Genomic DNA, 506,576 nt, shown 5'->3' with positions numbered 1-506,576 from the left:
CACAAACCGTTTTTAGGTCGAATATAAAGTTTTTGAAAAGATTGAAATGCATTTAAAACATATTTCAGCTCAAGAGTTACAGAGGTTCTCTATTATTCAAAAATCACATATCTAAAACAAAATTATCATATCATTCTTACAGACAAATATTTGACTCACCCTTTCAGCTTCTGAAAATTGTGATATCAATAGCTTTCAATAGCTGTATTTATAGATCATAGACCTCGGTATTTACGCTAGGGCTGTGAACAATATAAGTCATTAATTAACATAGGAATAATGTCGTAAGGTGGATTATATGTTCAAATGTTTTGCAAAATCAGACAACAAATCTTGTAAACATGTAAACACAGCTACGACTGGTGAGGTCATTAGGTTCAGTGTGGAACACACATGATAATGTTATAAGGCGTCTAGGCTATAATGGTGAATCCCCGTTTCCGCAGGTGTAATGTTTAAACTACAAATGTTCTGTACATTAATGTTCTATTTATTCCAACTGCGGTATTTAATTAATATGGTTGCCATTCATACACGGGAGCTGCCATTAGTTTCCCTTCATATGAAATTTCTGATACAAGTTTAGAATTATTCGAAAAAAATGAGTGTTAAAATCTAATATGAAGGGAAACGTATGACATATTATATTTATCATATAGCTAATAATTGCGTTCGTTTCTTACTATTTGTGATTTTCAGCCAACTGATCGATCTACCATCAGTTGCGGTTCGGAGAGAATCATTAGTATGCAAATTCGGTCAAGTACCATGCAGTGCCTTGATAGGAAGTGTTAGTAGTAAATAACCAACTAATTTTAAATAATGACACAATGTATATGCATAATTCGACTCCCATCTTTGTAGCCCTGGGTATATTTTTTGAGATATATCTGATTGAATAGTTTAAGTTTAAGTTTTTATGGTACTTTAACGAATATGATAGTTTTGAATGTAATTTTTTTCGCGTCAGTTGTGAATTTAGTAAATGGCATATTTCAATTTCAATAGGAGCCTGATTTTATGTTTTTACCCAAGTTACAAAAAAAAACTCAATTTTTTTCGATGTAATGCTAAATAATATTCTTATTTTATCATGCACTTTATTATCATTTTCTAACGTGCAAATTATTTATAGATAAAGCGGGAAATTAATAGCAAGACAAAGGTTTTAATCCTACATAAGCGACAACGCAAGTGACCTTTTATATTGTGACGTTCCCTGACGTCACAGATCTGGCGAGCTCATTTCCCAATCTAATTAAAATTAGACTTGTAATTCCGCTCCACTACGATACTCTACGTTACGCTCCAATAGAGTATCGTAGTGGAGCGGAATTACAAGTCTAATTTTTATTAGATTGGCTCATTTTCCGACCTCATAGATTTTTTTTATCTATTTGTGTGAGGAGATATGCGCCATGTTTTCACCGATTACTATGTTAAAACTGACACGAAATAATTTACTTTGAAAACCTTATGTGTAATTTGCTTTTGAAAGGTAACTGCTGTAGAAAGTTCTTGTTCGTATTGAACGTAGCTTATAATCCTATAAATCAAGTTTGCTGAATCTCTTGATATACTTTGATGGTTGACCTGGATTGATTAGAGGTTCAAATTTCATCGTTCAACATTCGATTGTGGTTTCGTAGTAAACTTCGTAGTGAAAAGAAAGTTAATGTACCACGCGTATGAATATTATTCACTCTAAATCAAATAATCACAATGCAATAAGGACTACATTACACTCGTGTTGTTTAGTCAGAGTGATATGTAGATATATACCATAAATAGGCTACATTACATTCGTGTCGTTTAGTCAGAGTGATATGTAGATATATACCATCAATAGGCTACATTGCACTCGTGTCCTTAAGTCAGAGTGTATGTAATACCATAAATAGCCTACATTACGTTCCTGTCGTTTAGTCAGAGTGATATGTAGATATACAGTGTATACCATAAATAGGCTACATTACACTCGTGTCGTTTAGTCAGAGTGATATGTAGATATATACCATAAATAGGCTACATTACACTCGTGTCGTTTAGTCAGAGTGATATGTAGATATATACCATAAATAGGCTACATTACATTCGTGTCGTTTAGTCAGAGTGATATGTAGATATACAGTGTATACCATAAATAGGCTACATTACACTCGTGTCGTTTAGTCAGAGTGATATGTAGATATATACCATAAATAGGCTACATTACATTCGTGTCGTTTAGTCAGAGTGATATGTTCAGATATATACAGATATATACCATAAATAGGCTACATTACATTCGTGTCGTTTAGTCAGAGTGATATGTAGTATACATATACCATAAATAGGCTACATTACATTCGTGTATACCTACATTACATTCGTTGTCGTTTATATAGAGTGATATTGTATGTACATTAAAGCCCCCCGGTTAATCACGATCGTGTAGTTTATTACCGTTACAATGCTGAACCCATGTTTTGTTTTGATTGTCAAATACATATTTAATTGGATCTAATAAAAACTCTAATTGTTATTTTAAAATCCGTCAACTTTATGACGCAAAATACTTATCGAAGTGTGAAACTAGAAGTAGTATTCACTGGTTTGATAATCATACGTCATAGCGTTCACGCTAATTTGTAACGCAACTCCCCCTCCCGTTGACATATATAGGGGCATATGAAAATATATATATAATATACCATAAATAGGCTACATTACACTCGTGTTCGTTTAGGTCAGAGTGATAGTAGATATATACCATCAATAAGCTACATTACACACGTGTCCGTTTAGGTCAGAGTGATATGTGTGATATACAATAGTGATATATACCATCAACTAGGCTGCATAACATTCGTTGTACGTTCTCATCTCTATAGTGGATATGTGTAGATATAGTGTTATACCATAAATAGGCTACCCATGACATTCGTGTCGTTTAGATCAGAGTGATATGTAGATAGACAGTGTATACCAATAAATAGGGAGCTACATTAACATTCGTGTCGTTTTAGTCAGAGTGATATGTAGATTAATACAGTGTATAACATAAATAGGCTACATTACACTCGTGTCGTTTAGTCAGAGTGATATGTAGATATATACCATAAATAGGCTACATTACATTCGTGTCGTTTAGTCAGAGTGATATGTAAGATATACAGTGTATACCATAACTAGGCTGCATTACATTCGTGTCGTTTAGTCAGAGTGATATGTAGATATACAGTGTATACCATAAATAGGCTACATTACACTTCGTGTCGTTTAGTCAGAGTGATATGTAGATATACAGTGTATACCATAAATATAGGCTACATTACATTCGTGTCGTTTAGTCAGAGTGATATGTAGATATACAGTGTATAACATATCTAGGCTACATTACACTCGTGTCGTTTAGCCAGAGTGATATGTAGATATACAGTGTATACCATAAATAGGCTACATTACATTCGTGTCGTTTACTCAGAGTGAATATGTAGGATTATACTTGTATACCATATAGGCTACATTACACTCGTGTCGTTTAGCCAGAGTGATGTGTAGATATACAGTGTATACCATAAATAGGCTACATTACACTCGTGTCCTTTAGTCAGAGTGATATGTAGATATATACCATAAATAGGCTACATTACACTCGTGTCGTTTAGTCAGAGTGATATGTAGATATATACCATAAATAGGCTACATTACATTCGTGTCGTTTAGTCAGAGTGATATGTAGATATACAGTGTATACCATAAATAGGCTACATTACACTCGTGTCGTTTAGTCAGAGTGATATGTAGATATACAGTGTATACCATAAATAGGCTACATTACACTCGTGTCGTTTAGTCAGAGTGATATGTAGATATATACCATAAATAGGCTACATTACATTCGTGTCGTTTAGTCAGAGTGATATGTAGATATACAGTGTATACCATAAATAGGCTACATTACATTCGTGTCGTTTAGTCAGAGTGATATGTAGATATACAGTGTAATACCATAAATAGGCTACATTACATTCGTGTCGTTTAGTCAGAGTGATATGTAGATATACAGTGTATACCATAAATAGGCTACATTACATTCGTGTCGTTTAGTCAGAGTGATATGTAGATATACAGTGTATACCATAAATAGGCTACATTACATTCGTGTCGTTTAGTCAGAGTGATATGTAGATATACAGTGTATACCATAAATAGGCTACATTACATTCGTGTCGTTTAGTCAGAGTGATATGTAGATATACAGTGTATACCATAAATAGGCTACATTACACTCGTGTCGTTTAGTCAGAGTGATATGTAGATATACAATGTATACCATAAATAGGCTACATTACATTCGTGTCGTTTAGTCAGAGTGATATGTAGATATACAGTGTATACCATAAATAGGCTACATTACATTCGTGTCGTTTAGTCAGAGTGATATGTAGATATACAGTGTATACCATAAATAGGCTACATTACACTCGTGTCGTTTAGTCAGAGTGATATGTAGATATATATACCATAAATAGGCTACATTACATTCGTGTCGTTTAGTCAGAGTGATATGTAGATATACAGTGTATACCATAAATAGGCTACATTACACTCGTGTCGTTTAGTCAGAGTGATATGTAGATATACAGTGTATACCATAAATAGGCTACATTACACTCGTGTCGTTTAGTCAGAGTGATATGTAGATATACAGTGTATACCATAAATAGGCTACATTACATTCGTGTCGTTTAGTCAGAGTGATATGTAGATATACAGTGTATACCATAAATAGGCTACATTACACTCGTGTCGTTTAGTCAGAGTGATATGTAGATATATACCATAAATAGGCTACATTACATTCGTGTCGTTTAGTCAGAGTGATATGTAGATATACAGTGTATACCATAAATAGGCTACATTACACTCGTGTCGTTTAGTCAGAGTGATATGTAGATATACAGTGTATACCATAAATAGGCTACATTACATTCGTGTCGTTTAGTCAGAGTGATATGTAGATATACATGTATACCATAAATAGGCTACATTACACTCGTGTCGTTTAGTCAGAGTGATATGTAGATATATACCATCAATAGGCTACATTACATTCGTGTCGTTTAGTCAGAGTGATATGTAGATATACAGTGTATACCATAACTAGGCTACATTACATTCGTGTCGTTTAGTCAGAGTGATATGTAGATATATACCATAAATAGGCTACATTACATTCGTGTCGTTTAGTCAGAGTGATATGTAGATATACAGTGTATACCATAAATAGGCTACATTACATTCGTGTCGTTTAGTCAGAGTGATATGTAGATATACAGTGTATACCATAAATAGGCTACATTACATTCGTGTCGTTTAGTCAGAGTGATATGTAGATATACAGTGTATACCATAAATAGGCTACATTACATTCGTGTCGTTTAGTCAGAGTGATATGTAGATATACAGTGTATACCATAAATAGGCTACATTACATTCGTGTCGTTTAGTCAGAGTGATATGTAGATATACAGTGTATACCATAAATAGGCTACATTACACTCGTGTCGTTTAGTCAAAGTGATATGTAGATATACAATGTATACCATAAATAGGCTACATTACATTCGTGTCGTTTAGTCAGAGTGATATGTAGATATACAGTGTATAACATATCTAGGCTACATTACACTCGTGTCATTTAGCCAGAGTGATATGTAGATATACAGTGTATACCATAAATAGGCTACATTACATTCGTGTCGTTTAGTCAGAGTGATATGTAGATATACAGTGTATACCATAAATAGGCTACATTACACTCGTGTCGTTTAGTCAGAGTGATATGTAGATATACAGTGTATACCATAAATAGGCTACATTACATTCGTGTCGTTTAGTCAGAGTGATATGTAGATATATATACCATAAATAGGCTACATTACACTCGTGTCGTTTAGTCAGAGTGATATGTAGATATACAGTGTATACCATAAATAGGCTACATTACACTCGTGTCGTTTAGTCAGAGTGATATGTAGATATATACCATAAATAGGCTACATTACACTCGTGTCGTTTAGTCAGAGTGATATGTAGATATATACCATAAATAGGCTACATTACATTCGTGTCGTTTAGTCAGAGTGATATGTAGATATACAGTGTATACCATAAATAGGCTACATTACACTCGTGTCGTTTAGTCAGAGTGATATGTAGATATACAGTGTATACCATAAATAGGCTACATTACACTCGTGTCGTTTAGTCAGAGTGATATGTAGATATACAGTGTATACCATAAATAGGCTACATTACACTCGTGTCGTTTAGTCAGAGTGATATGTAGATATACAGTGTATACCATAAATAGGCTACATTACATTCGTGTCGTTTAGTCAGAGTGATATGTAGATATACAGTGTATACCATAAATAGGCTACATTACACTCGTGTCGTTTAGTCAGAGTGATATGTAGATATACAGTGTATACCATAAATAGGCTACATTACACTCGTGTCGTTTAGTCAGAGTGATATGTAGATATATACCATAAATAGGCTACATTACACTCGTGTCGTTTAGTCAGAGTGATATGTAGATATATACCATAAATAGGCTACATTACACTCGTGTCGTTTAGTCAGAGTGATATGTAGATATAGTATACCATAAATAGGCTACATTACACTCGTGTCGTTTAGTCAGAGTGATATGTAGATATATACCATAAATAGGCTACATTACATTCGTGTCGTTTAGTCAGAGTGATATGTAGATATACAGTGTATACCATAAATAGGCTACATTACATTCGTGTCGTTTAGTCCAGAGTGATATGTAGATATTACAAGTGTATACCATAAATAGGCTACATTTACATTCGTGTCGTTTAGTCAGAGTGATATGTAGATATATACCATCAATAGGCTACATTACATTCGTGTCGTTTAGTCAGAGTGATATGTATATATACAGTGTATACCATAAATAGGCTACATTACATTCGTGTCGTTTAGTCAGAGTGATATGTAGATATACAGTGTATACCATAAATAGGCTACATTACATTCGTGTCGTTTAGTCAGAGTGATATGTAGATATACAGTGTATACCATATCTAGGCTACATTACATTCGTGTCGTTTAGTCAGAGTGATATGTAGATATACAGTGTATACCATAAATAGGCTACATTACATTCGTGTCGTTTAGTCAGAGTGATATGTAGATATACAGTGTATACCATAAATAGGCTACATTACATTCGTGTCGTTTAGTCAGAGTGATATGTAGATATACAGTGTATACCATAAATAGGCTACATTACACTCGTGTCGTTTAGTCAGAGTGATATGTAGATATATACAGTGTATACAAAATAGGCTACATTACATTCGTGTCGTTTAGTCAGAGTGATATGTAGATATACAGTGTATACCATAAATAGGCTACATTACACTCGTGTCGTTTAGTCAGAGTGATAATGTAGATTTACGTATACCATAAATAGGCTACATTACACTCGTGTCGTTTAGTCAGAGTGATATGTAGATATACAAGTGTATACCATAAATAGGCTACATTACATTCGTGTCGTTTAGTCAGAGTGATATGTAGATATACAGTGTATACCATAAATAGGCCTACATTACACTCGGCTTTACATTACATTCGTGTCGTTAACTAGTCATACATCGTGATAGACAGGAGTGATATGTAGATATACAGTGTACCATAAATAGGCTACATTACATTCGTGTCGTTTAGTCAGAGTGATATGTAGATATACAGTGTATACCATAAATAGGCTACATTACACTCGTGTCGTTTAGTCAGAGTGATATGTAGATATACAGTGTATACCATAAATAGGCTACATTACATTCGTGTCGTTTAGTCAGAGTGATATGTAGATATACAGTGTATACCATAAATAGGCTACATTACATTCGTGTCGTTTAGTCAGAGTGATATGTAGATATATACAGTATACCATAAATAGGCTACATTACACTCGTGTCGTTTAGCAGAGTGATATGTAGATATATACCAGTAGGGCTATTACCATAAGAGTATATGCTACCATAAATAGGCTACATTACATCGTGTCGTTTAGTCAGAGTGATATGTAGATATACAGTGTATACCATAAATAGGCTACATTACACTCGTGTCGTTTAGTCAGAGTGATATGTAGATATACAGTGTATACCATAAATAGGCTACATTACACTCGTGTCGTTTAGTCAGAGTGATATGTAGATATACAGTGTATACCATAAATAGGCTACATTACATTCGTGTCGTTTAGTCAGAGTGTCTGTAGATATACAGTGTATATAACTAGGCTAACAATACTCTCGTGTCGTTTAGATATATGTACAGTGTATACCATAAATAGGCTACATTACATTCGTGTCGTTTTAGTCAGGAGTGATATGTAGATATACAGTGTATATACATATCTAGGCTACATTACACTCGTGTCGTTTAGTCAGAGTGATATGTAGATATATACCATAAATAGGCTACATTACACTCGTGTCGTTTAGTCAGAGTGATATGTAGATATACAGTGTATACCATAAATAGGCTACATTACACTCGTGTCGTTTAGTCAGAGTGATATGTAGATATACAGTGTATACCATAAATAGGCTACATTACACTCGTGTCGTTTAGTCAGAGTGATATGTAGATATATACCATAAATAGGCTACATTACACTCGTGTCGTTTAGTCAGAGTGATATGTAGATATACAGTGTATACCATAAATAGGCTACATTACATTCGTGTCGTTTAGTCAGAGTGATATGTAGATATACAGTGTATACCATAAATAGGCTACATTACATTCGTGTCGTTTAGTCAGAGTGATATGTAGATATACAGTGTATACCATAAATAGGCTACATTACACTTCGTGTCGTTTAGTCAGAGTGATATGGATATGATATAGATATACAGTGTATTACCATAAATAGGCTACATATTACATTCGCATCGTTTAGTCAGAGTGATATGTAGATATACAGTGTATACCATAAATAGGCTACATTACATTCGTGTCGTTTAGTCAGAGTGATATGTAGATATACAGTGTATACCATAAATAGGCTACATTACATTCGTGTCGTTTAGTCAGAGTGATATGTAGATATACAGTGTATACCATAAATAGGCTACATTACATTCGTGTCGTTTAGTCAGAGTGATATGTAGATATACAGTGTATACCATAAATAGGCTACATTACATTCGTGTCGTTTAGTCAGAGTGATATGTAGATATACAGTGTATACCATAACTAGGCTACATTACATTCGTGTCGTTTAGTCAGAGTGATATGTAGATATACAAGTGTATACCATAAATAGGCTACATTACATTTTCGTTGTCGTTTAGTCAGAGTGATATGTAGATATACCATAAGTAGGCTACATTACACATTGTTTAGTCAGTGATATGTTTAGTCTAGGCTACATACACTCGTGTCGTTTAGTCACAGAGCTGTTATATAAATTATATACCATAAATAGGGCTACATTACACTCGTGTCGTTTAGTCAGAGTGATATGTAGATATATACCATAAATAGGCTACATTACACTCGTGTCGTTTAGTCAGAGTGATATGTAGATATATACCAGTGTATACCATAAATAGGCTACATTACACTTCGTGTCGTTTAGTCAGAGTGATATGTAGATATATAGTGGTATACCATAAATAGGCTACATTACACTTCGTGTCGTTTAGTCAGAGTGATATGTAGATATACAGTGTATACCATAAATTAGGCTACATTACATTCGTGGTCGTTTAGTCAGAGTGATATGTAGATATATATACCATCAATAGGCTACATTACACTCGTGTCGTTTAGTCAGAGTGATATGTAGATATACCATAAATAGGCTACATTACACTCGTGTCGTTTAGTCAGAGTGATATGTAGATATAAAGTGTATATACCATAAATAGGCTACATTACATTCGTGTCGTTTAGTCAGAGTGATATGTAGATATACAGTGTATACCATAAATAGGCTACATTACATTCGTGTCGTTTAGTCAGAGTGATATGTAGATATACAGTGTATACCATAAATAGGCTACATTACACTCGTATCGTTTAGTCAGAGTGATATGTTAGATATACAGTGTATACCATAAATAGGCTACATTACATTCGTGTCGTTTAGTCAGAGTGATATGTAGATATACAATATACCATAAATAGGCTACATTACATTCGTGTCGTTTAGGTCAGAGTGATATGTAGATATACAGTGTATACCATAAATAGGCTACATTACACTCGTGTCGTTTAGTCAGAGTGATATGTAGATATATGTATACCATAAATAGGCTACATTACACTCGTGTCGTTTAGTCAGAGTGATATGTAGATATACAGTGTATACCATAAATAGGCTACATTACATTCGTGTCGTTTAGTCAGAGTGATATGTAGATATACAGATATACCATAAATAGGCTACATTACATTCGTGTCGTTTAGTCAGAGTGATATGTAGATATACAAGTGTATACCATAAATAGGCTACATTACATTCGTGTCGTTTAGTCAGAGTGATATGTAGATATATACAGTGTATAATAAATAGGCTACATTACACATAGTGTCGTTTTAGCCAGAGTGATATGTAGATATACAGTGTATACCATAAATAGGCTACATTACACTCGTGTCGTTTAGTCAGAGTGATATGTAGATATATATATACCATAAATAGGCTACATTACACTCGTGTCGTTTAGTCAGAGTGATATGTAGATATACAGTGTATACCATAAATAGGCTACATTACATTCGTGTCGTTTAGTCAGAGTGATATGTAGTATATACCATACATAAATAGGCTACATTACACTCGTGTCGTTTAGTCAGAGTGATATGTATATATACAGATGTATACCATTAAATAGGCTACATTACATTCGTGTCGTTTAGTCAGAGTGATATGTAGATATATACAGTGTGATACCATAAATAGGCTACATTACACTCGTGTCGTTTAGTCAGAGTGATATATACAGTGTATACCATAACTAGGCATTACATTCGTGTCGTTTAGTCAGAGTACCATAAATAGGCTACATTACCATTCGTGTCGTTTAGTCAGAGTGATATGTAGATATATAGTCTATCATAAATAGGCTACATTACACTCGTGTCGTTTAGTCAGAGTTGATATGTAGATATACAGTATACCCATAAATAGGCTACATTACCACTCGTGTCGTTTAGTCAGAGTGATATGTAGATATATACCATAAATAGGCTACATTACATTCGTGTCGTTTAGTCAGAGTGATATGTAGATATACAGTGTATACCATAAATAGGCTACATTACACTCGTGTCGTTTAGTCAGAGTGATATGTAGATATACAGTGGTATACCATATCACTAGGCTACATTACACTCGCTTCGTCGTTTTAGTCACAGAGTGATATGTAGATATATCAGTGTATACCAATAAATAGGCTACATTACATTCGTGTCGTTTAGTCAGAGTTGATATGTAGATATACAGTGTATACCATCAATAGGCTACATTACACTCGTGTCGTTTAGTCAGAGTGATATGTAGATATATACAGTGTATAAACATAAATAGGCTACATTACACTCGTGTCGTTTAGTCAGAGTGATATGTAGATATATGTTTACCATAAATAGGCTACATTACACTCGTGTCGTTTAGTCAGAGTGATATGTAGATATATACCATCAATAGGCTACATTACATTCGTGTCATTTAGTCAGAGTGATATGTAGATATGCAGTGTATACCATAAATAGGCTACATTACACTCGTGTCGTTTAGTCAGAGTGATATGTAGATATATATACCATAAATAGGCTACATTACACTCGTGTCGTTTAGTCAGAGTGATATGTAGATATATACCATAAATAGGCTACATTACACTCGTGTCGTTTAGTCAGAGTGATATGTAGATATATACCATAAATAGGCTACATTACATTCGTGTCGTTTAGTCAGAGTGATATGTAGATATACAGTGTATACCATAAATAGGCTACATTACACTCGTGTCGTTTAGTCAGAGTGATATGTAGATATACAGTGTATACCATAAATAGGCTACATTACACTCGTGTCGTTTAGTCAGAGTGATATGTAGATATACAGTGTATACCATAAATAGGCTACATTACACTCGTGTCGTTTAGTCAGAGTGATATGTAGATATATACCATAAATAGGCTACATTACATTCGTGTCGTTTAGTCAGAGTGATATGTAGATATAAAGTTGTATACCATAAATAGGCTACATTACATTCGTGTCGTTTAGTCAGAGTGATATGTAGATATACAGTGTATATACCATATCTAGGCTACATTACATTCGTGTCGTTTAGTCAGAGTGATATGTAGATATATAGTGTTACCATAAATAGGCTACCATTACATTCGTGTCGTTTTAGTCATGATATGTAAGGATATACAGTGTATAACCATCAAAATAGGCTACATTACATCTCGTGTCGTTTAGTCAGAGTGATATGTAGATATATACCATAAATAGGCTACATTACATTCGTGTCGTTTAGTCAGAGTGATATGTAGATATACAGTGTATACCATAAATAGGCTACATTACACTCGTGTCGTTTAGTCAGAGTGATATGTAGATATATACCATACCATAAATAGGCTACATTACATTCGTGTCGTTTAGTCAGAGTGATATGTATAGATAAACAGTGTATACCCATAAATAGGCTACATTACACTCGTGTATTAGTCAGAGTAGATATGTAGATATACATTATACCATAAATAGGCTACATTACACTCGTGTCGTTTAGGAGAGTGATATGTAGATATACAGTGTATACCATAAATAGGCTACATTACACTCGTGTCGTTTAGTCAGAGTGATATGTAGATATAATCAGTGTATACCATAAATAGGACTACATTACACTCGTGTCGTCTGTCGTTTAGTCAGAGGGAAAGTAATATGTAGATATATACAGAGTATATCCACACTTTGGATGGATATACATAAATAGGCTACATTACTCACTCGTGTCGTTTAGTCAGAGTGATATGTAGATATATATACCATAAATAGGCTACATTACATTCGTAGTCAGAGTGATAATGTTAATATACAGTGCTATAACCATATCTAGGCCTACATTACAGAGTCGTTTAGGTAGATGATATGAAATATACTTTATATACCATAAATAGGCTACATTACATTCGTGTCGTTTAGAGGTCAGAGTGATATGTAGATATACAGTGTATACCATAAATAGGCTACATTACACTCGTGTCGTTTAGTCAGAGTGATATGTAGATATATATACCATAAATAGGCTACATTACAACTCGTGTGTCGTTTAGTCAGAGTGATATGTAGATATATATATGTATACCATAAATAGGCTACATTACATTCGTGTCGTTTAGTCAGAGTGATATGTAGATATACAGTGTTATACCATAAATAGGCTACATTACACTCGTGTCGTTTAGGAGTCAGAGTGATATGTATATATAACAGTGTATTCTCATACATAAATAGGCTACATTACACTCGTGTCGTTTAGTCAGAGTGATATGTTAGATATACAGTGTATACCATAAATAGGCTACATTACACTCGTGTCGTTTAGTCAGAGTGATATGTAGATATACAGTGTATACCATAAAATAGGCTTACATTACACTCGTGTCGTTTAGTCAGAGTGATATGTAGATATATACAAGTGTATAACCATAAATAGGCAACATTACACTCGTGTCGTTTAGTCAGAGAGTGATATGTAGATAAGTGTTATACCATAAATAGGCTACATTACACTCGTTTAGTCAGCGTGTATAGGGTGGCTACGTACACTCGGCGTCGTTTAGTTCGTATATGATAGATATATACCATCCCCAATTCGGGCTTACATTACAGAGTGATATGTAGTCAGAGGGTGATATGTAGATATACGAGTATACCATCAATAGGCTACATTACACTCGTGTCATTTTACACTCAGAGATATGTAGATATACAGTGATATAAGTAGGGGCTACATTAGACACGTTCGTGATCGTTTAGTCCATAAATAGGCTAATATATTACACTCGTAGGCTACATTTAATTTAGTCAGAGTGATATGTAGAAGTAATTTGTGTATACCATAACTAGGGCTACATTACACTCGTGTCGTTTAGTATAGAGTGATATGTAGATATATACCATAAATAGGCTACATTACAACCTCGTGTCGTTTAGTAGTCCATTCAGAGTGTGTATATGTAGTTGATATATACCATAAATAGGCTACATTACATTCGTGTGTCGTTTAGTCAGAAGTGATATGTAGATATACAGTGTATACCATAAATAGGCTACATTACACTCGTGTCGTTTAGTCTAGGGAGGGTGTAGTGAATTATTAACATAGAAATATTACAAAAAGTATGTTACCATAAATAGGGCTATACACGTTGTTTAAGTGATATAAGTTAGGACCAAGTACATCATTTAGGTCTACATTACATTCGTGTCGTTTAGTCAGAGTGATATGTAGATATACAGTGTATACCATAAATAGGCTACATTACACTCGTGTCGTTTTAGTCAGAGTGATATGTAGATATACAGTGTATAACCATAAATAGGCTACATTACATTCGTGTCGTTTAGTCAGAGTGATATGTAGATATACAGTTAGCCATAACCATAAATAGGCTACATTACACTCGTGTCGTTTAGTCAGAGTGATATGTAGATATACAGTGTAATACCATAAATAGTGCTACATTACATTCGTGTCGTTTAGTCAGAGTGATATAGATATACAGTGTATACCATAAATAGGGCTACATTACACTCGTGTCGTTTAGTCAGAGTGATATGTAGATATACAGTGTATATACCATAAATAGGCTACATTACACTCGTCGTCGTTTAGAGCTCAGAGTGATATGTGAGATATACCAGTGCTTATACCATATAAATAGGCTACATTACATTCGTGTCGTTTTAGTCAGAGTGATATGTAGTATTTATACCATAAATAGGCTACATTACAACACTAGTGTCGTTTACTTCAGACGTGATATGTAGATATATATACCCATAAATAGGTTTAATTACACTCGTGTCGTTTAGTCAGAGTGATATGTTAGATATATATATACCATAAATAGGCTACATTACACTCGTGTCGTTTAGGTCAGAGTGATATTGTAGATATTATACCATAAATAGGCTACATTACATTCGTGTCGTTTTATGTGTCAGAGTGATATGTAGATATACAGAGTATATACCATAAATAGGCATACATTACACCTCGTGTCGTTTAGTCAGAGTGATATGTATATATTACAGTGTATACCATAAATAGGCTACATTACACTCGTGTCGTTTTAGTCAGAAGTGATATGTACTCCAATACAGTGTATAGCCATAAATAGGCTACATTACACTCGTGTCGTTTAGTCAGAGTGATATGTAGATATATATATACCATAAAATAGGGCTACATTACATTCCATGCGTCGTTTAGTCAGAGTGATATGTAGATATACAGAGTGTATAAACCTTATCCATAAATAGGCTACATTTACACTCGTGTCGTTTTAGTCAGAGTGATATGTAGATTTTTACAGTGTATACCATAAATAGGCTACATTACATTCGTTTAGTCGTTTAGGTCACAGAGTGATATGTAGATATACAGTGTATACCATAAATAGGCCTACATTACATTCGCCGTGTCGTTTAGTCAGAGTGATATGTATATATACAGTGATACCCACTAAATAGGCTACATTACCAAATAGTGCTACGTTAAATTACATCGTGTACGTTTTAGTCAGAGTGATATAGTAGATATATACCATAAAATAGGCCTACATTACTAACTTCGTTGTCGTTTAGTCAGAGTGATATGTAGTAAATATACAGTGTTATAGCCATAAAAATTGGCTACATATAACACTCGTGTCGTTTAGTCAGGGAGTGATATGTAGAGATATATTATGACCATAAATAGGGCTACATTACATTCGTGTTCGTTTTAGTCAGAGTGATATGTAGATATACAGGAGTATACCATAAATAGGGGGCTACATTACACTACGTGTGTGTTTAGTCAGAGTTGATATGGTACGATATACACCATTGTATAACCTACTAGTGCTACATTACATTCGTGACGTATTTACAGTTGAATATGTTAGATATATAATACCAATAAATGGGGCAAATACATTACACAATTCGTGTGGTTTAGTCCAGAGGTGATATTAGGATAGTACAGTGTATAATAACTATTAGGGGCTACATTACACACGTGTCGTTTAGTCAGAGTGTTATCTACTAGATATTTAGGCAGTATAAAACCATATGACTAGGCTACATTACACTCGTTGGTGTTTACGTTAGTCCAGAGTGATATGTAGATCTAAGATATAAACCATTAAATAAGTGCTACATTTACAACTCGTGATGTCGTTTAGGGGTCAGAGTGATATGTACAGAAATATATACCATAAAATAGGCGCTACCATTTACACTCGTGTAGTCGTTTTTAAGTCAGAGTGATATGTACTGATTTATACAAATGGGGCGAAATCATAGGATTCGCATACGCGGCACTCAGCGGCCTTGCGTGGACACTGCGAAATCCGAAACTTTGAGTTTATGATAGACAATTATCATATACTTCTACAGTTTAAAGTGCGTCCTTTTATTTCTAAATTATGTCTTCTTCATGAAATAGAAAATTAAATTAACAAATAGAGATTCGCTCTTCCAATGCCGTGCATGATTCATATTAATAACCTAAAAAAGATAATTGTAATCAATATCTTTTGTACCACCACCTTTTTCTACCAAATATCAAACAAACCAATTTCGTATAATTTCAATGATTCCTCCATCCGCGCTGTTTTTTTCGAAAAGGAAGTTAAAGGAAGAACATGCGCTGTGCTTGCTTCCTATACGGTGGCTGAGAAAGGACATGAAAAATAAGAAATATTGCGTATTAAACCCTATCCAGCATATCATTTTGCATAAAAACAATCAATGTGACCAACAAATACAAACCGAAACGATACGAAGACGTTCATGGAAAGTCTCGATTTCCGGAAAATAGCACGTGACTCGATCGACTTCGCACGAGAAAAAAGAAACAATCATGTTATCACCTGTAGAAAATGTGTAGGCCTAAATACGAAACACTTCGGTAATTGTCGGTTTTGCAATGGCGACTGTTTCAAGATGACAGGTTTTCATTTCAACAAATTTTATTGCAAGTAATATGCAAATGGATTTTGCAATAGGCAAAGCCTATATTAATCATCTCCGAAGAAATCCGGTATGGTACAATTATCGACGAAATATTCTAACATTTAACATTACATTATAAATGAGTATTATTGTTAGTGTATCTCCCCAAGCTATCACAGCAGAAAAATCTAAAAAAGAAATCTTTAAGTTTCAGATATATATACTGATATACATTGCAAAAAATATGTATTTTTACTTCATCACAATTGTCACAGCCATGCAGTAGAGATTTTTGTGTTAAAATGCGGGTGGGGAATATTAGAGTTATGTATTTTAGTTCTGTGTGATGATCTTTGTTCATTAAAAAATGGGCATATATAAAGATAGTGTTGGGCTGTTTCATAACCAAGGCTACAAGAACAAGTTGGAGAATCTTTCAAATAATCGCGAAATAGGTCAGAATTTAGATTGTTAGAGGAATTTCTGAGCTGGCACAGAGTAAAATTCATAATTCGAGAACCTTTTGTTTTTAAAGGTATTTGTTATATCAGGTTCAATTTTATTAATGTTAAAAAGGAGTGTTTTATATTGTGCAACAGTATTAACATTCGATAAAACAAAGTTTAAAGCGAAAGAATCAAATTCCCTAAAGGTACTTGGAAAAAAACTTGCAGTTCTGCACATAGGAATATCAAAATATCTTGTCATACTTAGTGGATATCTTTCATTTTCATACTGATATAAAAATGGTTGTACAATTTCAATCAAATATTGTGAAGCAAAGCCACGGAGTATCTTAAACATAATAATAAGTTCATGTTTTTGACGCCGATCAGAGAAAGATTCCCAAGCTAGTTCTTTATAAAGTATATCATGGAAGGTACCTCTGCGCAGTCCCGTTATAATCCTAGCGGCTTCCAAGTGAACAGACTCTAACAGAAGTTTACATTGTTCGGTACAGTTATCCCATAACACATTAGCATATTCTAAAATATAACTTTTATAAATGTTTAAAAGAGTTTTACATGGCACTCTTTTTAATGTTTTTAAAGTATTTATCCTTTTAAATGCTTTCTAGTATACATAATCTGTATGGTGAGTCCATTTACAATCGTCAGAAAGTAGAACTCCTAAATGTGTATGTGTGCTAGCTGTATGAACCGTGTTATTGTCAAAGTATTTATCGGGATGAATGACGTTTCGTTTCCTTGAAAATATTAATGATTCAGTTTTTGTGGGGTTAAACTTTATGTCCAATTTCAGAGCCCAGGTATTTATATTTGAAAGCTTTTGTGAAAGTGTATGGGCAGCATAGATTTTGTTATTATCAATTACTTCACTAATCGAAGTGTCATCTGCAAACAATTTGCAAACACTAGTAACAATATTAGTTTTATCGTTAATATATAATATAAACAAAAAAGGGCCTAAGACAGATCCCTGGAGGACTCCAGCATTAACAGTTTTAAAGGTAGAGAAAATGCCTTCAGTTAAAACACGTTGATTCCTATCAGTAAGATAACTTCTAAACCACCCTATTAATTTCCCTTTAAAACCATAAGATTCTAATTTTTATAATAGTCCATCATGCCACACTCTATCAAAGGCTTTACTTTTATCACAGAAAACCGACCGAACTTCTTTTCCTTTGTCTAATGAGTCAGTGATATTATTGTATATCGAAAGAAGTTGGTTCACAGTCGAATCACCGGGAATGAAGCCAGATTGATGTTTAGTGATAACTTCAAAATCACGTAGACTTAAAAATCACTTTTTCTATTATTTTACTGAAGCAATAGGTGACAGAGATGGGTCGATAGTTGGAAATATCATTTACATTACCTTTCCCTTTGTATATGGCATTGATGTTAGCAGCCTTCCATGGCAAGGGAATACAACCGGTTTCTATTATAATAGAGGGTGTCAATAGTTTTATGAATTTCGGGACAATACCATCTGGTTTCTTTTCATTCAGATTAGAAAGCTGATCTTTGATATCCTGTTCAGTAAATACAATATTGTCAATCTTAAAAGGAAACTCGGGAGGAGGGGGAAGAGGATCAAGATGATTAGAAGAAGTGGAGATTGAAGAGAAGTATGTATTTAGGTGTTCCGCTTTTTCAAAAGGATGTTTGAGAAAAGACTCATTATGTTTTAGAGGGGAGATAGGCGTTTGCTTATTATCAATTTTTAACAAAGATTTAGCAATTTTCCACCATTTATCTTGAGACAAGTTATTATCATTTAACAATGATTCAAGTTTCATGAAATAATTTTGTTTTATTTCTCTAACTAGGTCTATAGTTTCATTTCGAACTGATCTATAACTTTCCCATTGGGTAGGGGATTTTGAATTAATAGCTTTTTTGTGGATGCGGTTCCTCTGTCTAATTTTTAATCTAATCGTGTTTGTAAACCAAGGCATGTCATTTGGTCGCACTGTAACTATTTTTTGTGTACATGGTCATTTATTTGTGTGCTAATTGTTTCAACTAGAATATTATTAAATTCATTTACATCATTATTTTGTGAGATATAGATATCCAGTCAATATTACTTATATTATCATTAATCCTATCAATATCAGCACCATCATATTCATAAATCGTTTTCTTATATGCAGTTTGTCTATATACTGAATATAATATACAAAAGTTAATATGTCAATGATCACTGCAAATTGGAGCAAGAACATTTGTATCCCTTATAAGATGATTGATAGAACAATCAAGAAGAAGAGGTAGGAGTAATGCGAGTGGATTCTTTAATAAAACTGTTTAGATTATGTTTTGTAAGTAATCGGCCTAGATGAGAGTGTGGCTGAAGGTTTGACATATCAACATTTATATCACCAGTTATAACTACATCAGTAATATTATCATCAAAAACAATATTAAACATGTCATCTTATTTTCGCCAGTATTCTACATTAGATTCTGGTCTATATATGCACCCTAGTAAGAACTTATGGCTATCTACTAAAACTTCTAACCAAATAATTTCAATATTGTTAGACTCCAAATCTCTTCTTCGCTTACAGATGACAGTATCTCTTGTATATATAATAATGCCACCACCAAATCCTACCTGCCTATCCCTTCGATGAAAACTACTAAAACTGTCTAAAACAAGGTCAGAGTCCGGAACTAACGGGTCAAGGTGTGTTTGATTTCAGAATATTTTATTGTCAGATGTTACATACAATTGGAATTGGGCAACAGGCAACATGCCTATACACGCCCTCTCCTTACATATTAACAGTAGATACAAATTAATATTGATATATACATAAATAATCTTAATTGCTATATTTATTTAATGATGATGATTTCCTAAAACATCAAGCTAGATATTGATAAACATCATCTACAAAATGTCTCCTACTTCATATCATTACAAATAGAAAAAAAATGATTTTACAAGATATTCAACGAATTCAACGAAATCTATTCAACAAAATCAGCGAAATCTATTGAAATCTATTGGTATCTCTGACAAAGCACTGAACTTTATCCAATATAGCTTTGTTAATGTTTATATCGTGTCTTTCAGAGCCTTGCAAAAATGTTTGTGTTGTCAGTGGTATATCATTGTCAAGATCCAAGATAGAGTTAAAAAGGAGCCGTCTAGGGTTGACGTATAAAGGACAGTATAGAAAATAGTGTTCACGATCTTCGTTTTGAAATCCACACAGGCAGGCTGGACTGTCACTGAGATGAGAATTAAAGAGATCCGTATTAAGGTTACTAGCAAAAATTTCTCAACTGACATAGTAAAATATTTGACATACGATCACCATTATATTTGAAAATATCGGAACATTGAGCTCTATTATCAAAGATATATGTATTTACTGTAAAACTTTTGATGGATCTAACAGATGACATTGTAGGAAATGGACAGGACGGTTCGTTCCATTCGGTCATAATAGACGGGAAAAAGCTGTTTTTATATAACTGGGTTCTAGCTGCAGGAACATTAAATAATCTGTTATGTCGGAAATTGTAATTATCACTAATATTTAAAAAAGGGTTGTAATAATTTCATAAATATGCGAAGGGCAATTGTTATTAAATATATTGAAAAAAGTTATATTTCGATGTAGATGTCTTCGTTTAATAAGTGGTACTAGGCCAGATTCTTTATAAATTATAGCGTGACTCGTTCCCCTTCTTAAACCAGTTATAATGCGTGCTGCTTCAAGCTGAATTGACTCCAAAATATCACACTCAGATTGGTTCAATTAGACCATACTATATTAGAATACTCGAGAATGGGTCGAATAAAGGAAGTATAAATAGTTTGAAGTGATTTTCTATCAAGTGTGTTTCAGTAAGACATATTATAATTTTCAGTCAGCTCAAGTGACAGGTATGTTTACAAGATTATTTTTACCGTTCGATATCATAGGTTTATCTGCGCGGAATAATGTCGAAATACACGTCTCTCATCGTCATTCTAGTTCCTTGGTACAATGTTAGATCATCGTACATGTATATACATTGGGCCTCTAAGCGTTTTGTATATAGGCCCACAGGGACCTAGCACAGATTTCTAAACACCAGTATATATGTGATCATCGTGTTGAAGTTATAGTGAAGCTCTTGTGTATTTGTCGTGTCATATTTGGACTTATTATATAAGTGGGAATTTTATTTCAGCTGATATTATTTTTACTTTTTAGTCCTCTTTGAACAAACATATTGACTGTTGTTACTCTACAGATGGAAAACTTAAATTGTTACCCCTTCTTTACTTGATTGTGTTTTACTTTTTGTGTTGTGGGGAAGTTAAAATTCCTCTTGGAGATATTTTTAACTTTGTGACCGTCTTCTATCAAACACCCACCTTAATATCAATATTGAGATGTTCTGGAATATGTCATTTTTCATAATCCTTTTACATGATATTATAACATTGAATGATATATCAGTTTTTTTGCATCATATGTGTTTTTTACTTTTATATGAGTTTTATCTTTTTGATAATAAATTTATCCCCTTACTGTGGCCATTTTCAATTCACTTAATTCTTTGTTATCTGTATGTGGAGTGTGCATAAATAGTATACATGCATACATAAATGTACCCTATATACTGTTGATTAGAAATTCGTGCCTTTAGAAATTGTGCCCAAGGCTGCTCAATGCTGCCCACTGCTGCTCATGCTGCTCAATGCTGCTCAATGCAGCTATAAATGCTGTTGAAGTGTTGATTAAAACTATTTCTTAAAATCATCGTGACATAGCTTTGCGTAGTCATTTTGCATAAGTAGTTTTATCAAATATTTTAAATCATAGGTCTACATTTAATCTTATTATAAAGTAATACCGTATGCATTATTTTTGACAAATACTAACTTGTCCATTTTTACAATTAAGTGTAATATTATTCAAAACTCTTCAGATATACCTCCTACCTCTTTTCTTTAATAGTTTGGCCTGTCTAGGATAATTAAATTGTGATTGGTCCTTCTTATTGCACACCCGTCTGGGGAAGACATCGTTGTGATGACTTAACAATGGCTGTATGACGTTTTATACATAGTGATGGCATTAAAGTTGGCGTCCCCTAGTTAACTAGAGAGCAGAAAACTTAATAACCCCAGTATAAAAAGGTTTTTAAAATAATGAAATACGAGAGAAAAATACTGCTTGATAATTATATGTGGGTATAAATGATAGGGATAGTTTATCCTTGCTCTCACTGTATTGTGTGAACCCCTCTTTTAGTGACAAAACTCACTCATACACTCATATATTATGTAACAGTTTGATGATTGTTGTGACTGCTCAGGCTCCCTACCTATAGTGGCAATCGGAACTCCTCGGATGTAGCTGACGTACAGAGATCTCGGATGTGGCAAAGGAATATCCATTTTGAAATTAAGGGACTTCACCCATAACACCTTCCGACAAGCGTAAGTTCATCGATGCTCCGTCTCGAAGAATCAATTTCTCATGATAATTTCGTATAATTTCAATGATTCCTCCATCCGCGCTGTTTTTTTCGAAAAGGAAGTTAAAGGAAGAACATGCGCTGTGCTTGCTTCCTATACGGTGGCTGAGAAAGGACATGAAAAATAAGAAATATTGCGTATTAAACCCTATCCAGCATATCATTTTGCATAAAAACAATCAATGTGACCAACAAATACAAACCGAAACGATACGAAGACGTTCATGGAAAGTCTCGATTTCCGGAAAATAGCACGTGACTCGATCGACTTCGCACGAGAAAAAAGAAACAATCATGTTATCACCTGTAGAAAATGTGTAGGCCTAAATACGAAACACTTCGGTAATTGTCGGTTTTGCAATGGCGACTGTTTCAAGATGACAGGTTTTCATTTCAACAAATTTTATTGCAAGTAATATGCAAATGGATTTTGCAATAGGCAAAGCCTATATTAATCATCTCCGAAGAAATCCGGTATGGTACAATTATCGACGAAATATTCTAACATTTAACATTACATTATAAATGAGTATTATTGTTAGTGTATCTCCCCAAGCTATCACAGCAGAAAAATCTAAAAAAGAAATCTTTAAGTTTCAGATATATATACTGATATACATTGCAAAAAATATGTATTTTTACTTCATCACAATTGTCACAGCCATGCAGTAGAGATTTTTGTGTTAAAATGCGGGTGGGGAATATTAGAGTTATGTATTTTAGTTCTGTGTGATGATCTTTGTTCATTAAAAAATGGGCATATATAAAGATAGTGTTGGGCTGTTTCATAACCAAGGCTACAAGAACAAGTTGGAGAATCTTTCAAATAATCGCGAAATAGGTCAGAATTTAGATTGTTAGAGGAATTTCTGAGCTGGCACAGAGTAAAATTCATAATTCGAGAACCTTTTGTTTTTAAAGGTATTTGTTATATCAGGTTCAATTTTATTAATGTTAAAAAGGAGTGTTTTATATTGTGCAACAGTATTAACATTCGATAAAACAAAGTTTAAAGCGAAAGAATCAAATTCCCTAAAGGTACTTGGAAAAAAACTTGCAGTTCTGCACATAGGAATATCAAAATATCTTGTCATACTTAGTGGATATCTTTCATTTTCATACTGATATAAAAATGGTTGTACAATTTCAATCAAATATTGTGAAGCAAAGCCACGGAGTATCTTAAACATAATAATAAGTTCATGTTTTTGACGCCGATCAGAGAAAGATTCCCAAGCTAGTTCTTTATAAAGTATATCATGGAAGGTACCTCAGCGCAGTCCCGTTATAATCCTAGCGGCTTCCAAGTGAACAGACTCTAACAGAAGTTTACATTGTTCGGTACAGTTATCCCATAACACATTAGCATATTCTAAAATATAACTTTTATAAATGTTTAAAAGAGTTTTACATGGCACTCTTTTTAATGTTTTTAAAGTATTTATCCTTTTAAATGCTTTCTAGTATACATAATCTGTATGGTGAGTCCATTTACAATCGTCAGAAAGTAGAACTCCTAAATGTGTATGTGTGCTAGCTGTATGAACCGTGTTATTGTCAAAGTATTTATCGGGATGAATGACGTTTCGTTTCCTTGAAAATATTAATGATTCAGTTTTTGTGGGGTTAAACTTTATGTCCAATTTCAGAGCCCAGGTATTTATATTTGAAAGCTTTTGTGAAAGTGTATGGGCAGCATAGATTTGGTTATTATCAATTACTTCACTAATCGAAGTGTCATCTGCAAACAATTTGCAAACACTAGTAACAATATTAGTTTTATCGTTAATATATAATATAAACAAAAAAGGGCCTAAGACAGATCCCTGGAGGACTCCAGCATTAACAGTTTTAAAGGTAGAGAAAATGCCTTCAGTTAAAACACGTTGATTCCTATCAGTAAGATAACTTCTAAACCACCCTATTAATTTCCCTTTAAAACCATAAGATTCTAATTTTTATAATAGTCCATCATGCCACACTCTATCAAAGGCTTTACTTTTATCACAGAAAACCGACCGAACTTCTTTTCCTTTGTCTAATGAGTCAGTGATATTATTGTATATCGAAAGAAGTTGGTTCACAGTCGAATCACCGGGAATGAAGCCAGATTGATGTTTAGTGATAACTTCAAAATCACGTAGACTTAAAAATCACTTTTTCTATTATTTTACTGAAGCAATAGGTGACAGAGATGGGTCGATAGTTGGAAATATCATTTACATTACCTTTCCCTTTGTATATGGCATTGATGTTAGCAGCCTTCCATGGCAAGGGAATACAACCGGTTTCTATTATAATAGAGGGTGTCAATAGTTTTATGAATTTCGGGACAATACCATCTGGTTTCTTTTCATTCAGATTAGAAAGCTGATCTTTGATATCCTGTTCAGTAAATACAATATTGTCAATCTTAAAAGGAAACTCGGGAGGAGGGGGAAGAGGATCAAGATGATTAGAAGAAGTGGAGATTGAAGAGAAGTATGTATTTAGGTGTTCCGCTTTTTCAAAAGGATGTTTGAGAAAAGACTCATTATGTTTTAGAGGGGAGATAGGCGTTTGCTTATTATCAATTTTTAACAAAGATTTAGCAATTTTCCACCATTTATCTTGAGACAAGTTATTATCATTTAACAATGATTCAAGTTTCATGAAATAATTTTGTTTTATTTCTCTAACTAGGTCTATAGTTTCATTTCGAACTGATCTATAACTTTCCCATTGGGTAGGGGATTTTGAATTAATAGCTTTTTTGTGGATGCGGTTCCTCTGTCTAATTTTTAATCTAATCGTGTTTGTAAACCAAGGCATGTCATTTGGTCGCACTGTAACTATTTTTTGTGTACATGGTCATTTATTTGTGTGCTAATTGTTTCAACTAGAATATTATTAAATTCATTTACATCATTATTTTGTGAGATATAGATATCCAGTCAATATTACTTATATTATCATTAATCCTATCAATATCAGCACCATCATATTCATAAATCGTTTTCTTATATGCAGTTTGTCTATATACTGAATATAATATACAAAAGTTAATATGTCAATGATCACTGCAAATTGGAGCAAGAACATTTGTATCCCTTATAAGATGATTGATAGAACAATCAAGAAGAAGAGGTAGGAGTAATGCGAGTGGATTCTTTAATAAAACTGTTTAGATTATGTTTTGTAAGTAATCGGCCTAGATGAGAGTGTGGCTGAAGGTTTGACATATCAACATTTATATCACCAGTTATAACTACATCAGTAATATTATCATCAAAAAACAATATTAAACATGTCATCTTATTTTCGCCAGTATTCTACATTAGATTCTGGTCTATATATATGCACCCTAGTAAGAACTTATGGCTATCTACTAAAACTTCTAACCAAATAATTTCAATATTGTTAGACTCCAAATCTCTTCTTCGCTTACAGATGACAGTATCTCTTGTATATATAATAATGCCACCACCAAATCCTACCTGCCTATCCCTTCGATGAAAACTACTAAAACTGTCTAAAACAAGGTCAGAGTCCGGAACTAACGGGTCAAGGTGTGTTTGATTTCAGAATATTTTATTGTCAGATGTTACATACAATTGGAATTGGGCAACAGGCAACATGCCTATACACGCCCTCTCCTTACATATTAACAGTAGATACAAATTAATATTGATATATACATAAATAATCTTAATTGCTATATTTATTTAATGATGATGATTTCCTAAAACATCAAGCTAGATATTGATAAACATCATCTACAAAATGTCTCCTACTTCATATCATTACAAATAGAAAAAAAAATGATTTTACAAGATATTCAACGAATTCAACGAAATCTATTCAACAAAATCAGCGAAATCTATTGAAATCTATTGGTATCTCTGACAAAGCACTGAACTTTATCCAATATAGCTTTGTTAATGTTTATATCGTGTCTTTCAGAGCCTTGCAAACATGTTTGTGTTGTCAGTGGTATATCATTGTCAAGATCCAAGATAGAGTTAAAAAGGAGCCGTCTAGGGTTGACGTATAAAGGACAGTATAGAAAATAGTGTTCACGATCTTCGTTTTGAAATCCACACAGGCAGGCTGGACTGTCACTGAGATGAGAATTAAAGAGATCCGTATTAAGGTTACTAGCAAAATTTCTCAACTGACATAGTAAAATATTTGACATACGATCACCATTATATTTGAAAATATCGGAACATTGAGCTCTATTATCAAAGATATATGTATTTACTGTAAAACTTTTGATGGATCTAACAGATGACATTGTAGGAAATGGACAGGACGGTTCGTTCCATTCGGTCATAATAGACGGGAAAAAGCTGTTTTTATATAACTGGGTTCTAGCTGCAGGAACATTAAATAATCTGTTATGTCGGAAATTGTAATTATCACTAATATTTAAAAAGGGTTGTAATAATTCATAAATATGAGAAGGGCAATTGTTATTAAATATATTGAAAAAAGTTATATTTCGATGTAGATGTCTTCGTTTAATAAGTGGTACTAGGCCAGATTCTTTATAAATTATAGCGTGACTCGTTCCCCTTCTTAAACCAGTTATAATGCGTGCTGCTTCAAGCTGAATTGACTCCAAAATATCACACTCAGATTGGTTGCAATTAGACCATACTATATTAGAATACTCGAGAATGGGTCGAATAAAGGAAGTATAAATAGTTTGAAGTGATTTTCTATCAAGTGTGTTTCAGTAAGACATATTATAATTTTCAGTCAGCTCAAGTGACAGGTATGTTTACAAGATTATTTTTACCGTTCGATATCATAGGTTTATCTGCGCGGAATAATGTCGAAATACACGTCTCTCATCGTCATTCTAGTTCCTTGGTACAATGTTAGATCATCGTACATGTATATACATTGGGCCTCTAAGCGTTTTGTATATAGGCCCACAGGGACCTAGCACAGATTTCTAAACACCAGTATATATGTGATCATCGTGTTGAAGTTATAGTGAAGCTCTTGTGTATTTGTCGTGTCATATTTGGACTTATTATATAAGTGGGAATTTTATTTCAGCTGATATTATTTTTACTTTTTAGTCCTCTTTGAACAAACATATTGACTGTTGTTACTCTACAGATGGAAAACTTAAATTGTTACCCCTTCTTTACTTGATTGTGTTTTACTTTTTGTGTTGTGGGGAAGTTAAAATTCCTCTTGGAGATATTTTTAACTTTGTGACCGTCTTCTATCAAACACCCACCTTAATATCAATATTGAGATGTTCTGGAATATGTCATTTTTCATAATCCTTTTACATGATATTATAACATTGAATGATATATCAGTTTTTTTGCATCATATGTGTTTTATTACTTTTATATGAGTTTTATCTTTTTGATAATAAATTTATCCCCTTACTGTGGCCATTTTCAATTCACTTAATTCTTTGTTATCTGTATGTGGAGTGTGCATAAATAGTATACATGCATACATAAATGTACCCTATATACTGTTGATTAGAAATTCGTGCCTTTAGAAATTGTGCCCAAGGCTGCTCAATGCTGCCCACTGCTGCTCATGCTGCTCAATGCTGCTCAATGCAGCTATAAATGCTGTTGAAGTGTTGATTAAAACTATTTCTTAAAATCATCGTGACATAGCTTTGCGTAGTCATTTTGCATAAGTAGTTTTATCAAATATTTTAAATCATAGGTCTACATTTAATCTTATTATAAAGTAATACCGTATGCATTATTTTTGACAAATACTAACTTGTCCATTTTTACAATTAAGTGTAATATTATTCAAAACTCTTCAGATATACCTCCTACCTCTTTTCTTTAATAGTTTGGCCTGTCTAGGATAATTAAATTGTGATTGGTCCTTCTTATTGCACACCCGTCTGGGGAAGACATCGTTGTGATGACTTAACAATGGCTGTATGACGTTTTATACATAGTGATGGCATTAAAGTTGGCGTCCCCTAGTTAACTAGAGAGCAGAAAACTTAATAACCCCAGTATAAAAAGGTTTTTAAAATAATGAAATACGAGAGAAAAATACTGCTTGATAATTATATGTGGGTATAAATGATAGGGATAGTTTATCCTTGCTCTCACTGTATTGTGTGAACCCCTCTTTTAGTGACAAAACTCACTCATACACTCATATATTATGTAACAGTTTGATGATTGTTGTGACTGCTCAGGCTCCCTACCTATAGTGGCAATCGGAACTCCTCGGATGTAGCTGACGTACAGAGATCTCGGATGTGGCAAAGGAATATCCATTTTGAAATTAAGGGACTTCACCCATAACACCTTCCGACAAGCGTAAGTTCATCGATGCTCCGTCTCGAAGAATCAATTTCTCATGATATTGCCATAGAAGTCCAACATTTCAATAACTACTTATTTTCTTATGCGCACTTAGGCGAAAAAAGTTTAATTTTCTTACATTTTCTTACACCTATTACATCCGACGTTATGTTATCATCCGAAGAGTTCCGATTATCTATTGTGGAACTTTTCCTTAATTGGGGGTAATAAAATGATTCCAGCTAGCGTTTGATTGGACACTGATCGCAGTGAGTCCCGGTGTATTATTCGTCAGTCACCGTAAATCACAGTGGCCGATGTAGGTTAAGGCTTAGTATGAATACTTTACCTACGATGGTGTATTGAAAACAAATGAGAGGAAAGAAGTGCAGCGTGGTAGAATGTATAAAAAGCACAGCAAATAGCGTACCTCAATGTAACGCTTCATACATTATTGTCTCTGTGAGCTGAAACAATTATTTTTTTCACTTCTCTGCGTGTTCAACCCTAACATCTTTACATAATTAAATGACAGCAAGCTCTGTTTACTCAGAGAAAATGACACAAGGGATTGGCGAAAAATGGCTCATCGCCTAACTTATAAATTAAGCGCCCACCTTTGAACAAGCTAACAAGCATACAAATAAGATGTCCATATGACGAACGTACATCAATATACACATGAAAATAGTGTAAAATAGCGTCTTATCAACATTAAAACACACATATAGACATCCAAAGTTTATACATATAGACATCAAAATTTTATATCATATGGCAAAAAAAAAAAAAATGAAAATGAAAATAAAAATAAAATATCAACAGTTTGCTTAATCCACATCTCAGGAAATCAGTTGCATGAAATTACAGTATATTGGTTGAGGTGGGAGGGTTGAAAATGTTTTCTGTGATCTATATGTAGAAGTTTTCTGGAACGGCTGGAGGAATTAAAGATGGCGGTCAGCTGAAAATTTGATCTGGCCCCTATGGGGTTTACACTTGGAAAAAGGGGTCATCGATCATGTGATGTCGCTTAGCCAATGAAATCGCATTCTGATAAATAAAGCCGGGAAATTTAAGTCCAGTATCTGCGCTTGTGAAAAAAGTTGTCTATTGCTAGACTTTTTATTTTTGCACTTCTCTGCGTGTTCAACGGAATGCCCAAATAAACCCTGCAAAAGTCAGAAATACTCCGAAGGGCTTAAAACATTATATAATTTCCTGGATGCTGGGGTAAGAGATGCATGTACAAGGCTAACGCTACAACAATGGGGTAGAGTTCCAAAATGTTGACATGTGGTGTTTCACATGGGAGTTTCCATGTACCAGAAAACGACGAGTTGCCAAATACGGCACTGTATCCTATTGTGGATGAAGCATCTGTATATAAACTCAATGTTTCTGATGTCAGCCAGGTATCCGAGAGGAAAAAACTCTTCTCGTTGAAACGGTCTAAAAATTTACCCCACATGTTCAGATCTGCTTGACCACCACAATTAAGACGAATTTTGTTCTAGGTTTTCTTATACCTTTTTGTTAAGTCTATCAAGCGTCGTAGAAATGGGCGACTGGGTACCACAACACTGGTTGCAAATTAAAGTTTTCCAATAATGAACTGAAGTTCTTTGATAGTTATTTTCTTTTTGTTCTGGAATTCTCTACATAGATTCTTACAGTCATCTAATTTGTCTAATGGCAATCTAGCTTCTTGTAATATTGTATCTAATGTAATGCCAAGAAACGGCATGACCTGTTCCGGGCCAAAAGTTTTATCTGGAGCCAGGGGTACTCCTATATCTGAACATAATTTAGTAAAATTTTGGAGACTTTGAGAACATTCGGAAAGGGAAGATTCACAAAGTAGTTTTGATTTAAACAAAATAAAATGTCGTATACAGATAAAATTACACTTATATTGCATCATCTACTGTTGGAAGGATTATATATCACCACTACCATTTACTAAAAGGACACTTATATTGCATCATCTACTATAGGAAAGATTATATTTCACCACTACCATTTCCTAAAAGGACACTTATATTGCATCATCTATTGTAGGGAGGATTATATTTCACCACTACCATTTCCTATAAGGACACTTATATTACATCATCTATTGCTGGAAGGATTATATATCACCACTACCATTTCCTAAAAGGACATTTATATTACATCATCTATTGCTGGGAGGATTATATTTCACCACTACCATTTCCTATAAGGACACTGATATTACATCATCTAGTGCTGGAATGGGATTATATATCACCACTACCATTTCCTAAAAGGACATTTATATTACATCATCTATGGTTGGGAGAATTATATTTCACCACTACCATTTCCTATAAGGACACTGATATTACATCATCTATTGCTGGGAGGATTATATTTCACCACTACCATTTCCTATAAGGACACTTATATTACATCATCTATTGCTGGAAGGATTATATATCACCACTACCATTTCCTAAAAGGACATTTATATTACATCATCTATTGCTGGGAGGATTATATTTCACCACTACCATTTCCTATAAGGACACTTATATTACATCATCTATTGTTGGGAGGATTATATTTCACCACTACCATTTCCTATAAGGACACTTATATTACATCATCTATTGTTGGGAGGATTATATTTCACCACTACCATTTCCTATAAGGACACTTATATTACATCATCTATTGTTGGAAGGATTATATTTCACCACTACCATTTCCTAAAAGGACATTTATATTACATCATCTATTGTTGGGAGGATTATATTTCACCACTACCATTTCCTATAAGGACACTGATATTACATCATCTATTGCTGGGAGGATTATATTTCACCACTACCATTTCCTATAAGGACACTGATATTACATCATCTATTGCTGGGAGGATTATATTTCACCACTACCATTTCCTATAAGGACACTGATATTACATCATCTATTGCTGGGAGGATTATATTTCACCACTACCATTTCCTATAAGGACACTTATATTACATCATCTATTGTTGGAAGGATTATATTTCACCACTACCATTTCCTATAAGGACACTTATATTACATCATCTACTGTTGGAAGGATTATATTTCACCACTACCATTTCCTATAAGGACACTTATATTGCATCATCTATTGTTGGGAGGATTATATTTCACCACTACCATTTCCTATAAGGACACTTATATTACATCATCTATTGTTGGAAGGATTATATTTCACCACTACCATTTCCTAAAAGGACACTTACATTACATCATCTATTGCTGGAAGGATTATATTTCACCACTACCATTTCCTAAAAGGACACTTATATTGCATCATCTACTATGGGAAGGATTATATTTCACCACTACCATTTCCTAAAAGGACACTTATATTGCATCATCTACTATGGGAAGGATTATATTTCACCACTACCATTTCCTAAAAGGACACTTATATTGCATCATCTATTGCTGGGAGGATTATATTTCACCACTACCATTTCCTAAAAGGACACTTATATTGCATCATCTACTGTTGGAAGGATTATATTTCACCACTACCATGAAGGAATATGCATGTGGTATCCAAATAACGCTGACTGTTACAGTACACATTTCAAATTATTCAGAATAGAATTAATGAGGCATATAGACAAGAGGTTATTAACAATGTATTTACTGTAATACAACACATGGTATACTGTACAAACATTCAATTGATAATTTTTTTTAATAATTTTATTTTACAAATTAACCTATTGTATATGTTGTGATTTAAATGAACTAACATGTACTTGATGATGAATATCACTTTCTATTACAATGTCAATTTTATGATGTTTTACGCCAAATGTATATTAAGAAATAGTAATACAGAAGACCAAGTTGTTTTTTAAGCTATATTGTCAAGTGTTAACAACGTTAAAGAATTAAAAAATTCTGGTAAATTTATCCAAGGATTTACAAGTAACAACACCAAGGACTTAGATGAACACACTATTAATTCTTGATTTATCTAATTTGCTTTCAAGGAAAGGTGAGAAAGGTGAAAAAGATGAGACATTTGCTGAAAATTTAATATCCATGGTATATGTATCACTTTCCGTCTCTTTTGCATTATAAATTGTATATTTGACATGTTGTAACTTGCACTTATGGACCGTGAACGGTATAAAATGAATTGAAATAACTCCCCTTTTAGAAGCCCGTCGGACCATGACAATGACAATGACAAAGATTTTATTCTCGTAAACATACAAACAGTAGTGTAGAGAATATATAAACAGGACATATACATGTAAACAGCATTAACAATGAAATAGTGCAGTACATATTACACATCTACTAGAATATACATATATAATATACTGGTTATATTAATGAACTGAATTAAGTCTGTCTTGTATAATAATTATAAATTTTGTAAGTGAAATCAGTTCATTGTTAACTACATAATTAAATAGAGTTTCAAATTTAAAAGTATTTGGTCTTTCATAATAGTATCTAGACATAAATTTCTTTCTATTGGATACTAAGTGATCATCAGTACAGTTAAATAAATAATGGAACTCATCTCCAATTTCGTTTAAGTTACACATGTTACACAATCGTTGTTGTCTTGGTATATTAATCCATCTGCCACATTCAACCGCTAGTTTTACATTACATGTTCTAAATTTACAATAAGCCTTCGCCAGACGTGGAGGAAGAACAATCAAATAGTTTTCAAAAATCAGATCATGCTTATAAATTCTATAATTGGTACCTTTCGGAGAGTTGAAAACATCATTTTTCCAACTATATATAAAATTACTTTTGAGGGCATGGAAAATAACTTTTTTCAAACAATGTGAACTAGTGAATTCCCTTCTCTCGAAAACATTAACAAGATTACATTCTTCAAAAATACTTTTAATACATTTTAACCACTGTGTATTATAATTATTAGTAATCTGGAACAGTTTAAAATTAAGCTTGATATGTGATGATTCTATCATCCTTGCCCAATAGCCAATCATGCGAACTTTAATACTGATAGATAATGGGAATCTACCAAGTTCCCCGTATACCATGAAGTTGGGTGTTGATGTTTTCAACTTAAGAATATGTTTACAAAATTTAAGGTGGAGACGTTCTAAAAGTTTATAATCACAAAATCCCCAAACCTCACAACCGTATAATATAACAGGTTTTATAGCTTTATCAAAAATATCTAAATTACAATCAATAGATAGATTATGACTCCTACATTTAGCAATGGCACCATACATCGCTTTTATACCCTTTTCATATAATTTCTTAACATTAAACTGCGTGAAGCCATTTTTGGTGAAATAAACACCAAGATATTTGAAATTTTTCACAATTTCCACGTTGTTACCATTAAAAGTGAACCTCATATCTCGAGATAGATTCCCTCTACCAAAAACCATAACTTTCGTCTTATCGATGTTAACTTTAAAGTGCCATAGCTTGGAATAATTATAAAATACATTAAGTTGCTTTTGTAAATCTTCAGCAGAGTCTGCAAGTAATATAGTATCGTCAGCATACAGTAAGACATACAATTTAAGGTAAACTTGTAATTCATTCTCAAGTTTCCCAGATAAAGCTGACAAACCTTTACAATCATGTGATTTTAAAAAATCTTCTAAATCGTTTAAAAATATTGAAAATGAAAATGGGGATAAGTTTTCTCCTTGTTTCACTCCAGAGTTACAATTAAATATGTTAGATTCTGATTTACCTTTAACGGCATTAGCTTTAATGTCATTATACATATTTAATATTACATTAAAACACTTTCCATTTATACCACTTGATATTAATTTGTTCCATAGACCTAATCTCCAGACACTGTCAAAAGCTTTTTCGAAATCTATAAAAGCACAATACATACATTGTTTAAATTGCTTTGACAGCTCAATTAAAGAATATAACGAAAATATGTGATCTAAGGTAGAGTATTGCTTTCGAAATCCGGCTTGGTTTTCAAGTATAAGTTCAATGCTATTGGCATAGTTATTTAGTCTTTCATTAATGATAGTAGTAAATAGCTTACCCAAACAACTAACAAGAATGATAGGTCTGTAATTTTTTTGCGTCAAACCTATCCCCTTTATTTTTATATACAGGTATAATATTTCCCATAAGCCACGACTTTGGAATGATACCATGCAGTGTCAAATATGTAGTTAAAAACTTTTACATATACGGGAATCATAATATCAATAGTAGATTTAATATATTCATTACAAACTAAGTCCTCACCAACAGCTTTATTGCTTCTTAATTTGCTGACACAATTAAGTATTTCAGATGCTGATATTTGTTGATTCAAGATACCATGAGCACCTAGGTTCGACAACTCTTTGATTTCTTCAATTGATAGTACATGGTCAATATCACCTTCAACATTATTATTAAAATATGTACCAAAAAAGTTGAATAATTCATCGATGCTTGCCTTACACGATTTATTTGTGGAATTACCTTGATTTAATATTTTCCAATATTCTTTTGGGTTTCTAGATCTTAGATTATTTAACTTGGTTTTTATATTCTTCTTATGTGAATTCACAGCAGATTTCAGTGTTTTACGATAACTTCGTTCCTTATCATATAAATTTTCTTTGAGCGCAATATCACCATATCTTTTGTATAATCTCTTGGCTTTTCTGTAGTTCTGTCTAGCAGATTTACATTCAGTTGTAAACCAAGGTTTTTGAAACTTCTGATACTTCTTAACAGGTTGGTTTATACCAAATGCATGTTTGGCAGCATCGACGAAGATTTCACACATTATATTTACAGTTTCATCAAGTGAATTTAAATTATCAGTTTCGCTATTACACATAGCGTCTACGATATTATCGATATAGGGAAACCTTTCGGAAACATAATCAACAAATAATCCTTTACCAGCATCATTCCACTTTTTAGGTTTCAACAATGAAGAATGGTGTCTCTCCCCGATCTCGCTTGTGTCAGGAATATTACATTTTTTGATAAACATAAGTGAATCGGACAGTGTACATCTGACAACAATGTGGAGAATTCGTTAATCGAGAACTCATTTAATAACTTTAAAAATTCAAAATTACTTATACAATAATCCACAACACTTTTGTTTTTACAAGTTAACTTACCGACTCCACCATCATCTCCCATTCGACCGTTCAAAATAAAAATATTGCAATTATTACACATGTTTAGCAAATGTTTACCATAATTATTACACACTTTATCCTCAGAGCTTCTCATCTGAGATACTTGAATTTCTTCAAATTTGTGAATATCAGAGTGGTTAAAAAGTACATCCGATACTTCAACAAAATCAGGTTGTTCTGCAGTTCTACTATTAAAATCACCAAGCAGACATATATACTTAAAATCTCCACTTAGGTTCAAAAATTCATTCTCAATTTCTTCAAAACAATCGATTGAAGAATAATTAGAATTAGCTGGGGGAATATAATTTAAAGCAAATAATACGTTGCCTTGGCAATTAAGTACAGAACTATTCATTTTAATCCATAAAGTATGTTTAGAATCTGTTTTCAGGTAAGTAATGTGTTTAGCATATTCATTTTTTACATAAACAATTATTCCACCAGATTTTTTAGTAGATAATGACTTTCTGTGCTTACAATATACCGTGTACCCATCAATATCTATAGAGTCTGCCTCATCAGTTTTTGACTCAGTGATACAAATCATATCATACTTCAGTATGTAATCAATAAACTCTGGACATTTAAGTTTACCTACAAGACCATTTACATTTACACAAATAATTTTAAACGAGTCATTTAAGGACGGTTCTTCCTCCGCGGGATCCTAGACGGTTTTAACTGAAGTTTCCTCGTCAGTCGGGACTGTAGAGGAGCTCCCTCCTCTTCGCGGATTGTATGACGTCCGAGTGTTAAATCTGTTACTACCCGAGGAAAACCTACCGCGCTTAGCAGGGGGAGTAACTCTGGATTTACCAAATCCCTGTCCCACTGATCGTGAATCCACACGTTCTGGAGTCCCGTTATCACGAGGCCTCAAAGGATCTAACGGCACTACTATATCTTCTGCTAGTGTCGTCCTTTGGTCTAGCTAGCACCAGTAGCGTTAACTTCGTTGACAGTTATACGTCCATTCGGTGCTTCTCTAGGTTTATCTTCCGTTACAACATCCTCCGTGTATAGATGCCCGTCTACAATAAGTTTATCTCGAACTAGTTTCACTCGGTGGCCTTCGCGCCTTAGTTCTTTGAGTTTGGGATACAACACCCTCCGCTTTTCCTCAATTTCTGTTGGGAATTGCTCGTTAATATAGAAGGTGGTACCACTAAGTTTCCGCGAGTTTCCCAGTACATTGGACCTTTCTCTATTATACAAAAACCTGGCCACTATGTGTCGATGTTTCCCTCTGATGAATTTGCCAAACCTATGGACATTTCCCAGCTCCACCCGTGATATGCCAAGTTCCACACTAAGAAACTCCCTAAGCACAGCCTCAGTATCCTCTCCATCTTCCTCCCTCAAGCCACTGAACACCAAATTGTTCTTCATCGAACGCCACTTTAATTCTGTTACACTATTGACTAAAACGTCATTCTTGGCTTGTAACGTATCAAGGGACTTCTGCAGAACCTGAACCTTATTATCTGCTTTACAGGGTGTGGATACTGTGTGCCTCAGACCTTGTAATTCTTTGGAATGTTTATCAGTTGTTACTTTAATTTGATCAAACATGTCACTGATTGCTCGACAGCTAACCTCCATTTCAATGTTCTTTTCCTTCAGGTTAGAAATCTCCCCCTCTAACGAATTAACTTTCAATGTTAGCGAGTTAAGTGAACTCTGGACCCCAGTAATCATTTGCTCAATGGGTTCTAGCCGTTGGAGTCGGGTATCAATGCTTTGAACAAGATCAAATATTTTATTGAGTCTGTTAGATGGATCCTCCATGAACAACGTCTCTCTAGACTCTTGGAGAACTTCTGATATTTGAGAACTAGCCATTTTACCGTTCACTGTGTATAAACACGCACGCGTACCGTACAGGTAAAGTTCCAATATCAACAGAGCGTGACGAATTTTCACTAGCGAGGGTCTGCACTGTGATCGTGTGTTCGTTGCTATTTATAGAATACGGGTATGATATATACATATACACAATATAGCAGCACTAAGTAACACATGAGCATTCCAAAGACCACGACCGAGACTGGGCGATTATATATGTTAATTAATTAGTGTCACCTGATCACACCCAGCGGCAACGGCTAGTCCGGAGCTCTGCAAATAACACGTGTCTTACCTGAGTTACGGTCCATATGTTACGTCCATAAATTAATGGAGTATCTAAGGATTTATAAGTACATGTAGATATTATACGTCCTTGATATATAATCCAAGTAAACGATGTCCGTAAATTAATGTTACCGAAAATAGTTCATAAAATACAGAGATATCGTATTTGTTTTACATTTGTACTAGTGTAAATGTGATATTTGATAAACACGTATTTTTAGAAAAAGATGGCATATACCTAGCTACAGCTCGATCGGTTAAGCTTCAGACTACAGTTACAGTAAATGTACCGAGTCCGTGATTAAAATCATTTGAAATCCTGCACCCTGTTACATATTCTATATAGTTAAAATTTCAAATGTTTTACAGTGAAATAGGTCTAGTACTACACCGGCAATTGACTCCATTTTTAGTTTTTGCTTGCGCATGCGCAACTAACAATTCCCAATCAAAACGAAAAGAAGTACATCAGATTGACGGCACGCAAACGCAAACGAACGAAAACGAATTCAAATAAAAGCTCACACGCAAACGAACGCAAACGAACGCGAGCGAACGAAAACGAATCTGGAAGCGCAAACGCAAACGAAAAACGATAAACGAAAGGAAACACAAACGAAGCTAAACGAAAGGAACGCAAACGAAACCTAAACGCGTTTGAGGGAATGTTACACGCATTAAGTACTGTAGGACATAACGGCAATTTGTCAGTCCAACCCCCCACCACTAATATTGAAGGAAAATCGATGTATGAAAGGTAGAAATTGTACATGGACTTAAATTACTCTCTTGTTATAGGATTACTTACAGATCTGTAGCTTTGGCGTTCATCATCGGGCTCGACAAAGAATAGCGACTTCCTGACACTGTTTGTACAGGTACCTCTGTTTAGTACAACATTGGATAATGTAAAAATTTGCATTTTTTCCCTAAAAGGGCTCTAGTACTTGTATATTATTGACAGTTATCCCGTCTTTGGATATTAAAGAAATCTATGACAGCCCTTGCGGGTAGGTATTGATTGTGACATCATGTGTTTTTCATCGGGTTTTGTCGTTCTGTAAATATAATAAAGAAAGCTGTTTCTTTAGATGTTTCCTCTTTATTGGTCTTGGTCAAGAGTGTGACAATTCAAATGCACATACAATAAAATTGAAAGATTAAAGTTACACTTATAAGTTTACAACACATCCAAGAAATAACAGGCAGTACAGTTTACAATAAAACGTTTACTACACACTGAACACTTGATAATTTAGTTTAATAATTTGGGGGAAAATTAGCAAATAATCAATTATATGGTAGAACTCACTTGACAATGAGAGGGGTAATGAGAGAGTAATTAATGATAATAGAAACGACAATAATGATGAAGAAAATAATCAGAATAATAAAGAAATTTAGTATCTTAAATTGTAATCTATAAACTTTGACCTATATTGATAAGTTAAAAATATATACTTATACTGGAATTCAGCTTTAAGTACACTAATAAAGGAAAATCCCTATTTATAAATATATCTTCAATTGATGTAGCTTAATGTATATTATTTCATCATTTACAAACTCAAATGAGAATATTAACATAAATAACTCTATAAAGTGTTATCGTTGAATACTAGATAAACCAAAATATACAATAATTGGCTATTAACTAATTAAAAATGATCTGCAGACAACAATGTGTTAAAAATCTAAATTTGGTAACTGAAGTCTTAATTTACATAAGAGAAAATGGTCAAACTGATCATGAACCAATGAATAGTTACACACTATGCTTAATATATAGAATATCTTGCAATTCTATGAGAGAATAGTTCTTCGAACAAAAATACAATAAAATATTAAGCGAATAATTCATTCGCACCTATAAATTCTCCAAAATGAGTATTTCTAGTTATTTTATATACTTAGCTTAATTTCTGCTTATTTAGGATAAAGAACAATCAATATTTATATCCATTGATCAATAATCATACAATTATAATACATCTACTTCAATCAAAGAACTTTTGGTAATTATGATAAACATTTAAACATGAATCCTATCAGAAACATTGAATTTCAATATAACAAGGGAGGTAACTTACATATTTGTTTTTTTAAACAGAATAAATTGTTTCATATATAGAGTTAACCTTCTTCAATTTAGGATAAATATGTTTGTTTACAGAAACAAGATCAAAATGCGAAATATATTCCTAAGCGTATGAATTCAATTATTTAGCAAAATCAAGTTACACCACAGGAGTTTGACGTTCTGTCAATAATAAATAGTATACATATATTAAAAAAAATACCCCTATATACTATATAAAAACACCAGGAATGAAATGCATCGCTGGCCAAAATTTTCACCACCTTCGGTAAAACTTCTGTAAAATTTGTTCTGGGCAGTGTCTGCATGTGTCACCGCGCCTATAATACAATAAGATATTATTCTTCACATATATCAACACAAACCTGTTCACAACTCCATCACAATAAGTTTAATCCCAAGTCATTTTGAAAGTTTGCAGATTTTCGCGGCCACTTTGTTTTGTACACATAGACAACATTTATAAACAAACATTTCAGAATTATAAGACGGCGATGCCTCTTGTGCTTTCGGTGACATTATAGATCAAACCAAATTGATAAATAATAATAATATCACGTTTACAAAACAATTACCTAGTCTATAAATGATATATCCAACCTTCAGCATGTTGATGAGTTTAGAAAACATTTTACGAAGATGTAAAACGCAGGAAATGCGCTAACCAACAAAGGGGAGTAACTCTCATCACTCGCATAAGTTAGATTGCACACCAGTAATTACAAAGTGGCCAAGTTTGCAATATTTAAACTGGTTATAACAACATGCTTTCAGTATAGAATTTTACAAATATAACACACAAGTAAATTAAATAATACAAATTAATCAAAAACAATTAATTCAAGATTCATAATGATTTTCAAATTAACATTATTAGATTTGGAATTAAATAAAAACATTCCATACATTGACTTGAACATAATTATCATATACAAGTTATACACTATACAACATACAAAATATCAAAGTCTGTGCTTACCTGTAAATATAATAAAGAGAGCTGTTTCTTTAGATGTTTCCTCTTTATTGGTCTTGGTCAAGAGTGACCAGACCAGTTAACCGAAATCAGCATCTCGACAGGTGCACATGCGCAGTGATTGTTAGATCATAACCTGCGGACTCGAGTGGTCAGAGCCACGTTGTCTCATAACGCGCTTAAGGCAAAAGCAATTAATGACCTTCGCGTAAACATTGAAAAAGACCTTATAGCAGTGTCTGATTTACCGACAAAGATCTGGTTAGGTAATAATATTCGGCGCTGTCAACACTTAAGCTCTTAAATTAGGGTTTTGAGTAATTCATATTACAGCTCTGAAACTTGTCATTTGTTCATATTTTTCTGACACATTAATCCGGAAGTTTCTATCATGTTTCTACTTAAGGCAAGATATAGGTAAGGAATTTACACTAGTATATACATATATACGTTCTTATTACAATTATTGCAACTTTCAAAATTGAAATAAAACAAGTTTGAATTAAAAACTATTTGAACAAATGAAATCAATCATAGTTAAAAATAAAACAAAATAACACACTATTTTTCACTATGAAATGTTTATGAGCGTAACGTTATATTTTTCAGAGAATCGACGTGAACTTTACAGTTGATACCTTCTCGCAAGGGTGATAATTCTGCAATATGCACAAACAAAATATTTAAAAACATTCATGAATGATCGCCAGCAGTAAAAATTATATAAAACCAAGTTAAACTTATATTTAATTTAAGATGATAAATTTGTATTCCTGAATGGGCTTTAAAGATTGGCAAGACTACGTATAAGAGCAATCGTTGTCAAACCTACTCAAATAGATTTTGACGAAATTGCAAGCTATCATGTGTAATGTTTGTAGATTTGGAATACTTTACATTATTGCACTAGTCATCATCCAGGCGGTAATTGTCATTACATATAGTCATAGTGGTATTTAGTACCACTAACTTTGTATGTGTATTGCGCATGCCTATTGCGGTTGTTACTGACTGCCCGCCATATTGGAATAAAGTGTGAAACATGTGCGCCGTGTTTGTTCCTGAAATGACATCTAATGAAAGCCTACACCCGGACATTTCAGTGGCGACGAGGATTTCTGGTGTAACGAAGCTGAAGAAACGGCAGTATGGTAAACCAAAATCGTTGTAAATTAGTGTAAAAGCCATTCACCGGCAGCCAAGGTGGCGAATGTTCCCGAACTTTTCTCAGTGTTACCATTCCACGTAAACACAACCATGGCAGTGTACGGTAGAATAGAATCATTCGATTTTGAAATGAACTGGGATGAGTATGTAGAAAGGGTAGAACAATATTTCATAGCTAACGGAGTTGATGATGTTGATAAACAACGCTCGATATTGTTGACAGTTATGGGTCAGAAAATGTATGGTCTCGTGCGGAACCTCACATCTCCCGAAAAACCCTCTGATAAGACATACGATGAGTTGAAGGAACTCATATCTCAACATTTAAAACCAAAACCGCTTATTATAGCCGAAAGATTTAAATTCCATCAAAGGAATCAGCAATCGAATGAAACCGTATGTCAGTATGTAGCTGAACTGAGACGACTAAGCGAACATTGTGAATTTGGCACGTTTCTAGACGATGCGTTGAGAGACAGGTTTGTGTCAGGTTTGTCCTCGATTCCTACACAACGTAAACTTCTCACAGAGGCAACTCTAACAATGTCAAAGGCAAAGGAAATAGCGGTGAGCATGGAGATGGCTGAAAATGAGGCACGGAAATTGAAAGGAGACAGCGTAGACAAAGCTGGAAATGTCAACAAATTTCAAGCATTCAAGGAATGTTTTCGCTGCGGTAAGACGAACCATAGTGCAGACAGATGTTTCTACAAAAGTAGTAAGTGCCATACATGCAAAGAGATAGGACATTTACATAAAAAGTGCCCGAAATCAAAGACTTCCAAAGATAAACATTGGACTTCAAAAAATCAAAGTACTAGTAGTTCTGATTCAACCAGACAGACAAAGGGAAACTCTAAGAAAAGTAAAAAGAGTTCGAAAATCCATTTCATGGAGGATTCTGACCAAGAAGAGGTCTCGGAAGTATGGCCGATATTCTCAATCAAGTCCAGAGGGCAAAAAGGGATCCGTATTTCATTAGAAATTGAAAAGACACCTCAAACGATGGAGTTGGACACCGGATCACCAGTGGTGTCTCTGATATCAGACAGAGATTACAGGGCTATGTTCAAGGATAAAGTTAAACTACAAGACAGCTCAACTATGTTAAAAACATATACCGGTGAAGTATTGCCAGTGTTGGGCGAGGCTAGTGTCCAGGTGTCATATGAAGGACAGAACAAACTTTTGCCATTGCTAGTAGTGGAAGGTGATGGACCTGCTTTATTTGGTAGAAATTGGTTAGGACAGCTACATCTTAACTGGAAAACGATCAACCTGATGACTATCAACGAGCAGAAATATTCCGTATTTGAGGACAAATTAGGCACAGTTAAGGGAATCACAGCATCTATCAAACTGAAGGACAATACCCAGCCTAAGTTTTTCAAAGCTAGAACTGTACCTTATGCACTTAAAGATCAGATAGGCGCAGAACTTCAGCGACTAGAGGCAGCTGGCATAGTGGAAAAGGTGGAAAGTTCAGATTGGGCGACACCTATAGTGCCTGTCATGAAACCGGACGGTTCAGTGAGAATATGTGGCGATTTCAAAATCACCATAAACCCTGTGCTGGATGTACCTGAATATCCCCCTGCCTACCAGCGAGGAGCTATTCACCAAGCTCAACGGAGGACAGAAATTTTCAAAGCTGGATTTGACCCAAGCTTACAACCAGGTTCTTCTGGATGAGGAGTCGCGAAAATATGTAACTATCAACACTCACCTTGGTTTGTATAGATACACCAGGCTTCCATTTGGTGTAGCGTCTGCACCTGCTATTTTCCAGCGGACAATGGAAACCGTTCTACAAGGATTGGACAGTGTTGGTTGTATCTTGGATGATGTTCTCGTGACCGGAAAAGATGATGTAGTTCATCAGCAAAACCTGAATGCTACACTTAAGCGTTTGGATGACTATGGTGTCAAGTTGAGGAAAGACAAGTGTTATTTTATGAGGGAGGAGGTGGAATATTTCGCTTTCGTAGTAAATAAAGATGGTATCCACCCATCACCACGCAAGGTTGAAGCTATCCTACAGTTGAAGGATCCACAAAATAAGAAAGAGCTTCAGTCATGGTTAGGCATTGTAAACTACTACAGGAAGTTTATACCAAACATGTCTACAATTGTACAACCCCTCACGACATTACTGGCAGACAAGGTCGATTGGCATTGGACAGCAGATTGTCACTCAGCCTGAAAAAAAAATCAAAGAACTTTTAGTGTCATCAGATGTATTGGTTCATTATGACCCCGAAAAGCCTGTAACCTTGGCAGTAGATGCATCTTCTTACGGTTTAGGAGCCGTGATATCTCACACTATTGACAAAGATGATCGACCAATCGCGTATGCGTCGCGTACCCTCACTGCGACCGAAAAAAACTACTCCCAAATTGAGAAGGAGGCTTTGGCAATCATGTATGGTGTCCGCAAATTTCATCAGTATCTTTACGGACGAAAATTTACTTTGTTGACTGACCATAAACCTCTGACACTGATTCTAGGACCAAAGAAAGGTATTCCTGTACTAGCAACCTCACGGTTACAACGGTGGGCTATCCAGTTGTCGTCGTATCAATTTGATATAAAGTATAGGTCAACTACTCAGAACGGGAATGCTGATACTTTATCGCGTTTTCCTGTTGACACCGAGGATGTTGCTGAAATAGACCAGGAAGCCATGAAGGTGAACAAAATCCAATTGAGCAAGTTACCGATCACAGCCGCACAGATTGCCTTAGCAACGAAAAAGGACGCTGTATTGTCTAGAGTGATGTACTTTGTGACCAATGGATGGTCGCATGAAAAGCTAGAAAATGAGTTACTTCCCTTTTACCGTGTCAGAGAGGAACTGACAGTGGAGGAAGGATGTCTCCTGAGAGGAATCCGAGTTATTGTTCCAGATCGGTTCCAGGATGAAATTTTGAGCGAGTTACATGGTAACCATCCAGGAATAGTAAGAATGAAGGCGTTGGCGAGATTGTTCGTGTGGTGGCCAATGTTGGACACAGATATTGAAACTAAGGTGGCAAAGTGTGAAAGTTGTAGAAAACAACTACCTAACATGCCACAGTCGCGATCCAATCCATGGTTATGGCCGAACAAAGCATGGGAACGTGTACATATCGACTACGCAGGACCATTCCTGAATAGTATGTTCTTAGTTGTCATGGACGCGCACTCCAAATGGTTGGACGTTGTGAGAATGTCGTCAACAAGTGCTGAAAGCACTATTAACGCGCTTCGATATATGTTCTCCGCGTACGGACTACCAAAAGAAATAGTGTCAGACAACGGACCACAGTTTGTGGCAGCTGAGTTTGAAGAATTCCTAAAGATCAATGGCGTCAAGCATATCAAATCAGCGCCATATCATCCAAGTTCAAATGGTGAGGCTGAACGTGCGGTGAGAACATTTAAGACTGGTATGAAAAATTTGGAAGATGAGGAAGGAACATTGAACCAAAAGCTGGCGTCATTCCTATTGTCATATAGGACAACTCCTCATACGCTTACCAAAGTCACACCAGCTGAGTTATTCATGGGCAGGAAGCTCAGAACTCGTTTGGACATTATCAGACCAAATCTTGAACAATCTGTTCAAATACGTAATCAGCGACATGTCGTGGCCAAGAAAAGTCGCGAAATGGAGATTGGAGACTTGGTAATGGTGCATGATTATCGAGGCACCAACCGAAAACGATCATGGATTCGTGGAGTTATTATACAGAAACTGGGACCAGTAACCTATAGAGTGCAGGTTGGGGACTTAATCTGGAAGAGACACATTGATCAGATGCGCGATTGTGTGCTGGATTGCGAGTCACAGCCATTACATTCATCTTCACCGAGTAATGCGTGTACCGACGACTTGTCACAGCATTTCGTCCCATCGAGGGTCCCAAGAACTGAACCAACGGATATGGCGATAAGTCCTAAAGCCAATCATCAATGTGAAACAACACCTAAGACTGTCACGAACGGTAACACCCAGTTAAGCACACAAAAAACTGTACATGTAGAAACCATTCCTTTGTGTGATAAATCCATGACCACAGATCTAGAGTCGCGTTTTCCGCGTCGCGAACATTCCAAACCTAAGAGGTTAATCGAGTCCATTTGAAATTAAACTGTAATTTGTGTTACTTTTTGTTATTGTTATATTGACAGTTAAAGATTATGCAAGGAGTATAATTAGGTTAATTAGGTTGTTTTCAGTGTTTTACAAGACTGATATTCATGAACTGTGCTCTATCTTACTTACAAAGAGATGTGCTCAAAATTAGTTGAAATAAGCTAACGATTATTACAGATCATAATATTGGTTTATTGTTTTGAAGAGGGGAAAAGTGTAATGTTTGTAGATTTGGAATACTTTACATTATTGCACTAGTCATCATCCAGGCGGTAATTGTCATTACATATAGTCATAGTGGTATTTAGTACCACTAACTTTGTATGTGTATTGCGCATGCCTATTGCGGTTGTTACTGACTGCCCGCCATATTGGAATAAAGTGTGAAACATGTGCGCCGTGTTTGTTCCTGAAATGACATCTAATGAAAGCCTACACCCGGACATTTCATCATGCAGCAAATATAATTTTTTCAAGTGTTGCTTTTCTTCTGAATTATCTCTTGAATTATTCATCTTTTCATCTGTTATAATCAAATCACTTTAAGCTCGGTTAACCCCGTTAGATTCAGCTTTAGTCGCCTTTAATCATCTACAGCAAAAATATACTGATCCAGAAAGACCACCTGCTTTTTCAAACACCTTTCATTAAGTTCGTACTTATGTACAGCAGATTCTCCAGACATGTGGTAACTTAGCGCCCATTCCACGCAGGAGTCGTGCATTTCAAAGAAGCAACTGACACGAGTATTCCTTATGATGCAATGGAAGTTTAACGGGTCATGAGATTCACCTACAATAAAAAGGGAAGCGTTTAAGGTTCTCAAAGTACTTTTGCCTTTGTCAATGTCGTGCTTATTTTAATTCAATTTCAAAGTTTCATTAGTTAATGATTAAAGACGATATGGATTTGTCACTACATTGTGTTATATTTACTTCAATGGCCTAAATTTACTTGTCATCTCAGCTTTCCTAAGTCTCGCACCAAAATAAACCATAAACCATAATAAAGTTACTAACCATACATTTCATAACGGAAACGGCGATATTAGTGTTTTAACATCGCTTCTGATTGGCTGACATGACGACTTAATGATTTGATAGAAAAGAAATATCTCAATTTTGAATTTTTTGAAATATTATATGTATTGTAAATTGAATTGAAAGGATTCGTTTGAACTGACTTGTTTCCTAAATATGTCATGAATACATAATACAAAATATTGAGTACACTTTTATTTTAAAAAAGCTCGCTTTAAATAAAAAAAATCAAGTTAATCCATTTAAAATACATCATTTAATTGGAAGATTTTAGTTATTATGATGATTTTAGAATACTCCGATTTAGGCTTCGGTCTCGTCATAATAAGTTTTTTTATCAATTCTCCATTACTCTCGCCATCTCTTTAATGATACATTGGAACATGTACCGGGGCACATATGCTAACATGTGTTATTGTTATTATTAATTCATACATATTTGTAAAAATAGCCAAAACGCGAGAGTAAGAGTATGTATAAACTGTGTTGTCCGAAAAAAGGAAATAAAAGTCAAAAGAATTAGATAATAAATATTCACCTCCAACTTCAAAGATACCACTATCGAATTCTCCTTCATCAGAATATTGCTTTCTGCAACATGTATAATAATATAGTCCGTGTTGTCGTAGGGTTGTGTTGAGTGAGATCATACTTGATGTCCTCTCGGTAATTACAGATAGGCGTTGGTCGTTTTTTTGATGAATAATTTGTCATTGTTTTCTTTGTCCCCATGTATGGTACAATTAATCAAGAGTTGTTGTCCGATAGGAATACATCTACCTGGGTACGATGTTAGGGCTGAAAATATCAGACAAAATGGCGAACTTTAGACAATCTGATCTATAGAAGAAATATTTTACACAAGAATAATTGTGTGGGATGTGAGAGCTGAGACTTTCAGACAGAGATGGTGAACCTTTACATCCTCAGTTATTTAATACGATAACATACATACCGTAACTTGAACATTTTACGATGATTTAAAGAAAGAGAACATAGTCTTTGACAGAGCATAATGCCATACGACACGTTTTATAATATGTTGACTTGAAGGATAGAACTATTTTACACAAGTGGTCACAAATGTTTTTCACATCTTTACATTACATACATTTACAACAACCATAATACATTTAGAAGCGAAATACATAATGTACACCATGACACATCAAGTTTGTATGAATTCTTTGAATACAGAGTATAGATCTTTAAATAAAAAAAATCAAGTTAATCCATTTAAAATACATCATTTAATTGGAAGATTTTAGTTATTATGATGATTTTAGAATACTCCGATTTAGGCTTCGGTCTCGTCATAATAAGTTTTTTTATCAATTCTCCATTACTCTCGCCATCTCTTTAATGATACATTGGAACATGTACCGGGGCACATATGCTAACATGTGTTATTGTTATTATTAATTCATACATATTTGTAAAAATAGCCAAAACGCGAGAGTAAGAGTATGTATAAACTGTGTTGTCCGAAAAAAGGAAATAAAAGTCAAAAGAATTAGATAATAAATATTCACCTCCAACTTCAAAGATACCACTATCGAATTCTCCTTCATCAGAATATTGCTTTCTGCAACATGTATAATAATATAGTCCGTGTTGTCGTAGGGTTGTGTTGAGTGAGATCATACTTGATGTCCTCTCGGTAATTACAGATAGGCGTTGGTCGTTTTTTTGATGAATAATTTGTCATTGTTTTCTTTGTCCCCATGTATGGTACAATTAATCAAGAGTTGTTGTCCGATAGGAATACATCTACCTGGGTACGATGTTAGGGCTGAAAATATCAGACAAAATGGCGAACTTTAGACAATCTGATCTATAGAAGAAATATTTTACACAAGAATAATTGTGTGGGATGTGAGAGCTGAGACTTTCAGACAGAGATGGTGAACCTTTACATCCTCAGTTATTTAATACGATAACATACATACCGTAACTTGAACATTTTACGATGATTTAAAGAAAGAGAACATAGTCTTTGACAGAGCATAATGCCATACGACACGTTTTATAATATGTTGACTTGAAGGATAGAACTATTTTACACAAGTGGTCACAAATGTTTTTCACATCTTTACATTACATACATTTACAACAACCATAATACATTTAGAAGCGAAATACATAATGTACACCATGACACATCAAGTTTGTATGAATTCTTTGAATACAGAGTATAGATAAGTTATACATTTAATATGTAACATACGGAGAACTTAGGTACTTATATACTGACATGTGTAACAAACCAGACCAAGTGCATCCTAAGACAGAACTATTCAAAGTTATTACACAAAATCATATTTCACGCTGACTTCCATCGACCACTATTAACACTAGAGCACGATTTAGCATATATAATCATGGGAATGAATACTTTGAGATACATATATGTGTAAAATGATATCTGTTCAGTGCCAAGGAAAGCTCAACTGGAATGTTTGTGTCATGGACCGTATGCAGCTATACCATAAGCATTATATAACGCATCCTCGATACACCAGGGGTTACTATTACCTGCTTTATATCCACCCCTGGACTGTTTCATAGCAAAACTGAAGGCAATTCAGAGGAAAAATTTGACATATTACAGGTCTGCAAAGCCCTCATTTGAAGAATTCAGAGAAAGAGAGAGAGAGTTATGCCCAACTTCAAAGCCACACAGTCAACCACAGTGTAAGGTTATATGATTATTTTGATGTACATCAAAGTTCTAAATTACCTGTTCTGTAATATTACATCCTGTTTTACTATGAGATTGTCCAGGTATATTGAGAATGTATATAACTATAAGTAATATAAGTAATAATGTTTAAACTTTGGGGTAAATTATATGGCGATCTCATATAAGTAAAAGGATCACTGTCCATATATACGTAATTACAAACATTATTTAAAAGGATCACTGTCCATATATACGTAATTACAAACATTATTTAAAAGGATCACTGTCCATATATACGTAATTACAAACATTATTTAAAAGGATCACTGTCCATATATACGTAATTACAAACATTATTTAAAAGGATCACTGTCCATATATACGTAATTACAAACATTATTTAAAAGGATCACTGTCCATATATACGTAATTACAAACATTATTTAAAAGGATCACTGTCCATATATACGTAATTACAAACATTATTTAAAAGGATCACTGTCCATATATACGTAATTACAAAAATTATTTAAAAGGATCACTGTCCATATATACGTAATTACAAACATTATTTAAAAGGATCACTGTCCATATATACGTAATTACAAACATTATTTAAAAGGATCACTGTCCATATATACGTAATTACAAACATAAGTAATAATATTAGTGTGTACCATTTAATGTTAAATTTAACCTAGATATTATTCAGGTGTATTTAAGCTCGGGTCAATATTCAGTCTCTGGTGGTCGCCATTTTGAACTGATAACACAATGCGATATGTTTTAAATAACACAGATATTTCCTGTTATACGCAGACTATTTATCAATGGTTTGATATAACAATAAAATATTTAGTCGTGACGTCAACACACACTTTATCATACCAAAATGTTAATTATGTCTTTCTCAGAAACAGTTACGAATCCATTATAAAATTACGTCAATAAAATGATTCAATACCAGCGTCTACTGCGCACCTGTCTGACGTCAGGAGCAAACATTGGATGTAGATCTCTGCCGTTTGAAATGATGAACGCCATCAGCATTTGTCACGATCGGTACAAATTCAAAGACAGATGGTTGTGATGTTTTTCCCGGGCAAATGATTATGAAGGTTTTCCCAAAATGCAAAATGGAGTTTCCTTAGTATTATCTATAGCTAACGAGTGTTTAGATAATGTTATCTTTGACCCCGTTACTTTCTTCTCAGCAAGATGATTAACAATTCGTTTTTAAATGTCAAGTGCATTTTTTACCATCTCAGTTTATTGAAGGCCAAATTTTGATCGATTAAACATTTATTTCAACATACAAATGTTTTATTACAAAGAAAAAACGAAATAATCTTTCAATGAAACGAAATAAAATAAGTGTGAGGTATGTCAGTCAGAGGCTTCGTACTAAAACACTTCAGATGCCAAGTTACTTATTTGGTATATCCGTATGGTAATGTCAGGTCAGTTTCAGTCGTTTTCGTTTTACGTCTCTACAGTTTACAAAATATCAAAACAATTTCAGTATTTACTTATATGAAATACCGATATATGTTTTCAACGTAGCTTTCAGTATGAAAACTGACTAAAACTGTCTATCTCTAAATTGTGACTATTCAGTTATTCAATGATGTAAACATGAGATGGCCGATGAAAAGTGTTAACTCGTATAAAATAACTTGAGAACTGAGATCTCCTAAACAATGCATTGCTAATGATTGTCCTCATTTTTTAGATATTTGTGGAAGTAGATTCGGGTAATTCTTACAGATGTTTAAAGCCCGTCTAGAAATCTGAATGTCATATCCCGAGTCCCATCCCTCATCATCACATTGACGGTGGGTGTCAACTGTAATCCATCGCGATGAAATTGTGCCAAAGTAAAAGATGGTTTTGTTTTATTCCTATTTTCATGAAATGAAGCGATATTGAATCATCATGAACTCTCCTGTTACTTTCTGAAATTTCCTGTTGGTCTGTAACCACTATTAGACCTCTCTGTGCTGGTCAGATTTCGACACTGTCGGAGAACTTTGTTTTGAAACACTTATACTATATCAGGAGTTTCCTTGTGTTTTTATTTACATTTTACGTTCGATAAAATTGCAGTCAGTTATTTTATCATGTCGATCCTGATTAAATCTGAAAACAATTAATAAATGGTCTATGGATACTCTAAAAATGTATTTTTCATGTATATATATTAATACAGAGACAGATTACAAAAGACATAATTTTCTCACTCACTTTGGCAGAAATATTAGTGCCTTCAGGTCAATTCTATATATTTTTTGAACGCCAATATTTCAATATTTTTTTAAATATATTGATATATATAATTTTTCATAATAACATTAACACTATCCGCCACAGTAATAATCACGCCTATAAAAGTCATTATTTACACTGACTTCAAGCTAGAAGTATCTTGATATGAGTAATCGGGTGGTGTAGTGGTTTAACCGTTCACCTTTCACCTAGCCGGCCCGAGTTCGATTCCCGGCACGACGTGAAAAGGTTAGGGGTCACCTGCTCGATGACGTAAGTTTTCTGCGGGCACGCCGGTTTCCCCCCACACAAAGATCCCTCGCGTGCTTACATCCGGATCATCGAGAGTGATTTGCATAAGTTGTATAACTTGTATCGTAATCGATGTGAAATAAATAAAGTTTATATTGTTTCATCTTGATACTAATTATATGATAAAAGTGTTAGTAAAGATACTAACTTGTTTAGTTGCATTTATATTGATTGATCTACTTATAGATTTGATGATAGTCTCCACTTAAGATTGAACCCATTCAATTTACCTTTAATATGCTGTGGTTACTTTTTCTCTCTCTCATGTACTGCCTTCAGTTTTACCATAAGATATAGTTCAGGGGTGGACAGCACGACAGTGGAAGTAACCACTGGAGTATCGAGGGTGAAAACCATTAAAACATACATATAGTTTACTATTGTGCTTTTGAAAGAGTTAATTTGACTGATAACATTAATTCTTACGATTAAAAAAAACAAAGCTAGTTGATTAGAATAACGTATTTTGAAGATGTTTTGATGCATTTCTTTAGCAGTAAGCAGTATATACTTCGACCATCACACCGGCGGTTTTGGCTGTTAAGAGATTATAAATGTTCATACATGTAATTTGTCATTGTAAAGTTGGCATATTATGAGTTTTAACGTTATTTGTATGTAAATAAGGATTAGTGTATTTCCAACTCGTTATGTAGGGATATATGATGATATTTGACAAATACTACGCCCTATTTTAGTAGACTCATCACTCTCTAACTACGTCATATATCTCAATGATATGAAGATGCATTTTTTATTAACCAGTCCCGTATTACGTAGTATACATTAACACTATAAAAGCATCCCCTCTTTCACATTTCCGTACCCTGTACAGATGACTGCCGTTAGAAGTTTCCGTACTATGTATGCGCTCCTCTCTAATATTACGTGTTTGTTCAAACACATTCCGCTTGATCCATATTCTCACCTTTAGAAATGGCCATGATAAAATTTGCGGACGCGATGTCGGATCTACCTTCAGCGGTGAAAGTCCTGGGCGGGACAGTGATGGCTGGAGTTGTTTTAGTAGCCGTTTGGAGAAGGCGTCCAAAACCGAAAAGGTATTTGTTAAGGCATTTCAAACGTTATAGAAGAAAGACGGCGTATTAAAGCTATTTAGTAGAATGTTAAGTGAAGTATTGTTAGCTTTAATTTCCATGTATCGCTGTCTCCTTCAGTTGTTTCCTATTCGCCTCACACACAGTTTACACTTAACTTAATCACTTTTGCAGTGAGAAGATATACCCCCCTGGTACCATTGTCATCCACCAGCTCGGGCGTGGTCCGCATGTCCCAAGTTTAACCCCATTTGCAATCAAACTTGAGACATACTTTCGGATGGAAAATATACCATACCAGGTAGGTTTATTCGTATTCTATATATAGCGTTTAATACCTCCATAATCGGCGTACGTTCTAGACTAGGTAAAATCAGCATATCCATACATCACCTTATATTGTGAACAAACATTGCAACATAATCACTGCACACTTTCAGTTTACACCTATGTAAAAAAATATAGTGTGCACATATTATCTTACCTGTCACATACATAGGTGATTGTATAAGGTTCACATGCTTAACTATCATGACTATGGTTAAACCACAGGAGTTTGACGTTCTGTCAATAATATATAGTATACATAAATAAAAAATACCATAGTATATTGGGGTATTTTTATATATGTATACTATATATTATTGACAGAACGTCAAACTCCTGTGGTTAAACCATACAGTAAGCACACAAGTGAGTTTATCATAACATCATAATTACTTTTCATTAACAAAATTATTACGATTGAAATGGGGTCTGCAGTAACGTCTTTCCAAGTGGTTAAACTCCTTGTAGTAAGAAACAGGAAATCTAAGATGTGTCAGTGTAGGTTTCGTGCTAGTAAATCCCATTGCTAGTACACGGAAAGAAAAGTGTAGTGTTAACATGTAAGCCTTCATATTTTCTTTCTTTAAATCTTACACAGCAATTAGTCTGGTTTTCTCATCAGACTACGAAACCTCTCGGTCGAAAACGCCCGATAGGTTATCGTCATTATGTAATTGTTGGTACATTTTTGTGATTTTCAGAGTAATGTTTTCGCACTTTATTTTCGTTCTAAGTAGATTTAGTATGCACAAGTAACTTGTGGTTACAGTATCAGTAGATTATCCCTGTTGTTGTAATCTTCATCATGAGATAAAGGCTATTGCTATTATTATGGTCAACACACATTCCGTCTTTCAGAAATATTGCAAAATTTTGTATTAGTTAATTTTTCTCACCTGATACTGATACTGTACTAAATATATGTGTGTGTATTTTAAACTTCAATCTCCGATGAATTTATCATAAATGAATTTCTTTACTATTAACTATTTGACCATATAGAGATTGCCCGTTGAATCGGTCGGTAAGGCCCACAATAGGAGTGACGAATTATGTGTATTAAGACCTTGAAACGGTCTCCCTGGTAGACTTCGTCACAAACGAAATATCCTTCTTACTTCATCGTATCACTTGTCAGCTAGTAATGACATCTTTATAATGTAGGTTGCACATGATTCATTGTAATATACGAGTGTAGGTTGAACATGGCCCATTGTAATTTATTGTAGGTTGAACATGTTCCATTGTAATATACCCTGAAATTGTAGGTTGATCATGATCTATTGTTATATATTGTAGGTTGAACAAAGTACATTGTTATATATTGTAGGTTGAACATGGTCCATTGTTATATATTGTAGGTTGAACATGGTCCATTGTTATATATTGTAGGTTGAACATGGTCCATTGTTATATATTGTAGGTTGAACATGGTCCATTGTTATATATTGTAGGTTGAACATGGTCCATTGTAATATATTGTAGGTTGAACATGGTACATTGTTATATATTGTAGGTTGAACATAGTAAATTGTAATGTATTGTAGGTTGAACATAGTACATTTTAATATATTGTAGGTTGAACATAGTACATTGCTATATATTGTAGATTGAACATGGTCCATTGTTATATATTGTAGGTTGAGCATGGTCCATTGTAATATATTTTAGATTAAACATGGTCCATTATATATTGTAGATTAAACATGGTCCATTATATATTGAAGATTGAACATGGTCCATTGATTTATATTGTAGGTTGAACATAGTACATTGTTATATAATGTAGGTTGAACAAAGTACATTGTTATATAATGTAGGTTGAACATGGTCCATTGTTATATATTGTAGGTTAAACATAGTACATTGTTATATATTGTAGGTTGAACAAAGTATATTGTTATATATTGTAGGTTGAACATAGTACATTGTTATATAATGTAGGTTGAACATGGTTCATTGTTATATATTATAGATTGAACATGGTCCATTGTTATATATTGTAGATTGAACATGGTCCATTGTTATATATTGTAGGTTTAACATAGTATATTGTTATATATTGTAGGTTGAACATTGTCCATTGTTATATATTGTAGGTTGAACATGGTGCATTGTTATATATTGTAGGTTGAACATAGTACATTGATATATATTGTAGATTGAACATGGTCCATTGTTATATATTGTAGAATGAACATAGTACATTGTAATATATTGCAGGTTGAACATAGTACGTTGTTACATATTGTAGGTTGAACATAGTACATTGTTATATATTGGAGGTTGAACATAGTACATTGTTATATATTGGAGGTTGAACATGGTCCATTGTTATATATTGTAGATTGAATATGGTCCATTGTTATATATTGTAGGTTGAACATGGTCCATTGTTATATATTGTAGGTTGAACATAGTACATTGTTATATATTGTAGGTTGAACATAGTACATTGTTATATAATGTAGGTTGAACACAGTACATTGTAATATATTGTAGGTTGAACATGGTCCATTGTTATATATTGTAGATTGAACATTGTCCATTGTTATATATTGTAGATTGTACATGGTCCATTGTTATATATTGTAGGTTGAACATGGTCCATTGTTATATATTGTAGATTGAACATGGTCCATTGTTATATATTGTAGATTGAACAAAGTATATTGTTATATATTGTAGGTTGAACATAGTACATTGTTATATCATGTAGATTGAACATGGTCCATTGTTATATATTGTAGGTTGAACATAGTACATTGTTTTATATTGTAGGTTGAACATAGTACATTGTTATATAATGTAGGTTGAACATAGTACATTGTAATATATTGTAGGTTGAACATAGTACATTGTAATATATTGTAGGTTGAACATAGTACATTGTAATATATTGTAGGTTGAACATTGTCCATTGTTATATATTGTAGATTGTACATGGTCCATTGTTATATATTGTAGGTTGAACATGGTCCATTGTTATATATTGTATGTTGTGGGTTGAGCATGATCTATCTTATTATATTGTAGGTTGAACATAACATGCTTCGAAAAAGCAAGAAGACAGGGAAAGTGCCGTTTTTACAGTACAACGGAGAAGAAGTTTCGGACAGTGAGTTCATTTTGGAGTTCCTCAGCAAGGAAAAAGGTTTTAATCTTCACAAAAATCTTACAGAAGAGCAAATTGGAATAGGAAGAGCCTTCCAAAAAATGGCGGAGGAAAATACATACTGGTGGGAATATCAAATAATCCAGTCATTATGCAAGCAGTTTCTGACACCATTATATAACTTTGTATTAATAATTTGGTTTCGATACACTACATTAAAAGGCAATGTCTAATAGAAAGGTATAAGTATATAACTTTTGATCTGAATTTTATTTCTTCTCTTTTAAAAGTCACACATCTTGGGTATCTATATACTAAAATCATAGCTGAAATACCATCCAACCCACGTCCCTCACCTGTAATTGTCAAAAGAGTTACATGTAACTTATATAAATGCCCAATAATGAAATGGGAAACGCATTTTAACATGTAAAGCCGTTCAATATTTCACATCACTCATGATCGGAGGCCTGTATCAAAAACCGCTTTATTGAAAATGTTCCATATTTATGTAATTATCGCCTTGATTAATCATTCTGGCAGATTGTGTTCTAGGTGCTTCGTGGCAGATAGATGGGTCCTCGACAAAACCAAAACAGGACTGAAGGAGTTCAATATGCCAAGATTTTTATGGTATGTTACTTTTGTCTGGTTATAACGATGAAAATATATAGTTCTGAATCCAACATATCATTTAAATCTAAGGGTTATTTCATGGAAGTGGTACTTGAAAAAGTTGGTTGTGACTTCTGAGTTCTTGAGAAATACTATGATTTTCGAGCAATGTGGTGGTTGATATTTCACAACACGAAATCCTTTATTAGTACCGATATTATTTAACCACTAATATATAGAGTTAAGAATTTAGACAGCTAATATATTTGGGGTAAAATTAAGGAAATGAAGTTACCAAAAACAACATTGAAACAGTAGATTTATTACAGTATCAAATAAAATTTAAAAAAATACGTTTTGATTGCAACTGATATAAATGAATCCTTGTCTGCTATTCTGCAACATAGAAAATACTCCTAAAATAGCAATCTCGTCAATTATCCAAACTACACAAGCATCACTCGTGTTATCGTTTGGTGTATCTACAGGGGCAGATTCCAAAAGAAAGTCTGGGTTCAGATACGAGCACAAGGAGTAGGACGCCATTCTCCCGAGGATATACGGCACATCATGTCAGAGGATCTGAAGGCCATATCATACCAACTTGGTAAAAAGCATCTCCTTTGAAACTCTATATCCTGCTGTTTTTTATTAGAAGTCATATCATACTACATCTGTGAATAACATCTCCTTGGAGACTCTATATCCTGCTGTTTTATGTTAGAAGTCATATCATAGTGAATAGCATCTCATTGGAGACTCTATATCCTGCTGTTTTATGTTAGAAGTCATATTATAGTGAATAACATCTCTTTGTGGACACTCTATATCCTGCTGTTTTATGTTAGAAGTCATATTATAGTGAATAACATCTCATTGGAGACTCGATATCCTGCTGTTTTATGTTAGAAGTCATATCATAGTGAATAACATCTCTTTGGAGACTCTATATCCTGCTGTTTTATGTTAGAAGTCATATTATAGTGAATAACATCTCTTTGTGGAGACTCTATATCCTGCTGTTTTATGTTAGAAGTCATATTATAGTGAATAACATCTCATTGGAGACTCTATATCCTGCTGTTTTATGTTAGAAGTCATATCATAGTGAATAACATCTCTTTGGAGACTCTATATCCTGCTGTTTTATGTAAGAAGTCATATTATAGTAAATAACATCTCATTGGAGACTCTATATCCTGCTGTTTTATGTTAGAAGCCATATCATACTACATTGGGGAATAACATCTCCATGGAGACTCTATATCCTGCTGTTTTATGTTAGAAGTCATATCATAGTGAATAAGATCTCTTTGGAGACTCTATATCCTGCTGTTTTACGTTAGAGGTCATATCATACTACATCTGTGTATAACATCTCCATGGAGACTTGATATTCTGGTTTTTTGTGTTAGAAGTCATATCATACTACATTGGAGAATAACATCTCCTTGGAGACTCTAAATCCTGCTGTTTTATGTTAGAAGTCATATCATAGTGAATAACATCTCCTTGGAGACTTGATATCCTGCTGTTTTATGTTAGAAGTCATATCATACTAAATCTGTGTATAACATCTCCTTGGAGACTCTATATCCTGCTATTTTATGTTAGAAGTCATATCATACTACATTGGAGAATAACATCTCCTTGTAGACTCTATATCCTGCTGTTTTATGTTAGAAGTCACATCATACTACATTGAAGAATAACATCTCCTTGGAGACTTGATATCCTGCTGTTTTATGTTAGAAGTCATATCATACTACATAGGAGAATAACATCTCCTTGGAGACTTTATATCCTGCTGTTTTATGTTAGAAGTCATATCATACTACATAGGAGAATAACATCTCCTTGGAGACTTTATATTCTGCTGTTTTATGTTAGAAGTCATATCATACTACATCTGTGAATAACATCTCCTTGTAGACTCTATATCCTGCTGTTTTATGTTAGAAGTCACATCATACTACATTGAAGAATAACATCTCCTTGGAGAGTTGATATTCTGCTGTTTTATGTTAGAAGTCATATCATACTACATCTGTGAATAACATCTCCTTGGAGACTTGATATTCTGCTGTTTTATGTTAGAAGTCACATCATACTACATCTGTGAATAACATCTCCTTGGAGACTTGATATTCTGCTGTTTTATGTTAGAAGTCATATCATACTACATAGGAGAATAACATCTCCTTGGAGACTTTATATTCTGCTGTTTTATGTTAGAAGTCATATCATACTACATTGGGGAATAACACCTCCTTGGAGACTCTATATCCTGCTTTTTTATGTTAGAAGTCATATCATACTACATCTGTGAATAACATCTCCTTGGAGACTTTATATTCTGCTGTTTTATGTTAGAAGTCACATCATACTACATCTGTGAATAACATCTCCTTGGAGACTTGATATTCTGCTGTTTAATGTTAGAAGTCACATCATACTACATCTGTGAATAACATCTCCTTGGAGACTTTATACGCTGCTGTTTAATGTTAGAAGTCATATCATATACTACATAGGAGAATCACATCTCCTTGGAGACTATATATCCTGTTGTTTTATGTTAGAAGTCATATCATATACTACATAGGAGAATAACATCTCCTAGTAGACTTTATATCCTGCTATTTTATGTTAGAAGTCATATCATATACTACATAGGAGAATAACATCTCCTTGGAGACTTTATATACTGCTGTTTTATGTTAGAAGTCATATCATACTACATTGAAGAATCACATCTCCTTGGAGACTATATATCCTGTTGTTTTATGTTAGAAGTCATATCATATACTACATAGGAGAATAACATCTCCTAGTAGACTTTATATCCTGCTATTTTATGTTAGAAGTCATATCATATACTACATAGGAGAATAACATCTCCTTGAAGACTTTATATACTGCTGTTTTATGTTAGAAGTCATATCATACTACATCTGTGAATAACATCTCCTTGGAGACTTGATATTCTGCTGTTTTATGTTAGAAGTCATATCATACTACATCTGTGAATAACATCTCCTTGGAGACTTTATATTCTGCTGTTTTATGTTAGAAGTCATATCATACTACATCTGTGAATAACATCTCCTTGGAGACTTGATATTCTGCTGTTTTATGTTAGAAGTCACATCATACTACATCTGTGAATAACATCTCCTTGGAGACTCCATATCCTGCTGTTTTATGTTAGAAGTCATATCATACTACATCTGTGAATAACATCTCCTTGGAGACTTGATATTCTGCTGTTTTATGTTAGAAGTCATATCATACTACATCTGTGAATAACATCTCCTTGGAGACTTTATATTCTGCTGTTTTATGTTAGAAGTCATATCATACTACATCTGTGAATAACATCTCCTTGGAGACTTTATATTCTGCTGTTTTATGTTAGAAGTCATATCATACTACATCTGTGAATAACATCTCCTTGGAGACTTTATATTCTGCTGTTTTATGTTAGAAGTCATATCATACTACATCTGTGAATAACATCTCCTTGGAGACTTTATATTCTGCTGTTTTATGTTAGAAGTCATATCATACTACATTGAAGAATAACATCTCCTTGGAGACTTTATATACTGCTGTTTTATGTTAGAAGTCATATCATACTACATCTGTGAATAACATCTCCTTGGAGACTTGATATTCTGCTGTTTTATGTTAGAAGTCATATCATACTACATCTGTGAATAACATCTCCTTGGAGACTTTATATTCTGCTGTTTTATGTTAGAAGTCATATCATACTACATCTGTGAATAACATCTCCTTGGAGACTTGATATTCTGCTGTTTTATGTTAGAAGTCACATCATACTACATCTGTGAATAACATCTCCTTGGAGACTCCATATCCTGCTGTTTTATGTTAGAAGTCATATCATACTACATCTGTGAATAACATCTCCTTGGAGACTTTATATTCTGCTGTTTTATGTTAGAAGTCATATCAAACTACATTGAAGAATAACATCTCCTTGGAGACTTGATATTCTGCTGTTTTATGTTAGAAGTCACATCATACTACATCTGTGAATAACATCTCCTTGGAGACTTTATATGCTGCTATTTTATGTTAGAAGTCATATCATACTACATAGGAGAATAACATCTCATTGGAGACTTTATATTCTGCTGTTTTATGTTAGAAGTCATATCATACTACATAGGAGAATAACATCTCATTGGAGACTTTATATTCTGCTGTTTTATGTTAGAAGTCATATCATACTACATCTGTGAATAACATCTCCTTGGAGACTTTATATTCTGCTGTTTTATGTTAGAAGTCATATCATACTACATTGAAGAATAACATCTCCTTGGAGACTTTATATCCTGCTATTTTATGTTAGAAGTCACATTATACTACATTGGGGAATAACACCTCCTTGGAGACTCTATATCCTGCTTTTTTATGCTAGAAGTCATATCATATACTACATAGGAGAATATCATCTCCTTGGGGACTCTATATCCTGCTGTTTTATGTTAGAAGTCATATCATACTACATTGGAGAATAACATCCCCTTGGAGACTTTATATCCTGCTGTTTTATGTTAGAAGTCATATCATACTATATCTGTGTATAACATCTCCTTGGAGACTCCATATCCTGCTTTTTATGTTAGAAGTAATATCGTACTTCATCTGTGAATAACATCCCCTTGTAGACTCTATATCCTGCTGTTTTATGTTAGAAGTCATATCATAGTGAATAACATCTCCTTGGAGACTCCATATCCTGCTGTTTTATGTTAGAAGTCATATCATACTACATTGGAGAATATCATCTCCTTGGAGACTCTATATCCTGCTGTTTTATGTTACAAGTCATATCATACTACATTGGAGAATATCATCTCCTTGGAGACTCTATATCCTGCTGTTTTATGTTACAAGTCATATCATACTACATCTGTAAATAACATCTCCTTGGAGACTCTATATCCTGCTGTTTTATGCTAGAAGTCATATCATACTAAATCTGTGTATAACATCTCCTTGGAGACTTGATATCCTGCTATTTTATGTTAGAAGTCATATCATACTACATTGGAGAATAACATCCCCTTGTAGACTTTATAGCCTGCTGTTTTATGTTAGAAGTCATATCATACTAAATCTGTAAATAACATCGAAATTCAACTCTGATGCAGTTCCATCGTAAACACTTATTATTTTTATCGTTTTAGTCATGTCATTAATGAAGTCTCAATACCCAAACCTGTGTGATCACTGTGAAAGACTGAAGGAGACATTTTGGCCTGATTTGGAGGAGATCACACACAGAGACTGTACAAAGAAAACCAGTGATCTGTTTGATGTCTGTGAAACACCGTCATTATGACGTTCATTCACTGGCTTTTCATTGGTCATAATTTAGATATTGTCTGATTGTGATGAAACTTGGCATTCAGGGGTTTTGAAGGATGTCAAATGTAATAGTACGACTGCGGAATGTTTGAGGGATATTTTTAATGTCACCTATTACAATATTATATCGTGTCTTGTATGTATGAATTCATGTTACAATGAGTTCTATGTTAGTTCCAAAGCAGATAATTGACCAATCTTTTTTCCGCTATTTTAGGATCAAAGAAGTTTTTGTTTGGTGACAATGCCTGCAAATTTGACTGTGCCATATTTGGAATTCTAGCAGAAATAAGATGGGCGTCATTCGGCGGCTTTGGGACATCGGTTATAAAGCGTACGTACCTGTTACAATGGATGTAATAATCAGGAACGCGACGTTCTATTTCCCATAGCCATACTAAATTGTCTTCTAATCCTTATATCGACATATTCTGTATAAACAGTTAAAGAGAGATCAGTTTGCAGTTTTCTATACCATTTCTATGAAAACGAACGGAAACTCTTACAATATAGATTAGTGGATTTTATGTCATTCCTCAATGTATACCATGAACGCTTATTGTATATGTTTATAAATTCAATTATAAATTCATATTTTTGATCAATATTATTAAAAGAGCAGGGACACGTCAACAATAGAACATAATAAACATCCAACAGCAATGAACGAACATGTAACTGGGTAGTATTCGACGAGACAACGGAGGGTACACAAATTCTAAAAGTTGTCATATTACTCGTAATAATATATTGTTGTCTTTTATCTATAGAATACCCAAACCTGTGTGATTACTGTGAGAGAATGAAGGAGACTTTCTGGCCTGATTGGGAAGAGATGATACAAAGAGACTGTACAAAGTAAACAAATGATCTGTTTGAACGAAGGTTATATTATGTCAGAACTCAAAACAACATTCGGTAGCATTCATTTGTTTTAATTCATTGGTCATGTATTGATCTGAAAGGGGGCAGGCATATCATTTTAATATACATGTACATGTATTACCATTTTGTAGATCATGTATAATATTTCAAAGTTTTAATATCAAATTTTGATTTTATCCCATATTTTTTATTCTGTATAAATAGTTGTTGTTTATTAACGGGTATTCTTAGTAAAGTTGTATTCTGGACAAGCCTTTACCTGGTGTTCTTACCTTATTTGGAATTCATGCCGCATAGATATATGGGATAAGCAAATAACATAGCTTAGCTAAAACTCGTTATTATATTCATGTACAAAACCCTGTTTAAATGCAGCAGCAGCGAATATGGTTATCATCAAGAAACAACAATCCAAATTTATCTAATGGCTGTAACAAATCTATCTGGTTTAACGGTTACATCAATATGAGTAAAAGCATTTCTTGGTCCAATTTGCGGAAAGGCAATGTAGATACTGAGATATGATTCTAAGCAGATTGACACTTAACTTTTATTTTGGCATTTTATTAGGAATTATTTCCATCAGTTAAGACATGGCCATGAAACGAAATGGACTAGATACAAATGTAATCAAAGTTTTTTTATACTAATATTTTTGGTCTGACATCATGTAAACGACAGGTAAGACTTCTCTATAAGTACATCACAATACAACTCGGAGTATAAGTACATCGTTAGGAGTCTCTACAAGTACATCACAATACAACTCGGAGTACTATAGTACATCGTTAGGAGTCTCTAAAAGTACATCACAATACAACTCGGAGTACTGGTACGTCGTTAGGAGTCTCTAACAGTACATCACAATACAACTCGGAGTACTATAGGACGTCGTTAAGTGTCTCTACAAGTACATCACAATACAACTCGGAGTACTATAGGACGTCGTTAAGTGTCTCTACAAGTACATCACAATACAACTCGGAGTACTATAGGACGTCGTTAAGTGTCTCTATCAGTACATGTAGATCACAATACAACTCGGAGTACTATAGGACGTCGTTAAGTGTCTCTACAAGTAGATCACAATACAACTCGGAGTACTATAGGACGTCGTTAAGTGTCTCTACATGTAGATCACAATACAACTCGGAGTACTATAGGACGTCGTTAAGTGTCTCTACAAGTACATCACAATACAACTCGGAGTACTATAGGACGTCGTTAAGTGTCTCTACATGTACATCACAATACAACTCGGAGTACTATAGGACGTCGTTAAGTGTCTCTACATGTACATCACAATACAACTCGGAGTACTATAGGACGTCGTTAAGTGTCTCTACATGTAGATCACAATACAACTCGGAGTACTATAGGACGTCGTTAAGTGTCTCTACATGTACATCACAATACAACTCGGAGTACTATATGGACGTCGTTAAGTGTCTCTACATGTACATCACAATACAACTCGGAGTACTATAGGACGTCGTTAAGTGTCTCTACATGTACATCACAATACAACTCGGAGTACTATAGGACGTCGTTAAGTGTCTCTACAAGTACATCACAATACAACTCGGAGTACTATAGGACGTCGTTAAGTGTCTCTACATGTAGATCACAATACAACTCGGAGTACTATAGGACGTCGTTAAGTGTCTCTACAAGTACATCACAATACAACTCGGAGTACTATAGGACGTCGTTAAGTGTCTCTACAAGTACATCACACAATACAACTCGGAGTACTATAGGACGTCGTTAAGTGTCTCTACATGTAGATCACAATACAACTCGGAGTACTATAGGACGTCGTTAAGTGTCTCTACAAGTACATCACAATACAACTCGGAGTACTATAGGACGTCGTTAAGTGTCTCTACAAGTACATCACAATACAACTCGGAGTACTATAGGACGTCGTTAAGTGTCTCTACATGTACATCACAATACAACTCGGAGTACTATAGGACGTCGTTAAGTGTCTCTACAAGTACATCACAATACAACTCGAGTACTATAGTAGGACGTCGTTAAGTGTCTCTACAAGTACATCACAATACAACTCGGAGTACTATAGGACGTCGTTAAGTGTCTCTACATGTACATCACAATACAACTCGGAGTACTATAGGACGTCGTTAAGTGTCTCTACATGTACATCACAATACAACTCGGAGTACTATAGGACGTCGTTAAGTGTCTCTACATGTACATCACAATACAACTCGGAGTACTATAGGACGTCGTTAAGTGTCTCTACATGTACATCACAATACAACTCGGAGTACTATAGGACGTCGTTAAGTGTCTCTACAAGTACATCACAATACAACTCGGAGTAGTATAGGACGTCGTTAAGTGTCTCTACATGTAGATCACAATACAACTCGGAGTACTATAGGACGTCGTTAAGTGTCTCTACATGGGAGTCTTCATCACAATACAACTCGGAGTACTATAGGACGTCGTTAAGTGTCTCTACATGTACATCACAATACAACTCGGAGTACTATAGGACGTCGTTAAGTGTCTCTACATGTACATCACAATACAACTAGGATACTATAGGACGTCGTCAAGTGTCTCTACATGTACATCACAATACAACTCGAATACTATAGGACGTCGTCAAGTGTCTCTACAAGTACATCACAATACAACTCGGAGTGCTATAGGACGTCATTAAGTGTCTCTACATGTACATCACAATACAACTCGGAGTACTAGTACGTCGTTAAGAGTCTCTACAAGTACATCACAATACAACTCGGAGTACTATAGGACGTCGTTAAGTGTCTCTACAAGTACATCACAATACAACTCGGAGTACTATATAGGACGTCGTTAAGTGTCTCTACATGTAGATCACAATACAACTCGGAGTACTATAGGACGTCGTTAAGTGTCTCTACAAGTACATCACAATACAACTCGGAGTACTATAGGACGTCGTTAAGTGTCTCTACAAGTACATCACAATACAACTCGGAGTACTATAGGACGTCGTTAAGTGTCTCTACATGTACATCACAATACAACTCGGAGTACTATAGGACGTCGTTAAGTGTCTCTACATGTACATCACAATACAACTCGGAGTACTATAGGACGTCGTTAAGTGTCTCTACATGTACATCACAATACAACTCGGAGTACTATAGGACGTCGTTAAGTGTCTCTACAAGTACATCACAATACAACTCGGAGTACTATAGGACGTCGTTAAGTGTCTCTACAAGTACATCACAATACAACTCGGAGTACTATAGGACGTCGTCGTTAAGTGTCTCTACAAGTACATCACAATACAACTCGGAGTACTATAGGACGTCGTTAAGTGTCTCTACATGTACATCACAATACAACTCGGAGTACTATAGGACGTCGTTAAGTGTCTCTACATGTACATCACAATACAACTCGGAGTACTATAGGACGTCGTTAAGTGTCTCTACAAGTACATCACAATACAACTCGGAGTACTATAGGACGTCGTTAAGTGTCTCTACATGTACATCACAATACAACTCGGAGTACTATAGGACGTCGTTAAGTGTCTCTACATGTACATCACAATACAACTCGGAGTACTATAGGACGTCGTTAAGTGTCTCTACATGTACATCACAATACAACTCGGAGTACTATAGGACGTCGTTAAGTGTCTCTACATGTACATCACAATACAACTCGGAGTACTATAGGACGTCGTTAAGTGTCTCTACAAGTAGATCACAATACAACTCGGAGTACTATAGGACGTCGTTAAGTGTCTCTACAAGTACATCACAATACAACTCGGAGTACTATAGGACGTCGTTAAGTGTCTCTACAAGTACATCACAATACAACTCGGAGTACTATAGGACGTCGTTAAGTGTCTCTACATGTAGATCACAATACAACTCGGAGTACTATAGGACGTCGTTAAGTGTCTCTACAAGTACATCACAATACAACTCGGAGTACTATAGGACGTCGTTAAGTGTCTCTACAAGTACATCACAATACAACTCGGAGTACTATAGGACGTCGTTAAGTGTCTCTACAAGTACATCACAATACAACTCGGAGTACTATAGGACGTCGTTAAGTGTCTCTACATGTACATCACAATACAACTCGGAGTACTATAGGACGTCGTTAAGTGTCTCTACATGTACATCACAATACAACTCGGAGTACTATAGGACGTCGTTAAGTGTCTCTACATGTAGATCACAATACAACTCGGAGTACTATAGGACGTCGTTAAGTGTCTCTACAAGTACATCACAATACAACTCGGAGTATTATAGGACGTCGTTAAGTGTCTCTACATGTACATCACAATACAACTCGGAGTACTATAGGACGTCGTTAAGTGTCTCTACAAGTACATCACAATACAACTCGGAGTACTATAGGACGTCGTTAAGTGTCTCTACATGTACATCACAATACAACTCGGAGTATTATAGGACGTCGTTAAGTGTCTCTACATGTACATCACAATACAACTCGGAGTACTATAGGACGTCGTTAAGTGTCTCTACAAGTACATCACAATACAACTCGGAGTACTATAGGACGTCGTTAAGTGTCTCTACATGTACATCACAATACAACTCGATATATAGGACGTCGTAAGTGTCTCTACAGTACATCACAATACAACTCGGAGTACTATAGGACGTCGTTAAGTGTCTCTACAAGTACATCACAATACAACTCGGAGTACTTATAGGACGTCGTTAAGTGTCTCTACATGTACATCACAATACAACTCGGAGTACTATAGGACGTCGTTAAGTGTCTCTACATCACAATACAACTCGGAGTATTATAGGACGTCGTTAGGTGTCTCTACAAGTACATCACAATACAACTCTGAGTACTATAGGACGTCGTTAGGAGTCTCTAAAAGTACATCACAATACAACTCGGAGTACTGGTACGTCGTTAGGAGTCTCTAACAGTACATCACAATACAACTCGGAGTACTATAGGACGTCGTTAAGTGTCTCTACAAGTACATCACAATACAACTCGGAGTACTATAGGACGTCGTTAAGTGTCTCTACATGTAGATCACAATACAACTCGGAGTACTATAGGACGTCGTTAAGTGTCTCTACATGTACATCACAATACAACTCGGAGTACTATAGGACGTCGTTAAGTGTCTCTACAAGTACATCACAATACAACTCGGAGTACTATAGGACGTCGTTAGGAGTCTTCATGTACATCACAATACAACTCGGAGTACTATAGGACGTCGTTAAGTGTCTCTACAAGTACATCACAATACAACTCGGAGTACTATAGGACGTCGTTAAGTGTCTCTACATGTAGATCACAATACAACTCGGAGTACTATAGGACGTCGTTAAGTGTCTCTACAAGTACATCACAATACAACTCGGGAGTACTATAGGACGTCGTTAGGAGTGTCTACAAGAGTACATCACAATACAACTCGGAGTACTATAGGACGTCGTTAAGTGTCTCTACAAGTACATCACAATACAACTCGGAGTACTATAGGACGTCGTTAAGTGTCTCTACAAGTACATCACAATACAACTCGGAGTACTATAGGACGTCGTTAAGTGTCTCTACAAGTACATCACAATACAACTCGGAGTACTATAGGACGTCGTTAAGTGTCTCTACATGTACATCACAATACAACTCGGAGTACTATAGGACGTCGTTAAGTGTCTCTACAATGTACATCACAATACAACTCGGAGTACTATAGGACGTCGTTAAGTGTCTCTACAAGTACATCACGGTTCTGCCTGCAGGCTTCTTCAACTGAAAAAATCTTAACAGGTAAGTAAGATGTTTGCTATGTGATCAAAAAGATGCAGACTTAGACATGTGGTAACACAGTCACACAGACAATAGGCTGCTATCGCACACAACTTTCATAGCATTTATCTGCTTCTTCTTACACCTGTCGACTCTGTAGACAATTTGTCTATAGGAGATCATACAATCTGAATAAGCTTTATACAGAAATAGTAATTATCTTGATGGTCTCCCTTTGGTTATCAGCCAACCCATTATAAAAGTAGTCAGTGGTTAGCTAGGTGAACCTTGGTGAGTACCAGGCCACATTAGTACCTGAAGGGACTGAATTAGGCAGGCAGTCTTCCATTTGATGATCCTGTATTATAAATGCCCTCACTCCTCATTTATCTATCAATGTTCCCTTTGGTTTCTTCTTTGCTTCCTCGGCCTGAAAAAGGTATATCAAAAACATTAAACATGTTTTTCAGGTGATGAAGAATGGATATGGATAGACCTAAAGCCTTATACTATAACCAGGTCTGGTGGTGAAGAATAGATATGGATAGACCTAAAGCCTTATACTATAACCAGGTCTGGTGGTGAAGAATAGATATGGATAGACCTAAAGCCTTATACTATAACCAGGTCTGGTGGTGTAGAATAGATATGGATAGACCTAAAGTCTTATACTATAATCAGTTCTGGTGATGAAGAATAGATATGGATAGACCTAAAGCCTTATACTATAACCAGTTCTGGTGGTGAAGAATAGATATGGATAGACCTAAAGCCTTATACTATAACCAGTTCTGGTGGTGAAGAATAGATATGGATAGACCTAAAGTCTTATACTATAATCAGTTCTGGTGGTGAAGAATAGATATGGATAGACCTAAAGCCTTATACTATAACCAGGTCTGGTGGTGAAGAATAGATATGGATAGACCTAAAGTCTTATACTATAACCAGTTCAGGTGGTGAAGAATACATATGGATAGACCTAAAGCCTTATACTATAACCAGTTCTGGTGGTGAAGAATAGATATGGATAGACCTAAAGCCTTATATAATAACCAGTTCTGGTGGTGAAGAATAGATATGGATAGACCTAAAGCCTTATATGATAACCAGTTCTGGTGATGAAGAATAGATATAGATAGACCTAATGTCTTATACTATAACCAGTTCTGGTGGTGAAGAATAGATATGGATAGACCTAAAGCCTTATACTATAACCAGTTCTGGTGGTGAAGAATACATATGGATAGACCTAAAGCCTTATACTATAACCAGTTCTGGTGGTGAAGAATAGATATGGATAGACCTAAAGTCTTATATATAACAGTTCTGGTGGTGAAGAATAGATATGGGTAGACCTAAAGTCTTATACTATAACCAGTTCAGGTGGTGAAGAATGGATATGGATAGACCTAAAGCCTTATACTATAACCAGTTCAGGTGGTGAAGAATAGATATGGATAGACCTAAAGCCTTATACTATAACCAGTTCTAAGGTGGTGAAGAATGGATATGGATAGACCTAAAGTCTTATACTATAATCAGTTCTAGTGGTGAAGAATAGATATGGATAGACCTAAAGCCTTATACTATAACCAGTTCTGGTGGTGAAGAATAGATATGGATAGACCTAAAGTCTTATACTATAATCAGTTCTGGTGGTGAAGAATAGATATGGATAGACCTAAAGTCTTATACTATAACCAGTTCTAGTGGTGAAGAATGGATATGGATAGACCTAAAGTCTTATACTATAACCAGTTCTGGTGGTGAAGAATAGATATGGATAGACCTTAAGTCTTATACTATAACCAGTTCTGGTGGTGAAGAATAGATATGGATAGACCTAAAGTCTTATACTATAACCAGTTCTGGTGGTGAAGAATGGATATGGATAGACCTAAAGTCTTATACTATAACCAGTTCTAGTGGTGAAGAATGGATATGGGTAGACCAAAAGTCTTATACTATAATCAGTTCTAGTGGTTGAAGAATGGATATGGGTAGACCAATAGTCAAGTCTTATACATAAAAGTCTATAATCAGTTCTAGTGGTGAAGAATGGATATGGATAGACCTAAAGTCTTATACTATAATCAGTTCTAGTGGTGTCCACTTTGTAAATAGTCACACATTAGGTGTGTATTACAAGTCCACTTTGTAATAGTCACACATTAGGTGTGTATTACAAGTCCACTTTGTAATAGTCACACATTAGGTGTGTATTACAAGTCCACTTTGTAATAGTCACACATTAGGTGTGTATTTACAAGTCCACTTTGTAATAGTCACACATTAGTGTTATATTACAAGTCCACTTTGTAATAGTCACACATTAGTGTGTGTATTACAAGTCACTTTGTAATAGTCACACATTAGCTGTTATATTACAAGTCCACTTTGTTAATAGTCACACATTAGGTTGTATTACATGTCCACTTTGTAATAGTCATACACATTAGGTGTTGTATTACAAGTCCACTTTGTAATAGTCACACATTAGGTGTGTATTACAAGTCCACTTTGTAATAGTCACACATTAGGTGTTGTATTACAAGTCCACTTTGTAATAGTCACACATTAGGTGTGTATATTACGAAGTCCACTTTGTAATAGTCACACATTAGTGTGTATTACAAGTCCACTTTGTAATAGTCACACATTAGGTGTGTATATTACAAGTCACTTTGTAATAGTCACACATTAGGTGTGTATTACAAGTCCACTTTGTAATAGTCACACATTAGGTGTGTATTTACAAGTCCACTTTGTAATAGTCACACATTAGCTGTTATATTACAAGTCCACTTTGTAATAGTCACACATTAGGTGTGTATATTACAAGTCCACTTTGTAATAGTCACACATTAGTGTGTTATTACAAGTCCACTTTGTAATAGTCACACATTAGGTGTGTATTACAAGTCCACTTTGTAATAGTCACACATTAGGTGTGTATATACAAGTCCACTTTGTAATAGTCACACATTAGGTGTGTATTACAAGTCCACTTTGTAATAGTCACACATCATTAGGTGTGTATATTACAAGTCCACTTTGTAATAGTCACACATTAGCTGTTATATTACAAGTCCACTTTGTAATAGTCACACATTAGGTGTGTATTACAAGTCCACTTTGTAATAGTCATACATTAGCTGTTATATTACAAGTCCACTTTGTAATAGTCACACATTAGCTGTTATATTACAAGTCCACTTTGTAATAGTCACACATTAGGTGTTATATTACAAGTCCCACTTTGTAATAGTCACACATTAGCTGTTATATTACAAGTCCACTTTGTAATAGTCACACATTAGGTGTTATATTACAAGTCCACTTTGTAATAGTCACACATTAGGTGTGTATTACAAGTCCACTTTGTAATAGTCACACATTAGGTGTGTATTTACAAGTCCACTTTGTAATAGTCACACATTAGGTGTGTATTACAAGTCCACTTTGTAATAGTCACACATTAGCTGTTATATTACAAGTCACTTTGTAATAGTCACACATTAGGTGTGTATTACAAGTCCACTTTGTAATAGTCACACATTAGGTGTGTATTACAAGTCCACTTTGTAATAGTCACACATTAGGTGTGTATTACAAGTCCACTTTGTAATAGTCACACATTAGGTGTTATATTACAAGTCCACTTTGTAATAGTCACACATTAGGTGTGTATATTACAAGTCCACTTTGTAATAGTCACACATTAGGTGTGTATTACAAGTCCACTTTGTAATAGTCACACATTAGGTGTGTATTACAAGTCCACTTTGTAATAGTCACACATTAGGTGTGTATTACAAGTCCACTTTGTAATAGTCACACATTAGGTGTTATATTACAAGTCCACTTTGTAATAGTCACACATTAGGTTATATTACATGTCCACTTTGTAATAGTCACACATTAGGTGTTATGTATTACAAGTCCACTTTGTAATAGTCACACATTAGGTGTTATATTACAAGTCCACTTTGTAATAGTCACACATTAGCTGTTATATTACAAGTCCACTTTGTAATAGTCACACATTAGCTGTTATATTACAAGTCCACTTTGTAATAGTCACACATTAGCTGTTATATTACAAGTCCACTTTGTAATAGTCACACATTAGCTGTTATATTACAAGTCCACTTTGTAATAGTCACACATTAGGTGTGTATTACAAGTCCACTTTGTAATAGTCACACATTAGGTGTGTATTACAAGTCCACTTTGTAATAGTCACACATTAGCTGTTATATTACAAGTCCACTTTGTAATAGTCACACATTAGCTGTTATATTACAAGTCCACTTTGTAATAGTCACACATTAGCTGTTATATTACAAGTCCACTTTGTAATAGTCACACATTAGGTGTGTATTACAAGTCCACTTTGTAATAGTCACACATTAGGTGTGTATTACAAGTCCACTTTGTAATAGTCACACATATTAGGTGTTATATTACAAGTCCACTTTGTAATAGTCACACATTAGGTGTGTATTACAAGTCCACTTTGTAATAGTCACACATTAGGTGTGTATTACAAGTCCACTTTGTAATAGTCACACATTAGGTGTGTATTACAAGTCCACTTTGTAATAGTCACACATTAGGTGTATATTACATGTCCACTTTGTAATAGTCACACATTAGGTGTGTATTACAAGTCCACTTTGTAATAGTCACACATTAGGTGTGTATTACAAGTCCACTTTGTAATAGTCACACATTAGCTGTTATATTACAAGTCCACTTTGTAATAGTCACACATTAGCTGTTATATTACAAGTCCACTTTGTAATAGTCACACATTAGGTGTGTATTACAAGTCCACTTTGTAATAGTCACACATTAGGTGTTATATTACAAGTCCACTTTGTAATAGTCACACATTAGCTGTTATATTACAAGTCCACTTTGTAATAGTCACACATTAGCTGTTATATTACAAGTCCACTTTGTAATAGTCACACATTAGCTGTTATATTACAAGTCCACTTTGTAATAGTCACACATTAGCTGTTATATTACAAGTCCACTTTGTAATAGTCACACATTAGGTGTGTATTACAAGTCCACTTTGTAATAGTCACACATTAGGTGTGTATATTACAAGTCCACTTTGTAATAGTCACACATTAGGTGTTATATTACAAGTCCACTTTGTAATAGTCACACATTAGGTGTGTTATTACAAGTCCACTTTGTAATAGTCACACATTAGGTGTGTATTACAAGTCCACTTTGTAATAGTCACACATTAGGTGTGTATTACAAGTCCACTTTGTAATAGTCACACATTAGGTGTGTATTTACAAGTCCACTTTGTAATAGTCACACATTAGGTGTGTATTACAAGTCCACTTTGTAATAGTCACACATTAGGTGTGTATATTACAAGTCCACTTTGTAATAGTCACACATTAGGTGTGTATTACAAGTCCACTTTGTAATAGTCACACATTAGTGTTATATTACAAGTCCACTTTGTAATAGTCACACATTAGGTGTGTATTATTACAAGTCCACTTTGTAATAGTCACACATTAGGTGTTATTACATACTTTGTAATAGTCACACTTAGTGTAATTAGTCCACTTTGTAATAGTACACATTAGGTGTGTATATTACAAGTCCACTTTGTAATAGTCACACATTAGGTGTGTATTACAAGTCCACTTTGTAATAGTCACACATTAGGTGTGTATTACAAGTCCACTTTGTAATAGTCACACATTAGTGTGTATTACAAGTCCACTTTGTAATAGTCACACATTAGGTGTGTATTACAAGTCCACTTTGTAATAGTCACACATTAGGTGTTATATTACAAGTCCACTTTGTAATAGTCACACATTAGGTGTGTATTTCACAAGTCCACTTTGTAATAGTCACACATTAGGTGTGTTATATACAAGTCCACTTTGTAATAGTCACACATTAGCTGTTATATTACAAGTCCACTTTGTAATAGTCACACATTAGGTGTGTATTACAAGTCCACTTTGTAATAGTCACACATTAGCTGTTATATTACAAGTCCACTTTGTAATAGTCACACATTAGCTGTTATATTACAAGTCCACTTTGTAATAGTCACACATTAGCTGTTATATTACAAGTCCACTTTGTAATAGTCACACATTAGGTGTGTATTACAAGTCCACTTTGTAATAGTCACACATTAGGTGTGTATTACAAGTCCACTTTGTAATAGTCACACATTAGGTGTTATATTACAAGTCCACTTTGTAATAGTCACACATTAGGTGTGTATTACAAGTCCACTTTGTAATAGTCACACATTAGGTGTGTATTACATGTCCACTTTGTAATAGTCACACATTAGGTGTGTATTACAAGTCCACTTTGTAATAGTCACACATTAGGTGTGTATTACAAGTCCACTTTGTAATAGTCACACATTAGGTGTGTATTACAAGTCCACTTTGTAATAGTCACACATTAGCTGTTATATTACAAGTCCACTTTGTAATAGTCACACATTAGGTGTGTATTACATGTCCACTTTGTAATAGTCACACATTAGCTGTTATATTACAAGTCCACTTTGTAATAGTCACACATTAGGTGTGTATTACAAGTCCACTTTGTAATAGTCACACATTAGGTGTGTATTACAAGTCCACTTTGTAATAGTCACACATTAGGTGTGTATTACAAGTCCACTTTGTAATAGTCACACATTAGGTGTGTATTACAAGTCCACTTTGTAATAGTCACACATTAGGTGTGTATTACAAGTCCACTTTGTAATAGTCACACATTAGGTGTGTATTACAAGTCCACTTTGTAATAGTCACACATTAGCTGTTATATTACAAGTCCACTTTGTAATAGTCACACATTAGGTGTGTATTACATGTCCACTTTGTAATAGTCACACATTAGGTGTGTATTACAAGTCCACTTTGTAATAGTCACACATTAGGTGTGTATTACAAGTCCACTTTGTAATAGTCACACATTAGCTGTTATATTACAAGTCCACTTTGTAATAGTCACACATTAGGTGTGTATTACAAGTCCACTTTGTAATAGTCACACATTAGCTGTTATATTACAAGTCCACTTTGTAATAGTCACACATTAGCTGTTATATTACAAGTCCACTTTGTAATAGTCACACATTAGGTGTGTATTACAAGTCCACTTTGTAATAGTCACACATTAGGTGTGTATTACATGTCCAAGTCCACTTTGTAATAGTCACACATTAGCTGTTATATTACAAGTCCACTTTGTAATAGTCACACATTAGCTGTTATATTACAAGTCCACTTTGTAATAGTCACACATTAGGTGTGTATTACAAGTCCACTTTGTATAGTAACTAGTCAACATTTGAGTCCAAGTCCACTTTGTAATAGTCGTTAGTGTTATTACAAGTCCACTTTGTATAGTCACACATTAGGTGTGTATTACAAGTCCACTTTGTAATAGTCACACATTAGCTGTTATATTACAAGTCCACTTTGTAATAGTCACACATTAGCTGTTATATTACAAGTCCACTTTGTAATAGTCACACATTAGGTGTGTATTACAAGTCCACTTTGTAATAGTCACACATTAGGTGTTATATTACAAGTCCACTTTGTAATAGTCACACATTAGATGTTATATTACAAGTCCACTTTGTAATAGTCACACATTAGGTGTGTATTACAAGTCCACTTTGTAATAGTCACACATTAGGTGTGTATTACAAGTCCACTTTGTAATAGTCACACATTAGGTGTGTATTACATGTCCACTTTGTAATAGTCACACATTAGGTGTGTATTACAAGTCCACTTTGTAATAGTCACACATTAGGTGTGTATTACAAGTCCACTTTGTAATAGTCACACATTAGCTGTTATATTACAAGTCCACTTTGTAATAGTCACACATTAGGTGTGTATTACAAGTCCACTTTGTAATAGTCACACATTAGGTGTGTATTACATGTCCACTTTGTAATAGTCACACATTAGGTGTGTATTACAAGTCCACTTTGTAATAGTCACACATTAGCTGTTATATTACAAGTCCACTTTGTAATAGTCACACATTAGGTGTGTATTACAAGTCCACTTTGTAATAGTCACACATTAGCTGTTATATTACAAGTCCACTTTGTAATAGTCACACATTAGCTGTTTATTACAAGTCCACTTTGTAATAGTCACACATTAGTGTGTATATTACAAGTCCACTTTGTAATAGTCACACATTAGCTGTTATTTACAAGTCCACTTTGTAATAGTCACACATGTGTTATTAGTCCACTGTATTAGTACAAGTCCACTTTGTAATAGGCACACATTAGGTGTGTATTACAAGTCCACTTTGTAATAGTCACACATTAGGTGTGTATTTACAAGTCCACTTTGTAATAGTCACACATTAGGTGTGTATTACAAGTCCACTTTGTAATAGTCACACATTAGTGTGTATTACAAGTCCACTTTGTAATAGTCACACATTAGCTGTTATATTACAAGTCCACTTTGTAATAGTCACACATTAGGTGTGTATTACAAGTCCACTTTGTAATAGTCACACATTAGGTGTGTATTACATGTCCACTTTGTAATAGTCACACATTAGCTGTTATATTACATGTCCACTTTGTAATAGTCACACATTAGGTGTTATATTACAAGTCCACTTTGTAATAGTCACACATTAGGTGTGTATTACAAGTCCACTTTGTAATAGTCACACATTAGGTGTTATTACAGTCCACTTTGTAATAGTCACACATTAGGTGTGTATTACAAGTCCACTTTGTAATAGTCACACATTAGGTGTGTATTACATGTCCACTTTGTAATAGTCACACATTAGCTGTTATATTACAAGTCCACTTTGTAATAGTCACACATTAGGTGTGTATTACAAGTCCACTTTGTAATAGTCACACATTAGCTGTGTATTACAAGTCCACTTTGTAATAGTCACACATTAGCTGTTATATTACAAGTCCACTTTGTAATAGTCACACATTAGGTGTGTATTACAAGTCCACTTTGTAATAGTCACACATTAGGTGTGTATTACAAGTCCACTTTGTAATAGTCACACATTAGGTGTTATATTACAAGTCCACTTTGTAATAGTCACACATTAGGTGTGTATTACAAGTCCACTTTGTAATAGTCACACATGTACTTGGTGTATATTACAAGTCCACTTTGTAATAGTCACACATGAGCTGTAATAGTATGTATTACAAGTCCACTTTGTAATAGTCACACATTAGCTGTTATATTACAAGTCCACTTTGTAATAGTCACACATTAGCTGTTATATTACAAGTCCACTTTGTAATAGTCACACATTAGCTGTTATATTACAGGTCCACTTTGTAATGGTCACACATTAGCTGTTATATTACAAGTCCACTTTGTAATAGGCACACATTAGGTGTGTATTACAAGCTCAAGATGACCTGTTTGCCTAATGTTATTGCTGAATATTAAACATTTTGTAGTCATGTTTTTCATCAAGGTTACTTTAGTTTATCAGGTACCAAAAATGTTTCATCAGTTTGACCTGGGAAAACTTTGGCACATGTACAAAAGGACGTAAATAGAACAGATAACAGAATATGGTACCTCTTCCATCATCTTGCGTTTAGTCATGCCCTTCCTAATCAGTTGTTTCTCAATCACTCTGGCATTGGCAGCATAGGAATCCGCTATTTCTTTCTGAAAATGTATTGTAAATTTTTTTAAGCAAATAACAAAGCAGGAACACTTTATCCAATGAATTCCCTTGATATACAGTTACTTGAAAGACAAACCATACGTGAATGTATTGTATCACATCTCACTAGTTCCTTTTGTTAAGCCATTAAATTTCACTCCAAAATTATCGTAGAATCATCATGTATTGATTATTTAATAAATATACACTTGCTTTCCATGGGAGCTACTGAATTTTAATGGATGAAACATTTCAACATCAGTAGTTTGCATATTTGCTGAGTTTACATGCATGTAACCTGTAGATGATGTCAGAATGACTATATAACACAGACAACTTACAGCCTCAATCTCTTCCTCCTCTTCGTCGACAGTCGACACAGTGACAGAGCTAAATTTACCCATGTTCTTGGTGTGTTTTGTTAGAGTTACCTATATAGGAATACAGATACAGATCAAATTTTCTACAACAAACATCAACAAGTGTCCTGTAAATAATCGTGTATGTAAACACTGAAAAAGATAGATCAAACATACCGTATTTGCCCTATTAAGAGCGCCCCCTACTTTTTTTGCTGAAATTTTTTTAGCTAATTTCATACAATTTTTGTGCCAGATTGTGACGATTTGTCTTTGAAGATGCTAATAAAATACTGTTTCACATCAATCTGATGCTTAACAGATATCCGATCAGCTATAAATTTATCAAATTGGGCAAAAAGGACATCTTTGCCAAGTGTTTACATATAGAAACAGCAAGAATGCAATGTTCAAAACAAAACGTGTCACTTGAATGCCCCACACACGTATATGGATGAAGACTAACTGGCAACAACATTTTAGCGATGTTAAATCTTTGTTTATACAGGTTTTATGAATACTTACTGTATATCTATGATAAAGGTTCCTATAACAAGAATATTATTATTTCTAAGCATTTCATTGCGTGCTCTTGTCGGTATTTCCCATCTGCCACCAATGTTCTCCCTTAAGGAATTTTTCCTGCTGGTCCAAAGGACCGGCTGACCCTAAAAGTTTCTGGTCCTGACTGAAAGTTACTGGTCATTACAATGTTACTGGTCATTACAATGTTACTGGTCCTGACTGAAACTTACTGGTCATTACAAAGTTACTGGTCATTACAATGTTACTGGTCATTACAATGTATTACAATGTTACTGGTCATTACAAAGTTACTGGTCCTGACTGAAACTTACTGGTCATTACAAAGTTACTGGTCATTACAATGTTACTGGTCATTACAATGTTACTGGTCATTACAATGTTACTGGTCATTACAATGTTACTGGTCATTACAAAGTTACTGGTCCTGACTGAAAGTTACTGGTCATTACAAAGTTACTGGTCATTACAATGTTACTGGTCATTACAATGTTACTGGTCATTACAAAGTTACTGGTCATTACAAAGTTACTGGTCCTGACTGAAAGTTACTGGTCATTACAAAGTTACTGGTCATTACAATGTTACTGGTCATTACAAAGTTACTGGTCCTGACTGAAAGTTACTGGTCATTACAAAGTTACTGGTCATTACAAAGTTACTGGTCATTACAATGTTACTGGTCATTACAAAGTTACTGGTCCTTACAATGTTACAATTCATCCTTGTACTTTATATACTAGCAAAGTAATAGTTTTACTAACAAAATATATCTGCATATCCGGATTAGTATCGTAGGCTCTCAACAAAGTCAGTGGCGTAGGAAAATGAAACGTAATGGGGGGCAAAGGTACCCTGACTGAAATGAGTTTTATGATGTATTTTGATGAATTTGCGAGCACCGAACGCGTGAGATTTTGTTGTTTGGGGGTTCCAGGGGTTTCCCCTGAGAAAAAATATTACGTTTTGGAATAGCTGAGATGAGTTTTACAATGTATTCTGATGATTTTAAAGTGTTCTTTATACGGTAATTTTTTGATTTAAAGTTACCTACATTCATAATTGTGAGTGATGTCATACCATTACCGGTATGCAACCCAGCTCGATCTGAACATACTGGATTCACACCATCGGCACATTGTTGTGTAACTCAAAATAATAATGAATTGATTTTCTTGCTAAGACATTAAAACAAATCAATCTTTTAAGAAGCATTTCTTGAAAAAGTATAATGCCTTGATGGACATTTTTAGTCTAGTTCGTGTGTATTGAATTTTCATTATTAAAGATAAGAACATCTTGAACGTTTTAGCAAACGCGCCACGTAGCGGAAAATTTTCTAAAATGAAGTACAGAAATGTACAGGAGGACCCTTTTTCTATCAAATGTGCATTTTTAGAACATTTCACTGCCCCCTGCTTCCCACGCCCCAGAAAGTTGACTGAAAACTAGAATATTACGAAAATTTGTTTTGCACATTTTGATCTTCGACCTTTCTACAATTCTACATCCATTTTTGTTTGTATATACATGTATATCTTCTATCTTGACCAAAAGTTGCCGGTCAAAGGACCAGCTACACGGTAAAAATTGTCTGCCCGACTAAAAAAAATTGCCAGTCGCGGGCAGACGGACAGGCGTTAATTTCGAACGCTGTCTGCCACAAAACGAAAGTAGCGATCGAAAGCACCGTCCGCCATTTTGTGTATGCATGGTAAACAAACAGGCTAGCATGAAATTCCAAGATTCTTTGAAACAGACATAGTGCATACATTTCTTCATAATTATGTAATATCAATACTTACTTGACTTCAAAATGTAAGTTGGTTATATTAAGTTTCAGAAAAATTTGTAACTAAAAGCAAGATGACTATAGTCTGTTTCAGAAAAAAACATCTAAAAATGGTCTCAAATAACGGCGCCCCCAAAAGCCATTTACCCGCGCCGGCGCCCTCATTAGGGAAAATATGGTACAAAAGAACATTCTTTCAGATTGACCTTTTGGAGAGTGTTATGAACATAAAATGAGCATTAGATAGTTACATATGTCACTGTGTCTATCATTTGTAGAATCCTTATTGAATAGGAATTGAATATAAGGATACTTCAGATTGAATTAGTAAGTTTAGAGGACTGAACAGATTCTGTTCATAATAAGTAAATGTATGACAATACGTAAATTTTCACTACTTCGATAAAATACTGATTTTCAATTAAGTTTTATTTTTGACAATTTGAAACATTTTCAAGGTATTGCCACTTCACCAAACTATTAAACATCAAAGAATATTTGTAGATGTTATACAATGCCCTTGTTTAATGGTGTTTAATGCAGCCTACCTTCTTTGGCTCAGAGATTTGACTGTATACGTCCGTTTTCTTTGCGTCTCTCTTTAGTGCCCCGTCTACAATAAACATCACCTTACTATTGCCTTGGTGATGGTAGTATAACCAAAGGCCGCACCTAAGGGTCAAAGTAATAGTTGTTACATAGCATTACAATGGAATTACAGTCATTGATAGCCATCTTTCACTGTTTGATGAAAAGGATTAGTTACTTTGCTGACCACTCCAGATCTGCTTCGATGTAATGTTTCAAAATTGTCTGGAAACCTTGATTTGTTTATCAAAAAAAAATTAATATTTTGAATAATATTTTAAACTCATTGGAATATATTAGATGACCTATACATGCTTCAAAACCTTTTTTTTAATTTGTCAAAATGAATTGAACATGTAAATAAACCAGCTGTAAGAATACTAAAATACTAGGGTTAGGGTTAAACCTAATGTGAAATTACTTAATCAAAATAATCTATAATTATTGATACCTTTTACATTTCTGTCTGTACTGCTTCTCAATGCCTTCAGGTCTGGAAAATAAAATTCAATGACATAGGCACTTGTTTAAATCTGTAAACATATATCATAATATGTGTTTTTCTGTTGGAAAATGAATCAGAATGATAGATGATGTTGTGAACTTAATTCAATATTTATGTTTGCAAGCTTGATTTACCCAAATACACATACATGTACAATCATGTACACATTTTCATTCCAACTCTTATCTCATACTTATTAAAACTGTTTGTGTCTTTATATTATCTAAGATGAAATTAAGTTGGCATAGATGTTCAGATTATTTATATTTATAAATCTCAAAATTAAATCCCTACTTCTGAAACAACTGACTGTTAATAATACAATATAACATTGAATAGAATGAAGGTCAAGGTGATTCATTTTGATGAAGGTAGCCCTTCATCCCAGCAAATTATAGCCCAAAAATCCGGTCCCTAGGCCTGTAACTATTGCTTTAAATTGATTCATTTTGATAAAGGTTGCCCTTCATCCCAGCAAGTTACAGCCAAAGTATCAGGTCCTTAGGCCTCTTAACTATTGTTTCAAAAAATGTAGCATACCTGGTATTTGACTCCTGTGACCTGGAATGGAGGTCAAGGTCATTCCACAGGTGTTCGTTTCTAACATAAGTATAATACTGGGTCAAGGTAATACTGGGTCAAGGTCTATAACACTCTTACCCTAAATTTCAGAAAAAAGTATTATTATTAACCAACCGTATAGGATATGACAATAGAAGTACTCTCAATCGACAGCCAGATAATTTATCTTTAATTTGATATATGATACAATATAAATCATGCCGTATAAATGTCACTAGGTATCCAGAAACATCGGAAAACGGCAAGATTTCAACTGGTCGGACACTGAGGTGTACTCCGATAAACACGCCAGGGCTCTAATGGGTATATGGGTATCTTAAAAACTAATACATGTCAACACTTCAGCCTCATAAGACTGAAAGTTTGGTAGAAAACAAACTTACCGGTTAGTAAGTCCACGTCTAAATACCATTCATTTGCCTAATGTAGCCCTTTGAAATTTCTAGAGCTAGAGACACACAGTTTTTCAGTCGGAAATTTTAAAGGGCTGTATTGAGCAAATGGATGGTATGTAGATAAACACTAACATACAGGTAAGTTTTTTTTACCAAACTCTAATTCCTATGAAGCTGAAGTGTTGACATGCAGTGGTTTTTGAGCTACCCATTAGAGCCCGGCCCTAAGCTAAATAAACTCCATTCATTTTCCATTCTTTTCACAGTTTTATTCTGAACAGTGGTTTTACAGTGTTTTTCCAGTTATCACTTTTAGGTCAGATAACTGCCATTGTGGCTCTATGCAGTTAAAATCCAGTTATTTCCCAGTTACCATTCAATATACATTACTTTCACAGTTGTTTAGCAGTTATTTGCTATATTATGCAAATGAGATTTTCCAGTTTTGTGACCTCACAGAAAACTGGTTAAAAACCGGTTTGGAATGGCAGAAATTATCAGTACCAGTAGACAAGTTTATGATGTCATAAATAACTGTAAATAAACTGGTCTAGGAAGGAAGCATTGATGATATGAATAACTGGAAAATAACTGCTATAAAACCGGTGATTATAACCCAGGTGGTGAGAAGGGGGAGGGGAAGGAGGCTGGGGGAGGGAAAAAGAATGTGAGAAGTAACTGTAAACTATGCAGACACTCTAATCAGGTCAACTTTGCGGTCCCAGGATTTAGTAAAATAAATAGCTAGAGGGCATGGTGAACTAAAGAGATGCCTAACATCATTATATCTAAAAATTCAAATTCAAATTATTCCTTTAATAGGATACACAAAGCTATATATTGTATATCAATTTATAGCCTATAACTTTTTCACATGTTATATACATTAATTTCTTATACAAATTTAAGATATGTTAGGGCCACATATTCAACCATGCATACCATATCATACAAACCCAGAAACAATTTTAACAGAATCCATTGAAGTAAATCCCAGAGTGAAGGCTCCATCACCAAATATGTTACACATATAATTCACTTTCAGTTGTTTCAAAATAAGTTAATTGCATTCCACATACTTATATTGAACAATTCATCCATAGAAATTCACTTCAAAATATCACAAAACAATAGATACAAATGTAGAACACTTTCATCATTTCCTGAAAACTTCAACAGTTGCAGGCAATTCCATTTTCTTTTCTTAATCAAATCAGCTTTTCTTGAACAATTTAAGGATCTGTGCTCAGAAGAATATGTTGCAGATGAAGGCTGTCCCATATATCATGTACATGCAGCCACAGCAAACTAACATTCAAAATGAGAGGAAGTTGCTTTCCATTGGACAATGTATTCAGATTGAGGCTCAAATTTGCCCCCACTCCACCCCCTCCCATATCCCCCACTCCTTTCAAATTCTTCCTGTGGGCTTGACCTATGTCCTGCTGTGTCTATGTACACAAGTACTGTTGATGGTAGCATTTGATAACTGGTTACAGAGAAGATATATCAGAAACGGTTATTTACAAGAACTGTTTCAGAATAAAACTGGTAAATAACTGGTATTTTGATACAGTGAAATTCCAGTTATCTAAAAACTGCATTTTGAATGGAAATTTTTCAGCAGTGTAAACAAGGTTTTCAGAAAACTGTCTTTTAACTGTACACACAAAACTGGTATGAAGAAATGTGAGGAAAGAAAACCGGAAAATGAATGGTAAATGAATGGAAACTGTATTTTAACTGGGATTTAACTGAATATCACTGGTAAATTCACAGTTATTTTTGCTAAGGGGGCCTGGCGTGTTTATTGGAGGACACCACTGTGTCCGACCAGTTGAAATCTGGCTGTTTTCCTATGTTTCTGGATACCTAGTGACACGGCATGATTTATATTGTATCATATACCAAATTAAAGATAAATTATCTGGCTGTCGATTGAGAGTGTTCCTATTGTCATATCCTATACGGTTGGTTAATAATCATACTTTTTCTGAAATTGGGTAGTTGTTATATGACCGGCCAGGTTATAGACCTTGACCCATTATTATACTTATACTTATATTAGAAACGAACACCTGTGATCATTTATTTAAATAAACTAGGTAGCCCTTCATGCCAGCATGCCACAAGCTAAATATCAGGTCTCTAGGCCTTTTAGTTATTAAAGTTGTATGGTCTATAACTTTCGCTCTTTTGGTCATAGTGAAAACTGTTTAAGTGTTATACATATTTTTCTCTGTCTGCCTGAGGTTTAAACTTTCTAATTTTACCACTTTTTATAAAGTTGCAGCACTGGCAGTATCTTTAATTATAAAAGTAAAAAACCTTTTTAACATGTACACGTGAAAAATAGGCTCGAAAGATGCCAAATCATTCCGAACTCTTCCGAACATCGTCGCGACAATCTCAAAGTAAAACGAGACTTGTGAAACCAAGAGAAAATATCAACAATTTTTCATAAACAAAATATGTGGTCGACCTCATCAGACTCTATCTACAAAGAAAATAATGCTCGCACATTACAATATTTGATACACACAACATTTTACGGTAATGTGTAAATTGGATGTTTCAAATACTCAATCTGTGGACATATACTAGCATGATTTGCTCATATAGGCCAGAAGGAAAACGTAAACGAACACATGTGTGCTTACGCTAGTTACCTGGCTAACCACGTGCAGGTCGTGTCGAACGTCAGTCACGTGATACAATTAGGAATCCGACAAAACCTGAAGACACTGAACATGGCGGTGATTGAAGGCGCTTTATTCAAAACCAGGAATATATGATTCCTAGATTTCGGCTCTCTTATAGGCCGACATATGCTTTTGGGGAGCTAAATCATCAAGTTACATGTCAATGTTTAAACATCAAATGTTTAAGTTACATATCGGTACAGTGAAATTAGCAGCAATACAACTTTAACAAGAAGTTGTTTAAAAGATTTTAGCATATTTGGTTCCTTTGACCTTAAATGAAGGTCAAGGTCATTCATTTGAACAAATGTGGTAGCTCTTCATCCGAGCGTGTCACAGGCCAACTATCAGTACCCTGGGCCTTTTGGTTATTGAGAAGAAGTCATTTGAAGGAAAAGTTTATGCATGATGGACGATGCATGATGACGGACGATGCATGATGACAATAGGTCATCCTGCCCCTTTGGGTCTGATGAACTAAAAACAAAGGGAAACAATTTAGAAATTATTTGAAAAAAAAGTTATTGAAATAAAAGGGAATTGTTGGTTTTTTTTTTTTAAATAAATAATATACATCTTGTATATATATCAGTCATATTGATCGGTTAAAAATGTTGGTAAATGTTAGAAATGACAGTCACCTTTTAAGATATATAATGTCATCAGGGTCACATGTGAGTTTGTGGGCATGTTTTTGGCTATCAATCACTCGGGAGTTATCTCTCCTTCTCATAGGAAGCTTGTCCATAGGGCAATCTGAAAAAAACATGTTTCAATTTTAATCAGCATAAGGGATATATAAGTAAATATTTTCTAATATTGATATACCCATCAGAGTAACGATTCTGGATCAGGTTGATCACTGGCGACCAGATAGATTAATTCTGGTTGAGCACTCCAGTGTCCATACAGTCAAGGATTTGGATTCTGGTCCTGCTGTGTATTTTTCCACTCCTACTGCACAGTACACACGTATACAAACAATGTTAGATGTATATATAGACAAGACAAGACACTTTTGAATAACTATCATGTATGTCGTGGCTCTCCTTGTTATTACCTATCAGAAGTTTCTCAATGTTGTGTACCTAATAGTAATGGATTAACTACACTTGTACAATGTACATGATATTTGGTACTCCAAAATCTTTAGAAGTAAAACATGACAATTAAGAAGATTTTGATCATTACGTTCACTACCCATTAGAAGTTTCTCAATATTGATATAAAATATTATATATTGGATTAGCTATTTGGCAGCATGACTGTCTGATGTCATATTGTAAAAGGAGAGGATAAAATTTAGCATCAGACCAGGGACCACACCGGTACCCGAGACCTCTGAATACTAGCGGAATGCTCTACAGACTGATTATGAGCTACCTGGTCATCAATGATCGACCCAGTCCAACTCCGCAACTCCTTCTTCTCTTTTTTCAAAGTCTTTGCCCTCGACGGCAAACAAGACACCTATACAACCATTGTGGTTATTTTAGTTGAGTGCAAAGTTTGTAACAGGAGAGGAGAAAATGAAGTGGCTAGACCTTGATTCGAACCTAGGACCTCCGAACACCAATGGTCACCAATGACGAATGGGCGACCCAGTCTTGAGTTTACATTATTATGGCAATTACAGCCAAACGGCAATTGACAGCAATTCATCATTTCATAAATTTTGGACTCTTTGATAAATTGGAAAACTAATTCTTTGGATGACAAAATTAAGCTTAAAATAATGATAACATATTATCTCTGGATTCTAGAGTATCACTGTTGACATTTCCTCGTACTACTTCTTTCACTTTTAGTATATAAATATACTCCCATGATATTAGAGTCTAATGTCATTTCTTATCGAACGTTATTTTCCTGACCGTGGACACGATGCAATATCTTACATTTACTACTTGATCATCATTGAAGTTGAAGTACATTAATTGTTATGTACATGTATGACACTAAATACATGTAGTTATTAAATAAGGGAGACAAGTCCTATAGCTGCATTGTATATTATCAATACATCCTAAGGTCATATCATTAATTTACCACCGACCACAACCCTTTGACATTCATTGGGAAAATGAAAAACAAAAATCAAAGAATTCGCAGGTGAAGTTTGACTTTGCAAGAGTAAAATCTTGACATCAAACATATAAAAGGGAAAGACAATTTTCTGGCTGATACTTTATCAAGGATTTAAACATTAATTGATTTATGTTTCAAGAAAGTTTCCTTTTCAAGAAAACTTTCTTTTCTTTAAGGAGGGGTGTGTTATGTACGACACTAAATACATGTAGTTATTAGATAAGGGAGATAACCTATAGCTATATATCAATACATCCTAAGGTCATATCATTAATTTAGGTTAAAGAACTTTCTAGAATATTATCATGTATAAACAAATATGTTTGTAAACATGTTGATTATAAGTAGGGATCTAGATTGATCTATTTCCAGAAAGTTCTGTGTGTTTATTTGTTTACTGTTTTTAATTAGATATTTATAGAAATAGAAGGTTCTCCAATATTCTTGAATAAGGGTTTAGCTATATATACTCCAGCTGTCCAAGGCTAATCAGAACTGTAATGAGACCTGTAATTAGACATATCAAGAATTGTACAGCGCCATATAAGATTCTATTGGGAGAGCTATTGTGACTTTATCTGTGGATTATTACAACACTTTGTATGGATTTATTCATATTGCTTGGAACTTTACAAATCATCTGTGGTCAATCATTTTCCTTGTGGATTTGTGACTATATATATTGTTAATTTGAAACCTGGAAGGATCAAGGCTTATTCCAGGACATTCGCATACAGATAAGCAACACTTTAAATCATCGTATTACTCTTGTAACACCACCAATTATTTTAGATATTGTAAACCATCTCTGCATAATATTGTATATATAATTAAATTGTGTTTTGAATTTAGCTGCTGGTTTCTCATTTCTTGTTCGTAACAGCATGTAGATTAGGATTGATCAATCTTGATTTATTTGTAGCGAGATTGGACTGGGTCGAACATCGGTGACCAGGTAGCTCAGTCTTTGGAGCACTCGGCTAGTGTTTGGATAGAGCGAATAATCATTAGGACGGTTCGAATCTACAATTTCTCCTCTCCTGTTACAGAATTGGCGCCCATGGCCAGTCTCGTGTCTTTGAGAGCGAAGACTTCGGGAAAGGAGGGAGGAGTGTTACTGGGTCGATCATCAGCGACCAGGGTCGTTTTCGTTTATTCGGAACAACCGGTTCGACCATTGGTTTAAGTCATTATTTCAAGTATAAAATTTGACGGACCTGCAGTTTTTGATACAGGTCTGTGAGGGCTTTGCTTAGGCTCGTCTGAAAACAATGTAAAAGCCCCAGGTCCGTCTTTAATTAATAAACGAACACTTAGGTCCAACCAGTCAAACCGTATAATCGAAAACGGCCCAGGTAGCTTAGTCGGTAGAGCACTCGGCAACAGTCCCGGGTTGGGCCGCTACATTTTCTCCTCTCCTGTTACATATTTGACAAGTATTGTTTACCTAGAATTAAGGATATTTGCCCGCATAGACAGTAGTAAACATAAAGAGGTTTTTCGCCTTGGTACTCCTCTTGGTCTTTAGTATCTGTGCAAACAACACTGCGAGAAACTACTTTCGGCATTTTATTGCTTCACCTTTTTCTCAATGGAGTGCGTTTTACGTCATTTCCGGGTTCTAATTCCTGTCGCTTCAACATTATTAATTAAATGAAAATCACTCAACTAAAATCAAGTGGCATTGGAAACTTTAGAAATAATCGATACTCTTTATTAAACATATTTGGAACACAAACGTGTCCTATATAAACCAATTATCGTTATTAATTGATGATAGGAAAAGATTTAATATCTTAAGCGACAAACGACACATAACAATGACGTCATTTTGGAATTGCACAGTTCCGGTGTAAAATGGAGCAGACGCCATGCCTTCCACATGTGGCGGTCACTTCTAGTGGTGCTGTAGCTAGAAGAAATAACTCACCACGTGTTTCTAATGGGTCAAATTCCATAAAATATGAGGATTTTAACTTTCAATTCATTTCCGAGGAGAGCAAGTACGAGAAACTGACGAAAATTGGACAAGGTACTTTCGGGTACGCAAGCTGAACTACATGCATTTCATCACAAATAAATTTTACATTTTTGGAATCCTAATATGGATTTTATAATGTTACTTGTATTTAAACTAAGGATTTAAACAAAGACTATTATCAAGTACAGAATAATTATTTTGAATTTCTTTCCATTCAACCACCTCCTTTAATTGTTTATACATGTATGTAAAATAAATAGATCTACATGTACACAATGTTTGGCAGAATACACAAGCTAGGCTTATGTACCATTATTCTGTGAAAGTCAAGATAATAGGTCTCTTAATTGATTAGCTATCAGTTTTGATAACTAATGTCAAGTAATCAGACTGTTTTTGTAACAGGATTGAACTGACTGTTGTCCATATATGTATACCTTAATCGTACATAGTGGTGATACAGTCACCTTCTAGCTTCGCGTTGGGGGAATTTCCTTTAAGCTCATTCGGTAGACTGATGGACAAGTTAGTGTGGGGTAGCGGGTTCGAGTCTGACTGGCAGTACACTACATATACTCTCACCCTGTTACATTTCGTGCCGTAGATCACTCTAAGTAAAAGCTATACAAGACTGAGAGGCTTCGTTGAGGTTGCATGGTCTATGCTCGGGGGCGAACATGTTTGAAAAGGGGGTAGTGCATGTAGCAGCCAACTGTACAAAGGAGGAATTCCGGGATCCCTTTACCTCAGTTGGTAGAACGGACCAGTAAATTGGGATTGTGGGTTCGAGCCCTGCTCGCAGCACACTACTCTCACCCTGTCATACTATTTATATATAGACCAAAAGGCCTATATTGTGACTCTTTGATTTAAAAGCATGCTAAATACCTACTGTTCAGTTGATAATCTTTAACTTTGATAACTCATTAGGTTGTTTAGAGGTTCTGTGTTGGAACCCCTGTCTGTCTGTTTCCTTTTCTCTCCAGTACGTTATACCCACTATGTCTGTTTAGGTTAATTTTTATTTTAAGGACATGGAGACAAAGAAAAACAGTAGTTGGATTGGACTGGAGAAGGTCATCAAAACTGGTTACCAAGATGCTTCATTGGTACAGTTAGTGTTGGGATGTCTAGGTTCAATACAGTCTGCAATGGTCTCACTTATAACAATATAGATTGAAGCCCAAATACTTTGCAAAGGTAGTAACAAATTGAGTTAAAGAATACTCTGTCAGTGCAATGATCCATCAATCAATCCTAGTTAGCTATTCCTTTCTTGAAGACACATCGGGGACACTAGGTATAGCACGGCTATGAGTATTTTAGTTGTGCTACAATTCTTAAACATGAGAGGAGAACATTTATATAGAGAAGCCAGCTGTGGGGTTCATTTGGAAATATTTGACCCTTCAAACACATGATGGATGTACTTTTTACTAAGCTAATAATTATATAATTTTGGAATTGTTGATAGTGAAGGGTTTCTATACAGGAGTGTTCCTATGGATCTTTTTGGTAAAAAATCATGAGAGGAGAGGTATATCTAAAGCATCATGACACTATTCACTATTTGGATAGTAGAATTGTTGTGTGCTATTTTGCTACATCATATGATAATTGTTATATAATCACAATGTATAATTTAGTTATTTACATACATATAGGAGAGAGATTGTTGTGTCTGCACTCTTAGTGAAAATTGATTTTTAAAGAGAAAATTGATTTATATATATATATATATTATACAGAAAAAATAATCTTCACATTGTCCGGTGTAATAATATAGAAAAAAAATGCACAAATGACGAAGTCTTCGTTAAGCATTAGCGCTTTCACTTTATCTTCAGATGCTCAACTGTAGTTACATGGTAACAATAACAACAACAATACATGATGACGTCATAGGTTTGTTGACGTCACAATATATAAAGGGGAGGTAAGTCTTAAATTAGACTATTTAGTTTAGGTTTAAATAATTTGATAAAATACTTTTCTTTCTCTTTTCTTTCTAAAGTAGTGTCTGTGTACATTTTATCAAATTATTTAAACCTAAACTAAATAGTCTAATTTAAGACTTACCTCCCCTTTATATATTGTGACGTCAACAAACCTATGACGTCATCATGTATTGTTGTTGTTATTGTTACCATGTAACTACAGTTGAGCATCTGAAGATAAAGTGAAAGCGCTAATGCTTATCGAAGACTTCGTCGTTTGTGCATTTTTTTCTATATATATATATATATATAAAGTTTGTGTAACCTCAGTTTAACATACTCAAAATGCTTGATGTGCATAGTCCACAGCCTAGCCAATTTTTACTGATGTTTTAACAAGAGAAGAAAAAAACATGTTTATGCTCTTCATAAGATAGAACTCCTATAGACAGTTCATCAATCGATACTTCGACTATTTGTGGTACATGGCTCTTTGTTTGTTTCAATACCTTCATGTCCCAACAAGAGTTGTGTTTCTAAGGTGACATTCCCTGTATGTCTGACCTTATCATTGGGTTTCTCTCGCTGTGGTGATCAAATGATGTCTTAGTTGATCAGTGAAGATCTGAAGTATATTACCATCTCTTGACTGATCAAGTACATAGTTCCAGTGATCAACTGACAATATGTTTTTACTTGTCTCTCAGCTGATTGACTGACAGCCAGAATGTATTCATCTTTCAGCTGATTGACTAACAGCCAGAATGTTTTCATCTCTCAGCTGATTGAATGACAGCCAGAATGTATTCATCTCTCAGCTGATGACTAACAGCTAGAATATATTCATCTGTCAGCTTAATGACTGACAGTCCAAATATATCCATTTCTAAGCTAATTGACTAATCAGCTAATCGGAATATCTGGTAGTGTCTTGACAGATCAAGTGACAAGAGTTAATCTCAGTCTCTTAAATGATCAATTCATAGTATGATAAACTCAAATCTTTTGAGAGATACAGTTTCAGTTTTGGTATCTGTACTGTGTAATAGAGTGCACGATTTGATATAAATATATTACTGCTACTACCAGGGATCAAACTCGGGACCTCTGGGTTACTAGTCTAACGCTCAACCAATCAAGCTACAGAGAAGTTCTCTCCAGCTGAGTAGTATATTGCAATGAAGGGGAAAACATTTGTGCTAAAGTTTCCAGGTGTTAACAGCGATACTTGTTAGGCATGGGTGCATGTCTGGGTATTTTTCCTACAAGTCCCTTGGAAGGGCCATTTTAACAGAGCGCATTATTTGATATAAAAATAATCACTGCCTCTGTCAGGGATCAAACATAAGACCTCTGGGTTACTAGTTTGACGTTCATCTGACCGTGTTAAAGAGAAATTAACTCCTTATTTTCGTGATATACAGATTTCCGATTGAAATGAAACATCTTTGGCACTGTTCTTCTTATAAACTTATCTTACCTGGATGTCACTGGCACCAGCATATTTGGCCAGTATTGCCATGATTCCGGATTATACAAGTATTAAATACTTAGTCTATAAATCAGTGCAGAAAAGTCATACAATAAGACTGGAATACACAGGAATCCTGCACTTGGAATAGGGAGAAAACATCGTCGGAGACTCTCGGGTGATCACACTACACTACACTACACTACACTTTGAATGAAAATGAGTGAATTTAATGCTTCTGGTCATTATTTGTCAGAAAGTGTAGATAGGGTTTAAGATCTTACTTATAAAGTAAACAATGCCACTTGCTTTGTGAGGAATTAGCAGAAAGTACCTTCCTTGAGTTATGAATATTAAAGTTCAAAATTTGATCATATGTAATATCATGGTATATACCGTCCTTAATTAAATATGTGATTTTATTTGTTCTTCTTGTGTCTTTATAAAGGTGCAAATCACAAAATTTGACAATGTTTTGGCAACACTGTTGGAAATCTTTTGCCTCATATATGTATATATATAGAGCATCTAAATTGGTTAATTTACTCAAAACATTATAAAGCATATGCATGTTACGTACAACAAAAATTTGTAATTCCAATGATTAAAAGATGGAAGTTTAAAAATATTTAATTCTTTTCATTTTAGGGAGGTGTTCAAAGCTATAGATAGGAAAAGCAGAAGACTTGTGGCTATGAAGAAAGTTTTGATGGAAAATGAGAAAGAAGGGGTAAGTTGCAACTTTTAAGTCTTTCTTTGTCTTTAATGGGTTGCCGGGCATTGTCTTCAAAATACCAAAACTCTGCTATATTGAAATAACTAAATGAAATAATTATACATTTTTTGCATGACCACCTTGTGCAAGGAAATCCATAGTTTAATGTTTCCTCAGGTCTTGCAGAAGGACAAGCAGTTTAACAAATCTGATGAGTCATTATCAGAAATGTTCCATATCCAATATCTAGAAAAACTTTTCTGATAATGATTCTTATATATTAATCCAAAGGTCAAAGCTACTGTATTTACAGGTTGTTTAACATCAACAGTTAATATTAACAAGCTGAAGGGGATAAAAAAAAAGACAGTAAAACTAAAATGACAGAGCTGTTATACACTCTTTAACGTTAGCTAATGTTAATTAAAAATGGATCGGTTGATGCTATCTGAATATTTTGATAACATGTAATTCATAAACAATTTCTGATTCCCATTACTCATGAAAAGGTTATAACACATTGGACTGCATCTTCACATTAACCTATATAGAAGTCCAACTTGGCCTCATATTCTATTAAGGTTATGACACCTTGAACTGCATCTAACTATAACCTATACAGAAGTCCTATTTGGCCTAATTTCATTTTGTTTGTTAAGTTTTATGGCCCATCGACAACTAAGGTCATTTAAAGGCAGAGGCTTCATATCCCCGATAAGGTTTTGACACATTGGACTGCATCTACCCATTAACCTTTATAGAAGTCCAATTGGGCTTCATATCATAATAAGGTTTTGACACATGGAACTGCATCTACCCATTAACTTATATTGAAGTCCAATTTGGCCTTATATCCCAATAAGGTTATGACACATTGAACTGCATCTACCCATTAACTTATATTGAAGTCCAATTCGGCCTTATATCCCAATAAGGTTATGACACATTGAACTGCATCTACCCATTAACCTATATTGAAGTCCTATTTGGACTTATATCCTAATAAGGTTATGACACATTGAACTGCATCTACCAATTAACCTATATTGAAGTCCTATTTGGCCTCATATCCTAATCGTAAGGTTATGCACATAAGTTATGACACATTGAACTGCATCTGGACAACCCATTAACCATTACTATATTGTCCAATTGTCCAATTTGGCCTTATATCTTAATATTACATAATGAACTGCATCTACCTTTTAGCCTATAGATATAGAAGTCCTTTTTCTTGCTAAGCTTTCATATTAGGGCTTCCATTCTATATCAAATTCCACATAAAAAATATTTCACAATTGCATGTTTTGCCTTTCCTGAACATTAAGTTTTTACAATTAAAACTAACTAAATAAATAACCACTCAATCGACAGGCTCTGTACGTAGCATTAACCTCGATCTGTATCTGTATTCATCTGTCCATAAGGAAAGGATGATTTCTAGTTATCTGTTTTTAGTTTGGTTCTGCTGCCTCAAAAGGAAGAATTTTATTTAAAGCTAACTGTAACAGCACAGAAAGATTATTCTAAATAAATACCTGTTATACACATCAACATGTTTAGAATATGACATGATAAATAGGTTCATACAACATGCATACAAGATTATTAATGCAATTATTACATAATATATAGAGACTACATGGTAAGTATCATATAATAAAAGGTTTATTTTGGTGGGAGACTTGAAAAAGTGCAAGTAATTTTTCGGTTTCGCTCGAAGCAAGACGGTTTCGCTCGAAGCAAGACGCTTCGTTGATGTGTAGGAAACAATTTATTCACTAAACCGAATGAGTCTGTACTCCTTTTTACTACTGTGGGAAACATGACAAGCGCATTCGTAAACAGTACCAGTAATTTTATTCAGTGCGTAATACACTGAAACAATGTGAAAATGCTGAGAAAAAAAACCAATTGTTAACCATCAAAGAGTTACTTTACAATACATACCTTACCATGAGCTAAGAAAAAGATGACACTGTACAAGATTTTCAAGATCGTAAAAATGATATCATTTCAGTGAATGTCGCTTCCCGTTTTAGCAAGACCAAATGATGTTTCATTCACTGGAAGGTTAAAGTTTGGGGTAACGTCTGAAAATGTTCCATCAGATGTGGAACAAATTTACATGATCATATTGAAAAATGAAGTGTTCAAGCACTTGTATTGATGGATAAAGCACAAGTTTATCCGGCAGTAGTTATCCAACAGTAGTTATGTATCCATAAATATGTTTAGCAGTTGCAGGATAAAGATATAAATAGAACTGAATGTAAGATTACATACATGAAGTCATTCCTTTCATAGCATTCCTTCTTATTTCAGTTTCCAATCACTGCTTTGAGAGAAATAAAAATTCTGCAGCTACTACAACATGAAAATGTCCTAAATCTGGTAGAAATATGCAGGACTAAAGGTGTGTATATATAGTTTATTTTGTAAATTTACTCTGAATCTTAATTTGTGTATTCTGTTGCTGCCATCACCATACATACATGTACTTCATGATATGCATTGACAATATTAATTTGGCACCGTCTTGTTGTATGGCCTGACAGGCTAGTGATAAAGTTTATGTCACGGCAAATTCACAGGGGGCCAACTCAATGAAAATGGATGTTGTCATACATTTTTTTGTATTTGGAGGATGGACTGATGAGTATATATGACAGTCATGTGATTTTTTTCAAAAAATACGAGATTTGAAAAATTATTAAAAAATCGGGATATTTACTGTTTTATAGTAAATATCCCGATTTTTTAATAATTTTTCAAATCTCGTATTTTTTGAAAAAAATCACATGACTGTCATATATACTCATCAGTCCATCCTCCAAATACAAAAAAATGTATGACAACATCCATTTTCATTGAGTTGGCCCCCTGTGGGCAAATTTTCCTTTATGTGCTGTATTTTTTATACTCATGAATCAAGAAGATATTTCAGTATGTTATTCATCACTAAAAGTTTACTTCATTTTTAGCCCACCATCATCAGATGATGGGCTATTGAAATCTCCTTTCGTCAGTGGTCCATGGTCCGGCGTCCGGCATCCGGCGTCTGTTTAATGTCCATAAACAATGCTTGTTACCGCTATTTCATGAGAACTACTACACGAATATTTCTCAAATTTCATATGTAGGTTCCCCTAGGGCCCTAGGAGTGTCATGCTGATATTCTGACTGATTCGAAAAATAATATGGCCGCCAGGTAGCCATCTTAGATTTTGGCAATTGATGTTTGTTACAGCTATTTCTCAGAATGTACTGAAGGCCCCCAGGGATCTATCTCAAATTTTATGTATAAGTTCCCCTAGGGCCTAAGAAGTATCATGCGGATTTTTCAGACTAATCGGAAAAACAATATGGCCGCAAGGCAGCCATCTTGGATTTTGGCAGTTGATTTGTATGTTCCCCTAGGCCCTAGTTGTGCATATTATGATTTGGGACTGACCAAGCAGCCATCTTTGATTTTGATATTGAAATTTTTTTATCTCTAATTCTCAGATTTTATTATGTAGTATGTTTGAAAAAGTTTGAAATGCAGAGAAAAGACCCCTCTTTCCATGGTCAGCCATAAATTATTCTTTGGTGGGCGCCTAGATCCCTCTTGGATCTATTGTATATGTAGGTCTTCCTAGAACCCTACTTTTACATATTGTATTTGGAACCGATCAGTCAACAAGATGGCCGACAGTCAGCCATATTGGAATTTGATAGTTGAAATTTGAAATCATTATTTCTCAGAAAGTACTGAAGGGATCTTTGCCTTTTTGGCAGTATTGCCAAAAATCATTTCCAGCTCTTATTTGTACTAATTTAAAACCTATGCACTGTTAATATTGTAAATTTCAAAATATGGCTAATTTTTTATGATGAATAAAATGTTAAATTCTCTTCATGATGGATTCTGGCATATATAACTTGAAGTAAACAGAATCTTGCCATTGGAATTCTTACGGTTTGTGCATGGTATTTCAAATTATTGATGGTCCACTATAGAACTTGATGCTGTTTTACCAAAATCTATGAAATATTATGATGAAAATAACTGTATTAAAGGCCCAATGTACCTCAGGACTTATATGATGATATTAATGTCCTCAATAGATTGTCATATAAACCATATTGCAGTTATATGTGTGTAGATTCGTGAAAACTGGTTTGACAACCAACATACAAATCATTTTCTGTCCCTGTATCAATAGCAAAGGCTGCCTCACTATGGCTTTTTCCACAATTAGAACATGAGGTCAATCTGTGAACGTTGTGGGACCATTGGTACTAGAATATGGATTTTGCTCAGATGACCTCAACCATCATTGAATATCATTCTGTATTGACCAATGAAGACCGGTTTTACAACATGTCTATAACATATTTAGGTTCTGCAGATAGGATGTTAAAGGATTTGACCTGCTGCCCCTCTGCATGATTGTCTCTAAAGGAATCTTGTCTTTCCTCACTTTTGGCCTGAATTAAGTTTAAAGTTCGCCCCTGTGAGAAGGCTCTGGGTTCTGTCTCATGGCCAAGGTACACCATAAAAGTGGTAGGGTCTGCTCCTGTGTAGCATTCTGCGTAAAGGGAGTGGCATGACAGATTTTAGCTGTTGTCAGTGTAATGTGACTGGCCGGGTGGAATGTGCTATTCTGTGTATTTAGTGGCATTCTTCATTGAGATAGCTTTATAGTAAAGTAAGAGTCCCACTATTTCAAGTAAATAAAACACAAATATACCACAGCCTCCCAAAACCAACAGACCATTCATATATGCAACACATTGCAAACGAATGGCCAAAGAGAATGAACATTGTTGCTGCCATGCTAGGATTTTGTTAATGTTTGAATTTCAGATTGATCAATCCAAAGACAATGTATCTTTTTGGTGATCCTTAAAGTCATTTGAGCATAAACCTGATCAAATAATAGCAAAACCGTTAACTGATGATTTTAATCACATGGACCTACTGCAACATTTTCTCCCTTGTAATCAAATTTTGCATATGCTGTGGGGACGTAGAAACGCATAGTAGAGCAATATGACTATGAATTGTGAAATTAAACAGCTGCATACAGTAGTTAGGCATGAAAACACGAAATTACTTCACCATGAAATAATTTGCTTTACAGTAGCTCAGACCTATTGGTTACATGCAGTCTCTTGTTTCCAGCCACCCCATACAACAGAGGAATGAGTACTTTCTACATGGTGTCAGACTTTGCTGAACATGACCTGGCAGGACTCCTCAGCAACACCCATGTGCGATTCAGCCTTGGAGAAATCAAAAAGATTATGCAACAATTATTAAATGGACTATATTTCATTCACCAAAATAAGATTTTGCACAGGGACTTAAAAGCTGCAAACATACTCATAACTAAGCATGGCGTGTTAAAACTGGCAGATTTTGGTCTTGCTCGTGCTTGGAGCCAACCTCAAAGAAGCAATCAGAACAAATACACCAATCGTGTAGTGACCCTGTGGTACCGCCCTCCTGAGTTGTTACTAGGAGAGAGGAATTATGGACCAATCATTGACCTTTGGGGTGCTGGTTGTATTATGGCCGAGTTGTGGACTCGAACCCCAATCATGCAAGGAAAGACAGAACAGAATCAGATGTTCCTGATTTGCCAGCTGTGTGGCTCCATTACCACTGACGTCTGGCCCAATGTGGATAAGTATGACCTGTTCACTCAGATGGAGCTACCGACAGGTCAAAAACGCAAAGTCAAGGAAAGACTCAAGGCTTATGTAAAAGACCAATATGCTCTTGATCTCATTGACAAACTACTTGTACTGAATCCTGCCAAACGATATGACGCAGACACCGCCCTGAATCATGATTTCTTCTGGACTGAGCCGGAGCCAACAGACCTGGCCAAAACTCTATCCAAGCACACCACTTCCATGTTTGAATACCTGGCGCCACCCAGAAGAGGCATCCAACAAGGTCAGCGCCCTCACCAGCCGAACATGCACAGACCAATACACAATAATGACCAGCATTTTGATCAGGTGTACTAATCATGATAAAGTTTTGATCTAAAAGTATAAATTTGTAGGTCAGTGATTCCAGCCTCTAGTCAGATTTATAATTACATGCATTATGTGCTGACAATGATTATTGACTGGTGCTTTCACAGTGTGGTGCTTAGTGTTTAATAAAAGAACTCAGGATTGTGTTTAGTAATTTACACAGCTACTATGTCCACTTAATTACCATATCCAAAATTAAACCATTCCCTTTTTAGCTCGCCTATTCGAAGAATAGGGGGAGCTAATGTTGTCAGCCCGGCGTCGGCGTCCCATTTCACGTTAAAGTTTTTGAGCAAGTTTCTGTTTCGTCAATTGTTTAAGCTTAAGTCATCATAAATGTTTATGATTTTATTTTCCTAATGTGTATGGATGCTGAACGTGATAATACAACCAATTTGGGGGCCTTTAGGGGGTTTTTGAGTCTGTTAATTTGTCATATTTCCATGTTAAAGTTTTTGAGCAAGTTTCTATTTTGTCAATTGTTTAAGCATAAGTCATCATAAATGTTTATGATTTTATTTTCCTAATGTGTATGGATGCTGAACGTGATAATACAACCAATTTGGGGCCCTTTAGGGGGTTTTCGAGTCTGTTAATTTGTCATATTTCCAGTCTGTTAATTTGTCATATTTCCATGTTTAAATAGTAAATACTTGAACATCAACTTCTTCTGAATAGGCGAGCTTTGCTGTTCTCCAACAGCTCTTGTTTTTCAAATACTTAGTTCATAATTTCTTATTGTATTATATAAAAAGTTACAGTATGAAGTTATGTTATGTTATTTGGTCCGTTTTGTTGCCCAGAATATTTATTGATGTTTAACTTTTTTATTTTTATTTTTTCCTTCATCTTTAACTCAGAGTTAATCACAAGCGAATTACAAATGAACCACAACTGCAATCTGGGAATTTTGAAATGCCAAATATTTGTTTTGGGATTCTGATTAAAAATACTACTCCTCTTTAATTACCAGAACATTATCACTTAACTGTGAATCTTTACAGAACAAACTTTCCATTTCCATTTTCATTGGTCAATAATCGGCTTTCTGACAATCAACTTTCATATTAAATGATTTCTGTATAATTCAGTCTGACAACAGATCAACAGTCAATCTTTTTCTGCTAGAGTGTAATTATATTCTGTGTTTTTCTTTCTTTTTATCTGCTACTCTTCCATTTGTTCACCACAGTTAATACAAAATTTTTGTTCAATGGTTATTCTGTTATCATGCAAGAAACTTAAGATGCTGAAATGATGTTATCTAATGTTTGTATAATTTTCTTTTTTTCCTATGGAAGCCAGACATTTCATTCAGTGTTAGTGCTGTTTCAATGCAAGGTTGTAACAGTGTGCGTGGTATGTCATTTATGAGTTTTTGTTATTCATTACGTAATTTTTCAGGTGATATTCATATTATCAATAGTTGCTCGAAAAGGTACTATTACACATCCTTGCATACAGAAGCCTGTTAGTGCCACATGAGGTAAACACTTTTATTTCGTAATTAGGACTTAGTTACCTTGTAATTAGGACTTAGTTATATCGTAATTGACACTTAGTAACCTCGTCTTTACGACTAAGTAACCATGTCAAATACCTCGTAATTATGGCTTAGTTATATTGTTATTACCACTTAGTAACCTCGTCATAACGACTAAGTAACCATGTCATTACGACTTAGTAACCTCGTAATCACCACTAAATTATCTCGTAAGTAAGACTTAGCTATATCATAATTACGACTTGGTAACCTCGTAATTACGACTAAGTACCCTCGTTTTAACGACTTAGATATATCATAATTACGACTTACTTGTGTCGTAATTGTGACTTAGTTGCTTTGTAATTACGGCTTAGTTACCTTGTATTTTTGACTTAGTTATATTATAATTACGACTTAGTTGCCTCATAGTTACGACTTAGTAAACTCGTAATTGCTACTTAGTTACCATGTAGGTTTACACTTTATGGCACTAACAGGTGTCTGTTACCTGATATTCATGCGGCAGCCGCAGTTGTATCACCAAAATCATTATTATTGAAACATTCCGGGATATTTATCCCTATTAAGTTTCTACTACTACATTGTAGTCTGATGATAAAAAAGAAGTAGCGACGTCTATTGTATTGCATTAAGAATTGAAACACGATCCCGACTTCAAAATCTGTTGTAAATATCATGATTTGCACTGATCTCTATGGCATTTCTATGTTGTTGACATAACCGTATAGCCGGCTATTTTCAGGGGTCTATTTATAAAATATTGTGACTTTTGACAGAAACTGAAATAAATTTCGGATCAGTTCTTACTGTCATTATTTCATGGATAACATTTTCACGACCCCAACAATTATGAAATCCTCCCCACAGATAATGACCAGCTTTACGGTAAATTAATGGGTTTTTATTATTACAACAATTAACGTGTTTATACTGATTTAATTCATTTGTATTAATTGTACATACGTTATTGTTATATTCTGATTTCTGCAAATTTAATCATTTTGCACATATTTTGATACAGACGCCACATTTTGTTATTGCTATTATCACAATTGTCATTGATTGTTTCTACTTACGTAAAATACATACAACCGATGGTGCTTTCAAATGTTTACATTACTCTTGATAGTTCCATGGATCTATGTTTTGACTTTGTTGAATTAAACTGTTAAAATAGACAGCGTGTGTGTGGTCTTCATCGGTTGTATTTCTAGATCATCCAGTTTTGTATACTGTATAGATGGGTTTTTTTAGTTGCGGAGATTCATTTTCGCTTTATTTGCGGTCAAGTTAATTTTCCGATCTTAAATGCCGCGAATACAATGGAAAGGTGGACAAGACTGATAACCTGTATAGCGTATTACTGTTAAATGCGCCAACATTTCTACCCGCTAAAATCTATCTTAGGCTATTACAAAGTTACCGTAATAATAAGCATCATTATGAATATTGTTGGTTTATATTTTTGTTTTTTTTTTTTTTTTTTTTTTGAAAAATTTAAATCAAATTTCGGACATCGTTCTTTTGTCTATTTATCTGACATCTTGCTCTAGCTTTTTAATCGACCTCGTGTGCAACTTTTTTACAATGAAAGATTAGGTTATATAATAAAGAGTGAAAATCGGTTACAGAAAGAGACTGCAGAAATCTATTTCTCTGGGGAAAAAACACATTTTAATTACGAATATCGTTTTATTCGCTGATAGGCCGCTGTTTCGAAATCTTCAAAGTTCGTCACTATAGTTGTTATATTTTAATTACTGTTTATTTTTTATCAGAATTGTAAAACATTTATATAGAAACAGAAGCAGAGGTTATGTTTCTCTTTATTTCTGTTGTTATGCTGTATGCAATGTTATCACTTTAGATGAGTTAACACTACTACGACACCCAGGGTCCCCAGAACCCCTGGAAGTTTAACGGGTTGGCTGCAGGGTCTGGGTCGGGGTATCGACATGGTACGGCTGTTCTATTCGCCTCCTCCAGCATCCCTAGTAGTTTCCTTGAAATGTCGGGGTAGACATTGGACAAGTCATCCATTTCATTAGGATCTCTGCTCAGATCAAATAACCACAGATTCTGTGTCGGCTCTCCGCCGCTTCCACGCTTTGCTTCTAAACCGGAACATTCTCCCGGAACCCAACTTCCATTCCCTTTCAAATAAACGTATCGAAATTTTCGTATGAGTATAAAAGTAAAGAAACTCAAGCAAATGATAAGAGTGCACACGCAATACATTCTCAATTATTTTTGTTAAGGTACATTGTTAGTGTTGGTTGTATCGGGATATAGTTTCCCATAGGACATACTTCATACGATTTTAATTAAATAATTGAGCAACGGTTATAAAATATTGTGAACTAATGATTTTCAAAAAAGATTATGCCTACCTGGATTTCCGGTTATAACTTTCCATTGTTTCCATCTGAGTGCAGCCCTCACTCTGGTATCAAACGTATCCTTATACACTCGCTCTCCAATCGGGGCTGTAACAGGGTCGATGTTATGTAGAATAGTATCTCTTGCGCTAGCGCTGCCCTCGCTATAGTTGGTGACGTTTTGGACGAATAATAAGAATTGTGGTAATTCGTAATAAGAACGAAGTCAATATTGTGTATGTATTGGTCATTTATATGAAATAAATAGAGGTTACACAATGAGTGGATGTTGAATATGGAATTTATTCCACACGAGTGAGTTATTTTTTAAAAGTTACATAAGACACGTGCTTTAGCGATTGTCTTTAGTAACTTTTTAAAAATAACTTACGAGTGTGGAACAAATTCAATAGTCATCAACCACGAGTAGTCTGACCTGTTTCTACCACAATTATATTCGTTTTAGCCGATAGAAATACGGCAGGGATACGGTAACGTGTATTTACCGAAATATGCAAATAAGGTGTAGTAATATTTTCATCAGCAAAAAGACACTAATTAGTATTCAAAAGTCATCGTTTGATAAAGATTCCATCGATATCAAATTCTTCTAACTGGGAGAGAGGGTGAGATAATACTCATTTAACGTCTTATTGAGTTCAAATCTTCATAGTTGCTTCCAGAAAATAAAACTCAATGTCGGACTACATGTATAAATATGAAAGCTTAAGCACGACACTACATCGTCTATTCATCAATTTCGTTTGATACACATTAAATCTACGAAACTCATCAGAGAAATTCTTATCCGTCAAAATGTATTATTAGTAGTAAAGGTCAATTTAACATGTATGAAAATGTCACGTACATTTATATTTTGACAAAACGACCAAGGCGCATGCGCTTTCCAACAGCAGTTTTGGACGTCAAGCGGCGATCGCAACATAGAATGACGTCATTTGATTATTGATGACGTTGATAATGACATGACACTGAGAAATAAGTTGTTCGATCAAAGTTCACCGTGTCAGCCAATCAGAATGCGTACAGAGTTTACACCACGTGATATATATTATTAAAAACTGTCTATATAAATGTAATCTAATAATAAAAATGACATTATCACAACAATTCATTAAAACTTTTTGTTTATGAAAATTAATCAAAATGTCTCTTATGAGCGTCTGATACCATACTTTTTAGTATGAAGAAATATTTAGAAATATGTTTTATCCATATATATAAACAAAGTTATATTGTAAAGAAAATTAATCAGACACATGATGCCTTTTAAGTGAAACAATGTCAAAAAGAATTATGTAATATTTAATGAAAGTTCTTTGGCAACATACACTCTGTAGATCAAATCATCCTAAAAGCTGGATCTTTCATTAACGCCTGTAAATCCTTAGAACATTACCTTAACATTTTCCATTGGTCAACACCATCCAGTGGTAGTGTATCATTGAGGGAGCCTCCGGCCAAGTTCACGAGTGTAGGGTACCAATCAGAGACGTGCATTAAATCATTGGATACCACCTGCCTCCGCCCCAATATGTCACCATGGACAAAGGCCACCCCTCTGATACCACCCTCCCAAAGCGAGCCTTTAAACCCTCTTAGTGGCCAGTTGCTGCCTCCGCCTTGCTTCACGAGTCCCCCATTGTCTTGAAATGACAGAGATTGGTAAAGATGAGCTCCCATATATTTCAGTTTTCATCTTCTACAATATAATTTTCCTGGTTATTTAAGTTGTGAACATGAATACTAATGTCAGTACCAAATATATCATATACATGTATCACAATGGATTAGTTATTTAAATGGTGTGGATTATTTCAAAACAATAATTTACCTCATTAATTACAAATTAATTACCTATAATGCAAATTGTTTTACCAGCTTATCATTAGCACAAGACTCATACCTGATACAACCCAGAAACATAAAAAAATGAAATATGTTCGTAACGGACGGATTGAAAATACACAGGAGCCCATCTGTAAGCATATGGAGTAAGTACAACAACACCTGATGATTATGACGTCGCCATTTAATGTGAGTTTCGTGACATAATAATCACCGGATTGTGGGACTAATCGACGCTAAATTGCACTTTACAAACGTCATTTTGGGATCCCGGAACCCCCGCATTGTGTAGCTCAAAATGACTTTTTTATTGACATTTTTTTCAAGACATTGATCATTTATATGCACATTACATTAAGTCTGTAATTTTGCTACGCTGAAAAAGTCGGGGGTTTTATGGATGATTTTGAAGATTAAGTAGGAAATAGAACAAAAATTCATTCACAATGCCAACTTTGTAAAATACATTTAGCTGCTCCAACATGTAAATTTTTCAATACTTACACAATGATTTTGTATTAATTACCTGTAGAAAAGATGAGGAGCGTATTGTTCCATAACCCTTTATCTTGAAATGCTGACACAATTTTCCCGATAGCTTGGTCCATGGCGATTACCATACCTTAACAGACATGTAATAGAATATACTGTTTGTTATGTGACAAAAAGCGTTTGGCAAATTATTTAAAATACCCTGTAAAACACATTACTATTTCAAAGTTAGTTAAATTGTATAGGCGAATAAAAACAAAAAACAAAGAAGGTATGAAATGAGCATGGGATGAACAACATTGACAATAACATTTGTCAAAGAAATATCAAAATTCGTTTTTAGTGCAATTATGTTTATGTTACATTTGTACCTTCAAAACTTTCAAGGTTTAGCTATATCGAAAAATAGCATCACGACTTTAGAATGTCAAATTAACCTTTTGTGTTTCCTGAAAAATGTACTGCTAATACAATGCGGTTTAAAGTTGACAATGTACGATAAACATATGCATTTGATATTAAAAAAGAAAATGAGTATTTTTCGCTAAATTCGTTTCTGAGACAACCCTTTGCGTTTCTAAAGACGGTCAGTCGCTATATTGTTTTAAAGTCCCATTATGTTTTCGTAATATATATTACCAAATTTCGTCAAATGATAGATATCTAGAGTTGATATCCTTATGGCGATATTTCTTAATTAAAAATGTCGTAGTTAATCGGGATTGTAGCAATGATAGAGAACTCCGTTGTTACGCTCTGTTGGTGCCACAGTCTACATGTAGGTAAATATCGCTTTTGACCCAAGGTATGTTTGTCAACTGATAGATATTGACAGACGACGCTAATGAATTGTCATCTTATTATCGTCGTGTCTTTAAATGATTCTCTTTAAACATTAATTAAAATCCTACTTAAAATCTTTCAATCCTTTAAAAACTATAAGCAGATATTGTTCATGTGAAAATAGTTAGGAAGTTAACCATGGAAAGTGCATTACTTGGAAATAACTTTATAAGTAAGTATTAAGCGAACAAACAGTTTTGCACGAGACCATACAATGCACTCTAGATCTACACTGGTACATGTAAGAGCGAAGCGGGTACGCGAGCTCGATTAAGAGGCAACTGAGGTTATCTTCTTAGTACTACTTCGCTCTTTTGTAGTTTTGGCGTACAAGTGCGTGTTTAAAGTCGTCAGAATGGAGTATACACTTCTACTGAAATGGTGTGTTTTTATTTTGGAAAGAAGAACAAGTTTTGTTAGGATGAACGTTGTAACACATTGAATAAATCTAAACATGTTCTAAATTTCCCCGTGGTGTCACTGGGAATTACTTGGTGAGCATCCGGGTACGTACAGGCACATAGGTTGTTTTCAGACATGCACATTTACGTATTCTATTTATATATATATATGATATGCATTTTTGTCGAAACTGTACATAATTAAACAAATTTAAGTAAAGATAAATTCATACGGATCATCGATGTTTAGTTTGAAGCATTCATAAAAACAAAATGGGACCCTAACTCCGCTTTGATACAACGCGTCTACCGACCCCTATATAAAGAGCGTCAACACAAACGTGTAATCAGTCGAACGCTCGCTGTTCACGGTGTAACAACTAACACCCGACCGACAGGGGCATGTCTCATAAACAATTTCTGAATAATAAGTGCACTATTTTGTTTTTTTAAATCTCAATTGAATTTTTTAATATGCATTGTCAGCTTTAACGGAAATCTTACATATTTCTTCCTATAAGTAACTGAAATTTATTGATATTGCGTGAAAGTGAAAGAGTAACATTATAAAAATATGTTTGAGATTATGTATCATAACATACCGGCATATATTTTACGTGGACCGTAGAGGTAAGCTAAGTTTTCAAGATATTCCTTTGGCACCTGTAGCGGTGTGTGCATGGCTTGTAGTGCGAGGTACATGAACAGGGGCTGGGAATATAAAGTTGGCAAAATTACGCCAAACAATATCATCACATCGACAAATGCCATTAAATGTGATACGATAGCAGATGGACTTGAGTCGACATACATAATGCAATATTGATTCAGTATTAACAATAACATGCATCGTAAATGATTTTGATTTGTCCCTTTTCTGACCTATGACCTTTTATCTGCATGTGTCATCAATGTAATAGTGAATGGAAAAAAAAATCACTGATTTATTTGAGTTATATCGACCTTTTAAACAGAACACAAAACACCAGTATACAATGTAAGTATTTTTGATTGAAAACCTTTGTTGGGTCGTGTTTGCTGACGATGTCCATTGCTCGGTCTCTGTAGAGTTCTGTGGAGTAGGTCCTAGAAGTATTAAACGGATCAAATCCATCCCGGAAGTCCGTACCACATTCATCCGGCTTCCCCTTTAATACCATTCCACATGACCTATGGCTATAGTGATCTTCGCTTCCAGTCAGAAATCCTATAAAGAGGGAAGTTTTCAAACTTTAGCCCTTATAGTTGATATTAGAAGTATCTTTAACTTGTTAACAAGGAATGTGAATTGAATTTGAACTTGAACAAATTTATATTAATTATTACTATTTCAAAATGAAATTTAGAAGGAATTCACTCCTTGAGGTTAATTACACATGTAGGCTATTCAACTAGATATAGGCATGTCAAAACAATAACCAACCGTAGTGCGTATCGAATCCTCGATTTAATGGCAGGAACTCTTTCCTGTAGAAGCCCAGATGCCATTTGCCCACAGCATGCGTGGAATACCCAGCATCTTGAAGTTTATTGGCTAGTGTTGGAATGTTGAGAGGCAGACCGTTCGGCTGCGCGTTTTTGATGTCGCCATGTTGCAAGCCCGTGTGTATCTGGAAAGAATTGCAATTTGTAAGACATATGCTACTGTAATGGACGAATCTATATGTGACATAAATACATACTTCATTTAAGATTTAAAAATATATGAACGACTGTTACTAATAAAAGATTTAGATACAGACTTGTATTAATAATTAATTTTTATTTGTTTTCATAGTAAATCCAACTCTCCGATTGGCAGATTCTTTTTCTTGATATACTATGAAGAAAAAAATCCGAGAATGGCGCGAAAATCCGACGTAATCATGACGTCACAATAGAGACGTCGGCGTTGCGTATTGGTTTAGAAAAAAGAATCCATTGGAAAATCAAAAGAACCATACGTTTAAACGTACATTATGTTATCAAGTAGTCTGAAAAATTGATAATAAGCATTGATGTAACTATACTGAGCGCCGATGAAAACGCAACACTTTTTAATTGAATATTTTTCAATTAAATTTTTTGTTCATATCAAACAAATTAATTATGTAAAACTTTGAACACCTTACCTATGTATACAATAATGATTCTCATGACTGAATTTGCTCTCGGGTCGTGAAGCGGTCGATTGTTGAAAAAAGTACCTATCTGCACGTGCACTCGGTATCAATGCGCGCTTGTTCTACTCATTACACGTGTATAGTCATTGTGGATAGGAAGACTGTTTTCTACATTCAGATTTTGAAAACGCCGTTTAGTTTGGAAAACGATGCCACGACTTACGGATACCTAGCGTCACGAAGTAAGGAATATGTTGGCAGGCGTACTTCCGCGGCGTGAAATTGCGCGTAGAATGGGATGTTCGCCTTCTACTATTGTGAGACTTCATCAGCGGAACGTTCAAACGGGTTCTCTGAATGATAGACCGCGCCCTGGGAGGCAACGAGTGACATCAGATCGACAGGACCATTACATCCGGGTCACCGTTCTCCGTGACCGCTCCTAAACTGCCTCCCAAACGGCCAGAACAACGATAGGTATCAATGGAAGCCGAATTTCGGTTTATACTGTCCGCCGACGTTTGAGTAGCGCCGGATTGAAAGCCTGTAGATCCTTCCGTGCGAACATGTTGACACAACGTCGACGTCAAAATCGCCTGACGTGGACCCGGAGGCATAGACGTTGGCTCATGCGCCAATGGAGACGCGTAGCGTTCACGGATGAATCCCGCTTCCATCTCCGTAATTGTGACGGTAGAATTCGCGTGTGTAGACGACGGGGAGAGCTTTCATAGATTAGTGCGTCCGCGAATGCGACCGTTGGGGTGGTGGCAGTGTCATGGTGTGGGGAGGGATATCCTTCGACCGCAAGACGCCCCTTGTTATCGTGGACGGTAATCTGACGGTACGGCTTTACATCGACGAAGTCCAACAAACTACTGTTGTACTGTTCTTTCGTAATCATCCCGACGTCGACATTTTACAGCAAGACAATGCTTGTGCGCACTCCGCAAGGTAGACCACTTACTTCATTAATCAACAGAGCATTCAACCACTGCCCTGGCCTGCCTTCTCCCCTGACCTCAGTCCGATTAGACACTTGTGGGACCATTTAGGTCAAGCTGTGAAACGACGTCAGCAACAACCGCAAAATCGACATGAATTTGAAATTGCTCTTCAGGAGGAGTGGGGGGAACATTCAGCCAGTTAGAATTCAGCGTCTGGTTCGGTCCATGCCACGTAGGTGTCGTGCTTGTGTGGAGGCAAATGGCCACATCGGATATTGAAATTGTGAAAATGAATTTGGGAGGGGAGGGGGATGGGTAGCGTTGAAACGTTTGTCTCATTCCCATTCACGGGCAATCTAAACTAACTCACTGGTAGGGAACGACTCTCGAAATGTATACCTTTGTAATGAAATAAGGATTTTTTCTGTAAATTTTTTGTGACCATTAAATTATGCATATAACAGTGTTGCGTTTTCATCGGCGCTCAGTATATTTTTTTAACTTCATAGAGTTATGAAATCAGTTTTGTTTGCACACTTTTGTGAGACAGTTTGCAAACAAAATTTCACACTGTATTATAAATATGATCCCGTTAGCATGCAGTCGATTAACTCATCTGAGCCGATGAAATAGAATGGATACATATTTACATGATTATTTACTTTAATTTACTTAAAAGAGACAATTCACTCAGGCTAATTCTATTAGATAACCAAGAAGCGAAATATGACATAAATGTATTGTTCTACATTTCTTATGAAACATATAACATAAGATATTGACAAATGCCACGTCATTGTTAAGTATTTTAAGCAGGTACAATATGTACGCTGTACCTATACTCGAGTCAAAGTCAAGCACGTTAAAGAAATGAATTACGTAACCACTGAGGAGGTGATAAAATGATTTTTAGGCAAGATAATTCACCTTATAAGGTAAACACACTACTTTCAGAGCGATTTGAGCAGTTCTAGACAAAAGTTGCATTACTCTACGAGCAAGGGACCGGGTTCGGCATACAAGATGATCGACCACATGGTGTAATGGTGGAGAGCGACCAAGTTTGAACAATTTCACAAGCATTTCACCACCATGGGCTTTTCTGGCATATCACAGTAAGACCGACTGATCTTATTTCCATTAGAACTGGGGTTTTTCCTATACATGTACACAGTTTAATGTTATCTTAGACTGAATTGTCCTTTAAACGATGAATTAAAGGAAACACTTCGAGTGCAAAATCACATTATTTTCTACTTTTACTTTGATTTCTGGATACTAAGCATATTACTAAGTAGTATTTCTCTTATATTGTAATCATTCGCATTGACGCTTTACAGTTTGCGGACATTTGTTTGGGACATTGTTAGTGAGGTATGGATTGCTAGTGGTACTATAATATAATTTGAATAAGAATAACATATAAAGTTCTATTCATTGTCAAGACTCAATTTGACATCTGTGTGAATACATGCGGAAATCACGTAACTGTCAGGATGATCGTTATCTTTACCTGATAACGTCCAGATAGAAGTTGACTACGTGTCGGCGTGGACAGTGGCTGTACATAGTAGTTCTCTAATACCACACCTCCATCAGCAAGCCTGTTCAGGTTAGGGGTTCGAATGTTAGATCCGTGGTAACCAATGTCGTTGTACCCATAGTCATCAGCCAGGATAAACAGAATATTTGGTTTTTGTTTCTTACAAAAGACAGAACAAAAGAAAACAATGTATATGATGAGAGCGTGTATAACGTAGGCCATGGTGACTTTGTAGGTTATTCAATAGTCTTATCTTTTATTAGAGGTCACATGACAATCACGTGACGGGCGATCACATGCAAATACAATTTCGAGTAGTATATATTTTACAGGTTAATTACCATTAAATGCAATATGACCACGACTGGAGCTCTCATGGTTGATATCCATTATCAGTTTCAATGGGCTGGTTACACACAAACAATGCGTGCTATTCTCTATACCTTAACGTTTGCTCAGGCGTGCCTCCATTCTGTCGGTATCCAGAATGATCCTGAGAAATTCTAAACTACTGCATGGACCTACAGTTTTGTGACTGTCATTGTTTTTGTCAGCTACCACAGTTGGCCTGTCTTTAGAAATCATCCTGATAGTGAATTACTTTTGCATGCGATCTATTTTGTAGTTGGCCGATAGAATGAGTGAGCGGTTTATAAAATGTCAGCAATCTTGTACGACACACGATCGTAAGTTTGGTATAGATATAGAAGTGTCCAGCTTATTCATTACCGAAAATTCGGTTATGTTGGCGTCGCATAAGTTTTGCGTTTTTGTATCAAAGTATGATACTTAAAATTGGTCTTTAAAAGTAAATATTCTTGAGGAGCCATCATGACAAGACGAAAACTCTATCAAGAAATTTCGTCGCTTTTGTTGTTTTTGTTATATATTTTGTTTTACTCCTTTTAACTCACAAATATTTCACTTGCTTTAGAGGATAGTTCTTGTTTCCCGATGAATAACAATTACATTTCATCAAGTCAGATGGATAGTTTGAAAGTTTTCATGAGTGTGAAGCACGAGTGGAAAAAAATTGTCCGGACAACTCCTCCAAACTACTGAACCGATTTCAAAGTAACTTAGCAGTATTGTAGGGGGCATGTGTAGATACTCATGTTTTCTGTCAATTTGGTTATTGTGGTAACCAGGTCACTATATACAGGTTAATTTTGTCCGGACAACTCTTACACTACTGGGTCATTTTCGATGTAGCTTGACAGTATTGTTAGGGACTATGTGTAGATGGGTAAGTAGGTTTTTGTTTGTCGAAAGTTTGGTTATCATGGTAACCAGGTCACTATATACAGGTTAATTTTGTCCGGACAACTCTTACATTACTGGGTCATTTTCAATGTAGCTTGACAGTATTGTTAGGGAATATGTGTAGATGGGTAAGTAGGTTTTTGTTTGTCGAAAGTTTGGTTATCATGGTAACCAGGTCACTATATACAGGTTAATTTTGTCCGGACAACTCTTACACTACTGGGTCATTTTCAATGTAGCTTGACAGTATTGTTAGGGAATATGTGTAGATGGGTAAGTAGGTTTTTGTTTGTCGAAAGTTTGGTTATCATGGTAACCAGGTCACTATGTACAGGTTAATTTTGTCCGGACAACTCTTACACTACTGGGTCATTTTTGATGTAGCTTGACAGTATTGTTAGGGACTATGTGTAGATGGGTAAGTAGGTTTTTGTTTGTCGAAAGTTTGGTTATCATGGTAACCAGGTCACTATATACAGGTTAATTTTGTCCGGACAACTCTTACACTACTGGGTCATTTTCAATGTAGCTTGACAGTATTGTTAGGGAATATGTGTAGATGGGTAAGTAGGTTTTTGTTTGTCGAAAGTTTGGTTATCATGGTAACCAGGTCACTATGTACAGGTTAATTTTGTCCGGACAACTCTTACACTACTGGGTCATTTTTGATGTAGCTTGACAGTATTGTTAGGGACTATGTGTAGATGGGTAAGTAGGTTTTTGTTTGTCGAAAGTTTGGTTATCATGGTAACCAGGTCACTATGTACAGGTTAATTTTGTCCGGACAACTCTTACACTACTGGGTCATTTTTGATGTAGCTTGACAGTATTGTTAGGGACTATGTGTAGATGGGTAAGTAGGTTTTTGTTTGTCGAAAGTTTGGTTGCCATGGTAACCAGGTCACTATACACTTTACTATAATATTGTTCGTTGTATCAAGTATGTTGATGACATTATCGAATAACATATCTCTAGTTTCAAAAACCTTGCAACATTGAATTAAGAAGTGAACTATTACATTACTGTCTTGTTGTCCACATAGTTTACACATCACAATTTCGTTGACTTATACAAATGACAGCCATATCGTCTCTGCCCATTTCCAGATGTTCCTTGGATGTTTTTCGCCAACTTGCCACAATGGGTGCAATGTAAGGCTGGTTTGAATATCTGAGTAGACACTAGGTTCATGCCGCTCACTCAGTATTGTTCCTCCTGGATGAAGTGAATTACCTTTGTCACATTTTTTTTCCAATTTAATTTCCTAGTCGTGTCTCCATAATGAAAGAAATCGTCATACTTCTTATGCAGCCTAACGATATCTGGAACAAATCCTGACGTCATGTTTCATTATTGACGATATCGCACATGCGAGCATTAAGAATACGCTTCTATAGAAATTTCGGATCTCCTCTACCAAAATATTAGTTTATACTTGTCAACGAGGGACTGAATATCCCATAGGCCTAAGGACTGAGTTGTCACACACGATGGAGAGTCGAATTCGAACCGTTGTCATATCCTAGCTACTTTTCGTTGAAGTATTTCCATGTCGGACCATGATGTTGTCACAGTGTAAAAAACGCTGTTGTTTTATTTTATGCAAATATATACAAAATGAATTTTAACCTTATAAATAGTTGAATTAAAAAGTACAATTTCGTAATGAAATACAAAATTTTACATTAGTAGACTTCGGAAAAGTTATTGTCATAAAGGTTTTATTAACGTTTCTTTATTAGATAGTTATTACCTGTATGTTGTCACTGGTACATATATATGACACAAATAGATTTATTTTCAACTACAAAAAGGAAGCGATTCCTCGCCTAGGGATGCGTATGACATGTAAATAGCCATCATCAAAGCAGTCCTAAACTTAAGTTACGGAAACTTGCCTTCGGTTCTGGTTAATTTGATCTTACCCTAAGGTACTGTATTGGTCACCTGACCTTGCAACGTTTCGTATCGGTCAGCTTGTCCTCATTGGCTAATTATTATAATTCTCTTTCAAAATCCAAATAATTAAATGTAAACTCAGTTTTGATTGGTCAAGGAAAGTTCTGAGAATCTTGATATATTCTGGTCCAATGTGCTGTCCTTCACTCTTTCGACGAAAACAATAAACTTTGGACTTGATTCAAGACTTCTCTTTATATTTAAAAGGTAAGAACTTTCCTTGATTACTTTATATTTATACATATAATTTTATGTGTAAATTATTTCTATTTTTTGATAATGGTATTTATCTTAAATGTATATTAATTCGTAATGATTCTTGATAGCAGAATTAATATAGCATTTTTGTTTTAAAGGTTAAAGATAAAGGTTATTGAAAAATAGCTTAATTTTTATGTTTTTTGATAATCGGTTATATGTTGTAAATAGTTCTGAATATTCTGTAAATACATTATAGATCATGTGTTTTATTTCGGATATATGATAACTAATTGTTTATCAATTATTTTGTTAATTCCGGACATAATTTTCTGTCTCTTTTATAATATCTAGATCATGTGTTTTATTTCGGATATATGATAACTAATTGTTTATCAATTATTTTGTTAATTCCGGACATAATTTTCTGTCTCTTTTATAATATCATTTGTTTTATTCCGGATATTTTATAACTTATTTTGTTAATTCCGGACATAATTGTCCGTCTCTTTTTGTAATATTACATACTCATACCTGACTTCCGCAACAAGGCTTTCGGTTTTTGGCAAATTAGGAAAAGGGCTATTATAGTTGTTTTATCAGGGAGTATATGTGTTATGAATCGTGAAATCTGTATTTATGTTGCCATGATTCATTATAGACCAGTCAAACTAGGTTTCAACATCAAACTAATTGCAACAGAAATTATTTTTGTTGGAATGTTTTTAGATTTCGACTTTAAGTAACTGGTAAAAATTCCCAAAAAATCCCATAAGGGGGAAGTGGGTAATTTTACCTATTTATAAAGTCATCTACACCGCCGGTAAATGTGTCCCATATGGGCCGCCGTAGATCGGAAGAGTTCCACAAAGGAGGCGGAAAAGAGCTACAATGTTGGCATGAGTGGACACACGAATACAATTTACATAAACAAAAGCGTTGATTATTGACAATCGTGCATCTTTGGCAGGTTTTATGATAGTGTGAGTAAAGTTCATGATTATTTTAAGTTATATTATACATAATACCATGTGCTTCACATATGTCTTTAAGTGTTGAAATGGTTAGCGATCGGTGACGGTAACTTACCCGACAGAAGTACAAAATGACGACAACATAACTGTATTTATGTTAAATAAAACATATCTGAATTTCGATATTTTGCCAGTGTAGTCTATGCTTTAATTTATCTTTAATGAGTGATGGTTCTGTCAATACGATGTATTTAAGTTTTAAAAGTTTGCCAGTTTTAATAACCCTGTTTCATTGACGAAAAAAAGTATGGAAGCCTGTTTGTACTAGCGCGATATTGATCAAAATTTCCATTTTACACATATTTCCGATAAAATTCAATATTTAATTCTTATTCCGAAGAGTGGTTTGGATGTTTGCGACCTCATTATTGTTTTGGTTTCTAACTGTGTATTTTATATGTACTATTTTCTTTTATTTCAGAAATTATTTTACTTTATTGCCACTTTATTACTGAATACTTGTCATAGCTCTACATATAACATATACTAATGGTCAGTTAGTTCCATGTATTTATTTATCTGGGGCCAGTTGTTCAAAGGTCTATTAAAAGTTAATCGAGGATTAAACCTTCATTAAACCGTCATTAACTTGATGAAGTCATTTCCAGAAAATATGATGTTGCACAAACGTCCATTAAAGTTAACGGAGCATAAAGCTCTAATAAAGCTTGATTAAAATCTACGATATTTAATGGACCTATGGGGCTCCTTTAAACCACAATTAAATGCTAATTTGTGTGGTAAAACTTTTGTATAATCTCTTTTAGCGGAGTTCGGTTATCAAATTCACAAAGACGGTAAAACAATGTCCAATCAGAGCATTTATATGTTTGAGGAAATGTTAAGAAATGAAACTGGAAGAAGCCGAATTAAAAAGGGAACTTGCCGGGTTGGGGATGTACATGTATGTATGTTTCCAATTAATCTACATGTACATATATGATAATCAACTTCTACATGTTCTTTATGGATACATATTGAAAAATGACTTTACAGAGAAAACTAGTCATCATGTTAGAGACTCTTACACCTTCTTATTAATAACAGAAACAACAATATCAAGCAAATGAAATACATATTTCAACAAACAAATGTCAAAGGGCATATATATGTAGCTCTGAATAAGTAGTAAATACACACAGTGATGAATAAAAAAAGGGGGAATTAATTAAAAGAAAATCAAATACGATCAAACAAGTGTACAATTAATCATCGATAATGGAAAATCTGCCATAGAACACATTGTTGCTGACTTCTGAATTTGTGAGTTAGCTTGATAACTACGTTGATTCGGGGTGCAATCGGCCTATGACTTTAATGAACTTATAGTTTCAGAAACTCTATATCGAATTTCTGTTAGAACGAATTATTTCTCTGGTCCCAAGTCTGATTGTAATTAGATTTGAATAAAGTTTATTTTAAAGTATAGATGAAAATTGAACTTCGCTTTTCTACACATATGTACATATGGAAGTTAACGTATAATGTAACCAGTAGGTTTCCCCCTACGTTCTTACTTTTTAGAATATTACTTTATACAACGTCAACGTAATGTTGTAGACCACAACTAATCCCCATGACACAAACTATACTATACATGAAGCTGTATTATTTGTAGATAAGTTACTGGTACAAGGAAAATACTGTCACATCACTCCGCTTATTACATTTAAACAATTTGACGTCATATATTGGTTCTGCTTCTTATTCATTTTAGTTCTTTATATACATACTGTATTCGACGTAATTGGCGCCCCCTCTCTTCTTCTGGAGGAATTGATTTGTTTGTCTGTTTGTTTGTTTGCTTGCTTGTTTGTTTGATTTTGGGAGACTGTGGTTTATTCGTGATGTATAGTGGAAGTCTTGGCCTTTTTATAGTATTATATCACTGAAGCATGCCGCCGAAGATATCATACTGACGGGTGAACCAGTCGTCCCCCTCCCTTAATGCTGAAGTTATATAAATGCCCCCGTCATCCCATAAATTTAACGATGTTTTACAACTGTGTGATGCTTACAGGCATCGTATTCCATATTACATGAACTTGTGAGTCTTCCACATGTGAATCATTACCTACTAATGTGTAATCAAAGGAAAGAAGGCATATGTATGTTTACTGTGACAGATTAATGTGCCATGAGTGTGGAAAGAGTAAAAGTATGTCTGACTTTTGTTAGAGGTTTTTTGTCCACAACTTACAATTTCGTTACCTAAAAAGCGTCCCTTTAATCTTTGTTATAATTTACAAGTATGAAGAAGGATGGAGCATCAACACCAAAGATTCCATGAATTTGTGGGTATTTATTAGTTTACATGTTTCGGATGGCTAGGCCAATCGTCATCAGAACAAATTTACAACAGCATTTCCATTTGTTATAATTTGTAAGTGCACTGGGCGCTAATTACGGTGAATATGGTAATTAATAAATAGTTATTCTGTAGTTGATGTTCATTTTTATGTGATTTTAGTTATCACACCACTGAGGTCAATTATATAACCAATGACCAACACAAAGGGAAAGATACAACCTTAGTATTAGACTACCTTCATCAAAGAAATCCCTTTGGCCAAAGTATAAATTATAGCAATGTCATTATGTAATTTAACCTTTTGGTCCATTGAGCCTTTTGGAATTTCAAAATCCAGCATTTCCCCCTTTAAGTCATTGTCCATATACCACAATTATAAACCAAAATTATTGCAGAAATAAATGTCAGTTGTGACAGATAACAGTATTTCAACACTTGCACAAAACCTTAACCTGCCTACTTCGGCCAATTGGGCCTCTTGAAATTCTCCAAATCCAGCATTGCCCTTCTTTAAATGCTTGTCCATACTTATCACAACAATTTTAATCCAAGAATATTGTAGAATTAAATGTCAGTTGTTAAGAATAGCAGTATATATTACAACACACAACCAAAACCTTAAGATGGGATTCCCAATGCCGACACTGACACAAAAGCGATTCTGTAAGCTCCGAGAGGTGAGCTAACAATGTAATGGGACATTATATTGTTGCCAGGGTAATATTTTGTAGTTTGTATTAATTTATTTTAACTTTGTGCAAAGATGAAAATGTAAGTGATATAATGCTTTATAAACCTACAAGAGAGTACATCTGAAAACACTGCTGGTTTTTCATCATTTTTTCACCAATTTGGCAGTTTTGACCTTTATTTGACCTTCATAATAAAATGATTTTTACTGAAAAAAATATCATAAAGTTTAATCTATCTTTATAGTATTATTGCAAGTATATAATGTATACATATAAATACTTTCCAAGAAAGAATAATTTTATTAACCTACCCCCTTAATCTACAGTGCTTATCTGTAAGGCTATATAGGTCTTAGAAAAGCTGATATTTTTCAATTTTCCCCTTTTGGGATTATTTGGGAATTTTTATATATCATTTACTACATATCAAGGAGTAAGAAAAATGCATAGTTGCTTCTGTTGCAATTAGTTTGAGGTTCAGCTATTTCCATGGCTAGATTGACTGGTCTATTAGAATTATCTATTTGTCATTGTTATTCAATTTTATAGGAATTATTTAGACTTGTAAGCGCCAAGCAAGGTTCATGTAATGGCTTTAACCAGTGATATTTTGCAAGCCTAAAACGCATTACTGTGCTGCAATTGAACAGAACTAATTTCATTAATTGTTGGTATATACCCTGGCTAACTGTCAGTCTTACTGTTGATAAGTAATTTGTGAAGCTGCTTGTAAATTTCAGTAAAATAAGAGAAAAATGTATATTTCTGGAGAAGACATAGAACTCGTGTGAATTGCATGGATGACACCAAATAAACATGCTATCGTGTTCAGTAGTGACTATGCCAGGTACTCCAACAGTTTGTTTGGCAAAATCGGACCAGCGAATAGCGCAGGAGCCTATTGTTGTAAATGCAAATGGCTGCTTTAAATGGCGGATCACAAATATAGCATATAAAAAGACATTTTAATTGATACAAGTGCTCTTATATACACTATAAGGTACTCTGAACATGACAAGAAGAATATTTACGAAAAAAATAGTTAAAATGTGGACTTTGAGGCTCTTTCCGGAAATTTGCATTTTTCGCCCCAAACAGATTGTTTGAACTATTTTTTTCGTGAAGAGTCTTCTTGTTATGTTCAGAGTACCTTTTGGTGTCTATAAAAACATTTGTATCAATTGAGATGGCTTCTTATATGCGATATTTTCGATCCGCATTTATAGCAGCCATTTGCATTTACTACACTAGGCTCCTGCGCTATTTGTTGGTCCGATTTTGCCAAACAAACTGTTGGAGTACCTGGCATATTCACAACTGAACACGATGGCATGATTATTTGGTTCCATCAATGCAATTCACACGAGTTCTATGTCTTCTCCAGAAATATACATTTTTCTCATATTTTACTGTATTTTACACGCAGCTCCACAAATTACATATCAACAGTAAGACTGACAGTTAGCCAGGGTATATACCAACAATTAATGAAATTAGTTCTGTTCAATTGCAGCACAGTAATGCGTTTTAGGCTTGCAAAATATCACTGTTTAAAGCCATTACATGAACCTTAACGTGTTTATCATAATAAACCGATCATGAATCATAAGCGTTATGCACTAATATATAATATTGTTATGATGTTTTTATTATTCGATGTAAGATCATATGTTTGTTAAATATAAACATTTTCTTTGTACATCAATTCAATAACTTCATTATTGATAAATGTATTTGTATTTGTAACTTCACTCTTTCGACAACAGCAATAAACTTAGTTTGGACTTGATTCAAGACTTCTCTTTATATTTAAAAGGTACACTGCGTGTCACGGTAAAAGAATTCAGCAAATTCCCCAACCGTGTCACAATGTTACACGTCGAACATTGTTCCACAGTTCACATCCTTATGTCAGTGACGGAAATATGATATTATTCCAGATAGTTACGCTTAACGATGAGGACATCCCGTTATTGTGGATTCCCCATCCTATAAAAGAATAAATAGCTTTTTAACTTTTTCCAATTGTTGTACCATACATTCATCACTTGTCATAACCGTTAAGAATGCCCGCATAAACAACAGCATCTTTATATTCTATTTGGTCTGAAGTTGTTTTTTTTCCAAAACACTCTGGCTGCTATCGTGCTTTTTTAATGTTTTTTGAATATGACGACTCCACTTTTTCCGTTTTACTTTATGCGCCATTTCAATGAATATAGATATACAATATCTAACCCATGTTGTAAATGGGAACCGCACGCGGCGGCAACTATATCGAGTGTCATCAGCAAAGAATAGTCCCGATATGTGAATATCCCCTATGAGAAGTCCATTCCTAGCAAGGTCGAGTTCTTCAGCAAGGTCAGTTATCATTACTAAAAAAATAGCCAGGCAGATATCACTTGGCCTTGACCGATGCCCTGCATGACGTCATATATAGGGTTCTCATAGGTGTCCTGTCCTCCCTCTGAACAGTACGCGTGACGTTACCAAAGTGTGAGTCGCGGAGTAATCGCCATATTTTGCTGCGAAAGCCTTATTTCTACAGCTTATATAACAATCCATCAATCCAAACAGAGTTGAATGCCTTCTGGTTGTCCAGGAATGCAACCAGAACCGTAGACCCTCGATCTGTATAGTGTAAAATACTTTCCTTAAAGATGCTCCACCGCTGACAAATGGTATTTTTTCACTCTAAAAAACAGGAGCAGACGATTTACTATTTTTCTTCTGTTACAAAAGTTACTTACTTTACACCATTACCACCATTGAAAAGTTTGAGCTTCTAATTTTACTTCAAGTTAAAAATATGAAAAATAATTAATTGCATCCCGAAAAAATTCCGTGACACTATATCCTATATGGAATTAAGTACTGATTGCGCATGCACTAAAGGCGAAATAAATTATTTTATAAAAAATTTTGTGTTAATTAGGCATATATGTACACGATTAAACACCAATTATTGTTCAAATGATTAATATCATTTATGCTCTGTCGGCGGTGGAGCATCTTTAATTATGAATCCAGCCGTAATGCTGCTACACTCTGCTAGGAAACCCTGTTGCAAAATTTGTCTGGACACTCCACCAAAATGTTAAATCAATTTCAATGAAACTTGACAGTATTGTTTGGGATTATGTGGGGATGGGCATACAGGTTTTCGATAGTCAAAAGTGTATTTGCCATGGTAACCAGGTCAATATATACATGTTAAAATGTGTTCGGACAACTTTTAATTCCCTGTGACCATGCATTTCTCAAGAACAAGTCAGACAACTCTAATAAGAGGAAGCGGGGTATTAGTCAACCATTGACTTACAGTTCTAGTTTGTCCTGACCCTATCTGACTGACAATACCACATTTAATACACTTTATGTAGGCTTCATTCTAAGGAACCGGAGTATAACTATAACATTTGTTAATAAAACCATTTTATTTCATTAATGAAAAAAAACTAAGGTTGTATATTTTCCAATACATTTGTATAATTACCTACATAGAAAATATGAAACATTACAAAATGTATATAAAACATGTAAGATTGTCATTGTTAAATAAAGCATTACAAATATGTTACATAAAATATGAAAGTCAATTAGAATTTTAAAACCACAATTAAAATAATCTTTATCTATTCCATAGTAATACGTGATAGTAAAAGTTCAGATCTGTATATTGAGCTCAAACTTAAATGAATGAAAATAAAATCTGTATATTGAGTTCAAACTTAAATGAATGAAAATAAATATGTCATTTCAAACAATAAAACAATATGAAAATGGTAACCAGGTCAATATACACAGGTTAAAATCTGTCCGGACAACGTGTAAATTTCCTGTGACCATGCTCTTTTGTTTTCAAGAACAAGTCGGACACCTCTAATAAGAAGAAGCGAGGGAGGGTGGGTATTAGTCAGACATTGGCTTACGGTTCTAGTTTATTACATTTTCACGTCATTCCTAAATCTAGACTTGGCCATCTGATACTAGTACACGTATATCTTAAGATAATTATTTACACCTTTATTATTTTCCGCTTACTAATTTAGTTCCATACAATGAGTGCAAATTTCAATGAATTCACGTAAAATAATAAAATACACGTAAAACGTGGAAAGGTGCAGGATATGATATTTAAAAAAAGTTTTCACTTTAAATACTTTGTTCAGATTGGCCAATATTTCCTTTTACCGACCCCACTGTCTATAAATGTGTACAAGGATTAAATTTAGTGATATATGAAAAATGTACATTAAGCATATATACATTATATGGTTGGGAGTTGAATTAATCTCCTCCTGTAGGTGTGGCGGGGGATGGGGGGGGGGGGTTTACAAAATATTGAAGACCTTTGCCCCCCCATGACGTTTCATCTTCCTACGCCACTGTGCTTGGCTTATACTATGGTTGAGAACTGAGCCTTGGCAAAAACATATGAATACATTGTTGATCCTTAGAAATGTTTTACTGTTGCTGACATATTGTAGTATTATTAACATTAAAATTATATGTTTTGAAGGGTGTATCACTTTCGTTATGTGGAAAATAGGTTAGATATGTCAAGTTGTTTTAATTATACTTATGTTAGGAATATCTACAGATGTAGTTAGGTAGTCACTAAACATTGAATTTTATATAATTATCAATAATATTGGAATCTAATGATATCAATGAGGATTTGAAATTAAGGTTTGACGACAAAATACTTAATTTCAGAGATGATTGTAGACATGCTAATATCTTTTTCGTAGATTCGTGTGGTGTTGGTGTTGATGTGTTGTTGAACTCAAACGTAGGATTGTTACAGTAGCACGTCTGATGAGTAATGCGAGGTATACCCAACACTCTGAGTACTGAGGGAGTGACTCAGTATACAGTTACAATTTTAGCTTTTTTAAGGAAATACACAGACATAAAAAAAAAACTAAAAATGCACATTTAAAAGAAAAAAACGGTCCTTCTGCACATTTTTGTATTTCATTTCGGCTGCGCGGCGCGTTTCCTAAAACGTTCAAGCAAGTAATGTTCAAATCTTTAATAATGAAAATTCAATACACACTTCTGACGAACTAGACTAAAATTGTCCATCAAAGGATTATGCTATTTCAAAAAATGCTTCTTAAAAATTAATTTGTTTATATGTCTTAAAAAGACAATTAATTCATTATCATTTTTAGTTACACAACAATGTGCCGATGGTGTGAACCCGGTATGATACACGTATGACGACACTCACAATTATCATTTCTAAATGCAGGTAACTTTAAATCGAAAAAAATACCATGTTAAGAACGCTTTAATACATTGTTAAACTCATCTCAGCCATTCCAAATTGAATTTTGGGGGGGGGGGGGGGGGGGGGGGGGGGGGGGGGGGGGGCCCCCCCCCCCCCCCCCCCCCCCCCCCCTCCAAACACCGACACCAAAATCTCGCGCCTTCGGCTCTCACAAATTCAACGAAATGCATCATAAAACTCATCTCAGCCATTCAAATCGTAATGTTTTGGCGGGGGTGTCCCCGAAACCCCCAGCACCAAAATCTCGCGCCTTGGACGCTTGCAAATTCAACAAAATGCTTAGTGAAAACTCATTTCAGTCATTCTAAATCGTATTAATTTATTTTCCCAGGGGATACCCCGGACTCCCCAAACTAGCACGCTAATTTGCGTATTCTTTTGGGACGCCACTGTCTATTGATGTGTACAAAGATTATATGTAATGATATACATGTATGAAAAAAGTATATCAAGTATATATATATATATGTCGTGTGGGTGCGGGGCGCGCGAGGGGGGATGTTACGAAATATTGAGGACCTTTGCCCCCCTCCATTCCTCCCTTACGTTTCATATTCCTACGCCTCTGAAAATTATTATAGAATTATAGAACGGACTGTAATTGCTTTTATATTGCATCTAGGTACAAGTAGTTAGAATAACGGTAAGCCAACCAGATTGCCACAGGCAGGGCAACACGTGTCTTACCTAGCCTGTCTGGTCAATATGGCCCGCGGCAGATCCCTATAGAAGGCTACTAGTGTATTAACCATGACTAATGACACACATAGCCATGTATTACATGTACAAACAGATACACATACAATTTTTAAAATATTACCGGTATTCCTATGCTCGTATTAAAAATTTGTATTTCAACTAGTCTCTTGAAACTCTTTCAGATCGCAGGAAGCGTAGAAAACTTCAACTAATTTATGCCATTATGCCGATTATAAGATACCTTATTTCCTTTATACCTTCTGTCATACGGTGTTGGGCTGTCTACCGTCTTTAAAGTCATTTAAATCTTCTTTAAAATCATATATAAAACCTATTGCTCCTGCTCATTTCGAAATAGTTTAACACAAACTGAATATTTTGTATTCTAGGCCCAGACATTCTTGTCCTCATTGTTCTAGTCCTTTCAATACCTGAATGTTCTTTCATTTCTAAATTGTTAAACCTGCCTTTTTCAATATTTAACTTGTGACATGACAATCTCTTGTTTTTGTTATTGCTTTAAAATTCATGAAACCAATTGGTTTTGTTAGATAAGTTTGTAAACCGAAATTTTGACCAGTAAACTTGTATAATGAACACATTATTATATAGGTTAATCCTATAGTATACAGTAATAAAGTGATTTATCAATTTGAGGTACGTAGTGATGTCACCCGAAGGTTAGTTAGTCTTCAGTTAATGTAAACTGTACATGGCTATTCATGCATATACAATCGCTAGTACTAGAGATGGCGGTACAGTGAACAATGCCACGTGTTACAAAAGTGTGTTGCTATCCATGCATATGTGTACAGTTTGTATATCATTTCTTTACAGTGATAATTTAACTGATTCATATCGACCATTCAGGAAATGAAAGACACTGGCCACGTAACCACACAATTTGCACCCCAGAGTTTCTGGACTGCGTGTGACAACAACGACGGTACGTACGTACATGTATATATCTCTGTTCACAGTCTCTGAGCGAGACCGGACACATACAGAACATACGGTACAACAACGACGGTACGTATGTATATCTCTGTTCACAGTCTCTGAGCGAGGCGGGACACGTATACAACATATAATAATGCTAATTCAAGTTTACAGTTATCAGGTATAAACCAGCAAATGTGTGTTTAGAGGGACACATGATATATCACGTCGTGCGTGAGCAGATATATAGGTCAGTAGTTTTTCTGAGGAGACGTAAAGTAAAACTCCTTTCAATAAAGCAGATATTTAATTTGTGTCTTTTTTAGTTAAAGGCCCACTACCTTTCCGAAGCAAAATTTAAAAGTTTCTTAAAAACATTAATAACAAAAGAAAATGCCTATCCATGGCCTAAGATGAGTTAACAACACCAAACATATGCAAGATTTCCTGGGTAATAATGATAATTGTGGAGATTCAGTTCGCCGTTTTGCCGTCTGTGCGTAGTGAGAGTCAACTGCTACGTGGTATTTAGGACGACGGCGTGAAACATAAGACGACCCGCGTTATGAAAATTAACATTTTATTTATTTCAATTAAAATTTTCTGAGAGATGATGATGAGTGTAGTATTAAAGATGAGTGAATAACTTTTGCGACTCTACAAAATTATCGATCTCGTTTTACATTCCCATTTTAAAAATTAAAAGCCGTTTTGGAAAGGTAATGGGCCTTTAAATAGAGAGTTTCATTAGAGACCTTGTTTTATTTAAGCATTGATGTCACTATTTTTTTAAAATTTTATCGGGGAATGAAAAAAATTTTTTTTTGTGAGAATCCGCTACGCGATTCACCCGATTCACCCGATAAAATTAAAAAAAAAATAGTGACATCAATACTTATAATTAATTTTATACTCTATTTGATAAAATGAAGTATGTTTAAATGTAACATTATAGTGGTTTTTCAAGGGATTCTTTTTTCCGTATCAATACGCAACGTCAATGTCTCTATTGTGACGTCACGTTAACGTCGGGGTTTCGCGCCATTCTCGGATTTTTTTTTCATAGTGGTATGCAAAAAATATTGGCCAATCAGAAAGCCAGATTTGGTATGAAAACAAAGAAAAAATAATTATTTAAGCATTGATGTCACTATTTTTTAATTTTATCGGGGTATGAAAAACAAAATTGTTTGCAAACTGTGTGAATCCGCGTAGCGGATTCTCACAAAAGTTTGCAAACATTTTTTTTTCATAACCCGATAAAATTAAAAAATAGTGACATCAATACTTATAATTAATTTTATACTCTATTTGATAAAATGAAGTATGTTTAAATGTAACATTATAGTGGTTTTTCAAGGGATTCTTTTTTCCGAATCAATACGCAACGTCAATGTCTCTAGTCTCTATTGTGACACCACGAAAACGTCGGGGTTTCGCGCCATTCTCGGATTTTTTTTTTCATAGTGGTATGCAAAAAAATATTGACCAATCAGAAAGCCAGATTTGGTATGAAAACAAAGAAAAATTAATTATATTACATTACAAAACATTGCACAATATTTACAAATATAAGTAATTCCAAACATTTTAGGATTTATGGCAAGAATTCGGGTCGAAATTATCTGCTCAAAACACTAGTATTCGTACTTCGATTGGAGACACGTGATGCTTAAATGGAAATGCAAATGTGTCCATTAGGTAACACAGGCTAGAGTGCTTACTTTAGTAATAGCCAAGGACATTGGATAACGTAAAACGTTTTGAAAGTGTAGTTTAATCGGATATATGTTGATAACACAGACTAAGAATATTATAGTCCATGTGTAGTGTAATCCTAGTTATGTTTAGATTGACAACACAGACTAAGAATATTATAGTCCATGTATAGTGTAATCCTAGTTATGTTTAGATTGACAACACAGACTAAGAATATTATAGTCCATGTATAGTGTAATCCTAGTTAGATTGATAACACAAACTAAGAATATTATAGTCCATGTATAGTGTAATCCTTGTTATATTAAGATTGATAACACAGACTAAGAATATTATAGTCCATGTATAGTGTAATCCTAGTTATATTAAGATTGATAACACAGACTAAGAATATTATAGTCCATGTATAGTGTAATCCTAGTTATATTTAGATTGATAACATAGACTAAGAATATTATAGTCCATGTACAGTGTAATCCTAGTTATATTTAGATTGATAACATAGACTAAGAATGTTATAGTCCATGTATAGTGTAATCCTAGTTAGATTGATAACACAGACTAAGAATATTATAGTCCATGTACAGTGTAATCCTAGTTATATTAAGATTGATAACACAGACTAAGAATATTATAGTCCAAGTATAGTGTAATCCTAGTTATATTTAGATTGATAACACAGACTAAGAATATTATAGTCCATGTATAGTGTAATCCTAGTTAGATTGATAACACAGACTAAGAATATTATAGTCCAAGTATAGTGTAATCCTAGTTATATTTAGATTGATAACACAGGCTAAGAATATTATAGTCCATGTATAGTGTAATCCTAGTTAAATTGATAACACAGACTAAGAATATTATAGTCCAAGTATAGTGTAATCCTAGTTATATTTAGATTGATAACACAGACTAAGAATATTATAGTCCATGTATAGTGTAATCCTAGTTAAATTGATAACACAGACTAAGAATATTATAGTCCATGTACAGTGTAATCCTAGTTATGTTTAGATTGACAACACAGACTAAGAATATTATAGTCCATGTATAGTGTAATCCTAGTTATATTTAGATTGATAACACAGACTAAGAATATTATAGTCCATGTGTAATAGTGTATATAATTCCTAGTTATATTTAGATTGATAACATAGACTAAGAATATTATAGTCCATGTATAGTGTAATCCTAGTTAGATTGATAACACAGACTAAGAATATTATAGTCCATGTATAGTGTAATCCTAGTTATGTTTAGATTGATAACACAGACTAAGAATATTATAGTCCATGTATAGTGTAATCCTAGTTATATTTAGATGATAACACAAACTAAGAATATTATAGTCCATGTATAGTGTAATCCTAGTTATATTTAGATTGATAACACAGACTAAGAATATTATAGTCCATGTACAGTGTAATCCTAGTTATATTTAGATTGATAACACAGACTAAGAATATTATAGTCCATGTATACAGTGTAATCCTAGTTATATTTAGATTGATAACACAGACTAAGAATATTATAGTCCATGTATAGTGTAATCCTAGTTATATTTAGATTGATAACACAGACTAAGAATATTATAGTCCATGTACAGTGTAATCCTAGTTATATTTAGATTGATAACACAGACTAAGAATATTATAGTCCATGTATAGTGTAATCCTAGTTATATTTAGATTGATAACACAGACTAAGAATATTATAGTCCATGTACAGTGTAATCCTAGTTATATTTAGATTGATAACACAGACTAAGAATATTATAGTCCATGTATAGTGTAATCCTAGTTATATTTAGATTGATAACACAGACTAAGAATATTATAGTCCATGTATAGTGTAATCCTAGTTAAATTGATAACACAGACTAAGAATATTATAGTCCATGTATAGTGTAATCCTAGTTAAATTGATATAACACAGACTAAGAATATTATAGTCCATGTAGTGTAATCCTAGTTATATTTAGATTGATAACACAGACTAAGAATATTATAGTCCATGTGTAGTGTAATCCTAGTTATATTTAGATTGATAACACAGACTAAGAATATTATAGTCCATGTATAGTGTAATCCTAGTTATATTTAGATTGATAACACAGACTAAGAATATTATAGTCCATGTATAGTGTAATCCTAGTTATATTTAGATTGATAACACAGACTAAGAATATTATAGTCCATGTATAGTGTAATCCTAGTAATATTTAGATTGATAACACAGACTAAGAATATTATAGTCCATGTCCATGTATAGTGTAATCCTAGTTAGATTGATAACACAGACTAAGAATATTATAGTCCATGTATAGTGTAATCCTAGTTATATTTAGATTGATAACACAGACTAAGAATATTATAGTCCATGTATAGTGTAATCCTAGTTAAATTGATAACACAGACTAAGAATATTATAGTCCATGTATAGTGTAATCCTAGTTAGATTGATAACACAGACTAAGAATATTATAGTCCATGTATAGTGTAATCCTAGTTAAATTGATAACACAGACTAAGAATATTATAGTCCATGTATAGTGTAATCCTAGTTATATTTAGATTGATAACACAGACTAAGAATATTATAGTCCATGTATAGTGTAATCCTAGTTAGATTGATAACACAGACTAAGAATATTATAGTCCATGTATAGTGTAATCCTAGTTATATTTAGATTGATAACACAGACTAAGAATATTATAGTCCATGTATAGTGTAATCCAAGTTAAATTGATAACACAGACTAAGAATATTATAGTCCATGTATAGTGTAATAAATGTAGTTATTAGATTGATAACACAGACTAAGAATATTATAGTCCATGTATAGTGTAATCCTAGTTATATTTAGATTGATAACACAGACTAAGAATATTATAGTCCATGTATAGTGTAATCCTAGTTATATTTAGATTGATAACACAGACTAAGAATATTATAGTCCATGTATAGTGTAATCCTAGTTATATTGATATAACACAGACTAAGAATATTATAGTCCATGTATAGTGTAATCCTAGTTATATTGATTGATAACACAGACTAAGAATATTATAGTCCATGTATAGTGTAATCCTAGTTATATTTAGATTGATAACACAGACTAAGAATATTATAGTCCATGTATAGTGTAATCCTAGTTATATAGATTGATAACACAGACTAAGAATATTATAGTCCATGTATAGTGTAATCCTAGTTAATTTAGATTGATAACACAGACTAAGAATATTATAGTCCATGTATAGTGTAATCCTAGTTATATTGATATAACACAGACTAAGAATATTATAGTCCATGTATAGTGTAATCCTAGTTATATTGATTGATAACACAGACTAAGAATATTATAGTCCATGTATAGTGTAATCCTAGTTAATTGATAACACAGACTAAGAATATTATAGTCCATGTATAGTGTAATCCTAGTTAGATTGATAACACAGACTAAGAATATTATAGTCCATGTATAGTGTAATCCTAGTTATATTTAGATATAACACAGACTAAGAATATTATAGTCCATGTATAGTGTAATCCTAGTATATTAGATTGATAACACAGACTAAGAATATTATAGTCCATGTATAGTGTAATCCTAGTTAGATTAGATTGATAACACAGACTAAGAATATTATAGTCCATGTATAGTGTAATCCTAGTTATATTAGATTGATAACACAGACTAAGAATATTATAGTCCATGTATAGTGTAATCCTAGTTATATTTAGATTGATAACACAGACTAAGATTATTATAGTCCATGTATAGTGTAATTCTAGTTATATTTAGATTGATAACACAGACTAAGAATATTATAGTCCATGTATAGTGTAATCCTAGTTAGATTGATAACACAGACTAAGAATATTATAGTCCATGTATAGTGTAATCCTAGTTATATTTAGATTGATAACACAGACTAAGAATATTATAGTCCATGTATAGTGTAATCCTAGTTATATTTAGATTGATAACACAGACTAAGAATATTATAGTCCATGTATAGTGTAATCCTAGTATATTTAGATTGATAACACAGACTAAGAATATTATAGTCCATGTATAGTGTAATCCTAGTTATATTTAGATTGATAACACAGACTAAGAATATTATAGTCCATGTATAGTGTAATCCTAGTTATATTTAGATTGATAACACAGACTAAGAATATTATAGTCCATGTATAGTGTAATCCTAGTTATATTTAGATTGATAACACAGACTAAGAATATTATAGTCCATGTATAGTGTAATCCTAGTTATATTTAGATTGATAACACAGACTAAGAATATTATAGTCCATGTATAGTGTAATCCTAGTTATATTTAGATTGATAACACAGACTAAGAATATTATAGTCCATGTATAGTGTAATCCTAGTTATGTTTAGATTGATAACACAGACTAAGAATATTATAGTCCATGTATAGTGTAATCCTAGTTATATTTAGATTGATAACACAGACTAAGAATATTATAGTCCATGTATAGTGTAATCCTAGTTATATTTTAGATTGATAACACAGACTAAGAATATTTAGTCCATGTATAGTGTAATCCTAGTTATATTTAGATTGATAACACAGACTAAGAATATTATAGTCCATGTATAGTGTAATCCTAGTTATATTTAGATTGATAACACAGACTAAGAATATTATAGTCCATGTATAGTGTAATCCTAGTTATATTTAGTTGATAACACAGACTAAGAATATTATAGTCCATGTATAGTGTAATCCTAGTTATATTTAGATTGATAACACAGACTAAGAATATTATAGTCCATGTATAGTGTAATCCTAGTTAAATTGATAATAACACAGACTAAGAATATTATAGTCCATGTATAGTGTAATCCTAGTTATATTTAGATTGATAACACAGACTAAGAATATTATAGTCCAAGTATAGTGTAATCCTAGTTATATTTAGATTGATAACACAGACTAAGATTATTATAGTCCATGTATAGTGTAATCCTAGTTATATTTAATATTGATAACACAGACTAAGAATATTATAGTCCATGTATAGTGTAATCCTAGTTAAATTGATAACACAGACTAAGAATATTATAGTCCAAGTATAGTGTAATCCTAGTTATATTTAGATTGATAACACAGACTAAGATTATTATAGTCCATGTATAGTGTAATCCTAGTTATATTTAGATTGATAACACAGACTAAGAATATTATAGTCCATGTATAGTGTAATCCTAGTTATATTTAGATTGATAACACAGACTAAGAATATTATAGTCCATGTATAGTGTAATCCTAGTTAAATTGATAACACAGACTAAGAATATTATAGTCCATGTATAGTGTAATCCTAGTTATATTTAGATTGATAACACAGACTAAGAATATTATAGTCCATGTATAGTGTAATCCTAGTTATATTTAGATTGATAACACAGACTAAGAATATTATAGTCCATGTATAGTGTAATCCTAGTTATATTTAGATTGATAACACAGACTAAGAATATTATAGTCCATGTATAGTGTAATCCTAGTTATATTTTGCATTATAACACAGACTAAGAATATTATAGTCCATGTATAGTGTAATCCTAGTTATATTTAGATTGATAACACAGACTAAGATTATTATAGTCCATGTATAGTGTAATCCTAGTTAATTTGATAACACAGACTAAGAATTATTAGTCCATGTATAGTGTAATCCTAGTTAATTGATTGATAACACAGACTAAGAATATTATAGTCCATGTATAGTGTAATCCTAGTTATATTTTGCATTATAACACAGACTAAGAATATTATAGTCCATGTGTAGTGTAATCCTAGTTATATTTGCATTATAACACAGACTAAGAATATTATAGTCCATGTATAGTGTAATCCTAGTTATATTGATTGATAACACAGACTAAGAATATTATAGTCCATGTATAGTGTAATCCTAGTTATATTTAGATTGATAACACAGACTAAGAATATTATAGTCCATGTATAGTGTAATCCTAGTTATATTTTGATTGATAACACAGACTAAGAATATTATAGTCCATGTATAGTGTAATCCTAGTTATATTTAGATTGATAACACAGACTAAGAATATTATAGTCCATGTACAGTGTAATCCTAGTTATATTTTGCATTGATAACACAGACTAAGATTATTATAGTCCATGTATAGTGTAATCCTAGTTATATTTAGATTGATAACACAGACTAAGAATATTATAGTCCATGTATAGTGTAATCCTAGTTATATTTGATTGATAACACAGACTAAGAATATTATAGTCCATGTATAGTGTAATCCTAGTTATATTTTAGATTGATAACACAGACTAAGAATATTATAGTCCATGTATAGTGTAATCCTAGTTATATTAAGATTGATAACACAGACTAAGAATATTATAGTCCATGTGTAGTGTAATCCTAGTTATATTTAGATTGATAACACAGACTAAGAATATTATAGTCCATGTATAGTGTAATCCTAGTTATATTAAGATTGATAACACAGACTAAGAATATTATAGTCCATGTATAGTGTAATCCTAGTTATATTTAGCATTGATAACACAGACTAAGAATATTATAGTCCATGTATAGTGTAATCCTAGTTATATTGATTGAAACACAGACTAAGAATATTATAGTCCATGTATAGTGTAATCCTAGTTAGATTTGATACACACAGACTAAGAATATTATAGTCCATGTACAGTGTAATCCTAGTTATATTTAGATTGATAACACAGACTAAGAATATTATAGTCCATGTGTAGTGTAATCCTAGTTATATTTAGCATTGATAACACAGACTAAGAATATTATAGTCCATGTATAGTGTAATCCTAGTTATATTTAGATTGATAACACAGACTAAGAATATTATAGTCCATGTACAGTGTAATCCTAGTTATATTTAGATTGATAACACAGACTAAGAATATTATAGTCCATGTATAGTGTAATCCTAGTTATATTTAGATTGATAACACAGACTAAGAATATTATAGTCCATGTATAGTGTAATCCTAGTTAGATTGATAACACAGACTAAGAATATTATAGTCCATGTGTAGTGTAATCCTAGTTATATTTAGATTGATAACACAGACTAAGAATATTATAGTCCATGTATAGTGTAATCCTAGTTAGATTGATAACACAGACTAAGAATATTATAGTCCATGTATAGTGTAATCCTAGTTATATTTAGATTGATAACACAGACTAAGAATATTATAGTCCATGTGTAGTGTAATCCTAGTTATATTTAGATTGATAACACAGACTAAGAATATTATAGTCCATGTGTAGTGTAATCCTAGTTATATTTAGATGATAACACAGACTAAGAATATTATAGTCCATGTACAGTGTAATCCTAGTTATATTTAGATTGATAACACAGACTAAGAATATTATAGTCCATGTATAGTGTAATCCTAGTTAGATTGATAACACAGACTAAGAATATTATAGTCCATGTATAGTGTAATCCTAGTTATATTTAGATTGATAACACAGACTAAGAATATTATAGTCCATGTATAGTGTAATCCTAGTTATATTTTGATTATAACACAGACTAAGAATATTATAGTCCATGTATAGTGTAATCCTAGTTAGATTGATAACACAGACTAAGAATATTATAGTCCATGTGTAGTGTAATCCTAGTTATATTTAGATTGATAACACAGACTAAGAATATTATAGTCCATGTATAGTGTAATCCTAGTTATATTTAGATTGATAACACAGACTAAGAATATTATAGTCCATGTATAGTGTAATCCTAGTTATATTTTGCATTATAACACAGACTAAGAATATTATAGTCCATGTATAGTGTAATCCTAGTTAGATTGATAACACAGACTAAGAATATTATAGTCCATGTATAGTGTAATCCTAGTTAGATTGATAACACAGACTAAGAATATTATAGTCCATGTATAGTGTAATCCTAGTTATATTTAGATTGATAACACAGACTAAGAATATTATAGTCCATGTATAGTGTAATCCTAGTTATATTTAGATTGATAACACAGACTAAGAATATTATAGTCCATGTATAGTGTAATCCTAGTTATATTTAGATTGATAACACAGACTAAGAATATTATAGTCCATGTATAGTGTAATCCTAGTAATATTTAGATTGATAACACAGACTAAGAATATTATAGTCCATGTATAGTGTAATCCTAGTTATATTTTGCATTATAACACAGACTAAGAATATTATAGTCCATGTATAGTGTAATCCTAGTAATATTTAGATTGATAACACAGACTAAGAATATTATAGTCCATGTATAGTGTAATCCTAGTTATATTTAGATTGATAACACAGACTAAGAATATTATAGTCCATGTATAGTGTAATCCTAGTAATATTTAGATTGATAACACAGACTAAGAATATTATAGTCCATGTATAGTGTAATCCTAGTTATATTTTGCATTATAACACAGACTAAGAATATTATAGTCCATGTATAGTGTAATCCTAGTAATATTTAGATTGATAACACAGACTAAGAATATTATAGTCCATGTACAGTGTAATCCTAGTTATATTTTGCATTATAACACAGACTAAGAATATTATAGTCCATGTATAGTGTAATCCTAGTTAGATTGATAACACAGACTAAGAATATTATAGTCCATGTATAGTGTAATCCTAGTTAGATTGATAACACAGACTAAGAATATTATAGTCCATGTGTAGTGTAATCCTAGTTATATTTAGATTGATAACACAGACTAAGAATATTATAGTCCATGTATAGTGTAATCCTAGTTATATTAAGATTGATAACACAGACTAAGAATATTATAGTCCATGTATAGTGTAATCCTAGTTATATTTAGATTGATAACACAGACTAAGAATATTATAGTCCATGTGTAGTGTAATCCTTGTTATATTAAGATTGATAACACAGACTAAGAATATTATAGTCCATGTGTAGTGTAATCCTAGTTATATTTAGCATGATAACACAGACTAAGAATATTATAGTCCATGTACAGTGTAATCCTAGTTATATTTAGATTGATAACACAGACTAAGAATATTATAGTCCATGTATAGTGTAATCCTAGTTAGATTGATAACACAGACTAAGAATATTATAGTCCATGTATAGTGTAATCCTAGTTATATTGATTGATAACACAGACTAAGAATATTATAGTCCATGTATAGTGTAATCCTAGTTAAATTGATAACACAGACTAAGAATATTATAGTCCATGTATAGTGTAATCCTAGTTATATTTAGATTGATAACACAGACTAAGAATATTATAGTCCATGTATAGTGTAATCCTAGTTATATTTAGATTGATAACACAGACTAAGAATATTATAGTCCATGTATAGTGTAATCCTAGTTAGATTGATAACACAGACTAAGAATATTATAGTCCATGTATAGTGTAATCCTAGTTATATTTAGATTGATAACACAGACTAAGAATATTATAGTCCATGTATAGTGTAATCCTAGTTAGATTGATAACACAGACTAAGAATATTATAGTCCATGTATAGTGTAATCCTAGTTAGATTGATAACACAGACTAAGAATATTATAGTCCATGTATAGTGTAATCCTAGTTATATTTAGATTGATAACACAGACTAAGAATATTATAGTCCATGTACAGTGTAATCCTAGTTATATTTAGATTGATAACACAGACTAAGAATATTATAGTCCATGTATAGTGTAATCCTAGTTATATTTAGATTGATAACACAGACTAAGAATATTATAGTCCATGTATAGTGTAATCCTAGTTATATTTAGATTGATAACACAGACTAAGAATATTATAGTCCATGTATAGTGTAATCCTAGTTAAATTGATAACACAGACTAAGAATATTATAGTCCATGTATAGTGTAATCCTAGTTATATTGAGATTTGATAACACAGACTAAGAATATTATAGTCCATGTATAGTGTAATCCTAGTTATATTGATTGATAACACAGACAAAGAATATTATAGTCCATGTATAGTGTAATCCTAGTTATATTTAGATTGCTAACACAGACTAAGAATATTATAGTCCATGTGTAGTGTAATCCTAGTTATATTTAGATTGATAACACAGACTAAGAATATTATAGTCCATGTATAGTGTAATCCTAGTTATATTTAGATTGATAACACAGACTAAGAATATTATAGTCCATGTATAGTGTAATCCTAGTAATATTTAGATTGATAACACAGACTAAGAATATTATAGTCCATGTACAGTGTAATCCTAGTTATATTTTGCATTATAACACAGACTAAGAATATTATAGTCCATGTATAGTGTAATCCTAGTTATATTTTGCATTATAACACAGACTAAGAATATTATAGTCCATGTACAGTGTAATCCTAGTTATATTTAGATTGATAACACAGACTAAGAATATTATAGTCCATGTATAGTGTAATCCTAGTTATATTTAGATTGATAACACAGACTAAGAATATTATAGTCCATGTATAGTGTAATCCTAGTTATATTTAGATTGATAACACAGACTAAGAATATTATAGTCCATGTATAGTGTAATCCTAGTTATATTTAGATTGATAACACAGACTAAGAATATTATAGTCCATGTATAGTGTAATCCTTGTTATATTAAGATTGATAACACAGACTAAGAATATTATAGTCCATGTGTAGTGTAATCCTAGTTATATTAAGATTGATAACACAGACTAAGAATATTATAGTCCATGTGTAGTGTAATCCTAGTTATATTTAGATTGATAACACAGACTAAGAATATTATAGTCCATGTATAGTGTAATCCTAGTTATATTTAGATTGATAACACAGACTAAGAATATTATAGTCCATGTATAGTGTAATCCTAGTTATATTTAGATTGATAACACAGACTAAGAATATTATAGTCCATGTATAGTGTAATCCTAGTTAGATTGATAACACAGACTAAGAATATTATAGTCCATGTATAGTGTAATCCTAGTTATATTTAGATTGATAACACAGACTAAGAATATTATAGTCCATGTGTAGTGTAATCCTTGTTATATTAAGATTGATAACACAGACTAAGAATATTATAGTCCATGTGTAGTGTAATCCTAGTTATATTTAGCATGATAACACAGACTAAGAATATTATAGTCCATGTATAGTGTAATCCTAGTTATATTTAGATTGATAACACAGACTAAGAATATTATAGTCCATGTATAGTGTAATCCTAGTTAGATTGATAACACAGACTAAGAATATTATAGTCCATGTGTAGTGTAATCCTAGTTAGATTGATAACACAGACTAAGAATATTATAGTCCATGTATAGTGTAATCCTAGTTAGATTGATAACACAGACTAAGAATATTATAGTCCATGTATAGTGTAATCCTAGTTAGATTGATAACACAGACTAAGAATATTATAGTCCATGTATAGTGTAATCCTAGTTATATTTAGATTGATAACACAGACTAAGAATATTATAGTCCATGTGTAGTGTAATCCTAGTTATATTTAGATTGATAACACAGACTAAGAATATTATAGTCCATGTATAGTGTAATCCTAGTTATATTTAGATTGATAACACAGACTAAGAATATTATAGTCCATGTATAGTGTAATCCTAGTTATATTTAGATTGATAACACAGACTAAGAATATTATAGTCCATGTATAGTGTAATCCTAGTTAGATTGATAACACAGACTAAGAATATTATAGTCCATGTATAGTGTAATCCTAGTTATATTTTGCATTATAACACAGACTAAGATTATTATAGTCCATGTATAGTGTAATCCTAGTTATATTGATATAACACAGACTAAGAATATTATAGTCCATGTATAGTGTAATCCTAGTTAGATTGATAACACAGACTAAGAATATTATAGTCCATGTATAGTGTAATCCTAGTTAGATTGATAACACAGACTAAGAATATTATAGTCCATGTATAGTGTAATCCTAGTTAGATTGATAACACAGACTAAGAATATTATAGTCCATGTATAGTGTAATCCTAGTTATATTGATAACACAGACTAAGAATATTATAGTCCATGTATAGTGTAATCCTAGTTAGATTGATAACACAGACTAAGAATATTATAGTCCATGTGTAGTGTAATCCTAGTTAGATTGATAACACAGACTAAGAATATTATAGTCCATGTATAGTGTAATCCTAGTTAGATTGATAACACAGACTAAGAATATTATAGTCCATGTATAGTGTAATCCTAGTTAAATTGATAACACAGACTAAGAATATTATAGTCCATGTGTAGTGTAATCCTAGTTATATTTAGATTGATAACACAGACTAAGATTATTATAGTCCATGTATAGTGTAATCCTAGTTAGATTGATAACACAGACTAAGAATATTATAGTCCATGTATAGTGTAATCCTAGTTATATTAAGATTGATAACACAGACTAAGAATATTATAGTCCATGTATAGTGTAATCCTAGTTAGATTGATAACACAGACTAAGAATATTATAGTCCATGTATAGTGTAATCCTAGTTATATTTAGATTGATAACACAGACTAAGAATATTATAGTCCATGTGTAGTGTAATCCTAGTTATATTTAGATTGATAACACAGACTAAGAATATTATAGTCCATGTATAGTGTAATCCTAGTTAGATTGATATCACAGACTAAGATTATTATAGTCCATGTATAGTGTAATCCTAGTTAGATTGATAACACAGACTAAGAATATTATAGTCCATGTGTAGTGTAATCCTAGTTAGATTGATAACACAGACTAAGAATATTATAGTCCATGTATAGTGTAATCCTAGTTATATTTTGCATTATAACACATATAATTTGTGTTGAAATTAATAATCCTATGATTTTGCTAACTAGTATCTATAGCAGGTACTTCTAACATTTGATTGTCCATCCTTGTTTTAATAATAAAAAAAACCGTGGAAGTTGATGTCTTAAGATATAATATGTATATGCAGCTTTAAATCATAACAAACAGATATGATTTCCTAAACCTAAACGAAAGACTATTTAGACTGAAGACTGTTTCGTGATGTCTGCTGGAACCAGTTGTTCTTATCAATATTTAAAACATTTTGTTCTGTGTGTCTTCTCAATGAATCTCTGAAAGCCTCTTGTACCACTAAAACCAGCTTAAAGACGATATGACATAATAACTATATGTAACTATTGATTTTTATCTACTAATCATGTTATTTTCTATTCATATTGAATTGTATATTGAAATTTGTGATGAGTTGACCTTATGGTCTGATGTATTGGAAATAAATAAATAAATTGGCGTGTTATTTACCCCTCTTAACTCCGTTTGCTGCCGTTTTCTATCAAACTTTGTTTGTGTTAGTCTCAACCTCGTTTTAGTTGATATTCACTTAATTTGCGCAATGCATTTTGAGAGGTCAATGGAGTTCAATGCAACTTTTTATCGCATTCCGCTTACAGAATCCGACCGGATCGCGGCAAAATACAAAAAGATGACTCCATTATAACTGATATATTCACCGCATCAAAAGTTAAGCACCGGTAAATTACATGTAGTAACATCTTTTTACAAATGACGTTCAAAGACTGTCACAAGACAGTTTATCTGCAAGGTATATAATCTGTGTGCCTACCGAAAGCATCATTGCGCCCGTCTACACCGGAGTGACGTTGTGCACGTATACGTACGTTCAGCACAATAGAGGGGTCACCTGCAGCAAACTCATGTTTACTTGTGTGTTGTGTCCATGTTCTGGAAAACCCCTTTTTATGACAACAGGGTCGCATTTCATATTGCAATGTTCAACATGGCAAGACGGAGGTTATCAAAAGGCAACAGACGGCAACGTGTCGGAATTAATACGTCAGGAACGTCTTTATAGGCTATCAAACCTGTCGTGAATCATTCCGTTAATCTAGTCATTGGTCGGATGAGTCGGTTCTTCCTCCATGATACCGATGGCCGCATGAGTGTGTGGATGGAACGATAAACTTCATGCCAACAACGAATTATCCTACCAACAATTGCATTCGGTGTGGTTCCGTAATGTCTGGGTTGTGTTTCCTATGTCGACAAGGTGAATCTCATTAAGGTTCAAGGAACATTAGATAGTCTACAATGGGTGAACACCATCTCAGAGAGAGTATTAGTTTCCAATTTGGACAACCATCCACTAACATCCCGTCCCATATTCATGGACGACAATGATTGGCCCATCGATCACCTGCTGTGATCGACTCCTCCAAAAAAATGCCAATGACTCATTTTTCTTGGTCTGCGAAGAGACCAAATTTCAACCCCATAGAGTATTTGTAGGAGCATTAAAGACGCCAAATCTCCGGTTCATAATCTTCAAGAGTTGACGGCGGCACTGCGTGAAGAATTGGGAAGAATCCCGATGATTCGGATACGACGTCTGATATGAAGCATGCGAAGACATATTACAGAAACACTCACTGTTAACATAGGCTAAACAGATATTGACAAGCAAACACTTTGTGCAAATAAAAATGTTATCTGTTACTTTTATCATTTGTTGGAATGTTATATAGTTAATTTGGAGTTTTGTCGAGCTGTTTTCCTGCATTGCTAGATGTCTTAATTTAACAATATTTGTGCTTCAATCAATGAATTGAGGAACGTTACGTACAATTATATTGTACAAATCAACATATAAAGCATACATAACGAGTCGTTTGTTTATTTGTAACTTTGAAGTTTGTCTGCAACTGACAGATAGGTTGGTGATTAATGTTTGATGTTGTATATATATATATATATATTACTAAGTAAGGTATCTAACACGTCATAAACATATGTTGATCTCCAAAAGTACGGCCTTCAGGGGCACTCTTCCTATACGCGTAATTAAACAGCTATGTTTGGGCTAGATTCAATTAGCTGGCTGAATCAGTGGTCACATGTATATATACGTCAATCTTTAAATAAAAAGGATACCGTACGGGGAAAAAGTATACATGTGTTTAGTCATCTTATTTTTATTATAACCACTCGATTCTTAAAAGGGACATGAACCTAAGTAAACCCTGTATGTTTAAGTAAAACACATACATGTCAGATACCTTAACAATAAATCGAATTATATCAATGTGTATGCAAATATGTCAAATGAAATATTTGAAAAGAGAATTCCATCTTTTCGCATTTTGTACTAGTCTCGTCGAGATTTGTAAGATGAGTGCGATAGAAATAGTAGCATTGGGCATGACCTTCCTTCCGTGATCTCTCACAATGTACTGCGCATATTACCTTAATGTAAGCAAAATGGCTGGTCGAAAACGTGGGTGAAGTTGAAAGTCTTCTAGACTAAAAACTATGACAAGGGCAAATACTTTCTTGTAACTCGAACCTACATACTACATAAAGAGACAGTCAATGTTATTGCGTTACGCTCTACTTCGTCTTCATGGCTATTTATAAATAAGCTTATATTCTCTTGCCTTAAGGATGTATGTAACGAGAACCGACCGGAATTGTTCAACCTTCCTTTAAGCATCAGTCAGACTCCCAGAATACAATATTTACAAAAAATAATACTAATTACAGTCATACCAACACATAACACACACTCATACAACAGGCTCTCACCATCTAACCTTATCATAACCTTATCATAATATATTATGTACAGATGTTTATTTACAACGATATAAAAATGATCATTATATGGCTGCTTTCCATTGGTCCAATCCACTGTCCCGAAATAATGTTCAGTACCACTGCACAGTATTGCCAATTTGCCGCTGTCAATGTCGCACAAACAAAGGTGAAGTTCACCTAGACCCGCCGGCTGGGGTGGAGGTCACAAAGGCCACGATGACGGTCACATAGACCAGACCTTCCAGTAAAGGTAAAGGTCACACAGACCAAGATGAAGGTCACAACAAATAGACTTGCTAGTCAAGGAAGAGGTCACACGGACCGAGGTGAAAGTCACGTAGAAGGTCACACAGACCCGTCACTGGTGAATGTAGAGGTCACACAGACCCGCTAGTAGTAATAGAGGCCACACAGACCTTCTGGTATATGTAGAGGTCACATTGGCTAGCGACGATATGGCTTAATGGCATTTGTATCCATCAGTTTCTGGATAGTTCTGTAGTTCTCCATGGGTGGAAAGCTATAATATACGTATGTTAAGATATAACACCAATTAACAATTTATATGTTTGCTCTATACAAATCAATGCTATTTATCTAAATATTGACTATCTCAGAGGCATACTATATAGCTACATCACTAATACTAAGATAATCATCTCATTTCTAAGCATCTACGGTCAATAATGTCACGTATGCTGACTTAACAACCTAACAATGCTTTACACAACACACCCGGCCTCATACCCACGCATATACCCATGGCCCGTGCACACACATTACCTTGTACGCAAGCACACACGCCGGGTGAATTACACCAAACCATAACTTATAAACTACAGCAAATACCTATACTTATGAAACCTCATTATAATTAATACTATGACAAGGACATATGAATGTATTTACTTACCGCAAGCTGTATTTCGCGCTCTGAGTTCCAACCCTGCTATCGTTCGCTACCGTTACCTGTGTCCTCTGCATTCAACTCACACCTGTGCGCATGCGTGACTTACCTTGTGACTCTTTAGGGAAACTTAAATGGCGCGAAATCCAATAACAATCTAAGATACATATAATTATACAAAAGCACGTGACAACACGCCCCTTCCAGAAGAATAAACTCAGGAAACCAAGTTTATTCACAACACAAACAGTCACAGACATGTATATTGCCGTAGGTGTTTACATCCTGCTTAGAAAATCAGCTCCGACGTTGTCCCGCCCTCGTATAGCACGGATCTTAATCCGATAGGGCTGAAGTTGGAGAGCCCAACGCACTAATTTTGAATTGACACCCTTCATCTTATTCAAATACACAAGAGGTTGGTGATCCGTCTCTAAGATGAATTCTCGTCCATACAGATACTTCTTGAACTTTTGGACTGCCCACACGACTGCCAAACATTCCTTCTCCAGTACTGCGTACGCCTTCTCACTATCTTTCAATTTCCTACTCGCATACGCGACAGGAAGCAGATGATCTTCTTCCTTCTGTAGCAGAATGGCACCTGTTCCATAGTCCGAAGCATCCGTCTGAAGAATGAATTCTTCTTCTAAATCTGGCAGTTTCAAAATTGGGCTAGTAGCTAACATCTTCTTCAGTGTATCAAATGCACGCTCCTGTGGATCTTCCCAGATAATGTGAGTGGGCATTCCCTTCTTGGTTAAATCTGTCAATGGAACAGCTGTGACAGCAAAGTTTGGGATAAACTTCCTGTAAAACCCCGCTAATCCCAAGAAGGATTTAACTTGTTTCTTGGTTACGGGTCTATCCGCTTCCAAAATGGCTCTAACTTTATCAGGATTCGGCAGCAGCCGCTGTTGTCCCACGATATGGCCCAGGCATTCTAAACTATTGTATCCTAACGCGCATTTCGTTGGCCTTGCCGTGAGCCCGGCTTTCCGCAATCTTGCAAAAAGCTCGTTGAGGACCTCCAGGTGTTCTGTCCATTTCTTAGTGTAGATAAGTAAATCATCCACAAAGCTCTCGATGTTACTCATCCCGTTTAAGAGTTTCCTGACCATCCGACAAAACGTTGCTGGAGAGTTTACTAACCCAAACGGCATAACAACAAATTGATATAACCCAACAGGCGTTGAGAATGCAGTCTTCTGTTTGGAGTCCTCTGACATCGGCACTTGCCAGTAGCCTTTACTCATATCTAATCTTGAAAAGAATTTATGTCCGGCCAACCTCGATAAAATGTCTTCAGCATCAGGCATTGGCTCAGCGTCGAAGATAGTAATCCGGTTCAGTTGTCTGTAGTCAATACAGAACCTATTCGTTCCATCTTTTTTTGCGTACAATAACTACAGGGGCGGAATAAGGTGAATCTGATGGCTCAATCACTCCCATGGACATCATCTTATCCACCTCTTCTTTGATTGCTGCCTTCATGTTGAACGGGATGGAACGTGACTTTACTCTCACTGGATCTGTGGATGTTGTCTTAATGCTATGCTCCACCAAGTGTGTTCGTCCAGACACATCTGTAAATACATCAGTGTAATCTTGTAAAAGATTAGTTACCTCCTTCTTCATCGTTGAGCTGAGTTCCTCCGACACTAACACATCTCCAATGAACTCCGATTTAACTGCCTGTGGAGTGGTAAACAAATGGTCAATCACAACACCATCATCATCGTCCACATCGTCCTCGTGTACAACTGAGGCACTAATAACTGACAACACTCCCGTGGCGCATGCAGTCTTCTGTTCTTTGCCTACTTTTTTCTCCACATACTGTCTGAGAAGATATGCGTGCAGCGTCTTTGGCTTACCATCGATGCTTACTTTGTAGTCCATCGCCCCAACTCTCTCAACTATCGGATATGGTCCCCGCCATTGCATCTGGAGCTTGTTGCTCTTTGTGGGTAATAATACCAACACCTTCTCTCCGATCATCAAGTTTCTGTCCTAAGCTTTCCGATTGAAGAATTTCTTCTGCCTTATCTGTGCCGACTTAAACTGCTTACATTGTATGAGCAAGTTCACAAGTCTCCTCGAGCTTCTCTTTAAGATCCAAGACATATTGATACGTTGTTTTAGTTTCCGGATCTGACACTTCTTTCGTCCGCAACTCACGCAATATCATCATGAGGCCCCGAACGGTGCGCCCATAAAGAAGCTCGAACGGGGAGAACCCCAAGCTCTCCTGCGGCACCTCCCTGTATGCAAAGAGCAACGAGTTGATGTAGCGATCCCAGTCACGCGGACGCTCAGCGCACATTCGGCGCAACATTTGTTTCAAAGTCCCATTGAAACGCTCTACTAATCCGTTACACTAAGGGTGATACGGGGTTGTGGTTAGCTGTCGTATTGAGAGCAATCTGCACACTTCAGCCATCAACTCTGAGGTAAACAGAGCTCCCTTGTCCGTCAAAATTTCTCTGGGTACCCCCACTCGACTACATGTATATAGGTCCACCAAAGCTTCCGCAACTCTTTCCGTTTCTATGGATTTCAGAGGAACTGCTTCTGGATATCTAGTTGCGTAATCTACTAGCGTAAGTATAAACCTGTTTCCCCGATCCGTAACTGGTTTTAGAGGTCCCACTATGTCGACTGCCACACGTTGGAATGGAACGTCGATAAGAGGCATGGTTCCCAGGGGCACTTTCGTCACTCTTCCTTTTGATATGGTCTTCTGGCACACATCACAGGAGCGACAATATCTGGTAACATCAGAATCAACTCCTGGCCAATAGAACTCGGTGAGAATTCTTTCACTTGTCCTCTTAGCAGCTAAATGTCCTGCCATTCTAGAATCGTGCGCTAACCGTAAAACGTCTTCCCGGTAATTCGTTGGCACAACCAATTGCTTGAAAATCTGTCCATTTGCATTCCGAGGACTTTGAAACTCTCTATACAAAAGGCCCTTCTTAACGAAAAAGCTGGATTTTCCCCCGTCCTTTCTGTACCTGGTTTCTCCGTCGTTAGCAATCCTCCATAACTTTGTCAAACTTTCATCTGTCTTCTGTGCATTCTTCACACAATCAGGTGTGGCAAACGAAGCCAACTTTGGCGCATCTAAAGGTTTGAAAGGACGATCCTCCCTCTCAACTTGAGACCTGGTCTGAACTGCGATTGGCATTTCCTTTGGTGCCCGCTTCCAGTTACTGTTCGGCTGATAAGGTCTCTGTGGTCCCTTAACATTCCCAATCATTACATCATACACAGGTGCCTCCATAAGCCAGCATCTGTATGTTTCCACAAAATACGGTGTATCAAGAAACACGTTTGCAACAGGACACTGTAAACTCTTTCCTTCAGCAACTTTACAACTGTCAATCTCACCTGTCATCTGGTCACTAGTTACTAGATTTTTCCTCACCACGATGCCTTCACATCCAGAATCTCTCAGCACCGATACCAATGTGTCTCCCACATAACCCTGTACAACCGACATCTCAGTGTCACCCTCGTCTTCTTCAGATGAAACACTCCCAACGACTGATTCTTTCCCTTTGCCCTTAACAGCATTCGCTTTGTGTGAATTCTTGGGGCAGTTGTAAGACAATTGATCTGTCTTCTAACAAATATAACAATACCTACCACTACTTCCCTGTTTGTCCTTCTGATTCTTGGAGCTGTGTTCCATGCTTGCCTTTGTAGATGAACCTTGTCGTTGTTCATCGTCTGTCCTACCCTTCTCTTTCTCGCGTGATGAGCCCTTTGCCTCGAACTTCTGTTTCTGTCTGACAAAGGAACTGGCTGTATTTCCCCTGGCTTCTGCAAATTGATCAGCTAGCGAAGCCATATCCTTGACACTCTTTGGAGACCGCTCCTTCAAAAACAGCTTCAGGTCTGTCCCGCATGTCTGTAAAAACTGATCCCTCCCGACCAAATCCTTAAGCCCAGCATAAGTCTTTTCTACTAAAGCCATCTCCAACCATCTTATGAAATCGTTCTCTAGTCGGACTGCAAACTGTGCAAATGTTTCTCCATGCTCCGGTCTTCCAGTTCTGAATTACACCTAACCATAACTTATAAACTATAGCAAATACCTATACTTATGAAACCTCATTATAATTAATACTATGACATGGACATATGAATGTATTTACTTACCGCAAGCTGTATTTCGCGCTCTGAGTTCCAACCCTGCTATCGTTCGCTACCGTTACCTGTGTCCTCTGCTTTCAACTCACACCTGTGCGCATGCGTGACTTACCTTGTGACTCTTTAGGGAAACTTAAATGGCGCGAAATCCCAATTACAATCTAAGATACATATAATTATACAAAAGCACGTGACAATGTACACCTCTGAGAAGTCAAAATTTTCTTACTTTTTTTCGCATTTAGATTTTTGGTAATTGGAGTTCATACCATAGAAGAAAATGAAATAAAACCATTTGTCAGTGTGCTCGTTTTTGAGCTGTGGTCACTCAAATATACCACTTTGACAAAATATTGGATTTTTTGAGAATTGTGCTGTTTTAACCACATACACCAAATTAGGTATGTGATATATACATGTCGGTGTATGCAGATTTTTTTGTATAGTGGTCTTCTTTCAAAATCTAACAGTTATGATTAATAAGACTCTTTTATTTTTCTTCTCAGAATAACAACACATGTTACCCCTACCCCTTAATGTTGACCTGCAAAATATACCATTTTCAGCCATTTTTGCATGATTTAACCTTTTTATACAAAACATTGTGGTATTTAACTTTTGTAAATATTTTGCATATCAATAGGGAAAAGGTTTCTCTTTCTTAATCAGGGAGAAAAATAGGGGGTCGGTATGCTTACTGTTTTGACCAATTTAAATAAAAAATATTTGTATTTTTTAATAATTTAGAGTAATATGTAAAAACTCAATTTGTCATTAAATGTAAAAATAACCCAAGAAAAGGGTATCATTATCCTCCGCCCAACGAAGTTGGCGGGGGATATACAAATGGGTTCCGTCCGTCCGTCCGTCCGTCCGTCCGTCCGTCCGTCCGTCCGTCCGTCCGTCCGTCCGTACGAATAGTTTCCGGAGCATAACTCTAAAACCAGTAGCGATATTTCCAAGAAACTTCATACACACATTGGTCTTATGGTCTAGTAGTGCCTTTTGCTATTTTTAGGTTTTCATTTTTTGCATTTTTTCCGTAACCATGGAAACATTGCTGAACATATCATATTTTTGTACCAGGTTCGTTTCCGGAGCATAACTCTAAAACCAGAAGAGATATTTCCACGAAACTTCATAGACACATTGGTCTTATGGTCTAGTAGTGCCTTTTGCTATTTCTAGGTTTTCATTTTTTGCATTTTTTCCGTAACCATGGAAACATTGCTGAACATATCATATTTTTGTACCAGGTTCGTTTCCGGAGCATAACTCTAAAACCAGAAGAGATATTTCCACGAAACTTCATAGACACATTGGTCTTTTGGTCTAGTAGTGCCTTTTGCTATATTAAGGTTTTCACTTTTTGTACTTTTTTCTGTAACCATGGAAACATTGCTGAAAATGGCAGATTTTTGTGTAAGAATCGTTTCCGGAGCACAACTCTAAAACCAGCAGAGATATTTCCATGAAACTTCATAGACACATTGTTCTTATGGTCTAGTAGTGCCTTTTGCTATTTTTAGGTTTTTAGTTTTATGATGTTCATATCTTCGTGTAAATGTGTGTTGAGGAAATGTAGATGTAGAACTCCAACGCAGATTCAGTGAATGGTACGATACGTTTATTGGAGTCTTAGGAATCGACTCTGTACAGAGATTATTGGCGAGTTAATATAGCAGTACATCAGGATAACATACATTGTTTTGTATGTCAATATTTGTGTATGAAAGCCAATACCCGGAACAGTTCATACCACCGTAGTTGCTGTATTACATAGGGAAACATGGTTACTCATTAGAACTTACCATGTATCATAGTATATAACTTTTACAGATATAGTGATTTGGAGGCTAAACATTGGTGGGAGGTTCATGATCTGTATATGACTTTTACAGATATGATAATTTGGAGGGTAAACAATGATGGGAGTTCATGATCTGTATATAATGTTTACAGCTGCATGATTTGGAGGGTAAACAATGGTGGGAGGTTCATGATTTGTAGACAATGTTTACAGATACGGTGATTGGAAGGCTAAGCAATGGTGGGAAGTTCATGATCTGTATGTAATGTTTACAAATGCATGATTTGGAGGGTAAACAGTGGTAGGAGGTTCATGATCTGTATATAATGTTTACAGATATGGTGATTTGGAGGCTAAACAATGGTGGGAGGTTCATGCTGTGTATAAGTGTACTGATGGTGGTGTTATACATCTGGTTCAGAGGAACTAATCACGTGATAAACTTACTGCCAATTGGTGCTCAGCAAACTCAGGTAAGATACGTCTTTAACATCCCTCTGTTAAGAGCTTTTCAAATATGTGTAAAATAATTAATTACGTAGGCTAATGAGAGGTTATATCGACCCATTCAATCTACTTACAGGACAATCATGTACAATCTCAGTATCACCTGCAAAAATCTAAAATGATTGTAATAGTCGATATCCTGTAATAGCCATGAACATCAGTTTATAACAATAAACAAGGCAATTTTTGCTACCATCTAATATGAACTGATCTGTACTCACTATATCTCATACTACGTATACGTACACGCTTTATGCTCCACATACATGTACGTTCTCTCGTATATCGTGCGCCTATAGTGAACTATTAAGTACTGAATAAGATACTCTGTATCCTGTGATACTTTGTTTAATCTACTATCGATCTTTAAATATTAATAATGGCCGACAAAAGAAAAACCCTGTCAACATCAAGCTCTGACCGTAGTTTCCATCATGACGGTTAAGACCACTCAATGAGGTCCACCAAAAAACCAAAAAGGTTGTGAAAAAAGTGAAAACTGGACTGAACTCTTGCCAACCTACATTAGCTTTATTTAAATTTGACAATTCTCATTTGACTTAGAGAATACAAATGACGATCTCACAAAGAAAGTCCAATTTCTCGAAACTAAACTGTCAAAGCTTGAGGACACTGTAACAGAAGTTGGTTACGCTGCCGAAAAAGCTGACCACGATATAAATAATCTGGAGCAATACACGAGAAAGTCCAGTATCCGTATCTTTGGACTAAATGATGACAAAGATGAAAAGGTTGAATTGACATGCCAAAAAGTACAAGAACTTCTCCAGTCAAAACTTCAAATGAACTTTCAGAACAGTGACAGTGACATTGCTCATCGGTTAATGACGTTACGACAATAAGAGAAATAGGCCAGTCATTTTATGTGCCGACGCAAAAAAATGGAGTGTATCGCTAATAGACACAAACTAAGTGGATCGCGTATCTTCATAAGAGACGACTTAACAAAAGATAACCATTATCTTATGGATATATGCAAATACGATGACAGAATCCAGAAGACTTGGACTGATAACGGAAAAATATTCGCGCAATTAGCTTCGGACAGTTCCATCCACAGAATCCATCCAGGAATCTGTATCGATAATCTGATGAAATGAATTCCCGTAATCGACCATGATGTGTTTATCACATGTAAGTGATCACTAATCCAACATCTGGACAGTCTTTATATATTAGTGGTTAATACAGTGAATCCCTTATACAGATTGTGTATATATTTTGTGTATTTCTTCAAAGTCCTGTCTTTTTAATATTTGTTATCTTACCAAGCATAATAAGGTATTTTTGAGCTTGTTCTTTCAACCTTAGGGCACTTATAAAAATCATGTCGTAACAACTATACTTCGTCGTTGTCAATCACCATAGTGAGTGATACTAGTATCACGAAAATAATATTTAAATCTTCCTCTATTCTTATGCCAGTTCAGCTTTACCAAATATATCGTCTCGGTCTCAACACAGCGGGTGTATTCAAAAAGACATTTTGTTTTCTTTATATGAACTGTAATGTGATTTTCATAATATGCGCCAAAAATTGACCAACAATTTACAAGTAGAAATGCACTAATTAATCTTTTTTAATAGTATGTGATGAAATATTTCCCCGTACATATCACATTGCATGATATCATGAATGAATTTTATTACTACATATCAAACCGTATTTATAACTATTTTCCAAAAATCGTATGGCGAGTCAGAGATAAATATAGAGATAACTCTGCTGTGAACATCTGTCTAAAGAGTTATTTCCCTTTATCACATTAGTCCGTTATGTTATCTTACGCAAATATGTTATATAAGTGCTAAAGGGCTTTGAATCAACGATGGTTGTGAGCAGGAGTATGTGAAGGCAGAGCCACACAGCGTATAATGTTTTATGTATATAAAATTTTCTAATCTGACTGAAATCCATGTATATGTATTATATATAGATTTAATATATGCTGCATGAAATTCTCATTGTATTTAAAGGGACAATTCACTCAGGCTAATTCTTTTACATAACAAAGAAGCAAAATATGACATAAATGTATTGTTCTACATTTCTTATGAAACATATAACATAAGATATTGACAAATTCCACGTCATTGTTTAGTATTTTAATTGATACCGTTGTAATTACAAATCGTTGATCAATACGATTAAGCAGGTACAATATGTATGCTGTACCAATATCCGAGCCAAAGTCATGCACGTTAAACAAATGAACTACATAACCACTGTGAAGGTGATATAATGATTTTTTAGACAAGACAATTTACCTAATAAGGTAAACACACTTCAGTCCGAGCGATTTGAGCAGTTCTAGACAAAAGTAGCATTACTCTACGAGCAAGGGACTGGGTTCGGCATACAAGATATTCGACCACAATGTGTAATGGCCGACAGCGAGTGAGTTTGAACAATTCACACGCATTTCACCACCTTGGGATTTTCTGACATATCACAGTAAAACCGACTGATCTAATTTCCATTAGAACTGGGTGTTTTCCGATATATATACAAATTTTAATGTTCTCGTAGAATGATTTTTTTGTTTGATTCATTAACGTCCCATTAACAGCTATGGTCATGTAAGGACGGCCTCCCATGCATGCGGTGTGTTGCGTGTATGTTGTGCGAGGTACGTGTTTTGGGAGACTGCGGTATATTCATGTAGTGTCTTCTTGTATAGTGGAACTTTTGCCTTTTTTTTAGTGCTATATCACTGAAGCATGCCGCCGAAGACACCAAGCAACACACCCCACCCGGTCACATTATACTGACAACGGGCGAACCAGTCGTCCCACTCCCTGTATGCTGAGCGCTAAGCAGGAGCAGAAACTACCACTTTTATAGACTTTGGTGTGTCTCGGCCAAGCGACAGAACCTAGAGCCTTCCTCACAAGGGCGAACGCTCAACTCAAGGCCAAAAGTGAGGCGGTGCCACGGGAGACATTAGGAAGGATAAAGTCAATTAGGAAGAAGAGAAACGATAAGATCCTAAATTTAGTCGCCTTTTACGATCATGCAATAGGGGTAGCCTGGAGGCCCTACCCATAATTCCTAGCGGTGGGTTAACCGCTAGGAATTATGGATAGGGCCTCCAGGCTAGCAATAGGGGCAGCAGGTACAATGAATTGTCCCTTTAAGAATAATAATGTTGAATATCAATTATTATCAGATATCTTTATTTTTCACAAATGCGCACCATTTTTAACTGATCAACGCATCCAATATATACTAGCAACATGCAGTTTATTATAGAGTACTCTCTTTGAAATAGCGCTTTCAAGAGGTATCATCTAGCTAATGTGTAATACTAAAAAAGAGTTACCTCCCTTCATCCTGGTGTAAGGGAGATCAGAAGCCATATTGGATGTATTAACCAAAACCATTACGTTCTTTGTACATATTTAATCTGTAATATTAACATATTTCAATATTCCAGTATCGTTACGTTGGTTCGAAATTTATTAACGACTTGTTGTAAATTTAAATAGGTGTAACTTCTCATACATGCTGAAACATATACATATTCATGAATAACTAACGTATTATTACGTGTATTTGGTTAAATGTAATGGGAATATATAATTCAATATCATTCTCTCTCTTTTTTTGAAAAATTTATTCCATCCATATGTATATTTTAGTTCATATAATCAAGTAGTTCTCTCTACAGCAATCAGTCTAAATTCCTACAGTACAGAATTATCGTCAAATATCTTGTCGTTCTGAAATTACTCATAAATATTGAACGCACTGAGCTGAATCAGGAAAACGTTTTAATCTATGTCTTTCCTACACATATACGGTGGGTCGTCGAGTTTTAGTCTTTCTTCGTGACCTGTTTTGACTGTTTTATTATGCCTTTGTATGTATTTTTGTTTAATGTTATTGTTTGTTCTTTTGTGTCTGTTTATCTGTTAAACCTAGGTCATTCATCACGCCATCCAGGACACACATTTTACATCTGATAAGGAAAAAATTATCCTAAATTAGATTGTGATAACTATAAAAACCGTAAAAAACCGAATGCAAGAAAGAAAGTTTTGGAATATATAGACACTTTTGGACTAATAGACACATTTAGAAAAAAGAATCCTGAGACTAAAAGATATACTTGGCGTAGAAAAAATCTACACAAACAGGCTAGATTAGATTATATACTGATTTCAGATAGTCTTTGAAATTACCAAGTTTGACTTCTTCAATAATTGAACCAGGTTACCGTTCAGATCATTCTTTCTCAATAATTAACTTGTCTTTTAATAACTTTAAACGTGGAAAAGGTTTATGGAAATTTAATAATTCTCTTTTATTCGATAATGAATTTTTAAACCTTATTAAATCTACAATAGAAAATATCAAATCTCAATATGCAGTACCCGTATATAATATTAATAATGTAAAAGATGTATCGTCAGATCTTATAGTATTTACAATAAATGACCAACTCTTTTTAGAAACACTAATGATGGAAATTCGGGGTAAAACTATATCCTACTCAAGTCATATAAAATAAACATCTAATAAAAGGGGAAAAACTTTAATTAATGAAATTAGGGCATTAGAAAAAACAGGGCCAAATAATACAATAGTAAACAAGTTAGAAGATTAAAAGAAGGAATTAGAAGAAATAAGAAAGCAAAAAAAAAAAAAAAAAAAATGGTAGCATAATAAGATCTAAAGCGAAATGGATAAGGGAAGGGGAAAAACCAACTAAATATTTCTGCAACTTAGAGTCTCGAAACTACACTAGTAAAAGTATTCCTTACATAACTAAAGAAGATGGAACGGTAATCTCGGATCAGAAAAAATTCTCGATGAATCTGAAAATTACTATTATAACTTATATAAAGAAAATACCACACTAAGTAGTGTCAATCTTGAACAACTTCTAGAATCTTATACTGTTCCTAAATTATCAGAGCAAGAATCTTTAAAAATTGAAGGACCCCTTACAATGAATAAATTAAACAACACACTGCTAAAAATGAAAAATGATAAAAGTCCTGGCTCTGACGGTTTTACAGTGGAATTTTTTAAAATATTTTGGAAGCAATTGGGACCATTGTTTTAAGATCACTTAATTATAGTTTTAGCACATCAGAACTTTCAATAACTCAAAAACAAGGAATAATTTCATGCATTCCAAAAGGCAATAAACCCCGCGATAAATTAAGTAATTGGAGGCTGATAACACTTTTAAATGATATATATAAATTAGCATCAGGCGCAATAGCAGAACGATTCAAAAAGGTAATCAGTAAATTAATTAGCAATAATCAAACCGGATTTATCCCTGGAAGATATATTGGCGAAAACACAAGGTTAATATATGATGTTATGCAATATACAGAGGAAAATAATATACCGGGACTTTTACTTTAGACTTTGAAAAAGCTTTCGACTCTGTATCCTGGAACATTATTGATAAAACTCTAAAATACTTTAATTTTGGTCCTACAATAATCAAGTGGATAAAACTCTTTAGAAATGATATACAGTCAGCAGTAAATATTGGGGGAAATCTGTCCAACTTTTTCCATATAGAGCGAGGCTGTCGTCAAGGTGACCCCGTCTCTTCATATATTTTCATTTTATTTGCAGAAATTTTATCCATACTACTAAGAAATAATGAAAATATTAAAGGTATACTATTACATGAAGATAAAATTATATTATCTCAATTTGCTGATGACACGTCTGTTTTTTAGATGGCTCAAAAAAATCTTTAGATCAAACTCTCAAATCACTAAACGTTCATTCTCCACTAAATGTACAAATTCCATTATTTAGTGTCCTCTGTCAATATCGGGACTTAAAAACCATGTTTGTATATCATGTTTGTTTCACACGTAAAATATATTGAGTGATCTTCGAAAATAATCAAGTGTTGTTCCTCTGACCAATTAAGATTTTTCTCATCATCACATTAAATATGGCTCTCGTGACGAATTTCGACTGTCCTCTTAAGCTATAATGTATTTCATAAATCAACTGTGACTAAGGAAATGGGTAAATGTTACATTTTTTTCTATCATATCATAGATATTAGCATACGCAATGAGAATAGACAAGTATTGGCACACAAAATGCTTAGATATTTTTGATGTAACTCATTTTATCATTGTCACAAACTATGCTGGCAGATACGTTACAAACAAATAAAATCATGTACACAATTAATGTATTATCAAATGTCCACGTTTTCTCCGTGATAATGAACTTTAATCTGTATACTAACTTTTACCTTTATGACAAGGACACATCCATTAACAATTAAATGAATATACATGTTACGCAACGACATCAACAGATACGTTACTACTATGTACTTGATTGCCTAAGATGCCACTTTCCCACAGAGATAAATTCACATCACAGCTTGAAAAGTATAGAATACTAAGTGTTACAATGTTTGTGGTTTGGTCGACAAGTCACACGGTGTCATTTAAATGATGAGAGGGGTTAGTGTCGGTCAGTACGTTACCGACAGATACGTTATGGAAAAATACCCATATCGACAGAAATTCTCACGCTTGTCATAAAACATTCGAAATTAGCTTAACCACGTGGCAAGTGTCCGAGAGTTTGTCCATAGTTTACAAGCGGGAAGATTCGTTGTGTTGCCAGTGTTGGGAAACTCGAAATAAGAAAAACCTTGACTTTCTGTACATAGTAACATATATATACATTTCTGATAATAATCACGTGATTTCTAACACTAGTTAGCTGTATTGATTAAGCTATTAGGTATATAATTAATTGTTAAATGTATAACTCACATATCAAAATAGTAACGTATCTGGTATAAAAGATCACGTATCTGTTTGATGAAAGATGTACCGTTTACTCTAATATTTAGTGTAAAACTAATGTTACATCGACTAATTCAAATACATTTTATAGCCAGATATTGTTAGAATGTTTGTTATACTAATGATACGGTAATGTGATATATAAACATGAAATAACGTATCTGTTTATTTGGTAACGTACCTGTCATATTTGGTAACGGATCTGTACTTTTGTACGTAAACCTTAATTTGAGTGAACTTGGTTTCATTTGTAGCAATTTGTTTCAGACTACATATGGTCAGAAAATGTAAGTTTAGGGTTGTTTGTGGCAATCAAGTATGACGGAGACTGATACGTTTCTCAGGTGAAGGAAGGCGAGGACAATGAGAATGAATTATTCCTTTGCTTCATGTCAAAAACATCAACAAAGGACAAGTGAGGTTTCGTTGGCCAATATTCAGACGAACTGTTTATCATGATGAGTTATCACATCTACCTGTCAGCCGTGCGGGTCGTTTTTTCCCAATTAAATGACAAGAACGCTGAAACCAACCGCAGTCAATGGGAATCGGTGTAGACAGATACGTTACCAATATGGTAGAAACATAATCATCTCTTCATCGACGCCGCTTTCAATAGTTTTGATCTATCGTTTGATAATTTGATGTTGTAGTTTTGACTACAAGTTTTGAAGCAGATTCGTGTTATTGAATTCGTTTATTTTCTAATACTTCATAAAGACATATACCAAGAGAACAGATACGTTATCGCTGCTAATTTAGGCAAAAATCATCTAAAGTATTGCAGAGAAGTGAAACCGCTGAAAAGTACGTTTTCTTTAATGCATTTTGACGAATTTATGAAACAGAAAAACATAATAAATCCTGTCTGATTTCTACAGTCATATATTAAGTATGTTGTGACATATACGTTACTGTTTAAAGCAGGATTTTAATGTCCTATACAGTAATTTGTGATTTATACGAATACAAAATTACTGACATGTACTGATGCAGATAAAGGTACAGTTTGATAATAAGGAAAAATATAGAAACAAAATACTTTTGTACTATTTTTATATATTTACACTTGCTAGGCTTGGTCACTATACGCTAATACTAGCCGATTTTGTTTACCATAACTGCATGGTAACATTGAACTTTGAACTTGCGTAAGGAAATGTTTCTGTGCAACGTAAAAGGACTACTTTTTAAAAAAAGAAACACATGGCTTTGTTTACATTTTGACGCATCATTACGTGTATATTGTTGTTTTTCATAGAATTTTGGAAAAAATGTAAACAATATATACATGTTTTATATTTATATATGATTCAAACAATTTTTAAATTAACAATTGTATAAAGAAACGGAAAAATATCCCGACCGGGGCGACGTGCTTTCATTTTTGTTAAAAATGATGGGTGTCAAATGTAAACATTACCTCTGTGCCTATGTTCGTCCTACGATCGAGCCTTTGGGGTGGACGGGTGTGAGACCCTCTGATAGAGGTCAGTTTATAAAACATATCTCTTGTCTTTGTTCTTTGAGTATTTAATCATGTGTATTATAAAACATGCACCGCTAATAATCCACGTGTTGACAGTTCCGCGTCACCACAAATACATTGCATCCATCGAACACAAGTGAATTTGTTTCATCTATCGATGGCGATATGGATCTAAGCGTAGATTATATAATCACATGGCTCCCAAGGATGTAATACCGTCAAGTCAGACGACATCTCAAACACATTGAGCTACTTGAAAATCGGTGTTTTGCCAACTTCGGCAAACTAAAGTGTGTAAGCGTGCGTCAGCTTCGCCTCGCTGCACAATAACGGTCACCGAGTTCACACATGTGGCCGTGTACAAATTATTTATGTTATTACGCTATATATTAACTTTTAGCAAAATTGAATATATATTTAAAGTTCTGATATGATTAATAAAATTATCTCTGAAATTTACTTTGTTTGTCATGTTTATTTTACACTAAAATATTGAACTTTTTTGTCGTCGCGGATGAATAATTCTACCTTACGTGAAGCGTCACCATTCGCTGTTCAAATGAGTAAGCTCCTCCCACTTTTGACCGACTTTTATTGAATAATTACGTCACTTTCAAATGACGATTTTATTGCATAAAATATAAATGAAAAGTCGTGTGAGTGTAAAATATAGGGATTGGATTTTGTTTTTAATGTTAACCCAATCCCTATATATTTACACTTGCTAGGCTTGGTCACTATACTCTAATACTAGCGGATTTTTTTACCATAACTGCATGGTAACATTGAACTTTGAACTTGCGTATGAAAATGTTCTGTGCAACGTAAAAGGACTACTTTAAAAAAAAAAAAGAAACACATGGCTTTGTTTACATTTTGACGCAACATTACGTGTATATTGTAGTTTTTCAAAGAATTTTGGAAAGATCTAAACAATATATACATGTTTTATATTTATATATGATTCAAACAATTGTTAAATTAACAATTGTATAAAAAAATGAAAAAATATCCCGACCGGGCCGACGTGCTTTCATTTTTGTTAAAAATGATGGGTGTCAAATGTAAACATTACCTCTGTGTATATGTTCGTCCTACGATCGTGTCTTTGGGGTGGACGGGCGTGAGACCCTCTGATAGAGGTCAGTTATAAACATATCCTCTTGTCTTTGTTCTTTGAGAATTTAATCATGTGTATTATAAAACATGCACCGCTAGTAATCCACGTGTTGACAGTTACGCGTCACCACAAATGTACATACAAGTGAAGTTGTTTCATAGATGGCGATGGATCTAAGCGTATATTATATAATCACATGGCTCCGAAGGATGTAATATCGTCAAGTCAGACGACAATCTCAAACAAATTTAGCTACTTGAACACTGGTGTTTTGACAACTTCGGAAAACTCCAGTGTGTAATCGTGCGTCAGCCTCGCCTCGCTGCACAATAACGGTCACCGAGTTCACACATGTGGCCGTGAACAAATACTTTATGTTATTACGCTATATATGAACTTATAGCAAAATTGAATACCTATTTAAAGTTCTGATCTGATTAAATAAAATTATCTCCGAAAATTTGTTTGTCATGTTTATTTTACACTAAAATAGTGCACTTTTTTGTCGTCGCGAATGAATAATTCTACCTTACGTGAAGCGTCATCATTCGCTGTTCAACTGAGTAAGCTCCTCCCACTTTTGACCGACTTTTATTGAATAATTACGTCACTTTCAAATGACAATTTTATAGCATGAAATATTAATAAAAAGTCGTGTGAGTGTAAATATAGGGATTGGATTTCGTTTTTATGTTAACCATGCTTGTATGGAGCAATTCCTCTAAGAATATATTCAATATGGGGCGCGTTACTATATTCTTAGAGGAATTGCTCCATACAAGCATGTTAACATAAAAACGAAATCCAATCCCTATATGAAACTATTCGGACACACTTATGAATCATACAAACCAATATTCACAAATGAACTTTTCATAACTGCATTTGATAAAGACATGTTGCTTTCGAGACGGACAAATGGCTTTGAATGGGAAGAAAAGTCCAAAACCAAAGCAAAAATTCAGTTAAAGTGTTTATTTTGTGGCATTTCTAATGACAAACCTCAATTTAGTTCATTTTAACAAAGTCACGTATCTGTTCTTTACCAAAATATGATGGTTGACTGTAACAATTATAACTTTTCTTTGAGTAAAGATAGGAGCCAGCCCTTTTGGATTTAAAAAGAAGAGATATTTGCCAAACAAATGACAATACATAAGAACTTTGTTTTCAATTTTCATATTTTATGTTTTCATTTCTGAAAACATGCAAATTAGTGGAGAATGAACGTAAATTTCTATGCTAATAAATCTGGTTTAAAAACGAATTTCTCCAAGACCCAGGTAATTTGGATTGGCAGTATGAAGTACAGTAATAATACATTTAATTATAATTTTAACTTAAAATGGGGAAACACGCTTTAATTTATTGGGATTTTGAATATGATGTAGATCTAAGCAGAATAATCCAACTGAATTTCGACAAAAAACTTGCAAAACTAAAATCACTAATTTCAATTTGGTACAAAAGAATTCTTACACCAATTGACAAAATAGGTGTAATAAAAACCTTACTAATATCCCAGTTCAACTACTTATTTATATCGCTTCCAAATCCTGATAACTTGTATATTGTCTGTGCTTTGATTTTTTATGGAATGGAAAACCGGATCAAATTAAAAGAGATGTAATTATTAAAAAAATATGAGGAAGGGGGGCTTAAAATGATTCATCTAAAATCTTTTATAACTGCTCTAAAAGTATCTTGGATAAGAAGAATTTATTGTACAGAAGGAAACTGGGATATTATTCTAAGATCTCTGTTTGACATACAAAAATTAGCGAATACTGGAATTGAACACTTAAAAAAACAATCTAAAAATTGCAAAAAATTATTTTGAAGAGATGTTCTGGAGGCTTGGTGTACGACCTTAAGTTCAAGTAATATTTACAAAACAACTATTTTAGAAAACCCTATTTGGTTTAATAGTGAAATCAGAATAAATCATAAAGTTATTTTTAAGAAGTTATGGTATGAAAAGGGTGTTCTGTTTATCTATAACATTTTGAAAACAGACAAATCCATATATAGTCTAGAAGAATTTCGTGAAACGTATAATATTCAGACCAATTTTCTAGAATATCAGGGTATAAAAAATGCCATTAAACATGTCATCAGAAACAATCAACAAAGTTTTGACTCTGAAAAAATATAACTCCTCCTAACATACCAATAAACCTCAAATTGATTTTAAGTTGTAAAAAGGTGTTCAAAATTTATATGATGTTTTAATTAAAAATAAAGTTATACCTACTGCTCAAAATAAATGGAATCAAAATTTTGAAATTGATCGGGATGGATGGGGAAATATATATAAACAACCTTTTAATGATACTACTAGCTCCAAGCTTCAATGGTTTCAATTCCGAATAAATCACAGAATACTAACTACAAAAACATTTCTTTTAAGAATTGGTAAATCAAACAACAATCTATGTACATTTTGTAAAACACATCCAGAAACAATTACTCATATATTTTGGGACTGTGAAAATGTATCAAATTTGATTGAACAATTAAGAATTTCTATAATTACTAATAATTTAAGTCTTAGATTTGAAAAACAGGATTTTATCTTCGGCAAACAAGATAGTACAAATACTAATTTCCATATTGAAAATTTGATACTGCTTATAGTAAATCAATACATTTACAACTGCAAATGTTTAGAAAAAGAACTCAATTTAAACAGTCTAAAAAATCATATTAAATTTGAACTAAAAGCTCACAGGATTATAATATCCAACAGTAATTTAAAGCGGAAACCACAAGCACTTGCAGAATTGCAAAATTGGTTAAATGTATAATCAGTAATATTTTAAAAATTATTGAATAATCTGTGACCTAGGTTTACTTCCCCCTCTCTTTTTTTATGTATTTTTGTCCTGTCTTTGGTGTATTTTTTTTTATCAAGAGTTGTCTCCCCTAGTTCACGTTCTCACTACATCTGTAGGAAGGGAAATGACTCTTGATTTGTTACGTTATACTTTTATGTGAATGGTAGATGTGTGTTATTTGTTACGTTAATAAGTTTACTAGTAAATATATGTATGTACATACGTTAAAATATTCAATTTGAAATAACTCTACAAATGTAACTCCTATTGACTTGTCTTCCATGTATCTTCTGTATATGTTGTGATGTGTATATTTTTTGAAAAAAAAAAATGAATAAAAAATAAATTGATATTTTATATGCTACCATTGACTGACGTTTGACCAAAATCCGTCAATTCGTTTCCAAGTTATCACAATAAAAAACAATCAGTGTTCTGAAAAAAAATCAGTTTATAACATGACTGGCCTTCCAGCGATGTCATACGGACATGTCATAAATATCGTAAGACACACTATTGTGACGTCACATATAGTTTTGATGTCATAATCTATATAGGACGTCGTATGATTGTCTCAGTAGACGGAAACGTCACATCCGAGCCGAATTTCTACAGTTTTACTTTATTTCTAGCAATGAAAGTTATGTGATAAATAGATTCTTACACTCGTGTTTACTCGTTAAATAATCTGATATGCCACTCGCCTAAAGACTCCTGACACGTCAAATTATCGAACTCGTTTGATAAATTTCAGATTACATAGCTACTCATGTAAGGTCCTCTATATATAGAAGGAAACTATTGTTTGCCTTCACACAAATACATGTTTAGATTGTTTAACATTGTTTATCATGAAATATACATAATTATGTGAAGTAAACTCCAAAAATACATTTGTTACAGAATTTCCAAGAAAAAGTCAAGGAGTCTAGAAAACCTCATATAATTTTCATTTTCGCTGACGATTACGGATACAATGATATCGGGTATCATGGTTCCTATATAAAGACACCCAACTTAGACCGGCTGGCGGCAGAGGGAGTTATACTGGAGAACTATTATGTTCAGCCCATATGTACACCGTCCAGGAGTCAGCTGTTGTCGGGACGATACCAGGTTTATATAATTATATTGTCTATCTGTATCTAGGTATATGGAATATGTGTGCATGTGCTATCAGTGTCGACGTGTATTTTTATATCACAGAGTTCTCAGCTCTTTTGATTCTTGGCACTAGATGTGTGAGAGAGCTAAGGGTAACTTGAGTACTATTGAGAGTAAATGTTTTGAACACAAAGCAACGTCAAACATACGCACATGAGCAAATTACTCGTATTCAAAAACGAGACATAAATGCCTCAATGAATCGTTGTACATATCATAAACAATACTTGACGCAGGAATGTAGGATGTCGTAAACAGAAGCGAATTAAAACACATTTTTTCAAAATACATTATCCTGTCGAAGAAAAATTGTTGAATTTCCGACCAGAATATCTTTTCATTATACATAATACAATTTATAGTAAAAATAGGACCAAAGTGCGGGTCGCAAATTCATTCAGCAATTTTACTTCAACAGGATAATTTACTTAGAACAAATAATGTGATTTATCTTCCCTGTCTACCAAAACATAAAGTATGGGTTACATGCACTTAAGAGAGTTGACATTATATTTGTAATTTGTTGCAGCCATTCTTTATGTACTGCAAGTTCCTTTGCTAGAGCAGAAGACCTTAGCCTTCTGACATAGTCTTGGTATTAAACTTATTTCTATATCAACCGCAAAATATGACTTTTTAACGTTTTGTTTGATGGGGCAGCATATATTGACATAATTCTGAAGCATACCGACAGCAATTGTATTTTGTCCATTTTATCTAATGTTAATACTTGGAACGTTGATTATTTCCGAACGTTAATTATTTCAGAACGTTCATTATTTTCTAACCTTAATTATTTCCGAACGTTGATTATTTCCGTACGGTTAATATTTCCTTACGTTTCCTAGTAAATTTTTTCCTAACTTTAATTATTTCCAAACGTTAAATGTTTCCCTAACAATAAATAGTTCCTAACGTTAATTATTTTCTAACGTTAATTACTTCCTAACGTTAATTATTTCTTATTATTACCGAACAAAATTATAAGAAAAAAGATTCTGGTAAAAGAAGATATTTCTCTCAACATTATCACTAAATTTGTCGGACTGAAAAAAGCAACAGCTAGCGTTGTCTTGTTGTTTGACGATGCAGATTTTGTCAACTTCCGGTCACGTGCGGAAAATTAGTTATTTTCTAATGTTAGATATTTCTTGCGTTAATTACTTCCTAACGTTAAATATTTCCTAAAGTTTAATAGTTTCTAACATTAAATATTTCCTAACGTCACTTCATTATTTCCTATCGTTCTAACGTTAGTTATTTCCTAATGTTAAATATTTCCTCACGTAAGTTATTTTACATACGTTAGATATTTACTAACGTTAATTATTTCCTATCGTTAATTATTTCCTAATGTTAATTATTTCCTACGTTAATTATTTCCTATAGTTAAATATTTTCCTATCTTTATGTAGACACACACCGGCTTACAGCACCGCCATATTGCAGGAGACATGCCAAACGCGCTCCCTCGCGATAGTCCTACACTGCCGGATAAGATGCGAGAAGCAGGCTATTCCACACACATGGTTGGGAAGTGGCACCTCGGCTTTTATAAGGAGGAGTATTTACCCACAAATAGAGGCTTTGACTCTTTTTACGGTAGGTCTGTTAGGATGAAATCTTACAACGCATTCAATTGAACGAAAAATAGATATCCTATGGATCGAACTTTAACTGACGTGATCACCACATTCAGTTCTTACTCCGTCATTTCTTATACAATCTTATATTTACCGTGATAAACACAACACATCCAGTTCTTAATCCGTCATTTCTTATACAATCTTACCGTGATAAACACAACACATTCAGTTCTTACTCAATCATTTCTCATACAATCTTACCGTGATAAACACAATACACTCACGTTCTTACTTAATCATTTCTTATCAATCTTACTTGATAAACAAACACATTCAGTTCTTACCGTGATAAATCTTACCGTGATAAACACAATACATTCAGTTCTTACTCAATCATTTCTTATACAATCTTACCGTGATAAACACAACACATTCAGTTCTTACTCAATCATTTCTTATACAATCTTACCGTGATAAACACAACACATTCAGTTCTTACTCAATCATTTCTTATACAATCTTACCGTGATAAACACAACACATTCAGTTCTTACTCAATCATTTCTCATACAATCTTACCGTGATAAACACAACACATTCAGTTCTTACTCAATCATTTCTCATACAATCTTACCGTGATAAACACAACACATTCAGTTCTTACTCAATCATTTCTTATACAATCTTACCGTGATAAACACAACACATTCAGTTCTTACTCAATCATTTCTTATACAATCTTACCGTGATAAACACAACACATTCAGTTCTTACTCAATCATTTCTTATACAATCTTACCGTGATAAACACAACACATTCAGTTCTTACTCAATCATTTCTTATACAATCTTACCGTGATAAACACAACACATTCAGTTCTTACTCAATCATTTCTTATACAATCTTACCGTGATAAACACAATACATTCAGTTCTTACTCAATCATTTCTCATACAATCTTACCGTGATAAACACAAATACATTCAGTTCTTACACAATCATTTTCTTATACAATCTTACCGTGATAAACACAACACATTCAGTTCTTACTCAATCATTTCTCATATAATCTTACCGTGATAAACACAACACATTCATTCTTACCACATCATCATCTTACCGTTAAACACTATCAATTCTCTTATACAATCTTACCGTGATAAACACAACACATTCAGTTCTTACTCAATCATTTTCTTATACAATCTTACCGTGATAAACACAACACATTCAGTTCTTACTCAATCATTTCTTATACAATCTTACCGTGATAAACACAACACATTCAGTTCTTACTCAATCATTTCTTATACAATCTTACCGTGATAAACACAACACATTCAGTTCTTACTCAATCATTTCTTATACAATCTTACCGTGATAAACACAACACATTCAGTTCTTACTCAATCATTTCTTATACAATCTTACCGTGATAAACACAACACATTCAGTTCTTACTCAATCATTTCTTATACAATCTTACGTGATAAACACAAACATTCAGTTCTTACTCAATCAATACAATCTTACCGTGATAAACACAACACATTCAGTTCTTACTCAATCATTTCTCATACAATCTTACCGTGATAAACACAACCATTCAGTCTTACTCAATCATTTCTCATACAATCTTACCGTGATAAACACAACACATTCAGTTCTTACTCAATCATTTCTATACAATCTTACCGTGATAAACACAAACATTTCTTATCAATCATTTCTTATACAATCTTACCGTGATAAACACAACACATTCAGTTCTTACTCAATCATTTCTTATACAATCTTAATAAACACAACACATTCAGTTCTTAACAATCATTTCTTATAACAATCTTACCGTGATAAACACAACACATTCAGTTCTTACTCAATCATTTCTCATACAATCTTACCGTGATAAACACAATACATTCAGTTCTTACTCAACTACATTTCTTATACAAATCTTACCGTGATAAACACAACACATTCAGTTCTTACTCAATCATTTCTTATACAATCTTACCGTGATAAACACAACACATTCAGTTCTTACTCAATCATTTCTTATACAATCTTACCGTGATAAACACAAAACATTCAGTTCTTACTCAATCATTTCTTATACAATCTTACCGTGATAAACACAACACATTCAGTTCTTACTCAATCATTTCTTATACAATCTTACCGTGATAAACACAACACATTCAGTTCTTACTCAATCATTTCTTATACAATCTTCCGTGATAAACACAACACATTCAGTTCTTACTCAATCATTTCTTATACAATCTTACCGTGATAAACACAAAACATTCAGTTCTTACTCAATCATTTCTTATACAATCTTACCGTGATAAACACAACACATTCAGTTCTTACTCAATCATTTCTTATACAATCTTACCGTGATAAACACAACACATTCAGTTCTTACTCAATCATTTCTTATACAATCTTACCGTGATAAACACAACACATTCAGTTCTTACTCAATCATTTCTTATACAATCTTACCGTGATAAACACAACATATTCAGTCTTACTCAATCATTTCTATACAATCTTACCGTGATAAACACAATACACTAGTTCTTACTCAATCATTTCTTATACAATCTTACCGTGATAAACACAACACATTCAGTTCTTACTCAATCATTTCTCATACAATCTTACCGTGATAAACACAACACATTCAGTTCTTACTCAATCATTTCTTATATAATCTTACCGTGATAAACACAACACATTCAGTTCTTACTCAATCATTTCTTATATAATCTTACCGTGATAAACACAACACATTCAGTTCTTACTCAATCATTTCTCATATAATCTTACCGTGATAAACACAACACATTCAGTTCTTACTCAATCATTTCTTATATAATCTTACCGTGATAAACACAACACATTCAGTGCATTTCTCATTAAACTATCAACTAATATTATCATGAGCTAGATAACTTATTAAACTGTTTGTTTACTATGACAGATGTTTTAATAATGTTATAAAATCTTGGTACTTTAAACCAAAATTCCGACACGTTGTAACGTAACAAAAAACATATTGCAAGAACATGGACCTATTAGGTTTTTTATGCAATGCATTACATTTTAGGTATCCTGGCAGGGCAGGCTGACCACTACAATAAAACCTATTGTTATGATTTCTGTGGATATGACTTCAGGGAGAATAAAGATCCCGTCGTTCCTGTTCCTAAGGAGTATTCTACCCACTTATATGCCAGGCGTGTAACAGACCTTATAGGCAATCATCAGCCAACTAAGGTAAGTCCTAACAACGTTCTTTAGCAGGGCTTGCATGCGCTATTTGCTCAATATTTGTTTAGTTTTAGAATTCAAAGGTTTCTTTAAATAAAATTGAATTTCAAAATTATCAACAAGATGTATGTGAAATTTACAAACTTCTTGTTCATAACTCTGAATTCAATTTTATTTAAAGAAACCTTTGAATTCTAAAACTAAACAAATATTGAGTAAATATCGCATGCATGCCCACTCTCTGCATATTGAAGCTGTCCGTTATAATGCCGTTCACAGAGGCAATAGACTTTGTACTGTTTGTGACAAAAATGATGTAGAAGATGAAATGCATTTTGTATTACTATGTCCTGCTTATTCTGAGTTACGTAAAAGTCTTATAAAAACTTATTACCATAAACACTCACATGTATATAAATTGATTATGTTATTTTCATCTCAAAATGAAAAGAGCTAAAATTTGATGGGGTAATATTTCATCCAGGCAATAGAGAAAAAGGAAAATTCTCATTAATCTGCAGTAGTACATCATACTCATAGATTAGTCAATTTGTTTAATTTGAGATAAACAAAAGTATATCGGCATTATCCTCCGCCATCTTGAAACATAACAATGATCATTGTATTATGTATTTATGTATTTGTTAAACCTATATGCTGTATTGCATTTGGAAAATTAAAAAAAACATGAACTTGAAACTTTAGCAGTGGATAATTACTTTGTTGTGGTTGTCATTCGATTATACAATTCAATGTTATAATTGTGTAATTTGAGATGACGATTGTTATATGCATTTGCAATTATGAAAAGACTGACTTGATGAATTTTAACATTAGTAACTTACATGTTTTTATTAGAATAACAACTATCTGCTATTACAATATGGTAATTTGACACTAACTAAACAAGGTATCTGATCATTCAGATTATATATGGTGCGTTGAGCGAGCTCGATTTGCATTTGTAGAGCGGGTGTCCATATTTCGCCGTTTTTTTAACTTGTTTTTCCCAGTGTATATTTTTATGTTTGTATAAGAGATACAAATAACAGTCTAAATGAAAGGTTCCTCATATTCTTACAAAATTTAATTACTTACAAAAGTATAAATACTACATTTTTTGTATGAATAGGGTTACGATACCTCCCGATTTCAGGTACCATTTTCCCGTAGGGTGTCTATGTTTAACTATTTTGACAAATAAAAATAATTTAAATGTAGATATAAAAACCATTTACAGCAATTTTTTGCCCGTGTACTGTCATTTGATTTTTGAATAAGGCATTCATTCGACCTTTAGTGGAAGCATACACAATAAACAACATTTTCTATCAGGTCAATATCTTTGATACCCCAAGAAGAAAATGTCATCCTTCAAAGGGCCGTACTGGAAAAAGGGTCTGACTTCCGATGTGGAGTGAAATTTCATCGTTTGTATATTGCTATGGAGTTTATTTTTATTTCTTACTGATACTGCGTTGCTCATCTAAATGTCATGATTACCAAAATATCACTTGTTATCATAAAAATGGCGAAATTTGGACACCCGCTATAATTTTTTGTGGTCTATATGTAGGATTGAGTTAAAAATATTATTGTTTGTAAAATATTTGTGCATATTGTAAAAGAAAAATACCTTCAGTTTTACACGTATCTTACAGTTAGCAGGCATTCTGGATAATCCAGTGGTTACTATCACTGTGATATGTCCACCCCTGTGGTAATATGTCTTATTGAAATTATATGTACCGTAATTTTCATACTCGCGAACCAAGAGGAACTTTTCATATATATTCCACCGCCAAAATTACCAACAATACTTACAATGCCAATACAAAATATCAATTTCATACCGACAAATTAGAGCTCGAAATGAATTTTGGCATCCTCGATACTCCAGGAGTTCCGATCACCTATGATCTCTACACCCCTTGACTATCTCATAGTAAAACTTGAGGCAACAGAACAGAACAGATAATTTAGTCCGTTGATGTTCATCAAAAGAGTCGTGAAACGGTTGACTATATGTGGCTGTGAAGTTGGACGTCGCTGTCTCTATACTCTGCAAAGGAAATCTTTGCAGTCCTTCGATTTGTCCAGAAGTTTTCTGCTAAGCTGCCTTCAGTTTTACTATGGGATAGTCCAGGGATGTAGAGATCTTGAGTGATCGGAACCCTTGGAGTATCGAGGATGGAATGTCAGCAGTACCGCTAAACTAATTATATTTACGACAACAGTGCAGTGAGAACACACGGCCAAACCAAGAAGCGTGGAAGTGTTATTAGTGAAGTTCTGTCTGATGATAAACATCTAAACATACATAATGCATATAAACAAGAACCTGTTCAGTGCAGAAATCTGTGTTGTAACTATGATTGAGAAGACATGCTACATTTTTACCTTTAATGATTTTAACAGCTTAATTCTATAATTTTCGTCCAGTTATGGCCCATCATTATAACATTAAAACTAAACACTGAAGACGAACAGATGAGAGAAGTCGGATGTACTTCAAAAGAATCGAATGGGTTTTAAGTTGGACATCGCTCTCTGTAATTTTCAAAAGAAGTATTTGCAGGCTTGCGATAGGCCTGAAGTGCCGGTAAACCTCTGTCATAGTGCGGCATCTGTCGTCCTTCTGATTGTCCGTCCGTACGTCGTCCTTCTGATTGTCCGTCCGTCCATCGTCCTTCCGATCGTCCGTCCGTCCATCGTCCGTTAACATCTGTATGGATGGTTACCACATTTAGTCAGAAACATCCACGGGCAAAGGGGAAAAGAGCTTGTATAAATATTGGCTTTGACCTCGGTGGCGGAAGGAGCAGGGAAAAACATTGAAAATGGATGTAAATCCTTTAAACCGCTACTAGAGTTTTGCATAGAATGTAACGACATTTCACCTGAAACATCCTCTGGGGAAGGGGAAAAAATTATAAATAAATCTTAGCTCTGACATTCCTTGAGCAGAAGAGGTTGGGTTTCAACAAGGAAATCAGAAGTAAACCTTGAGGGAATAAAACCAGGTGAGCGATACAGACCCTCTGTGCCTCTTGTGTTTTTTTGTCTTGAGCTGTATTAAGTGTTAATCCAGGGGTGGTTATAGGCGGTAATAACACCTGGAGTATCGCGGATGAATAGCAGGAAGCTAGTGTACAACATGTGATGCAGTGCTGGTTCGTCCTCGGCTAACACGAACATCAAGAACAATGATACAAATGTAGTTTACCTACTGAGGTCAATCAAAGTGTAGTAACATCATAAAATACTGTACTGAAATGATACATTTGTTTTATCTTGTCACACCTCGATACTTTACCAGTGACGCGCACTGATAAAAGGAAATGTATTGATAATCACCAAAAGATCGACGTTAGTCAGTGTTCTAAGGATTTTTCTTACGTCACAGTCACACTGGCGTTAATGTTTAAATACGGTGACTAAACTATCCAGATTTTACAAATGGTTGTGCTATATTCTTTAAAGTCATATGTGCCGTATTTTGTTATACCCATAAATCAAGAAGAGCTTTTAATATGTTATTCACCACCAAAAATCAACAATATCTTGAGAATTGCATTACTTTTAATACATAGGTTTAAATTTCACAGGTACAAATGAGCTGAAAATGATTTTGGCAGTACAGCCAAAATCGTTAAATTAATATCTTCAGTGCAGTGAAATAAGAACATACGATCAGACAATGAAGCCAAACTGTTGTCCAAAATTTCATTTTACATTTTTAATAGTAATTGTAAAATGATTTCTGAAGGTATCTTTCCATCGAAACATACATAAGGCATAAAAAACAAGAATTTTACAGTGCATAACGTATGTGTTCTAACTGACGTTTATAAGGCGTCATATTTATTTGTCTGTCCATTTTAAAGATTTTCAAAGCGTTATCAATTAAACCTTATGGTTTTAAATACATGTAGATTACTGAAGAAATAATAGCATGACAAAATTTTCGCCCTGTCAAGGCACATATAGCTATAAGTTTTTCTTTAAGCTTTAACTTTTTCTATTTTTTTTACAGCCGATGTTTCTATATTTAGCATTTCAAGCTGTACATGGCCCACTACAGGTGCCAACAAGGTATTCGGATCCCTACTCACATTTACCAGACCGCAACAGGACAATATACTCAGGTAAGCTACAGATCCCTACTGACATTTACCTGACCGCAACAGGACAATATACTCAGGTAAGCTACAGATCCCTACTGACATTTACCAGACCGCAACAGGACAATATACTCAGGTAAGCTACAGATCCCTACTGACATTTACCTGGCCACAACAGGACAATATACTCAGGTAAGCTACAGATCCCTACTGACATTTACCTGGCCACAACAGGACAATATACTCAGGTAAGCTACAGATCCCTACTCACATTTACCTGGCCACAACAGGACAATATACTCAGGTAAGCTACAGATCCCTACTAACATTTACAGGACAATATACTAAGGTATGCCACAGATCCCTACACACATTTACCTGGCCACAACAGGACAATATACTCAGGTAAGCTACAGATCCCTACTGACATTTACCTGGCCACAACAGGACAATATACTCAGGTAAGCTACAGATCCCTACTGACATTTACCTGACCGCAACAGGACAATATACTCAGGTAAGCTACAGATCCCTACTGACATTTACCTGGCCACAACAGGACAATATACTCAGGTAAACCACAGATCCCTACACACATTTACCAGACCGCAGCAGGCCAATATCATCAGGTAAATCACAGATCCCTACTAACATTTACAGGACAATATACTAAGGTATGCCACAGATCCCTACTGACATTTACCTGACCGCAACATGACAATATACTCAGGTAAGCTACAGATCCCTACTCACATTTACCCGACCGCAACATGACAATATACTAAGGTAAGCCGCCGAATGACAGTAATAGACACGGCTATGAAATGGGCGAGGACGTTCTGTCTCATCATGTTTACCGATAAAATACTAATCTGAATCGAATCTATAGAATTTTTGTGAGTGTGATACCAGGTCGGGGGTTTAAGGTAAGGTCATTGTTTTGTTCTGATGTAAATTTAGGTTTTAGGATACCGACATTAAATCCTTTAGCTGGAGTTGAAAACAACACATTTCGGAGCTGTATGTTTGTATTGTCAAAAGTCACACTTGATTGCTGCGTTCGAGATTGTGACTCATTCTGTATCAAGATATGCATTGTCTATTAACTTTCACGAATAATATATATACACAATGCCTTGTTCATCTTGCTTTGTTGTGTAATAGGGAGGGTTTTCCACAAGAGACCCGGAGGGGCGATCCGACTGTAGCTCCCGTTATATGTATAAGTCCCAAATCGTGATCGTATAGTATTTTTAGTATACAACAGAGTCCACAGTCGTCACAAATCCTCTCCGGATCCCGTTTCCTCCACAGGTTACAGGCCTGTATCTCAACAGGCTCGATCTCTAGGATGTAGCGGAAGCACAGATACTAATCCAATAACTTAACTAGGTAAATACAGGTACAAATAACTATTTATTATATAAAGACAAGTAATACAGAATTGACAAAGAATATATTTACAATAGTGCCTGATGTAGACAACTTACAGTAAGAGAAACAAGTATACAATTATCCTATATGAAGCGAAACCCTAACTATATAGCTACAGAACAACAAGACCACGTGTTCCCAAACACAGTCCAACAACACCTAACGGGAGACAACCGACCTACCAAATGTTCCCAACTCTAAGAGACATAACTAACTGCGTAAATAGGTTTCCTATGGATGTCTAAGCCCTAAGCCCCTGACGATCCCCTACTACACTGTGCGAACTAGGTTTCCTATGGATGTCTAAGCCCTAAGCCCCTGACAATCCCCTAGAACGACACAAACCCTTGTTAGTCATGTAGCTCTAAGTATAAACCCAAATGGTAGTTCAGAGACCCCGCAAGTGTTGCACTGTTGACAGTGCACGGCGTGGTTCTGTCCCTAACCCATTCTCCCTAGTCAAGACCAAAGCTTCCTTAGAAGCAGCCCCTTTTATAACGACACATCAACCCAGTACCCCAAAGTGACCACTGATTGGTCAAAGTCCGGACAGAGCACCATATTTAGGTTAAACCGTTGCTACAACAACCCACCTACACACTAAATATAACTTCCGCTTAAATACAGACAAGGCTCAACTGACTGATAAACACCTCCCACGTGTACCACACGTGTAGTCCGGCCAGCGGTCATCATCGGGGTGATCATGAGGACAACTAGGTTGATGAATGTGACTGCTAAACAGCAAACACACCCTAGATAAGACCTGTTCTCACGGTGTTCCGCTGAATTTGGGTCAAAGATACATAAACAGATCACTGAAGTGAAGACTTAGAAGAGTGCAATAACAAATATACATACTGTAGAAATAAATGCAACAATGATAGAAACCCGTTCTATCACAGTTGATTCCTTGTTAAGATGTTTCACTTTTGAATTAGATTAAAGACATAAGAGTACCCAACGTCGTTTTGTTTACGTTGCGTTAGGTATGGTGACTGCGATGGACGAAGCAGTGGGGAATATCACAGAAGCTCTAAGGTCTAGAGGCATGTGGGACGACACCGTACTAGTATTCTCAACAGGTATTATTATATTTAATGGATATATTTTATGCTCAAATCAATCGATTCAGATTCTACATATCGTTTACGTGTTCAATGGAACAACTCCATCGACTAAATACCAATCAATGTATTGTGCTTTGTTACTTTTGTATTTTAAATCACATTTGCCAACCGAAAAAAAATAACTTCATTCCGTTAATGACTGATACTTACGGTTTAGATATTTTCACTTATATCGAGGAGACATTTCGCTTCATAAAAGTATATATATAGTTATTATATAAAAGAGTTGTATATGATGTAATGCGCCATACCTTTAGACAAAGAACTGATGCCGACTGGGTCGAACATCACACTCTAAAATGCTTCTCTATTTCAGACAATGGAGGAAGAGTAGATCTAGGAGGGAATAATTGGCCTTTACGAGGTTGGAAAAGTTCTTTATGGGAAGGAGGAGTGCGCGGCGTTGGTTTTGTTCATGGAAAACTATTGAAGAACAAAGGCAGAATTAGCAAGGAGCTTATGCACGTCTCTGATTGGTATCCGACCTTGATCGGACTCGCTGGTGGTTCTCTGACCGGGACAAAACCACTGGACGGGTTCGATCAGTGGGACACTATCAGGTAGTCAATCAGATAACAAATATTTACCATTATTTTTCCAGCAGGTATTAATTGTAAATAGAGATATGGTCACCTTCTAGTTTCACATTAGGGGGTAACTTCCCTTTAGCTCTGTCGGTAGAGCGGCAGACCAGTAAGTCCGGGGTTGCAGGTTCAAGCGACTACTCTTGTTATGTTAAATGTATTGTTTTCAACAACTGAGTATCAACAGATGTTCAGGATTAATTACAAAGGATGTTCACACTCACTAACATCATTGATGATTCTCGTAACTCGTTCAGGTTTAAGAAGTAAAGATTTATAGCAGCACAAAGGAACGGGCTAGTGGTAATATTCGGAATACTGTAACCACTTGGTCACTAGATAACACTTTATGCAATCACAGGCTTTTGAGGTATGTGGCTATTAGTGACAAACAATACAGCATAAAACAACAATTAATCTTTATTCGAAATTATTTAACACGATTAAGAATATAGACCGGTACAAAGGCTAGAGAAAGTATTTAAAATATGAATAGATCTTTTGTTACCATCGACTCGCGTTGGACAATGTAGCTTTACACCATTTCAATGTCGTGTATTGCCATTGAATATTTTCCAGTTTTACTGTTCGTGTCATATTATGTAATCGTGTTCGTTTTGTGTGTCTTGATAAAGGGGCAGATCGCCTTGAAAATTTGACAATTTTATTTGTCCACACGGTTGGAGTTACTTCTTTCTCCCATATTGAATATTTTCTAAACACCTGTTTCTATTTCCATTTAATATTTCAGTATTGTGATGTTCAAATCGTTTTATTACTCTTGTTTGCGTTTGACAGGCTTCGAAGATATCTATGAGTAATGTAATTGCCAAGGAAATATACTATATGAAAGTGTTAAATATGAGTATATCTATTTATAGCAATGGTACTGCGAGTCCGAGGGATACACTATTACACAATATAGACCCATTGTCAGATCCCATTGGGGAAAGACTGGCTGACAGTCCGTTTGATAATCGTTACAGAGCTGCCCTGAGGTGGAAAGACTGGAAAATAGTAACTGGGACACCAGGTATGTTACAGACATCGAACCTGTCCAGGTCTGGTACACGTCTACATTATGACGTTACGCTCTCATATATATGACGTCATAATCAAAGCCTACCAGCAAAGACAGATAATTCTTAAAAATATAAATAATAAATATAAAATTAAACATTAGACATATGCTATGTTATGGTGGTAATGGTTGGTTGATGATAACCTCATCCATCTGTTGTTAAAGTTAATGCACATGATTATGAACTAGGTTAATTAAGTATTTTGTTTTCATTTTTCAGCTTATTCAGGTAAGAAAAACAAACCTACATGATGGATTTATAAGGTAAATTGTTATTACAGACGCGAATGTCAGTAAGTATAAGGGGATGTCAGTAAGTATTAGGGGTGTCACTAAGTATAAGGGCATGCCAGTTAGTATAAGGGTATGCCAGTTAGTATAAGGGGATGTGAGTTAGTATAAGTGGATGTCAGTAAGTATAAGTAGATGTCAGTTAATATAAGGCGATGTTAGTAAATATAAGGCGATATCAGTAAGTATAAGGGGATTCCAGTAAGTATAAGAGGATGTCAGTTAGTATAAGAGGATGTCAGTAAGTATATGAGATTTGAGTAAGTATAAGGGGATGTCAGTAAGTATAAGGGAATGTCAGTTAGTATAAGGGGATGTCAGTAAGTATAAGGGGATGTCAGTAAGTATAAGGGGATGTCAGTAAGTATAAGGGGATGTCAGTTAGTATAAGGGGATGTCAGTAAGTATAAGGGGATGTCAGTTAGTATAAGGGGATGTCAGTTAGTATAAGGGGATGTCAGTAAGTATAAGGGGATGTCAGTAAGTATAAGGGGATGTCAGTAAGTATAAGGGGATGTCAGTTAGTATAAGGGAATGTCAGTAAGTATAAGGGGATGTCAGTAAGTATAAGGGGATGTCAGTTAGTATAAGGGATGTCAGTAAGTATAAGGGGATGTCAGTAAGTATAAGGGGATGTCAGTTAGTATAAGAGAAGGTCAGTAAGTATAATGCAATGTCAGTAAGAATAAGGGGATGCCGATAAGTATTAGGGGATGCCAGTGAGTATAAGGCGATGCCAGTTAGTATAAGTGGATGTCAGTAAGAGTAAGGGGATATCAGAAAGTATAAGGGGATGTCATTAAGTATAAGGGGATGTCAGTAAGTATAAGTGGATGTCAGTTAGTATAAGGGGATGTCAGTAAGTATAAGGGGATGTCAGTAAGTAAAAGGGGATGTCAGTAAGTATAAGGCGATGTCAGTTAGTATAAAGGGATGCCAGAAAGTATTAGGGGATGCCAGTTAATATTGGTGGATGTCAGGAAGTATAAGGTGATGCCAGTGAGGATAAGGGGATGTGAGTAAGTATAAAAATATGTCAGTGAGTGAAAGGGGATTCCAGTAAGTATTAGGGGATGCCGGTAAGTATAAGGGGATGTCAGTTAGTGTAAGGGGATTCCAGTTAGTATAAGTGGATGTCAGTAAGAAAAAGGGGATGTCAGTAAGTATAAGGGAATGCCAGTAAGTATTAGGGGATGCCAGTTAGTAGTAAAGGATGTCAGTAAGAAAAATGGGATGTCAGTAAGTAAAAGGGGAATCAGTAAGTATAAGGGGATATCAGTAAGTATAAAGGGGATGTCAGTAAGTATAAGGAGATGTGTTAGAGGGGATGTCAGTTAGTATAAGGGGATGTCAGTTAGTAAAGTGTCAAAAGGGATGTCAGTTAGTATAAGGGGATGTCATTTAGTATGAGGGAATGTCAGTAAGTATAAGGGGATGTCAGTAAGTATAAGGAGATGTCAGTTAGTACAAGGGGATGTCAGTAAGTAAAAGGCGATGTCAGTTAGTATAAGGGGATGTCATTTAGTATGAGGGAATGTCAGTAAGAAAAAGGGGATGTCAGTAAGTAAAAGGGGATGTCAGTAAGTATAAGGGGATGTCAGTAAGTATAAGGGGATGTCAGTAAGTATAAGGGGATGTCAGTTAGTATAAGGGGATGTCAGTAAGTATAAGGGGATGTCAGTAAGTATAAGGGGATGTCAGTTAGTATGAGGGAATGTCAGTAAGTATAAGGGGATGTCAGTAAGTATAAGGGGATGTCAGTAAGTATAAGGGAATGTCAGTAAGTATAAGGGGATGTCAGTAAGTATAAGAGGATGTCAGTAAGTATAAGGGGATGTCAGTAAGTAATAAGGGATGTCAGTAAGTATAAGGGGATGTCAGTAAGTATAAGGGGATGTCAGTAAGTATAAGGGAATGTCAGTAAGTATAAGAGGATGTCAGTTAGTATAAGAGGGATGTCAGTAAGTATAAGTGGATGTCAGTAAGTATAAGGAGATGTCAGTAAGTATAAGGGATGTCAGTAAGTATAAGGGGATGTCAGTAAGTATTGTCAGTATATAGGGAATGTCAGTAAGTATAAGGGGATGTCAGTTAGTATAAGAGGATGTCAGTAAGTATAAGGGGATGTCAGTAAGTATAAGAGATGTCAGTAAGTATAAGGGATGTCAGTAAGTATAAGGGGATGTCAGTTAGTATAAGGGATGTCAGTAAGTATAAGAGGATGTCAGTAAGTATAAGAGGATGTCAGTAAGTATAAGGGATGTCAGTAAGTAAAATGAGATGTCAGTAAGTATAAGGGAATGCCTCAGTAAGTATAAGGGGATGTCAGTTAGTATAAGGGGATGTCAGTAAGTATAAGAGGAGTATGTCAGTTAGTATAGGGATGTCAGTAAGTATAAGAGATGTCAGTAAGTATAAGTGGATGTCAGTAAGTATAAGGGATGTCAGTTAGTATGAGGGAATGTCAGTAAGTATAAGAGGATGTCAGTAAGTATAAGAGGGATGTCAGTAAGTATAAGAGGATGTCAGTAAGTATAAGTGGATGTCAGTAAGTATGAGGGAATGTCAGTTAGTATGAGGGAATGTCAGTTAGTATAAGAGGATGTCAGTAAGTATAAGAGGATGTCAGTAAGTATAAGGGGATACCAGTAAGTATAAGGGAATGCCGTAGTATAAGGGATGTCAGTAAGTATAAGAGGGATGTCAGTAAGTATAAGGGATGTCAGTAAGTATAAGGGGATGTCAGTAAGTATAAGGGATGTCAGTAGTATAAGGGGATGTCAGTAAGTATAAGAGGATGTCAGTAAGTATAAGGGGATGTCAGTATAGTATAAGGGATGTCAGTAAGTATAAGGGGATGTCAGTAAGTATAAGTGGATGTCAGTAAGTATAAGGGGATGTCAGTTAGTATAAGGGGATGTCAGTAAGTATAAGGGGATGTCAGTAAGTATAAGGGGATGTCAGTAAGTATAAGTGGATGTCAGTAAGTATAAGAGGATGTCAGTAAGTATAAGGGGATGTCAGTAAGTATAAGTGGATGTCAGTAAGTATAAGTGGATGTCAGTAAGTATAAGAGGATGTCAGTAAGTATAAGAGGATGTCAGTAAGTATAAGTGGATGTCAGTAAGTATAAGTGGATGTCAGTAAGTATAAGAGGATGTCAGTAAGTATAAGAGGATGTCAGTTAGTATAAGTGGATGCCAGTAAGTATTGGTGGATGTCAGTTAGTATAAGTGGATGTCAGTAAGTATTAGTGGATGTCAGTTAGTATAAGTTTATGTCAGTACGTATAAGGAGATGTCAGTACGTATAAGTGGATGTCATATAAGGAGATGTCAGTACGTATAAGTGGATGTCATTAAGTATAAGGGGATGTCAGTAAGTATAAGTGGATGTCAGTTAGTATACGGGAATGCCTGTAAGTATAAGGGGATGTCATTAAGTATAAGATGATGTCAGTTAGTATAAGGGGATGTCAGTTAGTATAAGGGGATGTCAGTAAGTATAAGTGGATGTCATTAAGTATAAGGGGATGTCAGTAACGCATTTGAAATATTTTTTCATTGATACAGAAATATATTAATGTTCGCAGGTTCAAAGACAGGTTTGTTCCGAATTCCAATACGTGTGTGAGGGATGTAATGCTGTGTAATAATATTGACCCAGTTTTGAAACGATAATATAATAAAGGACATTACAAAATGTGAAACCGGTATATCATATGAAATGACCTGGTTATGTGTATTGAAAACACTTTTTGTTTTGATTCTTTGTTATTCTGACTGTCTATGAAACACTTTATCCTTTTGTCGTATTCGCTATATTCTACTTAAATGATACTTGTTTTACTTTTATTAATGATATTTGTGACTAGTACTACATCGATGCTTTCATGTTGTTGCGAAGCAAATGGAAAAGAACTTGATATTGATATTGACGATGATAATAATAATGATGACGGCGATGATGTTGATGCTGATGATGTTTAATGTTGATGATGACTATGTTATAGGTAACGGAAGCTGGATCCCAGCACCTGGATCTCCTTACCAGCCTCGATATGATATTGACGCGAGTAAGCCTGATAAAAATGTTTGGCTATTTAACATTGCCAAAGATCCTGAGGAGAAAGAGGACTTACACGAACAGCTCCCTAAGATTACAATGATGATGCTGCACAAACTACACGAGGCCAATTCTACCGCTGTTCCATGTAAATATCCCCCTGTAGACATGCGTGCTGACCCAAAACTCCATAACGGGTACTGGGGACCGTGGCTATAGTCATGTGAAGTAGCATATTCTTTAATTACTACATTGAATGGTCCATTCAGGACTCGTCCCAGATAGCTGACCACAGGGCTATATATATAGGTTTGCTGGGATAGACTTCGTTGGAAACAGTCTCGTATTTCATGGGCCATTTATCTTTATCTTTAGCAATTGTGTCCGTGATACAAACGAGAAATGAATACAAGATTGTACGTCGTCTAAAATATCGACTACCACTCGACTACAAATTATTAAACATAATATTAGGTAAATGTACACTAAATAGTTCTGTTCGTGTAAGCTATTATATATGTACATTGGCATACTAGTGAAGCAACTGTCTGTGTCATATTAACAATTAAACACCTAAAGTTTTATACAACCAAGAGATGGGTACCTAATGGAAGTTATTGTCATTTGTCAACAAGTCGGTGCTCTAGTTAATTCCCTTATCACAATAGGAGTGAGTGGTGTGATGAATTGGGGAAATACTCAGTTAATGATCTGACTCTACGTAGAGACGATGGAAAAAAAGATAAAATATTTTTGCGATTATGATCAATTTTATGTTGTGTAGAAATCCACGAGTTGGTTTGGTAAAGCCATTTGGTCCAGTATTTAATTGTTGACTCATTAGTGCCATGTAAATGTGATGAATCAATGGCCTCAACGAGCTATAGCAGTGCTTTCAGACAATTACAGTGAAATGAGGTCTAACACACTAAACCAAATAACAAGCCACTTTGGTTATTGTCAAGCATCTATTTAGTGGGTTTGTTATTTAAGATATTATCTTAACAACTATATCTTCAGTTATGTATGACAGCGCTCTGACATATTGGGCAAAGAGGAATTGATCCTGATACATACAAATGTGTACCATGGGAAGCCTAGTGGCTATCTGTTATATAGTGTCCAAAGTAAATTTAATTTTGTTTATTGAAGCGGTCTCTTGATGTATGTAAATGTTATTCATTAATGTGCCTTTAACTGTTCTTTGTATATGACAGAGTTTTAATTCCGTCCTTGCAGGCAGGTATGAATTGTCACGTCATCATTTTTTGATGGAAACTCGCGTCGTTTTATCTGAAATATGTATTTATGTCCGGAAACACACGATGTCACAATAAATCCCACATAGACATCAACTCTATAATAGGCATACGGAATATCAATCACGAAAATTGTTTGTCTATCTTAGTGTAAATGAAGCTCTTTAAGAGTATTTAAAATGCTATTCATTTAGAATGCCCCTTTGTTGATAAATGAAAATGTCGTTCATTCAGTTAGTATCATGTACTTTTAGTTTGAAGTGATAGGTGCTTTCATTAAAAATCTACCTTCTCCAACTAACTGCTTTTCATCAACTATGTTCATTTTAGGGTAGATGTCATTAGTAAAGTAAGTATGGTTCTCTATGTTATGGTAGATGTCATAAATAAAGTAGGTATGGTTCTCTATGTTAGGGTAGATGTCATATATAAAGTAAGTATGGTTCTTTATGTTAGGGTAGATGTCATAAATAAAGTAAGTATGGTTCTCTATGTTAGGGTAGATGTCATAAATAAAGTAAGTATGGTTCTCTATGTTAGGGTAGATGTCATAAATAAAGTAAGTATGGTTCTCTAAGTTAGGGTAGATGTCATTAGTAAAGTAAGTATGGTTCTCTATGTTAGGGTAGATGTCATAAATAAAGTAATTATGGTTCTCTATGTTAGGGTAGATGTCATAAATAAAGTAAGTATGGTTCTCTATGTTAGGGTAGATGTCATAAATAAAGTAATTATGGTTCTCTATGTTAGGGTAGATGTCATTAGTAAAGTAAGTATGGTTCTCTATGTTAGGGTAGATGTCATAAGTAAAGTAAGTATGGTTCTCTATGTTAGGGTAGATGTCATTAGTAAAGTAAGTATGGTTCTCTATGTTAGGGTAGATGTCATAAATAAAGTAATTATGGTTCTCTATGTTAGGGTAGATGTCATTAGTAAAGTAAGTATGGTTCTCTATGTTAGGGTAGATGTCATAAAGTAATTATGGTTCTCTATGTTAGGGTAGATGACATTAGTAAAGTAAGTTTGGTTCTCTATGTTAGGGTAGATAGCGTAAGTAAAGTAAGTTTGGTTCTCTATGTTAGGATAGATAGCATTAGTAAAGTAAGTATGGTTCTCTATGTTAGGGAAATGTTAATTATAAATGCTCCATTAGGAGTAAGGTGATTTATAAAAAGTTTGTTGAGGGAGTAAATGGTTTGCTTGAATGATGTGTGTTTATAATTGTATTTATATTCAGATTTGTGTGTTGATAAAAAATTTATTATTCATTAAATCATTCTATGGAATAATGTTATTTTGGTTGTGAGTGGATAATGATAATCGAGCGCGTGAAAATGATGTAATCTGGGAGAAAATATAATGTCATGATGAAATAAAAAATGTGTTGTTGTTATTACACAGTGAACCTGGCAATTCACAGAGGTAAAATCCGGTATGTATCGTTCAGCTCAAGTGTAAACGTTGATATCATTTTCATGTTTCGTATATTTTATTCGAGTAAATATGTTGGAAAAAATCCACCTACAATATTGCAAAAGAATTCTTGGTGTGAAGAAAAATTCTACAAATTTCATGATATACGGAGAAACTGGCAGATTCCCTATTTCAATCGATATTAAGTTAAGTTTACTTAGGTTTTGGTTTTCTCTCATCTCAAATGAAAAGAAATTGTCTAGCTCTATGTATAAATTAATGTATGCCCTCCATGTAACAGGGAAAACTGAATTCAAATGGCTTAAGTGCGTTAAAGAAATTCTAGATAATTCTGGTTTAAGTTTTGTTTGGATATATCAAAAAAGCTGTTTACCTGATATTAAGTATCTGAAGTCAACTATTACCCAGAAATTAAGGGATCAGTTCATCCAGTCGTGGTTCCAAGATATTGAAAACTCTTCGAGAGGTTCTTATTACTCTATATTTAAAAACCATTTTGGACTTGAAAATTATTTAATACGATTGAATGAAAAAGACAGAAAAACAATGTGCAAATTCAGAACTTCAAATATTAAATTTCTGGTTGAAACCGGAAGATGGATAGGAGTTCAACGTAACAATAGAATATGTCATTTATGCAATACCGGTATTGGTGATGAATTCCATTATTTGTTTTTATGTTCAGATTATAATGTAAGTCAGCTACGTGGGGATTACATTCCTGCTTACTACACAAGACATCCTAATCACATTAAAATGAAAGGCTTGTTCTCCATTTTTCATAAAAAAAAATGTATGCAAATTTATGCTTATTTGTTCAGAAATTATGCAATTTGTTATAGTATTAATTACAGCTCAAAATTATCTAAAATATATGTATTGTTCTAATGTATTAATATATATACACATATGAATAAGTCAATTATTACTATAATCAATACATGTATATTAATATCTCCTATGTTACCAATTTTAAAGGTGAAACAATTTGTTGGGAAAAAAATGTTATGACACACTGAATTTTGTTTGTAAAAGCTTGAATCTTTATACAAATAATGCATCTAATTTTGCCTGTCATGCTTTAAAATTGAATTATATATGTATGACCTCTTGTTATACACAATAGTGTATCTGAGTGTAATAAAAGAATTGAAATTGAGTAATAAACGTTATTTCAATATCAATGTGTATAATGATATATACTGACCATCGATTCTGAACCCCTCAGTAAATTGATGTGGCCTTCTCATTACCGCCTCTACAGAACACAAGACGCCAACACCTCCTTTTATTTTATTCAAATCATTGTGCCCTCTATATCTAAACAATAACATACAAGATATGCAATAACACAGAGAATTTATACTTAGGTATTTTATGATGTTTTTTGGATGAAATTATGATATACCATGTTATGCACCGATCGATTTATTGTTTGTGACATCAATTCAAATGGTTATTTTGTAAAATGAAATAAAATAAAAACATCTACCTAAAGATAATCGAGTATATGCAATTTATCGTAAAATTGCGTTCAACTTTATTAAAATATTTGTTCCTTTTGCCTTTCCTTTTTCTATAGTTAATTTTATATCATGTAACCTTGTCCTTCTTTGTCCCATATTTACTATTTGAAGTAATTTGTATTCTACATATATACGTTTGTCAGCATCCCGTGTTATATGTACCCAGAACAAACCGTTGTTATTACTTCTTAATATGAATCTTTAATTCGTTTTAAATTGTTATTTTTTTAAGATAATCGGATATCTTTTAGATTTTCCTCAGAAAGCTGTATATAATCATCGTCATCCTTTATTGGTAAGCAATCGTCTTTTAAATCCAAAGAAAACATGGTGTTTTCGTATCGGCTGCTTACTCCGTTTTCCTTTGACGACAGACGTTGTGGTGGAGGTACTCCGAACTCGTTAGGCAGGACATAGGACGAGGTGTCGTCCTCTGATTCTGTAGGATTGTCCTGATGGTCCTCACTTGTCTCCCTAACGATCATAGTGTATTGGTTCTCACCACGGTCAGGATAGTCCAGCTTCTCATAGTGGGTGTTAGTAATGCTGATAGGATCGTAGTCCGCGTCCGTAATGTCCTCAAACTTCTCACTTTCGTAGTTCACATGCACGTTCTCAATTACAGAATTTCTCTTCTGCCTGGTATAACAGTAAAAACGAAAGATACCTGAAGTGGTTATTTATGAATGAAATATCAAACCGAAAATACATTTATATCAAAGTGGATGATGTGATTTTTCACGTCTCTAACTTGGGACGATCAGGTATTATTATCATTGAAAGCCAACAGTTGATTAGTCGAAATAAGTAGGACATTACTTGGGATTTTATTGACAACGATTTCTATTAAACATGTGGCATGTTTTGTTTTTGTACCCCACGGCATGTCAATGTATCATAATATAGAGTCTGCAGTGTTCATTAGTTTGTGACAAAACTCATTCATGTGTTCTTCCTACAATTCATATATATTCCTATACGTAATACATTACAGTACCGTTCCAAGGGACGCAACCCTAACATGAATAGATAGAACCTACCTCCGTTTGAAGTAAAATATAAATCCCACCACGACCACTATAGCTGCGATAGAACAGAGAACTCCTACCAATATACCTAAAATAAACAGAAAAAGGGTAGCGAATAGTATAAGTGTTGTCTTACAGCTGCGATAGAACAGATAACTCCTACCAATATACCTATGGTAAACAGGGTAGCGAATAGTATATGTGTTGTTAACAGCTGCGATAGAACAGAGAATTCCTACCAATATACCTATGATAAACAGGGTAGCGAATAGTATATGTGTTGTCTTACAGCTTTGATAGAACACAGAACTCCTACCAATATACCTATGATAAACAAGGTAGCGAATAGCATATGTGTTGTCTTACAGCTGCGATAGAATAGAAAACTCCTAGCAATATACCTATGATAAACAGGGTAGCGAATAGTATATGTGTTGTCTTACAGCTGCGATAGAACAGAGAACTCCTACCAATATACCTATGATAAACAGGGTAGTGAATATTATATGTGTTGTCTTACAGCTGCGATAGAACAGAGAACTCCTACCAATATACCTATGATAAACAGGGTAGCGAATAGTATATGTGTTGTCTTACAGCTGCGATAGAACAGAGAACTCCTACCAATATACCTATGATAAACAGGGTAGTGAATAGTATATGTGTTGTCTTACAGCTTTGATAGAACAGAGAACTCCTACCAATATACCTATGATAAACAGGGTAGCGAATAGTATATGTGTTGTTAACAGCTGCGATAGAACAGAGAACTCCTACCAATATACCTATGATAAACAGGGTAGCGAATAGTATATGTGTTGTAAACAGCTGCGATAGAACAGAGAACTCCTACCAATATACCTATGATAAACAGGGTAGCGAATAGTATATGTGTTGTCTTACAGCTGCGATAGAATAGAGAACTCCTACCAATATATCTATGATAAACAGGGTAGCGAATAGTATATGTGTTGTCTTACAGCTGCGATAGAACAGAGAACTTCTACCAATATACCTATGATAAACAGGGTAGCGAATAGTATATGTGTTGTCTTACAGCTGCGATAGAACAGAGAACTCCTACCAATATACCTATGATAAACAGGGTAGTGAATAGTATATGTGTTGTCTTACAGCTGCGATAGAACAGAGAACTCCTACCAATATACCTATGGTAAACAGGGTAGTGAATAGTATATGTGTTGTCTTACAGCTGCGATAGAATAGAGAACTCCTACCAATATACCTATGATAAACAGGGTAGCGAATAGTATATGTGTTGTCTTACAGCTGCGATAAAACAGAGAACTCCTACCAATATACCTATGATAAACAGGGTAGTGAATAGTATATGTGTTGTCTTACAGCTGCGATAGAATAGAAAACTCCTAGCAATATACCTATGATAAACAGGGTAGCGAATAGTATATGTGTTGTCTTACAGCTGCGATAGAACAGAAAACTCCTACCAATATACCTATGATAAACAGGGTAGTGAATAGTATATGTGTTGTTAACAGCTGCGATAGAACAGAGAACTCCTAGCAATATACCTATGATAAACAGGGTAGCGAATAGTATATGTGTTGTCTTACAGCTGCGATAGAACAGAGAACTCCTACCAATATACCTATGATAAACAGGGTAGCGAATAGTATATGTGTTGTTAACAGCTGCGATAGAACAAAGAACTCCTACCAATATACCTATGATAAACAGGGTAGCGAATAGTATATGTGTTGTCTTACAGCTGCGATAGAACAGAGAACTCCTACCAATATACCTATGGTAAACAGGGTAGTGAATAGTATATGTGTTGTCTTACAGCTGCGATAGAACAGAGAACTCCTACCAATATACCTATGATAAACAGGGTAGCGAATAGTATATGTGTTGTCTTACAGCTGAGATAGAATAGAGAACTCCTACCAATATAAAATGATAAACAGGGTAGCGAATAGTATATGTGTTGTCTTACAGCTGCTATAGAACAGAGAACTTCTACCAATATACCTATGATAAACAGGGTAGCGAAAAGTATATGTGTTGTCTTACAGCTGCGATAGAATAGAAAACTCCTACCAATATACCTATGATAAACAGGGTAGCGAATAGTATATGTGTTGTCTTACAGCTGCGATAGAACAGAGAACTCCTACCAATATACCTATGGTAAACAGGGTAGCGAATAGTATATGTGTTGTCTTACAGCTTTGATAGAACAGAGAACTCCTACCAATATACCGATGATAAACAGGGTAGCGAATAGTATATGTGTTGTCTTACAGCTGCGATAGAATAGAAAACTCCTAGCGATATACCTATGATAAACAGGGTAGCGAATAATATATGTGTTGTCTTACAGCTGCGATAGAACAGAGAACTCCTACCAATATACCTATGATAAACAGGGTAGCGAATAGTATATGTGTTGTCTTACAGCTGCGATAGAATAGAGAACTCCTACCAATATACCTATGATAAACAGGGTAGCGAATAGTATATGTGTTGTTAACAGCTGCGATAGAACAGAGAACTCCTACCAATATACCTATGATAAACAGGGTAGCGAATAGTATATGTGTTGTTAACAGCTGCGATAGAACAGAGAACTCCTACCAATATACCTATGATAAACAGGGTAGCGAATAGTATATGTGTTGTTAACAGCTGCGATAGAACAGAGAACTCCTACCAATATACCTATGATAAACAGGGTAGCGAATAGTATATGTGTTGTCTTACAGCTGCGATAGAATAGAGAACACCTACCAATATACCTATGATAAACAGGGTAGCGAATAGTATATGTGTAGTCTTACAGCTGCGATAGAACAGAAAACTCCTACCAATATACCTATGATAAACAGGGTAGTGAATAGTATATATGTTGTTAACAGCTGCGATAGAACAGAGAACTCCTAGCAATATACCTATGATAAACAGGGTAGCGAATAGTATATGTGTTGTCTTACAGCTGCGATAGAACAGAGAACTCCTACCAATATACCTATGATAAACAGGGTAGTGAATAGTATATGTGTTGTCTTACAGCTGCGATAGAACAGAGAACTCCTACCAATATACCTATGATAAACAGGGTAGCGAATAGTATATGTGTTGTTAACAGCTGCGATAGAACAGAGAACTCCTACCAATATACCTATGATAAACAGGGTAGCGAATAGTATATGTGTTGTCTTACAGCTGCGATAGAACAGAGAACTCCTACCAATATACCTATGGTAAACAGGGTAGTGAATAGTATATGTGTTGTCTTACAGCTGCGATAGAACAGAGAACTCCTACCAATATACCTATGATAAACAGGGTAGCGAATAGTATATGTGTTGTCTTACAGCTGCGATAGAATAGAGAACTCCTACCAATATAAAATGATAAACAGGGTAGCGAATAGTATATGTGTTGTCTTACAGCTGCGATAGAACAGAGAACTTCTACCAATATACCTATGATAAACAGGGTAGCGAATAGTATATGTGTTGTCTTACAGCTGCGATAGAATAGATAACTCCTACCAATATACCTATGATAAACAGGGTAGCGAATAGTATATGTGTTGTCTTACAGCTGCGATAGAACAGAGAACTCCTACCAATATACCTATGATAAACAGGGTAGCGAATAGTATATGTGTTGTTTACATTACAGCTCTTATAGATATATTGTTGTCACAGGCATGATAGAAACTCCTACCAATATACCTATGATAAACAGGGTAGCGAATAGTATATGTGTTGTCTTACAGCTGCGATAGAATAGAGAACTCCTACCAATATACCTATGATAAACAGGGTAGCGAATAGTATATGTGTTGTCTTACAGCTGCGATAGAACAGAGAACTCCTACCAATATACCTATGATAAACAGGGTAGCGAATAGATATATGTGTTGTCTTACAGCTGCGATAGAAAGAGAACTCCTACAATATACCTATGATAAACAGGGTAGGAATAGTATATGTGTTGTCTTACAGCTGCGATAGAACAGAGAACTCCTACCAATATACCTATGATAAACAGGGTAGCGAATAGTATATGTGTTGTCTTACAGCTGCGATAGAACAGAGAACTCCTACCAATATACCTATGATAAACAGGGTAGCGAATAGTATATGTGTTGTCTTACAGCTGATAGAAAGAATCCTCATAAATGATAAACGGTAAATAGTATATGTGTTGTCTTACAGCTGCGATAGAAAGAGAACTCCTACCAATATACCTATGATAAACAGGGTAGCGAATAGTATATGTGTTGTCTTACAGCTGCGATAGAACAGAGAACTCCTACCAATATACCTATGATAAACAGGGTAGCGAATAGTATATGTGTTGTCTTACAGCTGCGATAGAATAGAAAACTCCTACCAATATACCTATGATAAACAGGGTAGCGAATAGTATATGTGTTGTCTTACAGCTGCGATAGAACAGAGAACTCCTACCAATATACCTATGATAAACAGGGTAGCGAATAGTATATGTGTTGTCTTACAGCTGCGATAGAACAGAGAACTCCTACCAATATACCTATGATAAACAGGGTAGCGAATAGTATATGTGTTGTCTTACAGCTGCGATAGAACAGAGAACTCCTACCAATATACCTATGATAAACAGGGTAGCGAATAGTATATGTGTTGTTAACAGCTGCGATAGAACAGAGAACTCCTACCAATATACCTATATAAAACAGGGTAGCGAATAGTATATGTGTTGTCTTACAGCTGCGATAGAATAGAGAACTCCTACCAATATACCTATGATAAACAGGGTAGCGAATAGTATATGTGTTGTTACAGCTGTGATAGAACAGAGAACTTCTACCAATATACCTATGATAAACAGGGTAGCGAATAGTATATGTGTTGTCTTACAGCTGCGATAGAATAGAAAACTCCTAGCAATATACCTATGATAAACAGGGTAGCGAATAGTATATGTGTTGTCTTACAGCTGCGATAGAACAGAGAACTCCTACCAATATACCTATGGTAAACAGGGTAGCGAATAGTATATGTGTTGTCTTACAGCTGAGATAGAATAGAACACTCCTAGCAATATACCTATGATAAACAGGGTAGCGAATAGTATATGTGTTGTTAACAGCTGCGATAGAACAGAGAACTTCTACCAATATACCTATGATAAACATGATAGCGAATAGTATATGTGTTGTCTTACAGCTGCGATAGAATAGAAAACTCCTAGCAATATACCTATGGTAAACAGGGTAGCGAATAGTATATGTGTTGTCTTACAGCTGAGATAGAATAGAACACTCCTAGCAATATACCTATGATAAACAGGGTAGCGAATAGTATATGTGTTGTCTTACAGCTGCGATAGAATAGAAAACTCCTACCAATATACCTATGATAAACAGGGTAGCGAATAGTATATGTGTTGTCTTACAGCTGCGATAGAATAGAGAACTCCTACCAATATACCTATGGTAAACAGGGTAGTGAATAGTATATGTGTTGTCTTACAGCTGCGATAGAACAGAGAACTCCTACCAATATACCTATGATAAACAGGGTAGCGAATAGTATATGTGTTGTCTTACAGCTGCGATAGAATAGAAAACTCCTACCAATATACCTATGATAAACAGGGTAGCGAATAGTATATGTGTTGTCTTACAGCTGCGATAGAATAGAGAACTCCTACCAATATACCTATGATAAACAGGGTAGCGAATAGTATGTGTGTTGTCTTACAGCTGCGATAGAACAGATAACTCCTACCAATATACCTATGATAAACAGGGTAGCGAATAGTATATGTGTTGTCTTACAGCTGCGATAGAATAGAGAACTCCTACCAATATACCTAAAATTAACACAAAAAGGGTAGTGAATAGCATATGTGTTGTCTTACGATGACTCACTACAGTAGATTTGGACAATGTATGAAAATAAAGCAAATGCCTTAGAAATCTACTTATAGTTATTAAATTATAAAAAAAACATAATACTCAAGTATATATCTAATTAATTTGCACAACAAATGCAATTGCGATATGAAAAAAAGACACAGATTCGTCCATTTTCTGCAACTCTTCATGCATGTGACAACCATGGTAACTACAGAAAAATACCTGAAAATTTACAAAAAAGCCCCATGGTTTTTGGCCCCAAACTGGCAGACAATTCGAAACAATTGGTTTCTTTAAATACCCATTGACTTCTGGTTCAAAACAAGGGTTTTTCACTTAATAAATATATCATCCGAGGTAAGACTGTTCTTCTGTTTACAACTACTTATATGTACATGTACCTTATGTGCAAGTGTACAGCTGTATTATGCTTGAGGAAAAAAGCTTCAGAGGTAGTTTTCCTTTTGATTTGAGATGTCATAAGACGTGGTAAAAGCATTGAAGGTATTTAGAAAAACAAAAAAATAAAATAAAAATGAAGGGTGATGTTACCAATAGTATTATTTAATGTACCTACCTGCGATGTGTTGGCCGGAGGAATCTGGCTTTGAATCTTTGATCGACATCGTGTGACTGTTAACAGAACATATATAATATTCACGGTTACACTGTGAAACATATTCTAGTGATTTGTCTACAGTGATTAGGCTTCCTTAGTTTCTGTAGACTCTAATTATATCATTCCAATCCCGCCTTCATCAAACATTTTCTGACTTATCCCATTGTAACTGAAATTGTATCAATGTTTTCCAATGGCTGCAGATTTTGACATATTCATTCAAAATTGGTTGTAGAAAATACCATTAGAGTAATCTCAAAGATTCGTTTTAACACCCTTTCAATTGACATTTTAGTATGAGAAAGTTATTTAAAGGTAGGTCATACTCGCGATCCGTTTATTGAATGTTAATCGTAAATGGCTGCATGGTAACCTTTTCTAAAATTGCTGAAATTAAAAAAAATATCTTATACATTGTGGATACCAAAGAAATAGGTGGAATTGTAGGTTTTAAGAATCTGAAGTAAATCGTCACCTAGATGTTGATACATTTCCCGTAGATATATCCATGTTGGTTGTTATAGTACTTGACGTGGCGACTGGTGTAGACGATGGGGTGTCGGTCAATGACGAGGACGTAGATGACTGTGATACAGAAGTAAATGACTCCGTACTAGTACGGTTAGTATATGTTGTCTTCTCCACTGTATGAACTGTGGTCACTTTTGTTGACACCTGAGTGTCTGTTGTCATCGCAGTACTTTTAAAACTAGGTACAACTGATGTTAAACTGTTACGTGATAACGATGAGGGAATTGTTGTCGATGTCGCTGTTGTCGTGGGTTTGTCTGTTGTACGTGATACCATGGTGATTGTTAATTGTGTTGTTTGTTCCTCACGAGACGACAGTTGTGATGAGTCTGTGTACAATCCGGGTGATACTGAATCATATGTCTCCAACGTGTCCACGCTGATGATGTCATTTCTAGTCGTAGAACACGCTGAAAGTAAAACTGTTGAATTTTGTATTTCATTCAATGTATTTAAAATCTTACACCAGCAAGACTTCAATTGAATTTCTAGACAAGGCCAAAATGACTAAACCGGCACTTGGCTATCACAAATCTGTTATTTCAATCATATACCGACAATAATATTATAGTAACATCTGCTTATGTAATCATTATTTCTATTTATGCACATCAAAAGATTTATACAGGTCATACATATAAAACAATACTCGATAATTTGAACTGCAAGGAGGTTGCAATTACTGAATAATGACCTGAAATGAGGTAAAAAAATCCAATTAGATCAATGTCAAGTCAAATTTAGGTCAATTTCAGGCCAATTTCAGATAATTGCATTTTGCACTTTTCATGTAATTGTAAAATTTGTAATGAGTTGATAAACTTTACATTACATACTGATTCAAACGGTGCCCTCATACATTCAAACGGTACCCTCATACATTCAAACGGTACCCTCATACATTCAAACGGTACCCTCATATATTCAAACGGTGCCCTCATACATTCAAATGGTACCCTCATACATTCAAACGGTACCATTTTATATTCAAATGGTACCCCCATACATTCAAACGGTATCCTCAAACATTCAAACGGTACCCTCATACATTCAAACGGTATCCTCATATATTCAAACGGTACCCTCATACATTCAAATGGTACCCTCATACATTCAAACGGTACCCTCATACATTCAAACGGTACCCTCATACATTCAAATGGTAACCTCATACATTCAAACGGTACCCTCATACATTCAAACAGTACCCTCATACATTCAAACTGTATCCTCATATATTCAAACGGTAACCTCATACATTCAAACGGTATCCTCATATATTCAAACGGTACCCTCATTCATTCAAACGGTAACCTCATACATTCAAACGGTATCCTCATATATTCAAACGGTACCCTCATACATTCAAACGGTATCCTCATATATTCAAACGGTACCCTCATATATTCAAACGGTACCCTCATACATTCAAACGGTACCCTCATACATTCAAACGGTACCCTCATATATTCAAACGGTACCCTCATATATTCAAACTGTATCCTCATATATTCAAACGGTAACCTCATACATTCAAACGGTATCCTCATATATTGTGATGGTATTGTATCTACGGTATACAAAGTTGTATGTGTGATGGTATTGTATCTATGGTATGCCAGGCAGTATATGTGATGGTATTGTATCTACGGTAAACGAGGTCGTATTGTGATGGTATTGTATCTACGGTATACGAGGTCGTATGTGTGATGGTATTGTATCTACGGTGTACGAGGACGTATTGTGATGGTATTGTATCTACGGTATACGAGGTCGTATTGTGATGGTATTGTATCTACGGTATACGAGGTCGTATTGTGATGGTATTGTATCTACGGTATACGAGGTCGTATTGTGATGGTATTGTATCTACGGTATACGAGGTCGTGTATGTGATGGTATTGTATCTACGGTAAACGAGGTCGTATTGTGATGGTATTGTATCTACGGTATACGAGGTCGTATTGTGATGGTATTGTATCTACGGTATACGAGGTCGTATGTGTGATGGTATTGTATCTACGGTATACGAGGTCGTATTGTGATGGTATTGTATCTACGGTATACGAGGTCGTATTGTGATGGTATTGTATCTACGGTATACGAGGTCGTTCATGTATTCGTGATGGTATTGTATCTACGGTAAACCACGTCGTGTTGTGATGGTATTGTATCTATGGTATACGAGGTCGTATTGTGATGATATTGTATCTACGGTATACGAGGTCGTATGTGTGGTGGTATTGTATCTACGGTGTACGAGGTCGTATTGTGATGGTATTGTATCTACGGTATACGAGGTCGTATTGTGATGGTATTGTATCTACGGTATACGAGGTCGTATTGTGATGGTATTGTATCTATGGTATACGAGGTCGTATGTGTGATGGTATTGTATCTACGGTAAACCACGTCGTGTTGTGATGGTATTGTATCTATGGTATACGAGGTCGTATGTGTGATGGTATTGTATCTACGGTGTACGAGGTCGTATTGTGATGGTATTGTATCTACGGTATACGAGGTCGTATTGTGATGGTATTGTATCTACGGTATACGAGGTCGTATTGTGATGGTATTGTATCTACGGTATACGAGGTCGTATTGTGATGGTATTGTATCTATGGTATACGAGGTCGTATGTGTGATGGTATTGTATCTACGGTATACGAGGTCGTATATGTGATGGTATTGTATCTACGGTATACGAGGTCGTATGTGTGATGGTATTGTATCTACGGTATACGAGGTCGTATGTGTGATGGTATTTTATCTGCGGTATACGAGGTCGTATACATGTGTGATGGTATTGTATCTACGGTAAACGAGGTCGTGTTGTGATGGTATTGTATCTACGGTATACGAGGTCGTATTGTGGTGGTATTGTATCTACGGTGTACGAGGTCGTATGTGTGATGGTATTGTATCTATGGTATACGAGGTCGTATGTGTGATGGTATTGTATTTACGGTAAACGAGGTCGTATTGTGATGATATTGTATCTACGGTATACGAGGTCGTATGTGTGATGGTATTTTATCTACGGTATACGAGGTCGTATGTTTGATGGTATTGTATCTACGGTATACGAGGTCGTATTGTGATGGTATTGTATCTACGGTATACGAGGTTGTATTGTGATGGTATTTTATCTACGGTATACGAGGTCGTATGTTTGATGGTATTGTATCTACGGTATACGAGGTCGTATATGTGATGGTATTATATCTACGGTATACGAGGTCGTATTGTGATGGTATTGTATCTACGGTATACGAGGTCGTATGTGTGATGGTATTGTATGTACGGTATACGAGGTCGTATGTGTGATGATATTGTATCTACGGTATACGAGGTCGTATTGTGATGGTATTGTATCTACGGTAAACCACGTCGTGTTGTGATGGTATTGTATCTATGGTATACGAGGTCGTATTGTGATGATATTGTATCTACGGTATACGAGGTCGTATGTGTGATGGTATTGTATCTACGGTGTACGAGGTCGTATTGTGATGGTATTGTATCTACGGTGTACGAGGTCGTATTGTGATGGTATTGTATCTACGGTATACGAGGTCGTATATGTGATGGTATTGTATCTACGGTATACGAGGTCGTATTGTGATGGTATTGTATCTACGGTATACGAGGTCGTATTGTGATGGTATTGTATCTACGGTAAACCACGTCGTGTTGTGATGGTATTGTATCTATGGTATACGAGGTCGTATTGTGATGATATTGTATCTACGGTATACGAGGTCGTATGTGTGATGGTATTGTATCTACGGTGTACGAGGTCGTATTGTGATGGTATTGTATCTACGGTGTACGAGGTCGTATTGTGATGGTATTGTATCTACGGTGTACGAGGTCGTATGTGTGATGGTATTGTATCTACGGTATACGAGGTCGTATGTGTGATGGTATTGTATCTACGGTATACGAGGTCGTATTGTGATGGTATTGTATCTACGGTATACGAGGTCGTATGTGTGATGGTATTGTATCTACGGTATACGAGGTCGTATTGTGATGGTATTGTATCTACGGTATACGAGGTCGTATTGTGATGGTATTGTATCTACGGTATACGAGGTCGTATTGTGATGGTATTGTATCTACGGTGTACGAGGTCGTATGTGTGATGGTATTGTATCTACGGTATAGAAGGTCGTACATGTATGTGTGATGGTATTGTATCTATGATTGTGTTTGTCCTATGCTGTTCTGCTGTTACATTGTGCTGTGACGCCCGTGTGTTCATTATATAGGCGTTGACATCTATCACCTGTTTGACACGGTGGGTGAATTGATATTAAATAAATTCTCGACTATTACTCTTTCGTGTTCTTTTTTAGCGTCCTACTAACAGAGAGTTTGTCTCAACACGAAATTGTTTTAACTTGATTTGTTCGCTCTAAGAAAGTTTCAATTCAAAATCTATCAATCCATAGACACAAACTTATCACAAACAGACACATAACAATGACGAAATGAGCTAGACTATTACTTACCTGCTTTATTTACAGTTGTTAAAGTAAAGACGAGTAGAATTGATACGTATTTATACCCATCCTCCATCCTCTGAAGTTTAAATTTAATATCCTGAATATAGTAAAATAAATATCTACCTATCGACCCAGTGTACACCGTATATGGCGTGGTCCCTAGGACATTATTATCTACACATCGTTATCTCATCCACCCGGTACATGTTTGTACATTGGGATGTGGATACAATAATATATTTATATTGATATACACGTCATTGTAATATATGTACAGATGCATGTTATACAATGTTGATCTAGGAAGTATTCTCTCGTGATGTAAAGGTTTGGTAGATATTTACAATGTTTTACATATCAATGTGATACACAGTAGTGACAATTTAGTGTAAACATATTGTGTATTAATATCCATTGCCTTCCAAATGTTCTGTTACACATGTTAAAATTTTCTGACAATTTATCTCTGAGAAAATAATCGAAAAAACAAGAGGCCAAAGGGCCTAAACGGTCATCTGACTCATGGCACAAAACAATAGTCACAGTATAATGGAGTGGTTAACAATTAATATAAGCAATACAAGGAACTTTTTTTTAATATGTAAGTTTCTGAAATAGGTAAAGGTCATTTGTTGAACAAACTTGGTAGCCCTTCATCCATATATGGTATTAACCCATTCAAGGATGAAGGAGGAGTCGGATTTCAAAGCCAAATATCAGCAAAGCTCCCATTTTGGACCCCTGACGTTCTATCCCCATGGGTCTTACCTCGTCCTTTATAAAATATGTTCCTTCCCCAGTGATGTTTCACACAAAATATGGATGCATTAATCCACTCAAGGGTTAGGAAGGAGTAGGCTTTTAAAGCAAAATTTAATCAAAATTCCCCATTCTGAGCCCCGCCCCTCTGTCCCCAGGGGTCGGACCTAACTTGTTTATATAAAATATGACAGTCCTTCCTCTACGATCTTTTACGCAAAATATGGATGAAATCCACTAAAGGGTTAAGGAGGAGTAGGATTTTAAAGCTAAAACAAGTACTCATTGTAATGGACACTAATACATAATCAGCCAAACGACCCCCTCCCCAACTCCACCTGCGACAAATTAAGAATGCAGTTGCACAGTATATGAACATTTTGAAAAAAAAATTTGAGGTACTTTTACATTCAATGAATTGCAGACGAAAATTTGAAAACAGGAGGTTTGCCCAGCAAAAATCTTTCAAAATTTTTATCATACTGACAAGCATCCCTTTGTAACCCTTTATACTAAATTTCATTGAAATCAGAGACCAAAATATAAAAACAGGAAGTTGGCCCAGTGGCCATCTTGGAATACCAAAATCTTTATCAAAATGTTTGCATGTTGTTCGCCATCCCTTAAAACCTCTACAGACTAATTTTTGTTGAGATCAGAGACTGAAAAATGAAAATAGGACGTGGGCTCGCAGCCATCTTGGAATACTAAAATCTTTATGAAAATATTTGCATGTTGTTTGCCATCCCTTTAAACCTCTAGACTAATTTTTGTTGAGATCAGAGACTGAAACCTGAAAACAGGAAGTGGGCTAGCGGCCATCTTAGAATACCAAAATCTTTATTAAAATGATTGTATGTTGTTCGCCATCCCTTAAAACCCCTATAGACCAATATTCATTGAGATCAGATACTGAAGACTGAAAACAGGAAATGGGCCAGTGGCCATCTTGGAATACTAAAATCTTTATATAAAATATGATTGTCCTTCCCTAATGATGTTTTACACAAAATATGGATGAAATCCTCTCAAGAGTTGAGGAGGAGTAAGATTTTAACGCTAAAATTAAGAAAATTTGCCCTTTTGGGGCCCCACCACTCAGCCCCTAGGGGTCCGACCAGGCTCATTTATATAAAATATGATTGTCATTCCCAAATGATATTTCATACCAAATATGGATGAAATCCATCTAAGGATGAAGGAGAAGTAGGATTTTAAAGCTTAAATTAAGAAAATTTGCTCTTTTGGGGCCCCACCCCTCAGCCCCTAGGGGTCGGACCAGGCTCATTTATATAAAATATGACTATCCTTCCCTAATGATGTTTCACACCAAATATGGATGAAATCAACCCAAGGGTGAAGGAGGAGTAGGATTTTAAAGCTTAAAATAAGAAAATTTGCCCTTTTGGGGCCCCACCCCTCAGCCCCTAGGGATTGGACCAAGCTCATTTATATAAAATATGATTGTACTTCCCCAATAATGCTTCACACCAAATATGGATGAAATCCGCTTAGTGGTTAAGGAGGAGTAGCGTTTTAAAGGAAAAAGTTTACGCACGACGGACGGCGCACGGCGCACGGCGCACGGCGGACGACGACGGACGGCGCTCGACGACGGACGAATCACGATGACTATATAGGTCATCCTGACCCTTCGGGTCAGATGACCTAACAATTAATGAGTTAGAGAAGATAAATAAGTTGATAAATAATACATACTGATACCTGTTAAACAGGTTTATGTACTTCTTTACTCTCCTCATACATATTTGTAAAAATAAATGTATAACAGAACTTTTTGAGGGAGGTATATTATGTCTTTTCTCTTATTATACAGTTACATGTGTTATTATAAATATAAACTATATCGTCACTTTCATTGCACTCAGATTCATTATTATTAAGTTTTTTCTTTCTATGTTTATCGTGATGCTGGAGTGGTATGTAAATGTAATCTCTAAGAATAGCTTATTAATTGTTATTTCTTTGTTGAAGATCCCAGTGGTTGAACAAGTACATCACCCCTTCTCGAAATAGAGATTTAGACGATTGTGTTATAGTGATCTGATATGACGACATATCGGGCCGAAAACATTTTGGTTCCTATATGGGAACGTACTGAAAGTAAAATAAATAGAAAAACGGAAACACCAATCCCGGTACAGCGTTGTACGGCACAAACCTAGCTTTATTTAGCACTGATCCATTGTGTGTCAGGGCTATCAGGTAATCAGTTCCTTGGGTTGGTCCCAACACCTCGGGAAAACAGTTTTGGCTGTAGACCGACGAGGCACGGAACAACTGTATACAGTTATATACGTAATGACATGAATATTTAGATACACAATTAGCCGTCCCCATGTCAGCCCTAGTGCCTTCATCTCTCTCATTGATATAATTATGAGTCCTTTCAAAGTTTCAACATCGCAAAGAAAAGGTAAGTTGAGCAGTGCATTTTCTATTGGAAATATAAGAGCTAATGCAATTTCAGTCCTCAAGTAGTTTACACAAGATGGCCCCAGCAAGTAGTTTACACTAAATGGCCCCGGACCTTCAGGATCGCAAGGAACATGTAGTCAAAATAGCCGTGTAATAATATCTTATGTATATTATCATGTCTTTTGTGTTGCTATATTCTGTTATAATTTTCAGGTTCGAGCAAATCATATTAAAATATAATGAACTTTGGTTGTTTTTATGCATCACTGACTTCATTGTCTAGAACTATTTCTGCCTACCTAAAATTTTCAAAATACCAAAATTTGGCAATACAATGTAACTTTCAGAGTGTTGAAAGCATTTTAAATAAACTAACTTAATCAAAATTATACTTTATACAGTGTGCAACATTTTTTATGATTTATCAAGACCTTAATAATAAGAATAATTTTAAGTCATTTTTGTGGTGAAAAAAAATGAAAAAAAAAAAAAAAAAAAAAAAACTTCCTACGAAATATCAGTTTCCATGCCCCTTGTCGATAGTACTCAACATATTAGGTATATCTCTGTCATTGGTCTGCTATTGGATATTTTGTTCTTGTAACAGCAGGGTGGATGTTATGAAATTCATATGTTTGTAAAAGTAGATAATGAAGTATGTATTGTTCCATTATTGTAAAACAAGTGCAATTTACAAATTGACACTTTATCATTTGAGGTTGTTATTTCAAATTTGCTTTGCAATAATGAGTGAGCAACTGTATTCATGAGTCATGAACCTTGGTTTCTGAACGAGGAAGTAATAATTCTATGAATAGTCGTCATCATATCTATAAATAACTTAATCACGATTCTCTGTTTCTTGTCCTACTTCACATTTGGTGGTCTCTCATACAACAATATCGTGAACACATTAGTAAACATTGTTTAGATTTTGTTCGTTAAGAGTAACTAGATGTAAATCGTTTATCACTTTACTGCAAGTTTGGCTATTAAATGAACGTCCTTATCCCACTTTTCATTTATTGGTTAATCGCGACTACCCAGTTATGGTTCAATTCACCTTTTCTTTTGTCGCTACACCACTCAACAACGTCATGACTGTAATAGGTAAGAGCTTGATGTAAGCTTGGAAATTGTTTGTCGATCCCAGTTGTATAATTATGGTAAATGAAAAAGTATATCTTCTTTGACGGTTTGGGTGCGATACCTCGCATGTAAATAACCAATTCAATTCTTTATAATATTAAGCATAGGCTTATTTCTATATTTTATACGCAGAAGGTTTATACGCGCTTGAATAATTGAAATTAAAACTAAACTGAGTCTATAGAAATACCCGTTAGAAGCCGACATGCAGGACCCAAGTAAGTATATAATAGACCAGGAGGGCCGGTACGTCTTACAACACATTCCAATAATAATTGTTTAGAATGCACACAGATATGCCGCCAATCATACGGGCACTGGTGTAATCCAATACATCTTCCGGGTAGATCACATTGTCTGGGACACAAACAATAAATGGGCCGAATCATTCATATGTAAATAGGCAGCACGACAGGTAGGTCATTCCGTCATGTTCGACACCAGCCAGGTTGGACCCTGCGATCGTCTACTCTCAATTCACGGTTGGATGGATTTCCATCGCTTTGCATCGATGCAGATTGCTCAGCTGAAATATATCTGACAGTTTATCATATCACGTTAGTTTTAAAAGTACGCATATCTTAAGCTGTGGTTCACGAACTGACGGAGTAAGCATTCTGGGATTGGTACTAAACCAGGAAGTTCTCTATAGGATACCGAGTAACAAGCCAAGTTGTTCTCCAAACTTCAGTCACTTCGGAATTTCGGAAGCACACACACACACACACATTGGGTTATAGTTGTTAAATATTCTGAAATATTGCGACAGCTAATTGGATACAGAGAGAACAGAGTAACAGAGATACATTTTCGTTCCTTTGCAACGTATTTTAAACATGTAAGGGCTATAAAGAATCCGAGTGTTTGGAGCAAAGACAGGTTTTGCCATCTCCGTACCTGATCCTTAGTGAGAACTGTCAAACTATGGCAGATGTGGAACTAGACGATCTGTCCCAGCTGGGAACTTTGGATAATAATACAATCAACAAGACGCTGAAAGCTCGATATGCCAAAAATAAAATATACGTAAGTATGGTGTCTTCCATAATGATCCTAAAGTATTAATATCGTATTGTATATCACATAACCAAGTATCAGATATATCAAAGTACTTCTAAACTACAGCGTTTCATTTTAGATTCAAAAGAAAAGTTTCTTAATGCAATCCTTTCTGTGAAGTACAGAGTGTAAGGAATATGATATGAATAATACGACAGCACTTTAGACCGTTTAAGTTATAGATTTGTAGAATCAATATCGATCAGTATGCGGAGGTTTTGAATGTATCCACGCCTTCATAGACAGCTGCACTGCGGCTGGTTTTACGATGTACTTTCTTTCGTCCTATGTCAAAATATGATGTTAACATATACCTTCTTCAGCAAAAAATAACCATTACCAATATACAATGTACACAACAACAGTTTACTATACTATCATATCAGCTCAGTGGTTTCGTCTAATCTCTAAAGTAAAGAAACACATAATTAAGACGTTCTCTGTCGACAAGATCATTGTTTACTATACCACGGACAAAGTCCTGCTCTGTAAATATGTCGTCAAACTCACCACAAGGTATGGCTCCTACTATACAATTACATAGTTCTGTGATGTTGTTTGTTGTAATTCAAACTTCGTTATTGTTATGTACTATCCCCCGGTTTTTTCCTCTAAGTACATACCATACATTTTTGGATCTTTTAATGATGATAATACTTATTTTGATATCAGACATGCACATGTTCACGAACTACCCTCAAATGTAATGTCAAACGCAAGCTGTAAAAGGTAAACATGTATGACAATAATAGCGTTTACACATTAAAGCTTCGATTATATATGATCTGCTCATTATGCATACACGCTATCAAGTTCGATCCTGACATGGCTAAGCGTTTGTTACCTGAATCTTAACAAAACATAACAATACATGTCGTACCCACTACAGGTAGTGTGACACTGCAATCAATTATGCATGTTGAACACGTATACATTACACATATTACACATTGGTAACCAACACAAAGCAAGCATGTGGTTCTGGGTACATATATATATAGCGTTTATATATATATAACAAATGAAGTAGTCTTATTGTTCAGCAGGATGAATACATCTTGTCGTTCGTTGAATTAGACACACATTATTTGCAACCTTGAAGAACTATATGGTCGTAAAAGGAATCACCTATAAAGTAAATGCTTAATTGTTCAATTTTGGAAACAAAAATATCTCGACTATTACTATTCGTTGCTTCTACACAATCATTTCCTTGTAAGAAGTATATTGTTATGTACATAAACTCTCCGTCTTTAATGCACATTGCCTAATCGAGCTTCGTTAACCAGCAGTTTATACATAGACTTTGCAAATATAACGAGCTGATCCTTAAAAAATCCTACATTTGGGACATTATCTTTCCCTTGAGCGCTCGCCCCTATGAGGAAGGTTCTGGGTTCTGTCCCTAGCCGAGACACACCAAAGTCTATAACAGTGTCAGATTATGCTTCACATACACGTCCTTTGATCCTTACTGTTGATTGGACGTTAATCTAACGAATCAACCAACCCATTAACCTACTTTGTATACAATATATAATTACTTATTACACATCTTCCCATACAACCTATTGCACTCAACCAAAGGCTTTGTGTTAAACATTGTTGTTGACAAATTCTGTTTCTTCAACTGTTCGAATAGTCAATATTACTATTAATAAATTAAAAAAAAATTAAAAAAAATATTTGTGTTATACTTATTAAAGATTATATAAAACCGTTGATATTCTGTTCTTTATGTATCGTTTAAAACGCAGGAGTTCTGTTCAGATCTTTTGCTGGGCAGTGTATACTCAAAAGAGTACCCCTTACTCTGTGTTAAACCCCTTACACTATACACTATATCTTACCCAGGTGACTACCCCATACTGTGTGTTAAACCCCTTACACTATATCTTACCTAGAAGACTACCCCATACTGTGTGTTAAACCCCTTACTCTATACACTATATCTTATCCAGAAGACTACCCCATACTGTGTGTTAAACCCCTTACACTATACACTATATCTTATCCAGAAGACTACCCAATACTCTGTGTAAAACTCCTTACACTATACACTATATCTTACCCAGGTGACTACCCCATACTGTGTGTTAAACCCCTTACACTATATCTTACCCAGAAGACTACCCCATACTGTGTGTTAAACCCCTTACACTATATCTTACCCAGAAGACTACCCCATACTGAGTTAAATATCTTACCCTATACAATATATCCTACCCAGAAGACAACTCAATACTCTGTGTTAAACCCCTTACTCTATGCACTTTATCTTTCCCAGAAGATTACCCCTTACTGAGTTAAATCTCTTACACTATACACTATGTCTTACCCAGAAGACAACCCCGTAATCTGTGTTAAACCTCTAACTCAATACACTTTATCTTACCCAGAAGATTACCCCTAACTGAGTTAAATCTCTTACCCTATACACTATATCTTACCCAGAAGACTACCCCTAACTGATTACTATTAATCTTACCCAGAAGACTACCCCATACTGAGTTAAATCTCTTACTCTATACACTATATCTTACCCAGAAGACTACCCCGTACGGTGTGTTAAACCCTTTATTCTACACACAACTCCATACACTGTATACAGTTCTGTGTACCGTACAAAAACTTTTACATTGTACACAACCATAGCATGTACGTAACCCCTAATATAAGTAAACAAATCATGTTGATCTACATGTAGTTGCCAACCTGTTAGACAAGTAAGCTGTCACTTAATTATCAGTATACAACTTTGTAAACTTACCTTACCTTAACTCATAAAATCAAACGTGATAGCAAATATATTCTCTCATATCAGGCTATGTTATATAGAGTTTGCCCATGTAAGATAGCTATGTAAGATAAATCTATCTTACATGGCATTTCACGCGCGCGGATTAATTTGTGTTACATGGAGACATCTGTTGAAATATGCCATCTAGGCCTACCTGTTGCACAGGGGCACGTAAATGCTGTTAATATATATAATATTTTGATCATTTGTGCATCGTATCCTATTAGAATATGACGTACATGTATATATGTTGCGTGCCCCTGTGTCACGTCATCCGGTTAGGCCTAAGTCCAAAAATGACCGACTATCATGTCCCGTACTGTAGCATGCATGTTTCTGTTAACTTACTGACAACACACACAATCGCTAAACGATTATAGAACTCTGAATGATAGACACAAATTGATGATTTCAAACATGCTGTCGGACATGAAAACCACATATTATAGTTAACGTACGATAGCCTACCATCTGAGCGAGAATCATGTTTACATAGTTTCAGATTTATAAATGACAGCATTTTAATGAGAACTACTTATCTACTGATCTCGGATATAAAAATAAATTTGTGAAAGTTGAAGATAGGAAATGACGCAATAATGTATAGTATTCAAGCTTTTGTTTCATGTCCATGATTGTATTTTATTAGAAAACTATATGATTAGTAACACGGAATCATCCAGTCATGTATTAAAGAAAGGCAGTACTTTCTATGATATAAATCAGTTAATCTTCTTTTAAATTGGTGTGTAATGTAGGTGCAATGTTTGGTAAATGCAGTTATTTTAAATCTTCTTTCGGAACATTTTTAACCGCCCAACTAAGAAAATGTGGCCATGAAAGGACATAGAAGACGGTGGACTTCAATGCTCTATAACAAAACCTTTACGAACTAATCTTACTTACATTCGTCCTTCAGAACATTTATCAATATAATTTATTAACTCGTCATACAAAGCCTAGGTGATTTTACAATGTGTTTATTGAATATTTAAAACTAATAAAATTCAAACAGCGGTATAAAAATTAAATACAGTAATATTAACTATATTTATTCATGAAACGCAAATAATTGGTAGCATAGAGGTACGACTGCAGAGACACCATTGGTATTAAATCAACCTCCCGGTTAAAATATCAACTAGGTAGACACGCTATAGTGTCTACATATAAAGCTTTGCCAACTCAATCTGGAATGGCTTTCATGTTAAGTGACTCGTTAATAAAAACAGGTGCATTTTACCATGATTCTATACTAAAATTAGATTAGTGACGAGCACTACAGACAATGTAAATGCCAGTCGAAGGGTAATACTGCCAACTAGAAGTATTATTCCCGCCTTCTCTATTACCAAGATATCCCCAGTTGTCTGACTTTGTTCTGTAAAACATTCCCACACACGGTGGAATGACTTTCACTTTCGATATACAGTCAAAACTGTGTATAAAGATAGAGAAATGAGTGGTCTTCATAGCCAAGTGCTCTGTATGATACACAATTCAAATTGTTTTGAAATGGGTTGTTAAAAGTGGTATTATTCATTCAGGATTTTTTTTATTTTTTTTTTATTTTTTTTACAAAAAAGGTCCCTAAAGCATATGTTCGCCCTTAGTTAAGTCTTTTATCTATTTTACGCTCTAAAACTCCAGTTTGATATCGATGATAGCCCCATTACACTATTGTCTTTGTCATATAAGCCTGTCTTATAGTACGAAGTTTCACCTTGGTTTAGATCACGTAGCTGGCGTTCTCTTACTGTTTTTACAAGCTTCCTTTCAGTAACGGAGTATTCCTAATTATTTGTAGACTCGTTCAAAGGTTTGCTTTTGTCAATTCAATGGCAGATGACAACAGACTAGGAAGTTTAAATCGAATCACGATCCACAACAAATGTCACACGATCAGTTGGTTGGTTTTATAGGTAGGTGAGGTTCGTTATACTCCATGACGATTCCCTCGGACGGCTTGATGAACGTGACTTACGCCTGTCAAAGCACTTCCTAGTTTGTAGCGTTGGAATTTTGACGAAAACTTTGAGAGATTTGAGCTTTCCGTATTGTTTTACAAATTCAATTCAATAAATATTTTGTATGATGACATTAGATTCATTTCTGGTACCAAAGCATTTCCTGATTAATGTTATAAAATAACTAAATGATAAATTAAATGGTAGATCAAATATATAACACCATGTCCGTATTTCTAAAGATCAGTTGTCATTAAAATATGTTTTGTATGTATACGTGTAATATACAATAAAAATAGACTAATATCATAATGATTAAAATAAAATGTGGTATAGTTTGCACTATATCCACTCTTTGTGTGATTTTGCTGTGTATAACCTAATTATGTATGAAGGAAGTAAAAGTAATATGTCAAAAAGTTAAACCTGTTTTACCGGTTCACAATATTGGTAATGATCTTTATCATCACACAATGTTTTCGTCTTAATATATTTTTGTCACTATTGGTATATGACCCGAGAGTTTAAACAAACATTAGAGAATATCGAGCTGCCAGGCACTAGCTAAAATTATTTGATTTTATTATGTCATGTCCTATCGATAATCAACATGCTAGAAGGACGGCCTCCCTAGTTTGTCACTTGCAATTTAACACTTGGTTTCTTTCTTTATTTCTGTCATACCATACACGTTCGAATAGATAATTAAAAATAGTATTGTTTTTTGCATTGAAGCTTCTATTGAATGAACCACAAACCAATTTATCCCAACCATATTTACATCCTACGAAATCTTTACTGACGCAAAATGTTTTGATCACATCAACATAATAATGACCAATCCAAAAACTTAATAATTATATCCAAATAATCATCTAAATAGCAAGTCCCGACAAACTCACTTTCATAATGAAGTTTGTGTTATTTAAATAAATTATAAGGAGAATCAATATTGGTTCCGTGGGCTTCCATAGAGTATTCAATTGGAACGAGAAAGACTATTACTAAAGCTATGAACGTTCCTACTTCAGACGGTAGTGCTATCTGTCCGTATTTTTTGCACAAAAGGGAGGTTGTTCACAAAGTGTCTGAGTTCGAGTTGATCAACTCCATGAAAAAAATCAATTAAGATAAATATATGTAAGGCTGTTACGTTACAAAAAAGAATAGCAATTTTAACCATAATTAGTGATATTATCACATCGCTTATCTACTTTTGTTCTTAAAACGGAGATGCAATGACGTAACATGTCCTAAAACGTATCTAATGCACGAAAGTAAACATGCAAGTAAATCATACACAGTGCCTTGGATGTCACTTACACCCATATAACTCCAGAAAGTAGTACATTTATGACATAAAAAAGAAAATGTCTAAACACAACTGTCGGCTTATTTGTTCACTTTCGTATGAGTGAACGTTTTCAAAATTCGATAAAATAAAATGTTCAACTTCATTTTATTGTTGTCAGTAAAGGTAGGTTTTATGGTCATATTGTCTTTTTTTGAGATCAAAGATAACATTCAGTTTGAGCACAGAAATGATTTCAGTCACTTTATGACATAGACTGGTAGATTAGAAAACGCAATTGAGATTAAGATATATCTATAGATTGTTATATATTGAAGTTAACGTACTAGACCTATAAATTAAAATTTGATAGTATCGATTGTAATGACTCTTCATCCATCCATAAGAAACACATTTACCCTGCTACTATTCTATATGGTGTTAAGGAGTATCGTCAATTTTTGTGTTTTGTAATCACACGGGTATACAATGTACATGACGTTATCTATATCATCTGATAAACTATGTACATAAAGGTATATTGATGCAACAATCTACACAGACAAAGTTTAGGACACTAGAACATTAGGGGTTAGTATAGATTAAGATAATAGATTACAGGAAGATATGTCTCTGGTGTATCTTGCTATTGCTCCATGACCATTGTTTTCTGTAAAGTTTATAGAAAATATATGATAATTCAAGATCTTAAATAGACTGTTATGTAAATTATAAATTTCTGTATTTAAGCAGACCTCACCTTTTTCAAATTTATACCGATTTATTAATGAAAAAAAAGCCAACTATAATCTGTTCATCACGCAGAACCCTTTTCTGATAAAAAACAAATGATATTGAAGTAATAGAAACAGAAAGAATAGAAAACGAAAATATCGTGTAATGTTATAAGAGTGGAGCAAAACTATATGGTACAACCACGTTCTTAAACAATGATGAGTAAATTCAAATACTTAATTAATTAATGTTTATGTATATTGCTGCTATGGTTGTATATGGTTGTATTTTAGTTAGCTACTTTTCCCATATGCATTGTGGCCCTGTCAACATTTACTGATCTATGGGCTGATGTTTTGAACATAATTGTAGAAGACAGTTGAAAATTACTGTATTACATTTACATTTATATAAACTACTATATTATATTTACAGAAAAAAAATAAGAAAAAATGCAAAAAAAAAAAAAAAATGTTAGCTTGGAAGACAATAAGAATTACCAATTAACAATCGTGATTACGTAATGGTGAGCAAATACATGTGTGTGTATAGAGCTAATAAATTGTGTAATACTCTACATAGAAATGTTAAGGAAATTTTATGTTTTACTTTCAGACAAATTGTGGCGACATACTTATAGCAATAAACCCGTTCAAAGATCTGACGATTTATGGGAAGAAGGTAAAGATTGCGATATTACTAATCTACATATCACGGGGTTTTGAAAAACGCTATTTTTGTCGTTATGTATGTAGAGTATGCTTAGGCCTTTGGCTAGAACTTAACAGTTTATCAGCCGATTCTGATTTATTTCACGAAAGTTTGTCAACTGCAGAAATTAAGCAAAACAGATTCAGTTTCATAGCAATACATTATTTCTCATTCCGTTTCCATGATATTTCCTTTATAATCTTTCTTCTCCATTTCTTTTGTGTTATGTTGCTGCGAATCACTGCAAATAAAAAATTCTAAATGAACGATGGAAATTAATATTGAACATACAGAGGTCATAACTCAGTTTTGCTATTCTATATTAGAATCACATTTTCACAAGAATGAACGTCAAATGTCGTTGGTTGGGTTATAGGAATGCATAATGGAAAACATAAAATCGGGAACTTCGTTTGTGTTTAAGGAGAAAATAATTTATTTTGATCTTTTTGATTATTTTAAATATTATGCGTTATCATTAAAGCAACATGATGAATATCATTGGAAAAGTTTACAACGAACACCAGCTCCGCACGTGTTTTACCCGGCCGCACGTGCATACAGGCGTATGCAGGAGACACGTACTAACCAGGTCATACTGGTTGGAGGTGAAAGTGGGTCAGGAAAGACCGAGAGTGCCAAACACATGGTGAAACATCTGGTATCGCTGTGTCCTACGGAGGCAGGGGATCTTCATGATCGGATCGTCCAGGTAACATTCACTAATGAGTTCCCGTTTACGAGGACATAAAGCAAAGTCAGCTTGTTTATTAATCTTTAGACACAAAGAAAATTGAGGTTTTGTGATGTTCTCGTTACAAGATAAACATGGTAACACACATTTAGTTGATGGTGTTAAGGTTTTGTTATCACCAAGAGTCACACAATTAAATAAAACGGTGGACAACTCTCTTCTATTATAGTTATAATAATTTATATCTCACATAGATCAACCCTCTGTTGGAAGCCTTTGGGAATGCCAAAACTACCATGAATGACAATTCTAGCAGATTTGCTAAGTATCTAGAGATGACCTTTGTTACCGATGGTCAGGTGAAAGGAGGTACGTATAGAACTGAACACAATGTAATGGGTATAGTAAATCCTAAATCTGATCATACTGAAACCAGAATTAAGAGATATTGTGAATCGTAGAAAGATAATTTAAATTATCAAATCAAATTGAGTATCGAGATCTTGTCATTTTCTAATATATATATTTTCCGAATCTGCGATGACAAAGTACATGTTGAAGTTAATGTGAGTGATCCTAGAATATGAGTAAAATACATGTATGGCTCCATGAATATGAATATTGTTGTCAAAATAGAGAATTGTGAAAGGATCGTGGTTTATACTTATATAATAAATATTTATTTCTCAAACAAAGTATAAGGGAAACTAGCTAAAACTATTGAGTATTGAAGTTTATTGCCATGAAACTATAGTAAGAATATATATCATTCTACAGCTATTGTTCGGGATTATTTACTGGAGAAATCCCGCGTGGTTGACCAGATGGATAATGAGGGAAACTTTCACATCTTCTACTGTCTGTTCGCCGGGGCACCTGCAGCTGTTCTGAAAAACCTTCATCTTCAGGATGCCAGTTCATACCGGTGACTACTATTTTGTAATAGTCTCTTTTATGGACATTTAGACAGTTAGCTCCATTTATCAATATATATTATTGGTTTGAATAAGTAAATATTTCATAACGTAAGAATCTCTCTTGCTCTCAAAGTCGGCAGAAACTTTTCAATTTCGAACGCTTTTACGTTTCATGAAAGTTTTAGATTAATAACAGACTTCAGATATATTTGAAAAGTCAATTAGAAAATATCCCATGATTACGTAGTGCTTAAAGAAAAACTTGCCTTTGGACATGCAGTGTCCTGATTTAGTAGTTATGTAAATAGTATGATATTTATCTTTTTGTCATTGAAATGAAACAAATTACATTATAAGGTAATACCAATTATATGCAGAAACATAACGCTGCCTTTGCGTTGGCAGACGTTGCATTGTTTATTTAAAGAAATAATCATTTCCTTGTAGAATCTTAAAAAGCAATCGCGAATTACTTGGCGATAAGAAGTTCTACAAAAGCATGTATGAAACACAGATGAAGGTGCTGCGGTCTATCGGCTTAGAGGAACAGGTAAATAATGAAATCAATTTGAAACAACTGTGGGGATTTTCAGCAGAACATCCTACATGACTTAATGTGGATCATATATTTTATATTTCCCATATAAACAGTCCACGTTAAAATTTACATTATACACACGTGATACATGGGTCACTGGTGACCTTAGATATTACAACTCCTCCGACTATACAATATTCTACACTAGTATAGTATTTCCCCCGTAGCAATATTGTCCTTTAATTTTAGCATTTTACATGGCACCAATATTACTTGTTAGTTAAACCAATCAATTTTGGGATCGTCTTACTTTCTTCATTTTGTCTCCCATGATATCGCCTCACTTTTGGACTACAACCATGTGATAAAGGCTCTGTCATCCTAGTCTAGAAAACTGCGTATCACTCATCATCAAGGGAGTTGGGCTACTGGTTTATCCGTTGTCAGGACGGCGTACGTTGTAATGACTGTGACAGCATGCATCAATGAGATAGCATTATAAAAAAGGGCAAGAGTTCCACTAGCTATTACATGCTGAAAAAACGTATATATATCACAGTTGTTATGACCCAGAATAACAGAAATGAGAAACCAGCAACTAAATTCAAAACACAATTTAATTATATATACAATATTATACAGAGATGGTTTACAATATCTAAAGTAATTGGTGGTGGTACAAGAGTAATACGATGATTTAAAGTGTTACTTATCTGTATGCGAATGTCCTGGTATAATCCTTGATCCTTCCAGGTTTCAAATTAACAATAATCACAAATCCAGGAGGAAAATGATTATCCACAGATGATTTGTAAAGTTCCAGGCAGTATGAATAAATCCACACAAAGTGTGTAAAAATCCACAGATATAGTCACAATAGCTCTCCCAATAGAATCTAATATGGCACTATACAATTCTTGATATGTTTATTACAGGTCTCATTACAGTTCTGATTAGCCTTGGACAGCTGGAGTATATATAACTAAACCCTAATTCAAGAATATTTGAGAACCTTCTACTTCTAGAAATATCTAACTAAAAACAGTAAACAAATTAACACACAGAACTTTCTGGAAATAGATCATTCTAGATCTCTACTTATAATCAACATGTTTACAAATTTGTTTATACATGATAATATTCTAGAAAGTTCTATAACCTAAATTAATGATATGACCTTTATATGATGTATTGATAATAAAGCTATAGGAGTTATCTCCCTTATCTAATAACTACATTTTATTTAGTGTCATACATAACACAGTCCTCTCAAAGGTTTAGTGGCATTAACACACCCAACACAATGCTTTATAGGTTTTTATAGGGCGTTAAGCCTAATCATATAATACTTCATTGTTCTATTTACAACATCAACCGCAAGTATCAGCAATAAGGCTATTGTGGATCTACTGAATATGTATTATTTTCGTTCATTAGTCTTTTTTAGCAAACAAGTGTATACATAAATCAAATATCAAAATATCATTGCTGAGTTCACGTCATCCAGGTTGGATAGTGGTCACATTGATTTTGATAATTTTATCCACAGGACATCGACATTATTCTTACTGTGTTGGCGGCCATTTTACTTATTACACAAGTGGAATTCGAGGAACCAGACAATCCCAACGACACATTAAAAATCAAAGACAATACGCCTGTATATGACGGTAGTATCAAAATTCAGAATGACACAATTTACAGAATCTCGGATGTTTGTATTTATGACATGCACGGCAAACTTTCATTTAATTCGATGATATAATAATGAGAAACATCATATCTTACTTACATGTATTGTTGATTCTAGGTTAGATGTACCGACGAATAAGGACAATAAAAATGTTCAAATGTTTATTATTATAATTCAACTTATCGTCATAGGAAATATCATTGTATGATGATTCAATTATCAAAATGGTAAAATAAACATATCTAGGACTTAAAGTTATATGTGCCGTATTTTTCATACTCACGAATCAAGATGAGCTTTTAATATGTTATTCAGCACCAAAAATTACCAACTTTTTTAAAATTACAGTGCTTTCAATGAATAGGTTTTAATTTTACTTGTGCAAATAAGAACTGAAAATTATTTTTGGCAGTACTGCCAAAAATCATTTAGAGTACATACGGTGAGACCATGAAGCCAAATTGTGGTCTACAATTTCATTACACATTTTTACAATGTTTTTAGTAATTGTTAAGTGACTTCTGCAAGTATGTTTTCATTTAAACATATTTAAGGCATAAAAACAACAAGTTTACAGTACAAAATTTCTGTGTTATAACTAACGACTATAAGTCATCTGAAGCCATTTGAATGATTTTTACAGCTTTATTAATCAAACCTTATGGTTTTTAATAAATTAATGATGAAAAAATAGCATGTCAAAATTATCGCCCAGTTACGGCACATATAACTTTAACACCAATAGTTATAGATATATATCTAAACAAATAACATACATATAGCCATCATTTTATGATCAACTGAAAAAGGTATGAAGATTATGAAGATTAACGGTGTTTTTGTCTACAGTGGCTGACCTATTAAACGTCTCTTTCGAGGACCTGGGTCACGCGCTGATTGCCACAAGACAGACGTATATGGGTATGTAGTTTAACAGTCGATGTTTCTTATATTGAAATAAATTAACAACCTCACAATTCCTACTCTATCGTCACTTTAAACATGGTGATTATAAACATTATTACCACACATCCTTACTTCTCAGTCGTCACTATAAAGATGGTGATTATAAACATTATCACCACACATCCTTACTTCTCTGTCGTCACATAAAGATGGTGATTATAAACATTATTACACACCTTACATCGTCGTCACTATAAAGATGGTGATTATAAACATTATTACCACACATCCTTACTTCTCTGTCGTCACTATAAAGATGGTGATTATAAACATTATCACCACACATCCTTACTTCTCTGTCGTCACTATAAAGATGGTGATTATAAACATTATCACCACACATCCTTACTTCTCTGTCGTCACTATAAAGATGGTGATTATAAACATTATCACCACACATCCTTACTTCTCTGTCGTCACTATAAAGATGGTGATTATAAACATTATTACCACACATCCTTACTTCTCTGTCGTCACTATAAAGATGGTGATTATAAACATTTTTACCACACATCCTTACTTCTCTGTCGTCACTATAAAGATGGTGATTATAAACATTTTCACCACACATCCTTACTTCTCTGTCGTCACTATAAAGATGGTGATTATAAACATTATTACCACACATCCTTACTTCTCTGTCGTCACTATAAAGATGGTGATTATAAACATTATTACCACACATTATTACTTCTCTGTCGTCACTATAAAGATGGTGATTATAAACATTATTACCACACATCCTTACTTCTCTGTCGTCACTATAAAGATGGTGTTTATAAACATTATCACCACACATCCTTACTTCTCTGTCGTCACTATAAAGATGGTGATTATAAACATTATTACCACACATCCTTACTTCTCTGTCGTCACTATAAAGATGGTGATTATAAACATTATTACCACACAATCCTTACTTCTCTGTCGTCACTATAAAGATGGTGATTATAAACATTTTTACCACACATCCTTACTTCTCTGTCGTCACTATAAAGATGGTGATAATAGACATTATAACCCTATCGTTAACGTAATGATTGTATAAAGTTTTCGCTGACACATATGTCATACAATGTATTTGGAATCTGATTACAATATAATCGCGTTATTTTCGGTACACAAGAAGATAATCACTGTAGAACAATATATATTGTTCATTGTCAAAGTGAGTCTATTTCAATACAGATGAGACGGTCGTGAAAATAAAGTCCATGGCCCAGGCTGTTGATACTCGAGATGCGTTTGCCAAAGCCATGTACGAACGTCTTTTTGGCTGGATTGTCCGCCAAATCAACACGAATCTACATCCTTCAAAGTACGTATCTACCCGCTTCAAAATTACATAATATGTCCATCCGATAGCCAAGACATCTGTATCCAGTGTCACGAGACAGACCTTAATCTGAATCAAACTTAACGTACATTCTTCTAAGTTCATATAGTTACAAACGTTCATTCGGGAACCAGGAATTAACTATTAACTTACCATTTAGCATTATACAATCATAGCTTCATTATAAGTTTTGACATTCCGTTTCCAACTTACCTAACATCATGGACAATGTTCCCTTCCAGAATGAGGTCGTCGGCAGACAGTGCCAGCATTGGCATACTGGATATAGCGGGATTTGAGAAGCTTCAAGTCAACAGTATGGAACAGATGTGTATCAATCTCGTCAATGAGCGACTGCAGCAGTTCACAAACAAAAACATTCTGGACAATGAAATATCCATATACAAAGACGAAGGCATAGCAGTTCCTAACATAGATTTCAAAAACAACCAAGCTTTGTTAGATTTATTCATGAAGGTATGATACAAAATTTGTCGATTGTGTTAGTTTGTGTTTTTGTGTGATATTAATATGAATAAATATTTCATATAATTAACAGCATTTATAAAATACTAAACGAAAAGCATAGTTTATATATTACAGACAGATTTTACACTATTAATGTTAGAACAAAACCCTATTATCAAAATAAAATATTTCAGAAAACATTCGGCTTGCTTCCGCTTCTTGACGAAGAGTCAAAACTTGGACAAGGAACAAATGAACGGTTCGTCAACAAATTGAAAGACAACTATGGTGCTCATGAGTGTTACACAGAATCGCCACAAGAACGAGCCGAGTTTGGTATCCGCCATTTTGCTGGCCAGGTAAAATTATATCGTCCTTGACACCAAATAATAATTTATTTGATTGACTGTTTATTGATTGATTTACAGTTTAATATATTGGTTTACTGTTTAATTTATTGCTTTACTATCAATAAGTTATTGATGTACTGTTTAATTTATTGATGTACTGTTTAATTTATTGATGTACTGTTTAATTTATTGATTTACTGTTTAATTTATTGGTTTACTGTTTAATTTATTGATTTACTATCAATAAGTTATTGGTTTACTGTTTAACTTATTGATGTACTGTTTAATTTATTGGTTTACTGTTTAATGTATTGCTTTACTATCAATAAGTTATTGATGTACTGTTTAATTTATTGATGTACTGTTTAATTTATTGATTTACTGTTTAACTTATTGATTCACTGTTTAACTTATTGATGTACTGTTTAATTTATTGATGTACTGTTTGATTTATTGATGTACTGTTTAATTTATTGATGTACTGTTTAATTTATTGGTTTACTGTTTAATTTATTGATTTACTATCAATAAGTTATTGATTTACTGTTTAACTTATTGATGTACTGTTTATTTTATTGATGTACTGTTTAATTTATTGATTTACTGTTTAATTTATTGGTTTACTGTTTAATTTATTGATTTACTATCAATAAGTTATTGGTTTACTGTTTAACTTATTGATGTACTGTTTAACTTATTGATGTACTGTTTAATTTATTGATTCACTGTTTAACTTATTGATGTACTGTTTAATTTATTGATGTACTGTTTAATTTATTGATGTACTGTTTAATTTATTGATGTACTGTTTAATTTATTGATGTAACTGTTTAATTTATTGATTCACTGTTTAATTTATTGATGTACTGTTTAACTTATTGATTCACTGTTTAACTTATTGATGTACTGTTTAATTTATTGATTTACTGTTTAACTTATTGATTCACTGTTTAACTTATTGATGTACTGTTTAATTTATTGATGTACTGTTTAATTTATTGATGTACTGTTTAATTTATTGATTTACTGTTTAATTTATTGATGTACTGTTTAACTTATTGATTCACTGTTTAACTTATTGATGTACTGTTTAATTTATTGATGTACTGTTTAATTTATTGATTTACTATCAATAAGTTATTGGTTTACTGTTTAACTTATTGATGTACTGTTTAATTTATTGATTCACTGTTTAATTTATTGGTTTACTGTTTAATTTATTGATGTACTGTTTAATTTATTGATTCACTGTTTAATTTATTGATTCACTGTTTAATTTATTGATGTACTGTTTAATTTATTGATGTACTGTTTAACTTATTGATTCACTGTTTAACTTATTGGTTTACTGTTTAATTTATTGATTTACTATCAATATTTTATTGGTTTACTGTTTAACTTATTGATGTACTGTTTAATTTATTGATGTACTGTTTAATTTATTGATGTACTGTTTAACTTATTGATTTACTGTTTAATTTATTGGTTTACTGTTTAATTTATTGATTTACTATCAATAAGTTATTGGTTTACTGTTTAACTTATTGATGTACTGTTTAATTTATTGATTCACTGTTTAATTTATTGATTCACTGTTTAATTTATTGATTTACTGTTTAACTTATTGATTCACTGTTTAACTTATTGCTTTACTGTTTATAAGTTTATTGATTCACTGTTTAATTTATTGATGTACTGTTTAACTTATTGATTCACTGTTTAACTTATTGATTCACTGTTTAACTTATTGATTCACTGTTTAATTTATTGATGTACTGTTTAATTTATTGATGTACTGTTTAATTTATTGATTTACTGTTTAATTTATTGATTTACTGTTTAACTTATTGATTTACTGTTTAACTTATTGATTTACTGTTTAACTTGTTAAATAACTTTTTAATTTGTTGATTCCCTGTTTAACATAATGATTTCCTTTTCAATTTGTTGATTCCCAGGTGTGGTACGATGCGTCCAACTTCATTGAGAAGAACAGAGACATGTTGAGCTCTGATATCACCAACTGTATGAAGGCCAGCGAAAACCCTTTTGTGGTTGATCTTTTCAGCGCCAAAAAAGGACCAACGGGGACCATATCGGCGTAAGGCATTTTCATCATTTCAAAACAAAGCTGTGGTAATCAAACCGTAGTTGTCAGGTTGTTTTGGATTTAGGTAACATTTAATATGGGTGCACATGTCTTTGTGATCAATTTTCTATCCATGCAAATGTATTTCAAAAATGAATTAGTTGTATTTCTCTGTTGTCTAGTTTTTGCAAGAAAATTAATTAAAGAAAACGCTAGATAGCATAATGCACACTGTCCTCGGGTAAATAACAAAAATAAAAATCAGAAAAAAATGCAATACTGTTATCAATTTCAAATATTTCATATCTGTAAACATGCATGCTAGATACATATAGCTACATGTGAACAGATATTTGTTACTAGAGTTTGAATCAAATTGAATATACATTGTATTTTTAGAACTATGCATAACATCCGACAGTCGAGAAGAGCAGCCGGCGGTGGACAGAGGAAGCCTGCTACAGAAAAAGGCGCTATGCTGATTGCAGATCTCGGCAAATCTCTCAAAAAAAGGTTCGTTTGTAATCGACATAGTTTAGAAATATGTCAAACAAGGTACGAAATTAATTTCTTAACGTGTAACAGAAGGAAATCTAGAAAATGTTAATGTGCTATTTTTTGCTTCAATCTGACATGAAGAGTATTCAAAACTTAATAATTATTTTAAAACTGAAGCTTATAAGTTCTAAACAGTGATTTCAATATCATGTATTAAGACAAATATAAGGCCAATTAATTAATTTAGTGGTGTTAGAAGAAGGATGGTGCCACATAAAAAGATCGTCCAATGCATCTTATGTAAACATGTCTATGCTTAGCTGTGTGTGTGTACTGGGACTATACTTATTATCCCCCGCTTTCTCCGAAACGGGGGATATTAATTTGGGTTTGTCCGTCATTCTGTCTGTCTGTCTGTCTGTCCGTCTGTCTGTAACACTTTGTTTCCGTGCAATAACTGTAACAAATGTAAACGATTTCTTCAAACTTGGGGACTAAGTGAAATGCCTTAAGGGCTCGGCCAAGTTCGATCGAGACTGTCGATGAACCTTATTTAGCGGAGTTATGGCCCTTTGAATTACTAAAAACGTCATTTTCTGCCATTTCCGTGCAATACGTGTAACAAATGTAAACCGATTTTCTTCAAACTTAGTAACAAGGTTAAATGTCTTAAGGACTCGGCCAAGTTCGATCGCGACTTTCAACGGACCTTATTTAGCGGAGTTATGGCCCTTTACTTAAATAAAAAAAAGTCAGTTTCTGCCACTTCCGTACAGTAACTGTTATAAATATAAACCGATTTTCTTCAAACTTGGTAACAAGGTTGAATGCCTTAAGTGACTGGTCAGGTTCGATCAACTCTTTCAGCGGATGCTATTAATCAGAGTTATGGCCCTTTAATATACTACAAATGTCATTTTTTTCTGTAGTTTCTATGTAATAACTAACAAATGTTAAAACTGATACATATTGTTAAAACTTGGTATCAAAGTTAATTGCCTTAAGGGCTTAGCCAATTTCGATCGCCACTTTTGGCAGATCTTAAATAGTAGAGTTATGGCCCTTTGGTTTAATATAAAAAATCATTTTCTGCTACTTCCGTACAATAACTGTAATAAATATTAACCGATTTTCTTCAAACTTGTTAACAAAGTTAAATGTCTTACTTCTGAATAAGACTTCAGTTTATTTTTTCATGTTTCAACCAAGGATAAACCTAACCGCAATAATATTTACCTACAATATGTCATGAAAACGGGGGATGGAAATTCCACGAATTTGCTTGTTGGCTTTATATTATCATGGCGATCAAACAATGGATTTTATATGTTTCGCCTAGGTATGGTAAACCGGAGGGAACTACTCACATCTATAATCCAAAAGATTTAAAAACAGTCATTTCATACTTCCAGGTAAGTGGTTTGAAGGCTCTACGCCGTCGTTGTCCTCAAAAACGTCATCAACACAATCTTAAAATAAATATTTTGTATAATTCTATTCAAAGATTCAGAAATAACCTTATCAACAAAATGAAACAAAATCATTTCTAGAAATATTAATTTACCACGCAAACTTTGGGACCACAACTGATATTATATTCTTCAATGAAGTAATACTTGTCTTTGCGATCATCTTTGTGTAAAGACCATCTGCTTAAGGACGATTTCAATACATTGTGACCTGTATATTCAATCATAGGTTTTGTTATTATTACCCCCTTTGAGTGAGCTAATCTCTTTTCAGTTATTGATGCACAGCTAAAATCATTATTCTTTTCCTCTTGGGTTGTCTTTATCTAGTAGATGGGTTTGACTGTACATAATATATATATTAATTCCAATTTCAGAGCTCTATGAACGACCTGTTGAACAAGTTAAATCAAGCAGAACCGTATTATATAAAGTAAGTATACAGGCTAGCGGCATTTCAAATAATGCAAGAAAGTGGCAGCATGCTTTAAGTGATAATATTACACTTTAACCGTAAATGGGAGCTAAATGATGGAATCCTTTCTATAACCGAAATATAAGACGATACCTTCTTTTTTTGTAATATGCACATTTCCCTACGTATCATTACAATTTACAATAACACAGGTGTATCAAGCCAAACACGTATCAGAAGCCGGACACATTTGATGACGAAATGGTATTAGAGCAGATGCGCTATAATGGCATCTCAGAGGTGGCCAAAATAAGACAACTCGGACTTCCAGTCAGAAAACGTTATGACGAGTTCATCAAGAGGTACGTTGATTCGAGAAAAGGATGCTGGCATTATAGCATTTCATCTTCGAATCTGGAATTGTATCACTTCTCAGTGTTAAAAAAAATCGGTAATATGAACTTGTAGATATATTTATATTTTTAAGGAGTTTATACAAATACGGAAACATTAGTGTCCAGAGCCAAAACTATGCTTCTTTAGTAAAGGAGATAAGCTCTTTAAATTTTAATTATAATTGTAAATAAATAATGCTTTGACATATTTCATTTGATCCCTACTTTTGGTGTAATTGGAGACAAAATGCTTTCCCAGGTAACATAATCTTTTAGAGTTTGCATATATAATGAGAGTACAAAGGTGTTCAATATCAAAATATACTTGTTACACTTATTTGGTTCAAATTTTATAAAAGTTTTTCGCGTTTATTGTATAGTGGCCCTTTAGTGAAATATCGCATTTTTCTGTATTTTGGTATATCACCCTTTGATTTTGAAATCGGAATACGTAATCATCGTGACTCTAATCATTGAAACATGTGTGAAATGTTTGCGAAACACAGACAAAATCGGGGTAACACTATAGTGTTATCGAAATCTGAGATTTTATATTTATTTCGTATGTAAAAGATACTTAGTGTTTCATGTATAACACGAAAACCGCGTTCTTTCAATCTATACATTTTAAAACTCTTATTGCAGGTACAAAACTCTATATAGAGATGGTCAAAAGGCTCCGACGGACAGGGCAGGCACAGAACAGATCCTCAAGAATGTTGTGCCTGTCGATATGATGAAAGGGGCCAGGTTTGGCAAGTCCAGGGTAGGTCATACGATGGAAAAGGTCACTAAATTATTATTAAATATAAAAAAAAACTGAAAATGTTCCGAATCCAAGCAAAAAATGGTTCATATAACTAGGGTGGGAAAATCAATGGCAGACACAAATTTAAATAAGTGTAAAGGGTTTTGATATTCCACGAATATATTGGCATGAATTATAGTTTTATTATCCCTTTTTCCTCCTTTGTTTACACTCAGATTCGCTATAAATGAACACAAGCTAGCAAAATTAACAGTAGTGAAGTAAATCGATAAAGATTTGAATAATCCATGGTCTCAATAAAATAAGATGTTCTGTGTTCTGATGTATTATTCTTGTGCAATATATTTTATATTTTTCTTCGGAGTTGTTGTTTTGTTTTTGCTATTTCATGTCACATTTTAAACTTGCACATTACTATCAGTGCAAGCAGGATATAAAAGTGTTATTATATTGAACAAAGAATTGTTTGAATTTAAAGGTCCGCTGATGATACGCTGTAATGGTAAAAGAGGACACAGTTAAAGGGACAATTCAATGAGGCTAATTCTGTTACATAACCATGAAGCAAACTATGACATGAATCTATTGTTTTACATTCCTTATGAAACATATAACAAGAAATAGTGACAAATTACACGGTATTGTTAAGTATTTATTTGATAACGTTGAAATTCCAAATCGTTGATCAATACGATTAAGCAGGTATAACGTGTATGCTGTATCCATACCCGAGCCAAAGTCACGTACGTTAATCAAATGCGATACACAACTACTCAGGAGTTAGTGAAGTTATATTTAGACTAGAGCATGCACCAAATAACTTAAACGCACTACTTAAAGAGCGATGTGAGAAGTTCTAGACAAAAAATCTAGGGCCATAGTTCGGCATACAAGACGTCCGATCACAATGTGTAATGGTGGACAGCAGCGAGTTTGAACATTTCACAAACATATCACTACGGTGGGATTTTCTGGCATATCACAGAAAAACCAACTACTTTACTTTCCATTAGAACTGGTTTGTTTCAATATATATGCAAATTTCAATGTACTCTTAGACTGAATTATTCCTTTAAACACATACGAATGATGAAATGAATGTATTTCTACGGACAGGTATTCATGCAGGAGGATATCAGTATTTGGATGGAAAGATGTCGTCGTGTCAGGGAACGGACGGCGGCCGATGTTATAGCTAGGAGATGGAGACGTTACAGTGAGAAGAAGAAAAAGGAGGACGAAGAGAGGAAAAGTTCACTGATGAGAGATCTAGATAAAGCTGATGTAAGTAGGAGAGAGCAGTTGGGAATAGTTGGATTATGTTTAGGATATGGAAGGCCAGAATGGTATCTTAGTATATGTAGATAATGAAATACTAATGTTAGTAGAAGGGAACAGATGAGTTGGGAATAGTTGTATTATGTTTAGGATAGGAGAGGCTAGAATGGTTACTTAGTAATGTAAATAATGTAATAAAGATGTAGGAGAGAACAGATGAGATCGGAATAGTTGTACATGTATTATTTTTAGGATAAGGAAGGCTAGAAATGTAATTTAGTTTATGTAAATAATGTAATACTGATCTGAGTAGCAGAAAACAGATGAGTTGGGAATAGTTGTATTATGTTTAGGATAGGTGAGGCTAGAATGGAATCTTAGTATATGTAAATAATGTAATACTAATGAGAGTAACAGAGAACAGATAAGTTGGCAATGTTTGCCTTGTATTATGGTTAGGTTTATAGGCTATGATAGTAACTTTTACGTAATGTAATTATGCTGTTGAATTAGGATTACATGCAATTAAGTCGAGCTGATTTAACATATGCTATACACAAACTAAAATATTCCTTACATATATATGTTTTATTTTACGATATAACTTATCTTATTATAATAAGATAGTTAACGAAATAAATTTATAACGAGAGAAAAATACTACATGGCACTATATGCTTCCGTAATTAATTTATCATTTGATGTATTTAATTAGTCAAAAGACAAAATATTCTTGGATAAGAAAAACGTGGCGTATAAGTATCATACTAAAGTCTTAATATAAATTATGTTCCATAATACAACATAAATTGTTTGTTACAGAATGATCTTGATAAGTCGTACAGACCCTCCGACGGATGGAGGATGTCTTCCGATGAGAAGTCTGAAATGAGCACCTCATTTAAGCCTGACCCGTCGGTATGGGCGGATTCCTGCAGATCCAGTGGTAGTGGTATAGGGTCTACTACGTCCACGACGTATTCCAATTATGATGACGACGATGACGTTGATTACCAACCAGGAACGTTTAACCCGGTCGATCCCAGGAACATTGCCAATTCTGTTGGACCATCGAAACTATTTAAGCCACAAATGAAAAAGAAAAAACCTACCCCTAAACCAACAACAAATCCTAGCTCCGAAAATGTGTCTGGAGACAAGAAGGGCGACACAAAGAAAGATGAGTCAGAGTGCGTGTTAGGTGTCTTCTTAAGATTAATGTTTAATTACAGGAGCTGCTTTCATATCTTAAATTAATTTTTAATAATGTCTCCAAAACGAAGTGGAGAACATTCTTATTTTTTCCTCTTTCTTCCGACGAAATGGTTTCTTACACCTTCCTCAGAAAAAACGAGAAGTCTAAGATGGCCACCTGAGCCCAGTTCCTGTTTTCAGGTTTCGGTCTCTGATCTCAATGAAAATTGGTCTATAAGGGTTTTAATGGATGACGAACAACTTGCAAACATTTTCGTAGAGACTTTCGTTGACAAAACAAGTTATATTTCCTTTGAACAGTAATTAATTATATTTGTCATGATCATACAGATTCACTTTATTAACAAAATGATATGTCACAAAACAAAATTCTCGGCAATATCTAAAACTGGGTGCTGATTAATAAAGAAAATAACACCAACGATAACTTGAACAATCTTAGAATAGAATAGTTGTTTATGTTGACATATCACCGGTCCTCGCTGATACATGTATACAAGGCCCCGTCCATCTTCGGCACAAACACCAAATTGTAACATTCAAACCAATGTGCCCTTCAAGTCATATTTTGCCCTGCCCACCTTGTAAACGAACCATCCATTGAGAAAACATTTTGATTCTCGATGCCGCGGAGTACCTGTCTTTGATCATGTACTATTGATACTTGTCGTAATTGTAGTACACTTTCGGCGTTCACAGATAGGGTTCAACGGTAGTAAGGGAAGGCGAACAACATGCAAATATTTTCGTTAAGATTTTGGTATTCCAAGATAGCCACTAGGTCAACTTTCTGCTTTTATATTTCGGTCTCTGATTTCAATGAAAATTAGTATATATGGTTTTTAGGGGATGCCGATCAATATGATAAAAATATTTTAAGATTGTCGCTGGACCAACTTCTTGATTTCAAATTTTCGTCTACAATTCATTGAAAATTGGTAAATGGGGGTTTTAACTTAAATTTAAAGGAATGCCGTACATTCATGATCACTACCAAATCAATTCCTCTGAAAATAGTCTTGTATTAGGTATGTACATTTCCAAATCCTTTCCTCTGAAAAAGCCTTGTATTAGGTATGTACATTTCCAAATCCTTTCCTCTGAAAATAGTCTTGTATTAGGTATGTACATTTCCAAATCCTTTCCTCTGAAATAGCCTTGTATTAGGTATGTACATTTCCAAATCTTTTCCTCTGAAATAGCCTTGTATTAGGTATGTACATTTCCAAATCCTTTCCTCTGAAATAGCCTTGTATTACAGGTATGTACATTTCCAAATCCTTTCCTCTGAAATAGCCTTGTATTAGGTATGTACATTTCCAAATCCTTTCCTCTGAAATAGCCTTGTATTAGGTATGTACATTTCCAAATCCTTTCCTCTGAAATAGCCTTGTATTAGGTATGTACATTTCCAAATCCTTTCCTCTGAAATAGCCTTGTATTAGGTATGTACATTTCCAAATCCTTTCCTCTGAAATAGCCTTGTATTAGGTATGTACATTTCCAAATCCTTTCCTCTGAAATAGCCTTGTATTAGGTATGTACATTTTAGCAGACCCTGAATACCAATATAAAACACTATGCAACTGCATTCTTGATTTGTTGCAGGTAGGAATGGGGAAGGGGTTGTTTGGGGGACTATGTAATGGTGTCCATTATAGTGAGTACTTGTTACAGGTGGGGATGGGGAAGGGTTGTTTGGGGGACTATGTAATGGTGTCAATTACAATGAGTACTAGTTACAGGTGAGGATGGGGAAGGGGTTGTTTGGGTGACTATGAAATGGTGTCGATTATAGTGAGTAATTGTTACAGGTGGGGATGGGGAAGGGTTGTTTGGGGGACTATGTAATGGTGTCCATTACAGTGAGTACTTGTTACAGGTGGGGATGGGAAAGGGTTGTTTGGGGGACTATGAAATGGTGTCGATTATAGTGAGTAATTGTTACAGGTGGGGATGGGGAAGGGTTGTTTGGGGGACTATGTAATGGTGTCCATTATAGTGAGTACTTGTTACAGGTGGGGATGGGGAAGGGGTTGTTTGGGGGACAATGTAATGGTGTCAATTACAATGAGTACTAGTTACAGGTGGGGATGGGGAAGGGGTTGTTTGGGGGACTATGAAATGGTGTCGATTATAGTGAGTAATTGTTACAGGTGGGGATGGGGAAGGGTTGTTTGGGGGACTATGTAATGGTGTCCATTATAGTGAGTACTTGTTACAGGTGGGGATGGGAAAGGGGTTGTTTGGGGGACTATGTAATGGTGTCCATTATAGTGAGTACTTGTTACAGGTGGGGATGGGGAAGGGTTGTTTGGGGGACTATGTAATGGTGTCCATTATAGCGAGTACTTGTTACAGGTGGGGATGCGGAAGGGTTGTTTGGGGGACTATGTAATGGTGTCCATTATAGCGAGTACTTGCTACAGGTGGGGATGCGGAAGGGTTGTTTGGGGGACTATGTAATGGTGTTCATTATAGTGAGTACTTGTTACAGGTGGGGATGGGGAAGGGTTCTTTGGGGGACTATGTAATGATGTCCATTATAGTGAGTACTTGTTACCTTGTTACAGGTGGGAATGGGGAAGGGGTTGTTTGGGGGACTATGTAATGTTGTCCATTATAGTGAGTACTTGTTACAGGTGGGGATGGGGAAGGGTTGTTTGGGGGACTATGTAATGGTGTCCATTATAGTGGTAACTTGTTACAGGTGGGGATGGGGAAGGGGTTGTTTGGGGGACTATGTAATGGTGTCAATTAAAATGAGTACTTGTTACGGGTGGGAATGGGGAAGGGGTTGTTTGGGGGGACTATGTAATGGTGTCCATTATAGTGAGTACTTGTTACAGGTGGGGATGCGGAAGGGGTTGTTTGGGGGACTATGTAATGGTGTCCATTATAGTGAGTACATATTACAGGTGGGGATGGGGAAGGGGTTGTTTGGGGGACTATGTAATGGTGTCCATTACAATGAGTACTTGTTACGGGTGGGAATGGGGAAGGGGTTGTTTGGGGGACTATGTAATGGTGTCCATTATAGTGGTAACTTGTTACAGGTGGGGATGGAGAAGGGGTTGTTTGGGGGACTATGTAATGTTGTCCATTATAGTGAGTACTTGTTACAGGTGGGGATGGGGAAGGTGTTGTTTGGGGGACTATGTAATGGTGTCCATTATAGTGGGTACTTGTTACAGGTAGGGATGGGGAAGGGTTGTTTGGGGGACTATGTAATGGTGTCCATTACAATGAGTACTTGTTACAGGTGGGGATGGGGAAGGGGTTGTTTGGGGGACTATGTAATGGTGTCCATTATAGTGGGAACTTGTTACAGGTGGGGATGGGGAAGATGTTGTTTGGGGGACTATGTAATGGTGTCCATTATAGTGAGTACTTGTTACAGGTGGGGATGGGGAAGGGGTTGTTTGGGGGACTATGTAATGGTGTCCATTATAGTGGGAACTTGTTACAGGTGGGGATGGGGAAGGGTTTTGTTTGGGGGACTATGTAATGGTGTCCATTACAATGAGTACTTGTTACAGGTGGGGATGGGGAAGGGGTTGTTTGGGGGACTATGTAATGGTGTCCATTATAGTGGGAACTTGTTACAGGTGGGGATGGGGAAGGTGTTGTTTGGGGGACTATGTAATGGTGTCCATTACAATGAGTACTTGTTACAGGTGGGGATGGGGAAGGGGTTGTTTGGGGGACTATGTAATGGTGTCCATTATAGTGGGAACTTGTTACAGGTAGGGATGGGGAAGGGTTGTTTGGGGGACTATGTAATGGTGTCCATTACAATGAGTACTTGTTACAGGTGGGGATGAGGAAGGGGTTGTTTGGGGGACTATGTAATGGTGTCCATTATAGTGGTAACTTGTTACAGGTGGGGATGGGGAAGGTGTTGTTTGGGGGACTATGTAATGGTGTCCATTATAGTGAGTAACTTGTTACAGGTGGGGATGGGGAAGGGGTTGTTTGGGGGACTATGTAATGGTGTCCATTATAGTGGGTACTTGTTACAGGTGGGGAGTGACTGGGAAGGTGTTGTTATAGACTTACCCCTGTCTGACTGGGAAGGTGTTGTTATACACTTACCCCCTGTCTGACTGGGAAGGTGTTGTTATACACTTACCCCTGTCTGACTGGGAAGGTGTTGTTATACACTTACCCCTGTCTGACTGGGAAGGTGTTGTTATACACTTACCCCTGTCTGACTGGGAAGGTGTTGTTATACACTTACCCTGTCTGACTGGGAAGGTGTTGTTATACACTTACCCCTGTCTGACTGGGAAGGTGTTGTTATACACTTACCCCTGTCTGACTGGGAAGGTGTTGTTATACACTTACCCCTGTCTGACTGGGAAGGTGTTGTTATACACTTACCCCTGTCTGACTGGGAAGGTGTTGTTATACACTTACCCCTGTCTGACTGGGAAGGTGTTGTTATACACTTACCCCTGTCTGACTGGGAAGGTGTTGTTATACACTTACCCCTGTCTGACTGGGAAGGTGTTGTTATACACTTACCCCTGTCTGACTGGGAAGGTGTTGTTATACACTTACCCCTGTCTGACTGGGAAGGTGTTGTTATACACTTACCCCTGTCTGACTGGGAAGGTGTTGTTATACACTTACCCCTGTCTGACTGGGAAGGTGTTGTTATACACTTACCCCTGTCTGACTGGGAAGGTGTTGTTATACACTTACCCCTGTCTGACTGGGAAGGTGTTGTTATACACTTACCCCTGTCTGACTGGGAAGGTGTTGTTATACACTTACCCCTGTCTGACTGGGAAGGTGTTGTTATACACTTACCCCTGTCTGACTGGGAAGGTGTTATAGACACTTACCCCTGTCTGACTGGGAAGGTGTTGTTATACACTTACCCCTGTCTGACTGGGAAGGTGTTGTTATACACTTACCCCTGTCTGACTGGGAAGGTGTTGTTATACACTTACCCCTGTCTGACTGGGAAGGTGTTGTTATACACTAACCCCTGTCTGACTGGGAAGGTGTTGTTATACACTTACCCCTGTCTGACTGGGAAGGTGTTGTTATACACTTACCCCTGTCTGACTGGGAAGGTGTTATACACTTACCCCTGTCTGACTGGGAAGGTGTTGTTATACACTTACCCCTGTCTGACTGGGAAGGTGTTGTTATACACTTACCCCTGTCTGACTGGGAAGGTGTTGTTATACACTTACCCCTGTCTGACTGGGAAGGTGTTATACACTTACCCCTGTCTGACTGGGAAGGTGTTGTTATACACTTACCCCTGTCTGACTGGGAAGGTGTTGTTATACACTTACCCCTGTCTGACTGGGAAGGTGTTGTTATACACTTACCCCTGTCTGACTGGGAAGGTGTTGTTATACACTTACCCCTGTCTGACTGGGAAGGTTGTTATACACTTACCCCTGTCTGACTGGGAAGGTGTTGTTATACACTTACCCCTGTCTGACTGGGAAGGTGTTGTTATACACTTACCCCTGTCTGACTGGGAAGGTGTTGTTATACACTTACCCCTGTCTGACTGGGAAGGTGTTGTTATAGACTTACCCCTGTCTGACTGGGAAGGTGTTGTTATACACTTACCCCTGTCTGACTGGGAAGGTGTTGTTATACACTTACCCCTGTCTGACTGGGAAGGTGTTGTTATACACTTACCCCTGTCTGACTGGGAAGGTGTTGTTATACACTTACCCCTGTCTGACTGGGAAGGTGTTATACACTTACCCCTGTCTGACTGGGAAGGTGTTGTTATACACTTACCCCTGTCTGACTGGGAAGGTGTTGTTATACACTTACCCCTGTCTGACTGGGAAGGTGTTGTTATACACTTACCCCTGTCTGACTGGGAAGGTGTTGTTATACACTTACCCCTGTCTGACTGGGAAGGTGTTGTTATACACTTACCCCTGTCTGACTGGGAAGGTGTTGTTATACACTTACCCCTGTCTGACTGGGAAGGTGTTGTTATACACTTACCCCTGTCTGACTGGGAAGGTGTTGTTATACACTTACCCCTGTCTGACTGGGAAGGTGTTGTTATACACTTACCCCTGTCTGACTGGGAAGGTGTTGTTATACACTTACCCCTGTCTGACTGGGAAGGTGTTGTTATACACTTACCCCTGTCTGACTGGGAAGGTGTTGTTATACACTTACCCCTGTCTGACTGGGAAGGTGTTGTTATACACTTACCCCTGTCTGACTGGGAAGGTGTTGTTATACACTTACCCCTGTCTGACTGGGAAGGTGTTGTTATACACTTACCCCTGTCTGACTGGGAAGGTGTTGTTATACACTTACCCCTGTCTGACTGGGAAGGTGTTGTTATACACTTACCCCTGTCTGACTGGGAAGGTGTTGTTATACACTTACCCCTGTCTGACTGGGAAGGTGTTGTTATACACTTACCCCTGTCTGACTGGGAAGGTGTTGTTATACACTTACCCCTGTCTGACTGGGAAGGTGTTGTTATACACTTACCCCTGTCTGACTGGGAAGGTGTTGTTATACACTTACCCCTGTCTGACTGGGAAGGTGTTGTTATACACTTACCCCTGTCTGACTGGGAAGGTGTTGTTATACACTTACCCCTGTCTGACTGGGAAGGTGTTGTTATACACTTACCCCTGTCTGACTGGGAAGGTGTTGTTATACACTTACCCCTGTCTGACTGGGAAGGTGTTATACACTTACCCCTGTCTGACTGGGAAGGTGTTGTTATACACTTACCCCTGTCTGACTGGGAAGGTGTTGTTATACACTTACCCCTGTCTGACTGGGAAGTGTTGTGTTGTTATACACTTACCCCTGTCTGACTGGGAAGTGTTGTTATACACTTACCCCTGTCTGACTGGGAAGGTGTTGTTATACACTTACCCCTGTCTGACTGGGAAGGTGTTGTTATACACTTACCCCTGTCTGACTGGGAAGGTGTTGTTATACACTTACCCTGTCTGACTGGGAAGGTGTTGTTATACACTTACCCCTGTCTGACTGGGAAGGTGTTGTTATACACTTACCCCTGTCTGACTGGGAAGGTGTTGTTATACACTTACCCCTGTCTGACTGGGAAGGTGTTGTTATACACTTACCCCTGTCTGACTGGGAAGGTGTTGTTATACACTTACCCCTGTCTGACTGGGAAGGTGTTGTTATACACTTACCCCTGTCTGACTGGGAAGGTGTTGTTATACACTTACCCCTGTCTGACTGGGAAGGTGTTGTTATACACTTACCCCTGTCTGACTGGGAAGGTGTTGTTATACACTTACCCCTGTCTGACTGGGAAGGTGTTGTTATACACTTACCCCTGTCTGACTGGGAAGGTGTTGTTATACACTTACCCCTGTCTGACTGGGAAGGTGTTGTTATACACTTACCCCTGTCTGACTGGGAAGGTGTTGTTATACACTTACCCCTGTCTGACTGGGAAGGTGTTGTTATACACTTACCCCTGTCTGACTGGGAAGGTGTTGTTATACACTTACCCCTGTCTGACTGGGAAGGTGTTATAGACTTACCCCTGTCTGACTGGGAAGGTGTTGTTATACACTTACCCCTGTCTGACTGGGAAGGTGTTGTTATACACTTACCCCTGTCTGACTGGGAAGGTGTTGTTATACACTTACCCCTGTCTGACTGGGAAGGTGTTGTTATACACTTACCCCTGTCTGACTGGGAAGGTGTTGTTATACACTTACCCCTGTCTGACTGGGAAGGTGTTGTTATACACTTACCCCTGTCTGACTGGGAAGGTGTTATACACTTACCCCTGTCTGACTGGGAAGGTGTTATACACTTACCCCTGTCTGACTGGGAAGGTGTTGTTATACACTTACCCCTGTCTGACTGGGAAGGTGTTGTTATACACTTACCCCTGTCTGACTGGGAAGGTGTTGTTATACACTTACCCCTGTCTGACTGGGAAGGTGTTGTTATACACTTACCCCTGTCTGACTGGGAAGGTGTTGTTATACACTTACCCCTGTCTGACTGGGAAGGTGTTGTTATACACTTACCCCTGTCTGACTGGGAAGGTGTTGTTATACACTTACCCCTGTCTGACTGGGAAGGTGTTGTTATACACTTACCCCTGTCTGACTGGGAAGGTGTTGTTATAACTTACCCCTGTCTGACTGGGAAGGTGTTGTTATACACTTACCCCTGTCTGACTGGGAAGGTGTTGTTATACACTTACCCCTGTCTGACTGGGAAGTTGTTGTTATAGACTTACCCCTGTCTGACTGGGAAGGTGTTGTTATACACTTACCCCTGTCTGACTGGGAAGGTGTTGTTATACACTTACCCCTGTCTGACTGGGAAGGTGTTGTTATACACTTACCCCTGTCTGACTGGGAAGGTGTTGTTATACACTTACCCCTGTCTGACTGGGAAGGTGTTGTTATAGACTTACCCCTGTCTGACTGGGAAGGTGTTGTTATACACTTACCCCTGTCTGACTGGGAAGGTGTTGTTATACACTTACCCCTGTCTGACTGGGAAGGTGTTGTTATACACTTACCCCTGTCTGACTGGGAAGGTGTTGTTATACACTTACCCCTGTCTGACTGGGAAGGTGTTGTTATACACTTACCCCTGTCTGACTGGGAAGGTGTTATAGACTTACCCCTGTCTGACTGGGAAGGTGTTGTTATACACTTACCCCTGTCTGACTGGGAAGGTGTTGTTATACACTTACCCCTGTCTGACTGGGAAGGTGTTGTTATACACTTACCCCTGTCTGACTGGGAAGGTGTTGTTATACACTTACCCCTGTCTGACTGGGAAGGTGTTGTTATACACTTACCCCTGTCTGACTGGGAAGGTGTTGTTATACACTTACCCCTGTCTGACTGGGAAGGTGTTGTTATACACTTACCCCTGTCTGACTGGGAAGGTGTTGTTATACACTTACCCCCTGTCTGACTGGGAAGGTGTTGTTATACACTTACCCCTGTCTGACTGGGAAGGTGTTGTTATACACTTACCCCTGTCTGACTGGGAAGGTGTTGTTATACACTTACCCCTGTCTGACTGGGAAGGTGTTGTTATAGACTTACCCCTGTCTGACTGGGAAGGTGTTGTTATACACTTACCCCTGTCTGACTGGGAAGGTGTTGTTATACACTTACCCCTGTCTGACTGGGAAGGTGTTGTTATAGACTTACCCCTGTCTGACTGGGAAGGTGTTGTTATACACTTACCCCTGTCTGACTGGGAAGGTGTTGTTATACACTTACCCCTGTCTGACTGGGAAGGTGTTGTTATACACTTACCCCTGTCTGACTGGGAAGGTGTTGTTATACACTTACCCCTGTCTGACTGGGAAGGTGTTGTTATACACTTACCCCTGTCTGACTGGGAAGGTGTTGTTATACACTTACCTCTGTCTGACTGGGAAGGTGTTGTTATACACTTACCCCTGTCTGACTGGGAAGGTGTTGTTATACACTTACCCCTGTCTGACTGGGAAGGTGTTGTTATACACTTACCCCTGTCTGACTGGGAAGGTGTTGTTATACACTTACCCCTGTCTGACTGGGAAGGTGTTGTTATACACTTACCCCTGTCTGACTGGGAAGATGTTATACACTTACCCCTGTCTGACTGGGAAGGTGTTGTTATACACTTACCCCTGTCTGACTGGGAAGGTGTTGTTATACACTTACCCCTGTCTGACTGGGAAGGTGTTGTTATACACTTACCCCTGTCTGACTGGGAAGGTGTTGTTATACACTTACCCCTGTCTGACTGGGAAGGTGTTTTAGACTTACCCTGTCTGACTGGGAAGGTGTTGTTATACACTTACCCCCTGTCTGACTGGGAAGGTGTTGTTATAGACCTACCCCTGTCTGACTGGGAAGGTGTTGTTATACACTTACCCCTGTCTGACTGGGAAGGTGTTGTTATACACTTACCCCTGTGTCTGACTGGGAAGGTGTTGTTATACACTTACCCCTGTCTGACTGGGAAGGTGTTGTTATACACTTACCCCTGTCTGACTGGGAAGGTGTTGTTATACACTTACCCCTGTCTGACTGGGAAGGTTGTTATACACTTACCCCTGTCTGACTGGGAAGGTGTTGTTATAGACTTACCCCTGTCTGACTGGGAAGGTGTTGTTATACACTTACCCCTGTCTGACTGGGAAGGTGTTGTTATACACTTACCCCTGTCTGACTGGGAAGGTGTTGTTATACACTTACCCCTGTCTGACTGGGAAGGTGTTGTTATACACTTACCCCTGTTACCCCTGACTGGGAAAGGTGTTGTTATACACTTACCCCTGTCTGACTGGGAAGGTGTTGTTATACACTTACCCCTGTCTGACTGGGAAGGTGTTGTTATACACTTACCCCTGTCTGACTGGGAAGGTGTTGTTATACACTTACCCCTGTCTGACTGGGAAGGTGTTGTTATACACTTACCCCTGTCTGACTGGGAAGGTGTTGTTATAGACTTACCCCTGTCTGACTGGGAAGGTGTTGTTATACACTTACCCCTGTCTGACTGGGAAGGTGTTGTTATACACTTACCCCTGTCTGACTGGGAAGGTGTTGTTATACACTTACCCCTGTCTGACTGGGAAGGTGTTGTTATACACTTACCCCTGTCTGACTGGGAAGGTGTTATACACTTACCCCTGTCTGACTGGGAAGGTGTTGTTATACACTTACCCCTGTCTGACTGGGAAGGTGTTGTTATACACTTACCCCTGTCTGACTGGGAAGTTGTTGTTATACACTTACCCCTGTCTGACTGGGAAGGTGTTGTTATACACTTACCCCTGTCTGACTGGGAAGGTGTTGTTATACACTTACCCCTGTCTGACTGGGAAGGTGTTGTTATACACTTACCCCTGTCTGACTGGGAAGGTGTTGTTATACACTTACCCCTGTCTGACTGGGAAGGTGTTGTTATACACTTACCCCTGTCTGACTGGGAAGGTGTTGTTATACACTTACCCCTGTCTGACTGGGAAGGTGTTGTTATACACTTACCCCTGTCTGACTGGGAAGGTGTTGTTATACACTTACCCCTGTCTGACTGGGAAGGTGTTGTTATACACTTACCCCTGTCTGACTGGGAAGGTGTTGTTATAGACTTACCCCTGTCTGACTGGGAAGGTGTTGTTATACACTTACCCCTGTCTGACTGGGAAGGTGTTGTTATACACTTACCCCTGTCTGACTGGGAAGGTGTTATAGACTTACCCCTGTCTGACTGGGAAGGTGTTGTTGTTATACACTTACCCCTGTCTGACTGGGAAGGTGTTGTTATATACTTACCCCTGTCTGACTGGGAAGGTGTTGTTATACACTTACCCCTGTCTGACTGGGAAGGTGTTGTTATACACTTACCCCTGTCTGACTGGGAAGGTGTTGTTATACACTTACCCCTGTCTGACTGGGAAGGTGTTGTTATACACTTACCCCTGTCTGACTGGGAAGGTGTTGTTATACACTTACCCCTGTCTGACTGGGAAGGTGTTGTTATACACTTACCCCTGTCTGACTGGGAAGGTGTTGTTATATACACTTACCCCTGTCTGACTGGGAAGGTGTTGTTATACACTTACCCCTGTCTGACTGGGAAGGTGTTGTTATACACTTACCCCTGTCTGACTGGGAAGGTGTTGTTATACACACTTACCCCTGTCTGACTGGGAAGGTGTTGTTATATACACTTACCCCTGTCTGACTGGGAAGGTGTTGTTATACACTTACCCCTGTCTGACTGGGAAGGTGTTGTTATACACTTACCCCTGTCTGACTGGGAAGGTGTTGTTATACACTTACCCCTGTCTGACTGGGAAGGTGTTGTTATACACCTTACCCCTGTCTGACTGGGAAGGTGTTGTTATACACTTACCCCTGTCTGACTGGGAAGGTGTTGTTATAGACTTACCCCTGTCTGACTGGGAAGGTGTTGTTATAGACTTACCCCTGTCTGACTGGGAAGGTGTTGTTATACACTTACCCCTGTCTGACTGGGAAGGTGTTGTTATACACTTACCCCTGTCTGACTGGGAAGGTGTTGTTATACACTTACCCCTGTCTGACTGGGAAGGTGTTGTTATACACTTACCCCTGTCTGACTGGGAAGGTGTTGTTATACACTTACCCCTGTCTGACTGGGAAGGTGTTGTTATACACTTACCCCTGTCTGACTGGGAAGGTGTTGTTATACACTTACCCCTGTCTGACTGGGAAGGTGTTGTTATACACTTACCCCTGTCTGACTGGGAAGGTGTTGTTATACACTTACCCCTGTCTGACTGGGAAGGTGTTGTTATACACTTACCCCTGTCTGACTGGGAAGGTGTTGTTATACACTTACCCCTGTCTGACTGGGAAGGTGTTGTTATACACTTACCCCTGTCTGACTGGGAAGGTGTTGTTATACACTTACCCCTGTCTGACTGGGAAGGTGTTGTTATACACTTACCCCTGTCTGACTGGGAAGGTGTTGTTATACACTTACCCCTGTCTGACTGGGAAGGTGTTGTTATACACTTACCCCTGTCTGACTGGGAAGGTGTTGTTATACACTTACCCCTGTCTGACTGGGAAGGTGTTGTTATACACTTACCCCTGTCTGACTGGGAAGGTGTTGTTATAGACTTACCCCTGTCTGACTGGGAAGGTGTTATAGACTTACCCCTGTCTGACTGGGAAGGTGTTGTTATACACTTACCCCTGTCTGACTGGGAAGGTGTTGTTATACACTTACCCCTGTCTGACTGGGAAGGTGTTGTTATACACTTACCCCTGTCTGACTGGGAAGGTGTTGTTATACACTTACCCCTGTCTGACTGGGAAGGTGTTGTTATACACTTACCCCTGTCTGACTGGGAAGGTGTTGTTATACACTTACCCCTGTCTGACTGGGAAGGTGTTGTTATACACTTACCCCTGTCTGACTGGGAAGGTGTTGTTATACACTTACCCCTGTCTGACTGGGAAGGTGTTGTTATACACTTACCCCTGTCTGACTGGGAAGGTGTTGTTCGTTATACACTTACCCCTGTCTGACTGGGAAGGTGTTGTTATACACTTACCCCTGTCTGACTGGGAAGGTGTTGTTATACACTTACCCCTGTCTGACTGGGAAGGTGTTGTTATACACTTACCCCTGTCTGACTGGGAAGGTGTTGTTATACACTTACCCCTGTCTGACTGGGAAAGTGTTGTTATACACTTACCCCTGTCTGACTGGGAAGGTGTTGTTATACACTTACCCCTGTCTGACTGGGAAGGTGTTGTTATACACTTACCCCTGTCTGACTGGGAAGGTGTTGTTATACACTTACCCCTGTCTGACTGGGAAGGTGTTGTTATACACTTACCCCTGTCTGACTGGGAAGGTGTTGTTATACACTTACCCCTGTCTGACTGGGAAGGTGTTGTTATACACTTACCCCTGTCTGACTGGGAAGGTGTTGTTATAGACTTACCCCTGTCTGACTGGGAAGGTGTTGTTATACACTTACCCCTGTCTGACTGGGAAGGTGTTGTTATACACTTACCCCTGTCTGACTGGGAAGGTGTTGTTATACACTTACCCCTGTCTGTCTGACTGGGAAGGTGTTGTTATACACTTACCCCTGTCTGACTGGGAAGGTGTTGTTATAGACTTACCCCTGTCTGACTGGGAAGGTGTTGTTATACACTTACCCCTGTCTGACTGGGAAGGTGTTGTTATACACTTACCCCTGTCTGACTGGGAAGGTGTTGTTATACACTTACCCCTGTCTGACTGGGAAGGTGTTGTTATACACTTACCCCTGTCTGACTGGGAAGGTGTTGTTATACTTACCCTGTCTGACTGGGAAGGTGTTGTTATACACTTACCCCTGTCTGACTGGGAAGGTGTTGTTATACACTTACCCCTGTCTGACTGGGAAGGTGTTGTTATACACTTACCCCTGTCTGACTGGGAAGGTGTTGTTATACACTTACCCCTGTCTGACTGGGAAGGTGTTGTTATACACTTACCCCTGTCTGACTGGGAAGGTGTTGTTATACACTTACCCCTGTCTGACTGGGAAGGTGTTGTTATACACTTACCCCTGTCTGACTGGGAAGGTGTTGTTATACACTTACCCCTGTCTGACTGGGAAGGTGTTGTTATACACTTACCCCTGTCTGACTGGGAAGGTGTTGTTATACACTTACCCCTGTCTGACTGGGAAGGTGTTGTTATACACTTACCCCTGTCTGACTGGGAAGGTGTTGTTATACACTTACCCCTGTCTGACTGGGAAGGTGTTGTTATACACTTACCCCTGTCTGACTGGGAAGGTGTTGTTATACACTTACCCTGTCTGACTGGGAAGGTGTTGTTATACACTTACCCCTGTCTGACTGGGAAGGTGTTGTTATACACTTACCCCTGTCTGACTGGGAAGGTGTTGTTATACACTTACCCCTGTCTGACTGGGAAGGTGTTGTTATAGACATACCCTGTCTGACTGGGAAGGTGTTGTTATAGACTTACCCCTTTCTGACTGGGAAGGTGTTGTTATACACTTACCCCTGTCTGACTGGGAAGGTGTTGTTATACACTTACCCCTGTCTGACTGGGAAGGTGTTGTTATACACTTACCCCTGTCTGACTGGGAAGGTGTTGTTATACACTTACCCCTGTCTGACTGGGAAGGTGTTGTTATACACTAACCCCTGTCTGACTGGGAAGGTGTTGTTATACACTTACCCCTGTCTGACTGGGAAGGTGTTGTTATACACTTACCCCTGTGTGACTGGGAAGGTGTTGTTATACACTTACCCCTGTCTGACTGGGAAGGTGTTGTTATAGACTTACCCCTGTCTGACTGGGAAGGTGTTGTTATACACTTACCCCTGTCTGACTGGGAAGGTGTTGTTATAGACTTACCCCTGTCTGACTGGGAAGGTGTTGTTATACACTTACCCCTGTCTGACTGGGAAGGTGTTGTTATACACTTACCCCTGTCTGACTGGGAAGGTGTTGTTATACACTTACCCCTGTCTGACTGGGAAGGTGTTGTTATAGACTTACCCTTGTCTGACTGGGAAGGTGTTGTTATACACTTACCCCTGTCTGACTGGGAAGGTGTTGTTATACACTTACCCCTGTCTGACTGGGAAGGTGTTGTTATACACTTACCCCTGTCTGACTGGGAAGGTGTTGTTATACACTTACCACTGTCTGACTGGGAAGGTGTTGTTATACACTTACCCCTGTCTGACTGGGAAGGTGTTGTTATACACTTACCCCTGTCTGACTGGGAAGGTGTTGTTATACACTTACCCCTGTCTGACTGGGAAGGTGTTGTTATACACTTACCCCTGTCTGACTGGGAAGGTGTTGTTATACACTTACCCCTGTCTGACTGGGGAAGGTGTTGTGTTATACACTTACCCCTGTCTGACTGGGAAGGTGTTGTTATACACTTACCCCTGTCTGACTGGGAAGGTGTTGTTATACACTTACCCCTGTCTGACTGGGAAGGTGTTGTTATACACTTACCCCTGTCTGACTGGGAAGGTGTTGTTATACACTTACCCCTGTCTGACTGGGAAGGTGTTGTTATACACTTACCCCTGTCTGACTGGGAAGGTGTTGTTATACACTTATCCGTGTCTGACTGGGAAGATGTTATAGACATACCCTGTCTGACTGGGAAGGTGTTGTTATAGACTTACCCCTTTCTGACTGGGAAGGTGTTGTTATACACTTACCCCTGTCTGACTGGGAAGGTTGTTATAGACATACCCTGTCTGACTGGGAAGGTGTTGTTATAGACTTACCCCTTTCTGACTGGGAAGGTGTTGTTATACACTTACCCCTGTCTGACTGGGAAGGTGTTGTTATACACTTACCCCTGTCTGACTGGGAAGGTGTTGTTATAGACACTTACCCCTGTCTGACTGGGAAGGTGTTGTTATACACTTACCCCTGTCTGACTGGGAAGGTGTTGTTATACACTTACCCCTGTCTGACTGGGAAGGTGTTGTTATACACTTACCCCTGTCTGACTGGGAAGGTGTTGTTATACACTTACCCCTGTCTGACTGGGAAGGTGTTGTTATAGACTTACCCCTGTCTGACTGGGAAGGTGTTGTTGTTATACACTTACCCCTGTCTGACTGGGAAGGTGTTGTTATACACTTACCCTGTCTGACTGGGAAGGTGTTGTTATAACTTACCCCTGTCTGACTGGGAAGGTGTTGTTATAGACTTACCCCTGTCTGACTGGGAAGGTGTTGTTATACACTTACCCCTGTCTGACTGGGAAGGTGTTGTTATACACTTACCCCTGTCTGACTGGGAAGGTGTTGTTATACTTACCCCTGTCTGACTGGGAAGGTGTTGTTATACACTTACCCCTGTCTGACTGGGAAGGTGTTGTTATACACTTACCCCTGTCTGACTGGGAAGGTGTTGTTATAGACACTTACCCCTGTCTGACTGGGAAGGTGTTGTTATACACTTACCCCTGTCTGACTGGGAAGGTGTTGTTATACACTTACCCCTGTCTGACTGGGTAGGTGTTGTTATACACTTACCCCTGTCTGACTGGGAAGGTGTTGTTATAGACTTACTCCTGTGTGACTGAGAAGGTGTTGTTATACACTTACCGCTGTCTGACTGGGAAGGTGTTGTTATACACTTACCCCTGTCTGACTGGGAAGGTGTTGTTATACACTTACCCCTGTCTGACTGGGAAGGTGTTGTTATACACTTACCCCTGTCTGACTGGGAAGGTGTTATACACTTACCCCTGTCTGACTGGGAAGGTGTTGTTATAGACTTACCCCTGTCTGACTGGGAAGGTGTTGTTATACACTTACCCCTGTCTGACTGGGAAGGTGTTGTTATACACTTACCCCTGTCTGACTGGGAAGGTGTTGTTATAGACTTACCCCTGTCTGACTGGGAAGGTGTTTTAGACTTACCCCTGTCTGACTGGGAAGGTGTTGTTATACACTTACCCCTGTCTGACTGGGAAGGTGTTGTTATACACTTACCCCTGTCTGACTGGGAAGGTGTTGTTATAGACTTACCCCTGTCTGACTGGGAAGGTGTTGTTATACACTTACCCCTGTCTGACTGGGAAGGTGTTGTTATACACTTACCCCTGTCTGACTGGGAAGGTGTTGTTATACACTTACCCCTGTCTGACTGGGAAGGTGTTGTTATACACTTACCCCTGTCTGACTGGGAAGGTGTTATAGACTTACCCCTGTCTGACTGGGAAGGTGTTGTTATACACTTACCCCTGTCTGACTGGGAAGGTGTTGTTATACACTTACCCCTGTCTGACTGGGAAGGTGTTGTTATACACTTACCCCTGTCTGACTGGGAAGGTGTTGTTATACACTTACCCCTGTCTGACTGGGAAGGTGTTGTTATACACTTACCCCTGTCTGACTGGGAAGGTGTTGTTATAGACTTACCCCTGTCTGACTGGGAAGGTGTTGTTATACACTTACCCCTGTCTGACTGGGAAGGTGTTGTTATACACTTACCCCTGTCTGACTGGGAAGTTGTTGTTATACACTTACCCCTGTCTGACTGGGAAGGTGTTGTTATACACTTACCCCTGTCTGACTGGGAAGGTGTTGTTATACACTTACCCCTGTCTGACTGGGAAGGTGTTGTTATACACTTACCCCTGTCTGACTGGGAAGGTGTTGTTATACACTTACCCCTGTCTGACTGGGAAGGTGTTATAGACTTACCCCTGTCTGACTGGGAAGGTGTTGTTATACACTTACCCCTGTCTGACTGGGAAGGTGTTGTTATAGACTTACCCCTGTCTGACTGGGAAGGTGTTGTTATACACTTACCCCTGTCTGACTGGGAAGGTGTTGTTATAGACTTACCCCTGTCTGACTGGGAAGGTGTTGTTATACACTTACCCCTGTCTGACTGGGAAGTTGTTGTTATACACTTACCCCTGTCTGACTGGGAAGGTGTTGTTATACACTTACCCCTGTCTGACTGGGAAGGTGTTGTTATACACTTACCCCTGTCTGACTGGGAAGGTGTTGTTATAGACTTACCCCTGTCTGACTGGGAAGGTGTTGTTATACACTTACCCCTGTCTGACTGGGAAGGTGTTGTTATACACTTACCCCTGTCTGACTGGGAAGGTGTTGTTATAGACTTACCCCTGTCTGACTGGGAAGGTGTTGTTATACACTTACCCCTGTCTGACTGGGAAGGTGTTGTTATAGACTTACCCCTGTCTGACTGGGAAGGTGTTGTTATACACTTACCCCTGTCTGACTGGGAAGGTGTTGTTATACACTTACCCCTGTCTGACTGGGAAGGTGTTGTTATACACTTACCCCTGTCTGACTGGGAAGGTGTTGTTATACACTTACCCCTGTCTGACTGGGAAGGTGTTGTTATACACTTACCCCCTGTCTGACTGGGAAGGTGTTGTTATACACTTACCCCTGTCTGACTGGGAAGGTGTTGTTATACACTTACCCCTGTCTGACTGGGAAGGTGTTGTTATACACTTACCCCTGTCTGACTGGGAAGGTGTTGTTATACACTTACCCCTGTCTGACTGGGAAGGTGTTGTTATACACTTACCCCTGTCTGACTGGGAAGGTGTTATAGACTTACCCCTGTCTGACTGGGAAGGTGTTATAGACTTACCCCTGTCTGACTGGGAAGGTGTTGTTATACACTTACCCCTGTCTGACTGGGAAGGTGTTGTTATACACTTACCCCTGTCTGACTGGGAAGGTGTTGTTATACACTTACCCCTGTCTGACTGGGAAGGTGTTGTTATAGACTTACCCCTGTCTGACTGGGAAGGTGTTGTTATACACTTACCCCTGTCTGACTGGGAAGGTGTTGTTATACACTTACCCCTGTCTGACTGGGAAGGTGTTGTTATACACTTACCCCTGTCTGACTGGGAAGGTGTTGTTATACACTTACCCCTGTCTGACTGGGAAGGTTGTGTTATACACTTACCCCTGTCTGACTGGGAAGGTGTTGTTATACACTTACCCCTGTCTGACTGGGAAGGTGTTGTTATACACTTACCCCTGTCTGACTGGGAAGGTGTTGTTATACACTTACCCCTGTCTGACTGGGAAGGTGTTGTTATACACTTACCCCTGTCTGACTGGGAAGGTGTTGTTATACACTTACCCCTGTCTGACTGGGAAGGTGTTGTTATACACTTACCCCTGTCTGACTGGGAAGGTGTTGTTATACACTTACCCCTGTCTGACTGGGAAGGTGTTGTTATACACTTACCCCTGTCTGACTGGGAAGGTGTTGTTATACACTTACCCCTGTCTGACTGGGAAGGTGTTGTTATACACTTATCCGTGTCTGACTGGGAAGATGTTACAGACTTACCCCTGTCTGACTGGGAAGGTGTTGTTATACACTTACCCCTGTCTGACTGGGAAGGTGTTGTTATACACTTACCCCTGTCTGACTGGGAAGGTGTTGTTATACACTTACCCCTGTCTGACTGGGAAGGTGTTGTTATACACTTACCCCTGTCTGACTGGGAAGGTGTTGTTATACACTTACCCCTGTCTGACTGGGAAGGTGTTGTTATAGACTTACCCCTGTCTGACTGGGAAGGTGTTGTTATACACTTACCCCTGTCTGACTGGGAAGGTGTTGTTATACACTAACCCCTGTCTGACTGGGAAGGTGTTGTTATACACTTACCCCTGTCTGACTGGGAAGGTGTTGTTATAGACACTTACCCTGTCTGACTGGGAAGGTGTTGTTATACACTTACCCCTGTCTGACTGGGAAGGTGTTGTTATAGACTTACCCCTGTCTGACTGGGAAGGTGTTGTTATAGACTTACCCCTGTCTGACTGGGAAGGTGTTGTTATACACTTACCCCTGTCTGACTGGGAAGGTGTTGTTATACACTTACCCCTGTCTGACTGGGAAGGTGTTGTTATGACTTACCCTGTCTGACTGGGAAGGTGTTGTTATAGACTTACCCCTGTCTGACTGGGAAGGTGTTGTTATAGACTTACCCCTGTCTGACTGGGAAGGTGTTGTTATACACTTACCCCTGTCTGACTGGGAAGGTGTTGTTATACACTTACCCTGTCTGACTGGGAAGGTGTTGTTATACACTTACCCCTGTCTGACTGGGAAGGTGTTGTTATACACTTACCCCTGTCTGACTGGGAAGGTGTTGTTATACACTTACCCCTGTCTGACTGGGAAGGTGTTGTTATACACTTACCCCTGTCTGACTGGGAAGGTGTTGTTATACACTTACCCCTGTCTGACTGGGAAGGTGTTGTTATACACTTACCCCTGTCTGACTGGGAAGGTGTTGTTATACACTTACCCCTGTCTGACTGGGAAGGTGTTGTTATACACTTACCCCTGTCTGACTGGGAAGGTGTTGTTATAGACTTACCCCTGTCTGACTGGGAAGGTGTTGTTATAGACTTACCCCTGTCTGACTGGGAAGGTGTTGTTATAGACTTACCCCTGTCTGACTGGGAAGGTGTTGTTATACACTTACCCCTGTCTGACTGGGAAGGTGTTGTTATAGACTTACCCCTGTCTGACTGGGAAGGTGTTGTTATACACTTACCCCTGTCTGACTGGGAAGGTGTTGTTATACACTTACCCCTGTCTGACTGGGAAGGTGTTGTTATACACTTACCCCTGTCTGACTGGGAAGGTGTTGTTATACACTTACCCCTGTCTGACTGGGAAGGTGTTATAGACTTACCCCTGTCTGACTGGGAAGGTGTTGTTATACACTTACCCCTGTCTGACTGGGAAGGTGTTGTTATACACTTACCCCTGTCTGACTGGGAAGGTGTTGTTATACACTTACCCCTGTCTGACTGGGAAGGTGTTATACACTTACCCCTGTCTGACTGGGAAGGTGTTGTTATACACTTACCCCTGTCTGACTGGGAAGGTGTTGTTATACACTTACCCCTGTCTGACTGGGTAGTCTGACTGGAAGTGTTATAGACTTACCCTGTCTGACTGGGAAGGTGTTGTTATACACTTACCCCTGTCTGACTGGGAAGGTGTTGTTATTACACTTACCCCTGTCTGACTGGGAAGGTGTTGTTATACACTTACCCCTGTCTGACTGGGAAGGTGTTGTTATAGACTTACCCCTGTCTGACTGGGAAGGTGTTGTTATAGACTTACCCCTGTCTGACTGGGAAGGTGTTGTTATACACTTACCCCTGTCTGACTGGGAAGGTGTTGTTATACACTTACCCCTGTCTGACTGGGAAGGTGTTGTTATACACTTACCCCTGTCTGACTGGGAAGGTGTTGTTATACACTTACCCCTGTCTGACTGGGAAGGTGTTGTTATAGACTTACCCCTGTCTGACTGGGAAGGTGTTGTTATACACTTACCCCTGTCTGACTGGGAAGGTGTTGTTATACACTTACCCCTGTCTGACTGGGAAGGTGTTGTTATACACTTACCCCTGTCTGACTGGGAAGGTGTTGTTATAGACATACCCCTGTCTGACTGGGAAGGTGTTGTTATAGACTTACCCCTGTCTGACTGGGAAGGTGTTGTTATAGACTTACCCCTGTCTGACTGGGAAGGTGTTGTTATAGACTTACCCCTGTCTGACTGGGAAGGTGTTGTTATACACTTACCCCTGTCTGACTGGGAAGGTGTTGTTATACACTTACCCCTGTCTGACTGGGAAGGTGTTGTTATACACTTACCCCTGTCTGACTGGGAAGGTGTTGTTATACACTTACCCCTGTCTGACTGGGAAGGTGTTGTTATACACTTACCCCTGTCTGACTGGGAAGGTGTTGTTATAGACTTACCCCTGTCTGACTGGGAAGGTGTTGTTATACACTTACCCCTGTCTGACTGGGAAGGTGTTGTTATACACTTACCCCTGTCTGACTGGGAAGGTGTTGTTATACACTTACCCCTGTCTGACTGGGAAGGTGTTGTTATAGACATACCCTGTCTGACTGGGAAGGTGTTGTTATAGACTTACCCCTGTCTGACTGGGAAGGTGTTGTTATACACTTACCCCTGTCTGACTGGGAAGGTGTTGTTATAGACTTACCCCTGTCTGACTGGGAAGGTGTTATAGACTTACCCCTGTCTGACTGGGAAGGTGTTGTTATACACTTACCCCTGTCTGACTGGGAAGGTGTTGTTATACACTTACCCCTGTCTGACTGGGAAGGTGTTGTTATACACTTACCCCTGTCTGACTGGGAAGGTGTTATAGACTTACCCCTGTCTGACTGGGAAGGTGTTGTTATAGACTTACCCCTGTCTGACTGGGAAGGTGTTGTTATACACTTACCCCTGTCTGACTGGGAAGGTGTTGTTATAGACTTACCCCTGTCTGACTGGGAAGGTGTTGTTATACACTTACCCCTGTCTGACTGGGAAGGTGTTGTTATACACTTACCCCTGTCTGACTGGGAAGGTGTTGTTATACACTTACCCCTGTCTGACTGGGAAGGTGTTGTTATAACTTACCCCTGTCTGACTGGGAAGGTTGTTGTTATACACTTACCCCTGTCTGACTGGGAAGGTGTTGTTATACACTTACCCCTGTCTGACTGGGAAGTTGTTGTTATACACTTACCCCTGTCTGACTGGGAAGGTGTTGTTATACACTTACCCCTGTCTGACTGGGAAGGTGTTGTTATACACTTACCCCTGTCTGACTGGGAAGGTGTTGTTATACACTTACCCCTGTCTGACTGGGAAGGTGTTGTTATACACTTACCCCTGTCTGACTGGGAAGGTGTTGTTATAGACTTACCCCTGTCTGACTGGGAAGGTGTTGTTATAGACTTACCCCTGTCTGACTGGGAAGGTGTTGTTATAGACTTACCCCTGTCTGACTGGGAAGGTGTTGTTATACACTTACCCCTGTCTGACTGGGAAGGTGTTGTTATACACTTACCCCTGTCTGACTGGGAAGGTGTTGTTATACACTTACCCCTGTCTGACTGGGAAGGTGTTATAGACTTACCCCTGTCTGACTGGGAAGGTGTTGTTATACACTTACCCCTGTCTGACTGGGAAGGTGTTGTTATACACTTACCCCTGTCTGACTGGGAAGGTGTTGTTATACACTTACCCCTGTCTGACTGGGAAGGTGTTATATACTTACCCTGTCCTGACATGGAAGGTGTTGTTTTACATAACCCCTGTCTGACTGGGAAGGTGTTGTTATAGACTTACCCCTGTCTGACTGGGAAGGTGTTGTTATAGACTTACCCCTGTCTGACTGGGAAGGTGTTGTTATACACTTACCCCTGTCTGACTGGGAAGGTGTTGTTATACACTTACCCCTGTCTGACTGGGAAGGTGTTGTTATACACTTACCCCTGTCTGACTGGGAAGGTGTTGTTATACACTTACCCCTGTCTGACTGGGAAGGTGTTATAGACTTACCCCTGTCTGACTGGGAAGGTGTTGTTATAGACTTACCCCTGTCTGACTGGGAAGGTGTTGTTATACACTTACCCCTGTATTATAGTGAGTACTTGTTACAGTGGGGATGGGGAAGGGGTTGTTTGTTACAGGTGGGGGATGGGGAAGGGTTGTTTGGGGGACTATGTAATGGTGTCCATTACAGTGAGTACTTGTTACAGGTGGGGATGGGGAAGGGGTTGTTTGGGGGACTATGTAATGGTGTCCATTATAGTGAGTACTTGTTACAGGTGGGGATGGGGAAGGGGTTGTTTGGGGGACTATGTAATGGTGTCCATTATAGTGAGTACTTGTTACAGGTGGGGATGGGGAAGGGGTTGTTTGGGGGACTATGTAATGGTGTCCATTATAGTGAGTACTTGTTACAGGTGGGGATGGGGAAAGGGTTGTTTGGGGGACTATGTAATGGTGTCCATTACAAGTGAGTACTTGTTACAGGTGGGGATGGGGAAGGGGTTGTTTGGGGGACTATGTAATGGTGTCCATTATAGTGAGTACTTGTTACAGGTGGGGATGGGGAAGGGGTTGTTTGGGGGACTATGTAATGGTGTCCATTACAGTGAGTACTTGTTACAGGTGGGGATGGGGAAGGGGTTGTTTGGGGGACTATGTAATGGTGTCCATTATAGTGGGTACTTGTTACAGGTGGGGATGGGGAAGGGGTTGTTTGGGGGACTATGTAATGGTGTCCATTATAGTGAGTACTTGTTACAGGTGGGGATGGGGAAGGGTTGTTTGGGGGACTATGTAATGGTGTCCATTACAGTGAGTACTTGTTACAGGTGGGGATGGGGAAGGGGTTGTTTGGGGGACTATGTAATGGTGTCCATTATAGTGAGTACTTGTTACAGGGTGGGGATGGGGAAGGGTTGTTTGGGGGGACTATGTAATGGTGTCCATTACAGTGAGTAACTTGTTACAGGTGGGGATGGGGAAGGGGTTGTTTGGGGGACTATGTAATGTTGTCCATTATAGTGAGTACTTGTTACAGGTGGGGATGGGAAGGGTTTTGGGGACTATGTAATGGTGGTGGTACTTTACAGGTGGGGATGGGAAGGGGTTGTTTGGGGGACTATGTAATGGTGTCCATTACAGTGAGTACTTGTTACAGGTGGGGATGGGGAAGGGGTTGTTTGGGGGACTATGTAATGGTGTCCATTATAGTGAGTACTTGTTACAGGTGGGGATGGGGAAGGGGTTGTTTGGGGGACTATGTAATGGTGTCCATTATAGTGAGTACTTGTTACAGGTGGGGATGGGGAAGGGGTTGTTTGGGGGACTATGTAATGGTGTCCATTACAGTGAGTACTTGTTACAGGTGGGGATGGGGAAGGGGTTGTTTGGGGGACTATGTAATGGTGTCCATTATAGTGGTAACTTGTTACAGGTGGGGATGGGGAAGGGGTTGTTTGGGGGACTATGTAATGGTGTCCATTATAGTGAGTACTTGTTACAGGTGGGGATGGGGAAGGGGTTGTTTGGGGGACTATGTAATGGTGTCCATTACAGTGAGTACATGTTACAGGTGGGGGATGGGGAAGGGTTTGTTTGGGGGACTATGTAATGGTGTCCATTATAGTGAGTACTTGTTACAGGTGGGGATGGGGAAGGGGTTGTTTGGGGGACTATGTAATGGTGTCCATTATAGTGAGTACTTGTTACAGGTGGGGATGGGGAAGGGGTTGTTTGGGGGACTATGTAATGGTGTCCATTACAATGAGTACTTGTTACAGGTGGGGATGGGGAAGGGGTTGTTTGGGGGACTATGTAATGGTGTCCATTATAGTGAGTACTTGTTACAGGTGGGGATGGGAAGGGGTTGTTTGGGGGACTATGTAATGGTGTCCATTATAGTGAGTACTTGTTACAGGTGGGGATGGGGAAGGGGTTGTTTTTGGGGGACTATGTAATGGTGTCCATTACAGTGAGTACTTGTTACAGGTGGGGATGGGGAAGGGGTTGTTTGGGGGACTATGTAATGGTGTCCATTATAGTGAGTACTTGTTACAGGTGGGGATGGGGAAGGGTTGTTTGGGGGACTATGTAATGGTGTCCATTATAGTGAGTACTTGTTACAGGTGGGGATGGGGAAGGGGTTGTTTGGGGGACTATGTAATGGTGTCCATTACAATGAGTACTTGTTACAGGTGGGGATGGGGAAAGGGTTGTTTGGGGGACTATGTAATGGTGTCCATTATAGTGGGTACTTGTTACAGGTGGGGATGGGGAAGGGTTGTTTGGGGGACTATGTAATGGTGTCCATTATAGTGAGTACTTGTTACAGGTGGGGATGGGGAAGGGGTTGTTTGGGGGACTATGTAATGGTTGTCCATTATAGTGAGTACTTGTTACAGGTGGGGATGGGGAAGGGGTTGTTTGGGGGACTATGTAATGGTGTCCATTATAGTGAGTACTTGTTACAGGTGGGGATGGGGAAGGGGTTGTTTGGGGGACTATGTAATGGTGTCCATTATAGTGAGTACTTGTTACAGGTGGGGATGGGGAAGGGGTTGTTTGGGGGACTATGTAATGGTGTCCATTATAGTGAGTACTTGTTACAGGTGGGGATGGGGAAGGGGTTGTTTGGGGGACTATGTAATGGTGTCCATTATAGTGAGTACTTGTTACAGGTGGGGATGGGGAAGGGGTTGTTTGGGGGACTATGTAATGGTGTCCATTATAGTGAGTACTTGTTACAGGTGGGGATGGGGAAGGGGTTGTTTGGGGGACTATGTAATGGTGTCCATTATAGTGGTAACTTGTTACAGGTGGGGATGGGGAAGGGGTTGTTTGGGGGACTATGTAATGGTGTCCATTACAGTGAGTACTTGTTACAGGTGGGGATGGGGAAGGGGTTGTTTGGGGGACTATGTAATGGTGTCCATTATAGTGAGTACTTGTTACAGGTGGGGATGGGGAAGGGGTTGTTTGGGGGACTATGTAATGGTGTCCATTATAGTGAGTACTTGTTACAGGTGGGGATGGGGAAGGGGTTGTTTGGGGGACTATGTAATGGTGTCCATTATAGTGAGTACTTGTTACAGGTGGGGATGGGGAAGGGGTTGTTTTGGGGGACTATGTAATGGTGTCCATTATAGTGAGTACTTGTTACAGGTGGGGATGGGGAAGGGGTTTTGGGGGACTATGTAATGGTGTCCATTATAGTGAGTACTTGTTACAGGTGGGGATGGGGAAGGGGTTGTTTGGGGGACTATGTAATGGTGTCCATTATAGTGAGTACTTGTTACAGGTGGGGATGGGGAAGGGTTGTTTGGGGGACTATGTAATGGTGTCCATTATAGTGAGTACTTGTTACAGGTGGGGATGGGGAAGGGGTTGTTTGGGGGACTATGTAATGGTGTCCATTATAGTGAGTACTTGTTACAGGTGGGGATGGGGAAGGGGTTATTTGGGGGACTATGTAATGTTGTCCATTATAGTGAGTACTTGTTACAGGTGGGGATGGGGAAGGGGTTATTTGGGGGACTATGTAATGTTGTCCATTATAGTGAGTACTTGTTACAGGTGGGGATGGGGAAGGGGTTGTTTGGGGGACTATGTAATGGTGTCCATTATGGTAGTGAGTACTTGTTACAGGTGGGGATGGGGAAGGGGTTGTTTGGGGGACTATGTAATGTTGTCCCATTATAGTGAAGATTACTTGTTACAGGTGGGGATGGGGAAGGGGTTATTTGGGGGACTATGTAATGTTGTCCATTATAGTGGGTACTTGTTACAGGTGGGGATGGGGAAGGGGTTGTTTGGGGGACTATGTAATGGTGTCCATTATAGTGAGTACTTGTTACAGGTGGGGATGGGGAAGGGGTTGTTTGGGGGACTATGTAATGGTGTCCATTATAGTGAGTACTTGTTACAGTGGGATGGGGATGGGGAAGGGTTGTTGGGGACTATGTAATGGTGTCCATTATAGTGAGTACTTGTTACAGGTGGGGATGGGGAAGGGTTGTTTGGGGGACTATGTAATGGTGTCCATTATAGTGAGTACTTGTTACAGGTGGGGATGGGGAAGGGGTTGTTTGGGGGACTATGTAATGGTGTCCATTATAGTGAGTACTTGTTACAGGTGGGGATGGGATGGGGGGGACTATGTAATGGTGTCCATTATAGTGAGTACTTGTTACAGGTGGGGATGGGGAAGGGGTTGTTTGGGGGACTATGTAATGGTGTCCATTATAGTGAGTACTTGTTACAGGTGGGGATGGGGAAGGGTTGTTTGGGGAACTATGTAATGGTGTCCATTACAATGAGTACTTGTTACAGATGGGGATGGGGAAGGGGTTGTTTGGGGGACTATGTAATGGTGTCCATTATAGTGGGTACTTGTTACAGGTGGGGATGGGGAAGGGTTGTTTGGGGACTATGTAATGGTGTCCATTATAGTGGGTACTTGTTACAGGTGGGGATGGGGAAGGGGTTGTTTGGGGGACTATGTAATGGTGTCCATTATAGTGAGTACTTGTTACAGGTGGGGATGGGGAAGGGTTGTTTGGGGGACTATGTAATGGTGTCCATTATAGTGAGTACTTGTTACAGGTGGGGATGGGGAAGGGGTTGTTTGGGGGACTATGTAATGGTGTCCATTATAGTGAGTACTTGTTACAGGTGGGGATGGGGAAGGGTTGTTTGGGGGACTATGTAATGGTGTCCATTATAGTGAGTACTTGTTACAGGTGGGGATGGGGAAGGGGTTGTTTGGGGGACTATGTAATGGTGTCCATTATAGTGAGTACTTGTTACAGGTGGGGATGGGGAAGGGTTGTTTGGGGGACTATGTAATGGTGTCCATTATAGTGAGTACTTGTTACAGGTGGGGATGGGGAAGGGTTGTTTGGGGACTATGTAATGGTGTCCATTATAGTGAGTACTTGTTACAGGTGGGGATGGGGAAGGGTTGTTTGGGGGACTATGTAATGGTGTCCATTATAGTGAGTACTTGTTACAGGTGGGGATGGGGAAGGGTTGTTTGGGGGACTATGTAATGGTGTCCATTATACAGTGAGTACTTGTTACAGGTGGGGATGGGAAGGGTTGTTTGGGGGACTATGTAATGGTGTCCATTATAGTGAGTACTTGTTACAGGTGGGGATGGGGAAGGGGTTGTTTGGGGGACTATGTAATGGTGTCCATTATAGTGAGTACTTGTTACAGGTGGGGATGGGGAAGGGGTTGTTTGGGGGACTATGTAATGGTGTCCATTATAGTGAGTACTTGTTACAGGTGGGGATGGGGAAGGGTTGTTTGGGGGACTATGTAATGGTGTCCATTATAGTGAGTACTTGTTACAGGTGGGATGGGAAGGGTACTTGTTACAGGTGGGGATGGGGGAAGGGGTTTGTTTGGGGGACTATGTAATGGTGTCCATTACAGTGAGTACTTGTTACAGGTGGGGATGGGGAAGGGGTTGTTTGGGGGACTATGTAATGGTGTCCATTATAGTGAGTACTTGTTACAGGTGGGGATGGGGAAGGGTTGTTTGGGGGACTATGTAATGGTGTCCATTATAGTGAGTACTTGTTACAGGTGGGGATGGGGAAGGGTTGTTTGGGGGACTATGTAATGGTGTCCATTATAGTGAGTACTTGTTACAGGTGGGGATGGGGAAGGGTTTATTTGGGGGACTATGTAATGGTGTCCATTATAGTGAGTACTTGTTACAGGTGGGGATGGGGAAGGGGTTGTTTGGGGGACTATGTAATGGTGTCCATTACAGTGAGTACTTGTTACAGGTGGGGATGGGGAAGGGTTTGTTTGGGGGACTATGTAATGGTGTCCATTATAGTGAGTACTTGTTACAGGTGGGGATGGGGAAGGGGTTGTTTGGGGGACTATGTAATGGTGTCCATTATAGTGAGTACTTGTTACAGGTGGGGATGGGGAAGGGGTTGTTTGGGGGACTATGTAATGGTGTCCATTATAGTGAGTACTTGTTACAGGTGGGGATGGGGAAGGGTTGTTTGGGGGACTATGTAATGGTGTCCATTATAGTGAGTACTTGTTACAGGTGGGGATGGGGAAGGGGTTGTTTGGGGGACTATGTAATGGTGTCCATTATAGTGAGTACTTGTTACAGGTGGGGATGGGGAAGGGTTGTTTGGGGGACTATGTAATGGTGTCCATTACAATGAGTACTTGTTACAGGTGGGGATGGGGAAGGGGTTGTTTGGGGGACTATGTAATGGTGTCCATTACAGTGAGTACTTGTTACAGGTGGGGATGGGGAAGGGGTTGTTTGGGGGACTATGTAATGGTGTCCATTATAGCGAGTACTTGTTACAGGTGGGGATGGGGAAGGGGTTGTTTGGGGGACTATGTAATGGTGTCCATTATAGTGAGTACTTGTTACAGGTGGGGATGGGGAAGGGTTGTTTGGGGGACTATGTAATGGTGTCCATTATAGTGAGTACTTGTTACAGGTGGGGATGGGGAAGGGTTGTTTGGGGGACTATGTAATGGTGTCCATTATAGTGAGTACTTGTTACCTTGTTACAGGTGGGAATGGGGAAGGGGTTGTTTGGGGGACTATGTAATGTTGTCCATTATAGTGAGTACTTGTTACAGGTGGGGATGGGGAAGGGTTGTTTGGGGGACTATGTAATGGTGTCCATTACAATGAGTACTTGTTACAGGTGGGGATGGGGAAGGGGTTGTTTGGGGGACTATGTAATGGTGTCCATTACAGTGAGTACTTGTTACAGGTGGGGATGGGGAAGGGGTTGTTTGGGGGACTATGTAATGGTGTCCATTATAGTGGGAACTTGTTACAGGTAGGGATGGGGAAAGGGTTGTTTGGGGGACTATGTAATGGTGTCCATTACAGTGAGTACTTGTTACAGGTGGGGATGGGGAAGGGGTTGTTTGGGGGACTATGTAATGGTGTCCATTACAGTGAGTACCTGTTACAGGTGGGGATGGGGAAGGCGTTGTTTGGGGGACTATATAATGGTTTCCATTATAGTGAGTACTTGTTACAGGTGGGGATGGGGAAGGGGTTGTTTGGGGGACTATGTAATGGTGTCCATTATGGTGGGAACTTGTTACAGGTAGGAATGGGGAAGGGGTTGTTTGGGGGGCTATGTAATGGTGTCCATTATAGTGAGTACTTGTTACAGGTGGGGATGGGGAAGGGGTTGTTTGGGGGACTATGTAATGGTGTCCATTATAGTGGGTACTTGTTACAGGTAGGGATGGGGAAGGGGTTGTTTGGGGGACTATGTAATGGTGTCCATTATAGTGAGTACTTGTTACAGGTGGGGATGGGGAAGGGGTTGTTTGGGGGACTATGTAATGGTGTCCATTATAGTGGGTACTTGTTACAGGTGGGGATGGGGAAGGGTTGTTTGGGGGACTATGTAATGGTGTCCATTATAGTGAGTACTTGTTACAGGTGGGGATGGGGAAGGGGTTGTTTGGGGGACTATGTAATGGTGTCCATTATAGTGAGTACTTGTTACAGGTGGGGATGGGGAAGGGGTTGTTTGGGGGACTATGTAATGGTGTCCATTATAGTGGGTACTTGTTACAGGTGGGGATGGGGAAGGGGTTGTTTGGGGGACTATGTAATGGTGTCCATTATAGTGAGTACTTGTTACAGGTGGGGATGGGGAAAGGGTTGTTTGGGGGACTATGTAATGGTGTCCATTACAGTGAGTACTTGTTACAGGTGGGGATGGGGAAGGTGTTGTTTGGGGGACTATGTAATGGTGTCCATTACAATGAGTACTTGTTACAGGTGGGGATGGGGAAGGGGTTGTTTGGGGGACTATGTAATGTTGTCCATTATAGTGAGTACTTGTTACAGGTAGGGATGGGGAAGGGTTGTTTGGGGGAATATGTAATGGTGTCCATTACAGTGAGTACTTGTTACAGGTGGGGATGGGGAAGGGGTTGTTTGGGGGACTATGTAATGTTGTCCATTACAATGAGTACTTGTTACAGGTAGGAATGGGGAAGGGGTTATTTGGTGGACTATGTAATGTTGTCCATTATAGTGGGAACTTGTTACAGGTGGGGATGGGGAAGGGGTTTTTTGGGGGACTATGTAATGGTGTCCATTACAATGAGTACTTGTTACAGGTGGGGATGGGGAAGGGTTTTTTGGGGAACTATGTAATGGTGTCCATTACAATGAGTACTTGTTACAGGTGGGGATGGGGAAGGGGTTGTTTGGGGGACTATGTAATGGTGTCCATTATAGTGAGTACTTGTTACAGGTGGGGATGGGGAAGGGGTTGTTTGGGGGACTATGTAATGGTGTCCATTATAGTGGGTACTTGTTACAGGTGGGGATGGGGAAGGGGTTGTTTGGGGGACTATGTAATGGTGTCCATTATAGTGAGTACTTGTTACAGGTGGGGATGGGGAAGGGGTTGTTTGGGGGACTATGTAATGGTGTCCATTATAGTGGGTACTTGTTACAGGTGGGGATGGGGAAGGGAATGTTTGGGGGACTATGTAATGGTGTCCATTACAATGAGTACTTGTTACAGGTGGGGATGGGGAAGGGGTTGTTTGGGGGACTATGTAATGGTGTCCATTATAGTGAGTACTTGTTACAGGTGGGGATGGGGAAGGGGTTGTTTGGGGGACTATGTAATGGTGTCCATTACAATGAGTACTTGTTACAGGTGGGAATGGGGAAGGGGTTGTTTGGGGGACTATGTAATGGTGTCCATTATAGTGAGTACTTGTTACAGGTGGGGATGGGGAAGGGGTTGTTTGGGGGACTATGTAATGGTGTCCATTATAGTGAGTACTTGTTACAGGTGGGGATGGGGAAGGGGTTGTTTGGGGGACTATGTAATGGTGTCCATTATAGTGAGTACTTGTTACAGGTGGGGATGGGGAAGGGGTTGTTTGGGGGACTATGTAATGGTGTCCATTATAGTGGGTACTTGTTACAGGTGGGGATGGGGAAGGGAATGTTTGGGGGACTATGTAATGGTGTCCATTATAGTGAGTACTTGTTACAGGTGGGGATGGGGAAGGGGTTGTTTGGGGGACTATGTAATGGTGTCCATTATAGTGAGTACTTGTTACAGGTAGGAATGGGGAAGGGGTTGTTTGGGGGACTATGTAATGGTGTCCATTATAGTGGGTACTTGTTACAGGTGGGGATCGGGAAGGTTTTTTTGGGGGGACTATGTAATGGTGTCCATTACAGTGAGTACTTGTTACAGGTGGGGATGGGGAAGGTGTTGTTTGGGGGACTATGTAATGGTGTCCATTATAGTGGTAACTTGTTACAGGTGGGGATGGGGAAGGGGTTGTTTGGGGGACTATGTAATGGTGTCCATTACAGTGAGTACTTGTTACAGGTGGGGATGGGGAAGGGGTTGTTTGGGGGACTATGAAATGGTGTCCATTACAATGAGTACTTGTTACAGGTGGGGATGGGGAAGGGGTTGTTTGGGGGACTATGTAATGGTGTCCATTACAGTGGGTATTTGTTACAGGTGGGGATGGGGAAGGGGTTGTTTAGGGGACTATGTAATGGTGTCCATTATAGTAGGTACTTGTTACAGGTGGGGATGGGGAAGGGGTTGTTTGGGGGACTATGTAATGGTGTCCATTATAATGGGTACTTGTTACCGGTGGGGATGGGTAAGGAGTTGTTTGGGGGACTATGTAATGGTGTCCATTACAGTGAGTACATGTTACAGGTGGGGATGGGGAAGGTTTTTTTGGGGGAACTATGTAATGATGTCCATTACAATGAGTACTTGTTACAGGTGGGAATGGGGAAGGGGTTGTTTGGGGGACTATGTAATGGTGTCCATTATAGTGAGTACTTGTTACAGGTGGGGATTGGAAAGGGGTTGTTTGGGGGCTATGTAATGGTGTCCATGACAATGAGTACTTGTTACAAATGCTGGTAAAAACATCAAATTAAATTTCAGGTGCTGTTTTTACATCTTAGATTAATTTTAATATCAGGTGCTGCTTTCACATCTTCAGGTGTTGCATTTTCTTGTAATAATAGAATCACTTTACAGGATATCACGTAATACTTTATCAGCCCAGTTGAGGTCACACAGACATTCATCAACGTTTAAAGGTTTAATGATTTATGCCTAAATCCAGACATTTCCAAAATTGGTGTCTCTCACAATTTCATAACAGCAACAGAACAACGATACATGATTTTCCATTTTGTAATACTTCGTCAAGTACAACTGAAATTTTATTGGATATTTTACCTATAATTCATTACTAAACAATGTTTTATCAGTTCCATGTTTATTAGAATATTACTGCAGGGGACAGTACAAAGTATGTTTGGACATATGTATACTTGTATATTCTATCCATAGCTAGCTTTGACAGATACAGGTATGAACGTCTTGACATTCTTCCGTATATCACATTCAATATTGATAAAAATATAGTAACACGCCGAAAGTTACTTGCATATTTTTATGCAATTGGAAACCAAACCAAATACGCCAAACGTCGTTTGGTGGATGAATATTTGATACTTATTATGAGCTGTTTTGTAGATTCTGGGATATCTTCAAAATCATCAGTCGTGAGGCAAAGAGAGAAGACATCTATAACAGTGGGTGGATGCAGATCCTAAAGGTCATCACTTATTTTGTTCTGGCAATTCTTCTCCTGGCGTGTTCTGTCCTGCAGAAGATCAGTTTGGTCACACTAACTTCCGAAGAAGTAAGTTCTACAATTCATTAACATTGTGTATGAATAAAGGACCACTCTAGAGATGTCTTTTTGAAAATCATTAATCTGTCCTTTATAACAATGGTTTGATTTATTGGATTTTGATTCATGAGTTCCTGTGATTACTATGATTATTGCCATTGTAGAAAGCATCTGTGGACAGAAGCGCGCGTTACACACTGCTGCTGATAGCCATCTGTGTTCCGTACGCCCTGGTCTTCCTGCTGAGTCTATGGAGATCACTGTTTGGAAACGTTCCACTTCCGAATTTGAAAAGCATTCTATTGGTAAGTTTGTTTCATTGCTTGTGGGTAACTTAATTACTGTAAACATACGGTTTTAGTGGTAACCTTATTGTAGCACTCTTTGTGCCAGAATTTCGACGCTAAACTATGTTTGCACTAATAGTTCTGTAATATGGTCTGGATATAGTTCGTTATGTATATAGTATGTTCTGTATTATAAGACACTTTCATATCTAGATATGAAGGATAAGGATATTTTACCCGAGGGTCACAAAATGTTGTAAAACCCGAGTCTAGCCGTCATTTTGTGATCCCGAGGGTAGAATATCCCTATCCTTCATATCAACGTGTGAGAGTATTTTTCTCTCATACCACGATGTTTTATTGCAATTTTACTACAATAATTTTCTGCCATTTTGAAATAAATTCGAAAAAAAACGCGACTGCAAGTCAATTCTCCACACATGAAAATATGCGTGTGTATCTTTCAAAGTAAATCCAGCCTACTCTCTGAAAAAATAGTGTTAAAATTGCACCGAGAAAATAGTAAATTTGTTGACGCTGTGACGTCACATACTGCATGTATATTGTGTATTGGCCTAGACCGGCCAGTATTACACTTGTAGGTATGAGAGAAATAGTATGTTCTCTATATAATATGTTATATAATATGTCATAGTTCAATTCGTTAAAGCATTGTGCATAGATTACATATTCAAACATAAAAAGTCAACAATGCAATAGGTCACATTCGTATCGCTAGCACTTTCAGGTTTACCCCTTTGTACAGGCGATATTTAAATGTCATAGAATCAACGTCGTGACGTAACATAATCGAGCAAATAAAAAGGGGAAGTTATTACGTTATATAACGGAAAGTTAATAAACCCCATAAAACTAATTACTGTTGTTTCTATGATATTAAAGATATCGCCTAAAGATAATAGGCAACCCTGAAAGCCCTAGTATATTTTACATATATACATATCAAAGAAACACAATTTAACAGAGAATGACAATTTATTGATTATTACTCGTACCCTATCCGGGCCTCGTATATTATACATATACATTCTATATATAATACGTCCTGCATATAGTATGTTCTTTATATAGCACGTTCCGTATATAATATGTCCTGTATAACTCTTAAATTCCATCTTTACATACAAAACTTGTGGGTGGTATCATTTTTGGCGTCATTATCTGTGAAGTAAAACAAAAGCATGAAAATATTATGTTCTCGTAACCATAACACATGACGTCAAAATCAGAACCTACATGTAAGGGAAGGAAATCTGTAATACGCAAATATGGAATAGCCATTGTGGTGATTATTTTCATTATTTTATTCATTTTTGTGCTCACTTCTTCAAGCCGAAATATGTATGATCACGTATTGGAGATAATTTAGATAGGCTTTGCCTGTTGTTTAATCCATTTGGCATGCAAAATCTTTGCCAATAAAATTTGATGAAATGAAATTTACGATCACGAGATGTTAACAGGATAACGGCTAAAAGAGATAAAGCGACGTTGTATCAAAATGTACATTTAATAAAGTATAAATAGTATAAAATTGTATTACATCCTTATTGTATCAACATTCACTCGATCCATCTCTATAAAGCAATCAATTTGACTATAACATCTAGTCTATGAAATTTGTTATTATGAAATGTATGCTCTAATAAACGTTTCATTGATTAATTTATTTTAATACATTATGCTATTTTAGGTGGGCATTGTGGAAAGTTTGCACTCCGTAGGAATATCAATTCTAGCCTTTCGAATCCTACCGGAAATAGACGTCGTGCGCGGCGTACTATTGCTCAGTTGTGCGTGTATGGTACCGAGTATTCTCAAACCTCTCTGCTCGTCAACCAAGAACGATAAAATGAAATTCAAATCAGCATCAGGAAAGATATGTGATTTTCTGTTAGATTTGCTGGCAGCCATAGGGCAAATTTCAGCTATACCGGTGATTGTATTGTTCGAGTATTACATCAACAATCGCACGTTTGTTGAAGATTACGCACGAATAGTAGAATTTGCTTTGGCTTTATTCCTTTGTTCGTTGTCCTACTGGGAAAATTTCATCGACGACAGATTCTGTGGGACATTGAAAGAAACCAATCCACTACAAATTGCAATGCTTGGTTTGAAATTCGACATGCAGGAATGTCGACCAATCATATACGCCATAGCCAGTCCTACAAAGATTGTTGTCACAACTGTAATTGCATTTCTTTACTTGGAGCCAGGTAAAGACTTAGAGATGAAATTTGCTTTCGACATCATGTTAGGCTACACAAAGGAAGATTCCCTGAAATACACGTCAGTGGCCTGTCTGATTCTGTCCGCATATATTGGTCACTATATTGCATACACTGCCTGTAAACTACAGATGCAGATTGTATCGTATGCCATTCCGTTACTCCTATCCACTCCTGTGGCTTTTTTGATCATTTACCTCGATTGTGAGAACGACTTCCTCATTGCTGTATCGAAAGAGGATCGCACCTGTGATGCTGCATTCTGGGATACCTGGTGGCACTTACCGGTAGCGGTGGGATGGCTCATCTCCGTCTATTGGGTGGGCAGACACATCTGGTTTCCGTGTCAGGACAGACTAGCCAAGATGGAACAGTAAGTTATAATACAAATCAAGGTATATAGCAATAGTGAGATACTTCATACAGTAAGTTATAATACAAATCAAGGTATATAGTAATGGTGGGATACTTCATACAGGAAGTTATAATACAAATCAAGGTATATAGTAATAGTGGGATATTTCATCACATACCGAAAGTTATGATACAAATCAAGGTATATAGCAATAGTAAGATACTCCATACAGTAAGTTATAATACAAACCAAGGTATATAGTAATGGTGGGATAATTCATACAGTGAGTTATAATACAAATCAAGGTATATAGCCATGGAGGGATATTCTTCACGCAATAAGTTATTTTACAAATCAAGGCATATAGTAATGGTGGGATATTCTTCACGCAGTGAGTTATAATACAAATCAAGGTATATAGCCATGGAGGGATATTCTTCACGCAATAAGTTATTTTACAAATCAAGGTATTTAGCAATGGTGGGCTACTTTTCACACAGTAAGTTATGATACAAATCAAGGTATATAGCAATGGTGGGATATTCTTCACACAGTAAGTTATGATACAAATCAAGGTATAGCAATAGCACAGTCTGCTCAATAATACAATTACATGTATCTAAGTTTAAGGGAAAACACTTTAAAAAGAAAGTCAAGCTCAATTAAGACATGCTTAAAACTTGCTTACTTTGAACAGAACTCATGCAATAAGATGGAACAGAAATATCCATAAAGACGAAAATGCCAAAAACTATTTCAACTACATATATTGTGGATGAGGATACAATAAATGATACGTACAGATATCTGTCATTTGGGGAGAGGGTGTGCAAAGGCTTTAGATGTTGACATTTAAACAATAATGTAGGCTAAAATCGTAAAAAAACGTTAATGCTTAGCAATAGACACTTTTGGTGCTATATTTTGTGATATTGCATTTTTGGGTAATGTGAAATTAATAAAATATTGACTTTATAACGTATTTCTACAAACATGTGCTTCTGATGTTAATTCACAGTGTGTTTACAACTCACTCAAATATTAGCAAGAATACTTTCAATTATTCATAACTTTGTCAAAAATCTCTCTCATAAAATGCTGCTGTTTTTAAATGTATCAGGGATTGAATTAATAACAATACAAACTCTATTTGTTTTGCCCCATTAATTAGTTGTCCTTTCGTAGGAGGACTTGCATCCGACCCTCACACACATATCAATTATCATTAAAAAACCCACTTTTCTTCACATCTCATTCTGTCGCTAAAAGTGTTTATATACGGTAGCTAGATTTTTAGTAGATACGTACATATTTTATATGATATTCCAAACAAACAGTTTGTGACGTTTCATACGTGTGATATTTGCAGCTTGTTTATGAGTCCGATATACTGTGGAGTGATCATGGAGCAGGACTTGATTATGAACCGTCGACGTCACACAAGGAAAGTCGTCAAGGTTAACAACGACGGGAAAATCTGCTACAGGTTAAATCAGTTTACATTTGCTTAGATGGAAATATAATTTAATAGTTGAAAAATCGCTGTTCGCTTACGACTTCAGTCATGAATTTACAATTAACGATGCATCGTGTAACAGAATGATGCGATTACAGTTTCATATGATATCAATGTATTCATAGATTCAAACATATCGCTGTATTAATCTCTAATAGGTAAAGCACATACTTAGATGTACCAACTGTTAAAAAAACTTATTTCAAACTCTATGATGATATGAAGCTTTAAAATATTTTGAAAATATCACAATTGCACATTTATCTAAGAAATAAGTCTTTCAATTGTTTTTTTTCTGCCTTGTTAATACATATTGTCTTCACTGTTAAGCTTACTGTCCTGTATCATATTTACTATTTGAAGTAATACATATCATGCAGATATACATTTGTGAGGATCCCTGAATATACCGTTAATATTACCTACCCACATTTATAAATAAGCGAAATACTACTGTCAGCATTTGAAAATCGAACAGGTTAAACCTCGATAAAGTTAAAACGGATAAAAATGAAGAGGAAGGGATTGAAGACACCATACCGCCCATGATATACGCATGTGGAACAATGTGGCATGAAACCCGTCAGGAAATGGTCCAGCTACTGAAGTCGTTATTCAGGTATAATACCAAACACTTATACGACAATTATGTAGACTTTAAATTTAATTGATTAATTATGTCATTACTGTTGTTGCTGATCAATATCAAATATATTCATGGCGCGTTATTTTTATTTTCTATTTATACTATGGTAAAATATAGTAACAATTGTTCTTGAGAAAGGCAATTATTTTGAATTACGTGACATTGTATTACCATGTAAATATTTATGTCCTGAGTTCCTGCTATGGTGATATTTGTTTCAGAATGGACAAAGATCAATGCATTCGAAAACAGGCAGTCGACACATTTGGTGCTAAACCATCAGAAGTCAAATACTACGAGTTTGAGCGTGGGTATCTTACTGATTAAGCTGGGTGTCGCGTGATTTAAGACGTAGCAATAAACACATGCCTTTAAATGACAATCACGTGTCATAACTAGTGCTCATTATTGTTAATTTTTCTTTTAACTTCGGTTCAATATTAATAATTGTAATAAAAGGTATTAGAGAAATAATTACGTGATTATCTATGACGTATAGTTCAGTTAAATGCAAACTTGTTGTACTTGAGAGAATTAGTCAAAGAACATTTTTGGTCTTCCTATGTATATAAAGGAATTAGAATGTGTGTTCATTTCAAAAGAGATTTGATTAATCGAATCCTGACGTCAAATCAATATTTCTTGACGTCGCTGCAATATTGCTATCAAGACGTCACCGTCAATATCCTGTCCGGCAAACCCAAAGGTTAAAAAAAGAAAACCCTTCAAATAATATTATACAAGCGTTATCAGAAAATGATACAAGGGCAAAATCACTGAATATCATTCATTTTAAGTGATAAATCATAATCTCATTTATTATTTGTATTTATCATACTTACAGCACACATTCTATTTGATGACGCATTCGAAACAAACGACGATGATGAAAGAGTACCGAATTCTTTTGTGAACTTGTTGGTGGAGTTAATGGAGGAAGCTGCAAGGTATCCTATCACATTAGCATGGTTGAATCTATGGAACCCAATATCTATTATGAAACTGCACATGGTAATCGATATTAGTACGTAAATATATGCATAAGGTTTATATTTTGAAGAATCCAAGATGGCTGCCATGACCTCTAAAGGGCTCAATGATTCAAAATTGTTCGGTATGGTACACAAGTTTTTGCGGACACTGAAGAGGTCTGGGAATCTCAAACGGTTGTATTGGCTGATAATTGGATCACTATTTAATTCTCTGATTTCAATGAAACATAATATTTATAGAAAAGTGTTTAGAGTCACTAGTCATTAACTGCAAGCTAATATAAGTTCCACTAAGTGGAAGCAGACAGGTTCCCTTATAACTGTAACATTAACTTGTATTTTCAGCTCTGTTCACGAAAAAGTTATGACTATCAAACCTCCGTTCAAAATGCCAACTCCCTATGGTGGTCAGCTTATATATCTAATGCCTGGAAACAACCTGATGTTCATCCACTTGAAAGACAAAAACAAGATCCGACACAGGAAGAGGTGGTCACAGGTAGGTCTACGATTTACTACAGTGGTAATAAATCATTTACACCTATTGCATATCAACACATACAATGGATCTAATGCGTATTCTTCTCAATTAAAGTATAACAATCATGCCATTGACCAATATCTTGCAAGATTAGGATTAAATTAAACATGTATAATAACTGATATTATAATTGCAACAATTATCATTAAACGAAATAACAGAAACATGAATTATCAATAATGGATCATTTTTTTATCTTATATGATGTTAGTTTTATATTTTATAACAGTGTTTAGCTAATGATCTAAGAGTTCACAAGCACAATTATATATCGACCGACCAAGTTGTAACGTCAGAAAAGTAAGATTCACTCGGTATTTCTGAATTTTAACACTGTGTTCATGTATAATATCATGACCTCACCGTGACCATAAAAGAGCCAATGAGAAGAATGGAAAATCATATCATAACTTCAGAAAGGACTTTTTTAAAATCTATTAGGAATTCTGATGATATTATGAAGACGTTTTAAGGTAAAAAAAATGACGACTGTATTTTGGACATAACAAAATTATTTTAGTTAAATATTCTTCAATTAGCTATTTTCTTGTATCATTTTTTTAAGTTGATATATGCCTTATAACACAGGTGATGTATATGTACTACCTGCTTGGGTATCGGATCCTCAAAGAGTGCCAGGAACTCGTGATGGATGCCGTCAAAGAAAATAAGTTCAACGATCTGGCAGGATGGCATAGATTTGAGCAATCAAAAACCGGCAAAGTTGAGAAAAGTCAACTATTTGGTTTTTTGGACGAAGAAGTAATTTATAGAGTAAGTAATTTTCATAGAATTATATTTCCTTAAAGTATTCATTTCATAATTTTTCTTATTTAAAATTAATTGAAGAAACCATTATTAAAGCAAATTTTCTTTCATTACCATTTAGTCATTCACCCTTTTAATGCTCCTCAAACATTTCGAAGTAGGCATAATGTAACATACTAGCAGGGATTTAAATATATATACTAAATAATATATTCTATTTAAATCTCTGATACAAGTATATGGCCTTTGTGATTTATAGACGACATTTTTAGAAACTCTATTTCAATCTCAAAAAATTCAAAATCATTTGAAAATTTCGATACTTGGTAATAACATGTAGTGATGTGCCAATGGTACATGTACCAGTTTACACTGTAGTCACCTGTATAATTACATGACAGGCACAGAACACATTCCTTCTGGCGCTGGACGGAGATGTGGACTTTACTCCCGGAGCGGTTCACATACTTATGGATAAGATGAAGAAAAATGAAAGGGTCGGTGCTGCATGCGGCCGTATTCATCCGATCGGCAAAGGTATATAATATAACATTCAGTATCACCTATGGAATGAGGAGATTAAGAATAAAGACATTAGGACATTACAACAAACTATATAAAATCGTTTCAAACAAAATATCTTTAATAACGAAAAAAGATACAACTTCTTGTGCGTGACATATTTCTTAGACACTTGGTTATATCGAGAAATTGATGCACAAGGCATCCTATCTATCGTAATCGCATCATTCATACATGTATAATATGTGTGCACTACAAGTATACGTATATATGTTTGTAGGACCTGTAGTTTGGTACCAGAAGTTTGAATACGCCGTGGCGCACTGGCTTCAGAAAGCCACAGAACACGTGCTTGGATGTGTATTGTGCAGCCCTGGGTGTTTCAGTATGTTTCGTGGGTCAGCTATTATGGATGACAATGTTATGAGGAAGTACACCATCCTTCCCACAGAGGCCTCACATCACCTCATGTACGACCAAGGTAACCACATCTGTTTAAATGGCTCATGTTTCTTATGTTTATGTCTTTGTTTGGAATAGGTGTGTGCAGATATTGTGCTAAGAGTTGCAATAGCTGCATTATACATTGTATTAACAATTGTCATAACAATGCTCATGTAGTTCACCTCTGGCATTCCTGGACCAAATAACAGAACAATAAAGCCGTTATACTTAATTGTCATTTTCGTAATTTCTGTGACGCGGTTCCAGCAAGAGACAGGTCGTTAGTTGTACGCATTAAAATACTATAAGGCTGTCTCATAAGTGGATATTCTACCTAATTCTCCTTTCCAAAATAAGTTGTATCCATGACTTTATTTCATTATCGATTGCAGGCGAGGACAGGTGGCTGTGTACACTTCTGCTACAGCAGGGCTACCGTGTGGATTATGCTGCGGCTTCAGACGCTTTCACGTATGCTCCTGAAGGATTTGACGAATTCTTCAATCAGCGCCGAAGATGGATGCCTTCAACTATTGCAAATATCCTAGATTTGTTGCAAGATGGGAAAAATACTGTAGCCGTCAACAACAACATCAGCTGGCTATACATATTTTACCAAGGTAAATCGCGTTATTGAAATTATTACAATGACAAAAACTTTATAAAAGATATTGTGCAAAATATCGTATGCTTCATTATGAAGTATGTATTATCACTTTTTGTACTCTGCATTGCCAGTATTTACACCCATACAGGGAATATCCTATTGCTAATGTATGCGATTAGTTTTGCCAGTACATTTACATTTGTTGATATGATTATTAAGGTTAGAGGCAGCTTTGACCTATGAAAATTTTTTTTCTATTTAAACACAACAGGATGCCTGATGGTGTCGACCGTGATCGGTCCATCTACAGTAATTATGATGATCGCTGGAGCCTTGGTGACTGTCTTTAATATGGACTTACTTACTTCCTACCTGGTTTCCGGTATACCAGCTGTATTATACTTTTTCATGTGCTTCTGGGTGAAAACAAAATACCAGCTTATCGCAGCACAATTGCTCAGCGCAGCATACGTTTTCATCATGATGGTAGTGTTTGTTGGGTGCATTGTGACTGCCGTGAAAGAAAACCCTTTTCATCCTAGTGTCATTTTCCTGGCGTCCCTGGTTATCATATTCCTGATATCAGCAATGTTCCATCCACAGGAATTTAGTTGCATAATCTTTGGCGCACTATATTTCGTTTGCGTTCCGATGGGATTTTTACTTTTGGTGATTTATTCACTTTGTAATATGCACGTTGTATCATGGGGAACCAGAGAAGTGCCAAAGAAAAAGACTAAACAAGAAATAGAGGAAGAGGAAAAGCTAAAAAAAGAAAAAGAGGAAAGGAAGAAGCAGGGTTTCTTAGCACGATTTATGCCCAAGCTTCAGTTTCAGGACATGTTCAAGGTCATCAATGACATGCAGCTGACAAAGAAAAAAGAGGACGAGACGGCGGAAATGTTAAAGGCCATGAACAGGAACTTTGAAGCATTGCTCAAGCTTCAACAGAACCAAGATGGCAAACAAACCCAGCAACCCCATGATACCGACGACGTCCCGGAAGTGGTCTTCTCGAAAGATCAGCCTCCTTCTATTTTAAAGAAGAAAGGTGTCACGTTTCAAAGCGAAGGGCCCAGTGTTTCTACTATTAACGACGATGACGAGGAGCAAGAGGAACCTAAAACACTCAAACGCACTGGTCTAGAATGGTTGGAAAATAAACAACTAGGAAGTGGACTGACGTTACAGATGAACAGGGCCGAGGAAGAGTTTTGGAAAGGCTTCATTCAAAAGTAAGAGTTTATAAGAATTTATTCGTGATATACCATATAGCCATGGCAATGTTGGCGCAGATCATTAATTTACTAGATGATAATGAAGAGTTACACATATAACTTTTTAAATTGATGTGACTCAACTAGCTAATAAATCAACATTTTGTGGTAGCTTGATCCCATAAATGTTGCCTGCTACAGGTTCCGAGTCACTCCGCCATTCTACATTTTGGCAGCAGTACATTTTAATGAGCTAAAATGTCATGTGGTACAACGTGCCATCTAGTTCACACTGACCGATTCGTGCTCTATACTCACATGGAAAAAACTTCAAATAGGCCGAGATTAATATTTACCACGACAAGAAGTGAGGTGATATACAGATTGTGATCTTGTTGCAAACACTTATTTGTGGAGCAATGTTGAACCAAGATAGATGTAATTTTATGTGTATCTAATATACAAAAATATACATATTTCATGAGATATACTTTATATTATAAAGGAAATATCTAATATACCGCTCTTTATAAGATATTTCATGTCATAGGTTAATGAGATATCTTGTATAAAAATGATTATAATATATTTTTATGATATAGTTCTCTTATTATATAGGAAATTTTATTGTATTTCATAATTGAGAATATTATTTCTTATAATAGTGCATTTACATGTATAAGATATCGTATTAGGAACTAGATGTATATAAAGAATGTAGCCTCATTCAAGATATAGTCTAGAACACATTAAGGGAGATAACTGGCAACAACTGCATTCTTATATGGGTTACAATCACTGTTGTTATATCCTGGATACTCCAGGGTTACTATCAAATTATGAGAAGAATCCCAAAATGTAAAACAATCAATGCAATATATATATCACTTTCGGAATTAATCATTACCTCGACTATTCCACAATATCATTAGTCAGTCAAAATCAGTCAATTCGTACGTATTTGTTATATTTTTTGGAAATGTTATAATGCTACCATAGAAATAAAGATTCAAAGATTGAAACGGATATCAATCAGCGTAATAAAAAGTTTGTATTATTTTATAGGTATCTGTACCCATTAGATGCTGATAAAAATAAACAGAAGGAAACTGCAGCTCGATTGATAGAACTTCGAAACAGTGTTTGTGCAGGTATGGCTATCGTAAACTTGTTATGGATAGCCATCAACTTCATGTTCCAGCTTCGCAAGCCAGCAGTTATTTCTTTCCCTATACCGGTATGTGTGAAAGTAAACGAAAAAACCCACTAAAAAAAAAAACGTACGCGATAGTTCAAGAAATATAAATCTTATTTTATATTTAAGATTTAATTACCGAGTTTCATCTTCAGAGGGAGAAGTAAGATATGATTTTAAAATAAACAAACGGAATGTGTTCCCCCTTATAGAAAATCTCCTTTTTAAATTGACATCGTGTGTTGCATTTGCCTAAATATCGTTAGCAGAATTAAACTCCAAATATATCTCATTTAGCATAGTATTGTTATCCTCGACCTCATCTACTTGCTAAATACTGACCGAGGTTGTTGGTTTTCCTACGGAATTCTGTATGTTTTCTCCGCCTGTGAATAGGACGTAACACGAAAAAATACCTGTTACCCTAATTACATCCATATCGACTCTGTACTACAAATTGGAAACTGTATTGGTAAACGATCTTCTGTTTCAGACTAATCTGGATGACGATGAAGTGAACGAAAACAATCTGGAAATTGATGCCCTCGGTATGATGTTTGTCATATTTTACGTCCTCATTCTGTTCATCCAATTCATTGGTATGCTGATGCACAGATGGGGGACATTCCTTCACTTAATTGCAATCACTGATATACCTAACCCATGTCGGCGAAACCTAAACCGTGACATCGAAAAGGGTCAATCATTAGAAGCACAGAAAGCCCTTGAATTTTTGGAAAAGCTGGATTCCGAGCCGATGCCTGATTATCCAATAGATAGTGATGATGAAGAAGCAGAGGATAACCGAACGCAGGAAGCCCTGATTGAGGTGATCAACAATATACAGGAGAAAGGTACCCGGAATATGCGTGGAGATAATCCACTGGGCAAAAGCTTGAGAAAAACAACGCATGGAAGTTCACTCAAAGGATCTAGAGCGTCTGGCCTAAACAGGACAAATGAGTTTGCTAGGTCCGTTCTCCGACGATCGGTACTTCCAAGTGCACCAATTTTAAGAATGAATGACAAAAAAACAGAAGAAATGTTCGATGCAAACATGTTCAATGATAAAGAAAAGGAGGCTCCAAGACGACGTTTCGGTGCTGGTTTACAGTTACAAAAACATTTCGTAAACGAAGTTAGAAACAGAAACTTACCTAACATTCCAGAAGATTTAAGGAGGAGGGAAAATGGAGATCCAAATTTAAGCCGAACCTTCAGAGGTGAAGACTATTTAAGCTCTAGCAACAGGTTCGGTATTGAGGAGGATGATGAGGACCTGTACGATACGATTCCAGCTATGGGCACTATGGGTAAAAATTTCGCCAAGAAATTTCAGAAATTAAAGAAACAAGAAAAGGGTGTCGGGAGGAAAACACAATCCATGCATATGGTGAGTAACATTCCAGTGACCAAAATATAAACAACATGAAGGTCATTGATTGGTTCTGATCTGTATTTTATGATATTCTTCTGTCATGAACTTGGTCTGCCGAACAAACATGACCGGTATATATATTCTCTGGGTTTTGTTTGGTCAAACAAAAGATATTGTTTGATTTAAGTGAAATTGGTATATGTAAAAAAGGTTTTGAGGGATTATGAACACAATAATACTACTTTGGAAACCTTCATTGCCATAGTAATGAAACAGGGGCTTCTGATTGGTCAAAACAATTCTCTGATTTCGACGGAATTTGTTGTGAAACGATATTCTGGAATAAGAAAGACAATAATAGTTTGAGGGCGTTAAGGGGACATTTGTAATGGTCATCCATTACCATTCGCACTTGTTTTCACTGTATTTTTCAGAGAAATACTTCTTTCCAAAGAGAGGATACAACACAACTGTAAAGGGGTTCGAGGCTGGAGATAAGGTCTAGGCTTTCCACACACATATTACCAGAGCGAGGCTACAACACAATTTTGAAGGATTTAACTCGACTTGAGGAATACGATGGACAGAGTTAAAACGAAAAAGTTTCACGACATTGTCAATTACAAAATAACAGCTATCTACATGTTTATGCTTTGTTTGTAAACAAGTAACGATTGTCACGTTGTCAAAAGGACATGTGATATTTTTGTAGCAGATCATGTCATACACCACTCAATTTCTATCATCAGGAATAGCATCAGCTGTCACGATTAACACATTTAAAAAAAGTCTTTTGAGTTCGAATGTTATCATACATAACGTACATAAAATAGAGTGTAAGGATAAAATTACCTAACTTACAGGTGTGACAAAGGAAAATAGAGTGAAAGGATAAAATTACCTAACCTACAGGTGTGACAAAGGAAAATAGAGTGTAAGGATAAAATTACCTAACTTACAGGTGTGACAAAGGAAAATATAGTGTAAGGATAAAATTACCTAACTTACAGGTGTGACAAAGGAAAATATAGTGTAAGGATAAAATTACCTAACTTACAGGTAAGACAACGAAAAATAGAGTGTTATGATAAAATTACCTAACTTACAGGTGTGACAAAGGAGATAGGGTGTAAAGATAAAATTACCTAACTTACAGGTGTGACAAAGGAAAATACAGTGTTAAGATAAAATTACCTAACTTACAGGTGTGACAAAGGAAAACAGAGTGAAAGGATAAAATTACCTAACTTAAAGGTGTGACAAAGGAAAATAAAGTGTTATGATAAAATTACCTAACCTACAGGTGTGACAAAGGAAAATAGAGTGTAAGGATAAACTTACCTAACTTACAGGTGTGACAAAGGAGAATAGAGTGTTATGATAAAATTACCTAACCTACAGGCGTGACAAAGAAAAGAGTGTTATGATAAAATTACCTAACTTACAGGTGTGACAAAGGAAAATAGAGTGAAAGGATAAAATTACCTAACTTACAGGCGTGACAAAGGAAAATAGAGTGTTATGATAAAATTACCTAACCTACAGGTGTGACAAAGGAAAATAGAGTGTTATGATAAAATTACCTAACTTACAGGTGTGACAAAGGAAAATAGAGTGTAAGGATAAAATCACCTAACTTACAGGTGAGACAAAGAAGTAAGCCACTGGCATAACATATTTTGTGATATATATTCTAAGCGTCTTTCTACGACAGTTTTCTGTAAATAATTCTCTTTATAGTATGTAAGTTATTTATACATTAAGGGAACGGAAGGTTCGTTATAGGTTTGTATTGCTGTACATTTTTGTCGTTTTTACTGTAGTCTTGGTCTAGTAAATATCAATAAAAGAAAATCGCACTTTCCTCAATATAGTGTTAGGCCACGGAGTGTTTTATATCGGAACAAGGAGTATTTTGGAGTATTCGTTTTTCTTTCATTTTATTAAATCTTTGTTTGATTAGATGGTAATTCATAATGAGGTACTTAATAGTATATGTATAGAAGAAAACAAAAATAAGCTTTTCAAGTCCTCCTTCCGAATGATTTGTAATATGTCCATTTATACATTATTAACACCTAAAAGTTCTATGAGGAACAAATGTAACTTATATATCAGTAAAACACAGTAGAAACATTTTTGCGGTAATTTGTTTTCATACATCTTATCGATCGCAAAATCAAATCGCAAGTGGAATGCAACATATACGCTGAATGTATTTTTTAAATACAAAGAGTATATGGAAAACTGCTTGTTTGCAGGCTAACGCCAATGGTGCTTTGTTTGTTTGTTTGTTTGATTTATTAACGTCCTATTAACAGCTATGGTCATGTAAGGACGGCCTCCCATGTATGCGGTGTGTTGCGTGTATATTGTGCGAGGTGAGTGTACTGGGAGACTGCGGTATGTTCGTGTTGTGTCTTCTTGTATAGTGGAACTGTTGCCCTTTTTATAGTGCTATATCACTGAAGCATGCCGCCGAAGACACCAAGCAACACACCCCACCCGGTCACATTATACTGACAACGGGCGAACCAGTCGTCCCACTCCCTGTGTGCTGAACGCTAAGCAGGAGCAGAAACTACCACTTTTATAGACTTTGGTGTGTCTCGACCAGGGGACAGAACCCAGTCTTCCTCACAGGGGCGAACGCTCAACTCAAGGCCAAAAGTGAGGCGGTGCCAAGGTAGGCATTAGGAAAGATAAAGTCAATTAGGAAGAAGAGAAAAGATAAGATCCTAAATTTAGTCGCCTTTTACGATCATGCAATAGGGGCAGCAGGCACAATTCTAACGCCCTACCTGCAGGGCAACCCCAATGGTGCAGTGTTTCTGATTAAATACATACTATGGTAGTAGTAAGGTATGTAGGATATGATGATCATATTGGTTAATACAGTGTGTTATGTACATATTTCTTGTTTGATGTGCGTCTTATTTGTAAGATTTTTTTATATACATAGAAAATATTGGAGCACGTGTTATTACTTAATGTGACAGAATGTTGAAATATTGTAAATACATATATATATATAAATATTTCAAGATAACATTATTATACATAAAATATGTCACGAGAGTGATAATATGGGTATTTGTTCTCTTCGTAAATAAACTACTCTGACAACTGTAAACAGCTGATAGTTTTATTATACGCAAAACGGAGACAGATAACCTGAAATAAAAACAATACCTGACAATACATAGGGACACATAAATGTACCGGCTATAATATGATATATTTATACTGTAAAGTAATAAATATAATATACAGGTATTTATTTATTATATATCTATAGTAAATTCTATTCTAATTTCATGGTTATTACATTTAGTTTACAATCACTTTACCCTATACACTACCTGAACCTGACGGACCACGTGCGATCCTTTGTTATACATATACAAATTATAAAGGTTTATGGACAATTTATTTAAAGAAGTTATAACAGAAAACTATTAAGTATATTAATTATATTGCATAATGAATAATAAGTTAATTACTTTATTTCTAGTTAAATATTAAATAAACATACCTTTCAGCACTGTGGCCGTAAAGCACACAGGCTTCCAGCTATAGGTGTTACATGTCCGGTGCCTATTTTCCATGTAATGTGTGGACACGCTTCCACCAGGGTGGGCGTGCACGTGCAAGGACAGGGTCATGCAGGGTCAATGTGACACACTCAACCAATCCATTCACTCACCTATCATACGTCATCATAACAACTTACATACACACAGATTTACATGTACAGGACATAACATGACACAGGGACATGTAAATTCAGACAATACACAGCGCATGTAGTTTTAAGACCTAATATAATAGATTTTATGTACACAGTGAATTCAAACACCGCGACAAATATAAAAAAGTCATCATATAGTGCACGTATAACTTCGAATTTGTTTTACAAAAATAGTATTGATACAATTACATGTATATGCGCACAGTAACGGTGTACTTACGACTATAGGGATGTGTGTATAGCATGTAATGTTATTCGTATTATTTGCAGGGCAATTAAAGAATTTTTTTTCATCAAATATGTTTCTTCAGTAATAACTTATGTGCAGTTCTGTTTCTTGATGGAAGTTAATTCACAGAAGCTTACCTCCACAATGTGGTAGATATGGAGTGGCTCGAGTTAAATGGTCGGTGAGCTTTATTTTGCCATGGTGCAGTGTCTGTCAACATTTTCCTCAAATCTTAATGGATTTTTAGCAGATTTATTCAACACATATATAGAGGGATGTAGGCACATTCGGTATTAATGGTACGTCCGACGCTGTCTGTTGGAGTAGGAGGGTCCTAACAAACGGACATAAGGCAATTAATTTAAATCACTACTGACTATAAAAAATATCTTTTTAATGGGACTTAACCAAATTTGTCAGAAATGTCTTTGGGAGGTTACTGATTTTGTATAAGTGGTAAGTCTGATCCCAATAGGGAAAATACAGCTATCGCATTCGACTCAAGAAGTGCCCGTCTTTCTATTTTGAAGGTGTCACTTCAGTACCTCGAATTAAATGTATAGTAAAGAGATGAAAGCCGTGTAGGTTTCTGTAACTTATTTACGGCTGTTTTTTTTGTAAATTTTAAGCGGCCTGGGTGCTTATAGGGTCAAATGCGATATGTCCTTTAAATAGTGATCATGGAATAAAGGGCAACCAATGTCGTATCCAAACTTTGTCTTAATTGTATTACCCCACTGGCTGGAAGAGTAGTATCATTTAGGGGAAATAAAGCAAATTAGTCTTACTCATAGAAATGTAGTATTTTGCCATAATCATTGCAATGTACAGGCAAGCTGGGTTTAAACTGCGGAAGAAAATTTCAACCAACTTCGATTAGTGACAAATGTAGGCATGATAGTTGTAAATGTAGGTTTATAAACAGTACGTGCATATGATTGGTCTTAGCGGAACAACTGCTTGATCATTGTGTATTAAATCTACCATTAAGTGCCATCTCTTAACAGATGCGTGAAATACAAGCTAGAGAATCAGAAATAACTACGGATCGCAAACAGAAGCCGCTTTGAAAAACCTATTTAAGAGAAAATAGAAAACAATGGATTTATCTGTATACATCATTCAGCCATTTCTCAATATTTAACTGATTAGATTTTGGCGATCTTAGCAATGGCCCCGAGATTTTGGCGATCTTAACAATGGCCCCGAAATAATGACAATATCATCCCCACGATTATATGGTATTCTGTACAGGAAATCAAGACTTGAAAGGAGAGACGGATGGACGTCAGACTACACACTCGTGGCGATTTGATACCGGTAAACATATTTATATAAAACAAACAGCCAGATGAATGTGAAAATAACAAAGAGTTTAATTAATCACATATATTTATCATATTAAATAGGTAAAGTCTTAATATAAGTATATATTACATTTTTGTACCAAAGACCATAACTGTTATATATAATGTTCAGGCCAGTTATGATAAAACGTTGACAGAAATGTAAATGTTAGTTTAGGAATTAATCATCCTGGCCTGCTCCCATGGCTCCATTGTTCATATTTATATATCATCCCAGTAAAGTATTATCCCCTGTTTAGACTATACACAGGCAATATGTCTTCAGATCAATTTGACCTGAAAAAATCTTGACCTGAAATTGAGGTGAACTTTACCTGAAATTGACCTGAAAAAATCTTCATGTGAATTCAGGTCAAATTTTCCACCTGAATTCAGTCAGGTCAATTTCACCTGAAAAAATCTTTGTGAATTCAAGTCAAATTCTTCACCTGAATCCAGGTGAATTTCATGTCAATAATACCTGAAATTGACTTGAAAAATTCTTCATGTGAAATTGAGGTCAATTTCAGTTCAATATCATATGAATTTCAGTTCAAGATTCTGACTTGAAATGACTTTTATGCTTTTTTTAGGTAAATTTGACTTGAAAAATGTCACCTGAAATTGACCTGAAGACATACTGCCTGTGTAGTGATTTCTTGCATATACAATTGAGCAAAACTACGTTGATTAAAATCGTGTATGCATCAGCATAATGTGTTGTGTAGCTTGTACAGATTGACAAAATATGCGGAAAAATGTAACTCTAAGGTGAAAAAGTCAACATGGTTTGTAACATTATTTCACTAAATCTATAGTAAGTACTACCTGTACCATCATTTGTTTGAGCAGATTCGACTTTACAAAAGCACATCACTAATTTAAAAGAGGGTTAATACTTTAACTAACAAAGCGCATCACTAATTTAAACGAGGGTTAATACTTTAACTAACATTTAGCAAATACTCAAAATCAAAGTATCAAAATCAGTGTTTTGAGAGTCAATATGTATTGAGCAAGTAGCTATATTTCTATTTCGCTAACATCTTCGTTTATAGACTAAATATTGTGTAAAATCTCATATACATAACCTAGTAATACAGTTTGTTAATTTGTAAAATGAGAAATTTTATACATTCAATGGTGTAATGAAAAATGAATATTCAACTCTCACTCGAGATAAGATCCAGAGTAATGCCATGTGTGTTATCAATTGCAAGGCTGAAGATTCCATAACATTTGTGATGCACTAAGTGTCTTTGTCAAAATGTATCTTTGTCAAAATCTGCCACATCAAAATATTGATAAACAAAATAAAGCTTCTGAGAGTTTGGATCACAACACAATCAGCAGTACTAGATTTCCATTGAAGGCAGTGTATCTGAAGTTTTATCACTATTCAGCATATATGGCTGAACAATAAAGATCCCTGATGTTTATATATCAAAGTGATCAATCTAAAAGGCACAATCTAAAACACTATGCCATTTGATAGTCACAACTTACTGTATACGTACAGTAAAGTTGTCATACTTTAGCACTTTTCGGGCAGCATCGTTGTGTTAAAATCTCATTGCCCTACCTTATATTCCGTATATAAAAATATTATCGATGGTAACTATACAAATTCATCATTGCACAAACCTGTTTCATATTGATATTGTGATAAAATTTAATTACATCAAAATGAGTCCATTTCCAGTACTTTGTCTCACACTGAATGAGACAGTAGAATGAGGTAAGATAAAGGTGTCTAGTGATACAGGACAACAACACGAGACAATCAGCACGAAATAATGTGATACTGTGTCTAGTGATATAGGACAACAACACGAGACAATCAGCACGAAACAATGTGATACTGTGTCTAGTGATATAGGACAATAACATGAGATAATCAGCACGAAACAATGTGATACTGTGTCTAGTGATATAGGACAATAACACGAGACAATCAGCACGAAATAATGTGATACTGTGTCTAGTGATATAGGACAATAACACGAGATAATCAGCACGAAACAATGTGATACTGTGTCTAGTGATACAGGACAATAACACGAGACAATCAGCACGAAACAATGTGATACTGTGTCTAGTGATATAGAACAATAACACGAGATAATCAGCACGAAACAATGCGATACTGTGTCTAGTGATATAGGACAATAACACGAGATAATCAGCACGAAACAATGCGATACTGTGTCTAGTGATATAGGACAATAACACGAGATAATCAGCACGAAACAATGCGATACTGTGTCTAGTGATATAGGACAATAACACGAGATAATCAGCACGAAACAATGCGATACTGTGTCTAGTGATATAGGACAATAACACGAGATAATCAGCACGAAACAATGTGATACTGTTGCTTGGTTGGTTTTTTGCAGGTTACAAATTTTGTCATACATGTAGAACAATAATGCAACAAATTTTAACAGTTAAAGTTTTGCAGACATAATTATCATACATTTAATACGACTTGGCTTATTTTTTGTGGGTATGACATTGTCCTGTGAAATTCCGAAAACATTATCCCTCCGAAAAATCATTAGCTGTACAGTATACCAGTATAACAAACCTAATATCTGTATAGTTCAATTATATGCTATTTATATGTAGAATACTCTATGTAATTAGTAACGAAACAGAGTACATGTATGCATGTTATTCAAGGCCTCATGGAAATAAATCATTAATTCATATTTCATACGATTATTTTTTGTGTAAAAAGGATTACAGTGAGTGTATTCTGTCTATATTAACATTCTTAATGAGATATAAGGTACTCAAAGGACGTTAAGTAAATGAGCACTTAATTTATTATATGTACATGTGTGAAATGAAGTTTGATAAACATGCTATAGGTGACATTTATGTAGTGATATATTTATAAAGCTATAGTGATATATTTATATAGGTGATATTTGACACAATGACTTAGAAAAGTGATAATTAATACAAGTAAAAAACATGTTCATAGAATAACAACTGATCAGATGTTTAACAAAAATGATTCTTTTAAGAATTTTCTAAAATTATATAAAAAGGCCACCAAGCATATTGATTGATAAATTTCTACAAAAAGGAATATTTTTTCATGATAATGATGCATCCGGGTTTGTATTATCTACATCCTTCCAATCAGGGAAGCGGGTTTCCATTCCTGCGGTAAGCTTCAAGATGACTGGTTTCAGCAGCTCAAAAAGGAAGGCTGAACCAGGAGTTGATAAATGTAGGCCATCGTTCAGTAACTTCTGCCAGTCCTGATAAAGAAACAGTTTACATTCAATTTCACAGCCGATTGATACTTTTAGAAGGAGGCAGAGACTATTGATTTTATATCAGTATGTGAATGGATAATTCCTTAAAAGGAAACAAAGGCAAAAATGAAAAAGATCAACATAATTCTACTCATCAAATAAGTTAATAAATGTTTCAATATCAACCTACCATAGCGTTCATCATCTCAGTGTAGAGATCAACACAAGCTGTGCCCGACTCTGTAACCTACCGTAGCTTTCATTATCTCAGTATAGAGATCAACAAAAGCTGTGCCCGATTCTGTAGCCTACCATAGCTTTCATCATCTCAGTGTAGAGATCAACACAAGCTGTGCCCGACTCTGTAGCCTACCATAGCTTTCATCATCTCAGTGTAGAGATCAACACAAGCTGTGCCAGACTCTGTAACCTACCGTAACTTTCATCATCTCAGTGTAGAGATCAACACAAGCTGTGCCCGACTCTGTAGCCTACCATAGCTTTCATCATCTCAGTGTAGAGATCAACACAAGCTGTGCCAGACTCTGTAACCTACCGTAACTTTCATCATCTCAGTGTAGAGATCAACACAAGCTGTGCCCGACTCTGTAGCCTACCATAGCTTTCATCATCTCAGTGTAGAGATCAACACAAGCTGTGCCCGACTCTGTAACCTACCGTAACTTTCATCATCTCAGTGTAGAGATCAACACAAGCTGTGCCCGACTCTGTAACCTACCGTAACTTTCATCATCTCAGTGTAGAGATCAACACAAGCTGTGCCCGACTCTGTAGCTGCCTCTCTACATAAACTGGCATACAGGCCTGCAGCTTTATTGCACTTGTGGAATGGGCGATCTGAATTTGGGGAAAAGCATTGCAATTAAAAACAGTCACATAAAACTTTTTATACTTTTTATGTCTATCAGAAATACCTATCATTATCATATCGGTAATTGTCTATCTAGTTGTCAGAAAATATATATATCATATTAAATTGGTAAGTGCCGAACACTTTTAATGTAATCTGCATCTTCAAACATGGATCATGTTTAAACAATTCCTAAAGAAAATCAATGAAAGAACATACATTATGTAAATAATTACTTTAAAGAACAAAATTGTTAATGTGTTACTAGGAATGAATTCCTGAACAAGAGCTGTTGGAGAACAGCAAAGCTCGCCTATTCAGAAGAAGTTGATGTTCAAGTATTTACTATTTAAAAATATCAAGCAGTGCCCTCAGTCTATATTATTTTGCCTCCAACAGAAGTTGAAATGTCTTCTTTTGCAGTATAAATTTTTTTATGGTAAACACAGACAATGTTATGAGTCTATGTGAAAAATAATGGCATCTTTAACATGGAGATATGACAAATTAACAGACTCAAAAAACCCCTAAAGAGCCCCAAATTGGTTGTATTATCACGTTCAGCATCCATACACATTAGGAAAATAAAATCATAAACATTTATGATGACTTAAGCTTAAACAATAGACAAAATAGAAACTTGCTCAAAAACTTTAACATGGAAATATGACAAATTAACAGACTCAAAAACCCCCTAAAGGCCCCCAAATTGTATACTTCTTCCTCTGTGCAAAATGCTGATTTGACAATATACACATACCATTATTACGGCAATCTTCAGCCCACGCATCAATATCACAGGCTGGAGGAGTGATGAGGACAACTTTCTCTCTGGGTATACCACACACCTGGAGTAAAAACCAAGCACAAATCACATCACCTTATATCACAGGCTGGAGAAAAGATGAGAATAACTTTCTCTCTGGGTATACCACAAACCTGGAGTAAAAACCAAGTATAAATCACATCTCCTTATATCACAGGCTGGAGGAGTGATGAGGACAACTTTCTCTCTGGGTATACCACACACCTGGAGTAAAAACCAAGTACAATTCACATCTCCTTATATCACAGGCTGGAGGAGTGATGAGGACAACTTTCTCTCTGGGTATACCACACACCTGGAGTAAAAATCAAGTACAAATCACATCTCCTTATATCACAGGCTAGAGGAGTGATGAGAACAACTTTCTCTCTGGGTAACCCACACACCTGGAGTAAAAACTAAGTACAAATCACATCTCCTTATATCACAGGCTGGATGAGTGATGAGGACAACTTTCTCTCTGGGTATACCACACACCTGGAGTAAAAATCAAGTACAAATCACATCTCCTTATATCACAGGCTAGAGGAGTGATGAGAACAACTTTCTCTCTGGGTAACCCACACACCTGGAGTAAAAACCAAGTACAAATCACATCTCCTTATATCACAGGCTGGATGAGTGATGAGGACAACTTTCTCTCTGGGTATACCACACACCTGGAGTAAAAACCAAGTACAATTCACATCTCCTTATATCACAGGCTGGAGGAGTGATGAGGACAACTTTCTCTCTGGGTATACCACACACCTGGATTAAAAACCAAGTATAAATCACATCTCCTTATATCACAGGCTAGAGGAGTGATGAGGGCAACTTTCTCTCTGGGTATACCACACACCTGGAGTAAAAACCAAGTACAAATCACATTTCCTTGACATACACCATTCAACATTTGTTTTGATATATGCATAGAATTTTTAGCAAGACAAATCATAATTAAAAGTATTTTTTTCCTTTAAAATCTTTACAAATCACAACAGAGAATCTGTAAGAGTACAAAGGTCTGTAAATTCATTCTGGTAATTGTAGCAACATATACCCCGGCCATGGAGCAGATTCAAGGCCACCTATATATCTAGCTATTAGCTATGTCTGTCTATGTTTCAAAATAAAACAAACACAACTATAAATGGCAATAAACCAAAATAAAAAGCAAACAAAAAAAGTCAGGAACAAGAGTTTATGTAAATGTACCTGTAGCTTCTCCACCATGTCAATAAGATGTGTCTTATATTCTTCTGCTGGCACATGCTGATGGCTATTTCCAGGTAAATTAGAATCATTCGCACCTAGGAAAATGGTCACCATGGCAACATCACTACTGTTAAATTCTTCAAATACTTTGGGTATCATTTTTACACACCATCTTGTATTGTATCCAGAAAATCCTCGATTGATGACATCACATTTTCTACAAAATTTAAAGACAATGTTTAGAGAGTTATTTACCGGTAATATGAAATGATAAATATGTTAAAATTACAGCATGACCAGTAATAGATTACCAATCATTGTAGTAGCTAGAACATTGGTGATTAAAACATTAGTGACTATTTCTATATAAAATATCTTATTGTATTCTTAATTTATCATTATCAATCCAACGATGAATTAAAAAAGACTGATCATGACTTCAATAAATTCTAAAAAGTGTACCAGGTACACTGTGTGTATAATCATCACCACTTACATTTATAAAGAGAACTTTATAACCAGAAATTGCAAGTTAGAATATACAAACAATTATTTACCTTTGTAAAAGATCTGCTACCATGCTTCCCCAGCATCCATCATTGGAGAAACTGAGCTATAGACAAAATTACAAGTACAAAATATGGTTATATTTATTTATATACTCTATGTATAGTAAAAATCCAACGGTTCCTTGCGAAGGTATATGATACTGTATTTAAATGCAAAAAAAATAATTTTAAAAAATATGAAGACATTGTTGCAAGGTCTTTCTGCCTTCACAGACAGAATGGTTGTTTAATTGTTTTGTTGTGATATATGACGTCAACCATATTCATGACGTCATAAGTAAACAACAGCTATGACGTCATAAAACGAAATCAAGAAATGACACTTAAGTCTCAATTTTTTTTAATATATATACATTGTATATGTTTCAAGTACATATAATGGGAGCTACAGTCGGATCGCACCTCCGGGTCTCTTGGGAAACGTCACCCTCCCTATTACAGGAAGAAAGAAAAGATAAAATCCTAAATTTAGTCGCCTCTTACGATCATAGGAGCAGTAACGTTAGGTACCATTCTAACGCCCTACCTGCAGGGCCATGTGAGATATACAAATATGTACATATGTGTACTTAAATCGCTATAGTATACAATGTACATTTTTTGTATGTTTAAACTGTATATATGCAGGTGCCCTGATAATATACATATATATTTTTTTTGTACAATTAAATAATCAATTACATATTATAAAATCTAATCGAAATATGATGAATTATTACCTGTGTTATAGAATCGCCGAAAAGCACCACTTTCGGCCATGTGCTGGATTTTGAAACAGCTGAGATTACTCGAGAAGTCATGATCTACGATCAGTTGTTGAACAGGTGAAGCCGCCGACGGTCCCTGATAACAAGTGTGTGACCTGAGCGGACCCGAGATGACTTGGTATAGATTCTTGGATTTCACTCTTGAGTTCACAATAAATAATTTACAAGTGTAATTACTGATATACAGCGATCGGCTTACTCCTGATGTTGTAGATGTATGTCATCGATTTGTTGTAATTTGGCGCACTACACACATGTAGGCTAATATTGACCAATCAAATAGCAGAGAATATTGGCTCCGTAAGACGTAAACAAAGGTTTGATGCAAAGTGAAACTGGAAAGAAAATATGCGTATGCTATCTATTTCTAAGTTACGCAGATTGTCCGGTGTTCTGAAATCAGAACTATGGCAACAAAACAGACTCATGTCTGCAGCTGCGGGTAATAGGGAATCGATATACACTACTGAACACATACAGATGAAGGAATCGCTAAAAAAGGTGTGTTGTGTAACTTTTGTCGGTCCACATTGGTCCAAAGTTCGACCTGCTGGACTAAACTAGCTGTAAACAACTGAAGTTATAATTAGACTGACCCTATTTTATAGAAGCCACATTATGCCGATATAGGCCTAACTATGGCTGAACAATTGCTAGGTATCAAAATGTCGTTTGATTGTGGAGGGAACCTGGGGGTGTCAACCCATATGTACTTCATGTTCATGCGGTCAAGAACTAGAACATATATATATATGTGACTGAGGCGAAAAACTTGGGTGTCACCATTAATTCAGATCTAAAACGGGACACCCATATTAACAACATCAGTTTTTTTTAAGATTTTGTGTCATAAGTTGACGGATTTCAAAATAAGAATAAAGAGTTTTTATCACATAACTGGCCTGTCCAACCATGTCATACAGTCATGCCATAAATATCGTAAGACAGTTATAGTCATAGCTGCATGGAATGTCACCAAACTTAGCCAGAAACATGGGTCCCAATAGGGAAATTATAGAGGTAAATCTTTAAATTCCTTCAGAAAAGAAACAATGATCCTGTATTCAGAACATTACTGGCATTTTGGTATTACAATAACCAGGTGAGCGATGCAGGCCGTCTGGGCCTCTTGATTGTTTGTGCATTTGAATGATTTGATTAACTTTAATATGATCATATTTTCTAAAGTACATGTATATAGGAAAATGATCGAGGGTTGAGATGTCTATAGTATAAGGACATTGTCAAAGGTACAAATGTAATTAATTAATTGCTAAAAAGGGGTACAATGGTTCTGCACATTAAACTCGCATGGCTGAATTCATGATCATTGATTAGACGTCAGACAACATTACATGTTATTTTAATCTCTATTGTTCCAGATTATTGATAAGGACATCAATCCAAATGTTGATCAGTGGGAGGCAGAAGAACAGTTTCCAGCAAAAGAGATTTTCAAAACTCTGGGAGATGCTGGCCTGCTCGGCGTTACCAAACCAACAGGTATTTTTAATGGGTGTTGCCAATCTGACAGGAATTGTGAAAGGTATTGTGAAAGCAATTTAAATTACATTGTGTAGAAAGAGAGGCAATGCAAATTGAAGTTCTTTTAAAAGTTTATAAACCACTTGACTGGTATGCTGTGTTTGGTAATATAACAAATTTGACTATCGTTGAATATCTACCGGTAAAAAATGAAAATCAACTTCATGGTATATTTTATTTGATTGACCATTTTACATTTGTAGCTGAACAGGACAGCATGAATCATATTCAGGAAACATTTTTCTTGACAGAATATGGCGGATTGGGGCTGGATTATACATACAGTGTCGCTGTAGCAGAGGAGCTGGGCTCCATCAACTGTGGCGGTATACCCATGGCTGTAGGCGTACAGACCGACATGGCTACTCCGGCACTAGCTAGGTAAAGTGAATGATGTATCATGTGCTCTTCGTAAGGTAGGGTTGACCTATATTTCCAGTTCCTTTATTTGAAAATTTGGAATACAAAGGCAACATTTATAAGAATTGTACTCCCTTGATGAAGATTTTTAGTTACTAGGGCAGGGATGATACACTGATGCATCGGTGAATTGCAGTATACTTCAACACCATACAAGTATCGGTCCACAGAAGCAAATTATGATACGGTATCAATCCCCTATGTTGTTGTGAAAAACAAATAGCAATCCTATATTGTTACATCAAAATCCATTAAACTAAACTTTTTTTAAATAGATCGAAATTCTGAAAATGAAAGTTGTTGTGAGTTTCGTTTCTGGGAATACGAGCAATGTGTTAGGTAGCATTTGATTGGTCGTTTCGCAATGAATGTAAACGTGGTTAGCCAATCAAATATGAGATTACATAATCAGTGCGAAATGTGTTTAAATGCATGGCAGATACGGCTGAGTGGGATGATTAGATTTCACCACAAGCACTGCTGGTGACATATAGTGACTGTTACCAGGAGTGCTTTATGTCCTAACACTGTGGACAGACTTATTTTCCTTAAGAAGAATTTCTAATCTGTGACAATATAGAACTATCTCTGTTAAAATTAGTTGGTGTTTATTTTTTTTTAGATCACACCCATTAAAGTAGTTCATTGTTTTGGCAATACCATTTATATAAATAAAGTATCTTGATATGTATCAGATCAAAGGTGAGGTATCTTGATATGTATCAGATTGTAGGTGAGGTATCTTGATATGTATCAGATCGTAGGTGAGGTATCGTGATATGTATCAGATCGTAGATGAGGTATTGTGATATGTATCAGATCATAGGTGAGATATCATGATATGTATCAGATTGTAGGTGAGGTATCGTGATACGTATCGGATTGTAGGTGAGGTATCGTGATATGTATCAGATCGTAGGTGAGGTATTGTGATATATCAGATCGTAGGTGAGGTATCCTGATATGTATCAGATCGTAGGTGAGGTATCGTGATATGTATCGGATCGTAGGTGAGTTATGGTGATATGTATCAGATCGTAGGTGAGGTATCGTGATATGTATCAGATCGTAGGTGAGGTATTGTGATATATCAGATTGTAGGTGAGGTATCTTGATATGTATCAGATTGTAGGTGAGGTATCATGATATGTATCAGATTGTAGGTGAGGTATCGTGATATGTATCGGATCGTAGGTGAGGTATCTTGATATGTATCGGATCGTAGGTGAGGTATCGTGATATGTATCGGATCGTAGGTGAGGTATCGTGATATGTATCAGATCGTAGGTGAGGTATTGTGATATATCAGATCGTAGGTGAGGTATCCTGATATGTATCAGATCGTAGGTGAGGTATCGTGATATGTATCAGATCGTAGGTGAGGTATTGTGATATATCAGATTGTAGGTGAGGTATCGTGATATGTATCAGATCGTAGGTGAGGTATCGTGATATGTATCGGATCATAGGTGAGTTATGGTGATATGTATCGGATCGTAGGTGAGGTATCGTGATATGTATCTCTGAATTTTAAGCTGAATTGTCCAGACAATGAGATTTATCACAGTTTCCCCCCTCAGGAGGCAAGATAAACAATCTTACATCAGCCTTGTGATAGGAAATACTATATGTATGTACAAATTAAATTGATGTAATACCATTTCATTAGAAGCTTATGATATCCTTATACATGTATGCCATATTTCATTATTTCATTACTGTGGATTTCTTTCTTTAGATTTGGAAGTGATGAGCTAAAGAGAGAATTCCTAGCACCTTCGGTGGCAGGTGATCGAGTAGCGTGTCTTGGAGTTAGTGAGGTCGGTTCTGGTTCAGATGTAGCAAGTAAGTATCATTGATACATGTACATATGGAATATCTTGAGTCTTCAGCTGTCAGCATGGTACACTCTAGCCTACCAATATGAGGGGTTTAAGATACATAAACAATGTAGGTAAAGAATAATTTACCGCCAGCTAGTCTCACTTTTTGGTGAATGTGATGTCATAAAAAATCATTTTAAATCACATTAATGTATGATATCACAATTTATTTTATAGTATGTTATCAAAGGATTTATAGATGTACATTAGCATTTAAACCATTCAGCTTAACCTGCTTTCCCTGTAGAGATTTTCAGTTATTTTTGAACTTTTTTTTTTGTTTTGTTTTCTGGTATATTGTCTTACTGTACATTTTTGACATGTACTGATAAGAGCCATGAAGAACCTGCCATCTGTGCTGTGCAATACATGTCATCTGCAATCTTGCCATGATTCTTGGAATTTTGTTCGAAAATATGTCAAATAATTATAAATTTATTTTTGTAAAGAATTCTATAGAATAAATTGATTATGTCACACCAGAATGTATTTATAAATCAATTTTAAAAGTTTTTTTAAGTGAGTGTATTAAAGTTGTAAAAATGAAAGTGTAAAACCTTCTGTCATCAGTTTGCTCTTTGTTAAGGTATACAAACTAAAGCAGTCAGACAGGGAGATGATTTAGTGATTAACGGTGGTAAGATGTGGACGACAAACGCCTTCCAGGCGGACTGGATGTGTTTGCTGGCTAACACTTCAGACGGACCTGTTTATGGCAACAAATCACTCATCTGTCTCCCTATGGATTTACCAGGTATTGTACACATCTGTCTCCTTATGGATTTACCAAGTACTGTATACATCTGTCTCCCTATGGATATACCAGGTACTGTACACATTTGTCTCCCTATGGATTTACCAGGTACTGTATACATCTGTCTCCCTAAAGATTTACCAGGTACTGTTTACATCTTTCTCCCTATGGATTTACCAGGTACTGTATACATCTGTCTCCCTATAGATTTACCAGGTACTGTTCATATCTGTCTCTCTATGGATTTACCAGGTACTGTATACATCTGTCTCCCTATGGATTTACCAGGTACTGTATACATCTGTCTCCCTAAAGATTTACCAGGTACTGTATACATCTGTCTCCCTACTGATTTACCAGGTACTGTGCACATCTGTCTCTCTATGGATTTACCAGGTACTGTATACATCTGTCTCCCTACTGATTTACCAGGTACTGTGCACATCTGGCTCCCTATGGATTTACCAGGTACTGTACACCGCTGTCTCCCTATGGATTTACCAGGTACTGTTTACATCTGTCTCCCTATAGATTTACCAGGTGCAGTACACATCTGTCTCTCTATGGATTTACCAGGTACTGTATACATCTGTCTCCCTACTGATTTACCAGGTACTGTGCACATCTGTCTCTCTATGGATTTACCAGGTACTGTATACATCTGTCTCCCTACTGATTTACCAGGTACTGTGCACATCTGGCTCCCTATGGATTTACCAGGTACTGTACACCGCTGTCTCCCTATGGATTTACTAGGTACTGTATACATCTGTCTCCCTATGGATTTACCAGTTACTCTACACATGTGTCTCCCTATGGATTTATCAGGTATTGTTTACATCTGTCTCCCTATGGATTTACCAGGTACAGTACACATCTGTCTCCCTATGGATTTACCAGATACTGTACACATCTGTCTCCCTATGGATTTACCAGGTACTGTACACATGTGTCTCCCTATAGATTTACCAGGTACTTTACACATCTGTCTCCCTTTGGATTTACCTGGTACTGTATACATTTGTCTCCCTATGGATTTACCAGGTACTGTATACATCTGTCTCCCTATGGATTTATCAGATACTGTATACAACTGTCTCCTATGGATTTACCAGGTACTGTTTACATCTGTCTCCTTATAGATTTACCAGGTACTGTATACATATCAGTCCTGTTATTAAAGATCTTTAAGATGTGATAAGGTTATTATACCCCCATAAAAAGGTAAGGGGGTATAATGGAATCGGGTCGTCTGTCTGTCGGCAGACACAAATTTGCCTGGCAAGTCGTCCTAAATTCTCAACATATATTGAGAAAATGTGGTACAAGGAACCTTGACATGAAGGAAAGTTGAGTAAACTATATAGTCTTCTGCAATGTTCCCTTTTAATGGAGTTTTTACTAAATTTTTGCAGCAGGGTAGTGGGTTTTGTTCTTCCTCTCTGGCTACAGTTCTAGAAAGGCACTGTTTAATGCCAATTTTCAAATCAAGATAAAATGTTTCTGGAAGACCTATTTTGACAAAATTTCAGAAAATTCTAACATGTTCAATTCCTTACCCTCTGTACTGGTTTATGAGTTCAAAACCCTAAAAGATATTGATATAAGATATATTATACTTAAAATATTTTCTTTTCAATGATGCATTTTCTGATAGAATTTAATGACACATTTAATAATGTTCTAATCGTCTTTTTGAAGGTGTGAAGTTAGCAAGGAAAATAGACAAGATGGGCATGAGGAGTTCGGATACTGGTCAGGTATTCCTGGAGGATGTCCGTGTACCTGCTAAATACATCATTGGAGAAGAGGGGATGGGCTTCACCTACCAGATGATACAGTTCCAGGAGGAGCGATTGTGGGCAGCTGCAGCAGGTAAGTGTTATTATCAGGTGAAATAAGGTAGGTGTTATTATCAGGGGAAATAAGATAGGGATAATTATCAGGGGAAATAAGGTAGAGTGTTATTATCAGGGGAAATAAGGTAAGGATTATTATCAGGGGAAATAAGGTAGGTGTTATTATCAGGGAAATAAGGTAGGTGTTATTATCAGGGGAAAAAGGGTAGGTTTTACAATCAGGGGCATAAAGGAAGGTGCTGTTATCAGGGGCAATAAGGTAGCTTTTATTATTAGGGACAAAAAGGTAGAGTGTTATTATCAGGGGAAATAAGGTAGAGTGTTATTATCAGGGACATTAAGGTAGGTGTTATTATCAGGGGAAATAAGGTAGGTGTTATTATCAGGGGGAATAAGGAAGGTTTACAATCAGGGGCATAAAGGAATGTGTTATTATCAGGGGTAATAAGGTAAGTGTTATTATTTGGGACATTAAGGTAGGTGTTATTATCAGGGGAAATAAGGTAGCTTTTATAATTAGGGGAAATAAGGTAGAGTGTTATTATCAGGGGAAATAAGGTAGCTTTTTAATCGGGGGCAATAAGGTATAGTGTTATTATCAGAGGAAATAATGTTGGTGTTATAATCAGGGAAAATAAGGTAGGGATTATTATCAGGGGCAATAAGGTAGGTGTTTTTATCAGGGGAAATAGGGTAGGTGTTATTATAAGGGGAAATAAGGTAGGTGTTATTGTCAAGAGGAATAGGGTAGATATTATTATCATGGTTCATAATGGAGGTGTTATTATCAGAGGCAATCAGATAGGGGTATTATCAGGAGAAATGTTGGTGTTATTATCAGGAGAAATAATGCAGGTGTAATTATCAGGTGAAATAAGGTAGATGTTATCAGGGGAAAAATGTAGGTGTTCATATCAGGGGCAATAATGTAGTTGTTCATATCAGGGGCAATAAGGAATGTGTTATCATCAGGGGAAATAAGGTTGGATGTTATGATCAGAGGCAATAAGGTAGGTGTTATTATCAGGGAAATAAGGTAGGTGTTATAATCAGGGGAAGTAGGGTATGGTGTTATTATCAGAGGCAATAAGGTTGGGTGTTATAATCAGAGGCATTAGGGTAGGTGTTATTATCAGGGGAAGTCAGGTTGGGTGTTAATATCAGGGGCAATAATGTAGGTGTTATCATAAGGTTGGATGTTATAATCAGGGGAAATAGGGTAGGTTTTATAATCAGGGGCATTAAGGTAGGATTTATAATCAGGGGCAATAAGGTAGGTGTTTTTAGGTCATCTGTCCGGAAGGGTCAGGATGACCTATAGCCGTCATGTTTCGTCCGTCGTTGTGCGCCGTCCGCCGTCCGCCATCCGCCGTGCGTTAACATTTCACATTTTTAACTTCTTCTCAAGTTCTACCTGTGCGATTTAGCTGAAACTTGCATGAAGTGATCCTGACATGGTCCCGACAAAGTGTTGTTATTTTTCGGGTTGATCCGAAATCCAAGATGGCCGCCACATCCGCCATCTTGAAAACACATTTTGAACTTCTTCTCAAGTTCTACCGGTGCGATTTGGCTGAAACTTGCATGAAATGATCCTGACATAGTCCGGACAAAGTGTTGTTATTTTTCGGGTTGATCAGAAATCCAAGATGGCCGCCACAGCCGCAATTTTGAAAACACATTTTGAACTTCTTCTCAAGTTCTACTGGTGCAATTTAGCTGAAACTTGCATGAAATGATTTTGACATGGTCCCGACTAAGTGTTGCTATTTTTCGGGACGATCAGAAATCCAAGATGGCCGTCACAGCCGCCAGTTTGAAAACACATTTGAACTTCTTCTCAAGTTCTACTGGTGCGATTTGGCTGAAACTTGCATGAAATGATCCTGACATGGTCCCGACAAAGTGTTGTTATTTTTCGGGTCGATCTGAAATCCAAGATGGCCGCCACAGCCGCCATCTTGAAAACACATTTTGAACTTCTTCTCAAGTTCTACCGGTGCGATTTAGCTGAAACTTGCATGAAATGATTTTGACATGGTCCCGACTAAGTGTTGCTATTTTTCGGGTCGATCAGAAATCCAAGATGGCCGCCACAGCCGCCATTTTGAAAACACATTTGAACTTCTTCTCAAGTTCTACTGGTGCGATTTGGCTGAAACTTGCATGAAATGATCCTGACATGGTCCCGACAAAGTGTTGTTATTTTTCGGGTCGATCTGAAATCCAAGATGGCCGCCACAGCCGCCATCTTGAAAACACATTTTGAACTTCTTCTCAAGTTCTACCGGTGCGATTTAGCTGAAACTTGCATGAAATGATTTTGACATGGTCCCGACTAAGTGTTGCTATTTTTCGGGGGTCGATCAGAAATCCAAGATGGCCGCCACAGCCGCCATTTTGAAAACACATTTTGAACTTCTTCTCAAGTTCTACTGGTGCGATTTGGCTGAAACTTGCATGAAATGATCCTGACATGGTCCCGACAAAGTGTTGTTATTTTTCGGGTCGATCAGAAATCCAAGATGGCCGCCACAGCCGCCATCTTGAAAACACATTTTTAACTTCTTCTCAAGTTCTACCGGTGCTATTTGACTGAAACTTGCATGAAATGATCCCGACAAAGTATTGTTACATCTTTGGTTGATCCCAAATCGAAGATGGCTACCATGACACTATATCTAATTAATTTCCTGTATTTTAAGGCCCTTGGGCCTCTTGTTTGAAATAAAATTTGTTGAAAGAAATTGAAAACGATCCTGACATGGTCCTGACAAAGTGACACCATATATAATTAATTTTACTATTGCCAAGGTAGTCAGATGACCGTTTAGGCCCTTTGGGCCTCTTGTTTACAGGAAAAGTTGGGGAGGAGTTTTTTATATATTACATGGTTACCATGGTACTATAACTCCTATACATGGTTACCATGGTACTATTACTCATAAACATGGTTACTATAATGGTACTATTACTCCTATACATTGTTACCATGGTAATATCACTCATATACGTGGTTACCATGGTACTATTACTCCTATATATGGTAACCATGGTACTATAACTCCTTGCATGGTTACCATGATACTATAACTCCTATACATGGTTACCATGGTACTATAACCCCTATACGTGGTTACCATGGTACTATCACTCCTATACATGGTTATCCTATATATGGTTACTATGGTACTATTATTTCTATACATGGTTACCATGGTACTATCACTCCTATACATGGTTACCATGGTACTATAATTCCTATACGTGGTTACCATGGTATTATAACTCCTATACGTGGTTACCATGGTATTATAACTCTTTGCATGGTTACAATTGTGCTATTTCTCTTATACGTGGTTACCATGGTACAATTACTCCTTTACATGGTTACCATAGTACCATCACTCCTATACATGGTTACTATAGTACAATCACTCCTATACATGGTTACTAAGGTACTTTAACTCTTTGCATGTTTACAATGGTACTATAACTCCTATACATGGTTAATATGGTACTTTTACTCCTATATATGGTAACCATGGTGCTATAACTCCTTGCATGGTTACCATAGTACTGTTACTCCTATACATAGTTTCTATAGTTCTATAACTCCTATACATGGTTACTATGGTACTTTTTCTCCTATATATGGTAATCATGGTACTATGACTCCTATACATGGTTACCGTGGTACTTATACTCCTATACATGGTTACCATGGTACTATAACTCCTATACGTGGTGACCATGGTACTATAACTCCTATACATGGTTACCGTGATACTAATACTCCTATATATGGTAATCATGGTACTATGACTCCTATACATGGTTACCATGGTACTATAACTCCTATACATGGTTACCATGATACTATTACTCTTTCCATGGTTACCATGGTACTATAATTCCTTGCATGGTTACCATGGTACTATAACTCCTATATAGTGTTACCATGGTACTATAATTCCTTGCATGGTTACCAAGGTACTATAACTCCTATAAATGGTATATGTACTAAATGTATAACTCCTTTCATGGTTCTGTTGACTTCTGTTGACTATCATGGTTTCACTTTTACAGTACTAACTACAAATGTAGGTTTAATTTGTCATACCTACCATTCTACAGTGTGAGGTACATCAGCTCAAATTTATAATGAGGCAGTGTTCCTCATCCATTTTCATCACGTTAAATGAAATCTTTTTGCAGTACCACTACATATAAGAATATTTTGTATCAAGTTCTATAATCCCTTTTCAATTCCATGTCTGATCACAGTTTCTCTTTGTATGCTGTGACAAATATATACATTCTGACGATTCTGTAGAAAAACAACTGATGTTTATGTTTGAACACTGTTACAGCTGTGTTACCTCTGGAGAAGTGTATAGAGCTGACTGTGGAGTACACGAGACAGAGAAAAGCCTTTGGTCAGCCTCTTCTCAATAACCAAGTGGTTCACTTCCGGCTGGCTGAGTTGGCAACAGAAGTGGAAGCCCTTCGCTCAATGTTGTACCGTGCTGTTAGTAAGTATGCTGAGATTTTAGTACTGATATCATGCTGTATGATAAACATTAGTTAGTATGCTGAAATTTTAGTACTGATATCATGCTGTATAATGAACATTAGTAGGTATGCTGAGATTTTAGTACTGATATCATGCTATATAATGAATAGTAGTAAAGTATGCTGAGATTTTAGTACTGATATCATGCTGTAAAATGAACATTAGTAAGTCTGCTGATATTTTAATACTGATATCATGCTGTATAATGCACATAAGGAAGTCTGCTGAAATTTTAGTACTGATATCATGCTGTATTCTGAAATTTTAGTACTGATATGCTGTATAATAAACATTAGTAGGTTTGTTGAGAATTTAGTACTGATATCATGCTGTATAATGAACAGTAGTAAGTATGCTGAGATTTTAGTACTGATATCATGCTGTATAATGAACATTAGTAGGTATGCTGGGATTTTAGTACTGATATCATGCTGTATAATGAACAGTAGTAAGTATGCTGGGATTTTAGTACTGATATCATGCTGTATAATGAACATTAGTAGGTATGCTGGGATTTTAGTTCTGATATCATGCTGTATGATAAACATTAGATTGTATGCTGAGATTTTAGTACTGATATCATGCTGTATAATGAACATTAGTAGGTATGCTGGAATTTTAGTACTGATATAATGCTGTATAATGAACATTAGTAGGTATATATGCTGGGATTTTAGTACTGATATCATGCTGTATAATGAACATTAGTAGGTATGCTGGGATTTTAGTACTGATATCATGCTGTATAATGAACAGTAGTAAGTATGCTGGGATTTTAGTACTGATATCATGCTGTATAATGAACATTAGTAGGTATGCTGGGATTTTAGTTCTGATATCATGCTGTATAATGAACAGTAGTAAGTACGCTGAGATTTTAGTACTGACATCATGCTGTAAAATGAACATTAGTAGGTATGCTGGGATTTTAGTACTGATATCATGCTGTATAATGAACAGTAGTAAGTATGATGAGATTTTAGTACTGATATCATGCTGTAAAATGAACATTAGTAGGTATGCTGGGATTTTAATACTGATATCATGCTGTTTTATGAACATTAGTAGGTATGCTGGGATTTTAATACTGATATCATGCTGTATAATGAACATTAGTAGGTATGCTGGGATTTTAGTACTGATATCATGCTGTCAAATGACCAGTAGTAAGTATGCTGAGATTTTAGTACTGATATCATGCTGTAAAATGAACAGTAGTAAGTATGCTGAGATTTTTGGTACTAATATCATGCTGAAAAATTAACAGTAGTAAGTATGCTGAGATTTTAGTACTGATATCATGCTGTATAATGAACATTAGTAGGTATGCTGAGATTTTAGTACTGATATCATGCTGTATAATGAACATTAGTAAGTATGCTGAGATTTTAGTTCTGATATCATGCTGTATAATGAACATTAGTAGGTATGCTGGGATTTTAGTACTGATATCATGCTGTATAATGAACAGTAGTAAGTATGCTGGGATTTTAGTACTGATATCATGCTGTATAATGAACATTAGTAGGTATGCTGGGATTTTAGTTCTGATATCATGCTGTATGATAAACATTAGTTAGTATGCTGAGACTTTAGTACTGATATCATGCTGTATAATGAACATTAGTAGGTATGCTGGGATTTTAGTACTGATATAATGCTGTATAATGAACATTAGTAGGTATATATGCTGGGATTTTAGTACTGATATCATGCTGTATAATGAACAGTAGTAAGTATGCTGGGATTTTAGTACTGATATCATGCTGTATAATGAACATTAGCAGGTATGCTGGGATTTTAGTACTGATATCATGCTGTCAAATGACCAGTAGTAAGTATGCTGAGATTTTAGTACTGATATCATGCTGTATAATGAACATTAGTAAGTATGCTGAGATTTTAGTACTGATATCATGCTGTATGATAAACATTAGTTAGTATGCTAAGATTTTAGTACTGATACCATGCTGTATAATGAACATTAGTAGGTATGCTGGGATTTTAGTACTGATATCATTGCTGTATAATGAACAGTAGTAAGTATGCTGAGATTTTAGTACTGATACCATGCTGTATAATGAACAGTAGTAAGTATGCTGAGATTTTAGTACTGATATCATTGCTGTATAATGAACAGTAGTAAGTATGCTGAGATTTTAGTACTGATATCATGCTGTATAATGAACATTAGTAGGTATGCTGGGATTTTAGTACTGATATCATGCTGTATAATGAACATTAGTAGGTATGCTGGGATTTTAGTACTGATATAATGAACATTAGTAGGTATATATGCTGGGATTTTAGTACTGATATCATGCTGTATAATGAACATTAGTAGGTATGCTGGGATTTTAGTACTGATATCATGCTGTATAATGAACAGTAGTGAGTATGCTGGGATTTTAGTACTGATATCATGCTGTATAATGAACATTAGTAGGTATGCTGGGATTTTAGTACTGATATCATGCTGTATAATGAACAGTAGTAAGTATGATAAGATTTTAGTACTGATATCATGCTGTAAAATGAACATTAGTAGGTATGCTGGGATTTTAGTACTGATATCATGCTGTAAAATGAACATTAGTAGGTATGCTGGGATTTTAATACTGATATCATGCTGTTTTATGAACATTAGTAGGTATGCTGGGATTTTAGTACTGATATCATGCTGTATAATGAACAGTAGTAAGTATGCTGAGATTTTAGTACTGATATCATGCTGTCAAATGACCAGTAGTAAGTATGCTGAGATTTTAGTACTGATATCATGCTGTATAATGAACATTAGTAAGTATGCTGAGATTTTAGTACTGATATCATGCTGTATGATAAACATTAGTTAGTATGCTAAGATTTTAGTACTGATACCATGCTGTATAATGAACAGTAGTAAGTATGCTGGGATTTTAGTACTGATATCATGCTGTATAATGAACATTAGCAGGTATGCTGGGATTTTAGTTCTGATATAATGCTGTATAATGAACAGTAGTAAGTATGCTGAGATTTTAGTACTGATATCATGCTGTATAATGAACATTAGTAGGTATGCTGGGATTTTAGTACTGATATAATGCTGTATAATGAACATTAGTAGGTATATATGCTGGGATTTTAGTACTGATATCATGCTGTATAATGAACATTAGCAGGTATGCTGGGATTTTAGTACTGATATCATGCTGTATAATGAATATTAGCAGGTATGCTGGGATTTTAGTACTGATATCATGCTGTATAATGACCAGTAGTAAGTATGCTGAGATTTTAGTACTGATATCATGCTGTATAATGAACATTAGTAAGTATGCTGAGATTTTAGTACTGATATCATGCTGTATGATAAACATTAGTTAGTATGCTGAGATTTTAGTACTGATACCATGCTGTATAATGAACATTAGTAGGTATGCTGGGATTTTAGTACTGATATCATTGCTGTATAATGAACAGTAGTAAGTATGCTGAGATTTTAGTACTGATACCATGCTGTATAATGAACAGTAGTAAGTATGCTGAGATTTTAGTACTGATATCATTGCTGTATAATGAACAGTAGTAAGTATGCTGAGATTTTAGTACTGATATCATGCTGTATAATGAACATTAGTAGGTATGCTGGGATTTTAGTACTGATATCATGCTGTATAATGAACAGTAGTAAAGTATGCTGAGATTTTAGTACTGATATCATGCTGTATAACGAACAGTAGTAAGTATGCTGAGATTATAGTACTGATATGATGCTGTATAATGAACATTAGTAGGTATGCTGAGATTTTAGTACTGATATCATGCTGTATAATGAACAGTAGTAAGTATGCTGAGATTTAAGTACTGATATGATGTATAAGGAACGGAAATATAAATCGTTACAAATATGGCGAAAAAGCCATGCTGAACATGTTTGAATGGAGTATTGTAGTACGTGAAATCAAGATAATTGTAAATGATCCCTATAATATAGTGTTTGATAATAACTAGGAAGTTTAGAAAATAAAAAAATAATTAAAATATTTGTGTTTCCTGATTTTCCTAATATTTTAAGGTTAAATGGGACAAAGGGGTAATCTTAGCTGTGTAGATAAAATAGAGTATTTAAGTTATTCTTACTTGAGGATCAAAAACTACAACTATATAATGCACTTACTTAGTTGATCAGACCATCAGAAGGCGGAATGGCTTACTGATATCACTTTTTACCTATGGCCGCTGTATTGCCCAGTTTTATGTTAACAGGAATGTGTGTCACCCATCAGATCAAATAACTATCCTTTATGTAGAATGAATACACTTAGTATTTAATTCATTACTAGTGCACATTTATTTTGTTTGATCAGTAGTGTTTTGTTTGACCAGGTCAGTATGTTGACGGTAATGATGTGACGATGCTAGCCTCCATGTGTAAGCTGAAGACAGGACGCCTGGCTCGTGAAGTCACTGACAGTTGTCTACAGTATTGGGGAGGCATGGGCTTCACTAACGAAGTTCTAATTAGTAGATTCTTCAGGTTTGTAACCGTATTAAGCCAAATAAAAGCTTATATTAATATTGATAACAAAAAAAATATGAAAAAAGTATGATATTGGTTTAAGTAAATACTTTGAAATTATCATTATGCAAGCAGTTTATGTATGTGCTAAGGATGGTGGATGAGTGTTGTGTGTAATATTACCTATATTGGTATATGTTCTGTCTTTTCTCGATTGGTGCATTCCCATGGCATCTCATGTGGATACGACTATGCACTAAAACCAAATGGTAGAAATACTAACTGTTCTTCTTTTGATCACTTATATTTGATTTGTGTTCCAGGGATTTCCGTCTGGTGTCCATTGGAGGTGGCGCCGATGAAGTAATGTTGTCAATTATCTGTAAATATATGGACACGTTACCCAAACCTCCTGGCAAATCAAAGTGAACTATAGAAGTTAAAACGAGACAGTAAGGAAAGGTTATCAGTTGTGGATGAGTGTGACTGGGTACACATGTCCACTGGTGATCTTTTGTTTTCTTTCTGTGATTTTGTTGCCTTGAAACAAAACTTTATGAAATATGTGATATTAAATATTATCTGTTTTATGCGAAATCATCAATGGGCAGGGTTTTGTTTTCTTTTGTTTTGGAGATACAATGAATTTTTCTTAATTCCATGTTTTATCATGTAAATTGTATCATGCAGTATCAAGACTTTGATTAGTTATGCAAAGGTAGGCATTGGTAGAGTACATTATTAAAGTATACAACTCTCTAAAGGTCAAAATCTCAAATGATAGAGGCATTGGTAGGGTACAGTATTAAAGTATACAACTCTCTAAAGGTCAAAATCTCAAATGATAGAGGCATTGGTAGAACACGGCATTAAAGTATACAACTCTCTAAAGGTCAAAATCTTAATTGATAGAGGCATTGGTAGAACACGGCATTAAAGTATACAACTCTCTAAAGGTCAAAATCTTAATTGATAGAGGCATTGGTAGAACACGGCATTAAAGTATACAACTCTCTAAAGGTCAAAATCTTAATTGATAGAGGCATTGGTAGAACACGGCATTAAAGTATACAACTCTCTAAAGGTCAAAATCTTAATTGATAGAGGCATTGGTAGAGTACAGTATTAAAGTATACAACTCTCTAAAAGTCAAAAACTCGATAGATAGAGGCATTGGTAGAGTACAGTATTAAAGTATACAACTCTCTAAAAGTCAAAAACTCGATAGATAGAGGCATTGGTAGAGTACAGTATTAAAGTATACAACTCTCTAAAAGTCAAAAACTCGATAGATAGAGGCATTGGTAGAGTACAGTATTAAAGTATACAACTCTCTAAAAGTCAAAAACTCGATAGATAGAGGCATTGGTAGAACACGGCATTAAAGTATACAACTCTCTAAAGGTCAAAATCTTAATTGATAGAGGCATTGGTAGAGTACAGTATTAAAGTATACAACTCTCTAAAGGTCAAAATCTTAATTGATAGAGGCATTGGTAGAACACGGCATTAAAGTATACAACTCCCTAAAAGTCAAAAACTCGATAGATAGAGGCATTGGTAGAACACGGCATTAAAGTATACAACTCCCTAAAAGTCAAAAACTCGATAGAAAGAGGCATTGGTAGAACACGGCATTAAAGTATACAACTCCCTAAAAGTCAAAAACTCGATAGATAGAGGCATTGGTAGAACACGGCATTAAAGTATACAACTCTCTAAAAGTCAAAAACTCGATAGATAGAGGCATTGGTAGAGTACAGTATTAAAGTATACAACTCTCTAAAGGTCAAAATCTTAATTGATAGAGGCATTGGTAGAACACGGCATTAAAGTATACAACTCCCTAAAAGTCAAAAACTCGATAGATAGAGGCATTGGTAGAACACGGCATTAAAGTATACAACTCCCTAAAAGTCAAAAACTCGATAGATAGAGGCATTGGTAGAACACGGCATTAAAGTATACAACTCTCTAAAAGTCAAAAACTCGATAGATAGAGGCATTGGTAGAGTACAGTATTAAAGTATACAACTCTCTAAAGGTCAAAATCTTAATTGATAGAGGCATTGGTAGAACACGGAATAAAAGTATACAACTCCTTACATTCCTGAAAAATATAAAAGTTTCCACCTCACTCGATAAAATATAACTGGTATTCATCAAGAAACAAGGAATATCCTCTATGTAATCAAAGCAGCATTTAAACAATTGATCAGTATGATTTTCATTTATAGAAGTTGTGGTGTTGAATCAATTTACATAACAATTTCAGATCAGTTAAAAGTTATTCAAAACGTATACATCATATGCAATAAAATCACAAAATTAGTCAGCCAATGTCTGTATTTTGGACAAGTGTAAATGCTTGACTAACTTTAAGAAACTATTTTCAACTTTCATAATTACATTAATAATAATCGTTCGTCTGCATCTATTTATTGTTTACTGTATATATCTGCATTCTGCTATCAAGCTCGTGGCTAGTTATAACTACAAATGGAATGTTATTAACATTGTTTCTTTTTGCATAAAACTCTAAATACAAAATGTATTTCAACATTAATTAACTCAATAAAAGATTACCATAAAGTTCAAAAAGTTATTGCTTGTGGTAAAGGTGAACAAAGTGTTGACAAATGTACAATGGAATGGAGGAAATGGCAAAACTTAATTACATTAGACCTGAATTAGACATTGTCTGATGATACCTGACATTGGTAGATCTTCCTTTTCCCCCTTCTTCCTTCGTTGTTAGCAGTCAATAATTATACTTGCAAACATTATTTCATTAGCTGTTACTATTTACACCAGTACATGTACTTACATTGATATTTCTTATTATATATGATTTACGTACAGTACAAGTATATGGTACTGGTACACTGGTGTCTGTTCCAGATTATTGTCACATTTATTCAATATATAAGTATAATTCTTTAATGAATAATCTCTTGTTAATTATTCCATTTCATTATTGGCAACATATATTCCCCACCTCTCCCCACTTCTTACCCTCCAACCCATCCCTTTCCTATCTCCTTTTCCCCTCCCACCCATCCCGTTTCTGACTGTTCTTTCTTTTCCTAACTTCTCTCCTGTAAATGTAACATCATGTCTCCCCCCTGAAAAAAGTGTGATGAAGGAATGAAAATAAAAACAAAAAGACAAAAATTATATGTAATTATAATAAACACATCATGTATAATTTAAATATTCTAGTAAGAAAGTGTGAGGGTGTATGTATGTATCAGGGTATGTGAGTTGTATGTGTGATTGTGTGTGTGTTTGTGTGTATGTGTGTATGTGTGATGTGTGGGTGTTTTCTCGTTGTTAATATTATATACATGTACAAAATTTGAAAAGTAAAAAAATTATAAAAAAACATTGTTTCTTTTAAGAATTAACCTCTTACTTTGCTTAGCTTATAAGATGATAAACCCAATGGAGCACGAGGTAAATTGTGTAAACGCATTCGCGTTCACGTACAATTTACCGACTGCTCCATTGGGTTTATCATCTCATAAACTAAGCAAAGTAAGAGGTTAATCCTTATATTTACAATGTTTTCTTTAAGGAATTGAAACAACAAAAAACGTCAGATACAATCAAGTACCTGTGTTCATCACCGTCAAAATTATACTGCCGTCATGTTGATCCATGCACAAAAGTCATTAAAAAAAGCGGGCCGTTGACTAACAGCTTAATATTTATTCATTTCAAATAGCAATAATACATTAATAAAATAAAAAACGTGTTTTATTGTATGTCTCCGATTGTCTCGTATATGTGTTATTTGTAAAGATTGACAGGTGATTTTGTGGAATGTCCGCCAATGTTTTTTGAGATGTTCAAACGCACCGAATCGGGTTACGTTCTGCACTCAAGTTATTGGGAACCAAACAGATCTATCCCAACATAGTTTATCGATACAGAAACAGTAGCAATAGTAAAAATATTAAATCAATGGAAATAATGCCAATAAATAGGTTGTATGCTGGATGTTACTGTAAGTTTCTAGTTTGTGGAGTTGGAAGTCTTGTGATAATAAGTCGGAACACTTTATACACTTGGTTTCCTTGATTTCCCAGAGGTGGAAGAGTCAATTGGTCGGAACACCTCATACACTTGGTGTCCTTGGTTTCCTAGAGGTGAAATACTTGCGGTAATTAGTCGGAACACCTCATACACTTGGTTTCTCAAAAGGTGGAAGGCTAGCGGTAATAAGTCGGAACACCTCATACACTTGGCTTCCCAGAGGTGGAAGGTGGAAGGCTAGTGTTAATAAGTCGGAACACCTCATACACTTGGCTTCCCAGAGGTGGAAGGCTAGTGTTAATAAGTCGGAACACCTCATACACTTGGCTTCCCAGAGGTGGAAGGCTAGCGGTAATAAGTCGGAACACCTCATACACTTGGTTTCCCAGAGATGGAAGGCTAGTGTTTATAAGTCGGAACACCTCATACACTTGGTTTCTCAGAGGTGGAAGGCTAGTGTTTATAAGTCGGAACACCTCATACACTTGGCTTCCCAGAGATGGAAGGCTAATGTTAATAAGTAGGAACACCTCATACACTTGGCATCCCAGAGATGGAAGGCTAGTGTTTATAAGTCGGAACACCTTTTACACTTGGCTTCCCAGAGATGGAAGGCTAGTGTTTATAAGTCGGAACACCTCATACACTTGGCTTCCCAGAGGTGGAAGGCTAGTGTTTATAAGTCGGAACACCTCATACACTTGGTTTCTCAGAGGTGGAAGGCTAGTGTTAATAAGTCGGAACACCTCATACACTTGGCTTCCCAGAGGTGGAAGGCTAGTGTTTATAAGTCGGAACACCTCATACACTTGGTTTCCCAGAGGTGGAAGGCTAGTGTTTATAAGTCGGAACACCTCATACACTTGGTTTCCCAGAGGTGGAAGGCTAGTGTTAATAAGTCGGAACACCTCATACACTTGGTTTCCCAGAGGTGGAAGGCTAGTGTTTATAAGTCGGAACACCTCATACACTTGGTTTCTCAGAGATGGAAGGCTAGTGTTAATAAGTCGGAACACCTCATACACTTGGTTTCCCAGAGATGGAAGGCTAGTGTTTATAAGTCGGAACACCTCATACACTTGGCTTCCCAGAGATGGAAGGCTAGTGTTTATAAGTCGGAACACCTCATACACTTGGCTTCCCAGAGATGGAAGGCTAGTGTTAATAAGTCGGAACACCTCATACACTTGGTTTCCCAGAGATGGAAGGCTAGTGTTAATAAGTAGGAACACCTCATACACTTGGCTTCCCAGAGATGGAAGGCTAGTGTTTATAAGTCGGAACACCTCATACACTTGGTTTCCCAGAGGTGGAAGGCTAGTTTTGATAAGTCGGAACACCTCATACACTTGGTTTCCCAGAGGTGGAAGGCTAGTGTTTATAAGTCGGAACACCTCATACACTTGGTTTCCCAGAGGTGGAAGGCTAGTGTTGATAAGTCGGAACACCTCATACACTTGGTTTCCCAGAGATGGAAGGCTAGTGTTAATAAGTCGGAACACCTCATACACTTGGCTTCCCAGAGATGGAAGGCTAGTGTTTATAAGTCGGAACAACCTTATACACTTGGCTTCCCAGAGATGGAAGGCTAGTGTTTATAAGTCGGAACACCTCATACACTTGGCTTCCCAGAGGTGGAAGGCTAGTGTTTATAAGTCGGAACACCTCATACACTTGGTTTCCCAGAGGTGGAAGGCTAGTGTTTATAAGTGGAAAACCTCATACACTTGGCTTCCCAGAGGTGGAAGGCTAGTGTTTAAACGGAACCTCATACACTTGGTTCCAGAGGTTATATAAGTCGGAACACCTCATACACTTGGTTTCTCAGAGGTGGAAGGCTAGTGTTAATAAGTCGGAACACCTCATACACTTGGCTTCCCAGAGGTGGAAGGCTAGTGTTAATAAGTCGGAACACCTCATACACTTGGTTTCCCAGAGGTGGAAGGCTAGTGTTAATAAGTCGGAAACCTCATACACTTGGTTTCCCAGAGTGGAAGGCTAGTGTTTATAAGTCGGAACACCTCATACACTTGGCTTCCCAGAGATGGAAGGCTAGTGTTTATAAGTCGGAACACCTTTTACACTTGGTTTCCCAGAGATGGAAGGCTAGTGTTTATAAGTCGGAACACCTCATACACTTGGCTTCCCAGAGGTGGAAGGCTAGTGTTTATAAGTTGGAACACCTTATACACTTGGTTTCTCAGAGGTGGAAGGCTAGTGTTAATAAACCGGAACACCTCATACACTTGGCTTCCCAGAGGTGGAAGGCTAGTGTTTATAAGTTGGAACACCTTATACACTTGGTTTCTCAGAGGTGGAAGGCTAGTGTTTAATAAACCGGAACACCTCATACACTTGGCTTCCCAGAGGTGGAAGGCTAGTGTTTATAAGTCGGAACACCTCATACACTTGGCTTCCCAGAGGTGGAAGGCTAGTGTTTATAAGTCGGAACACCTCATACACTTGGTTTCCAGAGGTGGAAGGCTAGTGTTTATAAGTCGGAACACCTCATACACTTGGCTTCCCAGAGATGAGGTAGGCTAGTGTTATAAGTCGGAAACACCTCATACACTTGGTTCCCAGAGATGGAAGGCTAGTGTTTATAAGTCGGAACACCTCATACACTTGGCTTCCCAGAGATGGAAGGCTAGTGTTTATAAGTCGGAACACCTCATACACTTGGCTTCCCAGAGATGGAAGGCTAGTGTTAATAAGTCGGAACACCTCATACACTTGGTTTCCCAGAGATGGAAGGCTAGTGTTTATAAGTCGGAACACCTCATACACTTGGCTTCCCAGAGATGGAAGGCTAGTGTTTATAAGTCGGAACACCTCATACACTTGGCTTCCCAGAGGTGGAAGGCTAGTGTTAATAAGTCGGAACACCTCATACACTTGGCTTCCCAGAGGTGGAAGGCTAGTGTTTATAAGTCGGAACACCTCATACACTTGGTTTCTCAGAGGTGGAAGGCTAGTGTTTATAAGTCGGAACACCTCATACACTTGGCTTCCCAGAGGTGGAAGGCTAGTGTTTATAAGTCGGAACACCTCATACACTTGGTTTCTCAGAGGTGGAAGGCTAGTGTTTATAAGTCGGAACACCTCATACACTTGGGTTCTCAGAGGTGGAAGGCTAGTGTTTATAAGTCGGAACACCTCATACACTTGGCTTCCCAGAGATGGAAGGCTAGTGTTAATAAGTCGGAACACCTCATACACTTGGTTTCCCAGAGATGGAAGGCTAGTGTTTATAAGTCGGAACACCTCATACACTTGGCTTCCCAGAGATGGAAGGCTAGTGTTTATAAGTCGGAACACCTCATACACTTGGCTTCTCAGAGGTGGAAGGCTAGTGTTTATAAGTCGGAACACCTCATACACTTGGGTTCTCAGAGGTGGAAGGCTAGTGTTTATAAGTCGGAACACCTCATACACTTGGCTTCCCAGAGATGGAAGGCTAGTGTTAATAAGTCGGAACACCTCATACACTTGGTTTCCCAGAGGTGGAAGGCTAGTGTTTATAAGTCGGAACACCTCATACACTTGGTTTCCCAGAGGTGGAAGGCTAGTGTTAATAAGTCGGAACACCTCATACACTTGGTTTCCCAGAGATGGAAGGCTAGTGTTTATAAGTCGGAACACCTCATACACTTGGTTTCCCAGAGATGGAAGGCTAGTGTTTATAAGTCGGAACACCTCATACACTTGGCTTCCCAGAGATAGAAGGCTAGTGTTTATAAGTCGGAACACCTCATACACTTGGTTTCCCAGAGATGGAAGGCTAGTGTTTATAAGTCGGAACACCTCATACACTTGGCTTCCCAGAGATGGAAGGCTAGTGTTTATAAGTCGGAACACCTCATACACTTGGCTTCCCAGAGATGGAAGGCTAGTGTTTATAAGTCGGAACACCTCATACACTTGGCTTCCCAGAGGTGGAAGGCTAGTGTTTATAAGTCGGAACACCTCATACACTTGGTTTCCCAGAGATGGAAGGCTAGTGTTAATAAGTCGGAACACCTCATACACTTGGTTTCCCAGAGATGGAAGGCTAGTGTTTATAAGTCGGAACACCTCATACACTTGGTTTCCCAGAGTGGAAGGCTAGTGTTTATAAGTCGGAACACCTCATACACTTGGCTTCCCAGAGATGGAAGGCTAGTGTTATAAGTCGGAACACCTCATACACTTGGTTCCCAAGATGGAAGGAGTGTTATAAGTCGGAACACCTCATACACTTGGTTTCCCAGAGATGGAAGGCTAGTGTTAATAAGTCGGAACACCTCATACACTTGGTTTCCCAGAGATGGAAGGCTAGTGTTTATAAGTCGGAACACCTCATACACTTGGCTTCCCAGAGATGGAAGGCTAGTGTTTATAAGTCGGAACACCTTTTACACTTGGCTTCCCAGAGATGGAAGGCTAGTGTTTATAAGTCGGAACACCTCATACACTTGGCTTCCCAGAGGTGGAAGGCTAGTGTTTATAAGTTGGAACACCTTATACACTTGGTTTCTCAGAGGTGGAAGGCTAGTGTTAATAAACCGGAACACCTCATACACTTGGCTTCCCAGAGGTGGAAGGCTAGTGTTTATAAGTCGGAACACCTCATACACTTGGTTTCTCAGAGGTGGAAGGCTAGTGTTTATAAGTCGGAACACCTCATACACTTGGCTTCCCAGAGGTGGAAGGCTAGTGTTAATAAGTCGGAACACCTCATACACTTGGTTTCTCAGAGGTGGAAGGCTAGTGTTAATAAGTCGGAACACCTCATACACTTGGCTTCCCAGAGGTGGAAGGCTAGTGTTAATAAGTCGGAACACCTCATACACTTGGTTTCTCAGAGGTGGAAGGCTAGTGTTTATAAGTCGGAACACCTCATACACTTGGTTTCTCAGAGGTGGAAGGCTAGTGTTTATAAGTCGGAACACCTCATACACTTGGCTTCCCAGAGGTGGAAGGCTAGTGTTTATAAGTCGGAACACCTCATACACTTGGTTTCCCAGAGGTGGAAGGCTAGTGTTTATAAGTCGGAACACCTCATACACTTGGTTTCCCAGAGGTGGAAGGCTAGTGTTTATAAGTCGGAACACCTCATACACTTGGCTTCCCAGAGGTGGAAGGCTAGTGTTTATAAGTCGGAACACCTCATACACTTGGCTTCCCAGAGAAGGCTAGTGTTATAAGTCGGAACACCTCATACACTTGGCTTCCCAGAGTGGAAGGCTAGTGTTTATAAGTCGGAACACCTCATACACTTGGCTTCCCAGAGGTGGAAGGCTAGTGTTTATAAGTCGGAACACCTCATACACTTGGCTTCCCAGAGGTGGAAGGCTAGTGTTTATAAGTCGGAACACCTCATACACTTGGTTTCCCAGAGGTGGAAGGCTAGTGTTTATAAGTCGGAACACCTCATACACTTGGCTTCCCAGAGATGGAAGGCTAGTGTTAATAAGTCGGAACACCTCATACACTTGGTTTCCCAGAGATGGAAGGCTAGTGTTAATAAGTCGGAACACCTCATACACTTGGCTTCCCAGAGGTGGAAGGCTAGTGTTTATAAGTCGGAACACCTCATACACTTGGGTTCTCAGAGGTGGAAGGCTAGTGTTTATAAGTCGGAACACCTCATACACTTGGCTTCCCAGAGGTGGAAGGCTAGTGTTAATAAGTCGGAACACCTCATACACTTGGTTTCCCAGAGATGGAAGGCTAGTGTTTATAAGTCGGAACACCTCATACACTTGGTTTCCCAGAGATGGAAGGCTAGTGTTTATAAGTCGGAACACCTCATACACTTGGCTTCCCAGAGATAGAAGGCTAGTGTTTATAAGTCGGAACACCTCATACACTTGGTTTCCCAGAGATGGAAGGCTAGTGTTTATAAGTCGGAACACCTCATACACTTGGCTTCCCAGAGATGGAAGGCTAGTGTTTATAAGTCGGAACACCTCATACACTTGGTTTCCCAGAGATGGAAGGCTAGTGTTTATAAGTCGGAACACCTCATACACTTGGCTTCCCAGAGATGGAAGGCTAGTGTTTATAAGTCGGAACACCTCATACACTTGGTTTCCCAGAGATGGAAGGCTAGTGTTTATAAGTCGGAACACCTCATACACTTGGCTTCCCAGAGATGGAAGGCTAGTGTTTATAAGTCGGAACACCTCATACACTTGGTTCCAGAGATGGAAGGCTAGTGTTTATAAGTCGGAACACCTCATACACTTGGCTTCCCAGAGGTAGAAGGCTAGTGTTTATAAGTCGGAACACCTCATACACTTGGCTTCCCAGAGATGGAAGGCTAGTGTTATAAGTCGGAACACCTCATACACTTGGCTTCTCAGAGGTGGAAGGCTAGTGTTTATAAGTCGGAACACCTCATACACTTGGTTTCTCAGAGGTGGAAGGCTAAGTGTTTATAAGTCGGAACACCTCATACACTTGGCTTCCCAGAGATGGAAGGCTAGTGTTAATAAGTCGGAACACTCATGTCCATACACTTGGCTTTCCAGAGATGGAAGGCTAGTGTTTATAAGTCGGAACACCTCATACACTTGGCTTCCCAGAGATGGAAGGCTAGTGTTTATAAGTCGGAACACCTCATACACTTGGCTTCCCAGAGATGGAAGGCTAGTGTTTATAAGTCGGAACACCTCATACACTTGGTTTCCCAGAGATGGAAGGCTAGTGTTAATAAGTCGGAACACCTCATACACTTGGCTTCCCAGAGATGGAAGGCTAGTGTTTATAAGTCGGAACACCTCATACACTTGGCTTCCCAGAGATGGAAGGCTAGTGTTTATAAGTCGGAACACCTCATACACTTGGTTTCCCAGAGGTGGAAGGCTAGTGTTTATAAGTCGGAACACCTCATACACTTGGCTTCCCAGAGGTGGAAGGCTAGTGTTTATAAGTCGGAACACCTCATACACTTGGTTTCCCAGAGGTGGAAGGCTAGTGTTAATAAATCGGAACACCTCATACACTTGGCTTTCCCAGAGGTGGAAGGCTAGTGTTTATAAGTCGGAACACCTCATACACTTGGTTCCCAGAGGTGGAAGGCTAGTGTTTAATAGTCGGAACACCTCATACACTTGGCTTCCCAGAGATGGAAGGCTAGTGTTTATAAGTCGGAACACCACATACACTTGGCTTCCCAGAGATGGAAGGCTAGTGTTAATAAGTCGGAACACCTCATACACTTGGTTTCCCAGAGATGGAAGGCTAGTGTTAATAAGTCGGAACACCTCATACACTTGGCTTCCCAGAGATGGAAGGCTAGTGTTAATAAGTCGGAACACCTCATACACTTGGCTTCCCAGAGATGGAAGGCTAGTGTTTATAAGTCGGAACACCTCATACACTTGGCTTCCCAGAGGTGGAAGGCTAGTGTTTATAAGTCGGAACACCTCATACACTTGGTTTCCAGAGATGGAAGGTGAAGGCTAGTGTTAATAAGTCGGAACACCTCATACACTTGGTTTCCCAGAGGTGGAAGGCTAGTGTTTATAAGTCGGAACACCTCATACACTTGGCTTCCCAGAGATGGAAGGCTAATGTTTAATGGAACAAAGTCGGAACACCTCATACACTTGGCTTCCCAGAGGTGGAAGGCTAGTGTTTATAAGTCGGAACACCTCATACACTTGGCTTCCCAGAGGTGAAGGCTAGTGTTTATAAGTCGGAACACCTCATACACTTGGTTCCCAGAGGTGGAAGGCTAGTGTTTATAAGTCGGGAACACCTCATACACTTGGCTTCCCAGAGGTGGAAGGCTAGTGTTTATAAGTCGGAACACCTCATACACTTGGCTTCCCAGAGATGGAAGGCTAGTGTTAATAAGTCGGAACACTCCTCAGAGTACACTTGGCTTCCCAGACACTTGGTTCCAGAGGTGGAAGGCTAGTGTTTATAAGTCGGAACACCTCATACACTTGGCTTCCCAGAGGTGGAAGGCTAGTGTTTATAAGTCGGAACACCTCATACACTTGGGTTCTCAGAGGTGGAAGGCTAGTGTTTATAAGTCGGAACACCTCATACACTTGGCTTCCCACAGAGATGGAAGGCTAGTGTTATAAGTCGGAACACCTCATACACTTGGCTTTCCAGAGATGGAAGGCTAGTGTTAATAAGTCGGAACACCCTCATACACTTGGTTTCCCAGAGATGGAAGGCTAGTGTTTATAAGTCGGAACACCTCATACACTTGGCTTCCCAGAGGTGGAAGGCTAGTGTTTATAAGTTGGAACACCTTATACACTTGGTTTCTCAGAGGTGGAAGGCTAGTGTTAATAAACCGGAACACCTCATACACTTGGCTTCCCAGAGATGGAAGGCTAGTGTTTATAAGTCGGAACACCTCATACACTTGGTTTCCCAGAGGTGGAAGGCTAGTGTTTATAAGTCGGAACACCTCATACACTTGGGTTCCCAGAGATGGAAGGCTAAGGCTAGTGTTTATAAGTCGGAACACCTCATACACTTGGCTTCCCAGAGGTGGAAGGCTAGTGTTAATAAGTCGGAACACCTCATACACTTGGTTTCCCAGAGGTGGAAGGCTAGTGTTTATAAGTCGGAACACCTCATACACTTGGCTTCCCAGAGATGGAAGGCTAGTGTTTATAAGTCGGAACACCTCATACACTTGGTTTCCCAGAGATAGAAGGCTAGTGTTTATAAGTCGGAACACCTCATACACTTGGCTTCCCAGAGGTGGAAGGCTAGTGTTTAATAAGTCGGAACACCTCATACACTTGGTTTCTCAGAGGTGGAAGGCTAGTGTTTATAAGTCGGAACACCTCATACACTTGGCTTCTCCAGAGGTGGAAGGCTAGTGTTTATAAGTCGGAACACCTCATACACTTGGCTTCCCAGAGGTGGAAGGCTATGTTAATAAGTCGGAACACCTCATACATTCTTGGTTCTCAATGCCTTATCTTAAGCCTGTAATTATTCTTGCTGCTTCTAGTTGAATTGATTCTAAATATCCCAAACAATGTCAGCGTATTCAAAAATTGGCCTAATAAATGCTTTATATAAAGAAATTGATGTTTTTCGACTCACTTTAGTTTTTATATGACGAAGAATGTTGAGTCTTTTATAAGTCCTTTTGTATATATGTTTTGAATATGTTGATTCCATGTTGCATACTCAGTAAGTGTAAGCCCTAAATGTGTATGAAATGAAGTGTTAGTAATTTGACTATTTTGGAAATTTATTGTGGGATGATTTGCGTTTCGTTTCCTGGAAAATGTGACAGATTTAGTTTTGGTAGGGTTAAATTTATGTCCCATAAATGGGCCCATTCGCTTATGTTAGTGAGGTCGGATGTTAATTCTTGTGCCGCTTGTGCAGGGTCATTGTCTATGATCACATAGAGGGAAGTGTCATCTGCAAAGAGCAAAGAGAAATATTTTCAATAATATCGTTAATTTCAATAGGAAAAGAGAAGCGGGCCAAGAACAGATCCTTGGGGTACCCCAGCATTAATAGTCTTGAATTGGGAATAATAACCTTCTGTACGTACTCTTTGCATTCTATCCGAAAGATAAGTTTGAAACCAATTAAGCATATTTCCATTAATACCATGTTTTTTTAATTTGAATAAAAGAGTTTGGTGCCATACTCGGTCAAATGCTTTGCTAATATCACAAAAAATAAACATCAACTCTTTGCCTTGATCCAAATTACAAACAATTTCAATATAAATAAACAATAATTGATTCACAGTTGAATCTCCTGGTTTAAAGCCAGACTGATGTCTGGTAATTATAAAGTTGTCAACAAGGTAATTATAAAGATATTCAAAAATGATTTTTTTCTGTCAATTTACTGAAAACAAGATGTTATTGAAATTGGTCTATAGTTCAGAGCATCATTTGTAGAACCATTTCCTTTATAAATTGCATTTATATTAGCTTGTTTCCAGCTAGAAGGTACTAACCCTGATTTTAGTGATTTATTAAACAATATTTGTAAAGGAAATACCAGAGAAGTGTTGAGCTTTTTAACTATTTTTGGAATAATGCCATCAGGACCAGCTGGCTTGTTTATCTTCAGAGAATAAATTTGACCAATGACATCTTGTTGTGTAATTCTTATATTTGAAAGTGAGAATGGTGGTAGTTATACAAATGTTGACAAAATGGTTGTTTAGTATCTCAGCTGTGTCAACGGGATGGTGAAAGACTTGATCGTTAGATTCAAGAGGGGGAATTGAGGAAGACTTATTAGCAAAGTTAGTGATAGATTTGGCTATCTTCCACCATTTATCTTGAGGAACATTATTTTCGCTTAGAGAGGTTTCAAGTTGTTCAATATACTTTGGCTTTGCCTCGCGGATCAAGTCTACAACTTCATTTCTTATAACACGAAATCTATGTCAAGCATGATGATTATTTATTTATTGTGTATTCTGTTTCGTTGTCTCATCTTCAATCTCATAGAGTTATTCATCCACGGTTTGTCATTTGGTCGAACCGTTATGATCTTAACAGGAATAAAGTTGTTAATTTGATCCGTAATACAATTAATTATAGAAGTATTAAATAGTTCAGTGTCTTGATTTTGTGATAAATAAAACCAATGAATATAGGATATTGCAGTTTTCATACTTTCAAAATCTGCTTCATCATATTTTATTTTATTTATATAGCTGGTATGCTTGAATATTTTAAAAGAAATATTAGCATGAATTGATGAATTGTCACTACAGAACGGGTTTGATACACAGGTACTTTTATCATGTTTATATTATTAGAAAATTAAAAAAAAAATCAATGGATGTGGCATTATCAGGTGTTAATCTCGTAGGCTCATTTATGAAGCTTTTTAAATTATGTTTAATGAGAATTCTAGATAAATGGCCATTCAGTGGCAAGTTTAACATATCAACATTGGTTTCTCATAGGTCTTAAGTTATTATGTCGGAAAACCTTATACAATGGTGTCCTTGGTTTCGCAGAGGTGGAAGGCTAGTGGTGATCTTATACACTTGACAGTAAACCAAACATTATTTCACTGACTGACCCAAACCTCTACATCATATAATTATTTAGTAAGTTGAAAAGGTCCAGTCAGTCCATGCTCAGGGTAAGGTCCTTGGCATTACATGATCGGATCCAGCTTCTAGTCATTCCGCGTTCATGTCCAGTCCCATGTCAGTCTATGTTCGGGCCAGTCTAAGGTTAGTACATGTTCAGGACTAGCTCCTGTTCAGTCTATACTGGGTTCAGTTCCTGGTCAGTCCCTGCTCTGGGTCCAATTTTTTGTCAGTCAGCTCAAGTCTAATTCCTGGTTAGTCAATACTCGGGACCAGTTAGTGGTTAGTCCATGTTCGAATCCTGCTCCTGCTATGTCCTTGGTCGGGTTCAACTCCTGGTCAGTCTTTGGTGGGTCCAGTTTCTGGTCAGTCCCTGCTTTGGTCCAATTTCTGGTCAGTCCTTCATTTGGTCAAGTTTCTGGTCAATCCTTGCTTTGGTTCAGTTTTAGATTAATCCCTGCGTGGGTCCAATATCTGGTCATTCTGTATTCAGCCAGTTACTGGCTAGTCTATGCTTGTAACCAGTGTATGGTTAGTCCATGTTTAGGTCCTGGTCCTAGTCAGTCCTTTTTCAGATTCAGCCCCAGGGCAGTTCCTGTACCGTCCATTATAACTATACTGAAATATAAGCCGCCACTTACAGACATAAGAGAGGTACCCCTTCTATCCATGTAGTGATAAAAGCGCTACTGAAACATCCAGTCAAATAAAGTCAGGTATAACACCGATCCGCTGATATTAAATGTGAAATCCTAACGACAAATACTTCTAACCCTTTACAATGTGTGCAGTGCACTTGTAACAATCAGCATTATCAGACCACACAATGTAAATAATTACACACGTGCTAGATATTGTGCAATACAACTATCTACACCAATCTGTCATGTGATAATGTTTCAATCTTGATAACAATGTAAATCACAAACAAAAGTGTCGCATTGTTTTCGAACAGTGTATATCACTGGGTATGTGTGAACCGAAGGTATTATAATGTATAATGTTATTTGATGTCGGAGCTTTTCAAGCTGAGATCAGAAACAGTTCTCTCGTAACTTCCCTCCTACGGGCAATGTGTTGGCGTGATGAAAAGACCTTGAGCGTTGTGATGTATTTCATACCAGGAACTACAATGCAATTAGTAAAGGTTGAATAACACTCATATAGAGGAAGACATTAGCACCAACATGTCTACACAATCGTTGGAATGCAGCATCTGTATGTCAGAGTTCAACGACCCACGGTTTCTCAGTTGTTTTCACTCTTTCTGCACTCAATGTCTCGAGCCTATACTCCGGAAGTGGTCCAAACGTGGGAGTTTTCCATGCCCAATGTGTAGAGCTGATATAGCCATTCCTTCCGACGGAGTGAACGGGTTCCAGAAGAACTTTTACGTCTCACAATCCAAAATTAAAAGGCGGCAGACTGTACACAAGACATCTGAGTCCGATTTCCCGTGTGAAATCCATACAACGCACAAGGTGTACATGTACTGTATACCATGTAAACAGAAGCTATGCGTCAAGTGTAAGGAAGATCTGCACGTGGATCATGATGTGGAGTACATCTCCGTGGCTTCTGAGAGGGAGAGACACAAAATTACAGAAGTCGCCAAAAACGCCCAGGAATTCCTTGGATCTATCGATAAGACTTTAACCAACGCCCATTCTGAATACTCTCGGATGACCAAAGAAATAACATCTCTGAAGCTTGCGGCACGCGACCATGCCGAGAAAATGAAAAAGTCCATCGATGAGGACCTGCTTAAAATGGGAAAACAGCTTGATTCCGAAAGAAAAGCAAGAAAACATAATCTTCAAAAGTTTGCTTTAGAAATGGAACAAAAACGGAAATCCGTCGTCAGTATAATCCAAAAAAGCAACGCAGCAATAGCAAACGAATCGGAGATAGAGATTCTCGACAATAGTCGATCTATCATGAATAGATTTCTATGTTTAGTTCGTGAACGTGGCGAGTTCACACGGGAGGAACTCTCCTTTCAACCACGTGAAATACCCAATCTTGGAAGCAGGACTATTGGAACAATAGAAAACCAAATAAAATCATCTTTGATCGTTTCGATTCCAAAGCGGGTCCTGTATGTCCCTATGTTCGAGGTTAAGCTCGTTTCTTCATTTAAGAGAATAAGCGGCGAGAACAAGGTGACGAGCATTGCACCTATATCTAGTACGCTTGCGTGGATCTGCTACAACCACGGGAAAACAATCTACCTATGCAGCAAGGACGGAGTCGAAAAGAAGCGAATAACTCTGCCAGGAAAACTTGTTGATATTTCTGTCAGTCGAGACGGGAATTTGTCTATTTCTAGCCAAAGTGGGAACTTCATTTGGCAGGTTGACAAGACATACACTGGGATCGTTCGGGAGGATACTTTTCCTCATAAACCGCGGGATATTTGCTCAAGCTCGAACGGGCTATATGCCACATTCATTCTGGGTGCAAACCTTTTGAACTTTGACATGAAAGCGAAACTGGTGAAGTTCAGTGGAGATATGTCAATTGAAAAGGAAATCAATACAGAGGGTGATGACGTTGTCCTCAAATCCTCCAGGGGGATATCCGAACATGCGAATGGTGACCTGTTAGTCGCCAACTTTTGCGGTAACAACTACTATGAGATAGTAGTGTTTTCGCCGAGCCTACGTATTCTTGGGAGATTCAAATGTGAGACTGCTGAAACCGAGGTTTTGAAGCCTACTGCAATTTGCTGCGATGTATTTGGGAATACATTTCTGTCGGATTCCGAAAAATCCAGAGTATTCATTATGGAAAAGCAAGGAGATCGATTTCGTTCTTTTCTTGGACCAGAACATGGTGTTGTTAGTCCAGGAGCAATCGCTGTGGATGGAACTGACCACGTCTGGGTGAGCAATTCGGACACTGGAACTATAAACGTGTTCAGATATATGAAATAAGGAGTACGATTTTTTACTCGTCAATCACAGTCATTGACACAAATTATAAAATATCTCACCAGTCTTGTGATGTAGGGCGAACAAACGGGTGTCATGTTGTCTCGTAGACAATAGTGATAAATGGTGCATATAGTCTAGTTTATATAACCATGAAGACATTCTGAAGGTCAAATCTGAAACATAGACTCACCATGTTTTTTTAAAGAGTGTACCAATAATAATAACAGTAATTTGAAAGAAAATTCACAATAACAATTGACACTTTTTGTATTTGAAATTAATTCTGATATTTGTGGACAATTCATGGTGATTATATATAACAATGACATGACTACAATGTAACCGTGATAGAATACACTTGCATTCCATTTTAGATTATTTAGCCCATTTATGAATCCTCTCCATTCTGGATAGCCCACAAATGTTTAATGTTATCATAGTTACTATGGAACATCGAACATAAAAACTACCAAATTAAATTTCATACATCAACGATTTAATTTCATGTTACACTCATTTCTATTGGTTAGATCTTTGAGGTTATTTTTCCGCAGACCGAAAGAATTGTACGTCAAGTATTATGACATCATATATACAGAACGGTTTCGCAGGGAATTTTAAAAGCGGCACATTCATGGAACAAACAGAATTATTGGATGAGATATCACTGCGCCACAACTCAATTTGTTTTATTGTAAAATTAAGTAGAATCACAGAAATGTATGGCTTACTAGTACCTGAGTGAGTTATCTGATTTAAATTATAAACATAATTCTCAATATCTGTTGGGGTTATGAAGTCAAAGACAAAAAACTGACGGATATTCTTTTTCATAGACGCTCCCTTCCTTTTTTGTCTATGACTTCATAACCTAAAAGATATTGAGAATAATGCTTAAAGATTTTCGTTGTTTCAGCGATTAACCATGCATATTTTATCCATCAAGTAGTTTGAATGCTTCCAGCAACGAAAGAATATTGACATTCCTTTTTTCTCATATACAACATAAAGTAACCAAGTAGAAGTGAAGTCTATGCTTCAAATTAACCACGAATAATCCATGTCTTACATTAACGCTATGCAATGCATATTATAAATATATTTCATAAGGGGAATCTTTGATTTTATATAAAATGTATCTTTAATTAAAAACCTATCCATATGAAATATACCGAGACTATGAAGTTATATATACATGTAGCCTATCATTGTGTGATGTGATTACTTTCATAACAAGAAAAATAAAGTGAGAAATATGTTGTGTATGTCTTATTTATGTTTCTAGTGTTGTATGTATAGTTAGGCATTGAACTGAATTCAGTGGATAATTATAAAAGTATCAATGTCTACTGGACAACGACAAATTTAACCAAGCGGATGACAGTTCATACAATGATGCGATTGGTAATAAGGTTATATACATGTACTAGTAGTGATATTTGCAGTAAAAACAAAAATATATTAATTTATGTAGCGTTTCACACATGTGCATGTGACAGTGTGATAAGATGTAGCCTATAACGACTGATAAGTGTATCAGATAACACCACATATGTATATAGACATGTGACACATGTAACGGTGGTGCTAGGGATTAATTCACTTCCTCAACTTTGACTTAGAATACTTGACGTTGTATCGATGACTGGCGATGAAAGAAGAGAGGCTAATTCCGTCCCCACCGGCTAGTGTTCGGAGGTGGCGAGGCTACGTTGTTATAGTAGGGGGTATATTAGTACACCTGTCCCTCGGAACCGTGTACACCTTTGGTAGGTATTCATTATCATGAATTCAGTATTGTATCATACTCCATCAACATCTATAGGAAGTTTTACATTCACATGAATTCAGTATTGTATCATACTCCATCAACATCTATAGGAAGTTTTACATTCACATGAACTCTAATAATGTAGATTCGTTCGGATGGTAATAATGACAAAAGCATCGTCGGTTCACATCATAATGATAATCAGCTAAATAACATGACGCTACCTAGTAACAGTTTTTCAGATTCTATTTAGTGTTTGAATTAGCATTGTTTATACGGCAACAATGCAAATATTTAAATGTAATGAACTTTGAAACATGACTGGTTCAGCCCTGTGCTTCAGTGGGTCTGAGTACCCAAACTGTCACACCTTCTTAATATAGTTTGTTTACATAAATATCTAGACATAATAAAATATATTATTTGATTTAAGGAAAGTCCAAGCTTTGATTTTAGTCACATACCTGTCCACACGTATACACAATACTCCACACCTGTACAGACCAGACATCATGTTAAGGCAAACTGACCTGGAAAAACAATGTGTTATATATATGTGTTATGGAATCAACTTACTGGCAATCACAAACTCTCTTTAATATAGCCATACGTTTACAACCACGCACTTTAAAATTTGGTTCAATACGACCAAGTACAGATTTAAAACAAAAACGCATTTTGCCTTCAAACATGCTCTTAAGCATTGGTCGAGTATGGTAATAATTTTTTAGTATTACCTGGCCCCGATTTCTCGAAACTTTAGTGCAGAGCTCTTCTCCTTATGTAACTTATATGAAAATTTATGACTTCAGTCAGTTTTTGACTGAAGTTTGTTTTTAGAAATCGAGGCCTGATGAATAAGATAATAATGCTAAAACAAGTATACTAACGCAGTTGCTTTACTATAATTAAAAAAAGATATGAAGCAATATATATGCTTGCCTTTATCCATAAAAAACTTATGGAAATACCTATAATATATAACCATATTCAAATATTCTATGGTTGCTAGTATTTTCATGGGTTTTAATTTCGAGGATACATCAAAATTGGTGAAATTTAATACCTCGCGAAATTGATTAAAACCATGATTTTACACATTAAACTGTTGTGACAATCTCGATTTCAAAAAGAAGTTCCATGAAAACAAAACCACACGAATCAGCTTCAAAGCGTCAATGGCGTTATACATAGTGAACCACACAACTATACTGTAATGTGTAAACACATACTAACACTCAAGTGAGTGAAACTAATCTATTTGGAGTGTGTGCATAATGTTTAACATGATTTAACATCAATGACAAATTTAACTAGGGTCTCCGTCATTTTGTTGTAATGCTTTAACATAAACTTTTTTATTTTGTGTCGTAGTTGCAGATGATATTCTACATTAGACAATAATAAGCTCAATAAAGGTCAATTGATGACGGCACCAATTGCTGATGAGCTTGGCACATGTTTAATACTAACCAACAAAATGCAGTAATACCCTCTTCAATGATAACAACACATTTAAACGTACTTTATTTGCCAAGTTGTCTTAAAAATTAATTATATTGATCTCAACATTTCTTAATTTCATCGTGAGAATACACTACCTATTTTAAGGTAATATGACCCCTTATATGACGTCATACATGAGACAGAAAAATGTTTCGGCTGACCTGACGTATGCAGATAGTTTGTGGATATTGGCTGCATCAGCTATTGGACAAGGAACAAGTGTTTTTATTGGCGGACTGATACAGAGGAAATTAGGAACAAGGATTACTACACTAATCGGTGGGTGGTTGTCCAGGTACGTGTTTATAATACATTTATATATGATTTTACGTCCTGTTCACGTCCAGGGGCATTGTATCTATAGATTTAGAAGAAATTGAACTGTATAGGTCACATGTGGGAAAAACAATTCCAATATTAGCTTTTATTCGAGTCGAAAGTTAACACTGATAAATATGATTATTTAGTTGATATATGATTTGAATGTACAGAGAATGTTAATATTTCAACAAACTTATTTTTGAAATGTTCAACTTTTATCTATTCAAGCTGCAAATGGTGTCCATTTATACCGATTTGCTAAACTTGAACCTCACTGACGACCTCCCCATAATTTCCGGCGGTTGTGCCTTATTTTATTTAAAGATATAGAGGTAAATTAAGAATTGGTTTGTTGGAGTTTAGGTAGTAATATATCAAGACGATGTTTTCTTCTTCTTAGCGCTGGTGTATTACTAACCTACTTCACCATAAAGACTTCCTTTGGCCTGACGGTACTGACTTATGGCGGACTGTTCGGGTTTGGAGTAGGCATTGCCTACGCTTCCCCTATGGGATGCGGTATGAAGGTATAGTTTGTATTTAATATTTTGTAAGATTGAATTCTGGTCAAGTCATAGCTTTTATGAACAAAACGTTTTCAAACATTTCAATAATGAGGAATTTAAAATTACTGACGTTAATATGAAATAATTTGAAATTCTTTTGTCGAGACCACAATTCCCCGTAAAAAGCAGCCAATATATTTACAACTGCATGTATATTTGACGTTATGTATAACAAGGGTATTAAAAAGCACTCTTACTTTGCCTATCAACGGTCTTTACGTTACAAGGGCTCGTAACGTTCACATAGCGTATTAGATCATAGTCGAATTATAACTCATTAATGCCATTGAGCTTATGTCATGGCCGTCCGTCAAAATTTCCTTTGATTCGCTACTAGTCATGAAACATCCTTGGGAAAAGACGAATAAACTCTGAGAGATTGTATAAATTTTGGCTCTGACCGGCAGGGGGCATGAGGGGTGGGGCCCAATTGGAGAAATAGAGATGAATAATTGAAATCGCTACTATTAATAAAGTGCTTTTTGGATTATATTCAAATTTGGCCAGAAACATTTTCTGAGGGAGGGAAATAGAGCCTGTATAAATTTGGCTCTGACCCTCCGGGGGCAGGAGGCCCGGCCCAAAAGGAAAATAGATTTATATGCTTTAAATTGATACTAGTCATATAGTTCTGCATCAATTGTAACCAAATTTGGCCATAAACATCCTCTGGGGAAGGGAACAAATTTTGTATAAATATTGGTCTGACCCCCTCCCCCCTTTCCGGGGGGTAGGAGGGACGGAGCCAAATAGTGGAAATAGATATAAATGCTTCTAATTCCCGGGGGTAGGAGGGGCGGAGCCCAATAGAGAAATAGACGGAAATGCTATAAATTGGTACTTGTTATGTAGTTCTGCATGGATTGTAACCAAATTTAGCCATAAACATCCTCTAATGGAAGGGGGGCAGAGTTTGTGTAATTTTTTTATTTGACCCCCTGGGGCAGGAGGTGCGGGCACAGTAGGAAAATTGGAGGTAAATATTTATATTCCTTCAGAAAAGGAAAAATGAACCGGTATTTAGAACATTACTTGGAATTAAAAACCAGGTGAGCGATACGTGCTCCCTGGGCCTCTTGTCTTTAAACGTATACCAAAAACGACAATGATGAGGTGGATTTCTGGTTTCTTTGTTTCAGTGGCTGCCTGATACAAAGGGGCTCGTTAATGGCTTGATAGTGGCAGGGTTCGGTGGTGGTGCGTTTGTGTTTGACCAGGTACAGACAGCCTACCTTAATCCGTCCAATCTCGTGCCGGGTAAAGAGGTGGGGCACGACAAGTGAGCATTATAATGTAGATAACTTACATCACGAATGAAAAGTAAGGCTTTGTCATATTTATGATAGGGTTTTTGAGGACAATCTTTTTAAGATGATTGCCACAAAATCCCCTCCCTCTTGTTTCTAATGTAATCTGACTAAGCTTTGTAGAATATTCTTGTGTGTATGATTTTGTGTTATTGATTTGGCTTTACATATAATAGCAACCGTGAGATTATTACTTAATAGTGTAAATTATGAATTAACATAAGACTGATGTCTCCCAAAAACATATTGGTCTGAGCTGTTCTAAGAAATAAGACGTTACTCATAATAAACTAACAAAGCCAAATATAGAGTGATCAATTTTAAGTATTGCTGCATCTACACAACGTTTTAGAACAATCACACAGATTTGATTTTTTAACCATTGTTCCACAGAGGTGTGGATAATTACCTATGTTCTACAAAGGTGTGAATATTTACCTATGTTCCACAGAGGTGTGAATATTTACATATGGTCCACAGAGGTGTGAATATTTACCTATGTTCCACAGAGGTGTGGGTATTTACCTATGTTCTACAGAGGTGTGAATATTTACCTATGTTCCACAGAGGTGTGAACATTTACATATGGTCGACAGAGGTGTGAATATTTACCTGTGTTCCAACGGTGTGAATATTTACCTATGTTCCACAGAGGTGTGAACATTTACATATGGTCAACAGAGGTGTGAATATTTACCTGTGTTTTACAGAGGTGTGAATATTTACCTATGTTCCACAAAGGTGTGAATATTTACCTTTGTTCTACAGAGGTGTGAATATTTACCTAAGTTCTACAGAGGTGTGAATATTTACCCCTGTTCAACAGAGGTGTGAATATTTACCTGTGTTCTACAGATGTGTGAATATTTACCTATGTTCCATAGAGGTGTGAATATTTACCAATGTTCTACGGAGGTGTGAATATTTGCATATGTTCAAAAGAGGTGTGAATATTTACATATCTTCCACAGAGGTTTGAATATTTACCAATGTTCCACAGAGGTGTGAATATTTACTAATGTTCAACAGAGGTGTGAATATTTACATATGTTCAACAGAGGTGTGAATATTTACTTATTTTCCGCAGAGGTGTGAATATTTACTAATGTTCAACAGAGGTGGGAATTTTAACCTATGTTCCACAGAGGTGTGAATATTTACCAATGTTTCACAGGGTTGTGAATGTTTATCTTTGTTCCACAGATACTTTGACCAGAACAGTATACTAGATAGGGTTCCCTCCATGTTTCTGGTCCTGGGAGGATGCTACGCGGCCATGCAGCTTATTGGGGTCATTTTGCTTAAAGAAGCACCAAAGGAGGTGAGTGCATAAAAACGTTGAGTAAATATTTGTTTATAACTATTTATTGTATTCAGAGTGAAATATAAGGTTTTATGGTGAAAATGTTATTTTTGATATATTACTTTATATTAGCACTCAATATTGACCAATTAGAACTGTTATAATGAAAATATCTTTTGAAGTATCAAACCAAAATATACTCCTCTATATCTAAGACACGAAGGTTCATATATAAATCAAACTAAACGCCACTTTCCTTCATACTACTTTACACTGTCAACCTAGAAATGTACGTGTTTTCAGTATTCAATTTATCGCGAGGAAAATTATGTTCTGGGAATTTTATTGTGAATTAAATATCATGTATTGTGTGATGAATTTCCAAATTTTCATATTTGCCTTTTTAATACTAACATTTTCAATATGCATACCGGACAAAAAGATATTTGAGTCCAATTGAAGTGCAGAAATAGCAGGAAAATTATAATAACGACGAAATTCTTCTACCATTTTCACTATGTACGTGGTACACGGCTCTTCTGAAATAAATTTATATATGCATATATATATCACTGACTGATTCTAGTATTAAACTCGTACTTCAGCTTACCGAACAAATCAACCGTGATATGGAAGAAACACAGCTTATATCCTCGACGTAAGTACAACAATCTTTATAAGGGATGTGTATTATGAGTACAACAACAAGTATTATGAGTACAACAACAATCTCTATAAGGGGTGTGTATTATGAGTACAACAACAATCTCTATAAGGGGTGTGTATTATGAGTACAACAACAATCTCTATAAGGGGTGTGTATTATGAATACAACAACAATCTCTATAAGGGGTATGTATTATGAGTACAACAACAATCTCTATAAGGGATGTGTATTATGAGTACAACAACAATCTCTATAAGGGATGTGTATTATGAGTACAACAACAATCTCTATAAGGGGTGTGTATTATGAGTACAACAACAATCTCTATAAGGGGTGTATAATGAGTACAACAATAATCTCTATAAGGGATGTGTATTATGAGTACAACAACAATCTCTATAAGGGGTTTGTATTATGAGTACAACAACAATCTCTATAAGGGGTGTATAATGAGTACAACAACAATCTCTATAAGGGGTGTGTATTATGAGTACAACAACAATCTCTATAAGGGATATGTATAATGAGTACAACAATAATCTCTATAAGGGATGTGTATTATGAGTACAACAACAATCTCTATAAGGGGTGTGTATTATGAGTACAACAACAATCTCTATAAGGGGTGTATTATGAGTACAACAACAATCTCTATAAGGGGTGTATTATGAGTACAACAACAATCTCTATATGGGGTGTGTATTATGAGTACAACAACAATCTTTATAAGGGGTGTATAATGAGTACAACAACAATTCTTATTAGGTGTGTATAATGAGTACAACAACATTCTCTATAAGGGATGTGTATAATGAGTACAACAACAATCTCTATAAGGGGTGTGTATTATGAGTACAACAACAATCTCTATAAGGGGTGTATTATGAGTACAACAACAATCTCTATAAGGGTGTGTATTATGAGTACAACAACAATCTCTATAAGGGGTGTGTATTATGAGTACAACAACAATCTCTATAAGGGGTGTATAATGAGTACAACAACAATCGCAATAAGGGGTGTGTATTATGAGTACAACAACAATCTCTATAAGGGGTGTATAATGAGTACAACAATAATCTCTATAAGGGATGTGTATTATGAGTACAACAACAATCTCTATAAGGGATGTGTATTATGAGTACAACAACAATCTCTATAAGGGATTGTATTATGAGTACAACAACAATCTCTATATGGGGTGTATTATGAGTACAACAACAATCTCTATAAGGGGTGTGTATTATGAGTACAACAACAATCTCTATAAGGGTTTGTATTATGAGTACAACAACAATCTCTATAAGGGGTGTATTATGAGTACAACAACAATCTCTATATGGGGTGTGTATAATGAGTACAACAACAATCTCTATAATGGATGTGTATTATGAGTACAACAACAATCTCTATAAGGGATGTGTATTATGAGTACAACAACAACAATCTCTATAAGGGGAGTATAATGAGTACAACAACAATCTCTATAAGGGGTGTGTATTATGAGTACAACAACAATCTCTATAAGGGATGTGTATAATGAGTACAACAATAATCTCTATAAGGGGTGTGTATTATGAGTACAACAACAATCTCTATAAGGGGTGTGTATTATGAGTATTATGAGTACAACAACAATCTCTATAAGGGGTGTATTATGAGTACAACAACAATCTCTATAAGGGGTGTGTATTATGAGTACAACAACAATCTTTATAAGGGGTGTGTATAATGAGTACAACAACAATCTTTTAAGGTGTTAATGAGTACAACAACACTCTATATGGGGTGTGTATAGAGTACACAAAATAATAGGGTGTATTATGAGTACAACAACAATCTCTATAAGGGTGTGTATTATGAGTACAACAACAATCTCTATAAGGGTGTGTATTAATGAGTACAACAACAATCTCTATAAGGGGTGTGTATTATGAGTACAACAACAATCTCTATAAGGGGTGTGTATTATGAGTACAACAACAATCTCTATAAGGGGTGTGTATTATGAGTACAACAAATTTATAGGGTGGTATGAGTACAACAATCTCTATAAGGGGTGTGTATTATGAGTACAACAACAATCTCTATAAGGGGTGTGTATTATGAGTACAACAACAATCTCTATAAGGGGTGTATAATGAGTACAACAACAATCTCTATAAGGGATGTATTATTATGAGTACAACAACAATCTCTATAAGGGGTGTGTATTATGAGTACAACAACAATCTCTATAAGGGGTGTATAATGAGTACAACAACAATCTCTTTATAGGGGTGTGTATTATGAGTACAACAACAATCTCTATAAGGGGTGTGTATTATGAGTACAACAACAATCTCTATAAGGGGTGTATTATGAGTACAACAACAATCTCTATAAGGGGTGTATTATGAGTACAACAACAATCTCTATATGGGGTGTGTATTATGAGTACAACAACAATCTTTATAATGGATGTGTATTATGAGTACAACAACAATCTCTATAAGGGGTGTGTATTATGAGTACAACAGCAATTTATATAAGGGATGTGTATAATGAGTACAACAACAATCTCTATAATGGATGTGTATTATGAGTACAACAACAATCTATATAAGGGTGTGTATTATGAGTACAACAACAATCTCTATAAGGGGTGTGTATTATGAGTACAACAACAATCTTTATAAGGGGTGTGTATTATGAGTACAACAACAATCTCTATAAGGGGTGTGTATTATGAGTACAACAACAATCTCTATAAGGGGTGTATAATGAGTACAACAATAATCTCTATAAGGGGTGTGTATTATGAGTACAACAACAATCTCTATAAGGGGTGTGTATTATGAGTACAACAACAATCTCTATAAGGGGTGTATAATGAGTACAACAACAATCTCTATAAGGGGGTCAACAACAATCTCTATAAGGGGTGTGTATTATGAGTACAACAACAATCTCTATAAGGGGTGTGTATTATGAGTACAACAACAATCTCTATAAGGGGTGTATAATGAGTACAACAACAATCTCTATAAGGGGTGTATTTATGAGTACAACAACAATCTTTATAAGGGGTGTGTATTATGAGTACAACAACAATCTCTATAAGGGGTGTGTATTATGAGTACAACAACAATCTCTATAAGGGGTGTGTATTATGAGTACAACAACAATCTCTATAAGGGGTGTGTATTATGAGTACAACAACAATCTCTATAAGGGTGTGTATTATGAGTACAACAACAATCTCTATAAGGGGTGTGTATTATGAGTACAACAACAATTTATATAAGGGATGTGTATAATGAGTACAACAACAATCTCTATAATGGATGTGTATTATGAGTACAACAACAATCTTTATAAGGGGTGTGTATTATGAGTACAACAACAATCTCTATAAGGGGTGTTTATTATGAGTACAACAACAAATCTTTATAAGGGGTGTGTATTATGAGTACAACAACAATCTCTATAAGGGGTGTGTATTATGAGTACAACAACAATCTCTATAAGGGGTGTATTATGAGTACAACAACAATCTTATATAAGGGAGTGTGTATTATGAGTACAACAACAATCTCTATAAGGGGTGTGTATTATGAGTACAACAACAATCTCTATAAGGGGTGTGTATTATGAGTACAACAACAATCTCTATAAGGGGTGTGTATTATGAGTACAACAACAATCTCTATAAGGGGTGTGTATTATGAGTACAACAACAATCTCTATAAGGGGTGTGTATTATGAGTACAACAACAATCTCTATAAGGGGTGTGTATTTAATGAGTACAACAACAATCTCTATAAGGGGTGTGTATTATGAGTACAACAACAATCTTTATAAGGGGTGTGTATAATGAGTACAACAACAATCTCTAAGGGTGTGTATTATGAGTACAACAACAATCTCTATAAGGGGGTATTATGAGTACAACAACAATCTCTATAAGGGTTGTGTATTATGAGTACAACAACAATCTTTATAAGGGGTGTGTGTATTATGAGTACAACAACAATCTCTATAAGGAGTGTGTATTATGAGTACAACAACAATCTCTATAAGGGTTTGTATTATGAGTACAACAACAATCTCTATAAGGGATGTGTATTATGAGTACAACAACAATCTCTATAATGGGTGTGTATTATGAGTACAACAACAATCTTTATAAGGGGTGTGTATTATGAGTACAACAACAATCTCTATAAGGGGTGTTAATGAGTACAACAACAATCTCTATAAGGGGTGTGTTTATGAGTACAACAACAATCTCTATAAGGGGTGTGTATTATGAGTACAACAACAATCTCTATAAGGGTGTGTATTATGAGTACAACAACATAAGGGATGTGTATTATGAGTACAACAACAATCTCTATAAGGGGTGTGTATTATGAGTAACAAAAACAATCTCTATAAGGGTTGTGTATTATGAGTACAACAACAATCTCTATAAGGGTGTGTATTATGTACAACAAATTATGAGTACAACAACAATCTCTATAAGGGGTGTGTATTATGAGTACAACAACAATCTCTATATAAGGGGTGTGTATTATGAGTACAACAACAATCTCTATAAGGGATGTTGTATTATGAGTACAACAACAATCTCTATAAGGGGTGTGTATTATGAGTACAACAAACAATCTCTATAAGGGGTGTGTATTATGAGTACAACAACAATCTCTATAAGGGGTGTGTATTATGAGTACAACAACAATCTCTATAAGGGTGTGTATTATGAGTACAACAACAATCTCTATAAGGGATGTGTATTATGAGTACAACAACAATCTTTATAAGGGATGTGTATTATGAGTACAACAACAATCTCTATAAGGGGTGTGTATTATGAGTACAACAACAATCTCTATAAGGGGTGTATTATGAGTACAACAACAATCTCTATAAGGGGTGTGTATTATGAGTACAACAACAATCTCTATAAGGGGTGTGTATTATGAGTACAACAACAATCTCTATAAGGGGTGTGTTATGAGTACAACAACAATCTCTATAAGGGGGTGTATTATGAGTACAACAACAATCTCTATAAGGGGTGTGTATAATGAGTACAACAACAATCTCTATAAGGGGTGTGTATTATGAGTACAACAACAATCTCTATAAGGGTGTGTATTATGAGTACAACAACAATCTCTATAAGGGTGTGTATTATGAGTACAACAACAATCTCTATAAGGGGTGTATTATGAGTACAACAACAATCTCTATAAGGGAGTGTATTATGAGTACAACAACAATCTCTATAAGGGGTGTATTATGAGTACAACAACAATCTCTATAAGGGGTGTATATTATGAGTACAACAACATATCTCTATAAGGGATGTGTATTATGAGTACAACAAACAATCTCTATAAGGGGTGTGTATTATGAGTACAACAACAATCTCTATAAGGGGTGTGTATTATGAGTACAACAACAATCTCTATAAGGGGTGTGTATTATGAGTACAACAACAATCTCTATAAGGGATGTGTATTATGAGTACAACAACAATCTCTATAAGGGGTGTATATTATGAGTACAACAACAATCTCTATAAGGGTGTGTATTATGAGTACAACAACAATCTCTATAAGGGGTGTATATTATGAGTACAACAACAATCTCTATAAGGGATGTGTATTATGAGTACAACAACAATCTCTATAAGGGATGTGTATTATGAGTACAACAACAATCTCTATAAGGGATTGTATTATGAGTACAACAACAATCTCTATAAGGGGTGTATTATGAGTACAACAACACAATCTCTATAAGGGGTGTATTATGAGTACAACAACAATCTCTATAAGGGGGTGTATTATGAGTACAACAACAATCTCTATAAGGGGGTGGTGTAACAAACAATCATCTTACCTCTGTGTTACAACAATTATTACCCACAAACAACCAATCTCTATACGCCACAAAAAACAATCCCTATATCGGAGTTAACAACAATCTACAATCTCTATAAAAACAATCCTTATTCGGCGTATAACAATCCTAGCAAAAACAATCTACCTCGGCTTAGCAAACAAGCCGTAACAACGGCGTTACAACTCCTACTCGTGCTCTTAGAAACATCTTATGTAATTGCTGTTACAACCACACAATCCCTAGCCACGGCGTAAAAATAACAACAACTTATCTCGCTAACAAACAATATCTCTAACCACGGTGTACAACAACATTCCCTGGCGTAAAAACAACCTACGTCGGCCCGTAACAAACAATCTCTACTACCCCGTAACGGTAACATACACGGCAAAACAACAATCTCTACAAGGGGTGTGGAACAAACAAGCCGTACCTCGTGGGTAACAAACAATCTCTACCCACGGCGTAACTAAAACATTCTCTACCCACGGCGAACAAAACACTCACATAAAGGGGTAACAAAACAATCTGCTACCCTCGGCGCTAACTAAAATCTCTATACCTCGGTCCGTAACAAACAAATCTCTACCCTCGGCCTAAACTTAACAATCTCTAACCTTGGCGAAACAACCAATCTCTATACCCTCGGCGTTGCTAACGGCGTCGTACCAACAATCAATACACAAAAACAATCTCTACCCTGGTGTTAACAAAAAATTCCTACATGATTACCCAAATCTCTACCACGGGGCGTAACAACAATCTCTACCCACGGCGTTACAAACAATCCCTACCCACGTTACAACAATCCACTCCTACCCTCGGCGTATCTACATCGGAGTACAAAAACACTCCCTACCAAGGGAGTTACAATCAAAACAATCCCTACCATCGGGTTAACAAACAATCTCTACCCACGGCGTAACAAACAATCCCTACCCACGGCTTTACAAACAATCCCTACCCACGGCGTAACAAACAATCCCTACCCCCGGCGTTACAAACAATCCCTACCCACGGCGTAAAGAACAATCTCTACAATCGGCGTAAACAAACAGCCCCTACCCCACGGCGTAACAAACAATCCCTACCCACGGCTGTAACAAACAATCTCCTACCCACGGCTTAACAGCAAACAATCTCTACCCACGGCGTAACAAACAATCCCTACCCACGGCGAAACAAACAATCCCTACCCACGGCCTAACAAACAATCCCTACCCACGGCCTAACAAACAATCCCTACCCATGGCGTAACAAACAATCCCTACCCACGGCTAACAAACAATCTCTATACCAACGGCGTAACAAAACAATCCCTACCCACGGCGTAACAAACAATCCCTACCACGGCGTACAAAACAATCTCTACCCACGGCGAAACAAACAATCCCTACCCACGGCGTAACAAACAATCCCTACCCACAGCGTAGCAAACAATCCCTACCCACAGCGTAACAAACAATCCCTACCCACGGCGTAACAAACAATCCCTACCCACGGCGTAACAAACAATCCCTACCCACGGCGTAACAAACAATCCCTACCCAACGGCGTAACAAACAATCCCTACCCACGGCGTAACAAAACAATCTCTACCCTCGGCGTTACAAACAAACAATCCCTACCCACGGCGCGTAACAAACAATCTCTACCAACCACGGCGTTACAAACAATCCCTACCCACGGCGTAACAAACAAATCCCACTCCTACCCACGGCGTAACAAACAATCCCTACCCACGGCGTAAACAATCCCTACAATCAAACAATCCTACCCACGGCGTAACAAACAATCCCTACCCACGGCGTAGCAAAACAAATCCCTACAAACAAACAATACTACCCAACGGCGTAACAAACAATCCCTACCCACCCTAACAAACAATCCCTACCCCACGGCGTAACAACCACTCGGCTTTACAATCCCTACCCTCGGCGTTAACAAACAATCCCTACCTTTACAATGGCGGTACCTCAGGCGTTGCAAACAATCCCTACCTCGGCGTAACAAACAATCCCTACCCACGGCGTAACAAACAAATCTCTACCCACGGCGTAACAAACAATCCCTACCCCCACGGCGTAACAATACAATCCCTACCCACGGGCGTAACAAACAATCCCTACCCACGGGTAACAAACAATCCTACCCTCGGCGTAACAAACAATCCCTACCCTCGGCGTTTACAAACAATCTCCCTACCCACGGCGTAACAAACAAATCCCTACCCAACAATCCCTTACCAAATAAAAACAATCCCTACCCACGGCGTTACAAACAATCCCTACCCACGGCGTAACAAAAACAAAATCCCTACCCCCGTACTCAGCGTAACAAACAATCTCTTACCCACGGCGTAACAAACAATCCCTACCCACGGCGTAACAAACAATCCCTACCCACGGCTTAACAAACAATCCCTACCCACGGCGTTACAAACAATCTCTACCCACGGCGTAACAAACAATCCCTACCCACGGCGTAACAAACAATCCCTACCCACGGCGTAACAAACAATCCCTACCCACGGCGTAACAAACAATCCCTACCCACGGCGTAACAAACAATCCCTACCCACGGCGTAACAAACAATCCCTACCCACGGCGTAACAAACAATCCCTACCCTCGGCGTAACAAACAATCTCTACCCTCGGCGTAACAAACAATCCCTACCCACGGCGTAGCAAACAATCCCTACCCTCGGCGTAACAAAGAATCCCTACCCACGGCGTAACAAACAATCCCTACCCACGGCGTAACAAACAATCCCTACCCACGGCGTAACAAACAATCTCTACCCACGGCGTAACAAACAATCCTTACCCACGGCTTTACAAACAATCCCTACCCACGGCGTAACAAACAATCCCTACCCACGGCGTAACAAACAATCTCTACCCTCGGCGTAACAAACAATCTCTACCCACGGCGTAACAAACAATCTCTACCCTCGGCGTAACAAACAATCCCTACCCACGGCGTAACAAACAATCCCTACCCACGGCGTAACAAACAATCCCTACCCACGGCGTAACAAACAATCTCTACCCTCGGAGTACAAAACAATCTCTACCCTCGGCTTAACAAACAATCACTACCCACGGCGTACAAACAATCCCTACCCACGGCGTAAACAAACAATCCCTACCCACGGCGTAAAAAAACAATCCCTACCCACGGCGTAGCAAACAATCCCTACCCTCGGCGGCGTTACAAACAATCCCTACCCACGGCGTTACAAACAAAAAATCCTACCAACGGCGTAGCAAACAATCCCTACCCACGGCGTTACAAACAATCCCTACCCCACGGCGTAACAAACAATCCCAACCCTCGGCCGTAAAACAATCACTACCACGGCGTAACAAACAATCCTACCCTCGGCGTAACAAACAATCCCTACCACACGGCGTAACAAACAATCCCTACCCACGGCGCGTAACAAACAATCCTCTACCCACGGCGTTAACAAACAATCCCTACCCACGGCGTAACAAACAATCCCTACCCACGGCGTAACAAACAATCCCTACCCACGGCGTAACAAACAATCTCTACCCTCGGCGTAACAAACAATCCCTACCCTCGGCGTAACAAACAACATCTCTACCCTCGGCGTAACAAACAATCCCCTACCCTCGGGCGTAACAAACAATCTCTACTACCCCACGGCGTAACAAACAATCCCTACCCACGGCGTTACAAACAATCCCTACCCACGGCGTACAAACAATCCCTACCCACGGCGTTTACAAACAATCCCTACCCACGGCGTAACAAAACAATCCCCACGGCGTAACAAACCACGGCGTTTAACAAACAATCTCTACCCTCGGCGTAACAAACAATCCCTACCCACGGCGTAACAAACAATCCCTACCCACGGCGTAACAAACAATCCCTACCCACGGCGTAACAAACAATCCCTACCCACGGCTTAACAAACAATCCCTACCCACGGCGTAACAAACAATCTCTACCCACGGCGTTACAAACAATCTCTACCCTCGGCGTAACAAAAAAATCCCTACCCACGGCTTTACAAAAAATCTCTACCCACGGCGTAACAAACAATCCCTACCCACGGCGTAACAAACAATCCCTACCCTCGGCGTAACAAACAATCCCTACCCACGGCGTAACAAACAATCTCTACCCTCGGCGTAAACAAACAATCCCTACCCTCGGCGTAACAAACAATCCTATACCCACGGCGTAAACAAACAATCCCTACCCACGGCGTAACAAACAATCCCCTACCCACGGCGTAACAAACAATCCCTACCCACGGCGTAAAACAAACAATCCCTACCCACGGGCGTTACAAAACAATCTCTACCCACGGCGTAACAAACAATCCCTAACCCACGGCGTAACAAAACAATCCCCTACCCACGGCGTAACAAACAATCTCTACCCACGGCGTAACAAACAATCCCTACCCTCGGCGTACACAAAACAATCCCTACCCCACGGCGTAACAAACAATCCCTACCCACGGCGTAACAAACAATCTCTACCCTCGGCGTTACAAACAATCCCTACCCTCGGCGTAACAAACAATCCCTACCCTCGGCGTAACAAAAACAATCCCTACCCTCGGGCGTAACAAACAATCCCCTACCCACGGCGTTAACAAACAATCCCTACCCACGGCGTAACAAACAATCCCTACCCACGGCGTAACAAAAATCAATCCCGTACCCACGGCGTAACAAACAATCTCTACCCCACGGCGTAACAAAACAATCCCTACCCACGGCGTAACAAACAATCCCTACCCACGGCGTAACAAACAATCTCTACCCACGGCGTAACAAACAATCCCTACCCACGGCGTAACAAACAATCCCTACCCACGGCGTAACAAACAATCCCTACCCACGGCGTAACAAACAATCCCTACCCACGGCGTAACAAACAATCCCTACCCTCGGCGTTACAAACAATCTCTACCCACGGCGTAACAAACAATCCCTACCCACGGCGTAACAAACAATCCCTACCCACGGCGTTAACAAACAATCCCTACCCACGGCGTTAAACAAACAATCCCTACCCACGGCGTAACAAAAATCAATCGTAGCAAAACAATCTTTACCCACGGCGTAACAAACAATCTCTACCCACGGCGTAACAAACAATCCCTACCCACGGCGTTACAAACAATCCCTACCCACGGCGTAACAAACAATCCCTACCCACGGCGTAACAAACAATCCCTACCCACGGCGTAACAAACAATCTCTACCCACGGCGTAACAAACAATCCCTACCCACGGCTTTACAAACAATCCCTACCCACGGCGTAACAAACAATCCCTACCCACGGCGTAACAAACAATCCCTACCCACGGCGCGTAACAAACAATCCCTACCCCACGGCGTAACAAACAATCCTCTACCCACGGTAACAAACAAACAATCCCTCGGCGTAACAAACAATCCCACGGCGTAACAAACAATCCCTACCCACGGCGTAACAAACAATCCCTACCCACGGCGTAACAAACAATCCCTACCCCACGGGCGGCGTAACAAACAATCCTCTACCCTCGGCTTTACAAACAATCCCTACCCACGGCGTAACAAACAAATCCCTACCCACGGGCGTAACAAACAATCTTCTACCCACTCGGCGTAACAAACAATCCCTACCCACGGCTTAACAAACAATCTCTACCCTCGGCGTTAACAAACAATCCCTACCTGGGGCGTTACAAACAATCCCTACCCACGGCGTAACAAACAATCCTCTACCCACGGCGTAACAAACAATCTACCCACGGCGTAACAAAACAATCCCCCGCGGCGTAACAAACAATCCCTACCCTCGGCGTAACAAACAATCCTCTACCCACGGCGTAACAAACAATCCCTACCCACGGCGTAACAAACAATCCCTACCCACGGCGTAACAAACAATCCCTACCCACGGCGTAACAAACAATCCCTACCCACGGCGTTACAAACAATCCCTACCCACGGCGTAACAAACAATCCCTACCCACGGCTTTACAAAACAATCCCGTAACAAACAATCCTACCCACGGCGTAACAAACAATCCCTACCCACGGCGTAAACAAACAATCCCTACCCACGGCTTTACAAACAATCCCTACCCACGGCGTAACAAACAATCTCTACCCTCGGCGTAACAAACAATCCCTACCCACGGCTTTACAAACAATCCCTACCCACGGCGTAACAAACAAATCCCTACCCACGGCGTAACAAACAATCCCTACCCTCGGCTTTACAAAACAATCCACTACCCACGGCTTTAACAAACAATCCCTACCCACGGCGTTAAATAAACTATCCCTACCCACGGCGTAAACAAACAATCCCTACCCACGGCGTTACAAACAATCCTTTACCCACGGCGTAACAAACAATCTCTACCCTCGGGCGTAACAAACAAAATCGTAAAAACCAATCACCCAATGGCGGCGTTACAAACAATCTCTACCCTACCCACGGCGTAACAAACAATCCTACCCGGCTCGGCGTAAACAAACAATCCCTACCCAACGGCGTAACAAACAATCTCTACCCACGGCGTAACAAACAATCCCTACCCACGGCGTTACAAACAATCTCTACCCAAACAATCTCTACGGCGTAACAAACAATCCCTACCCACGGCGTAACAAACAATCCCTACCCACGGCGTAACAAACAATCCCTACCCACGGCGTAACAAACAATCCCTAACGTAACAAACAATCCCTACCCACGGCGTAACAAACAATCCTACCCACGGCGTAACAAAACAATCCCTACCCACGGCGTAACAAACAATCTCTACCCACGGCGTTAACAAACAATCTCTAACCCCACGGCGTTACAAACAATCCTACCCACGGCGTAACAAACAATCCCTACCCACGGCGTAACAAACAATCCCTACCCACGGCGTAACAAACAATCCCTACCCACGGCGTAACAAACAATCCCTACCCACGGCGTAACAAACAATCCCTACCCACGGCGTAACAAACAATCTCTACCCACGGCGTAACAAACAATCCCTACCCACGGCGTAACAAACAATCCCTACCCACGGCGTTACAAACAATCTTTACCCACGGCGTAACAAACAATCCCTACCCACGGCGTAACAAACAATCCCTACCCACGGCGTTACAAACAATCCCTACCCACGGCGTAACAAACAATCCCTACCCACGGCGTAACAAACAATCCCTACCCTCGGCGTTACAAACAATCCCTACCCACGGCGTAACAAACAATCCCTACCCACGGCGTAACAAACAATCCCTACCCACGGCGTAACAAACAATCCCTACCCACGGCGTTACAAACAATCCCTACCCACGGCGTAACAAACAATCCCTACCCACGGCGTAACAAACAATCCCTACCCACGGCGTAACAAACAATCCCTACCCTCGGCGTAACAAACAATCCCTACCCTCGGCGTAACAAACAATCCCTACCCACGGCGTAACAAACAATCCCTACCCACGGCGTAACAAACAATCCCTACCCACGGCGTAACAAACAATCCCTACCCACGGCTTTACAAACAATCTCTACCCACGGCGTAACAAACAATCTCTACCCACGGCGTAACAAACAATCCCTACCCACGGCGTAACAAACAATCCCTACCCACGGCGTAACAAACAATCTCTACCCACGGCGTAACAAACAATCCCTACCCACGGCGTAACAAACAATCCCTACCCACGGCGTAACAAACAATCTCTACCCACGGCGTAACAAACAATCTCTACCCTCGGCGTTACAAACAATCCCTACCCACGGCGTAACAAACAATCCCTACCCACGGCGTTACAAACAATCCCTACCCACGGCGTAACAAACAATCCCTACCCACGGCGTAACAAACAATCCCTACCCTCGGCGTAACAAACAATCTCTACCCACGGCGTAACAAACAATCCCTACCCACGGCGTAACAAACAATCCCTACCCTCGGCGTAACAAACAATCTCTACCCACGGCGTAACAAACAATCCCTACCCACGGCGTAACAAACAATCCCTACCCACGGCGTAACAAACAATCCTTACCCACGGCGTAACAAACAATCCCTACCCACGGCGTAACAAACAATCTCTACCCTCGGCGTAACAAACAATCCCTACCCTCGGCGTAACAAACAATCCTTACCCACGGCGTAACAAACAATCCCTACCCATGGCGTAACAAACAATCTCTACCCACGGCGTAACAAACAATCTCTACCCTCGGCGTTACAAACAATCCCTACCCACGGCGTAACAAACAATCCCTACCCACGGCGTAACAAACAATCCCTACCCACGGCGTAACAAACAATCCCTACCCACGGCGTAACAAACAATCCCTACCCACGGCGTAACAAACAATCCCTACCCTCGGCGTAACAAACAATCCCTACCCACGGCGTTACAAACAATCCCTACCCTCGGCGTAACAAACAATCCCTACCCACGGCGTAACAAACAATCCCTACCCACGGCGTAACAAACAATCCCTACCCACGGCGTAACAAACAATCCCTACCCATGGCGTAACAAACAATCCCTACCCACGGCGTAACAAACAATCCCTACCCACGGCGTAACAAACAATCTCTACCCACGGCGTAACAAACAATCCCTACCCACGGCGTAACAAACAATCCCTACCCACGGCGTAACAAACAATCCCTACCCACGGCTTTACAAACAATCCCTACCCACGGCGTAACAAACAATCTCTACCCACGGCGTAACAAAACAATCCCTACCCACGGGCGTACAAACAATCTCTACCCACGGCGTAACAAACAATCCCCTCGGAGTTTACAAAACCCTACCCACGGCGTAACAAACAATCCCTCTACCCACGGCGTTACAAACAATCTCTACCCACGGCGTAACAAACCAATCTCCTACCCACGGCGTAACAAACAATCCCTACCCACGGCGTAACAAACAATCCCTACCCTCGGCGTAACAAACAATCCCTACCTCGGCGTACCAAACAATCGTACTCGGCGTTAACAAACAATCCCTACCCACGGCGTAACAAACAATCCCTACCCTCGGCGTAACAAACAATCCCTACCCTCGGCGTTACAAACAATCCCTACCCACGGCGTAACAAACAATCTCTACCCACGGCGTAACAAACAATCCCTACCCACGGCGTAACAAACAATCCCTACCCACGGCGTAACAAACAATCCCTACCCACGGCGTTACAAACAATCCCTACCCACGGCGTAACAAACAATCCCTACCCTCGGCGTAACAAACAATCCTTACCCACGGCGTTACAAACAATCCCTACCCACGGCTTTACAAACAATCCCTACCCATGGCGTAACAAACAATCCCTACCCACGGAAACGGCGTAACAAACAATCTCTACCCACGGCGTTACAAAACAATCCCTACCCAAACGGCGTAACAAACAATCTCTACCCTCGGCGTTACAAACAATCCCTACCCATGGCGTAACAAACAATCCCTACCCTCGGCGTAACAAACAATCCCTACCCACGGCGTAACAAACAATCCCTACCCTCGGCGTAACAAACAATCCCTACCCACGGCGTAACAAACAATCCCTACCCACGGCGTAACAAACAATCTCTACCCTCGGCGTAACAAACAATCCCTACCCTCGGCGTAACAAACAATCTCTACCCACGGCGTAACAAACAATCCCTACCCACGGCGTAACAAACAATCCCTACCCACGGCGTAACAAACAATCTCTACCCACGGCGTAACAAACAATCCCTACCCACGGCGTAACAAACAATCTCTACCCTCGGCGTAACAAACAATCCCTACCCTCGGCGTAACAAACAATCCCTACCCACGGCGTAACAAACAATCCCTACCCACGGCGTAACAAACAATCCCTACCCTCGGCGTAACAAACAATCTCTACCCACGGCGTAACAAACAATCCCTACCCACGGCGTAACAAACAATCCCTACCCACGGCGTAACAAACAATCCCTACCCACGGCGTAACAAAAAATCCCTACCCATGGCGTAACAAACAATCTCTACCCTCGGCGTAACAAACAATCCCTACCCACGGCGTAACAAACAATCTCTACCCACGGCGTAACAAACAATCCCTACCCTCGGCGTAACAAACAATCCCTACCCACGGCGTAACAAACAATCCCTACCCACGGCGTAACAAACAATCCCTACCCACGGCGTAACAAACAATCTCTACCCACGGCGTAACAAACAATCTCTACCCACGGCGTTACAAACAATCTCTACCCACGGCGTAACAAAACAATCTCTACCCGTTTGCGGCGAAACAATCCCTACCCACGGCGTAACAAACAATCCCTACCCTCGGCGTAACAAACAATCCCTACCCACGGCGTAGCAAACAATCTCTACCCACGGCGTAACAAACAATCTCTACCCACGGCGTATAACAACAAACGTCCCCTACCCAAACAAACAATCCCTACCCACGGCGTAACAAACAATCCCTACCCACGGCGTTACAAACAATCTCTACCCACGGCGTAACAAACAATCTCTACCCACGGCGTAACAAACAATCCTACTACCCAATCCCTACCATCGGCTCGTAAAACAAACAATCCTACCCACGGCGTTACAAACAATCTCTACAAACAATCCTTACCCACGGCGTAACAAAAACAATCTCTACCCACGGCGTACAAAACAATCCCTACCCACGGCGTAACAAACAATCTCCCTAACCAATCGGCGTAACAAACAATCCCTACCCATCGGCGTAACAAACAATCCTACCACCACGGCGTTAACAAACAATCTCTACCCACGGCTTTACAAAAACAATCCCTACCCACGGCGTAACAAACAATCCCTACCCACGGCGTAACAAACAATCCCTACCCACGGCGTAACAAACAATCCCTACCCACGGCGTAACAAACAATCTCTACCCACGGCGTAACAAACAATCCCTACCCACGGGTAACAAAACAATCCCTACCCACGGCGTAACAAAACAATCCCTACCCACGGCGGTTAACAAAATCAATCCCTACCCACGGCGTAACAAACAATCCCTACCCACGGCGTAACAAACAATCCCTACCCACGGCGTAACAAACAATCCCTACCCACGGCGTAACAAACAATCCCTACCCACGGCGTAACAAACAATCCCTACCCACGGCGTAGCAAACAATCTCTACCCACGGCGTAACAAACAATCTCTACCCACGGCGTAACAAACAATCCCTACCCTCGGCGTAACAAACAATCCCTACCCACGGCGTAACAAACAATCCCTACCCACGGCGTAACAAACAATCCCTACCCACGGCGTAACAAACAATCCCTACCCACGGCGTAACAAACAATCTCTACCCACGGCGTAACAAACAATCCCTACCCACGGCGTAACAAACAATCTCTACCCTCGGCGTAACAAACAATCTCTACCCACGGCGTAACAAACAATCCCTACCCACGGCGTAACAAACAATCCCTACCCACGGCGTAACAAACAATCCCTACCCACGGCGTAACAAACAATCCCTACCCACGGCGTAACAAACAATCTCTACCCACGGCGTAGCAAACAATCTCTACCCACGGCGTAACAAACAATCCCTACCCACGGCGTAACAAACAATCCCTACCCACGGCGTAACAAACAATCCCTACCCACGGCGTAACAAACAATCCCTACCCACGGCGTAACAAACAATCCCTACAAAACAATCCTACTACCCTCGGCGTAACAAACAATCCTACCCACGGCGTAACAAACAATCTCTACCCACGGCGTAACAAACAATCCCTACCCACGGCGTAACAAACAATCTCTACCCACGGCGTAACAAACAATCCCTACCCTCGGCGTAACAAACAATCCCTACCCTCGGCGTAACAAACAATCCCTACCCACGGCGTAACAAACAATCCCTACCCACGGCGTAACAAACAATCCCTACCCACGGCGTAAACAAACAATCCCTACCCCACGGCGTTACAAAACAATCTCTACAATCTCTACAAACAATCGGCGGTTAACAAACAATCCCTACCCACGGCGTAACAAACAATCCCTACCCACGGCGTTAACAAAACAATCCCTACCCACGGCGTAACAAACAATCCCTACCCACGGCGTAACAAACAATCCCTACCCACGGCGTAACAAACAATCCCTACCCACGGCGTTACAAACAATCCCTACCCTCGGCGTAACAAACAATCTCTACCCACGGCGTAACAAACAATCCCTACCCACGGCGTTACAAACAATCCCTACCCACGGCGTAACAAACAATCCCTACCCACGGCGTAAAAACAAACAATCTCTACCAACGGCGTAACAAACAATCCTTACCACGGCTTTACCCTCTACGGCGTAACAAAACAATCCCTACCCACGGGCGTAACAAAACAATCTCTACCCACGGCGTAACAAACAATCTCTACCCACGGCGTAACAAACAATCTTCACCCACGGCGTAACAAACAATCCCTACCCACGGCGTAACAAACAATCTCTACCCACGGCGTAACAAACAATCTCTACCCACGGCGTAACAAACAATCCCTACCCACGGCGTAACAAACAATCCCTACCCACGGCGTAACAAACAATCCCTACCCACGGCGTAACAAACAATCCCTACCCACGGCGTAACAAACAATCCCTACCCACGGCGTTACAAACAATCCCTACCCACGGCGTAACAAACAATCCCTACCCACGGCGTAACAAACAATCCCTACCCTCGGGCGTAACAAACAATCCCTACCCACGGCGTAACAAACAATCCCTACCCACGGCGTAACAAACAATCTCTACCCTCGGCGTAACAAACAATCCCTACCCACGGCGTAACAAACAATCCCTACCCTCGGCGTAACAAACAATCCCTACCCACGGCGTAACAAACAATCTCTACCCCGACGGCGTACCAACCAAGCGTAACAAAACAATCTCTACCCACGGCGTAACAAACAATCCCTACCCCTCGGCGTAAACAAACAATCTCTACCCTCGGCGGTAAACAAACAATCTCTACCCACGGCGTAACAAACAATCCCTACCCACGGCGTAACAAACAATCCCTACCCTCGGCGTAACAAACAATCCCTACCCACGGCGTAACAAACAATCTCTACCCACGGCGTAACAAACAATCCCTACCCACGGCGTAACAAACAATCCCTACCCACGGCGTAACAAACAATCCCTACCCACGGCGTAACAAACAATCCCTACCCACGGCGTAACAAACAATCCCTACCCACGGCGTAACAAACAATCCCTACCCACGGCGTAACAAACAATCCCTACCCACGGCGTAACAAACAATCCCTACCCACGGCGTAACAAACAATCCCTACCCACGGCGTAACAAACAATCCTTACCCACGGCGTAACAAACAATCCCTACCCACGGCGTAAAACAAACAATCCCTACCCACGGCGTAACAAACAATCCTACCCACGGGTAACAAACAATCTTCTACCCTCGGCGTAGCAAACAATCCCTACCCTCGGCGTTACAAACAATCTCTACCCACGGCGTAACAAACAATCTCTACCCACGGCGTAACAAACAATCTCTACCCACGGCGTAACAAACAATCCCTACCCAACGGCGTAACAAACAACAATCCCTACCCACGGCGTTAACAAACAATCCAACGGCGTAACAAACAATCCCTACCCTCGGCGTAACAAACAATCCCTACCCTCGGCGTAACAAACAATCTATACCCACGGCGTAACAAACAATCCTTACCCACGGCGTAACAAACAATCTCTACCCACGGCGTAACAAACAATCTCTACCCACGGCGTTACAAACAATCCCTACCCTCGGCGTAACAAACAATCTCTACCCACGGCGTAACAAACAATCCCTACCCACGGCGTAACAAACAATCCCTACCCACGGCGTAACAAACAATCCCTACCCACGGCGTAACAAACAATCCCTACCCACGGCGTAACAAACAATCCCTACCCACGGCGTAACAAACAATCCCTACCCACGGCGTTACAAACAATCCACTACAAAAACAATCCCTACCCACGGCGTAACAAAACAATCCCTACCCACGGCTTTACAAACAATCCCTACCCACGGCGTTTACAAAACAATCCTCTACCCTACAAAAACAATCTTAACGGGCGTAACAAACAATCCCTACCCACGGCGTAACAAACAATCTCTACCCACGGCGTAACAAACAATCCCTACCCACGGCGTAACAAACAATCCCTACCCTCGGCGTAACAAACAATCCCTACCCTCGGCGTAACAAACAATCCCTACCCACGGCGTAACAAACAATCTCTACCCACGGCGTAACAAACAATCCCTACCCACGGCGTAACAAACAATCTCTACCCACGGCGTAACAAACAATCTCTACCCACGGCGTAACAAACAATCTCTACCCTCGGCGTAACAAACAATCCCTACCCACGGCGTAACAAACAATCTCTACCCACGGCGTAACAAACAATCTCTACCCTCGGCGTAACAAACAATCCCTACCCACGGCGTAACAAACAATCTCTACCCACGGCGTAACAAACAATCCCTACCCACGGCGTAACAAACAATCCCTACCCACGGCGTAACAAACAATCCCTACCCACGGCGTAACAAACAATCTCTACCCACGGCGTAACAAACAATCCCTACCCACGGCTTTACAAACAATCCCTACCCACGGCGTAACAAACAATCCCTACCCACGGCTTTACAAACAATCCCTACCCACGGCGTAACAAACAATCCCTACCCACGGCGTAAACCAATCCCTACCCACGGCGTTACAAACACAATCCCTACCACGGCGTTACAAACAATCCCTACCCACGGCGTAAACAACAATCCCTACCCTCGGCGTTACAAACAATCCCTTACCCACGGCGTAACAAACAATCCCTACCCACGGCGTAACAAAACAATCCCTACCCACGGCGTAACAAAAACAATCTCCCTACCCTCGGCGTAACAAACAATCCCTACTACCCCACGGCGTTACAAAACAATCCCTACCCACGGCGTAACAAACAATCCCTACCCACGGTTACAAAACAATCCCTACCTTCGGCGTTACAAACAATCTCTACCCTCGGCGTAACAAACAATCCCTACCCACGGCTTTACAAACAATCCCTACCCACGGCGTAACAAACAATCCCTACCCACGGCGTAACAAACAATCCCTACCCATTGCGTAACAAACAATCCCTACCCACGGCGTAACAAACAATCTCTACCCTCGGCGTAACAAACAATCTCTACCCACGGCGTAACAAACAATCTCTACCCACGGCGTTACAAACAATCCCTACCCACGGCGTAACAAACAATCCCTACCCACGGCGTAACAAACAATCTCTACCCACGGCGTAACAAACAATCAATCCTACCAACGGCGTAACAAACAATCTCTACCCACGGCGTAACAAACAATCCCTACCCACGGCGTAACAAACAATCCCTACCCACGGCGTAACAAACAATCTCTACCCACGGCGTAACAAACAATCTCTACCCACGGCGTAACAAACAATCCCTACCCACGGCGTAACAAACAATCCCTACCCACGGCGTAACAAACAATCCCTACCCACGGGCGTAACAAACAATCCCTACCCACGGCGTAACAAACAATCCCTACCATGGCGGGCGTTAAACAAACAATCCTCTACCCACGCGTAACAAACAATCTCTACCAACGGCGTAACAAACAATCCCTACCCACGGCGTAACAAAACAATCCCTACCCCGCTACGGGCGTAACAAACAATCCCTACCCCACGGCGTAAACAAAACAATCTCTACCCACGGCGTAACAAACAACAATCAATCTCTACCACGGCGTAAACAAACAATCCCTACCCACGGCGTAACAAACAATCCTACCCACGGCGTAACAAACAACTCTTACCCACGGCGTAACAAACAATCCCTACCCAAACAAAATCCCTCCCTACCCACGGCGTAACAAACAATCCCTACCCACGGCGTAACAAAACAATCTACCCTCGGCGTAACAAACAATCCCTAACCCACGGCGGCGTAACAAACAATCCCTACCCACGGCGTAACAAACAATCTCTACCCACGGGCGTTACAAACAATCAATCCCTACCCACGGCGTAACAAACAATCCTACCCACGGCGTAACAAACAATCCCTACCCACGGCGTTACAAACAATCCTCTACCCACGGCGCGTACAAAACAATCCCTACCCACGGCGTTAAAAAACAATCCATACCCTCGGCGTAACAAACAATCTCTACCCCGGCGGCGTAACAAACAATCCCTACCCACGGCGTAACAAACAATCCCTACCCACGGCGTTTACAAACAATCTCTACCCACGGCGTAACAAACAATCCCTACCCACGGCGTAACAAACAAAAAATCTCTACCCTCACGGCGCGTAACAAACAATCTTATACCCACGGCGTTACAAACAATCCCTACCCACGGCGTAACAAACAATCCCTACCCTCGGCGTAACAAACAATCTCTACCCACGGCGTAACAAACAATCCCTACCCTCGGCGTAACAAACAATCCCTACCCACGGCGTAACAAACAATCCTTACCCACGGCGTAACAAACAATCCTTACCCTACCAACAAACAATCCCTACCCAAACAAACAATCCCTACCCACGGCGTAACAAACAATCTCTACCCACGGCGTAACAAGAGTACAACAACAATCTCTATAAGGGGTGTGTATTATGAGTACAACAACAATCTCTATAAGGGGTGTGTATTATGAGTACAACAACAATCTCTATAAGGGGTGTGTATTATGAGTACAACAACAATCTCTATAAGGGATGTGTATTATGAGTACAACAACAATCTCTATAAGGGGTGTGTATTATGAGTACAACAACAATCTCTATAAGGGGTGTGTATTATGAGTACAACAACAATCTCTATAAGGGGTGTGTATTATGAGTACAACAACAATCTCTATAAGGGGTGTGTATTATGAGTACAACAACAATCTCTATAAGGGGTGTGTATTATGAGTACAACAACAATCTCTAATAATGGATGTGTATTATGAGTACAACAACAATCTCTATAAGGGATGTGTATTATGAGTACAACAACAATCTCTATAAGGGGTGTGTATTATGAGTACAACAACAATCTCTATAAGGGGTGTGTATTATGAGTACAACAACAATCTCTATAAGGGGTGTATATTATGAGTACAACAAAATCTCTATAAGGGGTGTGTATTATGAGTACAACAACAATCTCTATAAGGGGTGTGTTATTATGAGTACAACAACAATCTCTATAAGGGGTGTGTATTATGAGTACAACAACAATCTCTATATGGGGTGTGTATTATGAGTACAACAACAATCTCTATAAGGGGTGTGTATTATGAGTACAACAACAATCTCTATAAGGGATGTGTATAATGAGTACAACAACAATCTCTATAAGGGGTGTATTATGAGTACAACAACAATCTCTATAAGGGGTGTGTATTATGAGTACAACAACAATCTCTATAAGGGGTGTATATTATGAGTACAACAACAATCTCTATAAGGGGTGTGTATTATGAGTACAACAACAATCTCTATAAGGGGTGTGTATAATGAGTACAACAACAATCTCTATAAGGGGTGTGTATTATGAGTACAACAACAATCTCTATAAGGGGTGTGTGTATAATGAGTACAACAACAATCTCTATAAGGGATGTGTATTATGAGTACAACAACAATCTCTATAAGGGGTGTGTATTATGAGTACAACAACAATCTCTATAAGGGGTGTGTATTATGAGTACAACAACAATCTCTATAAGGGGTGTGTATTATGAGTACAACAACAATCTCTATAAGGGGTGTGTATTATGAGTACAACAACAATCTCTATAAGGGGTGTGTATAATGAGTACAACAACAATCTCTATAAGGGGTGTGTATATATGAGTACAACAACAATCTCTATAAGGGGTGTGTATTATGAGTACAACAACAATCTCTATAAGGGGTGTGTATTATGAGTACAACAACAATCTCTATAAGGGGTGTGTATTATGAGTACAACAACAATCTTTATAAGGGGTGTATATTATGAGTACAACAACAATCTCTATAAGGGGTGTGTATTATGAGTACAACAACAATCTCTATAAGGGGTGTGTATTATGAGTACAACAACAATCTCTATAAGGGTGTGTATTATGAGTACAACAACAATCTCTATAAGGGGTGTGTATTATGAGTACAACAACAATCTCTATAAGGGGTGTGTATTATGAGTACAACAACAATCTCTATAAGGGGTGTGTATTATGAGTACAACAACAATCTCTATAAGGGGTGTGTATTATGAGTACAACAACAATCTCTATAAGGGGTGTGTATTATGAGTACAACAACAATCTCTATATAAGGGGTGTGTATTATGAGTACAACAACAATCTCTATAAGGGGGTGTATTATGAGTACAACAACAATCTCTATAAGGGATGTGTATTATGAGTACAACAACAATCTCTATAAGGGGTGTGTATTATGAGTACAACAACAATCTCTATAAGGGGTGTGTATTATGAGTACAACAACAATCTCTATAAGGGGTGTGTATTATGAGTACAACAACAATCTCTATAAGGGGTGTATTATGAGTACAACAACAATCTCTATAAGGGGTGTGTATTATGAGTACAACAACAATCTCTATAAGGGATGTGTATTATGAGTACAACAACAATCTCTATAAGGGGTGTGTATTATGAGTACAACAACAATCTCTATAAGGGGTGTGTATTATGAGTACAACAACAATCTCTATAAGGGGTGTGTATATGAGTACAACAACAATCTCTCTATTGGGTGTGTATTATGAGTACAACAACAATCTCTATAAGGGGTGTGTATTATGAGTACAACAACAATCTCTATAAGGGGTGTGTATTATGAGTACAACAACAATCTCTATAAGGGGTGTATTATGAGTACAACAACAATCTCTATAAGGGGTGTGTATTATGAGTACAACAACAATCTCTATAAGGGGTGTGTATTATGAGTACAACAACAATCTCTATAAGGGTGTGTATTATGAGTACAACAACAATCTCTATAAGGGGTGTGTATTATGAGTACAACAACAATCTCTATAAGGGGTGTGTATTATGAGTACAACAACAATCTCTATAAGGGGTGTGTATTATGAGTACAACAACAATCTCTATAAGGGGTGTGTATTATGAGTACAACAACAATCTCTATAAGGGATGTGTATTATGAGTACAACAACAATCTCTATAAGGGGTGTGTATTATGAGTACAACAACAATCTCTATAAGGGGTGTGTATTATGAGTACAACAACAATCTCTATAAGGGGTGTGTATTATGAGTACAACAACAATCTCTATAAGGGGTGTATAATGAGTACAACAATAATCTCTATAAGGGGTGTGTATTATGAGTACAACAACAATCTCTATAAGGGGTGTATTATGAGTACAACAACAATCTCTATAAGGGGTGTGTATTATGAGTACAACAACAATCTCTATAAGGGGTGTGTATTATGAGTACAACAACAATCTCTATAAGGGGTGTGTATAATGAGTACAACAACAATCTCTATAAGGGATGTGTATTATGAGTACAACAACAATCTCTATAAGGGGTGTGTATTATGAGTACAACAACAATCTCTATAAGGGGTGTATTATGAGTACAACAACAATCTCTATAAGGGATGTGTATTATGAGTACAACAACAATCTCTATAAGGGGTGTGTATTATGAGTACAACAACAATCTCTATAAGGGGTGTGTATTATGAGTACAACAACAATCTCTATAAGGGGTGTGTATAATGAGTACAACAACAATCTCTATAAGGGGTGTATTATGAGTACAACAACAATCTCTATAAGGGGTGTGTATTATGAGTACAACAACAATCTCTATAAGGGGTGTGTATTATGAGTACAACAACAATCTCTATAAGGGGTGTGTATTATGAGTACAACAACAATCTCTATAAGGGGTGTGTATTATGAGTACAACAACAATCTCTATATGGGGTGTGTATTATGAGTACAACAACAATCTTTATAAGGGATGTGTATTATGAGTACAACAACAATCTCTATAAGGGGTGTGTATTATGAGTACAACAACAATCTCTATAAGGGATGTGTATAATGAGTACAACAACAATCTCTATAAGGGGTGTGTATTATGAGTACAACAACAATCTCTATAAGGGATGTGTATTATGAGTACAACAACAATCTCTATAAGGGGTGTGTATTATGAGTACAACAACAATCTCTATAAGGGGTGTGTATTATGAGTACAACAACAATCTCTATAAGGGGTGTATAATAAGGGGTGTGTATTATGAGTACAACAACAATCTCTATAAGGGGTGTGTATTATGAGTACAACAACAATCTCTATAAGGGATGTGTATTATGAGTACAACAACAATCTCTATAAGGGTGTGTATTATGAGTACAACAACAATCTCTATAAGGGGTGTGTATTATGAGTACAACAACAATCTCTATAAGGGGTGTATTATGAGTACAACAACAATCTCTATAAGGGGTGTATTATGAGTACAACAACAATCTCTATAAGGGGTGTGTATTATGAGTACAACAACAATCTCTATAAGGGGTGTGTATTATGAGTACAACAACAATCTCTATAAGGGGTGTGTATTATGAGTACAACAACAATCTCTATAAGGGGTGTGTATTATGAGTACAACAACAATCTTTATAAGGGATGTGTATTATGAGTACAACAACAATCTCTATAAGGGGTGTGTATTATGAGTACAACAACAATTTATATAAGGGATGTGTATAATGAGTACAACAACAATCTCTAAAGGGGTGTGTATATGAGTACAACACAATCTCTATAAGGGTGTGTATTATGAGTACAACAACAATCTCTATAAGGGGTGTATTATGAGTACAACAACAATCTCTATAAGGGTGTGTATTATGAGTACAACAACAATCTCTATAAGGGGTGTGTATTATGAGTACAACAACAATCTCTATAAGGGTGTGTATTATGAGTACAACAACAATCTCTATAAGGGGTGTGTATTATGAGTACAACAACAATCTCTATAAGGGGTGTATTATGAGTACAACAACAATCTCTATAAGGGGTGTGTATTATGAGTACAACAACAATCTCTATAAGGGTGTGTATTATGAGTACAACAACAATCTCTATAAGGGGTGTGTATTATGAGTACAACAACAATCTCTATAAGGGGTGTGTATTATGAGTACAACAACAATCTCTATAAGGGGTGTGTATTATGAGTACAACAACAATCTCTATAAGGGGTGTATTATGAGTACAACAACAATCTCTATAAGGGGTGTGTATTATGAGTACAACAACAATCTCTATAAGGGGTGTGTATTATGAGTACAACAACAATCTCTAGTACAACAACAATCTCTATAAGGGGTGTGTATTATGAGTACAACAACAATCTCTATAAGGGGTGTATTATGAGTACAACAACAATCTCTATAAGGGGTGTATAATGAGTACAACAACAATCTCTATAAGGGGTGTGTATTATGAGTACAACAACAATCTCTATAAGGGATGTGTATTATGAGTACAACAACAATCTCTATAAGGGATGTGTATTATGAGTACAACAACAATCTCTATAAGGGGAGTATAATGAGTACAACAACAATCTCTATAAGGGGTGTGTATTATGAGTACAACAACAATCTCTATAAGGGATGTGTATAATGAGTACAACAATAATCTCTATAAGGGATGTGTATTATGAGTACAACAACAATCTCTATAAGGGGTGTGTATTATGAGTACAACAACAATCTCTATAAGGGGTGTGTATTATGAGTACAACAACAATCTCTATAAGGGGTGTATTATGAGTACAACAACAATCTCTATAAGGGGGTGTGTATTATGAGTACAACAACAATCTCTATAAGGGGTGTGTATAATGAGTACAACAACAATCTCTATATGGGGTGTATAATGAGTACAACAACAATCTCTATATGGGGTGTATATTATGAGTACAACAACAATCTCTATAAGGGATGTGTATTATGAGTACAACAACAATCTCTATAAGGGGTGTATAATGAGTACAACAACAATCTCTATATGGGGTGTATATTATGAGTACAACAACAATCTCTATAAGGGGTGTGTATTATGAGTACAACAACAATCTCTATAAGGGGTGTATAATGAGTACAAACAACAATCTCTATAAGGGGTGTGTATTATGAGTACAACAACAATCTCTATAAGGGGTGTGTATTATGAGTACAACAACAATCTCTATAAGGGGTGTATTATGAGTACAACAACAATCTCTATAAGGGGTGTGTATTATGAGTACAACAACAATCTCTATAAGGGATGTGTATAATGAGTACAACAACAATCTCTATAAGGGATGTGTATTATGAGTACAACAACAATCTCTATAAGGGGTGTGTATTATGAGTACAACAACAATCTCTATAAGGGGTGTATTATGAGTACAACAACAATCTCTATAAGGGGTGTGTATTATGAGTACAACAACAATCTCTATAAGGGGTGTGTATTATGAGTACAACAACAATCTCTATAAGGGGTGTGTATTATGAGTACAACAACAATCTCTATAAGGGGTGTATAATGAGTACAACAACAATCTCTATAAGGGGTGTGTATTATGAGTACAACAACAATCTCTATAAGGGGTGTGTATTATGAGTACAACAACAATCTCTATAAGGGGTGTGTATTATGAGTACAACAACAATCTCTATAAGGGGTGTATAATGAGTACAACAACAATCTCTATAAGGGGTGTGTATTATGAGTACAACAACAATCTCTATAAGGGGTGTGTATTATGAGTACAACAACAATCTCTATAAGGGGTGTGTATTATGAGTACAACAACAATCTCTATAAGGGGTGTGTATTATGAGTACAACAACAATCTCTATAAGGGGTGTGTATTATGTGTACAACAACAATCTCTATAAGGGTGTGTATTATGAGTACAACAACAATCTCTATAAGGGGTGTGTATTATGAGTACAACAACAATCTCTATAAGGGGTGTGTATTATGAGTACAACAACAATCTCTATAAGGGGTGTGTATTATGAGTACAACAACAATCTCTATAAGGGGTGTATTATGAGTACAACAACAATCTCTATAAGGGGTGTGTATTATGAGTACAACAACAATCTCTATATAAGGGGTGTGTATTATGAGTACAACAACAATCTCTATAAGGGTGTGTATTATGAGTACAACAACAATCTCTATAAGGGTGTGTATTATGAGTACAACAACAATCTCTATAAGGGGTGTGTATTATGAGTACAACAACAATCTCTATAAGGGGTGTGTATTATGAGTACAACAACAATCTCTATAAGGGTGTGTATTATGAGTACAACAACAATCTCTATAAGGGGTGTGTATTATGAGTACAACAACAATCTCTATAAGGGGTGTATTATGAGTACAACAACAATCTCTATAAGGGGTGTGTATTATGAGTACAACAACAATCTCTATAAGGGGTGTATAATGAGTACAACAACAATCTCTATAAGGGTGTGTATTATGAGTACAACAACAATCTCTATAAGGGGTGTGTATTATGAGTACAACAACAATCTCTATAAGGGGTGTGTATTATGAGTACAACAACAATCTCTATAAGGGGTGTGTATTATGAGTACAACAACAATCTCTATAAGGGGTGTATTATGAGTACAACAACAATCTCTATAAGGGGTGTGTATTATGAGTACAACAACAATCTCTATAAGGGGTGTGTATTATGAGTACAACAACAATCTCTATAAGGGGTGTATTATGAGTACAACAACAATCTCTATAAGGGGTGTGTATTATGAGTACAACAACAATCTCTATAAGGGGTGTGTATTATGAGTACAACAACAATCTCTATAAGGGGTGTATATGAGTACAACAACAATCTCTATAAGGGTGTGTATTATGAGTACAACAACAATCTCTATAAGGGGTGTGTATTATGAGTACAACAACAATCTCTATAAGGGGTGTGTATTATGAGTACAACAACAATCTCTATAAGGGGTGTGTATTATGAGTACAACAACAATCTCTATAAGGATGTGTATTATGAGTACAACAACAATCTCTATAAGGGGTGTATAATGAGTACAACAACAATCTCTATATGGGGTGTATATTATGAGTACAACAACAATCTCTATAAGGGGTGTGTATTATGAGTACAACAACAATCTCTATAAGGGATGTGTATTATGAGTACAACAACAATCTCTATAAGGGATGTGTATTATGAGTACAACAACAATCTCTATAAGGGGTGTGTATTATGAGTACAACAACAATCTCTATAAGGGGTGTGTATTATGAGTACAACAACAATCTCTATAAGGGGTGTGTATTATGAGTACAACAACAATCTCTATAAGGGGTGTGTATTATGAGTACAACAACAATCTCTATAAGGGGTGTGTATTATGAGTACAACAACAATCTCTATAAGGGGTGTGTATTATGAGTACAACAACAATCTCTATAAGGGTTGTGTATTATGAGTACAACAACAATCTCTATAAGGGGTGTATTATGAGTACAACAACAATCTCTATAAGGGGTGTGTATTATGAGTACAACAACAATCTCTATAAGGGGTGTGTATTATGAGTACAACAACAATCTCTATAAGGGGTGTGTATTATGAGTACAACAACAATCTCTATAAGGGGTGTGTATATGAGTACAACAACAATCTCTATAAGGGGTGTATTATGAGTACAACAACAATCTCTATAAGGGGTGTGTATTATGAGTACAACAACAATCTCTATAAGGGGTGTGTATTATGAGTACAACAACAATCTCTATAAGGGGTGTATTATGAGTACAACAACAATCTCTATAAGGGGTGTGTATTATGAGTACAACAACAATCTCTATAAGGGATGTGTATTATGAGTACAACAACAATCTCTATAAGGGGTGTGTATTATGAGTACAACAACAATCTCTATAAGGGGTGTGTATTATGAGTACAACAACAATCTCTATAAGGGGTGTATTATGAGTACAACAACAATCTCTATAAGGGGTGTGTATTATGAGTACAACAACAATCTCTATAAGGGGTGTGTATTATGAGTACAACAACAATCTCTATAAGGGGTGTATAATGAGTACAACAACAATCTCTATAAGGGGTGTGTATTATGAGTACAACAACAATCTCTATAAGGGGTGTGTATTATGAGTACAACAACAATCTCTATAAGGGGTGTATAATGAGTACAACAATAATCTCTATAAGGGATGTGTATTATGAGTACAACAACAATCTCTATAAGGGGTGTGTATTATGAGTACAACAACAATCTCTATAAGGGGTGTATTATGAGTACAACAACAATCTCTATAAGGGGTGTGTATTATGAGTACAACAACAATCTCTATATGGGTTGTGTATAATGAGTACAACAACAATCTCTATAAGGGATGTGTATTATGAGTACAACAACAATCTCTATAAGGGGTGTGTATTATGAGTACAACAACAATCTCTATAAGGGGTGTATATTATGAGTACAACAACAATCTCTATAAGGGGTGTGTATTATGAGTACAACAACAATCTCTATAAGGGGTGTGTATTATGAGTACAACAACAATCTCTATAAGGGGTGTATAATGAGTACAAGTGTGTATTATGAGTACAACAACAATCTCTATAAGGGGTGTATTATGAGTACAACAACAATCTCTATAAGGGGTGTATTATGAGTACAACAACAATCTCTATAAGGGGTGTGTATTATGAGTACAACAACAATCTCTATAAGGGATGTGTATTATGAGTACAACAACAATCTCTATAAGGGGTGTGTATTATGAGTACAACAACAATCTCTATAAGGGGTGTGTATTATGAGTACAACAACAATCTCTATAAGGGGTGTGTATTATGAGTACAACAACAATCTCTATAAGGGGTGTGTATTATGAGTACAACAACAATCTCTATAAGGGATGTGTATTATGAGTACAACAACAATCTCTATAAGGGGTTTGTATTATGAGTACAACAACAATTTATATAAGGGATGTGTATAATGAGTACAACAACAATCTCTATAAGGGGTGTATTATGAGTACAACAACAATCTTTATAAGGGGTGTGTATTATGAGTACAACAACAATCTCTATAAGGGGTGTGTATTATGAGTACAACAACAATCTCTATAAGGGTTTGTATTATGAGTACAACAACAATCTCTATAAGGGGTGTGTATTATGAGTACAACAACAATCTCTATAAGGGGTGTGTATTATGAGTACAACAACAATCTTTATAAGGGATGTGTATTATGAGTACAACACTAATCTCTATAAGGGGTGTATAATGAGTACAACAACAATCTCTATATGGGGTGTATAATGAGTATAATGAGTACAACAACAATCTCTATAAGGGGTGTGTATTATGAGTACAACAACAATCTCTATAAGGGGTGTGTATTATGAGTACAACAACAATCTCTATAAGGGATGTGTATATTATGAGTACAACAACAATCTCTATAAGGGATGTGTATTATGAGTACAACAACAATCTCTATAAGGGGTGTGTATTATGAGTACAACAACAATCTCTATAAGGGGTGTGTATTATGAGTACAACAACAATCTCTATAAGGGGTGTGTATTATGAGTACAACAACAATCTCTATAAGGTGTGTATAATGAGTACAACAACATTCTCTATAATGGGTGTGTATTATGAGTACAACAACAATCTCTATAAGGGATGTGTATTATGAGTACAACAACAACCTCTATAAGGGGTGTGTATTATGAGTACAACAACAATCTCTATAAGGGGTGTGTATTATGAGTACAACAACAATCTCTATAAGGGGTGTGTATTATGAGTACAACAACAATCTCTATAAGGGGTGTATTATGAGTACAACAACAATCTCTATAAGGGGTGTATATTATGAGTACAACAACAATCTCTATAAGGGGTGTGTATTATGAGTACAACAACAATCTCTATAAGGGGTGTGTATTATGAGTACAACAACAATCTCTATAAGGGGTGTGTATTATGAGTACAACAACAATCTCTATAAGGGTGTGTATTATGAGTACAACAACAATCTCTATAAGGGGTGTGTATTATGAGTACAACAACAATCTCTATAAGGGGTGTGTATTATGAGTACAACAACAATCTCTATAAGGGGTGTATTATGAGTACAACAACAATCTCTATAAGGGTGTGTATTATGAGTACAACAACAATCTCTATAAGGGGTGTGTATTATGAGTACAACAACAATCTCTATAAGGGATGTGTATTATGAGTACAACAACAATCTCTATAAGGGGTGTGTATTATGAGTACAACAACAATCTCTATAAGGGTGTGTATTATGAGTACAACAACAATCTCTATAAGGGGTGTATTATGAGTACAACAACAATCTCTATAAGGGGTGTGTATTATGAGTACAACAACAATCTCTATAAGGGGTGTGTATTATGAGTACAACAACAATCTCTATAAGGGGTGTGTATTATGAGTACAACAACAATCTCTATAAGGGGTGTGTATTATGAGTACAACAACAATCTCTATAAGGGATGTGTATTATGAGTACAACAACAATCTCTATAAGGGGTGTGTATTATGAGTACAACAACAATCTCTATAAGGGGTGTGTATTATGAGTACAACAACAATCTCTATAAGGGGTGTGTATTATGAGTACAACAACAATCTCTATAAGGGGTGTATTATGAGTACAACAACAATCTCTATAAGGGGTGTTATATGAGTACAACAACAATCTCTATAAGGGGTGTATTATGAGTACAACAACAATCTCTATATAGGGGTGTGTATTATGAGTACAACAACAATCTCTATAAGGGTGTGTATTATGAGTACAACAACAATCTCTATAAGGGGTGTGTATTATGAGTACAACAACAATCTCTATAAGGGGTGTGTATTATGAGTACAACAACAATCTCTATAAGGGGTGTATTATGAGTACAACAACAATCTCTATAAGGGGTGTATTATGAGTACAACAACAATCTCTATAAGGGGTGTGTATTATGAGTACAACAACAATCTCTATAAGGGTTTGTATTATGAGTACAACAACAATCTCTATAAGGGGTGTATTATGAGTACAACAACAATCTCTATATAGGGGTGTGTATAATGAGTACACAACAACAATCTCTATAAGGGGTGTATTATGAGTACAACAACAATCTCTATAAGGGGTGTGTATTATGAGTACAACAACAATCTCTATAAGGGATGTGTATTATGAGTACAACAACAATCTCTATAAGGGGTGTGTATTATGAGTACAACAACAATCTCTATAATGGATGTGTATTATGAGTACAACAACAATCTCTATAAGGGGTGTGTATTATGAGTACAACAGCAATTTATATAAGGGATGTGTATAATGAGTACAACAACAATCTCTATAATGGATGTGTATTATGAGTACAACAACAATCTATATAAGGGATGTGTATTATGAGTACAACAACAATCTCTATAAGGGGTGTATAATGAGTACAACAACAATCTCTATAAGGGGTGTGTATTATGAGTACAACAACAATCTCTATAAGGGGTGTGTATTATGAGTACAACAACAATCTCTATAAGGGGTGTGTATTATGAGTACAACAACAATCTCTATAAGGGGTGTGTGTATTATGAGTACAACAACAATCTCTATAAGGGGTGTGTATTATGAGTACAACAACAATCTCTATAAGGGGTGTGTATTATGAGTACAACAACAATCTCTATAAGGGGTGTGTATTATGAGTACAACAACAATCTCTATAAGGGGTGTGTATTATGAGTACAACAACAATCTCTATAAGGGTTTGTATTATGAGTACAACAACAATCTCTATAAGGGGTGTGTATTATGAGTACAACAACAATCTCTATAAGGGGTGTGTATTATGAGTACAACAACAATCTCTATAAGGGGGTGTATTATGAGTACAACAACAATCTCTATAAGGGTGTGTATTATGAGTACAACAACAATCTCTATATAAGGGGTGTGTATTATGAGTACAACAACAATCTCTATAAGGGGTGTGTATTATGAGTACAACAACAATCTCTATAAGGGGTGTGTATTATGAGTACAACAACAATCTCTATAAGGGGTGTGTATTATGAGTACAACAACAATCTCTATAAGGGTGTGTATTATGAGTACAACAACAATCTCTATAAGGGGTGTGTATTATGAGTACAACAACAATCTCTATAAGGGGTGTGTATTATGAGTACAACAACAATCTCTATAAGGGGTGTGTATTATGAGTACAACAACAATCTCTATAAGGGGTGTGTATTATGAGTACAACAACAATCTCTATAAGGGGTGTATTATGAGTACAACAACAATCTCTATAAGGGGTGTGTATTATGAGTACAACAACAATCTCTATAAGGGGTGTATAATGAGTACAACAACAATCTCTATAAGGGGTGTATTATGAGTACAACAACAATCTCTATAAGGGTGTGTATTATGAGTACAACAACAATCTCTATAAGGGGTGTTTATGAGTACAACAACAATCTCTATAAGGGGTGTGTATTATGAGTACAACAACAATCTCTATAAGGGGTGTGTATTATGAGTACAACAACAATCTCTATAAGGGGTGTGTATTATGAGTACAACAACAATCTCTATAAGGGGTGTGTATTATGAGTACAACAACAATCTCTATAAGGGGTGTGTATTATGAGTACAACAACAATCTCTATAAGGGGTGTGTATAATGAGTACAACAACAATCTCTATAATGGATGTGTATTATGAGTACAACAACAATCTCTATAAGGGATGTGTATTATGAGTACAACAACAATCTCTATAAGGGGTGTGTATTATGAGTACAACAACAATCTCTATAAGGGGTGTGTATTATGAGTACAACAACAATCTCTATAAGGGGTGTGTATTATGAGTACAACAACAATCTCTATAAGGGATGTGTATTATGAGTACAACAACAATCTCTATAAGGGGTGTGTATTATGAGTACAACAACAATCTCTATAAGGGGTGTGTATTATGAGTACAACAACAATCTCTATAAGGGGTGTATTATGAGTACAACAACAATCTCTATAAGGGGTGTGTATTATGAGTACAACAACAATCTCTATAAGGGGTGTGTATTATGAGTACAACAACAATCTCTATAAGGGGTGTGTATTATGAGTACAACAACAATCTCTATAAGGGGTGTATTATGAGTACAACAACAATCTCTATAAGGGGTGTGTATTATGAGTACAACAACAATCTCTATAAGGGGTGTATTATGAGTACAACAACAATCTCTATAAGGGGTGTATTTATGAGTACAACAACAATCTCTATAAGGGGTGTATTATGAGTACAACAACAATCTCTATAGGGTGTATTATGAGTACAACAACAATCTCTATAAGGGGTGTGTATTATGAGTACAACAACAATCTCTATAAGGGTGTGTATTATGAGTACAACAACAATCTCTATAAGGGATGTGTATTATGAGTACAACAACAATCTCTATAAGGGGTGTGTATTATGAGTACAACAACAATCTCTATAAGGGGTGTGTATTATGAGTACAACAACAATCTCTATAAGGGTTGTGTATTATGAGTACAACAACAATCTCTATAAGGGATGTGTATTATGAGTACAACAACAATCTCTATAAGGGGTGTGTATTATGAGTACAACAACAATCTCTATAAGGGTGTGTATTATGAGTACAACAACAATCTCTATAAGGGGTGTATTATGAGTACAACAACAATCTCTATAAGGGGTGTATAATGAGTACAACAATAATCTCTATAAGGGATGTGTATTATGAGTACAACAACAATCTCTATAAGGGGTGTGTATTATGAGTACAACAACAATCTCTATAAGGGGTGTGTATTATGAGTACAACAACAATCTCTATAAGGGGTGTATTATGAGTACAACAACAATCTCTATAAGGGGTGTGTATTATGAGTACAACAACAATCTCTATAAGGGGTGTGTATTATGAGTACAACAACAATCTCTATAAGGGGTGTATTATGAGTACAACAACAATCTCTATAAGGGGTGTGTATAATGAGTACAACAACAATCTCTATAATGGGTGTGTATTATGAGTACAACAACAATCTCTATAAGGGATGTGTATTATGAGTACAACAACAATCTCTATAAGGGGTGTGTATTATGAGTACAACAACAATCTCTATAAGGGGTGTGTATTATGAGTACAACAACAATCTCTATAAGGGGTGTGTATTATGAGTACAACAACAATCTCTATAAGGGGTGTGTATTATGAGTACAACAACAATCTCTATAAGGGTTTGTATTATGAGTACAACAACAATCTCTATAAGGGGTGTGTATTATGAGTACAACAACAATCTCTATAAGGGGTGTGTATTATGAGTACAACAACAATCTCTATAAGGGGTGTGTATTATGAGTACAACAACAATCTCTATAAGGGGTGTGTATTATGAGTACAACAACAATCTCTATAAGGGGTGTGTATTATGAGTACAACAACAATCTCTATAAGGGGTGTGTATTATGAGTACAACAACAATCTCTATAAGGGGTGTATTATGAGTACAACAACAATCTCTATAAGGGGTGTGTATTATGAGTACAACAACAATCTCTATAAGGGATGTGTATTATGAGTACAACAACAATCTCTATAAGGGGTGTGTATTATGAGTACAACAACAATCTCTATAAGGGGTGTGTATTATGAGTACAACAACAATCTCTATAAGGGGTGTGTATTATGAGTACAACAACAATCTCTATAAGGGGTGTATTATGAGTACAACAACAATCTCTATAAGGGTGTGTATTATGAGTACAACAACAATCTCTATAAGGGTGTGTATAGAATTTTAGTACAACAACAATCTCTATAAGGGGTGTGTATTATGAGTACAACAACAATCTCTATAATGGGTGTGTATTATGAGTACAACAACAATCTCTATAAAGGGTGTGTATTATGAGTACAACAACAATCTCTATAAGGGGTGTGTATTATGAGTACAACAACAATCTCTATAAGGGATGTGTATTATGAGTACAACAACAATCTCTATAAGGGATGTGTATTATGAGTACAACAACAATCTCTATAAGGGGTGTGTATTATGAGTACAACAACAATCTCTATAAGGGGTGTGTATAATGAGTACAACAACAATCTCTATAAGGGGTGTGTATTATGAGTACAACAACAATCTCTATAAGGGGTGTATAATGAGTACAACAACAATCTCTATAAGGGGTGTGTATTATGAGTACAACAACAATCTCTATAAGGGGTGTATTATGAGTACAACAACAACAATCTCTATAAGGGATGTGTATTATGAGTACAACAACAATCTCTATAAGGGGTGTGTATTATGAGTACAACAACAATCTCTATAAGGGGTGTGTATTATGAGTACAACAACAATCTCTATAAGGGGTGTGTATTATGAGTACAACAACAATCTCTATAAGGGGTGTGTATTATGAGTACAACAACAATCTCTATAAGGGTTGTATATTATGAGTACAACAACAATCTCTATAAGGGGTGTATAATGAGTACAACAACAATCTCTATAAGGGATGTGTATTATGAGTACAACAACAATCTCTATAAGGGGTGTGTATTATGAGTACAACAACAATCTCTATAAGGGGTGTGTATTATGAGTACAACAACAATCTCTATAAGGGGTGTGTATTATGAGTACAACAACAATCTCTATAAGGGGTGTGTATTATGAGTACAACAACAATCTCTATAAGGGGTGTGTATTATGAGTACAACAACAATCTCTATAAGGGGTGTATAATGAGTACAACAACAATCTCTATAAGGGGTGTGTATTATGAGTACAACAACAATCTCTATAAGGGGTGTGTATTATGAGTACAACAACAATCTCTATAAGGGGTGTGTATTATGAGTACAACAACAATCTCTATAAGGGGTGTATAATGAGTACAACAACAATCTCTATAAGGGGTGTATTATGAGTACAACAACAATCTCTATAAGGGGTGTGTATTATGAGTACAACAACAATCTCTATAATGGGTTGTGTATTATGAGTACAACAACAATCTCTATAAGGGATGTGTATTATGAGTACAACAACAATCTCTATAAGGGTTGTGTATTATGAGTACAACAACAATCTCTATAAGGGGTGTGTATTATGAGTACAACAACAATCTCTATAAGGGGTGTGTATTATGAGTACAACAACAATCTCTATAAGGGGTGTGTATTATGAGTACAACAACAATCTCTATAAGGGGTGTGTATTATGAGTACAACAACAATCTCTATAAGGGTTTGTATTATGAGTACAACAACAATCTCTATAAGGGATGTGTATTATGAGTACAACAACAATCTCTATAAGGGGTGTGTATTATGAGTACAACAACAATCTCTATAAGGGGTGTGTATTATGAGTACAACAACAATCTCTATAAGGGGTGTGTATTATGAGTACAACAACAATCTCTATAAGGGGTGTGTATTATGAGTACAACAACAATCTCTATAAGGGGTGTGTATTATGAGTACAACAACAATCTCTATAAGGGGTGTGTATTATGAGTACAACAACAATCTCTATAAGGGGTGTGTATTATGAGTACAACAACAATCTCTATAAGGGGTGTGTATTATGAGTACAACAACAATCTCTATAAGGGGTGTGTATTATGAGTACAACAACAATCTCTATAAGGGGTGTGTATTATGAGTACAACAACAATCTCTATAAGGGGTGTGTATTATGAGTACAACAACAATCTCTATAAGGGGTGTGTATTATGAGTACAACAACAATCTCTATAAGGGGTGTGTATTATGAGTACAACAACAATCTCTATAAGGGGTGTGTATTATGAGTACAACAACAATCTCTATAAGGGGTGTGTATTATGAGTACAACAACAATCTCTATAAGGGGTGTGTATTATGAGTACAACAACAATCTCTATAAGGGGTGTGTATTATGAGTACAACAACAATCTCTATAAGGGGTGTGTATTATGAGTACAACAACAATCTCTATAAGGGGTGTATTATGAGTACAACAACAATCTCTATAAGGGGTGTGTATTATGAGTACAACAACAATCTCTATAAGGGATGTGTATTATGAGTACAACAACAATCTCTATAAGGGGTGTGTATTATGAGTACAACAACAATCTCTATAAGGGGTATGTATTATGAGTACAACAACAATCTCTATAAGGGATGTGTATTATGAGTACAACAACAATCTCTATAAGGGGTGTATTATGAGTACAACAACAATCTCTATAAGGGGTGTGTATTATGAGTACAACAACAATCTCTATAAGGGGAGTGTATTATGAGTACAACAACAATCTCTATAAGGGGTGTGTATTATGAGTACAACAACAATCTCTATAAGGGGTGTGTATTATGAGTACAACAACAATCTCTATAAGGGGTGTGTATTATGAGTACAACAACAATCTCTATAAGGGTTTGTATTATGAGTACAACAACAATCTCTATAAGGGATGTGTATTATGAGTACAACAACAATCTCTATAAGGGGTGTGTATTATGAGTACAACAACAATCTCTATAAGGGGTGTGTATTATGAGTACAACAACAATCTCTATAAGGGGTGTGTATTATGAGTACAACAACAATCTCTATAAGGGGTGTGTATTATGAGTACAACAACAATCTCTATAAGGGTTGTGTATTATGAGTACAACAACAATCTCTATAAGGGATGTGTATTATGAGTACAACAACAATCTCTATAAGGGGTGTGTATTATGAGTACAACAACAATCTCTATAAGGGGTGTGTATTATGAGTACAACAACAATCTCTATAAGGGGTGTGTATTATGAGTACAACAACAATCTCTATAAGGGGTGTATTATGAGTACAACAACAATCTCTATAAGGGGTGTGTATTATGAGTACAACAACAATCTCTATAAGGGATGTGTATTATGAGTACAACAACAATCTCTATAAGGGTGTGTATTATGAGTACAACAACAATCTCTATAAGGGTTGTTTATTATGAGTACAACAACAATCTCTATAAGGGTTTGTATTATGAGTACAACAACAATCTCTATAAGGGGTGTGTATTATGAGTACAACAACAATCTCTATAAGGGGTGTGTATTATGAGTACAACAACAATCTCTATAAGGGGTGTGTATTATGAGTACAACAACAATCTCTATAAGGGGTGTGTATTATGAGTACAACAACAATCTCTATAAGGGGTGTGTATTATGAGTACAACAACAATCTCTATAAGGGATGTGTATTATGAGTACAACAACAATCTCTATAAGGGATGTGTATTATGAGTACAACAACAATCTCTATAAGGGGTGTGTATTATGAGTACAACAACAATTTATATAAGGGGTGTGTATTATGAGTACAACAACAATCTCTATAAGGGGTGTGTATTATGAGTACAACAACAATCTCTATAAGGGGTGTGTATTATGAGTACAACAACAATCTCTATAAGGGTTTGTATTATGAGTACAACAACAATCTCTATAAGGGGTGTGTATTATGAGTACAACAACAATCTCTATAAGGGGTGTGTATTATGAGTACAACAACAATCTCTATAAGGGTTTGTATTATGAGTACAACAACAATCTTTATAAGGGGTGTGTATTATGAGTACAACAACAATCTCTATAAGGGGTGTGTATTATGAGTACAACAACAATCTCTATAAGGGTTTGTATTATGAGTACAACAACAATCTCTATAAGGGGTGTGTATTATGAGTACAACAACAATCTCTATAAGGGGTGTATAATGAGTACAACAACAATCTCTATAAGGGGTGTGTATTATGAGTACAACAACAATCTCTATAAGGGGTGTGTATTATGAGTACAACAACAATCTCTATAAGGGGTGTGTATTATGAGTACAACAACAATCTCTATAAGGGGTGTATAATGAGTACAACAACAATCTCTATAAGGGATGTGTATTATGAGTACAACAACAATCTTTATAAGGGGTGTGTATTATGAGTACAACAACAATTTATATAAGGGGTGTATATTATGAGTACAACAACAATCTCTATAAGGAATGTATTATTAGTACAACAACAATTTCAATAAGGGGTGTGTATTTTGAATAATTTCATATTTCTCATTCGGTCGTGTCGTTGATTTTCCTTATCATTGTCTTAGGGACAAGAATATTGATAAAAAGTTTCAATTAATTCATAATTCTGCATATTTTTATTCAAGTTTCTTAGGAGCACAATATCTTGCGTAAGTCTTATGAAATGAAATTAAATAATTTTGAACGATTGTGAAACAACTGTGATATGAGGTTATCCATTTTATATTGTTGATAAAAGTAGAAGATAAGTGTGATATTAGTTGACAAGAAAAGTATCGCAAATTTAAAGGCAAGGAATATTTTTACAGTCATCATCTGGTATTCATTATGCATTTTGTATCAAGCTGTAAAAGAATCATATGGAATCATCTCGTAGACACATGCATTATCTGTTGAATTAATGGAGTGTAAAATACTAAAAAATATAACATTGTATTTGATCACTGTTTTTTGAAATAGCCATAGTTCTCCGTCATGCTTTTTGTTTAACATCGTTTGTATAAACGTATATATATAATGTACTCTAAGGTTTTTCGATCAATCCATTCTAATTTAAGAATCAATGATTGTTTCATAAGGGGTGCTAATGTACATCTTAGCAAAGTTCTGCAAAAACATTGCTTTTTATTACTTTTGTCAAAGTTCAAGAGGTCACGCAAATACTACGTTCACAACAGCGTAATAACAGAAGATAAAGGTATAAAAAGAGTGTGATTAGAATACGTGAAGGGTATTTCCCTCTCTATGCCTTCAACGTTTCTTTTTATCTTTTATTTGGTATCTTTATATTTAGCTCACTTGGTCCGAAAGACCACGGTGAACTTATGCGGTACCAAGGCGTTCGGCGTCTTGCATCCGTCAATCAACAATGGACGTCTTCATAACCGCTGGTCAAATATTAACAAAATAAGACTGGTAGCTTCCTTATGTGGTGTTGATGCAATTTATACAAATGTGGAGCTAATCTAATGGGGCTTGAGGGACAGAACCAAATGGGGTCAATTTAGCGACTTTCATATCAAACTACTTCTCCTCTGCAAATAAGTACTCGATAGTACTCACGTTGCATTAGTAGCATTCTCAAGGGGAAGGGATTCAAAATCATGCAGATGGCCGTCTCCACGGGGGCCTGAGGGGCGGGGCTTAAACGTGTCATACATATCGGTGTGTACTATATACGTTAAGTATATAAAAAATATTTTCCACACAAATACCATATAATTGTCGAGGGAAATATTAACTATACTACTCTAACATACTGTGTTTGAAATGAAATATTTGCTAACGTATTCCATAAGCAGAACAAGCGTTGACGTCAGAGATACCGATCTATCCCCACGAGAGGTTCTGAAGACGAAAGCCTTCTATATGTTGTGGCTACTCTATCTGCTCAATGGACAAGGGATACAGTTTATATCCGCGCTATATAAGGTCAGTCCTTCAGTTAATGGTAGCAGCCTAAACACCAGATAAATTGTATTTTATTGATACTATATATAGTTGTCCTTCATCTAGGCGAAACCAAATTGCAAAGCAAATTTTAAGGACATTTTTGTCGTCGATAATGAACTCAACATAGATTATTGCAAAACAAAAATACGACGTAAATTCATATTTGCTTTGTTGTTTACAACTGGATTTTTCTTTATTTTCATATGAAATCTGGCTTTCTGATTTGCCAATCCTTTATTCTCTTATGAAGACAATCGAATAATGGCGTGAAAACCCAAAGTCATCTTAACATAAAAAAGACATTTACATTTGGGAAAATATTCCCTTGGAAAATCAATGGAATCATATGTTTAGAATTATTGTATTTTACCAAGTAGTGTGAAAAAAAATAATTATAAGTATGAATGTTACTTTAAAAAAATGATCAGGTTATGAAATAAATTTTGTTTGCATTTTTTGTGAGAATTCGCGTAGCGATGAAATTAAAAAAAAGTACCGACATCAATGCTTTATCGAAGAAATTAATTTCCTAACTACTAAGGACGCCAAACATGTTGAGGAAATAAGGATTTTCCTGTGGGAAAATACTGATCTTTGTCCATCATTGCCCAGCGTTAGCCTTTTAACATAGGATTCAGAGATCGGAGGCTTAGCTATGGCGTTAACAAACTTGTTCGTTGACCATTTGGCAAATTGGACTAGTGTAGCTTAGCGTGTCATTCGGGTAATATGAATATTCGTAATATCGTTGCGAAAAAGATATATCATTGTATATTAATAAATATACATCTATATGGCTTTATTGAAAGATGTTAATACTAATTGAATGAATTTCCTCTATTTCAGACCTATGGGCAGACGTTCATTAAAGACGATCATTTCCTAGCTATTGTCGGCTCCCTAGCGGCTGTATGTAATGGAGGGGGGCGCATCGTGTGGGGGGTTCTGGCGGATAAAGTATGTTTTAAGGTAAGAAATCACGTTTAAAGATTCTTTCTTACCTCTGAAATTTATCTCCCTATTATTCAGACACCAAATATGATACATAACACAAATACTTTCTAACAATTTATTTGAACTTACCTTTCTTGGTACAGACTAACATTAGGTAAATGGATAAAGCACATACTTTCAATTGTCTCTATAACAATTGCCTGTATTTTTCCTGTAATACAAAGCGCCAAACACACTGATGAAAATGAATAATAATAATAATCATCTAGCCTGAATATCTTAATTAACTGAAATTATGTTATCGTCTCAAACTATTATGTTATCGTCTCAAACTGTAAAAAAAGGGCGCTGTTTGCAAGATGGGTTCTGATTGAGTGAAGTACTCGTATCTGTTTTAGAGACAGGAGTCCTACAACACACTAAGAATTTTATGGACTTAAATTGGATTATAGAATTAGTTAGGGTTGAAGAGACATTTCATGTCATGGTAATATAACAAAGTATTGAGTGTACTCTCATGAAGAACGGATCAGCGATTCATTTAGAAACCACTGTGATTTAGGGGATGTAAAATACACGAAATCCTGTTATCCTTAAACAATGCTTTTTTACTCATTGATATTTAACCTTTTTGAGTACAATAGTGAACAAATACTATTATTTAGTCACCGTTTTAGGAAAAGAATCATGAAGAATGTTAAATAGACTAGGCAGACAGCAAAAGTGATGGAGCAATGTGAAGCATCTAAAACCATACGCAGGTTTTGATTCTGATCGAAGATATCTTAAATATTATATTCCAATGATTTATAATGTTTTGGCACTTTATATTTACGCTAGCATCTCTAATGGATTTCATACGTTGTAGTTTGTGTCTATGATGTGCTTTACATTATAGTTAAGCAGCTTCCATTGTATAATATAATTGATGATGTTCCGTTGTAGGTAGCATCTATGATGTCGTGTGGGATATTCTGTGTATGTCTGCTGACGTTTTCCCTGACTGAGCGGGTGGGGTCCGGTCTATTTCTTGTTTATGTTTGTGTTATGTTTCTGTCTTTCTCCGGAAATTTCTCACTTCTACCGACAGCCACCGCTAAATGTTTCGGACAAAAATACTACGTAATTAACTATGGATTTGTTTTTACAGCTTCTGTAAGTATACGATCTTCACAGTTTCTTCCTGAAATTATTCTAAACCTGAAATAAAAACGATATTAGCGGAGATTCATAAACCGTTAGACTCAGTGAAATAGTTAATCCCCTTTTCAAATTCTTCCAAACACCCGATTTCACGTCCGTAATGGTAAAAAGTCAAGAATCTTTACGAAGATTAGTTTCTACATTCCGTTTCCCTACAATGCAAATGCAAAACATCAGTAAAATTGGAAGATAAGTTTCAAAAGCTTGACTTAATTACACTTACAGTATATTAAAATTCAACACACACAATAACTTGAGACTAGGTGGAGATAATATTATATAGCATTATCCCCTAACTTGATGTTAAATAAAACCTTTGTCCATGTTTAGATTGTTACTAGCCCTATCAATGTGGTACTTACATCTACTCTTCAAGCATCGCTAGGCTGGTACGGGCTCTTCTTTATGGTAGCTGGGTTTTCATTCACAAGTAAGTAGAAACAGTCTGACCATTTATACATAACTTCTCCTTCACTAGTGAGTTGAAACAGCCTGACCATTAATACATAACTTCTCCTTCACTAGTGAGTTGAAACAGTCTGATCATTTATACATATATCTTCCTTCACAAGTTAGTTGAAACAGCCTGACCATTAATACATAACTTCTCCTTCACTAGTGAGTTGAAACAGTCTGACCATTAATACATAACTTCTCCTTCACTAGTGAGTAGCAACAGTCTGACCATTAATACATAACTTCTCCTTCACTAGTTAGTAGAAACAGTCTGACCATTAATACATAACTTCTCCTTCACTAGTTAGTAGAAACAGTCTGACCATTAATACATAACTTCTCCTTCACTAGTTAGTAGAAACAGTCTGACCATTAATACATATATCTTCCTTCACAAGTTAGTAGAAACAGTCTGACCGTTTATACATAACTTCTCCTTCACAAGTTAGTCGAAACAGTCTGACCATTAATACATAACTTCTCATTCACTAGTGAGTAGAAACAGTCTGACCGTTTATACATAACTTCTCTTTCACAAGTGAGTAGAAACAGTCTGACCATTAATACATATATCTTCCTTCACAAGTGAGTAGAAATAGTCTGACCATTAATACATATATCTTCCTTCACAAGTGAGTAGAAACAGTCTTAGCATCAATACATATATCTTCCTTCACAAGTTAGTAGAAATAGTCTGACCATTAATACATATATCTTCCTTCACAAGTGAGTAGAAACAGTCTTACCATTAATACATATATTTTCCTTCACAAGTGAGTAGAAATAGTCTGACCATTAATACATATATCTTCCTTCACAAGTGAATGGAAACAGTCTGACCATTAATACATAGCTCCTCCTTCACAAGTGAGTGGAAAAAGTCTGACCGTTTATACATAACTTCTCCTTCACAAGTGAGTAGAAACAGTCTGACCATTAATACATATATCTTCCTTCACAAGTGAGTGGAAACAGTCTGACCATTAATACATAACTTCTCCTTCACAAGTTAGTAGAAACAGTCTGACCATTAATACATAACTTCTCCTTCACTAGTGAGTAGCAACAGTCTGACCATTAATACATAACTTCTCCTTCACTAGTGAGTATAAACAGTCTGATCATTAATACATATATCTTCCTTCACAAGTTAGTAGAAACAGTCTGACCATTAATACATATATCTTCCTTCTCAAGTGAGTAGAAACAGTCTGACCATTAATACATAACTTCTCCTTCAAAAGTTAGTAGAAACAGTCTGACCATTAATACATATATCTTCCTTCACAAGTTAGTAGAAACAGTCTGACCATTAATACATATATCTTCCTTCACAAGTGAGTAGAAACAGTCTGACCATTAATACATATATCTTCCTTCACAAGTGAGTAGAAACAGTCTGACCGTTTATACATAACTTCTCTTTCACTAGTGAGTAGAAACAGTCTGACCATTAATACATATATCTTCCTTCACAAGTGAGTAGAAATAGTCTGACCATTAATACATATATCTTCCTTCACAAGTGAGTAGAAACAGTCTTACCATTAATACATATATCTTCCTTCACAAGTGAGTAGAAATAGTCTGACCATTAATACATATATCTTCCTTCACAAGTGAGTAGAAACAGTCTTACCATTAATACATATATCTTCCTTCACAAGTGAGTAGAAACAGTCTTACCATTAATACATATATCTTCCTTCACAAGTGAGTAGCAACAGTCTGACCATTAATACATATATCTTCCTTCACAAGGAGTAGAAACAGTCTGACCGTTTATACATAACTTCTCTTTCACTAGTGAGTAGAAACAGTCTGACCATTAATACATATATCTTCCTTCACAAGTGAGTAGAAATAGTCTGACCATTAATACATATATCTTCCTTCACAAGTGAGTAGAAACAGTCTGACCATTAATACATAGCTCCTCCTTCACAAGTGAGTAGAAACAGTCTGACCATTAATACATAGCTCCTCCTTCACAAGTTAGTAGAAACAGTCTGACCATTAATACATAACTTCTCCTTCACAAGTGAGTAGAAATAGTCTGACCATTAATACATATATCTTCCTTCACAAGTGAGTAGAAACAGTCTTACCATTAATACATATACATGTATCTTCCTTCACAAGTGAGTAGAAATAGTCTGACCATTAATACATAGCTCCTCCTTCACAAGTGAGTGGAAAAAGTCTGACCGTTTATACATAACTTCTCCTTCACAAGTGAGTAGAAACAGTCTGACCATTAATACATATATCTTCCTTCACAAGTGAGTAGAAACAGTCTGACCATTAATACATAGCTCCTCCTTCACAAGTGAGTAGAAATAGTCTGACCATTAATACATAGCTCCTCCTTCACAAGTTAGTAGAAACAGTCTGACCATTAATACATAACTTCTCCTTCACAAGTGAGTAGAAACAGTCTGACCATTAATACATAACTTCTCCTTCACAAGTGAGTAGCAACAGTCTGACCATTAATACATATATCTTCCTTTACAAGTGAGTAGCAACAGTCTGACCATTAATACATATATCTTCCTTCACAAGTGAGTAGCAACAGTCTGACCATTAATACATATATCTTCCTTCACAAGTGAGTAGAAACAGTCTGACCATTAATACATATATCTTCCTTCACAAGTGAGTAGCAACAGTCTGACCATTAATACATATATCTTCCTTTACAAGTTAGTACAAACTATACATAACTTCTTACTTCACATTGAAGTAGAAACAGTCTGCACATGTATACATAACTTCTCCTTTACAAGTAAGTAGAAACAGTCTAACCATTTCTACATACATCCGCAGATGAGGACGGTGGTTAACGATAGTGTAATGACAATTAGCCTAGAGCAATGTTGAATCGTGGTATGTAAGCATTAAAAACATAATATCAGAATACTTATAACTTTTAATGTTCAAACCTACTTTAATTATTATGTAGAGAAGAGAGATGAGCATTTGAAACCTAAATACAATAATACTTTGTTATGGTGTATATATTTACGTATCAAGTACGCAACCAGAAGTTATTATTAGTTTAATAGATACAAAATAATATGTGACATGTGTGTATACGTAAAATTTAGGCATAATATTAAGGTAAGTTATCAAAAACAAAACCACAAAAAGTAAATCAATACTATATGCATCGTATATGTAAAATTGAATAAGTAACGATATTGTTTGATTAAATACTTAAATCAAACTTACTCGTCGCTTATATGAAACAAATATGCATTTACATTAGACTTGTTTCATCTTCAGGTTTTCTAATTTCAATGTTGTTCAATGAAAAGCGACCAGATGGGAAGGATGTATAAAGGTGATTTTAGTAGCACAGATATGGAAATGTTTCTGGTGTCCAGAAGGTGAAAAAAAACTGATTAAATGTTGATGACTGCACTCTGTTCGAATGATTTTCCGGTCGCCTGGTACACAACTGTAACGTTTAGTGAAATATGTTTTCAAATCTGATACACATTTTCGGAACTAAGATTACCGATGTGTGACATTTATATAGGTCTTTTGCATAAAAAAGTAGTTATTTTCAATTTAATTGTACTAATGAATAAACGAACTTTTCGTTGAATCGAGTCTAATTAAACCGTTAAATGGCATTATACTTGTTTTTTTTATTTGCTTTTTATTGCTTATCGCCATATACTGTGCTATCTTGGATGAAGCAAATATGTATGGTTTTGTTTATGATACTGACCAGTATGAAAATCTAAAATACTTAAGGTCAGAACATAAAAAAGACATTTTTCATAAGAATGGTTTTCTGTTGTGTATGACCGAATTCGAAGGTACAGCGGATACGAAAAAGCGTTGACCACACATATTATGTTTGATCTCCCATATGAATATCAATAATATGATAGTCATTTTTAAATTAAAAGTTTAAAAGTGCTTCAATAACAAGCTTTGAAAACATTGAGTTTGTCTTTGTGTATCAATACAACCCAAATGAAACTTTGTTTATTTTGTTTTTCGTTAAATTTAAGTCCTATTAAGAGCGAGAAACAGTGTTTATATGCGATTGCCATCAATTGTATCTCAGACACCGAGTACAGCTTTATCATCTGGGTTAGATAGATATCAGACCCGATGTCTCACTACAAATGGAGACCGAATCGGACTGAAGTCTTTCTTGTTTTGCGAGAGTTCTGTAGATTGGTGAGGTGACTTCAGTTTGACCGAGGTCGGTACTTATTATGTTAAGAAATTGGGGTGAGATTGGTCAGATATTTTCTCGGGTTTCCTTCAAATATGAGTACGATGTGTTCAGAAATCATCCCAGCTGTTGATGAGACATGATACGAAAGCAGACTAAAAACGTTTACCTTTTACACTTGTCAAATCAGGACTGAACCAAGGCTCATCCTCTCCAATAATTTCTTGGGGTAAAGAAAATCTGAAAATCTTGGACATGTTTGTACCTGCATGTTACACTGCAATGTTTATAGAAAATAATTATATTTTTAGCAAAACTGGTTGAGGAGAGATACAGCGTTGATTCAGGGTATTTTGGTTGTTTAGTATCAATTGGTTGCTGGAATATATGACCTGTATAAATGAAAAAGTGGACATGCTGTGTTGTAAAACGACTCTTGTTCGATAACTTATAAGCTATTTTCAGTATCGTATTTATGCTCCACTCTTTGTAATGATACCCTACTGAACTCATTTTCGAACGATCTAAGCGACGTGGAGTACGGTCCTAGTCTTTTAAGCATGTTAATGTCTGTCAAGGTTTGCAACCCAGACAAAATAATTCGATGGATTGACGAAAACAACGTCGTTTCCCAGGTTTAAAGATGTGCTTTACGCCAAGGAATAGAGAATTAATCTGTTGGAATCACAGCTTGGATTTATTCCATTATTGATTCAAAAATGGGGAAAAATTACCATCAAAACAAATCATTAAATATGCTTTAAGTGACAATTTAGATTTTCTTTCCTGAACCTCTCTGCATGATATTGGTTTCTTTTCTTTCGTGCGACTAACGTGTTTCCTGCTACGATGAGGTTTTAATCACGGAGATAAACCTACATAGAAAAACTTACAATATGAAAATTTACAAAATCCTGGCCTCAATTTCATTATCGTTATCTACAGCACTAAGGCTGGGTATAAAATATCTAATACATTCCATGTGTTTACATGTAGTGAACGATCTCAAGGCAATGGAAACAGGACAAAGAGATAGTTTTTAATTTTGTGATGTCAATGTCCACTCACATATACCATAACAGTCGAAAACATTTTAATATTATCTATGAAAGCATGAATTGGGTGAATTACTAAGTGATGTAATTACTAGCACTAGTTTCCAATCTTAACAATCATTCTGTATAGTGTATAGAAAATAACAAACGCAGCAACGGGAGGGGGCACTTATGACAGTATAGGCACAAAGGTTACAGTAGCTAACCAATCTATATGAGAAGACGGGGTAGACGGAATAGCTATACAGCTATGTTAACTGTACATGTTTATATACGTGCCGTGTACTAACTAAACATCAACACATTAATTATGTTATAAAAAACACTGAGCTGCTGCAAAATTGTAATGCTGTGACAAATGCCACACCGGTAACAGTATAAAGTAACCAGGTGTTAAATTAATATACAAGTATATGAAGATATGCAATTATAATTATTGATTGTAGGTCTACAAAGTTTGATGAATTTTGTGTTTTAATTCATAATTGATATGATATATTTTATACATTACAAATTTAAATATTTCCTGCATGATAAAATATGGCCTTAATTTCATTAGATGACAATACAAAAGCCTATTTGCCATTGCTTCCTTTTGTACGTTACTTCAGGATCTTATTGTGTTTGTAGTCACAATAATCCTTAGTAGGCTATTTATGTCTTATTGGTACTAATTGATTTTTTTGATACTCCAAAATGAAGATATAAAAACTTAAATTTCCTCATCATCCTGACCCTCAATCCAATCTCGACGTACCAATCCAATATTAGAACAATTTCTTGGTTATCTTTTAATTTCCAGTGACAATTTTATTTTAGATAAAGATATATAATCAACACAAATTGTATACAAAATATTTCATCAGTGAATTACAGACATATGAAATTCGGCAGCACCTCGGATCTTTCCATCTTGAATGTTTCCAGACTTTACATAGTCTGGGAGCACCTTGGGGTTATGAAGTGACCTTGAATCTTTCCAGACGTCTCAACGTTGATCTCACCCTTTCTTTTTGATAGATAAAGCTTTGCGAGTGACCCCTTACATAAAGACAGTACTTATCTTGACATGAGATGTAAAATATGCGATTAAATTACTGATATATCGCATGGCTTTATTATATATAAAATTGAATATACGAACTTGTGACTCATAAAACATTATCCTCTTTCTGATATATTTCCCTTGAGTCCGTCTAGAGCAGAAGAAATATTTATCTTGCTAGATAAATGTACCCCGTACTTAATCGACTCGTGACCGTTATCAAACAGATTGAAGTTAACGTGTTTTTATCTACGGAATCATCACTAAATGTTAATTGTTCTGTAAAATTAATTAAAAAGGGAACATTCATCAGGGCATTCATGGTTGCGTGACTTTCTTGAGCCTTTTATCATGTGAAGCATATGTATTACAAATTTAGCTCCCTTTCGGGTAGGTATCGATTGTCACGTCATTATTTTGTTGGCGCAATTCACGTCGTTTTCTCTGAAAAGTCAATCTCTCTCAGAGTTCATTGCAGGCACCACATATTCACCTTTGTGAACGGCTCACGGACTGGCGTCTGTTGACCTAGGGTCACAGAATATTATTACTATTTACGTACAAGTAAATCTACTGTATCCACAAAATAATCCATTATTGTTTGGTTTGATATTGAATGCTCAAAGGATATAATGTCAGGACTGACAGCCGTTTACAAGAAAATTATACAAAAGGGAACTTACAATATATATTAAAGAATTTAGTATGTGTCAGAAATAAGCTTTACAAGAATATTGAAATTTCGCTGGGCCGTTTATAGAGGTGAAATTGTGGGGACCGCAATGCACCCTTGGAGAGATTGCTGAAAAGTATGGCGTTAAGCTCGCAAACACGTGATGTCACAGTCAATACCTACCCGCAAGGGCAGATAAATCTGTAATATGCAACTACAGTATATTTCAAAGCAAGGAAAGCGGTCGGATGTCTAGCTAATGCGTGAGAATATCGTTTCGTCTTGTTTTAAATTTCTGACGGGGAATTCAGTATATGCATGTATAAAAGTTTTATTTCGTTTGGTGTTTATGTTTCACATCAATTATTTTACGACTAAAATACAAAACACCATTCCACGATCGCAACGGAAAAGTCGCCCCGCTCGTCATTTACCTATACAACTAACTTTTTGCTGTACTATTATATCATTTTGATTATGAAGCCATTGCATTGTACACTAATTTAATATATAGCCTAGAGGTTACACAACGAGTAGTTGTGTTATTGTTTGATATGGAATTCATTTCACACAAGTGGATTGTTTTTAAGTGTAACAAAAGACATGAGCTTTAGCTCCAAATTTAATAAATTCCGTACCCAATAACCCCAAGTTGTATTGTAACCTGTTTCTACCACAATTAAATCATTTTAAGGAGGCCATTTATCTAATATTCGTATGCTGAGAATCAATGTCCCCATGGTAGTAATAAGATCATGACTTTACGAGTTTCTCCCCTTTGTATGTATTTCTTTGTTAGATGCCACCAAACATTTACCGTAGCCTTCCGCCTCTGGGTCATATAACTTTACTTTAACTAACTTAATGATGTCATAAATAAATCAAACAAAATTTGATCGTTTTTACTATTCTAGAACAGAATGCCAGAAAAACGATTCCGGTTTGAAAATGCATCACAACACTAAACACTGTACATTTGAAGATACAGACAATGTTCTTCACGTGAAATTCACATGAAATGCAGATGAATTTCACATGAACCGTGGCCTTGTGAATTCACGTGAATTTTCAGGTGAACTTCAAGTGGAGAAATATAAGCTGTGTATTTGTGTTCATGAAAGTGAAAAACGATTGGCTTCTACCTGATTTCTAATTATAGAACTCAAATATTAGCAACGTACTTTTGAGACAAACGTTACAGTAAATCAAACAAACTTTGTCACGATAAGCAATTCGGGATTTAGAGATAAATAACCTACTGTGCTTGTACTAGAAAATTAACTATTAGTCTTTTTTTTCATTTTTTTCTTTCTTTTCCAATCTGAGAATACAAATTTGAAATGTAAGGATTTTCTTTTTATTTTCTTTTTTCCGTAAAAAATAACGATACATACAATGCAAATACATAAATACACCCATGTGCATACATACCTACTGCATACATACATACATACATACATACATACATACATACATACATACATAAAATATTTTAAAAGTGCATTTTCAGCAGGATGTATTGATATTGTTTAGACGAAAATTAAACATGACAAATTTTGTAATTTAAGAAAATTATAAATATAAAACAATATAAAATATCATTTAGAGTTAACAAAAGTGTCATTCGCTCTCACTCAATTCAAGAGTTCTTATCGTCAATTTGTAATATATATAATGTATTTACATGCCGTTCTGTGACGTACGGGGCTACCAGACTAGGCTCAGGCCTTGAAAAATAGCATAAAGTGATTACACTGCAGTGGGTTGAAAGACATATTAACAAACATGTATTTCATTATTGCTTGAGTAAGTTGGGACAAATTTCATTTATTGTGAAACAAAAGACAAAGCTTAATTAATGTTCAGAGACGTGATTGTATATCAAGTTCTAAAATACAGACAAAATGGCTCTATGTGCTATAGACTATATCTCTACTTACGCCACAGACCCGAACATAATTAGTTTTTTGGAATAAGAAGTTGAAAAACATTGATTCGTTCTAAATATTTCCAACAAACGTGACCAAAATCACTGTCAAAACAATTCATTTTCCTAGTCACGGTTAAGATTTTCAACCCCATACTATAACAATATTTGATTACGCTCTTATCGTTGATTCCTTTTGATCGATCGGTTTTTATAGGTTTAGAATCTCTGGGATAAATCACATATTATTTAAGATAATGGATTCTATAATGCCCTGACCTCGATTTCCGTGACACCATAGACTTAGTTTCCCTCTGTATTAATACCACTGCGGTAATATTTTTGTTATTATCCCTAGCGAATCGCGTATGCAGGGGCTATAAATTGGAACTCGTCCGTGCGTCCGTCCGTCAAAGAGGCTTTTCCAGAAACCGTTCAGTGTAATAAGCACCTTGAAACTTTCTGTATAGATGTATAAAATCATTTACCTTCGCCACTTGTGAAATATGTACCACAATATCTCTAATACGTACCTGAAAGCTAGGTTAACTTAGCTGAATGTGTTGAACCAAGGGGAAACCATAGTCCCATAAAAAATAAAATGGTATGTCTTGATTGTACTCCAATTCAGCATGCTGATCAGGACAGCCCCAGTGACGTACTTAAATGCGGATCTCACCAAATGTGACGATGCCATGCCACATGTGCCCAGACCATCTTAGGAGGCCGATAAATCAGTCTCGCTTCCTATAATTCTTGGACGCAGAATCTTAAATACCTTACCGAAATGTGGTAGAATGCATTTCATTGTCTAAGTAGGGAAATCCATCGTTTTCCCTGATGGGTACAATTGTATGGCGGCTTATTTTCGGTTACTCATTACATTTCAGTAATTCTTTTAAATTTCACACTCAAACTGTACTCTAACGCAAAACAGATCTAAAATGTCTGTTTAACGGCTTTCGAAAAAAAGTGTATGTGCTTACTGAAATCCAAAATGAAATCAATATTAAGGATTCTACCACGTATTTTGTGTCTGACGCAATCTAACCCTTGTCTGGAATCCATAGCTCAATGCCATATCGCTCCGACGCACGCGTTCCATCCGGAGTTTGAAATATATAAAACTGATTGTTTCTTCGTTTCTTATTGTTTTTGTTTCTGATTATTTCTTCGTTTCTTATTGTTTTTGTTTCTGATTATTTCTTCGTTTCTTATTGTTTTTGTTTCTGTTGCTGTTGTACAGTTGGAACCAAGCAACAGAAATGGCTTTTGCAGAATATGATACTATTTTAGTCGCATTATTATGACAGCAATACGTTTTTGCGACTTAGAAGCTAAACAAAAGCGTTATTACATTAATATTATGAAAAATTGATGATTGGTGAACTTTTCCAATTTTGTAATCAATCTGAGACCAGATTTATTTTACAATGATTTTATTTCATTTGTAACACTTGCTTTGGGAAATTTTAAAGTGACACAGTCATTGGCCAAACTGAACTATCGTCTAAGATATAAATCCGCCAAAACTAAACTTATTTTTATTGTAAAATACGTACCAGCACGAAGATGTACGGATTATTATATTCTCTCTGAGTTATTGCAATTAGATTATAAGTATTACTCTTAATTTCATTTCATTTCATGAAGTCATAGTAAAATCACGGAAGGAAAATTTTTTTCATCGACGTAGTCCTTCAGTTTAGTGTTAATGATTTCATCAACTCTATCAGTTTCAGAATGAAATTTTTAATTAAAAACAAACTTATTGGTGATATATACTATGTAGTTTTTAATGTTGATTTTAGATACACTACTTTATCTGGATCGCAATGGCAACCCTAACTCTGGCTCCTAGTCGCATATATAGGACCCCACTAGAAAACAATACCTTACAATAACTAAACTGTATACTTAACCAAGGAATACATAACAGATTGTATTGTATTCCAGTTTATTGCCACCACATGGCTCCTACAGGAAGGTGCTGATATCATACCCAATACGACTGAATAAAGAGGTTTAGTTATGTAAGGGTAAAGGTTACAAAAACATTTACCTTCCTTCTAAATTATTCTTTTCATGTTTAAGTACATGTATAACCTAGTTTTGTTTTTTGAGGACACAGCTGAGTTATGATACACATTCTATGTATCAGTCAACAGGAAGGCAAACTTTTTTTTCCAGTGAAGATGGCATAAACTTTTTGGCAGTAAAAAAAGCCCATGTATGTATGGGATGTAAGTTATATGGCAATATCTGATGGCTAAATCCCTTTTGTAGCCCAGTATTGATCAGTTGACTCCCTGCTCCATCATAGTCAAGTAAATAAGGTTCCATACAGATAAACAACTGCTAACTGTCATTTGGCTTACTTCATCATGTATCATACATGTTGAGGAATGTCGGCTTTGTTTGATTTCTTTAAAAATGATAGCTACAGTATCAACGTAACTGTTTTTGATATTCTTCTAGTCGTTACCAATTACTCCGGTTTTTTTTATTTTTTTTACAAAAGTAACAGACGAAATTTTGCTTTTTTTAAAAGACTAGGGTTAGCATATCAACGTACTGTTGATTGAAGAGGTTGACAATTTTGGTGACAGGATAAGGAATATCGCAACAATACTGATAGGATAATAATGTGAACGATGTTGTTAGCCTATTTTTGTATGTGAATGTACCGCCTGAATGCCATTAGGAGAACAGATGGTGGTCATTTTAAACAAAGTTTTATATTTCTAATTAGATTATTTAAGGAATAGGTGAGTTTAGTGGAATATGTCGTAATTTTCATACCGACAATAGAGCTACGTTATGTATTAATATGTTATTGGCCACCACATGTTAGCAATACTTTAAGAATTACAATACTTACAAGCATGAATTTATTTGTACACAGACGAAGAACAGCTTAATATGATTTTTTGTGGTCATTAGATTTACGTCTGCAGTGTGATAAAACGTATGCTTGTAATGCACCATACAATTTAATTTGGCCCTTGAATGATTTCATAAAACTGTGCGGTTGTCAATAGATTTCGGGAAAAAAAATATAAAAAAAAAACATCAAAACTTTCCGCCAGTTATGACAAATATACCCTTTAGAGGTTGCTTAGCAAACTTTATTGTACATTATTTTTTAGATTATAATTCGATCAGACAAAATACTAAAAGAATTGAATATTATTTTTTTACATAGCACATTTACAATAGGAGGTTGACAAATCGAATCTTTGTATTTGAAGCAATAACATGTAATTGACAGATCTAGTGGCATAATAGTTGACAGTTGTGTACTCGATGTGCAACCCCTTACTCTATAGAAGGCTTCCTTGTTAAATACCGAGCTCTGCTTTACATGTCGTTCATTAACTTACAATAATAGAGGAGAGCCACAAATGGTACCACAGGAGAACACTTGCCTAACTCTGGTCATGTTCCTACATCGATTTGGTACAACCCAGCACGACATCAGTAACGACCTCGAACCCCACTGTGCCGGCTAAAAGTTCTGACATTTCGTTCACAAATAGTTCCGGCACCGGTGTGACGCAGAATTGAACTCTCCGGATAAAGACTCGCCCAAATGGCGTAATGAGGAGGTTTACGTCTTCGTTAATCCCGCTGAGATGTCTTTCGTAAGATTCTCTGTCCCCGAAAACAAATGCGTCGACGAACGTTGCCTACCGGTATCATGCTATATTTAGGCTCCAATTTAAAGTAGTTTCTACACATCGTCTGTATTCCGTCATCATTTAAAATATTCCCTCCATTATTTGATATTGCCACGATTTGTTTACGCCAGTTTGGTTTTGAAAAAAAAAAACGTCATTAAAGGAATGTATATTGTTTTGGTTCTTTTTGGGCCCTATAACGGTCGATTTTTTTAAACGAAGCCTTCAAAAATAAAATTATTGCATTTTCAATATTCAGTACATCCCTGATTTAATTGTAATAAACGTTTTCTAATTTCGCAGCTTGAAGTTACCCTAGTAACCACCCAAGTATGCATAAATTACCTGAATTTGAAAATTTTAAAAACAATACAGTGCAATATTGAACAAACTAGCATTTATTCAAAATATGTAGATCTCACAGACAAGTCTTTAAGAGAAATATAGTAAGAGTTTATTCTATTATGCACTCCGTGGTTTCTAGATTAAAGTTGTATGGTCTATAACTTTCGCTCTTTTTGTCATAGTGAAAACTGTTTAAGTGTTATACATATTTTTCTCCGTCTGCCTGAGGTTTAAACTTTCTAATTTTACCATTTTTTATAAAGTTGCAGCACTGGAAGTATCTTTAATTATAAAAGTAAAAAATCTTTTTAACGTGTACACGTGAAAAATAGGCTCGAAAGATGCCGAATCATTCCGAACTCTACCAAATATCGTCGCGACAATCTCGAAGTAAAACGAGAGTTGTGAAACCAAGAGAAAATATCAACAATTTTTCATAAACAAAACATGTGGTCGACCTCATCAGACTCTATCTACAAAGAAAATAATGCTCGCACATTACAATATTTGATACACACAACATTTTACGGTAATGTGTAAATTGGATGTTTCAAATACTCAATCTGTGGACATATACTAGCATGATTTGCTCATATAGGCCAGAAGGAAAACGCAAACAAACACATGTGTGCTTACGATAGTTACCTGGCTCACCACGTGCAGGTCGTGTCGAACGTCAGTCACGTGATACGATTAGGAATCCGACAAAACCCGAAGTCACTGAACATGGCGGTGATTGAAGGCGCTTTATTCAAAACCAGGAACATATGATTCCTAGATTTCGGCTCTCTTATAGGTCGACATATGCTTTTGGGGAGCTAAATCATCAAGTTACATGTCAATGTTTAAATATCAAATATTTAAGTTACATATCGTTACAGTGAAATTAGCAGCAATACAACTTTAAAAAAAACTTCAACAATTTAATGACTACATAACAGGTTTGAAAATTAAATGGATTCGGGTGCCAAAAAGCGCCCAAATCATATCATTCATTGTCCTTTGAGTCAGAAATTCTAACATATATATTCTGTATTTATAAATGATATAGCTACACTTTCTATTAAGTAAAGTCTGTAGTTTATTCTAATTTAATTTCCCAATAATCTTTGTGCGGAACTAGTATCTCCAGTGGTGATGGAACGTAACTCTTTGTAATCTTTTCGCTGACATAGCCCAGTCAGTGCACACGTCTTTTCGTGTCATTACATCACTAATAAAAACAATTGTCGCGCACAAACCATATCAGGCATCACGTGGCACGTTCATTAGTCCTATTATTTTGCCTTTGCTTTCATACTAAATCTAGCTTTCTGATTGGCCGATTATTTTTGTCACCCAAATCTGCAACTGCCTCACATGCTGACTGATATCTAGTGGTGGATAAACTTGCTTTATCCATCAGAACCATTATGCTCTATCCGTCAATACGTAATGATTTATCCATCAATACGTAATGCTCTATCCGTCAATACGAAACGCTTTTTCCATCAATACGTAATGCTTTATCCGTCAATACGTAATGCTCTATCCGTCAATACGAAACGCTTTATCCATCAATACGTAATACTTTATCCGTCAATACGAAATACTTTATCCGTCAATACGAAATGCTTTATCCATCAATACGAAATGCTTTATCCGTCAATACGAAATGCTGTTTCCGTCAATACCAAATGCTTTATCCGTCAATACGAAATGCTGTTTCCGTCAATACGAAATGCTTTATCTGTCAATACCAAAAGATGTTTCCGTCAATACCAAATGCTTTATCCGTCAATACGAAATGTTTTATCTGTCAATACCAAAAGATGTTTCCGTCAATACGAAATGCTTTGTCTGTCAATACGGAAAGCTTTATCCGTCAATACTTAATGCTTTATCCGTCAATACGAAATGCTGTTTCCGTCAATACCAAATGCTTTATCCGTCAATACGAAATGCTGTTTCCGTCAATACCAAATGCTTTATCCGTCAATACGAAATGCTTTATCTGTCAATACCAAAAGATGTTTCCGTCAATACGAAATGCTTTATCTGTCAATACGAAATGCTTTATCCGTCAATACGAAATGCTTTATCCGTCAATACGAAATGCTTTATCCGTCAATACGAAATGCTTTATCTGTCAATACGAAATGCTTTATCCGTCAATACGAAATACTTTATTCCTCACTACGAACAAGTGAATTTGTTCCATGTCTGACAGAACTTTTTTTTTAACTTGACCCAGAACTTGAACCTGAACATTCCGGTGAATGAAACGTCATTTAGTTCCGCTTAAAAGTGACGTCACATTCACGGGAAAAATTCGTATGGTGGTGTCGTCTTTTGTTTGGCTCATGGCAAAGGTATGAATTGTAAAGTAATTCTTTGATGGGTAATAATTTTTTTAGTATTGTCATACTGTTTCAGAGATATTACACACAGTATATTGCTACTGGTACTATTTGCGAATGCTCTTATATATTTCCCACGGTAGGAATACACTCTCAATCGATTTAGTGAATGAAACTTTCCTCCGCATCCAAGAAGCGTCTCGCTTCGAGCAAAACAAGTAAAAAACTGTCAATTTGCTGGCAATTTGCTGTCATTTTGAACTAACCATGTTTTCTCTCTATATTAAGTACTGATGTCACTATTTTTTTTCATTTTTTTTGTCGGATTATAATTGATTTTCTTTGGTTCCAACCGACTTTCTGATTGGCCGTTTATTTTTCTCCATACCTCTATGTAAAAATACGAGAATGGCGCGAAAACCAGACGTTATAGTCAAAATAGATACTAGATACATCGACATCGCATTTTGTCTTTGCATAAGACAGAGTAAGCTCCCTTGCGGGTAGGTATCGATTGTTACATCATTGTTTTGTGAGCGCAATTCACGCCGTTTTCTCCGAAAAGTATGCCGTTACGCTCGCAAACACATGACGTCACAATCAATACCTACCCGCAAGGACAGATGTAATATGCTATTACGGAGTGTGATTTGGAAAAAAAACTTTCCTTAGAAAATCAAAGGAATCGTACGTTTAAACGTATTTTATTTCATCAACTTGTATGGAAAAAAATGAAAGAATTATAAGCACTGGTGTCATTATTTGTTTAAAATTTCATCGGGTAATAAACAAAGTTGTGTTTGCAAACTTTTTTTTAGAATCCGCCACGCGGATTCACACAGTTTGCAAACAAAATCTCTTCCGTGTCCCGATGAAATTAAGAAAGAAAAAAATGATAGTGACATCAAAGCTTAAATGCGCGGATATGGGAGAAACGTACAATGGTTCCTGCCGTTGGTCATGTTTTATTTAGTGCCGCCTTACTTCTGTAGGTTTTTATAAGATTAACGTCCTATAAACAGCCAGGGTCGTGTAAGGACGTGCCAGATTTGTTGGTGGAGGAAAGTCGGAGTTCCCGGAGAGAAACACCGACCGGCGGGCAATATCTGGCAACTGCCCCACATGGGATTCGAAGTTACGACCCAGAGGTGGAGAGCTTGCGGTAATATGTCGAGACATATTAACCAATTGGCCACCGCGGCTGAGACATCTTAACCACTCGGCCACCACGGCTAACGTAAGTTAGGGTGACTAGTCATCGTGTCCATACCAGTGAAACGTTCCATGGAACTATGCTACCATTTGATAAACACCCGAGAAATTAGGGGCTCGAATTAGAACTAGTCCAGGAGGAATTTAGTTACCATCGAAATGTAAACCATACATGTTATTTGTACAGCAAGACTCAATTATAATAACCTTTGGTAGTTGCCATTAATAGGATATTTCCATTAAATATCTATATGAAACAGACATTTGACGATATAATCTTTTCGTTGTAAGTGATAACCGGGCCACTGGATTTCTCGCTGAGATTTTGAGTCCTGGAGTTAGAACATCGCCCTTTGCCGTGAAGCCATTCATAGTTTCGCCAAAGGCTGTGATAAACGCTTTATTCTACAACAATCTGTAAAACCAGTAAAAACAGACAGATATAAAGATGGGTAGGGTTTCATTATTAGTAACTTTGTTTGAAAATCTGGTTCAACTGGTAAATAAAATGTGGTGTATACGCTGTGCGCCAAAACTTCTCTATGATACTAGTAGGATGGGTATCACGTATTACCAAATATCTAGGTACAACCCGCAAATGATTTTATAAATAATACTAAAAACACATATCGACACTGGCTTTAATGTTTCGGACGCAATTCAATTTGCAAAGATACAGTATACATGATATAAGTACATAAGTGTTACACCTTAGCTCACTACAAATGCATGGAAAGATGATAACAATATCTACACAGATGGATCAAGCTGAAGCTGATATAGCATATAAATATATATATGAAATGTACGTGTTTTCCGTTCACGAAATATAATGATCATGCAAAATAGTCATAAAGTAAATTTTTCCTAGTTTGTGGGCATGAAATAAAAAAGAAAGATGTACATTTAAAGATACATATCATTATTCAAACTGACTTCGAATGTTTAATTACACGTATACGTCCTAGTTGATACATGTTTACACATATTGTATGCATATCCCGAGAGAATATTCCGTATTCGCACATTGCAATGTTACCTGCCTTTGCGTAACGTCATACTTTCCAGGCTTGGTTGTCGTAGATTTCCTATTTTCCGCTAGCGTTCGCTACGATATAAGCGCAACGTAACGGAGAATTGGTACTAAGATAGATAATCCAGTCTAGAACAATGGGTACATATCTGTAAGGGAGGTAAGGAGGTAACATGTTAACACGGAATATACATTCTGTGATTTCGTCGGTCATAACAATGTAAATCACACCCTCAAAATTATCTGCATACCACCAGGAAAACAGAAAGAATATGCCTGCCCGTATAACTGGATTAAACATCTTGCTGATTTGAATTCATGCATAAAATGTGTATTCATATCTGCTTATGCTATCTTTCGTAGTCCCCTCTTCTCTTAAAATTCTTCACTGGAATTATCCTATCAAAACACATCTATCTCCATAAAATAACACCACGTCACATCAGTAACACACGCATTACACACACTTTTATCACTGTCGCACGCATACTTCACCTTTATATATTTACATTTACACTACAGTCACACTATGTAACCTTACCAAGAGCAGTTGGCATCTATCAGTCTAAGATCTCCATCCGTTTATTATGACGTCATTATCATTGTGACGTGACCATTGCCGTGCCAGTGATCACGAAAGATGGCTGTTCAAATGGCTGTTCCGTCTTTGTCGATGATGAATTTGTTATTCATTATAGAAGCAAAAAATGTAAATATAAGCATTGTAAATTTTTAGTTGACATTCATAGCGACTATATTTCCATTCTACTTTCAGTTTCCCGTTTGATTCAAGTTTAACCAGATGGGCAATATTATGCTATGAACTCTAATTTTGTAAAAAAAAGTCTGAATATTTAACGTTTCCGCCGCATAACTGACAATGTATACAATGTATATTTACACCTTTACGTAACGGTCAAATAATTTAAAACGTGGTTGTAAAGTTGTGCGGTCTTTGGAATCCAATAGTATTACTGTGTTGACGAAATAGCATGTATTGAAAACTATCATCACATAGTTTTCATTTGTTCGCTTTTTTCAAACCGTTTTGTGTTGAACTATATTCAGAAGCTGATGCGGTGTCTATTCCGTTTATTGAACTTGCTGACGTCAATACTAGCGCAAGCGGAAAATTCAAAAGATATACGTGAATAGTATTTATTTTTAATGATCCGTAATGGAAATATAAGTGAAATTCTGTTACCAGATTGGACGTACAGTTGATAGGAAGCCCATCCGTCAGAAAGATAAGGCGGCATTCTATTTATCTTTCTTCGGATGGGTTTCATATTAACTGTATGTCCAATCTGGTAACAGTTTATTCGTAAATTGTTGTTTGTTAGACAAAGGCAAGTTCAACAGGAAGCACTAGCGCGCTTCATGGAATTTGCTTATGTCCAGTCGGCATTTATTTTCACTAGGAATGCCAACTGAAAAGCGTTGAATGTTTTTATAGCACTATCACGCATATGCCACGAAGAAGAAGTATCAGCAAACATCAGGCATGCTAATTACATCACCATGATTAACGTTAATGGTATAACATAACGAGAGGGAATATAATGTACAAACGGATAAAAGATGGTAATAAGATTTTGCACATGCACATCATACAATTATAGCGCAAACATACATATATCATTTAGCTGTCACATTATATACGCTCATCACACGTTTATTAACATTTTAACACACAGTTTCCCGATTATGTCATGTTCACAAGTAAATAATATATGACAAACATAATGCACAAGATCAACCCGTCACAGCTATAAAATAGCACTTAAACACATTCACTCCATGTTCCTTTCATTTACACAAATATTAACGAATAATGACTTTAGTAATCCATAAGAAAGGGGTTTACTACATTTTTTGTACTTTTTTTACGTGTACATATGTCATATATATGAGCACTTGCTTAAATTTGACGGTACCATTCATACACACAGAATGCACGGTAGCATTGTCATATCACATTTTATTAGCATTACAAAACTAATGACACACATTTAATAATTCATACACGTCATCAACTGTTTGATCTCTTTAACCGATTTATACAGACACTTTAATTTGTTTCGCCAATTTAAACACTTATCACATATCACTTTCCGTAAGAATTTACCATCACCAACATACACAGACTATACAAAGCCACCAGAATAATAGAATAAGTGAGAACACGTTTTATTTCAGTAAGTATTTACACTCAGGAAAGATTAAAGTGCTTACATGGTACAAATCGATACCCACAATACTGTTGATAGAAACGTACCAAGATAGTGTTAGAGAAAAAATCGGAATCTTGAATGGGTTCTTTCCTCATTTCTTTATCTAAAAAGTACTCAATGCATCTTTTAATGTTGGAATTAAAAGAAAAACAGAAAGTGCACAAAGTGATATTGACCAGTGATAACTTATAAAATAACCAACCCAAAAAAAGAATAATTGAACGGAGTTATGTAAATAACTCAATAACCCTCGTTAGTTTTGCATTAGAAAATATGTTTATGATTGCCTTTTTATCTCCCAAAACCTTATTAGTCTGAAGTTAACAATACCACTGTCAAGTTCAAAGTTCAAAACATTGAACAATAGAAGAAAACTGAAATCTCGTATTAATGCAGATACAAATGACCGCTTAAATAATTATGTTTTGTTATTTTTTTTAAATAAAAAAAGTCTTAATTTAAGAAGATCGTGCGCTTTGAAGAGGAAGGAGAAGGATTTGACAGAAGAGAGCTAGCAGTCAGTCCTAAATCTGTCTGGGTTCGGGACACAGCACTAATTGTATTCCCCGGACAGTAAACATGTGTAAAATCACCGGTTAGAGTTTGGACATTCCTACTGCGGGCTTGTTACGACACAAAGTTTACAGTAAAATTGAAGATGTCACAGGTCTCACCTTCATACTTATCCTCAGGCAAGTCAAACAATATAAACTCATCTAGAACCAATGTTTGTTAATAAAACTATCAGAATCAAATTATCAATAAAAAACAACCAACACGGTTGATTATAAACTCGTATTTCCCAAAACAATTGCTCACATTGATGTTATTAATGTTATATTTATGATTATATTTTCAACAGAACATATTGATAGTTGTTCAAGGTAATCCCCTTTTTATTCAGTCCCTATTGTATTAAGCCTGAAATCATATAACCATTGTTTTGTATGTTGAACAATATTGATTTTTTGTTATTGTATGTTTTGGAAGATCTGATAGAAGTTATTTTAAAGTACGTATTGCATATCAAAGACTTCATGCAGCATTCTTGATCTTTAAAATATTTAGATCATTAAGGAGAGCAAAATGAGACCTCATTAAAACTTTCATATGTATATGCGTATAAAATTAGATGATCTGTCATATATTTGTTGTATTAAGTTTTGGTTGAAGATTTTAGGAGTGAAAAATAGAATGTTATGTGTGTAGTCTATATAACATTGTTTTGTTAGTGTTTATTTATTGTATAGAGAAAAAGATATCATACCCCTATGATTATTCCTTTGGCCCAGCAATCAACTGCCTTTCCCTTTCTATCTGAGGAAAATAAATAATAAGATGAAATTCAAAGAGATGTTCACAACAGAATAAGATCACCCTACTTGACCACTACTTATTTTTCCAAACAATTACATTTAAAACAATACCCATTCTCAAAGAAATACTTTACTATGGTGTGCACTGGTCGATCAAATCCTACATAGCCTAAGATACGGGATATCAAATGTAATTTATTAACGAAAGGCTCCCCTTTTAACTGAATATCATGAATTACACATTACGGAATGTCATAATCTGCTGAACCGCCTTGGAATAAACGCTGATTTTTTGGTGTGGCTGATATCTATAGTGCCAATGCTTTTGTAACCAAACTGCAAATATCGAGTTTTAAAATGGAGCGATTATCTCTGAGGAATGATGTAATATATTAATTGTCGACACTCACAGACGATTATTAGAGGAGGACAATCATCTATTTCTCACCATGTATTCTGCCGCTCTAACATTGGTCGTTATTGATGCAATGATTGGAATACATAATCTCGTTAAGTTCCTAAACTAACTGCACGCTGTTTTGATTGCCAGTCTGAAGGGATTTGCTCAGATTTTAATTATATATTGACATGTGCATGGTTTGGATTAGCAAATAAACACAATCGAGAGACATAGTCATTATACCTCTTGTCGAATACACCGGAACTGACTATCATGGTGCGTGATTTGATTTAGCTTGTTCTATTGTAATAAGAGATCATGTTTGGATTAAGGGAGAGGGCGAAATAGAATTAAAACCTGTTTATAGGTATTTAAACACTTTTTATTTTTTGTAACAGTAAGACAGATTTTAACAACGGAAAACAACTTAGTGTTATTTGGAGTGCCGAAACAATAAATATATTCGAAGATTTTATCAACGTTTGAAAGGAATATTATAAAACTCAAGAGCCATATTTATACATACTTCTCAAAAATTTAAAAAGATCTTTAACGAAAAGCAAATGTGAAAACGAAAAATTAAGGATGTATTCTTCTGAGGTTTCAGTCCCGTTGAAGTCTCGTTTCGACAAAGATCAAAGAAGTTATGAGATTTTCAAATACAATTTATCAATATCTGTAGCAAGTTGCCAGTTGCAAATTTTGTCAAAAAATTACAGTTCTAACTTTAGCAGATTTTTTTATACGGGGATTTTAAGAAATGACCCATTTGGCGGCCATTTTGAAATTGTGTCTTTTTTCGCTTCAAGTAGAGCCACAGTTTTACCATTTTTTACTGAAATTGTTTTTACTTAAATCATCACTGCACCAGCATTTTTAGCTGTATTGAGCTAATTTTTGCTGTAAATCTTTACTTGGTTCGTGATAATTAAAATATTGAGCATTAATGTATGAAATGATTCACTTTTTTCACTTTATTTTTACATTTAATGGTAATTTGAGCACTTTTAATTTTTACTCTAAAATACTGAAAAATAACAAATATTCAAGTGGGGCAAAAAAGTAAGCACACGGACCCCCCATTTTTCTGCCTGATTCTGAAAGAACAACCCTTTTCCTATTGATATGCAAAATATTAACAAAAGTTTAATACCAGAACTTTTTCTATAAAGGGTTAGATTTGGCAAAAATGGCTGAAAATGGTGCATTTTGTAGCTCAAAATTAAGGGGTAGGGGTAGCATATCTTGTTATTCTGAGAAAAAATATTAGTCTTTTTGATCAAAACTGGTATATTTTAAAAGAAGACTACTGGAAAATAAATTCTACAAACATAAATACATATCAAACACCTCATTAGGAAATTATGGCTTTAATATCTTGTGTATATGGTCAAAACGGCAAAATTCCCATAAAATCCAATATTTTGTCAACTAGGTATCTTTCAGTGACAGTAGCTCAAAAACGAGCACACGGACATATGCTTTTTCTTTCATTTTCTTTCATGGTATGAACTCCTCTTTCCAAAAATCTATATGAGAAAAAAAGTTTAATACAAGAAAATTTTGACTTCTCAGAGGAGTACATCCTTAAGATGAGAGAAGAGAAAAAACAAAAAGAAGCCGAAAACCGGAGGAATATATGTACGGCCGCGGACCATCCTGGGACAGGAAAAGAGTCTTTATAAATGAATATTAAAGAAGAGAAAAAATCAGTGCGTGATCTTTTAGATAGGATATTGGAATATAAAACTTGTATTTGACAATGACCAACTCTAAGATGTAAATTTTAGATATGGTAATTGAGCCAAACATATAACCTGCTCCCATAATAATCATATCTCATTATTTACAGATATGGTCGTGCAGTAACACAATTTTCAACGAAGATAAAGTAACATCAAATATGGTATGGAGATGAAACTGAAACCGCAAAAAGAGTTAATTGAAGGCAAACTAGGTTGATGATGAGATTCATTTCATAAAATAGGCAAGACATGTTCACCACACTATAGTGACCAGTACAACTTAGTTTAGAGTTATAGAGTCTAGAGTAATAAAGTCGATTATGTATACTTACAGTCCCGAGTGTATAGATTTAACAAAATAGTACACAAATAATATCTATCATTAATCTGTCTCTCTGATGGGAACCCGAGATGAAGAATTCGGGAAGTGAGTTTGATAAAATAGGTCGTAATAGCGTAACAAACGTGCCGTACAACTATCATACATTAGACATGCAGAACGTAGTAATTATGTCTGGGGTCCATGTCACTCCAGGGAAACAAAGGGAAATAACTACTATAGATCAGATTGAAGAAGTTAAATTAAATTATATAAATAATAACTATTATTGCTCTATTTTTGCTACCATCCCAGGATGGAAGCTATTTTAATCGGTCGCTTTGCCTGCCATGTTGTTGGGATTTCACATGATTATAAATAGTCTGTTCACTTTGATTGGCTGGCCAAAACGATTTACGTGTGTTGATTGGTTACGTGTTGTTGAAGATTTCATGTGTGTAAGGGGTACCAGTGGGGAAATTATTGCAAACAAATTATCATTTGAAAAACCCAGATAAGTCCGAATATTTTTTCTGGTTGTCGGGCATTATTCTCAGAAATCACAAGGCGGCGCTACACGTAATGAATGGAATATAAGTTCGTAGTCGGATCCCCTGGGAGAGATTCGGTGATTTGCCGAGTTCTGTTTACATTGTCGGGAGCCCGTGGAGCATCTATACAATTTAGACTTTACTTAAAGGATATTTGTGGAACTGTATGAGCTACAGTAAAGTACAGTTTTAACCGAAATGTTATGCTTGTTTCTATGCGTATATTATGTATTACACCAACTTGTCTAAGTACATGTATATATATCAGTACAGTGTATATTAGACAGAAAACTTGTTAGCATTAGGTAAAGGCCCACTGCACCTTTTGAACAACTTTATTGAAATAAACAAAAAGTTAATTTCGTAACGTAGGTCGTATAATGTTTCCCGACGTCTTCATAATAAAAGATAAAAGATAGAATCAAGTACTTTAACAATTTCATTTAAGCTCATTATTTACCCTCATTAAGCAGAGTTTGAAGCCAGCTATCCAGTATGTATAGTTTAAAAAATCGCCTGACACTTCCAAAGCAACAGAAAATGTCTTGTTGAGCAACATACCAAAGTCAAAAAGACATGCATACATTTTATATAGTATAGCAGTAACGTTATTCTGCCACCATGGCATTATTGTTATCTAACAAAGCTAAAAATATCATATTAAAGGCTGTCTTTTAGAACTGTTACAATAATATGTTGTTGAAATCTTCAAATGAAATGAGCAGGGTTCTACAATAAGTTGATATAAAGTGGGTTATACCATAAGGCTCCAAGTAGTATAGTTTACAAATGAATGAGATGATCAAATGGGATAAAATAGTTAATTTGAAATAAATCATTAAAATGTCTTTGATTCATATGCCCAACTAATATATACATATACGATTTGTATTATGTACTTCTTAAATTCTTTCGACAACAGCCTGTAGTATATCGTCGACCGGTAGAGAACCTAACCTCAGATATCAATGTTGTGTATGCACTTTCATGCTATCGCCGTTTTACATAAGTATATGGTGATGATATTCCCTTGTAACCGATTACTATGTCCCGGTACTAAGATATAGACTGATCATCGCCATCAACTTTCTTTTCTCACCATCCATATAACGGAGCAGTAATTCTATGACCGGCCATGCCGACATCCCGGCGCCATCTGCCACTACTGTTCTGTATAGTATCATACCGGAGTACATAAGGTCGGTGTCCCTCAGGGCCAATGACAATGTTTCTCCCGAAAAAAACCTTTGACGATAAAACGATCACACTTCGTTGGCTATCTCTGTATTGTCACAAATTTACTTTGCATAATCGTTTTCGAACTTCACTTGCATGGGCATCCAGATTCCACATGGATTGTGTTAATCATTTCACTCGGGTACAAAAACGAATACTTAAAAACAACTTGTTCACGACTACTGTCGGAATTAAGTATCTTTGATTTTATGTGTTATATGCCGTTCACATTTGCGTGCATGGAGTTATCACATGATCATAGATTGCGAACATTTGAAGTGTTGTAGGCTCATATCTCCTCGGTATGCGAAGTAGCGTTGTCTACTAGTCATGCGTTCACAAGTCCACAGGAACGCGTGTAATCATTAGGCAGGTGTACTAGCCCGCGCTGACCAGTAGATGTGTGATTTAACCCTAAAAGACACGTACAATCAAACGTGAACGAGGAAAAGACAATGACTTTCAAAGATATGAAGAAAGATTAAGAATTGAATGATCATTCCTTGAAGGCTTTCCGTTTAGTTAAAGTGACGTGATGTCGGAAGCCGTACATATTCAATTTCTATACATGTGTACAAATGGTAACATGTCCATAACGTAACCATGGTTACCTCTAAACATACGTTTCTCTACTGTCCTTGTTGTTATTTCCACTGCAGCTGTTACTGTCTTTCCGAGCTACTGACACGGCCGCGCCGCTGTGTCCATTCTGCAACAGTCGCTCAGAAACCTTCCGCTGAACTGTCCAATTATTGCAAAATATTTTCATAAAAGTCGTTCGAAAGATTTTGCTCATGCTACAGTAAAGCACAAAGTTCAAAGCCGAATTGATGGCTAAAAGTGAATCTGTGATTTCCCTTATCCCACGAACTAAGCTTGTTTCGTCCACATAGCCAAACCCAAAGAACAAAGACATGACGGCATCCGGCATAATACATACGACGAAGCACAGAATGATGACGATCAGCATCAGTGTTATCCTGTTACGGGAGGAGAGTTTCTTGCCTGGAACGCGCTGCTTTCTTAGTTCGTTGATGATCCTGACATTGAGAAAGATAAGGACAATGAGCGGTATAATGGAGCGTAGAGAGTTCTGCACCCATGTGTAGGGTGTCATGAATTGGTCATTCTGACCAAGTGTGCTTTGTTGAATTTTATAGCAGGATATATTCAAATGGTCGTCGTATTGTAGCATGGGCTTGTACCTGAGCGCGGAGGGTATAGACAATGTTATCATCGACAGGAACACCACAGTACTGACGATACGCGCACGCGCAATGGTACACATCTCCTTTGCTTTAGTGATGTGACATACCGCTATGTATCGGTCAACAGCGACAGAAACGGTCAGCCATGCTGTAACACATACAGACATGTTGAATATATAATGAGCATATGGGTAAAAGTTGAAAATGATCTTATTGTCATCGTCGAGATTTTCCATTTTTAGCAGAAGAAGAACAAAGTACATCAAATCGTTAAGTAGTTTGATTGTATCTGAAACAGCAAGACTTGACAAATATACATTTGTGGCTGTTCGCATATTTTTGTGTCCTAGCACAATCAAAGTCAATGTATTTCCAATGATGCCTACCATACACACAATAGGGTATATGATAAGTCCAGTGACGAACTGTGCCCATTTATAGAACACAGCATACTCATCTGGAGCTTCTGAACAAATGTAATTGACGGCAGTGGAGTTATCGAAACCATCCGACAAAATAGTAGTGTTACCGAAAACGGTATAGGACATCCCTGGCAACGTCGTGTTAACCTCAGCCATCGGAAAGTGTTGTATGTTCAAACGTGAAGGATGACGGGATACTCTCTTTCTACTGCCACAAAGGTAATAGGTCAACCGGTGATAGCATGTTCATCTGAAAAATAAATGGGAAGAGATAAGGTTTATACCAACGTTAAACATTTTTACGATTTATAGTGTTTTATATTATTGCAAAGGTGAACGTCATAAGATCCATGTAAAATCAGTTGGAATAAGACTGAGAAAATAAAAGGAAATAATAAAAGCCACAAATCACCAGGTAGATGGCGAAGGTGTTTACTCTGTCGAAGGAAGGTGGAGAAAGTATGAACTCTGTCGGCGTAACAGAAAGTCTTCGGATTAAATAACAAAACTTCCACCTAACGCTTCGCTGTTTAAATCGTGAACTTCTACTTCATCCATAAATTTCGCAAAATAGCGTGGCCGAATAGTGTGTATATTTTTAGTTCTTGCTTCGTTTCGGTGAGGATAACAGCATCAATGGCAAAGCAATTCAGAGTTATTTCTCAAAAATCTGTCGGAAGTTGGTAGAAGCCATCACAATCACTTATTATATACATGTTATATAATTATCATTGGTTGTGTTACAAACTGTCGACATAATTGTGTTTATCCATTACCATGTATGTCGCGTACAATGCTAACGTTGTGTAGGTGTGAATCGACATGTATGTCGCGTACAATGCTAACGTTGTGTAGGTGTGAATCGGCATGTATGTCGCGTACAATGCTAACGTTGTGTAGGTGTGAATCGACATGTATGTCGCGTACAATGCTAACGTTGTGTAGGTATGAATCGACATGTATGTCGCGTACAATGCTAACGTTGTGTAGGTGTGAATCGACATGTATGTCGCGTACAATGCTAACGTTGTGTAGGTGTGAATCGACGAGTATGTCGCGTGCAATGCTAACGTTGTGTAGGTGTGAATCGACACGTATGTCGCGTACAATGCTAAAGTTGTGTAGGTGTGAATCGATATGTATGTCGCGTACAATGCTAAAGTTGTGTAGGTGTGAATCGATATGTATGTCGAGTACAATGCTAACGTTGTGTAGGTGTGAATCGACATGTATGTCGCGTACAATGCTAACGTTGTGAAGGTATGAATCGACATGTATGTCGCGTACAATGCTAACGTTGTGTAGGTGTGAATCGGCATGTATGTCGCGTACAATGCTAACGTTGTGTAGGTGTGAATCGACATGTATGTCGCGTACAATGCTAACGTTGTGTAGGTATGAATCGACATGTATGTCGCGTACAATGCTAAAGTTGTGTAGGTGTGAATCGACATGTATGTCACGTACAATGCTAACGTTGTGTAGGTGTGAATCGACACGTATGTCGCGTGCAACGCTAACGTTGTGTAGGTGTGAATCGACACGTATGTCGCGTACAATGCTAAAGTTGTGTAGGTGTGAATCGATATGTATGTCGCGTACAATGCTAAAGTTGTGGAGGTGTGAATCGATATGTATGTCGCGTACAATGCTAACGTTGTGTAGGTGTGAATCGACATGTATGTCGCGTACAATGCTAACGTTGTGTAGGTGTGAATCGACATGTATGTCGCGTACAATGCTAACGTTGTGTAGGTGTGAATCGACATGTATGTCGCGTACAATGCTAACGTTGTGTAGGTGTGAATCGACATGTATGTCGCGTACAATGCTAACGTTGTGTAGGTGTGAATCGATATGTATGTCGCGTACAATGCTAACGTTGTGTAGGTGTGAATCGACATGTATGTCGCGTACAATGCTAACGTTGTGTAGGTGTGAATCGACATGTATGTCGCGTACAATGCTAACGTTGTGTAGGTGTGAATCGACATGTATGTCGCGTACAATGCTAACGTTGTGTAGGTATGAATCGACATGTATGTCGCGTACAATGCTAACGTTGTGTAGGTATGAATCGACATGTATGTCGCGTACAATGCAAACGTTGTGTAGGTGTGAATCGACATGTATGTCGCGTACAATGCTAACGTTGTGTAGGTGTGAATCGACATGTATGTCGCGTACAATGCTAACGTTGTGTAGGTATGAATCGACATGTATGTCGCGTACAATGCTAACGTTGTGTAGGTATGAAACGACATGTATGTCGCGTACAATGCTAACGTTGTGTAGGTATGAATCGACATATATGTCGCGTACAATGCTAACGTTGTGTAGGTATGAATCGACATATATGTCGCGTACAATGCTAACGTTGTGTAGGTATGAATCGCCACGTATGTCGCATACAATGCTAACGTTGTGTAGGTATGAATCGACATGTATGTCGCGTACAATGCTAACGTTGTGTAGGTATGAATCGACATGTATGTCGCGTACAATGCTAACGTTGTGTAGGTATGAATCGACATATATGTCGCGTACAATGCTAACGTTGTGGAGCTGTGAATCGACATGTATGTCGCGTACAATGCTAACGTTGTGTAGGTATGAATCGACATGTATGTCGCGTACAATGCTAACGTTGTGTAGGTATGAATCGACATATATGTCGCGTACAATGCTAACGTTGTGAGTATCGATGAATCGCCACGTATGTCGCTTACAATGCTAACGTTGTGTAGGTATGAATCGACATGTATGTCGCGTACAATGCTAACGTTGTGTAGGTATGAATCGACATGTATGTCGCGTACAATGCTAACGTTGTGTAGGTATGAATCGACATGTATGTCGCGTACAAATGCTAACGTTGTGTAGGTATGAATCGACATGTATGTCGCGTACAATGCTAACGTTGTGTAGGTATGAATCGACATGTATGTCGCGTACAATGCTAACGTTGTGTAGGTATGAATCGACATGTATGTCGCGTACAATGCTAACGTTGTGTAGGTAGAATCGACATGTATGTCGCGTACAATGCTAACGTTGTGTAGGTATGAATCGACATGTATGTCGCGTACAATGCTAACGTTGTGTAGGTATGAATCGACATGTATGTCGCGTACAATGCTAACGTTGTGTAGGTATGAATCGACATGTATGTCGCGTACAATGCTAACGTTGTGTAGGTATGAATCGACATGTATGTCGCGTACAATGCTAACGTTGTGTAGGTATGAATCGACATGTATGTCGCGTACAATGCTAACGTTGTGTAGGTATGAATCGACATGTATGTCGCGTACAATGCTAACGTTGTGTAGGTATGAATCGACATGTATGTCGCGTACAATGCTAACGTTGTGTAGGTATGAATCGACATGTATGTCGCGTACAATGCTAACGTTGTGTAGGTATGAATCGACATGTATGTCGCGTACAATGCTAACGTTGTGTAGGTATGAATCGACATGTATGTCGCGTACAATGCTAACGTTGTGTAGGTATGAATCGACATGTATGTCGCGTACAATGCTAACGTTGTGTAGGTATGAATCGACATGTATGTCGCGTACAATGCTAACGTTGTGTAGGTATGAATCGACATGTATGTCGCGTACAATGCTAACGTTGTGTAGGTATGAATCGACATGTATGTCGCGTACAATGCTAACGTTGTGTAGGTATGAATCGACATGTATGTCGCGTACAATGCTAACGTTGTGTAGGTATGAATCGACATGTATGTCGCGTACAATGCTAACGTTGTGTAGGTATGAATCGACATGTATGTCGCGTACAATGCTAACGTTGTGTAGGTATGAATCGCCATGTATGTCGCATACAATGCTAACGTTGTGTAGGTATGAATCGACATGTATGTCGCGTACAATGCTAACGTTGTGTAGGTATGAATCGACATGTATGTCGCGTACAATGCTAACGTTGTGGAGCTATGAATCGACATGTATGTCGCGTACAATGCTAACGTTGTGTAGGTATGAATCGACATGTATGTCGCGTACAATGCTAACGTTGTGTAGGTATGAATCGACATGTATGTCGCGTACAATGCTAACGTTGTGTAGGTATGAATCGACATGTATGTCGCGTACAATGCTAACGTTGTGTAGGTATGAATCGACATGTATGTCGCGTACAATGCTAAGTTGTGTAGGTATGAATCGACATGTATGTCGCGTACAATGCATGCTAACGTTGTGTAGGAATGAATCGACATGTATGTCGCGTACAATGCTAACGTTGTGTAGGTTGTGAATCGACATGTATGTCGCGTACAATGCTAACGTTGTGTAGGTATGAATCGACATGTATGTCGCGTACAATGCTAACGTTGTGTAGGTATGAAACGACATGTATGTCGCGTACAATGCTAACGTTGTGTAGGTAATGAATCGACATGTATGTCGCGTACAATGCTAACGTTGTGTAGGTATAGAATCGACATGTATGTCGCGTACAATGCTAACGTTGTGTAGGTATGAATCGACATGTATGTCGCGTACAATGCTAACGTTGTGTAGGTGTGAATCGACATGTATGTCGCGTACAATGCTAACGTTGTGTAGGTATGAATCGACATGTATGTCGCGTACAATGCTAACGTTGTGTAGGTTTGAATCGACATGTATGTCGCGTACAATGCTAACGTTGTGGAGCTATGAATCGACATGTATGTCGCGTACAATGCTAACGTTGTGTAGGTATGAATCGACATGTATGTCGCGTACAATGCTAATGTTGTGTAGGTATGAATCGACATGTATGTCGCGTACAATGCTAACGTTGTGTAGGTATGAAATCGACATGTATGTCGCGTACAATGCTAACGTTGTGTAGGTTTGAATCGACATGTATGTCGCGTACAATGCTAACGTTGTGTAGGTTTGAATCGACATGTATGTCGCGTACAATGCTAACGTTGTGTAGGTAGGTATGAATCGACATGTATGTCGCGTACAATGCTAAAGTTGTGTAGGTATGAATCGACATGTATGTCGCGTACAATGCTAACGTTGTGAGCTGTGAATCGACATGTATGTCGCGTACAATGCTAACGTTGTGAAGGTATGAATCGACATGTATGTCGCGTACAATGCTAACGTTGTGTAGGTATGAATCGACATGTATGTCGCGTACAATGCTAACGTTGTGTAGGTATGAATCGACATGTATGTCGCGTACAATGCTAACGTTGTGTAGGTAGGAATCGACGTGTATGTCGTGTACAATGCTAATGTTGTGTAGGTATGAATCGACATGTATGTCGCGTACAATGCTAACGTTGTGTAGGTATGAATCGACATGTATGTCGCGTACAATGCTAATGTTGTGGAGCTATGAATCGACATGTATGTCGCGTACAATGCTAACGTTGTGTAGGTATGAATCGACATGTATGTCGCGTACAATGCTAACGTTGTGTAGGTTTGAATCGACATGTATGTCGCGTACAATGCTAACGTTGTGTAGGTATGAATCGACATGTATGTCGCGTACAATGCTAACGTTGTGTAGGTATGAATCGACATGTATGTCGCGTACAATGCTAACGTTGTGTAGGTATGAAACGACATGTATGTCGCGTACAATGCTAACGTTGTGTAGGAATGAATCGATATGTATGTCGCGTACAATGCTAACGTTGTGTAGGTTTGAATCGACATGTATGTCGCGTACAATGCTAATGTTGTGGAGCTATGAATCGACATGTATGTCGCGTACAATGCTAACGTTGTGTAGGTATGAATCGACATGTATGTCGCGTACAATGCTAACGTTGTGTAGGTTTGAATCGACATGTATGTCGCGTACAATGCTAACGTTGTGTAGGTTTGAATCGACATGTATGTCGCGTACAATGCTAACGTTGTGTAGGTATGAATCGACATGTTTGTCGCGTACAATGCTAATGTTGTGTAGGTATGAATCGACATGTATGTCGCATACAATGCAAATGTTGTGGAGCTATGAATCGACATATATGTCGCGTACAATGCTAACGTTGTGGAGCTGTGAATCGACATGTATGTCGCGTACAATGCTAAAATTGTGAAGGTATGAATCGACATGTATGTCGCGTACAATGCTAACGCTGTGTAGGTATGAATCGACATGTATGTCGCGTACAAAGCTAATGTTGTGTAGGTATGAATCGACATGTATGTCGCGTAAAATGCTAACGTTGTGTAGGTATGAATCGACGTGTTATCGTGTACAATGCAAATGTTGTGTAGGTATGATTCGACATGTATGTCGCGTACAATGCTAACGTTGTGTAGGTATGAATCGACATGTTTGTCGCGTACAATGCTAACGTTGTGTAGGTATGAATCGACATGTATGTCGCGTACAATGCTAACGTTGTGTAGGTTTGAATCGACATGTATGTCGCGTACAATGCTAATGTTGTGGAGCTATGAATCGACATGTATGTCGCGTACAATGCTAACGTTGTGTAGGTTTGAATCGACATGTATGTCGCGTACAATGCTAACGTTGTGTAGGTATGAATCGACATGTATGTCGCGTACAATGCTAACGTTGTGTAGGTATGAATCGACATGTATGTCGCGTAAAATGCTAACGTTGTGTAGGTTTGAATCGACATGTATGTCGCTTACAATGCTAACGTTGTGTAGGTATGAATCGACATGTATGTCGCGTACAATGCTAACGTTGTGTAGGTTTGAATCGACAAGTATGTCGCGTACAATGCTAACGTTGTGTAGGTATGAATCGACATGTATGTCGCGTACAATGCTAACGTTGTGTAGGTATGAATCGATATGTATGTCGCGTACAATGCTAACGTTGTGTTGGTATGAATCGACATGTATGTCGCGTACAATGCTAACGTTGTGTAGGAATGAATCGATATGTATGTCGCGTACAATGCAAATGTTGTGTAGGTATGAATCGACATGTATGTCGCGTACAATGCTAACGTTGTGTAGGTATAAATCGACATGTATGTCGCGTACAATGCAAATGTTGTGGAGCTATGAATCGACATGTATGTCGCGTACAATGTTAACGTTGTGGAGCTATGAATCGACATGTATGTCGCGTACAATGCTAACGTTGTGTAGGTATGAATCGACATGTATGTCGCGTACAATGCTAACGTTGTGTAGGTATGAATCGACATGTATGTCGCGTACAATGCTAACGTTGTGTAGGTATGAATCGACATGTATGTCGCGTACAATGCTAACGTTGTGTAGGTATGAATCGACATGTATGTCGCGTACAATGCTAACGTTGTGTAGGTATGAATCGACACGTATGTCGCGTACAATGTTAACGTTATGGAGCTATATTTACACTTGCTAGGCTTGGTCACTATACGCTAATACTAGCCGATTTTGTTTACCATAACTGCATGGTAACATTGAACTTTGAACTTGCGTAAGGAAATGTTCTGTGCAACGTAAAAGGACTACTTTTTTTTTAAAGAAACACATGGCTTTGTTTACATTTTGACGCAACATTACGTGTATATTGTTGTTTTTCATAGAATTTTGGAAAAATGTAAACAATATATACATGTTTTATATTTATATATGATTCAAACAATTTTTAAATTAACAATTGTATAAAGAAACGGAAAAATATCCCGACCGGGGCGACGTGCTTTCATTTTTGTTAAAAATGATGGGTGTCAAATGTAAACATTACCTCTGTGCCTATGTTCGTCCTACGATCGAGCCTTTGGGGTGGACGGGTGTGAGACCCTCTGATAGAGGTCAGTTATAAACATATCCTCTTGTCTTTGTTCTTTGAGTATTTAATCATGTGTATTATAAAACATGCACCGCTAATAATCCACGTGTTGACAGTTCCGCGTCACCACAAATACATTGTATCCATCGAACACAAGTGAATTTGTTTCATCTATCGATGGCGATATGGATCTAAGCGTAGATTATATAATCACATGGCTCCCAAGGATGTAATACCGTCAAGTCAGACGACATCTCAAACACATTGAGCTACTTGAAAATCGGTGTTTTGACAACTTGGGCAAACTAAAGTGTGTAAGCGTGCGTCAGGTTCGCCTCGCTGCACAATAACGGTCACCGAGTTCACACATGTGTCCGTGTACAAATTCTTTATGTTATTACGCTATATATTAACTTTCAGCACAATTGAATATATTAAAGTTCTGATCTGATTAAATAAATTTATCTCTGAAATTTACTTTGTTTGTCATGTTTATTTTACACTAAAATATTGAACTTTTTTGTCGTCGCGGATGAATAATTCTACCTTACGTGAAGCGTCATCATTCGCTGTTCAATTGAGTAAGCTCCTCCCACTTTTGACCGACTTTTATTGAATAATTACGTCACTTTCAAATGACGATTTTATTGCATAAAATATAAATAAAAAGTCGTGTGAGTGTAAATATAGGGATTGGATATCGTTTTTATGTTAACCATGCTTGTATGGAGCAATTCCTCTAAGAATATATTCAATATGGGGCGCTAACGCGCCCCATAGAATATATTCTTAGAGGAATTGCTCCATACAAGCATGGTTAACATAAAAACGAAATCCAATCCCTATATGAATCGACATGTATGTCGCGTACAATGCTAACGTTGTGTAGGTATGAATCGACACGTATGTCGCGTACAATGCTAACGTTGTGTAGGTATGAATTGACATGTATGTCGCGTACAATGCTATCTACATGTATATATATGTCGCTTACAATGCTAACGTAAGGGGAAGTCACTCTAATCGATCTCCACTATGACGTTGCTTTCGATGTCACAAGTCAGAATGCGCCGGTAACTTTGGATTAAAATATTGCGTTAGACATCGTTTATATGCTTTTGCATGGTATGTGTGTGATTATGGATTATCGGAGGACTGATGCGTGACTATGACTCTAGGAAAAAAGGTATACTATTGTGAAAAAACAACTGATATCGAAGTGGGGGTAAAAATTCCAATATGGCGACTCGTCCCTTTCTCTGGTTTATAGTAAATATCCCGATTTTTTTAATAATTTTTCAAATCTCGTGTTTTCTAAAAAAAATCACATGACTGTCATGTATACTCATCAGTCCATCCACCAAATACAAAAACTGTATGACGCATCCATTTTCATTGAGTTGGCCCTCTGTGTTTGACAGTATTGAATCTCATCCTCGGGTGTCCTACCCTCAAAGTAGAGAAAGATCTTATTAGTCTTTACCTGGATAGGGAAAAGACATATACGATTGACAATTACGTCATTGATACATGCGGAGACGACTGTCGAGGACGTCGTTATCTTATTTAATTAATAACCACGAACGACAGTCACCGTGACTACGAAAACTTTCTACGATCATAGTCGTACCAAATTTTGTGGTTTTGTGGTTATTTTCTGTATTTCAACCCTGCCTAAATTCTTTTATGCTCCTCGTAAATGTGTCATTAAGTTGTCGGCCACAGGAACAATGCCAAGTCATCTTAAAGCCAGTGTTGTTTAACATGTTTGGTGTTTTGATATACATTTGCCCTTAAAGTATTATCCTGGTAAGTAACATTACTTGTAACCGTCGAGACCTGTAGGTAATATTTAAAACATTCTCCTCATATTTTGAATTATTGAGTTTATGTCATAGGTATATAATCGTAACTGTGGCACTATCTGGAATACCTCATTGTTATTTATGAAACTGTCTTTTCAAATTCTGCGTCATTTGAAAATATTAAACAAATTTCATGGATGGTGTTAAAGTATGAAAATGTCTTATCTAAAATCTAAAGCTTTGAGACAATCAGTAAAAATAATATGAAGATTATAATGCTTTACTGATAGTTTGATAGAGTTGTCTGAGGAATTGATCTATTGTTCTGTCATTTCAGTTCTCCTGAGAATGTAGCTTGATGGAATACATCCAACTAGTTTTCACACTGGGAGACCGTAATAGCCTTCACAAATTTTCAATTTTGAGATATTTAAGAGCAAAAAAGTCGCGAGGTCCGTGCATTAGTCTATAAGATATGAGTTTCAGCTTTCAAATCGATACTTCGCAATAATATAGTTTCTTATAGCAATGTAATCAAATACAATGGCTATTCTATCTTATTTCCAGACTATCAATGTAATATATTGAACTTATATTTAGCTATAAGTGGTTGTCTATGGAGATATTTCTTCAGCCTGTTAAGTGAATTGGCTCTGGTGTTACTTTGCTTAATTTCTTGTCAAAGGCTTATGTGATGATTAATTTTCCTGTATGTGTGTGTGGGAAGGGTGTGTGTGTGTGTGATATTGTGTGGGAAGGGGATGAGAGTGTGTGTGATATTGTGTGGGAAGGGGGTAGGGTGTGTGAAATTGCGTGGGAAGGGGGTGAGGGGTTGTGATATTGTGTGGGAAGGGGTTGGGTGTGTGTGATATTGTATGGAAAGGGGATGAGGGTTTGTGTGATATTCTGTGAGAAGGGGTGAGAGTGTGTGTGATATTGTGTGGGAAGGGGGTGAGAGTGTGTGTGATATTGTGTGGGAAGGAGGTGAGGGTGTGTGTGATATTGTGTGGGAAGGGGGTGAGGGTGTGTGTGATATTGTGTGGGAAGGGGGTGAGGGTGTGTGATATTAGATGGAAAGGGGGTGAGGGTTTGTGTGATATTGTGTGGGAAGGAGGTGAGGGTGTGTGTGATATTGTGTGGGAAGGGGGTGGGTGTGTGATATTGTGTTGGAAGGGGGTGAGGGTGTGTGTGATATTGTGTGGGAAGGGGGTGAGGATGTGTGTTATATTGTGTGGGAAGGAGGTGAGTATGTGCGTTATTGTGTTGGAAGGGGGTGAGGGTGTGTGATATTAGATGGAAAGGGGATGAGGGTGTGTGTGATATTGTGTGGGAAAGGGGTGAGGGTGTGTGTGATATTGTGTGGGAAGGGGGTGAGGGTGTGTGATATTGTGTGGGAAGGAGGTGAGTGTGTGTGATATTGCGTGGGAAGGGGGTGAAGTTGTGCGATATTGTGTGGGAAGGAGGTGAGGGTGTGTGATATTGTGTGGGAAGGGGATGAGGGTGTGTGATATTGTGTGGGAAGGGGATGAAGGTGTGTCTACATAAATAAAAATAAAACAGTTATGAAAAACTATAACTTAGATTTTAAAAAAATGTAAATAATGACTTCTCTCCGAGTGTGTGTATGTTGAAAGATATGGGTTTTACTTTTGCAAAAAGGACTATGCACCATAACTTTACTTCAAATGTGATGGTTAGCCGTATCTTTTATAAAGGTATGGTTTACCATAAAACCCCAGACAGGTGTATGGGATGTTGTGTGTATTTAATATTGTGTGTGGATGATAAGCTTGTATTTTCTAATACTCTGGACTCGTTTTACCTCTTTAGTATCATTCCATTGAACCATACTATGAACAACATCAAGCAGAGATCCCATTTATATACTAGAACCTTAATCATAGCCCAGGTTCAGCAAATATAAAATAGTTTATTTTCCATTTTTCATACCCCCCTTAAATAATAGGTATCTGGTATGGAGTCAAATTTGATGGCGAAAAATGTAAATAACTGATGAATTAATTCCATCACAAGTTTGTTCTGAGCAAATAGTTTTTATAAAATCTCGAAATCATTGTATAACTTCAGTAGTGATATAACGTGTACATATATAGTCTAGTACCTGCCATGTTACTTTGACATTTCTCTGTGTTGCTGATATGATTCTTTTTTTATGCAAAAAGATAATAACGCCATAGAATCCATTTAACATAATATCGGCTACATTTTTAATCCCCATTCACATGTTTTCTTTGTTTTAAGTGTATTGCGTATATGGAAACTTGATTTCCCATTTCCCGATACTTTCAATATAACCGAGTTCCACTACAATAATAATATTATGACAGCTCATTTCCGCTTGTGGTATCTCCCCATGCAGATTTATAGCCACACTAACGATATTGAGAACAAGGTAACCAACTGGAGGTAATGTGGACTGACACATAGTAGTGAACATTTGAGTAACGATGACCCGCATCATTGTATTTTAAATACTTATCGCTTCTAAATGTGGCTTTAGTTCCCGATGGTGTGGAAAATTTGATTACTTAGATTGAATTTTCACGAAGACAACTGCGAGGTTTCGAATACAGCACGCTAAGTGGTAATTGTCAAGACAACATAATAAATCAGATCTTAGACAATGTCGTAATGCTGTTCACAGTGTCAGTAAAATGATTTCTTTACTGAAATGTGCTCACCGCAGCGCTTCGCCTGAATTTATCTGTAAATTTTCACCATATCTTCTGGGCTTCACAATCTAAATGCTTCTCCTATAACGAGGTGCGATACCCTATCGCACCATCGTCACATTTCCAGAAAGTACAGTCTCTTTCTAAAGCAAACAAGGAACCCTTCATATTCTCTAAAACCAACTCAATGCACATAACGTTTGACAACATTAATAAAGTGTCACCTTCGAACACCACATTCTTAGTGTGAAATAGAAATGTATTCTGACGTCTTTTCATGCCAAACTGACTCGGGGTGTCAAATAAATAGCAAGCTTTTTTTTAAAACAAATCACAGATGCAATAGAACATGTTTTTGCTATGTTCTGAGATGTTGTTATAGGTCATATGTGACTGGTTTCGCCTTCTCTGTGTGTTGGTGATGGATTGGGTCGATATTTATGATACATACATTTTTATAATATCATTTCTCTTTCTTCTTTTTAATATACTTATTACTAGGCGAATTGATTTTCAAAACTAGGTATTCTTTGTCTGCATTTTAAACCATATGTATCATACATAGTAGAATTATCAGTGTAACAGTAGTAATGATCAACGTCCATAATATTTCTGAGGTCAATAGTAGAAAACTACGGCCAACGAAATATTATGCCAGTTAATCCTTAATGTGTATAAATCATGTCCTTTATTGATTAGCTTTCTTCAATATAATGATGCCATATCATCCCCTTAAGTGTTACTATCGCAATCGTTCATTAGACTGTATGGAGATTCAGTTCACATCAGCGCGATCACCATTTCCAATGATTGTAGATTAGTAATTCTTTCTACATATACATTGTACTTTTAATCAAATATCAATAGTTGTTTACAAATCATTTTCAGTTACTTTGTTTTACTTGGCATTGTTTTCATACTGTTAATTGTAGTAGCCTTAATGTTTAAATGGTCCATGTATTCAATCAGGACGATAGTTGGTATGTTTCGCAGATTTTGGAACAAGTAATGACAAGATCCATATAAACATTTGCTTTTGTTTTGTTACAAAATAAGCAAATCAAAAAATACTAAACTTCCTTGTAGTCAGACCATTACATGCAAAGTCCTCGAGTTTATAATTAAGATACAAATGTAAACAACCTCTGCAAGGAATTTCCATATCATGTCTAGAGTCAGAACAAAATTTTTTTAGAGAATTTTAAAGTCTTTTAATTGTCAGGCAGTTAAATAGAATCCTAGCGTGTACAGCAATATTTTTCTGCTTTTCTGATTTGACGAGTTGTACTTTCGACATCAATTATTTGAGATTAATATCTTATTTTATTGTCATTCTGTCGGGTACTATCGCGTTCCCAGATTATTAACAAAATTTATTGTAATTAGGTTTTCGGTTACACATTTTACGTTCAACAAAAATGTAAATTCAATTAAGAAACATTCCAAATAATGAACGTTCTTTCTGATAATATAATTAATGTAGAGTTATTTGTGGGTAGGGGTAATTATAAATAGATAAAATGAACTAAAATAGAGATGTACAAATAGTATATAGGAATATTTCAAATCAAGTGCTCTTGTGCAATTCGGGGGAAACATATGCACTAAGCCTATGAATTATGGTCCCTGATTTGAGTCGATTAGATGTAGCGTTTGTAAAGCTTGACATCAGATTTACTAACCAGGTGTGTTACCTATCTTGTATTGTGGGGAAATATCGAAGTAGGTGATTACACAGTTCCTCTTGTACTGCTGCTTCGATTAATTCGTATCGTCCGTAGTAAATCTAAATACATTTGTTGATACAATCGTCCGTATATTAGTTGCTACTTGGCGTTAATTTTGAAATACTAGTAAGGAAATTACAAATTAAGATATATTTCACTAAGCTGGAAAGGGAAGTAAACATCCAACACAGATGAAAGCACACCAAGAAGTAACAGTTTACTTGTATAAAGAATAACTGCATAAACATACCATGTCTTTCCCCAGATATATTAAACACTGGTTATATATCCAGTAAAAGGCTTGCAAATGTGCGGTCCTGGAAGTCTAGAACATAACATTCCAGTTGCTGCCATCGAGCACATATAACACTACAATAAACGTAGTGCCTTTTTCTAACACGATACCTAATCGATAGAGGGCGTCACAAACAAAGATGTATGATTGCCACTTCTCACCTGGGACACAGATCGTGACACCGACGTGCTCCATGGTCTCAAATAAGTAACAAATTGGAATTATAAATCACATACGTAATTCTTAATTAAATTGGTTTGGTTTTACTAGCTACACAGAAGGCTGCAGGGTACTGTAATAGCACTCGTTAACCTCATATAAATGTAAGTTTGGTGTTTGCTGTTCAGTGAGCTTGCTTGCTCAGGGCTTAGTTATAACCTAAATTGGTGTAGATAAAATGTACATATTAAAATATTTGGTAGTGTATGAAAAAAACCTTTAAACTTTAAAGTGTATGAAAAAACTGCTTTGGTAGTGTATGAAAACAGTAATTTGTTAGATGTGTATGAAAACAGTAATTTGGTAGTGTTTGGTCTAGAAAATTATGCTATCGGGTGAAAAAATAGCACATGAGAAATAGTTGTTTGTTTGTTGTTGTTGTTTTATAGTGTATTTTTACATGCTTTCCGTTATACTGGTGAAATGGGTGGTATGGATGTAGACACTAAGTGAAGAACGGTGCACACCCGATAACACACACAGCGCCTTACATTATTTGTTCAAAACAACACGTCGGGTTATCATGACAAAAACCCGACTCCGCTTAAATTGTATGAATATGTGACAAAGCGATCAGTTTGGATCACGAACTTCTAATTCCATATTTACAAATTTCATTCAGCTGTTGATCCTAGTCACGATCAGCTGGCAAATGTTCCCTATCAGCACTCGCGCGCGTTCTCCGCACCACATCCGTGCTCCGCGCGCACCACATCCGTACTCCACACCACATCCGTATTCCGCACCGCATCCGTACTCTACACAACATCCGTACTCCGCATACTTCAAAAAGTATTAACATCCGTTTTTAAAACGCAATAGAAAGCAATTAGCATCAATTAACATTGCCTTGTTATACATGTAGTTTCCTTCTTTGATGCAGAAAAGCATCGTTGTATTATATAGTGATTATTCAGAGACGTATACGGCCCTATTAAACGGAGACTTTATAATTACGTCACCAGGTGATGGACGGTGTTCCAGGTTATTGTAACATTAATACATGCCATTCCAGAACCGAAATGCCTTTTGGCCCTTTCACAACAAGCGTAACAAATGCAGTGATGTCAAATAATAATTACTTTAAGTTAAATAATGGATAATGAAACTCGTGCAGAGTACATGGGTACTTCAGGTATAGTTCCTATAAAGAAGACGTTTGTAATCCAGTTCTAATAAACTGAAAGTTGATTACCGGTACCCAGCTATCCATCACTAAACACGATCTCTTTTTGTGGATAAGATGCAATTAACCTGTTTTGAGTGGAATAATCGAGATTTTAAAACTTGCATCAGGGTTTGCGGTGTAGTGTACCACGGGAAATGTACTAACATGCCTCTCCCAGCGTAGATGTAAACTTTCAGGGTGACAAGCACAAATGGCCGCTTATTGATCAAACAATATTTATACAGTATAAAAACGGTTGTTATGTTAGTAATACTTTTATGTTGATATGTAAGAAATATATATGTACATACTAATCAGGGATTGAATCATTTTCAATAAATTGTAGGCAACGAGGAAACTGATTTTCAGCCGAAACATACAGCGTTATACAGATGTATTAGGATAATAAAAGAATAATTTAAATACAATTCTAAATAAGGTAAGCATAGCAGCTTGCATCATCCCACTCTTCCCGATTGATATAGGTCAAATGTCAAATACATTCTCAATACATAGAGGATGCTAACGGGAAACATTAAATACTATACGAAATATGACCACTCATGAAACTGGCTCCAACAGCGTCCCGCCTCTCAAACCTCGGGCAACGTATTTCATTCATTAATATATTACCAGAAAAAAAGTACTAAAATGTTTGTCTTTGTTTCAATTATTGGGCCCTGCCTCTGCCCATGGCTATAGTGACCATTTTCTGACCTAAATTGGTCGGCTCTGATCTGTAGTCCTATCATGAAAGGTGTCTTTGACAAATTTTGTTGCAAATCGTGCAACATTTTATGGTATCAATCACAATGAAAAACTAACGACAAAACCAGTAGCGACATTTTACCATTACAAAAGCTTATTAAATCTACTGTTCCGGTTTACCTAATTATCGATACCTGCATGTATCTATTATTATCGACACTCCTAGGGCTATAAAGACCTATACCGGGACCTGGCAAAGTCCATAAACTTGGTATCATGCACATCTACAACCATTTTTGTATGCCAATTATATGGGCGATGGTAACAGTTACAGCCAGTTGTTACGGATCCTGTGTCTATGGCAGGAAACGTCAATCTTGCATTCAATTGTGTGTAAATCCGTTGTTATGTTCAAGTCATTAAATGTATTGTTATCTTGTGAAGTGAGATTTGAACACAAATATTAGGTAATGAGCACTAACCGCACCATAATCATGCATTAAACACCACACGAATTCGAGTCTGATGAGAGACAGAAAATGTCCTAAAGACAACATGCACACAGTGGGGCGTTTTAATTACGGCCCGATAATAAACTTGCATTCACACGCCCCATCGGTCAAATCCGTGCATGTCAACTTCTGGCAGAATCAACAAATAAAATCGCTTCTCGAAATTCGTAAATGTTACGGCGGCGTATTAGGGCCACTACAAACTTTTATTTATCTTGTACGTACAAGTTATTATCTTGTACGTACAAGTTAGTATCTTGTACGTACAAGATAGTATCTTGTACGTACAAGTTATTATCTTGTACGTACAACTTAGTATCTTGTACGTACAAGTTAGTATCTTGTACGTACAAGATAGTATCTTGTACGTACAAGTTAGTATCTTGTACGTACAAGTTATTATATTGTACGTACAAGTTAGTATCTTGTACGTACAAGTTAGTATCTTGTACGTACAAGATAGTATCTTGTACGTACAAGTTAGTATCTTGTACGTACAAGTTAGTATCTTGTACGTACAACTTAGTATCTTGTACGTACAACTTAGTATCTTGTACGTACAAGTTAGTATCTTGTACGTACAACTTAGTATCTTGTACGTACAAGATAGTATAATGTTGAAACTCTCGGTATTAAAGGCTTTGGCTGGTTTACTCTCACAATGGCATCGCATGCTATACGTATATTACGTAAACTTTGTTTAAGCCAAAGGGAGAAAAGAATATATGTTGTGGAGTTGTAATGCTGTGATAAGTTTCCGAACACTTATATGTAAATGTTTATAACAGAGTATTTACTATGATCATCATTTGGACAATAATTGATGTGTGTATATATGTCTAATAAACACAAAAACACATATGAAATATTTTGTTTTGCTTTTGTTGTCTTTGCAATCAGTAACTCATTCGAATTAGGGCATAATGCCTAGGATTTTTTTTCGGAGGCAGTTAATTATTTTCAATACTACTATTCTGAAGTAAAATAAATGCTCAAACATTTCCAATAAGGGCACCATTGTGAAGTATTTAACTTTTATTACTGAAGAAAATTACGAATTTGTTTAATAGATCAAACTTATCATTCATCGGAGATGAATCATATCCGTTTTATCACTAAATATATCTTATCTATAAAACAAGCGACTATACAGTTTTCTCGAAAGGAACTATACAGTGTCAGTTTCAAAATAATGCAAGTGACTATACAGTTTCAACTCATAATCCGGCAATTTCAAATTACGATTGTGAAAAAGATATTGTTCTCATTAACATATATTCATATTTTTAATATTGTCAAATAAGTTAATAAACCTGTGATCGTGCTTGAAGCAATGTAAAGTAGACCGACTATCTTTAATTACGAAAAATATCAGGCGGGTGACTCAATTCTGCGGTGATGAACAGCAGTTCAACTCAACTTGTATGTTCAAGATACTAAGTTGTACGTACAAGATACTATCTTGTACGTACAAGATACTAAGTTGTACGTACAAGATACTAACTTGTACGTACAAGATACTATCTTGTACGTACAAGATTAGTAACTTGTACGTACAAGATACTAAGTTGTACGAACAAGATACTAACTTGTACGTACAAGATACTATCTTGTACGTACAAGATACTATCTTGTACGTACAAGATACTAAGTTGTACGTACAAGATACTATCTTGTACGTACAAGATACTAACTTGTACGAACAAGATACTAACTTGTACGAACAAGATACTATCTTGTACGTACAAGATACTATCTTGTACGTACAAGATACTAACTTGTACGTACAAGATACTAACTTGTACGTACAAGATACTATCTTGTACGTACAAGATACTATCTTGTACGTACAAGATACTAAGTTGTACGTACAAGATACTAAGTTGTACGTACAAGATACTAAGTTGTACGTACAAGATAAATAAAATTTTGTAATGGCCCTCGCTTCTCGAGATTCGCAATGTGTGTTGGTTTCCACAGATATTTAAATCATGCACGGATTTGGTGTTTACTGAGACTGCGTTAAATCTATCACGATGCATGTACAAACACGGTATTTATTGGATTATTCAGAAAGCAGGCAATAAACCGTCATATCCGAGAACTTCCTTTCTTTACCATCGGAAACGTATTAATTAAGAGAATATATATATCGCTTTCCTTTCTAAAAAGAAATGTGCTTCAGACTATTCGACCTTAATCGACATTTACCAGCAATAAAACCTAAGGCAGTTGCTTTTCTGGATCGCCTGGTTATATATATTCTTCTTGTCCTAAGAAGTAAAGAAAATTCCATGAAAAGGTATATTTAAAACTTATCCATGATCTATTTTACTTTTCTATTTTCATGTAAATGCACAAAATTAACATAGGACAAAAACGTTTTATCCCATTGTGTTATTTCCGGTTTAATCTATTTTAGCAAAATCAGAATTTTACCTGAAATCGCCATTATCTGATGATGACAGACAGTTAAATAGAGAATAATGTGTTATTGTACATACAAATAATCGTTTGATATATAACATATACACGACTCGTTAAAGTGATTGTCCACTTTGGTTTGTATAAACTGACCGCTGCGTGTGGCCCACGAGTGCACCGACCGACTGCCCGAGCCCATATCACGGAGGGATGACGAAGATATATAGACACCCCTAATGGGAAGGAACATATACGTGTAAACATGCGAAAGGCACATCAGAACATGCAGTTGTTTTGCCGAACAAATTTGTCAGATGTAGATAAGGCAGAAAAGATGGGGCATTGTCAGCTTGCAATTTTAACAACTCTAGTTTTAGAAATAAATTATTCAAACGAAGCTTACACCTTAGCCAAATAGTGATCAAAATAGCTTTATTAAATATGTATAAAACAATTTACTATTCAAAACAATGTTCAAAGATAAATATCCTTTTGTCTACGAAATTTGAAATTTACAAGACTAACAATGCTTTGCGTGAAAACCCTAATAACGTTGGACATGGTACCATTTAGATGTATATTAACATAATTGTAAGGAATGTATAGAGTGTAGATATGTAAACCCGTGACTGTTGCTTTGATGTACAACCACGATATCTCCTGGCAAGGACGGCAAATAACAATTGAACTATCATTTTTAAGATAAACTTGAACTAGACCATTTTATTGGCTCGCCTACTATTTTAATTGTTAAAAACAACCACGGCTATTTTACAGATGTGTTTGTTCTTGTTATCAGTTGGTATATTGTAAATACAAAAATAGGTTTTCTACTGTTGCTAGGTCCGTATGATCTGGTGTGTACAGCGCCAGATTTCTCGCCGGGAGACGTGCATTGTGATTGTCATCATCGATGAATTTCACCTCCAGTAGGAGTTCACTCGAGGGTTAGCATATCAAGTGAGAACTGTGAACCTTTGAAATGTAACAAATAAATAACCTGCTATAGATACAAAGACCTCACGAAGGCGCCACTTGTATTAGATATATACATAGACATTAAATACTACTGACAGCCCCTACATTGTACACGGTTCTCCCTAAATGTAACTATTGCCCGTGAGATACTTCACAAGTTTCTATTGTTTTATCGAAAACTCACAGCGGTCAGGCATGTGATCTTATTATTGAGTTGGTCCCACTTATCAAAAGGAAACTTTTACTAATACTTCCATTCCAAAGAGACAGTTATTATATTGCGGTAACTTAATAGTTTAAGGTCAATTTTTCATATTTCGCCTTCCAAACTTCTCTGCACCATTTCGACTATTTCCTATTTAACCGGCTTTCAAAAACTGATAGGCAGTGATAAAGTATCCATTTGCATTACTTAATACAGAACATAAGAAGGAAAATAAGAAAAAATGCGCTTTATCGCGTTATGATTAATTTGTCCTAAGTACATCCTAAGCATTTCCGATGTCATTTGCGGAAAAAAATAAGCCCATGGAAATAAAATCATTAGTACACTTCCAACATTTTAAACAATGTTTACCATCTTAAGGACATTCAACATTTTAAAATCAAAACTACAAATATTGTTGCGATTAACAAAGCATGATTTGGGTTTTACATTACGATAGCACGTAAGTACGCACAAACTGCACATTGCGTCATTACGTCATGGCGTCGTTCAGAACGACGTCACAATACATGTTAAATATATCATTACACCAACGGGAGTTATAGAAGAATTATGATATCATCATTGCCGGTTTTGGTTGGTAAGAATAGGAAACAAAAACATTATTTATCACACCAGTGCACCATTCTGGATTTAAAAATATACAAAAAGGCAAAAATTGACATCTATACCTCTGTACTCAATGATAAATAATATTTTGCTACTTACAACAAATAAGAAATATGAGGGTTTAAAAACGATATTCAAATTGGAATTTTATCGTTTTATTTGGAAATCCAAAAAACAAAATGTACTTTGATCTGAATGTTATACCGGTATCAATTCGCCATCAGGCTTTGTTGAATGTGTGATTAAAAGCGTAATAGTGATCCGTTCCTTCAGCAACATATACATATCAGCTAGGTTACCAATGTAATATTGGAGATAACTGCGTATTCACCCAAACACATTACCTAAGCCTCTTACATGTACAGGTACAAGTAAGCAAACTCCGTGTACAACGTAATATCAACGGATTCGTAAGTGAATGTAAAGTATAAAAGTTTACACTAGTATCCACACTCACTAAACAAGCCAGAATTCCAGATAACTATGTCCCTTGGTTTTATGCTATAATACAGGTCGATGACTGTATGTAATACACACAATGTTCTTCAGTTCTTTGGCTACAGTTAGTTTATATCGACATGAAATACTATCATAACATATGCCTTAACTTAGGTAAACTTTTAACGATGTAATTGCGTGTCCGTCCACATGTCCATTTTTATGCTCTGTTTTCATGGCTTAGTTGGCGCCACATTACGATTCATATTTGTTTGTTTTGTTTGCATGATTTATTGTTTTCTTTGTACATTTCTTTAAAGTAGCATCTAAATGTTTTTAAAACCCAAAGTCGTTTAAATAACGAAACAAAAATGATAAGGGAGGTATGGCTCGTGTAAAGATTTCTGAATACAATAATGATGATACGTTGTCCTGACCAAATGTCACTTTAACTGATCATAAGTATCTAATTATCACAGTACACAAGTTTACCGATAACGCGAGTGGAAATATATTGTCATGTAAATGTGGCTTACAAGATGCTGTTCTGTATACTTCCACAGTACTCTTCAGTAAGACAGCACTATAATGAGGATATCATGATTCTACTATCACAAGGAGACACATTTAACTTCAATAAATAAATATATAGATAAAATCAAAAATGAAAAGAAAGAAATAAAAAAAAATCTAGCCTTTGTCATAACAAAGTTAATTCTATAGATTCATACGTAGTGCTGCCTGTTTCCGAATCCCTAGTGTCTGTTACATTTAACAATAAAATATTCTGAAATAGAAAAATAATTAAGCAATGCCGTCCCTAAACTACCACACATTTCATTTGGCAGCTTGAAACAAACAATATTCCATCACTGTTGACAAGTGAAGGCCAGAATTCACATTCACATTGGAATTTAACAAACAAAAAAGAAAGCTTGGTTGCCCATCTGTGCGAATCTTATCATCAAGCACTATTATCAATATACAGGCCATCACAGCCTGACCAACTGGCACGGTAAGTGTCGTTGGTGGACCCAGCCTTGCAATAAATGAAGATAATTGGAACGAATCCTCAATGGTTAGTTAGGGCCAACCGAGTATTGTATAAACTTCCATAAAAAGCTACTCTGAAGTGCTAACGCATACAGCTACTATTGTAAATAAAGAATTATACTTCGCTCTTAATGATCCCTAATAAAGCTTATAAAACAGCGGACTCCACAGGGTCATAATCTTTAATGAAAACTTCTAATTTACATAGTGCCTTCAATGTGGTCTCCAAGAACACAAAGAACTTTTTATTAAGCCGAATCAAGCAGAAGTAGCAGCAGTGTATATGTTGACAGGCAAATATCCATTTTATTCCCTATTCTGGTCACTACGCAACCTTAACCAGACATATCATGTAACATGTTTTAGTAAATTATGTTTATGATATAACTACGGATGAATGTACGTTTACTACGGTCAATAGACCATAGACAGACAGGACTTGTTAATATGGACTTACATTCTGGGTGATAATGAGAGCATTATCACTTATTCAGTAGATAGACCTCCTACTCTATGTTACTGTACTGTCTTCTGACTTAGTAGATAGTTTGTCCCTCTCTATGCCACTGTACTGTCTTCTGACTCAGTAGATAGTTCGTCCTAACACATTAAAATTTAACTTGAACGTAAAGACACTAAATGATCAGTGTATACTTAGAAGCATGGATCATTTGAGACAGCGTAACAATAACTATAAGATTTTGGCCACAAGCTAGTCTGTTCCAGAGATTATCTGTTCAGTTGATACAAGCGAGCAGGAAATGTCGCCCAATAAAATAGCACGGATGAGTGAAGAACATATCTACGGATATCATTGGATAATTAAGCAAATATTTACCTTCAGTACAGAAATCTGCCTTCATTATTCTAAGAAGTAAGATAAGAAAACACATGTTGTGTCGTTACTTATCTCCTTCATAAAAATAATTTTAACTACTACCTATAATGATTACCCTCTCTACCACTACCTATAGTGATTACTCTCTCTACCACTACCTATAATGATTACCCTCTCTACCACTACATATAATGATTACTCTCTATACCACTACCTATAATGATTACTCTCTCTACCACTACCTATAATGAATACCCTCTCTACCACTACATATAATGAATACTCTCTATACCACTACCTATAATGATTACCTCTCTACCACTACCTATAATGAATACTCTCTCTACCACTACCTATAATGATTACACTCTCTACCACTACCTACAATGATTACCCTCTCTACCACTACCTATAATGATTTCCCTCTCTACCACTACCTATAATGATTTCCCTCTCTACTACTACCTATAATGATTACCCTCTCTACCACTACCTATAATGATTACTCTCTCTACCACTACCTATAATGATTACTCTCTCTACCACTACCTATAATGATTACTCTCTCTACCACTACCTATAATGATTACCCTCTCTACCACTACCTATAATGATTACTCTCTCTACTACTACCTATAATGATTTCCCTCTCTACCACTACCTATAATGATTACTCTCTCTACCACTACCTATAATGATTACCCTCTCTACCGCTACCTATAATGATTACCCTCTCTACCACTACCTATAATGCTTATTCTCTCTACCACTACCTATAATAATTACCCTCTCTACCACTACCTATAATGATTACCCTCTCTACCACTACCTATAATGAATACCCTCTCTACCACTATCTATAATGATTACCCTCTCTACCACTACCTATAATGATTACCCTCTCTACCACTACCTATAATGAATACCTTCTCTACCACTACCTATAATGATTACCCTCTCTACCACTACCTATAATGATTACCCTCTCTACCACTACCTATATTGATTACCCTCTCTACCGCTACCTATAATGATTACCCTCTCTACTACTACCTATATTGATTACCCTCTCTACCGCTACCTATAATGATTACCCTCTCTACTACTACCTATAATGATTACTCTCTCTACCACTACCTATAATGAATACTCTCTCTACTGCTACCTATTATAAATAATCTCTCTACTGCTACCTCTTATAATAATCTCTCTACTGCTACCTATAATGAATACTCTCTCTACTGCTACCTATTATAATAATCTCTCTACTGCTACCTATTATAATAATCTCTCTACTGCTACCTATTATAAATAATCTCTCTAGTGCTACATATTATAATAATCTCTCTTCTGCTACCTATTATAATAATCTCTCTACTGCTACCTATTATAATAATCTCTCTACTGCTACCTATTATAATAATCTCTCTACTGCTACCTATTATAAATAATCTCTCTCTACTGCTACCTATTATAAATAATCTCTCTACTGCTACCTATTATAATAATCTCTCTACTGCTACCTATTATAATAATCTCTCTACTGCTACCTATTATAATAATCTCTCTACTGCTACCTATTATAAATAATCTCTCTACTGCTACCTATTATAATAATCTCTCTACTGCTACCTATTATAATAATCTCTCTACTGCTACCTATTATAATAATCTCTCTACTGCTACCTATTATAATAATCTCTCTACTGCTACCTATTATAATAATCTCTCTACTGCTACCTATTACAAATAATCTCTCTACTGCTACCTCTTATAATAATCTCTCTACTGCTACCTATTATAATTATCTCTCTATCTGCTACCTATTATAATAATCTCTCTACTGCTACCTATTATAATAATCTCTCTATGCTACATATTATAATAATCTCTCTTCTGCTACCTATTATAATAATCTCTCTACTGCTACCTATTATAATAATCTCTCTACTGCTACCTATTATAATAATCTCTCTACTGCTACCTATTATAAATAATCTCTCTACTGCTACCTATTATAAATAATCTCTCTACTGCTACCTATTATAATAATCTCTCTACTGCTACCTATTATAATAATCTCTCTACTGCTACCTATTATAATAATCTCTCTACTGCTACCTATTATAAATAATCTCTCTACTGCTACCTATTATAATAATCTCTCTACTGCTACCTATTATAATAATCTCTCTACTGCTACCTATTATAATAATCTCTCTACTGCTACCTATTATAATAATCTCTCTACTGCTACCTATTATAATAATCTCTCTACTGCTACCTATTATAAATAATCTCTCTACTGCTACCTATTATAAATAATCTCTCTACTGCTACCTATTATAAATAATCTCTCTAGTGCTACCTATTATAATAATCTCTCTACTGCTACCTATTATAAATAATCTCTCTAGTGCTACCTATTATAATAATCTCTCTACTGCTACCTATTGTAATAATCTCTCTACTGCTACCTATTATAATAATCTCTCTACTGCTACCTATTATAAATAATCGCTCTAGTGCTACCTATTATAATAATCACTCTACTGCTACCTATTACAATAATCTCTCTACTGCTACCTATTATAATAATCTCTCTACTGCTACCTATTATAAATAATCTCTCTACTGCTACCTATTATAGATAATCTCTCTACTTTTAACTATAATGAATACTCTCTCTAACTTCCGATGACCATACATTGCGCTCACCTCTTATCAAAACTTACAAAACTAGAGATGAAAAGATGAGACAGAATTTAACACTACAGTCTGGCTTGGAAAAAAACTACTGAATAAAAACATCTACAAATATGTTATTATGTTGCTAGTAATTATGACTAAGTCACAAGCAATTTCATTTTTCTTCTTGGAGCATACACCAATGTTAATAATGAAAACTTCTCGGCACGATATTGAAAACGATCATCCCAAAGTCTGAGTATTGTATTTTTCTTTATGACGATGATGGAAAAATTCGATTAATCATCAGAATCATCCCAGACATAAATATTTGCAGATGTATTTGATGATACTGGACAAAATAAATAAACATCAGTATTGTTTGAAGGTAAACAGCCAAAGGAATATATCTATACAAGATAAACCTGACACTACCTACGATCAAAACGTCTGGGGCTATACTGAAAACAGATTTAATTGATTCCTCGTTCTTCTGAAAAAAAATTATAATGCTAAATAAATATAAATACATTATAATGCTAAATAAATGTTACTACATCATAATGCTAAATAAATATAAATACATCATAATGCTAAATGAATATATAAATACATTATAATGCTAAATAAATATAAATACATCATAATGCTAAATAAATATAAATACATCATAATGCTAAATAAACATATATAATACATTATAATGCTAAATAAATATAAATACATTATAAAGGTAAATAAATATAAATACATCATAAATGCTAAATAAATATATATAATACATTATAATGCTAAATAAATATAAATACATTATAATGCTAAATAAATATAAATACATCATAATGCTAAATAAATATAAATACATCATAATGCTAAATGAATATATAAATACATTATAACGCTAAATAAATATAAATACATCATAATGCTAAATAAATATAAATACATCAAATGCTAAATGAATATATAAATACATTATAATGCTAAATAAATATAAATACATCATAATGCTAAATAAATATAAATACATCATAATGCTAAATAAATATATATAATACATTATAATGCTAAATAAATATAAATACATTATAAAGGTAAATAAATATAAATACATCATAATGCTAAATAAATATATATAATACATTATAATGCTAAATAAATATAAATACATTATAATGCTAAATAAATATAAATACATCATAACAAGATAACAAGAGAGTTACTTAGGAGGATGTGGTGCCATAAATATCGACAATAGCTTGTAACACGAAATGGTGTAACAGTAATTATCCTTTAACTCACATTTTCAACAATCAACATAACATCACATAATTAGATACATATGTAGTATATGAGCAGCGCTCAGTGACGAAGACATGTTGTCTGTACTCGGATGTGATGGCTATATCCAAATATCTCATAGGAAGTTCATATACGTCCTTTTAAACAGCAATATGTATTTCTTACGAAATTTAAACTTCAATTGTCATTTATTGTTAAAAAAGACATCACAATGTTTTACCTGAAATTTGGTACTTAATATCTTAACATAAACTATAAAGTATTATGATTGAAAACATATTCCTAAGCATACAGTTTTTACATTTGAAATTTGAAATTTCAGTTTGCGTTGAACGGTTCATAACGGCAATGCATTTTGTATGCTGTATCTGGAATGTGATACTGAATGATTTGATTACAAGTTAAAAACTATCATGATTATTTTAAAGGGATGATCCCAAGAAATTGAAAGGCGCAACAGTTGTAGAATGATTATCAATGAATTTTTGTAAATCAGAATATTGCAGTAAATTCGTTTCTACTCTGTTATTTGTTTTGGTGTATTACGAACAAGGTTATTTATCACTTATAATTGAAATATCAAATGAAATGTCAATATCACCTATAATGTGTATAATATACCAAGTAAGACAGGAAAAATATTAAAAACTGGTACTTACAGGTAAGCAGTCACAGTAATGGAAAGCCATGTTCCAATATTGTAAGTCCTTACGGTCTAGTCGGTCACAGATCTGATTTCTAACTAAATCTCGATAAGCCTGTGGATACAGTGGCTGAACGGGTGACTGGCAAAGCGCGGACACGACTCAGATTGATCCACCATTATTGCCGCTATTTAACTAAGAGTTGGTCTCACCCGGATTGGCGTTGTTTACAAATGTATTGTATCGGGATTTCAATTACCACCGCGGCCCGGAGCAACTGTACTGACAGACGTACATGGCTGCCGTATATATATAATTACATATTGTGTTGTGTCGTCGACCTATCATTTCCACCTGTATAAAATACCTCATTACGCCCAACATTATCACTTACACCTGAACAGGAGTAACTCATTAAGTTAGGCGATTCATTAATCAGCTCGAATCACATAGATACATATAAAGGCCACGAAAACAGTATCATTAAAAGGACATCTACACGTCTAGCTTGTGGTGGTCAATGTTCTAGGATCTTTGTTAGGACTTTTCACATGGATATCATTAGTATCCGAATTGTCTTACACAATCATTGTTTAATTTGTCACATGACAGAGGAGTCGGGTACTGAAGGTGATCTATCGAGATCATCGCCGGTCGCTTATCTTTAGGACATTAAATCGAAGGATGTGACGGTTGACTAAATATACTAGATATACTATCGACCATATCTAAATGTTGTCAAATAATCTTATTGCAAAAATAGTTAGAATAAACAAGTGTCACTGAACTTAGTGGGATAGTGGCGTAATGGTACCTAGCGCATGGGGAAATAGTTGTCTCAGTATGTTACTATTTGAAGTGATGAACAAATTCTGTATACCTTACAAATTGTATCACGAGTAAATTGAATAATCCAGTGGAATATGTATCAAATCATGCACATCATTGTTTATAAATATGGGTAAAATAAGTTATATCAGAGTTAACCAACGCTATTTTCCGGGTAACACGGAGAATAAGTTCAGATAGTAAATAGAAGGCAAGGACATAACGGTGGCCTCATTTTTATGATATTACTGATAATACATAATTAACGAAATAAGAGAAGATAAAAACCAGTATTGCCACATCAACAGATATGAGATATGAACATAACGTAACTAGTACCCGTGTAGATATAGTGTAAAGTACGTTTTTCAAAACTACCTGAACAGTCCAATGCCATTTGGTCTAAGTATTAAACAAACTACTGCGATCATCCACGGAAATAATTTAATATCAATAAATATAATACAAATATCAGGTAGGAAATATACATCAAGGAATAAATTAAAGTTATTTAGAGTGCAAAGAATAGAGAACATTTGTAGATAAACGCCAAGCAAATAATTACAAAGATCAAGTTAGAAAACCAAGTATTTTTGAAACACCCTGCCCGCCGACATCAGGAAAAAAAGTGCCGTCTATCAACCACCACATACATCCGTGATAGGTGACAGGGCCCTGGTGTAAACAGGTATATAGGTATTGTATAATACATTTATCGGTGAAGAGTATCAGATGTTTTGATCATAAATGTTTCACGTTCAAAGTGTAAGTGCAACTGATTTTGACAATAACTATCACCTAGACCAATTTGAGAGTTAGCGTCCAGACTGGGTGAGGCCCATCAGTAATTGTTAGAACAAGGAGTCTATTTTTTATACTGTTAGGACTTGTATTTATTGCGAGAACGTTGTCAGATTGTATCAGTAACGTTGTCAGCCTTTTCAGTTTCAATAGTATCGGAAGCCCTCATCACAGACTGCACGAATCGAGGATGTATATCATTCTACGTAAACCGAATGACTTAGACTGCAGCTGTGCTTTATACACAGTTCTGTCTTCCCCAATACATAACACTATTTACAAAAGGGAAACCGTAATCAAAATGTGAGCGTGTTTCGTAACCTTCCAAAACCTTTCATAATTGGGAAAATGTGTGCATGTGTACCTATGATAACATGATGGCAGAAATGGTTTGTCACGACGAGATCTACCATCATAGATGTCTCAGCAAAGTAGCGTTACCTTAACTCGACCTATGATAACATGATGGCAGAAATATCCCACCCTACTGATCTCACGTCATAGATGTCTCAGCAAAGTAGCGTTACCTTAACTCGACCTATGATAACATGATGTCAGAAATATCCCACCCTACTGATCTCACGTCATAGATGTCTCAGCAAAGTAGCGTTACCTTAACTCGACCTATGATAACATGATGTCAGAAATATCCCACCCTACTGATCTCACGTCTTCTAAGTTGTGTCATGGCCATGTGTACTTTGTGAACAAAATACAACAATATTATTAGAACGATATTAGTTCTAATATCGAGCTCCGTGAACTGTGCATAGATACTTACTTATGAATTACAAAATATGGATCATACTGTCCACATCGAAATGATTAAAGTTTTAATCATTACATAAATCATTGTTTTAATGAATGATACAAATTCGGATTAATGAATAGATAAATCATCAATGTTTTGTTTGCATTAATTGACTTATTCATTATTGATATATTAATAGATTGATGGTAATTAAGATGGAGTTAACTAGAATTTGGCTAATAAGTAGCGCGCGTCATTCTCAGAGTCAAATGTAACCAATACATTTATTTTGATAGGTTACCTATAATTGATATCATATATATTTATCTCAAGAGAAGATTTTTGCTTTAAAATTGTTGGAGAAAAAAGCATCCGTTGAACGATGCAATTATCCTATTGACAGTGGATTGACCTAATTTGGTTTCGAACTGCAGACCGACATGTGTATGAATAGCGATGAAGCGTCAGGTATAATCTAAGCGACTATCGATAACCAAATTCAGACAAAATAAAATACTACATGTAAATATTTCTACGGCAATCTCTTCAGACATTGACGAATATAGCACATAGCTGATATAGCACATAACGTTAACGGCACTATGTGATAACACTGTTATTACATATATCATATACCTGCACTTGAAACTAATGAGTACTTGGTCGAACATTTACAACAATTCTTTAAAACAGAGTCACGGGACATATAATAACATATAAACTTGTATAATAACTCAACGTCACATACGTTAATATAGTTCATTACGCTACACAATGAAGTAATAACTATCGTAACTATTTAGCATTATCGTCCCCGATAAGTACTGACATTAATTTCACATTAATGGTCCTTCTGACATACATTCTTTAATACCATAGACGGTTAAACATATCCATCTATAAACATTTTAGCATACAAGTTTTTATTGATCACATGAATACATCACAATAACATAAAACAGATTTTGTCAGTTTGTGATATGAAGTAGTCCCTTAATGCCAGTATACTCATCTTGTTTTGGATTGTTATCACTACCGATAACACGGTCAAATTTAGTGCCCAGGGATATCAGACTTTAAGTACACGTCTTACTTAGTACAAATAGTAGATCTATATCAGTACAGGTCTTACTTAGTACAAATAGTATATGTACAGGTCTTACTTAGTACAAATAGTATATGTACCGGTCTTACTTAGTACAAATAGTAGATCTATGTCAGTACAGGTCTTACTTAGTACAAATAGTAAATGTACAAGTCTTACTTAGTACAAATAGTATATGTACAAGTCTTACTTAGTACAAATAGTAGATCTATGTCAGTACAGGTCTTACTTAGTACAAATAGTAGATCTATGTCAGTACAGGTCTTACTTAGTACAAATAGTATATGTACAAGTCTTACTTAGTACAAATAGTATATCTATGTCAGTACAGGTCTTACTTAGTACAAATAGTATATCTATGTCAGTACAGGTCTTATTTAGTACAAATAGTAGATCTATGTCAGTACAGGTCTTACTTAGTACAAATAGTATATCTATGTCAGTACAGGTCTTACTTAGTACAAATAGTATATGTACAGATCTTACTTAGTACAAATAGTATATGTACATATCTTACTTAGTACAAATAGTAGTATATGTACAGATATTACTTAGTACAAATAGTAGATCTATATCAGTACAGGTCTTACTTAGTACAAATAGTATATGTACAGGTCTTACTTAGTACAAATAGTATATGTACAGGTCTTACTTACTTAGTACAAATAGTATATCTATGTCAGTACAGGTCTTACTTAGTACAAATAGTAGATCTATGTCAGTACAGGTCTTACTTAGTACAAATAGTAGATCTATGTCAGTACAGGTCTTACTTAGTACAAATAGTATATGTACAGTTCTTACTTAGTACAAATAGTATATCTATGTCAGAACATGTCTTATTTAGTACAAATATTATATCTATATCAGTACAGGTCTTACTTAGTACAAATAGTATATCTATATCAGTACAGGTCTTACTTAGTACAAATAGTATATGTACAGGTCTTACTTAGTACAAATAGTATATGTACAGATCTTACTTAGAACAAATAGTATATGTACAAGTCTTACTAAGTACAATTAGTATGTCTATGTCAGTACAGGTCTTACTTAGTACAAATAGTATATGTACAGGTCTTACTTAGTACAAATAGTAGATCTATGTCAGTACAGGTCTTACTTAGTACAAATAGTATATCTATGTCAGTACAGGTCTTACTTAGTACAAATAGTAGATCTATGTCAGTACAGGTCTCACTTAGTACAAATAGTATATCTATGTCAGTACCGGTCTGACTTAGTACAAATAGTATATCTATGTCAGTACAGTTCTTATTTAGTACAAATAGTATATCTATGTCAGTACAGTTCTTACTTAGTACAAATAGTATATCTATGTCAGTACAGGTCTTACTTAGTACAAATAGTAGATCTATGTCTGTACAGGTCTTACTTAGTACAAATAGTATATCTATGTCAGTTCAGGTCTTACTTAGTACAAATAGTATATCTATGTCAGTACAGGTCTTACTTAGTACAAATAGTATATGTACAGGTCTTACTTAGTACAAATAGTATATCTATGTCAGAACATGTCTTATTTAGTACAAATATTATATCTATATCAGTACAGGTCTTACTTAGTACAAATAGTATATCTATATCAGTACAGGTCTTACTTAGTACAAATAGTATATGTACAGATCTTACTTAGAACAAATAGTATATGTACAAGTCTTACTTAGTACAATTAGTATGTCTATGTCAGAACAGGTCTTACTTAGTACAAATAGTATATGTACAGGTCTTACTTAGTACAAATAGTATATCTATGTCAGTACAGGTCTTACTTAGTACAAATAGTATATCTATGTCAGCACAGGTCTTACTTAGTACAAATAGTAGATCTATGTCAGTACAGGTCTTACTTAGTACAAATAGTATATCTATGTCAGTACAGGTCTTACTTAGTACAAATAGTATATCTATGTCAGTACAGGTCTTACTTAGTACAAATAGTATCTATGTCAGTACAGGTCTTACTTAGTACAAATAGTATATCTATGTCAGTACAGGTCTTACTTAGTACAAATAGTAGATCTATGTCAGTACAGGTCTTACTTAGTACAAATAGTATATCTATGTCAGTACAGGTCTTACTTAGTACAAATAGTAGATCTATGTCAGTACAGGTCTTACTTAGTACAAATAGTATATGTACAAGTCTTACTTAGTACAAATAGTATATCTATGTCAGCACAGGTCTTACTTAGTACAAATAGTATATCTATATCAGTACAGGTCTTACTTAGTACAAATAGTATATCTATGTCAGTACAGGTCTTACTTAGTACAAATAGTATATCTATGTCAGTACAGGTCTTACTTAGTACAAATAGTATATGTACAGGTCTTACTTAGTACAAATAGTATATGTACACGTCTTACTTAGTACAAATAGTATATGTACAGGTCTTACTTAGTACAAATAGTATATCTATGTCAGTACAGGTCTTACTTAGTACAAATAGTATATCTATGTCAGTACAGGTCTTACTTAGTACAAATAGTATATCTATGTCAGTACAGGTCTTACTTAGTACAAATAGTATATCTATGTCAGTACAGGTCTTACTTAGTACAAATAGTATATCTATGTCAGTACAGGTCTTACTTAGTACAAATAGTATATCTATGTCAGTACAGGTCTTACTTAGTACAAATAGTATATGTACAAGTCTTACTTAGTACAAATAGTATATCTATGTCAGTACAGGTCTTACTTAGTACAAATAGTATATCTATATCAGTACAGGTCTTACTTAGTACAAATAGTAGATCTATGTCAGTACAGGTCTTACTTAGTACAAATAGTATATGTACAGGTCTTACTTAGTACAAATAGTATATGTACAGGTCTTACTTAGTACAAATAGTATATCTATGTCAGTACAGGTCTTACTTAGTACAAATAGTATATGTATAGGTCTTACTTAGTACAAATAGTAGATCTATGTCAGTACATGTCTTACTTAGTACAAATAGTATATGTACAGGTCTTACTTAGTACAAATAGTATATGTACAAGTCTTACTTAGTACAAATAGTATATCTATGTCAGTACAGGTCTTACTTAGTACAAATAGTATATCTATGTCAGTACAGGTCTTACTTAGTACAAATAGTATATCTATGTCAGTACAGGTCTTACTTAGTACAAATAGTATATCTATGTCAGTACAGGTCTTACTTAGTACAAATAGTATATGTACAGGTCTTACTTAGTACAAATAGTAGATCTATGTCAGTACAGGTCTTACTTAGTACAAATAGTATATCTATGTCAGTACAGGTCTTACTTAGTACAAATAGTATATCTATGTCAGTACAGGTCTTACTTAGTACAAATAGTATATGTACAAGTCTTACTTAGTACAAATAGTATATGTACAGGTCTTACTTAGTACAAATAGTATATGTACAAGTCTCACTTAGTACAAATAGTATATGTACAAGTCTTACTTAGTACAAATAGTATATGTACAGGTCTTACTTAGTACAAATAGTATATCTATGTCAGTACAGGTCTTACTTAGTACAAATAGTATATCTATGTCAGTACAGGTCTTACTTAGTACAAATAGTATATCTATGTCAGTACAGGTCTTACTTAGTACAAATAGTATATCTATGTCAGTACAGGTCTTACTTAGTACAAATAGTAGATATATGTCAGTACAGGTCTTACTTAGTACAAATAGTATATGTACAGGTCTCACTTAGTACAAATAGTATTTGTACAGATCTTACTTAGTACAAATAGTATATATACAAGTCTTACTTAGTACAAATAGTATATCTATGTCAGTACAGGTCTTACTTAGTACAAATAGTATATGTACAGATCTTACTTAGTACAAATAGTATATGTACAAGTCTTACTTAGTACAAATAGTATATCTATGTCAGTACAGGTCTTACTTAGTACAAATAGTATAAGTACAGGTCTTACTTAGTACAAATAGTATATCTATATCAGTACACGTCTTACTTAGTACAAATAGTATATGTACAGGTCTTACTTAGTACAAATAGTATAATGTACAGGTCTTACTTAGTACAAATAGTATATCTATATCAGTACAGGTCTTACTTAGTACAAATAGTATATCTATGTCAGTACAGGTCTTACTTAGTACGAATAGTAGATCTATGTCAGTACAGGTCTTACTTAGTACAAATAGTATATCTATGTCAGTACAGGTCTTACTTAGTACAAATAGTAGATCTATGTCAGTACAGGTCTTACTTAGTACAAATAGTATATGTACAGGTCTTACTTAGTACAAATAGTAGATCTATGTCAGTACAGGTCTTACTTAGTACAAATAGTATATGTACAGGTCTTACTTAGTACAAATAGTATGTCTATATCAGTACAGGTCTTATTTAGTACAAATAGTATATGTACAGGTCTTATTTAGTACAAATAGTATATGTACAGGTCTTACTTAGTACAAATAGTATATGTACAGGTCTTACTTAGTACAAATGGTATATGTACAAGTCTTACTTAGTACAAATGGTATATGTACAGGTCTTACTTAGTACAAATGGTATATGTACAAGTCTTACTTAGTACAAATGGTATATGTACAGGTCTTACTTAGTACAAATGGTATATGTACAGGTCTTACTTAGTACAAATGGTATATGTACAAGTCTCACTTAGTACAAATAGTATATGTACACGTCTTACTTAGTACAAATAGTATATGTACAAGTCTTACTTAGTACAAATAGTATATCTATGTCAGTACAGGTCTTACTTAGTACAAATAGTATATGTACAGGTCTTACTTAGTACAAATAGTATATCTATGTCAGTACAGGTCTTACTTAGTACAAATAGTATATGTACAAGTCTTACTTAGTACAAATAGTATATCTATGTCAGTACAGGTCTTACTTAGTACAAATAGTATATCTGTACAGGTCTTACTTAGTACAAATAGTAGATCTATGTCAGTACAGGTCTTACTTAGTACAAATAGTATATGTACAAGTCTTACTTAGTACAAATAGTATATCTATGTCAGTACAGGTCTTACTTAGTACAAATAGTATATGTACAGGTCTTACTTAGTACAAATAGTATATGTACAGGTCTTACTTAGTACAAATAGTATATGTACAGGTCTTACTTAGTACAAATAGTATATGTACAAGTCTTACTTAGTACAAATAGTATATGTACAAGTCTTACTTAGTACAAATAGTATATGTACAGGTCTTACTTAGTACAAATAGTATATGTACAGGTCCTACTTAGTACAAATAGTATATGTACAGGTCTTACTTAGTACAAATAGTATATCTTTGTCAGTACAGGTCTTACTTAGTACAAATAGTAGATCTATGTCAGTACAGGTCTTACTTAGTACAAATAGTATATGTACAGGTCTTACTTAGTACAAATAGTATATGTACAGGTCTTACTTAGTACAAATAGTATATCTTTGTCAGTACAGGTCTTACTTAGTACAAATAGTATATCTATGTCAGTACAGGTCTTACTTAGTACAAATAGTATATCTATGTCAGTACAGGTCTTACTTAGTACAAATAGTATATCTATGTCAGTACAGGTCTTACTTAGTACAAATAGTAGATCTATGTCAGTACAGGTCTTACTTAGTACAAATAGTATATGTACAGGTCTTACTTAGTACAAATAGTATATGTACAGGTCTTACTTAGTACAAATAGTATATCTATGTCAGTACAGGTCTTACTTAGTACAAATAGTATATGTACAGGTCTTACTTAGTACAAATAGTAGATCTATGTCAGTACAGGTCTTACTTAGTACAAATAGTATATGTACAAGTCTTACTTAGTACAAATAGTATATGTACAAGTCTTACTTAGTACAAATAGTATATGTACAGGTCTTACTTAGTACAAATAGTAGATCTATGTCAGTACAGGTCTTACTTAGTACAAATAGTAGATCTATGTCAGTACAGGTCTTACTTAGTACAAATAGTATATGTACAGGTCTTACTTAGTACAAATAGTAGATCTATGTCAGTACAGGTCTTACTTAGTACAAATAGTATATGTACAAGTCTTACTTAGTACAAATAGTATATGTACAAGTCTTACTTAGTACAAATAGTAGATCTATGTCAGTACAGGTCTTACTTAGTACAAATAGTATATGTACAAGTCTTACTTAGTACAAATAGTATATGTACAAGTCTTACTTAGTACAAATAGTATATCTATGTCAGTACAGGTCTTACTTAGTACAAATAGTAGATCTATGTCAGTACAGGTCTTACTTAGTACAAATAGTATATGTACAGGTCTTACTTAGTACAAATAGTATATCTATGTCAGTACAGGTCTTACTTAGTACAAATAGTAGATCTATATCAGTACAGGTCTTACTTAGTACAAATAGTATATGTACAGGTCTTACTTAGTACAAATAGTATATCTATGTCAGTACAGGTCTTACTTAGTACAAATAGTATATGTACAGGTCTTACTTAGTACAAATAGTATATGTACAAGTCTTACTTAGTACAAATAGTATATCTATGTCAGTACAGGTCTTACTTAGTACAAATAGTATATGTACAAGTCTTACTTAGTACAAATAGTATATGTACAAGTCTTACTTAGTACAAATAGTATATGTACAGGTCTTACTTAGTACAAATAGTAGATCTATGTCAGTACAGGTCTTACTTAGTACAAATAGTATATGTACAGGTCTTACTTAGTACAAATAGTAGATCTATGTCAGTACAGGTCTTACTTAGTACAAATAGTATATCTATGTCAGTACAGGTCTTACTTAGTACAAATAGTATATGTACAGGTCTTACTTAGTACAAATAGTATATGTACAGGTCTTACTTAGTACAAATAGTATATGTACAAGTCTTACTTAGTACAAATAGTATATATATGTCAGTGCAGGTCTCACTTAGTACAAATAGTATGGCTATGTCAGTACAGGTCTTACTTAGTACAAATAGTATATGTACAGGTCTTACTTAGTACAAATGGTATATGTACAGGTCTTACTTAGAACAAATAGTATATCTATGTCAGTACAGGTCTTACTTAGTACAAATAGTATATGTACAGGTCTTACTTAGTACAAATAGTAGATCTATATCAGTACAGATCTTACTTAGTACAAATAGTATATGTACAAGTTCTTACTTAGTACAAATAGTATATCTATGTCAGTACAGGTCTTACTTAGTACAAATAGTATATGTACAAGTCTTACTTAGTACAAATAGTATATGTACAAGTCTTACTTAGTACAAATAGTATATGTACAAGTCTTACTTAGTACAAATAGTAGATCTATGTCAGTACAGGTCTTACTTAGTACAAATAGTAGATCTATGTCAGTACAGGTCTTACTTAGTACAAATAGTATATGTACAAGTCTTACTTAGTACAAATAGTATATGTACAGGTCTTACTTAGTACAAATAGTATATGTACAAGTCTTACTTAGTACAAATAGTATATATATGTCAGTGCAGGTCTCACTTAGTACAAATAGTATGGCTATGTCAGTACAGGTCTTACTTAGTACAAATAGTATATGTACAGGTCTTACTTAGTACAAATAGTATATGTACAAGTCTTACTTAGTACAAATAGTAGATCTATGTCAGTACAGGTCTTACTTAGTACAAATAGTATATCTATGTCAGTACAGGTCTTACTTAGTACAAATAGTATATGTACAACAGGTCTTACTTAGTACAAATAGTATATCTATGTCAGTACAGGTCTTACTTAGTACAAATAGTATATGTACAGGTCTTACTTAGTACAAATAGTATATCTATATCAGTACAGGTCTTACTTAGTACAAATAGTATATGTACAAGTCTCACTTAGTACAAATAGTATATCTATGTCAGTACAGGTCTTACTTAGTACAAATAGTATATGTACAGGTCTTACTTAGTACAAATAGTAGATCTATGTCAGTACAGGTCTTACTTAGTACAAATAGTATATGTACAGGTCTTACTTAGTACAAATAGTAGATCTATGTCAGTACAGGTCTTACTTAGTACAAATAGTATATGTACAGGTCTTACTTAGTACAAATAGTAGATCTATGTCAGTACAGGTCTTACTTAGTACAAATAGTAAATCTATGTCAGTACAGGTCTTACTTAGTACAAATAGTATATGTACCGGTCTTACTTAGTACAAATAGTATATGTACAAGTCTTACTTAGTACAAATAGTAAATCTATGTCAGTACAGGTCTTACTTAGCACAAATAGTATATGTACAGGTCTTACTTAGTACAAATAGTATATGTACAGGTCTTACTTAGTACAAATAGTATATGTACAGGTCTTACTTAGAACAAATAGTAGATCTATGTCAGTACAGGTCTTACTTAGTACAAATAGTATATGTACAGGTCTTACTTAGTACAAATAGTAGATCTATGTCAGTACAGGTCTTACTTAGTACAAATAGTATATCTATGTCAGTACAGGTCTTACTTAGTACAAATAGTATATGTACAGTACAGGTCTTACTTAGTACAAATAGTATATGTACAAGTCTTACTTAGTACAAATAGTATATGTACAAGTCTTACTTAGTACAAATAGTATATCTATGTCAGTACAGGTCTCACTTAGTACAAATAGTATGGCTATGTCAGTACAGGTCTTACTTAGTACAAATAGTATATGTACAGGTCTTACTTAGTACAAATGGTATATGTACAGGTCTTACTTAGAACAAATAGTATATCTATGTCAGTACAGGTCTTACTTAGTACAAATAGTATATGTACAGGTCTTACTTAGTACAAATAGTAGATCTATATCAGTACAGATCTTACTTAGTACAAATAGTATATGTACAAGTCTTACTTAGAACAAATAGTAGATCTATGTCAGTACAGGTCTTACTTAGTACAAATAGTATATGTACAGGTCTTACTTAGTACAAATAGTATATGTACAGGTCTTATTTAGTACAAATAGTAGATCTATGTCAGCACAGGTCTTACTTAGTACAAATAGTAGATCTATATCAGTACAGGTCTTACTTAGTACAATTAGTATATCTATGTCAGTACAGGTCTTACTTAGTACAAATAGTATATGTATATCAGTACAGGTCTTACTTAGTACAAATAGTATATGTACAGGTCTTACTTAGTACAAATAGTATATGTACAAGTCTTACTTAGTACAAATAGTATATATATGTCAGTGCAGGTCTCACTTAGTACAAATAGTATGGCTATGTCAGTACAGGTCTTACTTAGTACAAATAGTATATGTACAGGTCTTACTTAGTACAAATGGTATATGTACAGGTCTTACTTAGTACAAATAGAAGATCTAAGTCAGTACAGGTCTTACTTAGTACAAATAGTATATCTATGTCAGTACAGGTCTTACTTAGTACAAATAGTATATGTAGTACAGGTCTTACTTATATGTAGTACTTAGTACAAATAGTAGATCTATGTCAGTACAGGTCTTACTTAGTACAAATAGTATATGTACAAGTCTTACTTAGTACAAATAGTATATCTATGTCAGTACAGGTCTTACTTAGTACAAATAGTATATGTACAGGTCTTACTTAGTACAAATAGTATATCTATGTCAGTACAGGTCTTACTTAGTACAAATAGTAGATCTATGTCAGTACAGGTCTTACTTAGTACAAATATTATATGTACCGGTCTTACTTAGTACAAATGGTATATCTAAGTTAGTACCGGTCTTACTTAGTACAAAGTGATTTGTTAAAAGTATTTCTTTTTAGTTTATATTACTCTTCCAATTTTCCAATATACGATATTGGTCAAGATTTCTTTTGATATATTTTGTGTAATATTTACATTACCACTGCACAGTATCTATATGGTGCTATTAAGTTCAATGTATGTTATTTTCAATATACATTGTATTAACATTGGTACTGAGGCTCTGGCGTACTTATACCATAATCAGAGATCAAGAGGTCACGGAAACACTGGCTTTAAGTCAGTGTGAGAATTCACTGCAAATGTTAAAATATTCTTATATTTGATCAATATGAAAAATGTATTCTTATCAAAATATTTGAAATGGATTGAAGTGTTGTATTTATCCTTGTATATCTAGTTCATCGATAGGACTATTTTATCTACTGTTGTTATTAAGTCGGTTGTCAAAGACAACACACCGGAAAGGCGATACTTAGCACACAGCATTTCCCGCCAAATCATAGGCTGTTCCATCGACTGACATTTTTTTCTATGCAAACGTATTAGTTTTTATTTTTATACTTTATTTTTTACCTATTTTATTTTTTTTTAAACGATAAAGACTACTTTAAATGTAGATATGGCTAGCCATTGGTTGTCATATTTTTGACATGCATTTGTGTGTAACATACATGTACATTGAGCGTTTTAGCATATCTACCATGGTGCACCACTTCATATGCTAGAACACCCAATGTATGTTACACACCAATGCAGGTAAAAATATGACAAGCAATGCTAAAGTAATTACAAGTGATAACTTATGTTTTCATGAAAGAAGCATAACTTTTACGTACAAATAAACTAATGAAGAATAATGTAGTTTCGATCAGAACCATTAGTAATTGAATAAAAGACAACGCGACTATATTCAGGTTGATATGGAAGAGGGAACTTTTCTTTCAGTTAAACAGTTATACCGCAATTTTATTTAAAGTATATAAATTTGTTAAATCGCATTCATTTTTACACAAAAGGATCCTACATAACTCGATAAGGGCATGAGATCCGGAAATACGACGTGTCTGGATATTACTGTCATCAGAAATTACTTATTAGACAGGTTTAACATCAATACACCGAATGTCATCCATAATTGCTTATATGAAACCAAAGTATTAAACTTATGATTTTATCCATACGTTTCGGCAGTACTAGGTTCCCCTATTACATTCAATATTCCATAGAAAACAAGTTTTTTTTTCTATTTTTTATTAATGATTTGATCCATTAATTAGATAACACGGTCCTCATTTACTCTCCTTATCTGTATTTGATATATCCAGTTTCCTTCGTGATTAGCTAATACAGGATGAATATCTGACCTCTGTGTCATCGTTAAATCCTGTCAGTATTTACCTTTCGCTTTCACACATTCACTTGTAGCTCAAATTACGTAAATGAATTCCGGTGACACGAATCACAATGCCTGTCCCCTAAATAAGTGTGTTGAACGAGCGTTCTGGTGCTAGAAACTGTTCACGTGTTGGCTAATTGTGGAGAACGTGATTCCGTTCGTTAATAAACATCACAATGAATTATCACTGAAAAGTATCCATAACAAAAGCTTAGGTAACCACAGCCAAGCATATCCGCCACTGCTTATTAACCAAATGTATTTCATATTTCACTGTAAACCATTAGGCAGATTGATTAATCCAGCTGTGAAATCAATAGGACTCACATCATTAGTCCGATGCATTTTCCAAAATTAGATAGTACAAACACAATTACCATAATGTTTTGTTACAAAACAAATATGATATTATTTTCAAAATGAAATGAAATAAACTAGGAGTTACAGCTGTAAACAATATCCCCTATTGCGGTAAATAGTATGCCTATTATCGTGCATCGAACCAGAACTTGCTGAATCAGCAGATAGGCCCGGAATCAAGTGAGAGGTAACGGTGGGGTTACTGGACTTACTAACAAGGAGGAGAGTATATGTCTTCACGTCGCGTAAGGATATTAAATGTTTTCAAATTACCCCATGACGTCGAGCATCGAACTTCCTGGTAGTCTTCATTAACATGTATTCAAAATCAATGTTTTCAAATTACCTCATGACGTCGGGCATCGAACTTCCTGGTAGTCTTCATTAAAATGTATTCAAAATCATTATTTACCCAAAAAATACAGTCAAGACATTTTTTTTATTTTCATCAGTTAGACTTTTTTAATTCGATAAGGAAGCAGAAATGAAATGATGATTTGGTTTTAAGACAATTTCGGTTTCTGAACTGAACGACATTACTGCCCGTAGTGACACGTATATCGATGTGAGTAGATGTACCGCAATGATTGGTGTGTGTTGAGAAGAGAAGTCTAGATTCACTGTGATGCCGCTAACGAGTTAACATTTGTCACGTTACAAAGACTAATTCACGACAAGAAGCCAAATAAAGCCTGCGATAAAACGGCTTTACTCAACATCCGTTAACATTGCTGGGATTCGTCAAAGATTTCAACCTTGATGCCACATTTGGTGAAATTGAACATATATTAGTGAGAATAGTTTCAAATCCTTTACATATTTTAGAGCAATAGAATTAGCAGTAAAATGTACTTACGTTTTATATGAGCTATTGTTAACCTATGGTTCATATTGGTAGAAGAATTAGACATAGACTTAGTACATTGTATAAGAATACTGAATATGCTATCATCGTATATTGTAATTAATTGGGCCGTAACTTAAACATCAATATAATAATAATTGCATTGTATACAGCCACCACTAGGTTTATATTTGTCATAATTTAAAAAATACATTTTTCGTCAGTAAACAAATATTTAAGCTTTAGAACAGATTCGTATTCGTTTTGTTTGCCTATTATAAGAAGAAATTTAGATCTGTATTTTTCTAAGGACCAGATTGATTTTATATTGTGATCTTTGTGTCCTTTTTGTAGTCTGTCGGCTGAGTTTGTAATAACCAATGTTGAATCACGTTCCATTTATCTGCTTCAGCAAAGCCTTCAAACTGTAATAATAACCTGCCTTTCTAACACCATAATGATACTTCGCTTGATTAAATTATTGTATGTAGTGATTTCTTGAATCATTATCCGTTCTAACCAGCAGTTATAATGTGCGACTCCATACAGCCGCGGACCATCAATACTATCGAACCATTACAGAAATAGTGTTTCCTATTTGCGAATACTCCCTATAACGACCCTGATACTCATTATAACGGCAGAAAAATAACTGTAAACATTTTGGTCTATGCATTTTTGTGGTTTTTGTCTGGAGACTTTATTAGTGGTCAAGTTGACCAGTTTGTCATCGGACATTGATTGAACGTCTTATAGATGGTCAAGGTGACAAGTTAGTCATCAAACAGTGATCATGCGCCTTATCAGTGGTCAAGGTGACCATTTAGCTACAGGATATTGATTAAGCGCCTTCTAAATTGTCAAGGTAACCAGTTAGCCATCGGGCATTGATTAAGCGCCTTATCAGTTATCAAGGTGAACTATCGAACAGTGATTAAACGTCTTAGTGATCAAGGTGACCAGTGAACTATCGAACAGTGATTAAACGTCTTAGTGATCAAGGTGACCAGTGAACTATCGAACAGTGATTAAACGTCTTAGTGATCAAGGTGACCAGTGAACTATCGAACAGTGATTAAACGTCTTAGTGATCAAGATGACCAGTGAATTATCGAACAGTGATTAAACGTCTTAGTGATCAAGGTGACCAGTGAACTATCGAACAGTGATTAAACGTCTTAGTGATCAAGGTGACCAGTGAACTATCGAACAGTGATTAAACGTCTTAGTGATCAAGATGACCAGTGAACTATCGAACAGTGATTAAACGTCTTAGTGATCAAGGTGACCAGTGAACTATCGAACAGTGATTAAACGTCTTAGTGATCAAGGTGACCAGTGAACTATCGAACTGTGATTAAACGTCTTAGTGATCAAGGTGACCAGTGAACTATCGAACTGTGATTAAACGTCTTAGTGATCAAGGTGACCAGTGAACTATCGAACAGTGATTAAGCGTCTTAGTGATCAAGGTGACCAGTGAACTATCGAACAGTGATTAAACGTCTTAGTGATCAAGGTGACCACTCATTGATTAAGCGCCGGGCATAAAACGCATAAAATCTTACAGCAATATGCATCATATACATCGCCACTGCACAGTGCGCTCAGATTAAGACGAATCTACTTAGTTCAATGTTTGTTATTTCCATGACAATTGGTTCCTTATGACATCAGCTATATATGACATTATAATTAAAGCGTTCCAAATTGTAGTTCTCGATTACTAGCTGGTGACTGTCCTCTGTTCTGTCTGAATTCAGACTGATGTAAAAATATTTGTAAATCAATATTAGGTCTTTATATCTACATTGACTAATTTGCATCCATTAAATGTTAAAAAGTACTAATTTTCATATTTTTACATACATTGATCAGTAACATACATTAGACTCTCTATATATGGCGCGCTAGTGCGCGTATTGGAATATGAAGGAACCCCAATTTAGCTTACACACAGAGGTAAGTAAAAAATACAGGCAGGCCTTCAATACAGATAAAACACACCGAGGTAAGTAAAAATACAGGCAGGCCTTCAATACAGATAAAATGTCCATTTTTCTTCACTTGCACTCATTCTAATGTAAGTAAATATTTTTCGATCACATTTAAACATGTAGTGTAGGATTAGTATAACCTTAATATTTAAACTGAAAATGACCTGTTTATATGAATGTATCGAGTACAGTTACATATACATTGTATATTATATTAGGTATGCTTTAACATTGTACCTGTACACCATATCATCACACACTACATAATGATAAATCTTAGCGTTTGTGCACCGTCATCTGATTTATACTAATTTTGAAAATCAATTTTCAGGCCTGTAACATGTGCACGTTGATTTGAAATACGTGGCTGTATAATCCTTCCAGGTGTTAAGATGGTTGGAGATAGAATTGCCCTATATATCATCTACATGTGATATAATACCGTCCTCGTCAGTATAACACTCTGTTCCCTGTATCCGTATCATTATATTACACAATGCACTTTACAAGAACAGATGTATGTGTGTACTTGGTAAATATCAGTTAAGATATATACTTTTTATCACCTCATCTAAAAAATCTCATACATGTAAAATAATATCCAACAACCTTTGATACAAGTAATATTGATGTATTCGCTGATATCGAAGGCATAATATTCTTTAATAATTTGATATTTCATACTGTTCTCTGCTTAACATTTTCTTGCCATATACGAACCGGTTTATAACAGCACAAAGCTATTACAAAGCATTTTTACTTTAATATATATTCATGCATTGTAATACATCTAGTTGGCAATTGTGGAGTACTAATGTCACTTAATTGCAATTCAATGCCTTTAATTACATTTGATTTTAATTTCATTATGAAAGTGCGAGAGATGAATAAACAGTTCATAACCGTGAAGCACGGAATAGTCAATTTAACCGCCATCTGCCGTGATCGCTGTCACGTCACAATTATGATAACGCGGAAATACACAATGATTCATGTGCAGATTCTGTGTTTGGTTTTACATACAGTATATTGGGGTTGTAGTCATAATTCAAATATTCTTATATTATCAGCAATATGAGCTATCCATTGCAATTGGCTAAGTTACATAAGAAAATAAATTCTACAAATACAAAACGCAACACCATTCAATTCTACGCCTCAGCGATACGTTGAAATTGTCAAAGAATAGTTACATGTACTTAGTCATGAACAAATCCGTTATAATAATTGCAGCGTTCTTCTCCTTTACTAAAGGATGTTACGCTTAATACTTATTAATTAAAGATTTTCTCATCCATATCTAATTCATAAAACTTACGGATAAAACGTCTTAGCGTAGACCGCTTCTCTTTAGTGGAGCCTGCTCTCGTCCTCTAGTAATAGATAGCATGTCCTAACTAGGTATTATCCTCAGTTGATATACCACTCTTCTAGAATGACGTATGATATGTCATAACTTGATATTTTCTAGTTTACTGGGAAGTTTCATTTATGACCGAATACTGAGTAGTTTTGCGCCTTTACGTAGGAGCTTAGTCTCAATGTAAATGTTTTAACACTCCACAAAGACGACCAACTGTCCAGTGGCCAAAACACTGCGTTTGATACTAATGCATATAACAGTAAACACTTAGGTTTTTCAGACATTATCAATGCGATAAGGAAACAAGTCCATTTTACGATAATGCTTTGCTTGCGTCTCATCTGAGACATATATTCCATTTACAAATAAAACACCAAATTACAGGCAAAAAAGATTTCGTGGTTATTTTGCTGTAAGTCTGTAATATCGTAAAATATTAATAAATTTGGGAACATAAAAACGGCAAGAAGAAAATAGAATAAAAACGTTTTATGTACGACTCTACCAACCATATGTCAGACAAGAACCAATGATACAAGTGGGGAATCTCATCTTTCTATTGATCAATAAAAAGTAAGATATTAATAGGGGAAAAGATTAAACAAAACGCACACACGAACGATCCAAAGCATCTGTTACCGTTATCTGTGTGTCATGGTGGTAGACGTTTACAATATAGTTCAGTGAGATTACACTATAATGTAAGTAATCACGATAACGACGCTCCTAAGGAAAGACAAGAACGACAACTCTCAAGTCGTCTGCATGTATGTACCGTCTAAGTACGGGTCGACACGCCAGAAAATCTCTGACTAACCACATGGACGATGTACGATGTCATAGGCTTAAATATACGAGCCACTTACTTGCATCATGCATAACTTTCTAACCGACCATACCGTCCTTACTCATGTCATTCCATTCGCTTTTATAACAGCGTTGTTATAGTTCTTTAAGAAACACAAAGAGAATAGTTGGAATCAGGCCTCGTATAGTACAGCTTAGATTTGTTAAATCATTAAAACAAATTTTTAAAAAAAATGCCGATGGGACATTTACTAAAAGAGGTAATAATTTGTATATACATATGTATACAAATCATCTGAGAGGTAGGTTATTCACAGCTGGCGATATGCACTGCTCTACGACTGATTATCAACGGGTTCACCAGATGGCATTGTATGGATCGAGGAGGCACAGATACCAAGTTCCTGCACTTACGACACAAGAAATGTGCTGTAGTGCATTAAGGATGACAGTTGTTTCTTACTTTCACTAACTAGGCTTCAATGATCTGTATACCATCGTCATGAACTTTACTTGTCTCCGATTCTTTTCCACACCATGTATCTATACAATCGATGATACCTACAGTGGACGTATTGCAGCGATTAAGTTCCAATCACTTGCTGTCGGTAAAATGGGTTTGACTGTACGAGTATAATTGAGAAGGGAGACACGAGATAGCGTTGAAAGAGATTCGCTTTGTTTGACCCAGACGCGACTGTGGACAGCTATTGTACTCTGACGGATGGAGTGATCACGTCGGGCGGAATTTATATACATAAAGTTAATTATCGGGATCTCTATCTGGGTAATAAATGAGGGAATTCCTTTTTTGTTGGAGTTTTCAGCCATTAAATGATGTAAAACTTTGACAAATACAACCATATAATCGTATGTGGCGAAATTCACACAATACGGACCTATTTAGACGGCGAATACGGAGTGTAAATCTAGTATTATCGATAACACTGGAGGAGGAAGAAACTTAATTATGTATGTGTTAAGTTGATTATGATAAAACAGCGATATTGTTAGTCACTACTGTGGGTTTCGGCGCCGTGCGATCAAACCTGACTGTAGCTTCGATAAGACTTCGTCTGGTTTCTGCACCCGAACTGACCACACGCAAACGATCAATTCATATAACTTATTCTTTATTGACTGCTAATTATTAAAAATGATTATCCCAAGGATCCTTCGTTATGCTTTTATACAGTACATATTGTTTTCCCAGAAACCTTAAAAGACCAAATTGATACACAAATATGAAATAAAATCATTACTCAGAAATGTTGGATATTTCAAATGACGCATAACGAGTTTAGGATGCTACACCGCCGAAGAACGGTAATTTTTGTCTATTAAAAACAAGAACAGAAGAATTAGTATTTTTATTCAGTCACAAATGTACTTATTTGGCACAATTTATATCATTGAAAATTGTGAGCTTCTTATTTCCCTTTAATATAGAAGTATTAAAAATAATTAATTGCATCCCGAAAAAAATCAATGACAATGTGCCTTATTTTGAATGAGGTATTGATTGCGATGACGACAATAAAAGCATATCTAATCTGTATTTTTGTGTTTATTAGACACTCAAATGTACAAAAAGATTAAACAACATATATTGTATAAATAACATTAGTCAAGCTCTATCAGAGGTGAAACATCTTTTCTCCCATATTTGTAATTTGTAATATAATGCTAAATATCTATAACATGGGGTTAACAGGAATTGAAACTGCATTTTTTTCTTTCTGTTCAGTGATCATCGACTCCGTCAATACTTGATAATTACGTCGGTACTGGGATAGGTAGGACTCATCCTCAACAGGGATACTTGAGGCCAGCATTGGTGATGGTTACAGTCGGACTCGTCCTCATCAGTGATACTTGAGGCCAGCATTGGTGATGGTTACAGTCGGACTCGTCCTCATCAGTGATACTTGAGGCCAGCATTGGTGATGGTTACAGTCGGACTCGTCCTCATCAGTGATACTTGAGGACAGCATTGGTGATGGTTACAGTCGGACTCGTCCTCATCAGTGATACTTGAGGCCAGCATTGGTGATGGTTACAGTCGGACTCGTCCTCATCAGTGATGCTTGAGGACAGCGTTGCTAATGGTTACAGTCGGACACATCCTCAAAAGTGATACTTGAGGCCAACATTGGTGATGATTACAGTCGGACTCATCCTCATCAGTGATACTTGAGGCCAGCATTGGTGATGGTTACAGTCGGACTCGTCCTCATCAGTGATACTTGAGGCCAGCATTGGTGATGGTTACAGTCGGACTCGTCCTCATCAGTGATACTTGAGGCCAGCATTGGTGATGGTTACAGTCGGACTCATCCTCAACAGTGATACTTGAGGCCAACATTGGTAATGGTTACAGTAGAACTCTTCCTCAACAGTGATACTTGAGGCCAGCATTGGTGTTAGTTACAGTCGGACCCATCCTCAACAGAGATACTTGAGGCCAACATTGGTAATGGTTACAGTCGGACACATCCTCAACAGTGATACTTGAGGCCAACATTGGTGATGGTTACAGTCGGGCACATACTCAACAGAGATACTTGAGGCCAACATTGGTAATGGTTACAGTCGGACTCATCCTCAACAGTGATACTTGAGGCCAGCATTGGTGTTAGTTACAGTCGGACTCATCCTCAACAGTGATACTTGAGGCCAACATTGGTGATGGTTACAGTAGAACTCTTCCTCAACAGTGATACTTGAGGCCAACATTGGTGATGGTTACAGTCGGACACATCCTCAACAGAGATACTTGAGGCCAGCATTGGTGACATTCACAGTCGGACTCATCCTCAATAATGATACTCGAGGCCAGCATTGGTGTTAGTTACAGTCGGGCACATCCTCAACAGTGATACTTGAGGTCAACATTGGTGATGGTTACAATCGGACTCACCCTCAACAGTGATACTTGAGGCCAACATTGGTGTTAGTTACAGTCGGGCACATCCTCAACAGTGATACTTGAGGTCAACATTGGTGATGGTTACAATCGGACTCACCCTCAACAGTGATGCTTCAGGCCAACATTGGTGACAGTTACAGTCGGACCCATCCTCAACATTAACTACATTTTTAGATATGTCATGGATAGTCGGATAAAAATAGATTGTTCAAATTATTGTTATTATTTTGGAAAATGTGCTTTGTATAATATCGAATTTTATGTCATATTTTGAATCGATTTTGAAGTGTAAATTAAGTCTACAGCAAATTATGAAAATATATTAATTATCAGTTTTACATAAAAAAACAACCATCCATGGTTACGAATAAATAAACATCATGGATATGCAATCTTTCATTGTTCGTAATCAATTTAAGGATCTGCACTGGTAAGGTTTCAGTCTAGTTTCAACATAAAAAAAAAAGAGTTTTTTGTTATTTTTTAAAACTGGTGGTTTTATTTTGTACCAAGTTGCTATATATAACTAATGCTTTTTTAATTTTTTATAATCAAATTTTTTGAAAAGGTGCATTTCTTGCACTTTGTAAAGAGTGAAATTTCACCATTTTTTACTTCAATATTTTTTACTTAACTCGCTAGTGCGACAAAATTTTGCGCCATATCAAGACACAGTGATTTGATTTTTCAGCAAAAAAGTTTTTAGGGGACAAAAGACAAGCACACTGACCCCCTATTTTTATGATGGTTTTAGAAACAGTAACGTTTTTTTCTTTTAAACTGCAACATTTTAGAAAATGTTAGTTATCAGAACTTTTTCAGTGGTGCGTTGAATTTAAAAAAAATGTGAAAAACGAGGTAATTTCACCTTTAAGATTTGAAGGGTAGAGGTAACTTATACAATGGTTCTGAGCAAAAAAATGAGTTGATCTGTGATACCATTATTTTCTTAAAGAAAACATTGGTTTTTTTAGGTGTACAAATATTTATACTTATTAGACGAATGATTTGCAAAATATTGCTTTAGTTCGTCGTGTACATGCTCAAAACAGTGGAAGTTTGGTAAAATCACAATTTACGTCATATACCTATCTTTAATTCAAAACAGCTGAAAATCAAGCACACCACCATAATATTTTTATTCCATTTTAATTTTGTTTTTTAAACTTTAGTGTGCATTCCTATTTCCAAAAAAATCTATATCAGAAAAAAGAGAAAAAAGTTAGTTGTCGGAATTTTTTTGTCGTTTCACCAGAGCAGATCCTTAAATGGCAATGACAGTCATGTAACAAGGCAGATCGATGGAATAATGACAAAAGGCATCAGAATAATAGCTTTCACACAGGAGTGAAATCGGACTCTTTTTCGTTCCTGTATTTCTTTGAAATGCGCGTTAACGCATGTTCATTTGCACAACAGAGGGACATGCATCTGTCAATAAAGACACTATACGCTTCATACATATTGTACTGATACTGTGTTCTGCAAGGATTTGAAAGAAATCTAAATATCGATCACTCATGTGACGTTTAATATGTGATTTTAAATTGGAATAATATATAAATCATATTTCAATAAAGAAGACAATAAAAAAATATTACCTTTCTGCACAGTCTTTCTAACCAAAGGAGGTGTTGCATATAGGGTGAAAATCCGCCCACGATAAATTTTTGATTTTTGAATTTAAATTAGTTAATTGCATTAATACACATATGTCTATAATACTTAAAACCCGATTGGACTATTATTATGACTACAGCGCCCCCTACATTAACACTGGTAAATTTAAAGCCTATTGGGCCTTTTACCTGGCATAAGTCATAGTAAAAACATTAAAATCGCGTTTTCGTTGTGATTGAAAATACCACATAAAAATGCCTTTTTAACGACATATCACACTTGGTTGTATCCAATATCATTCTATCACAAATCGAACGTAAATATCAAATATGACAGAAAATACGACTTTTTGAAGTTTTTTATTTTTCGTTTGAGCGACAGAATAAGTAAGGCACTACTCGAGTACCCTAAAATTTTGATGTTTAAAATTATATTCAGATTATCATCGTTTCACCATAAACAGCTCAAGTTGATGAATCACTGGATATGCCACGTTTTTTTTAGATTAATTTCCCCTACCCCCTGTTTTTTTCCATAATATCAAAGTACTGAGAGTACACTGTCATATATTATCGACTTTACTGTAAGAGTAGAACGTGATGATGAGGTGTGTATTTCGACCAAACCTTGAAATTATCATCATAAACTCATGTTTATAATATTTTTCGGAAATTCTACTTATCCGTTTTGAAAGAGTGGGACACATAATACTGACAGTTGTGATTTAACATATACACAATGACATGTTGCATTCCAGAAACTGTATAAGCATTAAGGTAATAAAGATCAAATACGACAGTATGTGTCCTTTGCCCACGGTTAAAGGGAACAATCAATGTTGCCATCGTCTCATGAAGGGCGTAGGAATTGCACCTGCTGTACCAATTGCATGATCGTAAAAGGCGACAAAATTTGGTACCTTTTTTGGTGACGTCAATCAGACATCAGACGAGGCTCTATGTCTCAGTTTACATTTAGTAGCCTATAGGTATCGCGAAATAATACTAACAAAAAGTTTACCAGGTACTGATTACATAAGTATAAGCTTTTTCTCATCCAACATCCTTCATGAAAGTGCATCCTTCAATGGCCATTGCTTTCTAGCAGCTTCATTTTGCTAAAGATTTTCGTCTAACTTCTTAGAACAAAGGGAGACCGTAATACGCATATCAATTAGTTTAAATAATAATATGTCGGTCAATGTTGTTATAACTATTTTAAAAAAATACTATTGTTACTAAATTAATTCTGGGGAAAAATCTCTTGGTTCTGTCCTTTGGTGGGGCAACACCGTAGAATATATCAAATGACATACACCGGATGCCGTCCTTAAATGACTATAGCTGTAGTAGTACGTCAGTAAAAATCAGCGAATCAACCAGTTTGCTTTCGCGGTAGACCGATTCCTGCATTCTTGACTCTATAAAATCGTTTTTAATGTTTGTTTGACAACACATCCCAACGTCCTATTAAAAGCCAGGGTCATGTAAGGACGGCATCCATGTATGCAGTGTCTCGCGTGTATGAAGTACCTGGTATGTGATATGGGAGACTGCGTTATATTCATGTTGTGTCTTCTTCTATAGTGGAACTCTTGTCCTTTTCATAGTGCTATATCACTGAAACATGCCGCCGAAGACACCAAGCAACACATCCCACCCAGTCACATTATACTGACAACAGGCGAACCAGTCGTCCTACTCGCTTAATGCTGAACGCTAAGCAGGGTGTGTCTCGGCAAGGAGACAGAGCCCAGAGCCTACCTCACAATCGAAGACATAACGTGAGGGGGTGTCAATGGTGACGTTAGGAAGTATAAAGTAAGTTAGGAAGAAAAGATGCTAAGATACGATTCTGAATTTGGTCGCTTTATAAGATCATACAATAAGGACAGTGGGTACAATTCTAACGCCCATTAGTTCATTTTAATGTCATGAGGTCATCTAACCCGAAGGGTCAGGATGACTTATAGTCACCATGCTCGTCCATTGTCGTGCGCTGTTCGCATTTCGTCCTTCGTTAACTTGTCATCCAAACGACTTCTTCTCAATATCCGAAAGGCCCAAAGAAACTGATATTAGGCATGTAGAATGCTGGAAGGACTACCAAGTTTGTGGAAATGAATTACCTTGACCTTCATTCAAGGTCACAGAAGTCAAAAAAGCTAAATCTTTAAACGATTTCTTGTGAATAACTAAGATGCCTAGATACCTGGTAAGGCCTGTAGTATGCTGGCATGATAGGCTACCAAGTTCATTTGAAGTTACACGGGTCAAGTAGGCTAAAAACTTTAAACGACTTATTGTGAATAACTAAGAGGCATTGGAATCTGATATTGGGACCGTAGAATGCTAGCATGAAGGACTACCAAGTTTGTTCAAATGAATGACCTTGACCTACATTATGGTTACATGGGTCAAATAGACTAAAATCTTTAAACGAGTTCCTGTGAATAATTAAGAGGACTAGAGACCTGGTATTATACATGTAGCATGTTGGGATGAAGGGCAAATGTTCTTAAATCATCTTGCCCGATAGGTCAGGGTGACATAGTGATCGTACTTGGTGCGCCGTCCGTCATGCATACACTTTTCATTGAAACGACTTCTTCTCAATAACTGAAAGGCATCGGAACATGATGTTAGACCTTACGTATTCTTGAATAAAGGGCTACAAAGCTGTTTGTCAAATGAATGACCTTAACGTTAATTCAAGATCACAGGGTCCAAATTGGCAAACATAAACGACTTCTTGACAATAACTAAGACACCTTGCAGTATGCTGGAATAAAGAGCTTCAGACAGGTCTAATGTATGAAAATCTTAAAACAGCTTTTCAATAGGTGAAATGCCTAAAGAACTCAATAGTGGGTCTGTACTACTCCACATAATTTGTTTACTTGACCTACTTTCATGGTAACATTTAAAAAAAATATCAGACACCAAGTACGTCTATTGAAGAGCTCCTAGCGTGCAATATCCAATGTGTTGCCCCCAAAAAGTTACGTAATTTCAGTCCACTGGATTCTTTTTTCATTACTGTATATAGTTTGACCATGTTTTATTGTGTGAATAATAGTCAGACATGAGGTGTTTGGCTTAAGAATGAAATCCTAGTTATCCATGACATGTTTATGACATATCAAAACAACAGTATATTCTTTTGAGAAATATCTAAGGTCAACATATAAATTACACCGGTATACGTTTTGCTTAATGATGCATTTGCTTATCAATTTGTAAATAAACCCATGACGACAAAAATAGGAAATACTTCTGACAAGTGGTGTAGGAAATATATGTGAAATTGACCTTATTTTGCTTGATTGTCTAGTCAAATATATTGACCCTAAAATTAACATTTTGTGAATAGTCCTATATGATATATACGCAAAACTAGGTCAAAGGTCAATAAATGTCAGTTCGACCGAACTTTGGTACACCAACTTACATGGGATACGTTTTACTCAAGTAATATTCATGATAGAGCCGAGAGAAGGACAGTTTTCGTTTTACATTTTTAAGTTTCAGTACTCTCAGTACTTTGATATTGGGTAAGAAATAAAGGGGGTAGACGTAAAAAAGTGCTAAAAAGTCGGCATATCCAGTGATTCATCGACACAATATTTTCATGCTTCAATAAATGATATATGAAGATATTTTTGATTGCTAAAATTTTAGGGTACTCGGGGTTTGTCATTGTTATCTAAGGAATTAATTAAAAACTAATGAAATGAAATTGCTCTATTTTCAAGACAAAATAAGAGCAAAGCAGGAAATTGCAAGAAAACCCCAACAGATATGATGAAGCATTGTATATCGTTAAAAAGATAATACAAAATGCTATGTTATTACACCAAAATAATTTATCTTTGGCTTTTGTATGCCTTAATATGATACATTAAAGGCGCACAAGTAGGAATCGGACGTAAAACTTATAAAAGGTGGCGCTGTATTCGCAAGATTAATCTATTCATGGAATAAGTACTGTTCCTATACGTATTATGTGCCGATTGATGTATTTGCACCAAAAAATTAAAAATCGATCGTGGGCGGCCATGCAACACCTCAATTTCGTTAAAAATATAAACCAAACACTTTCCCCAACAATTTGTGTATCTCTGTTAGCTTTTTACATATAATAAATTGTGTTTGGTATATCAATTTTGTTTCATATTAGTAGAATAACAGTATTCCACGAACAGAAACACGAATGCTAAATAGCGTTAATGAAAATTCGCGATCACACGTCCTTTGATGCAACGCCTCAATTATCTATAGAAAGGATTGCTGAAGTTAGAGTCGTTATCAAAAATATTCCTTGACTCCTGAAATGCTTTTCTATTGAGAATAATTTAAGGTAAAGGTAAAAAATTCCATTAACTTAATGAATGTTGATAACATTGGACTATGTGATGGATAATGTTGGTATGTAGTGAATATTTGTAACTTTACAAACGTCCACAGAGTAAAACCTTTTTCTCGACGAACATTACAAAACTACTACATGCAAATTCATTATACAAGTTTTGAAAAGTGTCAGAATACAGAAAATGCAGTAAACCTTTAATATTGTAATACATGTAGTTAGCATTGATCCTTGCAATCATGTAATGCAATTTCAGCGTGTTAATCTTGTCTCGTATAACACAGAACCAAAGTAGCACGAAGGCATTTTTTCCTTCTTATAACTGAAAAAAAACCAATTTGTCTTTATTATGAGGGCTAAATGTCATGTATTCATACTAAAATATGTGTTTTCCAAACTAGAATAGAAATATACTGTTGATTGACACAACCGATAACTGCTTGTGTAACAATCACTTGCATACAGAAATAGACGCATTTTTAATTAGAACAAACACCATCGATCGCATGCGAATTCAATCTCGCAAGTTCATGTCTATGTAAAATTAAGCAGCTATGCTTTTCCCTTGTGGCAATATGAAGACGGAAATAAAACTGATTAATGCTATGGGGAAGCTTAGTATTTCAGCGCGTTTTATATGTATATCCTATGTGTGTTTGTAAAGTAAAATATTGTTTTATTGAAATAAGATTTTTGATTAAAACATTGATAGGACAGGTTTATATCACAGAGAAAGTCAGTGTGTATCAGTATAAATACCATGGACTTATATAACCAGTCACTGTCTTTGTCTCCAAGACCGATCTTTAGATGGTATCTACAAACATACAAACATTCATTAAACCTTGATGTATTCGGTATGGTTGTCAGACTTATCTATCTTTGTGTTGTTTTCAGACTGTCTTTATCAACTCCGACTGACAGGGACACTGCATATATAGACTAATTATCTCTATAGCTGGTATGATCTCCTACAGGATTGGAACCAAAGTATTGTTATCATTTGTCATTAAAATGATTTAGAACCGTTCAGCGCAGGAAGGAATTCACTTACTTGTCTTACTCACAATACGCATCATACCAACAACACACAGACAACGCGCGTTCCTAGTATACTTTGCGAAAGATATTGTGCAATTAAAGACGTCCTATTGATAAATGGCAATATTACCTTGAATCTGAACTTGTTTTCCAATCTACTTTTGGAGACAATAAATATATGAAATAAACATGTAAAGAGAAGACGTAACAGAAGTAGATATAAAACAAGCGACACTAGATCTATATTAATGGCTAACACATTGAAATGGATGACAGACCACACTCCCAAAGTAACTATTAGGTTTTTATTGACCAGGGACATTTTACTAAAACCAGACTGTTCAACTAATAGACTTTTTGTGTTATTATATATCCACGGGATGTAGAGACACGTTTACGCATCGTACACTCTTTTTATTTTTATCCCCAAAATAAGTATTTTATCCACAGAATGGTCTTGGGTGATGGGAAGTTAGAATACGACTATGTTGGGACGGGATTGAATTAAGGATTTTATTTGTTCTAATCATTACCCGCAGTGTTGGTGATTTATGGATACGTTACAATTTGTTGTGTTATAGCCCTATACCTAATATTCAATTTAATATTTGTGATTATGTATAAGAAAATTCAGAATTTCCCGAGCTACTCTTTCTTCTAATATACGCTGCTATATTAGCCGATGACACGCCAAGTTACAAACAGCGACACTACTTTTCATCTGACGAAATTAATACAGCAACTTTTGTTCAAGACAATGAAATCACTATCATAGACGAGCTTTAAATGATTGATCAGTACAAGTAGCACGAAAAAAGAAGGAAGAAAGACCCCATTTCCATCTTTGATTTGTACTTAGTGTTGCCATTCAACGATAGGAATAAGGCGAAATATTTAAAAAGGGAGATAATAAAACGAAATTATTAACAAATGATAGATGGGTTGGCACACCAGCGTCTTGTGAAACGTTGGTACCATTGTCATTCGGGGTATTTGTTCATTGATAATAACAAAACCAACGTCTTTCAGGATAATTTTATGATAATAAAAACAACGTCTTTCAGGACGTAAACAGTGTCGTATCATCGGGGCCTCTTTGACATTTCCTCATTATTTCCAATCAATGCTCACTTCGTTAAGCCATGGTGTAATGATTATAGTGCAGTCACTGCCAAAACGTGCAGCGATTCGTCTCACTAGGGAATACTGGCGAATTCCAAGTAATTTCTCGTGTAGCTCGAAACAGGCCGCTAGTTAGAAAATACAAGCTCCAATTCATCGACAGCACATTGGAATTGTACTGTTGGATATAAAACCTGCTGACAATTATATCCTAGGGATAGCGAACACATTATACGGGTCATTTGCGTGTGAAGAGTGCGCGGTCCATATAGCTGATGTAGTCAGTCACAGGCTATACCTCAAACATCTGAATTAATTCCTCTATCTATCGATATATATGAATTTTGTCTTATAAGTGTACGTATTTAATTTCTGCGACCATCTCAGAATGTCTTGAATTCGAAAAAAAATCATAGTGAAAATAAATGACTATACGATACTATTCTTAAACAAACACATACAAAACATTTACACATACAGAAGGGACCGTGAAATCTAAACCCTTGATATACAAAATAGGCCATCTGTCAAAATTGAACAAAAACAAATTTGGTGTAACTTCGACAAATAGAAACCTACCAGTAGATGTAGATGTTACTTAGACAAAGTGATAAGATTAGTCTGCAGACTGGAACTGTCAAACATCCTCACTCCATGCGACATGGATTTAGTAATAATACGAATATGTATTAACATGTACAGCGAAATGGTACAAAATTGGGACACAGAACTACAATCGCTATACATAGTAATATGCTTATAGCTGCGTTCATGTTTTAAATGCCCCCTTATGAAACACTTCTCCCTGTCGGCATTTACATCAGACATGTAACTCTTATAATCGTATCGTATCGTCGACGCATCCATCACTTTCAATTAGACGAGATAGTGTACTAAACGTCAAAGACCGAGCCGTTATGTGTATGGATTCCCATTATATAAGACAATGCCGATATATAAATCCAAATTTTAACTTTCATCAATCTCTCGAAATTAAGGGAAATGGTAAAAGTTTAGTACTTTTACCGATGAAATAACTCTCGATGGCAGTGAGAGAGAAAAAACACCGCTATTACAAACCAGCATTAACAACCAAAGTGTATCATTAAAGCTGCGCGCGATAAATGTATTATTGTTGTCATGAAACATCAATACATTTTGTTGTTTCTACTGAAAATACAAACCTACATTTTATAGTGATACAATGGGATTCCTAGAAATCTTCAGTGATTTCACCACTATAAACCGGTTTATTTTGTTTTATAAAGATGGCGGTATCTATCAATCCTTTACCATTTACAGTTATATACAATAGCTTTATACCAGAAATGATGAAAATGATTTTATTATCAATCACACGAAATCTAGATTTATGAACTCTGTGATCCACTACGACACACTGTGTTTCACCTGCAATTGTATTGAATATAATGATTTGTGGGCGATACATCTTCAAAATAATGGCCTCTATACAGTCTATGCGGTTGGAAGAACGCCACGGATACATTATCATTCATGTCGTTTCTTTAAGGATGCTCCACCGCTGATAAATGGTATTTTTTCACAATTAAAAACAGGAGCAGACGATTAGTGTTTTTCTACAGTTACAAAAATTACTTACTTTACACTATTATCACCATTGAAAGATTGAGCTTCTAATTTTACTTCAAGTTAAAAATTAAAAAAAATTCTATTGCATCCCGAAAAAAATCCACTGTATGGCACTATATCCTTTATGAAAGAAATACTGATTGCTCATGCACCAAAGGCAAAATGAATTATTTTGTATTGTTTTTTGTGCTAGACATATTATATATGTATATATACGATTAAACATAATTTTTTGTTCAAAGGATGAATATCATTTATGCTCTGTCGGCGGTGGAGTATCTTTAATAACACATTTGTTGGCTCCAGTTTTATGAAATATGTATTACCAATAGCGCTTAAACTATTTTAAGTGGATTTCACATAGAAAAAGTAATTAGATAAATCTGCGAGATAAATTCAATATACATATTTCTTTACAGTTACAGTAGTTATTGTCTGCCTTTTCAATGGTAATTTAATAAAAAAAGAAATGATTCAAATTAATAAAAGAATATATAGAAGAAGAACAGCAGCTACGTACTTTAAAACAAGCACTACATAAAAGAATGATGACATTGGTATAAATTAAACAGGGGCCACACAATACCCGAGAAATCGCCGCTATATTCCAAACTATCCCAAAGGCGTCTTCACGAAGTTCGTGTGAAGTCATGATATGCAGTTCGTGACGTCATATAAGACTGCTCGCGTCTAGGACTCTACTTGGAGTTAAATATAGTCTCAAGTCGACACCTAGACACATCCTGTCTCATATATAGTAGATGGAATCTGCGCATGCCCGAGTAAAATCTACTTCCGGTTGTCACTTACAAAGCACAAAGACAACAGCAATAAAGAGGATACAAATCAGGAACTATTATGGCATGTAAATTTATAACCAAGTTGAAAAGAAATATTGGATGGACTGCCATTTCCTATGAAAACGGGAAAAGTGTGTGAAAAATCATAATAGTAGGACACACATTTTGATTAACCAATAATATTTATTACAGCCCCTGTTAGACTATCTATCAACTCAACTCTGATGGATATACAATTCAATTGTATCGAATATTTTATTCGCTTCAAAATTGATGTAATCTTCTTATTACGTAAAACATGACATAACCGTTTGTAACGTCTCCTGTGATTGGTTGGTTAAAACAACAGCATATACGGGTTTCCTTGGGATTAGATTGTAGGAATTAACCTAGATGTGTTATGTTGTGTAGTTATAGTACAAAAATAATGTAATCTTATTATAAATAGGGTTGTAGTTTATTCAGCGTACATAACTGTAACACATTGAGAGTATACACTAATGTTTGTGTTATGGTTTCAGGAAAAATACATTGTATATTCAAGCTAATTCTTAACTTACAGCATCTTAACAAATAAAACATTTGGTTTTTGACACATGCTGATATTGCTTGGAAGAACGATAAAAAGACTTGTGTAAAAAGATTTATTCCGAGGAAATTTCTTTTCAACTACCTTTATATATACCTGTAATATTTGTTAAACTATCAATCAAAATGTGTCATATAATGCTGATTAGATTTTCTCAAAAATAGTATTTAGTATTTAAATAACATACGTACTTTATATAGAAAAACTGTGTCTACAAAACAATATCTAAATCTAAAAGCATTTATCCTTCAACACACGTTGGTAGGTTGGTTGTTCCAAAAATGTTATTATTTGAAGGTATCTTGGTAAGCATGACTCGAAGGTTAAAACAAGAATGTGCCAGAGCTTATTATGTGTTTTTTCCCTCTATGGAATAATGATAACTTTAATAGTGTTCAATGTTTAACCTTCACACAACTATCGACTTGGCCGTTTAGCGTCATTTTCAGAGACAATAAGGCTGCCTTATGTTATTATGCCGACATCACCGAGGCTAGATTTTTATATCAGGCTAATTATTCTCTGACAACTCGATGTTACAAAGCAAATAACATTATCGAGTTTCCTGATTAAAATTATCTGGGGTTTAGTATCTAATCATTTGTATTGGTCGTGTTAATGAGTGTTGTGTTTAAGTGGTGCGCATTAAGGAAAATAATCATACATGTAGTTTATTTTGATCACAGGAGATAAAGCCAATTAATGTATTTTGTTATTCCTCTACATTTGAAGGTTAATCCATACAGATATTAGGTACAATATATTAGCACTCTGTCGACACCTCTCATCTGCGTCTCTACAGCTTTTATTTTATAATTGACACGATGATTCTTATTCGCGATTTGATGTCCTGAGAGTCATGTCTGTTTACATTGTGGCCAATACTTTTGCGTCGGTCTGCTTTTATTAAACTGTATGATAAAACTGTTGAAGATCAATTGTAATATGAACAATGTCAAAGTGAACATAATTGTTAGATAAAAAGATAAAGGGCGCATCCGAAGTAGACATTTGCCATTTTTAAGCAAATCGGAGCAGCATTTTTTTCTTGCATTGCGCGACGCCATTGATATAACGAGACAATTATTTCTGTTTTTGAATGTTCTAGCTAAGAACACCCTATTTAGATTTTAAATTAGATTGCATAGCCTGAAAGTGTTCCTCAGATCTGTTTAATTTACCTTAAAATCCCTGACGCTTTTCATTGTATCTTGTAACACATCATCATTTCATTTTAGATAGTATATGTTGTTTCAAACACCCATTCGATTGCTTGTTTAGAGTCGTTTATTTGGGCTGCCAGCGATAGGCAAATCTTCCTCCAATATCGCGCCAAATCTGATAGCGTCGTAGGGAGCAGACGACACCATTGACACATAGTAACATTTCTGCCGAGCCACCCCAATTGGAGTTCGGTATTCTGCCACACGAAGTTCCAATGACTGATTCCTCGAAGATAAATTTCACTCGAAGGGTAAAGAGGAGTGACATTAACTGCTACTCTCGTTTTTTTCAATGACGTCATTCGTAATTCCATGTAGATTGATATATGCCTTTCTCTCGATGCTTTCTCTTGAGACAAATTAAGGGAGGACATAAGATTAACAGTGGTGAAGTTACAAATGTATATCACAATAAATGTAAAAGATGGGAAGACAACTATATTTGGTAAGATTTAACAGAAAATATAAAAGTGATTGTAACGTCAAAAAAAAAAAACAACAACTTGTAAATACAAAAGATGCAGTAGACATTTCCATTAAACTATAATATTAGATGAATATATATGTTAAGATTCTAAGTATACAAACATGAGGTAGTTGTAAGAATCTGACATAACAGGAGGTCGGTAGTACTACGAGATATTCTTCAAAAAAAAGAGAAAAAAATCGGTATGGACTTAATTCGCCTTAATTACTTATAGGACATCAAATATGCCGATACACAGTGTCCGATACATGCCTTGGTAATGTACTGGCGTGAACCGTAGATCCGCGACAGACTGGATTAATATTCTCGTCCGATTTGTAACACACACTTCAATGAAAAGAAATCAACTTGGTGTTCGAAGACATTGCAGATAAATGGATATGTTGTGACGGTGGAAAACAGCACGATTCAGTTGTCTAAATGGAAGCCGGTCATCTAGTTAGCTGTGTTTTCAGTAACACTGTTATCGCATTCCAATCATTTAATTTCCAACAACAGAAATTCTATCATCCGCGAGCCGGTGATTTCCGTCGGCATCAAACCAGAAGTCTGTTATTGGGCCTACTCTAATGGAATAAGGGAGAGAAGCCGACCGTACATTTGTACACCACTCTCTGTGATTTCCGGGTCATCGAGAAATTTAGAGTAGCATGAGCTAAGAATCAGGAAAGCACCGGATGTTACGGACATGGGGCTGAATAAAGCAGGAAGTTACAGACATGGGGCAAGATGCCTTTTAAATGAACAATTTGACACATAAAATTAGCGGAGCATATCCCGAAATCGGAGACCTCAATCCCCTCTGGTAGCGAGGGCATTCCTGGTGAGAATAAAATGATATCTAGTTGATTGGAAACGAACCCGTGCGTAGACATTGGTCTGATGAAAATATTTCTCAATCATTGCCGCTCAGCAGTTCCAAAGTACAAATCTTCGAAACTTATAAAGTCAAACTCAAATATTAGGTTTGATTTTGTTGTATATTTCCATGCGATTTCAGTGATTTTACTATTGATATGGATCTTCCTGCTTCATATTTATTGCAGATTGGGGCAATGATACAGGTTATTATAACATTATATCGACGTCATTAACATCGATATCCTCTTCCATATCTGCCCTAGAACACGGTAGCTCTAAACGTTTTGATAACTGCACCTAGTAAATATTTAGATGATCTCTAAACGCAGCGTTTTTCGTCAAAATTCGCTAGATTTACTGTCAGTGGTAATAAGATAGATATAGTTGACATTTATTCTACATTCGAAAAGAAATACAGTTTAATTAACATTTAACAAGCACGCAGTTTAATAATGTGCATCGTTTTAATTTTCAGTAATCTAATTCATTGTCTTCAGAATACACCACAGCCACGGCCTGCCACACCTGAAGGAATGGATTGATGTGTACCTACAGTGGTTCGTCTCCATTTAAAATAATGCAGGAAACCGTCGTAAACGAAAATTTAACATTCTACTGCAGAATCCCCGGAACATATGGATACGATGGTTTTAACTGTGAGTGATCTTATTGGTTTTATTTATCAGGGATAAAAGGTTATTTCGTCCTTTCGACAGTTTGTTTGGTTAAGTAGCATTACTGGCTATGTCTTGGTGACGAGTGTTAATCCAGTCGCTCAGTAATGATATGTAATTCAATTCATCCTCATACAACTGCCGAAAACCGATGCTTCTACAACCCGATCACCCCTGAAACCGATGTCGATGTACCGAATCTATCCATCTTTATTGTAGTAAAACATCATCTCATGAGCCGATTCCTCGGAATTCCGCTTCGATGTACATTGTCCAGAATGGTTAAACTAAAATGAAATTACTTCTGAAAAGTATGTATTACCTAGTATTTTACGATCTTCAAAATACAGCGCTGCATAAACTATACACGTTTATAAGCTGGTCTGCGCATGGGTCGGTTAATCCAACAACGACTGTAAAGGCCTGGCAACCACAATATAGAGTTGATATAACCATATTGATATCAAATCAAACCATAATTCAGTCTAGTTATCAATTACAATATACTATATCTTAAACAACACAACAGAAAACAGCCAAAAACAGAATCAACGAACATCAACAACGCCGATGTCGGCGTCAATGGACGACAACAACAGCAGCAACAACAGCAAAAATAACAACAGCATCAGCAACAACAACAGCGACGTAACGATTGTAAAAAGAAAATGTGGCGTAACATTATTGATAGATATAGGTCATATGATAATGTTATGGTATTACTGTGATGCCCATTACTCTATTTATATGACACGTTTATATATCTGTGTGAAGCGTCTGGCATCTTCCGTTTTCCCTGTGGACAGTTTCGGAAAAAGTTAAAACAGACAACACCATCACACATCCCCGGGGACTCATTTTTGTTACACCCATATCTTCATGTACCGTGGCCATACAGTATGTATCAAATTGTTGTTGTCCTATTCACGAAGCTTAGCGTAAATACATTGCAAGAATCATAATCGCACAATGTCACTCACTCAGATTGAGAAATATCAGCAGCTAACTCTAGTTAACAATAAGTTATAAAGACAGTTCATCAAAAAGAAATAGATATAAATTTGTGATATAACGTATATAGAGATATTTTTATCATATAACATATAAGTTATTGTCTTATATACAGAAAATGAAGTAAGGTTCAGAGCAACAGCACTGTGGTTTGCTTTGCATATATAATACAGAGTCGAGTAAATAACATTTTGAAATGTCACATTTATCATGTATTTCAATTGAAATAAATGTCTCATATTACGTTAAACATAGTCCGTTTATGGCGAATTTTCCTTAACTATGAATTAAAATTATAGACTATAAGATTTACAGCTAAACTTTGATATAATTGAACATGTTATGTGCCACCATTTATCAATTCTTTAGCACATCGCGTTCATCCGATCTCTTGGTGGGTGAATATTTCAAAGAATTATTCTTTTCTGTTATGGTTTAAAAGTGATACATGTACTATGAATTAGTGATCTACTTCTCCTTCACAAAGGTCATAAAAGGCAAATTCACAACTTTTTTGTAGTCAAAAAAGCCCAAATAAAACTTGGTAAATGTAAAATCATTCAATTGTATTAGCAGAACCCTTATGGGGCCCCTTTCAATCATGTCACGCTGTTCCTTTGTAGGTCAAACATTATGGTCTCTTTATCACTTTACCAAGCGCCATCATTTTTGTTGTGACATCGCAAGTCTGACCTACGTGACGTATCTTATTCCGGACAGAGAATGCTGCAAACACTATATAACAATTAATTCTCTATAATCACGTGATGGAATGGGCGCGCGTGACATGTTTGTTCTCCGAAGTGAGTTATGAAATCGATTACAACAGAAGAAGCCATTATTTATACTGTCCTTTAGGACGGCCGGACAGTGATTATTGCCAGTTTCTGACACAACTAGCAGTCTCATACAATACACATTCTGACAAGATCGGACTTTGTATGTATCTCACTTATCCACAAACTGTTCCCACTCTGACCTACATTAGCGCGTGCAATTCTTTGGTGAACATAATCTAAACGTTATCACGGAAATAACTCAAAGTTTATTAGAAGCAGGACCTTTATTGGATTATTTGTTTTCTGCTCATCTCATAACAATAAATAGTTTTGCTGTTTTAAACCCCGTTTTAGTGTGTGATGTAGCTCGGTAATGATTGTCGACCATTTAAGAAAATAAATATCCCTCACAGTGTCTTTACATGAGTGACCGCCGATGTTAGCAAGTAAATATAACGATTGATTAGATTCAATCTTTTGCTTAGCATATGGATCTAACAAGATGCACTAGTGATGCGATAATGCTGGTTAGAATACTTCGGCCAAACATCAATATGGCTTACTATACGTTTGGATTCCATCACGTTTCTTTGCTATTACCTATAAGTGTACCATGTTTCTAATCATTTGCGATATTCCATTTTTTTTCAACACTTCATCCATGTAAAACCTGGATATAAAGTGCGAAGTCGTCGAGGACGAAAACAGATGTATGATGAATATAAATATGTAAACAATGCATTGTATTGGTTATATACAGATATTTTAAAAACAATCTATAAATGAGATTAACTTAAACTATGAAATAGAATAGACTTACACTATCAATAGTCTAGACATACACTATCAATAGTCTAGACATACACTATCAATAGTCTAGACATACACTATCAATAGTCTAGACATACACTATCAATAGTCTAGACATACACTATCAATAGTCTAGACATACACTATCAATAGTCTAGACATACACTATCAATAGTCTAGACATACACTATCAATAGTCTAGACATACACTATCAATAGTCTAGACATACACTATCAATAGTCTAGACATACACTATCAATAGTCTAGACATACACTATCAATAGTCTAGACATACACTATCAATAGTCTAGACATACACTATCAATAGTCTAGACATACACTATCAATAGTCTAGACATACACTATCAATAGTCTAGACATACACTATCAATAGTCTAGACATACACTATCATAGTCTAGACATACACTATCAATAGTCTAGACATACACTATCAATAGTCTAGACATACACTATCAATAGTCTAGACATACACTATCATAGTTAGACATACACTATCAATAGTCTAGACATACACTATCAATAGTCTAGACATACACTATCAATAGTCTAGACATACACTATCAATAGTCTAGACATACACTATCAATAGTCTAGACATACACTATCAATAGTCTAGACATACACTATCAATAGTCTAGACATACACTATCAATAGTCTAGACATACACTATCAATAGTCTAGACATACACTATCAATAGTCTAGACATACACTATCAATAGTCTAGACATACACTATCAATAGTCTAGACATACACTATCAATAGTCTAGACATACACTATCAATAGTCTAGACATACACTATCAATAGTCTAGACAACACTACATAGTCTAGACATACACTATCAATAGTCTAGACATACACTATCAATAGTCTAGACATACACTATCAATAGTCTAGACATACACTATCAATAGTCTAGACATACACTATCAATAGTCTAGACATACACTATCAATAGTCTAGACATACACTATCAATAGTCTAGACATACACTATCAATAGTCTAGACATACACTATCAATAGTCTAGACATACACTATCAATAGTCTAGACATACACTATCAATAGTCTAGACATACACACTATCATACATAGTATAGACATACACTATCAATAGTCTAGACATACACTATCAATAGTCTAGACATACCCTATCAATAGTCTAGACATACACTATCAATAGTAAAGACATACTATCAATAGTCTAGACATACACTATCAATAGTCTAGACATACACTATCAATAGTCTAGACATACACTATCAATAGTCTAGACATACACTATCAATAGTCTAGACATACACTATCAATAGTCTAGACATACACACTATCCAATAGTATAGACATACACTATCAATAGTCTAGACATACACTATCAATAGTAGTCTAGACATACACTATCAATAGTCTAGACATACACTAGATCATATAGTCTAGACATACACTATCAATAGTCTAGACATACACTATCAATAGTCTAGACATACACTATCAATAGTCTAGACATACACTACAATATCAATAGTCTAGACATACATCCACTATCAATAGTCTAGACATACACTATCAATAGTCTAGACATACACTATCAATAGTCTAGACATACACTATCAATAGTCTAGACATACACTATAATATCTAGACATAGTCTAGGACATACACTATCAATAGTCTAGACATACACTATCAATAGTCTAGACATACACTATCAATAGTCTAGACAATACACCTATCAATAGTCTAGACATACACTAATCAATAGTCTACCTACACTATATCAATAGTCTAGACATACACTATCAATAGTCACTAGACATACACTATCAATAGTCTAGACATACACTATCAATAGTCTAGACATACACTATCCAATAGTCTAGACATACACTATCCATAGTCTAGACATACACTATCAATAGTCTAGAGACATACACTATCAATAGTCTAGACATACACTATACTACAATAGTCCATACACAAAAAAATAGACATACACACTATCAATAGTCCACTAGACATACACTATCAATAGTCTATCACATACACTACAATAGTCTAGACATACACTATACAATAGTCTAGACATACACTATCAATAGTTCTAGGTACATACACTATCAATTGTCTAGACATACACTATCAATAGTCTAGACATACACTATCAATAGTCTAGACATACACTAATCAATAGTCTAGACATACACTATCAATAGTCTAGACATACCCTAATCAATATAGTCTAGGACATACACTATCAGACACACTAGTCTAGACATACACTTATCAATAGTCTAGACAGTACACTATCAATAAGTCTAAGACATACACTATCAATATTCTAGACATACAAACTAGTCCAATAGTCTAGACATACACTATCAATAGTCCAAAGAACAACACCTAAATAGTGTAGACATACCCTAGTCATAGTCAATAGTCTAAAGACATACACTATCAATAGTGGTAGACATACACTATCAAATAGTCTAGACATACACATATCAATGTCTAGACATACACTTCAATAGTGTAAACATAAACTATCCATAGTATAGACACTCACACTATCAATAGTCTAGACATACACTATCCATAGTATAGGACCGACACACTTTCAATAGTCTAGACATACACACTATCCATAGTATAGTACATACACTATCAATATCTAGACATACCTAATAGTAGAACCTACATAAATCAATAGTGCTAGACAGACATCCATAGTAAACATACTATCAATAGTCTAGACCATACACTAATCAATAGTCCTAGACCATAATACCCATACACTATTCAATAGTCTAGACATACACTATTAATAGTCCCTAGACATACAGACTATCACTATCAGTCTAGACAACACTATCCATTAGTATAGGACATACACTATCAATTAGTCCTAGACATGACACTATCCATAGTCTAGACATACACACTATCAATTAGGCTAGAACATACACTATCAATAGTCTAGACATACACTGATCAATAGTCTAGACATAACCCTATCAATAGTCCCTAGACATACACTATTAATAGTATAGACATACACTATCCCAAATAGTCCTAGACATACACTATAAATAGTCTAGACATACACTATAAATAGTCTAGACATTACACGTATAAAAAATAGTCTAGACATAACACTATCCATAGTATAGACATACCCTATCAATAGTTCAAGACATAACACTATTAAGTGTCCCCAAGACATACACTGAACACTATCAATAGTCTAGACATACACTAGTCAATAGTCTAGACATACACTATCAATAGGCTAGACATACACTATCAATAGGCTAGACATACACTATCAATAGTCGTAGACATTACACTACCAATAGTCTAGACAAGGCATACACTCTATCCATAGTATAGACCCCACACTATCAATAGCCTAGGACATACCCTATCATAGTCTAGACATACACTATCAATGGTCTAGACATACAACTATCAATAGTCTAGACATACCCCGATCATAGTCTAGACATACACTATCAATAGTGCAGACATACACTGTCAATAGCCTAGACATACACTATCAATAGCCTAGACATACCCTATCAATAGTCCTAGACATACACTATCAATAGTCAAGACATACACTGTCAATAGTCTAGACATACACTATCAATAGTCTAGACATACAACCCTAACAATAGTCTAGACATAACACTATTTATAGTCTAGACATAACACCAATCAATAGTCTAGACAGTACACTCATCAATAGACCTAGACATAAACACTACCCATAGTCTAGACATAACCCTATCAATAGTCTAGACATACACTATCAATAGTCCTAGACATACACTATCAATAGTCTAGACAATACTATCCATAGTATAGACATACCCTATCAATAGTCTAGACATACACTGTCAATAGTCTAGACATACACTACCAATAGTCTAGAACATACACTACCAATAGTCTAGAGTCATACACTACCAATAGTATATAGACATACACTATCCATAGTATAGACATCCACTATCATAGGCTAGACATACACTATCAATAGTCTATACATAACACTAGTCAATAGTCTAGACAACCACTATCGCATAGTATAAGGACATACACTATCAATAGTCTAGACATACACACTATCAATAGTTAAGACATACACACTACCAATAGTCTAGACATACACTATCCATAGTCTAGACCCTATACTATCAATAGTCTAGACATACACTATCAATAGTCCTAGAACATACACCTTCAAATAGTCTAGACATACCCTTTCAATAGTCTAGACATACACTACCAATAGTCTAGAACATACACTATCCATAGTAGAGACATACACTATCAATAGCCTTGACATACCCTATCAATAGTCTAGACATTACACTTATCAATAGTCTAGAAATCTAGACATACACTGTCAATAGTCTAGACATACACTATCAATAGTCTAGACACACACTATCAATAATGTAGACATACCCTATCAATAGTCTAATAGACATACACCTAGTCAATAGTGTAGACATACACTATCAATAGTCCTAGACATACAACTATCAAATAGTGTAGACATATACTATCGCATAGTATAGACATACACTATCATAGTCTAGACATACACATCCATAGTTAATAGACCTACACTTTCAATAGTCAGACATACACTATCCATAGAGATAGACATACACTGTCAATAGTCTAGACATACCCTATTCAATAGTCTAGACATACACTATCAATAGTCTAGACATACACTATCGAATAGTCTAGACATACCCTATCAATAGTTCTAGACATACACTATTAAATAGTCTAGACATACACTTATGCAATAGTCTAGTACAACACTAATCCATAGTATAGACATACACTATCAATAGTCTAGATAACATACCACTATCCAATAAGTCTAGACATACACTATCAATAGTCCAGACAACACTATCCTAGTACATACACTATCAATAGTCTAGACATACCACTATCAATAGTCTAGACATACACTATCTATCAATAGTCTAGACATACTATCAGAGTCTAGAGACATACACTATCAAATAGTCTAAGACATCACTATCAATAGTCTAGACATACACTATCAATAGTCTAGACATACACTATCAATAGTCTAGACATACACTACACTATCAATAGTCTAGACATACACTATCAATAGTCTAGACATACACTATCAATAGTCTAGACATACACTATCAATAGTCTAGACATACACTATCAATAGTCTAGACATACACTATCAATAGTCTAGACATCACTATCAATAGTCTAGACATACACTATCAGACATACACTATCAATAGTCTAGACATACACTATCAATAGTCTAGACATACACTATCTAGTCTAGACATACACTATCAATAGTCTAGACATATCAATAGACATACACTATCACTATCAATAGTCTAGACATACACTATCAATAGTCTAGACATACACTATCAATAGTCTAGACATACACTATCAATAGTCTAGACATACACTATCAATAGTCTAGACATACACTATCAATAGTCTAGACATACACTATCCATAGTCTAGACATACACTATCAATAGTCTAGACATACACTATCAATAGTATAGACATACACTATCAATAGTCTAGACATACACTATCAATAGTCTAGACATACACTATCAATAGTCTAGACATACACTATCAATAGTCTAGACATACACTATCAATAGTCTAGACATACACTATCAATAGTCTAGACATACACTATCAATAGTCTAGACATACACTATCAATAGTCTAGACATACACTATCAATAGTCTAGACATACACTATCAATAGTCTAGACATACACTATCAATAGTCTAGACATAGAGTCTAGCATACACTATCAATAGTCAGACATACATAACATACTAGAATCTATCAATAGTTAGACATACACTATCAATAGTCTAGACATACACTATCAATAGTCTAGACATACACTATCAATAGTCTAGACATACACTATCAATAGTCTAGACATACACTATCAATAGTCTAGACATACACTATCAATAGTCTAGACATACACTATCAATAGTCTAGACATACACTATCAATCTAGTCTAGACATACACTATCAATAGTCTAGACATACATTATCAATAGTCTAGACATCCACTATCAATAGTCTAGACATCCACTATCAATAGTCTAGACATCCACTATCAATAGTCTAGACATACACTGTGAAATAACAAACTTTTAAAGTTGTACGCTATAGTTCACGTTTAACAATCTACATAACATGGAGACAATTCTGTACTTTGTAGCGTATTTTTTGTCAAAAGTTGAAGTTTTCCTTTGGCAAAATCTCAAAATAACCTTTATCTTATTGATTATTGTATGAAATGCGACCTCTACTGAGGCGAAATTCTGACATGCATTCTATCAATTCACCAATTAATGAACCAGGCATCTAGATGAATACCTTACATGATCTGCTGTACATCCTATCTTCGCTATGCAGCTTGCGCTATTGGCGGTTTCAAACATTGTGGAGTTCGTCATTTCCAAGATATATCTGGAACGCCAATCACACTACCAAGATGTAACACAGGTTTTAGGCTTATAGAAAAGGTTATCTTACTTCATTGTTTTAGGATAAGGAAAGAAAACTTGGATTTTGTAATTTCCAATACAATGTTCGATTCTTCATAATTAAATCTGCATACAAAAGTAGATATTTTATATTTTGGTGATTGCTACAAAATAGCACAAACACACTTTTACTTTTATGGAAGTCACCTGCATACCTTCTAGTTATCATCAATCTACAATATATAACTAGGTCAACTATCGGATAGCTTAAAAAAACACCCCACTGCTATTAGATTAGTGATATTGATGTTTATTGTGAACTCATACTAGCACTAGCGAGATAAACGCCTATATGCGACACTGACTTATATATAGGATGTGACGCATCTACTCTACCCTTTAGGAACAAGCTGGCCACTCTCACGCACGTGCATCTACTCTACCCTTTAGGAACAAGTTGGCCACTCTCACGCGCGCGCATCTACTCTACCCTTTAGGAACTAGCTCGCCACTCTCACGCATGCGCATCTACCTGGTGCCCTATTCATACTACATTTGTAGTTTGTAACAACGCCTTTTTGGTCATTCCTTAGGACATTTATACTACAGGTGATGAAGGTTCTAAATTGATCTCTACCTGTTACCTTGTGACTATTACACATAGTAGCGGACTAGCCTGATCTTCACAGCAGAACCCATGTGTATCAGCTTGTCAATACAGTCGATACAGTCGACGTCACACTGACATCGGTTAGTTCCTGATACCTAACTGGTGATATATTGATACTCAACAGAGACGAAATACCTCCATTTCACTGACCCCACTGGAAAATACTGCTGGCATTCTTTACAGCATCAGAGTACCATTTCATTGCCAATGATGATTGATACTGATAATCTTACCGTCGCCAAGACAAGTGTATCAGTAATAATGCTAGTGACACGTTTGCGTCCACAAACAGCCCGTTAAAACTGTAGCGTATACCCCGACCAAAAGCAGCCCAGACTGACCAGTCAAGCGTATTATCCGTTAAAACCTTAGCGTATACCCGACAAAACACAGCCCAGACTGACCAGTCAAGTGTACCCCGTTAAAACTGTAGCGTATACCCCGACCAAAAGCAGCCCAGACTGACCAGTCAAGCGTATTATCCGTTAAAACCTTAGCGTATACCCGACAAAACACAGCCCAGACTGACCAGTCAAGTGTACCCCGACCTAGCTTGAATTGGACGGCTCAACATGATACCACACTGATCATAATCTTGCACTTAACAACAAAAGAGTAAAAGAGCGTAAAGGCTCAATTAATGCTGCAACTAATTACAGACCAATTTCAATCACATCCTCCTTTGGTAAAATTATAGAGAAAATAGTTTTTAAAAAAATATACAATTATCTAGTTGAATATGAAATCATATCTAAACACCAATCCGGTTTCTTACCTGGTGACTCTACAACTAATCAATTATTATATATATACCATTTAATCATCAGTAATTTAGGTAAGGGAAATGTATTAAGATTTGTATTCTGTGATATAACCAAGGCTTTTGATAAGGTATGGCACACAGGCCTCCTACATAAATTAGAATCATATGGTATCAAAGGTAAAATCCTTTCTTGGTTTAAAGACTATTTATCTGAGAGTAAACAAAGAGTCTCCACTGAAGGTCATTTTTCAAACTATAACACTGTAAATGCTGGAATCCCTCAGGGATCTATTCTCAGACCATTCTTGTTTCTTTTATATATAAATGACATAACAGACCAAGTTGATCACATCAATATATGTAATTATAGATAATAATCCAATTCAAGCAGCAGAAAAACTTTCACGTGATTTACAAAACGTTAGTAAATGGGCTAAAAAGTGGAATTTGAAATTTAATGCATCTAAAACTAAAACTGTAATTTTTAGTCGTAAAAAAGAAATTAATCATCCACAAATTGACTTTCTAAATGAACCATTAGCGAATAAAAGATGTCACAATCACCTTGGTCTAACCTTCAGTGAAGATGGAAAGTGGTCATAACATATACAACATATTTATAATAAAACATACAAAAGAATCAACATCATGCGAAATCTTAAAAACTCAGTTGATAGAAAATCTCTAATTATGATGTATACAACTTATATTAGGCCAATTCTAGAATATGCTAGTGAAGTCTGGGATAATTGTACAGAATTTGAAAAATCAATTTTAGAATCAATACAGTTAGATGCAGCAAGAATAATTACTGGCCTACGTAGAGGTACTTCACATTCAAAAATTTATAATGAATTATACAGTGGGAAACCTTAGCCGAAAGGCGACAAAAAAGAAGCTCTTATGTATAAAACTCCGATTCACCACCATACTTAAAAGATGTTACATATTCATACATAAATGACAATAATAGATATCAATTGAGAGAAAACAGAATATTTAATCCACCTCTTCGCAGAACTGAAAGTTATTCGAACAGTTATTTCCGATCTACATTAAATGATTACAATAAGTTAGACATTTCACTTATTGATGCACCAACTCTTTCACAATTCAAAAACCTAATGAATAGCAGAACAAAAAGGTATGTAAAGTAACTATTACTTCTCAAAATTATGGACCTAGAAAATTAAATATCATTCTCTGCCAACTTAGAAATAATGCTAGTAATCTTAATTATGACTTATTCAATGATCACTTATTAGATTTTCCCAATTGCGAGTGCGGATAGCCACAAGAAACTGTTTTCAATTATTTATTCGAATGCACACTCTTTATTAATGAAAGACAAACATTAATTGATACCCTGAAACTATATGAAAATAACCACTTACATAATTCCCTTACTGTAGCACTTAATGGCTGTATACATTGCCCAGATGAAGTTAATGCAAATATATTCAAATGTGTTTAATTCTTTTTATTTAATACCAAACGACTTATCTGATTTATTTATATATCCAAACATATATGTGTGTGCGTGTGTGGGGGGGTGTGTCTGTACACCCATGTACACCATTTTTGATATCATTTGGGTCTTCCGAATATCCAAATTATGTTCAAATATTCTTATTATTGTTTCTGTATGGCGATGGTGGGTAGTGTTGGCGATCAGAACTTCTATAAAAAATCATCTTAATATATGAATCCTTTATGTTAAACCACGATCATGATGGTACTAAGCTTTACTCTCTTTTTCCAGCTTTATTGGGTGCGAATCTAGGATTTGCCTGTGTTAGGGACTTTTGCCAATAATTGGCTATGGACTTTTGTAGTCCCAGACACAGGCAGAATCACTGTATTATGTACCCATTAAAACTGAGAAAACTTCAAAAAAGTCTTCAGTGGCTTGCTAGTCCGTTATATTATATAACTAATTACTATCTTACTACTATAATATTATTCAGTCTATTAATGAATTATCTCCTTTGTACTATTATATATAAAAATACCAATTTGAAATTTATTCTCAAACTTATATATTCATAAGAGTATAATACTTGGCATATTAATAGTATTTATAATATTCTTTTGTTACATACCAAATTTGTTTAATTAAGATGTTGTTTAATCAACATAATACATGTATATACTTTAATTAGATTATACTTTCTGGCTAGGAAAGGGCTTATATAGGCATAGTATGTTGCCCAATCCTTTTGAGTGATTCAAAAAAATTGGTTGAAATGAAAAACAAAAGAGAATTATCATGCTATTGGCGGTAAAGATTCCGGGTGCCTTTCTGGCGAGTACTGAACACTCATCAACCAAGACGGTTTGACATCATATATTGGTATACCGTACAGAACAGCCGAGCACTAGCTGCGTGATGTACGAATTGAGTTTGGATCGACCTAGTCCAGAACTATTTCATTACAAAGTGAGCGTAATCTACACAGGCTTTGGTGACAATTACTTTTTCTCCATTTAGTAAATATTTTTGTTTTCGTTCGAAGGACAGTAACATGAATAACGATGAGATCGACCGTCTTTGTATATCAAAACAATGGTTGGTCTTTGCAAATGATCGAATGTAGACTTGATATGGTCTCAACAATGCGTTTGTTTATTGCGCTTAAGGACCTTGAGAACGACATATCTTGACAGGTGCAGGTCAGTTATGAGCCATGGTAACATTATATTTGGTCATGGTCATATCTTCTAATGGTAGAACGCGATGAAGCTAACATTCGATATATTGCAGTATATTTTAGATATGATCGCCTCTTAAAAGTGATCGGTCCAGAGTTAGACTTGTTTGCTAGACATCCCAAATTTTATCTATTAAGATATCTGTTAATCATAAACGATGTAAACATAAACAAAGGGCTCGTGAAGAATACCTTTCGATACCTAAGAAAGATTAATCGTAACCATAGAAACAATCCGATCTGTACATTTTTTCATCATTGGACTGGACAAATGATCCGCGTTTAGTTCTTTAGGCAGACTATAATAGGAATATATTTTATTTACCTGCTCTGTTACATTAAAGGTCTAAAAGGAGAGAAGAGAAATCGCCGTTTGATCTAAGGTCACTTTTGTTATTATAAACGAACACGAACCCTGTAACTAATACGGCCAGTTTTGATCATATCAGGGTATCGCTGAGGTTCCCTTCATCTTCTAGCCATGTTTGGTCGTCTGGAATCAGGTCATGATCTCAAAATAGAGATGCATTGTTCATCAAATCAAATAAATGAATGCAGCAATCATTTGTCTGATATAAGTTCAGCATTAGTCTTATTTTCATAGTTTATTCTTTGAATTCCATCATATAAAAATACCTGAATGGTGAGGTGAAAATAAGCGACGCTCTGTCGTACATATCGTCCAAATAAACCAACAAAATTCGTGAATATGGCGGCGTGCGATGCCATCAGATTGTCCATAGATAAAACTGGAATCAAGGCTGATCAGTGTTCCTCTGTATCGATGCCCGCTATAGGGCGTGTACTTACTGCCAGTTACTTCAGTTGGTACATTCCCGTCAAGGAATGAGTGGCACAGTAATAGACCGTATCACTATCCACTCATTAAGTATCACTACTCACTCATTATATACAGTATCAGCAGAAAGAGACTTTCCCTATCTAATGATAATGCCTGTGTTGACAGGGACAATATTAACAGACAGATTCCTATATCGGTACTGAGGCTGCCAAGAAATTAGAATCAATGCACATCAGTCTACTGATGCCAGTAGACGCATACATCTTAGAAGTAAACAGCTGCTCATTGAAATACTTAAATCCAAACATTATTACATATCTATGATCATACGAGATCATGTCACAACTATAAATTAATGTCGATGTGCTTTCATCAAAAGACAGATGGAATGCAAACCATTGTACTCCTTAACACTTATAGGGATAAAACTCTAAATCCCTTACTCAACAATCAATTAAAACAATTAAACCTGTGTACAATTCCCAATATCCGGTATACAGAGGACATCATAAACACAAATTGAGATCACTAAGAAGGCGTTAAACATGAGACTGTAGCGCGTTACGTCAGAAGTCTTGTCTGTCGTCTAGACACTGGTTGTCACTATATCTGGTGTCCAATCATGAATTCCTTCACTTTATGTCCTCAAAGTAATAGTAATGGCCACTTCTCACAAAAATAAGGTGATGTCTGTCTGTTTCGTCCATTTTATATCAATAAACATTGATTTATCTACCGATGAAACGATTTATCGTTGGTTCATAGGATATTTACATACAGAAGCCGATCACGTGACATTCTAAGAAAACGGAAGGATGTGGAAGTTCTTTATATCGGACTAAATGTCAATTCCTTATATATAGGGTCAATGTCTACGATCCGACAAGGGGTTTGGAATGAGTTAGCAACACAACCGTTCAAGTCATACCACCTTATGTCCAAATCCTTAAAGTGAAGGACCCAGTACTAGTGGATCTGTTAGTTGCTATCTCACCAAAGCCAACTTTATCAGACCACTTTCGGAGAGTCCCAGATGTCCAATAGTCACAGATATCTAATTCAAAAACAACTTTATCAGAAAACTAGACAATTTGGACTATATAAAGATCAGTATATTAACGGTTACTTTTTTACTTAATGGTTGAGAGTTACTCCACATGGAGAAAATATCGAGCTCGTTTCCGTTGTAAATCTGTCCCCTTGCGTAAAATGACAGTTGGTATATGTATTAGGATTTCTATATAATAAAATTAAAGTTAATCAAGATAATGGCTTTTTGAAACAATACATCAAATCAAAATGTCTACAACAACAATAACACCATCACAACGTAAATGATTGTTACTGCGTGTCTGTACTGTTTTGAATATTAGTGTTGTGTTCCATACATTTGACAGCTTCTGACCTTATGCAGTTCCTAACTCTGTATAAAGTTTTACTGCTGGCTAAGTTTAGATAGATTCTTGGATGTTCGCATGAGATTGTCTAGGCTTTGAGAGGAACCTGTTATCGCTAGCTAAAGGATATGTTTAACGAACAATTTAGAAATTCTCTGATCACCATTATTTACTAGAATATGACAGACTTGTAAGAGACTTCTTTATGGAACACATGTAAGCTAATTTGTCTTGGATAAAAGCAACAAGGGGTACATGACAATGTATTTTCAAACATACAAGAATCAGGGCCATTTTAGGCACATCTAGAAATATTTTATATATGTTATGTGTGTTTTACCTTTGAAACACTTAAACCAGTTTATCATAAATATCTTATTACGTGACAGCTATGTATTCGTTAATGTAGAAAAATAAATCAAAGATGATGCTAATTGGAAACTTATTCCTCGTTTGTATTTTGATAGGTTTGGAGAGAATGATTTACTATTCAAAATGAACACTGGATCCATTAAGCTTTTACCAAAACAACATTGCATTACTGAATTTTATTTGGATCTGCTTGCTTGGTATAAAACATAATCCGATACCAGAGTTAAAAAAAACTTCAGGGAAATCAAACAGCAAATAATATGATAATAAGTATATAACCTTTAATGGCAAAGCTTTATATTTTAAAAATTGGTGTGATTCCGGTCTAATTTATATAAATGATATCATTCAAATGAACGGAAGTGTCGATGAAAATCTTATATATCAGATATTAAAAAGTAAAAGAAACTGGATCGCGGAATTATCAATTATTAAACGTGACATACCTAGAATTTGGTTGCAGGAACTAAATACAGAAAAATCTTAGTCAATAGTCCAAATCTTATGGAAAGACGTTTGCCTATATAATTCTATTAAACACTGTGTAATGTCTTTGACAAATATAAATAACCGTCACATTTATGCTATATTAAGACGAAAAAAGGGTGTTTTTATTCGTAATCTTACTATATGGAAAGATATGTAAAATATTGTAGAAGAGACTTACCATTTACCTAACCCATTTCGTTTTGTTTTTAAAGTAATACTTGAAAATGATGAAAAAAATTTCGTTGGAAATTGTTTCATAACATTGTTCCTAATGGTGTCTTATTAAAAAGATGACGCATTAAAAAATGCGAAAACTGTCATATTTGCAATATAAGGGATGACTACAATCATTATTGTATTGAGTGTTGTTGTGTAGATCCACTTTGGCACCATATAAATCAATCAATAAATAAACTTGGATACACCATTGACTTAAAAAAATTGAAATATTTAGTTTTGGGTTATAAAATGGCTTACGATGTTTATTATGATATTAACTTTCTTTTATCATTGATTGGCTTCTTAATTATCATCTCAGTGTACCAAGAACGAAACACGTAGATATACTTCAATTATTTCGGAATGAATTGAAAAGGAAATTTGACATTAATTTTTACCAAGATATGTTACTATTACATAACTTTCTGTAAGATATGCAATATTTAGCAAATATGATATCTACAGATATTTTTGATTTGAATATAGAAAAGCCTGATCAATTGTACCGATTGTCAAATCGATGTGGTACATATGTAGGAGTTGATACGACCAACACTGAAAGTTGACTATCGGTAGGATTGATCAGACTGTTAGTGAAATTATTGCATGCAATATATAGAATACTAATATTAAAACTATTTTTAAATTGGTGAAATAATTTGTACTATATACAATATGTATAAAAATGGATTAAAATTAGTGATATTTTTGCAATACACTGAATACTGTACGAGAATGCAAATATATATATATATATATATATATATAGATAGATGAAATGTAAAAATAAAAATGAATATAAAACTACTATGATGAAATGAGAATATGAACAATGAGCAAATGCAAAATCATCAGATGGTAAGTATACAATGTGTAAAAAATATTAAAGGATGATGGTAATATTTGATATGATTGAATGAATTGTTGGATGATGTATGGATCTGTGTTTGCGTCCGTGCGCGCGTTTGTACGTAGATATATCTGTTAGTATGTACGTGTGTATGTTTGTATGTATGTATGTATGTAGGTGGGTGGGTGGGTGGTTGGGTAGGTAGGTAGGTAGGTAGGTAGGTAGGAAGGTAGGTAGGTAGGTAGGTAGGTAGGAAGGTGGGTGGGTGGGTATGTATGTATGTATGTATGTAAGAGTGTATGTATATGAATGCATATATTTGTTTTTGTATGTATGTTTGTGTTTGAATTAAAGAGATATATTGAGAAAACAACAGAAAGTTAAAAAAAATCATTGAGAATGATAAGCAACTTGCTCATAAAAGTGAATATTCTCTTATCTGAGTGGGAAAAAATAAATAAATAAAGCCAATTGGATTGCCTATAACGTTTCCATTTTTCTATAAACATTTTTAATCATTCGCTTCATTGAACATGATTCAACAGCAATATTCTATATGACGCTCGTTTTTTAATACAAATATAAACATAATCAGACATGTGTGCAATGCTTCCATCATCTGACGTCGCGTAAGGCTAATTATATGATGTCATATTTATGAAGTTATGCTTTGATCTTGTCCTGAATAGTGTAATTGTCCCTTGATACATACATATGTATTATGTACAGCCTTGTGTCCTTACCCATCTGTTTCTTTCAACTTGAATGCGTTACTAATATATATACATATTGAATTGCATTTTTTTGTGTTTTGTTTTATATTTTTATTACAAAACTTTTTTTTTGATGTAATGATGCATGACAGTCACCAGAACATAAACTATAACTTTGTCATTCACCATGACTGATGCTATGTTTTGTTAATCACGTTCACCTATAACAGTTGTATATATTACTATATATAGATGCTTACATGTATACATTTTTGTATATCTATATTTCATTATCATGTAATAGTAATGAAAAGATGCTGGGAGACATATAGGGATTGGATTGCGCTTTTATGTACACCATGCTTGTATGGAGCAATTCCTCTAAGAATATATTCTATGGGGCGCGTTAGCGCCCCATATTGAATTGCTCCATACAAGCATGGTGTACATAAAAGCGCAATCCAATCCCTATATTTACACCCACACGACTTTTTTTATATACTTTATGCAATAAAATTGTCATTTGAAAGTGACGTAATTATTCAATAAAAGTCGGTCAAAAGTGGGAGGAGCTTACCCAATTGAACAGCGAATTATGACGCTTCACGTAAGATAGAATTATTCATCCGCGACGACAAAAAGTTCAATATTTTAGTGTTAAACAAAGAAAATTTATGAGATAATTGTATTTCATCAGATCAGATTTTTAAATATATATTCAATTTTGCTATAAAGTATTTGTACTCGGCCACATGTGTGAACTCGGTGACCGTTGTGCAGCGAGGCGAAGCTGACGCACGCTTACACACTGGAGTTTGCCGAAGTTGTCAAAAACCAGTTTTCAAGTAGCTCAATGTGTTTGAGATTGTCGTCTGACTTGACGATATTACATCCTTGGGAGCCATGTGGTTATATAATCTACGCTTAGATCCATCGCCATCGATAGATTGAATAACTTCACTTGTGTTCGATGGATAATGTAGCTGTGTTGACGCGTAACTGTCAACACGTGGATTACTAGCGGTGCATGTTTTTATAATACACACGATTAAATTCTCAAAGAACAGAGACAAGAGGATATATTTATAACTGACCTCTGTCAGAGGGTCTCACGCCCGTCCACCCCAAAGACTTGATCGTAGGACGAACACAGACACAGAGGTAATGTTTACATTTGACATCCATCATTTTTAACAAAAGTGAAAGCACTGCACGTCGCCCCGGTCGGGATATTTTTCCCGTTTCTTTATACAATTGTTAATTTTAAAAATGTTTGTATCATGTATAAATATAAAACATATATGTATTGTTCATATTTTTCCCAATTTCTATGAAAAACAACAATATACACGTAAAGTTGCGTCAAAATGTAAACAAAGCCATGTGTTTCTTTAAAAAAAGTAGCCCCTTTAAGTTGCATAGAACATTTTCATACGCAAGTTCAAAGTTCAATGTTACCATGCAGTTATGGTAAACAAAATCGGCTAGTACTTGCGTATAGTGAACAAGCCTAGCAAGTGTAAATATATGTGTATGGATTCAGGGTCCCCCTATCACAGAGGAAGGCGTGTCATTATGTAGAGAAAGGACGACTCTATCACGCTAATAGCCGTCTATACACGCACATTTTGATAGGTCATCTTCTTTCTCTGCCATTATAGTCATCAGGCTCTATCAAAAATTGGACAGTTCTCATTTCAGCCGTTCGTCTTCTCAGAGTAAATAACATACATCGAGTTCACTACTGATAATACCACGATCGGTATCAGTCACTACTGCCTCACCGACTGATGTTAAATATAGGATTTATGTGGCACCTGTAAAATATGTCGCTAGCCTTTGATGGTAACACGTTGTACATCACTCGTGATGCTTTTATGTTTTTAATTTCCATCAACATGTGGTCCATTTTGTTTTATTAAGTTAATATTCTGAATTATAGATATCGTTTTCTTAAAGAGGCTCCAACACTGACAAATGAGGTTTTTTCTCTATCAAAAACAAGAGCAGACGATTAAAATAAACAATTGCAACCCAAACAAATCCGTGGCGCTATGTCCTACATGGAATGAAGTACTGACTGCACATGTAACTAAAGAAAAAATATTTTATATGTATTTTTGTGTTAATTAGACATATATGTACTGTGTTAATTAGACATATATGTACACGATTAAATAACAAGTATTGTTCAAATGATGAGTATCGTTTATGCGGAGTATCTTTAACAATAGAGATCCTTTATACCAATCGGAAGTTTTCAATTATTTTCAGTTCTTCAAACATTAATAAGAGACCAATTTTCTTGAGATTACAAATTAAGCCCAAAACCAATGCTTACGAAGAAATATAAATCAAAAGAACAGTAATAACGTGTACAAACGATGCATACTTTGGAGACGATACGTGATCTCCTTTTAATACCAAGGCTTACGCACTATTTAACGTAGGTGTGTTCAGACGACTGAGTATTCTTGATTCCGCAGAAACTTCAAAACAGTTTTCATATTACAACTAATTTAGCCAACAAGAACAAAGAATGACATGATTTGTTTTGTTATGTAAGTAGACAATTTATAAGACTCGTATCAGTATATGTAACTAACTATGAACGTTTCATTTGTATCATTGCGTGATATGCATACGTATAGCATTACCTCATATTACAAAACTATAATTATAATCGAGGTTGATAAACATGTTATCATAATCGAGGACGACTTTGGAGACTTTCGGTTAAACAAACCGGAAATAACAGTCAAACGTTTGATTTCTTTTTGTTTGAAACATGTTGATGATGGCCGATAGCTGACAGCCTATCAGGGCTAAAATTACACGACATGTAAGCGTGTTTGTAATCAAATATGCAATGGCATTTTGTCCTCGCCGTATGCACGTGATTTGACGCTTGAGGAAAAGACCAACCTTACATTATTGATAACGTAACTCATTATCAGACAACATGGTCCAGTGCTGGTACAAGCCTATATTCCTAATTATTTAAGCGGGTCATGGGCATTACGTGTTCTAAAATATATTCCTTGATTTGTTTCTTACTGACATTAGACATGATTGTTTCTATCTAGGAAAGCCATAAATATAGATATGTCAAACTTGCCTTACCTTCTACTAGCGATGTCTTCTGATGTCCTCTTTAGATTCTAGAGACCTGCTGACTGTAACAAACATGAAACGTTACTTGTTATCAAAGAGTTAATCCAACACGGGGAACTTAACGAACGAACATTCCAAAACAACAGCCGATCCTGATTAATATTTCAAGCGCACTGAAGAGCACGTATCGCATGGTATGACAGCACCATGCAGTGGCCAATCAATAGCTGCAATTGGAGACACCACATTCTAATTAGTTAATTAGTCGACAAGGCTATTTCATTGTTCTTTTTGTTATTTTTTCAGTATCGTTTAGAACACATAATGAGGGGCTAATTTTAATACATAGTTAATTATTATTAGTAGGTTGGGTAGGACTTTTTACCAGTGTTAATCTCATCGGACAATGAATCTAAACGTGTCCAATAATTTGATGCCAAAACTATATTTTTTGTCATTTCTTAATTTAATAGCTTTGTTTCAAATATGATGTGTGTAAAACAAATTATCAATAATGATAAATATCACTGTCTATCAAGTATTATCAACGCAAAAAAAAAAAAAAAAAAAAAAAACATGTTTGAATCGAGCCGTTCACTGACCACAGGTCTCACTGTTGTACCCCAACTGATCAACGTTTGACTAAATAACACTGCAATATTACCAACTTGTCAAAGTAGGTTTAAATTGACAAAAAATAAAGACAATAATTATTTCATTGATTTTGGAAGTAATTAAACATTGATTGTCGTATTTGTGACATGTCTTGGTGTGCACCATACATTTACGTAAACCCAGTCGTTTTGTGACCTCTGTGAACTCTGATGAAATTATTAGTACACCAGAACCTAACTGTCAATAATAATAAAGTAAATCATCATACATTGCATGTAATAGCAACATATAGGTACAGTTCAGTGGCAATGTAAATATTTGTGAATTGGTCACAGAATATTCTATCAAATACAAATAGTTATTCAATTTTATAAATGGTTTCTACGAATAGAAGAAGTAAGATAGAATGAATAAAATATGAACAGAACTACATTAACGTCTGTCAATCTAGGTTTGATGTGCGATGCTAACGACCTTTCATGTCAGTTTCTAGGCAGCGAGGTTGATCTTTAATGTTCTGAGAAAAAAACAATAGGTCAATGCCGTAGAATCAAAGCTGTAGTAAGACCCACCTAAAACCCACATTTAGTCGATACATCCGGGAATAACCTGGGCCAGAACTTAATAAGCATCATTATTACAAATTACGTTCATGCTCGACGTACAATACCATGGACCAATGATTTTTTTTTTTTAATTTTTTTTTTGCAAATTTTATTGTATTTAAAAAAGTACATAAAATCCTATATTTAGCTAGACATTGTGCAGCAGCCATTGCCGATATAATTCACCTTCCTACGATATAACATATCAACCAATAGTAACATTCTTTTACTGAGATGTCAAATGAGCTTTTGTTATATTTTCACATATTTCCATAATTTCTTTTTGTACGCATTACGTAATGAAACCTGATTCATTTTGCATACTTTTTTTGGTTTTATTAACTTTTGCTCTTATGCATTTCTTGCTGTCCTTGAAGATCGCGGAAAGGGAGTAAAGGATGAAGATATTCACTGATCACATTTAGTATGTACTATTTTATCTCAGCGGTAACTATTTATCCTTTAAACTCTAAACTCTCTTTTTGCGTTCGTTACATGCTTTCGCTATCTAATAATGTCTTAAAGGTCTTTTATCCGTTGTTAAGGTCAACAGAATGACTGTAGCCATTACGATACGGGCGTGATGTCATCACTTTTCGCAGCCCTACGACATTTCCTTACCAGTTAGTTTACCTTTGGCATTAAACACACAGTTTGAAGTACGTTAATGGCATTTAAGGTGATTCAATAGGTACGGTTTAGTGATCTTATTGAGGACTATTTAATTCCTTAGAACATCATTAAATCACACAAGTTACTGCTAGTAAATTTTAAAGTCTATATGTCTTACCAAGCTTAAATGTATTTCTTATGAACAGCAGTGTTGTTTAAGTAACGCCGGTAATTTCGGAATAGCCTGTTCCAGAATATGTTCATTACCGGAATGAACATTGTGTTGATGAAGGTTAAACTACTCTCAGACACATCACTTCAAACTGATGCTAAATGTATACTCTGCGAGACGTTGATGAATAATTCATGAACATTCATGAATATTCTTCAATTATTCATGAATATCTTCATGCAATTCATGAACTTAAAACTTTATGAATAATTTAGGAGAAAATATTTCATGAATCCTTTTATTCATGAACATTCATGAATCTCTATTATTAATGAAATCATTAACATTCATGAACAACCCATTCATAAATTCATAAAAAGTTCATGAATGTTTTAAGAGTATTCATGAACTTCAAACCATCATGAATGATCATGAATGTTTATTCATTATAATACATGAGTTATTCATGAACTACAACTCAGCAGTATGCACACACAATTCATGAATATTCATAAAAAGTTATGAACTGCAAAAATTCATGATTATCCATGAACTTGAGTCGTGTTCATGAAGTTTAATGAATGCAAGATGAAGTCGGCGCCATCTGAATTTCATGAACATTACTGGGGTCCAGGATTGAAATTTTCTATCAAACCAAAGGCAATTCTAAAAGAATCAATTCAATATTTGATGAAACAAATTCTTATGACAATAGGTATAATCCATTCCATATATTAATATTTAACATTTGTGAATTGTGATGAAACGATTTAAACTAATATTACTGTTACAATAACTATTTCATTAGCGATTCCTACACTGGAATATACATTATATCGCACAAATTGCTTTCGATAATGGCTACCACGGATAAAATCGTCTATTTTAATCTAGTATCACAAATTGCTTTCGATGCGTTTAAATGTAACAAATTAGACAAGAGAGACGCCAATGTATAGTTTAAACACAAAACTGCAGAACGGCTGAGGTAGACGTTTGGTATACAGCTTCTATTTTTGTATCACCGGTCTGACTATACACATTTATATAGATAACTCGTATCCAAACGTGTACATATATGTTCTTATATAAATTCAGCTCTAAAGATGTTCGCGGTACTATATAGTCAAATCGTTCGCATGTCAATATTGATATATACAAATTGGCGATTGAATTTATGCGAGGATCACTTTTTAATTATCGAAAGATAAACAAATGAATACTTTTTTTCCACAAACAATCCCATTTTTACACTGTATAGATCTATCATCTCAATACTATATACATATTGGATCTTACTTTTGGAGTTCATTTCATATGAAATTTTAAGAAACGAGCCCATGATTTTTTTTTTATTTTTTTGCGAGCCTTGGCGAGCAAAATTAAAACTTCGAGACGAGTTTCATATGAAATTCACACAAATTTAAGATACTTTTTATCACATATCTTCAAATACCTATAAACATCAATTTAACGTCAAAATGTATTTCGAAAATCCAGCAGAGACCGCCATCTTGTCCCGCCGTCCTCGTAATCCTGACATCACGTCATTTTTCCTGGCGTCATTTGATTGTTTCTATCTGACGTCACAATAAATTTTCAGCCAATGAAAATCGTTCCAGGTCATATTACAGTAGTGACATATGCAAAAATATTACACGGGCAAAATCACTGGATATTCATTTAATATGATCTTTTTTAAAAACTGCTCTCTAAGTTTTAATTTCTGCTCGCCAAGGCTCGCAAAAATAAACACTTAGACTAGTTACATAAAATCTCAAGTGAAATTAACACTCAATTAAGATCCTATATATATGTGTCAAATACTCATACAATATCAATATCACCATGATTTTGTAACCCTAACTTCAAATCGATTTAACGATACGGAGATTCCTAAAAAGAATAAAGATTTTGAACTTATAAAGAGATATAACTAATTTATGTATCTATTATGCCCATCATATAAACTGTAGGTCAAGTCCTGGTCAAGCCACAATCTGAAATGAGAATCAAACGACTGTAACGGTACCAAATGAAGAGATTCCTCCAATACGACTGTATGATGTCGATCGTAACGGTCTGCCATACATTAAACTCATGAAATCTATGTCGCCTGCCTTCGTTAAAAAACTAAATAATTGGAACGCTTTCCTCTAATACATGAACAGAGATATGTAAACACAAGCTTTTAATAATCCAGAAATATTTTAATGCGAATTTCTAGCTTGGAACACGAGATAAAGAAAACATCCGTATCTCAATTTTTATTGTCTGACCTCGTTATCACTCCAAAAATCTGCTCATACAGCTGTACGTGTGGCAGGTTAGTCGGATGGTACACTTCACTATCATTTTTAGAAAATGTTCGACAAGTCACTTCATTTTCTGTAGAAATTGACAGGATCCTCCAAATTGGCATCTTTTGATCTTCAAGTTTCCTTAACAAGAAGATTGATGTTCTTAACAAGTGACAATCTAGCATATTTCCGATACAAACTTTGAATCGCGTTGCCTCGAAAACTGTGGTGATATTCAGCGGTGTTAAACCACTTCTTACATCGTTTTGATTGATTATTGAATCTAAACATATTCATATTCAAATAAAATATTTGACTTTGAATTCTCGCATTTGCCCATTAATCATATCGGGGTCTTCACATCACATACGGAAGATATCAAAATCTAAACCTTCATAAAACAATAAAATATACTTCTGACTAATTTAAAGGGATAATCTTTATAATGTATCTCAATCGGAACACCTCGCCCACTTCTTCGAACATAGGCTCGGACCTAACTGTATGAATACACATGAAAATGATGTATTTTGTGATCCGCCGGACAATGACCAAATTACCACTACCTGTAGGACTATATCATAGAGGGTTACCTCCCTTGTGAAACATACAGAGTTATTTTTGTCTACTTCAAATCTCTTATATGTACCACAAAGAAGAACTTAAAACAAACTCCCTGATTTATACTATCTAAATTGGTGTTTTACAAGACGTATGAGATATATTTATTGGAATGAACATGAATGCTCGAACAAGAAACTATGAAATGTTTTAGAAAATTTATCCAACGGTAACCTTTTATGAATGGAATATATGACTTAATACATTATACTTCTTTGAAGAATGTTCATAAATTGTACCTCAGTTCGTGCGTTATTTATACCATTAAAACCGCCGACCAATGGTATTTTTTTCTATAGTATAAAAAACAGGAGCGGACGAATCAAGTCTTTACACCATTACCGTCATTGAAAAGTTCGAGCTTCTAATTTTACTTCAAAATAAAAAAATGTCAAAAATAATTAATTGCTTTCCAAAAAAGTCCATAGCACTATGTCCTATATGGAATAAAGTACTGATCACGCATGCACCATTTAGTAAAATATACTATTTTACATATTTTTGTGTTAGTAAGACATACATTTACATGAGTAAACACCATTTTTTTCAAATGATGAGTATCGTTTATTCTCTGTCGGCGATGGAGCATCTTAAAACACATTTGTTCCGAAATATCCATTTATTTGTGTGGTGACTGTTCCAACTTGAAGACCAGATAAGATACATTTTTTTCATATGAAAACGATATAGACAATAATCTAATTTGTTTACATGCTTCATCCGTGATTCCGGTCGCGTGGCATTATCAGTTCAATTAATATATCATTAAAAATTTAATTCTCCATAGTTAAAACTTTTATTCCTCGAATAAGAGATACAGAAAATGAGATATAAATATATATACACGTGAACATATATACAATCAAGGAAACATTATCGTAATGATTTCAAACTCCTCTTCTGATTTTACTTATCAGCCATTATAATCATACATGCACAAACAAATTTACTAATACTGCAGCTATTAATATACCGCTAATTTCATTAGTTTGTAATCATGGTTTTAAAGAAGTTCATAGAATATTCAAAACCTTTTGAATGATATCCTTAATCATCATTTTAATAATACGTAAAGATAAAACAATTACATGTTACAAGACATTCACTTTTAACAAAATTGGTGATGTCCATTAAAAACACATTTTGAGTCCGATATCGCTGTTTGAAGTAGCCACATGTACCCCATTCCTAGCATTAATGTACCATAAAGACGCTAATTGATTACCACTTCGTGTTTGGTTTTAGCTTTGTGTGGCTAAGTCATATTAAATCTAGAAATATACCCGTCTCTCATATCCCTACGGCCCAATAGTCCGAAGGCCAGTTAGTCCTAAGGCCCGTTAGACCGAAGGTCCGATAGTCCCAGAACAGATAATGTATCTGGAATTTATGCGAACACGGTACTCAAAATAAGACAAAATACTTTGTAGTTAACTTGCTAAGATATAAGTGACACGGAAAATGCTATTGAAAAACGAAATGTAGCGAATTTTAAAAATTGCGAAAATGATCATAATCTTGAAATACGTAAACGTTTATGATGTTAAAGAGTATATACATGTACATATGTACATTGCAATCACGTTTAACATTTTCCGAGAAAGTAATATTATGGAACAATTTTCATCATTTAAATAAATCAAAGAAAGGGGGAATGAGACGAAAATAAAAGTCGTTAGTCGTTAAATTGTACAATATAGCGACGTACAGTAACTTTCAAGAGCGGGACGCGTGGCAGAACGGACTTGTGTGTAAAAAAAACCACACACACACACACACACACACAAAACCCAAACATACCGGCCCCTCCTTAAATCAAAAAGGTTATCTATATATGTTGCAATTGATGGTTCACAAGATCAATTGCATTTATGATTTAACTTTTTTTTTCTTATTTTACATTAACTCATCTTCGTTAACACAAGAAATTTGAAGACATTACAACTATCGGACACTATATTCAAAGTAGGGATACGTAATGAAAAAAAACCTTTTTATAGCATATTTTCTCTACCATTACTCCTAGGGTAGATTTTTTAAAGAGACTATGCAAAAATTTGATTAATTTGTTCACAGGATCCCCTCCAATATGCTAAATTATCATACTACCGCTAGATAAAATTCAATTCTAGACATTTAGATATATACTTTTAGATGGTATAAGTTTGAAATATTGAACGTAAACGGTTGAAAAATGAATAAACAACAAAGTCGTAAAATGTTTCTTGAATTTTAGTTTTTACATTGATGACTCTAAATAACGGAACTGTTTTCACTGGGACCTTTTGAATCAAGGCCTGCTGTTTGACCGTACACCGCCCAAAAGAGAGCGACTGAGTCATTATCAAAAATGAGACAATTAATCAAATTTCTGGTTGTAATCTATATACAAAATCAAAGATACCATCATCTTTAACTCATGTACAGTAGATATAGATGCAGTCGAGGAATAAATACCTCTTATAGCCAACTGATTACGTTGAAGCGTGCTACCATGGGCGCCGCCATTTTTTCCGAAAGTAGTTCAAAATGGTTACTACTTAGGTCCGAGTCTAGTTTCGGAGAAAATGACGAGGTGATCCGATTGTTATGTATCTATGACCAGTTTCAGTGTAAACTGGCGAATCATATGTAGGGATAATAAGCCGATATTTCTCCAACACGAGGCCAATTAGATAAATGATATCAATTGAAGATGATAGATAATTGATACAAAATAATAAATTCATATATTGCGAACGACGATTACAAGCGACAATTGAGACCGCGGTATGAAGTCATCAGTTGGAAGAACATTAAACCAGGGAGAGGGACTATCCTCTATTTCTAGGGAACGATAAGTGTCATTGTCTTGTTTCCCGATAGGGCATATATTTACCCCTTTCATGATTTCGTATAACATATGAACAGCTATTTATATAATACAGTTAAATATTAGCTGTTTCTGATATGTACGATATGGCTTTACGGGTTTATAAGATTTAACCATTTCTTGATATTTCGCGGCTCAAATTTCTGCGATCATAGTAATGCCCCAAAAAATCACAAAAGTAACACTCCAGAAAATCACCGGTTATAAGTAAATCAACGGAATTCCAAGATGTTATTTTTTCTTAAATTAAAACTTGTATGAAATGATTCCATCCATCCAATGCTGATACTTTTATACGGATGTGTTCTTAAAAAAATATTGTGATTCTGAGATCAGTGAAATCCAAGGCAATGGTTGGATGTGACAGTGTTTCTTTATAGCCGGAGTTTAATGTGATTTGGATTCTGATATATACCACGGTAAAGGTCGAGTTCTATTGTTCTCTCTCAGGGAGCATTAGTAAAACGTTAAACTTCGCTCAAGACACCGGTAACCTTGCAATAAAACATAACATTTCAGCATTCTGCTGACGTAAAGCAACCAATCGTAGAGGAGACAAGGCCTTATACTTCCCGGTAACCAGAGATGTTTCATATGAAGCAGAGGTGGCTAATACTACATCTTTATGAAAAAAACAAAAACCGTAGTTTTCCGATCCATTATGTAAAAATTATAAAGTCGTACACAGAACGACAAAATCTCTTGCCGACCGCACATTTAAAACTTCTTGAAATAAATATTTAAAAAGTATCAGAAACTGGAAATTGAAACTTTGTAGACAGCTGGTCAATGCTTACCAGTCGTATTGAAACATTTAACGTAGTAAATTTAGTTTCATAAGTGATATCACACTCATTTCTACGTCCAGATTTTGGTTCGGACACAGGTGTGACTAATGTTACAGCTAACAGGAATCTATCATTAATAATTATGTTAGAAGTTTCGTTTGGTATTGATTTTTGAATACTTACTAACAAACAGCTATTTAATGACACGCTAGTCTTCGAGGTAGCAGAAGACAGAATTTCAGAAGAAATCACAAACAAACAAAAATTGACTCCTAAATTCGGAAACTAAAGTTAAAGAAACAGGATTGCTACTTTAAAAATGTTGCAAATATTGATTTTAATTACATGTTATCCTAGATATATCGGATTTGCCGCTGGTACACTTCAGTCATTCATAGCCACTGCCTTACGTAAATTATTAGTTAAATTTACGCCTCTTTCCAAACGTTTTATATTGAACAGCTCGAACGTGTCACTCTCTTAAAATGCGGGAAGTAGCAAACAATATGTGCTTGAGGAGGAGGTTTCATTAGATAGTGACAAACGCTATTCTAATTGGAAATTTTCGCACAGTAGGTAATCGCCCCTTTGGGCGATGTTCGTGCTGAAACTTTTTGTAAAACACTTTCAATTATATTACTCACAACTGTACGTTTTTAATCAAAATTACATCTGGTATCATATCCGTCACAGCCTCGCCAACTTTATTTCTGACTTTCCTTAAAAAATCCGTAATTAAGGAAAAAAGCATGTTGCAATGATCAATAAATAAGTTTCCGTTTTGTTTTTAATACAGCTAATGTATAAAATTCTGTAAATATTAACATTATAAGTACCATTCGCATCCAGGGTTCAGATCGACGTTTATTAAAATAATGTCTGTTTCAAAGGTTATGGCTTTTTAAATTATGAAATCATCAATTTAATTCCTCAATTTTTATTTTAGTTCCTCAGTTTCTGTAACTGGATAAAGAGAATACCTATATCAAAGTATAGTATTTCAAGTATCTGAGTCGATTTGTAAATATATCTGGTTTCGTAGTGCGGTGCTAATAAAATGCACGTATTGGATATTTTGGAGTTGAGAAATGTAGATTAAAAATATATGTGTGAATGCTCTAATGCAGAAATTGTATGCCTAAAGCGACATGAGTGATTTACATACAAACTTTAGTTTAGAATTGTGCATTTATATTACATATTTCGACAGGCTTCCGTTGTTTTATAAAGCCACCAATAACTCCTTCCAGGAAACATCCCAGCCTTCTCTTCAGGTGACTTATGGGTAAATGTAAAGTGAAACTGCAAATAACACTTCCTTGTAAGTGTTTAACTTGAATATTTATGAATCTAAAGGATTTATTTATTCGATGGTTTCTACATTGACATTGCGTTCTTTTGGCCTTTCGGCTGACGAGAAAGACTTGGCCTTTTAGAATGTTATAAGGAATGGTGAACATCTTTATAGGTATCATGGCGATGCTATAAGGAAGTTATTACTTCCCACTGTGTGAGATGGAGTAAGACGTGTGTAATGAAGGCTGACATGCCTGATAGGTCGTTGTCACTGCCCTAGATTCCAGTGTCAGGATGTGACACAGGCTTGGCCCAGATTCACAAAGGAAATCTAGGTCTGTTAGGTTAGTAGGCAGTGAACACTTTGTCGGTTTAGAATCATAGTGTCTTTAAGAGATGACTTGGCCTAGATTCACAAAGTAGATCAATGTCTGTGCGACTGGTGGATTTAGTCAGTGGAGACTTTGCCGGTTTAGGATCATAGTTTTTATATAGATAAGACATTACTATGATAAGCTGAGTCACAATAACGTACACACAATGAATGAGAACTGTAAAGGCTGTACTAACCAACTTTATAAAAGATTGGATACTGTAACTTTTCAATCAATGTAAAACTCTATTAACGTCTGCGTTTGAACATAGTAAACACATACAATATCTTAGTCTATATCACTTTCTGGAAAATTGTGTTCCTCCGATTGATTGATGGTAAAGGTAGCAGACACTAAAAAACTTTCGTCTTATCTGAAACTCCGTGAAGCGATTCAGCCGCCAGACGGTCAGGGTCTTTTCCAATAGGTTCGGTGTATATTTAAACAAGAAAGGACTTTTCCAAATCAAAGTAAATAGTAGCACTAAATCACACAGATTACTGCCATTTCTAGACATGGTAATGATATTCGAGCATTTTTAGTTCTATGATAGAGAAAGTCTTGATCATCGAAACCTTCCAAACTGTATCTAAACAGATTATACACAACATAGGTTTTAAAGAAAGCTTTTAATTACATATCATAATATGAAATGCAGAATACAAATGTTTTACAACACATGGTATTATCACCCCGCAGGCAGGAAAACAAGCTTATTGAAGCCCCGCTAAAATTAAATGTGATGGAAGATACCATACCTTTCTTAGAAACCAATCAATCTGTAGTACATGGTTGACACCAACTCGTGGACGCTGACCGTATTCCTGAAATAAAGAGAAACAATGAGTTTCTTGTATTAAAGAGCAAATCGTTCATATTGATTGTTTACACGCCAGTAAACAACATAAAGAACACTAATATCATGATAACACACATCGACAACCTGCGATCAATAATGTTTATCGCCAAGCGGCAATGTTATAACGATGCATTTAACAAACCTACTCTTTCTAGAAACGTTTAAGGCATACATAATTTTACAGTTATGAATATAAACATTTAGATTTTTTATATATCTTGTTTGTTGAAATGAAAAATAAACCATGCAATGATAATACATAATACTACACCACATTATTGAGTAGAATTTTTATGTAATATGATACGCCTGCTTTGGCAGTAGTTTCATTAAGTCGTGACTCTCTTTTTAAAGATTCGATATTTTCATTAAAAAGTAGCCAGCTCATGTCTCTACACTGATCGTTATATTTTAAAATTTATCAGAAGCTAATGGTAACTTTACAGTGTTGTAACATATAGTTTAATGAACAAGGTGTTAAAGACACGTTATCGACCATGTTGACAGCAGTAATGATGTATAACCTGTAATACAACACAATACAATATGTCTGATAAAATCTTAAACGCTATAGAAACAAATTTACCGTTTTTATGCTCCTTAATATGATCTCGATGCATTTTACAATCAAGGAGTCTCTCGGTTGTCAATATATTTTTTAGGATCATAAATGGGCGTTCATTTCGTATGAAATTTTATGAAAAAAATTAAAAGATATTTTATTTTAGACATATTCAAATAATTATTTGATAACAGGTTTTTTTTTTCGATAATTCCCGGTAGACATGTAATAGTAAGGACGGTATAAATTGCATTGAAAATAAAACATTGTTCAATCTAACCACAGAAGATGGTAAACACAATATATGGCCAATAATTTGAAATGTTGACCTATAGAATCCGAACTAGATCTAATTCGGGAGTAAAGTCGCCTATCTAGTTCGTTACCGAAGTAGATTGTGGTGTCACGTTAGTATAAACCTGTTCATCATACTTTTTCTCAGAGCAGCGTTTAACTCAGATCAATGCTGTAAATGATGCTAGCATATAACAAAACGATATTTTGGTAAGAGTTGCAGACGTCGTTCATTATTGAGCTGGACTTTATGTTAGAACACTTTATAAGGAGAACACTAATTTTGTGTTCAAGAAGTGATGCATGTGAGATATATCATCCCCTTGCACATTAAGTATCTAAGATAGGCAGGAGGTGTTCAGTAAATGCTATAGAATTCCACGTTCGAGCTATTTACTGAATCCTAACTTTTAATCGCCTGTACATACAGGATTTATCATTGTGACAGTACAATCATTACATGGCGGTTACACTTGAGTTCCAAAATCTTCAAACCTAATGCATTTGATAGGTTCGGAGAGGATTCTTATAAGCTTTCGATAATGGGTTTCCATAATTGAAAGGCTCAATCGCTTTGTGTATTTCACCTAATCATTTCACGAATCCACAATATATTACATATATAAAGACATAATTTGTAAACAAAAGATTAATTTGGATTTTAATATTGTTGATGAAGTTTGTTTCAGATGTGAATTTCATCATCGTGAACCTCCGAAACAACACATATACTATGGTGAACAAGAGAGTAATCATTTAAAGTTTTAATTTGGATTAAAAATGCTAGGAAATAAACCAAATCCCTTTGAGCTGTAAATTAATGTTTTTCATCTTTGGCATCTTGTGTACGTTATGAATCATCTGTTCTGATTTACTTTGGTGATGGGATGTCTATCCTATCGATCCTTCTGTAAATATCACTATTAAGGTAACAGCCCGATAGATGGACCTGACAACTCGCTCAATTCTAATGCACAAAGTTATTTGAAGAAATCAAAGTATTATATTCATTATGAACTGTTTGTTTAATGCTAATTCGGAACAGTTCGGTTCAGGAACCTCGGATGTAAAACGGTTGGACAAATCATCAAATTAATTTAAAAAAACAATCGCATAGTTGATCTTTGGTATACCCATATTATCTTTTTATTGACCTTTACTCTTGTATATATTTTGCCTCTCTCTCTGTCATCCATATTACAAAGATCTTTATCATGTATATGGGGAACCGTGTGATAAAGCTAATTTTGAAATGTAAAATGGGAATCGACCAAAACTGACGCTTTGAAAGTTCAAGTTATTTTAGCGAGGATAAATACTCATAATTCAATTTAAAACTCTCTCTATTACACAAATCCGGCCTCTGTAATCTCACAAAATAGAGTGGTATTAGAATGTGTGACTTCTTCAGTTCCCAGAATTTCCATACGTCTAAACCGCTGTCAAAAGATAGAAACGCTTGGAAATTCTTTTAACTTCCCTCTTGAAACATCTGAAGTCTAATTTAATAATTCTAAACAGATTAGAAAACGCCGAGGGAGCTAATCTCGTGAGCGTTCGACTAAGACAGCAAGCTGCATATTTGTTCTATTGGCATGTTCCATTTACATCCTTCCAAATATGGCGGCCAATAGGTGCAATGTATGTTCGATTGACTCACAGACGATTTGTTTTCTAACTAAAACTTCTAAATGTCTTTATCGCGATCTAATAAAATGAAATCGATCTATTACAAAAATACACCATTTTTGATTACGTGGCAGGACTGGGGCAGAGATGCAGCCTTGAGATTGATGGATTCATTACATTCTCCATATAGATCATTACAGGCAATGCAAAGACAGCACATGGTCGGCGGGGACAGGCGAAAACATAAGAATCGTATAAAAGGATATAAGGGAATAGAATGTTTATACTAGTATATCAGATCTAGGTATGGTATGGCGTCTCATTGGTAGCTACAGAACCACGAAACCGATTGTCAAAAATTTAACGTGGCCGCAATTTTCAATTTGCTCGTTGGCGATGACAGGGGATGATTGTATATTGTCTTATATCCTATATGGCCATAGAGGAAGCAAAGTCCTGAATATATTCTTGATAACTATAAACATTGAAGCGTCTTCAATTGGCTTTGATGCTAATGATGATGAATGCCAACTGGACACTTCAGTATGTGACGGAGGCTGATAAGAAAAATTTCCAGTTTGCATCCCTTTCTTAAAGACGTTCATCATGTCACCATTGGTTCGGTCATCTTACTTGTCAAACCTTAAAATGAGGAGGGTGAGATTTTATTGTATGATATTACCCGTGCTGCCACCAACGTGTGGGCGATGCAGATACACTGAAAATGTGGTATGGGAGGTAGAATGATTTGGACAGAAAATTACTACTGTACCAACAAGAATGCTGACATTGACATACTTATATCGCCTCTCAACCATATCAAATTCTCATAATAGTTATGTCACATCATTTCTTCGTCTCTCCTCAACGTGACTAAAAGTTATAAGCCCTATGACACGGCAGATGAATCAGCAAATTAATACTATATCACGCTCATCTGGTCTCAAGAATCTAGGTCTGTGTCAATATTGGTAAGGACAACATAGACACTGCTGCTGTTTGAACAGCAGCCCTCTAATATAAACTGGCCGTCTACATCGATCGACTCGGGCGAACCATTTATATATGATTAGCAACCCATTCCCGTCATGGTCAATAAAGTGTTTTAAAGTCTAGATAAAAAATGTACAAGTGTCAAGCGTTTATGATTACCGATCTTGACCATCCCGCCCAGGGAAAAAGCATACAGTTTGAAACTCGTCACAAAAACATATTCTCTTTTATTTGCTACATCTCGATATTAGTGCATCTGGGGGAAGCGATGTCGATTCCAATAAAACAGAGGTGTGTGAGGCATCCATAACTACAATTCTTTGTAGGCACATTATTTGTATTTTTGTTCGATGGTACTCCGCTTTATCGGACATAACACCGAGAATATATGCACTTAAATTGCGTCATAAAACTTCATACGTAACTTGAGCAAACTGCACGTTCCCCTTTAAAATCAGATGGTGATGGTGATGCTGAATTGTCTTATTTTTTCTGTGGTTTTAATATCTCCTGAATCATTTCCTTTCACTAGAGGTTTGGGGTAAATACCACACGTAACGATCTTAAAACGAAGTAACCGAGCTATTCTATAGAAATTGAACAAAACGAATCCACAGGTGTCTGTCTATTTGAGTTTTATTTGTTGATACCAATGCTCTGTTGTTGCCGAGTTGCCAATCTGCTAAACCTAAGCCAGCTAAAATTTGTGATCGTAAACAATTCTACGAGGCCAAAAGCAAATATATAAATATCGGTTTCTTATTTCATTCTGTTTTTTACATTAGGAAGACGATATGCTACATAGCAGCACGTGTCGGCTGTTGTTGCTGAAACCTGTACAGTTTTATTTTGTTCTTGCAATATATTCTGTTATAGAAAATAATAGCATTGAAATTATTTGCCGTTTGTTTTAATGTGATTCATAACAGATATGATCCTGAGCTGTTTTGCAAAACAAAGTATATTAATCAGATGATGGCGTCTATCAATAATTGTATTACATTATCATCTTGTTTCAATTTGCATTGCCATCAGAAATGAAATTCTTACTAAACTAATGTAACAATATAATAATGTGTGATTCTAAATAATAATTTTAACCCCCCTCAGGCACTTTTATTGGTAAACATGACGTCACGTGATTTACAGGATACAGTCGTATTAGGCTAGTAGAAAATCTTATTCTATATTAGGTTTGGACGATAGAGTTAACAGTATGTGACCCTAACGTCATTAGAATCATTTTGGTGGTCATGTAATGCTTCACGTCTACGGCACTCCGAGCGATGGAAACGTGTCAATGATAACACTGAGAACCACTTTCCAAAGGATAACGAATTTAGGACGACTTAACAAGAATGGAATATGGCAACATATTCGAGTGGTTCAATGAGGTAAAGATCCTTTGGCTTACAAACAGAAATCATTTTGAAGTTATATGAAACTAAAACTATTGACATGGTTCAATTTGTTACATAATTTGATATATGGACAAATATTGGGTATAAATCACTGAGTTTGGGAAACTTGGCTCCACCTGGCCCAATACAGATGTTTCTTTAAGACGTAATATATTTCCGTATTAGGTCAGTTACAAACTGTATAACTAATAATATGGGTTAACCAGAATAATGTTGTATATATAAAACATACAATGTATGATAATGATGATGATGATGATGATGATGATGATGATGATGATTGTTGAGGACGACGATGATGATGATGATGATGATGATGATGATGATGATGATGATGATGATGATGATGATGATGATCACCTGAGAACATACCTCCTGAGACACAAACACAACGGTTTGTGTGAACACGCTTGATAGACAACGCAATCCTATCATTCAAGACATGATCGTCGAATCGTTCTGACCCAATTTGACGCTTGCGATTTATATGTGTTAGAAAGATACATTTCGAAATTTGTGCAATCGATAACTTTGAGATAGTGCGTGCCTGTAGGTGTTGGTAATTCCTGCTCGACAGG

The 506,576-nt window shown here is 36.0% G+C and overlaps 15 protein-coding genes across 21 annotated transcripts; 9 read left to right on the top strand and 6 right to left on the bottom strand.

Moving 5' to 3' along the window:
- Positions 1 to 37,648: 37,648 nt before the first annotated feature.
- LOC138322067 (uncharacterized) lies at positions 37,649 to 38,563 on the bottom strand. The gene has a single exon (XM_069266121.1). The coding sequence runs from the start codon at positions 38,561 to 38,563 to the stop codon at positions 37,649 to 37,651; it is 915 nt and encodes a 304-aa protein (XP_069122222.1).
- Positions 38,564 to 43,185: 4,622 nt separating this feature from the next.
- On the top strand, positions 43,186 to 44,787 carry LOC138322066 (uncharacterized). Its single transcript, XM_069266120.1, has one exon. The coding sequence runs from the start codon at positions 43,186 to 43,188 to the stop codon at positions 44,785 to 44,787; it is 1,602 nt and encodes a 533-aa protein (XP_069122221.1).
- Positions 44,788 to 54,360: 9,573 nt separating this feature from the next.
- LOC138320464 (failed axon connections homolog) lies at positions 54,361 to 65,196 on the top strand. Its single transcript, XM_069263426.1, has 7 exons — positions 54,361 to 54,595; positions 54,767 to 54,893; positions 57,956 to 58,158; positions 58,590 to 58,667; positions 59,138 to 59,256; positions 64,273 to 64,389; positions 64,826 to 65,196. Exons 1-7 carry the CDS (start codon positions 54,471 to 54,473, stop codon positions 64,915 to 64,917), a joined length of 861 nt encoding a protein of 286 aa, XP_069119527.1. The 5' UTR covers positions 54,361 to 54,470; the 3' UTR covers positions 64,918 to 65,196.
- Positions 65,197 to 70,729: 5,533 nt separating this feature from the next.
- On the bottom strand, positions 70,730 to 91,640 carry LOC138320444 (STING ER exit protein-like). The gene is made up of 7 exons (XM_069263408.1): positions 91,476 to 91,640; positions 88,582 to 88,696; positions 84,208 to 84,249; positions 83,717 to 83,840; positions 80,816 to 80,905; positions 80,384 to 80,476; positions 70,730 to 71,178 (listed from the first exon to the last, which is right to left on the bottom strand). Exons 1-7 carry the CDS (start codon positions 91,594 to 91,596, stop codon positions 71,131 to 71,133), a joined length of 633 nt encoding a protein of 210 aa, XP_069119509.1. The 5' UTR covers positions 91,597 to 91,640; the 3' UTR covers positions 70,730 to 71,130.
- Positions 91,641 to 91,848: 208 nt separating this feature from the next.
- LOC138320443 (cyclin-dependent kinase 9-like) lies at positions 91,849 to 104,860 on the top strand. Of its 2 annotated transcripts, none has more exons than XM_069263406.1 (4): positions 91,849 to 92,070; positions 96,066 to 96,147; positions 98,458 to 98,548; positions 101,303 to 104,860. In XM_069263406.1, exons 1-4 carry the CDS (start codon positions 91,886 to 91,888, stop codon positions 102,154 to 102,156), a joined length of 1,212 nt encoding a protein of 403 aa, XP_069119507.1. In that variant the 5' UTR covers positions 91,849 to 91,885; the 3' UTR covers positions 102,157 to 104,860. The 2 variants fall into 2 exon arrangements, with proteins under 2 accessions (XP_069119507.1, XP_069119508.1); XM_069263407.1 differs by having other exon boundaries at positions 91,921 to 92,060.
- Positions 104,861 to 105,483: 623 nt separating this feature from the next.
- On the bottom strand, positions 105,484 to 114,583 carry LOC138320441 (arylsulfatase B-like). The gene is made up of 8 exons (XM_069263405.1): positions 114,221 to 114,583; positions 111,082 to 111,268; positions 110,678 to 110,865; positions 110,261 to 110,369; positions 108,449 to 108,544; positions 107,474 to 107,720; positions 106,066 to 106,217; positions 105,484 to 105,828 (listed from the first exon to the last, which is right to left on the bottom strand). The coding sequence occupies exons 1-8, from the start codon at positions 114,470 to 114,472 to the stop codon at positions 105,557 to 105,559; spliced, it is 1,503 nt and encodes a 500-aa protein (XP_069119506.1). The 5' UTR covers positions 114,473 to 114,583; the 3' UTR covers positions 105,484 to 105,556.
- A 13,879-nt stretch (positions 114,584 to 128,462) lies between these two features.
- On the top strand, positions 128,463 to 188,289 carry LOC138320439 (arylsulfatase B-like). 2 transcript variants are annotated; one of them, XM_069263401.1, is made up of 11 exons: positions 128,463 to 128,655; positions 153,280 to 153,416; positions 166,634 to 166,846; positions 168,310 to 168,496; positions 171,600 to 171,769; positions 175,800 to 175,911; positions 178,311 to 178,406; positions 178,768 to 179,011; positions 179,917 to 180,068; positions 180,337 to 180,345; positions 184,420 to 188,289. In XM_069263401.1, the coding sequence occupies exons 1-11, from the start codon at positions 128,583 to 128,585 to the stop codon at positions 184,689 to 184,691; spliced, it is 1,665 nt and encodes a 554-aa protein (XP_069119502.1). In that variant the 5' UTR covers positions 128,463 to 128,582; the 3' UTR covers positions 184,692 to 188,289. The 2 variants fall into 2 exon arrangements, with proteins under 2 accessions (XP_069119502.1, XP_069119503.1); XM_069263402.1 differs by having other exon boundaries at positions 128,624 to 128,738.
- A 155-nt stretch (positions 188,290 to 188,444) lies between these two features.
- Positions 188,445 to 201,476, bottom strand: LOC138320440 (uncharacterized). 2 transcript variants are annotated; one of them, XM_069263403.1, is made up of 5 exons: positions 201,292 to 201,476; positions 196,716 to 197,193; positions 196,199 to 196,254; positions 189,732 to 189,807; positions 188,445 to 189,330 (listed from the first exon to the last, which is right to left on the bottom strand). In XM_069263403.1, the coding sequence occupies exons 1-5, from the start codon at positions 201,356 to 201,358 to the stop codon at positions 188,919 to 188,921; spliced, it is 1,089 nt and encodes a 362-aa protein (XP_069119504.1). In that variant the 5' UTR covers positions 201,359 to 201,476; the 3' UTR covers positions 188,445 to 188,918. The 2 variants fall into 2 exon arrangements, with proteins under 2 accessions (XP_069119504.1, XP_069119505.1); XM_069263404.1 differs by having other exon boundaries at positions 196,716 to 197,181; positions 201,292 to 201,474.
- Positions 197,613 to 198,368, top strand: LOC138321992 (zonadhesin-like; the record flags this gene model as incomplete). The annotated part of the gene is made up of 1 exon (XM_069266055.1): positions 197,613 to 198,368. A coding segment is annotated over one exon (756 nt), but the record flags the coding sequence as incomplete, so codon positions are not given.
- Positions 201,477 to 206,050: 4,574 nt separating the features above from the next.
- Positions 206,051 to 280,210, top strand: LOC138320436 (chitin synthase chs-2-like). Its single transcript, XM_069263398.1, has 35 exons — positions 206,051 to 206,658; positions 214,100 to 214,165; positions 214,680 to 214,907; positions 215,144 to 215,258; positions 215,667 to 215,814; positions 216,254 to 216,356; positions 217,894 to 218,014; positions 218,887 to 218,958; positions 220,192 to 220,321; positions 220,582 to 220,816; positions 221,002 to 221,166; positions 223,116 to 223,258; positions 223,646 to 223,759; positions 225,084 to 225,156; positions 225,591 to 225,646; positions 225,841 to 225,990; positions 226,669 to 226,789; positions 227,909 to 228,076; positions 228,893 to 229,260; positions 263,282 to 263,450; positions 263,606 to 263,746; positions 265,443 to 266,353; positions 267,705 to 267,821; positions 268,330 to 268,470; positions 268,719 to 268,804; positions 269,342 to 269,444; positions 269,835 to 269,988; positions 270,619 to 270,804; positions 271,200 to 271,335; positions 271,601 to 271,801; positions 272,157 to 272,384; positions 272,643 to 273,606; positions 274,654 to 274,825; positions 275,277 to 276,176; positions 276,596 to 280,210. The coding sequence occupies exons 1-35, from the start codon at positions 206,557 to 206,559 to the stop codon at positions 276,635 to 276,637; spliced, it is 7,329 nt and encodes a 2,442-aa protein (XP_069119499.1). The 5' UTR covers positions 206,051 to 206,556; the 3' UTR covers positions 276,638 to 280,210.
- A 1,285-nt stretch (positions 280,211 to 281,495) lies between these two features.
- On the bottom strand, positions 281,496 to 289,220 carry LOC138320438 (isoamyl acetate-hydrolyzing esterase 1 homolog). Its single transcript, XM_069263400.1, has 6 exons — positions 288,942 to 289,220; positions 288,211 to 288,266; positions 287,654 to 287,870; positions 286,391 to 286,478; positions 285,499 to 285,617; positions 281,496 to 284,762 (listed from the first exon to the last, which is right to left on the bottom strand). Exons 1-6 carry the CDS (start codon positions 289,020 to 289,022, stop codon positions 284,595 to 284,597), a joined length of 729 nt encoding a protein of 242 aa, XP_069119501.1. The 5' UTR covers positions 289,023 to 289,220; the 3' UTR covers positions 281,496 to 284,594.
- A 61-nt stretch (positions 289,221 to 289,281) lies between these two features.
- On the top strand, positions 289,282 to 305,134 carry LOC138320437 (probable acyl-CoA dehydrogenase 6). The gene is made up of 9 exons (XM_069263399.1): positions 289,282 to 289,490; positions 290,372 to 290,492; positions 290,786 to 290,915; positions 292,693 to 292,799; positions 293,424 to 293,591; positions 295,293 to 295,466; positions 299,824 to 299,985; positions 304,398 to 304,548; positions 304,854 to 305,134. The coding sequence occupies exons 1-9, from the start codon at positions 289,338 to 289,340 to the stop codon at positions 304,957 to 304,959; spliced, it is 1,272 nt and encodes a 423-aa protein (XP_069119500.1). The 5' UTR covers positions 289,282 to 289,337; the 3' UTR covers positions 304,960 to 305,134.
- A 12,369-nt stretch (positions 305,135 to 317,503) lies between these two features.
- LOC138320435 (tripartite motif-containing protein 2-like) lies at positions 317,504 to 323,794 on the top strand. Its single transcript, XM_069263396.1, has one exon. It carries the CDS (start codon positions 320,800 to 320,802, stop codon positions 322,546 to 322,548), a length of 1,749 nt encoding a protein of 582 aa, XP_069119497.1. The 5' UTR covers positions 317,504 to 320,799; the 3' UTR covers positions 322,549 to 323,794.
- Positions 323,795 to 324,113: 319 nt separating this feature from the next.
- LOC138320433 (oxalate:formate antiporter-like) lies at positions 324,114 to 380,011 on the top strand. Of its 3 annotated transcripts, none has more exons than XM_069263394.1 (11): positions 324,114 to 324,317; positions 325,931 to 326,120; positions 326,547 to 326,673; positions 327,852 to 327,991; positions 329,223 to 329,340; positions 329,928 to 329,980; positions 373,602 to 373,731; positions 374,599 to 374,721; positions 375,652 to 375,861; positions 376,240 to 376,339; positions 379,654 to 380,011. In XM_069263394.1, exons 1-11 carry the CDS (start codon positions 324,200 to 324,202, stop codon positions 379,707 to 379,709), a joined length of 1,365 nt encoding a protein of 454 aa, XP_069119495.1. In that variant the 5' UTR covers positions 324,114 to 324,199; the 3' UTR covers positions 379,710 to 380,011. The 3 variants fall into 3 exon arrangements, with proteins under 3 accessions (XP_069119495.1, XP_069119494.1, XP_069119496.1); XM_069263393.1 differs by having other exon boundaries at positions 373,599 to 373,731; XM_069263395.1 differs by lacking the exon at positions 376,240 to 376,339 and having other exon boundaries at positions 373,599 to 373,731.
- Positions 380,012 to 393,466: 13,455 nt separating this feature from the next.
- Positions 393,467 to 490,125, bottom strand: LOC138320432 (nociceptin receptor-like). 2 transcript variants are annotated; one of them, XM_069263392.1, is made up of 2 exons: positions 431,401 to 431,539; positions 393,467 to 403,553 (listed from the first exon to the last, which is right to left on the bottom strand). In XM_069263392.1, the coding sequence occupies exon 2, from the start codon at positions 403,457 to 403,459 to the stop codon at positions 402,287 to 402,289; it is 1,173 nt and encodes a 390-aa protein (XP_069119493.1). In that variant the 5' UTR covers positions 403,460 to 403,553; positions 431,401 to 431,539; the 3' UTR covers positions 393,467 to 402,286. The 2 variants fall into 2 exon arrangements, with proteins under 2 accessions (XP_069119493.1, XP_069119492.1); XM_069263391.1 differs by lacking the exon at positions 431,401 to 431,539 and adding an exon at positions 489,995 to 490,125 and having other exon boundaries at positions 396,047 to 403,553.
- Between the last annotated feature and the right edge of the window lie 16,451 nt (positions 490,126 to 506,576).

This window comes from Argopecten irradians, chromosome 4, assembly GCF_041381155.1.
Source record: "Argopecten irradians isolate NY chromosome 4, Ai_NY, whole genome shotgun sequence".
Lineage (NCBI taxonomy): Eukaryota > Metazoa > Mollusca > Bivalvia > Pectinida > Pectinidae > Argopecten > Argopecten irradians.
Note: the sequence above shows the minus strand (reverse complement) of the source record. Positions and strands in the feature narration are given on the sequence as shown.

Bases quoted from the DNA above. Each gene is read 5' to 3' on its own strand.
- LOC138320444 (XM_069263408.1), bottom strand. From the start codon at position 91,596: ATGCCGAAAGTAGTTTCTCGCAGTGTTGTTTGCACAGATACTAAAGAC. The intron at 80,906-83,716 runs GTAGGCTGCATT...ATTCCTATATAG, and splicing joins AAATCTCTGAGCCAAAGAAG to GTAACTCTAACAAAACACAC. The intron at 71,179-80,383 runs GTACCATATTCT...TACCTTTTTCAG, and splicing joins AACGCAAGATGATGGAAGAG to GCCGAGGAAGCAAAGAAGAA.
- LOC138320464 (XM_069263426.1), top strand. From the start codon at position 54,471: ATGGCCATGATAAAATTTGCGGACGCGATGTCGGATCTACCTTCAGCG. The intron at 54,596-54,766 runs GTATTTGTTAAG...TCACTTTTGCAG, and splicing joins AGGCGTCCAAAACCGAAAAG to TGAGAAGATATACCCCCCTG. The intron at 54,894-57,955 runs GTAGGTTTATTC...ATTATATTGTAG, and splicing joins TGGAAAATATACCATACCAG to GTTGAACATAACATGCTTCG.
- LOC138320436 (XM_069263398.1), top strand. From the start codon at position 206,557: ATGGCAGATGTGGAACTAGACGATCTGTCCCAGCTGGGAACTTTGGAT. The intron at 216,357-217,893 runs GTAAATAATGAA...TTTTATCCACAG, and splicing joins CTATCGGCTTAGAGGAACAG to GACATCGACATTATTCTTAC. The intron at 272,385-272,642 runs GTAAATCGCGTT...TAAACACAACAG, and splicing joins GCTATACATATTTTACCAAG to GATGCCTGATGGTGTCGACC.
- LOC138322067 (XM_069266121.1), bottom strand. From the start codon at position 38,563: ATGGCTAGTTCTCAAATATCAGAAGTTCTCCAAGAGTCTAGAGAGACG.
- LOC138320437 (XM_069263399.1), top strand. From the start codon at position 289,338: ATGCGTATGCTATCTATTTCTAAGTTACGCAGATTGTCCGGTGTTCTG. The intron at 292,800-293,423 runs GTAAGTATCATT...CTCTTTGTTAAG, and splicing joins TTCTGGTTCAGATGTAGCAA to GTATACAAACTAAAGCAGTC. The intron at 295,467-299,823 runs GTAAGTGTTATT...ACACTGTTACAG, and splicing joins ATTGTGGGCAGCTGCAGCAG to CTGTGTTACCTCTGGAGAAG.
- LOC138322066 (XM_069266120.1), top strand. From the start codon at position 43,186: ATGGCAGTGTACGGTAGAATAGAATCATTCGATTTTGAAATGAACTGG.
- LOC138320432 (XM_069263391.1), bottom strand. From the start codon at position 403,459: ATGGCTGAGGTTAACACGACGTTGCCAGGGATGTCCTATACCGTTTTC.
- LOC138320433 (XM_069263393.1), top strand. From the start codon at position 324,200: ATGAAAGAAGAGAGGCTAATTCCGTCCCCACCGGCTAGTGTTCGGAGG. The intron at 326,121-326,546 runs GTACGTGTTTAT...TCTTCTTCTTAG, and splicing joins ATCGGTGGGTGGTTGTCCAG to CGCTGGTGTATTACTAACCT. The intron at 375,862-376,239 runs GTAAGTATACGA...GTCCATGTTTAG, and splicing joins GATTTGTTTTTACAGCTTCT to ATTGTTACTAGCCCTATCAA.
- LOC138320443 (XM_069263406.1), top strand. From the start codon at position 91,886: ATGGAGCAGACGCCATGCCTTCCACATGTGGCGGTCACTTCTAGTGGT. The intron at 96,148-98,457 runs GTAAGTTGCAAC...TTCTTATTTCAG, and splicing joins TGGAAAATGAGAAAGAAGGG to TTTCCAATCACTGCTTTGAG. The intron at 98,549-101,302 runs GTGTGTATATAT...TCTTGTTTCCAG, and splicing joins AGAAATATGCAGGACTAAAG to CCACCCCATACAACAGAGGA.
- LOC138320438 (XM_069263400.1), bottom strand. From the start codon at position 289,022: ATGACTTCTCGAGTAATCTCAGCTGTTTCAAAATCCAGCACATGGCCG. The intron at 286,479-287,653 runs GTACATTTACAT...TTTTTACTCCAG, and splicing joins ACATGGTGGAGAAGCTACAG to GTGTGTGGTATACCCAGAGA. The intron at 284,763-285,498 runs GTAGGTTACAGA...TTTCTTTATCAG, and splicing joins CTGAGATGATGAAAGTTACG to GACTGGCAGAAGTTACTGAA.
- LOC138320439 (XM_069263401.1), top strand. From the start codon at position 128,583: ATGAAAGACACTGGCCACGTAACCACACAATTTGCACCCCAGAGTTTC. The intron at 128,656-153,279 runs GTACGTACGTAC...TAATGTTTACAG, and splicing joins TGCGTGTGACAACAACGACG to ATATGGTGATTTGGAGGCTA. The intron at 175,912-178,310 runs GTAAGCTACAGA...ACGTTGCGTTAG, and splicing joins CAACAGGACAATATACTCAG to GTATGGTGACTGCGATGGAC.
- LOC138320441 (XM_069263405.1), bottom strand. From the start codon at position 114,472: ATGGCCTACGTTATACACGCTCTCATCATATACATTGTTTTCTTTTGT. The intron at 111,269-114,220 runs GTAAAGATAACG...AATTCTTTCCAG, and splicing joins TTCTATCTGGACGTTATCAG to ATACACACGGGCTTGCAACA. The intron at 107,721-108,448 runs GTAATTAATACA...TGTCATTTCAAG, and splicing joins GCTCCTCATCTTTTCTACAG to ACAATGGGGGACTCGTGAAG.
- LOC138320440 (XM_069263403.1), bottom strand. From the start codon at position 201,358: ATGGAGGATGGGTATAAATACGTATCAATTCTACTCGTCTTTACTTTA. The intron at 189,808-196,198 runs GTAGGTACATTA...TGTTTATTTTAG, and splicing joins CTCCGGCCAACACATCGCAG to GTATATTGGTAGGAGTTCTC. The intron at 189,331-189,731 runs GTAGGTTCTATC...CTGTTATACCAG, and splicing joins ATATTTTACTTCAAACGGAG to GCAGAAGAGAAATTCTGTAA.
- LOC138320435 (XM_069263396.1), top strand. From the start codon at position 320,800: ATGTCTACACAATCGTTGGAATGCAGCATCTGTATGTCAGAGTTCAAC.